Genomic DNA, 554,663 nt, shown 5'->3' on the forward strand with positions numbered 1-554,663 from the left:
TCATTATTATTGGTTTGAAAATTGACTTCCACCTTTATTTAAATGAATATTAAAAATATAATTTAAAAATGTTGTTTTAACCTTAAAAGATCTCAACACTTCATAATAAAATACCACCTGGTTATTCATTCTCTCTCTCCCTCGACACACAGTGTACCCTGTTAAAAGACTCAAATCTGAAAACATTCTTATAATCATCTTTTACAGCTTCAGTGGTATTCCCTACTCTTGCTGTCAGGGGACACCTGACGTCATGTTACCCAGTTAGTATTAATTCTCATGAATCCTGCAGACATTTCATCTGCCAAAACCTGCCTGGTTTAAACTGGGTATCTTAAGGAAATATAAAGCCCACCTAATTTTAAGTTCTAACTCCCTTGAAATTTTATTTAGTCTTCTGCAAAATAACTTGATGTCAAAATGCGAGGTGTGATTGGTATTTGAATTAGGCAAACCAAGCAACATTCCTCCACTATTTGTTGTTTACACAGTTTAGTGTTTGTCTTCACTGAAAGAGTAAATATTTGAGAGTATTATCTTGCTGGTTCCATGTAAAGTAGGATAGAAAATAAGTTGCCTCCTGTTGTGAATTGTGTACACAGAATCTTATGGGCCATTTTAAACCTAATGTCTATGGAGGAACTGCAGATGCTAGTTTAAACCGAAGACAGACAGAAAAAGCTGGTGTAACTCAGTGGGTCAGACAGCATCTCTGGAGTAAATGAATACAGTAGGTGACGTTTTGGGTCGAAACCCTTCTTCAGAATGAGAGTCAGGGGAAAGGGGATCGAGAGAGAAAGACGATACTTGGGACAAATGAAAGGAAGATATGCAGAAAGCAAGGATAATCAAGGAAATGTGGAGCCCACAATGGTTCATTGTTGGCTGTGGGATAGGTGATAACGAGCTAATACAGACAGTGGAACTCAACAGGGCGGAGTAAAACCAGTACGATTACTAGGCTTGGGAAGGAATGGAGAGGGAGAAGGGAAACAAGATAAACCTACTGTTTATCTGTTGACATCATTTCACCTTTATCCTCAAAACCAGGAGGACTTTGCACTGATAGAACATAGGACAGTAAACCACAAGAACAGGCCTTTTGGCCCACAATGTCTGTGCCAAACAGGATGCCATGACAATCTCTTATCTACCTGCATGTAATCTATATGCCTCCATTTCCTGCATGTCTATATGCCTATCCAAAAGTCTCTTAAATGTCACTATCACATCTACCTCAACCACCACCCCCAGGAGCATGATGCAGGTACTCATCACTCTCAGTGTAAAAATAAATTCTAGAGGAAATGTAAAGTTTTTACTATTTTATATGCGACTTAAAATTAAGTGATTTCCATCTGTGCCTGACCCTTTTATGAATGTAGATTTTCAGTCAATATACAATCATCTTAGTCCCCATTAAGTTGAAAAGTGACAGTGTACTACATCCAGTTCTGGAATGCATGAGGACTGAATTGTATGAAAATCTGGCTGAGTGGATATTTTGCAGTACCCAGAATTTTTATTGATATGCCCAGTATGTAAATCCATCTTTTACATTTTGGTTTTGGATTATTTTTAAATGTTGAAACAGAGAAGCATAGAAAATAGGTGTAAGAATAGGCCATTCGATCTTTCGACCCAGCACCACCATTCGATATGATCATGGCTAATCATTCAAAATCAGTAGCCCGTTCCTGCTTTTCTCCCATCCCTTGATTCCTTTAGCCCTAAGAGCCCTATTCTCTCACCTGCATCCCAATAACATTGGACGTTACTTATCTGCAAAAAAACAGAAAATGTTGGAAGTTTGAAAAAAATGTTAAAAATAGGTAGCAAACCAAATAAATGATTACGTTATAGAGTCTTCAAAGGAACCCGCAGGGCTAAATTACATAACTTCTTATATAAATGTATACAATATATTTTTATTAATTCACAGGATATGGATGTCACTCATTGCCAGTATTTATTGTCTATCTCTAATTGTTCCTTAAATGAGGAAGCAACTATGGGTCTGGTGTCACAAATAGGCCAGTCTGGGTAGAAATGTAGATTGCCTTCCCTAAAGGACATTAGTGAAGCAAATGGATTTTTAAAGACAGTCCATTGTTACTCTTACTGAGACTAGCTTTGTTGTTTAAATCCCAAAGTAATTTAATTATTTGAATTTGTATGTTTGAAATGCCGTGGTGGTATTTGAAATCATGCCATTGCATCATTGTTGCTGAACTGTTCCTGTAAAATAACCACTTTATGTAATATCTGCAATATATTACCATGGCCAAGCCTATTCACACCTTTGTTGCTTGTTTATTGTAGTGCTTAAGTGTCCAGCAGTCACTTAACTGTATATCAAATGGCTTATTATCTTAATGTGTAGGAAGGGAGTGCAGATGCTGATTTAAACCGAAGATAGACACAAAAAGCTGGAGTAACTCAGCGGATCAAACAGCATCTCTGGAGAAAAGGAATAGGTGATGTTTCGGGTTGAGACCTTTCTTCAGACTGAGAGTCTATGATTGGCTTATTATCTTAACCCTGACTAACCGTTCTATTTAATGCAACCCCTCAATGTTTGAAGCAATGGTGCAGAACCATTATGTAGGAAGTACCGGATTACCCATTTGTCTCATCCGCAGGCCACTAATGACAGTCAATGTGGACTCTGTTGGAGAATCGGCCAATTTATGTGCTTGTGGACACAAATTTTAGATGTTTTATTATTTTAAACCCTGCAAAACCAAATATTAATATCTTAGTCATATAAAAATACTAAATCTGGAGTTTATTAATAGGCTTAATTCTATTTGGATTGATATCAAGAAAAACTAAGACTATAATGGTTTAAAATACAGGGATGGATCATCGGTATTTATGTGTCTGTCAACAGAAATTGCTTGATCATTTTTAAAACTTGTAAGATCTTAAAAGTTCACGTTTTTGATCCAACAAGAACCAGTTCTTTACCCTACGATAAGCTGTGTTTATCCATATATATATTCTGCGCTAATTAATCATACAGCTCTTTATTTGAGATAGGTCTAACCTCTTTACATGGATATCTTTTCCATTTATTTCTGATTTAAAGTGGAAAAAAATGTCATTTTTCTGTCTATGATACTTTAAAACTTCCAACGAAAATATTATTTCTGTAATCTCTTATGAGCAGATTCTGTATATAAATTGTTCAGTGTTCAACAGTTTCCAGTTAAGAAAAAAACTTTAAACTTTGTGTCCATTCACTGTAAAAGCTTACATCTAACCACACTACATTTTTTTCGCATGACAGTGTAGAATGATCTTGTTTCTTCCAAGAGTATATTTTCTCCGTTTCCATTACGATATCATCCATCATCCCCTCACATCCATACTTTGAAATTGATTTATTCCAGATCATTTCACTCACAATTCAATGCAAAAATTTAAACTATTTATTGGATAGGGAAAGAGATATCACAACAGCTTCAGGACCCATATAATGCACTCGTTACAAAGTTATATTACCTACACTGGAATCAGGGACATTGTTCTTTGTCATTGAATTTTATTGCATGAACAATATCTCAGTTGAGTTCAGTGAACGATGAGAAAAGAGGAAAAAAATGTATTTCCTTAAATTATCGGTTAGCTTAACAATCATAATTTTAATACAGGTATAAAGAGCAGGAAATTTTACTTCTCTTCAGATGTTCCAAATGTACGGGTTCAAAGTGAGAGAACTGTCATCACCTGTAGAGATATCTAGAGCTAATGTGGCTTTATAGCTGGCACCCTGTCAATAATTGCAGGCAGGAGAAAAGAGAATCCATCTTGTTTTCCTTTTGCTGAAGCTTTTGGGTGCCTTATTTATCGTGCTGTCCCTGGGTTTTACCAGTGATATGACTTCAATTATATAACGTGAGGTTTAATAAAATTCATTTTTCTGGAAATCATATTAAAGATTATTTTATGGAATGAAGAACAACAATGACCATTCCCATCATTCCAGAAATTAAATGAAGTCACCCTTGTGCACCTGACACTGTTTCCACATCATGTGAAAACCTCAGGTGAAGGCAGATGAATTCCCCATCATTCTTTCAGGTTCCAATAAGCTTCAAAATGCCCGTGCTTTAGCCTGACTGATCTTTCAGAACACACCAACTCCATCAGCTAACCCCATCATCTCCAGCCTCATCACACTCACTGTTGTCTGTAATAGCTCAGATAATAAAATTAATGGTGGCCATTATTTTCACATCTGAAGCTGTATGAGGAGGTGAGATGACTGCAGCTACTCATGCACAAGTTATACTGCGAAACTTGGCTCATGTCTGGATATGAATCATATCAATCATAAAATGGGAGAAAAGGAAAGCTACCCGTGAAGATGGATCTCATGTTTTACTCCAACTCAACAAAAGTGGTGTATAAATAACATAACATTTCACATAACATTTATTTTGCTGCCTGTGTGTGGATGTTGAATGTTAATTCTAAACATTTTCAAGCAGTGGTGTAATTATGTTCAGTAGAAGCAACTTATTTTATGCAATGCCACGAATTAGATCATTCTTGGCTAATGAACTTTAAGCAAAATACAGCTGACACAGGAAATTTGAAAGGCAACAGAAAACACATGTAATATTCCATAGGTCAGGCTGCAACTATGGGCAGAGATTCAAAGGTCATTCAAGTCAATGAGCCTGAAAGTTCAAATCAGTTTTTCATCTGTTTTGTGGTTTTGTTAAGAGTCTAGTTTTCCTTCCGTAACATATCATTGTTTGGTACCTATAATTTTGTATTGGCACTGATTATGATATCAGGTAAAATAGCTGCTCAACTAATTTATTAATGCCATTTCAATCCTTTTTCAAAATGTATCCATTGATTAATTACATAGCAATTTAAATGACGTATCATCAAAGGTAAGTGTTTCTATCCCCAATGAAATTCTATTAAAAATGCAATTAGCTATTGGCACCATGAATTCCATGGGAAAAGGATGTGGAGTGTAGAGACTTAGAGAAGGGTTAATATTCTAATATTTTGAAACATGTTTGCATCAGGAAGGAGAATAGGTTAAAGATGTTGGCATGTTTTAAGGTAGACATATCCCCAGGGACTGATGGGATCTATTCCAGGATACCAAGGGAAGATGGAAAGGAGATTGCTGGGGCTCTGATGTAGACTTTTGTATCTTTGTTAGCTTTGGTTGATGAACCAGAAGATGGCAGATTAGCAAATGTCGTTCCCTGATTCAAAAGGGGCAAATTGGACAAACCAGGAAACGATCTCATTAGTAGACCTTACCTCATTATTAGGGAAATTATTGCAAAAATTCCAAGTCAGGTCAAGTCGATCCAAATTTATTGCACGTACAGTGAAAATCTTGCTTGCAGCAGCATCACCGGCACATAAACATCATACAATAAACTAAATTATGTATGTATTATATATAAATTACACATGAATTTAGTAAAAATGGATTGTGCAAAAAATCAAGACATTAGTGCAGAAATACATAATTAGAAAACATGACCATGCTAATGCAAGAGGTGGTCCATGGTGTTGTTGCCAAGGAATGATTACAATTATGCAGGTCAGTTCAAGAACCTGACAGCTTTTAGGAAACTAGCTGTTTTGTACCTGATAGTGTGTGACTTCAGACTTCTGTATCTCCCGCACACTGATAGCAGCGAGAGGAGGGCATGACCCATTTAGTGAGATCCTTGATGATAAATGCTATCTTCTTGAACCAGTGCCTCTTGCAAATGTTTATGATGGAGGGGGGGATCTGTGCCAGTGATGGACTGGGTGAGTCCACGATTCTCTGCAACCTTGTGCATTCCTGTGCATTGGAATTGTCAAACTAGGTCAGGATGCAATCAGCCAGGAAACTTTCTGCAATGCATCTGTGGATATTTGTTGTCGATGACATGCTGAATCTATTTAAACTTCTAAGGAAGTAGAGTTGTTAGCACCCCTTCCTGTGATTCCACCTAGTGCTTGGCTCAGGACAGGTCATCCAGGATGTCAATGTCTAGGAATTTGCAGCTACAAGCCCTCTCCACCACCAACCCACTAATGAAAACTCACATGTAACCTCCTGACTTATCATTTCTGATCAACAATTAGTTCCTTGGTTTTGTTGATGTTAAGCAAGGGATTGGTGTTATGGCACCACTCAGCCAGGTGATCTATCTCCCTCCTGTACACTGACTCATCTCCTGGGTTTCGTCCAACAGCAGGGTGAGTTTATAGATGCCGTTGGAGCTGTACTTGACACAGAGTCACAGGTAAAGTGAGCAGAGTAAGGGGGCTAAGCATCCTGGGTTCATGGTAGGTGAGGAGGAGTTGTTATTGATCCACACTGAGGTAGGACGATGAGGGAGTCAAGCTCCCAGTTGCAAAGGGAGGTCCAGAGGCCTAGGTCTTGGAGCTTGGTGATGTTTGGATGGGATGATTGTGTTGAATGATGAGCTATAGTCAATGAACAACAGCCTGACATATGTGAATAGGATATATCTGGGAGGGGAGGGACTGACTAGAAAGAGTCAGGAAGGTTTTGTGCACTAGAAAACTTGTATTATAGTTTGGATTATTTTGTGAGGAAATAAGTAAGGAAATTGTTGAAATGAAAAGTGATATTCATGGATTTTAGCAAGACTTCCCTTCGGCTATGATGAAGACTATCTACGACTACCTTTGACTACCTTCGACTACCCTCGATTACCTACGATTAACATGTCGACCTACTACGACCTACTACGACTAAACCTACGAATAAAAAAAGTATCGATTTTTTTCCATGGCAACCTATTTTTTACTCATGGGCATTTTTTAACATATTGAAAAAAACGTTGCGACCTAGCTGAGGCCTCGAGTACGCGGAGACCACTCTCGAGCATGAAGGAGAGATACGAAGACCTCCTACGACCTCGTGTCGACCATGCTGCGAGTATGAGTCGAGGGCAAAATTGCCAGAACTCGCGGATTAGGTCGCCCAAGTGTGACAGGCCCTTAAGGATTGTTGATGCACAGAGACACCATGTAATACAAGTTCACTGAAAATGGCAACGCAGGTGGATAGGGTTGTGAAGTGGCATTCGGCATGCTTGCCTTTATAGACCAAGGTATTACGTATACGAGTTGCGAGATCATGTTGCAGCTGTACAAAACATTAGATAAACTGTACTTGAAGTATTGTGTACAGTTCTGGTCACCACACTGCAGGAGGGATTTGGTAGCATTAGAAAAAGTACAGAGGAGAATCACCAGAATGTTGCTTGGACTGTGGGGCTTAGGTCAGAAGGAAAGATTGGATATGACGGATTTATTCTCACTGGAACGTAGCAGGCCGAGGGGCAACCTTATAGAGGTTTATAAGATTTTGAAGGGCATAGATGTGGTAAATAGTCAATCTTTTTTCCAGGGTGCGGGAATCTAAAAGGGCATAGGTTTAAGGTGAGAGGGAAACATTTTAAGGAGATCTAAGGGGCATTTTTTTCACACAGTGTAGTATATGAAACCAACTGACCGAGGATGTGGTAGAGGCAGATACAATTTCAAAGTTTTAAAAAACATTTGAGCAGGTACTTGGGTAGAAAGGAGTAGAGGGATATGGGTTTAGTGCAATGACCATTTGCTACATCAAGCTCTTTAAAATTGCTATCAAAAAGTCATTAAATACCACATTTGAAACTGTTGACAGGGGGCTGTGTTGATTCGGAATAAGCTGAAAATTTGCTCTTTTTGTGTCTTTCTCCAGATAAATAAGAACACCACATTCATCTCGCCAGCAGTTGTAACAGGTCATGAGCTTGATGAATATGATATTCTTGCTGTAACTACAGTGAAAAACTCTTCATCCAGGAACCATATAAACCAGATGCAGCAGTAACTGGAGCTGCAGTAATTGTTCTAACTACCTCAGTGGTAAATGGTTCTGGATATAGAATTGAAAATGAAATAAAATATATATTAATGTGTTCTTAGCCAATTTCTGTCCGATATTCGCTGACCTAAAAAGTAATCATCCCATTCGATTAAATACCTTGATTATCAGAACATGAATTCGTAAATCTAAAAATTCAGAATGGTCCTGGGGAGGGAAAAATGAAAGTTCAGGATGGTCAATAATGCAGGAGTAAAAATTAAATAAATCCATGAGAAACAGATGCTGCCTCTACCTCCTGTAGCTCAAAATGTGCTTGAACAGCATGAACATGCCCTTTGGTCTTCATGGATTAGCCACCCGCATCTTTCTGTTTTAAATTGCAGTTTTGATCCCAACCCAGGATGCTAAGGTTTGAACCTGGATTCACAGCAGTATACAGATCCTTCAAACCTTTATGCTTAGAAAATCCCCAGCAAATATTTGCACACTCCCTGCTCCTTCTAAGAATATTGACAAATTCCCAGGTGCCACTGAAAGTATTACTGAATTTCCAGATACTTTCACCACCCCCGCCTCAGCCCACTCCACAAACGTCTGCAAGACAGTCTCCATATGATCGCTGTAGCAAAGATGCTTACGCATACACAGGAACAAAAAGGATGGGATTGGATTTCCTTTTGGTTTCTGTGCAGGAATGCATGTAATCATGATGCAAAGCAAATATAACGCAGCAGCCCCAGGAAGCTCAGAATCTGGAGCATTATGTAAGTAATATTCTGTGCCTGAATTCCTACAATCTTTTTTGCCCACTATTAATCTGTAACATTAAATGCATGTTGCCTTCATATATTTACTTTTTCTAAAATATTATGTCCGAGGGAATTTGGCTTCACTTATGGTTGGTTTGGAAACTGCAGACTTGTGCTGATTATTTCCAGCTAGGTTTGCAGTAAAAAAGATTACAGTTTTCTACCTCTTCCTTATTGTTCAGTCATATTCTCATATTTCCTTACAATGCCATTTGGCCCATTGATATCATCTCTCAGTGCATACCCATCAGAACTATTGTCCACTAAATTCCCTGTAATGGATTCTCTTCACATATCTGGCCAAGTCAGGTACTTTGCAGGTGAAAGGTGGAACCAGATGAGTGGGGAAGGATGTTCCTCCTTTTTAGCCCTTGTGCATTGTTACACAACTCTTGGTGGCTTTGCCATCAGTTGCAATGAGCCGAACATTCTGGGATTGTCTTCTTCAATCTTTCCACCTTGCATATCTCTTTCCTTAAACATTCTCTGAGAAAATTACCCATTATATTAGTATGAGCATCCTTGTTTCCTGTGACCCCTGGCTTTTTGTGATGTCAAACATGCAAGATGATTACCTTTAGTTACTGATATCCTTAAACTATTCTCTGAGGCACAGCCCCACTGTAAAAGACAGTGGACCATGATGATGGTTGGGTGTTGTTGGATTGGTGGATACAAATGAAAATGATGTGAGACACAAGCATGCAGACAGCAAGTGTCTATTTAAGGCCTATCAGCCAAACCACATGTAACCTATTTGTCCTGAGCACAATTATCCATGTCCATATTCAAAACAACCTTACTGGTAAATGAGTGATAAAAACAGAGACCATATATGAATATCCAATGGGTAGTACCCATGTCATGCATGAGTCAAGCCACTGGATACTATTTCCATAAGATGGTTGGTGCAATATTGCCTTAGGCATTCTCATTCTGTTGGATTGGATGCTTTTGCACATATTTTATGCTTGTAAATTGGGCACAGTGTCACTGAAGGGACGGGCCACTGTGCTTAGAGTTATAGTCATGAAGCCATACGGAATGGAAACAGGCCCTTTGGTCCAACTTGCCCATGCCGACCAACATGCCCCATCTACACTAGTCCCACGTACCTGTATTTTGACCCGTATCCTGCTAAACCTATCCTTTACATGTACCTGTCCAATCTCTTTTAAATGTTGTAATAGTATCTGCCTCAACTACCTCCACTGGTAGCTCATTCCATAAACCCACCACCCTTTGTGTAAAAAAGTTGCCCCTCGGATTCCTATTAAATCATTTTCCCGCTCATCTTAATCCTATGGTTCCCCTGGTTCTTAATTTGAATTCCATCATCTTTTTCAGGATGTAGGTCCCTTGCCCTTCATTGTTCCTGAGCAAAGTGGTTTAGTTTAGTTTAGTTTAGAGATACAGTGCGGAAACAGGCCCTTCGGGTTCACGCCGACCAGCGATCCCCGCACATTAACACTATCCTACACCCACTGGGGACAATTTTTACATTTACCAAGCCAATTAACCTACAAACCTTTGGAGTGTGGGAGGAAACCGAGGATCTCGGAGAAAACCCACGCAGGTCACGGGGAGAACGTACAAACTCCGTACAGACGGTACCCATAGTCGGGATCGAACCCGGGTTCTCCAGCGCTGCATTTGCTGTAAGGCATCAACTCTACCGCTGCGCCACCGAGAGCATTTTAAATATGAATCATATTGCTGGTGGTCTGTAATCAGCCTCCTGGACAAACATGGGTAAGGATGGCAGGTGTCCTCCATTAATGGAACCAAAGAGGTTTTCATGACATTCCAGGTTTTGTGGTCATCATTACAAATTTGTATTTATATTCATTCCCGATTGGTCCCTGAATTTAAGTTCTACAACTGCCTTGGTAGGATTTGAACTTGGGGCTCTACATTGGAAGATAGACACAAAATGCTAGAGTAACTCAGCAGGAACGGAACAATTTCTGGAGAGAAGTAATGGGTGATATTTCAGGTCGAGATGCTTCAGACCAGAAACGTCATGCGTTTCTTTTCTCCAAAGATGCTGTCTATCCCGCTGAGTTACTCCAGCATTTTGTATCTATCCTTGGTGTAAACCAGCATCCGCAGTTCCTTCCTACTCATTTTCTCTACATTGATAGTCCATTCTGTATAAGTGATCGCTGCGTGCCTTGAAACATTATGTGATATTTATCAGAAACCCCTACATGGTTTGAGATTCACATTTTCTTTAGGTTTCAGTTATTTAATTTTGCAACTATAAACCACTTTACATGTTCCCATATAAGGAAATGAACTTTGCACGAGATTTGGGCCACAGGTTGCCATATGCAAACTGGGCTCACCAATGGGAGCAATTTCCTCACAGGAAATTCCTCCCTAATGTGCTACTAAATCAAAAGACAGAAAGAAAAGAAATTTGATTTCATGGGAACTCTGTGATGATTCCTATAAAATATTGGGCCACCAAATTCGAAATGCAATTAACATCTGGGACTACATATCATAATCAGTGCTCCAAATCTTGATTGTGAATATTAACTTCTTATGTAAAAGTAAAAATATTATTAAAGTTGGTTTAGTTATCTTGGAATAAAAATGTGCACACTTTTCAATGCCTATATGATATATTAATTTTATTAAAATGCTACCAATATTATGCTGGTGGCTGATTTATTCAATGGTCATGTTTTGACATCATACTTTCCTATACTTTATCTTCCTGAGATACTTAAAAGCACTAAAAAGCGTCCATTACTTTGTAATGAGTGTGTTTATCCCAGACAGACTGATGGCTAAATTATGAATCTCTTAATAACTGAGGCATTTATTTGTAAACGTAAACTTACATGTCACAGACATAAATTGTGTAACATTGTTTACCGAGCGATTAGGCACATGTTCTACCACGGCTCAGGACTAATCATGGCCAAAAGCACAAATTAAATGGTTATCAAACATGGAAATCTGTGAAGCACCAGATTATAGTTTGTGAAGGAAAACTGCATCCTTCAGAATGAGGAAGGTCAACGTTGCTCTCCCTATTTATCTGCAGATCATGGGAATTGGAAATTTATTTCCTGCGTTACTAAATCTATCTATAGATTTTGTGGTGGGTGGATGTCAGTAAAACCTACTTCCTACCAGCGAACACAAATAGGTGTCTAGAGATGGCCTCTACATACTTCCATCACTCAAATTTACCAAATAAGCTTGTGCTTTATTCTAATATTACTACATATTAATTTTACAGGATTTCAAATGCTTCCACCAATCATTTCATTGCAACACAATTAGGTTTTCTGAAAATCAAATTAACTGAATTAAAATGATTGGTTGGCATGCTTTTCTGAATTGCTGCCTAGACTCATTAAGAAGTAAAAGCGTCGTTCCAGATATTCGGCTGAGTAGCTTTTTTGTTTATGAGCAGGTGACTGAGTTAATCCCAATTTCCATTGTCACTTCCCAGTATTCACAATGGGACTTTGAATTGCATGCACCCATGAAAAAATGCTTGAAAATTGATCAATTATCTTTAACTGAAGAATGGTGAATCTTCAGAATTCTCTATGCGAGAGAGATGTGGCAACACAAACACTGAGTATATTTGAGAAAGAGATGGATAGATTTTGGGATATTAAAGGAATCAAGGATATGGGATTAGTGTAGGAAAGTGACACTATGTGAAAGATCAGCTGCAATTTTATTGCATGATAGAGCAGGTGTGAGGGCATAAATGGCTTCTATTACTTCTATTCTCAGGCGCTGGCTGTGGCTGGCAGCATTTGTCACACCAATCTATCAGAGCCTCACATGTAGTTTAATGGCAGAGCCCCATTTTTAGCTGGGATGCCACAGCACTACACAATGGGATCTATCTTTCTGGCCCAATGACAGGCAAATGTGGCATAGGATTAAGGAGGCCCTTCATTTCAATAGGGATTTTGGCCTAGAGCTTAGGAGGAAATAAGTAAATCAAGGTACTATGTTTTTTTCCTATTCTTAGTGTTGTAATGTGTTTTTAATTCATTTTATATTAAATAAAAAAGATTTTGAACATTCACTTTAAATTATGTAATTTAAAAAAAATGTTTGCATATAAAAGGCATTTAAAAAGTGTAATCCAAAAAGTCTTACAGACTTTGGCAGGAAACAAAACCCCTGCCCCTAATTCTTTACCGGTCACTGAATCCTTGGTATGGCATCCATGGCTTCAGACCAGGTAAATGCATGGGCAGGAACACCTGTAGCTAGTGGCAGGCAAGTGTATGTAGTGCAATCTGGACCAACAAAACCCTTTCCAATCCCGACCTCCTCGTTGTTTCTCTTTTGATACAAGTGTGATTTTCGTTGGATCAAAGTGAGGAACTTCAGCACTGATGAATATGAAATATTCACCACTTGGCGTAGGGCTTCCATTGGTAAATGTACTACTACTCCACCTTGTGAACACTTTCTCCTATGACCAGTGTTTCCGTTTCACACTTAGAACTTCAGCCTTATTTTCTACCCCTACTGGAATTTCAAAATTGCCAAAAATAATTTGCCCCTTCTTTTTCTGATGAGATAGAGGCAATTATAGCCTAATATGGACACAGTTGTAGGAAGAATTATATTGGTTGAGGTTCTCCAGATGAGATCTTAATTCAGTTCCTGTTGGTTGCCAGGGTATGCATCCTGACTGGTGATATTGGATGGCAATTAGCATGAATATATTATTAGTGAAAATTCATCAAAAATTGCTTCTGCAGGGAAGATTTTTGTGATATGTAGATATGTAGGGTGTAAAGGGTATGGAGATGGTACAGGAAAGTGATGTTGGTAAAAGGATTTTATTGAATGACAAGGCAGGCATAATGTGCCGAATGACTGTTGCTTCTACTTCTTATGTTCTTATGACCTGAAATTTGCAATCATTGAGTCCAATTAATGGTGTTTGATGATCTTATGAAAGCTCCTGACAAGGATTTAAAGATCTAACTGTAAGACTTTACTTTTAACAATACCTGCTGCTGCCGATGATCACTCATAGAAAATGTCTGGCATCCAGTAGCTGTGACATCTCATAGCATATTGGGAAGCAATTAACATATTTTCTTTAATTTACTGTTTAAGCAATATACAGCGGTGTTCATTAAAGATGAGATCATACAATTGAATAAGATAAAATAACAAAATAACAAAATCAATATATTTTGAAATTTTCATTCGAAACTCAAATCTACATATGTATAATCACTGTTTCTTGAGCTAAATTGCTTGCCAAATTGAAATTATATTTCAAATTCATGAAAAATTCCATTTATAGAAACATAGAAACATAGAAAATATGTGCAGGCCATTTTTCTAGCCATTCAGCCCTTCAAGCCTGCACCGTCATTCAATATGATCATGGCTGGTCATCCAACTCAGTATCCTTCTCTCCATACCCCCTGATCCCTTTAGCCACAAGGGCCACATCTAACTCCCTCTTAAATATAGCCAATGAATTGTCCTCAACTACCTTCTGTGGCAGAGAGTTCGGCATGCTTGTAATAGAAGTGTAAGACTTCCAAGGTATCTTGTAATGGAATGTTCATGAATTAACATCGGTTTGTATTTCTCCTATGATTCTCTTAGAGAAGACTGCAAATAGTGTAGTCTGCAAAAGAAGACAGAATCACTGACAATTACTTCAGGGTATTCATGATAAACATGTAAGTAGAGATTCTAAAATGGTGTATTAATTGTAAATATTAAGAATATTACAGAATTAAAGGCAAATATTAATGGTAAATTCTGATAGTTTATAGTTCTTTTTTTGTCTTGGGATTTTACATTTTTCATCTGAATGAAAAGAAGCCTCATGAGGAAGTTGCAACGTACGTTAGAAAACTTGCAGTTATGTCGAGTGACCTTGGTGTCTTTGGCTGTACTTAGCTGGTTGATGTTACAAATTCCACCACTATCAAGTACCAAACTTCAAAGTAGAATTTCCTGCACATGTTCACTTCCTCCCTGAACTTAGACTTTTGGAATGTGGAACATGATGCAGCACAACAGACAGTTTCATTTACTGCCCACTGAAAGATCCTAATAGAACAGAAAAATAAAATCACCTTTAAAGAACACTATATCAATTCTGCACACACTCTGGTTTCACAATTCCCAAATGTACAAATCATTTCTCTCACACCTTCTGTCTTTTTTATCTCTGGCCTTTGTCCAACTATCTGCCTTTCAACCCCCCCCCCCCCCCCCCCCCCCCCCCCCCCCCCCCCCCCCCCCCCCTCCCCCCCTCTCCCATATCCACCTAATCTTGGTCCTGCCCCTCAATATTTCCAGCTTTATCCCCCCCCCCCCCCTCCCCCCCCCAACCCTCTTCCACCATTCTATTTAGTCACCTTAGATACGCCTAGTAATCATTTTGAAGTTAAAAGCAATATCGGGAAAACTGAACTGGGCACTTCTTTGAATCATTTATATTATTATCTCTGACGTTTTCCCAAGGTTGGATTTGTATCTAATAATGATGCCAGTTGTGCATCACACATTTCCTCTCATACCAACATAACTTGCAGCTTTATGGTGAATGCTATGGCCACCATTAAACATTCCTAGTACAACAAAGGGTGTGCTGTGCTACCTCATTGCATTTGTGACTATTTAAAGCTGTGCTCTCAACACCTCCCAGAGTACGTGGTGTGCAGTCAATCTAACCAAGGGTGTTTTTTTGAAAATCATTTGGTTGCTAATGGGTGCCTCATTGATGACATCATTGGCAGCTTCCATTATTCGAGATGTCTTTATGCCGGTGAATATTCAATGAGTGTGGTCGGGGACAATGAGAAATCTTGGGAAGCCTAGGGAGGAACTATGTTCACACTCTCTTGAAGAGCGTGGATTACAAAACATGTCCCCCACTTCTCAAAGCATCGGAGGGCGTGTGTGCCCCCCGTCCCCCCAGGATTTCCGCCCATGGAAATTGGGTCTCTTCATGGAGGTCAAGGCCAATTTGATTTGCAACTTTTTTGCTGCAGGAGAATTTCTCGCAGCTGCAGCAGATCTCCATCATTTTTCCAAAGCTGCAGCTCACTGCAATATTGGAGGGTTCACCCTCTGACTCTAATATGGAGAAGTTTATTGTAAATGATTTGCAAAATCATACTGTTCAAAGCAAAGCAAGTAATCCTCTCGACTTTGCCTTCCTTAACACCAAGATAGTTCACTGTTTATGAGCTGAGAGAGGCAAGGTGGCAGGTTTAACATTCTCATCTTCCTTTACAGCCCCAACATCAATGAATGAATCTCAGATCATCCCCTTTCATCTGTATTTCTTCCTCTAGCTTCATATTTCGACCCTCATCTATCCTTATCTCACACATTTTGTCTTTTCACCTCTGGCTTTTGACCAACCATCTGCCAACCAAAAGCCCACCTCACCCGTATCGAGCTATCACTTACCAGGCTTTGTCCTGTCCCCACCCTTTCTTCAGCTTTCTCCCCCCCTACTACAATCTGACTGCAGAAGAGTCCCGACCCAATATGTCCCCTATCCATGTTCTCCAGAGATGCTGCCTGACCCGCTGAGTTACCTCAGCACTTTGTGTCTTTTTTTTGTAAATCTACATCTGCAGGTGAAATTTACGTGTATTGTTGGAAGAATAGTGATTCCCACCCTCGGAAATATTTCCAGGAACCATCTCTTGCTGTGTTGCTCTTATGGTGGCACTCAACAGATCCTTCCACCTGGCTTTTATCTCACTAACGAGAACGCAAACATTAAATTTATGGACTCTACCTTCCATCATAGCTTCTTTCCCTTTGATGGTAGCCATAATTGTTGCTGTTGCCTTATTGCCATGGGGAATGTGACCTTAAATGCCACATTCTAAAAATAATATATTAACTTTACACTTAATATAGATTCACTACAGTTATGCTGGCATGTAAAGGGTTGATTTTTTGGGTGTTGCATAAATGTGGCTTGCTTATTCCTGATTTAATCAGGTATTTAAAAGGGTTCAATAGGGAAAAGATGGAGAAACTATTTTCTCTGGTGAATGATCCAGAACAAAGAGCGGTTATAAAATTAGAGTCAAGGCATTCGGAAGTTAAATTAGAAATCTATTCTTCACACAGTGTTGAATGAGTCTGGAGATCTCTTTTCTAACCGCCCACCCTCCACCACCAAAGCTGGAGAATAAATTACATTTTCAAGTTGAAACTGATTTTTGAAAGGTAAGTACATCAGAGGATTTGGATCAAAGATGGGTCCGCATAGTTGAGCTACAATTTAGGCTTGAATGATGGAACAGGCCTAAGAGACCAAATGGTCTGGTTGTGCCCAGTTATCCTAGGAAAGACATTGAGGGAGAAGGAGAGAAAATTAGACAACTAGATGCAATAAAAGTCCTAACAACTGTAAATAGCACTTTAAGTGTAATAAAACATCCCAAGGGTTTCCCTCAAATATTATCAAACATAAACTGAGGCCAGACTGCATAAAGAAATGTCTTAAAGTTGGTGAAAGTGGTAGATTTTAAGAAAGAAAGACTGTTGGAGAGATTTAGGGAGATAATTCCTGAGCTTCGAACCTTAGAGGCTGACAACATAACCATTGATCATGGTAATATTTGAAATGTGACTTTTATATATTTTTTTCAAATAATAGGCTCATACAGCACAGAAGACAGGCCTTTAGATCACCAATTATGTGCCGATTTAAACTAATCCCATTTTATTCTTTCCCACCCCCTTCTCCCATTCCCACAGACTCTCCATGATTCTACCACTCATCAACACACCAGGGGAATTTGTAATGGTTAATTAACCTGCAATTCCCCCGGTCTTTAGAATATGGCACGAAACCAGGGTATCCTGGGGAAACTCACATGGTCACTCAGGGAACGTTCAAATGCTACACAAACCACACTGGAGATTCAGATTGAACATGCGTTGGAGCTGTGAGGAAGCCGCTCCATTGTCTCCTCCACTGTGCTGCCTATAAAAGAAAACAAAGCTACAAACACGCTGCTGGAGCAGCTCAGCAGTTCAGGCATCATCTGCTGAGTAATTCATTATGTTCACATATCTTTTTGTTAAAGGCTGGTTGGTCCCATTCAAGTGAACATAGCTGCTTTAATTAACCCAGCTAATCTTGTGTACAGATGAGGAGCCTGAACCAAATGTTGGGATGGCATGGTGGCGCAGCAGTAGAGTTGCTGTCTTACAGCGCCAGAGACCCAGGTTTGATCCTGACCACAGGTGCTGTCAGTACTGAGTTTATACTCAGAGACCAGAGGTGCTGTCAGTACTGAGTTCATGCTCGAAAGAGGTTCCCGCATACTCCAGGCCTCAGTTTGGTCGAGGGGTATTTTTTATGATGCTGAAAATTGGCCGTGAATAAAAATTGGTCGATATTTTTTTTACTCGTAGGTTTAGTCGAAGTAGGTCGTAGTAAGTTGGCATGTTATTCTTAGGTAATCAAAGGCAATCAAAGGCAATCAGAGGTAGTCGAAGGTAGGTGAAGGTAGTCGTAGATAGTGTTAGTATAGTCGAAGGCAGTTGGAGGTGGTGGTCTTCACTCTCCACCATTCGGTGTCCAGTTTTCCCGAAGCTAGTCGAAGCTAGTCTTCAACATAGTCGAAGAAGATCGAAGGAGGTCTTCTACATAGTCAAAGGAGGTCTACTACATATTCATAGGAAGTTCTCTATATAGTCGAAGGAGGTCATAGGAGGTGTTCTACTTCAGCGATACAACAAGACCATGACACTTTTTAAAACTCTCCTAAACTCTTCTAAACTCGCAAATTAGGCCCCCGCCGTGGGACAGGCCGTTAACTACCTGAAAGTGGTAACACAAGTAGACAGAGTGGTAAAGAAGACATATGGTATGTTTTCATAAGTCGGAGCATTGAGAATAAGAGTATAGGGTTTTGTTTATAGGACTGCATCTGGCGTATTGTGTGCAGTCTTGGTCACCCCAGTACAGAAAGGACGTGGTGCCTTTGGAAAGGGTGCAGGGGTGGATACCAGAATGATGCCTGGGTTATTAGCTACAGGGAGAGATTGGACAGAGTTGGATTGTTTTTTCTGGAACAGAGGTTGCGGGGAGACCTGATAGAAGTATATAAATTGATGAGAGGCACAGGTAGGGTAGACAGTCAGAACCTTTTCTTTAAAGGAGATACCCAGGGCAATTTTTATACACAGAGGGTGGTGAGTGTCTGGAACGTGCTGCCAGGGATGGTGGTAGAGGCAGATACGATCGTGGCATTTAAGAGGCTTTTGGATAGGCATATAGATATCCAGGGAATGGGGGGAAATGGATTATGTGGCAGTGTATAAGAGAAGGTCTTGGCATCATGTTTGGCACACACACATTGTGGACTGAATGGCCTGTTCTCATGTTGTACTGCTCTATGTTCTATGTTATCTTCTTCTTCTTGCATATGCCGTGCACAGCCTAAAATTGTCGGACAACTTGTTCGATTTGATCTTGTTTGACAGTGCACATTGGGTTGATTGCATTAGTTGAAACAGGGTGGTCCACGTGAAGGTTGCAATCTCCCACCCCATTCCATGTCATAAGACCAGCAAAAGATGCCATCAATATAAGATATATAGTAGTAAATGTAATAGAGTATTGAAGAGAATTGTATCCAGAATGTGGTTAGAAAATGGAATGTAACACCAGGTGGTGTGGTCTAAGTGACTCGGTTGTATGCATTGAAGGAGAAGAATAATTACACCTGGAGGCGAAATGAATAGAGGATTATGCTAATTGTGTTGGAAAGTGGGATGCAGTATCACATGGGGCAGTTGAAGTGACTAAATTGGATGCATTAAAGGAGAAGATTGATTTTAAGACACTTACACCTAAGGATGAAAAGAAAAGAGGAATATCCTAATTGGGGTAGATGGAGAAGGGTGGGAAGGGGCTCATGTGGAGTATCAACAAAAGCATGGGGCACCCCTGTGTTGTGCATATGAAGCAACATTATCCAATTGTTAGTCAGTACATTGCCAACTGATAATGGATTCCATCTAAAGTCTCTGTCCCAGCAGGCTAGCTTCAACGGAACAACTCATTAAAAGAAGGCAAGCTTCAACCATGCATCTTTAAATTACAATCATTGTTAGTTCACAGAGGCAGCAAGCAAGGCTGGCATACTGATAGATGGAAACAAATATAACCATAACAACTCTTCAGATGAGACATTAAGCAATGTGAATGTCAGAACTTGGTCTGACATTAATATATTTATTAGGCACAAGGCAATTTCTATTGTAACAAAGAGAGTTAAGAAGTTCATTAAGCTGATATTGGAATATTAAAACCTTGCAATGTGCAGTATCAGTGCTGGTTTCAAACTTGTGAAAGGATAGTAACCTTCCACTGTAAATCCTGGCTAAAACTGAGCAGTAATCGCACCAACATTTAGTAAGGACTTATGTACTGCTAGGCCATTTTGGTCAAGTGTGATGTACTCTGCAGGACAAGCTGCTGAATGGTGCCAGCAAGTCTGGGGCCCAGATCAGTGTTGCAGAGAATGAATGAGACATCTGCAGAGTTATTACAATACGGTGTAAAATGCTTAGAGTTGATTGGATTAATGCAAACTAAGTGTACATATTGTAAATAATGTTGAGAGACCTTTACCCTATTAATTGTTGATTGGTTGAAATGTTAAGCCCTGTCTGGTTTGTTTGAATCCCAGGGCACATGTTGCATTATTCATTTATGTTGGCTTCCTTCTGGAAGACTTTTCCAGATACAATGTATTTGATTATGTTATTGGGCTGGGGAATTGTCAAATATGCATTGATGTGTTTACTATTTTTGATTGGATTGTAAAGAGACCACCTCTATGTAGTTCGGCCCCTCAATGTTCAGGGACCTATAAAAGGCAGCCCCCACGAGGTCCTTTGTCAATCTTCTGGAAGAGAGCTTGGGACTGCGTGACCTTTTGGAATGTCTCTGCTTGCACGAGGCTGAAGGGCTTGGCCAGGCAGATACAAGGATTGAACCCGTGGTGGCTTAGGTATCCTATAGGGGAATCTGTTGTGCTTTCCAATAGGTGACGTTTTGGATCGACCCTTCTTCAGACTATGTTTTTCTTTTTACTGATGCTGCCTGACCTTCTGAGGTTTCTGTCCAGCATTTTTTGTTCGGTTTAGCAAAAATTCCTGTTCATATCTTGATCTATGGAGTCTGCGCTACATCACAGAGACCTGCAACCTTCTAGATCAGCAGCAATCACAAGCCCTCACCCATCACTGATCTGACATAACAAGATAGGAGCAGGAGGTTTTGCTTACCTGGTGATGCGAGTTTGGTGGTTATTCTTTCTTTCACCTTTCCCATTTCCTGTACATGCTTAAATGTTCCTTCAATTGCATTGAATACAATACCAAATCTTACCATCCATTCAAGCAGTAACATTGCCCAAACACCAAGTGCTGAATTAGCAGTGGAGATCAGTTGTTCTTAATAGGGTTTGAGAATAGTTTTCATATTGAGCTATTACCTCCAGAATGTTGCAGAGCATGATAAAAAATATCCAAATAAGCGCATAAGTTACCATTAAAATGCACAGTTTTATGAATAACTGGTTGAAATGTGAGTGACCAGGGGAGCTTCAATAAAACATGAGTGAATTTCATGCATTATTTTAAAATAAATAAGGATTGGCATCACTAAATATGTAATGGCATCCGTGCAAGCCAAAGTAAACATAGAAACATAGAAACATAGAAATTAGGTGCAGGAGTAGGCCATTCGGCCCTTCGAGCCTGCACCGCCATTTAATATGATCATGGCTGATCATCCAACTCAGTATCCCGTACCTGCCTTTTCTCCATACCCTCTGATCCCCTTGGCCACAAGGGCCACATCTAACTCCCTCTTAAATATAGCCAATGAACTGGCCTCAACTACCCTCTGTGGCAGAGAGTTCCAGAGATTCACCACTCTCTGTGTGTGAAAAAAGTTCTCCTCATCTCGGTTTTAAAGGATTTCCCCCTTATCCTTAAGCTGTGACCCCTTGTCCTGGACTTCCCCAACATCGGAAACAATCTTCCTGCATCTAGCCTGTCCAACCCCTTAAGAATTTTGTAAGTTTCTATAAGATCCCCTCTCAATCTCCTAAACTCTAGAGAGTATAAACCAAGTCTATCCAGTCTTTCTTCATAAGACAGTCCTGACATCCCAGGAATCAGTCTGGTGAACCTTCTCTGCACTCCCTCTATGGCAATAATGTCCTTCCTCAGATTTGGAGACCAAAACTGCACGCAATACTCCAGGTGTGGTCTCACCAGACCCTATACAACTGCAGTAGAACCTCCCTGCTCCTATACTCAAATCCTCTTGCTATGAAAGCCAACATGCCATTCGCTTTCTTTACTGCCTGCTGCACCTGCATGCCTACCTTCAATGACTGGTGTACCATGACACCCAGGTCTCGCTGCATCTCCCCCTTTCCCAATCGGCCACCGTTTAGATAATAATCTGCTTTCCCGTTTTTGCCACCAAAATGGATAACCTCACATTTATCCACATTAAACTGCATCTGCCAAACATTTGCCCACTCACCCAGCCTATCCAAGTCACTTTGCAGTCTCCTAGCATCCTCCTCACACCTAACACTGCCCCCCAGCTTAGTGTCATCCGCAAACTTGGAGATATTGCCTTCAATTCCCTCATCCAGATCATTAATATATATTGTAAATAGCTGGGGTCCCAGTACTGAGCCTTGCGGTACCCCACTAGTCACTGCCTGCCATTGTGAAAAGGACCCGTTTACTCCTACTCTTTGCTTCCTGTTTGCCAGCCAGTTCTCTATCCACATCAATACTGAACCCCCAATGCCATGTGCTTTAAGTTTGTATACTAATCTCTTATGTGGGACCTTGTCGAAAGCCTTCTGGAAGTCCAGATACACCACATCCACTGGTTCTCCCCTATCCACGCTACTAGTTACACCCTCGAAAAATTCTATAAGATTCGTCAGACATGATTTACCTTTCGTAAATCCATGCTGACTTTGTCCAATGATTTCACCACTTTCTAAATGTGCTGCTATCCCATCTTTAATAACTGACTCTAGCAGTTTCCCCACTACCGATGTTAGGCTAACTGGTCTGTAATTCCCCGTTTTCTCTCTCCCTCCCTTCTTAAAAAGTGGGGTTACGTTTGCTACCCGCCAATCCTCTGGAACTACTCCAGAATCTAAGGAGTTTTGAAAGATTATTACTAATGCATCCACTATTTCTGGAGCTACTTCCTTAAGTACTCTGGGATGCAGCCTATCTGGCCCTGGGGATTTATCGGCCTTTAATCCATTCAATTTACCCAACACCACTTCCCGACTAACCTGGATTTCACTCAATTCCTCCACCTCCTTTGACCCGCGGGCCCCTGCTATTTCCGGCAGATCATTTATGTCTTCCTTAGTGAAGACGGAACCAAAGTAGTTATTCAATTGGTCCGCCATATCCTGGTTCCCCATGATCAACTCACCTGTTTCTGACTGCAAGGGACCTACATTTGTTTTAACTAATCTCTTTCTTTTCACATATCTATAAAAACTTTTGCAGTCAGATTTTATGTTCACTGCCAGTTTTCTTTCATAATCCATTTTTCCTTTTCTAATTAAGCCCTTCGTCCTCCTCTGCTGGTCTCTGAATTTCTCCCAGTCCTCCGGTATGCTGCTTTTCTGGCTAGTTTGTACGCATCATCCTTTGCTTTGATACTATCCCTGATTTCCCTTGTTATCCAAAGTACTCTAGGAAGTTGAATAACATAAAGTAATCCAAGAGTAGTTATTATTGTAATTCATTTTAAGAGAGATTAATTGTTCATTGTATAAGTCTATATACACATAATTAACCATACTTAATATTATGCTACAGGATGAGAAATTGCTTTAAGCTAGTTCTATTTCAAATAAAAGTTAAAATCTGATCATTATTTTCTTCATAAATTAGGTTTCTTAATATTCTATTTCTGGTTTTAAAGGAAAATTAACAAATTATAAATATCTTCTAATAAATGCTTGAAACATGTCTTGTGATTTTGGTTCCTTTTTGTATTATTTTTTTCGAATCAGATTATATCAGATGATAATACTTTGATTATTTTTGTTCAATACAAAGTGAAATGTTGTATTGGCTTTTTGCCTTGAAACTGCCCAGCAGGGTAGATGAAAATGGACACAAAATGTCTTGGATCTGCAATATAATACCTATATTTTTGTTTTGTCATGTCTTTTAAGATTCATCTGCTTTCCTTTTTCAAGGAGATGAAGTGATTACAAACAGGATCTCACGGCATGCTTTGACTTTGATTAATTCTAAAGCGTGTTTGGTCAATAGAGATTTATGACCAGTGAAGCCGACTATTCCAAGTGAAACTTTCTACCTGAAGGTTGCAAAGATGAGGAGTGTAATAAATCTGCAAACTATTTTGTAACTCTGCTGAAGCACTGTATCGTACCAAAGATTTAGTCTGTGTTTCAAGAGATTTTTCAAATGTTGAACAGGGAATGGTGAAGTGACTGATGAATTGTGTGCTGCAAGCTATTGTTGTCCTGTGCTCCAGTATTGTTCCAATGCCTGAGGTTTTATAATTCACCTTGAACTTGGAAATATATTTGATTTGCTGTTTTAGCCTGGCAAATCTCTGCTTGCATGTTATATTTTCCTGCCTATTCGAAGTATGTGTGGGAATTTAGCATGAGGTTTTACTTAAACCAATTCCCAGCTCTGGGCTGCCAGTTGCTGTGCATGAAGTGGATTGATGTAAACTGGACTCTGCCATTTTCAAGGTGGTCTCCACTGCTCTCCCTGGCAGAGACCTCCAGGAATTTCAGAGTCATTGTTTCTTTTGGAAGTTATTATCAAAGTATTGGCTACAACACTTTTGCATTAAAAAAAACACAGGGCATGGGACAAACAATTAATTTGAGAACATGTTTTAGATAAAACTACACTCACTAAAATAGTTAAAATGTAAATATTATTACTGTCTGAATATGTATTTCCTAAACTGAGACAGTAATTAACATTTGATCCAAGATGGAAGCATTAGGTCACACATGATATATTATCTCTATGATTGTGTTAAATAGCTGTTAGGTTGTGCATTGGAGAAAAGGGACTGTCCTCAATTCATTTTCAAGACGAAAACAGATCCAGAATCCTAATTCTATGTTGAAAATGTCTTGCTATTTGAGATGTCACTAATGATAGAAGCTGGAACATTGAAAGAAACAGAACGAGAGGAAAATGGATGAAGATCAAAGAGTTGCCTTGAAAATTTTGAATTACCAGCCAAGTGCTTTAGTTAAGGTCATTTGCCATACTCACTAACTCTGGTCTTTCAGAACATAAGCCTAAAGAAAGCTAGGAGTAATATTAAAGTTGTGTTATATAGTGTTATCAAATCTATATCATCTATTCTAATTTTCACATTCAATGAATTATAAATCTATCACATAAAAGGACCCAAAAGTAGAATATTTCCAAGAAATAGTCTTTGATGAAATGTTAGTATTAAACCCATTAAATCATAAGAGAAAAAAAATAATGGTATGAATTGTTGTTTGTGTGCAATAAATCATAGTGTTAGTTTTTTTTTTCAAGTTTTGACAGAAATTTGGTCCAGTTCATCAGATGCATAATCTTGTGAAAGGGAATGTGAGAAGGAGTAGTGACAGATATCACTGTAAAAGGTTGAACTTTTTTAAACAAAAGCACCAGTAAGGGCAATGTTTCTGAATAAAACATGAAAGGACACAGCTGTGGTCTCCATCTAAACCCTCACAGGACGCATGATGATGACCCATGAGATGTAACTTATATTCCATAAGGCATCTGACTCAGTAGTTCAGCAATGACACTGTAAATGGACTATGATCAGCATCAGTAGAATTTAAATCATGGATCAAGTAATTAAAAGTTGAAAAGGAATTAGATGTCCTTGCTTGAAAAACTATATTTGACTTTCACTTGGTACTTAATTACATCCTTCAAATTTAAAAAATGTTTTTGTTAGCAATTGGAATTCAATACTTATCTCCGTGACATGAAGTTGTTTAGGAACCTGTCAGCTTTGGAAAGACAGTAATGGTATTTACATTTTAACTATTTAAACTGGAAATGATGGATTATTTCCGGCACTTGAAAACTACACAGTGATGAGCTGTGGGTTAATTAATGGGCCAGATTGTGCTTGACGTGGCTCATTATGACATTAATTACTTGATGTGTTCTTGTGGAATGAATTGCTTCTCTGCCATGGCTGTACAATGAGGGCACCATCTACAGAGCTACTGGCAAGGGGTAAATAGAAAGAGGTGTCATTTTGCAAATGGGATGATCTGACCATGAGTAAAACATGATAAGCAATATTAGTTGGAAAAAGTTGCCATTTGAAAACTACATAATTTATGATTTTTTTAACCTCATATTTTATCCAGTATGACACAGGACTGAACATTTTCCTGTTAAACATCTCCAAATGTTACCTCTTCCATTCCTTCCCCTTTGCTCATAGACTGGCAGCTATCCATTTTTGGACCAAGGTTGTGGTGATGTCTGAAGCAAACTGGTCGAGGTGAACTACTAATTGGGCACTACTGAGTAGATAATTGTTGAGTAACTGCGACTTGAAATCACTGGTGTGAACAAATTATACCATTTTGCAGGTGATTGAGAGGAGGCTGATTTGGTGGTAAGCAAACAGATTAGATTTGCCCTGCATTTTGTGATAATCCTGGACAATTTTCCACATTATCAATCAGACGACCCATTGTTATGTAAGAAGGAACTGCAGATGCTGGTTTAAACCGAAGAAAGACACAAAAAGCTGGAGTAATTCAACGGGACAGGCAGCATCTCTGGAGAGAAGGAATGGGTGATGTTTCGGGTCGAGACCCTTCTTCAGACTGGTTAGGAATAAGGGAAATGAGAGATATAGACGGTGATGTGGAGAGATAAAGAACAATGAATAAAATATAAGCAAAAAAGTAACGATGATAAATGAAACAGTAAGATGTTTGTTAGGTGAAAATAAGAAACTAGTGTGACTTGGGTGGGGGAGGGGCAGAGAGAGGGAATGCCAGGTCTACCTGAAGTGAGAGAAGTCAATATTCATATCACTGGGCTGTAAGCTGCTCAAGCGAAAAATGAAATGCTCTTCCTCCAATTTGCTTTTAGCCTCACTTTGACAATGGAGTAGATCTGGGACTGTGTAAGTCTGTGTCCAGCAACTGGGAGATCAGGTTGGTTCAGGCTGGTTGAGAAAAGGTGTTCCTCAAAACGATCCCCCAGTCTGCATTTGGTTTTACTGATGTGTACCACCACTATGTTCACCACTAGTTAGAACATAATATGGTAACTTAGATCTGATCTGTGAATTTTGTGATTACTTAGCTCTGTCTACTGCATGCTGTTTTTTGCTGTTCAGCCCACACCTAGCCCTATACTGCAGATTCATAAGACTGGGTTCTCATCATGTTTGGGTTTGCGAGACTGCTGAAATAAACAGCTGCTAGCCTATGACCAAAATGGAAGGAAAGGTAAAGCTAACAATAAAATATTTTGATCATAGGAGGATCTTCCAGCCTAGAATTTTGAACATGTCGTGATTTTTATTTGCATTGTTGCATGATCAAAAGCTCTTGCCGGTAAAAAGTAAAATCGCTTCCCAGTCATTTCACGTTACACTGGAACTTAGATCAGCCAGTTCTTGTGCATGTTTCATTTACTTTTATAACCGCTGTCTTCATCTGATGCTTATGAAATAATGTAATTTCCCTGCAGCATTTCTACTGAAACAGTCTGACGAAGGATCTCAACCCAAAACGTCACCCATTCCTTCTCTCCAGAGATGCTGCCTGTCCTGCTGAGTTACTCCAGTATTTTGTGTCTATCTTTGGTTTAAACCAGCATCTGCAGCTCTATCCGACACATAGGTTTAATTAATATTAGGTTACTATTGTCACATGTACCGAGATACAGTGAAAAACTTTGTTTAGCCTGACCAGGTGAATCATATGATGCATGAGTTTGTCAGGTAGAGCAAAAGAGAAATTAAATCGAAAACAGAATAATTTAACAACTATGGAGAAAGTCCTGAGAAAAAAAAAGTGTTAAGACTGCTACATGTTAAATTGGAATATCGGGAATTCAATAGTTGCACTGGTCCTTACTAAGGCAAGTTACATTACTTAAGGCAGACACGAAATGCTGGGGTAACTCAACGGGCCAGGCAGCATCTCTGGAGAACATGGATAGGTGATGTTTCTGGTCGGAATCCTTCTTCAGACTGATAGTTACAAAACCTACGCAACCATTATTCCCTACCCTTACAACCAAAGATCTTATAGCGAAGGAGTAGCCTATCTTGCTTCGCTATAAGATCTTTGCTTACAACCCTCTCCCCACAAGTTACCCCAGTCTTGGTTTCGACACCTTGTCGCTACCTGGCCCCAATAGCCGCCGTTGCCTTAAAATACCGGCAGCCTCAACAACCAAAAAAGGAGGTGGACATGCCACAGAATGGACACATCTGGCCCATTAATGCCACACTACCACCTGGTGGTCTTCCTTCCCCCACCCCCCATTCACACTAATGGAAGCTAAAGAATTAAACTGGTCCTTAACTGAAACCACCCGCATCTCTTTTTACCTTTCAATAACAGGTCTGGCATTAAAATTTAGGATATGTGTGAAAAATATCAGATTCAGTCAATCTGAAATAATATGTGACTGAGTCCAGAAATGGCTATGGGTGGAAATGATGGAGTTATAGTTAAGGTAATGGGGGTAGACATGTACAGAAACCCAGCAAATGATACAGCGGACAGACACGTTCTAAATATTGATTAGCATGTGTGGTGTATTGACCCATTTGTTCCGTTATTGGATAATGACTGTGTTCCCTTGATAATCACCTAGCTATTTGAGTTAGCTTTTTTTGCACTAGCTTGTCAAGGTACTTAGTATGGGTTAGTTTGGTATGAAACAGAGGTCAAGTTAAACAAATGGAACTGGATTCAATCATTCCAGAAATGGAATCAATCAATTAACCTTCCTAAATTTGTAGAGTCAGTGTTGATATTTATAACAACTGTGGTTTGAAGGAAGTAATGCCATTCATTAATATATTGTTGTTCTTTGATGCGTTGATTGGCTAAGTAGACAGGGTCAAGGGCTACCGTTCCTCAGCAAGTCATAACAAAATTTTAAAGGTTCTATGCGTGCAATGTTTTAAGTGGTGGTAAAGCATTGTTGCCCACATCAGAAGCTGCCATCAAAGCAGCAGAAAGGCTGTTTAATCATTGTGTCTTGTCAATACAAATGAATTTAAGCAACACCCCTCTCAGTTTCATGTGGAGAGTTTACCTTAGTCACTGTATCCTTTGCTGAGCAGTATAAACACTGTGTATTCTTCTCTTTGCTAGAATTGATTATTGTAACCTTGATATCCTCGAGGTTCGTGACTCTCAAACCTCAAATTATAATGGCTGAAAAAAAAAATGCTGAAAAACATCAATTTTTAAAACATATATATTTAAATGTAAAATGCATTTATTCCATTTTAGACTGTTTGACCCAACTATTTTTGGATTCGGGCATCAGAGAATCACACTGTGATTGACGTCGGTAAAGTGCAAGGTGAGCAGTTAAACAGGATTATTTTGTATTACATGCTAAATCTTTGATCTTTTGAAACAATGTCTTCAGAAGTCAGCTGTCTCATAGCAAAGAGCCCCTCTGTCATAATGATTCAGGTGCCTTGTCTGAGTATGCCAGGATGTTTTATTTTATTTTTTGTTGTTCAGTTTTAAGCTGGCTGGTGAGCAGACAGAAATTGGTCAGGAAATTTCAAGCTTGGAAGGTTCAAAGACTTTTCCAAAGGAAGCCCAATGTCCAGATGCACCCATTGTTTCTTAAATTTGCAAAGAATCTTCATTCTTCTCAAAAGTTATCTCCTGTAGTGCACACTGCTCAATGTATTGATGTTCTGTCTGACTTCCACGTCAGAGCAATCCCGTAGAGCGTGGGTTCAGGCCTTCCCTGTGTGAACAATATTGCAGAAGATTCTTGAGAATGATTTCTTTGTATATTTAAGACCAAAGTTAAAGAATATACGGAATAGAGCAAATTGTACAAGTTATAAAATCTAAATTCAACCTCTCTGTATCACGTTTATAACAGAGGTGGGGATGGGGCAAAGTCTGGCAATTGATGGGTGGTTGGCTGATGGGTGAAGTAAGTGACAAAGGCGAGAGTTGACAAAGGCAGTTCAAACTCTCTTCACCTGTATCCACCCATCAGTTGTGTAGGAGAGAACTGCAGATGCTGGTTTAAATCGAAGGTGGACACAAAATGCTGGAGTAACTCAGCGGGCTGGGCAGCATCTCTGGAGAGAAGGAATGGGTGACGTTTCAGGTTGAGACCCTTCTTCAGAGTGAGATGCTGCCTGTCCCGCTGAGTTACTCCAGCATTTTGTGTCTACCTTCCACCTATTAGTTGCCAGGTGTTGCCTATTTCCACCTCTCTTTTCTAGCTTTCTCCCCCTACATCAGTCTGAAGAAAGATCCCAACCTGATCTCTCCATTCCTTCCACAGATGGTGCCTAACCTGCTGAGTTCCTCCAGTGCACTGTGTTTTGCTGAAGATTCCAACAACTACAATTGCTTGTGTCTCTATATTTCTACACATAGAAAGAGGTGGGGATGGGTAGATGTGACTAGAGGTGGGACCACGTTGGAGGTGGCGGAAATGTTGGAGAATGATGTGTTGGATGCGGAGGCTGCTAGGGTGAAAGATAAGGACCAGGGAATTGTATCCTTGTTATGTCCAGGGGGAGGGGGAGTGAGTGCAGAACTATGGGATGCTGAGGTAACACGGGGAGGGGTCCATTTATGACAGTAGGGGGAAACCACATTTACTAAACAAAGCGGACATCTCAGAAATCCTAGAATGCAAACCCTCAACTTGGAGCAGATGCAGAGGAGATGGAGAAATGGTGCAAATAACTGTAGGGGTTCATGGGTTTATAGTAAAATAATGCAGAGGGCACATGTGCAGGCGTAAGTAATTGCGATTTAGCCAGGCGCCCAACATGAACATTTCCCATTCCGACACTGTACTTCCCTACATCAACATCGGCATGGGAAAGAAAATGAGGCCTTTGATGTCCTTAAAACAATTTTGTTAAAACTTTTTTGAACATTGGTGACATTGGCATTTCTGTTTATATAAAAGAATTACTTTAAGGTAATTGTTCCCACACATTCCATATTCAAGTGTACAATTTGCACAAGGGAACCATTAACAAGGATATACAAAAACTACAGTGGATTAAACCTATCTCTGTTACCAGCCCATTTGTATCTTGTTACAGTGACACTCTCATTAGCCCATACATACACAGTCACTTATGCTACTCTATATAGCAATGTCTGACCCTGTACTTTATGGCTGTCAGATAAGCAGACAAGTGTGAATGTATATTTCAGCTGGTGGTCTGATAGGAAATACACTGCAGAATGACTAGTGCTCTCTTTGATTCCGTTTCCCCGTCCCTCACCCTTCTTCTGACTTCCCCTCCCCTGGGTGCCACTGTCCGGGAGCCTGAACATCATTTCTTCCTGTCACTAAATGAGGAGAAGTAGTTTGAAATTAAAACTGACAAAGGTACAAGACACCAGGGAGGCAAAAGTGAAAAGTTGAGAGAGGAGGGAGAGACATAGGAAATGATGTGGATAAAGCTGGTCAGAAAAGCATCCTTTCAGAGCATTGAGTATAGAGTGTCACTAAAAAATTGTATAAGAGGTGAGGCCAATTCTGGAGTATGGTGTAAATTTTGGTCATCTAAACTGACAAGAGAGGTACAAGGCACCAGGGAAAGGCAAAAAGTTAGTGAAAAGTTGAGAGAGGATGGGAGAGACATAGGAAAAGGAGAGTGGGATTCAAAGCAGACATGCAGGATGACAGGGGTCAGAGGGGGACTATTTACTCAAGAGTGAGATAAAGCAAAATATGGTGATGCAGTTCTGAAAAAATAATTCCTACAAATTTGGAAAATGTTTCCAATTTGGCGGAAATCAAGCTAAAAATATATTTTTGATGCAGTTCTGAAACAATATTTTATTTTCCTTGCAGACGTGTATTATTAAGATCTACTGAGTGTGCTGATTAATGGGAAGGAGGAAGATTAAAGCCATCGGCCCAATCGATAGGAAGTCATTCATTGCATTTCCAAGTCATTATTACCATTCCGTCCTCCAAGAAAATAAGACAAGCTAAAAACTGCTCCTGAGACCCAGATGCAGAGCTGTTCAACTCCGAGATGAAAATCCACTTGAGGCTATGTGTTCAAATTCCACCACGACAGCTGCGGCATTTGAACTCAATAAATAAAATAAATCTGGAATTTAAAAAAAGCTATTATCAGCATTGGCTGCCAGTAAACTACAATAATTTCAATTAAAATGTGCCCTATTCCCTTCAGGTGATTCTGCCATCCTTCGCTGCCTTGGAAACATGTGACTCCATAAGGATGACTCTCACCATCCCTCTGAAATGCCCAGAAGATCAGTTTATGGGGCAACAAGGGGACAATATACAACCTATCAGTAATGTTGAGTTCCTGTGTGTTAAACATTATTTCACATTGTTATATGTTAGTATTACAGGGACACAAGCGAGTGCAGATTGGGATATTCAAACCAAAATATTCCATCCAGGATCTAAAATATGAATTCCTTCACCCATATTGTGATTGTAGCTACTTACCTTTGTTATTTTGCTTGCACTCCTATACCTATTCCTGACCTCTATCACCAGGAAGGCTAGGGTTCAAACTGCATGTTCCACATCCCCTCCAAACTGCTCATCATTCTGACTAAGAAATACATTTCTATCTCTTCTAGATCCTGGATCAGTCTGGACAACCACACTGTGAGAGAAGCATCACCAAAATGAATACAGTGGCTCAAAGAAGTGGCAGTATCATCAGCATTTTCTCAAATCCAGATAAAGATGGGCAGAGTTTGCAATATTGTTCTCATCCAGATACTAATACATTTATGTTCTTGCAGTAATAATTTAGTTGCCTATAATTTGCTTGAGAAAATTATATTCTTGTTAGCCCACAACACAACATAGAGAGGCAAGCTAATAGGTTTATAGATCCAGGATATTATTATCTTTTGCTGGCCTATGAGAAACTCTCAGGTGAATCACCTCATGAGATAATTGCACTAGTCGAGCAACCAGAACAAGCAGACCCCTGGGACCACCAAATGAAAGGCAATGGGATAACATGGAATTTCAGGAGGGGTGAGTCAATATTAAAGAGAGAAAAATAATTGAGCTTGATTTAGCTCTGTGTGTCCAAGAAACCAAATACTGGAGTAACTCAGTGGGACAGGCAGCATCTTTCTTTCTCTCATCCATTCTTTCTCTCCAGAGATGCTGCCTGTCCCGCTGAGTTACTCCAGCTTTTTGTGTCTATCTTCGGTTTAAATCAGCATCTGCAGTTCCTTCCTACACATAGATCTGTACTCATTTGTGAGATGCAGGTATATGCATTATTAGTTTAGTCTAGTTTATTATTGTCACGTGCACCGTGGTACAGTGAAAAGGTTTTTTACTGCCAATTGAAACAGATTTTCTGTGAAATTTTGACTACAAAGAAAAGAGAACTGATATCCCTCCATTTCAACCAAACGGAAAAAGGTACCTACTCTAAATTAGTAAATTAGTGATTTTATATATTTAGTTTGGTTTAGTTTAGAGACACAATTATTGTCCCATTTCCCACCCTCTGCCTATGGTAGATTGTAATGGCTGTTTCTCCAATGGCTGTGGTACACATCACCATTGGGATTCACCGTTTAAGTAATTTTTCTCTACATCAGGGATATTTAAAATTGTGGATGGTGGGGTTTAAATAATTGCACTGAAGACGAGCATATAACAACATTTTAAAATCATAATATGTCATTGTTGTCTCTACCTTATGGATTCTACAAAGAACATAGAAGTATTTCAATCCTTTAAATAACTGGTTCTGCAAAGCTATTCATGATGCCAGCTCCATATGCTAACTCCATGAGCTCTAAACTTTGCACATTTACTCTGCGCCATGGAGGCTGCATAGTTTACAATGGCCCTTGCATACATTGGCTTCATTGTTCTGAACTGTGTTACAAGGTTCATATTACATCAATAAACTGACATCCAACCAAGGCACGATTCTAGCAGATGCACCATTCCCATCATACCTTGGAGGAGTTGCTGGTGTAATCCAAGTTTGACAGTTCCACCTATTGACGGCTGTTGCAACTCTGGTTTACTAAAATAATTATGGGATCTGAAACTATGAGTCACACACAGTGCATGCGGCTGGTTGATGAAGCATACTCTGCGCATATCAATGTGGCTGCAAAAACTATTGTAACCTTACACCCACTAGCAAATTCAAACGGACTTACTTCAATTATGTCATAGTATGAGAAAGGAACAGTTGGAGCAGAATTTATTGAAGGACTCAAAGAATTAAAAATTCACCCATTTGTCAGTGGCGTTCCTGTTCAGATTGACAATAAACCACTTGGCAAATCTGGAATTTGCAACAAAAAAACCCACTTTGTGAAGCATGTAATATAGTGGTGTGTTGTTAAAGGCATGGACTGAGGTGGAAGATTGCAACCTTCACGTGGTCCGCCCTGTTTCGACGAATGCAATCAACCCGGCGTGCACAATCACATAAGATCAAATCCTACAACTTTAGGCTGTGCATGCCATACGCAAGAAGAAGAAAGGCATGGACGAGAGAGCTGGTGATGTGAATTCAAATCCCCTGTGGTATAATAGTTGAAAAACAGAAGCAGAAGTTTCTCCAGCTTTTTTGTGTACCTTCGATTTTCCAGCATCTGCAGTTCCTTCTTAAGCAGGAATATTCTATTTGGTTTCTTGCATCTGTCCTACCATTTAATAAGTTCACGACTGATGGTGCCATTGTCCTGCACTAACCTCATATCCCTTGATTTGCTTGTCATCTTAAAAACTATCAATCTCTTTTTTGAATATATGCACCATTTAAGTCTTAGAAGTCTTTTTGGATGGACAATTCCAGAGATTCACCATCCATTGGATGAAGAACATTTCTCATCTCATTGTTCCTCTTATTTTGCTACTGCGACTTCCGGTTCTATACAGCTCAACTTGGAGAACCACCATTTCAGTGGGATCATTTGTATAAATCCTGGAAAGTATAGACCCAGTGGGCTGAGTCTCGCCTCATAAGATAATTCCCCATCCCAGAAATCAGCCCAACGAACCTTCACTGCATTCCTTTTATTGTAAGTATATCCTTCATTAAAGAAAGACCAGACCATAACAATTTTTAAAAAGATGATATATGGTATATTTGTTTCTAAGTTATACTGTTCCTTATATTCCTTCATGCTCAAATGAATTCAACACATGTTAACAGTCATTGCAGTTGGGAAATTTAAATTCAAGTAATTAAATAAACCTGGAATAAATAGCTAGCATCAGTAATGGGAACCATGAAACTTCTGCTTTGTTCTAACATTCCATCTGGTTGCAAATATCCTTCAGGGGAGGAAACCTGCCATTCTTTTACCGTCTGGCTCTGTATGTGACTCCAGACCAATCAACGTGGTTAACTCTTAGCCACCCTCTGGTATGACCTAGCAAGCTACTCAACTCAGAGGGCAATCAGGGAAAGACAATAAATGAAAGGTAAGCTTTTGAACTGGAGTTACGTCAGTGATACAGGAAACTGTAGGAAAGGAAGGAAAGGCTTGAGTGTTAACCATAGCATAATCGAGCAAAGAAATCTCTTTTGTTTCCTGATTGGCCTGCTAGGATTCACAAATAAGTTCGTAAGTTCAAATGTGATAGGAGTAGAATGATGCCATTCGGCCCGTCAAGTCTACTCCACCATTCAATCATGGCTGATTTATCTCTTCCTCCTAACCCCAAATAGTTGCTTGCTGGATGAAGTGAGGTCACTGGACCTTTATTGCCCAAGGAGCAGAAGGGAACTACACAGTCATGGAAGTGAACTTTGGCAGGAGTTAATGTTTTCAGGAGAGTACAAACAATTGCAAAGGGAGAATTATTTTCTGTGGGCATGACGAAGCAAATATCAAGGTCATTTCTCATTGTGGTTCAATAAATTAACATTAACATTTTGGTGGAAATTTCTGGTAATATATATATATATGGTGAAAACATCATAAGTTAAACTGTGTACAGTAGCTCTCAGCAGTGCAACAAGGATCAGGCAATGGTTAAAAAAAATGAGGGCTTGTACAAATTTAGTAGCACAGCTAATATTTTTGTACCGTGGGATTATCAGGCAACTGTAGACTGTGCACCTGCAGTGTGCCATATATACAGGTAATTAAGAAGCCATATGCATGTGTTAGTTTCGTATTCAATCAACTGGGGTTACTCCGCTGTAATCTACTCCAAGAACCTGCAGTTGAAAATTTTCAACACTTGATGCACCTGTTCTCTATACTTAACTAAGAAAACTTGTGCCATTTATCAAACTAAGTGGTGTTCATTTTGACAGTGTCTGGATAGATATGAGAGACAGTCCTTTAAGATGCAGACCCAACGGCTGCTAGTAGGTCATGACAGATATTTGTAAAGCGCATATCATAAAGTGAAAATAGATCAGCCTACCTTTGACCCTGCTCATCAAGAAAAATAATAGTACACTGAAAAGTGAATAAGTTTAAGAGCTTCCAGAAAATGAATGGGGCCATTTATTTGACATTGGCAAAAACTGACATCCTCTGAGAGGACACATATGCCTAGAAATTTGATTGGCTAGCATCGCAAGTAATTTTAACATTAAATAGATCACATTTATGACATTTTCCGGGTCAAATCACAGCAATCGTGGAATTAGACCAAACTTAACGTCTAAGGAATCAAACCGTAGCTCTATCAATGCCAGTGGGAACTTGGAAGACATTGTAGGTTGGGGACAACATGATCATAATTGCACAGTGCTGAACTGGGGGGTCTGCAAGTACGTTAATGTACCTGAATACTGATTGTATTGATTGCCTAATGTTCCCAATCCTGTTCTTTGTCACCTCTTTCTAGTATGGAACTAATTTTGATCCAAGCCTCACACCCAACATCATACAGCACTGATTCAATTCTCTTCCCACTATGTGCTGTTCTTTCCCTCTTTCCCCCTTCCCCACTATGTACTGTTCTGCTCTACTCCACATGTACTAATCTCCTCCCTGATTGTCCCCACCGGAACCGCAAATGCCATGTTGCATGGAATGCCACAGGCATCTGTTGCTAATTCCAAGCCTCAGACTTGGCATCAAGCTGAATTTGGACAGGAGGAGTAGGCAGCAGGTTTTCAACTATCTTGCAACCCAGATCCTGGGGTCTCGGCTGCAATTAATTTTGACACAGTGGAAAGCAATCATAATAATTGTTGCACTGCCATGTTAATGTCATTCTATTTATTAGTATTTATTTGCATTTGAATTTCTAGGCAGCACACTTTACAAAGAGGATCGCACTTGAGGATTCTGTAATCAGATAGTACTGATGATTTTCAGCAGGGACAGGTGCATTGTTACAATTAGAGAGCAAAATAATTATGTCAGCGTGGACTCAAATTCCAAAATGGTTTTGGAAAACATATTGGCTGATGCTGGGTTTTTCATGATTCTTTGCTTTTGCTTGAAATAAAACAATTTATTGGGAAAACATTCAAGACTGGTTTTGTAAATAGCAAATGGGAGATTTTGAGCAGAGTACAATGTTAGCCTAAGGCATGAATGTGCTGACTTCCCCTTGCTGTGTCTCCAGAAATATCCTAGTTGTCCATTGGTATTTCACTCGGGTGGCTATTGTTTTGCAAGATTAAAGAACAATTAACAGCAGGTTTAATCATCCAACCCTTTACCCCCTCAAGCGCACTTACATTGGCACTCCACCATTACAATTGTTTGTGTTGCAGATACAGTCTGTTTCTTTCAAAATGGTGAATCATTAAATCTATTCTGGTGCAGTTTGCTGTTTAGATAAAAACAAGTCTGATTTAACATGGGAGTATTTCTTTAAATGTTCTGGAAGTGATATTCATTCAGTTTTGACTCCTATCATTTAATAAAGGAAACCAGAACTCAGCTGGGCAAATAATAGGGAAGCATGTAATACCTTTGTTACGCACAGCTAGATACTGCAAGGGTGCAAACCGTGAGGTAGTGGTATGTAATTTTTTTTTTTTGTTTAGCCAAGAGTTACACTTGAGGCCAAATAAAGGAAATGGCCTGAGAATAGAGTCACAGGCTCGGCAAAACAGTGGGGAGCTTTGGGCTGCAGCCTGTTTATACAGAGGGCTGAGACTATTAAGTCTAAAGAGAAGGGGCAGCCAGTTGTCACATTTATTATATAACTAGGCAGACTAGTTGGAATGGGTTCCTGACATTATAAAAAGCAAAAGCAAAATCAAAAGGTATTGAAAAGAGTGTCAACAGGAAACATTAATAAGATAACAGGCAAGGCGATGGCATTTAAAACTAATTAACTCAATTTAAGAACTAAACTCAATGGCAGCTAAACTTTGAAAACATAGCATTCATTAAACGTCATTCCCAATAGCTATTTTGTGACGTAACCGAACCAAATCCAATGGTAATTGTTGATATAATTTATAATCAAAAATATTGCTGACTAAGAAACGTGCAGGATTTAACATGGGAACGTTTTTTTCTGCACAACATTTTAAACAATGTATACATTTCCTGAGTCATAGCTTTGCTATCCATTCACAATGCATGCCAGTTTTTACCTTGCTTTTGAAAGATCACAATGGTCAAGTAATACATTTACAAAACCTTTAGTTCACCAATTTCAAAACAGGCGTTGCGTTTACCTAAGAAAGCTTATATCTCTTTTAAAATATCCATAGAAAGAAATTGTACTTCAGTGTAATGTAATTTTATTTAGACTAGTGGTCCTCTGGGGTTTCTCATTTTTAATTCATTCTTTGTTACTTTTTACTATTTGCAAAAACTTGCTTGCAAAACATTTTCCGCAAATGTCAAATTCTCCCTAATTGCCATGGAAAAATGAAAGGCAACATGACATTTGGACGCAGGGTCAGACTGAAAGCAAAGCTTTTGAAGATGATGTTGTTTTAAATGTTGTGAAGTCAAAAATAATTTGGATTATCATATACTCCTGTGAGGAAAATAGGAAAGGATTTAGTTACGCAAAAGCTACAACCACAATTACTGTTCAGCAGTGCAGAGGTCAAAAATGTTTTTGATAAAAGGGCTTGTAGTCAAAACCTAAACCACCTGCATCACAGTTGCCTTCTAGACTTATCTTCATTTCCAGTTATTAACTTTCCTTTATAAATCAAGTGGGCCCAGATTAACTCTCTTGCATTTCCCCACATCTCTTGTATTTCCCCAAACTCCAACACACTTAGTTCATAGTGTAAATAAAGCTATATTGCATTAATGTACAATTTCTTCCTGACTATTTTAAGAGAGACATTAACCATTCCAAGGTGAACTCAACACCTGTTGTAAAATGAGAGAATGAAAGTTCTTGCAAATGTATTATATGGCCAGTGTAATGATTCCAGAACAAGATCAAAATTGGACCAAGTGTGATTCTGAAGATTCCTGTATTTTATTATCAAATAGCCACTGCCGGTCATTCAGTGCAGTGACTGAGGAAGTATTTTTAGGCTTAACAAGCCAACATCACGGCAAATGGACAGCTGGCGATTAATGACATGATACATGTCCACAAATCATGAGGTTAAGATAATCACACATAGTCAGCCTGTGCTTTGCTCTCATGGTTTATGATATTATCTGATCCCATTCTTTAAATTGCAAGTTTGTAATTAGTCCATGTAAGTTTACTGTCATCAAACTAGACATTCGTGTTTAAGAAATTGAGCAATATGTACTTAATTTATGTCAATAAGTGCATATTGTCCAAACACAACAATTTTCTACTGCTTCTGCATTCAATCTCACTGTTGTTTGCTAATGTAATCTTTTCACAAGTAAAGCATTTTAGTGTTGGACTCTGCATTTGTGGAAAGCAACGTTTTGAATGAGAAGACAAAATCTACTTATCATGCACTTGACCTTTGGCTTTTCAGAGGCAAGTGTACAACAGTAGCTTACCAATGCCGCTAAAGTTGCCAGATGTACAGACTTTAAGTAGGTCTCCAGCTGAAAAATCATTGGGAAACTAAAGTCAGCTTCTCAAAGTTTGACCAAATATATGATCTAATATCCACATTTTATTTAAAAAAATGAACATAGTTTAGAAATATCAAACACCTCCCACCCAATACAGTTGCAGAGGATGCACTAACCTTTCCTGGCCTCATGGGATCCATTGTATTGGAGGTTCTCCTTCCAAGACCCAGTGGGCTGATAGTGGCAACTAGGTGTCAGGTGGAAGAACCTGACTACCTTAAGATGTTTTATGGTCTCAATAAGTTTTAAAAATTTCTGAAAAATATTACCATTTTTTAAAATGTCATTGGATTCCAGCAGCAGAATTATTTAACATTGCATTTGAATACTAGAAATGTCCTCATGTTTATGACAGCTCCTTGCCATTATAATGGTGAAATGCAATAAAGTTTCTAAAGGGCCTGTCCCACTTAGGGAACTTTTTAGGCGAGTGCAGGAGACTCTGCGCACGCCACATGGTCGCCAAATGTTCGCTGATGGTCTCTGGTGAGTCTCCTTCATGGTCGCGAGGAGTTCCCACATTCTGGGAACTAGTCGCGGCCTCAGGATGGTCCCCGCAAATTTTTCAACATGTTGAAAATTTTTCTGCGACCAAAAATTGGTTGCTATGGAGAAAATCGATAATCCTGTAGTCGTAGGTGCAGTTGTAGTGGGGTCGCCATGTAGTTGTTGGTAGTCGACGTAGTCGTAGGTAGTTTTAGTTAATCGCCTTTGCTGACTGGTCAATTTCATTGGCTCATTGGGGGAAAAAAACGTAAGCACGAGTTTTCAGAACCAAGGATAACCGACCAGTAATGTTAAATCCCCGCCGAACTTCACAGCTGTGTATCTCTGGCTTATTAAAAGTTGTCTGGCTTCTTAAAAGTGTCTCCACTCTTTTCCACTCCTTCTCCCCCTTCCTTCTCCCCTCCCCCCCCTTCTTTTAAAGAACTTACCGTACACTGTGCTAGCCGTCTTAACGTTCCTGTTCATCGCGGTGTGTGTCTGTATCACCTTGGCTTTGCACCGTGTGAATTTCAGACAGCGCTCCCCCTGCTTGCCCTCGCCTTTGCGATGTGTGTGTGTGTGTGTGTGTGTGTTCCACTCTGACAGTTGCCATTCCAGTTCCCGGTTTTTCAGGCGAGTGCCGGCAGCTTGACAGTCGCCGGCAGTCCTCTGAAAAATCGCCTAAGTGGAACAGGCCCATAACTTGCTTTGAGCTTCTCTGGAAGATTGACTGGGCATTTCCTGGCCTGAGTCTGTTTGTGCATCTAATGCAATTTCTCACACCAGACCTGCATTAAGTTGCATTACTCCCTTCTGAAGAATTATGGAGAAAATTAGCCTACATTACACCAGGTACTGTCATCACTGATCAGTCCATTGTGCAGAGGTGGGCTGTCGTCCCTGCTAAGGCCTCCTCCTTTAACTTCCTACTGTTTGCCCCCCACTATCCACAATCAACCCTGACCATGCCACAATACCTAGAATATCTTGCCCACCAATTCCAGATCTATAATTATCTGAGCCCCTATCTTCCTGTTGCCCCAACCCTTCTAATCATTTGACATTTTGATATCCCAATTGACTTTCATTCATGTGATTCTCCAGAATCGTAATTGCTTGATGTTCTCACGAACCAACTTTCCAATGTCCTATTGCCTGACGTTCAAATCTCCTGCTTATATAATCCTCTGTTCAAAAAAAACTCCAATATTCGAATATCCTTAGCATATGATCCTCTGATGTAATCATTGCCCAGTTCCAAATATCCAACCTTGAATATTCTGACTGCCTGACCCTCACCTTTGCATGGATACCCTGACCTTCCAATGTCCACGGTGAAGACCAAAACCTTCAAACCACATACTCCGTACCTGCACCCCTAATCAATTTTGAAACCTCTGATAGCCACCCCTCATTCCCCTGATCATGGTCCTCTGATGACTGATCATTGCACCCTTCATCGCCACCATCACACATCCAGACCCTTCTTCCATCCTTTACTGCCCGCTTTACTGCCCACATCTCATCCATAACTGGTCCCATATGGGGCATTTTCCTTAATGAACCCTGCAGCATATGAAGATACAAGTGTAAGGTTGCTGCTCCTGTAATGCATGAAGCATTGGGCCTCATTTGGGCCTCAGTTTGTAGCATCAGCCATTTGTCGGACTTCCATATTTTGAGCTTTTAATTATGAGCTATTATTATTGTCAGGCATTTCCATTTGTGCTTCACTTCCTCGATTCAGCACTGAAGATAAATAAGATCCGATACAGAAATTTGGATTTTAACCCACTAACTTCTCACTTGTCCACTTAAGAATACAGTTAAAATCTGACTCATCATGATCCTTGCTTTCCAAGGTGATGCTAGTTACCCAGTGCCAAAGGGACAGGGACTGACTACACGTAATACACAAAATACTCTGAAGAAAATGCCTGTCCCACTGAGTTACTCCAGCACTGTGTTTTACTCAAGATTCCAGCTTCTACAGTTCTTTGTGTCTCATGATGATGTGTAAGGTTTGGGTTGAATAAGATTTTAAAAGTATTACAAGTTTTGAAACTCATCTGGAATCAGGTCAAGCTGGCTCATTATAACTATACGCAATAATGCTAAAGATTTTATAAATAAACACACTAAACAAATAAGTTCATTAATACATGTAGTGGGGCACATGTAAGGCTCTGTAATGCTGGAAGTGGGTGTCTTGTGCTGGTTACCCCACCCAAGAAATTCTTGTGGATGGTGGTGCCAGTATTGGGTGCAGACTTATAAAAATAATTATGCCTTCGGCCATTCAGATCAGCTATAGTTGTGTTGGGTTTGAGTCTATTTTTAATTTTACACCCCAGCAGATATCTAGTTCCAGACTTGCATTTCACCTAAATGGCTATCCACAGTTTGGACTACAAGTACAGAGTTCTATTCAACCCAGGGACTATCACAGCCATAATCAGCCTTGGACCAGAGCCCGATTTCGACCCATCAATTATCCTGTCCCTCCCTTCCCTCTATAGCTTAGAAGGATGAAAATCAGACAATTCCCAGGTTGGCAAAAATGAAGCTTGAAAAATGAAACAAACCATTCTATTAGCTTTGATTAGCTAACTCAGCACTAATCAGAAGTGGTAGTCCCTGAGTGACCTGGCTAAGACACGTTTTACCTAACATGAGCTAACTGCAGAATTCAGCAATTTTTTTGGTATCTGCACACTGAAAGACACATTTTCGAAACTTTAATGATCCATTCAAGGAGTTTTTTTTTTTAAAGTAACTTTAATTTGAACGTTAAGATTCTTTACTTCATTGACAAGTGGTAGCGGTCCTGGTGGTTGCTGGTCTCTCAGCACAAAACCCTGACTTCAACAGATGCTTTCGAGGAGAGCAGATATGGAATGACAGATGAATGAGGTTCTTCTGCAGCAGTTGTGAGAACTGATATTACAAGTTTAATTTAGGCATACATTTTAAGGCTTGACTCTGATAAAACCCAGAGTCTGTGGTGAAATATTTTATTAACCATATCAGTGATTATTGCATGTGATTATTCAAATTCACACACTCATTATGCAATCACCTTCTGAATATAGTTCCTCCTAAATCCTGCAGCCATTGAAGAAGAACAATGATGCACAATTCAAGCACTTTGTTTATTTCCTGTTAATTTGAGTACTTTGGTGTGATTTTCTCACTTAATCTTTGTGTTCACTCCTTCTGTATAGGGTTAAGCCCCTGTCCCACTTTCCAGAGTTACTCACGAATTCCCCCGAGTTTTCCCCTTGATTCAAACTCGGAGAATGTGCGTAGCGAGTCTGTAGCGAGTCCGTGGGAGTCCGTAGGAGTCCGTAGATATTTCGTAACGGCTCGTAATGCCAGCCGTAGGTACTCGGGGCATCAGGTAAGTCGGGATTTACAGGGGCTTTATCCTTCTCAGCTACCTGGACATTCCCTGGACATTTGTGCAGAATTCCCTGAAAAGGAAGGCAGCACAACCGCATCTTCCTACAGCAGAATATTTCTTTAAAATTTGTCACTCATGACTGTCCCCAACCATATAGGGTTTTAAATCTGCCATTTTCTGATAACTTTTACCATTTAATAGGGGCACATTTTACACATAGGTGGGTATATGGATCGAGCTGCCAGAGGAAGTAATTGAGACGGGTTCTATAACAACACTTAAGAGACATTTCTACAGGTACATGGATTGGAAAGGTTTAGGGGGATATGGGCTATACGCGGGTAGGTAGGACTAGTGTAGATGCGGCATTTTGGTCGGCAAGGGCAATTTGGGATGAAGGTGCTATTTCTGTGCTGTATGACTATTTGAAGAAAATATACTCATTTTTGGGTCAGTGGGTGACACTGCCTGCTATGAGATGTGGGTTCAAACGAAACCTTTGAAACGTGTCAGAGGTGTTGAGTATTAAACATGATGTTAAAGTTAGGGCCCACATACCCTCTTAGGACTGATGTTGAATAATCTGTGGTGCAAAACAATTATAGGGCAATTTCTCCTGTCCATGGGCCAATTGTTAAAATCAATACATTATCTGCTCATTGCCACTTTGCTGTTTGTGGGACTTAGCTGTGCACAACTTGGCTGCTATATTTGTTACATTACAGCAGTGACCTGACTTCAAAGGAACATGTTTGTTGGCTGGAAAGCACACTGAGGTCATTAAAGGTGAAACAGAAATACGGGTTCTTTCCTTTCAATTTTCCTTTGCAAATTCCCATTAGGTGAAACCCCACTTTATTGTACCCCAGCTAATAGGCTATTGAAACATAAGGCCGCGTTGTCTGCCTCTGTACTCGCCTAACCTTTCCCTTTAGTGGGAAAAAAAAGCTGGCAAGCTCAGGAACAGGGAAACACAGACACATGATCCAGAGGTTATTTTTAATTAAATATATTTGATCTAATAGAAGATTTAAAGCAAGACATTTGGCAAGAATCGACAGAATGATGTAACTGATATCCCACTCTTGAACAGATCTTGACCTGTACTTAATGTGAAATGTTCATCTAACATTTTCTTGGCCTCATGAGGAGGACAACGAGATCAGCCTTTCAGACCTGTGAGCTCCTATGGCCATTATATCATTTGTGCTTGATAGAAGGTGCTCAGGAAAGACATAACTCTATTGGTTTTAAAGCATAGGAAAGAACTGCAGATGTTGGTTTAAATCGAAGGTAGACACAAAATGCTGGAATAACTCAGCGGGACAGGCAGCATCTCTGGAGAGAAGGAATGGGTGATGTTTTGCTTGCTCCAAATTAGGACTTTGACTAGTGGACCAGTCCTACTTAGATAGAGCTCTAGGGGCTAGTGGAGCCAAAGGATATGGGGAGAAGGCAGGCACGGGTTATTGATAGGGCCGAATGGCCTCCTGAACCTATTTTCTACAACTACTTTAAAACCAAAGGTAGACACTAAATGCTGGAGTAATTCAGCGGGGCAGGCAGCATCTCTGGAGAAGAAGGTTTGAAGAAGGGTCTCGACCCGAAACGTCACCCATTCGTTCTCTCCAGAGACGCTGCCTGTCCCGCTGAGTTACCCCAGCATTTAGTGTCTACCTTTGGTTTTAAAGTAGTTGTAGAAAAGAATAGAAACATAGAAAATAGGTGCAGGAGGAGGCCATTCGGCCCTTTGAGCTAGCACCACCATTCATTGTGATCATGGCTGATCGTCCCCTATCAATAACCCGTGCCTGCCTTCTCCCCATATCCTTTGACTCCACTAGCCCCTAGAACTCTATCTAAATAGGACTGGTCCACTAGTCAAAGTCCTAATTTGGAGCTAGCAAAACATCACCCATTCCTTCTCTCCAGAGACACTGCCTGTCCCGCTGAGTTACTCCAGCATTTTGTGTCTATCTTCGATTTAAACCAGCATCTGCAGTTCTTTCCTACTCAAGTTTTAGAGGGATATCAGTGTAATGCAGGCAAATAGAATTAGTTCAATTACTTGACATGACCAAGTTGGGGCAAAGGTCCTATATCTGTGCTTCATGACCCTTGAGACTTTCCTGGCAGAGCTTCAGGGCTTTCATTAGAGCAGATCATCTTAATAATTATATAAGCTGGATCCAAAAAGTAGACTTGATGTCTGTCATCATTACTAAATCATTCATAAACAAGACTGCTTTCATTTTTACCAATATAGCAAGCTAATGGCCAGAGGGACAGACTTTGCATCACTTTGCTATCTGTATTTACTAGGGTTGGACAACTGCAAGGCGAATGCAAAAGAAGCAGGTTGGAATTCTGGCGCAAAATCAGAAAAATGTTGAAATCGCGCAGCATCTGTGAAAAGATAAACAGAGTTGAAGATCCTTTGTCAAAATCTTGGTGGAAAGATGCAATGCCTGCCACATTCTCCATTACGTAATCACACTTTTATACAGCTGAAAGCTTTCAAAGACGTTTCCTTAACTACGGCTTGATAATGGCAAAAAAACGTATACTTAAATTTTGGAAAAATGCATCTACCCCATCGCTTCAAAAGTGGATCACAAGCATAGTCTGAGACGCTGCATCTTGAAGATATGAGACTCGTCTTAGCAGGAAAAGCAGAGCAATTTTTAAAGATATGGTCTCCTTTTAGTGATTCATTACAAGTATAGTATGGTGCAACACAACTCTGGGATTAAACCGATTCACGAACATGGTGATGGGTGTGGTGAGAAATGAAGCAGGTATATCAACACACAAGGGTCTCTTTTTTTCTTTCTCTTTATTATTTTTGTTTTTTGTCTACTCTTCTATAGGCTTTTACTCGTTCACTCCTGGACTGCACCATCTGCTAGTCTAGGGGTTTACACATCAGTTTCTCTCTTTCTCGCTCTTCTCTCTTGTTCTATTTTTCTCTTGTTAAATTTAAAATAGAGATGTACATTAAATGTATTTTGTCATATGCCGCGGTCTGTACTACTGTACATTGCTTCTAATAAAAACCTCAAATTTAAATAAACAAATAAATAAATAAATCCAGCTGAATGAAGTTACTTCACCGCCACAGGGTGGAATGATGCACAAAAAGGCTGAGAATCCTGGCCTGGCCAAGTGGCGGAGGGTTTGTTTGGTATTGTTTTGTATTGTGTATATTAGTGCAAACATTCAGTACCATGACAACTCGGACTTCTCTGGGATTATGAAGCTGCTTATAAATTCAGCAAACGTATTTGGATAATCTTTGTAGCTGCGAAGTGCCATTTTCACAGATGTCTTGCAGGTGTTGCTGGAACATCACCTGTTGATACCCACAGTGTGTTGCATATAAATAGGTCTTTCTGGTTGGTGAACATCTAAAGAGACAACAAGTCTTAAAATAAATTGCGAAACCAGCAGTGCTCTGGAGAGAGAAACACAGTTGATATTTCAAATTGATGACCTTTCATTCGAACAATGGAAAGTTAAGATCTAACATGTTTTAAGCAGATGTAGAGGCAGGGAAAGTTGTTGGGAAGAAAGAAAAAGGAAAGAAATAAGGGAGAATGGTTGCAATTATAAAAGAGTTATATGGTCAATGATAAAAATACACCAAATACTCAGTGGTCAGGCAACATTTAATAAGAGAGAAAATGGGGAAACAGTCAATGTTCCAACCTGTTGGGTTTCTATCACAACTGTGAAGTGGGAGGTAACTTCTAACTTCTGAAGCTTTACGATGAAAAGAATGTGGGTAGGTGTGAGCAAACACAAAGGAAAATCAGTGATCATATGGAGGGCAGGAGGGGTTAAACGTCAAAAGAATAAATGTGAAGGTGAAGCATAATGGTACTAAAAGAAAGGTCTGGATCAGGTGCTTATAAGGAAAGACAAACCTATCAGATTTCACCAGTTGTGAGAGAAGATAATGGTTTATTATTGTTGTTGGTTGGTGTGAGATAAAAAAGCTGGAATTACTTTTACCTCCCCCCTCGACTCAGTCGAAAGACACTGACAGCCTTTCCAGGTGAGGCAGAGCTTCACTTGCACCTCCTCCAACATCAACTGTATCCGCTGTTCTAGGTGTCAACTCCTGTACATTGACGAGATCAAGCGCAGGCTCGGCGATCGTTTCGCTGAACACCTCCGCTCAGTCCGCCTTGACCTACCCGGTTGCTCAGCACTTTAACTCCCCCTCCCATTCCCAATCTGACCTCTCTATCCTGGGATCCTCCATTGTCAGAGTGAGGCTCAGCGTAAATTGGAAAAACAGCACCTCATATTTCGCTTAGGTAGCTTATGCCCCTGTTCCACTTAGGAAACCTGAAAGGAAACCTCTGGAGACTTTGCACCCCACCCAAGGTTTCCATGCGGTTCCCGGAAGTTTTTTGTCAGTCTCCCTACCTGCTTCCACTACCTGCAACCCCCGGCAACCACCTGCAACCTCCGGGAACCAGGCGGAAACCTTGGGTGGGGCGCAAAGTCTCCAGAGGTTTCTGTACAGGTTTCCTAATTGGGACAGGGGCATAACACCCCAGGGGTATGAACTTTGACTTCTCTAACTTCAAATAGCCCTTGCTTTCCCTCTCTCTTGCTATACACTCGCCTTCCCGGTTCTCCCACCAGTCTTACTGTCTCCGACTACATTCTATCTCTGTCCCGCCCACTCCCCTGACATCAGTCTGAAGAAGGGTCTCGACCCGAAACGTCACCCGTTCCTTCTCTCCATAGATGCTGCCTGTCCCGCTGAGATACTCCAGAATTTTGTGTCTACCTTCGATTTAAATCAGCATCTGTAGTTCTTTCCAACACAATAAGTATCTTGTTATGAACTGCAAAGAATAACTTGCAAATTATAGTGCACGGCAAGTTTGCCAGTAATTTTTACCACAACCAGTAGCTTAAAGGAGATATAAACCAAGTTTAAAAGAGTATTATTGAATATCAGATTCAACATCCTGCTCTATAATAGTTCAACGTATGCCAGGGTTACTGGAAGGATAAAAGTGTTTTGAACATCTGCTATTCCCTGGATTCTCTGCATCATTCCAAAATTAATTACATTTGTATGCAAAAAATTTTGACAGTCTGTATTGATGTATGTGTTTGGGACTGTTAAGATGGGCTGAGCATGGGAAGGAGGAGCCGATTCATTTATGATCATCAAATAATTCTTTTCCGATGAAACGTATGCTATGTGGCATTGCTTTCATCAGGACAATGAAGCAAACCCCCTTGTGAATGATCCCAGACATTATCCAAACAAATTGTGAAGTGAGGTATAGACCATACTTCAGACAAGCTATTTGTAGTCTGGCTCAGTTCTCATGGTAAAAATGAAGTCAATATGTATGAAGAGGGGACCATCCCTTGCACAATTGTGAGTGTTGGAGGTCATTCAGCTAGTTACTAAAAATCACTCCCTGCCGTCCTAGACTCAACCTTCAGCAGCTTCATCATTGACAATTTACCATCAAAAGGTGAAAAGTGGGGAGTTTTGCTGATGATTGCGCAAGTTTAAATTCCATTTGCAACGCCTCTACAAAAATAAATCACTTCGCACCTGAATTCAAGAAAACATTCAACATCAACTGAGATACAAGAAAAGAATAAGGAGTAACGGAGTTACGAACGGAGATGAAGAAACACTTTTTCTCAAGGTTTACTACAAAAGACACAAAGTGCTGGAGTAATTCAGTGGGTCAGGCAATATCAATGGAGAACATAGGCGACGTTCTGACTAGGACGATCTTTTATTGTCACTAGATCTAGATCTTGAACCACTGAATGATCACCGTTTTCCTGCCCTATTCCCTGAATTCCTTTAACATCCATATGTTTGTTTTGAATACAATCCACCATTGAGCCTCCACAGCCTCCTCCTCTGTAAGTATGCAGAGTTTCCAATGACTTTCAGGAAACTAGTTTCAGCTGGGCATTGATCGTACAGTCTTCCATTCTCAAGCCAATCCAGGTGTGAATCCTATAAGTAGATACTAGCTACTAGAGCTGTCAATTCCCTAGGGGAGCTTGTAGGGAAGGCAGAATTAGAATTGACACCTGGACAGGAGAGAAATTACTTCCAGTGCCACTTATATATGCTGTGGCTTTATTTATTGCATTGTTCATTCCAGTTCAATGGAACAATTGAAAACTACTTCCCTTCAGAGAAGTATGCAGATGCCTTCCAACATTAAAGGGAACATGACACACAGTAGCAGAGTGCAATCGAGCTGCTTTGCACTGCATGTAAATTTAAGCACAACACTCGCAAGAATGTGAACAATTAGGTTGACCTGATCCATTGTAGAAGGTCTGGCGACAGTTCAGTCATTAGGCATCTCTGAACTTTGCTTGGATTTTGATATACACGTTTGCCCACTGTGCTTGGAATGTAGTATTTGGCCAGGCAGCAACTCTGACAGTGGATATAGTTTCCTTTGAAAAGAAATCAAATAGAACAATAAACCATCAAAATATTTGGAGTCACATATTGAAGACGACCGCACTTCCTTTACACTGGAAAAGTATGGAGGTGGGATTGCAGGAAATGCAGCAATGGAGAGATCCTTTTCTGGAAATGAGCACCTCTATACAGTCAAAGTCCACCCTTTGATTTCTGACCACATTCCAAACCACCCTTCATACCAGGGAGCAAGTGGAGAAGAGGTCTGATGTAATGAGGAGTAAGTTGAAGGAATCATTTCTCTCACCTTTTCACACATACTTTGTGATGCATGAAGCACATCATAGACATGATGAGAAAAGTATGTTCTTAGGGAGCTAACATTTCACAAATTTTGCACAAATATTACCTGCTACGGCACATGTCTCCGTGATGTATTTTTCTGTTAAAGGGGCAGGCTGCATCTCAGGAAGAGCCAGCTGATGCTACGATACTGCAGCCAGGCACTGCCCTCTGGTTAGGCTGCTTCAATATTAACAAGTGTGGGCTAATTTCAATACTCAAATAGCCAGGCACCTTGACTTTAGAAGGGAAGCCATTTCTGTGATTGTAACCTCGTCTAAAAGACATGAAATTCATACTATAACTGGTTAACAATGTATTTAAATATTAAACAGAATCTCTACGTATTGGTAACCTGAATTTAACTTTTCCCCTTGGAAAGTTAAGTGTCCTGTACCCATGATCAGATATGTATTGTTCCATCAGACATATACCCCTCACACATTGTGGCATCTGATAAAATTGGGGCTTTAATAGTTTTTCATTCACTTAGGTGGACGGATATTGTCATTTCAGTGGTTTTTTTCTGGGAGACCAGCTGTTGTTACTTATCATCTTAAAATGTTTTGCCTCGTACTAACTACCAGATGCTAGATATGAAAAAAAAAGGTTAGAAACTCAACTTCGATATTAATAATTTCTCCCCGGCCAGAAATCTCCAACATGCTTCAAATCTATTTAAATATGATCACAAAATATACCATTGCGTCAACTTCAAACAAAGAAACACATTTTCAGTTGGTTCACCAAGACGAAAAAGCTTACTTTCTGCACCAGCTTTCGCGACGTTAAGATGTCCCCAAACATTTTATATTGAACGAGTACCTTTGAAGTATAGGCACTGATGGAATGGAGAAATATCATAGTCAGTTTTTACAGACCAAGTCCAGTAAACAATAAGAAGCAAGACACAAAAAGCTGGAGTAACTCAGCGGGACAGGCAGCATTTCTGGAAAGATGGAATGAGTGACGTTTCGGGTTGAGACCCTTCTTCAGACAGTTACTCCAGCTTTTGGTGGCCTGTCCCGCTGAGTTACTCCAGATTTTGTTACCGGTCCCGCTGAGTTACTCCAGCTTTTTCTCTCTTTGGTTATAATGACCTGAAAATATGTTCTCCCTACCAACACTGGAATGACATAACAAAGTTTGTACACATGTCTCCAATGGAAATTGAATCCATGGCTTACGAACTTAATTTAAATTGTAATTAATTAAATGAATAAACTTATATGTGTTTAATAATTTTAAGTTTGCTTTATTTTTTTTAATTTGATTTATTAGAAGTAAGTACAATGCATTGGTACAAAAATTATGTTAACATATTACATTCTCTGTACAACTTCCTTTTTTTTGCTTTAAGTTTTGAATCTATTTAAAATTAGTTAGATTAATTAATTAATTGATAAAGTAACAGATCCTGTACGCTTCTCTTAATCACTCTCCCAACTTGTACTGCCACTTTCATCAATCTGCAGAAATCCATGTCCCCCCAGATCCCTCTCTTCATGCACCCCTTTTAGAATTATGCCCACTCATTTATGTTTTCTTTACTCTGTATTCAATTTCATCTTCCACCTATCTGCCCATTTTGTTAAGCAACATGTCTTATGGCATAATTCACAATGTCTCCAAGCTTTGTGTGAAAATTGGGAAATAGTGCCTTGGGGCCATGTCTTTCATATATATTAAGAAAAGCAGTAGTGGTAGTATCGACTCCAGTGGACACTTCTTTGTTATAAAAACTTTCCACTACTAGAAATCTCTGGTCACTGTATTCTATTCAAGCTGTTGTAGACCTTTATATTAAAAGTGGATTTGAATCCTGATGATATTTGTTTTGTGAAACTTTATCAAACACATTTACGAAGTCCATAATCTTATGTATGAGCCATCCAGCTAGCTCCGCTCCTCATGTGGAACCTCATCATCCACATTTACCTAGAAATTGCAGCCTTCGTTCTCAGTCAGTAAAGGGTAAATTGTATGCATAGGAAAGAACTGCAGATGCTGGTTTAAATGAAAGATAGACACCGAATGCTGGAGTAACTCAACGGGCCAGGCAGCATCTCTGGAGAGAAGGAATAGATGACGTTTCGGGTCGATACCCTTCCTCAGACTAGAGTTTGTATGTTGGCAATGACACAATGTCTGGTGAACATTCTATGGCAAGTTTGGCTGCCATTTGCCATTGTGCTCTGCTCCTATACATCTGCAATGACATAAGGTCTTTACCCTGCCATGCCTAGAGGTGTACCATGACCCCAGATCTCGCTGCAAATTTCCCAATCGGCCACCAGATAGACACCGAATGCTGGAGTAACTCAACGGGCCAGGCAGCATCTCTGGAGAGAAGGAATAGATGACGTTTCGGGTCGAGACCCTTCCTCAGACTAGAGTTTGTATGTTGGCAATGACACAATGTCATTTCAAGTGGCTGCCATTTGGCATTGTGCCATCATCTGGACATAAGGTCACCCTCCACAGAGCTGCCACTCCCAAATTATATCGCTCTTCATTGCTTTACGGGATGCAGTCACTTCCTATTTGCAGAAGATCATCTTCAACAATGCACCCCTTTATGAACTGCAGACTAGATTGAAGCAATACAGACACAAGGATATACAGATGCTGGTTTACACAAAAAAAGACACAAAGTGCTTGAGTAACTCAGCGAGTCAGGCAGCACCTCTGGAGAACATGGATAGGTGATGTTTTGGGCCAGGATCTTTTTTCTGACTGATTGTTGGTGGAGCAAGCTGAAAGAGAGATGGGATCTGGTCAAAGTCTGGCAAGGACCTTTTCTATTCTAATCTCGCACTTGTTGTACTTTTATCTCTGGCCTTTATCTAACCATCTGTTTATCAGAAACCCGTCTCATCCATCTGTATCCACCTGTCACTTACCAGGCTTTGTCCTGCCCACCACTACAATTAGTCTGAGGAAGGGTCCCGACCTGAAATATCATCTATCCATGTTCTCCAGAGATGCTGCCTGACCTGCTGAGTTGTTCCAGCAATTTGCACATTATTTTTGAAGTAGTGCAGGTTTGCTTTAACTAGTGCTACAGATATTTGTGTAAAGGTTTTGCACAAAGTGTAAGAATTTTGAACTCCCTGCTGATGCATCTATTCAATCAACAGTGCAGTTAATATCAGCTGCAAACCTGGATCATTCTAATGAGCAGCAGTACTAATTAGTGGTGTGCTACCTGCTGTGCAATCAATAGTCATGTGTTGGTTCCACATTTTTTTTAATCCCTTCACACATTTTGGGGCCAATTTAATTTTGCCCAGAAAGCTTGATCTATGTAAGGTGCCTGTCCCAGCCAGATCGCAGTAACCGCCAAGCTGTGTCTCATCAATGGATTGAAAAGAGACAATTCCTTACACAATACACTTATACATGCCAAAACAATTTCAGACTTCTGCAAGAGGCATGATATCATTCAATCGGTGTTCATTTCATTCAGGTAATACTTGCATTTTTGACGGAGAAAGTTATTATACGAAAGCAGAGCCAGAAATCAGAGAGAGTCGTGGCAATTTCACAAGGTCCTGGTATCATTGATTGCATATGGGTTACTCCACTGACATGTGTATAGCGGGAAATCATGCCCACAGCAGGAAAGGATTTCATTCTGTGAATGCAATTCTTTCAATGCCAAAAGTATTATCACAAATACGGCCATTGACTACCCATGATTAGGGCATGACTCATCCACTTTGTCTCCATTTTCTTGGCACCGGAAGTTCTGAGTCTGGTTTGCTGCGGGAAGGAGCATGATCGTGAATAAATGTTCAGTGTTTCTACGCGGTATTCCTATATCTTTTCCCTTCTGTTGGATGATGGCTTAATCCTTCTGTTTTCATTTGTTGAACTCTTTTCCTTTCTCCTTACAGGAAACAGACTCGTGACAGAAATCGTTGACAATTTCATCAGTGTGAATTGAAAGGTGAAATCTCAAACCCAGGAACTCTTGGCGAGCAATCAATTGAAAACATCAGAAACTTCAAGACTCAGGTACTTGGACCCATCAGCACATTTCTCAAAGTCTTTACCATAATCGTTACTAAATGATACCATATTTGATAATGGAAACCCTGGACTCTGAAAAGATGATTTAAATCCAACTGCCAAGTACTAATAGTGCAAAAGGTGTTTAAGCTCTGTCCCCTCCAGATCCCACCCTGTCATTTATACGTTTATGTCCTGAGTTCATCAAGCAAGGATGTTACTTTAATTTTATCTCCATGCAAATTCCAGTCCAACAGCAACCACTAGCAGCAAGAGTGCTCCATTGTATTTTGATTTCCAGAAGGAATTTAACAAGGTTTTGCCTGGAAGGAAAGTCACAAGATAAGAGTATTGGTGGTGGCATAGAAATATCTGGGATGATAACTTGTGAGGAAGAAACAAAGAGTTCACAGGGAGATATTGTCAGGGTAGGTGAATGGGCAAAGGTCGGCAAATGGAGTGCAATGTGGGAAAATGTGAAGCTGTTCAGTTGAGAAGCACGAACAAACAAAAAACAGAGGATTGTTTAAAATCTGAAAATTCGCAGAAACCTGTCGTACTAAGGGATTTAGGCTACCGTGTGCATAAACACAGAAAGTGAGCATACAATGCAGAAGATACAGTAAAATGTAATGGAATATTGGCCCTTATATCAAGGGATTTGGGGTAGAAAAGGAAGGAATTCTTATTGCAACTAGGGATTAGCGAGACCACAACTACAGTACTGTGAACCTTTCTTCCTCTCCTTTTTAAGGAAAGATATTATCTCATTGGAAGCAGGTCTGTCAAGGTTCACTGAAATGGTCCAGAGGTTGTCCTCTGAGAACCATAGCATGTTAGGACTCAATTCATTGAAATTTGGAAGAATGGAATCGAACTTATTAATACATATCTTATAAAATACTATCACCGTGTTATAGAAAAGATGTTGTCAAGCTGGAAAGGGTACAGAGAAGATTTACAAGGATGTTTCCAGGGCCAGAGAGTCTGAGCTACAGTACAAGGAGGGGTTGAGTAGGCTGGGACTCCATTCCTTGGAGCACCAGAGGATGAGGGGTGATCTTATTGAGGTGTATAAAACCATGAGAGGAATAGACCGGGTGGATGCACAGAGTCTCTTGCTGAGAGTAGGTGAATCGGGGACCAGAGGACATGGGTTTAAAGTCAAGGGGAAAAGATTTAATTGGAATCTGAGGGGTAACTTTTTCACACAAAGGGTGGTGGGTGTATAGAACAAGCTGGAGGGTAGTTGAGGCGACATTTAAGAAACAGTTAGTCAGATACATGGATAGGACAGGTTTGGTGGGATAGTGATCAAACACGAGCAGGTGGGACTAGTGTAGCTGGGACATGTTGGCTGGTGTGGGCAAGTTGGGCCAAATGGCCTGTTTCCACACTGTTTCACGCTATAACTCTATATAAAAGTCTTAGGCGGTTCGACGGGTTAAAAGCTGAGGGAATGATTCGTCTCATGGTCTCAGACAAAGGGGACACACGTTTAAGACTGAAGAGGTAGAATTATATTTCTCAACGTGTGGTGATCTCATTGCCATGAAAAGCCGAGATGGATAGGCTTCAAACCAGTAATCTTATGGGGGAAAGGGGATGAATGTGGATTTGAGGAAAGCCAGATCAGCATGACATTACTGAATAGATAGTTAGGCCTGAGGGGCTGAATGGCCTAATCCTGTTCTCACATAGTCTTCCTGTGCTCTGAGCAACGATAAATCATTTGGGTTTTTTTTCTTCAATGTAAATGTTCCTTGCATGCCACGAAGATCTTGTGTTCTCTGTCCCACTTACAGCTACCTTCCCAACCCTCCAAACAAGATATTTTTGCTTTCCTTTCCTTCATCCCCGCTTTCCTTGCTAATATCCCTGCTGGTAGTTCTATCTCGCATTACTTTGCTTCACCTTCTGTGCTTGGATACAGGGAGGAGTCATTACCATATGAATATAGACAATAGACAATAGGTGCAGGAGTAGGCCATTCGGCCCTTCGAGCCAGCACCTCCATTCAATGTGATCATGGCTGATCATCCCCAATCAGTACCCTGTTCCCGAGCCTTCTCCTCATATCCCCCGACTCTGCTATCTTTAAGAGCCCTATCTAGCTTTCTCTTGAAAGTATCTAGAGAACCGGCCTCCGCCGCCCTCTGAGGCAGAGAATTCCACAGACGCAGAGAATTCCACAGAATATGGGCACAGGATTTATAAACTCCTCGACTGGAACATGTACTTTGTCGCATGTTTAGGTAGCATTCCTGCCCTGAGTTGCAGTCAGACCCAAACTCATTCTGTAGCCAAACATGGTCGTTCCCAACCACCGTATCAGTTGGGGTGAAACTGCAACTATTATTAGAACATTGCTGCCAAACAATATTATTTTAAGTTTGGGAGATTTGACAAATTGTTTTCTTCTAAGCAAGCCTATTTCTAATAATTGATGAAAAATGGTAACCATGCCAAGGTCTCGTGTAATTTAACTGTGGCAGTTTACGAGATTGCTCATTTTGTTTGCAATTGGATCCCCGGGAAATGATTTTTTTTTAAGCAAAGTAATTTCGGATGGGAGGTTATGGCATCAGTTGCTTCAAAGGACAGTGGCAGCACTCCGATTAAACACTGTACTGTGGTATCCGTATTAGCTGTGAGACATAATCTTCTGGCTTCATGCATTACAAATTTAACCACTGACATCTATGCACAACAGGATAGATGAGATTTATTTTCTGCAAGGAAATATTCATTAATCTACTGCTGAAATACCTCCCCTGTAGTTCCTTTAGCCTGAACACAGTCACCTTTAGTTTCATTTAGACTGGGTTATTAAAACAACCTTTTATAGTATCTTGGGACATCACTTCCCCAGACAAAGGCTATGGGCTTTTTATGTGCTTTTAACAAAACTGCTCTTTTACACACTGAATTATTCTAGATAACAATCAGTATGGACTCGAAATTAGACCTACTTTATTGTGGAGCTGTTCATACTTAATTAACAAAACATTTAAGAGGAAGGAACTGCAGACATTTTAAAAGGGCCTGTAATTATCAGGCCAGCAGTAAACTCATTCCAATTTTGTGATTGTGGGCAGAGGTCCCATTGGAATGACAGAGTTCATGGTTATATAGATGAGTAATCTGTGTGATTTTAAGCATGATGGTGGCGAGGTGAAGCTTTAATGTGAGGTGACTGAACTGGACTGGAGGAGGGGGGAGGGGGGGGGAGGGGCAGCGACAATTGAAAGATGAACTGCTTTCACTGATTGAATACAAGAGAAAGCCGAAGAGTTGTCTCTGTGTCCACCTTCAGCACATTGGAGTGTTACTTGACGCCGGTAAGGGATTGTTGCTGACTTCAAAAGTGCATACGGAGGGATGCACTGAAGGTCGGTGAAGCAATGCAAAGAGTCTGTAGTGAGGACCGCAGTCTAGCTTCTGTTATTGAACATTGAGGGGTTGAAACTGGCGTAGACACTCCTCACTTAAAAGAAGAGGCTATCAACTCTGGAGACCACATGACTGGCAATGGTGCCACCGATAAAGAAAGGAATGATGTTCTAACACAACTGTGCTTAAACTAACAACGTTGTATGTAGAGATCAACACAAAGATTGTATAGAGCATTGCAAGCTTTTCATTGGTATATTTTTAAAATTATGAATGAAGTTTATTTTTGAAATTTAAAAAAATAAATAATTAATGGTGACAATTATTTATATATATATATATAATTATAAATACTTTTATCATTACTTTTTTTAAATTTCAAAAATAAACTTTATTCATGAATATATATATATATATATACTCTTGATTCTTACAGCTTTAAATTTTGTAAATACCCCTTGTCATTATACTAACTAGCGCTATTCCAGTCTGAAATTGTAATGTTGTGCACAAACCTGATGCACTGTTATGCTGTCATCTGAGCAGCTCAGATCGAGCCCTGCCAATGAAAAAGCTGAGAAAACTAGCGAAACAGTGGTGTCTGCTCAGGATATGCTAGCTCAGGACAACAAATGCTTCTGAAAGTACCTGATAAACAGAATCATTAAAAAAATACTAAAAATTAAATGAATCATAACAAATATATTAAAACAGTTAAATCAATTAAACTGCTTTAAACAATAAGAAAAACTAAAGCAAACCCGGATACTTATCACAAATATACATTACCACCTGCATACTCTTTTCCTTGCAGCTATTCCTCTCTGTTCTAATGAATGTAACAGGAGCTAGAGTCATATAGCATTGAAACAAGCCATTTGGCCCAAGTTGGCCATGCCGACTAAGTTGACATTCTGGGTTGTCCCGTTTGCCTGCAGTTGACCATATCCCTCCAAACCCTTCATATCTATAAATCTGTCCAAATGTCTTTTGAAAGTCATAATTGTACCCACGTTTATAGCTTCTCTGGCAGTTCATTCCAGATATGGACTACTCTAGAACATACAGTAAGTTGTCCATGAAATCTTTAACGCTCCAAATTATTCTCTATAACATAGTTCATGCAAGTTTTGTTGAAAGAAAGCATTTTTAACATACAATTCAGATATTTGGATATTTTCATGTTTCCAATCATGGAAATAACACAAAGGGATATTGTAATGAAATTTTGTCCCTGGCTCTTTTGATAAACAATGAGGTGTGTGACAGTATGCAATGTAGAAACAATTAGATACGTATCTTTAGAGGCCAGGAACTGCAGAAGATGGTTTACAGAAAAAGACACAAAATTCTGGAGTAACTGAGTGGGTTAAGTAACATCCCTGGAGATCATGGATAGGTGATGTTTTAGATTGGGAGCCTTCTGGACTGATTGTGAATGTGACTTGTAACTTGTTGGCAACAGTGCAGAAAATAACAACTTTATTATTTGTTAAAGAGGCATGAAGCAGCACCGTTGTCTCAGTGCTCTTTGCCCAACTTTTGTTCCATGAAAGATCAAAACATTGTCAATAACACAAGTTATTTTGGGCATTATTGTAAACCTGATGGAATAATTTGACTTGAAGGACATCTGCGGTGACATAATCACAGTTGTCACTAAGTGACCTACGGCTCGTTTCACACATAAAGAGTGACGTGTTGTGAACGGTTGTTGAACCCTGAGCATGCAATAAAGCATTTGTTAATCTTCCTGCCTACTTCCTGCTGGATACACCCTTTTAAGGGGAATAAAATGCAAGTATGTTGTTGGATAGTCTATATAAAACTGAGCTTAACATGATCAGTATGGTGGAGATCAACTGTTCCAAAATCAGGTGACCCACCCTGTGTCAGATGTCACGTTTCTCTCGTGCGTCTACAATTTAATGTCTCAAATTTCATTTAGTTTTACATTGGAATCATTTGTTTATTTCAGTGGCCTGTGGAAGCACGTCATATTTCCTTGTAATGCATGTAGACCTCTGAGTTCCCACATTAATAAAGTTATCTGTAATTTCTAATGGTCAATGCACTCTAAAGGTGAACTTCAAAGACTTCTGTTCCCATGTAATTTCTAAGTTGCATAATTTTCAATTTGCTCTCATTTGCGAAAAAGATAATCCACTACCCATCACGTTGATCTGTTTGTTTTAGGAAAACCCGAATGTATCTGACTAATCATTAATTGCTGCTCATTCTTTTTCTCACTCTTAAAGGACAGAATTCTTCAAATTTTGTATACATGTAAATAAACATGGATGCTCTCTTTCTTGAGTAGAAAGCCTTCAAATGCTTTCTGTTCATTCTCAACCTGGATCAAAGTGGTTCATTGTGTATTTCATGATATTGATTGAATAACATCCGACAATGTTCATTCTCCGTGCTTACCACAAGTTTGATTTTTTTTTTAAAACTCGGGAGAGCTCTTGAATTAACTCGTACAGTGGGACGGCGCCTAGCAAATTATATTTTACCCTTTATTGTAAAGACTAAACTTGGAGCTTAAGAATAGCAAGTTTGTGTTACAGTTAGAAAACATAGAAACATAGAAATTAGGTGCAGGAGTAGGCCATTCGGCCCTTCGAGCCTGGTGGCTGATCATCCAACTCAGTATCCCGTACCTGCCTTCTCTCCATACCCCCGATCCCCTAGCCACCAGGGCCACATCTAACTGTTCAACTACCCTCTGTGGCAGAGAGTTCCAGAGATTCACCACTCTCTGCGTGAAAAAAGTTCTTCTCATCTCGGTTTTAAAGGATTTCCCCTTTATCCTTAAGCTGTGACCCCTTGTCCTGGACTTCCCCAACATCGGGAACAATCTTCCTGCATCTAGCCTGTCCAACCCCTTTAATAAGTTTTCATAAGAAACTTATAGTTGTGTAAGATGGTGGTGAGACCACAACTGTTGTTTCTTTTATCCTAAAAATGAATACAATAGCATTTACAATATTTCTAACATGTTAAAATAAGATGCCATATCTGCCCTCTAAAATGGCCCTAAAATGTCCTGTGGCACTATGTGAAGCAGGAAATCCTCCCTCATTCTTATCCAATATTTATTGAGCATCATTAAAGCAAAATTGATGATCTTGTCATTATTTTATTGATTTTTGTCCAACCATGCTCTGTACAAATTAGCTGTAGGATTTCCAACTTTACAAACGAAAATGTGCTTAAAATGTGTTATTTGCTCCTGGTGCTTTGAAATGTCCTGAGGTTAAAACAAACATATGCTGAACTTTTTCTCAATTGTGAACGTTTTTATTTTAAGACATCATTTAATCTTCAGTACCCAAATGAATAAAGCCCTAATTTATTTATGGCTGTTATTGGAACACTGCACACAGTTCATCATCGTTATATGTTATATTCTACATTATAAAGAGTGTATTTTGAGCAACATTATTCCCATTGGAAGCAAACAGATTTCCATGCTAGTGCAGCAAAAAGCAACAACATTATGTAAATTGCTGACATTTCATGAACTGTGGATACAGAATGTTGGGGTTTTTATTCCAGCTTTTTAATGTGTCTTTGGATTCATGTTCTGACTAATCATGGAGACAGATTTTTGGTCTGACTTCTACATGGGAACAAGTTTTTGATACATTTTTATGGTGAAGAACTTTGGAACTTTATGTGGAAAGCTACAAAGAATAGTTAACATCCATGCGGCTTGTAAATCATATTAGTAGTTCAGAAAGCAGCAGGCAGAATGGTGCACTTCCCTTGCCACACATCTATAAATACTGTTTTTCAAAGAACATTATAGTTATAGGTCTGTTTTTGTTTAACCCTTCTCGGGGCCAAAATTCCAGTTATGACAAAAAGGAGTACGCATAACTACGCTACACTTATAATTCACACAAGAAAATGCTGATAGGAATTTTAGTCTATTTTTCTTTTATTCTCACCTGATTTTAGAATATGTATCTCATCCTGAATAGTACATCTTCTGAGCATGAGAGCCATTTCTTTTGTACATTTCCTCACAGGCCATATTCCAGACATACTAAATAAAGAGATATTGAATCTTTTGGGCAGAATTAGCTGTTCCGAAAATAAATATCATCTTCAAAATGTCCTTTAAGTAGTTTCGTGATCATGCCCTTAATTTGCCAATTTTCCTACCTTCACTTCAGATTTCATTTCGGAGCTTTTAGGTAGTTGGTTATAATTTCTGGAGTTCCACTTTAAGTCCCTCAATAGAATTAACTTCCCCTGTCTTCAAAATGTTCTCTATTAGACTATGTTTGTGCTCATAAGGCTAACTCCCGTGTTTTCTCTCTAACTGCTTGTTAAAATGTAAGTCCTGGGATAGAGATGAAGAGAAGGATTTATATAAATGACATGCCCAAGACAGTTAAAATGTAGATAAATCATTAAGTTAGAATCTTTGGGGTAGAAATGTTACACTCCAATAACTGCCTTTGAGAATTGTGCTATCAAGGTGAATTTACAGGAGAAATTGAATATATATGTTTAGAGTATCATATGAAATGAGACACATCAAGGGTAAAGGAATTATGCCCATCTCTAAGGGAATATTATTATGCAACCAGGAATTTCCATTTATATCATGATGTATTGTATACCTATAAAACTGGAAGATAAATCCAGGTGTCAAAGAAAAAATGTGATGACCTAGAAATTCATTACTGTCTGACTGAGTATTTAAGACCTCTTGGTATGCAGTTTCTATTTGTCAGAACACTGATCATTTAGTGCAGGAACATCCACATGCAAAGAGGCTGATGTGTGTCACACAGGTTACACTATCTAGATTCCCAGGATTAACATAGGACAGGTAAACATCAGAAAATAAAATGAGCATGCCTCCTGACATATTAAACACTCAGTATCTGGATTGTAAGAAAATATTTCAGTTTAATTTAAAGTGTTACTAGAATTTTATAAGCATATAAAGTGGTCCTTTATAACCTGATATGCCAAATCAGTAAACAAAGATGAGGTATTTCTCAAGTCGGAGGCCAATTTAGTCTGTGGAATTCTCTGCCTCAGAGGGTGGTGGAGGCCGGTTCTCTGGATGCTTTCAAGAGAGAGCTAGATAGGGCTCTTAAAAAAAGCGGAGTCAGGGGATATGCGGAGAAGGCAGGAATGGGGTACTGATTGGGGATGATCAGCCATGATCACATTAAATGGCGGTGCTGGCTCGAAGGGGCGGATGGCCTACTCCTGCACCTATTGTCTATTGTCTATTGTCTATTAGCAAGCAAGTTGTATATATAATTTTCAAGCATCTTCAAGAGTTTGAGATTTGCAATGGAAAGGCTTTGGAATATGTGGACTGGTGCTTCATGTGCACTGAAGATCACACAATATATTCTATATTATTCATTCTCAATGTTCAGGCAACTTTTACTGCCATGCTCAGCTCTTCTTGAAGCTCCTTTACAGCATTGTCCAGAGTATGCATTACATACTTACAAACACGTCTACAATAACACTTTCCAAGTCCACTATTCTCTCCAAAGTCAAATAAAATCACCATTGTCACCAAATCTCTTTTAAAGTAATAAAGTTTATGAATAGAAAATATACATCTTCCATTCATGTTTGATAAAAGGATCATGCCTATCTAACTGTGTTGCAGGAGCACCTTCATCATACAAACCCCAGTACTTTAAATGAGTAGCCAGCACTGCTTTCACAAGGTCACCATGAGATAAATGATAAGTGCTGGCCTTGCCTGTGACATTTATGAATGAAGGAGTGAATTAGAAAAAAATCTTGGTAAGGAGCACGTTGGAAGCAGACAGACATATTATGTTAGAATTTGGCTGATAACTTGAGAGTCTGTCATCATTCAATCATAATGGCATTTACAAAACCTTCCTTGTGATTTAAGTAACTATACCACATAGATTATGATTCTTCGGAAAAGGTAGCGAGTCATGGCAATTCTTGCTGAAAATATTTTAAACTTTTTTTTAAGCATTGTCATTTCAACAATTAGTGAAATATATCACCCTGTCCACAGATGTGCACTACACCATTGGGTTGTCTTCATTTCCTTCTATTGTTCTGGGAATTCTCAAATTTCCATCTGGTCCAAGAGTAATAATTTCAAGTTGGAACTGGTAACAAACTACTGTTATGGAATCAAAAGCGCTTCTGTGGAAAATATCATTTGAATGGAGTTGTGGCAACTCCTAACAGGTCTTAATTAGTCAGGCTGCTCTGTGGAGGAAATAGATGGTTCAGACTGAAGGGGCTTTGACCCAAAACATTGTCTGCCCATTACTTCCACAAATGTTGCCTGACTCACTGAGTTTCTATAGTGCTTTGTTTATTTTTTGTTCCAGATTCCATTATCTGCAGTCACTAGTGTCTCAAGGTTTAATCAATATTTGTTATCCTGTTCTTGACCTTTAAAGAACAATTATTTTATGCAGATAAATCCTAAACATTCACAGTCATGAGAAAGCTGAAGTCAACAAGTATAATGAGAATCCATCCAATTTAAATGTAATCAAACTTAAAATTATATAGAAGATAGATGCAAAAAGCTGAAGTAACTCAGCGGGTCAGACAGCATCTCTGGAGAAAAGGAATAGGTGAAGTTTCGAGTCAAGTTCAAGTAACTTAGCCAATTAAGGTCCAGCAGGTAAGACCCTTCTTCAGACTGAGTCAGGGGGAAGGGAAACACGATATATAGACGGTGCTATAGAGAGATATAGAACAAACTAGACTAAGTGGGACCCGTTGGGTCCCATGTTCACACGGGAGGGCTGGTCCCCCTACGCAATATTCCACCTCTCCACCAATTCCAATATTGGTGGCCAGTGGGAGGGCTTTCTGGAGTGCTGGTATGTGTTCTTGGGGTGGCAGCTCAGTCCCTCAAGCCTGATGTGCTGGCATCTCACTCACGGCTGGTGGGCTGGCAGTTGACTCATGGCTATTCCTTGAAATTCCATTTCAAGCAGGGTGCAAGGCCACCAAATTTAAGTGTAGTTTCTTACCACTTCGTACCGGGTGCAAGGCCACCAAATTCAAGTGCAGTTTCATTCCACTTCAAGCAGGGTGCAAGGCCACCAAATTCAAGTGCAGTTTCATACCATTTCATGCAGGGTGCAAGGCCACCACATTCAAATGCAGTTTCATACCATTTCAAGCAGGGTGAAACCACCATAAAACCACACAAAACACCAAACTCACAGTTCAGTAGACATTCAGTGTTCAGTTGATTCACAACTCAGACAGAGTCATGACCTCTCCCTCACCCATCATGCAGAGACTGAGCCGCACCCGCACTTCTGGGTTTTATAACACCTCCCCCTCCCACCGGAAATGGTGTGGCCTTCATGGCGTGATTGACAGGAGAGAGATTCTCAACATTTTTAAAACACTAATAACACTTTTATTTTTCATTGAAGGGAAGAATTCTCTTCACCTGCTGAGCGGAGGGGGACTGAGTAAGATGGCCAAAAATCACAGCTGTAAGTGGTAGCGTTTTATCTAAAATCAATATAGTGCAAACAGGAAGTTATCCAAAGCACCCAAACCACCATTTGCAGTAGTACCTTTTTACTTCAATCCAAAGCACCCAAACCACCATTTGCAGGAGTACCTTTTTACTTCAATCCAAAGCACCCAAACCACAATTTGCAGTAGTGTCTTTTTACTTCAACTCAACCATATTTTCATTTTCAAACCACATTAAGGGCACACACAGTTGAGTAGACATGTGTTCAATGTTATTCAGAGCTCAGAGAGACGTGACCCTCTGGCTTCCTCCATCTTGCAGAGACTGAGTTAGGCACACCACCTCCGGGTTTTATAGTCTCTCCCCCCCCTCATACCAGCAGGGGCAGCAGAGAGAGTGGCAAATATTTTAAAAACATTAATATATCTCTGATTTTTCATTGATGGGATAAATCCTCTGGTCCAGGAAAGTGGAGGGAGGCGCTGAGCGAGGTGGCCAAAAATGACGGCCGTAGGTGGCGGCGTTCTCTCGGACATCGCAGCACAGCGAGCCAAAAGCGGTCATGATCAGACTTTTAGTAATATAGATGAATGAAAGAATGCAAAAAAATATCCATGATAGGAAACAGGCCATTGTTAGCTGTGGGCGATGTAAAAACGAGTTACAGACAATGAAACTCAACAGGATGACAGTGAACTAGTACAACGACCAGGGTGGGGGAGGGATGGAGAGAGGAAATACAAGAATTACTTGGTTAGAGAAATCAATATTCATACCGCTGGGGTGGATGCTGCCCAAATTAAATATGAGGTGCTCCAATTGCGTTTGGCTTCATTCTGACAAAGGAGGAGGCCCAGGACAGAAAGGTCAGTGAGGGAATGGGAAGGGCAGTTATAATATTTGGCAACAGGTAAAAAATAAATTGTGTTCCTTACACTTCAAGTTTGGAATACATTTACACAGATTAATAATTGACAAAGACAAAGGGGTCTTCAAGGTTTGTTCTGAGAGAGATGTGTGTCTTTTCCTACAAAAGGGAACAATCAAAGCAAACCAGTCCAAACCAAAGTTTGGATATCTTGTGGAATCAGCAGTAGGTCCCGGCGTGGGAATGTGACCAATGCAGACATAAAAGAAGGGGAAGAAAATTAAAAACAAACAGAAAACATGACTGGTTTACTAAGTAGATCTCTGGTCACAGTGGGTTAGCAATGATTGTTGGGATGTGGTGAAGACTTGATGGAGAAAACAGCAAGCCCTGCGGAGGAAAAGATTTGCACCACCAAAACATTTCTAGAGCACTGTAATCTGCTCTGCCTCCACTTTTATTTCCTACCCAACATGTGGACACCAATTCCAACAGCTGTGAACAGCTGGCCTCCATCAGCCGCTTTTAGTGCTTCATGAATAGGCAAAGGTCTGCTGAGAATTAGATGAGGTGACTGATATGGACAGATGATCAAAAGGTAACCTCTGTGACAGGTCAGATTGCATGCTTTTCAAGAATGATATAGGGATTCAGTAAAACCACAAAGGCCAAGCAAGTACTTTACAGACAAAAAACTTGCCTACAGTGAACTTTATACCACCACAAACCTTTTATCTTCTCAGTATCTTGCCCTCATTTCCCGAATGCCATGATTTATACTTTAATGCAGATCATTCCCCAGTTCTTGGCTAAGTGACTATTTTTGTGTGAATCTGGACCATAAATGCTGGGATCAAGAGGGCATCGCAGTTTTGACTGGCACCTGAGATATTCACATAACTATCTCACTGAGGTTAATTAAATGCCAAACTAGAATCATGGCCAATTTAACACAAGATTTAGTATTTTCAGGATTCTTACATGATTCTGGATGTAGGATTTCTATAAGCATTAGGAAACACTTAGGAATGTGCTATCTTGATATCAATTCACCCAATTCTGATTGATTAATAGTCATTACACAGTTAAGGCTCCAACTACTGCAAGAGTGAAACGCAAACAATTCATAAGGATCTTGACCCGAAACGTCACCAATTGGTGGAGGGCGCCCCCTTGTCCAGATGATGGCACGATGGCAAATGGCAGCCACTTAGCCAACATTGCCAACATACGAACTCTAGTCTGAAGAAGGGTCTCGACCCGAAACGTCACCCATTCCTTCTCTCCAGAGATGCTGCCTGTCCCGCTGAGTTACTCCAGCATTCTGTGCCTATCTTTGGTTTAAACCAGCATCTGCAGTTCCTTCCTACTTATTATATTTGAATAACAAGTTCAAATTATAGGATTAGAAATAACGGTAAAATATATTTTTCATGGCACATCATTTATTTTTTAAATTTGTTTTGAACATGTTTGGGGATTAAATTAAATATATATATAGGCAGGAACATGCATCATATTTGTTGCAGATCATTCAACAAACCTGATGCTTGGTTCCATTCTAATAAACTGGACTGAATGCCAGGTGATTGATCAGAGATTTTGCAGCTTCCCCCATGTTCAATTCCACATATGCTTTTTAATCATTCCTATTGAAGAATTTGTAGTTGTCAAGTTTCTGGCCATTAAGTAACAAGATACCAGCTACATAAGATATTTCTATGAACATGCCCCCATCATGTGAGATTACATTTTATGTTTTTGAGCAACTCCTGGGTGTACTATGATTTAACTGCCCCTTTCCATGACATGAAATTAGATGGTGGCCATAAATATCATTCAGTGCAGAAATTGAAGAGCTACCAGTGGATTGAATAATAAATCTCACTAGGTGCACTGGCAAATGGACTGTCTCATCCAACAAACACGCCGTATTTCATGTGAAGAAGAAATATTCAAAAAAACAGGCAGTGCTTAAAGTTAGAAAAAAATCGTTCAAGAAATTTAAATTTTCCCAGTTTGACCCTTAGGGATGCACATTGGTCATAATAGGTCACGTATTATTAACACTTTCTTTTTAAATACATTTACGATGTCACTACAAATAGCAATTAAGATCCCCTTAGGTGTAACATTTGAAAGTGCGCACATGTGTGCCAATAGATCAAATCAAAGCAAAATATCACATAGATTGATCAATGATGAACTTTGTTAGGTATTGCTTGGTCATTTACAAAAGAACGTAACTTTTGATTGAACCTTGCATCACGAGAATGTGGATCATCAAATTAGTATCATCATTGCACGTTAGCAAGGTCATGCTGCTTTCCTGTGGGCAAGGAGACAGAAGGGCTGGCCAGCATGTTAGATAATACAATAACATTGGATTGGATTAATCTAGTCATAAACAAGTAGAACAGTGGTGACCTTGATTTCCATTTTTAGTAGAGTGCCTATGGGATAGATAGGTTGCAGGTGCCCTGACAGTAGAAATGAACATCTATAAATGACAATGTTCCGGATTAGTAACGTTAAATTAATCTAAAATCCTACTCACCAATTTATGACAATGTAAAATATTCAGGAATTATTATAGATTTCAGCAGCAAATTGGAATAGATAAAAGCAAAAGGCACATGAACAGGATGGATATCAGTATTGATTTGTGCAGATGCAGAGAGAATCTCAAATTTTTAACTACAATCTCAGTTGGTGCCTCTGCATCACAGGTGGAAAGAAAACATGCCGGAGAAAATTGGTATTGAGGGTGTACTGTGTGTAATTATGTGTTTGAGATTGGCTTTGCAGTACTTTCAAGCAGTAAGTTCCACTAACTCACACCTTTGTCAATTGAAGACTCAAAAATTAGGCAGATAGCAAGATTATCATGCCCACTTTATTTCCAGTTCTCTTGATAATTCCATCTGCTCAAAGAGCCCAAGGGCCATTGATGAAATATTAGGCCTCTATCAAAAAGATGGAAAGATCCTGCATGACCTGGCTCTGTCACTTTCTTTGCTGCTTTGTTCCTAGAGAACAATCACTGAGGGCTGTACAACAGTGGATAACCAGTTTGTGTTGTTGCTTCAAAGTTGGCTGTGTATGGATCACCAAATCTAATTAATCATGATTGCGGCATTGCTCTGCTTGCCAATAGTATATATATATATATATATATATATATATATATATATCAAACCTAGTATATTGAAATTCTGTGCAGGAAAGAACTGCAGATGCTGGTTTAAATTGAAGGTAGACACAAAATGCTGGAGTAACTCGGCAGGACGGGCAGCATCTCCGGAGAGAGGTGACGTTTCGGGATGAGACCCTTCTTCAGACTGATCTGATCTGAAGAAGGGTCTGGACCCGAAATGTCACCCAATCCTTCTCCCCATAGATGCTGCCTGTCCCGCTGAGTTACTCCAGCATTTTGTGTCTACATAGAAATTCTGGTTCATTAAGCCACTTGTGTTAAATGGAAATAGCGATGAGTTTCAAACCTTCAATTCAATTGTAGAATACAGGAATCTCTCCCTGCACTGGAGACCCGACCTTTTCTCGTCGGGTCTCAGGTGTCGTTGAGGCTGCAACGAGGAGCGGCCTCGAACGGGAAGAAGCCGGGGACTCTGGTGCCGACTCACCGTTGCCGTCGCGGAGCTGGCCGAGACCGGAGCGGGTGGAGCGGTGGAGGAGTGCTGCTGCTGCTGCTGCCGCTGCTGCTGCTGCCGCTGCTGCTGCTGCTGCTGCCGATGCCGCTGCTGCTGCTGATGCGAAGGCTGCTACTGCGGGTCTGCGGACGGCGGCACCGGGAGCCCGTGGATCCCTGGAGGGAGACCGCTTTTCGGGGCTCCTGCAACGGCGCGTTCTCCTGCCCGTGTTGCGGGGTTGAAGAGCTCCTGGAGCGGGGCCTGACATCACTGCCCCGCGCGGCTGGAATGGCCGCGGGACTTTGCGAGCGCACACTGGGGGCTCCAACACCAAGACCCGGTGTGCGACCTCGCACCACCCGGCGTGGCTTCAATGGCCGCGGGACAATCGCCATCGCCAGCCGGGGGCTTTGACTTTGACTCTGACATTGGGGGGGGGAGAGTGCAGTGGAGAGATAAGTTTTTTTGGCCTTCCATCACAGCTATGTGATGGATGTTTATGTTAAATGTAATTATGTTGTGTCTGGGGTCTATTTGTGTGTAATGTATGGCTGCAGAAACGGCATTTCGTTTGGACCTCCAGGGGTCCAAATGACAATTAAATTGACTCTGACTCTGACTCTGACTCTGAGCTGCAAACCAGTTTCACAGATCTGCAATGTTAAGCCTGTTAAGTTATTTCAAGTTGACAGTCTGACTGACATCCATCATGTTCACGTGCAAAGACACCAACTGAGATTGTAGTTAAAAACTTGAGATTCTCTCTGCATCTGCACAAATCAATACTGATATCCATCCTGTTCATGTGCCTTCTGCTTTTATCTATTCCAATTTGCTGCTGAAATCTATAATAATTCCTGAATACTTTACGTTTTCATGAATTGGTGAGTAGGATTTTAGGACAATTTAAAGTTACTAAGCCACAACATTGTCTCTATAGATGTTGTTTCCCACTGTCGGGGCACCTGCAAACTATCTATCCCATAGGCACTGCACTAAAAGGAGTTGGGAATACAGTGAGGTGATGATGGCCATTGAAATCTAGTGGTCTTCGGGCTGAGGGGACTGTGTTATAATGGTTGTGTGGAGAGTTTTGGGGAAACTATTGCTATGCTCTTCAGTGAGGAAGGCACTATGGTCATTTTTGCTGTGAAGGTTGGGAGGGTGGAAGGAGAGGACTTACAGCGAGATTCAGGTCAAGGAAGCGGTAAATGAGGGGAGAAATTGGGTCGTATATTTGGTATATCTCCAGCAAGGGTCTTCATATATTGAGGGATCGCAAATGTCTGCTACCTCAGATGTCCCCCTTGATAGAAGCTAGGGTAGCAGGAGTGTGGGTATTTTGGGCCTGGTCTCACAAGATTGCAGACACCAGGAGCAATCAGAAAACAGGAGATGGGGACCTAGACCTTTAGAGATCAGAAGGTTGGATAGACAATGGACAATAGACAATAGGTGCAGGAGTAGGCCATTCGGACCCTCGAGCCAACACCACCATTCAATGCGATCATGGCTGATCATCCACAATCAGTACCCCGATCCTGCTTTCTCCCCATATAGCCAGGAACAATGTCAGGGATGATGGGGTGGGTCGACAGTTCACTTAATTCCCCCCTCCCCCCAAAAAAAGATTGCAATGCAGGTGAGAGTTCACCTGATGTTGTTCCCAGTTCAGTGGTATGTGGGGATGCGGATGACGAACAGTATTTACACCTGGAACAACCTTGTAGAAGATTCACCTTATGTCTATAAGAAGAGCATGCAATGCAAAGATGGTTCTTACTCTGCTGTGAAAATAGAAGGCTCAAGACAAGATCTAATGGCAAGACGCTTGCAATTTTTGGACTGATGGAAAGAATTTAAAAATAGTTGCATTCACAGATCCTTCCAGAAAAATAGAAGATTTTTACATGTGTAACATCACACCATTGAATGTCTACACAATGCTCTCTAAACCTTATGTTACAGCAGGAGTTTCCTCTGCACATCTTGTCGGATCAAGGAAGTGAGTGTCTCGTTTGTTAATGAAAGGGACCCTAAAGCAAGTTGCCTATGAAGTGATTCACTGTCTCTGGTGACTACTAATGTTGAATGGTTCAGCTTTCACAAGGGTAAGCTGCCATTCAGCCTAACACAGCTGGAGAAGATAAAGTTGTCACTCCTGTTTATCTTACAAACCACACCGGTTTATATGTGCTCTCAGTTGGAGGAAACTTAACTAATCCAAAGTGAAACTCCAGGAACTATTGACCACCCAAAATAACCTGGATAACACTGGGAAGAATTTATAAAGTGCTTGTTATAATCTCAGAACTGCCTCGAGATGCTATTGAATTAAAATGTTATCTTTTAATGTTGCCGCGCTGGAAAATCTGAGAGTAATTTAATGTTTGCTAAGATCCAGTAAACTCCAGTATCTACAATGGTAGTTCCCAGATGTTATTTTTTGCAGAATAGTTTGTAGAGTATTATTCCTTTTAGTCCTTTGCCTGGCCCAGCCTACATGCTAAATATCATCTGATGCTGTTCTTTGCGGTCGAGGGAACCAGCTTCCAAGACACTTTGGTGTTTTCTATGGGGACTAATAAATTCTCTGCAGGATCATCAGACTGACACACAGGGCAGATGGAGCTTGAAGGGTCTGGTGAATGGATTGTTTGAAGTTTTGTCCATTGTTTTCCCCATCAGAGAGTTTCGTGCTCACTGCCCTCCCATATACTTCGCCACAAGACTCAGCAGTTTTGGACCAGACATTTCCAGAAGTGCATGTTATTTTCTTTCAAGGAGGCATTGAGAACATCCTTGAAATAGTTTCCCATCACTCCTGGAAGTAGCCTAACAGTGACAGAACAGCGAGTTTTGGGAATCTGATGGATGATGTGGCTTGTGTATCAGCTGGCTGAGTGTGAGCAACCCCTCCATGCTGGAGGCGCTAGTCTGGGTGCGGACCCTAACACTGGTTTACCTGTCCCGTCAGTTGCTTTGGAGAATGCTTCATGGGCCACATCGGTAGAGATCTTCCAGAGCTTTGAATTGCCAGTGATAAGTTATCCATGTTTCTGAAGTGTTCAGGTGGGCAGGAATCACCGCTGCTCCACTGACTGAGTGTGGTGCTTGGATTGAAGTCTTGGTCCTCTGCTACCCTCGAGACGATGCAGGCTGTATTGGAAGTGGTCATGGATTTGAGCAATATCTGCCCTCGATAGAAGGTGGCTACCGAGATCTGGGAAGTTATCCTCGTGGACTGGGATCTTGTCATAGATCTTGATTGTAGGGAGGCTGTGTGCTTGGCAAAGGTCCTTCATCCTCGATAAATTTAACGTAAGGCTCATTTCCTCGTACACTTTGCTGAAAGGGATCAAAAAATGGTTTGATTGTGCAGTTATGCAAACATCATCTGGGTTCTGTAACATGATGCTGAGGTTGCAGATGTCTTAATTCTGGATTTGAGGTAACAAAACCACTAATCCAGTAAGTTAGTTTAACCTCAATGGGAAGCTTGTTGGCAGTGAGGTAAAGTATTACAAGGTAGGTTGAGAATGATCCTTCATAATCAGTCACATTAAATGGTCGATGTTGATGGAGTTCATTGTGATGTTTCTTGGGAAGAATCCACAATATAACTTTGGGTGCTGCTATTTGACCATTGGGAAGAGACAACTGAGGAACATTCGGTGTGGCATTTTGATGAAGAATAATACACTGTTAATTCTAGGGTTAGGTCCTTATCACTTTGCTCCTTCAATAGCATGCACTCTCTTCATAGGGTTCTGAATATTTACCCAAAATCCTCCAACGTAACCCTAGTTGAGGGTGCAGATGAACATGTGGCGTTGGACAAAGAAGAGCAAAGGCCAAATCAAAGTTGGAGGTTCCAGTGAAACTAAGAGTCTCAGGGTTAACAAACACAAGAGGGTGACTGTGGTGCTTTGCAGTCTTACACTCTAACCGTTTGATTGGGTGCGGGGTGATGGATGGCAGTAGATCCTGATCATTGGAGAATTCCCAGCTGTTCCTCAGTGTTGTGGAATTTCCTATTAAAACCAATAGAACTTTGGGATTATGTTTATGATTGGCATCCTCAGTATTCCAGTTACACTTCAGAACCTAAAGTGAACACCTACTGCACATGTTTCTTCATGAATCTGATCCTGATCCATCTATAAAATTAAGATGCTCCTCAAGTACAGATTACATGAGGGGGTAAATGAAGGCTTCCTGGATTCCAGGAATGAATGCAATTTTCAGTGGAAATAAAACAATTTCTCTGAATGCTTGGAATCCACATTAGTTGGACTGATTAAAAGGAACTTCCTCATCAAAAACCAAGTCAAAAATCTGCATTTAAATGGGAAACATAGATAAGCTGGAAATGTTGGTCATGATCATTTAAATCTATAGCCACATCTTTATGAAATATGCTTCATATAAGAATGTATTCTACTCATGAACCTCAAAAGCAATTTGACGTATTAGATCTTTAGTCACAGGTAAGCTGGGATAATGAACCCTATGATCAATGCGGATTCCTTTAAAATAGGCATTTATTTTAATTTGATGCCAAGTTGAAATATCTATCCCACCCTGCTCACTGTGTAACCTCCATGCAGTCCCTGTCAATACTATTGGGTCGGGAACTGTAATTTCAGTAAAACTTAAATTTAAAGTAGGTGTATCATTTTTTATTCTCTCTCATAGGTACAACAATGGGTTTCCTGCTGCCTCCAGTTTATAAGGACCAGCACACTGTATGTAATTAAACGCTTTCAATTTCTGACTCTTCTGACATTCAGGAGGACAGAAATCACACAGGAAAATGAAGGCAGTTTCCTCGAAAAGTTGTACTTATTGGCAGCACATCATTTAAATTTTGAAAGGAAATAAAACGAAAGTAACAACAAACTGACAAATATTAAACGTGACTTGGATGTGAGTTACAGGCTATAATTCTACTCTCTGGAGTAGCGTAATCATAGAAAGGCATTTTCTCCGTGAAACATATGTATTATAGAGAGAATGTTATTGATTGAGTATCCATAGCTGGTAGGTACAATATTAATACAGTACATTGACATTATATTGAAGAAAATTGCCATGGATTTTCTAAATAAAAATCTCAAAATAGTGAAGGATGTTCAGATATATTTGTTCAAAGATGCTCCTTATTTACAAGATTTTGTTTTCTTCAAGATTTAAATACTGTAGACTGTTTCATTATAACATCAAACAATCACAGGTCACAGATGTCTTGGTCTAGGCCCCTTTATGGTGTTTCAAAAAGTGTGCCTACTGGACTTGCCTTACATTTCTATTGTATACTTAAGGCTCCTTTACAAAGTTTTTAAGTTATATTCTCAGTTTTGTGCCAAGTTATTTTGTAGCACTCTGCTGCAGATTTGTGGTAATAATTGGCTTGAGTCAGGCTAAAGTCAATTTACTCAGGAGCCTAACATCTGTCAGGAAGTATCGAACCCAGCACTCAAGGGTGGTTTCAAATATTTCCCCACTTAAACTCTCACCTTCCTTATAAACCAAATGAAATTCATAATTTGGAACACGTACATTTATCATTCTTTTTATATGTGCCTGGAAATTCAATTGGATATCACAGTTTTTTCAGCATTATGCATTTGAAATTGCATTGTGAAGAAACTTAATACCATTCAGGACAAAGTAGCCTGTTTCACTGGCACTCATCTATTGCATTCATTCTCTCTATCACTGTCAAAGTGTGAGTGCAGTGTGTACCACCTACAAAATGATTAAGGGCCTGTCCCACTTTTCCGAGTTGTTCACAAATTTTCCAGAGTTATTCACGAATTCTCCCGAGTTTTCCCCTTGATTAAAAACTCACAGGAGCAAAGTCCTTTGTATCAGAAGCATGAAGGGTGCCAAGCACAACATTGCAACAACAGGAACTGAAGTGATTGTTGGGAGCCATATACAAATAAATAAGGGAAGGATAGGAAGAAGTATTATGACCTCATGAGATAAATGTGGGTCAGAATACAATGTTTCCAACTATAGTTACTAAGTCACCAACACACTATGATAAAAGCTCCTCTTCTCTTCTCCCCTCTCCCATCAGGCAAGAGGTATAGAAGGTGTGAAAACAAATACTTCCAGATTCAGGGGCAGTTTTTTCCCAGCTGTTATCAGGCAACTGAACAATTCTACCGCAACTAGAGAGCAATCCTGAACTACTACAGTATATACCTTATTGGTGACCCTTGGACTTTCTTTGATTGGATTTCATGGACTTTATCTTGCACCAAACGTTATTCCCTTATCCTGAATCTGTACACTGTACTAGACATGCTTCATTGTAACCATGTATAGTCTTCTCGCTGACTGGATAGCACGCAACAACAAAAACATTTAACTGTACCTTGGTACACATATTCAAAGGAACATATTCAAAGTCTTTAATACTTGGTCAAAACACAATTACACTTAATGAGAAATGTGAATCGATGTATTGATGACACATTGTATAACTGCATGTTAACTACTGGCTGTTAACAAGTGCTAACAATGGTAGTTAACACATCGTTTTCATCTCATGGCCGGTGCAGCGGTGACTCGTAACGATTACCCATGGCCGTTTAAAAAAAAATCAGAATTTAACAACGCAAATGGGTTTTTTTTAATCCGTATTTAATAACGTGAATTCGTATTTCCGTGTTCATGTTGCATTTCCGTACGAAATACGGAAAATCCGTACTACTTGGCAGCTATGAGGCTAGCTAATAAACATCTCTGACTTCTAGTACAGAAATTGGACATAAACTGGAAACTGAAAAGTAGGGGAACGCCGTCCACCTGTGTACCCCCCCATTTCCATCACTGCACATGACAATAAACTAAACTGAACTAATATCAGATCACAATCCCCTCATTGTCATAGATTGAAAAATATGCAGAAGCACAATATCCAGAAACAAACGACAGGAGTTTGGCTTGGTAACTGCCAGCATTTTGTCTTAAGTTCCGCAACAAAAATTCTTCTGGATTCTCTTTATCAGGTGGCCCCCGTTTTTAGTCAACTTTCCAGATCCCAGAGTGCAAAGAGTTGCTAAGTTATGTTGTACCAGGTTGGCTCGGATTCTGGGTTATAACAGCATGATGCCTGAGGCAGCATAGAACGCAGAGACTGAAATCTGCCCAGATTTTTCCAGCCATTTATCTGTAATTCAGAAATACACGGACCACATTGCAATTTATAAACAACGTGAAAAATGATAAGCCATGACAATTTCTTGACATGGTACAGAGCTCCCAATGTCAATCTAAGTGGGTTAAATGTCAGTAGTTATCAGATTAACATTCAGGAGGCCTGTCTACATTCCTCAGCTTGAAATGCACAGACTTCGTTACGGAGCAGGCTGATATCAAAAAGGGCCATGGAATAGTAGAAGACAGAGTACAGACAGCAGAATAATATTATTATATGTACTACAGCAAGTCTGTGGAGAGACCATTGTTACTTTCCTCATCAAGCAAAGAAATAAATACTTAACTTTAATGCAACAGTTTCCCATTGAAATGTTATAGACCCTAAATGGATACTAAACTATTTCTCATTCATTCTTTCATATTACATATTACTCCCCTTAATAAATGTCATTACCTTATTTCCATAGCGTATCAGGTCTGTTTACATTGGCTGCATTTCTTAAATACATTTAAAGGAACTGTGCTAGTTTCTTTCTGTTGATGTAGTCATTTTGCAGAAAACTTTACAAGGGTATTTGAAAATGTTATGAATTAAAAAAAAAAAACATTTATAGTATAATAATCATAATGATTTATAAGGTATCCTTTTCTTTCTTGGCTATTTTCAGCAATGATGTATTGCAGTCATAACTTTAATTTAATCCCGCGGAGGTGGAGGGAATGATAGCAGCAAAATAATTTACTATTGAAAGATTGGGTGTCAAATAAATCTACATAAGCCTGTATGTTTTATGCGTGTGTATTTGCCTCTATCAATGTCAGAAGGCAGGATTTCATGCTGCAGAATTCTGAGGATGCTGGAAACAATCAGTGACCTGAGTTGCTAACTCTGATTCTCTATCAATAGACACTGACTGAACTGCTGAACATTTCAACACTCTGATTTCATATTGGCATTTATAATTTCCGAACATGTGGTTGTGAAATGTTTTCCTTCTTCCTGAACTGTCCCTTTCCCACCACAAACCGCTCGACTGCATCTCAACCATCCCGTTCACTTTTGCTCTCAATGCCTGTCCTCCAGGTCAGAACAAGGATAGAGTTCCCCAGGTCCTGATCTTCCAACCCACCATTACCTTATCAGAACGCTGCCTGGAATAGAACGTCTCAGCTCCAGTTGGAAAAGGTGGATTGTCGGACGTTGAGAGGAGGTTGATAGAAGTATATAGGTTTATGAGAGGCAAAGATAGGGTGGACAGGCAGAACCTTTTCCACAGGGTGTAAATATCCAACACTCGAGGCACAGCTATAAGATGGGAGGGGGGGGAAGTTTACTGAAGATATGTGAAGATGAAATTGTTTTTACACAGGAGGTAGTGGGGTCCTTGAAAACATCAGTAAGCCAGTTCTGAATCTATGCGACCAAGTCACTGGTAATCCCACGCATCTTAATCTTCTACGGTAGACAAAAATGCTGGGGAAATGTAGCGGGTGAGGTGGCATCTAGCGAAGGAATAGGCAACGTTTTGGGTCGAGAGAAGGGTCGCTGAGGCTCACTCGCTGAGTTTCACCAGCATTTTTGTATACCTTCGATTTTTCCAGCGCCTGCAGTTGTTTCTTAAACAACTCCTAATCTTCTAGATCAGCCTACCATGGGGACTTTAGCAAATGCCATGTAGTTAACATCCACCACCAACCCTCATCGGTCACCTTCATCACCTCCTCAAAAAACTCAATGAAGTCACTGAGGCACATCCTGCCATATACAAAACCATGCTGACTGTTCCTAATTAACCCATTCTCCCCCAAATGGGAGTAAAACCTATCTGAAGAATACTTTCCAAAGACTTCCCTACCACTGACCATCCTTTAATTCCCTGGATTCTACCTACTTCCCTTTTAAACAAAGGAACAACATTAGCTACTCTCCAGTTCCCTGGTACTTCAACTGTGGAGAAGACTCTTCATTCCTATGCTGTACTGTACTATGTTCCATTTTAATCTTGTTTATACATATTCCCATGCTTCTCCCCACCCTCCCCACAGCTTCTTAGTCTCCTTCCCAGTTCTGACAAAGGGTTGTCAAACTGAAACATTGCTTCTGTTTCTCTTCCCACAGATGTGGCACCTTCTGCTGAGTATTTGGAGCACTTTTTTGCTTTTGTTTAAAATTACTGAATTGATTTCAAGGCATTTTCCCGTTGCCTTTTTAGATAAAACAATGATGTAACTACACTTCGGCAAAACAGCACAAGCGTGATGGGGTAGATATTTATGCATTTGTTACTATGATAAATTTGGATATTGCTTATACAGACTAGTGAGGAACAGCATATGGAGGTGGCCACTTTGTCTGTCATTTTCTCCAACACAGTAGCCTTTGTCAAGCCTAAATATTCTTCCCACTCAGTTTTCTTGTAACCACTGTACCAGACTAACATGTTGTCTCATTTGAAAGAGAACAAAATAAACTCCTCCTTATCCTGTCTGGTTTAGTTTAGTTTAATTTAGTGTAGTTTATGATACAGTGCGGAAACAGGCCCTTCGGCCCACCGAGTCCGCGCTGCCCAGCGATCCCCCGCTCTAGCACGATCCCACACACACTAGGGACAATTTACAATCTTTACCAAAACCAATTCACGTACAAACCTGTATGTCTTTGGAGTGTGGGAGGAAACTGACGCATCTGGGGAAAACCCACGATGGTCACGGAGAGAACGTACAAACTCCGCACAGACAACACCCATATTCAGGATCGAACCCGTGGTCTCTGGCGCAGTGAGGCAGCAACTCTACCGTTGCACCACTATGCCACCCAGATGTCTTGTGTTTTTTTTTGCACAGTCTCTTTGCCTTTACCGTTTTGCAGAATGTACACATAATTTATGCTTTTTAGTGTGTTGTCTTGAGTCTGTGTTGCTGCTGCAAGCAAAATGTTCATTGTAGCTGGACTGATAATAACTTCAACTTGACGACTCCAAAAAAATAAGTGTAGCATTTGGCACCATTTTATTATCAGGTTGCTGACCATAACCGATTGTACATAACTTTGCTCTTTTCATGCAAAAAATGTTCAGGAGTATTTGCAACTGGGGAGAGATTTAAATGTGATGAAAAAGGTGATTTAATCAGTCAAAATCTACAGTACGGCAACATTTATAGGCTAGGTGTAGAGCTGCAGTGCTCTGCCAATTGATACCAGGTGCCAAACACTTCAGTGGCACAGCAGTACAGCTGCTGCCTCACGGTGCCATAGACCGCGGTTTGCAGTTAGACTGCAGTTTGATCCTGACTACAGGTGGTGTCTGTGTGCAGTGTGTACACTCTCCCTGTGTTTGCGTGGTTTTATCCGGGTGCTCCAGTTTCTTCCCACATTCCAAAGGTGTGCACTTTTGTTGGTTAATTGTCTTCTATAAATCGTTCTATGGTTGGCGTACACTTGGTGGGCTGAAGACCCTGTTTCCATGTTGCAGACAAAACTAAACTAAACTTCCTAATGTAAAATGTTGCAATTACACTACCTGATTAGTGTAAAGTGCTGTTCAGTTGGATGCACAAAACGGTATTGGCTTAACATTGTCACAGTCGTCAAGTAAAGAGAGTTTATTGTCATGTGTCCCAGATAGGACAATGAAATGCTTGTACTGCTGCAGCACAATTGTAGTCATAAATACATATCAGATCAGTGTGTCCATATATAATAGAATATTGCTATATTTAAGAGGGAGTTAGATGTGGCCCTTGTGGCCAGGGGGATCAGAGGGTATGGAGAGAAGGCAGGTACGGGGTACTGAGTTGGATGATCAGCCATGATCATATTGAATGGCGGTGCAGGCTCGAAGGGCCGAATGGCCTACTCCTGCACCTAATTTCTATGTTTCTATGTTTCTATATATATACACACATCAGTATACAGATAAAGTGCAATAGGTTGTTATCGTTCATAGTTTGTTTGAAGTTGTGTTTAATAGCCTGATGGCTGTGGGGAAGAAGCTGTTCCTGAACCTGGATGTTGCAGATTTCATGCTCCTGTACCTTCTACCCGATGGCAGTGGAGAGATGAGTGTGTGGCCCAGGATGGTGTGGGTCCTTGATGATGCTGGCAGCCTTTTTGAGGCAGCGACTGCGATAGATCACCTCGATGGTGGGGAGGTCAGAACCGATGACGGGCTGGGCAGTGGTTACGACTTTTTGCAGCCTTTTCTGCTCCTGGACGCTCAGGTTGCCTTACCAAGCCACGATGCAACCGGTCAGCATTCTCTCTACTGTGCACCTGTAGAAGTTCGAGGGAATCCTCCTTGACATACCGACTCTCCACAGGTATTGAGATGCAGAAAAAAACTTTGTTTACATGCTATGCAGTCAAATTCTACCATACATGAGTACAATCAAGCTGTACACAAGCACAACAGTTAATGCAAACAGAAAAAATAGCCAGAATGCAGAAAGCATTGCAGTATTCCAGCTACAGGCTCTCTGTCTGTTGGACCATATGCCATCGATTCTGTTTGCAGATCTTTAATGTTCTCATATGTCTTACAACACTCTGTGCATTGAGTCTTGCCAGCTCTGAGAACAATCTCATCAGTCCCATTCCCCCACTTATTTCCCTATAACCCTGCATTCAATCCATCTCCCTGACACTCCTAGCCACACACTTTCCAGTGTACATGGTGCAGGAGCCAGTTTGCCTAACATTCAGTGTGTCATTGGAAGGTGGGTTCAAATGTACCACTTGGGGAAACTCCTGCAGTAACAGAAATGCAGGGATTTTCATGAGGACTTCGATTAATGTGGCAGTCTAATGATCTAATGACACAGGTGGCCCTTTATCCCACCTTATCGCTTTGAAAAATCTATCTGGCCTGTTCCACTCCACTGTACTTCTCCCAGAGCCTTCAAATATTTACCCTATTCCCTCCTGTAACTTTATTTCAACCCACTTCCCTTATCCCTTCAGAGAGATCACCAACTAACAATGGTGCCTGCTGTCACACTTGGTTCTTTGCTGAAACCCTTAAACGGGTGGCCTCTGTTTAACGACCCTGTTGCCAGTAGAAACAGCTTCTCGTTATTTATTATTTATTCGATCAAACCTGTTGATGATTTTGAAACATTCTTTAACCTTCTGTGCAGCAAAGGAAATGAGCTCTGATTCTGACATTTTCCCACATAACTGAAACCTCTCCTCTCGGCCCCAATCTGGTCATTTTTTTTTCATTCTTTAGTTCATGCATTGACATCCTAAAGTACAACGCCTGGAATTGAACTGAATGCCTCAACTGTGGCTAAAATAGTGTTTTATAAAAGTTCTAGTGTAATTTCTTTTCTTTGCTGGTTTATGCCTCTGACAATTGAAGCTGAGAATCCCCTGGCGCTGTTAGAACAGCTTGCTCAACTTGTCATGCACATTCCTAAGTTATTTTCAACTATTCATCAGTTCCAATGGCCTCCGCAAAACTGTACAGTTTTTGTTCGCATTGCCGCATGCTATTCCCCATCCAATCTGCATTACTTTAGACTTCATTGTGTTCTCTCATCAATCATTGGGTGAGGGAGGGATGGAGAGAGAGGGAATGGCGGGGTTAGTGAATTCATTGGAATTTAGAAGAATTTAGAAAGATCACTTCTCCGTGTCGTGGTGGAGAAGCTTGTATGGTCCTGAGATCCTGAGAGTGATGCCGTCTGGAGCTATGCTCCTGGTAGGGCCACCCATGGTGGTAAGGTCTAGGGGGAGGTCTCTGACAAAGAACAAACCAACCAAGGCCTCAATGGTGGAACAGGCAGAGGACGATGGCTGACCTTAATGAAGTGTCACAATGGCTGGGAAGGCGGATGAAGGCTGCAGCAGAAAAGGGTCTCCGGTCGTCTTGGACTCAACGCCACTGGATCCTGACCCAGATTTGTCAAGGACCATGGGGCGGCTGTCTGTGCACCAGTCTCCCCACTCTAAACAAAGTCATGCACAGGCGTCCTCCATATAGGGAATAGCACCCTGGAGACACCCATGGTCAGCCATGTCCGAAGGGGGCCTAAGGAGAAGGATGAGAGGTGATCTTACAGAAATGTATAAAGTTATAAAAGGACTGGACAAGCTGGATGCAGGAAAAATGTTCCCAATGTTGGGGAGTCCAGAACCAGGGGCCACAGTCTAAGAATAAAGGGGAGGCCATTTAAAACTGAGATGAGAAAAAAAAAAATCACCCAGAGAGTTGTGAATTTGTGGAATTCTCTGCCACAGAAGGCAACAGTGGAGAAGGCAGGCACGGGCTACTGATTGTGGATGATCAGCCATGATCAAAATGAATGGCGGTGCAGGCTCAAAGGGCCAAATAGCCTCCTCCTGCACCTATTTTCAATGAGAATCTATAAAAATCTTGTGTTTCCCCATATCACAAATCCCTCTATATCCTCATGAATGTCCAAATTGTTACCTAGATGTTGTACTGTCTGTCTGCAGACTTTGTATTGCATGCCCAAGCCTAATGCACTCATATTTTTAAAGTATCAAAATTCTCGTTTCTCATTTCCTTTTTCACATTCTAAAGATGTATAGCACTGATATACCAGGCATGAAATAATAGTTCTTCCAATCTGCTGAAGCACAATGAAAATAAGTTTTGTTTTAGTTTATGAGATGTCCCAGAGCTTTTGCAAATCGCTCCAGAGAGGGTCACAAGTTGAAATTCTTTTTAAAGATATTTCTTTTGATAACGATAAACAACAGATACAAGGGCAGCAGGAGGTCCAGCAGCCTTTCATGTTCCTTGTCTTTTGCTTATTTTTCCATCATAATATGGTCATGCAGCAGGTCACTAGATTGTCTCGTTCTCTGAAAAAAAAATAGCAAAGTTGACCCACCTTATGTAGAGGAAACTGGGTCCTTCAGCCAACTGTAAAAACACATTCAATAGCACACAACTTTCTCCCTTAACCTACTCATATTTAATAAAAAAAACATCCTATGGGATTAATTTGCAGATATTGAAACATTAGAAATGTATTAAATCTACACATGTACGGACACAGGAAAAACAAGTACAACATGCACAGCAGGCCAGCATGTTTTACGTGATGAAGATGGAGGTGTGGGAATAGTCGTTTGCTCAGAGAAAAATAGCTCACAAGTTGAGGTTTTCAAAGAGATTTAGAGGTCCATGTTCAGCTCACTAAAAAATGCAGCGGTCAGGTATAAAACAAAAATAAACAGCACAGCTAATGGAATTTTGTTTTTTTATAACCAGAGGGTTTAATATTAGCGGGAGCTTTTCTGACAGCTAGTCAAAGCCCTGGTTAGACAACATCTGCTGCATTGCACCAAGCTTTGAATACTGCTTGTTGGAAAAAATTATTCTTGGGAATAATGACGGATTTAACGAAGGCAAAGTCGAACCATTCAGGAGGAAATGTATGACGTTTTACCTTTTGCAAAGTATGGCGGAAGTATTGAACTCTTTCACAAAGAAAGCTTGAAGTGCTAGATCAATTATTAACCTTGTGTCTGAGATTTATAGGTTTAAGGTGAAGGAGAATGGGAACCTGAAGGGCAACTTTTTTTACACAAAGTGTAGTAGGTATATGGAACGAGCGGCAGGAGAAGGTAATTGAGGCACATACAATCACATCGTTTCAAAAACATTTAGACCTGTACATGGATAGGATTGGTTTAGAGAGATATGGGGCCAAAGTAGGCAGGTGGGTTTAGTGTAGATGGGGCATGTTGGTCGGTGTGGGCAAGTCGGGCCAAAGGGCCTGTTTCCACTCTGTATGAGTCGGTCACTCTAATAGATTTTTATTTTGCTCTTGATGATAAATTAGCTTTATATCCAACAAAATCACCTTCCCCATGTACAAATTCCTCCATAATGGTGTTTTGCTATTTCCAGCTTGCGGTTCCCTCTTTACATTTTGGTTTCCCATCCATTCTGTCAGCCTCTGGTCTATTTGTGGGAAGGAACTGCAGATGTTGGTTTCAACTGAAGATAGACACAAGATAGAAGCTTGAGTAACTCACCGGGACAGGCAGCATCTCTGGAGAGAAGGAATGGGTGATTTCGGGTCGAGACCCTTCTTCAGACAAGTCGGGGTAAAGGGAAATGAGAGATAAAGAACAATAAATTAAAGTTTGCAAAAAAGTAATGATGATAAAAGAAACAGGCCATTGTTCGCTGTTTGTTGGGTGAAAACGAGAAGCTGGTGCAACTTGGGTGGGGGAGGGATGGAGAGAGAGGGAATGGCGGGGTAACTTGCAGTTAGTGAAGTCAATATTCATACCACTGGGCTGTAAGCTGCCCAAATGAAATATGAGGTGCTGTTCCTCCAATTTGTGTTTAGCCTCAGTCTGACAATGGAGGAGACCTGGGATAGAAAGGTCAGTGTGGGAATGGGAAGGAGAATTAAAGATCAGGTAGGTCCTACCTGGACCTACCTGATCTCCCATACAGACAGGACCTAACCCATGTCTCTGGCTGCAACACTACTGCTGCACAACCATGCCGCCCACCATTGATGTGGATCAAAAGCTCAACTCCATTTTCTCCAGTCTGCAGAACCTATTCTAACAAGGCGAGTTAGTCATTCCAGTGCCATCTTTACATACTTTCAACTTAATTTGTATTCCCATTTTCACTAGCATTTAGTCTTAGCATTTTAAGAATTTAAGTGGCCAGACTTATTTTGTTCAATCTCAAACTAAAGCAACGATTTGCACATTTCAGAATGCTGCAGCCTCACAGCTGTAGGAACCCAGGTTTAATCGTGAACCAGTGTGCTGAGTGTGTGAAGTTTGCACGTTCCCCCTGTGAGCATCTGTGTGTGCACTGATCTCCCCCCACGTCCCAAATGATGTGCTGGTATGTTATTGGCAACTGTAAATTACCCTTCTGTGTTGTAATAAGTAAAATGAAAATCCCTCCATCAATTTTGCGGTATCATAACTTCCTGCAAGATGCAAATATCTCCGCTTTTCACACACATAATTATACAATTCACACGTTATATTGTTTTAATGTGTCTTGCTTTCTCCCTTGTAGCCTTGGAAGGCAACTGAGCACATCTTGGTAACATCTGTACTGAGTTGGTCTGGGACTTAATTTTAAAAGCAGCTGTTTTTTTCAAACACTTTTGTGTGTAACTATTGTGTCTAATTAAAGGGACCATGTCCATGCTGAAACCAGTTTAAAATGATTTAGTTTTGTTGTAGCAGTCTCAGGTGTAATCTTGTTCTGCCATGAAGAGCACCACTCTTGTAATTACTCCCAAAGAACTGTTCAACATTGCTAAAGTATTCGAGGAAGGAATATATTTACACTTGGTCATGGTTATATGCAGAACTTGTCTCTCAAGTTGCATTTTTCCACATGATTAATATTGTATTTTTAAGTCAAACTCTGTTGCATTCTATAAGAACCCTGCAGGTCTCTTTGACACATAGTTGTGTTGGAGTTCAGCTAGTTATTACTCAGTTGCCACACAAATCCTTTGACTTTTGATTGAGACAAATAAATATTAAATGACTTGTCAAGTTGCGGTGCGTGGTCCTTGGGTATTTAAGCAGCCCTTCCACAGCCACACTGTACGAAGGTAACCAAAACAAAGTATTTGATAAAATATGCTACACATTAAGTGGACGAGTGGGGGGAAAAAAGTGTAGAAATTGCTCCTGGGAAAACACTTCCATTCAATCTGCAGTTCATCGTAACCTTGAATAGCCGGAATGACTCTTGTATATTTGATTTAATAAGTTAAGGGGTTGTGTGGCAGACTGTTTGGTTTGTAACCCAGTCACAGACTATTATGTACAACTGCAGGCGACTGAAGAGGAATTAACATCAGCGAAGGCCTGGCCCTTTCTTATTCTATGTACAAAGGTAGACAGTATACACTTTTCATTTAAGAACACTTCATCTGAACAACACCCCTCAACGTAAATTCACAGGATTTTGTGTTTAATGCTGGAGTTGGAATCGTGTTTTGATTTATGTTAGACTATACTTATGTTAGTCTATATAAACTTAACAAGGGTGGGTAGGGGAAGCTTTCCCAGGCTTGTCACAGCTGGATGGTTTTGAGGATGCTGGCTGAATGATCAATGATCTAGTAAAGGTGCATCTTTGTGAATCACCCTTCCAGATTTCAATGGATAGAAAAAGAGAGCGAAAATTATATTATCTTGCACTGAAGGTTATTTATGATATTCCCTTTATCGTGTATCTTTGCACTGTGGATGTCTCAATTGTAATCACGTATTGTCTTTCCACTGACTCGTTAGCCCGCAACACTAGCTTGTCATTGCACCTCAGTACACATTACAACAATCTAACCTCAATATTCAATATTATTGTGGTGACATCAAGCATGTTTTGAACAGGAATGAATGTGATAAAGAAATAAGCATCGTGCATAGGTAAGGGAACTTATTCAATTGTGGAGAATGGGAAGTGATTTACTACAAAGGTAGACACAAAATGCTGGAGTAACTCAGCAGGGCAGGCAGCATCAATAGAAAGAAGGAATGGGTGACGATTCAGGTCAAGACCCTTCTTCAGACTGATGTCAGGTTAATGGGCGGGACAGAGATAGAATGTAGTCGGAGACAGTAAGACTGGTGGGAGAATATGTGTGTTATGATTGTGTTTATAATTTGTTTGGTTGTTTTGTTGTTCCGCGAGCATTGCCACTTTCATTTCACTGCACATCTCGTATGTGTATGTGACAAATAAACTTGACTTGACTTGACTTGAGAACCGGAAAGGAGAGGGGATGGAGAGAGAGGGAAAGCAAGGGCTATTTGAAGTTAGAGAAGACAATGTTCATACTGCTGGGGCATAAGCTACCCAAGTGAAATATGAGGTGCTGTTCCTCCAATTTGCGCTGGGCCTCACTTTGACAATGGAGAAGACCCAGGACAGAAAGGTCAGATTGGGAAAGGGAGGGGGAGTTAAAGTGCTGAGCAACCGAGAGATCAGTTAGGTTAATGCGGACTGAGCGGAGGTGTTCAGCGAAACAATCGCCGAGCTTGTGCCTCGTCTCCCCGAAGTACAGGAGTTGACACCTGGAACAGCGGATACAGTAGATGTGGTTGGAGGAGGTGCAAGTGAACCTCTGCCTCACCTGAAAAGACTGTCGGGTTCCTTGGATGGAGTCGAGGGGGGAGGTGAATGGACAGATGTTGCATCTCCTGCGGTTGCTGTGGAAAATACCTGAGGAGAGGGCGGTTTGGGTGGGAAGGGACGAGTTGACCAGGGAGTTGCAGAGGGAATGGTCTCTGCGGAAAGCAGAAAGGGGTGGAGATGGGAATATGTGGCCAGTAGTGGGATCCCATTGGATAAGTGATTTAGTACATTGGAATACACGCTTGGAATGTGTCTGAATGTAGTTGTGGTCACCGCTTCACAGCAAGATTTGAAAATACATCAGCTTAAAATACTTTGTGTAACGTGTGTTTGCAAAATGTCAAGTTCAATGTTTTGTGTAAAGCTTTGGTGGGGGAGAGGATGGTTCACTGTGCAGTGAGTGAAACCATTCCTTTGTTCATTTCCAAGGGGATCGGGAAGAGCTCATTATTATTATTAAAAACATCTGTAGCTGTAGGTTTTGCACAAGTAACCAGGCAAAGTCAGGAATAAAATCTGGGCTTCTTGAACAGAAATGAGAAACACAGATGGATCAGCTGTGTCTGGTTCTGATGGGGAAGAAAGATAATGAATGATTAGAAATCCTTTCAAATGGTTCTTTTCTTTGGCTAGTGTTTCCCTTCTTTATGAAAGCATCATTATGACTTTGTCAAAAACCTTTCCAATCTTGCAATTGCAACTTATGTCCAAATGTTTTCCTTTGCCAACAACCTTGCATGTTATTGTCTCACAAACCAATGCCCTTCTTTGCTGTGATGTTTCTGAAAGGAGGTGCAGAGTTTTCGGGATAGAATTTTAAACCTAGGATGTAGGGCAGATGAAGGCACCTTCCTGTTGGTTGGTTTAGCTTTAGATTTTGTATTGTCATATGCATCGAGGTACTGTGAAACGTTTTGTTTACGCCTGCTATCCAATCATATCAAATATACTACAGTTAAATACAATAAACCCCCGTTTTAACTGACCTCTCTATAACGGATTTTGCTTATAGTGGATGGTCCTGCCAACACCATCCTGGCACCCATGGACCTCTCCATCTCCGGCTTCTGATGCTACCTCGAACCTGCAAGGTTCACCAGTCAGCCCTTAGAGTCATAGAGTGATACAGTGTGGAAAATGGCCCTTCGGCCCAACTTGCCCATACCGGCCAACAATGCTACTACACTAGTCCCTTTGCCTGTGCTTGGTCCATATCCCTCCAAACCTGCCCTATCCATGTACCTGTCTAAAGGGCCTGTCCCACTTGAGCGCCATTTGCGCGTAATTTACGCGACATAATTTACGCGTCACGATGCACGAGTCGTGCCGCGCACGGGATGCATGCATGGTGCACATTACGTGTGCATGGTGCGTGGTGACTTAGGCAGTGTCATGCGGGGCGCCCCAGGATTTGGGATGTACAAAATCTTCGCACGCAAAAGTGGGACAGGCCTTTAACTGTTTCTTAAATGATGGGATATTCCCAGCCTCAACTACCTCCTCTGGCAGCTTGTTCCATACATCCACCACCCTTTGTGTGGAAAAAGTTACCCCTCGGATTCCTATTAAATATTTTCCCCTTCAACTTGAACCTATGTCCTCTGGTCCTAGGTGGCTAGGTGGATATCATCATTGGTGATGGCCAGGGGCTGCAATGGCCAGACGGTAGGGTATCCGATGGGAAAGAGCTAGCTGGTGCAGACCAGAGGCATCGACCCCTACTGGAGTAACTCAGCAGACTGGATCAGTCTGAAGAAGGGTCCGAACATCACCTATCCATGTTCTTTGGAGATGCTGCCTGACCCGCTGAGTTACTCCAGCAATTTGTGTCCTTTTGTGTATGACATCCAATGATAATACCTCATTCGGTTACAGAAGACAATCGCCAATAACGGACTCCACTCCCCATGCTACTGTCTGCTTTAACAAGGGTTTACTGTACAATGAAATCAAACTCAACTACAATAGTTAGAGCAAAGGGGAAGATACAGAGTGCAGAATATAGTTCTCAGCATTCCAGTACATCAGTTCCACAGACAAAGTTCAATGTCCACAATAGGGTGGCAGTGAATCAGTCAGTTTGCTAGCTTATTGAAGGACCGTTCAGAAGCCTGATAACAGAGGGGTAGAAACGGTTCCTGAGTCTAGTGATGGGCACCCTCAAGCTTCTGTATCTTCTGCCAGATTGGAGCAGGGAGAAGAAGGAATGAGTATGATGGAACAAGAGTTTGATTATGTTGGCTGCTTGTCCGAGGCAGCATGTAATGTACATGGAATCAATGTTGGGGAGCCTGGTCTGTGTGATGGACTGAGTTACATCTACAACTCTCCACAATTTCTTACAGTCTTGGGTAGAACAGTTCCCAACTCGGGTAGTGATGCAGCCCGATATTATGCTTTCTACACTGCCTCTGGAAAGAGGTGGCCATTTAATCATTTGGCCTATCCCTCCACTCAATGAGACTGTGACTGATCTTGCCCTAACTCTATTGACTTGCCTTTTTTGCCCCAGCTCTCATGAGATCCGTTACCAATAATAGGATAACTATCATATCATATAGTGGTATATGGACACACTGATCTGTTTTGTAGTCAATGCCTACTATGTTCTGTTGTGCTGAAGCAAAGCAAGAATTTCATTGTCCAATCAGGTGCACATGACAATAAACTCACTTGAACTTGATCATAAGATATGATTGCAAAAGCTTTTTATCATGTTAATTGACCTTGTTGCATTCTTAGCCTTCGAACATAGATGAAATAACATTAAAAAAAAACTATTGACATTTCAGCTGTAAAATGCAGTCGAGAAAATGTTGCAGATCTAAGTATCAGTCGTATTCTGTAGGAATATCTACAAGGCTGTAAAATACTCTTGTTTTTCCAAGCCCACATAAAGTGCTGATGATTCATTTGACATCATCCAAATTGTCTTTACTGAATTTGTAAATTGAAATCCATTTCTGGTTATTGTTTATTCTCAAATGTAAATAATAAATATTAGAACTGGAGCAGCTGCGTTTAAAATAGCAGCAACATCACGCACACACGTGTTAGCCCAATAGTTCAATGATCTCTTTATTGCTACATATATGGAGCTCCAGTGAAACATAGAAACATCGAAATTAAGTGCAGGAACAGGCCATTAGGCTCTGAGCCAGCTCCGCCATTAAATATGATCATGGCTGATCATCCAGAATCAGTACCCTGTTCCATCTTTTTCCCCATATCCCTTGATTCTGTTAACCCGAATTGCTATATCTAACTCCCTCTTGAATACATCCAATGAATTGGCCTCCACTGCCTTCTGTGGCAGAGAATTCCACTGATTCGCAACTCTCTGGGTGAAAACGTTTTTCCTCACCTCAGTCCTAAATGGCCTACCCCTTATTCTTAAACTGTGACCCCTGGTTCTGGGCTCCCCCAACATCGGGAACATTATTTCTGCATCTAGCCTGTCCAATCCCTTAAGAATTTTAGATGTTTCTATAAGATCTCCTCTCATCCTAAATTCCAGTGAATATAAGCCCAGTTAATCCATTTTGTCATTATACGTCAGTTCCACCATCCTGGGAATTAATCTGGTGAACCTACGCTGCACTACCTCAATAGCAAGAATATCCTTCCTCAAATTAGGAGACCAAAATTGCACACAATACTCCAGGTGTGGTTTCACCATGGCCCTGTAAAACTGCAGTAGGACCTCCTTGCTCCTATACTCAAATTCTCTCGCTATGAAGGCTAACATACCATTTGCTTTTTTCACTGCCTGCTGTACCTGCATGCTTACTTTCAATGACTGATGTACAAGGACACCTAGGTCTCATTGCACCTCTCCTTTTCCTAATCTGCCGCCATTCAGTTAATAATCTGCCTTGTTCTGCATGGTATCCATCAAGTTACACATACATGAGATCCTCCTCTGGCACAGTAAGCAGAGAGTCGCCATGTTCCAGCGCCATCTTGCAACTTTCGAGTCTCTATAAAGTCTAATCTTGGCCTGGTTCAGATAAGATGTATCATAATTGCTGAAGGATTGAAGGGAGGAAACTACAGAGGGGCTGGCCTAAATCTTCCATACACCTGTAGATTGAGGGGAGGTAGCTGGGGATGAATGGATTACTGCAACGAAGGTCCATAATTATGTTGATAAACTGGTGCTGGTTTAGTTTCGTTTAGAGATACAGCACGGAGACAGGCCCTTCGATTCACCGAGTCCACGCCGACCAGTGACCCCCGCACACTAACACTATCGTACACACACCAGGGACAATTTACATTTATACCAAACCATTTATATACAAACCTAAACGTCTTTGGAGAGTGGGAGGAAATGAAGATCTCGGGGGGAAAAAACCCACGCAGGTTTCGGGGAGAACGTACAAACTCTGTACCGACAAGCACCTGTTTCTTTTATTCTTGCCAATTCCCATCAACTCTCTCCAGTCACTGACACATCAGGGGCAATGTACAACGGCTACTGAACCTACCAACCCACACATCTTTGGGATGTGTGTTCAAACCAGAGCATCGAGGGGGAACCTGTATGGTCGCAGAGAGAACATAGAAACTCCGCACAGACATAACCCGGAGTCAGGACTGAACACCTGTACCACCTTAACGGCCGTGGATAAACTTACTGCAGAACCGACCAGTTCTGCTGAAAAGGGAAAAAGAGTTATCTGAAGTCATTGAATTTGATTTGGAGTCACAAAGACCCCGCTGTTCCCAGACAGGAGATAATGTTCCTCAACATGATTCCTGCTTACAGACATAAACTCATCTTTCTGTGTTTCTCTTAGGAACACAGCTGGTGAATTCATAATCCAACCTTTTCTGTCATCCCTTTTATGTGTGTGAAATGCATTGTGTTCATTCATGATTCTACTGCTGGTCAAACCTGAGGTTTATTTCAATTTCCCACCTCACAAGGAGAAAGCTGATCCAGTTACTTTCTATTCAACAAGAGTATTTTAGTGGATGACACTATGTGAAGAATCCCTTCTTATACATTTCATTATTTCACCTCCTGTTATCATTAGCAAACCATCACACATAATTGCATGACCACATGTTCTGCATGGGTTACGATGTTCTTTGGTACTTTCTCATAGACCGGAACAAAAGAAAAGTCTGCAGGAAGTCTCGTCTGCAGTGGGTATCCTTTCAGTTCAAACACACATATTTCTTTCTCTTCACACAGTGCAGGACTAAGCCAACAGAGAAACATACAAATGACTGATGTGAAAAGAAGAGCCCCTGAATTTAAATCCATTTACTTGTACCTCCTGACCTCAGCCTCCTTCCACATTCAAGTAAAATTCATAGGAAATGTGTAGGAAGGAAATGCAGATGCTGGTTTAAACCGAAGATAGACACAAAATGCTGGAGTATCTCAGTGGGACAGACAGCATCTCTGGAGAGAAGGAATAGTGACGTTTCGGGCCGAGACCCTCGAAACGCCACCCATTCCTTCTCTCCAGAGATGCTGCCTGTCCCGATGAGTTACTCCAGCATTTTGTATCGCTCTTCAAGTCAAATCTATGTTGATTATAAAAACATGCACTTCTAAATTGCCATCAAATGCTCACAGTGGTAACTCTTCATGATCCATATATTTAGCAAGCAATAGAATTAGTTTTGTTACCCGCCAAGTGTACCTGTTGCAGGCCACTTTAATTCCCATTCCCGAACCCTATTCCGATCTGTCTGTCTGCAACCTTCTCCAATGCCATAGTGGGACCCAATGTAAACTTGTGGAACAGTATCTTCTGTAGACCATAAGATTCTGGAGGAACTCAGTTAGCAACTGGGGGGGGGGAATGGATAGGCGACGTTTCACACTGATGGATCCCAACGTGAATCATCGCTTGTCCATTCCCTCCCCAGATACTACCTGACCCACTGAGTTCCTCAAGCACTTTGTTTTCCCCACGATCCCAGCATCCCCAGTCTCCTTTGTCTCCGAACAATATCTTATGCCTGGACACTTTGCAAAGTTCTGGAGTGAACATTGAATTTTCCATCTTCAGAAAACCTGTCCTTGCATTATTTCCCCTGATTATTCCTGTTCCACCTCATTTCTTTGACATACTTTGCTAACAGTCAATACTCCTGCTCTTTATCCCCTGATCTACCTTAACCTCTGTCCATCTAGTCTTTATCTCTATCACCTCATTCCTCCACCAAGCTCTGCTCTGAGACTGCTCAGCACTTCCAGCGGGGCTCAGTCTGACCCAGTCCCCTGATTGTTGTGGTGAGGGTGCGGGGTGGGGGGGAGGAATGAGGAGGCACACAGGAATGTCCCAGCTCGCACACAGCAGAAGATGCCTGGAGCCATGCAGTGGTCCATTCCTTTCATCTCCCAAATGGTGCTTCATATGTCAGGGCTATGCATAAGTTGGCCATTGGTAACCTGGGGAGGATATTGCAGGAACGTACATTTGATTAAAATAAATGGGTTAAAGTTTGGTCAAATCAGAGAGGGAAATTTAATTTCCCAGAATGATATTTCAGATCCTTTATTAAAACCACCCCACCCCCCCCCTCCACTCCCACGCATTTCTGGAAAGTACAAACAATTAAAAATATTTACTTTCATATATAACTTCAAGAAATTAAATAATTGTATGTTGAAATAAGAAAACCTGTAAGTGTTTAGAGATTAAAGACCATATGCAAGGAATTTTAGGACTTTCTGTAAATAGAATGGAATATACCTGTGGGAGGCTCTATTTACAGACTGAAAAGGAAGCGTATAATCTGGGGTTAATTCACTACTCTCAAAGGATATTTGAGGGTTGGGTCACTTCTGTATATCTGGGTCTAATGGACAGACATATTTCTGATTGCTTTAACCCATCACTTGCTCTGCAGGAGTGTAGTTTGTCTGACCTGCTGATGTGTCGTCAGCAAAGGAAAAAAAGCAATGGATTAACCAGCTTAATTGTAAGGTCATTTAGCACTTAAATGGGTATTTTAATAAAAAGATCTTCATTTCTTAGAACATAGAACGACACAGCATTGGAACATGCACTTTGGCCCACCGTGTCAGCACAGACCAGGATGCAAATTCAACTAATCCCACTTGCCTGTACATGGTCCATATCCCTCTATTCCGTGCCTGTTCTCTTGTCTGTAATGCCCCTTAAACGTTGCTATCTGCTTTGCACCACCACCTCTGGCAGCATGTACCAGGCACCCACCACTCTCTGTGGGAAAATTCTCAGACATCTTCTGGATAAATTGGCAAAATATACTGGGTAAGAAATTTAAATTACTGTCTACAAACCACACTTCTTGGGGAAATCAGCAATTAGAAAATCTTCATATCTGATTGCATCCTTGGCATGTGTCCCTGACTTCGTCCCATAGCAAACTATCTGCTCGCCATTTGCCCTAGTCTAGAGCAACAAGAAGCTGAAAAGGCTGTGCCTGGCAAACAACAAGGCCTCAGGAACGGATGTTTGAATGCTCAACAAAGAGAAACCCTAGTCACTAATTCACAACCTCTTGTCTCACGTCTGGGCAGAGGAGGATATTCCAGAGGCCCTGGGGGACAGTGTAACACCATCTTTATAAAGGAGATAACGCTAATTGTGGTAACTGCACAGTAGTTCATGTGGTAAGTTGCTGACTGCCACAGGGAAGGTCATTACCAGAGTCTTTCTAAACCGTCTCCTCCCATTGACTGCAATGTCGATCCTTGCCGAAACCGAACCCAGCAACTGTTATTTTTTTGTGCTGAGAATTTGGAAACTGATGCATTTCCTTCATTGCATTTGCAGCCAGAAAGTTAAAAAAGAAAATGAAGGAAGGCACAGAAAGTAAAGGGCAGGAGCAGCATCAGAGTGAAGTGCAGTATTATGGAGGATAAAGAGTTTGAGCAATTTTTCATCAAATTGTAGAATTACCACAATCTTCTTGTAACAGCTGTTTTAACCATTCCCCCCTCGTCTATCTAAGGTCATGCCTTATTGTGAATGGCTGGATTTCTTTAAATGCTGGGAATCCCCCAGCCAGATCACCTGGAGAGATTTAGAATTCTCAGATAGTGCATTGAACATAATTGGGCTGAAGCTGGGCTTCAACGGAGGGAGCTAAATACATGTGGAGCAAGGGAGGAAGAAGGACCTCCAGTCCTGAGATGATTCTGTCGGATTCACAAGAGCAGAGATAAAATAAATGCAAATCTGAGAGATTCAAAATTCATCAGCGGCTCACCTACTGCAACACATACACTGGAACTAGCCACCTCCTGATGTACCCTAGTAGTCTGCAGATGGGGATAGAAACCTCTCCAATAGAGAAGTTTCTGGGACTGAGGTGCATGCTTAAGAAAGATATAAGGAGGACAAAAAGTGGGCAGGAGATTGCTCTGGCAGATAATATTGAAGAAAATCCAAAGAGAATTTGTAGGTACTTTAAGGGAAAGAGGGTAACTAGAGAGATAGTAAGCCATTGAGAAACCAAAGCAGGTCATTTCTGTGTGGAGATGGGCATGGTCCTCAATGAATATTTCTCTTCTGTTTTTACCATGGAGCAAGACATGGACTGAGAAAGTTGGGACAGTTAATAGAGCTATCTTGAGCATTGCCAATATTATGGTCAAGAAGGTGCTGGATGTCCTAAGGTGTATGAAGGTAAATACATCTTCCAGACCTGATCAGATATATCCAGGGAATCTGTGGGAAGTAATTGCAGATCCTGCTTGAGATATATGAATCATCATTCAACAGCAGTGAGGTACTGGAACTCTGGATGGTGCCTCATGTAATGCCTCTATTTAAGAAGGATTGCAAGGAAAAGCTTGGTAACAGTGGGCCTGATATATGTGGAAGACTAGTGGAAGACTAGTTACTGGAGATAGTCTAAGACATAAGATACATACGCATTTGGATAGATAGGGGTTGATTAGGGATAGTCAACATGGATATGGGATATGGGCTAAATGTGGGCAGGTGGGACTATTGTAGATGATGCATGTTGATCAGCATGGAGAAATTGGGCCATACAGCTCTATGACTATGTCTCAATGATCAAGTACGGGCATTGGTCAAGGTAGTAACACTATGAACAAACTTAACATTGACTGTGTTAACCTGAGTTAACACGGGCATATGGTGTGCAACAGCTGCCAAATTGTGGGGGGGCATTCATGTCAGAGATACAGCAGGAAGCTGTGGTGCTCATGATGGAGATCAAGGCAAACAAGGCAGGTGGATATCACTGCAATGTGCTGCACAATAAAATGAACCGATGACACATCATGCATTCATCAACACTGCAGGGTGAGATCACTACAGGCTACCTGCCCATATTCAAGTCATCATTTTGCTGCAGTTGCAGTTTCATTGAAAAAGTTAAAATGGTTTATTTTTAAAATCAGCTCATATGGGCCCAATATCCTCAAATATTCCTTTGAAGTACTATCTGGAAAGCAAAATAGAAAGTTTGACTTTTATTGCTTTCAGAGGCACAAAAACAACTCCTTTGATGTAACTCTGCTGGAATTATATGCACCAATTTGAACAAGAGCAATCAGTATGTCTGCAGCGAAGAGGGATAGAGATTAAACATGGAGAAGAAATGTACAATTCTATTGATGTTATTTGTGCTTATATGCACCTATCTTTGTTTCAACAGCATGCAGTCTCTTAATCCATGTCATCAGTACAGATTGCAAATTGTTGGGCCATTGCTGACTGCCAAACCCTTTCAGTGAAGGTTCACCTGCGACGTACTCTCATCCTCAAACCTTGAGTTATTCCATCTTGTTTACATTGCCAACAAAATTCTTCCTTGGGAATCAGCATTGATCCAGAAAGTAGGACCACCAGGCATTATTGCAAGCCATCTTGACTGGACAACACAAGTTTATCAAACTGGTAGTCAATGGAGTAGTGGTGTTGTAGAGTGCATGGATCACAGTTTTCTGTGAATGGACAAACTTTAATTTATTATTTTCTGTGATAAAGAAATTGACTTGGATTGGCTCCATTGATCCATGAGAATACATGAATAATTACTCCGGGAATAGTTCAAGTTCACGTGAGTTTATTGTCATGTGTCCCTGATAGGACAATGAAATTCTTGCTTTGCTTCAGCACATCAGAACATAGTAGGCATTGACTACAAAACAGATCAGTGTGTCCATATACCATAATATAAATATATACACACATGAATAAATAAACTGATAAAGTGCAAATAACAGATAATGGGTTATTAATAATCAGTGTTTTATCCGGGCCAGGTTTAATAGCCTGATGGCTGTGGGGAAGTAGCTATTTCTGAACCTGGTTGTTGCAGTCTTCAGGCTGCAGGTAGCAGGGAGATGAGTGTGTGGCCAGGATGGTGTGGGTCTTTGATGATACTTCCAGCCTTTTTGAGGCAGCGACTGCGATAAATCCCCTCGATGGAAGGAAGGTCAGAGCCGATGATGGACTGGGCAGTGTTTACTACTTTTTGTAGTCTTTTCCTCTCCAGGGCGCTCAAGTTGCCGAACCAAGCCACCAATACATGCAATCCTTTGCAATTAGCAGCAATGGTTTTAGGTAAAATGTTGATTGAAGCAAAACCATTGGGGTTGAAATTATATGGTGCTATGGCTTTTTAAAAGGAAATTATCTTGGTTAATAAACTCATTGCTGCAGTTGGAATTTTTGACACGACAGCGGATGTGGGGTATCTTATTTGTGAGACTGCTGATAAACAGAATGTCTCTATCCTGTCTGAAACAATGAACCATTACTATAGCCAAAAGACAATATTTCCAGTTTTAAGTGTAACTCTGTAGCAATGACTGGTTGGAGCTGAGTATTGGAAACTTTCCAGTATTGTCCTGGAATCCACTGGCATTAAAAGTTATTTTTCCACAGAAAAATCATTGTGGTATTAACTAAAATAGAACATTAAAAATGGTATGGCCGCAGGCATTATGTTTAAAAGTGCCCATCATTGGTTCCTGATGGAGTAAAAAATGTGGTGAGGGAGGTAGATGGCTAACAGGAAATTGCCCCAACATCTCAGCTATCAGTCCTCGGTCCAATCCTGAAGCAACTGAATACACCCTGAGGAGTTTAAGTGGGATTCGAAGCTCTCGGAGAAAATTGGCAATTAGGTTAAATGAAACTAAAATAAATTGATGTTAACCAAGGTTTGGAAACTAGCCACTGGGAAATCACCATTTAAAGAGGAACCTGATATTTTTGAATAATGATAAATTGAAAGTGGTCTTCATCCATATGTAACGGTTAGGGATATTTTTAGTTGTCAAGCTTTTAATAATAGTTTTGGAAGGATTTTATGAGGATTTGATTGTAGGTTTTAGGTAACTGGTAGAATTTTGTTGCTGTTGCTCAAGTAAAGCATGAACTATGAGGAAAATGTTCATCTGGCACAGTAGTGTACGGTTCTGCTACAATACATTAGTTGCATTCTTAAGGAGCCTTGCGTTACAGAATATTGTGTGATAAAAAAGCAGTTGTGTCAATGAAAGTGCAGAGGTTTAGGGGCCAAGAATTTCACTCATATAAAGAAAATCTTTTAATTCTGGCTGGATTTTCCAAAATATAGGTCTTTTTTTGAGAGCTGTAAGTTTATTTTTGTTACTGCAAACTAAAAATATGAGAGGCAGTCCGTTACATTGCTTAATAGAGTATTGATGTACAAGTATCAATAGAAATGATTAGTCAATTTCAATGACCATACATGGTTGAAGTAGCAGTGTTCTAAAGAGCATGGTTTCTGATTACTGTGGGGAGGATACATGGCAACGGTTTCCCCCCCCCAAGATGTTTTATTGCAAGTCAGCTTTTTTTCTCCATGTTTTTTAATTTCTAAAGTAACCTTAAAGAGGTTCTTTAATTCCTGATTGAAATCATGTTTTCACCAATTTAGCTTGCATTATACTAATAGTGTTCTCTTATTCATTCATTTCATTATATACAGTTTGTGGTATGGAAACACGAATAACAGTGTGGGAAGATATCCTGTCACACATCCAACTAATCTATCTTCATCAAATCCCCATGTAATGCAGCGAGCAGACCTTGTTAAAATACCAGTCCAGAAGGTGATAAAGGACATAGACCATTTGAGTCAAGAGTGTTTTATTGTCCTATGTCCCAGATTAGGACAATGAAATTCTTACTTGCTACAGCACAACAGAATATATAAACAGAGGACATAACAGGAGAAGAAAAAAAATGCAGTGTGTATATATACACATGCACACATACTCAATAAATACCAAATATAGTGCAATAATAATAATAGTCTGTTATCGTTCAGAGCTTATTTGCTGTTATGTTTAATAGCCTGATGGCTGTAGGGAAGAAGCTGTTCCTGAACCTGGACGTTACAGTTTTCAGGCTCTTGCACCTTCTTCACGATGGCATTGGTGAGATGAGTGTGTGGCCAGGATGGTGTGGGTCTTTGATAATATTGGCTGCCTTTTTGAGGCAGTGACTTTGACAGATCCCTTTGAAGGTGGGGAGGTCAAAGCCGGTGATGGACTGGACAGTGGCAGCAACAATGGCCTGGCTAAGGGTATTGCTAATAAATATCAAACTCTGATTCCCCAATCTCCATGATCATCAATAAGGCCATCAGTTGCAGGCATCCTTAACATTCGTGACTTAGTTGTATATTGTTGTTACTTCATTATTGTTGGCACCAAATTCTGGAACTACCTCCCATAAATACTTCCAAGCAAAGATAGCGGTCAAGGGATATGGGGAGAAGGCTATTTGGGACTAGGGGAGAATATGTGTTTGGCATGGACTAGAAGGGTCGAGATGGCCTGTTTCCATGCTGTAATTGTTATATAGTTATATTATATGGTTATAAGGCGGGAATGAGGTACAGATTGTGGATGATCAGCCATGATCACATTGAATGGTGGTGCTAGGTCGAAGAGCTCGAAAACCTATTGTCTATTGTCTATTGACAACATGCAAACTCTACAGGGAGAGCACCCAAGGTCAGGCTCAAACCAGGGTCTCTGGCACAGTAAGGCAATGGCTCTACCAGCTAAGCTACTGTGCCACCCCTATATTACTTCCAAAGACGCGCAGGTTGGTACGTTCACTGGCCACTCTATATTGCCCCTAGAGTGCAGGGAAAGATGGAATCTGAGGGAGTTGAAAGGAATGTGTGGGGAAATAGATCGGCAGGAAAATGAGTAGGATCTCTCAGCCCGCATAGTCTGGACGGACTAAAGTGTCCTCCTCGTACATTGTAATGAGACATGGAAATATGGAATTCCAATTACCTCTGGCCTATGACGGAGTGGGGAAGCATGATGTAAGGTGGAAACCTGGTTCCATTTGGTTTACAGGACTATGAGTCCCACAGAGGCAATACCTCCATACTCACAGTAACTCTTACCAAAAATGTTTCCGCAGAGTTTCCGATGTAACCCTATCTTCAGCGCACCATCCGTTTTATGTGTTATAGAGTTCTGTTTATATTCCTGCTTTGGTTGTTAGTTCAGCTGTAATTTATAAAGTATTAGCTGCAGGATGAAAATTAACTGGAACAGATGCAAATGTTTATTAGTCTTCCAAATAAATAATTTTCAACATAGATATTCTACTCAATTTACAGACTTTTGGAAAAATATAAGCAATAATTTTCTGCTTTAAAAAGAACTTTGCCATTTGACAACAGATGTTGTGGTCAGAAAGTTCTTGCATTTAAAAAAAAAAAGTTGTTATTCTTATTAGGGTAACTAATACATGCAACACTCATTTGCAAGACCACACCAGCACTTTATGCTAAATGTTATCATGATCACAGGTGCTCCTATCCTCCAGATAGATTGGTGACTCCATTGGTAGCTAATACAATGCGACTCAGATCTTTACGGAAATCTATCTGCCGATTTCTTTCATTTCAAGAGAAGAAGAGAGTCAAGAGAGCTTTAATGTCATGTGTCCCAGATAGGACAATGAAATTCTTACTTGCTGCAGCACAACAGAATATGTAAACATAATATAGAATGGAAGATAAAAGTTCAGTGTGTCTATAGACCATGGAGACAAGAAGTTTACTTCACTCGTAATTCCACACACTGAACAGCCTAGTTCTATTTGGGCTGTTTGCTGAAGAGAATATGATGAAAATACCCATCCATCATTCCCTTCTGAACAAGTTCCCCAACATTAATAAAATAAGCCGTAACAGTGTGGACAGAACACAAGTCTGACCATTAGTTGCACTGAGCTTATTGTTCTTCACCAAAACCACACTGTGGTATCTCATGGCTCAAGGCTAGCGTTCATTTTTATTTGATTAATTCCTGGTATACCTTGTGTTTATTGCCTGCTTTTGTTTCTTTTAGGACGATAGTATTGGGCTTTCTTCCAGAATCATTCTGCTACCTAGGAGGTTTGCCAATGAAGAGAAAGCACTATTTGTCCACAAATCAACAGATACAGTCAAATAATCATAAATGAGAGGCTGCGATTGTTCCTGTGATTTGTACACACTGCAGTAGCTTGCATCTTGCCATATTTATCACCTCCATTACTTGGAACATGGATCTATTAAGGTTTGTGTTTGGAGGGTTTTCAAGTCCGAGCAGAAGGCAATACATACAATGTGTTGCCAAGATTTCTTACGCACATGCATTGCCCATCCTTAACTGCCCTTGAGGAGAGATGCACATTGCTTGGAGGTATATGGGAGGTAGTTCCAGAATTTGGTACCAACAATAATGAAGGAACAACTATGTACAACTAAGTCAGGAACGTTAAGGATGCCTGCAACTGATGGCCTTACTGATGATCATGGGGTTTGGGGAACTCTTTTGAAAATAGCTTGGCAATTTGCTGGAGTGCACTTTATAGTTGGTATACATTGTGGCTACAATGTTAGAGTGAGGGAATGCTTGTGGTGATGGATTGCTGGCTGCTTAGAACTTACGATGATGAGTTTCTTAAAGGAAGTGAAGAATATTCCATCACACTTTGTGTATTATAGTTAGTCAAAAAGCTTTAGGAGTCAGAAGATCAGCCCGTTACATAAGAATACACTGTTGGAGGCAAAGTTATCGATGAAAATGTTTTGATAGTTCAGAGCCCGGGGCAGTGATGGATGTATGTGATCAATATTGTTTGCTTTCCAGAGATGAATATATTTTACACTTCAGGTATTAAAATACTCATTGGGAACCAGCAACCATGAACTTACAATCTCTGACCTATTCTTGTGGCCAAGGTCAGCATCTTGAAAGTGCAGATTTGATCATCGTAATGTCCTTGGATACCAAACAGAGATGGTTAATCTCATTCTTGAAGCTTGAAATTGTGTGATGGAAACATAATTTACCACTTTGTAGTCCCGAGCCTAAATGTCTCCAGATCTTGCTGCAGGCACGTACAGATTGTTTCATGATTTGAGGAATTGAATACAAAGCAAACATAAGCCTCTGTCAACACTTTTGGGATTTTTGATGGAAGGAATGTTATACTGAACGAACCAAAGATGGTTGTGATACAAATGTTATCTGCCACTTATCAGCCATTCCTGAAGTTTGCCCAAGTCTTGTTGCATGTAGACCAGTTCAGCACTTCAACTCCCCCTCCCATTCCGAATCCGACCTTTCTGTCCTGGGCCTCCTCCATGGCCAGAGTGAGGACCACCGTAAATTGGATGAGCAGCACCTCATATTCCGCTTGGGCAGTTTGCACCCCAGCGGTATGAACATTGACTTCTCTAATTTCAGGTAGTCCCTACTTTCTCCTCCCCTTCTCAGATCTCCCTCAGCCCACTGGCTCCACCTCTTCCTTTCTTCTTCCCGCCACCCCCACCCTCACATCAGTCAGAAGAAGGGTTTCGACCCGAAACGTTGCCTATTTCCTTCGCTCCATAGATGCTGCCTCACCCGCTGAGTTTCTCCAGCGTTTCTGTCTACCTTTGCTGCATGCAGGCATAGGTTGCTGAGGAAATCTGAGTAGAACCGAATATTGTGTAATAATTAATGAATATGTCCACTTGTGATAGAGTGAAAAGCGGGTCGTTGATGAAGCAGGGTTGCACTTGGACCATAAGTAGCAATGGGTCTGAGACAATTAGCCTCAACATTAATAACCTTGCTCTGTGGTATATCTGACTCCCTCTAGTGGAGAGACTTTACATTGCTTCCATTGATCAGTTATACTGGGACCCCTTAAACTCACACTTGCCCAAATGAGGCTGGGGTTTGATTCCCTTGTCCATGTTTTTAGAAAAGTTTTAATAAGATCTAAAGTTGAGGAGCCTGGTGGAACCCAATCTGAGCATGGCACTGGTAAATAGTAAGGGAGCAATGTTTTTTGTCAATTTACTATTGGAGTGGTATTAGGGCTAATTGGATTTTTCCTGATTTTATGGATTAATTATATCAAATCAATTATGATTTACATTTTTGGATGCAGGTCAGTGTTGTAACTACACTGGAATTGTTTTAATAGAAATGAGGTGATTCAAATGCACACACCATTAGCAGTTGTTCATAGGCCCATAACCTTTGTCTTTTAATGCATTCAGCTGATCCTTGACATTGTGTGAGCGGATGGAGAATGGACACATTCATAGAGATTCCCTTGTTGTTTAATGAGCCCTCAGTTACACGACTGGATTAAGCAGGAATGCAGAGCTTTGATCTGATTACTAGTTTAGGAACTGTTTAGCTCTGTATGGGACAAACCAACGCAAGGCATAAAGGACAAAACTAATTGTGTATTGCAATTACCCATGTTCTGAGCCCAAAATGAAGCAGGAGAATTACTTGAATTGCTGATTAAATTGTTTTCAATGAGCTATTTTTACTTCCAAGAAGGCACAGCAGGGAATGAATGAATGAAAAGCAAAATGACTTCGGATGGAAGGTCGATCCAAACATTAATCTGCTATTTCCTCTTTTAGATTGCTGTCCAACCTGCTGTGCATTTCAAATGCTTTCTGTTTTTAGAACATTCAAATACACAAGGCTAAAAATTAGTGTTGGAGTGAAACACAGTTAATTAGTTTGAAAAATGTCTGCTATTTTAATAGCTATATTAACCCCCTTAATCTTAACATAGTGGACTTGACAGTGTTAAGTTTTTAGTTATTATTGGCATCAATCATTTATTTTAACCTTTAACCAAATGTTTTGTGTCATTAATGAAACTTCTACACGCCATATTTAAAAAAAAACATTTAATACATGACATAGATGAGCAAACATGTTGCATTGAACTGTGTCCAGGTTTTCAACTCATTATTTCCAAACTGGATGCTTATGCAACTTGTCAAAATCCTCTTTGAATACCATCAGATGATGTGGATCAAAACACAGATTTAAAAAACGGAAAGACGTTTTGCCTATTACTGGAAAACGTCACCCACTTGCAGTCAGTTTAATTATAAATGCTAAAGATGGGAAATTTGGTGTGGTTCATTAAAATAATTACATTATCATTCCATTCTCCCTAGTCATTTTAGTTCCAAAGTGCCAATACCATCATGCGCATGTGAAAAATAAGTTTACAGACTCAGCAGGTCAGGCAGTATCTCTGAAGGAAGAAGCAGTTAAAGTTTCAGGTGAGGGCCTTGTTATCTAGTGTCAAACATTATTTTCCACCTGTGCAAGCCCACATGTGAGTGAACAGGAATGAGGGAATTGCTCCTAGAGTCAGCATAGATTAGATGGGGTGAATGGTCTTCATCTATGCTCATTTTGAAAACAACCTGAAAAATCGTTACGATCATAAGAAAAATAAAGAAGTCAGAAGTTCTAAATGTGACTAGGATGTTGTCACAAGGAAGATTAATGGGTGAATGTTGAAAGACTTTACACCTTAGTCTCCTGGGGTTGTATGAATGTAGACCCCGGATGTATGTCAATAGCAGAATCAGGAAATAGAATTGTTTTACTCAAGGAGAGCTTATTCTGCAAGAATCTATTTCTTTGGGAGAAATGCATTCAGCTTTTTGAAATCCTGTTGTAACCTAATAAGAGCTGCTGAGCTGCTGCCACATGCACCCTGGGCTCAATCCTGACCTCCAGTGCCATCTGGGTGGAGTTTGCATGATCTCCTTGAGGCCATGCGAATTTACGGAGGTGCTCTGGTTTTTCCCTTGTTCTTAAACATGCGATTCGGTAGGTTAATTGGCCATTGTCAATTGTCCATTGAGTGTAGGCACATGGTAGAATCTGAAGGGAGTTCATGGAAATAATAGAAGTATAAAACAAATTGAGGTAGAATATAAAGAGTGTTAATTGGCACAGATTCACAGTGGGCCAAAGGACCTGTTTCTGTACTTAATGTATCTGACTATCTGCACGGGCATATGGAGAAAAATGGGATTGCTTCATATATTTGCACTACCTATAGTTGTAATAGAAACTGTAGTACTTTGCAGAATCCAAGTCTAGTTTACTTAGAGTAACTGATGATTTATGGTATATTATTCTTGTTGTTGCGTCAAATGTGTCTGAAAAGCTGCAACTGACAAATAAACACTCTTGGTTCTCTTGACTCTTAATGCCCATAAATTTTCATCTGATTTATGGTTGATTAACGAATACGAAACAAGGTGCGGAGGTAATATTAGCTCAAGTGGTGGTATAAATGCGTGCTGAGATGGAGCCACCTTTAATCCTGCAAATTGACCTGGCTGTTGGTATTTATGTGTCATGCGCACATGCACATTCACATGAATATTTTCACACCAGACAACTTAAGTCAGTAAAAATCTAGGTATCTTTCATAGAACCATAGAAACATAGAAAATAGGTGCATGTAGGCCATTTGGCCCTTCGAGCCTGCACCGCCATTCTATATGATCATGGCTGATCATTCAACTCGGTATCCCATCCCTGCCTTCTCTCCATACCCCCTGATCCCTTTAGCTACAAGGGCCACATCTAACTCCCTCTTAAATATAGCCAATGAACTGGCCTCAACTACCTTCTGTGGCAGAGAATTCCACAGATTCACCACTCTCTGTGTAAAAAATCATTTTCTCATCTCGGTCCTAAAAGACTTCCCTCTTATCCTTAAACTGTGACCCCCTAGTTCTGGACTTCCCCAACATCAGGAATAATCTTCCTGCATCTAGCCTGTCCAACCCGTTAAGAATTTTGTAAGTTTCTATAAGATCCCCCCTCAATCTTCTAAATTCTAGCGTGTACAAGCCGAGTCTATCCAGTCTTTCTTCATATGAAAGTCCTGCCATCCCAAGAATCAGCCTGGTGAACCTTCTCTGTACTCCCTCTATGGCAAGAATGTCTTTCCTCAGACTAGGAGACCAAAACTGTATGCAATACTTTCTCTTTCTCTTGCTCATTCAGCTTCACAAAATGGAAGTTGCAGGCACCTATAATGTTTTGAACTGCAGACCTGTTCGCTAGTTGGCAGCATGCCATTTTTAGAGTCTCCACATTATTTACAATATTTTTTATGGGTGTCTTGGAGAATTTTAGTGGCCATGGGATTTATAACAGGATGCTTCATTTTGTAGCTGTCAGGGGTAACTTGCTGCTGGCGACAGGGATATAGTGGAAGAAAACATACAACATTATTTGGCCATTTTAGCTTTAATTCCAATTGTACAGAGACTAGAAATAAAACATAAAACATTGTAAAATGTCATAAAACATTTATAATTGTGTGATGGTCAGATTTTATTTATCATGCTGACTACATTTAGAGCTATTGACAGGCTGTGTCATATCCTTTAGTGTCTGTGATATATAATAGCAAAATTATTGCAAAGTTGTTTGGAGGAATAGAAATACATAAAGTACACAAAATAAACTTCATTGGGGGATTAGAAGTAACATTTATGAATATTTTGTTGGTTATCTTAGCAAATAAAAAAAACATTTTATGGGTTAGAAAATATCACCATTGCAAATCACCTCTGTATCTTGGTGAAAATAATCTGAATGTTGCACTTTTAGATCTGAACTGCTGTATTATTTCAACAAGAATAACTTGCTGATGGTGGTTTGAAGATTTTATTGGGAATGTCTGGCACTTATAGTTTGGGTGTTGGCCATAGTGACACAGAATAAGATAAGCAACTGGCAGAGAACAAAATGTGGAGCTGGCTTTGGATAAGAAACAGAGCCCCATGAAATGGGGAATATCAGAATTAAACAATTTTGTAGTATAAATGCGTGGATTCATCCTAGACTCTGAAATCTGAGCACAATGCAAGTGAGAATCAAAAATCTACTAATGATGGAAATCAGAAGTAAAAAAAACTTGCTGGAAACATACTATAGTTCAGGCAGCATCTGTGGAAAGAGAAATGGTTAAGGGCCTGTTCCACTTGGGCGTCATTTGTGCGTCACGCAGATGGCGTGCAAAGATTTTGTACATCCCAAAATCCTGGGGCGCCGCGTGCAACCGCGCGTCACTGCGTACATCACCACGCACCATGCGCGCGTAATGTGTATCATGCGCACATCGTGCGTCGTGACACGTAAATGATGTCGCGTAAATTAAGCGCAAATAATGACCAAGTGGGACAGGCCTTTTAATGTTTCAGATCACTTTTTGTGACTTCTCTTTTCCCTGCCTCACAGACGCAAGTGGGCTTAATTTTTGATTATTCATTTTTGTTTAAAAAGCTATGATAGCAACTTCAAGCTCTCAGTTCCATACGTTGTGTACATTATATGTAAATCACTAAACGTTTGATGCCTCAGTTATTCCATTGGTACCAGTATTAAGATTGATGTTATGGTTATCTATTGATGTGATCTGACGCAATATCTTAAATAGCAATGATCGACAAAATCAGCAAAGTACAAAGTTACAATTGTTTTGAATCAAAGGTACACAAAAAGGCTGGAGAAACTCAGCGGGTGAGGCAGCATCTATGGAGCGAAGGAAATAGGCAACGTTTCGGGGCGAGACCCTTCTTCAGACAATCGTTTTGAATCAAAATTTGTTGTTGTTTCTATGTCCTTGACAATTGATAAAAACTTGGTCAGAATGAATGATCTTGGTATGTTGATAATGAAGCTGTGAATTCTCATTCATCCATTTCCTAATATTGTATGTTTGGGCACTTCTACATATTCATTTTTTAGCATTTGTATGCCACAGGCTAGAACAATATTTACTGCCCTTTTCTAAATGCCTTGAATGAAATGAGTTGCTGGGGCATTTAAGTGTCAACGTTAGAGTCATAGCTAGATGCATCTAACACGGCCACATTGGAAAGCAGAATTTTATTTATGTATTTCATATGTTTCACGATACAGCAGGATGTCATTCACCCCATCAAGTCCATGTTGGCATTCAAAGCATTTATAACCATATAGCAATTACAGTACGGAAACAGGCCATCTCGGCCCTTCTAGTCCGTGCCGAACACTTACTCTCACCTAGTCCCATCTACCTGCACTCAGACCATAACCCTCCATTCCTTTCCCGTCCATATACCTATCCAATTTTTTTTTTAAATGATAAAATCGAACCTGCCTCCACCACTTCCATTGGAAGCTCATTCCACACAGCTACCACTCTCTGAGTAAAGAAGTTCCCCCTCATGTTACCCCTAAACTTCTGTCCCTTAATTCTCAAATCATGTCCTCTTGTTTGAATCTTCCCTACTCTCAATGGAAAAAGCTTATCCACATCAACTCTGTCTATCCCTCTCATCATTTTAAAGACCTCTATCAAGTCCCCCCCTTAACCTCTGCGCTCCAAAGAATAAAGATCTAACTTGTTCAACCTTTCTCTGTAACTTAGGTGCTGAAACCCAGGCAACATTCTAGTAAATCTCCTCTGTACTCTCTCTATTTTGTTGACATCTTTCCTAGAATTTGGCGACCAAAATTGTACCCCATACTCCAGAATTGGCCTCACCAATGCCTTGTACAATGTAATTTAATGTACATTAGTCCTATTACCCCAATTTATTTATCTGTAAACTATTCTCTCTCAACTTTGCCTGATTCACCTTCTAGTCACCTTCACTCGGAGTAATTTACAGCAGTCAATTAATCCTCCAACTAAAACGTCCTTGGAATGTGAGAGGAAACCAGAGCACACGGTAAAAACCTAGTTATAAAGGAAAAATGTAAATTCCATGAAGGGAGCACAGGATTTTCGTACTGGACTTCCTGTAACACTGAACTTAGTTGAAAAGTCATCAAGATGTCAGTGGTACTTTTGGCCAAGCAAAGAGGTGATTATCTCATCAAGTGTCCACTATTTTTAGAACTGAATGTGCTTTGATAAGGAGATATCTGTTTGAAGTCCCCGACTCGGACACTGGATGGAATGATCTTGTTCGCTGGATGTTCATTTTCTCACTTTGAATTTTCCTGCATTCTCATACAAGATATTTTTGTAATTTCAAATGCTTTTGACTTTGACAAATCAGCACAAAACCAAAGAAACCCCAGAGCCTGTGAGGAAAAATATTGGAGTAACACAATTCAGAACTCGTAGTTCTAGTGTGATTATTTTTTATAGTAACTTTGCACAAAATATACATCTGCCAAGTCTGATCATTTAGCACATTTGTCAAGTTAATATATTGTCTTATAATTGTAACATTGGTGATGCATCAAATAACAACTAATTTAGAACTGACAATACACAATAATCCTCAGATGAATTGCTGTAGGCTATTTAAACTTGGCGATCCCATTTCCAGGAAAAGCACACTAGAATAAGCTGTCCGATGGGACATGTGAGGATGATATTTTGTTTATAAACGTGTCATTGTAAAGACTGCCTTGTGAAAGGAATGTTTGACAGAAGCACAATCCAGCCATCACCCACTCACTTCTGCAGATTAGGAATGAATTTCTCCAAACCGTGGGTTTGTTTTATTAAGGATAATGCGCTCTGCTTCACAAAAGTGATTGGGGATTGAGTAAATGCTTCTCAAAGCCTGGACTTGAGGCAATATTACAATTAAGGTCAATTTAAATCTTATCTTCATTGCAGTTTATACTTGGAGCATTCTGAGTAAATTTATGTTCAATTCAACTCAGAAATTGGGTTTTACAAATTGGAGCTATTGTCTATTTCCTGAAAAACTATCACCACATCAGTAGAAAATTGCATATACCTTGGTGTGAGTCTAATATTACACTGTGGCACTGACATAGCCTTCCAGCGTAACAAGGATTACTTCAAAGTGGGTTTGGATACAAAAGGGAACTAGGTTTAAACAATGTTGAGCTTAGAAAAAGTTCAAGTGTAACCCTTGCTAATGGACTGTTATTTTCCAATCAATTGGTTGGCTTGGCAGGGTAAAGTTTAAAAGCTGGAGGGTTTCTGTAGATCTTCCATATAAATTGGAGTGCAAATCATTTATTTGTGTGGGTTCCTTTGCATTTGCCTGACTTGTATGTTCAAGATAACATGTTGTACACAGTCCATCAATTACATTCCCGTTATAAGTGAAGGCCAATCTGAGGCCAAATGTTTCATTTATGTGATTTGTGAAACTAAAAGCCTATGTTGCAACCCCCAATATATTATTTTGAAATAACAATTAGTTAGCCATGTTGGCTATCTAACTTTCAATTTCATGGTTTTGTATAGTAAAGTAATCAAGGCTGTAAGCATCTCCAGTAATGCTGAGATATTCCTGTTCGTTTTATTACGTTTGCCAATCGTTCCTTGATTTACAAACATTCAACTGACGAATTTAACTATCGAACATTGATTACAGAAAAGTACAACACTCTTTAGGATGCATGTGTTTGGCACACAAAGCAACTCTTAGCCACATTGAATAGTATGACCCTCTTCACTCATTGCAAATGGCTGCATGAAAATAGCCGTGATGCCTCCTGATTTCCAAAACAGTTATGAGAAATCAGGAATTTGTGGGAAGGAAGTGCAGATGCTGATTTAAACCGAAGATAGACATAAAAAGCTGGAGTAACTCAGCGGGACAGGCAGCATCTCTGGAGAGAAGGAATGGATGACGTTTCAGTCTGAAGAAGGGTGTCGACCCAAATCGTCACTCATTCCTCTCGAGAGATGCTGCCTACCTCGCTGAGTTACTCCAGCTTTTTGTGTCTATCTTATGAGAAATCATACACATTTTGATTTTGGGGGGGGGGGGGGGGGGGGGGGGGGGGGGGGGGGGGGGGGGGGGGGGGGGGGTGAGTAGGGGGAGAACACAGGGGGAGGGGGGGGTACTTTGAAACCTTTATGGGTTACTATCTATATACCTTGGGTATGCAAGCAAGGAATTTCACTGTGACTTGTCACATGTGACAATAAAGTATTCAATTCAATTCAATTCCAATCAGCTGTGGTCCTGATCATTGGCCTGTGCTTCTGATCCAGTTCCATAAATAATCCAAGCATCAAAAATGTCAACCAGAAATGTCAAAAATATAGAATCAGCTCTTCCTGCATTGTCTGGTATATCTTGAATGTCTTGGAGATTGTTGGTCTTGTTAGATAGACTTTGTCTCCCATATGTTGCTTGGTGTGAGAGCTGAAACTAGGCAAGGAGAATCTGGGGTCTTAGTGAATCACAGAACTATGTATGCAACTAAATGAGATTTAAGTATTGGAAATAAAGCAGACAGCAGGAGAGGCAATATGGTTACAAAGAAAAACAGTAACCCAGCAGGTCTGGCAGCATCCCTAGCAAATATGGATAGGTGATGTTTTGGGTTGGAACCCTTCTTAGGACTGATTCTAGGTGGGAGGACTAGGGCTTTATGAAAACTTGAAGACATTCTGCAGGCCAGGCCATTGATTGAGAGATAGCTGCAAGTTATTGAGGGTAACCTGCCCCTAACAAGATGGGGATGAAAATTTCTTGTATATATTGTGTGCAACTGAATTATAACCTGCTTATATAAGGGCAGTTTGTGTCACTATATATAGTGCCCAGAGGAAACTTCCACTAAGTTATGATGCTTTTAATCTACAGTAGCTTCTAAACAGCTCCGCTGACAGGAAGGGATGGTTGCAATAGGGAAACAATTGCTAAGTTTCCCTTTGGTGAGACTTTGCTGTTGATTGTGTTTCACATTGTGATTAGAGAGATGAGCGCCAGTGTTTATTGCTTTACTTATTATAAATCAATTCCTTCTTTGTTTTCCATTTAATTTTACATTTGGGGGTCATGTCCGATGTATAGTCGTACAGGTACTATGAAGTACAATTTCTTCCCTAACCCACTCAAAATACAGACACTCTTTAGTTTCCGTCATTGCTCTGTAATCTTAGTTAAAATGTAGAGTAATATTCTGATTTCATATCAACCCAGGATAAATGTTTTTCTCCATGTGTGCTTAGATCAGCCAAACTTCACGTCTAAATAGAGGGATGCTAAAAAAAATGCAGGGAAATCACATTTGTTTCAAATATCTTATATTCTAACATTCTGTTTATGTGCAATGGCACGTATGCAATACTCTAATACTCAAACCTGATGGTGTCTCCTTTGTGCTTCTACCACAATGTCATTGGGTTTCCTGGAAGGAAAAGCGGAGCTACCTCTTGATGTTGTAATCTTAACCAGTTGATTCCATTGTGCCCAATCTTAACCAGCCCAGATCCAGGCCGTAGAGTTTGCACGAAACATCAATCACCCATTTAAACTAATCCAACATTAATCCCATGTTATTAGTCATATAGTACGGAAACTGGTCCTTCAGCCCAACTAATCCATGCCGACCAAGGTGCCCCAACTACGTTCCTCCCACCTACCCACAATATTTCCCCCACATTTCCATCAACTCTTCCCCAGAGTCAGCCGCTCGCTCACACTCAACTGACGCAATTAACAGTGGTCCAACCTGCATTTCTCTGCGATGCAGGAGGAAACCGGAAAGGCTATGTGGTCACGAGAGAATGTGCGAACTCCACATAGACAGCACTGGTTGTAAGGATTGAAGCTGGGTCCCTGAAGCTGTGATGCAGCCTCTCGATAGATGTGCTACTGTCCCACCCTGGTACTCTGACAATGAACAACCCCCAGTGCCCCAATTAGATAAGGCACTCTTTAAAATAGCAAGTGATATAATTCAGTCCAGTTGTAAATTGACATCAGAATGTAATTTGGGAATATTTAATACACAAACAATATCAGTGTGTTAATTTTCTATATGCTGTCCATTTAGATACTTCCAAAAGCAAACCCTGGCAGCTCTTGGAAATCTGATATAAAACGGAAAATACTCAGTAGTTCGGGCTTGATTTGTTTCCCACATTGACAAGTCTATTCTGCTAAGAGACTTTATACAAACACTCTGTGTCAACCTCCATCACAATTGACACCATGTGGCCAATGTTCGGGACGTGTTTTTCGGGCTGTCATTTGGGCTCATGGGTACCAGAATATACTGCGGATTGTGCATCTTTCATCACATATCATGGCTCTTTCGTCACCCTGCGGGGGCTGCTTTCCTAAGTAAACATTGGGCCTGCCTCAAAACTCATCGTTGTGTTCTGAAACCCAAACTTTACAGAACTTAAAGGTAAAGACAGGATTGAAGCTTAAATGTCCAAACTTAAAGAGACTTCATGGAGACTCCTTCAGCAGGTTTGTGCCTTGGTGCACTTTTTGCCAAGCTGACTGCAGCTCCATTTACTTTTGCAATTTGTGCATTACAATGCAGGCAAAAATAACATTTGATTCTCAGTTAGAACACAGAACATAGAACAGTAGAGCAGGGGATGTCTCCACTAGTGGGAGAGTCTAAGACTACCCTCAGAATTAAAGGACGTTCTTTTAGGAAGGAGATGAAGAGAAATGTCTTTCGTCAGAGGGTGGTGAATTTGTGCAAGGCAGCAACTCGACCGCTGCCACCCTACGGCAGTTCAGGACATTGGCTCCTCCCCAACTCCTTAAGGACAATTGGGGTGGGCAACAGATGATGATGATGTTTTTCCAGGTGTGGGAAAAGGTACCCCAGGAAACCTGTAGTAAAAAACGAACTGCTGGAGGAACTCAGTGGGTCAGGCATCATCTGCGGAAGGAAACAACAGTCTACATTTCGGGTTCAAATCCTTCCTCTGTACTGCTATACTGGAGAGGAAACCAGTACGTGGATGGCCCAGCTCATAACACTTCCCTCGGTGTTCTGAGTTGCGTTCAGTATTTCTCCACATTGCCCTTCCTTTCTTTCTAAAGGTGCAAACTTAATCCATTTGTATTGAAGGAAACACAGGGCATTTATCATAATCTAACATTTCAAATGACCAATTTAAATCAAATAAATCACAAGATCTATGCTCTTGCTTTACTGAAACTTGTGATTGCAATATATGAGCTCATAGGGTCGCATGTTATTGATAGCCTGTTTTGCTGCGAAGGAGAGTGAACGGAAAATATATTTCCTGAGGCCCACTGTATTAAAGTGACCACCAGATGCTGACTGCTGGATGATCTCTTCATTAGAAACACTGCTGGTTCCACGCACAAGAACTGAGTTCATATGTTATTCTTATGCAAACCGCCGAGTTGCCTTTATCTATTTCCATTTGACTCTATCTGGCAAAAAGAGTGAATTAATTGCTAATACGGTTTGCTCACACTCACAGCAAAGAAAGCAAACAGGGCTGTTCCCCTGACATGGTGGCACAGTGTTACAGGATAACCTCACATACTGACCATGCTGGATGCTAGGGCATGTATAAGCACCACTGGCAGCCTGGCTACAATCATTAACTATTACAAATGTTAAGTTGTGACACTTCCTTGCATTCTTGCGTTAAAGGTCAGAGAAGATTAATCCCAGATGCACGTAGTATTTTTTTTTGTAAATTGGTGCTGTGACATTCTTCCCCACCTGCTCAACGAATTCTGACACAATTTGGATTGTGTCAACGAGAATCGTACAGTCCTTGTTCTGAAATGAAAGGTTTTGGAGCATTGCCCATGAGATTTTTTTTTTGCCAGTAACGTGCTGCGTATTATTTTTAGCAGAGGTTCTCGCGTTCTAAAGTAAACACGTCACCTACACAGTAGCACAGTTACGGGACTGAGAACTTCCCGTTGCCCTTGGCCTTTATTGTTCTCGCTCTACTATACATCATGGGTGCATTCGCACAGCAAGACAGATCCTGACAATTGAAAAGCAGCCAACTCACAAATGTGAAACAAAACGGTGTGTTTTACCCACGTCCGTTGCCGTGCGAAATGCTTCAATGCGATTCTATTCAGGTTCTCAGGCAGAACGTACGAGTCTTAAACTCATTCTGTCTTCTTACAGTGAGATCGCCTGAACCTTTTCTCTATTTAGCCAGCTTGTGAACCAGGTCACTGAGGAGGTTTAACAAGGACGTGCATGAAAACTTGAATATCAAGTCATGGAAGGCTTGATCAACATGGTCGTCTGAGAGGCCTCTATGAGTCTATACGACAGCATTAGCTGTCATCCTTATTTTAGGGAGCTCTACATGTTCCAGCAACCGCAAATGTGTATGATGCAGAATTCCAGATTTTCATTATTCTTTGCGCGGAAAAGTACTTCCTGACCTCCCTTACGAATGCCTTAACTCCATCCAACTCTTTTCTCCATAGTCTTTTACGCCCCTTCAATAGAAAGTCATTGATCTCAGATTTAGTTACTAATTGGCCAGCATCTATTGCTGCTTTGCAGAATCATAGAAATTCATAACACAAAAGAAAGTCATTCAGTCTATTAAGTCCGTGCTCACTAGAAAAGAATCTGTTTAGGTTAATCTCAGCCCACAGCCTTGTAGATTAAAGCTCTTTAAGTGCTCATCCACTTTTTAAAATGTGATACAGTTCTCAGTCCCCACCTCCCGTTCAGATAATGCTTCATGCAGTATGTTTGGTGGAGAGAAGTACAACTTCTACCACCCTTCTCATGGAAACCTGTTCCATAATTTTGCCTGTTATTGACTCAGCTCTTAATTAAACGTTATATTTCCTAGCCTACCATCAATAGAAAATATATCTCATTCACTTTATCAATTCTTTCCAAATGCTAATGAAGTCATCCCTTAATTCTCTGTGGACACAAGGAACTGCAGATCCATGATGCCAATCCATGGCTTCCATAGATGCTCCCATCCTCCTTAAGTAGCTCCTCCAGCACTTGGAGTTCCATGCAAGATTCAAGCATCCTGTGACTACTTGATCATGCTCCATTGTGAATTTTCTGCAAGGTCTGCCTGCTTTGAGTAACTCTGGTACTTTGGGTTCTATCTTAATTCTCTGTATTCCACTGAATATAAACCTAATTATTGTGCTTCTCCTTCCTACTTTAGCACTTGGAGTCCAGCTACAACTGTGGGGCTTTGTGGCACAGTGTAAATAATCAGCATGGGAATAATGGTGGGGCTAGTGGACCTGTTTCTGTTCTCCGTGACCCAATGACATGAACAGTCTTCTTGTGAATTGCCTGCTGACTGTTCCTACTCTGAGTTCTGCCTTGCATTACATAGTTAAAAACGGAGTACTAGGAGACTCACACCAGCACATTGCCAGCTTCTCTGCACAGTTTCCCAGTGCCAGGTTATTGCTGTTATTATTGCTTCAGTCACAATGCTAATGGGCATGCAACTTCATCGGTCCACAAAGTACTCTTTCCCTGAGGATTATCCTTGTTAAGCAAATTAAGTCTTTCGTGGAAATATATGCGCACTTGAACTAAAGGCCAAATAAGTGCAGTAGCAGCAGCTAATGAGCAGTGCATTCAGCAATTGTGCTTTATTCCGCTACCCTTGACCTGTGTCTTGACCTCAGATGTCTAAATATGTAGACCTACACCAGGCTAGAGACATCAGGGAATAACTCCCTGTCAGAGAGAAATAAGAGAGATGAGAAGAACCAGAAGTTACAGAAATGACCCAACCTTCAGGTTAGATTTCTTTTTTGGCTGCTCTGTTTAGGGAACATCACACTTCCAAATTGCCACTGTTCTGCTGCCAGTCATATTGTATGTGTGCGTAACAGTAGAATTGAAAAATAAAGCCGGAGATTTTGGATCCAGATAAAAGCTTCAAACGTCTTTTGGAAAAAAAGTAGCAGAGCTTTCGAACTACCTAATTCGTAAAGGCGTTACTTGTCTGGGAGGGTCTGTTGACACTGAAGGATCTCAGACATCTAAGACTAGCTCCAAGTGTAGGGTGGGAGAAGCAAAGGTTGAATTGCCCTGGGTACTTCCTGGCCTCTAATTGCATAAATTACACCAAAAAATAAATATTATAGAGTTACATTCCGGTGCGGCAGCACGTGAAAGTCATTTGAAATATTAAAGAAAAACAGACCTTTGAGAAACAATTCCATTGAGGAGACTTGGGCCATAATTGCACTTGTCTTATGTCATAAAATCATTTCTCATTACAAAAATCACATCATGCGACTTGAGAGTTCACACCACCTCATTACCTCCAGAGACTCTTAACGCAACTTCCAACGGAATTTTCCAAGCCTTCAAGAAAAGTTCACCAACCCAGAAAATTAACTCTCCTCTCCTCTCAGACCTGAATCTTTGTGTTCAGCCATGCAGCTAAAGCCAATCCACAGAGATTGTGTAAAATGATTTAGATTCAATTTACACAGATGATCTCTGCTGGATATTAGTGCAAATTAGTGCAAATGCTCAACTAGGTTACCCCTCAGGAAGTAGTACGTTTGGGCAAACTCTGGTGAATCACGCACTGAACCAGGGCCTGAGTTTTTCACGTCAGGAGGTGTTTAGAAAGCTCTCTTCCTGTGGTCCAGTGCGGTACTGATCTCTGGGAATGGTATCAGGCATTAATAATAGTTCCTCTATCACAAACCACATTGGGGAGATTGAGTGCAACCTACGATGTTCGTTGAACACTCAATGCAAAATCAGAAGCCTAGGGATTTGGCAATTAGTGTTGCTGCTGTCTAATATGCAGCATGCACCAGTAATAGTTATCATTGCTCAGGCTTATAGAAACATTGTCGTTAGTTGGCCTATTCACTCTTTACAGCCTTACTATGCAATTCACCTCCAAGCGGCCTGAAAAATCGATGTCAGTTTGATCACCCTCTATTTTGCAGTGGCATGGACTCGCTTTGGGCAGAACATCTCATGTGGGGGTGGGGGAGGGGGGCTGTCCTCCCTGCAAATACATAGGAGAGTGGTACGACCCGCTCCTTGCATTTTCCCTCATTCCCTCAGGTACCTTTGGCTGTCATGGGGAGAGATTCCTTAATAGCCTGAATGGAACCTTAAAGGGCCTGTCCCACTTACGAGACCTTTACAGGCGACTGCCGGCACCCGTGATAGGTTGCCAACATTTTCAACGTTGAAATATCAGCGGCGATCAGAAAGACACTACGACTCTTTGGAGACCTCTCACGACCATTGGAGACCTCTCAAGACCATTGGAGACCCCTCACGACCATTGGAGACCTCTCAAGACCATTGGAGACCCCTCATGACCATTGGAGACCCCTCATGACCATACAGGCTATATGGTTGTGAGAGGTCTCCAAAGAGTCGTAGCGATTTTCTGGTCGCCGCTGATAGGCGACCTATCACGGGTGTCGGCAGTGGCCTGTAAAGGTCGCGTAAGTGGGACAGGCCCTTAAATGTGTAATTCACATTTTCTCGTCTGATATTTTTCCAGCATTTTTCCTGTATCCAAGAATATCTCAATACACATCAACTATTTCCTCCATCACAGACTTACATTGAAGGGGCTGAATGCAACACAACCTTGAATTTAAAGAAGAGTTTTCAGAACTCCAGTTGCATGGCACAGTGGCGCAGCAGTAGAGTTGCTGCCTTGTAGTGCCAGAGACCCGGGTTCAATCCTGACTACTGGTGCTGTCTGTACGGAGTTTGTACATTCTTCCTGTGACCGCGTGGGTTTTCTCCGGGTTCTCCAGTTTCCTCCCACATTCCAAAGACGTGCAGGTTTGTAGGTTAATTGGCTTCGGTAAGTTGTAAAATTGTCGCTAGTGTCTATTGGTTAGTGTATGGGGTGATTGCTGGTCTGCGATGGGCCATGGGGCCTGTTTCTGAGCTGTATCTCTAAAGTCTAAACTTATTGGATATCACTGAATGTTGTGTAGACAGGTGAGGTTGCACAGGAATGTGCAAACGTGGGGGAGAAGGAGGCCTTGGAGTGGTTTGACAACAGAGGTGAGAAATTTAAAACCTAAGCATTGATTAATCGAGAGCTAATGTGATTTAGCGAGCACGGAAATATTGGTGATTTAAGACTGGTAGAAGAGCTTAAATGGCTCAAGTTAATACAGGGTATAAAGAGGGAGGCTTGCTTGGAATATGTTAGGATTACTGTGTCAAAATACCAAAGCTATGGCTAGGGTTTCAGCATAAAATGTGGAGTTCAGCAATAACACAGAGGAGAAAATAGACTGATGGTAAAGGTATGTGATCCAATCTCATTTTAGGATCAAAAATGCAATAAAGGTTGCTGATAATAAATAGACATTTAATGGGACAAATGGGATTAATGTGCCCATTACCATCGAAAAGATTGCCAGAGTGAGGCCATGTGCAAACGGAAGGAATAGCACCTCATATTCCACTTGCATCTTAACGTTATCTTAAAGTTAATCTTAATCTTAACAAGTTAATCTTAACTTTTTTTTATGTTTAATGTTAAGTTCTATAATGTTGTGTTTATTTTATTTGTGTGCTGCAATGGCAACTCAAATTTCACTACACCAATAGGTGTATATGACAATAAATGTCCTTTGTCCTTTGTCCCAGTTTTAGGTGATGAACCTGCAAACAACCATTTATTTTTACCCCTCCCTTAGCTTGTGCTCCACCTGGACTAACACCCATTTCTAGTTCAACCCCCCCCCCCCCCCCCCCCCCCCCCACTCACCTGCAACCACCTATCACTCGCCAGACTTTCTCTTGCCTTGCGCCTCTTCCAGCTTTGTCCCCCAGGCCCCTCTCCCCACCACAATGAATCTAAATAAGGGTCCCGACCAGAAACGTCACCTATCCATGTTCCTCAGAGGCGCTGCCTGACCCGCTGAGTTACTCCGGCACTTTGTATCACTTTAAATTCTACATTGAGCTGCATTTTGTGGCCAGAAGCAAACATATAGTATAGGAAGGAACTGCAGATGCTAGTTTACGCCAAAGATAGACACACAAAAAATGCAGTAACAGCAGGCCAGGCAATATCTGTGGAGAAAAGGAATAGGTGATGTTTCGGTTTGAGACCCTTCTTCAGACTGAGAATCATGAGAGAGGGAAACAAGAGATATGAAAAGTTACAGAGAAAAAAATTAATGAATGGCATGCTCCACAGCCAACAATGGACCATTGTGGGCTCCACCTTTCCTTGGTCATCAATGCTGGCTTTGATTTGTTCTTTTCACACCTTTCATTCATTTGTTCGCTGTACCTTTTCATATCTCTCGTTTCCCTCATCCCTGATTCTCAGACTGAAGAAGGGTCTCAACCCGAAACGTCACCTATTCTTTTTCTCCACAGATGCTGTCTGACCCGCAAAGAGATAGTGTTGGTCAAAGTAATGTCTGCTCTTTCTCATGGGAAGTTTCTTGCATGGGCTTTGCAAATGAATCTAATTCAAATGACCCTGGAGCATCCAGATTTGTGCTGGGTCTGTGGACTCCTGCCATAGGTTCACATCAGAAACTCTTTGCACTCCAATGTCACAAGAATCTAATAAAGTGATTTAACGATTTCAGTCCAACTTGTCATTTTTGACTTGAAAGAGTATTTGCCGCTTATTAGAATGAAGTAATATACTGGGATATCAGTCCCATTCAAAGCAAAGATTAAAGTTCTGTCCTCATATAAACAATGATCTTTATTATGGGGTGAGGGTCTCTTTATCTCTGTGTGAATCGTTTGGAAAGAGGATCTGAAGAAATAAGCAGTTCTTGCCATTCGAATGTGTATCCAATTTAGCCTACAAAATCCAATCAGTACAAGTGGAAACAATAAGCTTGGACATAGCTGAATAATAGCACTTGCTTGTCAAACAGCAGATGTGCAATGTGAGATTCTCCTCTGAAAGTCGCCAGATGTGGATTATGGGGAATGGAAGGAGCGTTTTAATACAGAAACTGTCAACACTAATTATCTATATCATTCCTTCCTTGGGTATTTGACATTTGAATTCATGTTTTATCATCTGTGAGGCCTTTCAGTCACCCTTGCTTACTTCCTAGAAGCTTTTTCAGACCAGGGTAAGGGTTGGTGAGAGCTGGCGAACTGAAGAAATTATGAAACCTAAACTACCACATAAAGAAGGGGAATTACACTGGTGAGAGATGCCGCCCTTCCACTTTTTGGTGCACTATAAAATTGTCACAATTTTGCCCCTGCACTGAATGAGGTCTGCTCAAAATGGTGCAAAATGAGCAAATGTGTTTTGATTTGATTCAAGATTCAAGATTCAAGAGAATTTATTGTCGTGTCCCTGATAGGACAATGACGTTCTTTGCTTCAGCACAACAGAACATAGTAGGCATTGACTACAGAACAGATCAGTGTGTCCATATACCATTATATAAATATATACACACATGAATACATAAACTGATAAAGTGCAAATAACAGATAATGGGCTATTAATGTTCAGAGTTTTGTCCAAGCCAAGTTTAATAGCCTGATGGCTGTGGGGAAGTAGCTATTCCTGAACCTGGTTGTTGCAGTCTTCAGGCTCCTGTACCTTCTACCTGAAGGTAGGGGGGGGATGAGTGTGTGGCCAGGATGGTGTGGGTCCTTGATGATACTGCCAGTGGGTCATAAAGGTTCCACTCTGAATTTCAAGCATCTTACTGCACAATTATTTGGGGAAAGCTTGACCCTGAAAGGAGATGAAACTCAACATTTGCAACAAACATTATGGTCACCACAGAACAGGAAACGATCACGGAAAATGATTGCTGGCATGGCTTCAAAGCACTGGTCAACGGCGATGCAGGTCCTACAGGTAGTCATTAGATGCTGACGCCAAAAGGCCAGAGAGATATTAAGGCCCAGGAATGAACCTTCCACCATATGAAGCAATATAGACAAAAGTACAATGACCATAGGTCAAATTGGGAGCCACAGCAATGAACACTTCTCAATGCATGTGTCTCTCTGCTGCAATCAAATAACCCCACCAATTGGCACATATGACCTTTTTCCATCCCACTAACCAACATTCATTGACAGACCCCAAAGATTTTCCCCCATCCTTACACGCCCACATTCACCCATCGATATGTGTCCACTATATCAAGTGTGTCATCGTATAATCCAATAAATTACCAGGGCAGTACAGACCCTCTTGTGCTTGCCATTTCACAAGCCTGGAGGAGAAATCCTCTTCCTTGTGCGTAGAGGGGCAACACAGTCCCAAATTGAGTCCAGAGTTAAAGAGCCACTAAATCACTGTTAGGCATGTCCCTTATGCAATATTTTCATAAAGCTTTCACATGTGCAGATTCTGTCAATTATACCCACATTCTCACTTCCTCCAGGAATACTGTGCATTTTGCATAAATGAGACCTACTTTGATTATTTCAAGATATAACGAGGCACTACTTACCCATCCACTAAATGTGATAACGAGGTGAATTGAGGAGTCCTTTTCCCACCTCTCATCGGATGATGTTTGGAGTATGGGAAGCATCATTTCCACTCTTTAAGTAATGTCTTCGTAAGAGTCTGACGCCACTCCCTTTGCGCAGTGTCCAACTGGTCAATGTGCGATAGAGGCTTAGGAAGAGGCCATTCAGTCTTCGATGCAAAGTTATGCTAACCCACCCAGAGTTCTGCCCTCAGTTTCCGGGGACCAGATTTTGGTTGTCCATCAGTAGTTTGTTGTTCTGTGGGAATAGAGTGACTCTACCCATGGACAACTTACAGTTCTGTCGGAACTGAGATGAGTTCCTAAGGAGGATATTTATTTTGTAATTATTATGTTTGTAGTTAAGTATTATCTTTCTGTTGACTGGTTAACACGCAACAAAAGCTTTTCATTGTACCTCGGTACACGTGACGTGTGATTCTGTTCCATTCTGTTTGTAGTTTGTTTGTTTGTTTGTTTGTCCTTTTGCACAAAGTCTGCGAGCATTGCCACTTTTCATTTCACTGCGCATCTCGTATGTGTATGTGACGAATAAACTTGACTTGACTTGACTTGACTTTTAAACAAAACTCTAAACTCAACTTAAACTCCTTTCTTTGGGATCAGCAATAACTCCCAATGGCAGTCAGTTCTTCATCAGCAGAGCAGAGAATGGCCTCCTCAGACTTTCTGAAGGATTTTGACGGTCCGCAGCTGGGATGCAGCACGTGTTAACCACATCTGGCCCACATCCAGAGGTTGAAGGTGGGGATTCTGTTTGGATCATGGCAGATTGGGACACTATTGGCCACTTGCTTCTTCTGGTAAGTCCAGTGGTGGTGTGGACCATGATATTGCCATCTGCACTCAGAAGGTCAATAGCTTTCTCCCACCACTGGATGACAGGCAACAACCTTTGCCCTAGAATCAGATTGTGGCTTCACACAGCAGACCGCAGCAGTCTGAAGCCAGCAGGGCCAGCACTTCATGTGGTCAGACATCTGCACACTCTCCAAGCAAAAGGGAGCAGTGTAACAACAACCACTATGGATGAGATGTGTAGGAAGGATGCTGGTTTAAAGTGGCGATAAACACAAAATGCTGGAGTAACTCAGCGGGACAGCCAGCGTCTCTGGATAAAAGGAATGGGTGACGTTTTGGGTCAAGATGGTCGGAGAACTGAGAAGGGGGAGGGATGGAGAGAGAGGAAAAGTAATGATGATCAAGGAAAAGTGGAGTCCACAATGGTACATTGTTGGCCATGGGCTCGATGTAAGACAGACAGTGAAACTAGTACGATGACTTGGGTGGGGGTGGGGATGGAGAGAGAGGATGGAAGGGTTACTTGAAGTTAGAGAAATCAATATTCACACCGCTAGGTTGTAAGCTGCCCAAGCGAAATATGAGGTGCTGTTCCTCCAATTTACGGGATTAGTAGAGTTGTTGTAGACATGTTGAACTGAATAGCCTGTTTCCATGCTTTTTGTCTTTATATAACTCCTCATAACTCCTCAGAAGGGAACTCTGCACAGACCTTAGGAAGGTTTCTTCCATGAAATGACAAGATGACACTTAGACATGTTTAGCTCTATCTTTCTTAATCGGAACTTAAATATATAAAATGATCAAAGGACAGAGGAAGTATTATGTAATAACTAATCCCGGTGTCTACCACTTTGGCAAGGCACTACAACTCATTCTTTCATGCTCTGTTGGACTCCATGAGCTAAGTGTTCTCTAGTTCCAATTATAATGCACCTCGGTTTTTGAAGAGGAATTATGTTTCTGTGAAATCCATAGAGTTTGCCAACAGATTTTTGGCTCATTTTTCCTTTAGAAATTTGATATTGAAAACTGAGATAGTGTTTGCCCTGCAGGAATACCAATAAGTCTGAAGATCACGAAGGTGTTGCTCAAAGCATTTTAGGTTCATTTCACAGGTTAATATTTCATACTATGTTTACTGTCAATATTAACATCCATAAACTTTGACGATCAGATTCCATTTCTTGGAGTTCAGAGTATGACGTTATATTGTTGGTGTGGTTTCAACTGTGCAAATTCAACAGAATGTCGTGAATGAAATTAGTTGAGCATGGTATATCACATTTTAATGAAAGTTTGAATTCAAACATTTAATTAGTCTTAACCTCTAGTTTCATTTATAACTTTGGTCAGTGGTAGATAAATTGCCTGGTAATGGCAGTTCCTTGGTTTTTGGGAGTTGGCAAAAATCACCCGTCAATTATGGTCAACTGAGATTTGGACCATAATACTAGAGTTTGCTCACTTATGCAAAGCACAATGTGTGCGCAGCTTCAATTGAATGAAGCTCTAATAGACGGTAAAAGTTGAAATTATGGACAATTTATGCTAAGTATGGATTTTCAGTAAAGTGAGGGAAAAAGCTGCCGCATTGATTATTTAAACAAAAATAAAATCAGGATTACATTACTAAGAAGTGCACAGAATATCGGTGTTGATTTCAAGTACAGATCTGAAAAGTGCATCTCCTAACTTTGGTCAGGATTGAAAGAAGAAACTGTTTTTTAACATGAGGCCTTAGTTTTTTTTTTTAAAAGGTAGGGATGGTTCAATCAAGGCAGCACTTTTCAAGACAATAGGCTTTGGAATAACCACGGTGAATAATGCTAAGAATAGAAATAGGAAGATCAGGCAGATTAATCTGTATCTCAGGACAAGTAGTAAGAGGGAGAGTGTGTAGGAAGGAACTGCAGATGCTGTTTTAAGCCAAAGATAGACTCAAAAAACTGGAGTAACTCAGCAGGAGAGAAGGAATGGGTGATGTTTCGGGCCGAGACCTGGAAGACCTTGATTGACATCAGTTCTAGAGTGGGGATCATTGTCCTAGTGTGGAGATTTCCAATTGTGTTCGTGAAGGGTTTAAATTGAATTGGCAGGTAGATGGGCAACAACACAAAGAAAAGAAGAAAATGGCATAATAGAGGAGGAAATATTGCATATTAGATGGGAGCAGGTTGTGAGAATTAGGAATACCAAAACAGATTTAGAACATATGCGTGTATGTGCATTAATGAAGTGTGGTGAATAAGATTTGTGGACAGCAAGCACATAGAGCCAAGTGTGTTAATGATACCATTGAGAAAACAAACACTTGGCCCACAATAGACAGTAGTGGGTCCTCACTATTTCAGAATACAAGGTGCTCACAAAATGGGAGGAGGGAAAAGGGTGTGGGTGGTGTATTGCAGAAATAATCAAGGGAGACATATTGCCAAAGAAAGATGATTTTGGGAGATCAAGCATAGAAATCATTTGGTTCGAGCTAAAAAGTGAAAATAAAGCTTTAATGTTGCTGGATGGATTATATACACTAATAAACAACAACTAAATAAATAAAGGAGCAGAACTGAGGGGAAATTATTAACATGCAAAAGCAATCAGATGATGTTACTGGGGTAGTTCTCAATATTGGAGGGAAAACTGTAAAAGTCAAGCAGAGCTAAATATTTCATACGCTGTTCTATGTACGGATGTTACAAAGTATAAAATGTTACAAGCCATGGAAGTGGTGATTGACCAGGTTGGTCTAGCAGCATATACCTCCACGGCATCCATATTCTTACACAACCAATTGATTAATACCAACAATTAGTTCCATAATTGTTGGCTGGTGGCACATACTCTGTGTCCACCTGCGATACTTGACAGAGCCTTCATGTTATTCCCTGAGATTTCCAGTGGAAGATTTGCATCTCGTAGCTAGGATTTAGGACTACACAAAGTTCGGCTCAAGGTTGACATTCCTTTTACTTCTGATGATTGAAAATACATTAGACAGGAACAATAGGCTTAGAAATGAACTAGTAATTTATGTTTGTAGTAAATCTCAGTTTTTTCTTGGTAGACAAGTGGAAGAATCTTCTTAACTGTAATGTTATGTACAAATGTTGAAAATTATTTCAATGGAACAAATATATCTGAAACATCATGAAATGTTTATGGACTCAAAAGTACATAGTTATTTAAAATCATTTTAAATGCTGCCTGTTTTGTCATCAAAACCATTTATATTTAAACCATAAATCATATTTTATTTCCACAAAGTGAAGTTTATATTATTAGTACAATTATAAATGCAACTGTGCATCGGAACACAGGATTAAAACTAACCTGTAATTTGTGTCTTATTACAATTTCAAGTTAATCTTTTGTCCAGTTTAAAAAAAAAATCCTGAATGACCTCTTACCCTTGGCCTCTGAGACAGAGTGCAAGCTGCCAAGTGGAAACTCTCAGCCGGGAGGCTCTCTCAGCGATGTGTATTACATCTGAACATGGAAGTGATCCTCCACTTCACACTCCAGCGTTTAGGGTAGCAGCCCAAGGTCTTTATGGGCCAGTGAATGAGGCCTTTGTCCCCTTGCAATTTCCTGATTCGAGATGGGAAGTCACGAATGAATTCTAATGCCGGTTATACTTTCAGTAAGCAAGGACAGAAAAAAACACAGACTTTTATGTCATCAGATGCAGTGTTTAAAAAATTGCCACATTATCCACAGACAGGATTACTTACTGTACCTTGCTTGCCTGATTCACATTTCATACATTTGCTAATTCAAATCACACCATCCTGTGAACTAAACGTAATCTGAAGTGATATTTCAGTTTTTTTTAATGAGCTGTGCAGCTACGAATGAGTACATTTTGATGATTACTCCTGGAAAAGAAGTTAAAAGCCTTTTGGGTGCAGTTCAGTTGCTGGAATTGCTTTGATGCGAAGTTGCTCTTGCGTGTGCTTTAATGGGAAGTAGTTATTAACTCTGGTGCTTATTTCACTTGCCCTTTCCTAAAACAACTGACATAAAACCATTATGGATAAATGTACGCTAGTTTTGGTAGATTCAAACATTCCTTCGGTCAGTCCTACTCACATTCTCTTTCCTCACCCCTTTTCTGATACACCGATGTTGGAATCAATGTTGCTTCCTACTCTCATTAAAAAAATCAAATCTTTTTAAACTTTTGCCGCCAATATCATCCCTGCTGTCACTTCCACTTACTTGCTCCCTCTGTAATTCTTCCCTTGCCTGATTTTTCCTTCCAGGTCTGTCCTTCCTGACTTTTCTATCTTCGTTTCAGGAGATGGGTTAGTGGCCATGATGTATTATCCATTATAAGCTGATGGATTCTTACAGTTATTTTGATTTACACATTCTTCAATCCTGCTTCCTGTAAAGTCTGCATTTTAACCTCCCGGTTATTTCCGTTGCACATAATCTGATAGTACCTTCTGTTCCTCGACCCTTAACCGTGGTTTATCCTTCACCATGGTTCAGAGCACTCTCAAAAGTGCCTCTATTATTTCCCACAGTTTGCCTCTTACCCCATCCTCTCCCAGTCAGCAGAAGGATAGTTTTCTCTCTCTGTTCACCTCCTACCCTGCCAGCTTCCATATTCAATGGTTCATCCTCCATCATTTCTGACATCTCCAACATGACGTCACCTCAAGCCATATGTTTCCCATTCCTCCTTTTCCAAAGAGACCACTTTTCTCATCATGTTGTGGTTCACTCTTCAACCATGACATTGGCCAACTGGCCATTCTCCTTTTCATGGCAGCACTTTCTTGTGGGACAACGGAAGATGAAATTAATTTGCTTCTTCCCTTCTTATTGTGCAGGGACTCAAAAATTCCTTCCGTATAATTATACTTCTTTCAATGTATGTATATTTATCCCATGCATCGTGATTTGGGCTTCACTGACAAAGGCAAGTGTTAAATGCCCATTTCTAATTGCTCTTGAGAAGATGGTGGTGAGTGGCCTTGAACCTTAAAACCCTCTGGTGAAGATGTTTACACAATGTTGTTAGTTAGGCAGTTCCAGGAGTTAGGCCCAGTGATAATAAATGAACAGCAATACATTTCCATATTAAGATTGTGTACGATTTGGAGGGGAGTCTGCTGGTGGTCATATACTATTCCAGTCTTGTATCTCACTGTCATAGCATTCAGTTATTGTTTGTTTCTGCCCTACTGCTTCATTTGTTATTCATCTTCCAAACTCGCACCTGCCCCAGGTATACTTTCACCACTCTCACTCAGGCAACACTATCACAATCTTCTGTAATCCAGTTCCTTCTGGTTTCTTGCTTATCGTGGACCTTTTGTTTTATTCTCCCTGACTTCTCCCCCATTCTGCTTGATCTAAAATATTTCATTTCTAACTTTTCTCACGTCTGATAAAGTTAACTAGCTGGACACATTAACTCTGTTTCTCCTACCACAGATGCTGCCTGGCCCTGGCTTGCTTTCAAGATTTCATTTCAGGTACCACAAGAGCAGTGTAACTCCAGTAATATACGCAGTGTGGTTGCATCACACACGTGCAAAATGTATGGAAGCTAGTCTCTGAAATTACATAGCATAATTGGAACAAGGTTAACACATTGAGCTGAAATTCCTCTCTCAGCTGTTTTAGTGACAGCAATAATCCATTTGGTTTAAGCCAGTTAGCATGTCTACTGAATTAGCCAAAAGGAATTTCAGATTTATTAAACATTTATTATCCACATGTTACCAAACATTATTTCTTAGTGAAAGGTACAGCACTTGGCATAAACTCTAACTGTAAAGATAATGATTTTTTAAGCAGCAAATTAATTTACCTGTTGTGTACTGCCTGGAAGGATGGTGAAACCAGATTCTGTAGCAACTTTCAAAAGGGAATTGGATAAATATTTGGAAGTTAACAATTTTTCAGGGCTATTGGGAAATGGACAGGGTAAGTGAAATTAAGTGAATGGCTCTTTCAAAGGTCTGGCACAAGCAGAAAGACCAAATGGCCCTTTAATGTGGTTAATGAATCAATGTTGGACAGAGAGTAGCAGGTTGATGTTGATATTGATATGGATGTTAAGAGTATCACATTGGATCTGACGGTTTGTACTCTTCCCAAAGCACAAACAAAAACTCTCTAAAGAACGGCTTTGGACTTGAGAGCCTAAGTGATTGAGAAACGGAGTTATCGTGTTTCCCCCCTGAAATACACTTTCATAGGCTCTTTTGAGACTTGACTGTGAATCATTTGTGACTTGCGACTGATGACTTACCCAGTCGGACTCTGAAGTGCAAAATAAAACATACCATTTTGTGAGGAGGATTGAAATATCATTAATGGACACTTGCATCTGTTCAACGGGATTTGTGGTCATCGGCAAATTTTAAATCGACTTGACCTGAACCAAGATTTTATCCCTGTTCTCTGCTGCTTAACGGTGTGCTGGTTTCAGGAATGTTTAGGAAGTTAAACGATAAAACTATTGGGTGGAGGACAGTGTCAGCCATAGTGTGTCTTTTGATTCTGAGGATGAGTTCCCATTTAACTTGCACCTACCCCAATGATCTACTCACCAGTCATTACACTACAGAGGTCAGTAGTCTACAAGGTTTAGTGGTATTGTCAATAAGGATTGTATTATAGTTAATTGAAAATCTAGTGTCTCAAATAATTTGGTGATTTTGTGCTATGGTGGGGGGTGTGTTACCACCGTTTTGTTTTGTAAGTATTATTTTAAATCGTAATTGACTAAAACATTTTTGATACCGAAACCCCCCCCCAAAAAAAACACACGGTTTAGTGGGCAGACTGAACAATGCTACTGGCTCTGTTTAAAACATGCCTCACCATTTTGAGAATAGTCCATGGTAAGCTGTACAATTCTTGAATGAATGGTCCAGTAGTTCACAGACACTCTAAATTAAACTAAACTAGACTAACTAAACTTTTTATACATAGTTTTGCATCTGACCTGTGTTGCAAAAGTGGATGGTGCATGGGCATGGCTGGTGGAGTTATTGTCTCACAGCTCCCATTACCTAGGTTCAATGCTGCTCTCAAATGCTGTCTGTGTGGAGTCCACACACTCTTGCCGTGACCATGTGGGTTTCCTCTGGGTGCTTCCGTTTCTTCCTACATTCCAAATATGTGTAGGTTGGTAGTGAATTGATCACTGTAATTTTCCCCAAGTGTTTAGGTGAGTGGTAGAATTTGTACGATGGAAATATGGGTTTCAGCAAAAATAATTAAGGTGTGCAATTATTCGGTGAGCCGGCATGGACATGATGGGCCAAAGTAACCTCGTCTTTTCTCATAAGGAAATATGGAATATGAAATGTACACCAATAGCAAGAACAATTTCCATTTACATCGAATCTTTAACGTAACAAAAATTAGAGGAGTACAGATGTCTTTGATGATCGTGGACCTGTAAGAGATTAGAGGTAGCAAGAGGATTGGAAAACAAGGAAAGAAATTTTAAAATTGAGTTGTTTAACTGGGGGGCCAGTATGGGTCAGTGAACACAAGGGTGAATAGGATTTGATATGAGTTCGAACATGAACGCCAGATGCATTCATGGATTACCTCACACCTTTGGAAATTAGGACCACAAAACCCAGGATTTCTTTTAAAAAGTTAGGTCTGGAGCAGAGGTGGGAATTTCAACAGCAGACAAAGTAAGATGGGGTGGATTTGAAGTGTTTTTGGTGATGGAAATAAATGTTTAGTTTAGTTTAGTTTTAGCTTATCTTAGCTTTGCTTAGTTTAGTTTAGTGTAGTTTAGTTTAGTTTAGAGATACAGCATAAAAACAGGCTCTTCACACCACCAAGTCCATGCTGACCAACGATCACCTGTACACTAGTTCTATGTTATCCTGGTTTTGCATCCTATACCATAGGGCCAATTTGGAGAAGCCAATTCACCTACAAACTGATACGTCTTTGGAATGAGGGAGGAAACCGGACAAAACTCATGCGGTCACTGGAAGAATGTGCAATCTCTGTACAAATAACATCCATAATCAGGATCGAACCTCGGTCTCTGGCACAAGTCGGGCAGTAACTCTACTGTTGTGCCACTCGCTGCCTCAGCTGGGGTGAGAATTCCAGCAGCGATGAAATAGAATGGGGTGGATTCGAGCTGTGTTGCACCGTTGGAAATTAATGTTCTTAGTGATGGATTAGATGCATTCCAAACCTCAACTTGTGGTCAGATGCAAACAGCCTGGTTCCGTTCCAGTTAAATGCCAGAAAGTAGGAACATGGTTTAACACCTCCCTGCTTCAGTGGATTTGGGGGTCAGATCACTGAGCAGATTTCAGACTCACATCCTGCATTCATGTTGGTGCTTATCCAAAACCACATGGCATTAACAAAACCTGCAGTAAGAAAGCAGCTCTTGCACATTTCCTTTTTAAACAGATCTGTTTCATTTTCAATCAAAACGTGCAGGAGATCTCTGCCAGCTCAAACAAAGTTAAGTACTTGTCGGAGAATATCTCCCCATAGTAAATACTGAACACTTATGCCAAAAACAAAGCACTGTATTCTGTCATCAGGAAACAGGGTTAGGGAGTTTCCATTGTTACAGGAATTCCACACCCATTATTTTAATAGTCTTGCACAAAACATACTGAGAATAAAGGAAATGCCCAAAGTCAAAACCTGTGCTATGAATTAGATGATAAATGTTGACTGGGTGATTGGGGATGATTAGCCGTGATCACATTGAATCGCAGTGCTGGCTCGAAGGGCCGAATGATCTACTCCTGCACCCATGTCTATTGTCTATTGTCTACAATGGGGAGATCCAATGGTATCAATTATTGTAAAATAATGTATTAGTTCAGGACGACATTAATCAATGCCTGAAACCATTCTACCACAATACTCGGAACAATTAACTGGGGTTGGCTGTGCTCATGTCAGAACCAGACAATTGTGCATTAGTACAAGTGTCTTAGCCTAACTCATCGTCATAGGTTCATAAGTGATAGGACCAGAATTCGGCCATTCGGCTCATCAAGTCTATGCCATTCAATCATGGCTGATCTATCTCCCCCTCAATCTCATTCTCCTGTCTCCTCCCCATACCCCTGTCAATTTATTTATGCAATATGTATGACAAAAGAACTGGAGGGATGTCATAGGAGTTCACGTGGGAAACTAGGAAAGAGGTGGTGGGGACGAAGCCTGGCAATTAATAGGTGGAATGTGTAGGAAGAAACTGCAGATAGCCACAAAAAGCTGGAGTAGCTCAGCGGGACAGGCAGCATCTCTGGAGAGAAGGAATGGGTGATGTTTTGGGTCGAGACCCTTCTTCAGACTGAAGTCACGGGAAGGAGAAATGAGAGATATAGAAGATGATGTAGAGAGATAAAGAACAATGAATGAAAGATATACAAAAGAGTAACAATGATAAAGGTGGATACAGGTGTGAAGGGTTTGACTGGAAGGTGGTGGACAAAGGCTACAGATGAAAAACAGACAGAAAACTGTGGTAAACTGAGAAGAGGAGTGAATCGCAAAGCTACGGGGCAATATTTTTACACAGAGGTTAGTGAGTACCTGAAATGCAGTGCGGGGCATGGTGGTTAAAGGACCTGTCCCACGAGCATGTGACTGCATGCGGCAAGCGCGACCTAACGTGGTCGTTTGAGCCATGCGGCCTCGCGGGCCCGGTCTCACTTTGATTGCCGGAGCCGTATGGAGTTGTGCGGAGCTGGTCCGAACATCGCGCGGGGCTCCAAAAAACTGACACTGTCCAAAAATCCCGCGTGGCAACGGCTTGTCGGCCCGCAGCCACATTGAGACCATACGCAGCGTCTCGATGGGCGTACGCAGCATCTCAATGCCGTACGCAGCGTCTTGACGCTGTATGGAGTGTGGCGTACGCCTAGCGTGTGGCTTTGCGCAATGACGTCACCGCCCGGTGTACCGTTGTGTGATGACGTAATCGCCCAACACCGTGCGACGTCTAAATTCAGTCGGCCTGCCTCCTGCCCAGCTGATTGGTGAATATAATGTCGGGACCAGCTCCATACGGCTCCGCGGTTGGAAGTGCGACCGGCACCGCAAGGCTGTACGCCTCAAGCCGCCACGTTTGGTCGCGCTCGCCGCTTGCAGTCGCATGCTGGTGGGCAGGCCCTTAAGGCAGATACAACTGTAGCATTTATGAAACTTTTGGATCGGCACATTGATACTCAGGGAATGGATGGATAGAGATTAATGTGCAGGCAGATAAGACTTGGTCTTGACATCATGTTGGGCATAGACATTGTCTCTTATTCCTGTGCTGTACAGTTCCATGTTCTATCACATTCCCCTGTAAATTCCAACTGCCTTTGAGAATAAGGGAATGTTTACACGTTGGGATCAACCGCACTGTGAGAATATACTCAGTGTACAATGTTTCACAGAAACATTGCTGAAATAAAGCCTGACCTGACCTTCTCTACTCTCATTTGTTAACGTATTTACATCCATGTTTAGCAGCGGCTTTGAACATTCCCAAGAAAATGGAAGTCTTACTCTCACAGGAGATTGGCTGTTGCATATCTGGAATTTGCAAGATTGACTTTCCAGTGGATTGTCAAAGCCCTGAGAGGGTACACGGTTGAATGGGATAATTGTACAACAGGAACATATGGAAAAGAGGGAATTAATACAAGGCAGAGCACGGATGGGGAAAGGAGCATGTCAGAAATGTTGCCAATTCGTAATCGTTGCTCTTAACCTGCCACTGTCAGAGTGGTCAATTGCATCAAATGCAGAACATTTCCAGTTTTTTTTAACAATGTAAAATGTGACTGAATAACAGGGCCTCAATAAGTTATTTTTGTTTTTGCAGCATTTTTAATGTTGCCAAACAGACTTTGACATAGAGCCATGTAAGAAGATATCAGGGAATTGGATTGAACAATTGCTTTAGAGCAGGTGGAAAAAGGCAAAGGGCATGAAGGAGTGAATCGCAGAACTGTACGGCAGCCAAACTAAACTGAAAATAGTCTGTAAATATTGGTGTTTAGGATACAATTACTCTATCCAAGTAGGAGGTACAAAAAACTGGATTGCGCTGCCCCGTCTTAATATTCTTGCTTCATTTACAAACAGTTATATCAAAGTTTCACATTATTGTTATTAAGATTTCCATGACCAAAACTATTCTCCGATTTAGCTACAAACTCTCTGAAAATGTTTGTCGGAAAGCTCAGCATTCTCACCGCAATGGCTGTTACAATGCAGTCTGAAAATCATGTCGTGGGATCTCTGAGTTTTACTCCTCATTGCCCTCTTATCTCTTCCTTTCTCAAATTTTCCCACTACCAGCTGCTGGATCCAGGCACGGAAAGGAGAATTCATCGCAGACTCTCTGTCGGAATTTGCTTAAATAAGTGGAGAGACTTTGAGGAGGAGGAAGCAGTTTTTGTTGCATACAATGATAAATAGAATAAATTATTTTTAGAATAGTATGCAGAAGGAAAATAGTTTTACGACCTTCTATTCAACTGCAGGACTTCACCCTTGTTACCATATAACACCGTATAACCATATAACAATAACAGCACGGAAACAGGCCCTACAAGTCCGTGCGGAACAACTTTTTTTCCCTTAGTCCCACCTGCCTGCACTCCTACCATAACCCTCCATTCCCTTCTCATCCATATGCCTATCCAATTTATTTTTAAATGATACCAACGAACCTGCCGCCACCACTTCCACTGGAAGCTCATTCCACACCGCTACCACTCTCTGAGTAAAGAAGTTCCCCCTCATGTTACCCCTAAACTTCTGTCCCTTAATTCTGAAGTCATGTCCTCTTGTTTGAATCTTCCCTATTCTCAAAGGGAAAAGCTTGTCCACATCAACTCTGTCTATCCCTCTCATCATTTTAAAGACCTCTATCAAGTCCCCCCTTAACCTTCTGCGCTCCAGAGAATAAAGGCCTAACTTATTCAACCTATCTCTGTAACTTAGTTGTTGAAACCCAGGCAACATTCTAGTAAATCTCCTCTGTACTCTATTTTGTTGACATCCTTCCTATAATTGGGCGACCAAAATTGTACACCATACTCCAGATTTGGTCTCATCAATGCCTTGTACAATTTTAACATTACATCCCAGCTGTTGTTGACAGCTCCCAATTCAAATTTTCTGAACTCCCTGGTTCGGCCAGGAATTATTAACACTGCCAAAGCACAGGAAGTTTGAATGAGCACTCCACAACATTAAAAGGGAGTTAGATATTGATAATGTAGAATGAGGTGATTTGGACCATTGTAATAATGCTGGTCAACTTCACACAGTCCATTCTCAAGAGTCAATTTAATTGTCATTTGGACCCCTGGAGGTCCAAACGAAATGCCGTTTCTGCAGCCATACATTACACACAAATAGACCCCAGACACAACATAATTACATTTTACATAAACATCCATCACATAGCTGTGATGGAAGGCCAAAAAAACTTATCAACTCAGTCAGCTCTTGTCCAATGAACTAGATTATGGCTCTTCAAGTTGTTGTTCAGGTATGGTAAATATTTCTGCCTCAACACCCTTTCAAGAAGTGAGTTTCAGAAACCCACTACTCACTGATCCGAAACAACAATTCTTCTATTGTTACAATGAATTAACATAAATCAATGATTCCTAATTATTGTTCTATTTACCGCGATTAGACTTCTCATGATTTGTGCCTGTCAGTTGAATTTTCTCAGACTCTCGTTTCAAGAAATATAAGCCCAGCCTTGACACCATATCGTGGATTTAGAGAGTCATACTGCATAGAAACAGGCCGTTCAGCCCAACTTTTCCATGTACACTTCCAAATGTCTTTTAAATGTTGTTATAGTACCTGTCTCACCTACCTCCTTTGGCAGCTTATTCCCTATACTGACCACACACTGAAAAAGTTGCCCCTCAGGTTCCTATTCAATCTTTTCTCTTTCAGCTTGAACCTATATCTCTCGTTTTGTTCTCTTACTTTGTGTAAAAGACTGCATTTATCCTATCTATTCCCTTCATGAATGGGGTAGGGAGGTTGCTGGGTTAAACCGAAGATAGACACAAAAAGCTGGAGTAACTCAGCGGGACAGGCAGCATCTCTGGAGAGAAGGAATGGGTGACATTTCGGGTTGAGACCCTTCTTCAGACTGAAAGTCTCGTTGTTGGGTGACAACGAGAAGCTGGTGTGACTTGGGTGGGGGAGGGATCACCCAACAAACAGCTAACAATGGCCTGTTTCTTTTATCGTTGTTACTTTCTTGCATATCTTTGATTCATTGATCTATATCTCTGTACATCATCATCTATATTTCTTGTTTCCCTTTCCCATGACTTGCCGTCTGAAGAAGGGTCTCGATCCAATACACCACCCATTCCTTCTCACTAGAGGTGCTGCCTGTCCCACTGAGTTACTCCAGCTTTTTATGTCTGTCACCTCATGAATGGTCCTCCATAAGAACACACGTGTAAAAATAATTCTAATCTACATTGCATATGGGACTGGGCGTCAGGCAGTTTAGCTAAGGCCAAGACTGCAGAGAGAGAGAGTGCCTGCAAACTAAACTGGACTGAAGGGAAATCAAGACTATGAGGTTCAAGGAATTGTCGTTGGTAGACAAGATCAGAATGGAATGGATGTGACTAATTCACTGGTTATCGAATGGGGTCCTGACAATAATTAAGATCGGAGAGTTGAGGCTTGGACATTGCCTGATACTAAGATCAAGATGTTGATATTGGGCTCTGTGCTATAGAGAGGGCGTGGAAACTTACATGGCAAAGGGTTTTTATGTGACTTGCTTTAGAGGAATCCCATTCAAGACTGCTTTGTTAGAATTAAGTTATAGTGAAATTGGCCAAAGATTGATGTTTCCAGATTATTATGATTTAATTTCCCCAGTAATGCTCGTAAAGGAACTTTGCACATGTAATGTTATCCTACACGTGACTGATGCAGTAACTAGCTCAAGGGTATGTCGTGCAAGTGACACAAAATGACCTGGAAATGGAGTGCGCTTCACTCCAGGAGAGATTGATTTTCAATCCCACATCACCAGAGGGGGAAAAAGGAGTATTTTGCAATTGAATTTCCAGCCTCATGGCTGTGCGGAGTTTGCCTTTGTCCACGTGAAAGTCTCCCACAGTTTGAGAATGCGAGTGGATGCTCTCTCGGGATTCAAGACGAGAAGCTGTGCTTTCCGCCCTCTGCTCTCCGCACTCCATGGAGAAGTGGGCGGCAAAAGGCCAGCCTCGTTTACGTCTGAATGTCTCATTTTTGAAACGGGAACAGTTGATGAGAATTAAATAAACATAATATAAATATTTAACAGCTGCTGATCACAAGGCACGCAATGCTGACAGGGAAAAGTAGATCTGGAAATGTTCTTAGTTTCCAGCTAAACTCTGCATGCGAATGTTATCCTTGATGTGTTCTGCCCTAATCCAACACTGGTCTTCTGCTATTAGAAAATCAGTACATTCTCAATATTTGCCTCTGTAATTGGCAATTAGCATGCACATACATGGGTCGGTTTTGTGTTCTTTGACTTTGTCTCTTGATCATAAGAGCATAAGATTATAATCAGGAGTAAGCCATATGTCCTCTTGAGCCTGCTCTGCCATTCAGTAAGATCACAGCTGAACCGATCATGACCTCACTTCCACTATCCTGCTTGTTCTCTGTAACCCCTGACTATCCAAAAGACAAGAAATCTGTCTCTGCCTTGAATGAAATCAGTGTCCCATCCTCCTCAGACCCCTGGGGTAGTAAAATCCACAGATTACACACTCCTTGACTGTAATAAGTATAAAACCCCACTTCCCTACCTGTCCCGTCCCTTAAAACCATGCCCACTGGTACATGGTATTTTTGAATGTTATGCATATTAATGCACTTGAAGCAGTAAATTTGTATTGACTGATCAGCAATAGAGATATGCCTCACTAACATCCTATAATTTAAACAAGGTTGCACCACAAAAAATTGAGATGAAGGTTAAGTACTGAATAGTAAACCAGATAGGATATTGGAAAAAAAACACTTGAAATATCTGTTCCATCCCCTAAGTATACTTACGTTCGTTCTGGTTGAATAAAGAAATACAGATGAATAGCTAATTATTTCAGGCTGTGAATGATTTTGCACTACTGCAGTATCTAACGAAAATAATCCCAGAATAAACAATCGCACAAAGTGTCGCGTTTTATCCACACGTTGAATTCCATAACCATGCGGACTGGTAGAGTTAGAAATAATTTACTGAAACAAAGTAAATCAGGGGAAAAAAAGAGCTAGAAAGGACTTTCTCAGTATTTCAACCCTATTGCTTCCAATATTTGTACTGGATATAAAGGCAATACTCACTCTCTAGTCCTTGGAGATTTCCAGGTAGACTGAGTCCTTGATTGTATGTCTCAATATTCCAATTTTGTTGGCCAAAATGTCAACATTTGACGTAAAGTTTAGATCCAAAAGTTTAAACCAAAGAAGCAAAAACAACAGTGGACACAAAAAGCTGGAGTAACTTAGTGGGTCAGACAGCATCTCTGGAGAAAAGGAATAGGAGACATTTCAGGTCAGACATCTGAAGAGGGTCTTGACCCGAAACGTCACCGATTCTTTTTCTCCAGAGATGCTGTCTGACCCGCTGAGTTACTCCAGCTTTTTGTGTCCATCTTCAGTTTAAACCAGCATCTGCAGGTCCTTCCCACAAAAACAACAGGCAGAAATTGTGTTTAATTGATTCCAATCCTAACAAAATAAACCTTAATATAACCCAATGAAATATGATCGTGAGTGTGCATTTTGAAAAATGGAAATTTCTGACTAATGGGCGGATTGTATGTGTAATTTCCAGAATCTTACTTGTAGAATATACAAACTCATATTAATCCACTCTTTCATCCTACAAAACATTTGGGGCAAACAGAAATGAAGCAGGGCCAAGGAAGTAAACTAAAAATTGTATGGGGTCTAAGAAAGTTTAATCTTAAATACATGACATTTCCTAATTTTGTGCTTCAAAACCATCATGAAATTGGGAAGATAAATGCAACAACAGGATTAACATGAAGGGTAAAAGTAGATGTAGGCAAAGTTATGTCTGAGGTTGACGTGACTGTGTAAAGCAAAGGGCTTAGCCCTCTAAACTTTGGTTCTGGGTTAACTATGTAATGTACTCATCCCCATTTCCAAGGAACTGGAAATTGCTTGAGAAGCTTTCATTAATAGGTAAAGTTGTATAGTGTTTATTCCAAACAGACTTCCGAGTCTAAATTGTTTGCAACATCTCTTGAGGGGCTACAGTAGACCTCCCAGCATTGAAGTCCCAAATAGCTAATTCCCATGTCTTTATTGACCTAAAAAACAATGATTAAATGATTCTAGATTATGGAGTGGAGGCGAGTATAATTAGAAAGAAATGTATGCCTATGTAATCTCCACGATAATGGATATAACCTTTGTTGTAAAGCAGAGAAAACGTAGATCAAACATGGTGAATAGAGATTAAAAATTATAGTGAAGGGTTAGGTTGAACAGTAAACAAAGTTGATGTTGAATGTACAGATACAATAATGGGATAATTTGTCTAATACATTCCCATTCATGGCTGGGCTGTGACGAAACTCCATCAATGGATATTTCATGCACAATTCCTTAATATCTGCTTAACAAACAAACTACTGTTACGAATATACAATTAGCAATGGACCAAGTATCAATTGATATTTCCAAATTTCTGTCACATTATCCACACATGTTTTCCCTCCTAATTGCTTGGTTCTAAATCGTTAGACTGTCTCCTTTTCCTAGACCCGCCTGTCATTGAAAATAGGTCCTCCTTATTTATTCAATCACTTTTTTATATTTTTAATATTTCATATCCATTAAATGAACAATTAAGGTTCTAAATTCAACATATTTGAATCTAGATTGTGCTTTCTCTCCCCATAAGTGAAGGGCCACATTCCAAGTATCACGGGGAGGTATTTCCTTAACCAGAGGGAGGTGAATATGTGGAACTCATTGCCACAGATGGCCATGAGGCCAAGTCATTGGGAAATTTTTGAAATGGGACTTGATAGTTTCTTGATTAGCAAAGGCATCAACGGTTATGGGAAGAAGGAATAGAGTATGGGGTTGAGTGGGAAAAATATATCAACCGTGATTGAATGGCAGATCAGACTCAATGGGCCAAATAACTGAATTTTGCTCCTATGTCTTATGATGCCTCACTATGCTCTTTAAGCTTTTCCACTGCGCTGAGATCACTCTTATCCGACCCCAGGACTATTTCTTACAGTGTTGTTCTGGACACTCTTCTGCAGGGTGGTTGGCTCCCAGCTCACTGGTACTCTCCAGTGCAGGAGGACACTGTGCAAGGTTTCTCCCGGAGGCTAGCTCCACTGAGGTAATGCCATTGACAGCTGGTGAAGTTCCGCCTTTAGGATCAGTAATCAAATGATCCCTGTTAGACTGAGTATACCTAAATACCCTTCACATTAACAAACATTTAAAATCACGCAAAACCCATTTTAAGAAAAGTATATCAAAATTAAATTAAAAGATAAAATATGCACACCAGCACAACAGTTTAAAAAATCCTAATAAAGAGATACAGCATGGGCCCTTTGACTCATGGCTCCACGCCAGCCTTCAGCCACCCATTTACACTAATCCTACAGAAATCCCAACTTGATTAAATCAAATAAAAAGCTTCACTTGTCTTTCTTCCAGGAATTGATTTCTGCCATGCAGTGAGCAGAGCCTCTTATACTTGGTCATTTTAACCTTTAGTAGGTTCAGCCAATGGACATTTCCTCTCTCTACCAGCCCAATTTGGCCAAGATGCCCCCGAAGCAGCTGCTCTATGGAACAGAAGGCTGTGTCGCTGCCTTTGTACTAGAATGGCCAATTAAACTGTATTTGCCTGCAAATCCTAACATATTTCCTTCGACAATTTGCCCCAAAAGTTATATTGTCTCAGGCGTTCAATTATGCTTGCCACTTGGAAAGTACTTTATTTTTACGTATGTTGATATCCACACTGCAATTTTGTCCCATTGTTTAGTGCATTGACATCCTGTCTGTTAATAGGGTGTCTTTTCCTTGATTCAGTTCGTCACTCACTGCACACAATGGCCAGTTTGCTGCCAGCTCACATTCATCTGCTCTGAATGAGGTGGACCGATTTTGCAGGGTCTCTGCACCCTAGCGTTAGACAGCAAAGTTTCACCAACACCAAGGCACTTAAGCCCTTGTACCCAATGTCCTGACAGGCATTGACAAAAGGTAAAGCTATCCTAGTCAGTAACTGTCTGCAGTCTGCGATTAACACTAAAATCGATGTAGATAAATAAGAATACGTTAAAATTAAATTAAAACAGTTATTAAAAAATACAAAAAATATTAATCTGACATTAAATAATTTAAAAAACGTACAGCATCCTTTGCTTCCTTAGCTGCTGTCATTGACTGAAATAGGCATCCATTCCTATTTCAGGACTGCAAAGGTAATTTCCCCATTCAAACTCAGTAATCCAGTTTTACTAATGGCTAAATGGAATGGCTAAATGCTACTGATTCTCCTATTCACAGCCAGGAAGACTTCCATACTATTTACCACACCACCTGTTTTGGTGCCAACAGTGAACACGAGGCTTCCTGTGAATATAGACACAAAATGCTGGAGTAACTCAATGGGTCAGGTAGCATTGCCTATGAGAGATGAGAGAGATGCTGCCTGATCCGCTAAGTTACTCCAGCATGTTGTGTCTATCTTCGGTGTAAACCAGCATCTGCAGTTCCTTCCTACACATGAGGCTTACTCTCTTTGATTGATTGCAAGCAACAGCATGGAAACAGATCCTTCATCCCACTGAGTCCATGCCAACCATCGATCACTGGTTCACACTCGTTGTATGTAATTTCACTTTTGCATCCACTCCTTACACACTGGAGGTCAATCAACCTACTAACCTGCACGTCTTTGGAATGTAGGAGGATACTGGAGCAACTAGGGGAATCCTTAACATGGTCACAGGGAGAACATGCAAGCTGCATAGATAGCATCCAAGGTTAGGATTGAACCCAGATCTCTGGCATTGTGAGGCATCAGTTCTACCAGGTGCAGAACTGTGCCGGCTATCATTCAAACATAGCACAGAATTCACACTCTAACTAAATTCTCAACTTGTAGTGGATCTGAGCTCACTTACTACAGCTTAGTGTTACATTGTCTGATCTTGCATTCATCTCTCTGACTCCGCTGTAAAATTTCAGATTCACTTCTTTCAGTATCATTCAGCTTTTGTGAATGAAAACCAAGAATGAGTTTTAAAGCTAAACGTGAAATCTGCCGACAAAATAGTTGTACTTTTAAAGATCTATTACAGATTCCCAGCTTGAAGAGAATAGAAGGATAGCTGGCATTCCTGAACTCTCAGTAAAGACTCCTAAATGGTAAGCTGGGATTTTGCACATGGAATCCTTGCAACCTGTTGCAATAAATCACAAGAAAAAAAACACATCAGCAGGAATGGCTTGGATGCCTGATTAGAGTAGGTAGTGTATTTCAAGTCGAGGAGATGTGTGAACAATGTAACAATTATTTCCTCCCTCAGTAGGCTACGAAAGTAGTTGCTATTCTATGTTCTCCCTTCACCTAGAAATATAGATGTGTCTCTATTGACAACACAGCCAGAAAGAGTGGATAATACTGTAAACTATTCCATACATCAAAGTCATTATCAACACATTTATTTTGGGTGTATACTGGAATAAAAACCTCAGAAACATCACCTATTCATGTCCTCCACAGATACCCGGTGAATTACGGCAACACTTTTTTATCAAACATAATTAGACTCAAAATGAGATAGTACCGATATTACGCAGAGCACCCAAATCTTGGTGAATGCAGTGGAATTTTAAGGGGGGAATTGAAGTGGCGAGGAAGAGGTGTAGTAAGAGTGGTTGCCACAGGTTTACAATGTCGGCAGCTGAAAAGTGGACATTTGAAACCCAGGAATGTACAAAGGGCTAGAATTCAAGGAGTCCAGGGATCTTTGTTGCATTAAAAATATAGATAATCTGTTGCTCATCACCCATTGTAGCCAAGCCAGTCAAAATACAGTATGTCTGAAATCATACCCCTCATGTTTATAAGGGATCCCATCCAGGTATTTCTCTATTGTATGTACCTCCTGTAGTTTTTCAGTTTAGCCTGTGACATCTAAAATTTAGACCATCTGAAGTTTGATCCAATCTGGAAAATTCTTTCGCAAATGTTTCAGGATATTTGGATTTTAAGATGTCCAAATTGATTAAATATTTTTGTTTAGTTAGCTCCCATGGTTAATTTAGTTCAAAGTTAGTTTAGTTTAGAAATACCGCGCGGAGACAGGCCCTTCGGCTCACCGAGTTTGCGCCGACCAGCGATCCCCGCACACTTACACTATCCTACACACAGTAGGGACAACTTACAATTGTACCAAGCTAATTAACCTTCAAACTTATACGTCTTTGGAGTATAGGAAGAAACCGGAGATCCCGGAGAAAACCCACGCAGGTCACGGGGAGAATGTGCATAGTCCGTTCAGACAAACACCCATAGTCAGGATCAAACCCTAGTCTCTGGCGCTGTAAGGCAGCATCTCTACCGCTGTGCCACCGTGCAGCCCTAATTGGTGTTGATGCTCACAATGTGAAATATTTTGATTAAAAGATGGAACCGAGCACTTTAGAATTGGCTAACCAGCATTATAAGAACAATAGGAAACATAGATGAAAGACCACGTTTCGTTGTTTTGAATCATGTTAAAGAGGATCAGCCAAATAGACTGCTAATGGCCTCTGGCCAGAAACAGGCCAGTTTCTAACCACTCTTATGGTGTGCATTGAAGATGATGGGGATCGGCTTTGGCACTCTGGAATGTCAGCATTCGAGTAAATGCACAACTGTCAACAGCCTCAATTGTTTTCTTTTAGATTCCATTCAGTGCAAGTTAGTTTCCAGTCCTCTGGTGTTTGAAGTCATACAGCTTCAAGCATGATGAAAGCCTTTGCACATGAATGGCGACTCTTGTGAACGTATTGAATCCACATGGACTCAATTCTAACTTAAAAAGAAAGAGGGGAATTACCATTTACATCTCCTACTTTACAAATGTTTTATGTCAGGTGGTTCTGGAACCAAATTCATGTGGACCATTCTCCTGATCAAAAAGGAACCTTCTTGGATGATGTAATCGTTCGACTACTCTCTTCATGATTATTAGTTGTGTGAGTGAAGAACAGCATTGTTCTTAATCTTGGATGGGTATCCTTGATCAAAAAACCCCAAGTGATGAACTCGGCAAGATGAGGGAAATGCAAAAAAAATTTAGTTAGAAATACAATACTGCTGTGCCTATTTGTTTATCCCTTCAGCAGACCAATTGTCCACTATGGCAAGACCCAAAAATATAAATGAGAGAAGCATGTCATAGAATCACAGAACATATACTGGCCCTTTGACCCAAAGTGGTCATGTTGACCATGAAGCGCCCTTTGATATAAATACCACTTTATTCTCACCACACGTCTATCAACTACCCACCAGTTCTACCACTCACCTGAGCACTCGCGACAATTTCAGTTCAGTTTTGTTTATTGTCACATGTACCGAGGTAAAGAGAAAAGCTGTTGTTGCGTGCTAACCAGTCAGCAGAAAGAGGTCCGCGTCGCCGGGCTGGAAACTGGAAGTATCCTGAGCTAATTCTGCTACCACCATCATCTGTTGCGACAAGTGATGGCTCCCACTGATTGTCGCCGGAAGCTTGCGTCTTTTTCAGGATGGACGATGACAGCGAGGCCAACGTTTGTAACAAGATGGACACGAAAAGAAGAAGAAGCAGAAAGAAAATACATAATTACAATCGATCCATATACAGTGTATAGATACATGATAAGGGAATAACGTTTAGTGCAAGGTAAAGCCAGCAAAGTCCGATGAAGGAACGTCCGAGGGTCACAAAAGAGGTAGTTCAGCACTGCTCTCTGGTTGTGGTAGGATGATTCAGTTTACAGTTCAATTTAGTGCGGCTAATCAAACTACGATCCCCACAAGGGGAGAGGAATCTCAAGCACCCAAAGGAAACTTTGGGGGAAACAAGCAAATTCCATACAGATATTAACCAAGATCAGGGTTGAACCTGGTTCACTAGAGCTCTACTGTGCCGTCTCGTTGTCTACATACTCGTGTAAGCAGACAACATGGCAAGACAAAATCAAAAAGGATGGCAAATATTTGAAGAACAGGGGAGAACAGTGGAGGTGGATCGATTTGATGGATTTTTCATAGAGCTAGCATGGGCGCAGTGGGCCGAATGATCTGTATCACTATCATACCATGATGTGAATATATTCATTGAAATTTAAGGTTACCACCTGCCACTATATAGGTTGCCTCTCAATTGCACCTCACCCCCTTCCTCCTCCTCACTGACCTTCTCTCAGTCTCTGTCCTTCTGATCATTTTCTCTTAAGTCAGGGGTTGGCAACCTTGTTCTGCATAGGGGCCAGGACCCATGTCTGTGAGCGGATGGTGGGCCACATCTATCGCCAGAGTGTGACACTTGGTGTTGTTTTACGCATTAGTTTTCACGTGTTTTTCAATGGCTTTTCCTGGCTACAGTTTCCAGGTCGCAAAAACAAATTGAAAAAAAAATTTGCCTGCGGGCCGGATGATTTCGGTTTACAGGCCTGTGGGCCGTAGATTGCCAACCCCTGCCTTAAGTGATAGGGGCGGCACAGTGGCGCAGCGGCAGAGTTACTGTCTTACAGCGCCAGAGGCCAGGGTTCGATCCTGACTACAGGTGCTGTCTGTATGAAGTGTGCACATTCTCCCTGTGACCATGAGGGTTTTCTTCAGGTGCTCCGGTTTCCTCCCACGATCCAAAGACGTGCAGGTTTGTAGGTGAATTGGCTTCTGTAAGTTGTCCATAGAGTGTAAGATACAACTGGTGCATGGGTGATTGCTTGTCAGTGTGGACTCAATGGTCCAAAGGGCCTGTTTCCACGCTGTATCTATAAACTAATCTAGCAAATCCAGATTCTGAGTATTTCTCTTCAGGGCAGGAGAGAACTGATGGTGGGGTTACGGGCTGCTACTGGGGTACGTGGGCAAACGGACACTAATCACCTCAGCGCAGATAATCATTTTCCGATGTATTTTATGCATGTGATGACATTATCAACGTGTGACATTCATCTCTGGACAGAACTTGGAGTGATAATATGCAACTTATAACCTTTGATTTTAACTCCCTATAAGACAAGGAGCTAACCCTGCAGCATGCTGGGTAGGAGATGTGGTTTAGTGCAACATGCAATGCAAGTCACTGACCAAATAAGGTTAAAATCCAATTTCCAGGCTGACATTCCAAAGTAGAACAGTGAAATCCTTTTGACTGAGAAGGATTAGCGGGCTTGAGTTAATAGGAGCGGTTGGATAAGCTGGGGGTTCTTCCACTGGAGTGGAGGAGGCTAAGCAGTGACCTTACAGAGGTATCTAATATCCTGAAGGGCATAGATAAGATTAATGGTAACGGTCTTTTTTCTCGTGATGGGGGACCCCACAACAAGAGGACTTAGATTTAAGGTGAGAGAGGAGAGATCTGAGTGACACAAAGTGCTGGAGTAATTCAGCCGGTCATGTTGTATCTCTGGAGAACATGGATAGGCGACGTTTTGGGTCGAGTCCCTTCTTCAAAGGTCTGAAGGTTATGTGTATTAATCAGCATCCGCAGTTCTTTGTTTCTACATTCAAAGATTTGTAGGGGATTTGAGGGGCAACTCTTTCAAACGAGGGTGGTGGGCATTTGAAATGAGCTGTCGGAGGAAGTGGTAGTGTACAATTAAGTTTAAAATACATTTGGACACAACAGTCCCTACAGTGCAGATGTGGATTACAAACATGTCCGAGACACTATTTTGGAAAATATTAGGGTTGTCTTGGCAGAAAAACCAGATCAATTTCTCAAGACATGAACACCCATCACCGAATACGTACAAGAATAGTATGGTGCAACACAATTCTAAATTTAAATCCGATCCTGGGTTGGGTGAGACGGGTGGGGGGGACGAGGAGAAGGTATATCTCCACTTTTCTTTTTCTTTTTTTTCTTTTATCTTTAGTTTTTTCCGGCCACACTACTTTGGTAGTTTAGGGATCTTTTCTTTGTGCTTTTTCGAGCTATCTTTTCACTTCTCACTTTTTCCCTTTTTTTCACCTTTTTTTTTTTCTTCTTTCATTTTCAGGTTATAAGGTTAAAAATGAAGCTGCACAATAATTGTATAATCTTAGACGCCGAATGTTTAATCTCTGTACAATTGCTTCTAATAAAAATAATTTAAAAAATAAATAAATAAAATACATTTGGACAAGTACGTGAACAGCAGAGGTTGAGAGGAAAATGGGTCAAAGACGGGGAAATGGAACCAACTCAGGGAGGTAAAGTAGTCGGCATGGACAAATTGAGCTGAAGGGCCTGTTTCCTTGCTGCATAATTAAGGATGTCTCTCCTTCCTGACTTCCGCAATGCAGGTAAAATGCCAGAGCATCTGACCTTCTGCTCTATGTCAATGCTCAACACCAAGTCCCAGCACCAAGCACCAATGTCTGAGCTGTGGGCCAGGGACACTGGCTGGTGCAACACCATCCCGTTCCTTCAAATGGGTCAGTGAACCTCATTGCAAACAAATACATTTTCCCTTAATCTTCATGTTTTCGGTCTCTGACACTCAAAGTTGATTTAAAAATAAATGCGTTATTCTTTAGTATTTTCATTTTTTTTAATTACACTAGTTAAATCATTTTGAACACGGCCCTGCTCATTTAATATCTGCAAGCTGTCAAAAGGTCACCAAGACCCTGTCTAAGGTCCCTGTCCAAACCTATTTTAAGCCGGAACAAAATGAACCCCCTTGTGCTGATGGCGTGCAGGACCACAACTGTAATGCAACCACAGGAACATCACAGTAAATGCCAGATCTACTTCATTGAAGCAATTGATGCCAACAAAACCAGAAGATTTGGAGTTGTAGAGCATTTGTCCATTTGGTCCACCGAGTGCGTTCTAACCATCAAACACATGACTTTCATTTTACTCTTCTCTCATTCCCATCAACTTCCCTCAGATCCTATCAAGCACCTACTAGGGACAATTTACACTGACCAGACCAGCCATCCAACAGATGAACAAGGATGAGTCTTATCCCAGTCACTCCCTCTTCTCCCCTCTCCCATCAGGCAAGAGGTACATAAGTGTGAAAATGCACACTTCCAGTTTTAGGGACAGCTTCTTCCCAGCTGTTATCAGGCAACTGAGCCATCGTATCATGAACTAGAGTCGTCCAGACCTACCATCTACCATTCGAAGAAGGGTCTCAACCCGAAATGGCATCTATTCGTTTCTCCAGAGATGCTGACTGACCTGCAGAGTTACTCCAGCTTTTTGTGTCCATCTTCGGATTAAACCAGCATTTGCAGTTCCTTCTTTCTATCTCATTGGAGACTATTGGACAATCTTTAACTGACTCTACTGGACTTTATCTTGCCTTAAACATTCTTCCCTTTATCCTATACAGTATCTATACTCTGTGGATCGTTGATCGCTGTGAACCTCACATGAGGTTCAAACGAAATTTGGTTTCTGCAGCCATACAAGAAAAGAACCAACACAATTCACACAAACATCCATCACAGTGAGTCTCCTCCTCACTGTGAAGGAAGACAAAGTCTTGTCTCTCCCCTGCTCTCCATTCCTCTCCCGAAGTCGAGGTCAAAGCCCCCGGTGGGCTTCTCATTGACTGCATAGCATAGTCTTCTCACTGACTGCATAGCAAGCAACAAAAAGCTTTTCACTGCACCTCGGTTCACGTGACAATTGTAAACTAAACTAGGGACAAGTTAACAGGAGCACCTGGAAGAAACTCCACATAGAAACAGAACTGAACCTCACAGACTGGAAGAGTGTGTCATCCTGTGATTTAATGCTTAAGAGGTGCACCAGTAACTGAAGCTAATGGAGGATACGAGAGTCCCTTGTGGTAAAGGGGGCTCTCATGTGTTCCCCATTTATCCTTAATCACTGGTCTAACCCATCTGGCACACTTAAATGTTGTGTGATGTCACTGTAGCTTTCATGCTTGAACAAAGACATCAGATATTCCATAGACTATAAGTACCATCTTAAAGTCATCATCTTATAACTAACGGATCACGGTGCGTAATATGAAATAGTTAGCATTGTATTCATCTTATCGATGTACACAACCAGTTCCACTGGGAGATGTTCAACAGTATAATGTGGTAGAAAAAAATCTGCACTAATGTGCCCCTTGGCAAACCTCCAAAAAGGACAAAGTCTGCAGAAAACCTTGCTGACTCAATCAGACAATAAACATAACCTGACTTGCTCTGAACTTTACAGCTTTTTCTGTTTTGATTTCCATCATCTTTTCAGTTTGGGCCACTTTCCATAACATGTGGATCATGACATTGGATCTGCCTGGCACCAAATCAGAGCGCATTCTGCCTTGTGATCTACATCAAAAGATCAAACAGACAGCCTGTCACAGTCACATGCAGCCTTCGAAGGCATCCAAGTAAATAATGAAACAGAACAAGGTCTAATGAGATTCTGAGAGAGAGAGAGGTTTTGGGGAATTTGCTCATTTCCATCTTCTGGAAAGGAAGACGTTCTATATTGCGGGAACACTATACATTTCACTAGAAAGTAAATGGAAAGATAATAAGCATCTTAATCAAACTGAGACCACATTATAAATCGACAAGAACTACATAGAATAGGAAAGCAAGAATACGCATATCAACACCAGATTTTTGATTAAAGGATACAAAGTGCTGGAGTAACTCAGTGGGTCGGGCAGCATCGTTGGAAAACATGGATAGGAGACGTTTTAGGTCAGTACCCTCCTTCAGTCTTCAGCAACTGCCGATGCTGGTTTAGACACAAAACGGTGAAGTAACTCAGCGGGACAGGCAGCATCTCTGGATAGATCAAATGGGTGTGGTTTTGGGTCGAAACTCTTCTTCAGATTTGCAGAACTCTTGGTGGAGAGAGGAGGAGAACTTCTTCAGAGTAAGAAGAAGGGTCTCGAAGGGTCTGAGGCCTGAAGATTCCTGAGGAAGGGTCCCGCTGAAGATGGGATGATTCTCGTCCCAATATATCACTCAAAATGCATTCCTTCTATCCAAAGAGACACAGGGCGTCGCCTGTCCCGCGCCTGCCGCCGTAACATTCCATTACAGGCAAAGGTGGGTGAAGTGTCTTGCCCAAGGACACACAACGACAGTATGCAAGGTATGCATTCGATCTCGTGATAAATTTTTTTTTTTTTTTTTGGAGACCCAGGGCGTGTGTGCCCGCGCCTGCCGCCGTAACATTTTAATTTTCCATTACCAAAGTGGGTGAAGTTTCTTGCCCAAGGACACAACGACAGTATGCACTCCAAGCGGGATTTGAACCGGCTACCTTCCGGTCGCCAGCCGAACTCTTAGCCCATTGTGCTATCTGTCGTCCTCCACCATTTGGTGTCTATCTTATATGAAAAAAAGTGTTTTTAACAGTGGCATAAAGATCTGGCATACTGAGACGTGTTCAAAATCGACATGCCCTGATTTATTGCTCAATAAATGAGTGACTTTCTCAGAGGCATTAATAAACAATTTAAGATAGGCAATGTAGTCACAAAACTGTACTTCCATAAACCTCAGTCCAAACACTGCAGTCACAACCACTTGTGTTATACTGCTGAACTAGTAGTTTAATTTTGAGTGGAGAATTAAGAAATTTATGTTAGCAAGAAGGAAGAGATTGTGGTTTCAATTGGAGACTATTAGCTGTAACTGAGAACGAGTATCAAAGAAATCCGGACAGAAGAAGCACACAGTTTGCGTAACCAAATTGTACAGTTTCTTCCCCAAATCTCTCCTGCACCATAACATTTTATAATATCTCCTGACATGATCATATTAAATTACATTTCTTAATGTTCCTGTGAAGCACATTAGAATATTTTGAGACATTGAGGTTTCTATTAAGTTATAGTGGATCTAGACAGAAACACAATTCTGTATTTTGGTTGAACAGTGAGTTACTCCAGAATTAGCATGTTGCGCTCTGATCATTACTTGCAAAGATGCATCGGCAGCAGGATGGAGGTTCACACTGACCCTGTGATTGAATACTTGATGAAAAATCTGCAAATGAAGAGGCTCTGGAATGAAAAGTGACACAGAAGAGAAGAATTTTAAAAGCAACTATTTTAAACCACAGGGAAACACCTCCACATATTCCATGTATCGAGTCAAAGAGGGATACAGCGTGGGAACAGGCCATTCGGCACCAACTTGCCCACATCAGCAGCTACACAAGCCCCACCTGCCTGCGTTTGGCCCATATCCCTCTAAACCTGTCCTACCTGTTTAACTGTTTCTTAAACATTGGGATAAGCCTCAACAACCTCCTCTGGCAGCTTGTTCCATACCCCCACCACCCTTTGTATGGAAAAAATCACCCCTCAGATTCCTATTGAAATGCATTACATGAAGTCATATAGATCCTTCAAACCAATCTGTTAAGCCAACCATCAAGTACCCATCTATACTGATTGTACTTACCAACACTTGGTCTGTAGTCCTCAATGCCTTTGTAATTCAAGTATTCATCATAAGGGTAAGGGTTTCTGACTCCACCACTCTCTCAGGCAATGCTTTCCAGATTCCAACCACTTTCTGGATGTAAAGGTTAGAATATAGAACATAAAATAATGCAACACAGGAACAGTCCCTTCAGCCCTTGTCCTTCTTTTAAGGAGGTTTTTCCTTAAATCTTCTTTAACCATCTTACTCCTTACTTTCAATCTCTGGGTATAAATATTTCTAGTACAGGGAAAGGTTTACTGCTGCCTATCCTAGCTATACCCTTCATTATCTTATACATCTCCATCACATTCTCTCCTCAGCATTCTCTATTCCAAGGAAAACAGACCCAGTCTATCCAACCTCATCTCATAACTCAGATATTAGACTTTGAATTAAGGGATGTTAGTTATGAAGTGAACTGCAAGCTGTTCAAGCTGTTCATGCTGGGACTGCTCAAGGTCAGGTTTTGGGAAATGTCTTCAATTCTTTCATGAGTCTGACTTCATCTGATTGCAGAGTACGGTGCAGCCCGAACTCACGTTGAACTAGGTGCTGAGTGGTTACACTGTTTTCTGTGAAACATTCACCCATTCACAATTAATCAAATGACGTTCTCCATCAAGAAAGTCGGAAAACAGTTGACTTTCTTCTGCTAAACTTTTCAGAGTTTAACCGAGTTTAGCTTAGTTTAGAGATACAGAATTGAGAAAGGCCCTACAGCCCACCGTGTATGAAGGAACTACAGATGATGGTTTATACTGAAGATAGACACAAAATGCTGGATTAACTCAGTGGATCAGGTAGCATCCCTGGAGAAAAGGCATGGGTGATGTATTGGGTCAGAACCCCTGTTCAGACTGCCCATGAGTCTGAGCCAACCTTCAGCACACTTAGTCCACACTGACGATTGATCATCCATTCACACTAGTTCTATGTTATTCAACTTTCTCATTCTGTCTACACAATAGGGGCAATTTTTACAGTGATAAATTGACCTACAAACACGCTCGTCCTGGGAATGTTGGGGGAAACAGAGCACCCGGTGAAAATCCATGCGATCACAGGAAAAACATGCAAACTCCACACAGATAGTGCCCGAAGTCAGGATTGAACCATCATTGGCGCAGTGAGGTAGCGGCTGTACCAGCTGAACCACAGTGCCACCCTGATAGTGGTGGGCTCCATTGTTCCATTGCATGCTCAGAGGCAGGAATCTGTGTTAAAACTGTTTGTTTAAGCAACTGACACATGGGGAGGTTTTGTGTATACAAATGATAACTGGTCTCGTGCTAATGTGAAGTAATTGTAATGGCCTTGGAATTTCATCAGGATACACAATAGAGTTTTTTGTTTGAGTGAAGAATATTTGTGAAATAAATGTTTCCGACATTCTGCTTCTTGCGCTGTGTTGACCCTGCCTGGCCTGATATTCAGGCAGACCAGATTTTAAAATCAGAACCAGGATGAGTCTACCGCACATAAGGACATGTTGATGTGATTTATGTGCGTGCTGCAGTGTTAATTGACAGAATTACATTCTCTGTATTTTATAAGTGTATCCTTAAAGTTTCCCCCTGTGTCAGTTAACCGGCACCTTGAGATGAAGAGCTCTGTGATCTGTACCCTCGGGAATACTGCTGATTGTGCCCCAATCAATGTTTTGCTCAATTTACTATAATGAAGAGTTCACTCGAACTTAAGCTGGTCGGGTAATAGCAGGCACCAGACTGAGTGCAAATCTGTACTCTGTTTCAGCCTCCAAATATGTATTGTAGGTGTCTCAGCCTTTCCTTCTCTGCTGTGTTCAGCAAAGTTCGATGCCTGCTCCTAATATGTTCACCAGAACAAAAATTGGAGCTCCTTCCTCCTGGAGCATGTTGGAGTTCAGACAGCAACATGGCTCTGATTTTCCCTGTCTCACTTTTTTTTCCCATGAGGGAACTCCTATGGTCCAAATTTAATAGAGCTTGAAAACAGACGCAGAGATCATGAAATGTGATTAGCCCACACGTCTTGAGTGAAATACAGGCAACATGTTACTTGTGCTGCCTGCTCTTTGGCATGATTCCTGAGCCCAGCCAGTGTCCAGTGGCTGCTCGGTAATGGGAGTGATTTGCTCTGATTACGTTCATGGGGCTAATAACGTGGAACTGCACCGTGCATGGAGCAAGTGCTGGCAAAGTTTACCTGTGACATTCAAGGGGGACCCCCTGCAGCTTTCAGACACCACACTCGAGACTTTAATTGAAGAGGCCAAACATATTCTAGGCAGCACAGTGGTACGGCTGGTAGATAGTCATACAGATCAATGGTCAAAAGATCTGGATGAAGTTCCCTATGTTATTTAGTAATCCTTCATGGTTGGCCAATGGATACATTTTCAAATGTCACATCAGACCAGCTATCCGCAGTGCACCACCGTTCTAACACTCATCTACCAACAATGTCTAACAGCCAGGTATCACCCTCATGTTAGATGCTCCTCAGTCCCCTCCACACACCTGAGAATGTTGCACTCTGAGTCAACCACATCTCACCGGCTAGGATCACTGCCAGATATACATGGGATTAATTATGGTCCTAATGTGGGCAAATGGATTATTGTAATGGGCAAAATGGTCAGCGTGGTGGTGGTGAGCCAAAGGGCTTGTGTCTGTGTTGTATGAGCCCATGCGTTGATGATGCTATAATGTCCACATCGCCCAAAAACACTGCACAACATTCGCTCACACTTGGTTTTCACTTGGTGCATAACCTGGGGCAAGGATAATTGGGGTGAGTGGGGGAAAGGGTGCGGGGTTCATGTAGGCTGGGCTTTGGTCAGGTTTCTCAGCGATAACCTAAACCTCATGGAGACCTAATGCCCTGATAAATAGCCAGAAACATTGAAAATGATAGTATCCTCAAAACCATACCTTTTAAGGTGAGGGGGAAAGATTTAATAGGAACCCGCGGGGCAACTTTTTTACACAATGGGTGGTAGGGTATATGGAACGAGCTGCAGAGGAGGTAGTTAGGGCAGGGATGATCACAACATTTAAGAAACATTTAGACAAGTACGTGGATAGGATAGGTTTAGTGGGATATGGGCCAAACACAGACAGGTGGGACCAGTGGAGATGGGGCATGTTGGTCGGTGTGGGCAAGTTGGGCCAAAGGGCATGTCCATGCTGTATGACTCTATGACTCTACGATTCTATGTCACGTCCCTCTCAACTTACACTCTTCTGACTTACAAACTGGAGGAAGTGTTAGTGTGCACCTTTGCTTCCTTACCCCCCTCCCCATACTAAAACATCAACGTTGCCTTTCCTATTTCAGACCCCCAAGGTCTACAATGTGCCAAGCAGGAGGTGAGGGGCAGCAATGTTACAGTGCCGGTGACGACACACCGTGATTCCATTTTGCACTGCAGCAGTCGTTTCACCTACTGATACTGTCTAATTTAAGGGGAAGGATAGGATGATGGGGTGGATCAGATGCCACTGGGCATGTTCCCTGAGAGTAAGAGTCATTTACCCAGGGTAGGGGAATCAAGAACCATAGGGCATAGGTTTACGATAAGATTAATAGGAAACTGAGGGGCAACTTTTTCGCTCAGAAGGTGGTGAGTATATGGAACGAGTTGCCAGAAGAGGTGGTTGAGGTGGATACTGTAGCAGGTTTAAAAGTCATTTGGGCAGGTTCATGGAGAGGAGGTTTAGAGAAATATGGGTCAAATGCAGGCAGGTGGGACCAGTGTAGATGGGGTGTCTTGGCTGGTATGGGCAAGCTAAGCCGAAGGGCCTGTTTTCGTGCGGTATGGCTCTATGTGGGCTGCCGCCCAACACAGGGGCCAGGGTGCCATGTAATGAGAGCACAGATGCCAGAGAGCAAATGTTATTAAAGGAACTGCAGATGCTGGTTTATACCTAAGTTAGATACAAAATACTGGAGTAACTCAGAGGGTCAGGCAGCATCTCTGGAGAAAATGGATAGGGGATGTCTAGGGTCTGAAGAAAGGGTCCCTTTGTGCCCATCTTTGCCAGAGAGTAAAGTTGCATTTCAGTTCAGACGAGGATGGTAAGTGTCTGTGAGGCATTGGATAGCCAGGAAACTCTATTCATTATCATGTACTAAGCAAGGGTCTAGCACTGGCTGGGCTCTGCATGGAACCTGGAGCCTGACCTTCCAGTCCAGTCATCCGTGTGCGCTATCCTTGGCCATTGTCACAGCTTCCACTGCAGCACCAACAACAGGCATGCTGTTTCTATGCTCTGCAGAGATGCACAAGCCCAGGCAAACAATCACGCAGGGGCAAGTTCCTCAATGCACCATCATAACTGCAGAATGTTGTCTGCATCCAGGTGGATGAAAAGGCTGAGTTTCTTATGGTTTTGTGACCTTCATAGACCAAACAAACCAAAAGAGGGAATTAACAGAAGAAACCTACTAATGACCGGGGCTATATTGATGAAGTTGCCCGGGCTCCATCGAACTCCCCAAATTCTACCTCTGCATCTCTGTAAGTAATTACAGAACATTGCGTTGCCAGATGCTTTAACTTCATGTAGCTGATGCTAATCTGGTGGTCGGTACTAATTCAAAAAATTGATCTTAATAAAGCAAGAAGGTAACCTCAAACATTTGACACGCCAGAGCCCAGAAACTGGGATGGATAGCATCTGTGTTTGTTTAAAGCATCGCACAACTTGATTTCAACATTACTCGGAATAGCATGACCTGGAGACCATATCTACATGAGGCTATTCCAGACTTGAAATTGAGCTGGTTACTTCTTCACAAGGTGCCTGGTGTTTTCCTGACATCAGTGGCATTCCTTGGGTCATCACTGGTCATATAATACGTTTCCACCTACTAGCTGAACTGGAGCTGGTAAGGTTTAGTTGAGTTTAGCTTTGTTTAGTTTATTATCAACATGTGTACCAAGGTGCAGTGAAAATATTTTGTTGCGTGCTATCCAGTCAAAGAAATGACTATACATGATTACAATCAAGCCCGCCAGAGTGGGCAGTTAAAGGATAAATGGTATAACATATAGTGCAAGATAAAGTCCAATTAAAGATAGTGCAAAGGTCTCCAATGAAGTAGATGGGAAGTCAGGACAGTAAGAGCCTGATAAGAGCTGGGATGAAACTAATGCCCCTGTCCCACTTAGGAAACCTGAACGGAAACCTCTGGAGACTTTGCGCCCCACCCAAGGTTTCCGTGCGGTTCCCGGAGGTTGCAGGTGGTTGCCTTAGGTTGCAGGTAGTGGAAGCAGGTAGGGAGACTGACAAAAACCTCCGGGAAGCACCGGGAACCGCATGGAAACCTTGGGTGGGGGTGCAAAGTCTCCACAGGTTTCTGTTCAGGTTTCCTAAGTGGGACAGGGGCATAACCCTGAATCTGGAGTTAAGTGGTTTCAAACTTCTGTACCTCTTGTCTGATGGGAGAGGCAGAAGAGGGGGTGACCTGGGTGAGACTAGGCGTTGATTATGCTGGCGGCCTTGCTGAGGCAGCGTGAAGTGTAGATGGAGTCAAGTATGGATAGAGTTTACACTTCAACTGTTTCCATTGAATCCCAGGCATATTGTACCAGTCCTTATCATCTTCATTAGCTAAAGAGCCAATATACTGAGATATGCAGAACTGATAGGATATCTTCAGAACTGATTTCAGGTTGGCTCCAACACCAATCAATGTCTACAGAATGTACATCAGGCAGTGACTTTTTTCAGGATTTAGCGACTGAGAGACTCATTTATTGGTGATATTGTTGGCAGCTTTGAATCACTAGAGGCATTATTATGCCATAGAACACTAAGTGCAGGCAGCGTCTGTCGAGAACGTGGATAGGTGGCGTTTCGGGTCAGGAGAAGAGGTCCCGACCCAAAATTATCACCAATCAATGTGCTCAAGATATGCTGCCTGGCCCACAGAGTTACCCCAGCACTTTGTATTCCATGCAAGATTCCCATATCTGCAGTTCCCTGTTGGTTTACCATAGTTGGCCGCTCAATGAAGATGGAGAATCCAGTTCATTAAGCAAGGAGATAATCATCAGCAAAGAGCCTCGGGAAGATTTTCATAGGCTCCTTTCTAGCTGGACCTCTCTAATGAACAGTTGTTACTGCCACGGGTTTTCCACATCTGAGCTTGCCAAGGTACGTGACCTTCTGTGGAAAGACTTCCAGCCACCATGGACTGTTCCCTACACTGAGATTGCGGTCACATTGACTCTCAATTTCCTTGTCACAGAATTGTTCCAAGTGACTGCAGCAGATGTTTGCTGTATCCTCCACTTTGTCTTTAGCGCTTCATCGGAGAGGTCACCCAGACACGGTTTTCCTGAAGAAATAATTTCAGCTGCAGGCTGGAGCGTTTTCCATTCCCTATTTGTGAAGATTGCAAGAAGCAATTCCTCGCAACGAGTGCCATGTATCCAGGTGTTACAGCCTGTACTACTAGACTTCGTCAGCAATTCACACAGGCCAGATGGATGAATCCTGGGGGATCATGTCTTTCCAATACTTCCCTGGCTCCTCACACCAAGTGCACTCCCACACCAAAATAACCGGACAAATCTCCGAGAGTTGGGCGATTACCAGGGTTGTATTGGAAAATATGTAGTCCTCCCGGAGGTGAGATTCTTGAACTTGTACCTTGCAAACGTGGACTCTCCTTCGTCACGCACTATATGCTGCTCTTTGAGTATAGGAGCAGGGAGGTTCTACTGCAGTTGTACAGGGTCTTGGTGAGACCACACCTGGAGTATTGCGTACAGTTTTGGTCTCCTAATCTGAGGAAAGACATTCTTGCCATAGAGGGAGTACAGAGAAAGTTCACCAGACTGATTCCTGGGATGTCAGGACTTTCATATGAGGAAAGACTGGATAGACTTGCCTTGTACTCGCTAGAATTTAGGAGATTGAGGGGGGATCTTATAGAAACTTACAAAATTCTTAAGGGGTTGGACAGGCTAGATGCAGGAAGATTGTTCCCGATGTTGGGGAAGTCCAGGACAAGGGGTCACAGCTTAAGGATAGACGGGAAATCCTTTAGGACCGAGATAAGAAAAACATTTTTCACACAAAGAGTGGTGAATCTGTGGAATTCTCTGCCACAGAAGGTAGTTGAGACCAGTTCATTGGCTATATTTAAGAAGGAGTAAGATGTGGCCCTTGTGGCTAAAGGGATATGGAGAGAAGGCAGGTACAGGATACTGAGTTGGATGATCAGCCATGATCATATTGAATGGCGGTGCAGGCTCGAAGGGCCAAATGGCCTACTCCTGCACCTATTTTCTATGTTTCTATGCACGTTAAAGAAAACGGCCAATACTGGAAGGAATAAAGTGAGGAGATTGGAGATGGAGGGACAAGAGGCAGGGCTTGGGAAATAGTCAGAGGAAGATGAACAGAATGGATTTCAGAGCAAGGTACTTGTTCAACATCCGTAACCTCATCCCCCAGTTGAGTAAAGGAAGCGTGTGTGGGAAGGAACTGCAGATGCTGGTTTATGCCGAAGATAGATACAAAATACTGGAGTAACTCAGCAGGTCAGGCAGCATCCCTGGAGAATAAGAATAGGTGACGCTTCGGGTTGGAACCCTTCCTCTACCAGAGTCTGAAGAAGGGTTCTGACCCGAAACGTCAACTATTCCTTTTCTCCTGAGATGCTGCCTGATCCGCTGACTTACTCCAGCATTTTGTGTCTATCAAAGGAACCATGCATTGACTACATCGGATGTTAGGTACTCTCCATTGGCAAGGTTATTTTCAAAATATACAGGCATCTGATATATCTAATCGACTTGGCTGGATACAGTATATAGATGTGTTGGTTAGTAAGTTTGAAACAACGTCGAAATTGGTGGATATGCAGACAATGAGAAAGCAAGATATAGATCAGTTATCTATATGGGTAGAGAAATGTCAATTGGAGTTTAATCTGGGCAAAAGTGAGCTGTTGTACTTTGGGAAGTCAGATGTAAGGGGAAAGTGAACAATTAAAAATAATTGATTAAGAAGGAACTGCAGATGCTGGAAAAAGGTACACAAAAAAAGCTGGAGAAACTCAGCGGGTGCAGCAGCATCTATGGAGCGAAGGAAATAGGCAATGTTTTGGGCCGAAACCCGTCTTTTAATTGATCCGCACATCTCCATTAAACTTTGCTCCTCTCACCTTATAGCTATGCCTCTAGTTTTTGACAATTCATCCATGGAAAAACGTTCCTGACTGTCCACTGAAATAGTATTTTCCCCTGATCAAATTAAAAGGCCTCATCATCTCCATATCAAACCTTACGATTCAGTTTTGACTGTCTCTTTCTCTTCGGATTTCACTCTGAGCCGCAGTTCCCTTGCTCCCTGCGGACTGCTCATTGAAGCTTGTCCATCTGCAGCTGTGACTCTCTGTAAACCCGGGAAAAGGTGACAGGTTTCATGCTGCAGTGTCAAGCACAGCGCCATTGTGCACTTCCCCAAATCAAAGGCTCTTGGGGAGTGAGAGCAAGTTAAAGACTTCAACTGAAGACATGAAAGCTGAAGCCGTTAAAATGCAAAGTAACCGTTACCAAATTGGCAACAAAAGAATGTTATGATTTACGAGTTATAAGACCAGGCCAAGAAAAACTATACTGTTGTGGTAAATGGGATTATCCTGCAATGTCCGTCAACTTCATTTCTTTTATAATTATTACGGGAAAATTGGTGTCCAATTTCACGGACATCTCTTAAAAAAAATGATGCTTCTTTTCCATGTTAGATAATGCAGAGTAGATACGAACATACAATTATTTCTACTGTATGTTAAATATATAATCAGGAGTCCACCGGTAATTTATCCTACTACGCTATATTGATTTCAAGAAAGTATGAGATTCCCTAGCAATTTGGGGAATTAATTTTTTTGGGTTGCGTAATGTAAGTGAGAAATTGAATGCAAAATAGTTTAATCGCATTGCGTTAACAAAGCAATGGACCTGTTTTCAAAAGATGCTTGGATTTCAATGTAAATCTAGACAAAATCCAAAATAAAATCTAATTTCAAACCAAATTCCATATTCTATCTGTCAAGAGGCAAGTGCATTTTATTGCATTTAACTTCGGGGTTATATTATTAGAGTTATCCTCATAATACCATAAAGATTTCTGCTATGGGGTGATATAGAATCCCCGGTGATTAATGCTGCAGATTTACAGGTCTTAGCTTCAATCCTGATCTTAAGTTCTGCCTGTGTGGAGTTTACACATTCTTACCATCTTTGCCTGAGTTTCTACACAACTCTGTTTACCTCCCACAGCCCAAGGCTAGTAGGTTGGTTAATTAGCTTCCTGCAAATTGACACTTAATGTTGGTAAGTGGGAAAAGAATTGAGAGCAAGTTGATAGATACGTGAAAGTGAATAATTTGGTAGGCTGATTCATCTCCTTTGGTGTCAATGTTTGCATTCAGTGCTGCATGTCTATATTCCGTATTATGTCAACATTTATATTCAATATTCAGTATTTTTCTTTATTAAAGAAAAATCCAATACGTTCAAGTCAAGTCACGAAAGTTTATTGTCATGTGTCCCAGATATCGGACAATGAAATACTTGCTTGCTGCAGCACAACAGAATATAGTAAGCATAAATACAGAACAGTTCAGTGTGTCTACGTAGCATAGATGAACAGATAAAGTACAATAGGCTGTTATAATTCAGAATTCGTTTAATGGTGAGTTTAATAGCCTGATGGCTGTGGGGAAGAAGCTGTTCATGAACCTGGATGGACCAGATTTCAGGCTCCTGTACATTCTACCTGATGGCAGCGGAGAGATGAGTGTGTGGCCAGGATGGTGTGGGCCCTTGATGATACTGGCAGCCTTTTTAAGGCAGCGACTGCGATAGATGCCTTCAATGGTGGGGAGGTCAGAGCCGATGATGGACTGGGCAGTGGTCACAACTTTCTGCATTCTTTGCGGGAACACTTTAGCGGCCCTCTTTGAATATTTGCAGTCCAAGTGCATAGTCCAGGTAAGTCTTTAGATTTTCATCTCATCCAAAGACAACTTCCAATGAAGCAAATTCTCTCAGTTCTGCACTGAAGGGAGATTGGGTACCCAGATAATGTTTAAGAATGTTGCAGTTTCATTTACAATGAGGCAGCATCCACAAAGATATTTATCCCTTGAATCCTGAAAACTACTCTCTTTCTTAAAGAACTCATTTCAACAGCATCCGAAAGCAATTCAGGCCTGAAAGTGTTAATCCTCAACTATACTTTACCTCACCTCTGACCTATTTCTGTGGAGAATTATATTGTCTGTCGTACTGACAGTTACATAGCATTGATCATTTTATCATTGTTCCTTGAGTACATTACAGATATTGGAATAGATGAAAGTGTTAACGTGATATTTATTTCCTGGTGTTTTAAGACCCCCTCTTGAAAGAGGTAGAATATCTAAGATTTTTTTTTCATCGTTCAATGTGGCTGCCACCAGTGTAGCAATATCTGTGCACAGCAAAACCTTTACCCTAATAAAATGTTTACAAAGCAGTCACTGACAACAGAATCCATGTCCACATCAGGAATGAATTATCCACACATTCCAAGCTGAGACCATCATTTTGATTACCTGAGACATGTCGTCCAGTCGCAGTCGTTTGCATGATTAGAAGTTCCCTTTCTTTGGACTCTTGCAGTTGATCATCTATGTATCAGTCCCCTAATACTTACCAGGTTTTACGTAACTTGCCTTATTGGGTTGCATCTCCAACCAGTGCATATGGAATGTGTCTTTGCACCTGTGCCTTTGTTCTTGACACTTTACAATACTCTTGAATGTACAATTATGGTCAATATTCAAGATGATAAAGGTGGGAGCAAGTTTCCATCTGCACTCGATTTATTAGCGTTTGTCATATGGACGAATGTGTGCCAGCAATTTATCAATATGTTTTATCAAATTGAGTTTTAAAATCTGGATGACAAGGTTCGACCAAAGATAGACACAAAATGCTGGAGTAACACTCAGCAGGACAGGCAGCATCTCTGGATAGAAGGAATTGGTCGAGATGCGTGAGCAGTCTGGAGAAGGGCCTCGACTCGAAACACCACCCATTCCTTCTATCCAGAGCTTCTGCCTCTCCACTGGGTTACTCCAGCATTTTGTGTTTATCCTTGGTATAAGCCAACATCTGCAGTTCTTTCCTGACAAGATTCAACATGTGGCCCTTCCCCTCAACCAACAAGGAAAGAATATCAGAATTTTTAAATTTAGTAACATGGTATAGTCAAATGACAATCTTGGATGGAAACAGGAATTGTAAAAAAGATATTGAAAGGCCCTTGTTATGAAAACGTGTTATGCATGCTTGGTGCACTCCTGTTTGTACGGCTCACTTTTTTAAGAAGACAGCATAGTTACTCATTATAAGTTCATAGGTTGTAGGACCAGAATTAGGACATTTGGCCCATCAAGTCTACCCACCATGGCTGATCAAACTTTCCCTCTCAACCCTATTCTCCTGCTTTCTCCCTTACTAATCAATAACCTATCAATCTCCACCTTAAAAATATCCATTGACTTGGCCTCCATTGTCTGTGGCAATGAATTTCAGAGTTACCAGATATATACTGTCCACACACACCAATGCAATGTCCAAACATCTAACTGGACACTGTACAAAATAAATTTGGAACCTGGAAGTAAGCATTATATGTGTATAGATTGCTCAACAGACTAAATCTAAGAGAGCATTGCACACCCTCACTGTGGCATAGTGGTGCAGCGGTAGATATGCTCTCCTACAGCGCAAAGAGACCTGGGTTCGATCCTGGCTACAGGTGCTGCCTGTACAGAGTTTGTACATTCTCCCTGTGACTGCATGGGTTTTCTCCGGGCACTCTGGCTTCCTACGACACACCAAAGACGTTCGGGTTTGTAGGTTAATTGGCTTCAGTAAAAATTGTAAATTGTCCATAAGGTGTAGGATAGTGTTAGTGTACGGGGTGATTGTTGGTCGGCACAGACTTGGTGGGCCAAAGGGCCTATTTCTGTGCTGGATCTCTTAAGTCATATTCTTAAAAGGTGCTGTCTGACCTACTGAGTATTTGCACTATGCTAAGCCTTAAATCTGCTATCCTTTTGATCCAGTACATTAAGACAATTATAAACTGTGTCCAAATGTCACAGAGAAAAGTTAAATAATCTCATGGGAAGATGATGATTTGAACAAAAACAAAAGATTGTTTGGAACAGCTGTGGTTAGTGGGGAATATCCAGCCTATGACATGAGGTGTAGGTTGAGTCATATTGACTTGTGAATGTAAATAAAAGCTTGGCTCTCTATCTTGGCTCAAAGCCAGTTCCCATATTGACAATGCTAATTTTTTCCAGTCTTGGAAAAGATTAAGAGACGTTGTCCTGATAAGGGAAAGAAGTTTAAAACTTTCATTGCGATCTATTAACATTAGTGAGTCGTACTGAGAGAAAACTTGTAAAAGTGTGCCTTTGATTGAAGAGTACAAAAACATGCTCCGGCAGTAGGAATCAGTAGGGGAGCAGTGAGAGAGGGTCTCAGAGGGATGGGGAGAACTTGTTCAAAGTGGGCACACCTTGAGGAGATTTTGCGGTGGAGCGGTAAAAGGCGATACAAAGAATGCCGGTTTACAAATAAATCTCCTCAAGGTATGATTCAATTCAATCAATGATACTTTATTGTCTCATGTACCTAGGTACAATGAAATGCTTTGTTTTACATGTAACCCAGAAAATCATACAGCGTACCTCACCCAGGTAGTGCACAAATGTCATAATGGATAGGAGCAGGTTAGGCCATTTGGCCCATCGTCAACTCCGCCATTCAATTATGGCCGATCTATCTCTCCCTCCTGACCCCATTCTCCGGCCTTCTCCCCACAGCCCCTGACAACTGTGTCTCCACAGGTGAGACCCTCTCACACTGCTCCCCCTCTGTGACTCCTGTTGCTCTCCTGCTCAGAAGAAAGGTCCTGACCCGAAATGTCACTTTTCCCTGTTCTCCAGAGATGCTGCCTGACCTGCCAGATTATTCCAGCACCTTGTATCTTTGTATTGTAAACCAGCATCTGTATTTCCTTGTACCTACTCACTTCATCTTCATAATTACTAATTCGCCTTCAACATATTATAAATTGGGAAAGAAGTTGATCTGGAAAATTGCAGGCAGGACACAACAATAAATACCTTTCTTCGTATTGTGTTAAATGGCTCAAGCAGGCCGATTGTATACATGTTTGCTGGAGACACAGGAACTGCAGATGCTGGCATTTTAAAATAATGGAGGAACTCAATGGGTCAGGAATGAGGAAAGCCCCAACCCGAAACATCATCCATCCATGTTCTCCATGGATGTTGCCTGACCCGCTGAGCAACTCCAGCATTTATGTCTTTAACAGTGGAGGGATTGGATAGGTGAATATTGGGTCAGGGGCTTCTTCCTTGTGCATTCCCTCCATAGATCTGACCTGACATTCCCTCCAACATTTTGTGTTTTTCTCGGTATGTGTGTCATCGGTTTCCCGTAGAATCAAGGAGTTGTTGGATGGTAGTTTTTTACAGCATGGTGTAGATGTTTTGCCAAGGATTTAGGGAAGAACTTATGCTACAGGCCCGACCCAAAACGTCACCCATTCCTTCCATCCAGAGATGCTGCCTATCCCGCTGAGTTACTCCATCCTTTTGTGTCTACCTTTAGATTAAACCAGCCTCTGCAGTTCCTTCCTACAACATCTTACAGGCCTGTTGGGTTGAAAGTGTGGGCGTGTTATCTGGGGAGAACAATGTTCCCATTTCCTTCCAATGTTCTACTGGGACTTTACATGAAGAATGATGTCATTCCAATGCAGTCGTGACATGGAAGCCATGTCCATGACCCCAGGCAGGAAGTCACTGGTCAAAATGAAAAATGACCCTATTAACGTTTTCACCCATGTTGAAAAAAATGGCATGCAATCAAATTTGCAGCCTTTAATGCATTATCCTTGAATGCTAAAGATTTCCTTCCCTTTTAAGGTCACAAAGTCAAAGGTTATTTTCTCTTGGTGAAAGTGGTTTGCAGAATCGCTGGTGATGATTATTTCTCAGCTCCAGGCCAGAAAAAAATCTGGCTGCGTTCTTCTTTTTTATTTTGTACCTTTGACATTTTGAAATAAGGTGTGCAGTGCGAAAGGCAGCACAAGACATATCACATTTCCAAACACAACTGTGTATCAAGCTATTCCTTCAATGAATTGCGGGAGTCTCATGCATTTCACATGTAACTGTTTTACAGGTAAGTTGCTTCAATGCACCTTGGGGACAAATCATAGATTGATGGAGGGATGAGGTTTAGTAGATTGGAGTTGAGAAACAAGGGCCAAAATAACATGAAGGCCTTTAAATGTAATAATCTCTGTATTGCTCACTGAAGCATGACCAGATTGTTAAGGATTTAAATGGGTCAGAGAGTTAAATGCTCAGGTCAAAGTCCGGTGTGAAAGAAAGGGGTTTTAAGTCATAGGACACTGGTGCTGGTATTGAGAGGGGGAAGGAAGACAAAAACTATTCCACTGGGATAGGTTCCACAAAACTTGGGCTGGGAACTGGTGATCTGCACTATTAGGGGTCAGAGCTATCAATTAATCACAGTTAATGTGTGCGATTAACACAATCGCTAACATGGTAAATGTTTTTGAACCGTTAATCAGCTGAGGTTGGGTTTAGCTTTAGGTATATTGTCACATCCACCGTGGCACAGTGATTTTTTTTTGTGTGTCAGCCCTAGTTTAAACCAATGAAGTTTAAGAGGGAAGAGAATGGGAAAAAGTTCCATTGAAATGCATTTAAAGGATCATTTGAAAGAAGCATGTGTACCTACTAAAACGGGCAAACTTTGATGCATGTGGAAACAAACAATTTTGACCTGGTAACTATTATGGAGACCCACTCTAAAGGGTCCGTCGCATGAGCATGCGACTCCATGTGGCAAGCGCGACCTAACGTGGTCGCTTGAGCTGTACGGCCTCGCGGGGCCAGTCCCACTTTGATCGCCGGAGCCGTATGGAGTTGTGCAGAGCTGGGCCCGACATCGCATGGGGCTCCGAAAAACTGACCGTGTTCAAATATTCCGTGTGGCAACGGCCTGCCGGCCTGCAGCCGCCTCGACGCCGTATGCACCGCCTCGATGGGCGTGCGCAGTGTCTCGACGCCGTACGCAGCGTCTTGACGCTGTACGTCACGCGCGAACTTCCCGCGGACTTCGCTCGAACTTCACGTCACTCACTCGACCTCCGCGCGGCCCCCGCTTCCGGTTTGGTCACGCTCGCCGCATGCAGGCGCATGCTGGTGGGACCGGCCCTGTACGGGGATCACTCGATCTCCGCGCGGCCCCCGCTTCCGGTTTGGTCGCATGCTCATGGGACAGGCCCTTAACAGAGACAGTACAATGGTTCTGTCATAGCTGTTGACCTCAAATCCCTTGCAAATACATGGTTGATCAAAGTTGGTCATTAGCAATTTAATCAATGATGGTCACTGGTTATACTTCACTCATTGTTAGTTTTGCTCCTAGTTTAGACAGACAAAATGCAAAAGGTCGTGATGGGGGTTGGAGCTGGGATAATGGGGTAATAGAAGGGATGCAGTGGTGCAGCTCTTACTGTAAATAAAGAAGATAAGTGACAATGGGACAGAAAAATAATGGAAATGATAAGAGATAATAGAAAAATCACCAGTTATTATAATTTATTATTATTTATAGCATTCCCTCCGTTACCAATAGCAACAAGTTGAGAGAAAATTAAATAAACAAAAAGCTAATCATGAATAGAATAAGCCGAATAACGGCAAAACAGTTCAATCACATTATTAAGTCAAGAATTGAAATCTCACCATTTTGCTGCAGTGGAATTTAAAACAAGGTAATTAAATAAGTCAGGAATTTAAAAAAAAATAGCAATCCTTATCAGTAATCTCATAATATTAGTGAAATGTTATCATGTTAACGTTTTGTGCATTTTGAGAGACACTGTTGAGTCAGAAAGTAAAGTCTTGAATTTAAATGAAGCTAATTTAGTGGCCATGAGTTGTACGTAAGCTAAGGTAATTTGGGAAATTGGACATTGTTTACCTGGAGACAAACAACAGCAAACATTTGAAGTGTATGCAACACATTTTTAGTGAATTTTCATTTAGCTAACAAATAAAGACACAAGCAGTGATGGATTCGTGGACAACTAAAGGGTTAATAGTTTTACATTATTGCCGATAAGAACAATAAGTTAAATGATTGGGAGAATTTTAAGAAGCAAGCAACAGCGAAAACCCAGCAGTAAATTAGCAAGGAATATTTTAAAACACATAAGCATCTACTGTGAAGTGAAAACCTAACAGAGTAGCAAACACAAATGTGGGTCCCATCAAGACATCAGAGAATAAAGCAATATGGTGAATAAAGGAATCGCTGAAACTGTCAACAAGTATTTTTATAAGTCTGCTGCAGAAAACACAATAAAAGTGGCAGAAGCAGAACTAGACCAAGTGTTTGACATCAGGAAAGTGCTAATGAAAGTAGAAAGAGATTGAAACCAACAGATTCTCAGACGTGATAGTCTGGTTCACAACATCCTGAAAGATGCTGTTGCAGAGATCGTGGCTGTGTCAGTGATCAAACACATATCCAGACTTTACACATATTGTGTCACGATTTGAGGATTATAGAAAGTTCTTCTGGATAGAACATAGAAAGGTACAGCACAGAAACAGACCCTTCTGCCCACAATGTCCGTGCCGAACATAATGCCGAGAGAAACTAATGTCATCAGCCTGCACGTGATCCATATCTCTCCATCCCTTGCAAAACCATGCACCGATCTAGAAGAAATAAAAGCATCACTATTGTATTTGCCTCCATCACCAATCCTGGTACCAGGGTGTACCAGGCACCCAAACATTATCTGAGTAAAAATCTTTCCCCACACATCTCCATTAACCTTTGCCCCTCTTACCTTTAAGCTATTATCTCTAGTCCTTGACATTTCCACCCTTATAAAAAAATGTTCTGACTGTCTACCCTATCTGTGTCTCTCACAGTTTGATGTGCATCAATCAGTTCTCCCCTCAATCTCCAGCATTCTAGAGAAAACAATCCTGCTTTGTCCCATTTCGCCTTGTAGTGAATACCCCCTAATCCAGGCAGTATTCTGGTAAACCTCTTCTCCACCCTCTCCACATCCTTCCGATAATGGGGCAACCAGAACTGCATGCAATACTCTGAATATGATGAAACCAAAGCCTTATAGACATGCATCTTGACTTCCTGACTGCCGAGATGTCAGGAGTTGGGGGAGCTTGTTGCGGCTCGTGTAACCATAGCATTGATGTGGCTGAATTTCTGGTGAATTATAAAATTTACAGAATATCGCAATAGCTGCAATTAGAGAAGCTTGGGCTTCTTGGTCAATGTTCCAGTCACTACCCATACAAACCTCCCTGACTAAAGATGTCCTTTGCTCATTTGGTCCTTGAGGGATTAATTCACTGGAGTTTTCGTAACAGGAAAGAGAAACTTTCTTGGATGCAGTGTGATGGGATTGAGTGAACTGGCGGGTTCCTTCCCCATCCTATTAGCCCTTTCACTGTTTCCCACTGCTCCCCACTTTTCCTCCCTGGTCCTTCAAAAACAAAAACTGAACTGAAGTACATGATTGCCATTACATGATTGATTCCTATCTACACATTTCCACAGGCAAGAAGACTGGTTAACGGACTGTGTCCCCTCCCCATACATCATACACCAACACATCTAACCTCGCCCATACTTTGACAGCTAGGCACCTGCCAAAGCAAAGCCACTGTTTGGTCTGAATGTCTGTTTTTTATTTCAATTTTTAGGCCTATTTTAGATATGTTAATTGTAATTTTTAAAGCTATATGTATTTATTCTGTTTTTATTAACTGCACTGACGGGAACTGTTTGAGAAACATTTTTTTGTTTCTTCTGTGTGTGTAAGTACTCAGTTAAAATGACATTAAAGTATATACTGAATACTGAATACTGACCAATCAAGGTTTCTTTTTTTAATATTATCATATCTGTAATTGCAAACAAGGACAGTTTGAAAGGACAATTGTTATCTTTATTAAGAATATTGGAAATATTTTAAAAGTGATTTGTACACATTGCTGGCCTAAGGTTTATATGGTGCAATAAATATTTAAAAAATACAACCATGCAATGAACGTTTTGTGGAGAAGAATAGCCTACTTTCCTGAATGTACATTATAAACCCATTTACAAAGAATGTGGTTACAATTTTAGTGTGCAGAGCAGAGAGGAAATCTTCCCCCTCCATTGCTTCCATGTGGTATCATTATAATGAATCTGCCAGATAGTCCTTCTATTGTCTATCCTCCCCTTGCCAAAAGGGAAATGATTTCCATTCATTTTACAGTGAGTTGCGGAATAGTTGTCGATGACAGATGTTATGCTTACCGAGAATGAGCGTTTGTCGGGTAATCCGAAAAATAAATCTGAAATTTATAAACAGTGATGCGCACACAAGCTGCTAATGAGGGGAGGGAAACTTGGCTGCACCCGATTAATATGAAGATTTGAGCTCATCTGAAACACATTAATAGAGTGGCAGTATGTTAATGTGAAACTGGGACACATATGGTGTCCGTTAACACAGACTGCAACCTGTTAATGGAACAATTTAATGTCACACCTGTGGTACGTTAACGGAAAACTTAAACACACAAAACCTATACGGTGCAATAAAGGTGGCATTCATTATTTAGTTTCCATTTCTGTTTATGTTTTTTAACTTTTATGCCAGCTTCAGCAAGGATTAAGTGCTTCCTGGATGATACTTAGACTTAAATGGCATTCCATTTTTTAACATTTTGGCAAACGTGGGCCAACTTGTGATTTGTTTTGTTTCTCAGAGCTGTTTTCCACTTGGAATGACAAATAGATCATACGCTATGAATTTTGTTGACAGTATTGGGGCAAAATATAAAATTGAGGGGAGATTTTAAATAGTAGGTAAAGGATCAATGTACCATCATGCATGCTTGACATGGGAAAGAGATGGGAAATAGAGATAGGGTGTGCAGTATATATCTGGCACAGTGCTGTCCCAAACGTTGAATTTCTCCCCTACTGTGTCCATAACAGGTGTGTTTCATTAATGGAAAGTGTGCGATAGCTATCATTTTCTTTTTAGTAAGTGAATGATCGACATCTATGATTGTTTATTTTCCTTGAAGTCTGATGGAAAGCATTAATTGTACGAGGGAAGTACTTAAAACTGTTAAGCATGAAAGTGATTTCGAGAAATTCCTGCACTGCAGAGTGCAAAGCTTAGCCGTCATATTTAATAATATCGTATCAAGTCTTCCTGAAATATTTCCATCAGAATGAAGTAGCCATCAATCACTTGATAAATTAGGTGGATGAATCCATATGTGGGACCCTTGCCATCCAAGTATGGATAGACATGATTTTGTGCATTGAAGCATAGCAATGGAAACTGTGCATGATTGCTTCCAGGAATCGGGTGCTTTCCCAGCACCAACGCATTATATAAATGTGTAGGTTTGAGGGGAACGGGTGAAGTTTGATAATGCAATGCACATTTGCAGATCCACATCTCCAGATCTTGCTAATCCAGGCTTTATTGCTTCTGTCTGAGATCCCCCATATCCCAGATTTCGGTCTTCAGCCATTTTGATCCTCATGATACCAAGTAAAGGTTGGATACGATATCCAGCTGGATCACGTGCAGGCAGAGGAGATTAGTTTTTCTTGGCATCATGTTCGACACAAACATTATGGGCTGAAGGGCATGTTCCTGGTACACCAGTCATTGAAAGTAGGCATGCAGGTGCAGCAGGCAGTGAAGAAAGCGAATGGTATGTTAGCTTTCATAGCAAAAGGATTTGAGTATAGGAGCAGGGAGGTTCTACTGCAGTTGTACAGGGTCTTGGTGAGACCACACCTGGAGTATTGCGTACAGTTTTGGTCTCCAAATCTGGAGGACATTATTGCCATAGAGGGAGTGCAGAGAAGGTTCACCAGACTGATTCCTGGGATGTCAGGACTGTCTTATGAAGAAAGACTGGATAGACTTGGTTTATACTCTCTAGAATTTAGGAGATTGAGGGGGGATCTTATAGAAACTTACAAAATTCTTAAGGGGTTGGACAGGCTAGATGCAGGAAGATTGGTCACGAATAATTCACTGATGCCCAGTTTGTGTTTTGATAAAATTACCTGGCTCCAATCCTCACAACAATCTTGCTTTAATGATCAGAAGTAAGAATCACTGCACTTAATATCAAGGCAAGATTAGAGCAAAAATAGCATCACTGTGCCTTAGTAATATTGAGGTCACTGCATATGAAAGAAAGAATATTCCAATGGCTGGAGCCATACTTCACACAATGCATAGACAGACACAAAAGGCTGGAGTAACTCAACTGGACAGGCAGCATCTCTGGAGAGAAGTGATGGGTGACATTTTGAGTTGAGACCCTTCTTGAAGACAGGTCTGAAGAAGGGTCTCGATCCGAAATGTGTAGAGTTGCTCCGGGTTTTTGTGTCTATCTTCGGTTTAAACCAGCATTTGCAGTTCTATCCTTCACACAAAGCAAGGTGGTTACATTTGTTGGTCACTCATCCCAGCCCCAGTTCATCATTGACCATCCTCAGGGCTTTGTTCTAGAGTAAAACATCTTCCGCTGCTTCAACAAGAAACGTCTGTTCATCAGAAGATCAGAAGTGTGAACAAGTCAATTCCATTTGCAACATGTCAGAAACCAGAGGAGTTCAACCATACATAGACAAGGACCCAGACAAGATTCAGGAATTGGCAAGAAATGTTTCCACCACACCCAACAGGAATATGTCTCATTATCTTGACTTATCATCAACAATAAATTCAACTGGATTAGCCACAGATATAAAGTGGCTACATGAACAGGCCACAGACTGGTATTCTGAGATGAGTAACTTGCTTCCTCATTTCTCAAAACCCTCTACACCATCTAGTAGATATGGCAGTGTTCTCTCTGCCTGCCTGGCTCCAACAACTCTCAAGAAAGTTGGCATCATCCAGGACAAACTAATTCATTAGATTATTAATTCACGTGCCACCTCAAGGATTTATTCCTGCTACCATGAGTGCTTTGAGCAAAGACTACAAATACCTCGTATGAGCTACTCCGGCAGTATCTTCAAAGCCCATCATCTCTACCACCAAGGAGGGTATGGGCAAGAGGTACATGGCTAAGCTACTAACTAGCACAGCCTGGTCTCTTCCAAGTCATGTTGACCACATTCCTACATCATCTCTGGGTTTAAATCCTGGAGCTTGGTGCCTTACAGCACTGTTGAAATACCTCTACCAGAGCACAGTAGTTGTTTAAGAAGGCAGCTTACCGAAATCTTCTCAAGGGCAAGTAGTGCTGGGCAATAAATACAGCACAGATCCTGAAAAATGAAAAAACTAATAAGTGCCCATACAGATATTTGGATGAAGGCAGTAATCAGCTGTGTCTTACTCAGCAGCTCCTTCCTTAGGCCTCTTTGGATTGTAAATACACTTCAGACCTTATCTATTCGACCAATGCTTCAGTCACCAGCCTAATTCCTCTCTGACTGCTACAACTCTCTGTCTCCAGCTGCATGAAAGATGTTATAAGCAGCTGGCAAAACATAAAAAATTGGGTTTATCTTGATTGAGTGATAAATGTCAACCGATGATTTCATTATTTGCAAAAGTATAAAGACTCACATTTGAACAGCCGAAGAGCACGAGATAACTCAGAACAGTGCCCTGTTTTTGGCTCTCCTAAGGAATAATGATGCTCCTCTTAGTGAATTCTAGAAAATGCATGACACAGAAGGAGGCCATTTGGCCCCTTCTGTCTGTATCAGGTCGCAAAAGAACCCCTAAACCTAATCTCACTTCCAGTACATCCTCAGCATTACAGGTGCAAGGTCTGCAAGTACATGTTTGCTCTAGCAGACTATATTGTGGTGTTATGCACATCATTCCTTGCTGTCGGTGTGTATGGCAGATCATTGTCCCATGAGCTGCTTAAGTTGTCTAAGGGTCTGAAGAAGGGTTTCAGCCTGAAACATTGCCTATCTCCCTCCCTCCATAGATGCTGCTGCACCCGCTGAGTTTCTCCAGCATTTTATTTTGTGTACCTAAGCTGTCTAAGGGCCTGACCAACTAATTTTATTAACACATTTTATGTTTTAAACTTTCATCTTTTGAAAAAATATTTTTAAAAATTCGAAACATTTGCGCATCTAGTCTTTAATTATTTAGAGACGACCATATACTGTATTTTCACAAAAAAAAGCAGAGTTGAAGAAGTGTTTAAATTTGATGATGTTTTCTACCTTGACAAGAAGGGTTCCGACATGAAACGTCACCAGTTCCTTTTCTCCAGAGATGTTGCCTGACCCGCTGATGTTGCTCCAACACTTTGTGTCTATCACCCTTCCAGGCAGTGAGTTCCAGACTTTTGTCACACTCTGCATGAAAAAAAATCTTGCTTTTAATTATTTGAAACCTATGCCACATATTTGTTAACCCCTCTATTAAAGGAAACAAATGAACTATCCCTTACCTTGCATAGGGGAACTAAAATTATAAACAGTCATGTAAATGTACTCACCAGAGCCCCTCAAAGTTGAAGCAACCATCTCTCTTGCAATGAAATTTAATTTTCTTCTTCCTGGAGTATTACTTTTGGTCTCCAAATCTGAGAAGGACATTATTGCCATAGAGGGAGTGCAGGCCGGTTCACCAGACTGAATGTCATTTTGTGCAAGGGACTGAATAGACTTGGTTTACATTCTAGAATTTAGAAGTCTGACAATAGAAAATACAAAATTAAGGGGTTGGAAGGCTATCATTTCACACGATTTCACGAGGGGTTTGGATGCCAAATCTGATGAAAGAACTTTTTCCACAGAGAGTGTGAATCTCTGGCGGAGGGTAGTTGCAGAATTGAATTTAAGAGGAGTTAAGTTGGGCTAAGGGGATCAGGGGGTATGGAGAGAAGGCAGGTACGGGATACTGAGTTGCATGATCAGCCATGATCATATTGAATGGCGGTGCAGGCTCAAGGGCCGATCCCTCCTAATTTGTATGTTTCTAAACTTGCAGAACATAATGTGCTGAAATTTTGTGCAAGGCACAATCTGATCTGAAAGGATCTTTTTTTCACGAGGTTTGTGTCACTGATGAAAAGATCCATGGTGTGCAGAACGAATGTGAAGTGGGCAGGTAGAAGGTTGCAAACCAGTAACATAACGTGATCACATCCCACTTTTGTGAAAACATCAGCTGAGGAAGCACAATGTGAGAAGGATCTTTTTTTCTACAAAATTAAACGTATTCAGTTATTTCCAATAGTTTTTACACATCAAACTATAACAAAACACGTGCCACCATAACACAAAACTGGCCAAATATTCCTTACAACTAAACATCAAAGTACTATATTACAATCCTGATCCAGGATTCAGACAATCCCCAATGGCGCTCAAAAGTCCCGGAACTCCTCCATGGTTCCGGTGGACACCTCATGTTCTTTTTCAAGGGACACCTGGGCACGGACATAACCCCGTTCAAGGGGCAGGCCGTCGGCTTGTGAAAAAGTCTACTGCACCTGGTAATATTATGGAGCAATATATATTCCCAGGCAAGTACCAACCAGACCTGAGCCTGCTTAACGTCAGAGAAGATCAGGCACTTTCAGACTAGTTTGTCCATAGGCAATCTCCAGGTTCAAGTCACACCCCAGTGCCTTGTGTTTGATGCTCTTGTCCACCACTCCAGCAGAGGTCTGACAGAGCACGGCACTTGTTAAGCTAATCTTGCTACTTGTGTTGATATGAGACTGTGGTCTACCTGCCTTTGGAGCTGGAAGATAATGATGACCCAGCTCTAATTTTCATTATGAGGTAGATGTCCTGGGTAATAACTTTGCCTCAATCTATGTTTCCAGAACAATTTAACTGATCATTATTGCCATGATGTTAATAACTTTATTGCCAAAGTTTCCTACATTTTAGCAGCACCTGCATTCAAAGGTCCTCCGTTTACTGCAAAATGCCTTTGGATGTTCTGAAATAAGCATAAAATGTAATATACTATGTTTTTCTTTTCATTATATATACAAAGTACCAACTTCCTCTCATCCATTTACCCAGTGACATCTAAGTGAGTAAGATGTTTAAGAAGGAACTGCAGATGCTGGAAAATCAAAGGTAGACAAAATTGCTGGGTTCGAAACTCAGCGGGTGCGGCAGCATCTATGGAGCGAAGGAAATAGGCAACGTTTCGGGCCGAAACGTTGCCTATTTCCTTCGCTCCATAGATGCTGCCGCACCCGCTGAGTTTCTCCAGCAATTTTGTCTACCTAAGTGAGTAAGACGATCTAGGATTCTTGAATTAATTCTTGCAGGTGAAATTAATTCTAATATTAAACGCGGTTCAAATTACTGAACAGACATCTTATGAGAAGGGATTTGCACTGCACATCGAACAGGTTAAAAACTCGGTTTTGTGGTTTGGTTTATATTCCACAGATGCTATCTCTATGTTAATGGAATTATGTTCTATTAGCTTCTTGGCTGAGTTTCAAACCACTCAGAAGGGCTCTCCAACTGACTATTGTTGAAGACAGCTTACTCTCCAATTATCTCTGGTTTGTGGCCTATCCAACTGATCTCTATTTGGTTTACCCATTGTTTTGGTAACCTCAACACAGCACAATCCCTGACTTTACTGGCATTTGATGTCTGGCAGTGTTATGGCCCTGTCCCACTTAGGAAACCTGAGCGGAAACCTCTGGAGACTTTGCGCCCCACCCAAGGTTTCCGTGCGGTTCCCGGAGGTTGCAGGTGGTGGAAGCAGGTAGGGAGACGGACAAAAACCTCCGGGAACAGCACGGAAACCTTGGGTGGGGCACAAAGTCTCTAGAGGTTTCCGTTCAGGTTTTCTAAGTGGGACAGGGGCATAACGATGCAAAGAAAAGTATTAAATGTGACCTCAAAAAACAATGTTGCACCAAAATTAATGTATCATAAGAAATATTATTGAGGAAATCTGAAAGAAATTAACAAAAAATAACCGGGAATAAATAAATTTTATATTAAAAAATACAAAGACCTCTACTATGTTCATCTGTCATATTCCTTGTGTATAAGAAGAATGCTTTAATTTAAAAAAAAAGAATTCTCTTTATCTTTATGCTGAACTTATTTTCAGCACTAGAAATATAAAAGGGAGTCACCAACTAATTCCATAATATTTTCCACTGTGTGTACTCTGATTGCTTTTAATGTGAACCTGGTTTTGATTACACATTACCTCTGCAGTCATCGTTAAGCTGTTTAAGCAATCGCCAAGCAGGTGATTGTACAATTTATGTAGAATTAGTACTAGATTAAGATACAAGTCTTCAGGCACAGATAGCAAAGATTCAGCAGTTCAGACAGATTTCTGCATTGTATTTTGTGGCTTTTAAAATAAAGATCTTAAACATATGTTCAACGACAATGTTCCCTTATAATTTATGAAATCATTCATTATTTTGATTATGAATGTGCTAGCATTTATGGGCTTAGTTAGATGTGCTCTTGAAGCAAAGAAAGATTTAGTAGTTGATCATTGAACTCCTTCACCTCAACTCCCTCTTTCATGGCCCTTCTTTTAATTCACTCTGTTGACCCTCTGCTCACCCTCCAAAATATTACTGCACCTCTCTGAATTCCGTCCTTACATTTTTCGACACTGATGAAAGTCATTCGTTTGTTGCCACTGGGTCAGGTAATACCAAAATATGATCTATTTTTACGGAACCTCAACCTTGAATCGTGCCCTTGCCCCTCTCTGGGAGTGTGGTGATTCTTAGGCCATTCTGCCAGGTGTGTTGGGAGTGAAAGGGGTGGAACTAGTAAAACATAGAAACATAGAAATTAGGTGCAGGAGTAGGCCATTCGAGCCTGCACCGCCATTCAATATGATCATGGCTGATCATCCAACTCAGTCCCGTACCTGCCTTCTCTCCATACCCCCTGATCCCCTTGGCACAAGGGCCACATCTAACTCCCTCTTAAATATAGCCAATGAACGCAGAGAGTTCCAGAGATTACCACTTTCTGCGTGAAAAAAGTTCTGATCTCGCTCTCGTCAAAGGCAAACGCCTCCGTTGCCCTGCAGTGTGAGAACGGGAGAGGTTGAGAAGGAGTTTGCTCTAGCCTGTCCAACCCCTTAGGAAATTTGGACTGTAAATCCCCTCTCAATCTTCTAAATTCTAGGAGTATAAACCAAGTCTACAGTCTTTCTTCATAAGACAGTCCTGACATCCCAGGAATCAGTCTGGTGAACCTTCTCTGCACTCCCTCTATGGCAATAATGTCCTTCCTCAGTTTTGGAGACCAAAACTGTACGCAATACTCCAGGTAAAATAGTAAGATGGTGGCGTGGAAGAATAGTATACATGGGCGATGATGAATTTTAGTTTACCTTACATCATGTTTGGCACAGACATTGTGGGCCGAAGGGCCTGTTCCTGCGTTATACTTTTCTCTGTTCTATGTTTTGTGTTGCGTGTTCCATGCTCCATGTAGGACCTTGCTTGTGATACGATTCCCTCTCATATGTATATGCAGGGAATGGAGTGATATGGATCTTCTACAGGCAGATGAGATTAGTTTATCTTGGCATTGATTCTACTGTATGTTTTATGACGTTCTAACCATCAAACGTTATTTATATTGAGTAGGTTGTTCTAGTTTCAGGATTCAGTGCCATGTATTATGTGCAGCTAATGATAGCTTTTCGGAAAAAAATTTGCTACTACTGCTAGGACTGTTTCACAAAATAACAACAACTTGTATTTATATAGTGTAGGAAGGAACTGCAGATGCTGGTTTGAACCGAAGCTAGACACAAAATGCTGGAGTAACTCAGCGGGACAGGTAGTAGTATCTCTGGAGAGAACGAATGGGTGATGTTTCGGGGTTGGAAGGATCTCGACTGGAAATGTCACCCATTCCTTCTCTCCAGTGTTGCTGCTTGTCCCACTGAGTTACTCCAGCAATTTGTGTCTATCTTGTGTTTGTATAGTACCTATAGCGTAATAAAATATCCCAAGGCTTTTTGCAGGAACACTGCTTTTAAAACGCGATGGTTTGGCTCATGTATCTATGATTAATTGCATGCATTCATTTCTAAGCATATGGACGTAAGGGCTGTTTTCTTTATTGCCACATGCAGACACAAGAGAGTGCAGGTGCTGGAACCGAGCAAAAATCAAAGTACTGAGGGAACTCAGGAGGTCAGACAGCATCTGTGGAGGGAATAGACCAACAGCATTCAGTCTGAAGGAGCGTTTCCACCCGCAATGCCATCTAGCCATTCCCACCACAGATGCTGCCTGAGCCGCTGAAGATCCTGACTTGAAACGTCACCTATTCATGTTCTCTCGAGATGCTGCCTGACCCACTGAATTACTCCAGCATTTTGTGCTTTTTTTTGTAAACCAACATCTGCAGTCCCTTGTGTCCTCCTACACTTTGGTTTTTGCTCTTTATTGCTCTTGCTTGTGTTGCTGGTCATGCCTAAACTATGCAACACCTTAAAGTGAGGATAAGCACAGTGGTTTTAAAAAGGAAATGAACAAACCTAGCATAACAGTAAAATAACTCTGCATCATCGAACAAAATTTACAGCACTCCATCTTTGGAGATATTAAACAGGCGATCAAAAACTTGATTGAAGAGTTAGGTTTCAAAGAGGAATTTAAAGAAGGAAAGTCGGATGGAGGCTCAGGGACTCAAGTAAGGATTTCCAGAGACATAACAGCTGAAGGGACAAAAAACAGTCTTGGAGCAATTGTAATCTATTCTTTTATATTTTTGATTACCGAATATATTTTTTTAATTTATTCAGGGGAAGCCAAAACTATTGTTGGTTTGTATTAATCTGTCATATGTTGTCGACTGTCTCCCTTTTTGAGAATATCTTTCCAGTTCTTAGGTGTTCCTCAGACAGTTCATAATGAATTAGTTATTTTGAAGACACCCTCAATATAAAACCAAGCACCATAAGAAAGTTGCAGACATTCAGAACATAACAGGAAAGCAACCAGGCATCTTCTAGAAAAGAGCATTTAGAAATGCCAGAGGAGAGATGGTGAAGTCATCTGTGCCCTTGTTAATCGGCATCTAAGGATAGATTTAGATGTTGGAAGCCTCGCAATCCATTTAATCTCCATCTAGAAGAGCACCAGTTCTACAGTTTGCTTATAACAAGATCTAATTATTTCTTAAAATAGACATTTATGCTGCTTTCAACTATCCTCGTGGCTAGGACTCGAAGGTTTCTTTAAAAATAAATCTTTGCATCCAAAGGGTTGTTTTCAAGAGATTTCAGTTTTAAAAATTGATTGCAGGGTCATCACATCTCATTCAAAACAAAGTTACGCCATTTCATCCTTTGCTGCTCAGGGTTATTTACTCCAATTTAAAAACATCTGGAGTTGGCATTCAGCCTTCCAGCCACATTGTCACAAATGATAAGATAGTATTGCATTATCCCAAGGCTTCACAGCAATATTTGATACAAACATTTGGTCTGCAATTCTCAGGTCAATTTTCAATTTCTAGATCCATCATTAGCAACAGAATCTCCAATTGCTTTATGTTCTAGATCGTAATTAAAAGGTTTAATTTTTGCTTTGACCCGCAGACCATCCAACTGAAGGAAACCACAAATGCTTTAACAAGTGCTGCTCAAAACTAACATTCCATATCTCCTTTGTTTGATATGTCAGAAACCAATCATTCTACTTTGTTTCCAATCAAACCTCGCTCCTAAACCAAAGTCTGAAGTAGGGTCTTGACCTGAAACGTCAACTATTCCTTTTCTCCAGAGATGTTGCCTGACCTGCTGAGTCTGACCAGCATTTTGTGTCTTTCGGTGTAAACCAGCATCTGCAGTTCTTTCCTACACATTTTGTTAGCTCCTAAGCCTCCAAGTTTAGGCAGCTTTAACAAAATAGATATTACACACCTCACTTGCCTTGTCATAGTGCATTTGTTTTAAATAAATTTGTTTAGATGTCTAGTAAACAAGCCTCACCATTTTGCTTTTTACTCTATGTAACATTTTATAGAATGCCATGTTCCACAGTGCATATGTTTAGCTCTGTAACTTGAGCATAAATAGTGCACCTTTGATGTCTTTTCAGGCACATGGACAGAGAATAGTGGGAAATACTTTGATGTCATTCCACAGGGCCAAGGACAAAGAGGTCACATTGGCTCGTTGGCTACATTTACATAGGAAAACATTAAGATGCAAAATGTACGGATTTTCTTTGCACTGAAAATGACTTATTTTCTTGTACTAAATTAACCACATGCAAACCATTATCAAATTTGTTCCAGCCCATCAGTAATATGAGCCCAGACAGAATTTCTGCCAAAGTCATTGAATGACCTGAGGCCTTGAAAAAAAGCTGGGGAAAAAAAATCACATTTCAAGATGGTTTCATTTATTTGTTTTTGTTGGGTTTACTCCTTTTTTTCCCTTTAATGGAAAAGATGGGAGTTTCGGTACCTTTCTGGTATATAGCACCTACATGCTTTCAACTCCTTTCCAGTGAAACTCTAAACACAAACACTATAAATTTTAATGCATTGAGATCTCATCAACATGACCCATTTCATGCCACAGCTTGATGCCCCAAGGACTTCTACAGGTCTTTTGAAAAAAATAAGTTCTTAATTTGTCTTGCATTTATTTCAACTAATTTCATTCCATGCATGTGTATGTTAGTTAATTAGTTTAGTTTATTGTCACGTGTACCGAGGTGCATTGAAAAGTGGAAAGGCTATACTTGATTACAATTGAACCATCCACAGTGTACAGATACATGATGAAGGAAATAACATTCAGGACAAGATAAAGTCAGATTAAATATTATTCCAGGGTATCCAGTGAGGTACTTAGTAGTTCAGGACTGCTCTCTAGTTGTTGATTGGATCGTTCAGTTGCCTGATAACAGCTGAGAAGAAACTGTCCCTGAAGCTGGCAGTGTGTGTTTTCACACTTCTGTACTTCTTGCTTAATGAGAGAGGGGAGAAAGGAAAGCGAGACTCCTCCGTGATTATGCTGGTGGCAGTATGAAGCGTAAATGGAGCCAAAGGAAGGGAGGTCGGTTTGTGTGATGGTCTGAGCTGCGTCCACAATTCTCTACAATTTCTTGTGGTTTTGGATGGAGTTGTTCACAATCCATGCAGTGATGCAACCGCATGAAATGCTTTTTCGCGGCACATCTGTAGAGTGGGTGTTAAAAGCAAAGTTGTAGTCTATGAGTAGAAGTCTGAAATAAGTGTCTCTTATCAAGGTGTTCCAGGGATGAGTACAGGGGCTGGGTTGATGGCATCAGCTATGACCTGTTGTGGCGGTAGATGAACTGCAGTGGGTCGAAGCTGGGTTGGTAGACTGGATTTAATGCGTTCCATAACCAGCCCCTCAAAGCACTTCATGGTGAATGTCAAGGCCACTGGACGGTATCATTTAGGCATGAAATCTTGCTTTTCTTCGGCACCGGGACGATGGTGGTCTTCTTGAAGCAGGTGGGTACCTTAAAACAGTGTAGCGAGCAACAGCAGCTCATATTTCACATGGGATGCTTACAACCCAGCACCATTGAATATTGCTTCAAGTAACCCTGGCACCCCCTCTCTCTCCATCCTTCCCCCACCCTAGTTGTCACACCAGTTTTACTCTCAACCTGCTGAGTTGCAGTTTGCATTACTTGTTAACAATGTCCCCACAGCCAACAATGTACCAATGCTCCACTTTCCTTGATCATCATTGCTGCCTTTGATCTGTCGTTTTACAAATCTTTCATTAATTTGTTCTATGTACTTTTTCATATCTCTCAGTTCCCTCTCTCCTGACTCCCAGTCTGAAGAAGGGTTTCGACCCAAAACGTTACCTATTCCTTTACTCCGGAGATGCTGCCTGACCCGCTGAGTTACCCCAGCATTTTGTATTTGTCTTCAAAAATACTTCCAGCTGGTTACTGGACTACTCATTCAGTTACTGGTACTGATGGTTATGACTCACAAGAAACTTAAAAAGGGCAGCTTGTAAAACTCTGGTTGTAATCTGTGAAATGACTTACACTGTTGTTGTTTAGTCCAGTGTCTGTGCGATCTGCCTTTGATGTTATTCAAGGGATGAAAAGATGTTGTCCATCAAGCCTCATAATGTTTAGTTTAGTTTAGTTCAGAGATCCAGTGGAGAAACAGGCCCTTCTGCCCACCAAGTCCATGCCGACCAGCGATTCCCGCATATTAACAGCGCACGGGCATCGTATGGCCGCGCGGGGCCGGTCCCACTGAGAAGCGCGGAGGGGTATGTAGTTGTGCGCGACATCGCGTGGGGCTCCGAAATTTTTGTAGCGAACTATATCTTCGCGTGCCAACGGCCTGTGGCGTAACTGACGGCCAAAGTGGGACACGCCCAAGACACTGGCCCGACGCAAAGTCTCACCTCCAACAGCAGCAGAAGCAGGCAAACGATCGTCGAACTTGGCCTGGGGCTCACGGCCGTTGCGGTCCGGATCCGCCCCCACTTCTACTCCCAGAGCAGGGGCCAAGAAAATTGAAGATTGACACAAAATGCAGGAGTAACACAGCGGGACCGGTAGCATCTCTGGAGAGAAGCAATGGGTGACGTTTCGGGTCAAGACCCTGAAGTGTCTTGACACGAAATATCATCTATTCCTTCTCTCCAAAGATGCTGCCGGTCCCGCTGAGTTACTCCAGCATTTTGTGTCCATCGTCAAATGACGTCACGCGCTCCAGACGGCTGTGCAGGCGCATGAAATCGTGCGCGACCTTCGCGTGGCCGTCGTGTAATTAGCGCGCCAAGGACACGTAAGTGGGACAGGGGCTTTATGCATCAACACTGCAAGTTAGCATTGACGAAGTACAAGCTGACAATGGCTGACATGCTGTGCTCCAGTTCGCTGGTACGTGCCAGGCAAGGCGATCAAGTTTACATTGTACTTTCATTCATGAGAATAATACTGCCTGTGTGAAATCAGGGAGGATAACTATTTAGAAACAACTTGTTGTGCAGATAATGAAGTCAATCAATGTGTTTGTATATGTATCTATGTACTTATACCCATTATGGTATGTGTAAGAGTTTTATTTATGCATTGTGTTTGTATGTGTGGTTTGTCTGTGTGTGTGGTTTGTGTTTGTGTGTGGTATCTTTACAGTTAGTTTTTGCATCAGCACAATAGAAGTGAAGTAAGAATCTGATAAGCATCTTCTTGTTAATCATTGAGACTGCTGTTTTTGCAGACATATCCCTTTCGGAACTTTATTACAAAGCTCACGGTTCCAAGCTGCATTGTTCTTGACAACTTGCCAACATTATTAGCAATGTTGTGGTCCCCAGTCTTCTATTGTCAATTAGTAATAATATTATTTAAATATTCCATAACAAAGGATAATGCTGTAAGAACTATAATTGTTAACATTTAGAATCTTACACTTTGCTTCCAATTCAAAACACTTCTATTCCCCATAGGAATAGATTTATTTTTCTTCCAAAATAAGAAAGAAAGCTAAATTAAGAACAGGAAATGCTGGAAGTTCACAGAGACAGGCAGCATCTGTGGGGAGAGAAGGAGAGTTAAAGGCCTGTCCCACTTGGGTGACCTAATCCGCGAGTTCTGGTGAGTTTGCCCTCAACTCATACTCGCAGCATGGTCGACACAAGATCGTAGGAGGTCTTCGTAACTCTCCTTCATGCTCGAGAGTGGTCCCCATGTACTCGAGGCCTCAGCTAGGTCGCGGCGTTTTTTTCAATGTGTTAAAAATGCCCATGAGTTTAAAAAAGTCGCCATGGAAATAACCAATACTTTTTTTACTCGTGGGTTTAGTCGTAGTAGGTCGTAGTAGCGCGGCATGTTAGTCGCAGGTAATCGAGGGTAGTCGAAGGTAGTCGAAGATAGTCTTCAACATAATCAAAGGGAGGTCGAAGGAGATCGAAGGAGGTCGGCTTCACTCTCCACTATTCGGTGTCCAATTTTCCCAAAGTTAGTCGTAGCTAGTCGTAGCTAGTTGAAGCTGGTCTTCAACATAGTCAAAGAAGGTCGAGGGAGGTCTTCTACATAGTCGATGGAGGTCTTCAACATGTCGTATTTTCAAACTCTTCTAAACTCGCCAATTAGGTCGCCCAAGTGGGACAGCCCCTTTAATGTTACAAATCAATAATCTTTCTTCTGAGCTTATTTAAATAATTTAATTAATTCTGATTTTTTTTTTTTTACATTGAACTGAATTGAAGACTAGAGGACATAGCTTTAAGGTGAAGGGGGAAAAGATTTCATAGGAATCTGAGGGGAACCTTTTTCACAAAAAGGGTGGTGGGTGTATGGAACAAGCTGCCAGAGGAGGTAGTTGAGGCTGGGACTATCCAACATTTAAGAAACTGTTAGCCAGGTACATGGATGGATAGGACAGGTTTGGAGGAAAATGGATATTAGTGCAGTTGGTACATGTTGGCTGGTGTGGGAAAATTGGGCCGAAGGGCCTAATTCCACACTGTATCACTCTATGACTGAAACTTTATCTGTTTCCAAGGAGCTTGTCTTATTTGTCATGATCTCCAGCATTACTGCTGAGATTTTCAATCATGCTTTGTTAAAAGAGGCTGCAGATATGTGTCTTAATTGTGAGTCCATACTGATGAACAATGTATGTTTCATTTCATGTAACTATAGTCTAATGGAGAGTCATGGCAATTAATAATGCCGAGTGTGGCATTGTTCACAATTTTGGAGAATGGCTATGCCGTTCTAAGTGATAAGACGACAGTGTTAAAAATGTGGACTTTTGGAAGTATGTGCTAAGTGTATATTTATACCTGGTTTTATTATTTTTATGAATATATTTATTATTTGGTGTTGTAGATTTTGCTATATCCCTGGTGGATTTCTGCTCCATGGCCAATTGTTAGTGGCGGCAGGTGGATTAGTGCTATATTTACTGCTAACCTCACTTGCTCCTTCAAAATCTCTGCAGAAGTACTTACTGTGGCAAATAAAGGAAATTATAGCGTCTCACAATTGTTTGAAAATCTAATTAGATTTGGATAAATGGCTTGTAAATTTTGGACTCTATGACCAGCAATTTCATAGTAAGAACCTACCAGATGCAATCGTTTTCCTCTACATATATTTGTGGATTTCTAACTCCTCTACTTAAGGGCCTGTCCACTTTGCAATTTTTTCGGCGACTGCCGGCATCATATCAGTGTCGGGGAAAGCTTTTGAACAGATTAAAGTGTCTCCAAAAGATTTCGAATCATACATGCAGTGTGATGGATTGTTTCCATAATAAACGGGAGCAGGTTGGTCATCTGGTCCTTTGAGCCTGTTCTACCAGCCATCGAGGTGATGGCTGATATTCCACCTCAGTGCCATTTTCCTGCAGCATTCCCATATTCCTTGATGCTGTTAATATTGAGAAATTTATCATTCCCTATTTCGAATGAATTCAGCAATGGAACCCTTGACTGTTCTCCAGACGAGAGATTTCAAAAGATTTGCCACCACTCCTCATCTCAGTCTTGAACAGCCAACCCTTTATTCTGAGGCTGTAACCCATCCCTAAGCGATCCACCCACTTGATGAAATGAAATGAAATGAAATGAAATGAAATGAAATGAAATGAAATGAAATGATCCAATTTATTGTCATTGTCAGTGTACAGTACAGAGACAACGAAATGCATTTTTAGCATCTCCCTTGAAAGGGAGACACAGGGCGTCGCGGTGTGCCCGCGCCTGCCGCCGTACATTCCATTACAGGCAAAGGTGGGTGAAGTGTCTTGCCCAAGGACACAACGACAGTATGCACTCCAAGCGGGATTTGAACCGGCTACCTTCCGGTCGCCAGCCGAACTCTTAGCCCATTGTGCTATCTGTCGCCCTTCCTCATACTTTACATTTTCCTCCTCCTCTTTCTTTATATCACACCCTTTTGTCTCCATTTCACCTCCAGCCTTTTTCACTTGCTCCACCCATCTGTCTGTCACCCCCACTCTTCCTTATCTGCACCCACCTATCTCTTGCCAGGATAGCCACCATCCACCTATCTCTTAGCCACCAACCGCGGGAGAGCCAAGGGAAGAGATTGAACCTTTTTTTTGCCTTCCATCACAGTGAGGAATGTGGAGGAGTCACTGTGGTGGATGTTGATGTTAAAATGTTTTGTGTATTCTGTTGCTTTTTATTTGTATGACTGACTTGGCAAATGAAATTCCTCGTATGTTCCAAAACATACTTGGCTAATAAAATATTATTGGGATTGAGATTGTGATTGTGATAGGCACAAAATGCTGGGGTAACTCAGTGGGTCAGGCAGCATCTCAGGAGAAAACCACGGGATAATGGTTAGCCCCTCATCCACTTAGAAACATAGAAACATAGAAAATAGACGCAGGAGGAGGCCATTCGGCCCTTCGAACCAGCACTGCCATTCATTGTGATCATGGCTGATCTTCCTAAATCAATAACCCGTGCCTGCCTACTCCCCATATCCCATGATTCCATATCCCTTGATTCCACTAGCCCCTAGAGCTCTATCTAACTCTCTTAAATCCATCCAGTGACAGCCTCCACTGCCCTCTGTGGTAAGGAATTCCACAAATTCACAACTCTCTGGGTGAAAAAGTTTTTTCTCACCTCCGTCTTAAATGGCTTCCCCTTTATTCTAAGACTGTGGCCCCTGGTTCTGAACTCGCCCAACATTGGGAACATTTTTCCTGCATTTAGCTTGTCCAGTCCTTTTATAATTTTATATGTTTTATATGTGTTGGTCCTGATGACACTGCCACCCAAGTGTCCAACCTTTAATGAGGAGGCAGTTGTGATGAAACTGCAAAGTAAAGCCTCTTTTGTGATTCACTCAACATTATTTCCTTTCCTGAAGAGTATCAGTGAATCACTTTGGTTTTCACAGATTTCAGGAACATCACAGTACTCAGTAGATGATATAATTTCTTAGACTTCTGGGTTAAAAATTTTAAATATGTGAACTTTAAGTGCAAGGGTAATTTGACAGAACTACACACAATTATGAGAGGAACAGATAAGACAGATAGTCAGAGTCTTTTCCCCGGGCCGACATACCAAGCACTAGAAGACATAGCTTTAAGGCGAGAGGGAGAAAGTTTAAACTTTTACAGGGCAGCTTTTTTACACAGAGAGTGGCAGATGCCTGGAATGCGTGGACAGGGGAAGTGGTGGAAGCAGATATGATAGCAATGTTCAAGAGGCATTTAGACAGGTGCATGAACAGGCAGAGAATGAAGGGATATAGACCATGTGCAGGCAGATGGGATTAGTTTAAATTGGCATCAGGATCAGCAAAGATATCATGGGGCAAAGTGCTGTACTGTTCTATGTTCTATTGTACAGGAGCACAAAACTCCCTGACAGATTCAGGATCTGACGGAACATGAAATATATACTCCCCTTATCTCCAGTCTCTGTGTTCTGAGCGGTTTGATAAATTAACTGCATTAGTAAGTCATTATGATCTTTCGAAAGTCTCTAGAGCATCCTCATATCATGTCAGATAAGTGGATATTTGCTCCACATTGCCATGTCAGTGAAGGTCGGGCATTTTAAGTTACTGCTCATAACTTCGATGAAAGGATATGCCAAATTCTAGCCAATATTCTTAACTGGGCCCCTTCATCAAACATGGGGTGGCAGATTCTTCTGCAGAAAAAGTAAAATTAGGCCATAACTGCATCGCAAAGAGCTACAAATACAGGTTAGTGCTGTAAATACATATAAGTGATGTAGAAATACTGAAATAAGAAAAGGACATGTAGCTGTGTGAACGCTCTTAAATCTGGGGAAACATCAACAATAGAGCAGGAATCCTTACAACTGCTGTCAGAGATTCTGTATCAGAGTCTTTGCTTTTCACGTTCCTAAGACATAAATGCAGAATTAGGCCATTTGGCCAATCAATTCTACTCTGTCATTCAATCATGGCTAATCTATCTTTCCCTCTTAATCCCATTCTCCGGCCCTCTCCCTATAACCTTGGACACCCTTACTAATCAAGACCTATCAATCTCTGTTTTAAAAATAACCCAAAGACTTGGCCTCCATGGCTGTCTGTGGCAATGAATCCCACTGATTCACCACCCTCTGGCTACAAAAAATCCCCCTCATCTTCTTTCTGAAGACACATTCTTTTATTATGAGGCTGCATCCTCTGATCCTAGACTCTCCCACTAGATCCTCTCCATCTTCACTCTATCCAGGCCTTTCATTATTCGGTAAGTTCCAGTGAAATCCCCCCTCATCCTACTGAACTCCAGCGAGTACAGATCCAGAGCCATCAAATGTTCATCATATGTTAACTCAATCAACACCCAGATCATTCTTGTAAACCTCGTCTGGGCCGTCTCCAATGCCAGCATTCCCCTCCTCAGTTATGGGGGCCCAAAATGACTCACAATACTCCAAATGCAATCTGACCAGTGCCCTATGAAGCCTCGGCATTACATCCCTACTTTTATATTCCAGTCCTCTTGAAATGAATGCTAACATTGTATAATTGTATAATTTAAGCACCATCCCTTCCACTTTAAATTTTATGGTCAAACGCATCAAATAACATTCCATGCCACATTTCCATGGAGCAAATATTATAAAGAGGAGGCGTCCATTTTTACAGGGAATTTCTCACAGATGGAGTTACTGAGATAGAAGTCTTCACGTGCAGAAACCGCTGATGTCTGCCTTGATTAAGGGATGGCATGTAGCCAAATACCTCTGTATACACTGCAGTTAAAAACAATGGACAATATTGTTTAAGAAAGGTTTGGATTTATTTACAAAAGAGTTGGATGCGCCAGGGATTTTCAAATTCAAGCCAAGCATTTATTTTCTGATTATATATTTTCTGATTCTATATTGCATGTGAAACTTCTTATAAGTTTATATATTTAAGCAGATATTTCAAGTCCTAGGGAAATAATATGCACAGTAATGATTGCTTTGAACACAGAAACTGCTACTTGTTATTCTCTTGTTTCTTGATACATGGAAGTAATAGATAAAATGATGTGTTTAAACTGAAATTATGTATGATCTAAATTAAATGTGTAAGTCTGAGAATAAGTGTTATTAAGTGACCAGAGCAAATTTTGAAAGAGTAGAAACTTAGTCCCAGGGTACAGGTGATTCCCATATATTAAAGGACTTTTAAAGGGACAATCCTGGTTGTGCTTGCTTCTAAATGAGTAATTTTAAAAAGCCCATTGATGCCCTTGAAATAAATAATTGTAGTCGTTGTTATAAGCCGTGTAAAGTGGTCGTACTGCTTCTGCTCAGGAAGCCATGATGCAGGACTCTGGTAAGGCCTCATTTGGAACATTGTGAGCAATTCTGGTCATTCCAATACAGGGAGGATGTGGAGGCTTTGGAAAGTGTGCAGAATAGGTTTACCAGAACGATGCATAGATAGGGTAGATTAGCTAAAATAAGAGGTTGGACAGTTTTAGATGGTTTTCTCTGGAGGTTGAGGGGAGACAAAATAAGTATATAAACATTATGGGAGGCATAGATAAGGTGGACAGTCAGAATCTTTTTTCCCAGGGTGGAAATTTCAAAGACTCAAGCTTTATGCGGGGCAATGTTTAAAGGAGATGCACAGGGGGAAATTTCAAACAGAGGTTAGGAGTGCCTGGAGCATGGGTGGCGGAGAAGGCAGGTACGATAGTGGTGTTCAAGAGGCTTTTAGACAGGCATGGGATCTGCAGGGAAGGTAACAAATTGGATGATGTGCAGGCAAATGAGATTAATTTACCCTGGCATCAGGTTTGGTACAGATATTGTGGGCTGAAGGGCCTGTTCCTCTGCTGTTCTATGCTTGAGATTCTTCAGCTAGAGTTGATTGAGTCAATAAAGGACAGAAATCACAGGGTATCCGGTGTTTCCATTCTGGTATACACCCTTGAGGACTTATTCAGTATTCAGTATTTACTTTAATGTCATTTTAACTGAGTACTTACATACACAGATGAAACGAAAAAATTGTTTCTCAATCAGTTCCCATCAGTGCGGTTAATAAAAACAGAATAAATACATATAGCTTTAAAAATTAAAATTACCATTTCTAAAAGAAGGCCTAAAATTGAAGTAAAAACATACATTCAGACCGAACAGTGGCTTTACTTTGACTTAAAGGAAGATATGTCCACAGCTATCACACCACCAGCCCTCCCAATTACACACAACCACTCCTCCACTCACCATCTACCCCCACTTCTTCTGCAACAGCTAAAATGGAATCTAAGGGGACAATTTGAGTCAGGGATACATATCTTCAGTGCAGCTGGCCTCTAGCCCAGAGGTTCAGGTTATTTGCCTTTCCCTGCTCGCTCCAAGAATATCTGTCAATAATGGATCTGGTATGGCTTTTCTCATGGAGATTTTGGAAACAGATACATTGATTAATATTGTACTTTTAAAGGCTTTGAGATTATTTGAGGAGTTTGAGAATGAAATGCAAAAAAAACTGTCATTGTTTTTATTCACTTTACAAGATCTATCATCTTTGGCAAAGTCAGCATTTATTCTCCTTTGCAAATTACCCTCGAGAAGATAGTGAGCCACGCTCATGAACTGTTGCAGCCATTCTGTAGTCATAAGGACATATGAGATAGGAGCAGAATTAGACCATTTGGTCCATTAAGTCTACCCTGCCATTCAATCATGGCTGATCTATCTCTCCCTCCTAACCCCATTCTCCTGCCTTCTCCCTACTAATCAAGAATCTATCTATCTCTGCCTTAAAAATATCATTGACTTGGCCCTCCTCAGCCTTCTGTGCTGTTGGTAGGTAGTTCTGGGGTATTTAGTCTAGATCTACAGGCTATTATATCTTTGGTTGTAAGGAATAGGTCTATTTCTCGTAACGTTTCTAATCTTATTTTATCTCAGTCTTCTTCTTGACTGTTCTTGAAATTGTTTATTTAGTTTAATTTAGAGATGTAGCACGAAAACAGGCCCTTCGGCCCACCGAGTCTGCACCGACCAGCGATCCCCATCCTGTATCCTTTTCACTTCCAAAGCCTATTAACCTACAAACCTGCAGGTCTTTGGAGTGTGGAGGGAAACCGGAGAGAACATAAACTCCGTACAGACAGCACCCGTAGTCGGGATCGAACCCAGGTCTCTGGCGCTATGTAGGGCAGCAACTCTACCACTGCGCCACCGTGCCACAATAAATATAAAAAAATTGGAATTAACTTCACAAAGTTTAGAAAAGCAGCAACAGGTTGACTGGATTAGACGCTGGCTATTTATAAATCACGGCTGCACTTTGATTTAAAACCGCTTCCTCTAGCCTCACGACACACTGAGCACCAGAAAGATTTGTTATGTCATCCACATTTGCCCATGCAAGTTCTCATGTAAATATAAAGTCTTGTCAATCCGAAGGTTTGGACATTCATCTGGCCACTGGAAGAATGAGTAGTCTGTTTTATCCTCAGGCACACTAATCAATTAAACAGTTGTGGTCAGTGACCAACCAGACAAAATAAGAATCTAAAAAACAGGCACCATATCTGCAAAAGATGTGCATTTGGTCATCGGGGACATCTTTTACAGAGGAATACCATTGGAAGGATAGTAAATCTGTCAATTAAGAGTTTCAGGAAAACACTCATCAATTAGAATATCATCTGTTGATAATTTCTTTAGCAACAAGATTAATTTATTTGTATCTAATCATTCCTTATTATAATATATGCACACCAAATGAGAATGTTAATATGTGTGGCAAAGAACTGCAGATACTGGTTTACATCGAAGATACGGTAGACACAAAATGTTGGAGTAACTCAGAGGTCAGGTAGCATTTGCTGCCTGACGCTGAGTCACTCAAGTATTCTATCTATCTTGAGAATATTAATATTCTAGGTTAGATTAAGTTTAGCATTGTACGATATAGTACAATATTGTACAACAGTATAGCAAGGTACAATACAGTACATTGTACAATATGTCAGTAACATCGTATGTCCCACACTCAATCCTGTCAAAATCCTGCCCGATATGTATTGTGATCTTAAACTTCATTCATTAGTTATGTGTAAATGTGGTTGTTAGGATGACTCATCAGGACCTGGAACATGGAATTGAAAACTGCAGTCAAAAGGTCGTCTTTGCATGAAGTCACAGAGCTTGCTGACTCAATGATGAGAGACATCGTGCTTGGAACGGCAGCATTCCGTTAAAGCTATTTCCCCTCCTACTATTGGGTTGAGCCAGCAGGAGACAGTGCGGATAAACGCACAAGTCATACCGGCTGGAATAATCCTCCTTAAATCCCATCGAAACAATATGATGTGTGAATGAAGAGCAGCCTAGTTGTGATAAAGTATAATGCTGGCCCGATAATTCAGCGGGCAAGAAATACGTTTTTAATGTACGCATTGCACAGGGTAAAAGGAATTGCATTCATCAGCCAATATTGAATCCCAAGACATCCACCTAACACTGGGCCAGGTGAATTTTTAGGTGCCCTTAATCTCTACTCCCACCCTGGTCTTGCCTCAGTAGAGAGCTCAGTCCTGTCCACAAGCATTAGCGACACGTTGTAGGTTGTGGAAGTAAGAAAGTGAGTGAAGCCCTAGAGGGATGTGGACACAAGTTTGAGAATGTTGCATCTGAGGTGCAAGAAACAGAGTGTTATGTTGGACGAATTGAACTTGGACTGGATCCATGACTTCCTCATTGGAAGACCACAACCAGTACAAATTTAAAAGACATTTGGAAAGGTTCATGGATAGGAATGGTTTAGAGGGAAATGAACCAAACACAGGCAAGTGGGACTGGTGTGGATGTAGTGTAGACTAGTGCATACCAGGGACAAGTTGGGCTGAAGGGCCCGTTTCCGTGCTGTATGACGCTATGAATTAGCAACAACACTTCCTCCTCGATAACCATCAACACAGGAGTACCTCGAGGCTGTGTGTTTAATCCCCTGCTCCACTCTTTCTGTACACATGACTGTACTGCCAGACACAGCTCTGACACCGTCTTTAAATTTGCCAATGATACCACCGTTGATGGACGAATATTGGGTGATGGTGAATCAGAGGACAGAAGGGAGATTGATAATCTGATTAAACGATGCCAGGAAAACAATCTTGCTCTCGTTAGCAAGACTAAAGAGCTGATTGTTGACTTCAGGAAGGGAAAGCCGGGGATCCACAAACCTGTCTTAATCAATGGAACAGCAGCGGGGAGAGTCAATAGATTTAAGTTCGTGGGCATGCATGTCTCTGCAGTCCTATCCTGCACATTGATCCTAACCTACCCAGCACTGGTGCAATCACAAAGAAAGCTCAACAATGTATCCACTTTCCTTGAAGATTGTGCAGGTTTGGCATGTTGATGAATACTCTGTCAAACTTCTGCAGGTGTATGGTAGAGACTATACTGATGGGTTATGTCATGGTATGGCTCAGCAACTCGCGACTGCAGAGAGTGTTACACGTTGCCCATCCATCATAGGTATTGATCTCCTAATTAAAAAAAGGATCTATCAGAGGTGCTCTCTCAAAAAAGCTGTCAATATCATCAAAGAACCACACCATTCTAGTCACAATCTCATTTTGTTATCATTATCGGGAAGAAGGTGCAGGAACCTGAAAACCATGACAACCAGTTTCAAGAACAGCCACTTCCAGCAACCATCAGGCTCTTAAAAACTGCACGACACTAACTACTACCTTAGCAACTGTGATCTGTGTATGGACTGTCGTTTCATTGCACCACAGACATTAATGTTTGCATTACTGTAGTTACCTGGTATTGCAATTATTAGTTATTGATTAATATATATTTATCTGTGTGTTATCGCAATATTAGGCATATTAAACTGCAGCCAACTGATACTCAATGGGAAACCTGTGTAAAATGCCACAAGATTGACCACATCGTGGCAGCATGTTCACAGTAGATGGAGATGTAGAGGTCGACATCAACTCCCGAATTGGTAAATCTGCATCAGTCTTCAGAAGAATGCAGCCAATATGGTCTAGTGGCGGGATATCCAAGATGCTAAAAGTCAAGCTCTTCCAGTCCATAGACCTCCCTACAGCCCTCTATGCCAGTGAGACATGGAAAATCAATGTGAAGATGAAAAATAAATTGGATGCATTCCAACAGCGCTGCTTGAGGAAGATCCTGAAGACTAGCTACAGAGACCACATCACAGACGAGGAGATCTACTGGGAAACTGCAACAAAGCCTCTCAGCCAGGACATAGAGAGATGCAGGATGAAATTTGCAGGACATGTACTCAGAATGCCACCAGAACATGCACCTAAGATAGCAATGACATGGCAACCTGATGGAAGGAGAAAAAGAGGCCGACCATACTCACATTGAGGCGAACATTCCTAAGTATTTGTAAGCCAGGGACGCAAACCTATCGAGGTTGGAAAACGTCACGCATAACCGAACAGAATGGAGAAAGCTTTCTGCCCAATGCACTCAACAGTGTGGGAGGAACTAAGTCTAAATAAGTAAACTGCAGCAAGTAACTGCTCCATTGTGGGTACATATGACAATTAATGCCCCTGTCCCACTTAGGAAACCTGAACGGAAACCTCTGGAGACTTTGCGCCCCACCCAAGATTTCCATGCGGTTCCCGGAGGTTGCAGGTGGTTGCCGGAGGTTGCAGGTAGTGGAAGCAGGTAGGGAGACTGCCAAGAACCTCCGGGAACCACACGGAAACCTTGGGTGGGGCCCAAAGTCTCCAGAGGTTTCAGTTCTGGTTTCCTAACTGTGACAGGGGCATTAGTCTGAAGAAGGTGTCTCGACCCGAAACGTCATCCATGTCCCGCTGAATTACTCCAGCTTTTTGTGTCTATCTTTGACAATTAAACACTCTTGACTCTGGGCAGGAATGCATGCAGCAACAGAATTTGCAATGAGCAAACATTTATGTAGGTGGTGAATGGGAGGAATGCCAAGATAGGATAAGAGGAAGTCAGTTAAAGATTATAAAAGCAAGACGCGGGTTTCTGCAGTTGTGTCGGGGATAGAATAGGACAATATTCCAGTGGTGTAATCTGATGTGTTTGTGGTGGAAAGTATATGGCTTGGAGGCTCAGCACAACTCAAGGGACAAGTTGTAGATGATGGTGTCTGATCATTCTGTGGTCACCCAAAATGGATGGATTAGGTGTGACGCTACATTTCATTAAGAATCAATCAGTTTCAACAATTGCTGAGGCATGTTTATCCTTTAAATGGAAAAGAAAGAAGAGCCCGTGGCTAGTCCCACAGGAGAAAAAAAAGCTTGTCCGTGTTATTTCAATCAGCAACATGGAATTCATGCACAAACCAGCAGCACCAGTTAGCACATTAAAATGCAAGCCAAATAGAATAATACAGGAAGAGCCTGCTAATTTCTGTAGCAGATACTGTCAAGAATAGCAGGCTAGAACTGAAGGCAAAACATAATGAGAAACACTCTCTATCTTGAGGCACTATTCACTTTCACCCACCCACCGCACTTCGCAGACATCCTGCTGTAAAATAACAAGAGCCTAGTCATTGCTGGATGGTTATTAGTACACTGTTGAAATCATTACAAACAACTAAACCTCTGTGACTTACCAACTTGTAAAAGGGTACAATGAAACCAAAAGGGTGCAATGAAACGAATAACTGAGAATGATATGGTATTCATTCAAAACTGTTTACACCAACGTGTTCTGGTCCCTTATCATAGGTCTTCATCTGATCTTTTGTGTAAAGACAGAGGTTGATTCAGCGAGCAATCAGAAATGTTTACACTAACTAAAGTCGATGACCTATCTACAACGTCAAGAAAAATGCTGTCACACCACACCTACCTTTACCCATCTTGTCAATCACAATCTTTCAATGCAAAGTGCCACATTTGCAAATTTTGCCCGTTGCTGTTGTAATTCATCGGTGGTATCTTGGAATGGATTTTATCTATAGCGTTACATTTTCTCTGTTCGCAGTTGCTTGTAATCCCTTCACGTCAGAATAGTCATACAACGCTAAACTGACCCTTTAGCCCCACTCGTCTGTGCTGACCAAGATGCCCATGTAAGTCAGTCCCACATTCCTGGGATGTCAGGACTTTCATATGAAGAAAGACTGGATAGACTCGGCTTGTACTCGCTAGAATTTAGGAGATTGAGGGGGAATCTTATAGAAACTTACAAAATTCTTTAGGGGTTGGACAGGCTAGATGCAGGAAGATTGTTCCCGATGTTGGGGAAGTACAGAACAAGGGGTCACAGCTTAAGGATAGAGGGGAAATCCTTTAAGACCGAGATGAGAAAAACATTTTTCACACAGAGAGTGGTGAATCTCTGGAATTCTCTGCCACAGAAGGTAGTTGAGGCCAGTTCATTGGCTATGTTTAAGAGGGAGTTAGATATGGCCTTTGTGGCTAAAGGGATCAGGGGGTATGGAGAGAAGGCAGGTACGGGATACTGAGTTGAATGATCAGCCATGATCATATTGAATGGCGGTGCAGGCTCGAAGGGCCGAATGGCCTACTCCTGCACCGATTTTCTATGTTTCTATGTATGCCTGTGTTTGGACTCGATCCCTCTCAACCCTTCCCATCCATGTACTTGTTCAAGAGTCCTTTAAATGCCCTTATAGAACCTGCCTCAACTACCTTAAAATAGTCATCAAATAGTCTTACAAACACAAAAGTATTCACATGAAAGCCACGTATATCGAAAGATGGAATGTGTGATGATTCATTGTAACAATAGAGCAATGTGCTTAAAATAATTCCATTTGTTAATATATATTACTGCTGGTTTACAGCAGCAAAGTTAAATGGAAGTTCAAGGATATGGTGATAACACTGGCCTCGCTTTTTCCTGCAACATTTATATATAGGCTCTATTTAAATGACAGAAACAATGGCATTAAATATAGAGCTATTAACTGCTGATTACCTGAGCATTGTTCCAGTTCCAGCAGTAAGGGGGCTCAAGTGTCCTTGTCAGTTCTTCTCTTATATTTCTATACCCTCCGTTTACAGCGCTTCTCTATGTTGCTCTGTTGTGAGTGCGAGTGAAACGAAAGATCAACTCACATTCGCAACAGAGCAACATAGAGAAGCACTCTATGTCAAAGTGACACAGCCCAACAACAATCTAGAGTCCAGAGCAGAAGGAATGCGATGTTTGGTCTCTCCACTGGACATGAAAGCTTGTGGGACTTTTTCATAACACAACAGAAGAGATAACGCAGCCAGTATTTATCCGTCATTCAAACCTAAAACCGATAATCCACTCTTTATCATGTTCTTGATTGTGGGAGTTTCCTGCGTGCAAGCAGCTCTTTTCTATTTATTCATCTTTTGAAATATGAGCGTTGTTGGCAAGGTCAGTATTTATATCCCTTCCCTAGATGTCCTTGACAAGGTGGTGGTGAGCTGCCTTCATAAACCACTGCAAACTTTGCTAGTGAGGGTACTCCCACACGGCTCTGGAGGAGGGAGTTCCACAATAAAGACTTTAGTAATGTTGAAGAAATGGTGGTGTATATCAAGGTCAGAGTTGTATGCAGTTTGGAACGCAATCCAAAGGTGTTGATGTTCACTTCCAGCTACAGCCATTTGGTGCTAAAGATCACGGCTTTGAAGGTGCCGACAAAGTAGCCCAAGCGAGTCATTGCAGTGCATTTTGAAGACGGTACACACTGATGGTATGAATGTTGAATGGGTTGAATGTTTATTGTGGTTGATGGAGTGCAGATCAAGCAGGTTATTTTATCCAGGATGGTGTCAAGTTTCTTACCTTTTCCAGGCAAATGGATCAGATTCCAACACAGTCCGGGCTTGTGCCTTATAGACGGTGGAAAGAATTTGCTATGTCAGAAGGTGAGCCACAACGGGCCCCGTTTTCAACATGTTCTGGTAGTCACAGTATTGTGTAGATGATCCGATTCAGTTTAAGGTCCGCGGTGATCCCCAGGAGGTTGACGGCGACAGACTCACTAAAGGTGATGCTGCTGGATATCAAGGGGCGGGGGTTGACACTTTCTTGTTGGAGGTGGTCATTGCCTCTAACCTCTGTGGCACAATCAGCTGATGTCTGAATATTGACCAAGTGCTGCTGGTTGCACACATGGTGCTGCATTCGCCCCATCATCGCCCCAATTAAACATTGTACGATCATTGGTGAACATTTCCGCGTTTAACCATACGTTGGGAGGAAGGTTATTGATGAAACAGCCTGCACTGTCCTCAGGATCTCCTGCAATAAAGTCCTGGGTTGGGATGTTTGACAACCAATATCATTTGTGCAAAGTACGATTCTTCCCCCATCAAACACTGCCTGATGACGATAAGGTGTACCCCCCACATGGGGGCAAGAACAAGCTCCTGGCATCTCTACAAGAGATCAAGGAATAACGTCCTCCTGCTCCATAACCTTTCTCATAGACTCTTTGATTTATTTGGAGAACGTTGGCTATTAGGAGATATTGGAAAGGCTGGGTTTATTCTCTCTGGAACATGGCAGGCCAAGGCATGGACCAAAGGGAAGGGGAGGGGTAAGAGCAAGAGCAATGGAGGAGGCCAAGGACAGATGGGCCTGGGGTTAGGAAGGGGAGTTAAAATGGTTAGTAACCGGGATCTCTACCAGACCTTGGCAGACAGAGCACAAGTGCTTGTCAAAATGGTTTTATAGTCTAACGTAGTCTCACCGATGAATAGGGGGCCACATCAGGAGCACTGAATACCAATAGACAAAGTTGGATGAGGTGCCTGTAACCCACTGTCTCATCTGGAAGGGCAGCTGGGGTGCCTGGATGGGGGTGAGGGAGGAGATGTGGGGAGAGGTGTTACATATCCTGCAGTTGGTGGGGACAATGCCTAGGAAGAGGGTGAGTTGGGTGGAAAGGGATGAACAGACCGAGAAGTTGCAGTGTGGTCTCTGGGGGAAATGGAACCGGGTGGAGGCAGGGCGATGTAAATGGTGGTGGGAACATTTTGGAGGTACGGGAATTGATGGAGAATTATGTGTTGGATGCAGAAGCTGGTGGAGTGAAAGGTGAGGACCAGGGAAAATCTATTCTTGTCCCATCTGGAGCTAAGGGAAGGAAGGGCAGTACTGTGGGACACAGAGAAGACACGCCACGGTGAAGCCCACATCTTCCCGTCCCCATTCCTTTCCACTTTGTACTGAGATTTCCTAGATTAACTCATCCCTTCCCACCAAACCCGATATATCATCTGCCCATTCCTTCCAGAGATACTGCCTGACCCATTGAATTCCTCCAGCTATTTGTTTTTTGCCCAAGGTTCCAGCATCTGCAGTTTCTTATGTTCCATGGTACAAAGCATGCTTGGAGAAACAACCAAATCAAATTAATTATGCAGTATATTCTGAAGCGAAACTGTTTTTACAAAACAGCAACATCTACATATTGTGTAGGAAAGAACTACAGATGCTGATTTAAATCGAAGGTAGACACAAAATGCTGGAGTAACTCATCAAAACTTCCAGAACTAGGGGTCACAGTCCAAAACTAGGGGTCATAATTTAAGGATAAGAAGGAAGTCTTTTAGGACCGAGATGAGAAAATCATTTTTTACACAGAGAGTGGTGAATCTGTGGAATTCTCTGCCACAGAAGGTAGTTGAGGCCAGTTCATTGGCTATATTTAAGAGGGAGTTAGATGTGGCCCTTGTGGCTAAAGGGATTAGGGGGTATGGAGAGAAGGCGGGGATGGGATACTGAGTTGGATGATCAGCCATGATCATATTGAATGGCGGTGCAGGTTCGAAGGGCCGAATGGCCTACTCCTGCACCTATTTTCTATGTTTCTCTGTTTCTATCAGTACAGGCAGCATCTCTGGAGAGAAGGAATGGTCGAGACCCGAAATGTCGTCCAATCCTTCTCTTCAGAGATGCGGCCTGTCCTGCTGAGTTAATCCAGCATTTTGTGTCTAACATCAACATCTTGTTCATTCCAGCTGCACATGAATAGGCTTGACTGTACATGATAACCTGTTGCTCCAACGAGTCCCTATGTCTGTGACACCAGAATAATTTGAACCTTAGTCATCCATTTTTGGGAGAAATAAATATATATTTTACACTTGTGACATGATGGATTCAGACTTACCAATAACAAAAATGACAAGATGATGTTACCCATGTCATATTGTTCATATAACAGCACGGGTAAGGCTTTATTCGCCAACACTTGTATGCAACTTCCTCTTTCATTTTCTTTATAAGGTCTTTCACAGCAAAGGCCTTATTTTTCAATCATCGCCTCTGTTATTAGGAAGTCATAAACATCTTTTTTTTTTAAATTATACCTTAAGTTAAGAATGTTCTGTGAAGCAACAGTGTATCAAAAGGTTTAGAGTTTAGTTTCAAAAATATTGTCTTATGTTAGATGTTCAACTATTCAAATAATCATAATTTATCATAACATCAAGATCTGTTTTGTTTCTTTGTTTAAAATTAATACGAGTCCATAACGATATTAATAACAAAACATCAATAATTTTTCCTGAAGTCTTGTTAATCCCCTTTTTCATAACAGCATGTTATTGTATAAACAGCAAATGTTTAATGTTTCTGGGAATTAACTAGAGGATAACAGATGAATATGAACTGCTTTAACATTATTGAATATTTTAGCTGCAAATTATCAGTGCTGTTTGGATAATTAGACATACATTGATTTTCCGTAATAATACTTAAAGAAGTTTCAGGTGTGGTAGAATGAGATTCCATTCTGTGCAATTTAGAAAAATAATTTCTTTGAAAATATAAATGTCTTTGAGGCTTAACAAAGTTAAGAAGGCGTCTATCATTATAAGGCAGTCTGAGGGTAAAGGATTATTCATCTGGGACTGGCTTAAGTGTGGGAAACTGACCGGAAGGATCTGACAGTTTCCATGATTCTCAATGATACGAAAATAGGTGGAGGGGCATGTTGTGATAAGGAGACAGTGTTTCTGCGATGGGATTAGAATGATTGAATGAGTGGGCAAAAGGTTGCCAAAGGGAGTTTAATATGGGGAGGTGTAAAGTCATGTACCAGCGTGGTGGATTATTCTCAATTGAGAAGGGCTGAAAGTGAGTTAAGTGCAGAAGGATCTCGGTGTTCCAGTGAATGAATCACGAAACTCGAGTGGTCATGTCCAACAATTCGTTAAGATTAAGACAAATGGCATTTTGCCCTTCATTCCAAAGTAGATGGATTTTTAAAATAGGGAGGTTTTGTTACAAATGTGCAAAGTGTTAGTGAGAATACCATATACTGTATAGTATTGATCCCATTACCAAATAAAATATAGTAATATTGCAGGTAGCCCAAATCAGATTTGACTTGCTCAATGGTCATATGGAACGGTATAAAATTATGATGGGAGTAAATAGGATGAATGCACACAGACTTTTTTCCAGGCTAGGGGAATCAAGAACTAGAGGGCATATGTTTAAGGGAAAGGGGAAGGATTTCATAGGGACGTGAAGGACAACATTTTCACACAGAGGTTAATGGTATATGAAACAAACGGAAGTAGTTGATACAGGTATAATAACAACATTTAGGATTTATTGACGGGTACATGGATAGGAAAGGTTTAGAGGGCTGTGGAACATAATTAGACTAGCTTCAATTGGGCATCTTGGTCAGCATAGTTGAGTTGAGTCAAAGGGCCTGTTTTCATGCTGTATGGCTCCAATTCCTGGAATGAAAGGATTTTCCTATCAAGAGACTGAATAGTTTGGGCCTGTGCTCCTTTGAGTTTAGAAGAAGGAGGCGTGACTTATTCAAACATGTGAGATCCCAATGGGGCTTGACGGGTAGATGCTGGCAAGTTTTCACTGGTGGGAGAATCTCAAACAAGGGAGGTATAAACACAAAATAAGTGAGAGTCATTTAAACCTGAGATTTGCAGAGATTTTTTCTCACAGAGGATGGTGAATCTCTGGAAGTAGTTGAGGCAGGTAGAACGACAGCATTTGGACAGGTTCATGGACGAAAAGGTGTAGAGGGATACGAGCCAAACGCAGACAAATGGGAATAACTTAGATGGGATATCTTGGTCGGCTTGGACAAGGTGGGCTGATAGGCCTGTTTCCATGATTCTTTGACTGTGTATACTATATTGATTGAAATGTCTGGCACTTAAATTGGCCTGCTTTTAAACATGAAATGTTTTAACTCCAACGCTAAATGGATTGCAACAGCTGCTGCAAGAATCTCTTTGCCTCACTGATGATATTACTTTTAGCATGCAAAATATGAAAAAAATTGAAGACATTTTTATCTTTATATTTCATTTGTCAAGTCAAGTGGATGTCATGAATCAATACATAACGTGAAAGGATTTTATAGGTGAATGGATAGCCTGAACATTTGACTACAAAGTGGAGAGTAACCTTAATAGATATTTTCAGATTCAAGTCAAGATGTTTCATTGTCATATGCACCAAAATGGAACAATGAAATTCTGACTTGCATTACCAGCAGAGCAGGTTTGTTAATATAGTACTCAATAGGTAATATAATAACTAAAAAAAAATGTCGATAAGTAAAAAATCCAACATAGTGCAAAAAAACAAAACAAACCCCAAAGTCCTGAATGAAACCAAGACAGTTTGTAGTTCTGTTGAGTTGGAATATGTAGTGTTTAATAGTCTGATAGTTGGTGGGAAGAAGCTGTCCCTGAACCTGAACATTACGGCACATTTTCTAATGCTAACGGAACCAAGGGATATGTGGAAAAAGCAGTAACGGGGTACTGATTCTGGATGATCAGCCATGCTCAAATTGAATGGTGGTGCTGGCTCGAAGTACTGAATGGCCCACTCCTGCACCTATTTTCTATGTTACAGTTTTCAGACTCCTATGCCTTTTTGTTAGGAGTGAAACAAGAGTGTAGCCAGGTTGGTTTGGGTTTTTGATGATGTTAGCTGCCTTTTTTAGGCCATACCTCCTATAGATCCGTCCAATGGTGCGGAGGTCATACCTGTGATGGATTGGGCAGTGTTCACCACTTTTGGTCATAAGATCATAAGAATTAGGCCATTCGGCCCATCAAGTCAACTCAACCATTGAATCATGGCTGATCTATCTCTCCCTACTAACCCCATTCTCCTGCCTTCTCCATATAACCTGACGCCCTTAATCTCCTTTATTCCTGGGCATTCAAGCCCTGAACCTGGCCTTGATGCAATCAGTCAATATCCTCTCTACTATACACCAGTAGATGTTCAAAAAGGTATTCATCGCCATTCTGATTCCCCTCAATCTGCTAGGGAAGTAGAGGCGTTGATGGGGTTTTTTTGTGATCGCATCAATGTGCTGGGTCCAGGCCAGATCTTCAGAGATATGCATGCCCAGGAACTTAAAACTGTTGACTTTCTCCACAACCGTCCCATTGACAAAGACAGGTTTGTGGGTCCTCAGCCTTCATCTTCCAAAATCACCAGTCAGTTCCTTAGTCGTCTGATTCATATTCAGATTCAGAGTAGTTTATTGTCATGTACACCATCTGCAGATTCAGGCGGTTGAGAGCAGAGCAGTTGCCATGTTGCATCCTGTCAGAATGCATCAGTAGAAGCTTGAGAGAAAGCTCATGGACGCGCCAATTATATTTTCTCATGAAAGGACATCAAATACTTAATAACTGTTTGGCCCGCTTTCACCATTCCCACATGTAGGAATATAAATATTCCGTGAATAGTTCTTGGCTGAAAATATATATCGTCTTTATTTTTATGAAAGTATCCAACAACAAAGAAGCAGAATAGACAAGTTTTTTCCATGCTTTACAATCTGCTCAGTTGTTTATAATTGTCAGTTGATTTTATCCGTACTGTGTTCAGATGCACTGAAAGACAAGTTGCAAACTACTTGCTAACTGATGGTCTTATGAGTTATGGAATATAGGGTCGAAAAATATTCTAGTTCGTCAGCCCCTTTCCAGTATTGAAATAACATCAGATCCCATTTGCTTTCATTGAGTCGTCTTTACAGTTTTATACGTTCCCCTTGCAAATTCCCAAGAAAGCACACAAATGCCTCTCCTATTCAAGGAAATTTGGCATGTTTCAAAATACTCTCACAAACATTTACAGATGTATCATAGAAAGCATCTGATCATCACAGCTTTGTTTGGCAACTGCTCTGCCCAAGGCAGCAAGAGATTGTCGAGAGTTATGGACCACCTGTTATACTCATGTATGGTATGATTTACCTGGAGAGAATGCAAAACAAAGATTTTCATTGTATCTTGGTAGACATGATAATAATAATAAACTAATATCTTCCAATATCTCCAATAAACCAACATCTTCAACTTGGTAATACCACATTGGTGCCTTTTTTTCATGTTACCTTATTTCTCTCTCTCTCCCTACATTTAACTATGTTGAGTACAATAACTTTGCCTTCTTACAGTGTGAATCTGTGAACGTGTTAAAGGTTTCAACAGTTACATTGCCGACCACCTTCAGAAACCAACGAGGTATTTCTTTGTTTAAGAGGGAACTGCAGATGCTGGAGAATCGAAGGTTACACAAAAAAGCTGGAGAAACTCAGCGGGTGCAGCAGCATCTATTGAGCGAAGGAAATAGGCAACGTTTCGGGCCAAAACCCTTCTTCAGGTATTTCTTTGAACATTTAAAAGTCAAACATCTACGGATATTTGAATAGCTTTTCAGGCAGCTTTCGAGGACATCCTTCATTTGTTTTGCCATGTTAGTCTTGGTTGTAATTCTTAGTTTGTTATCTTCTTCATCTTGTGTATGGCGTGCACAGCCAAATGTTGTAGGACAACGTGTTCTATTTGATCTTATTTCATTGTGCATGCCAGGTTGATTGCATTCGTTGAAACAGGGCGGCCCACGTGAAGGTTGCAATCTTCCACCCCTTAGTTTGTCATGATGAGATGCCTTGCAGGAGACAATCAAAGAGAAATGAAGTAATGTTTGTCGATCGATAAATTAAAGTGATGCATTCATGAGCCGAAAGAATATGAGATGTTTCTTTAATCTATATCACATTGTGTGGTACAATAACTTGCTCCCTGTGCTCTCAATCTTCCTAATCCTCAATGCCCACAGAAAATACGCCCACGGACGACAGATAGCACAATGGGCTAAGAGTTCGGCTGGCGACCGGAGGGTAGCCGGTTCAAATCCCGCTTGGAGTGCATACTGTCGTTGTGTCCTTGGGCAAGACACTTCACCCACCTTTGTGCCAACGTGTAATGGAATGTTTCACGGCGGTTGGCGCGGGCACACCGCGGACGCCCTGTGTCTCCCCTTTCAATGATGAGAGCCTTGCAGCTCAAAAATGCATTAATGTTGTCTCTGTACTTAAAGTGATGACAATGACAATAAAGATGAATCATTTCATTTCATTGTGGTACATTAACTTTCATTTCATTTCAAAATCCCAAGAAAATCCCAAGCAGTCGAAGAATCTGTTCACTACAAAGTCTTCTGGGCCTGCCATAGAGCTCCAGCAGATGCTTCATGTTAGTATATTCTGTAATCATAGCATGGAATGGATTGGAATGCGTCATTGTCACATGTGACAAGACACGGTGAAATGTATTGCTTGCATACCCAATGTATGCAAATAGTGGCTAGCTATGGTGCTGACAAAGTTATAAAGTACGCCGGCTCCTCCTCTGTCCCACAGCGGTTCCCCAACGACGGGTCCCCATTGTCCATTGTTCTTCCCCCTCCCTCATCGCGGCCCCCCCACTCCGGGTCCTCCATTGTTCTTCCTCTCCCTCCCCCACGGTGGTTCCCGCACGCTCTCATCGACCGCCGACCGCGGGTCAACCCGCGAACCTTCACCACCGCCATGGCCCCATCACAGCTGAGGGTTCACCGCTGATCTTGTGATAGTGTGTTGATCCAACATTATTGCAAATGAAAAACAAAAGTGTCATATGGACATAGTCTGAGTTTGGTTTGCATGGATGCAAACAGAACCAGATTTCGGAAGTGGATTGCAATGCTCAGCTGCACCTGGTGTAAGCAATGTATGATCTCCTAATCCAGGTTCTACAGCCAACTCCTGTGTTACTTCATTTTCCAAAAGAGCAGAGCACTGCAGATGTTTTCCTATATACAAGCAGTCCCACACTCAGTCACTTCTAATTACCAGCAAAAAGCCAACTGGAAACACAATCTGAGCCAAAGGATTGTAGGCTGATAAAAGCAACCTCTTTTATTCAGAAAAGGCATTGGGGATAAGCCAGGAAATTATAAACCCTTTGCTTCACTTGTTGATAAACATCTTGAGAGCCAAGACTTGAGGATCATATTGGACTTGAACAAACCTAAGTTAATTAGGGCCAGGTACCATGGATTTCTGTAAGGTGAGCTGAGCTCCAACAACTTTACAGAATTGTTTGGAAATCTCACAGGGATGACAAGTAAAGGAACTGCGCAGGAAAAGCACAATGTAGATTAATTTTGACAAAACATTCAACAATATGTCCCACAGAAACGTTTAACAAAGTTGATGGAACCACAAAGTAAAGATAATATGACCATATGCAGAGGGATGCAGTTGGAGACGGGAAAAGAAATCAACTGACGAACTATGGTCTGGATAGATGTGCCAAGAACTCTGATGAAATTACTCTCATTTATTATACTGTGCTATACCTATACGAAATTGCAGTATTCAAGAGAACAGAACTATATCAGTGCAGAGATTGTGGTTTTACATTAGATTTTTCTCCAGATTTTGACTTTTTCCTGACACTGCACATATAATTGGTATGGTCACAGAAAAAGCTGCAACTGCCGTGGATAGGGCATGTTTGGAGGGATATGGACCAAACGCAGGCAGATGGGACTAGTGTAGATGGGACATGTTGGCCGATGTGGGCATGTTGGGCTGAAGGGCCTGTTTCCACATTGTATCACTCTAATTGCTCACCCCAAACAAGCATTTGAAGCAATGAGGGGTTAAGTGCATTTGAACTTCACTGGCACAGTAACTGGTCTCCTGCCATGGCATCTGACCTCCAGTTTGTTTCTGACTTCCACATTAAAGCTGGGATAATCTGATTCCTTCACTGGTATGATTCGGGATTTTTTATACACCTTGTGGTGTATTGTAGCTTATTCTGCACGGGCCCAGGGCTGCGTATCACTGCACGCTTCCACTCATTTTCAGAGGGACCAACAAGTGAGGTACACTGTTGACTGTTGTAAGCTACCCTCGTTGAATTGCAAGCACAACAGTGCGATACTACCACGATCATATGATATAGTATTTAAAGTTGCAGTGACAACTCCATCCTTAAAGTACCCCCTCACTATTAGATGTACATCACACATGTACCCCTATTTCAAATTATCAAATTTCATTGTACCTTGGGGGACACGTGACAATAAAGGACTATTGAACAATCCGGTTACACCAAGATGTGAAAGACCTCGAAGGTTACACAAAAAAGCTGGAGAAACTCCGCGGGTGCAGCAGCATCTATGGAGCGAAGGAAATAGGCAACGTTTCGGGCCGAAACGTTGCCTATTTCCTTCGCTCCATAGATGATGCTGCACCCGCTGAGTTTCTCCAGCTTTTTTGTGTAACCTTCGATTCTCCAGCATCTGCAGTTCCCTCTTAAACACTGTGAAAGACCTCGACCAGGTTACCCCACCCCCTGGAGAGAGGTTCCAGTCTGTGCGTCTTCCCTCCCCCCAGATCTGTTCTAGAGCTCGTCTTTGAAAAAAAAACAGACTCCCACTTCTGTTTGCACCGGCTGCCAGCATAGGCTTGTGCTGCGATGCATCTGATGACTGCGCTTCAGTCCCTCGCCATAATAAACGTTGATTTCCACCGGTCTGATTATAGTTGGGGGTGAAAGCTGGAGAAGAGAGTAGGGTCGCGACAAAGCTTGGCAAGTGACAAAGCCCGCGGTGTTTGGGTAACAGGACTCGGGAGAGTGCAGAAGGAGCAGCGGGCAGCACCGGGGAGCGGCGGCCGAGATTTGGCACTTTACAAGCGGCCAAGGGCTGCTGGACTTTCGTGGACTTTCGCCCCCTGTGCGTCTGACCACTGCTCACAGCGCCAGAGCTCTTTGCTCTTGTACTCCTGGGCAGCGGAAGCGTCCCAGGCTGTTTTTGCTCGTGGCTGGTGCCTTAGAACAAAATCCTCGGCAGCAGTTAAAAATAATCGGATGTGTTTGGGGGAGGGAAACTACGCGTCACTCACGATCAAAGTGGAGGTTCCGACCCTAAACCCGCCCTGTCACGTTGAATAAATAAATAAATTATGTTAAGCAGGCGTATGGCTGGAAATAGCATTGATAAACCAAGGCAGCCAGCGGCTGTGTTATGTTCCCGTTAAGACTGGGGATGGTCCGAGCGCTCAGCAGACCCTAACATATCCGCGGATACTCTAACTACGGCCAGCGTGTCTGCTCCAGAGGGTTGGGAACCAAAGCAGAGGACTTAAACCTTCACGTTCTTACTTCTTTTTCCAGTGAGAGTCCAAGTGAACATTGCGACCGACGCGGAAATCCAGATAGATTTTCTATTTTAAAACAACAACTAAAAACTCGTTCTCTCTCTGGAAATAACTGGACGGCCAATTCTCTTGGCGCAGCTTCCATGTGCCCGGGATTGTTACAGCGGGTCTGGGCTCGATAAGGGTTGAGTGAAGTTGAACGAGTATGGAAGGGTTTCCGAAGAGGACAGGAGAGACAGTGCGACCGGCTTTCCGAAGGACCTGTAATGCATCTCAGATCTCCAAACGCTTGCGACACTGTCCAGACCTCCCTCGAGTCTTTTGCTGTCTCTTGTCAGTTGTATCTCTGGGGGTGTGCATTCTAGTACATTACAGGACCTCGGAGCTCCAGACCCGCGTCTCGCATTTGGAGGAAGAGAGGCAGGTTTACTCGGCTTGGTTCTCAATGGACCAAATGGAACCGGCTATTTTTAACAGAGTGGATCAACTACTGACAGAGGTTGGTGCGCGGCTGCCTTAGATGAAGCTGCCTACTGAAGCGTAGCGATTCCAACAAAATGATCGTGTGTTATATTATCTTGCGTTTTCAGTGTTGTTCCAATTGTATATTTAATTATAGCTGGCGAATAAAGGCAATCTCTCCCAGTCAGATCCTGCAGCGAAGGTTAGACAAACACACTGCTTTCCAGCAACTTTATTTTTTCCACAACACATGCCCAACTATTTGTTGCTAATATGTTTGCAAAAAAAAAAAAACCGACTACCGCTCTGCAGGCACTTCAAGGAAACAGCACCCAATCTTCCTGCCGGAAGATTCCCCACCCAAAAGTACCAGTGCTTGCAACATTAACTTGCAACATTAACTTATTCACGCCATAATAATTATAAATTAAGAACTTTAAAAAAAAAAGTGTTTTATGAAGAGCCGTATGGAATTGCTATTTTTGGTTAATTATGGTGGGGAGAAGGTATTTCTCATTTGGAATAAATGTGCATGGAAGCGCAAGTAGTATTTGCCTGTGATGCCATTCTCGTTTTAATTCCTCAGAAACTGAAGGCTCATTTGCCCAAGGTGAGAGCGGCCCGCGGGGTCCCTAGCGGCTGCACATGTCCTCCAGGTAAGCACTACTCTCTCAGTCCAGTCCACACCCACTTGCAGACAAGCAGCGGAGTAACTGTTCAATCACCCTCCAATCGGAGCTGGCAGCTTGCCCGAGGGCTTGAAGTATCGGTTCAGTGACTTGTGTACAATTGGATGCATGCACAGTCTCGAAGACTCCAGTGTGTAATGAAATTGTGTGGTGGGCGAGGGATTTTAGTTTGGGTAGGACGCCCTTCTTTAACTATCAACAAAATGTTCACAAACTTTCCCCCGCTCTGCATTCTACGCTTTCTGCTCTTCCCCTTTCCTTGTCCTCTCTGCTACTCTGGTTATAAGCTATGGCCAATGGAAATGGTTGAGTAGGTATGTTCAAACGCAAATATAGGATCCGAGGGGAAAATCCGCGGGTATTTCGCAAAGTTGCGCCAGTACCGAGAGGGTTAACATTTGATGTGGTATAGTGTGTCCAGACTTGGATTTAAGACTGGAGTTGCGGAATAGATTAAAGCGTTGCTGGCTGGCACCGTTGGAAATGCTATTCTAGTCCTTGCGGCAGCATGCTACAATTCTACCCGTGTTGCTGTCTCTCGCTTCACAATAATTATCGGTTTTACACCAACTCGACTGCAACGCACAGAAATTCCCGCTGATGTTACAGGATATCTTCTGAACGTAACTTCCCTATAATATGGAGCGACGTTTCTCGTCTGTTGTATTGGGGGACCTGATACAATGCAAATTGTAGGTAGCAGGGTCGCGTTGTCACAAACTCTCTTGTAAAAGAGTTGCAATAATTCCCTCTTAACGTGCACCCAGCGCTGCAGGTAAATGTCGTCAAGATTCAACACCCGTTGCCGTTCATACTCTGGAAGGAAAATGTTGACCACGGAAACTGCTGACATCTTAAAAGAGGATGGAAGCACATGTTTCCCCGCAGGTCCAAGAGTCTCGCTGTGTGGATTCGAGCGAGCGCATGTTCCAGAGACCTGGGCTAAGAGATTGAGTGGGAAGGTACATTTGCGGACCACCCATGCAGAGTTTGAAATACATCTTTCGTCCTTCTCAAAGAACATTTGGAGATGGACGCACAATGCTGGAGCAACGCAGCGGGTCAGGCAAATACCCTGGAGAAAAGGAATAGGTGACTTCAGACGGAAGAAAGGTCCCGACCCGAAATGTCATCTATTCCTTTTCTCCTGGGATGCTTGCTGCCTGACCAGCTGAGTTACTCCAGCATGTTGTGACTATCTTCAGTGTAAATCAACATCTGTAGTTCCTTCCTTCAAACATGTGGGTTTCTTTATGTGCAGCACGGGTGTCAAGTTAAAGATATGACCATCAGACATTGAAGCAGAATTAAACCAATTACTGTCAACCCTTGAAGATGTTGGGCTCACTAATAAAATCTGTAATGAATCCAAAACCAGAAAAAACAATACTCAGTTTGACTTTGGTTTCCATTAGTAGTAAAGCCAGTGGAGCTGTTGCTTCACTGTTGGAATAAAGTGGGTTCAATGCTGGCCACGGGGTGGGAGACTGCAACCTTCACGTGGTCCGCCCTGTATCGACGAATGCAATCAACCTGGCGTGCACAATCAAATAAGATCAAATAGAACAAGTTGTCCTACAACTTTAGGCTGTATGATGAATGCTGACCACCTGTGATGTCTGTGTGGAGTTTGCATGTTCACCCCGCACTGGTTTCCACAAGATGCTCTTGTTTCCTCTCGCAGCTAAAAGACATGCAGGTTTTTAGGTTAATTAGCCATTGTGAGGTGCCCCTAGTGTGTAGGTAGGTGTAGAATCTGGGGAGAGTTAATGAAAATGTGGGAAGGAACATAATGGTAGGCCAAGTGCAAATGGGTGTTTGCTGGTTGGCACGGATTTGTTTGCCAGGAAGGCCTGTTTCTGTGCTACCTGACTCTGTCCCTATGGAGTAGTTTAAGTGATCAGCATAGATGGAATGTTGGTTAGTACAAAAGAGCAAGGAATTAATTTAAGATGGACATCAGGAACTGGTGCTGGAATCGTAAGCAAAGCTGGAAGAACACAGCAGGTGAAGCAGCATCTGTGAAGGAAATGTCCCGGCAACTTTTCAGGTCAGGACACCTTTTTCCGTTTGAAGAAGGGTCCCTACCCAAAATGTCATCTGTCCATTAGTTCCACAGATGCAGCCTCACCCATTGATTTCCTCCAGCCCTTTGTGAATTAAAAGTTATGGAGGAAAGAGGAGATTTTAAAATGAAAAAAAAAAAACACTGACTTGTTACTGTACCGTAAAATTACTAATTAAATAGAATTTTTGATGATAAGGGGTCACAAATAAATAGAAACTGAAACATTTTCTGATGGTGCAATGTTTGGTTTGATGAAACATTTAAAGTTATTAATCTTTTTTTAAATAAGAATAGTTACCAATATGATCAGAATTCAAAATATTATTCGAAACTCTTGTACTGATATTAAAAAAAAAACACATTATTTTTTAAGTTTGGTGCAGCAGTCTGTGACGACAAGAAATGACAGGTTCTTGCATCCCAGGATGTCCCTTTTGGTGCAGAGAAGGTGGCTGAAAGGTTTTGTGTAATTAAATCAAACGAAGAATGGAACAAGGTCAAATGTGATGTCGAAGATCGACACAAAATGCTGGAGTAACTTAAAGCATCTCTGGAGAAAAGGAATACATGATGTTTCAGGTCAGAAACCCTTTTCAGTCTGGCAGTGAGAGAGGGTGTTGCAGAACTCCTGTCGGGGAGAGGAGGGGAACCTCTTCAAAGTAGGCATACCTTGAGGAGCTTTCACAGCAGAGCGGGCAAAATGTGTAGGAAGTAACTGCAGGTGTTGGTTTATACCAAAGTTAGACAAAAAATACTGGAGTAACTCAGCGGGTCAAGCAGCATCTCTGGAGAAAAGGAATAGGTGGCATTTCGGGTCAGGACACTTAATTAGACAAATGTGATGTCCATTATTCTTCTGGCCCCTGTTGTCTCCTTTCATTCACTTGATTGCTGTCCTTTCCCATTCAGTCTGCTTCAGTGCTGTCATGTTTGTTGACTATTTGCAGCTTTTTCAGTGCTTTTGTTACAGATTTTCCATATCTTCCATTTATTTCTCTCCATCTCTTCAGTGGTGCTTTACTTTAAAGAAATATAATTATGGAAGCTTAAAACAATGTTGACATCTTGGCCTTGTATCACTTGAGATTTGTGTTTTCCTGCATGGAAAATTCAATTTTACATCAACCAACCTTTTGCCTGAAAAATACATGTTAACTTAGCTGATAGGACCTCAGTTTTTTTTTTAATATACAGTTTCTACATTGCATTAGATGCACATCTAGGTCTTATTTTAATTACTCTCCCTCTACCACCACCTCCCCCAATGCATTTAGGTCTTGTCTGAGATGGTACCATTGATATTGTGGGGGGGGGGGGGGGGGGGGGGGGGGGACTATTTAAAATCTAGACCGCATGCCAACAACCACTGATTAAAAGAAGGCTCGTGTCTCAAGATGTGGTTGCTGTGTGTATCCACCATAACAGAAACAGTTCCAGTCTAAATCTATAGCCGCAGCAAAAGTAGGCTTCACAGACACGAGAACATGTAAAGGTATAAAACTGGCTAGTCCAAAGATTTACGGACTGCAGTAGGTATCTGGAGACTGTCGCATGTCTATTCCTGATGAGGTAGTTAGGGTTGATTTGGAGTTGGCTAAATATTTACACTTTTTTCAAATTTTGATTGACCTTAATAGGAAGAAATCTTTTCAATACCCTCATGCCCTGTACTGCCAACTTGTATGCTAAATTCATAGTCATAAATTTCACCTTTTAACAACAATATATAAAAACTTGTACCACTTTAAGTTCCTTCAAAATATAGACATTTAACTTTCGGCCCTTGGTAAAATATATAATCCTGGAACGGATCTGGCAGAGTAATGGCTTTAAATAATCATCCTGTCAACAGGAACACACTTATTTTATAGGTGTTTAGTTTATTACATGACTTGTCAGTGGCCTTTTTCTGTTAGGCTCATTGTATATGCAACAAATCAGACCTCATCTGTGCCTGATACTTAACGGTGGCATTTCACAACTGACGTTTGCTATTACCAGGGTAGACACAAATGCTGGAGAAACTCAGCGGGTGAGGCAGCATCTATGAGCAAAGGAAATAGGCAATGTTTCGGGTCGACACCCTTCTACCAGAACTAGTAACCATATAATTGTTGGAGTTATCGCCTACCCCACAGCCAACAATGGACCATTGTGGGCTCCACCTTTCCTTGATCATCGTTGTTTTTTGCATATCTCATTCATTTGGTCTATGTACCTACAAAATCTCTCATTTCCCTTTCCCTTGACCCTCCGTCTGAAGAGGATCTTGACCCAAAGAGTCACCTATTCCTTTTCTCCAGAGATGCTGCCTGACCCACTGAGTCACTCCAGCTTTTTGTGTTTATCATATTATTGTTCATGTCCAATAAAGCATTACCTGATACAGTCGCATAATTCCTGTAGAAAAATCAGCCATTCAGCACTTGAATCTACCCTCTATCCATCGAGCAGAAATACTGCTTTCATTGAAGGTTGCGAGTTTGCATGTTATGTTATGATATGACAATTCAATTAAACTGTTTTCAACTTCCTACTTATATCGTTCCCCTGTCATCTGTACTAGACCAAAGTTTGCATTTAAAACAACAAACATTGGAGAGATCATATTACTATAACACCAGTATCGCAAACCTCATCAACGGAATCGTCTTCTGTAGTGGCCAAGATAACAAACCAGTATCAGCATTTCTAATTTCAAGGAGTTCTTGTCTGCGTTCTTGCCTCAACAGTGGGTTACTTAATGGTGGGTATGTCATCTAATGCTGGTGATTGTTGTACACCTTCATTCAATACCTTTGGCATTGCTGCCAAACTAGAAGCTGAACGCTTCTGATTATTTCTCATTTCCTCGTTGTACAGTAGAATGAAGACTTTACTACATGAGATCCAACTGTTACTTCATCCCCAATAATAGCTCATTGCACATGTCTCTGGATGCTTCCTGTTTTTTCCACTAATGTTTATTACTAGACTGACCTGCAAGCCCCAAAACATAATATTTTAGTGTGAATAGGGAAAATGCTGTTGATTATTTGCACAGCAAAATAATCTTTGGCTATGGTTTAAAAAACCCCATAATCACTGCAAAAATTCAGCCATAAAGTCAATTGCTTTTCACCGATAGTAATAATAAATGTCTATATGTGGAATAAACATATTTAAATATTGTGCTGAATGATGATAATTTACTCAGTATGGCAGGTTACTTAACTTGAACATTCTTCAAAAATACTCGGTTCCAAATTTATCGTAGGATTAATCCTATCTCTATCAAATATTAAAAAATAAAAACATTAAGATTAGCTTGGGGATATTTTAGAATTCACGTATCACTGCAGATGGATCTAAAAAGTTGGCATCTGCTTGAGATTTAATTGAAACTGTTCTGAATCAAACACTATCACATCGGAAAGTTTTGTACAACAGTTTTCAACAATGTTGACTGTTAAAAATTTCTGGTAACACTCCTGAGAATTTGAGTCAAGAGTCCTTGCATGCTCTTACGACACCAGATGTGCTATCCAATTTTAGCAGATCATACACATTATGTGAAGCCCTCAATATTCATTTCAAATGCATGGAGAAAGTGACTGATTTGGATGGAGGTTTCCGTCAAACTAATGCAGAAATAAATCCTTTGTGACCTGGACTCGATGGCAATTAAGCAATTGGATGTAAGGTTTTTTTTTGAGAATGTGGAGCATGTTATCGTGGAATGATTGGGATTAGCAGCAAGGGAAAGATCTGACCACTGATGGATGGGCATACTTGTGAGCCCCCGTTTCACAGTCAACATGTACAAATCCCAGTGAGCACACATTCATAACTCTCACTGTGCATCAGTTCTTGAGTTGTTTTAACAAGGATACCACATCTTTGCTGGCTCTGCACCATTCCTGCATACACATGGCTGAAATGAAAATCTTGTGAAAATTGGAAGTACAATGTATAAAGGAGAATGAATAGAATTTTGAATTGATAGATTGGGATGGAATTAGACGCTCGTGGCGAGTCTGAGCATTGCCATTTTTCTCTAATTCCAGGTAACTGTGTAAAATGTCTCCTTATGTATGTGTCAATTAGGTTGGGAAATGATAACCTTATTTATTTGTATTATTTCAAAATGATTGGTTGCCCAAAGAAGGTTGAAGAACTATTTGCAGAGGATGTATCACAGAAACAAGTTAGTATGCTGAATTATCTGTCATGGACCTCAATGATGTCTTATCTCGGAGTTTTGTCCAAGTGTCGTTCCAGTGGCTTGAGCATGTCATTCAGTCTTACTCAGCTGTGCAATATTGAGGGAAATGCTGTCTTCTGTGTAAGTTGTTAAGCCAATATTCTGTCAGTCATTGTACATGAATGTAATCATCCAGTAGGACATTTTGTGGACAAATCAATACGATCCAAGATACTATTTTCATGAGAGCAGATGTGCTTGGGAAAGTATTTTTGTGAATTATTCTAACCCAGAACCAACTTTTGCTTGTTTAGAATTTTAAAACATACTATCTTCAAGTTAGACATTATTTGACTGATGAAGTGATTTTATTTAGTTAACAGCAAGGAAACATAACCTGGTTAATTTCTGAACAGATGATTTAATGTAGTTCTTTATTAATATTTACTCCCCCAGTGACATGACAAAACCATTTGATTGATCACATATCTTATTGCTAGTGTAAAAATCATTTGCAATTGCTTGGATAAATGTACTATAGACCACATTTCAAAATATTTGAATTGACAGTGAGGCATCTTGAGATTTTTTTTCAAAGCAAATGTATCAATGAAATCCTTTTTGTACAAAATGAGCAATCCATTGAAATGTTTAGAGATTAAGTTTTGATTCTTAAGAATCGGGACCTGATTAAATTTGCTCAGCAGAAACATTTATTATCATTGAAATGTAAAAAAATAACTTAAATGCAATCGGCATCTCAATGAACTGCTGTTTCTGAAGTTCTTCTGTTTTTTTTGGGTCTCTCCATACCATTCTTATCTTTCTCTCTGCATCCATCCCCCCCAAGTCTCTGTCTGCTGGTGATTTCTATATCAGCAGCAACATCTGAACCCACTATCTTGGCACCGAAGAGTTTTACTTGGATGCTTGCAACAAATGAGATGAAGGCAGTTGAATATAAAGTGAAGGGAAGAGTGTTAGCAGCTGAATAAACGATCAGATCAAGATGGGGGAAGATTAGGTCATTGGTGGCTGTCCACACTGAAACATTACAAGTGCCATTGATTGTATCTTCGGACATCTGTTAACAGTATATTTAACCCAAAAACGCGGACTCAAAATATATTAGGTCATCTCTCCCCTGCCCTTTTGTTCTTATTTTATTTTTATTTTGGAGTCGTAAGATGCCAAATTATCATTACAGTATAGGTCAGTCAGTATTGTACAATGTGTAGAGCTGGCTAAGTATTTCTTCATGTACAATAAAAATGAAAAATGGTTGATCTTCTTTCTTTTGCAAAAACAATGCTCATCATTTATTGTGCAAACCTTGAGTGTTTCCTGTATTTTGATGTGGTATCGTTTCTGTAGGCTTTGTTGTAATTTGTGGTATTCCACCTTATGAAGTCCCATCTGTTTTGGAGATTGATACCAAAGGCTGTTTTCAATAGATATCATTGGATAAAGTTTGGTGGGAAGTTGTGGTAACTCTTATGGGTCTATCAGAGCTTAATGCCAAGGGGAATCTATTCCACATAATGCATTCCCGGTTCGATTCCCGCTCCGGACTCTGTCAATTAATCCCAATTTACAGACCAGTTTAGGTAAAGCAGATTGTCTCTGTTGACTAGTGGACAGATATTGGTTAGCATTTCAATTCATTGATTAGGAAAGAGTGCATGCATTCCAGATAATCTAGTTTGGATGAGATGTTCCCATTAATCAAACTGCATGAAGTGTTTACCGTCTGGACTTTCTTGCAAATTAGTGGCCTTAGGAACTTTATTTGGGCATGCAATATCACAAGGAGAAAAAGAATAGTGTGAGAACTAAAAGGTTGCAGCTGACCTCCATTTTCCCAGGGTGATAAGTACACTTTCAAACTAGCGTGTGCCAAATCAGTGATGGAGACAGATGGCCGAAGTGATAGTGAAAGACAGGAGAGATATCATCGAATTGGATACGTTTCTATCAGCTACTTGTTCCTTGTGTGTACTTTATGTCCAGCACATTAAACACGTGATAACAAATCAAGTGGTGGAGGGCCATTATCTGTGGAGGTGCTGCTCCAGTATCAATGTTTCACAAGGACTGGGAGACTCTATATGGATGGAAGAATCGAACGGAAGTACATCTTTAGCCTTCTCAAACCCCAATCCAAATGTCATGCACCTCCTTAAAGGCACTATTTTAAGTGCAAGCCATGACCTTTTGCCGGTGGATACGACCCATTGCAGCATACTTTAGCGTGGCCTGTTTAGATGAGGACAGATAATGAGAACATTTTCATGCCACTGCACCTTTATTAGGATAGAGAGGTTGCTGTTCCAAGCATCCATCTCAATTACAATAACATGTGCTGGGGAATGCCAGGTTGTTTCAGTGATTAATAATGAAACATAATTAGAGAACTATCAATATTTGAGCTTAATGCCAAGGGGAATCTATTCCACATCATGCGTTTGTAAGAATATTTGTAAGAATTTCCTTTAATTAAGAATCTCAATATTGCTGAATATTGCCCCTTCTAACACTGTGCATTGGATTTCTGCCCCAGAATAACTTTTGTATCTTAGACTATCTTGTACCAGTCAGGCCCATATGTGACTCCAGTCCCAGGATCACATCTAACTGGAGTCTGCAGTCAATTCTACTGTTGTGTCCACTTTCCCCTCAAAGTGGTTCAAAAAGGTGCCTCAGCAGCACTTCCTCAAGAGTAATTTGAAATTGCCAAGTTTCAAAAGCTATTCCGGAGCAGAAATCCAACACGCAATGTTAAAAAGAGGACTTGTTAGTAATATATGAGTTTCTTAATGGAGGGGATTTTTTTGCTAATATCCATATTTTTGATTTGGAAGGGTTATTTAATAATTAGTTTTTATTAGTTTATTGGTGACACAGCGGTTATATAATGCAAATAAATTGGCAACTTTGAGCATTCACACCCCACTTGTTGCCGTTACACATTTCTGAGCGTTTGAAAGCTTGATTTAATCACATTTACAGAAAAGATTTTCAAAAACACACTGACCATTATACTAATCAAATTGATATTTATTTCCAGCTTAGCTTGATTGTTGGTGCAGAATGCACGTAACAAATGGTCTGCGGTATGTTCTTAACATTAGTGATTTAAAATCTCCCCCCCCGCCCCCCTCCCTAGAGTGTTGCCGTGACAAATACCCTTGGATTTAAACACCAAGAAAACACATGATCAGCTTCTGAACTTAGCCATTTTTAAACCCTATAGTGTGCCAATTACTACGCACTAATTTGTTTGACATGTAAAACAAATCATAGCACGTGGGTGCAGAAACTGAAATATGTATTCTTCTGAAAGGAGTGTTGTAGAGCTCGGGAACTATCTGACTTCCGAAGTTGATGCCAGTGTTCTTTCTGTGATTGACAGGGATTTAGGGTGAGGGGCAGAGGTTACTGGCATTTGTAAATAAACTTTCGGTTTCAGAGATAATGGAGCTGGGGAAGAATGAGTCTTTTCACAAGCACGGAAGCTTCCTTTGGTGCATTCCTGGCCAGAGAATGCATAATGCACTGACGGAGAATGCAGAGGAATAGGGCAGCTCATAGGACTGAGAGGACCGGGGCAGATTGTCTCCACTGGAATAGGTAAATACCCCCTTGAAGACAATTGAGCAACTACAGAAATTTAGAAGTGGCAAGTAGGACCCAATTAAATGACATATTTGGAACGAAGGGGCAAGAAAACAGGGCATATGATATAGAAGGAAGGGAAGCCCACAACTGCATTGCTAGGTATCTCCATTCTTCGCGGAATGATCTAATCATTGGTTTTCCCGCTACTTTATTACCTTATCCTCATTACGCTCGAATCCCTGCAGTCCAATGATCTATCTGTCTCGGCCATGACTATGCTTAATGAATCAGTATCCACAACTCTCCAGGGTACTGAATTCCGAAAAGGCCTGTCTCACTTACGCAAATTTTTTTCGCCGGCTTACCGGCACCTGTCATAGTCGCAGCAGGTCGCCAAAAATGTTCAAAATGGTGACAATCTAGCGGTGGCCAGAAAAAGGTACAAGTCTTTGGGCGACTACTCGTGACAATACAAACATGTCGCGTGGTGATGACTGTTTGGCCGTGATTATTTGCCCAAAGAGATGTACCTTTTTCTGGCCGCCGCTAGATTTTCACCATTTTGAACCACAAGATCGTTTTTCTGTTCTTACTATCAAAGTGTATGATATAACATTCTTCTTTTACCATCTGCATCCTTTTGTTCACCACTCTAGGTCCCTATTTTGGGCCTTCCTCATAGCTTACTTTCCCACCAATCTTTATGACAACGCACCATCATATTCTGTTCCCTCATGTGAATCATTATTATAAATTGGAAATATCTGAGTTTGCAGAACTAATCCCTGGGGCACTTCACTGAAAACTACGTATTTATTACCTCATACCCTTTGTTTTTTCCCCTGTTGGCCAATGTTCTATCCATTATAATCTTTTGCCCACAAATAGTATCAGAATGCCCTGCGAACCCTTACCATGGGTTGTAATCTTTCATGTGAATAATTGTAAAAGTTCTTTAAATTCCTAATAGACTATATCCATTGGTCCCTTGCTATCCACCATGCTAATTGCATCCTCAAGCAAATGTAATACATTTGTAACATTTGGTAAGTGATTTTTAATCCACCCTTAATAATATCTTCAAGCATTCTTGTGACAGCTGATACAAGCTAATTCAAGTACAGTTCTCTGTCGTATCTCTGTCCCTTCTAGAATAGCAGTGTTATGTTTGTTTCCAATTTACTGAATCCTTTACAGAATCTAGAATATCCCCGAATATGCCACTCAATGTATTCCCTGTTTTTTCAGCCACTTCTTTCAGAGCCCTAGGATGTAGCTACCGAGTCTAGAGCATTTGTAAGCCTTATGATTTTTGGTATAACTTTTCTCTTTGTGTCCTATTATTTTAAGAATTCTTTAATGTTTTCTGCTGTGAAAACAGTTAAAGTATTTATGTAATTCGGCTGTCTCCGCTACTTAGGAGCACACATTCACTGCCGGGACTCCTCCTCCACATGTGCTGGAAGAAACTGGTGTTTTTTGCTCATTTAAGCACACAATGTATTTTCTCTCTCGCGTTCTTAGTGCTGCAGTCATCCTTTGTTGGTTTCTAATCCTGCCAATCCGCAGACTTATTTCTATTCACTGCAACTTTATGATTTTCTTTCAATCTAATATAATCTGTAACTTGCCGCAAAACCTCCAGATGCTGGAAATAAAGGTATACCTTTGTTGCACCTCGTTTTTCCTTCTGGTCATGTTGCAGACCCTGGATCTTGGATAACTTCCCTTTATTTTTCACTTCTCTTTCCACAGATGTGGCTGCACCTTTATTTTAATTTTTTGTCTCTCCCGAGAGGCTAATTTTTCCATTAATTATTGTCTTGCCAGCTTTGGTCTCACCACATATGATATTCCCTCTGTTCTCTTCAACATTCTCTCTATCCCCATCTCTGCAAAGTCAAACATTAATTTCCCACCTTCCCATTTCTGATTAAGGACAGTTGATCTGAAATACAGTCGCTGCCGCCTGAGCTAATGAGCGCTTAGATCATAGAACATAAATTTAACAGCACTGTTATCAGGCCCTTTGTCCAATTATGTCTATTTCCGTACATGATGCAAAAATAATCGAATCTCGTGTGCCTGGACATGATCCATATCGCTTAATTCCCTACATATCCATGTGCCTATCTAAAAGCTTCTTCAAAGTCAATATTCTATCTGCCTCTTGGCAATGTGTTCCAGACACCCGCCATCCTCGGTTTTAAAAAGAACCTGTCACACACATTTTCTTTAACCTTCACCTGAAAGCTAGTTTTTGACCTTTTCACCCTAAGAGAAACGTTCTGACTGTCTACCCTATCTATGCTGCTCAGTTTTAAATGCTTCTATCAGGTCTCCCCTTAAATGCTTCTAGCAATTTATCTTTATTGACCTTGGCTCCATTTTTTGCTCATTTACCAATTGCTATTGATTGTGAATTATGAAATATTTCTCCTGATGTCTGCCATTGCTTTTAATCTAAGTTTCCGATCCATTTTCCTTAATTTGTCCTTCAGACGAATGCAATTATTTGGAAACATCACTTTCAAATGGTGTGTGTGAAACTGAATGTTAAATTCCCTCTTATTACGAAGCAATTCTCGAGAAGATTATTTATTATGAGATTAATCCTGTATCATTTGATAGCTTGGTAAAGTGGGATGGTGATGGGGAGAATGAATTACCAAGCCATAGAGAAAGAAATGCCATGAGCTGTGGGGGGGGAATGGAAAAAGGAGACTTTTTGTACATTCTCTAAGCAACCATGTGTGTTTTCTCTTGATGCTCCAGGTTCCCAGTGGCAGACTGGCCAGGGTGTCAGCTTGCCCGATGGCAAGTGGACCCCTATAGCAAGTGGGCCCCTGATGAACTGGGCCCCCTTTGTCTCCTGGCAACCAATATTTTTAGACAATATTTTTAGTCCGCCACTGCAGGTTCCTATCATATTCCAAAGACATGCAGATTTGTAGGTTAATTGGTTTGTGTAATTTGTCCCAAGTGTACGGGTGTACGTTGCTTGGCGTAGACTTCATGGGCCGATGGGCCTGTTTCCAAGCTCTATCTCCACACAAAACTAAACTAATCTCAAATTCTACTGGAAATGGGACCGGCATTTTCTTTTTTGGCAGAATAGGCTCCCAATTAAACACGGTGTATCCTTTCACTCGCTTGCAAAGAATTCCTCCATGCACTGCACATTACAGAATCATAAATTTATTGATAAAGATCAATTTTATAATTTTTACCTTATCCTCCTAATCTACTTCTTTGGCCCAGCATCTGTTTTCCTCTTGATGTTGCAGTGCCTCGGGAAATGTTTCTGTGTTGTTGTATTCCAATAAATAGAGTACACAAGCTAAATCCTCCCACCTGAATATTAACACTAGGGGTTGACTGGTTTGTAAGAATACCTCTTGGTCATTGCCAAAGCCAAGTCTTCCTCTGAAAGCATCAATAACAGTTGTGCTTCATCTGCTGAATCGATTCCCAATGGGTTAGAAATGTTGTCCGCAGCAGTTGAAATGATAAGACTTAACTTGAATGTTATGGAAGTGAGAAAATGTGTTGCCGATACTACTGGACTTGTAATATACATCTTGTAATGGTAGGAGAAATAGTTCCTCCCCTTAGTCTCTACAAATGTACAGATCCCGGGCTTGAATATAAACAATATCTAAGATCCTCTCAGTTAGAACTCCAAACATTTATGACCCACTGACCGAATAAATTTCCCCACATCTCAACCATTGTGCCTTTTTTGGCTGAAGAAGGCTGAGAATTGAAAATAGGCAGGAGTGTGTCAGAAGGAACTGCAGATGCTGGTTTACACCGAAGATAGACACAAAATGTTGGAGCAACTCAGCGGGACAGGCATCATCTCTGGAGCCCTTCTCTCCAGAGATACTGACTGTCCCGCTGAGTTACTGCAACATTTTCACTATCTTCAATTTTAAAAAAAATGGCTACTCTCTTGAGATCAGGGATGCTCAACAGACTAATTTCTGAAGATATTAAAATTTAGTTTTCAATTGCTAAGCATTTTAGGCTGAAGCATGTGCTACCCATAAACAAGCAATTTAATTGCATTTTTGGGAAATTTCTGAGAGATTGCTAAGTGGTTACCCACAACTTTGGTGAAACAGCATTGGACATGCTAATTCCTTCTTTGGGTGGCACAGTGGTGCCTCACGGCTCCAACAACCCGTTCAATCCTAATCTTCTTGCTGATTGTGTGGAGTTCGTAGGTTCTCGCTGTGTTGCCAGTTCCTCTCACATACTAAAGTTGTGTAAATTGGTAGCTTACTTGGTTATAAATTGGCTCCAGTGTAGGTGAGTTGTAGAATCTGAAAAGGGACTGTGTACTGTAAATGGGTACTTGATGGTTGCCCCGAGGGCCTTTTTCCATGCTGTATGACAATGATTTTTTCCCAAGCTGTCCTGCAGCTTTTATACGTCACCTTTTGGTCACATCAATGTATTCCAGTCTGAAGAAGGGTCGGGACCCAAAATGTCACCTGTCGATGCTCTCCAGAGAGGCTGCCTGATCCGTTGAGTCAGTCGAGCACTTTGTGTGTTTGTTTTGCAAACAGATAATAATGTGACAGACTGTTTGCCTCTGACACCTTCTCCTAGAAAGTTTGACCTTGATACTTCGCTGAAGAAAATTTCAAAATTTGCTTCATTATGTGCATGTTGGCAGTTATATAAAATGACAGGAAAAGTTCTGCTTGTCGTTCTTGGAATGAATACTAATGAATGGATAGTTACAAGATCAAGTTTCTGGACGTTGAACAATTTGATTTGGATCGTTCATTAAATGCATCACTAAAGACTGATTGGCCTATCCAATGTTGTGCCTTCTGTCCACACATGATACCCTTTGGCATTGGAGTGCCAAATCTGCACCTAAGGTCATCTAATTACTGTTCATCTTGAACCAATATCCTAAAAAAGTCAAGCCCTCGAGTGTTCTGATCTTTCCTGGTCGATGAACAGTATACCTGCATTGGTGATAAAGCAATTTAATCCTTTTGGAAGTTCATGGCAAGGGTATTCTGAAAGGGTATTGGAACATTTCTTAGTTCCTTGGGGTATTTTTGGAATGTATCCACATTTGCAATCTCACGAGTGTACTGTTGATCTGAGACTGTATCATATTTGGGACAGATCTGGGGAATAAGCCAATATTCAAGCAGAAGACAAAATGAAAATCATTGCTTTAACCAAAACTCTTTAACACCTGTTAAGGTGCGAGGTTTGCCAGGAAAGACTTATTGCTCTGCAATTTTTTTTTCAGATGTAGCTGGAGGAGGTTTAAAAGAAACAAGTATCAGCTATTTTGTTGTTTACAATCATATGTAATATGTTAAATCTGTTTGACAAATAGAGCATTAATGATGTATTTGAACATCCTGAGGACTGTTGTTACATTATTGTAGGAGGGAAGGGTGGAGTGCAATATAACAGATATATTTCAGCAGAGCAGAAGCTATAAATATGTAGCCATTCAAACATGTTGTGTAAATCAAAATCTTCAATTGTCCCAACCTGTTTTTTAAATAATTAATCATGTTTTAATTTATGCAACTATTATTTTGCAATGCAAATACTGTATTATTTTTGTAACTATTATTAGGCATAATACTATGAATGTTGGTATACATTGTCATTAAAGAGTATACTAGGGAACAACAAGTAGGTTAACATATGATGAGCGTTTGATGTCACTGGGCCTGTACTCGCAGGAGTTTAGAAGAATGAGGGAACCTCTTTGAAGCGTACAGACTAGTGAAAGGCTTGGATAGAATAGATGTGGAGAGGATGTTTCCACTAGTGGGAGAGTCTAGAATTAGAGGCCATAGCCTCAGAATGGGGTTAGGAGGGTGAGATAGATCAGCCATGATTGAATGGCGTAGACTTGATGGACCGAATGGCCTAATTCTGCTCCTATTACTTATGAGCTTATGAACTTTCATCAATGAACATGGCAGGTTAAAATGGGAACAGACAGGTAGAAGGAGAAGATGGATGACCAGTGAAGTACTTCTGATATATTGAGCATAAAACTAAGTGCTGGAAGAGCTCAGAGGGTCAGGCAGCATCTGTGTCTCCATTCTACCTCTGATACGCAGTAACTGTTGGAATGTAGGAATGCTAATTTACATGCAGTTAGCTCCCATAAAGAGCTGTGATAATGATTACATGTTTTTTTAATGTACGAGTTGGGTATAAAAATATTGGCCTTGTCACTATGGTTAACTGCTCTGCTCCTCTTCATAATGGTGTGATCGGACCTGTTAAACCTACCACTGGGGCAGTCACCCAGGCAGAATGAATGGACAGATTTTTGGAGTGAGACTTGTACCCACAGACTCGGCTGCACGAAAGTCATAAAGTTAGCCGCAGATGACACTTGGTGCCCAGGTTGACCTGCTCCTTCAGAAGTTGAGTTTCATCAACACCTTGTGACAAGACTCAGTCCGCACAGAAGGGATTAATCTACATCTACAAGGCTTACTACCTCGCCTTCCTCCTCCTCCCTCTTGATTTTTGTTTCCGTCCAGGATTTTACATTCCGTGTAAAATTACAACTCGCGTTTGCTGGTTTACTTGGTTGCGTCTCTCAGTAAAGTTTATTTGATTCGATTAATGACGGAGATGCATCATTGCTTGATCTGTTAACATGGTTCTCAGATCCACAAGGGAATGTCACCTAGTTTTGGCTCTCCAGTTCTGCGCTTCTGCAGAACTCCAGGCTGCAAGTTGTGGTATAAAATCCCACAGGAACATGCAGACATCTGCAAAGGTAATGAACGGGGAACACCATTTGTTTGCTAAGTACTAGAAAATCCAGGTCACTGTACATCGTGAATTTGAGGACAAAACCTGGCCAGAAACTAAACAGAGTGAAATGAAACTGCAGGAGGAAGAAGATTCACTTGTTTTTCTTTGGAGTTAATTTGGGATTGATATCCAGTTTCCATTATGCCAGATCCGTGCTGGTGCAGGATCTAAATTTGCTTTTTGTCCATGCTAACCTTGTGCTGTAAAACGTGAACTCTACCACCCGTTGTTTGTGTGTACGGGTGTGCATATGTTTTCACTCCTCCCTTAGGGCAGGTAAACAATAAGAGGAATGGCCTATTCTGGATCGGAATACGAGTCACAAGAAGGGTTCTGACCTGAAACGTAACACATCCTTTTTCTCCAGAGATGCTGCCTGACCTGCTGAGTTACTCCATCACTTTGTGTCTATCTTCAGCGTGAACCTGCATCTGCAGTTCTTTTCTACACACGGCCTATTCAGGGCATTTGTATCTCCATCAAATGAACTAGTTTAGTATCTCAATGGTTTGGCGTCTCAATCCTTTGTAACATTTTGGCCCGCTCTTAGAGAAATATAGTCGGGATAAATGGGTAATTTTCAGGCGGTGGGGAGGTGGAGGCTCCATGGAGCATATCATATATCACAATGAATGGTGGTCTCATCCTGCTCCCATTTTCTTGTGACAATGGGATTCTGCTGTTTATAATCTGTTGGAGCGACTTGGGTGAATGTATCAAGAATAATATATCTAAGAATGTTCATAATAGAAAGTAGGATGGAGATGCAGAGAGATTTTGGAAGCATGTGTGAAAATACAGAGTGACTATTGTAGAAAAATACAAGGATAACCACTTTAGTAACAAAACATTAAAAGGCAAGAACATCTTTTAAATGGTAAGAGACCGCACGATATTTATGCTCAAAAGGATCTGAATGTCATATTGTACAGTTCATCGACCAGCAGGCACAAGCAATTAAAAAGATGAATCCTATGTGGTGGAAGATAAGAGTACAAGAATAAGGACATCTTGCTCTAATTATACTAAGTTCCACAGTAGCGACATCCAGAATATTGTATAAAGGTCTGATCTCTCTATTTGCAATATACGTTGTGATGGAGGGAGTGACTTGGATTGACGCATGGTTGGCTAGCTTGCATGAGGATATATTTTGCAGTTGTGTGTTAAAGAGACACCATTTCATGCTGAATGTACAGTATCTATGGACACAGGCAAAACACAAAGTGCTGGAGTAACTCAGCAGTTCAGGCAATATCCCGGCCCAAAACACCATCTATCCATTCCCTCTACAGATGCTGCCCGACCTACTCCAGCACTTTGTCTTTTCTTCAAGATTTCAGCATCTGCAATTCTTTGACTCCATTTTACTGACACGGGCACCTGTTAGACAATGTAATCATCAGAGCAAGGGTCTATCTAGAGGTCTGCATCGTACACCCCACAGCAGGAGTTGCTGACAGATGCACCAACCACTGCCTAATCCCCTCTGTCATTTCCACCAACCTGGTCCCTAAACAGTAATAGCAACTAAGGAGCTGCAAAAGGATCAAATATCAAAGGAATGAAGCTCCGCACAACCTTACTATCAATTCTCATTCAGTAGGAGTTGCGGGGAGCTCAATGGAGCATAAGCAACCTGGAAGTCCATGATAACTAGCGCCCCTGTTAGAGACCATTCGTTCCTCTACTGGAAAAACACTGAGACTATTCAGCAGATAGACACAAAATGCTGGAGTAACTCAGCGGGACAGGCAGCATCCCCGGATAGAAGGATTGGGTAATGTTTCAGGTCAAGACCCTACTTCAGACTGATGCTGCCTGTCCCGCTGAGTTACTCCAGCATTTTGTGTCCATCTTGGGATCCTTGCTACAACATTGAAAATATTCTGCTTTAATTTCCACTCTGAGTGCATTGATTTTGAAATGAATAATAGAAAGGGCAGGACAACATTATTTGTGGGCACACTGTTCGCAATTCTTTTATAAATACGATTGCTTAAACAGAGCCATTTTTGCGTGTGCCTGTGCAAACAAGCAAGAATTAAGGTTTCAATGGAATGGACTTGGCAGGGAAACTCCACAACTTGGGAATTTTCTGATGAACATGGAAGTCCCAAAGTTGTAGTCCGTGATTCAATGCTGTTTTGTCAATTAAATTGACTTGTGTGGAATTTAGCATGGGAGAAACTTACATGGAATTTGCTCCTTACTACTTAATATTATGCATTCCCTTCTCTGATCAGCCTCATGCATTGAACTCCATCAGTGATAGTGTCACCCACATAATCAATGTGTTCATGCCCTTTGGGAACTTTCTGCTCCTATTGTAAACTCCAGTATTCTGAAATTTGTAATAAACAGTGAGCATAAAACAATCTAAATTCTCACATTTTTATCCTCATTGGAAATATGTTGTCAGTATTTAACACTACATTGTTTGTGCGTTTTTGAAACATTTGATTAATATAAGGATTGAAATGTATTACCGTGTTACACATTCCAGTGATAGACAGTGTGTGGTATTCTTAGACATTCTTGTACCACAAGCACAAAGAAAAGGCCTTTTTTTTAAAAACTCGATACTGGAGTGAAATGAAAATGGTCGTGCCAGATCTTTTGCTCTGAGATTTAGTGCAAACATTGGCTTGTGCAACAATAGCAAGCCATTCAACAGTGATCCCATATCAATTGAAATGCAAGAGATACGGGGAGTATCAGAACAGAAATGTCAGCTTATCTTTCCCAGCCGGGCATGCAGAATGCAGCGACTCAAGATTAATTGGATGTTCAAATGCCACTTTCAGTGTTCAACACTGGGACGTATTCTTTGGTGAATGTAAATTTGCCTCGATTGGATTTCCAAATATAGCAATGGATGGGAACAAGCTGGACTCCTTATTTGTGACTTGCACAAGTTCAGAAATAGATGAACCTGATCAGGCAACTTTTTAAATTTGTGTTTTAACCTATTTCCACCTGTGGCTTACAAGATGTTTAGAATGGTTGATATATTGCGCAGCCACAGGGTTTTTGATTGCCAGAAACAAATGTCTGCACCCACTGTTCTAAAGACATGCCATCCAAATATAACCTTTCCATCATTTCCTGACATAAAAACGCATTCACAAAAAACTGTTCTAAACGGAAAATAACCCAGCAGTTCTGTAGCACCTTATTTAGAATGTTACACTGCCAAGTAAACACTTTAGGAGTCATTGTTTTAACGTGGAGAAACACAATGGCAATGAGCAGATATATTTTGTCCTTGGGATGATGGTTGAGATGCAGGTAATATATTATATGTATTGGTCAGGCTATCAGACAGAACTCACCAGATCTTCCATTAATAGGAAATATTTCCCTCCTACTTGGAAAGCGAGTCGAGATTTGGTTTAAAAGCAACACCTCCAACAATGCTACACACACGTGCCATCTATGAATTCATCCTAAAATTGCAAAGATCTTTAATGTAAATAACATATGTGCTTCATTATGAATTAGTTCTTGAACACCATGATTCATGTAATGATTCATTTGTATATTTATGTCTGGCTGTTCATAATGCAACCCGTGCAAGTCTTGAGAAAAATCAACTTTACAATACTGATTACACATTGGACTTCAACAAATATTCATGGAGTCAAATAGCACAAAATTAGCCTTCTGGCTCACTGCGTCCATATCAACTATGAAACATCCAAGCGCATTAATCCCATATTATTCATCCAGCTTTCCCAATTTGCACCCCTCACCAGTGGTGATTTACAATGACCGATTAACCTACTTACCTGTACATTTGCCTCAATGAGATGAGATGCGGGCAGAAACTGAAGCACTCTTTGATCGGACTTTACTGGCTTTATCTTGCACTAAACGTTATTCCCTTATCATGCATCTGTACACTGCGAATGGCGCGATTGTAATCATGTATTGTCCTTCCGCTGACTGGTTAGCATGCAACAAAAGCTTTTCACTATACCTCAGGACTTGTGACAATAAACTAAACTGAATATGCCATGTGGTCACAGGGAAAGTATTCAAACTCCACACAAATAACACCTTGAATCTCCGTTGAACCTGGGTCTTTAGCACTACGGGGCGACGGCTCTACCAGCTGAGCCAATGCACAGTTTTAGGCTGCAACACTGTTCCTTTTGTTTCTGTGTCGGTAGTGAGTAGCAATCCCCTTTAAAAAGAAATGAGCAGCTGTGAGTAGTGGTAACCGATGATGTTTGAGGATAGGAAATACACCTTGTCAGTTTACCTGGAGCCGGGCCGATGGGAACTGGCACTCATTCCCTGTAACCGGAGCCTGCCAGCCTCTCCGCATTACATATTTGACATAGCAAATGGCCCGGCTGGCTTATGACATGTGCATGTGGGAGACTGGGTGGAAGGGAGGGGAAGAGAGCGTGGAATGCCTTTTAGCCAACCACTGTTAACCTTGACATCTCTGATGACAGGAAAAGAGTTGGCTTCTGTCCTTCCTTTGCGATTAGTTTTCGTGGCAGGTGCCAGTCGATAGCCTTACTGAGGATGTGCTTTGCATGTTGGGGATGCAGTCTGGAATGAAGCTGGGGATTTGTAGACCACAACATATGCTAAAGGCATCGCAGCTTCATAACTAAAGGCCTGGCTCATTCCACTTGATAAGGATCATTTTCTCTGACGCATATCCAAAACTGTGCTAGCAGCCCACACTTGTTAATGTTTAGTTTACAGCCTGTTAGTAGCCAAGATTATTCAGTGCCTTTGCCATTTAAATGTATTACAAATCGCTCTGTATCCGTAGATATATAGCTGGGAATTTAAAAGGCATTTTCTTGCAAATGCCTTTGTGCCACATTCACTTCATGTGGAAGACCTTGCTCACAATGTTTATTTCTTTCACAGGCACGCTTCTCGAGTTTGTTTTTGCTTTGGTTTGTAAGTTTACAGTGTTGGGAAGGAAAAAAATACAAGGATCATAAGGGCAGGGAGAGAGGGAAAGGGATGTTGGCCAGCTTCAGATGGTGTTTGCAAAACAAAACTGCGATCATGAAAGGAGTTGAGATAAATGGCGTGCATGCTCCAAAGCTCTGGTTCGTTTTAAAGTGTGGATGTCGGGAGAACCCTACCTTTAAACACTGCAGCTGAATTCTTCTTATGCTGATGGGAACCAGATAAAAAGCTTTAAAGAATTGCAGGTGTGAGCACAAGGTTAATCCAACTCTTTATCTTCTGAAATGTGACATCTATCATAACGTATTATCATCATTTTTTAACAACTGAAGGTGATTATAAATATTAAGAAGTATTAAGACTTGTTTGGAGAACTATCCCGCAGGGGGATTTGGTTGTCTCTATTAGGATTCCCCTTAAGTAGGGATCACAGTCCTCAAATAAAGATTCTATGATAATGTATTGTTGTCCTATGTTTGATTAAAAACACATTCCCAGCTCTCTTGTGGGGTTTTAAAAAAAATGGTTGTAATGCTGAGCTCTCCACTGAGGTTACACAGAAAAGCTGGAGAAACTCAGCGGGTGCAGCAGCATCTATGGAGCGAAGGAAATAGGCAACGTTTCGGGCCGAAACCCTTCTTCAGACTGATCAGGGGTGGGGGTGGGTGGGGACAAGAAAGGGAAAAGGAGGAGTAGCCGGAAGGCTGGAGGGTGGGAGGAGACAGCAGGGGAGCTGAGGAAGGGGAGGAGACAGCAAGGACTAACAGAATTGGGAGAAGTCGATGTTCATGCCCCCGGGATGCAGACTCCCCAAACGGAATATGAGGTGCTGTTCCTCCAATTTCCGGTGCTGCTCGCTGTGGCCATGGAGGAGACCCAGGACAGAGAGGTCGGAGATGGAGTGGGAGGGGGAGTTGAAGTGCTGAGCCACCGGGAGGTCAGCTTGGTTATTGCGGACCGAGCGGAGGTGTTCGGCGAAACGATCGCCCAACCTCCGCTTGGTCTCACCGATATAGATCTGCTGACATCTAGAGCAGCGGACGCAATAGATGAGGTTGGAAGAGATGCAGGTAAACCTCTGTCGCACCTGGAACGATTGCTTGGGTCCCTGAAAGGAGTTGAGGGGGGAGGTAAAGGGACAAGTGTTGCATCTGCTGCGGCCGCAAGGGAAAGTGCCCGGGGAGGGGGTGGACCGAGAGGGAAGGCTCCACGGATGAGGCGTTCCACACCAGGACATCTGAAATGTCCTCACTATTCAGGGAACGGGGGTTCCCCTCCTCCACCATAAATGAGGCTCGCACCAGGGTCTCTTCCATACCCCGCAACACTGCTCTCTCTCCCCATCCCCGCACTCGCAACAAGGGCCGAGTCCCCCCTAGTCCTCACCTTTCACCCCACCAGCCATCACATACAAAAAATAATCCTCCGTCAGTTTCGCCACCTCCAACGTGACCCCACTACTGGCCACATCTTCCCATCTCCCCCCATATCTGCCTTCCGCAAAGACCGCTCCCTCCATAACTCCCTTGTCAATTCTTCCCTTCCCTCTCGGTCCACCCCCTCCCCGGGCACTTTCCCTTGCGGCCGCAGCAGATGCAACACTTGTCCCTTTACCTCCCCCCTCAACTCCTTTCAGGGACCCAAGCAATCGTTCCAGGTGCGACAGAGGTTTACCTGCATCTCTTCCAACCTCATCTATTGCGTCCGCTGCTCTAGATGTCAGCAGATCTATATCGGTGAGACCAAGCGGAGGTTGGGCGATCGTTTCGCCGAACACCTCCGCTCGGTCCGCAATAACCAAGCTGACCTCCCGGTGGCTCAGCACTTCAACTCCCCCTCCCACTCCATCTCCGACCTCTCTGTCCTGGGTCTCCTCCATGGCCACAGCGAGCAGCACCGGAAATTGGAGGAACAGCACCTCATATTCCGTTTGGGGAGTCTGCATCCCGGGGGCATGAACATCGACTTCTCCCAATTCTGTTAGTCCTTGCTGTCTCCTCCCCTTCCTCAGCTCCCCTGCTGTCTCCTCCCACCCTCCAGCCTTCCGGCTACTCCTCCTTTTCCCTTTCTTGTCCCCACCCACCCCCACCCCTGATCAGTCTGAAGAAGGGTTTCGGCCCGAAACGTTGCCTATTTCCTTCGCTCCATAGATGCTGCTGCACCCGCTGAGTTTCTCCAGCTTTTCTGTGTAACCTTCGATTCTCCAGCATCTGCAGTTCCCTCTTTAACACTCTCCACTGAGGTTGGTGTCCAGCCGAAAATACCTGGGGTGTTCTGTCCAAGTGCTGTCCAAGCAGCATGATGGTGATCGTCGTATCTAGGCAGTTTGGCAGGAGGCACCATGCACCGAAGCTCTGGAGCAAAGTTATATATTTAAGGACATTGTTTCTTGTAGCCAACTTAAATGAAGCAAAGGTTTTAAGCCTGGAACAAAAATAAGTTAATATACCTGCGTCTCCATACACAGACTTTCCCAGGCCTGAGTCACAGAGTCTTAATGTAGCAGGTCCATAAAATAGGCCCTTCAGGCCACTTAGTTCGACCATGTATCTGTCTTTTAAACGTTGTCATTGTACCTACGTCTACCTCTTCCTCTGTCACTTGTTCCATATGCCCACTACCCACTCTGTGCAAAAACTGGCCCCTCACATCTCCATTATCTTTCCTCTCTCACTTTATAGCTGTGCCCTCTAGTTTAAGCTCCTCTACTCTGGAACAATGACTGGGATCATCTACCGTATCCATGCCCCTTGTGATTGTGTAAACCTCTGTAAGGTCACCCTTCAGTCTTCATCGCTCCAGAGAAAATAATCCCATTTGTTTCAATCTCTGTTTTTAATTCAAGGCCTCCAGTTCTGGCCATATTATTCTGACTTTTTGTTTCATCCTCTCTAGATTAATTAGATCCTTCTGGTAGCCTGACTACCAGAAATGTGCACAATACTCCACAAGTGTGATTTCACCAATGTCTTGTACAAACCCCTATGCTCAGTGCGTTGGCCAAGGATGGCAAGCATACCGCATGCCTGCTTCCTCCCCGTATCTCCCTGTGTCGTCAATTTCCAGGAACTCCACACTTGTATCCCTAAGACTCCCTTGTCAACAACACTCCCAAGGGCCCTGCCATTCACTGTCTCTACTCACGGCCTCCCTGGGCCACGTGCCTGAGTTACATCCCCTCTCCTAGGCCTGTCCAAGGCAAGGTGCCTGAGGATGAGCACCAGTTCTCCATCCGTAAAAAGGAAGAAAGCAGGAACATGGTTGACCAGAGCCTACATTGCTGTTGTGTGTAGGATAGGCTGCAAGAGGTGAGGTGGGAGGAGGGGGATGGGGAAGGGAAGAGAAAGGAGAAAGAAGAGTAGGAGGGTTTCAACCTTCTTTCTTTTTACCATTTCTCCTCACCTTCGTCACCCCAAACCCACCTCTGTAGCCAAACTCCTATTCTTTGTTCCAGACTATGGACTTTATCCCAGACCCCCAACATCGCCTACATGGCAAGGTGACTTGGAAAAGGTTAGAGATCTAAAGGTTCAGGTTATGTTGTAAGGATATTGTTGGATTCAATGAGACTTTATTGTCACATATACCTAGGTACAGTGAAATGCTTTGTTTTGCATTCAAGTTTGTAAAATCATACATCAGACCTCACCTAGGCATGGAATCAAGGGATATGGGGAGAAAGCAGGAACGGGGCACTGATTTTGGATGATCATATTGAATGGCGGTGCTGGCTCGAGGGCCGAATGGCCTACTCCTGCACCCATTTTCTATGTTTCCAGGCAGTGCACAAGAGTCTCGGAAACAGACCTTGCATACAAATGAGTGTGGAGAAGTTAGATCAAGCAGACTTCAGTGTGTGGAAGGGTTGGGGGGGGGGGGGGGGGCAAAGACAGCTGTGGTGGGACAGCTACTGAGCAGACTGGCCAAGTCGGTTCACCTTGAAAACCTGACAAAAGGATTCCGTATGAAGCCGATCAAGAAAATGAATGAGAGCCACCGTCAGTGGAGATATCCTTAGAACGAGGACAGGGTGCCAAAGCCCAAAGCAGCAGCCGATGCACCGAGCAGATAGTGCCCAATTGCCAGGGGATGGTGCGGATCACTTCCATTCAGGGAGGTCCTGCCGTGTGCAGGTGCATCGGTCAGCTGGAAGCTGGCTTCTCCTGGGATGCTGCCTGGAGCGAGCAGCGGAGGAAGCCATCTGCACTGACACTATGCAGTTAGCCAATTCAGTAGCTGTTCAATCATCTGGCCAGTTTTGTTTAGTGCTTGTGGGTCCCACCACAAGTAGTTCGATAACCAGGTTTTCGAATTGCTATAGAAAACTATTAGCCAGATTTTTTAACATGTAAATGAGGTTAGATTCTTTACAAGAGTGCTTTCAATAGTTTGATCCACAAATCTCGGCCTAATCTGAAAGTACTATCCAGAGATGCAGCCTGTTCCGTTGAGTTACTCCAGCATTTTGTGTCTATCTTTAGTACTATACAATTTTGACTTTCATTGCGTCTGGGAAGTCTAGTGTTTAGTGGAATCAGCAGTGTTTCCTTCTGTTGTGAAAGCAGGAATAAAAGACTTGCATTTCTATAGCACCCCACATATGCCTACCAGGACATGTGTGTTACAACCATTGGCATACATTTCGAAGGGTAACAGGATTACAAATTTGTGAAACACAGCAGGTAGTTTTGTACAGCAAGCTCCCATGCCGAGTAAAGTAATAACGACCAGATAGTCTCTTCCAAAGATCCTATAGTGAGCAAGACGGTCCACTCAACGAAAAAGACGTAGTACGGTCATGGGCAGATTGCTGGGTATTTATAGGCCCCCGTTTCCGTAACCGGCTTCCGTCTCCGCACCAAAGATCCAATAGGATAATAGTGCAGAAACGGGAGCCGGTTACGGAAACATCCTCGTAAAAATAAAAGTTATTTGGGAAAAATCTTCTCCTCATTTACAGAATTTTAATTTATTAACACAAACTGTTCACCCGCAACGTTGATTACACTGCCGGTCGGGTCCAGTTACGGAAATGGATGAAAAAAAGGCCCACGTTCCGTTCCGTTCCGTTGCGTACTACACGTCAGCCCATTGCATTTAGCAGGAGTGGTCTATCTTGCTCTGCTATAGGATCTTTGGTCTCTTCTAGGGTGTTGTTTGAAAGATAGATGGGCTAAATTTCCTTGCTCATTTAAAAAATATATTGCTGTGAGATGTTTTACATCCACCTGAGGGAGCAGACAGGGTCCAAATTTAATCCTCCTCTGAATGATTGATACATAGTTTTGCAGGTTGTTTGTTGAATATCGCACCATCAATCCAGTTGTGAGCGTGATACATTCTTGAAAGGGAATTGTTGATAACATAAGGACAACACTTTAACAAATAGCCAATGATAATCAAAGTGGGACTATTTAGAATCTCAGCTGTTCATATTGCTGATACCTGAGTGGATCTGAGATATTCACCCACAAGTAACGTGCCTCAATCCCCTTCTCATCATTGCCTTTCTTTGCTCGAATCAACTCAGCCGAAAATGTGTCGGAAGATGTTGGTTTAACATTTTTGGCTGATATTGGTTTAACCCAAAGATACTTTAACTCCCATTCCCAAACTGACCCTTCTGTCCTGGACTTCCTCAATTGTCAGAGTGAGGCCAAACGCAAATTGATGGAATTGCACCTCATGTTTTGTTTGGGCAGCTTACAACCCAGCGTTATGAATATTGATTTCTCTAACTTCAAGTAACCTTTGCACCCCTCTCTCTCTCCATCCCCTCCCCCACCCTATTCATTGTATTAGTTTCACTGTTGTCCTGTTGAGTTTTACTGTCTGTGTAACTCATTATCACTTAGCCCACAGCCAACAATGGGCCATTGTGGGCTCCACCTTTCCTTGATCTTCGTTACTTTTTGCATATCTTTCATTCATTTGAACTCTATATCTCTCTATATCACTGTCTATATCACTTGTCTCCCTTTCCAATGACTATCAGTGTGAAGAAGGGTCATGACCAGCAATGTCACCTATCCCTTTTCTCCAGAGATGCTGCCTGACCCATTGAATTACTCCAGCTTTTTGTGTCACTCATCAGCTGAAAATGTGATGCAGTTCAGTGTCTGTTGTTACATGGTGGTGTAAGCAATGCTGCTGCCTTGTGACGTGTGTGCAAGAGTCAAAGTACCGCCAGGCTCCATTTTATATTCTTCCTTTTCCAAAGAGCCGACCAAAACCATAATTGGCCGTATGTTGATGTGTGCAGATGTGGGTGTGTGTAACTGACTCTGGTTCACATGAAGCCTGCAATTCCAGGCACATGGTCAACGGTCACCGAGACAAGAGAAAACAAATGCTCGAGGGCGCTAAGGGTTATTGATGCTTTGTTAACAACGTTCCCATTAAAGGATTTGTCAGAAGTCATTGTGTGATCTGGCATTTCTTGACAAATGATGAATGTGCACAGCTATAAAATCCGATGCTTGGATTAGTGATGGAAATGATTTTAACACAACCAACCATTTTAATGATGCACACTTGTCAGCACGGTATCCCCAAATCCTGCTCAAGCTTTTATTCTTGCAAATCATCCCAATTTACCAGCATCCCTGCTCCCTTTTGTCCCCATTCCATGTACGCACATAAAGCCAACCACACATCGTGGCACAGAAAGAGTGAGGAGTGGTTGCACGCTATGGGGAGAGATTTCCTCAGTTTACTATTTATAGCAAAATGGCATCTGTGCAAAGAATGTGTTCATTTTGCTGCAAGTATCTATGAGAGAACCTTTCCCTCTGTGTGTTTATCTTTGCATAACAATGTCGGGCTAAATTCTAAACATTGGAGGGTTTTTTGGGTCGGGGGATTTTAATAAGTTCAGCGAGGTGTTTGACACAAAATGTTGGAGTAAGTCAGCGGGACAGGCAGCATCTGTGGATAGAAGGAATGAGTGAAGTTTCGGGTCGAGGCCCTTCTTTAGTCTGACAGTCTCAGACAGTCTGAAGAAGAGCCTTGACCCGAAAGGTCAGTGTGTGAATTGCATGTTGATTCTGGATGACTTTGAGTTTAGTTAATCAGCTGCCTGGGCGTTCAAAATGGTTGTTGGCATTGTTTAACAACTGCTAAAACTGGAGTAACTCAGCGGGACAGGCAGCATCTCTGGATAGAAGGAATGGGTGACATTTCGGGTCGAGACCCTTCTTCAAACCTAAAACTGGACATGTGTAAGCCGATGGTATATATGTGAGAGTTTTGGAAGATCTTCAGAAGATCCTTTAAAGTTGGTATGAGGAGCATGCAAGGAAAGATTCTGAAGGCACAAGGATTGATTGTTTGTGTTTGGTTAAATTCCCTATGTAGGTCGCTCATTATTTTTACTTAAGAACAGGCAGGGGAATTTTCATCCAGCAGCTGTTTCTCGTTACTGGTTATTTAACTTTGTCTGTACTTATTGTATCAACCCTGTAATTTTGCACAGCTTACTGCTTTGAGGTAGGTAAAGCAGAGTCATACCTGCAGATTTATTTTTTTTAACATAATATTGCTTGACAGGGTTGCCTTACCAGCAAGCTGGCAAAATGTGCTTTGTTCCAAGAAGAGAAAAAAATGATTTTGCTTGTTTTAGTGGTAGCATTCATTTCTCAATTTGGCCATGTTTACAGGCACACCCAGCCTGCTGATGCCTGCTGGCCACAGTGGTCGGATGGCGATTTATACAGTGACAAGATAACACCTCACTGAGAAACACCAGTCCTGCTTTGTTTAGTGTCGAGATGGCAAAGGCCCTGTTGTCGTCACTACATATTCTAACAGCAATGTGTCAGTTGCAATGGATTTCAAACAAATGCATTTCTCAGAAGAGAAAAGCTCCCAAAATGAGATTGGATAGTGACTGACCTCTGACAGAATTTGGCATTGCTTCATTCCTTAGTTGCCAGTCTAACTTAGACGTTGTGGAGTCTGAAGAAGGGCCTCGTCCCGAAACATCCCCCATTCCTTCTCTCCAGAGATGCTGCCTGTCCCGCTGATTTACTCCAGCATTTTGTGTCTATTTACCTTAAATTAGACATGGCTTCGAGTTTGTTTTGATTAGCACTGATAATCAGACGATTTTGAAGGGGAATGGTTAATGCATCATTTGTAAATATTTCTAAGTATTTACTTTCACCATTAGTTTGTCGCAACCGTCCTTTTGAAAATGTCCCCTCTTCTGCACACTCGGACCGGATGAGCTGCATTTTGGTTTCAGGTTTTGTCTGCTGCATTGAATTCAATGTTAACATGAGTATTAGGTACACAGAAATGCTGGAGAAACTCAGCGGGTGCAGCAGCATCTATGGAGCGAAGGAAATAGGCAACGTTTCGGGCCGAAGCCCAAAAAGGGTTTCGGCCCGAAACGTTGCCTATTTCCTTCGCTCCATAGATGCTGCTGCACCCGCTGCGTTTCTCCAGCATTTTTGTGTACCTTCGATTTTCCAGCATCTGCAGTTCCTTCTTTAACATGAGTATTAATTGTGCCACTGTATCTCAAAGCCTCTGCATCCTTCACTCAATTTGGAGAGCTGAGTATAAACATGAGGATGACAATCTAGTGCACTACTGTGGGTGAATGCACTGCCAAATTACCCGATTTAGATGAGGTATTCAACTGAGCTCCTTTATCTTGGCTCTGATAAGATGCTTTGGTGATATTTTAAGGTAGAGTTGATGATCAATGCCTGGCGCCCTTTAATCAACATCACTGAAATTAACATGTGTAGGAGAGAACTGTAGATGCTGGTTTACACCAAAAATAGACCCAAAATGTGAGTGGGACTGACATAGAAACATAGAAAATAGGTGCAGGAGTAGGTCATTCGGCCCTTCGAGCCTGCACCGCCATTCAATATGATCATGGCTGATCATCCAACTCAGTATCCCATACCTGCCTTCTCTCCATACCCCCTGATCCCTTTAGCCACAAGGGCCACATCTAACTCCCTCTTAAATATAGCCAATGAACTGGCCTCAACTACCTTCTGTGGCAGAGGATTCCACAGATTCACCGCTCTCTGTGTAAAAAATTATTTTCTCATCTCGGTCCTAAAAGACTTCCCTCTTATCCTTAAACTGTGACCCCTTGTTCTGGACTTTCCCAACATCGGGAATAATTTTCCTGCATCTAGCCTGTCCAACCGCTTAAGAATGTTGTATCAGAGAGAGTATCTCTGGAGAGAAGGATTGGGTGACGTTTCCGATCGAGACCCTTCTTCACACTCGAAACTTCACCCATTCCCTCTCTCCAGGGATTCTGCCGGTCCCACTGAGTTACTCCAGCATTTTGTGTCTATCTTCACTAAAACTGAATCTTGTTAGATGCTCATTACCACAATGTTGTTTGAAAATGCTTACTGTGTTAAAATGACACTTGCATTTCAACATTCCCACTGTGGACATGCATCAAGCATACTACATTGGCGGTGAACCTCTTTGGGATATTTTGGAAAGTATCTTTAAGGTGATATAAAAAGGAAGCTTTTATTTTCATTTATTACCATCCTATTTTTCATGGTCTCCTCTCTGCCAAATCATTCCAATTGTAACTAGGTGTGAAAACTAAAGAGTTTCAAAGTCAGAGATTTGAATAGCTGTTTAGATCAACGTTTTGCTACATTCCAGAGCTCGCCTGCCTTTTGTTCTTTACATTTATTTTCTGTACACTAAATTGCAATATGTAATTCTGTCGAATTAGTCTTTGCATGTGTTAGTGTGTGCTTGGGACTGTGTTTGTGCGTGTGCCTCTAGAGAGACTCAATGTTTCTGTGTTTTGAACTGTACAGGAATCTATAAAGAGTGTATGAAGGAAATGCAAATACTGGTTTAAACCGAAGATAGACACTAAAAGCTGGAGTAACTCAGTGGGTCAGACAACATCTCTGGAGAAAAGGAATAGGTGACATTTCGGAAGATGATACGTCACCTATTCCTTTCTCCGGAGATGCTGTCCGACTTGCTGAATGACTCCAGCTATTTGTGTCTATCTTCAGATATGTATAAGGATCTACACATCTTTTGGGAAGTTGTCACTATGAGGATGCGTGTCATTGTTTTTCTTGTTATGTGTGCATTTGTGCATTTGGTTGATAGTGGATGAGGAAATGCATGGGAAGATCAAGACCTTTGACATGATATAAAATTCATTTTCTTGTGATCCCTGCCCTTCTTCTAAGAACTGAATTACATACACCAGGCGTTTCAAGACCCTGAAAAAAATCTTTGTTTCTTCACATGTTCCTTCCAATACACTGAAAGGATATGCAAAGATTTGAGCTCCTGCTTAAGTGACCGAGAGAACGCACCAGTTCACAAAACACCCATCCACCCACTGCATCAACCAATTCCTGCCCCCTCTGTGGAAAAATCTCGCACATTGGCCTTATTGATGATCTCTGCAACCACAAAACTAGATGGTGATGAAACAAAATCATGAGAGACATCTTCCACCCCTGCAACGGACTGTTCCAGCCGCTACGGTCAGGCAAACGCCTCCGTTGCCATGCAGTGAGAATGGAGAGGTTGAGAAGGAGTTTCTTCCCAGAGGCAATTCGGACTGTAAACGCCTTTCTCACCAGGGACTAACTCTACAGAACGTTTTTCCTTCTATTATTTATTATGTAAAATAATATGTTCAAGATTCAAGATTCAAGATAGATTTAATTGTCACATATGCCTGATGGCACAGTGAAATGAATTACCATACAGCCATACAATAAAAATCAACAGGACACAACACACTATAGGGTTTAACATAAAACATCCCCACACAGCAGAATCAATGTTTCCCACTGTGTGGGAAGGCACCAAAGTCAGTCTTCTTCCTCCACTGTTCCCCGTGGTCAGGGCCTCCCCAAGCCCTCCGCATTTGCCGCTACTGGCGGCCCGATGTTCAGGACCGCTCGCCGGGGTGTTAAAAGTCCGACGTCGGGGCTGCGGGACGTCCTCAGCGGCGTGGACACAGAGTCGGCCCCCTCCTACCGGAGTCGGCGGCTTCCAAAGTCCGCAGGCCGCGTGTGTGTTATGATTGTGTTTATAATTTGTTTGGTTGTTTTGTTGTTCCGCGAGTATTGCCACTTTCATTTCACTGCACATCTCGTATGTGTATGTGACAAATAAACTTGACTTGACTTGACTTGACTTGACTTGATTATCCCCGCTGTGGTATTTCTTTAGTTTTTGTTTCATTTAGAGATACAGCGCAGAAACAGGCCTGTCGGCCCACTGAGTCCGCACCGACCATCGATCCCCACACTTTAACATAACCTGACACACACTATGGACAATTTACATTTATCCAAGCCAATTAACTTTGGAGTGTGGGAGGAAACCGAAGATCTCAGAGAAAACTCATGCAGGTCACGGGGAGAACGTACAAGCTCTGCACAGACAGCACCCATTGTCGGGATCGAACCCGGATCTCTGGCACTATAAGTGCTGTAAGGGAGCAACTCTACCGCTGCGCCACCGTGCCACCCTTTCTGAAGAAGAAAAAATAATATAGTGTGCGTTTATGTGCGTGTGAGTGAGATAGAGAGAGGTCTACCTATTGCCTGTTAGGGTATTGGCATAGGTAGATATTGCCATATCTACCTATTGCTGTTGAGTTGTAATTGCCGAATTGCGCAGATCACCAGCAAGGTATCTTTCCGACAGTATTTCACCTGAGTTAATTGAACTGAATTATTTCACTACCACTGACTGTCAATGCTTACTGTAAACACCCAGCTGTGCCGTGAGCCCTCTCACGTGTCTGTGTGAAGAAACTGATGGGGGCTGAGTTTGCTCTCCCCTCCCCCGGTGCTTGGGCACTTAAAAGGAGGTGGCTCCCACCTGTGGATTTGTGTCAGTGGGAATTTTGTTTGTAAAAGGAATATAACTTTTTTTTTAAGCTTTTCATAGCATGCTGATTTTGATCTGTGATTAAATAGACTTAAACCAATGTCTACATTAATCCCACATTTGCTTCCTCACCTTAAAACTGACCAAGCTAATTTCCAATTTGAGTATTTTTAAATCTCTTACCAAATACAAATTGTGTCAGTCACTTAGGAGAAATGGATATTTTAAAAATTGGTTTGTTTTCAGAAATGCTAAATGCCTGAATTAAAATAATTTGTACTCTATTTGCAAGGGAGTTTAAAACTTATATAATTGTTCATTATAAACAATCTCAGGTCATAATACATTGTATGATACGCTGGTCACTTTATTTCCGTGCCCTGTTCCAATAATGATTCATGTCATTAAATTCTATGGTTGGAGTTTCCTCCACTGTTTACTGTTTACATTGGTTATGTGTAATTGCCACTTTATGCCCTTAATTGTGTGAACTTATTCATGAGTTTCTCTTGCATGTGTTCCTTTTATTACTGTTTTAATCAACTTGTCCAAACACTGGCCCCAGGGTGAATATGGTTTGGGCCGGTGAGGCAGAATCGGGTTGTGTACACAAGGATCATCCAAGTGCTGCTATGTTCTCAAGTATTTGTAGTGAAAGGTGATCTTATCTACATCGACAGCATCGATGGCAAGAGCTCTAGCTGAGAGTTTATTTGGTCATCTGCACTCTGTATTGCTCTGATATGGGACAAGAAGGTCATAAAAGCATAATGTTCAGTGTTTTGGGGTGCAAAGGTGGCACTAATTCCCTGTAAGGGCCAGTTTCTGGACAGTCAAAAATATCTCATACATGATAATAGTGTATTATGGAGTTGGAAAGCTGGGGATGTTTGAAAGAGAATTACACATGAAGCAAAACCATGTAACTGCCCCACGTTACTAGTAGATCCTTTACGAACTAGATCCTTGTACTGGTTCATGCTCCATTCTCACAGCTCAGTCTATACTTATTAGCTTGATCTACTCTTCTTCCTAATATGCTTATCTTTCCCTTATGTAGTTCTGTTTGTAGTTTGTTTGTTTAGTTGTTTGTTTGTTTGTCTTTTTGCACAAAGTCCACGAGCATTGCCACTTTTCATTTCTCTGCACATCTTGTATGTGTATGTGACGAATAAACTTGACATGACTTGACTATGTACTAATTGCCACAATTTCTCCTTATGAAAATAAGTTTTTGAACTTTAGAGATACAGCATGGAAATGGGCCCTTTGGCCCATCGAGTCTGCTCTGCCATTTGATCATGGGCAAACCATTTTTCCCTCTCAACCCCATTCACCTGGCTTCTCCCTATAACACCTTACTAATCAAGAACCTATCAATCTTCACTTTAAAAATACCATATCACTTGGTCTCCATACCAGTCTGTGGCAATGAATTTGACAGATTCACCATTCTCTGCCTGAAGAAATTCCTCTTCACCTCCATTCTAAAGGTATGTCCTATTATTCTGAGGCTGTGCCCTCTGGTCCTAGACTCTCCCACAACTGGGAATTCAATATTCGGGCAGGATTTGACAGCGTGTGACACCAAGAGAGACTAATTCAATTCAATGGGAAAACTCACCACTGGTAGGGTTTATAACTGACAAAAATAAGTAGGTTAGTTCAGTCCCCGATCATTCCTGTACAAATCAGCATCCTGATCCCAACCATCTTCAGCTGTTTGCGAGGAAAGAACGCTCTATCACAAGATCAGAGCGAGTATGTCTACTGATAGTTTTCTGTTCCACTCGCCCCAGATAATAGAGATGTCTGTGCTGCTTGCAGCAGATGGTAAAAAATACTTGGACGTTGGCGGGTAAGTGAAAAGTAATGTTCTCGCCTCACAGTGTGGACAATGACTAATTACACCTAGAGAGAGCCTGATCACATTTCCTCAACCTCCTGCACGATTGCCAAGGCCTGTGGGCCACTGTCAACAATCCGATCTTCCTTTGACCAGAGATTTAAGGGAATGGTCTAACATGATTCCAAGAGCAAGGCAAAGCTTCGATGTTTTGCTGAAAATACTTTTCCTTTTTGATTCCCTGAAATCTTTCCGCCGTCCATATCCTTAACCGTGGAAAACTGAAAGGCATAACATTTTAAATCAGCCTAAAGGGCCTGTCCCACTTGTGTGACTTTTTCCGACATGTTGAAAATTCAGGGGCGACCAGAAAGACGTTACGACACTTGGGTGACTAGGAGACTGTTCACGACCATACAGGCGACACCATGGCGACATGTCGCGGGGTGAAGCTTGTATGGTCATGAGTAGTCGCCCAAAGAGTTGTACCTTGTTCTAGTCGCCGCTGGATTTTCAACATGTTGAAAATTTCTGGCGACCTGTAATGACCTATGACGGTTGCCGGCAGTCGCCGAAAAAGTCGTGTAAGTGGGACATGCCCTTACATAGGTCAAACCAATTTGAAAACATTTCATCCAAATCGAAATATAGTCTACCATTGAGTTTGACGATCTTAATAGCCAACCACCTTAGTGTTGTCAACAGAGGTTTTGATATCCATATCAAGTGTATCCATTTGTAAACTCAGTGTGTTAAAATTCAAACTTCTTGTGGTAATACTGTTATATTAATTTAACTTTAATCCCCAGCTTTACTTGCAAGCTAATTTTCCTCAAGATTTTAATGTCCCTCAGAGCCTTTTTCCAATTAAAATTCAATCTGTTTTAAATACCATTGCTCTTAAATCGTGAAGCATTTCACATCTGATGTCCAGATTTTTTTGTGGGATTGAATGTGCTGAGTTGTCTTTATTCTAATGCCAAACTATTCCTATTAATTCCTATTGAAAGCAAATTCTGTTCAGTCTCAGGCAGAGTGGAGCTCTGGTGCTGCCTTTATTATTCACCACACCTGGTGCTCTACTTCCCCATTGGCCTATCGATCTGGTAAGCAAGTCTGCACATTAGCTTTCTGGAGGTTTCACAGCACGACTTACAGTCGGACAATCAGTTTCCCCTCAGCTGCAGTATTCATAGAAAATGATTTTAATAAAAGACCCAATTATTATTGAAACTCTTAAAATATCTTGAATGTTGCCTGGTTTGGAGTTATTAGCTACAATGATAGTTTGGACACACTGCTTGTTTAATTTTACTGTTTGTATGCCTTGGTATCACCTTCCCCTCAGCCGACAATGAACCATTGGACATTTCCTTGATCATCGTCTGCTTTGATCTGTCCTTTTCACACCTTACATGGTCTTTGTACCCTTGCATATCTCAAATTTTCCTCTCCGCTATCTCTCAGTCTAAAGGAGGGTTTCGACCCCAATCGTCGCCCATTCCGTCTCTCCAGAGATGCTGCTTGTCCCGCTGAGTTACTCCAGCATTTTGTGCCTTATCTTTTGGTTAAACTGCATTGTTTTCTCTCGAATGCTAGGGGTTAAGGAGAGACCTGATAGGAGGATATACGATTATGTAAGGCATAGATAGGATAGACATCCAGAACCTTTTTCCCAGGGTGGAAATGTCAAAGACTAGAAGGCATAGTTTTAAGTCAAGAGTCATATGTGTCATAGAACAACGAAATTCTTACATGTTGCAGCACATCAGAATATGTAAACATAGTACTCTGTAAACAATATGATAAATGAGAGAAGAAAAGTTCACAAGTGTGTGCGTGAGCGTGCGTACACACACACACACGCACACGCACACACACACACACGCACGCTCAAAAAGTTAAGAGCGGCAAAGGTTAAAGGAGATGTGCAGTGCAAGGATTTATTTACATAGGTGCCTGGAATGCACCATCGGGTGTGGTGTGGAGGCAGTCATGATAGATCGGTTCAGTAAACCCTCATTATAATGAACCGAGTGGGGGAAATGGGTGTTTGTTATTGACGATTGGCTGCTATAGCAGAGTGTATATTATGACTGTTGGCAGATCAATTTCCCTCCTGGGATAAATAAAGTTCTATCATATCGTATCATATTGTAATATATGGCATGTATTAAATGTAGGCTGCGCAAGAACTGGACTGACGGAGGTGCCTTTTTTCAGCTGAAACATTAAAGCAAAGCCCTACCTGTCCTCAGCTGCAGAGCTCCACGGATCCAATACAGGTGGCGGCAGCAGGCGTAAGCGACTGAGGGTTCGGCATTCTGGCCTGGTGATGAAGTTTGATAGATCTGTCCGCTATAACCAAAATCCGTTAGGAAGTGGTCCGTAAATCAAGGGATCATTGTGCATGGATATGCAGGGAATGGAGTGATATGGAGCATGTGCAGGCAGATGTGATTAGTTTATGTTGGCATCATGTTTGGCACAGTTATTGGGACTAAGGGCGTGTTTCCTGTGCTGGACTCATCTATATTCTCCATTGAATAGCCAGAACACCCCAGTAAGAACAATTCATCGTTAATTCCTGAGGTTTTCAGGACAACCACAAACTTGTATAAACACTCATGCTGTGCCTGTAGCTTCAAAGGCAAATGGTTATTTCTTTGCCATGATAACTGCAATAAGGCAGATAATTGATTGGAATGATCGAGATAAAAAATATTTGTTTTAGATCAGCCAGCGCTCTGTGTTGCCTGATGCCTAACAGTCACACATTTGTACCCTGAAAAGACCTCAAATGGAAATGTCTTGTCAACATGTTGTTGTGAAGGCCAACTTGTTATGTTGGCATTCATAACAAGTGGAATAGAGCATAGGAGCAGTTGTACAGGGCCCTAGTGAGACCACATCTGGAGTATTGTGTGCAGTTTTGGTCTCCAAATTTAAGGAAGGACATTCTTGCTATTGAGGGAGTGCAGCGTAGGTTCACAGGGTTAATTCCCAGGATGGCTGGACTGTCATATGTTGATAGAATGGAGCGGCTGGGCTTGTACACTCTGGAATTTTGAAGGACGGGAGGGGATCTTATTGAAACATTTAAGATTATGGCGCTAGAGGCAGGAAATATGTTCCCGGTGTTGGGGGAATCCAGAACCAGGGGCCACAGTTTAAGAATTAGGGGTGGGGCCATTTAGAATGGCAAAGGGGAAAAACTTTTTCACCCAGAGAGTTGTGATTTTGGGGAATTCTCTGCCTCAGAAGGCAGTGGAGGCCAATTCTCTGGATGCTTTCAAGAGAAAGATAGTGGAGACGGGATATGGCGAGAAGGCAGGAACGGGGTACTGATTGTGGATGATCAGCAATGGCGGTGCTGGCTCGTAAGGCCGAATGGCTTACTCCTGCACCTATTGTCTATTGTCTATAGATTTTGAATCCCAGTACGATATCAATTCTCTCTCCCTCAGTTTTCATCCCCGACCCTATAATTTGTACTTCTCCAATGGGCCTCTTGCTCTTGCCAGCATCGGTAGCACCAAGCAAGCTTGGATGTTACCCCTACAAACCTCAGTCCTTCTTCGCTCTCCTCTTTTCGATCTACTTCTCTGATCAGATTTTCAATATTCTGCCCTATTTCCTTCCTGTGCCAACTTTTGCAGGGCAGTAGTCCTGTGTATCCCTTTTGCATATTTTTCCAAAAATAGTCAGTAAATTCAGAGTTTTGTTGCCATTCAGAGCTAATAAAATGATGCATCAATTTTGGGTGGAGCTGGTAAGGACAGAGTGATTGGAAAGTGAATGAAAGATGTACAATGTACATCATGAGCAAATAACAAACTGCTGGAGGAAGTCAGTGGGTCAGGTAGTATCTGTGGGTGGAGATAAAAAGGCAATGTTTCGGGTTGCAACCAATTTACAGTCTGAAGGAAGGTCCCAGCCCGAAACGTCATCTGTCCATTTCCATCCACAGATGCTACCTAACCCGCTGAGTTAGGCAGCACCTAACCCTTTTCCATACTGAGAGTTGTGAGTGTGGAATTCTCTGCCTCAGAGGGCGGTGGAGGCCAGTTCTCTGGACACTTTCAAGAGAGAGCTAGACAGGGCTCTTAAAGATAGCGGAGCAAAGGGATGTGGGGAGAAGGCAGAAATGGGGTACTGATTGGGGATGATCAGCCATGATCATATTGAATGGCGGTGCTGGCTCGAAGGGCCAAATGGCCTACTGCTGCACCTATTGTCTATTGTCTATTGAGTTCATCCTGCACTTTGTTTTTTACTCAAGATTCTGTAGTCTCTTGTGTCTACAGTGTTATTCATTTCACATTTTCACTCTCCAGAAACAAGAAACAAAGGCTTATGTTGTACCTTCTTATAATATTGAAGGATAATAAAATACTCTGCGGCCATGAGGTGGGTTAGAAGAAATTGCAACATAACAAATTGAGTACAGGTATCATTTTAAGTTTTAATTTGGGTTCCTAATGTTTCAACCGATGTCCACACTGGTCACCAGCAAACTGAGTGTTTGATGTGTGAGGCTTTCTTTGATTCTCATGTGAATTGGTGCAATTCAAATGGCTTTAAGCTGCTAACAATGGTTCATGTACTTTGCAACTGGGAAGGTGGTGTGTCAGCAGGTGTTTGCATCTCTGCCCAGCAGTTATAAACGTGTGAAGTCAGCTAAGATTTTCAGGCAAATGTTATTGACTTACTCATTAGCAAAGCCATTTCTCTTAATAACTAGATCAAGAATGCCAAGATTCTTGCCAAACTAAGAATGCATGTTTATTGGTGTTTTTTTTAATGTTGGAGAATTATAGGAGTAAATATAAGGTAACAGATAGTCTCTGGGAAATCTAGCAGAGTTTGGAAGAAACGTTATTCAGAGATTGGTGGCAATGGAGAGACTGGCCACTATGAGAGATTTTTGAGGTGATTAATGTAGATGCATTTAAGAAGCTAGTGAAGAAAGGAACAGAAGGAAATGTAAGTGAAAAGGACAAAGGGAAGTTTCTACAAAACATAAGTGTTAGGCTGAGCAAGTGGCCACTTTCTATGTCAGGCAGTGATTAGGAGTACCGTTGTCTTCCCACTCGTCTTGTATTCATCCACACTGAGGAATAGACAAGGTTTATTTCTACTAAGGAATTTATCCAACCATTCCACAATGCTAGATTAACATTCCCTGTCTGAAAAGCAGGAAGCAGAATAAGCCTACCCTTTGACAAACTAGCACTAAAAAAAGGAAGATAGACACAAAGAGCTGGAGTAACTCAGTGGGTCAGACGTAATCTCTGGAAAAAAGGAATAGCTGGAGTATTGGGTCGAGACCCGAAACATCACCTATTCCCAGATGTTTGTGTCTACCTTCGGTTTAAACAAGCATCCGCAGTTCCCTCCTACACACGAATAAAAATGGAGCTCTTTCTTCCCAGCAAAAACTACCAGGTTTTGAGCGAAAGTGTGGAAATATGTGAGTTTGTGTCATTGTAACTGAGCGAAAGAAGGAATGAGCATGAGCAAGGAAAAGAAGGGAGTGAAGGTAATGTGAAGGGATCCAGAATGATCCACAAACTTATGAGTAAGTGCACTTAAGGCAATCTGAAAGTAACGACAAGCCGAATAACTTCTGGGCCAGGCTCATGTTAAACATTTTTTTTTATTTACTAAATGATGCAGTACCAACTAGTTCCTTAAATGGGCAATTTAAATGTACGCATTTTAAAATATTGACTGCTTTGTTGCTTTTGGAAGATGTAAATCTGGCTGTGATATTCCCACAGTCAATCTGATGAGAAGCAGGGGACATCCAATGTAAATTAGAGAAAGGAATTTGACACCGGCATAAAACAGTTAGAATTCCTGGTCCACAGAAATCCACAGACGCTGGAGTTTAAAGCTGAAGGGAAACTGGGTTTGAAAACCATCTTAAAATTGCCGGCATTCGAAATGTTGATTGCATAAACATCTGGAAAATACATGATTGCATCGCTTGTAACAGAAGCGTAGTTACTATCACGCAGTAATGAGGTTTTATTCTTAACTTACTGTATAAGTTGATTTAACATCACCACGAAATGGAGAAATCTTGAGGAATACTGTGACAGGTTGAGAGCACACTTGGATATGACTCTGTGCCAAAGAAGACCAGGCAAGTTGTCCCAGTCCTGCCGTTGAATAGTTTACACATACTGGCAATCTCTGTGGCACACAGGAAGTGTTGTCCAGACACGGCAATATTTGAAACGGGACTCTTGAAAGGAGCACAGCCTCTGTTGTAAAGCTGCACATTCATATTAAACTGGGGAAATAACTTACTCGACTCAATACGGTTTTTACTCTCGCAATTGTAAATAGAGTTCACATGCACCATTCAGATTCATTCATTTATCTCTTTTTGCTTCATTAACACATCCAACCTAATCTCCAGTATTGATGTTTCTGTGTAACAATCCCCGAGCTCTGGCAGTGAATTCCACAGCCTCGGAGTACTTTTTAGGTGAAAGTTTATCTTCTAAATTCCTGCAGTAATTACAGCACCCTGGCAGTCGAGCTAGTGCAGCACTTCCACAGGGGAGAGGCTGTCATTACACGCTTGACACATTCAGTCAGTTTCGATTGTAAATACGGATGGGAATTTACGATGAAAATGAGCAGAACCAAACATTTTTTCCCAAAAAATCGAGAAGCTGGAGAGCAAGGATCGTTCTTTCCAAATTTGTGTGATTACCACAACGTTTTATTATTTCTTATAGTTAACTCTGCACGTGAAAAGATTTAATCAACCAACATTTCACATTGACTACACTCTTACATAAATGACATGAGTTAACAGGCACGTGTGAAAATTAACTTGACTTGTTTACCAGCCTGAGGCCGTCTCATTATATTCGAGTCTTGCAACTTAATTGAAATTAATATTCTGCATTTGTCTTTTTAATTTGTACTGAACTTGTGTATCTGCAACAGGATCGCCTTTCAAATGCCCCCTGTCCAACTTTATCCAGTAAAGGAAATCTCTTAAATAGATGCTCGCAGGTGGCTTCAAGCCAACTTGCATGAACTGGGAATGTGGTTGAATTGAAACAAAGCCCGAGAGATGGGTGAAGTACGATTCGACTTGTTCATGGAACATGTGGAGTGCAGCCTCATATTGTCTTCCAAGCTAAACAGAGATAGCAATGTGGTGAAGTAACCACACTGGTATCCCATATTATTTAAATACTTGGCCACTATTAAAAGTAGGATCCTGGAGAGGTTCCAAGTTCTGCTTCTATATACTACTAAGTTTGACAGTCAGTTTGTCTCTGTTACTGAGCCGGGGAGGAGATAAGGGCACCAATAAATTTAAGGTCTGGACTAGAGGGGTTGTAAACACCAATGCTGTGCTTCTGTGGAATTTCTTTGCAAATGTTCTCTAATAAATCAACTGGAAGCCAAGAAAAGCGAGTGCGACTTCTTCGGCACATAATTGTGTACGATGTCAGAATCTCTCAGTATGAATTTATTTGCAGAACAATCCGTATTGTGTTCAGTTCTGGCTGCCCCATTACAGGAAGGATGTGAAGGCTTTGGCGAGGGCGTAGAGAGGTTTACCAGGAGACTGCCTGGATTAAAGAGCATTAGCTACAAAGAGAGTTTGGCCCAACTTGGATTGTTTCCTCTGGAGCTTCGGTGGTTTGAGTGGGAACTGATGGACGTTTATCAAATTATGAGAAGCATAGTTAGGGTAAACTGTCGGAATGCTTTTCCCAGGGTGGAAATGTCAGATTTTAGAGGGCATCGGTTTAAGTTGGGAGGTGAAAATTTCACAGGAGATGTGTGTTTTATTTTAGACAGAATGGTGGGTACCTGGAATACGCTGTTAGGGGTGGTGGTGGAGGCAGTTACGATAGTAACATTTAAGAGGTTTTTGAATAGGCACGTGAATGTGCATGGAATAGGACCATCCACAGATAGAAGGGATTAGTTTAATTTGGTATCATGTTTGGCACGGACATTCTGGGCCAATGTGCCTGTTACTGTCAACATCCGATCCAAAAACTGATGTAGGATTAGTCTATGAAGATAATATTTCTCCGTGGCAGTCTAGAATATTACAAATGCTACAAACACCATGTCTAGAGTCTGGACAGCCGAAGATAACTGCTTTTATCAATCAGAAGAACTAGCTTTCTCTTCACTTGTTAATAATGGGGAAGGGAAGAGTTCCCATGCATGAGTTGTGTTGCATCCTTGCGAGGCTCTGATGCTTGGAAAATAGATGGCATAGCATGCTTTTCTTAGTGCTACATGTAGAATGGCACATTTTATTTCCAGACTGCAATTGGGAAGTATGAATGGAATTGCCCTATTCCTGAATTTCAATGGGAACCCTCCGATCATAAATTGCTTTTACAGGTTTGGATGGGCACTACCCTCTGCATTCTGATTTTGTGAAATTAGTCTACAGGCCTATGTTTGCCGTTCTCTGCACATTGTCCGATCAACCAAGTACAGCAGTAAGATTTTAAAAGGGTCATCCTGAGCAAGTCCCAGCCCATGCTGGACAACTGACTGGTAGTAATTCACCTGATGTCTGCAAGCTGACCCTTGCAACATCATAACCTCACCCCCCATCTCTTCCCAACTATTTGATCTCACAACTCTCACCTAACCCCTGAATATCTGAATACCCAGGTCCTGATCTTACAACTCCTTACCTGACCACTGACTGCAAACCTTCTTTGATTCACAACCCAACACTTCCTCAGCGAGTGTAGAAAGGGACAGCAGATGTTGGTTTAACACGATGATAGACACAAAAAGCTGGAGTAACTCAGTGGATCAGACTGCATCAATGGAGAAAAGGAATAGGTGATGTTTTGATTCGAGACTCAGACCTTACCTTCAGACCTAGCCTTACCTTGATTCGGATTCCTCAGCAAACAGCTCTCATTCCCTTATATTGGAATCATTGATTTCCCCATTCATTTGGGGACCTTGCACTCCCCCCACCCTAACTCCACCATACACAAACCCTCACTGTTCATCAAGCCCAATCTCCATTTCTCTCTCTTCGCCCCCTCCCCGTCCCCACCAATTCCAACTGGATTTTACACGTGAATAAGAAAAACCATTGAGTTTATGCAGCTCACTCAGTGATGAGATGTGCGCACTGCGCTAGATTTCTGCTTGGTTCACAGGCTGCCGACATAATTGTGAATGGTCTGAAGTGACAGGAGCAGGAAGTGATGGCAGACAAAATGACCAATGGCAGAGTTTATTTTGTTACCCCTTTCTGTAATGGATAAGCTATCTGGTTGGTTGTATACACACTGGAAGACCATAACGTTTCTTTTGTGTACTTGTCACTTCCAGTGGAAGTACATGGTTGTGTGTGGAACTGGGAGGTGACAGCGAAACAATAGGAAGGGTCACTTTTCTGAAATGGGAGATCACCAAGGTACAAGATTAAATCGTCACCAAAGGAAACACATCCTCTGTCAACTGGATTTTTTCTTTCACTGCACTTTGTATCTACTGCGTTTAGTAAATACATGCAGAGATTTGTGTCGACTATTACTTGCAGAAAAATACAGTGGAAACACGAACAAACGTTTCAGACAAGATTGCAGCCATTTGGTGGTGAATGCATGTGAGATTGCAGGATTGGACGGAAAACATTTTACGTTGCTGTTTTAACACAATAAGAACATTCACACTGAGTTGTGAATGAATGGCTTTTCACCAACAGAATTTTTTTTTTCATTGGTTCTTGCTTTTATTTTTAGATGACATGATGCATAGTAAAAGTTACCTCTGCACATTTTCGCTGTTTAATTTTTCCAGGTATTGTTGACAAACTAATCATTGATGTTTGTGAGAACCAAGACTGTTTCTACCCATCAATTATTTTAAGAAAAAGTTAAAAAAAATGTTTTACCTTTTTATGAATACAACCAATTTCTCGTGCCATTAAACTGATCCAAGTGCGTATACCCCAATCTTGAGAGCAGTATTCCATATCTCTACATCTTCGGAAATCCCTAAAAGTCAAGAAGGACTTGTTTTCATTTCAGTTTTGTCTGCTTTCAAGTGACCATTGTGAGGTTGATGTGGGAGATGTAGCCTCAGTCACAAGAGCGTTAGGACATGCCTGATGCACTGATATCCTTATTTATGCCAGGATTCTGTGTTGTCCTACTAAATAGACTCAGAGTTCTCAATCTAGCCTGAATGCTCCTTCTCCATTTTCAAACATCATGGACCAGAGATGCCCATGAATGGATGGAGATATTACACATGCATAAAGTGTTTCCCCTGTCCACTTGATAATTCTGCGGCTGAAGCAGAACTTGAGTGCAATGCGGGATTCAGGAGTCTGTAATTGTGTATGCGAATGATGGGGCTTGCTGAGTGTATTTTGGGCCTCAGTGTTGGGAATGCAGGCTGGGAAGAGGACTCTAATCATTGATTTGGTTATTTTGCTGGTGGGTTTGGAAGATTTTGAGAAGTCAGCATGTTGGTGTCTCTCTGGCACAGAGGTGATGCTGTAGGTTGCTTCAAAGGCGTTCAGGAGGGCAGGGATCACTGATGCAGATCAAAGCTTTTGTACCAGGTTTGAGGGCCTAATGTTCAAAAATTCTTCCTCATTTGACCTCTGGCAATGTTGAATTTCACCACTGATGTCTAGCTTAACTAAGCATTGGCTCCTAAGGTGAAGTTTGACCTTTAGTGGTCCCCAGCAAACAATGTGTTGAAGCTTTACATCCAAATATTGGCACAGGTAAATGTTGCCTGCAACTCGATGTCTGAAGCCATTGTGAACTTGGTTCTGGAGTGCGGTAGGCGTAGGTTGAAAAGACGGTAGATGTGTCTGGTGGTGGAATTACGCTGTAATTACAGAGGATGGTGTATTGAACATGACAATACAATACAATTTATTTGTTGTCATTTGAACCCAGAGGTTCAAACGAAATTTGGTTTCTGCAGTCATACAAACAAGAAGAAGAACCAAGACACAACACAATTTACACGAACATCCATCACAGTGAATCTCCTCCTCACTGTGATGGAAGGCAAAGTCTTATCTCTCCCCTGCACTCCTCGTTCTCATTCTGATGTCAGAGTCAAAGCCCCCGGCGGGCGATGGTAAATAAGTCCCGCGGCAATTATAAAGCCGCGCCGGGTGATGCAAGGCCACGCTCCAGGTCATCCTCAACCTCGCAACTCGGGCGGGAGAAGTCGCCGTTGCGGAAGCCCCGAAAAGCGGTCTCCCAGCAGGGACCCGCGGGCTCCCGGTGTCACCGTCCACCGGGCCGGCGGTTGGAGCCTCCGAATCTTCTGGGTCGGGCCGCCACCACCGCTCCTCCCGCTCCGAACTCGGCCAGCTCCACGATGGTGGGTAAGTCCGCAGGCTCCGTGACCGGTTGGAGGCCGCTCCACGGTGCTCGGCCCCAACGACAACGGAGACCCGACAGAGAAAAGGTCGGGTTCTCCGTGCAGGGTAAAGATTTTAAACGGTTTCCCCGCCCCACACACACATACCCAGTTTAAAAAAAAAAAAAAAACTACATACAAACGAGACAAAAAAAAAAAAAACGACAGATGGACTGCAGAGGCCGCTGCGACGTGAGTCTTGCCGCCCACCCGAACAGTTGAATGGAAGGAGAGGACAAAGGGAAACCTTATTCTTGTCAATGAAAGACCAGGAGCGAGCGGGGAAAGGCACAATCAGGAGCCTTGGCAGAGAAAAAATTAAGGTTTAGGACAAAAGGGGACATCTCAGAAGCACTGATGTGAAAGATGGATTCAAATGCCACAGAACCACAGAAATGGCGAAAATGAAATGGAGTACTGAAAGAATGAAGATGTGGATTGGGAGGAGGTTAGACAAGATTTTTGAGAAAGTCTTGGCTTTTAATGGATATTAGTTGAAAAGGAGTCGGACATTACCTGACAGTTTGACAATATTTGGGTAATTCAGTTGAAAGGTTAATAAAAGACTAATTATTAATTAAGTCATGCTGACTTCCATCTGCCTCAGCTGCAGAATTGTTGGTCACTGGGAAAAAATTGGCTGCCCCAACTCCATGAACTGAGCATCCCTTGAAATGATGAGGCATTTGCAGTAAGGGGAGGGGTTCATGTATTTCATCAAGTGTGAACAACTGTGGCTTTCGTTCAAGAGAGCCAGGATTCATTGCAGTACACGATATCTAATATTGTGCAATATTCACACCTCTCCATCGTATAACTAGCATTTATATTGTGTGTTCAAATATATTAAAATGTCCCAAAGGTTTACAGAAGCCAAGAATAATCCCAAGCCAAACAAAGAAAGAATGCACATGCGTGGACCACCCACTGTGACCTCTAAGGATTCCCAAGACACTTCAGAGGCTACAGCGATTTGGTGGTTAATCCTGAGGTAATGTCAGGAAGCATGAAATATTAGAACATGACAAGACCAAAGGGGTAGGTTTTAAAGAGGAGCTGCTTGGTGAGGAGGTTTGGGGCGATTATTGCATTGCTTGAGACTTGCTGTCAGTGGTTCAGTGGATAGCATCTTGTCATCTACCAGGTTCAAGACCCGCCTAAGAAATTTGGGGATAAAAAATTTGAGAAAATTTGACTTTGAGCGTCAGCAATAAATAGAATAGAATAGAATAGAATAGAATGTAATTTATTGTCATTCAAACAGACCTGGTTCGAACAAAATTTCATTCTGGTGCAATGCTGGTGCTAGTGAGGTTTTTTATAGTACCTGTATCCTCGCCATGCTTGTGAGTAGGGCAATGAACCCGACTGTTTATTCCTTAAACAATATTACAACAAGTTGATTATTGAGGTTATTCCCATGCAGTTTGGAGATTTTGTTGTTGTTGTTCTTCCTTGTTGGCTACAAGGGGCACATAACATGTGTTGACTGTTACCCACCTTTCATCCTTTGTGTATGTACATTCAGCTCGGTGACTGATTCACAGCGACAAGGTTTACTTCAAAACAAGAGTGTTTTTCTAAAACTACTTAAAGCACAAGGGGAATCTTCTTGGCTAAATGTTTTCCAGATCTAGTGTTAGTTCAGTGAAATTGCTTGGACTGAAATCAAGATCTGTAATATTTATTATCTGAGCTTGTTCTCCAATTCCACTTTTGCAGGAGTTGATGATTTCACTGCACCCTTCACGAATGACAAGTGTTTAACGGAGCTTTAAGTCTCTCAGAAGGGGACTCAGGAATCTCTTGTCTAAGTGAGAAGTCAGGATAACTGGATATCACCTACCTTGCAGATGGAATCTGAGGCTCTCAGTCAGTTGCTATTGGGAACAGATGATTTTTTTAATAGTTGTGTTGGTTAATGGATAATTGGCAGAGGAGAACTCCTGCTCTTCGTTAAAATAATTCCATGGAATCTTTGCTATTCGCCTTAGTGGAGAGATGGGACCCGAGTTTGACTTTGCATCCAAAAGACACCTCTTCCAACTGTGCAGCCTCCCAGAACTGCACCAGAAAGCCAGACTGATAGTTGGCAGAGTGTGGACCGCAGATGCTGGAATCTTTAGTAAAAAACAATCTGGAAAAAGTCAGCAGGTCAGGCGGAGCTGCGGAGGGAAATGGACAAACAACGTCTTGGTTTGTCTGAAGGAAGGTCCTGACCCAAAATGTTGTCTGGCGATTTTTCTCCACAGATGTTGTCTGACCCACTGGGCTCTTCCAGCACTTTATTTTTTAGCTGACAGAATAGATCCTGTTCTTCACTAAGCACTGGAGTTACAGAAACTTGTTATTGTTTTACTCACAGAAACACATGTTGTTGGATTAAACAAAAAATGCTCAAAATTAAAAGAAAATGTATTGCTAAAGACTAGAGAATGAACGTGAAACATGTTTCAAAATGCTGGTAATCATTGATCTAGAATACGTGTCTGCATTTAATGAAATTCATTCCATAGTTCCTATATTGCATTATTGCACAGAAGGCCATTTGGCCCATCCAGTTCATGTCAGCTCTTGGACCACTCGCATTAATCCTACTCATTTAACATTATTAATTCGGTCCACACACTTACCAAGGGAGAGGTTTTCTAGGAAAATGCATCACCCCATTTATGAAATACATACAAAATATGAAATTTATGAAATACATAACTAATTAAAAGGCCTCTTGCTAACTCGGACTATAGGTGATTTGTATTCTTGCCCTAAATACTGCCCAGATTCCAGGACAATTTTTTTTCCCCCAGGCAACTGAATCATCCTACCACAACCAGAGAGCAGTGCTGAATTACTATCTACCTCTTCGGTGATATTTTGGACTATCCTGGATCGGACTTTGCTGGCTTTACCTTGCACTAAACGTTATTCCCTTTTCATGTATCTATCTATACGCTGTAAATGGCTCGATTGTAATCATGTTTCATCTGCTGACCCGACAGCATACAACAAAAGCTTTTCACCGTACCTCGGTACACGTGACAATAAACTAAACTGAACTGAAATCCATTACCCCTCTAATGATGTTTAAGAAGAAACTGCAGATGCTGGAAAATTGAAGGTACACAAAAATGCTGGAGAAACTCAGCGGGTGCAGCAGCATCTATGGAGCGAAGGAAATTCCTTCGCTCCATAGATGCTGCTGCACCCGCTGAGTTTCTCCAGCATTTTTGTGTATCCCTCTAATGATGCTGTGTTGTAATTTGGGGAAAGATCCTGAAGAAGCATCATCAGTGTTAGCTGTAGGCTACGTCCTTCAAACTATTGCACCGATTAACTACTCTTGGCAGATCCCACCCCCTCTTGCTCCTGTCTGCCACGTTTAGATTTGTCTGTTGTTTGCTAACAGCTGTGTAGGAAAGAACTGCAGATGCTGATTTAAATCGAAGGTAGACACAAAATGCTGGAGTAGCTCAGCGAGACAGGCAGCATCTCTGGAGAGAAGGAATGGGTGACATTTCGGGTCGAGTCCCTTCAGTCTGAAGAAGGGTCTCGACCTGAAACGTCACCCATTCCTTCTCCCCAGAGATGCTGCCTGTCCTGCTGAGTTACTCCAGCATTTTGTGTCTACCTTCGTTTGCTAACAGCTGTTTGCTCAGCCAGTGATGACATGTGAAAATTAGAACTCTGGCCGTAATTGATAGAGCCACGCTAGCTCACCTCACTGCTGACATTTTCTGAGCATTTATTTCAGTGATCTCCAAACAGTCTGAAATTTCGGGTCTCTTTGGGGAGCGGAGAGATGCAACATTGAAATGAGGAAATCCTTTGCAGTGGCTCAGTGATGTGTGAGCATTGTTGACCCACTGTTACAGAGACCCAGGTGGAACCTGGTTATCTGGGTATGATTTGTGTATTCTCCTTGTGAATATGCCAATGTTTCTTTGGAAGCTCCATTCTATCCTAAATCATGAAGACATGATGGTTAGTAGAATTATTGACAACTGTAAATTGTCTCTCGTGTTAATGGGTGGTAAGAAAATTGAGGTGAGTGGTGTGGTGTTGATGAGTATTGTGTGAGAAAGCAGATTATGGGAAAATAAGTGGGCACGGAATTGACAAGATTGCTTTGAGAGCCAGCATAGAGTTGACCGGCCAAATTGCCTCCTTCACCCCTGTAAGGACACAGGAAATATTTGAGAGCATTCTCATACAGTGCAGCTATGGTGGACTAATATTATAGCCCAGTGTTATTAGTAGGTTGGACATTTTGGCTTGGAGATGGGTTTCAAAAGGGGCAGTGGGAAAGGATTTTAAGTCTTTGGATTTTGATAGTATTTTCGATCAATGTTGTACTTAGTTAGCCTTGTTGTTTTCATTCACTTTCGATAATGCTTACCTGCATCCAGGAGTAGTCTCGTCTCGTTCAATTCAAGAAATGAACTCATGGGATCGATTCCATGTGGTTAAAATCCATATCTTGGTTTCACGCGAGGGAAAAACCTCTTGCACAAACACCAGAGTGAATTGATTTATTCCTGCTGCCTCCCAACCCCTGCTGCCCACCCTGGCTTCCTTGCTTCACTCTCTTGTGACCAGTTGAAATGTGTTACCACACACTGGAAAAAGGGGGTCTGTGAACTCACAACTGTCATTCCTCCGCAAAGGTAAATTACCGCAACATGTCTTTTAGCAGTCGCATGATGACAGGGGAGTTGGTGCCCCTGCATTGAAGCCTCTCGTGGATCCATTCAAAAGGCCTGTTTAGTTTTAAGTGCACATGACCATGCTGCAAAGTCACCGTGTGCAGAAGTGATCAGTCACTGCTCGGATGATACAACCTTTGGTGTGGATTGCTTGTGCGTGCGTCTCTCCAACAGTGTTGGAATGACCGTGCAGATGGTGGTTACAGTTTGCTGGCGGTAACTCACAGTAACCTTTTGTACTTCAGGGCTCTCACTTAACTATTTTTCTCTGTTTCCAGCCGGGCAACCTAGGCAGCTGTTAGATGGTCTTAAATGACCACCTAACAGTTTAGGTGGTCAATTAAGACGGCTTGCATGACGCGTGCAATAATGTGCTCGGATGAAGTGCGTAGTTACCAGTCGGAATTATGCTCAATGAAGCATTCACATATTATTTCTGCTTCAAATAAAGTCACAAACTAAACATATTCACCAATCAAGACATGATACAAACCACAATGACATGCGGCAAAATTATAATACAGTATCTCAACTCTTTTTACACATTGCAATGAATGCAATTTTTATTATTTCTTTCCACTTCCAAACAAATATATGGTTGTCCAAGACCAGATTCAAGAGAGTTTTATTGTCATGTGTCCCAGATAGGACAATGAAATTCTTGCTTGCTGCAGCACAACAGAATACGAGATAACGGTTCAGTGTGTCTATATATCATAGACCATGTATATACACAATAAATAAACAGATAAAGTGCGATAGGCCGTTATTGTTCAGTATTTGGAGTTTGGTGGTGGACCCTCTAGCACTTCCAGTTTAAATTCCATTTGGAATATTTTTGGAGAACCAGGAAACCAAGAAGCAAGAGTTACACCAGCTCCAGGGAGTGATTTTGCATTGGATTTTAGCGGTCGCAGTGAGGCGGTGACTGGACAGCAATGGCCGCCAGATCTCCCACAATGCAAAGGGAGGGAGAAAGTGCCCGGCGCCGACCAGTTGCCGTGGCAGTGCACATGTGCAGGGCGGCCGATGATGTGCAGGCCGTGGCAGTGCGCATGTGCAATGCATGTGCTGGTGGATGAGGAGCGGCCGGAGAGCGGAGACCTGGCGGCCTGGACACGGATGGCGGATGGAGACGGAGAGTGACAGAGAGAGAGATAGAGAGGGGGGCTCATTCAGAGTTGAACTCAGATTTAAGTGTTGACAAGCACCCAGGTGTCCCAGGTGCTTGTCAAGCCGGGGAAAATGGCACGGCTTTTAGGTTGCCCGGCGGGACTTTAGATGGCCATTGGCACCCGGGCAACTGTTAATTTCGAGCCCTGCACTTTGAGGAAGGAGAAGACAATTCAGCAACATCTCAAGAGTCAAGAGTGTTTTTTTTTGTTGTCATATATCCCAGATAGAACAATAACATTCTTACTTGCAGCAATGCAACAGAATAAGTAAACATAGTACACTGTAAACAATATAATAAATGAGAAAAAATAGTTCAGTGTGTATATCCACTGATTTGTGCTGTTTCTTTTCTACAGGTAAGCTATGTTTGATTATTTTCTGCTGTGCTGCTTGCAAAATGTCGCCACAGACAGATGCCATCTGCAGATGGCGAGTAAACATGGGCAATAAATACTGACATTGCCTGTAATCCCTGCATTCTGAAAGGAATGAATATAAAATTGTAATTTGTTCAATAATTAGCATTAAATGGCAACCTTCACGACAAAGTTGAAATGAGTATTAGCAAATTCAAATCAATTGTTCTCACTGTAATTCGCACTCAACGCTTCTACATGTGACAATGATAAACTTAAATCTGGAATTATTAGGTCATTTGTATTAAACTATGCTGATATGAGGATAAGACTAAATAGGCAGCCTGTGCTCTCACATACTGCAGTATGCATTTATACTCTGAGAAAATAGTTAATAAATAGTGACCTTTTGATCTATGCGGTTCCCATTGCAGAATTACGAAGCTTTGTAAATTCAGACTACATTTATCCTTAATTTTTGCATCACACAAATAGTGCAAGGCTTGGATACAGTGGATGTGGAGAGGATGTTTCCACTAGTGGGAGAGTCTAGGGCCAGAGGTCTCAGCCTCAGAATTAAAGGACGTTCCTTTAGCAAGGAGATGAGGAGGAATTTATTTAGTTCGAGGGTGGTGAATCTGTGGCATTCTTTACCACAGATGGATGTGGTCCAAGTCAATTGCAGGCAGATATAGATAGATTCTTGAATAGTACGTGTGTCAGGGGTTATATACAGGAAGATTATTCCCAATGTTGTGGAAGTCCAGAACTAGGGGTCACAGTTTAAGGATAAGAGGGAAGTCTTTTAGGACCGAGATGAGAAAATCATTTTTTACACAGAGAGTGGTGAATCTCTGGAATTCTCTGCCACAGAAGGTAGTTGAGGCCAGTTCATTGGCTACATTTAAGAGGGAGTTAGATGTGGCCCTTGTGGCTAAAGGGATCAGGGGGTATGGAGAGAAGGCAGGGATGGGATACTAAGTTGGATGATCAGCCATGATCATATCGAATGGCGGTGCAGGCTCGAAGGGCCAAATGGCCTACTCCTGCACCTATTTTCTATGTTTCTATGTATAGGGAGAAGGCAAGAGAATGGGGTCAGGAGGGAGTGATAGATCAGCCATGATTGAATGGTGGAGTAGACTTGATGGGCTGAATGGCCTAATACTGTGCCTACTACATGAACTTATGACCTTGTGGCTAATGTGTTTTCTGCTTTGTAGTGTCAGGATGAACACAGAGCACAGTGAAGGGGAAGTAAAACCTGCTGAGGACGAGGGCAGGATTGGAGAGTGTCATTTTCTATTAACTTCCACATGGGTAATTCCATACTCCTCCAGCAACAGCAAGAAATTTGTTGAGCGTTATTTACCTTGACGGGGTAATGCTCTAATAATGACCTTGGAATCTACCGTTCAGTGATTTTCTTTGCAACTTAGCCATATGTTCATGTCCTGGAGTGCCAGAGTCTCAAACTAAAATACAGCCGTATAACTCCTGTCAACACGAGTGCAGGGCCCTTGATGATAAGCCGTTCCCTCTTGGTGTTACATCCAAATCTTTAGTTTACGCACATTGTAGTATCAGACAAAATTGCACATTCAAGAAGCAAAACTTAATTTCAAGTGTTCATAAAATAAATATTTTTGAGTTGAAAGACTTGCTCCTCTGAACTTGATGTCTAAGTGTCATGCTCTGTAGCTATGCATCTTTCCTCTGTTGCTGCAAGTAATGAGCCCATTGGCATGGGTCCAAATCATTACATCCAAAGCAAGACAAAGAGAGAGTGCATGAAACTACTGGAAGCCTAACATGGATTTGAATTGGCGTTGAAAACTTGCCATTAAGCTGGAATGTGTGTAGAAAAGATTTATGAGGATGTTGTCGGGACATGAGGGCCTGAGCTATAGGAAGAAGGTGGGCAGGCTAGGATCATTCCTTGGAGTGCAGGAAGCTGAGAGGTGATCTTATAGAGATGTATAAAATCATGAGAGGAATATAAGATGTGAATACGCAGACTTTTATTTCTCAGCGTAGGGAAATCAAGAACAAAAGGGCACAGGGGAGAGGGCAAATATTTAACAGGAGCCTGAGGGGCAACTTTTTCCCATAGAGGGTATATGGTATGGAACAAGCTGCCAGAGAAAGTAGTTGAGGCAGGCACAATAACAGCATTTAAAAGACATTTGGACAGGTACATGGAAAGGAAATGTTTAGAGGGATAAGAGCCAAATGCAGGAAACTAGGACCAGCTTAGTTGGGGTATCTTGGCTGGCACGGATGAGTCGGGCTGAAGGGCCTGTTTCCATGCTCTAGGACTCTATGAGTAGTGCAAATGAGCCAACAGCTGGTGATTTTCCATGTGTGTCTTTACATCTGCTCTTCAGGTCACATTGGACTGAGATAAATTCTGGACATTGGTGTGTGTCCGGTTTATCCCAACAATAACCTTATCCGTATGTCCTAAATTAGGGAAAGAAGCAGAAGCAAACCTTGAACTAAACAAGAAAGATCAATCTCACATTGGGCTACACATTAAACAAAATGTAATGTGATAACAACTGTAAAATGTTTGTTGTTATGGCAAATATGGAACAGGGTATGTCAGACGTGCTTTCCAGTAGCCTCCAAAGCGCATTGTATGTCAACACGGATCGCAGAAATTATTTCATCTTGTGGCTATTTCCTTTTGTTTGCCTTTGTTGACAGTTTGCAAAAATCTGGCCAATTTATTCCAACATACTGTTATTGACAGGACATTTATTTTTAGTACACGTTTAATATATTTCTTCTGTCAGAACTGAGTCAGTTACAATAAATTGAATGGACTATGTATTTCAAAAATAATGTTGACATTTTGATAATGCTTGTGGCCTCTTTGTACATTTTATTAAGATCAAGAAAGCTTTTGCAATAAAAATGTTAATCAGAATTAGATTCGTAGTTAAATACAAAGATTTCAAACTGCTAAAGTATGTATTTGGAATATTTCCTGATTGTAGTAATTGTATTTTTTTTAACATCAGCACAAAATTTATCAGTCATTATTAATAATAACAATTAATAATACATAATAATACATAATCAATACAAAATCTTAATGCAATACGTGTGAGATTTTCCATAATATTGGTTAAGGTATTAATTGAAACATTTTAATAAGAAGCTCATTGCATTCCACCCAAATAACAGATTATATGATGCATTGGAATGAAATTAAGTAATTGTATTGCACAATAGGAGCAAAGGTCCCTCCCCTCCTCCCCCCCCCCCCCCCCCCCCCCCCCCACCCCTCCCCCCCCCCCCCCCCCCCCCCCCCCCCCCCCCCCCCCCCCCCCCCCCCCCCCCCCCCCCCCCCCCCCCCCCCCCCCCCCACCCCCCCCCCCCCCCCTCCCTCCATCTCCCGCATCTGACATCGACAAGGTCTATTACCACAGCTCCACCTTCACACCTGGTAAATTTACCCCTTCCCTGATATGTGGAACTTTCAAATCTTGCTGCATTTCCACCGATGTCCAACCAAGCCAATTTTGGAATGAGAATTTACCACATGTGCCACAAAGGAAATTGTCATTGACTAAGAATCTGATCTGCAATTCTTTAGTCTTACTGGCACCTACTGTGGAACTGATGAAACTATTCATTGGTGGCACATGTCACTGTGCCCACAAAACCACCAATCTCATTCTTGAACATACTCAATTATTGAGAGCATCAATTCCTTCGAAGTGGAGAATTCCCGAGATTCTCAATTGTAAGAGGTCGACATTTCCTGAGTTTCTGACATCTGTCTTGCAGTATGCCAAGGCACTGCAGCACCATCCCAAGACTGTCAGCAGCAGCACTAAACACGATGTCAACTCATTGAATGAGAAATAATGACAGGATGGAGGCACTGAACAAGCTGACTCCAGAGTTTGATAAGCTATGCCGAGAACTCCTCAAGTCAAGGGAAACAGTTTCATCAGGTTAAGAGGTTATTGTGCACAAATAAATATGAACGTGTGGTGTGACTTTAATGTCACACCACGCTTGAATAATAATTCTGCCTTTACATTAGCAGAAATCCACTTTGGAAATCTTAGAATAACTGATATAATACGATACGATACGATGGCACTTTATTGTAATACATTATTATCACAGAAGGTGTTAAATTGAGATGCTAATAAAAGGGCGGACAGAGAACCAGGAGAAGACTTTCGTCACTTCGAGGCTGTTTCGCCATTCAAAGAGATCATGACTGGTGAATGATTTGAAAGTGAATTGAAACTGCATCTCCGTCAGAGGCTAAATTCCAGTTGATAGTAACTCACTGAGTAAAAATAGAAATTGTCCTCATCTTACCCTGCCTTTTTTTTGCCAGGTAAATGGTATTTGTTTTCTAGAGGCTGGAGAAGGTTGGATGTGAAGTGGCGCACTATTTTATGCGGATCTTGTACAGGGAAAACTTCAACTGTTGATCTGGATTTGATGGAAAGCCACTAATTGTTACTGAGCTCTTTCACCTCTCGTCTCTTCAGCTGTTTGACCTCCACTCTCCCTAAAATGACCGGAGTATATCGTGACTAACAGATATCAGAGAGGCAAAATAATGGCCTTGTGTAATTTGCCTCAAGACTCTTCAAGTGATAGTGGCAGAATTCCGTGGAAATGCCTTCCAAAGAATTCCAAAGATTCACCACCCTCTGACTAAAGAGATCCCACCTCATCTTCCTAAATGAACATCTTTTTATTCTGAGGCTATGACCTCTGGTCCTAGACTTTCCCACTAGTGAAAACATCCTCTCCACATCCACTCTATCCGGGCCTTCACCCTCTTATTGGGTGTTTACCTTCAGCGAAACCTGAATGGAACCTGTGTCCAAAAATGTACCTTTTTTTATTTTCTTAAGCAATCTTCCAAATTCCAACTATCTTCATATATGGCACGAAACCCAACATGAAAACTGCAGGCCCTCTTGAATTATTATCTCACCTTGGTAAAATATGAACAGTGAATATTTAGAACAGCAAGGAACCCACCAGCACAGCGTAACTGGCACCAAGCCAACTGAATGGACCTGCTTGAGTGAAGTATCAGACAAGAGAACTATGTATCAGCTCTGCTACTGCCTTCCACAATGCCATTTTAATTTATGGTCATTATTACCGGTTCAGCACTTGGATCAGAGACCAAAACAGCTCAATTGCGTGCATTTCTGGCTTCCTTACTTAATATCCTTGCATTGGAGGCTATTCAAAGAAGGTGAATTCCAAAAGGGGCTTTCAAGGCCAAGAACAACAGATTTTCAGACTAGGGAGTTGAGAGTTGCGGTCAATAGGGAAAAGAGTGGATCTGCGTCCAAATTTGGACCAGACTTTTTGAATGGTGAACCAGGCCTGAGGGGCCATTTTCTTGTCCATATTATCCACCTGGTATAAGCTGCCAGGGGAAGTACAACTTTTAAGAGGCATTTGGACAGATACGCTGCCAGGGGAAGCTGTCTTTGTCTTTCTTTTTTTTTTTTCTTATGTCTTGTTGGATGTATGTTTTAGTTTATTTTTAGTTGTGTATGTGTGGGGGGGGCGGGGTAAACTTGTTTTAGTCTCTTCCTTTGGGGGGATGCGACCGTTTCTTTGTCTCCTCCATCTCCGTCTGCGCTGAGGATTAATCGCGGAGTTGGCGGCCTCCAACTGGGGCTGACCTCGAGGCTCCAGAGACAGAGCCAGGACTCACCATCGCAAAATGGCCGACTTCGGGGCTGTGGCGACGCTGCTGTGGCGGCCCGACTTCGGGCCCTCGGAGGCTTCGGCCGCGGGCCCAGTGGCCGACAACATTGGGAGCTCGCAGTTCAATTGAATTGAATGGTGAAACATATTTAAGACTGACTGGCCTATTCCTATTTTTTCTGTTTCCCAAGGACCTCATGTTGAGGAAACTGTCAAAAGTTTAGAAAGGGAAAGCTTGAACAGTAAAGCAAAAAGGCATGCTTATAAATGGTGACTTTATTAACCATAAGCCAACCCCAGGTTCTTAACAGGCTGTGAAATCCTTTTGAAGTGGATTTAGTTGTAATGTGGGAAACATGGTAACAATGTGATAATGCTCATATAGTTTTAGTGGTGGTGACTGAGGTATAAATATTGGCCGGTGCACTCAGGGGAACTCACCAGAGTTCCTTTGAAATAATGTCACAGGACTTTTTGTGAATTCTCTGAAGTTTATTGTGTCATCTGAAATGTGGACCCTGAGTGCAGTATTCCACTGTAGTGGACTGGAATTTAGACTAGAATTCTGTGCCCTAATATCTAGAATGAGATTTGGGCTCTTAATCCTCTGACCTTCAGGCAAGAATGTTCTCGACTGACCCTTAGCTGACAGCTTTACTTTATGTCATTCAATCATCTTCCTTCCCTTTCATCCTGAAGTTAGATGGACACAATATGTTGGAGTAACTCAGCGGGACAGGCAGCATTGGAGAGAAGGAATGGGTGACGTTTCTGGTCGAGAGCCTTCTTCATCCTAAAGTTGTCTGCTTGTTAGGATACAATTTCAGAAGCAGCATTCCCATGTGACCATTTTTGTGTGACCCTCATCCATAATTTAGCAGTGGCCTGAGCCTCTACGTCAGTATAAGCAAATCTGAAGTCGTGCAAGTGTCACCACAGCTCAAATGCAAGAAATCATGTCAAATTTCATTCTCTAGTCCAATGCTGACATGACCAAGCTTGGCATCCCTCCATACTCAGATGGAGATTTGTCAATGTAGCACAGATCAGCATCAGATCTAGTCCTAACCAAGGTATTCACTGGAGAAATGCCTGAAGGCTCCTTGTGAATGAACTCAATTCAAAATACACAGTTCTGTACAGTTGAGAAATGGAGTAAAACATTTTCACGTACATTTCTGGATATATTAGCGTCGATTGAGAAACTTAACTGAATTTCTGATAGCATCTTTTATTGCTTTCGGACCCCTCTCTCTAGTATAAACAAGCCCCACCAATTATCAACTACATTATCAACTACGTTGGTCTGAAGGAAAAAAGGGTTATACTCACCCCATTCCTCTGAAACTGTGCAGTTTAGAGCGCCTTCATTTCAACTGCATTCTTGTCTTACTGAGACCTGTAGCTTCCACCGATTTCCAATACAACCTAAGCTGAGATCTCCACATTTCCAGAACTTCGCAGTGCAGGCATTCAGAGTCTATGTTCATGGTCGTGACATAGATCTCCCCGATACCTTCCTACCAGGAGTATCTTGCTGGAGGCTCCAATCCTCCTGCACAAAGGACAGGCCTCCAGTGGGCACTAATTGTTGCCAGTGGCACTAGATCCCGATGTGTAGGAAAGAACTGCAGATGCTGGTTTAAATCAAAGGTAGACACAAAATGCCGGAATAACTCAGCAGGACAGGCAGTATCTCTGGAGAGACAGTAAGACTGGTGGGAGAACTGGGAAGGTGAAGGGGATGGAGAGAGAGGGAAAGCAAGAGCTATTTGAAGTTAGAGAAGTCAATGTTCACTGTCTCCGACTACATTCTATATCTCTGACCCGCCCACTTCCCTGACATCAGTCTGAAGAAGAGTCGCAACCCGAAACGTCACCCATTCCTTCTCTCCAGAAATGCTGCCTGTCCCACTGAGTTACTCCAGCATTTTGTGTCTACCAGATCCCTATGCTCCCTGGAGCACTGTCTCGCCCCCTCTCATTACTTCAGCTTCTAATCATTCAACAGTCTCTGGAGGAGTGTTGCTTGCATTGTGTTCTGCCCTATGATGGGCTGGCTTCATAGGTTATACCTGCAAGCCCTGGTGTTGTCTTCTGTGGGAATTTACTGTGGGTAAGCTGAGAATACCTCACTGAGAGTGATGCAGCAAAGCACCGCACAGTGAAACCCCGGAATGTGGTCCTGTGAACCGCACTATAGGATTTCAATCTTACTGTGACTTCCATAAATCATCTGATCGTTCAGTATTAAAATAATTTCTTATCCAGTATGTTTTATTTGGAACTGAAATCCAATATTAAGAATCCTTTTATTGTTTGAAAAGGTTAAATTGTTGCACAATTTTCTGATCATATCCTTAGGAATATTTAGTTTTAGTTTAGAGAAACAGGCCCTTCAGCCCACCAAGTCTGTGTCAACCAAGTACTTGGTGAAAAATGCAAAATACCCTATAACACACGAGGGACAATTTTGCATTTTTCACCAAGCCAATTAACCTAAAAACCTGTACATCTGTGGAGTGTGGGAGGAAACCGAAGATCTTGGAGAAAACCCATGCAGGTCACGGGGAGAACGTACAAACTCTGTACAGACAAGCACCCCCGAGCAGGTATCGAACCCGGGTCTCTGACGCTGTAAGGCAGTAACTCTATCATTAATCCACCATGCCACCCAATATACCATCATTTTAGTGGTTGCCTTCTGAGTCACAATAAAAGATGAACAATGAACATATCATGAAGAATTCGTATTTGAATAAAAATAAGGAGATCTTTAATAATATTTTATATTTTATACTAGCAATAAAATGAATATTTTGCCACATCCAAAGTTTTTGAATAATTATATTTAACTAATGAGCGTTGGTTTTGGAAGCATCATCTAAGGAGAATTCTGGAGCTTATCTATTGATCACATTATTACTGGTCGTTAAATTGACAATGGCAGTGTTAACTATTTAACAAATTTGGTTTATCAACATTAAATTCCTTCCACGTTGACCAATGATTCCAAAGTGGCTACAAACGGGCTGGACTGAAAAACCTTGGTGCCCTTTCTTTACTCCCAATCTCCCATCTCGCCGCCCTTGAATGACCTACATTTGTTCTTCGTTCAGTAAACATCTAACACTAACGTTAACGCCTTCAAATTCCACCACTGATAAATCCCTTCCCCTCTGTAATCTCCTCCAGCCCCACAACCCTCCAGCACACTTGTGCTCCACCTGGTCTGGTGATCCTCCTTAATTTAATCATTCTATTAAAGTTGCTTTCAGCTGCCATTGCCTTAAGCTCTGGAATTCTCTGCCTAAACCTCTCCAATCCTTCCTCCACTTTTTGCTCCTTTAAGATGCTTCTCAAATCCTAACCTTGTGATCAAGGTCTCCAAGTGCATCTCTTTTATGTGTCTCACTTCCGTAAACCACTTTCAGACATTTTACAAGATTAAAGACACTGTATACAAAGAATGTCTGAAGAAGGGTCTCGACCCGAAAAGTCACCCATTCCTTCTCTCCAGAGATGCTGCCTGTCCCATTGAGTTACTCCAGCATTTTGTGTCTACCTTTGATTAAAACCAGCATCTGCAGTTCTTTCCTACACACTGTGTGCACGCTGTTGTTACATGAGAAGGAATACATGGCTAGCAGAATTCTATTAACATTAGCTGTAGATATGCTGCAACTGTAATGTAAACATGGTGTTTAAAGCTGCTTTCAATCGTTTATTAATTCCTTGCAGGGGAAATTTAATTTTGATCAATCTATGTGTTTCACCATGACAGTATGTAAATAGTTCATGCTGTCATGGTGAAACGCATATGCCTCTCATTTACTTCAGAGCACTCCTATCTCTTGCTGCTAGTCATAAATGACATTCCCTTTCCCTCATCTATGCTTCATTTTTACTCATTACTTTTTCTCCATGGCACAGTGTTTGGCACTTGCCCTGCCTCCAGTTAAAGTTGTGTGGGAGGGAACTGAAGGTAGGCACGACAGTTAAAGCCGGCCATCTTTCTCTCCAAATCACACTGGCTAACTTTACTCCCATCACTTCCCTCAGCCTCACCAATCACCAACCCTTCACCATACATTCTCTTCCTTTTTTAGCTTCAATCCACTCCCAATTTATGCTGGCACGTTTTTCCTCCCTCCAGTTTCCTCTTGGCCCTGATCACATGGAAGCCAGACACAAAATGCAGGAGTAACTCAGCGGCTCAGGCAGGATCTCTGGAGAGTGGGAATGGGTGACGTTTCAGGTCGAGACCCGTCTTCAGACGTCTCCCATTCCTACTCTCGAGAGATGCTGCCTGTCCAGCTGAGTTACTCTGGCAATTTGTGTCTATCTTTGACTTAAACCAGCATCTGCAGTTCTTTTCCACACATAGAAGCCAGTCTCGTCAATCTTCTTATACCCTGTGTGAGGAACACAGTTTTATTTCCAAAGGTAGGCATCAAAATGGCCTAATATGGAGTTGCAGAGTACTTTTTGTTCTCTGCGTTATGATGTATTTCAAGATATATGAAAGATAATATTTACTGTAACACCACTCCTTTGTTGAAATTACTCCTTTCTGAGTTTATTATCAGTATACCTAAAATCCACATAATTCCGATGTTATTCCTTTGCTCCCGTTTATTTTCCAAAGACCACCAGTCTCTGAAGATAGAGGAATCACATAATTTTACTACTCTCCATTGGAAGATTTAAAGATAGGTTTTCAGCATGTAGGATTGTTGAATTTTAACTTGGTAAGATTGTTATGACGTTAGCTTATAATCCCCTTTTGTCGTGACTCTTGAAAGTGCAAACCACATGAGGAGCAGAGAGGGGTGCCAGGTGAATTATATTGAATGTGAACATGCCAGTGCTTCAATAGGATCCAGCAGGGACCCTCCATGGCTAATAAGAATGGTAAAGGTATGTGCATGCATACAATATGTGTGTACAGCATGCCACTCCAAAAATGCCAGGGCTTCAATTCATGCACGCCCTCAGTGGTTGGGGAAAGGATGTCTGAGAAGGGATTAAAATATAGAGACAGTGGTGTAAACACAGCATATGTAAACTCTATTCTTTTCTACTGAGTCTCAGCAGCTACTGTATACGTTGATTAAAGAGAAATAGACAAACCAAAAGAAGATTAATGTTGATTATAACTATTTGTGGCATTTATAATTTTGGTGGCTCTTGATCTTATTTTAACTAAAAAGCCTTTCCAACCAGCTACTAAATCCATCTGTTTGCCTTATTGTTTAAGAGTGCAGCCTAAAAATTGTCAGAAGTAATATTAATACAGCTGAAGCTTATTGTTCCAGAAATTAGATAATTGAACATCGGGATTGATGTGCAAATGGGGCAGAAAAATTATTTCACATAGTATTTTTGGGAAGCACCCACAGTGAGGCGTTGGCCTCAGGCAGACAGAGGATCTGTGACCCTCCCCCACCAATGGGTTAGATACCAAGGGGCAAGAGCTGTTCACCTCTATCCTGGTGGCTGCAACTACAGCAGCTGAGGACAGATACGGCAAATCCGTGTTGCTGTTGCTGCTACTACGAAGAATGCCATTGGGCTTCTCAAGATGAGATTCCATTGCTTACACAAGTCTCGGGTTGTACTGCAGAGTCTACCAATCTGGCAAGGACTTCTTTGTTGCCAACCCAATCAAAGACAGCAGCCACTGCTGACAGAGGAGCAACCGGGAGACACCAGAGCCTGAGGAACAGAAGACCCAGGCTGAAGAACGGGAGGTCGAAAAAGAATAACAATGGGTGATCCCAGCAAAACCCCACATTGTTTTATTCTAGCAGAGCTAGAGATGGGAGGCAGTGTCTGCAGGGGCAAAAATGAACTCCCTGAAAGAGACTTTTTCCCTCAGGAGCCTGCTAAACCAAAGTCCCCATGGCAGATGAAATGATTCTCTTAACACCAACGTAGTTTCCAGTAATTGGCCGAGAGATCCCAGAAGACATATAATTACTCATATCCTCCATTGCAGGACCACCAACACTGATTACAATACTGCTGGTAAAGAATCCTTGATTCAATTAATTAAATGATCAGCTACATTTTTCCTCAGTGCTCAGCCGCTTACTCTGACAGACTTTGTGAGGACAAGAAAATTATTTGAGACTTTACTTTAAACTTTAGATATGCAGCATTTAAACAGTCCGCATAGACCAGCGATCGTCTCGTACACTAGCATCATCCTATGTATGGGGTGGAAGATTGCAACCTTCACGTGGTCCGCCCTGTTTCGACTAATGCAATCAACTCGACGTGCACAAACTGAAGATCAAATAGAACAAGTTGTCCCGCACACGAAAGAAGAAGATCCTACGTATTAGGCACAATTTACAACTTACAGAAGAAAATTAACCTACAAACCTGTATGACTTTGGAGTGTGGGAGGAAACCAGAGCACCCGGAGAAAACCCATGCGGTCCCAGGAAGAACGTACAAACTCCATGCAGACAGCACCTGTTGTCAGGGTCAAACCCGGGTCTTTGGCACTGTAAGGCAGCAACTCTATCACTACGCTACCATGCCAGTGATGTCAGTCGACTTATATATTCCTTAAATGAGTGCAAGTTCTCACAGATGGCAACAGCTGGAGGTATTTACTGCCAAGCTTCTGCCACGGTCTGGACCTCCCATCTATCTCATTGTAGACCTTTTGAATTCCCTTCAATCGGACTTTATCGCTCACTAAATCTTGTACCCTTTATCTGTCCGCTCCTGATGACTCGATTGCATTCATGTATAGCCTTGGACTGGACAGCACGTTAACAAAAGCATTTCACTGTACCTCAGTAGACGTGACAATAATAAACTAACTAAACAAACCTGTGTCCCTGCCATCACTTCCCTCACCTCTATCTCATTGACACACATGAGCTCTCATAGAACCTCCATGCCTCATCCACTAAATCCAGGGCTCTCCAGTTTGCAAGTTCCTTGTCCCTTGGGCCTTATTATCTTTCATGGGAGCAGTAAAATATATTTAAAGCATTGAGCTGCCATTGAGAGGATGCCTTCAACAATTGATATCCCTCAGCACATTATGGGTAACTCCATCCAATTGAGTATGATCCATTTTAAATTAGGGTAATGCTTTTTTCACACACCCTTGCATCCTATAAAATAACTTGGATTGCAAGCTGACAGCACCTGCAACATCTCTTCACCAGCAGCAATAGTTTTAGCTATATTACCTACATGTATCAATTTCTTATTTTACATATCAATGGTACTTTGAAAATCTTTCTGCTTTGAAAAACAGCACATTAGGTGTAAATATTAAGTTCAGAAAGCTATAATTGTGGTTTTGAGATTGTGTTAAAAATAAACCATTTAAATCTGGTTGTTTTGCAAGAATCCAACCCAAAGGAGCTTTATGGTAGACACAAAATGCTGGAGTAATACAGCGGGTCAGGCAGCATCTCCAGAGAAAAGGAATAGGTGACATTTCAGGTCGAAACCTAGTTTATATAAATGTTGTTTCATCAGACTGAGAGTTAGGGGTGAGGGACTACTAAAGGTGGAGGGTTCCGACATGAAACGTCACCTATTCCTTTTCTCCAGAGATACTGCCTGACATTGAGTTACTCCAGCTATTTGTGTCTATCTTCAGCGTGAACCAGTATCTGCAGTCCCTTCCGACACTAGATTGCCTTTAGCCTGGGCTCACGTGGCCTCTCTTGTGAAGTTATGGTGGACAATTGAATGAATCGAGGGAGATCCGTCATCACAATTAAGAATATACTTCTTCCCAGTACCGAAGTCCTATTTTGTCAGAAGTGTAATCTTTTGCAAAAAGCAGTAAGCTGACTGTTCAGGAAGTTATAAAAGGTCTCACATTGGATCTTGCTATGTATCATTAGGCCACAGTTTATCTTGTGCGATTATGATTGCCCTTCCACTCGCAAACATAATTTGCTGTAACCACTTCAATTGCATTTTGAACAGGACTTCAGACCTTCCCCAGTAATCTTCCATGAGTGACTGTTGTTGCATATCGCTCTGTCTGGCTAAACACATATGGTTTCTTCATATTTGCAGGGGCCAGAAGCAATCATGGCCTATTTCAAGTGGGGAAGAGGGGGAGAGCGCAAAATTCATTTTAACATTCTGAGTTGTTATTACTTGTACACATCGATTAAAGACAGACTGAAAAGGAAACTTTAAAAAAAGCTGTTGAAGCTTAGTCAATAAAAGGAAACTGAAATGACACTTGATACGAACCAACTCAGTTTAAGTTTTGAGCTGTTTTTAAACCTTAACTCTGTACTTTCAGCATAACTTTGCATTGATCTCGACGGGATCTTTGGCTCTTTTCACCATTCGTTGGTCGAGTGCCTGGATACTTTGACGCCTGTCAAACGTTTCCTTTTCATGTGACGTGAGAACACATTAGGGACACTTGGCCTCGTGTGGTGCAACAAAGCCACAGAATGAGGGTCACAGCAATGTTGAAAAGTTATTTTTGTTAAGCTGATCATAGCAAATGCATGTTTCACTGGAGGCAGTATGCATTTGAACTAGGCTGATCTACAAGCTTAAATATCTCTGGTGGCAGGGGGTACTTTTCACACAAGGAATGTGAACTTGCACATCTTGTGAAAGGAAAGTGTGTGCTTTGTCACCAGGTTAAAACAAACATACGTTATTCTGATTGTTTCGGGAATACTGTAGACTTCCAGCAAGGCCAAGAAGAATTGAGACAAATTAGGTGAGAGTTCACACACTGAAGAAGCTCCAGTGTATAAAGCATGTCTGGAACAAGCATGTTCAATATCAGTTCATGTTTGCCAGAGATTGCTTTACAAATGCTTGCCATCAGGATCTGGTAGAAACTTTATACTACTTCTTAGTTTTTGATATTTTTGTTTTTGAAGTGATCAGGGTTACAGGTCTGAAGGGTTGCTGGGGATGAATAGATGAGCATAGTTAATCAAGAGTTTTGTAGAAACCGAATGATATCTTGTTTGTTAATAGAGCCATTTGGTCTTACCACAGGGAAACAGGCCCTTCGGCCCTACTTGCCCATGCCGAGCAAGATGCCCCATCAACAGTTAGTTCCATCTGCCTGCTTTTGGCCCATATCACTCCAAACCTTTCCCATCCATGTACCTGTCCACATCTACTTTACTTTGGGGCTCAAGAATAGATTTAAACCATCGTCCCAAAATCTCATTGTCAAATGAAAACTAAAACTGAAAAAAAGACATTAGTGATTGGAGCAAAGTAGTTGAATCTGATACTGTGTAAATTTTTGCTATTGTTAGGATTAGATCTCCAGGTTTAAGAACAGCTTCTTCCCAACAATCATCAGGCTCTTGAACACTACGAATGCCAACTACACTATAAACTATGAAATGCCTTGAAATGCACTAAGAAACTTGGGCTTTTTTCCCTCTAATATTAATTTATTGAAACTTTTTTTGTTTATTATGGTATCAATGATTACTATTTACAGACCTGTTATGCTGCTACAAATAAGAAATTTAGTTGTTCCATTTTCAGCATATATGACAATGAAACATTCTTGATTCACTCTTGAGATGGTTATTTTTTTTCAGCTTCATAACTAAGACATAATTACAGCTATATTAATTTTTTCCAAGAAAATCAAAATTTGCTTCTGGATATTTTGCAAAATGTTTACTCCTCTAGTTGCACTGACATTGTGATGGGACGGCCATGACATGGAAGTTGCTCTGTCCTAAAGGACAGAGGGCTCCGTCCGCCATTAATTCGGGCTCTGGCACAGAAAATGTAGCCCACCATTTAAGCTGGCGGTTCAGGACAGTACAGAGGAAGTGCACAGCACATTATTGTTGGGCGTGTTGTTTCTTTGTTGAAGCACAAGATCGTATGAAATGGAACCAGGGTAGGTCAGGTGTCTCCTTAGTCTTGATCCACTATTCAATATCATGGATGATCCTCACACCTTCCTGCCCAATTGTTTTTTTGTTTTGATTCCTTGAGTACCCAAACCTCCAATCAACTCGGTCAAAATTTCAGGATGGTTGAAAAGTTAACTGGAGTTCTTGGTCTTCCCTCTCATCGCAGGAGATCATCTAACTCCTCTGAGTCTGTTCCACTGTTCAATAAGGTGATTAATCATGTGATCTAACTCAACGTGTACTCCTTTTCCCTATCTCCCATAACATCCTAGATTTAAATTCAGCAATTAGCCTGCATTAGTTGCTGTTTTTGGAAAACAGTTCTGCCAGGGTGTCAAGCTGTTGTGGTCCCTCACATAAATGTCGAAATAGGCCGCAGAGCCTAGCTTACACAAATAAACATTACAGAACAGCTGCCTTCTCCTTGGTGGTGGAGGGGTTCTTGAGAGCATTAAATGGTAACTAGCTATTACCAGAGAACAGATGGCTGGACCCATCTGGCACGAAGACTTTGAATGGTCTTGGACCGTGTCTCCATGGAAGCAGAAACCTGGTACATCAGTCGGCAGGTTGCCCAGATACTCTGTGTCACCACTAGAGTGGATGCTTCCCTGGCACCACATATCCTCCTGTGAGATGCAAGATAAAATGAAACACAGCCTGACTTCTCACCTCCAACTCCCAAAACCTATATTCTTCCTGACCCGATCACTTCTTCCAACTCTCCACTCAGTAACTCAGAGGGACAGGCCGCATCTCTGGAGAGAAGGAATAGGTGACATTTCGGGTCGAGACCCTTCTTCAGACCTTTTTTAATGTTTCCTGATTCTGCCTGCACAAACTCCCACATACCTTGTACTTTTGTTTTTATTAACAAACCCACTTCACAATTGTGTGAAACAGGATATACAATTTTTTTTATTGGGTCACTCTCTTGCACTCAGCATCCAGAGAGCTTATAAAATTATCCAATATTTTATTTAGCCATTTAGAACTTTATTCCCAGGGCAGAAATGTCAACTACTAGAGGGCATAGCTTAAAAGTGAGTGTGCCAAAGTTTAAAGAAAATATACAGCGCAAGATTTTAAACAGAGTGGTATGTGCCTAGAACATGCTGCCAGGGGTGGTGGTGGAAGCAGATATGATAGTGACATTTAAGAGGCTTTTAGATAGCTACTACATGCATATGCAAGAATCACTTGCAGATAGAGGAGATTAGTTTAACATGGCATTGTGTTCGGCACAGACATTGTGGGCTGAAGGGCTGTTCCTATACTGTACTGTTCTACATAACTGCAGAGAAGTTGACTTTCACAAATAATCGCATTGAAAGTAATTGGTTAAATCCAACTGCTGTTTAGTATTTTAATATTTGTGCCACAGCTTAAGGCATAAATGATTACAAACTATATTACAATTGTTTCTCAGAATATTGGCCATGGGACATCAACCAGGTCACATTTATTTTCCTTCCATATTTGGCAGGGTTGCTGCAGAAAAGGCTTCAAGAGTTTACAGTGGAGACATGGAGTCGTGTATAGAACAGATTAGATAGTGATGATGCCGCATTTCCCGCTTGTAATCAATTAATCAGTTGGAATTTTATAACAATCAGTAGTTTTAATCTGCTTGGCCCTAGTCTCTGACTAATTCTTAACAAATCTGTCTAATATCACAAATCACCGTGGATGCATTCAACTCTTTGTTGGTCCAATTGCCTAATTATTGATACTGTCACCCACCTGAAATTAAATATACACATTCCAATTAATTTGCAATGGTGAAGAGCTAAAGCCCAAATTGGCAATTAGCATTTATTTGGAGCACTGAGTTCCATGCAGAGGTGAGGTCCATGTGCTGAATTCAATTAAAATTTACTTTTAAAACTTTGCTTAAGAAGCAACTTTGGAACCTGAATTCTAATCGGACATTTGTGTATTTTGGACAGCATATTCAAACCTGAGACTTCCATATTAATGTTTGCAGTGCAACCTCTTTGAATGTGCACACCGCAAGCCAACGTTAGTACACATTTCAGCACCATGAATGCCCCTAACACCTGAATACATCTGCACTTACACTTGCTACTCAGACATTTAATATTACTTGTCTGTGATCAAGAGGATGCAGCAAAAATATACTGGAATATTGCCTGAACTAGAGGGCTTGAGCTATAAGGTGAAGTTGGATAGGCTGGACAGTTTTCTCTGGACCAAAGGACATAGAGAGGCGAACGTACATGGGTTTATCAAGAATCAAAAGAGCCAAGAGTGTTTAATTGTCATACGCACCAAAAACAGAACCTTGAAATTCTTACTTGCAGCAGCACAACAGATTCATAAACACAGTACTCTATAGATAACGTAACAAAAGAGCAAAGGAAGAGTTCAACAATTATAAAAACTATAACAAGTCCCAAGTCCTGACTGCAACCAAGACAGTTTAGTTGGTGATGTAGTGTTCAATAACTTGATGGTTGTTGGGAAGAAGCTGTTCCTGAACCTGGAGGTTACTGTTTTCAGACTCCTGTACCTTCATCCCGATGACAGGAGTGATTTGATTTTCAGGGTGTTGTGGGTCCTTGATGATGCTGTCAACCTTTTTGAGGCAGCGCCTCCTATAGTTCTCTTTGATGGGGTGGAAGCCACTTCCTGTGATCCACCATGGGAACAGTGTGCTGGTGTAACTCCGCGGGTTAGGCAGCATCTCTGGAGAACATGGATAGGTGTTTTGGGTCGGGACCCTTCAGAATGGGATTCCCATTAGGTGTGCATATAAACTGCCACACGACTGCAAAGAGGCACAAGTTATAACTGTGTGAAAAATGACATTGCACCCAAGTGGTCCCATAACTAGATTTACAAGTTATGTCTCAGTGACAAAGAACACGTCAATTTCCTAGCACTGCTGGTTTGACGTGGCGAATAATGCAGAGAAAAAAGTGTTCCCAGTTGGCTCAGAAAAAGTTCAAAGCAAGGTAATAAATATGAAGTGATATTGTGCTGTACTATTGCTGCACTGCTCCATTTATAATAGTCTCCTGTGGCACCATTCTGTCCTGTACACTCTTTATTGGAGCTGCGCATCATTCCCACTTGGTTTGGTGCTAACTGTGCATGCTTCTCATATTGCGTCATCTCACTTACCTCTTGTCTGCCCTATCCAGCACGGTTCATGACCTTGTTCTAAATTTAAAGTGTCTGCTTCAAGGTAACTAGGCTTACTTATGTATCCCTGGGCTGGGAACATCTGAAGGCTAGGATGCTGGGCTGACAGTCCATGTTTGGCGGTCTTTCTCGTGGGAGAACACTGCAAAATAATGGATTATTTCTGTATGGCCTTTGATGAAGGGTTGCCACCACATTTCGCAGTAAGTGCGGAGTTATTGAACCTCGCATGCACACTTGTAATTTTGCCTAATGACCATCATTATACAAATTTCACTCTCCATGCTTCTTCGAAGTATATTTGTCTTCACACGCAGATTCGTTTTCTAAATAAACAAGCAGGCAATCGCTAATGAACAACATGCGACCAAATATCCTGGTCGATGCAAAGATCAGAAGAAGCTGCAATTTTCAGAATAATGGAGTGCACTTAAGAACATTAATATATAATTCAATATTAAGCTATCATTTTGTTTCATTTATCATGGCCAAATACTAATGTCCTTTTCTCAAATTGAAATAACCTGTTGAATTACTTCCGTTTCAAAGTATTTAAATTTGCAAGGTTTAAAATTAGCTCTAAAAATGCATTTAAAGTGTTAATGCAGTTTTCCCATAGGCCTGTCTTTCCTGGATTATGGAATGATATGTGAAATATAAAGTTAGTCATAATGGGAATAATTGAGCAGAATGAAATCTGCTCCCTAGACTTGTCGCCTTGGTCCCGCCTGCCTGGACCTATCTAGGCCGGATGCAGAGCTCTGATCAAGCTGATTCTCCTCATGCAGGTCGTGTCTGGTGCTGCATGGCAGAGCTTCAGGTTTCAGTGGTAAATAGGCTGCCAGCAGCCACCTACCTACAGGCTACAAGGTGATGTTGATGTGTTGTTGAAATGGGCTGAGAAATGGCAGAGGCAGTTGAATCCAGATACATGTGAGCTGTTGCATTTTGTGAATGCAAAGGATGATAGGACACACATCATGAATGGCAGAATCTGAGGTGGTATTGAGGAGGATAGACACAAAATGCTGGAGTAACTCAGTGGGCCAGACAGCATCTCTGGAGGGAAGGAATGGGTGACATTTCGGGTCGAGACTTTTCTTCGAGTCATGGAAGGTGTGGTGGAGTTGTGGACGGTGTGGAAGGCAGTGTGAGGCTACAGAATGATATTGATGCATTGTTGAAATGGGCTGAGATGCAGTTTTATCCAGATACATGTGGAGTGTTGCATTCTGTGAGTGCTAAGAACAGGCTAGTAAATATCTGCTATTTATTGAGCAGGGTGGGACTGACAATCTGATGTGTTTTTATGTCAATTCAAGGAATATTACGGGTAATGTTGCTGAAGTTAGAGCCTGGATTAGTACATGGATCTACTATGTTGTGGCCTTTACAGGTACCTGGTGAGCAAAGGGCAAGGCTGACAGCTCAAATGTTCCACAGTTAAATCCATATCATTTAAGTGGTGATACAGAGCGGTATAAAAGAGGTGTGGGGGCTGCACTATTGATCATAAAGAATATTTAGAAGGGCTCATGTTGCGACCATCATGTGAGGCGATATGGATGGAACTCAGCAAAAGGAAAGATGCAATCACTATGATGGGATTATATTATAGGCCACCCAGCTGATATACAGATGTGTAAGTTTGGCAAGATGTAAAAACAACAAAGACCTTGTCATGGGAGGTCTTCATTTCCCCAAGATTGACTGTGGGACTCAACACAGCCGATGGCTAAGATGGGCCAAATGTGTTACACGCATCTAAGGGGGCTTCTTGAAACAGTATGTAGATAGGGGCCAAACTGGACCTTGGGTTGGAAAATGCGCTTGGCCAGATGGTCGGAGTTTCAGTGGGAGAAAACTTTGGAAACAGTGATCATAAGTGAGTTTTATTTATGGATGAGATAAGACTGGAGGGGGAGAAAGTGCTAAATGGGGAAGAGGTAATTACAACAGTATTAGAACAGTAACCGGGGAGATAGATTGGAAACATCTGTTATTGGGTAAATCCATATCGAACATGTGGGAGTCTTTTAAAGACCAGCTGGTTAGAATTCGGGACCAGCATGTTCCTGTGATGATGAAAGACAGGAATGGTAGGGTTCAAGAACCTTGGATGACAGGAGATGTTGAATGTTTAGTCAAAAAGAACAAGGAAGCATATGTAAAGTGTAGGAAGCTGAAATCAGACAACGCATTTGAGGAGTATAAATGAAGCTGGAAAGAACAAATGAGAAACCAGGAGAGCTCAAAAGGGCCATGAAATGTCCTTGGCAAGTAGAATTAAGACAAATCCCAATGCATTCTACATATAAAAACAAGAGGGTATAATGAGGAAAAGGGTATGTCCACTTACGGACAATGAAGGGGATTTAAGTCTGGAGCCATAGGAAGTGGACGTGATGCACAATGTGTTATTATTCACCAAGGAGAAGGACATGAATGATGGTGGGAACAGAGAGGGATGCACTGATATACTTTAGCATGTTGATATTATGAAGGAGGAGGTATTGGGTCTCTTGACGAGCATTAAGGTGGATAAATCCCGAGATTCTGATAGAATTTATTCAACATATTGAGAAAGGCAAGCGTGAGTTTGCTCGGGCATTGTACCCTCTTTAGCCACAGGTAAAGCCTCAGAAGATCGGAGAATAACCTGTCTGTTTTTTTTTAGTTTAAGAAAGGCAATTGGGATAATCCAGGGAAATATAGGCTGGTGAACCTTATATTAGTGGTGAGGAAATATTTTCTCCCTGAATTTCAATGTTAGTACAAGTTATACATGGTGTTTTCCTGGACAGAACTACAACCTTCAAAGCATCTGCAAAACCAAAGTCAGTTTATTTTTGCTTCAACCTCCAGAACCGTCTACTGCTGTGTTGAAGGCGTTTTGCAGATTTTCTTACAATAATGTAGTGTGGCAGTTAGGACATGCGGAATCGGAGGACAATTTATTTGCCGAAGTGGAATGTGCAAGGAATTAAGAATATTGGAGAAGGTTATTCGCCTCATTAAACCCATTCCCCAGAGGACATGTATAACTCTTCAGTTATGGACATGACTTCATCGAATACTGCCCCTTGCTGCACAACCTGTTGATCCTAATTTCAGGAATACTGGGTTCCTTCTGTTCCCTGTAAAAAGCCAGACATTGCTATTATTACCACTGTAATCTTCAGCCCTTCTCAGCACCAGAGCCTCTTGGAGGTGTTATTTCACCTCAAGTCAATTATATTCTCTGTAAGTCTATTCCATATGTTATCTAAGCAGCGGGGAGATCTCAAACTATGCCCAGGGTATTTTGTACCAGTTCCCTTTATTGCTGTTCTCATTGTCCAAATTAAAGTTGGATTGTTTTGGTCACAAATATGCATTTCATTTCAAACATTGCAAAATTCACCACATTTATCCCCATCAGTTTGTATGCAAGACATTAATGTAAATGCAACTAACTTATAAAGAAAGAAACTAAAATAAAAACAACTGATTCCTCATGTTTTTCAGAAGTGTCTTCAGACTTTAGCCACCCAGTCTTTTTTAATCATCCAACTAGGCTTTGAAGCTTTGTGTTGGTGTTTTTAGGTATTTCATATGCTTCACATCGAGAAGTATTAGCGGTTCCTATTTTAAATAGATCTTCATGTTCCCACTTACAAAACATATTGTCCCCTTAAGGATCCTTGCGTTTCATAATTTGGTATGGATCCAAAGTCATTTTGACTTCTGGAGATATTTTATTGAAGCTGTGAACCAAACAATGTCAAGTTCAGACAAACGATGAAAGAGTAGAGCATGGTATTAATTTCCACCAAAACACCAGCATGAAACAATTGTTAATGACATTAGTCTTGAGTGAACATCGAACACAAATATGTTTGGTGGTGTTGATGCTGTTATCTTCATGGTCAGAGTGATATAGACAGGTATAGGCAGCTGGGATCTAGTGCATTCCTGGAGGCGTTTCGGGAGCTAAGGAGTAAACTGAAAAATAAGATCACAAGGGCAAAAAGGGGCCGGGAGATAGGTCTGGTGCATAGCACTAAGGACAATCCCAAACATTTTTATAAATACATAACGGGGGACAGGGTAATTAGAGAGAAAGTGGGACCTCTCAGGAATCAAAGCGGTCACCTCTGTGTGGAGCCACAGGAGATGGGCAAGGTCCTCAATGAGTATTTCTCTTCTGTATTTACCAAGGACAAAGACAGTAGGATGGAGGAACTTAGGGCAGTCAATGCAAATGGCTTGAGAGCAGTCAGTGTTACTGTCGAAGAAGAACTGAATGTACTGTCGTGTATGAAGATAGGTCGATAATTCTCCAGGGCCTAATCAGATATATCCAAGGACATTGTGGGAAACTAGAGAGGAAATTGCAGGAGCCCTGGTTGAAATTTACGAGTCGTCCTTAAATACAGGAGAGATGCCGGAAGACTGGAGGATGGCAAATGTTGTGCCTCTTTTCAAGAAGGGCTGCAGGGAAAATGCTGGGCCCTATAGGCTGGCGAGTTTAACATCGGTGGTTGGAAAGTTATGGAGAGTATTCTGAGGGATGGGTTATACAGGCATTTGGATGGGCAAGGGCTGATTAGGGATAGTCACCATAGTTTTGTACATGGGAGGTTGTGTCTCACAAATTTGATTGATTTTGTTTGAAGACGTGACCAAAAAGGTTGATGAAGGCAGAGATGTAGATGTTGTGTACGTGGACTTCAGTAAGGTATTCAACAAGGTTCTGCATGATTGGCTGCTCTGGAAGGTTAGATCGCATGGGATCCAAGGAAAGATAGCTGAATGGATAGCAAATTGGCTCCATGGAAGGGTGATGGTGGAATGTCGATTCTCGGACTGGAGGCCTGTGACTAGTGGTATACCTCAGTGTTCGGTGCTGGGCCCGTAACTGTTTGTCATCAACATCACTGATTTGGATGAGAACATACAGGGCAATATTAGCAAGTTTGCTGATAATACAAAATTGAGTGGTTTTGCAGATAGTGGAGATGTTTGTGAAATATCGCAGTGAAGGATCTGGATCGATTGGCCAGGTAGGCGGAGGAATGGTTGATGGAATTTAATACAGAGAAATGTGAGGTGTTGCATCTTGGGTCCTCGAACAAGGGCAGGTCCTACACAGTAAATGGTAGGCCTCTGGGTAGTCTTGTAAGACAGAGGGATCTAGGAGTACAGATGCATGGTTCCTTGAAGGTCGAGTCGCAGGTGGATAAGGTGTTAAAAAGGCTTTTGGCACGTTGGCGTTCAAGAGCCAGAGTATTGAGTATAGAAGTTGGGAGATCATGTTGCAGTTGTATAAGACGTTGGTGAGACCACATTTAGAATATTGTGTTCAGTTCTGGGCAACATATTATGGGAATGATATTGCCAAGCTTGAATGGGTTCAGAAAAGATTTACGAGGATGTTGCCAGGACTAGAGGGTGTGAGCTACAGGGAGAGGTTGAGTAGGCTGGGTCTCTATTCCATGGAGCGCAGGAGGATGAAGGGTGAATTTATAGAGGTGTACAAAATCATGAGAGGAATAGATCGAGTAGATGCACAGAGTCTCTTGCCCAGAGTATGGGGAATCAAGGACCAGAGGGCATCGGTGAAGGGGGAAAGATTTAATAGGTATCCGAAGGGTAACTTTTTCACACAAAGGGTGGTGGATGTATGGAACAAGCTACCAGAGGTGGTGGATGTATGGAACAAGCTACCAGAGGTGGTAGATGAGGCTGGAACTATCCCACCATTTAACAAACAATTAGACAGATACATGGATAGGACAGGTTTGGAGGAATATGGACCAAGCGCAGGAAAGTGAGACGTGCACTGGAACTTTGTTGGCCGGTATGGGCAAGTTGGGCCGAAGGGCCTGTTTCCACACTGTATCACTCTATGACATAATTCAAGCAATTCTGAAGGTCAAAATTAAGAGTGTAAGTCACTTTGTATTGAGCATTATAATCAGCATGCTTCAATGGATTGTTCCACTTGAGTTGATAATGGTTCACTCAGTCAAACCCCAGGTGGATTTATCAATGTCCTAAGCTTCAGATTCTTACAAACACTCCATTTAAAACAGTTTTGCCACTCTTAACCTCAGCAGGTACTGGTGTTCTCAAGGTGGGTGTACTCCCCCACTCTGGAGCTGAATAAGGCCAGCCTCCTAGTGCAGTGTTTTCCTTTCGCCCTTTTGATGTCACTCAACCATCTTCTGGCATCCTGTCGGGTTTCCCTTATTCCAGGAGATCTTTCTATGACCTCACAGAAACCTCCATTGCTGCTCTCTGGGGCGTGGACATCACGGTGGTCCTGATCTTTCCAGACCTCCTGCGTGACAAAATCAACCTCTACTGCTCGAATTATTCACTTCCACAGTCTTTCTGTTGATTCACAGTGAATTGTGGATGCTTCTTGTTCAACGTCTGGTTTACGTTGATTAAAGAAACGTGAATTTTGTTTCAGTTATTTTAACTTATTATACATGGAATTCCAAGTAGGAATGCAGAAGAATATCAGCTAATTATGTGCACCCTGGACAATTCTCCCCTTTCCTCTGCGCCTGTGTCAAATTTCACATTTTGGGATAGTTTATTGAAGTTTTAAACTTATTTTAAGTATAGTTCTCTGCACTTGGTTCTTGTGGCGATCTTGACTTTGGCTTCTTCTGGAGTTAATAAAAAACAGGTAACTGTTCGGTAATCACATTTGTTTCAAAGTAAACTTCACACCCAACTTCAAACAGCAATCAGAAACATTACAAGGTATTTGAAAGAAAATTTATGTCATTGGATTAAAAAATGACACTTCTAGTAGTTCTGTGGTTCATTGCAGGTTAGAACAGAGGTCATAAAGTCATGGAGCATGAAAACACGAGTCCACAAACACGACACACAGTCTTGCATTAATCCCATCTTATTCCCAGGAAGACTGTGCAAACTCAATGCAGACCGCACTGGAGGTTGGGCAATAGCTCTACTGTGTTACCCGTTGTGGAGTCAAAAAGCCTGTAACATCATTTCACAAATCTTCTTGTTTAGCTTCTAATGACGCCGAATGTCTTTTGGTCCATCGTGCCACTTCTAGCTCTCAGTCAGATCAACCCTTCTCTTTCCCGCCGCTATGGTCCAGAAGTTTCATCTACTAGACAATAACATTGCTGCTAGAAGGATGTAGACATCAAGTCAACGGAGATAACAAAAGCTGCAAGTTAATTGAGTCACACAGATCTCTCTTCCCTTGTTCACCCTCTCCATTCCCACGTGCATGGTCCTAGCTATTCCCTCCCCCAACTACGGATTGGAACAGTTTAGAAGGATATGGTCCAAACGCAGGCAGGTGGGACTTTCAACCTGCCTTCACTCATGTAGATGGGGTACCTTGGTTGGCATGGGCATATTGGGCAGAAGGGCCTGTTTCCGTGCTAGGACTCTATCTGGTTCCATCATCCATCTTTATCTGGTACCGGATCCCCTTCCAGATGGTATAATCCACTTTTGTAACAAGAATATAAAAGCAGAAATTTGCTTAAATGGCAATAGATTAATGCATGCAAGAATTTAAAGAGTCCTCACATAGGAAAAGTGCAGGCAGATAGACAGAATATTATCCTTCATTGCAAGGGCGATAAAGTACAAAAGTCGAGACATTTTGCTGTAACAGTTTACGCACATGGAGCGCCACACTTGAAGTACTGTATTGTTTTGGTCTCCATATTTAAGGACGGAAATACTTCCCTTGAGCATTGGGTAATGAAAGTTCACAAGATTGCATCCTGAGATGAAAGTGTGGTTTTATACTTTCTGGGGTATAGAACGACGGATGATCTTGGCAAAACATAGAAGATTTTTAGGAGACTTGCCAGAGTAGATGCTATGAGAATGATTTCCCTCATGGGGGGAATCTAGAGTAGGGGTAGGAGGTATTGGATGGAGATCCCCATTAGGACCGAGATGAGAAGAAATGTCCCTTCTCAGCGTCGTGAATTATTGTCATCGTCCAACCCAGAGATCTATGGGAACTCGGTTAGTAAGTAAGTGCAAAGTTAAGATGGAGATCTGGGGATGCAGGGAGACCAAGAGTAATGGAGATCAGGCCCACAAATGGACAAGATCAATGATGAGACCTGCCATGATCTTATTGTATGGTGTAACAGACTCGAGAGGCTGAATGGCCTGTTTCAGCTCTTTTTCTTAAGCTCTTTGCACATTTACCATAAAGGAACCCTTCATAATATTACAGATCTGCTCTGGGCTTCTCGTCAGTTTCCTAACATGTGCTGCCTTCGCTGGGAAACAGTTCTTGTAAAACAAAATATACAGCTTTTCTAATGTGTTGAAATCCTATCAAATTGAAATCTTCTCCTCAGTCGAAGAGTTCTGTTGGTAGTTGAATGTGGTGATTTTTCTCATATCTTTCATATGCTCCCATAACATGTTTATATATTGCTGGCTTCAATCGCTTTGAAAAGACATTCAGCATTGGTGCCTTCAGGTCATTTCATGCATCAGGCATCTCAAGGAAATGACAGACCCCACGATCAAGTCGGACATCTCTACATCTTTATATTGCAGATTTAATTTTCACTGGTTAAATTGCAATGGTGAAGTTATTAAAGTTTAAGACTTCTATTTCCTGTTTGTTCAGGTGCTAACCAGTAATTATTGCAAAACCTGCAATCTGATGATTGAGTACCATCAATGCCACTAAATGCATTTGCTGATTTTGGAAAATATGTACGTTGCGAAAATGCGTAAAATGCCTTGACCTTTAGCCATCCGAAAATATAGGTTGCATGTCATTTCAACCTGCTTTCACATTCCCACTTCAACCTCCCATCCTCAGCTTTCTCCACTGCCAAGGTGGGATTTCTACAACCAAACAGTATGAACGTTGACTTTTCCAATTTCGGGCAACCATTACCCCCTGTCTTCCCATAACTCTCTCCCTCTGTCCTCCTATTTTTGTTCTCTTGTTCATACACCATACCCAGCCCCACGGTATCCATTTTCATCTCCCTCTACCTCCTGCTCCATCTTCTTGCCACCTACACGTCAGCCATCGATCCCCTCTCCCATCCGGTTCCATATCCCCATCTGCCCCAACTCTCCCTTAACTGGTTCCCTTTATCATCTTCCTTGAAGCCCTGTCCCACTGTACGAGTTCATTCAAGAGTTCTTCCTGAGTTTGCCCTGATTCGAACTCGGAGATATACGGTAATGGCCGCTTGTAGGTACTCAGGGCTCTCGTGGACATTTTTCACCATGTTGAAAAATCTTCACGAGTCTTCCCGAGCTTACCATGTTTCCTGAGTACCTGCTGTTAGCATTACGAGCTGCTAAGAGACGTCCCCGAGCTCCGACGTACCTGCTACGTACATTCTATGTGCTTACCACGAGTTAAAATAAAAATTGAACTTGGGAGAGCTCTTGAATGAACTTGTACAGTGGGACAGGGCTTTAACTCTTCAGATTCCAGCTGTCTTCCCTGCTCATTACCCTCGGATTCTATCTCTCCTTCACCCACCCTTCTTCCTGGCCCCATCTGCAGTTTTCCTCGTCTGCTTCCACCTCTTCTGTTTCCACTCCTACCCCTCTCATCTATCTCTCCTCGGAACACCTATGACCTTCTACCCCCTTCTCACCACCACCCCTCCTCCCCCCCCCACCCTTAGTTACCTTCCCTCACCTGATTCAGGGTCTCGACCCAAACTTGACAATTTCTTTCACCTTCCAGCTATTGCTTGACCTGCTGAGTCTCACCAGCAGTTTGTTTTTGGTCTGCTGTAACTATCCTCGTATTGTTAAACATATTATGTCCTTTATTTCCGAAATCCTGCTGCAAGCTTCACATTTATTGCGGACATTGCTATTTCACGGTAAACACGATTCAACATTAATAAAAAAACAAAGTGCTGGAGGAACTCAATTGATCAGGCAGCATCTTTGGAGGGAATGGGCAGAAGACATTTTGGGTCGGGACCCTGCTTCCGTCTGAACTACGTTCCCTCCGGAGATACTGCCTGAACCATTGCATTCCTTCAGCATTTTGATTTTTGCTGCACTCTATTGTGTTTCACCATTCAGCATTAACCAATCTATTAGTATTAATATTAATGGCATCAGATGTATGCTGTTTACATTGCAATATGTTAAAGGCCGTTGATCTCTTTATTAGGAATGTACTTGCTGTTTTGTTAAGGAAGTCTTTGTCTTATATTTTAAAAACAGAACAAATTTACACATCTGCTATTTGTTTTAGCTGTATTTTTCTTGCAATTTTACATCCTGGGTATTCTGGAATTTTCCATGACTTCTTCTGATTGCAACAACAGGTCTTGGTATTTATCCGAGCAATAATAATCCACCAAAGTGTTTGACCACCTTGCCTTTTTGAACGAGGCTACTAATTCTTCAGCAGTGATGTTAGAAAGCGGTGATTTATGTAGGTAAGGTGTTTAACACATGACCATGAACCAACTGATCTGCATTCTTGAGCAGAACACAAAGTGCTGGAGGAACTCAGTGGGCCAGGCAGCATCTGAGGAAGAAATAGACAAGTAATGTTTTGTAAAGTGGACCTTCGTCAGGCACTTCTCCAGTCTCTGGCCCACATACCTATTTCATCTGGACTGCGTTTAGTTACGAATTATTCCAGTGTTGTGTGGAATGGTTGGACACAAAACTGATTGAGACCAGTTCTTTAAACAGTGCTTGTAGGACTTGAATATGCTGTATCTCATTGGTAGATTTAAGCCAGAGATCAGGCTTGTTTTGTTCTCTCAATCAAAATGTAGTCTTACCTGAAGCAAAAAACAAACTTCAGATGCCAGAAACCTGAAACAATGGAAAATGTTGGAGACACTCGGCAAGTCAGGCAGAATTTGTGGAGGAAGAAACCGAGTTAATGCACTTCATCCAAACTTTCATCAAATTCAGATTTTCCTTAGTACTCCAGTCGCGAAACATTTAAAGAGTTATATCTGAAACTCACATGGTTTGGTGGTGGAGAATGAAAGACTAAAGTAATCAGTGCGCAGAGGAAGGACTGGAGAACATATGAGCCACTGATATTTTGGATATAGACATCTAATATTATCGACTGGCGGCCTTTGCTGTTTTATGTGTAGTGGGCTTGGTTGGGTTATGTATCATGGTTTGGACATGTGTTTGGGATCATATGTTTCTGGATGAGTTGATTGTTTCATGTGTAAGGTTTTGAATGCTTGTGGTCGGGGCCAGGCTGAGAAAGTTTAGCATGTTGTCAATGTTTGGGATTCTCTATGTGTGGGCGTCCATTTCTATCTGTTCTTTGTGTTTCTACTGTAAATTAAGTTTCTGACTGTGATTTTTGTTCCTGGTCAGATATGTTGGGTAATTTAAATCCTCCTCCCCTCTCCTCCTCCCCCAAACCCCCATTAATGGGGGACTAGGTGTAAACATGGAAGCCAATGAAAAGAAAAGAAGTTAGGCAGGATAGCCAATCTAATGGTATGTGTTTAGTTTCCTCCACCCCATCCCCCTACACTAATGTAGAATTTAGCTGTTGGTGAAAGTATACGGTAATCTTTTTTTTTTGCAAAGGAGAAAGAGTCCCGACCCGAAACATTGTTTGTCCATTTCCCTCTACAGATGCTGCCTGGCCCGCTGAGTTCCTCCAGCATTTAAATTTTTTTTTTTTGCACTAGACGAATTTTGCATTGTTTTCACCACACTGAGCTGCATTTTCGCAGTGGCCTTCTGTGCATTAAGCTTCAGATGAGTAGACGCAGAGTAGAATCTAATGGGGAGGATCACGTGCCCAGAGGGAACTGGCCAAAATAACCAGTCAGTGAATCCTTAAATATCCTGAAACCAAAATGCAACATTTCCCAATTGTCGAGTAGAATATTAATCTGCTCCAGTGTGAAAATATTCTGTGGGAAGCATCAGGATGTGAAACGTGTGAGATAATCCTACCTGTTATTAATTTGCTATTTAGTATTGCAGATATTTATACATAGTGGACAAACCATTCATGTACTATTCAGAACAGTCCCAATCTGCCACCTATCCATGATCAGCAGAGATGCTGCCTGATGTTCTGAGTTAAGTCCCACTTTCCCGAGTTACTCACAAATTCTCCCGAGTTTTCCCCTAGATTCAAACTCGGAGAATGTCCGTAGCGAGTCCGTAGATATTTCGTAGCGGCTCATAATGCCAGCCGTATGTACTCGGGGCATCAGGTAAGTCGGGACGTTTTTTCAGCATGTTGAAAAATGTCCACGAGTCCAAAAATAGCCCCGAGTACCCAAGGCTGGCATCTCCGAGTTTGAATCAAGGGGAAAACTTGGGAGAATTCGTGAGTAACTTAGGAAAGTGGGACAAGGGCTTTACTCCAGCACTTAGTGCCTTTCTTTGTAAACCAGCAACTACAATCCGTGTGTTGAGAGGCTCGTATCAGTTTTGGTCCTTAATGGTGAAGTTGGTTTAGTTTTTATTTCCCTCAATCACGATATTTTCAGTTTGACAGATTCATTTAATGATGATGGAATATCTAGGAGCGTTGTGAAAATATTTCCAGCTTCCCCTTTAGTCGTCTGAAATCACCTTCATTAGAAATAGGATAAATCAATATATCAATTGTTACATTCCAACCCTATGTCCGGACTGAGTGAACTGTTACACACCCTGCAAACTGTGACTGAACTGTTCATTATGTAGCCAAGATGCGGTCCATTGAACATGTAATATATACTTGGGACATCACAACAAATGACCTCATTAATATTGCTCACATTTAGCTTAAAGGAAGCTTTCATTAACAACTCCACTTCATCTTTGATCGGGTGATTTACTTTACAGGAATAATAGATATGTGTAGAGCAAATAAATATTCTATTTTGCAAGACAGGGATCTATTTAGCACCTTAAAATTAGTCATGCTGAAGTTTTATGCACCATTATGCAATCCATGATTAGAGATTCTGATCTGAAATAGTATGCGTTGTAATCAAGGGTTTTTGTAACAATTTCTAGTGTGGGTTCAGTTTATTTTGGAGGACAGTCTGTGTACTTAAGTTTATACTATATACATTCAAATGTTTAGAGTGCTCTGTTTCATGTTTTAAATGTAGCTTTTGTGTGAAATGCTGCGGATATTCCCCTTGTTACTGTTTTTCGTGCTTGGGGATATAACATTTTACACGCAACATAGATGGATGTGCGTTTTCATGATTGAAGAACGTTAAGGAATGTTGACTCCTTGGTCCTGCTTCAGTGATTTATTACAGCATAAATTGTGAAATATTATCCATCTGAGATTAGGTCAGCATCTTGATATTGGGCCAATTAATCAATAATCCACGGAGGCAGAAGGTTATCAAGAACAATAATTAATTGAATGTAGAAATGTGAAAGACAGCCAGATCTCTTGTTAATACAAGCTGTAGAACTTGTATAGTTACATTTAAGCTTCTCAGAAACATCACTATTAAAGTGTAACTCTCCATGCCAAATGATGAACAAGAATAGCTTAAAAGCTGCTAGATTCCTAATCAAAATTCAAGCGTTTACATTTTGACTCCGCTTTCCAATTTTACAGTCATCTTAAGTCGGTTGTGCCACTGGTCTACTCAGATACATGCTCCCCATTTGTTGACAACTATACTAATATTCCTGGTTTCTCTCTAGGGCCACCAGGAGAAAAAGGAAGACATGGTCGCAGAGGTACTCCAGGTACGTGCCACAGTAGTTTTAAGATGTTCCCCCACAATGAACAACATAATTCCCTGTGTTATAGAAACTTCAGGAATGGAATTGGCTCCTTGATTATTAACATTTAATTTTTTACCAGTCCTCACAAGTAAACCATACTCTTGTGTTGCTAGCCTGGTACTGGACAATGCACAGTCTTCTCCTAAACATTGCTTCCAATGAAATTAACAGAACAGTGTAATGGCGGATACAACATGTAGCAATGTTGTACTGCCCATTTAGTTTGAGGAAACAAGGAAGAATTCCTATTCCTGTGTATCTGCAGCTACATCCTAAAAGATGCTGGTTTGTGATATGTTATTCACACACATGACCCACGAAGGAACATGTATTATAGAGTAATAAAGGGATATTTAACATGTAATCATGCTTTAAATCAAGAAGGTAATGAGAGTGGATGAATATTGGAGCATTATTAATTGTGGTCTAAACTTTCTAATGTGCATACAGTACTTCAGAAAATATTTTCTTTGAATATAAAATAAACATTTGTAAAGAAAGATTTGTAAAAAAAAATGTTTTATTTGTAAATCAAGTATGTTCATTTGTGTATCATTTATTCCAGTCGTAATTTCCTTTAATTTGGAGGTTAATATGAGATTGCTTCCATAGATCTGTTACCTGTTGCATGCCTTAAAACTACCAAAGTCTAATTCATTTGCTGTAAAATTGTGCAAACTCTGCACAATCTGGTCAGCCTGATCTGCCATTCTAGAAATCTGAAACCATAGACTTCTGAGTTTTTTAAAAACTATCGTCTCCTTGAGCAAACTAGTTTATCTGAAGAAGGGGTCCGACCTGAAACGTCACCCATCGTTTTTTCTCCAGTTGCTGCCTGACCCACTGAGTTACTCCAGGACTTTGTGTCTATAGTCACAAGTCACTCCTCGTGGTGCTCAACTGTACTAACATGATCAAACATCAGATTCTAGCAAACATCCTCCACAAGTCTCTTTCTATGGTCCATCTATAATAAGATTGTGAATCCGTATTTCACAATTTGGCTTTTGGCTTGGTGATGCACCAATATTCTATTCCCGAAGTTAGCCCTTCTTCGGATATATATTAATAAGTAAACTCTGTGACCTTTTAGCGGTGAGTTCAGCAGTGGTCCAGCCTTTTCTGTGCTTTTTTAAAATATAATTAGTAAATGATGGCAAATGCATTAAAATGCTTCAATACATTGTAGTATAACTTTGTAAGATTATATTTCATGCAATAATGAATAACACAAGAATAATTTTTTTAAATCTCACAGAATAAATATCACTATTCATTCCTTCACAAAATATTGGCACTGTCATCCATTTTGTTCATGCTTGTCTTCCTCCCTTTATGTTCTTTACAAGCGTATTTCACTTGGGGAAAATAGGGCTTGAGAGCAAAGCTTGTGAAGCCATGTTTCCAACCTGTTCACAATCTGGCCCAGTTCAGTGAAATTCTGGGCATTATGATGTTGAAATCAACTCCCTTCCAAAAGCAGCCAAGTCCCGGGACTGCAAGGTTCACTTTGGATAATGGACAGCACACAAGAATACTCACTGTGGGAATGTTTCTCAACTTCATTTATTAAAATGATGACTTTCACTTTTAAAAAAATCCACTTGCACTGGAATGATCATTTCTCTGCTGTACATTCAGCGACAGACAGCTGCCTCTCTGTACATTTCTTCTAATTCTAATCGCGAACACTGCACTAAAATTGGGAAGCATAAATTTCAGGATAGGACATCTCAAGACATTTTTATCTTCCAAAGTAACTTAATAATGATTTAGTGATGGCAGAGACAGTTGTGAGTTATAAAATTATTTATTTTTTATCAAAACAGATGTAGCATGTCATTTATAGGAAGATCTATGACTATAAGAGATTTAAAGAGAAGATAGAAACAAAAAGCCAGAGTAACTCAGCGGGACAGGCAACATCTCTGGAGAGAGGAATGGGTAATGTTTCGATGGGTGAAATTGTTTTTAAGTGCATTGAGACCCTTCTTGAAATGTTTTCTAAAGTGCATTCCCGGTTCAAACGTGTGTCTATCTTTGGTTTAAACCAGCATTGTAGAAGTGTCTCGAGTTCCCAATACACAAATCACCCATTCCTGTCTCTCCAGAGATGCTGCCTGTCCGGCGCTGAGTTACTCCAACTGTGTTTTTTCAAGTGTCTAAAAATGCATTTCGTTGTCTCTGTTGTAAACAATGACAGCAATTGAATCATGCAGTTTTTTTCATTTCCTTCCTAGAGATTTAAAGATTTACAATTGGTGCTAGTAGTCCAAATTATATCGTTATCTATGATCCCCCTACAAGTATGTTTTCCACAAAACACACATATTATATAGCAGTTTCAGGTTCAGAGGTCATTGGGATTTTTTTTTTACTATGGTGCCGAGATTGTTTGCATAGTTGCTTTGCTTTTATTATATAAGATCCTGAACAAAATTGGTTTTGAGCCATATGCTTGGACCTCTACAACCGAAAACCATCCTCATATTGGGCATTTTTTGAGTTAATGACACAGCTTACCTGGTGAGAAGGGTGGATGGGTCAAGTTCCAACAGTGGAAATGGGTATCCAACGGAGCTTTCACAGAACCTTGTGAGAAGGATGCGAGTCACTCCCCTAGATTGGGACCAATTTCATCCAAAACATCCAATTCCTTGTCTCTGTCCCTCTTAATATCATCTCTCTCATATTTGATGTTGCAATTTGGGTCGTCATTGCTTTCAAGGCATTTTCATTGTGCTTTACATCCAAGAAGGAGCATGTTTTTACAGTCCTTGTGCCCCACATTATAACCCAAGTGTGTGTTTCACAGACACTGCCACCTGATGGACAGACAGCAACAGTGGCACTTTTGCCGTGTCCCTTGGAAATGAGCCTGTGGAGTTGTACACCACAGATACGGGCCCTTCGGTCCATCACATCCAAGCCGACTGTTCTGCCCTTCTACCCTTCTATCGCATTTGCCCAGATGTGGGTCGGTGCTGATGCAGGGAGGTAACACAGAGAGTGGAAGAACAGGGATGGATACCTGCAAGGAAAGGAATGAGATGCTGGAATTGCAAGGAGGGTAATGGCACATGGATATCTGGGGAAGATCCCAGCATCCCTGGGCAAGGAGCCCAGCTGTTTAATGGCAGCAGTTTCCAATTCCCAGGAACCACAATCGTTACTGAGGACTGTGGCAATAACAGTTTATATAAATAGAAATTGCAGGATACATTTTAATGCATAAAGATAATATTATTAGGGGCACTCTAAGTTGCATAGAGTTTACTACTTTAAGATTGATATACTGGTTGAACTGTCAGTTAATTAGCCAGGTCGTAATTCACAATTTTTGACTCACTTTACTGTGGTCAGCAATGAATGGGCAGTGTACACATTGATTTCAAGGAAATAACATTGTGTTCAGTTGAATTGTGACAGGTGTCGTTTGGCTCAGTTTTCCTAATTGGTGGGAGACGGAGGCAAAAACTTTAAAACAAACCAAAAATGTGATTTTAATTTCTGGCTGTGTATTAAGAAACTGACACAAACGATATCATCTAATTTTATTTCTACATAGAGAACTCTTTCCTTTGCACAAATATGCATCTGAAATGTAATGCAGTTTCTGTAGTTTGTCACTAGTCCAGAGAATTAAATCACTGATGAAACTTATATTAATTCTGTAGTGAACGCCACTGAAAAGTAATCTGCTTTTTCCCTTCTTTTCTTGTGTTCACAGGGTCTGCTGTAAGTACACAAAACGCTAGTAGTGCCCAAGAGAACAGGTTGGGTAAAAAGAAATAAGTGTCTGTCTCTTATCTTCTCTATGGTGAACTAGACCTTAGATATTAACCTATTTCTGCTAAATCTTTGCAGTGTTGTCATAACTGTTTCCTTAGTCCTTGCAGGATTTACATTGGTAGTTATTCTTTCAAACCATTGAATAGATCTCTAGCTTTTGAACCAATGCACTTTTAAATTTCATACCTTATAAAAGTTAAAATGAATCAAGTCAGCTTTGTCTCTCTGGCTTGTTGTGCTGTGTAAATAATATGTTCATTTCTCTCCCTTTTCTACTGATTTTTGTCCTTTTCAGGGATCTCCAGGAAGATCAGGTTTTCCGGTAAATAGCCTTAAACTGCACCCCTCTCCTGTCTAATCCTAACTCTGTGTTTGCACTTATCTGCTTTGTTTTAACAGTCTGTGTCTATCTCCTGCTACACACTGAAGCTTGCCTTTTGCTAACTTCTATCCACTCCCACTGAATCCTAATAATTAAATCATGTACTCTATTTTCTCCTTAATGCAACAGAAAAAAAAAATTCATTTGGGATAAATAATTTCATTTCAGAAATGGTTGATATCACAGAAATTAAAAATCCACATCATCTACATTAAGCTACTTAACTGTTTTGCAAACACTGCTCCCCAAAACATATTATCTTGGCTATCGCTAGATAGCTATGGATGTCTATGGATGGTGACTTTTTTAACTGATGGTGTGGTGATAGCACTTTAACTTGTGATTAAGGGCTCTTTTCCTAAGATTTAACTCCTGGCCTAGCAGTCTGGTAGTTTGGTGTGTGAAGCTCTCAATAGTGGCATCTAATGGGAAACCTTCATGCTTTTGTGATCAAGCATTACATTCTGAAACGCTTGCTCTGTGATTTCGGGGCACACGTCTTTGCTGGATGTTCTCGTGTGCGGCTGAGCAGCTTTTTGGGTGAAATTGCAAAAAAAAACTCTTTCTTTGCAGTTCTGACTGTACATTGATTATTAGGGAAACAAAGGATCCATGGGCCTACCAGGGAGAAGGGTAAGTTTACTTATTGCATCTCATTTTAGCCGTGTGGTGACATAGACCTGATGCTTATCTTGCACTGAAGGCACAATGAACCATCATTTCAACTGTTTGTAAATGAAGTGTCAAAGAAAAATAATTTAAAGCTGCAGTATCCTTCCCTTTACCTTCCTCTTCCACCCTCCACCTTTCCGACTGAAATCAAATTGATTTGAACTACTTTATCTTTTAACTAGTGCACATTTGTGCCTGTGTGAGACCTCTGCAGCAAGAACAAGGCACCATTTTTGGAAGTGTCTTTTTCTCTCAAGGGAGCCACTGCGTAAACATTTCAGAAAAAGGTCAGAACAACATCTGGTTTATGGAGATAAAAGCCTTTAGTTAAAGTGACATTGCACAGGTCATTTAATTCTGTTTCAGCTTCAGGATAATGCAGCCTTAAACCATTTATTTGACAGTACCATACTTAACTGCACATTTCTTGAGAGCATTTTGCACATTGCTTTGGCTCCATTTTGCATGGAGCATGGAGCATTTCAGCCAGTACTGTGAATTACAGTGCATATACTTTACATTTTAAGATGAATGTAACGGAGACCTTAGGTTAAGTTCTTTGTTGGATGAGGCTTTTGTTGCATTCATGAGGTTTATTGCTGTGCTGTTTGGAGTTCTGATGCAATTTATTTTAAAATGTGCTACCTCTGTTGCATTGAAACGCTTGGCTTTTGAAGCAATGGTTAGTTAAATGGGCTGTTTGGTGAACATCTTTCCCCATACAAAACCATATACAGTAAACCCATCAGTACCTAAACCAACATTGCAGACTCATTCATTGGGAGCATTTACTAGCTTGACGTTTACAGCATTGATGTTGATATCCCTGACTTTCCTTAATGCTGCCATGCAAACTTTTCTAAGTTTAGGATTAATTCTAAAATGAAAAGACACAGAAAATGATATAAAGGATTTATCTATAAACATATGTGTAAAATAATTTGATTTTAATTATAATTCTGAGCACATATCACAGAAAAGTCTATATAGTTCAAAGTAGTCACAAATGTGGGTAGTTCCTAACAACGAACAGCCTCTTTAAAGCTTTGACTCACTGATGTGGAAATGCTTTGGCTTACCTAATTGTCATGCTTCTGGTCTGTATTTTAATATTTTTAAAACATAATTAAAGGGGCTAGGAATACCTGAGTTGACAAAATACATTTATCACAGTGTTGCTATTTCGCAACAATAAGCAAACCCACTTTAACTCTCTTCTTACTTAAAACGGACATCAGTTCCAACTGTGTGTGGGCTGAAAGACTGTTAACTGTTATTAGCGATTGTTATTTCTCCAGCTCTTTAAATGGGGAAATTCCAAGGGGAATCAACTAAGCATCCAAGGTTAGGCTGCCACTATTAAACCCCAGTGTGTGGACAAACATTGTTCCAGCCATTCTTGCAATAGACTGAAAGACTTTGTGCTAATTGCACTTTTATTTAGAAAGATGACTTTGAAAGGTCCCTAAGTCTTTCTTGTTTTGGGTCACTTTCTCGGCACAAGGAAGTGCTCACAGCACGCTTCCTGTAATTAGGAGCATTTACTCTGCTTTGTTTTTCTTGTTTAAGTAAGTCCATAACTGCACTAATTTCTCAGTGACTAGACCCCCACCTCAAAAGGATAGAAACAAACAAGGCTTTGTTCATGCTGCCCCCGCTGTTAACGTATGCTATCATGCATTATTTTATAGAACATGACCAATAAAATGAACTACCTGATGAAGAAAAATATTCCCCATTAGTCAAAGGCAAAACTGTAATCTGAAATGTGTTCACTGGAAGGTTGATTTACATTGTAGGGTTTGACGATGGATAATGTTTGCAATGCCAGTAACATCGCTGTTCTGTGAACGTATTAAAAATCTTCCGGGACTTGGATGCTTCGAAGAGATAATCAGTCATCTGGGTGGGTAGATTTATGTTGCACTGGTTTCCCCATTGCTCAAATGGTGGGCACTCATTACAAGGGATGCTAAAAAAAAGCTAACAGGCCATTTTGCGTTGTCTTTCAAGGTAGATTTTTAACTATTTATGTTTTGGTTGGGTAGCAAATATTGGTTGAGTTTTATTATATGAACAAAGTTTAGCACCTTGCTTGGGACTTCCTGGCATCTATAACTAGGAAACCGGGAACACCAACACACATGGGGGATAGATAGGCTTTGTACCTAACCTTGTTTACATGAGCCAGAGAGCGGAGGTAGAGTCCGGGGGCAGGACCAGTGTATACCTGGAACAGGGATTGTTTGACGTACCCTACAAAGGGGCAGGCATAGCTGGGGCCCATGTGAGTGCCCATAGACCTTAGAAATATAGAAAATAGAAATTAGGTGCAGAAGTAGGCCATTCGGCCCTTCGAGCCAGCATTGCCTTTCAATATGATAATGTCTAAAATTAGTACCCCGTTCCTACTTTTTCCCCCTATCCCTTAATACCTTTAGCCGTAAGAGCTAAATCTAACTCTCTTGAAAACATCCAGTGAATTGTCCTCCACTGCCTTCTGTGGCAGAGAATTCCACAGATTCACAACTCTCTGGATGACGACATTTTTGCTCATCTTAGTCCTAAATGGCCTACCCCTTATTCTTAAACAGTGACCCCTGGTTCTGGACTACCCAACATTGGGAACATTTTTCCTGCATCTAGTCTGTCCAATCCTTTAAGAATGTTATATGTTTCTATAAGACCCCCTCTTTTAAATTCCAGTGAATACAAGCCCAGTTGACCCATTCTTTCATCATATGTCAGTCCAGTCATCCCGGGAATTAACCTGGTGAACCTATGCTGCACTCCCTCAATAGCAATAATGTCCTTCATCAAATTAGGAGACCAAAATTGCCCTCAATACTCCAGGTATGGTCTCACCAGGGCCCTGTACAACTGCAGTAGGACCTCCATGCTCCTAAACTCAAATCCTCGTGCAATGAAGGCCAACAAGCTATTAGCTTTCTTCACTGCCTGCTCAAACCTTTTCCCCATGTTGTCCCCTGGAAAACCACAGGAAAGTTTAGATTTTTAAAAACGATAAAACCTAACAATATGTTTAGTTCACTGTGTGAATCTGGCACAGTCCAAAATGATGAAACTGATTTTCAGGCCCTCCCCCATCTATAATGTTACAACATGTGCTTTTTGAGCATGGCTATAGCTAACTTTGTTTTACATTGGAGTTTGTTTTGGCTGTGTGCTTATTACTGTTGGCATGTAGTGCAAAGATGTGAGCAGTTTTAACTTTAACAGATTATGGAATGTTTCACAAACTCTACAGAGCTGCAAAGGGCAGGTTTGGGACTTACACATATCAACTGCAATGACCTGTAAAATCGCTAATGCAATAAAATATCTCAAGGCATTTCAAATTAATCAAAATTAAGATATTTTAGGCCTAGGTGATTCATTTGATTACTTCATTATGAGGTATAGAGCTTAATAATGGAGGCCAATGGTACAGTGGATCTTCCCCTGAGTTTGATATATTATCAAAATAATTGGAGGCATTGGGGTGAAGCTTTGTTCTACTGAGGATGAATATAGGCCATGATATCTGAGGTAATTAAGAATGGAGGAAGCCATTTGTTCCATCCTAGTTTACCCATTCAGAAAGAACTCACAAACTTCTCCAACCTCTCACACATTTATTTTAACAACTTTTAACATAATTTTAACATAATTTATCCCAACAGAGACAACGAAAAGCTCTTCATAGCACTGCTATCAAGTAGAACTTTGCATCAATTCACATTATGAGATTTTATGTCAGGTAACATTACAAGATAACATTAATGGATTTATTTTTCATACCTCCCATGCGACATGGATACAGTTATTCAACTCATTAGGTTGAGGCTGGCTCTTACAGCAACCTCATCAATCTTATTCCAAATCTCGTATGTGTACAACCTATTCTCTCTCGCAAGGCCATCTACTCCACCCTGATTGTCCTTCCACCCACTTGCACTGGGAGCATCTTAGAGTGACCAGCCAGTACATTACTGGGTTAAGGGAGGAAACCAGAACATACACAAATATGTGAGAAAGGAGTGGAGAAGTCCATTATATTGTGGATTTGAAGAGTATTTCACCTCCATCAATCATTCTGGAGATTTAAAGATTGCAGATGCTTAAATATTGAACACAAAAGTAACTCAATGGATAAGCAGCATCTATAGAGAGGTCAAAAAGACGAAACCAATGCCCCCAAGTCTATGTAGTTCAGAGCATATATGGAGGTTGTAGTATTTAATAGCCTGATGGTAAATATTCAAAGACTTCAATGGAATATTTGAGCGTAATCAGAATCCAGTCTCATTCTAGTCAAGTTTCCTCCAACAGCCAGCACAACTAAAATAACAATTAGCAGCTCATTCATCCTGTCAATTACTGTTGGTTGGTCCTTGTATACATAGCAGCACTGTTGGGTCTCAATAACATACACCTCAGAATAACTCTTTGTGTATGAAGAGTTTTGAGGCAATTCAATACAAATTGCTCAACGGGAGTTTGGTCCACAGGCATGCAGCAATTTAAAACATTTTTTTTTTTTTGCCCCTGTCCTGTCGCTTAATATTCAGGTGGATTAATGGTTTGCAATCTTTTCCATGGACAGTGGAGAATACGTCCCAGCTGGTTCTGATCAGAAGTTTAAGCTGTGCTAAAAAGAGATGTTGTTTCTATTTGCCGTTCTCCCATCCTCCCACAGATAGGTCCTTTGGTACTACAAGACCTTAATCCTTCTCGATCTCTCTGTGCTTTACTTTCCACCTTTGTAGTACAGCAGAACAGTGTACACACAGAGAAAACAAAAGAAGAATTACTCTGGAATCTGCCATGTGGGAAATGGTGATACAATCCCCACTTTATAAAGATAATACTTGCTACTTTAAAGGATAACATGTGGTATTTCTGATTATTTAGTAGTCCAAATAGCAAGGCATGTCCCAGCCATAGCCTGAACCAGTAGCAGCCAGTAGTAGGTTTGTTTTACTAGATGCTCATTGCATTCTGTGGACACAAATAGTGGGGACAGTAGTCTAAAGATTCTATGTGTAGGAAGGAACTGAAGATGCTGGTTTACGCCGAAGACAGTCACAAAATGTTGGAGTAACTCAGCGGGTCACACTAAAGATTCTGAATGGATTCAATTGTCGTGTGGTTGATAGACCCAAGCCTGCTTTCCCCTCTCCTCATTCACCCATTCAAAGGTCCAATCCTGGTTAGAAATGGAGTGCCCCTTGGTCCTTGATCATCACCAGTGACAATGTGGAGCCAAATCTCATAAGATTCAATGGGGATCTAGTATTGGAATACTAAATTTTCATCCCTGGAATGTTTGCTTTTAACTGCGGAATTTATCTTTATGATATTTTTCTCTTGCTAAAAGCAATGTATTTCACTCAGACTAGACCTGAAGATTATTAAAGGTGTAATCTCTTGCTCTGCTGCTTGCTTGTTGCTTGAGTGTGGCCTGATGCACAGTTGCAGACTCTGGCTCCTGACGACTTTAAGAAGGTCGCTTTATAAAGATGCTGATAAGTACTTTTGTTGGTCTAATACTAATCCTCTATTTGTGTCTCTCCTTTACTTCTGCATGCTGTGTTTGCTGTGACTGCCCAGGGTCTAAAGGGGGAACCTGGTGACGAGGTGAGTCATGCAAGGAAAGGGAACATTGTCCCTCATTTGTATTTCCAGTAGTAAGTTAATAGTACCTCTAAATACTTGTTCGAGTGACCATTGAGTAGAACGGACACTTCATTCTGTTTAATCTAAAAATTGCGGTGGTTTTAGTGTTGCACTGGTTTTGTGGTTTAAGTGCAGTGGAAATAAAAATAAGTGAATATAATTGAGAATATAGTTCTGGAGTCAGTAACACACCTAATTAGTTGTCACTGGAGCAACTACTTTGTGTAATCATACTTCATTAGGTAATGATTGGAACTTCGCTAGAACTTATTCTTTACAATCTTTCAGTTAGATAAACAAAACAAAATGAAATCAAGTTTTGTTTTTACCATTTTGTTCAGTGCCCTTTCCCCCATTCCCATGGCCTAGTAGGTAAATATAATTCAGCTATGGTCAATGAACAACATTTTCTACGGAAGACCTCCCACCAAAGTTGTGCTCAGGACTATCTCATTTCCCTTTGATTGCTCCTTCAGGCCAGACTTGGCAGCTCAGTACTTCTGCCATTTACTTTTCCATCAACAACATGTTCCTAAATGTTGCGTTCTGAATTCCATTGTGTTTCCTTTCCATTTCCAGTGAATTCCCCCTCAGTATGTGACCTTCTGGCAGTGATTTCAGTTCATCAATCTCTTTAAGAAGATCTGATCATTCACTGCATCCCTCATGCACATTGTGCCCTTGGAGGACAAAGTGAATCTTGCTCATTTAATTTTCAGGAAGTGGTTTCTTCATGACTGCAAATCACCTTTGGTTGCAGACATTGTTTCCAATTTGTAAAGAAATCTTGCCAAATCAGTTCCCTGATTACTTGGTTTTCCCTTTTGTTCCACACACTTCTTTTCCTTTCAATAGCTATTCAATTTTTTGTTCCAAAAAATGTTTTACAACTTTTCCAAAGTAAAGCTGTTTCTCCTAATGGAGAAGTTACTTTAACACTGACCCCTACATAGCACGATGTATTAAGACTATGATTTTTGCCACTAAATCACTGTCCTACTAACTTACTGTTCCCTTTGAATTCAACGTGCGTTGAAATTGGAACTTCTCAGATGGTCGACAAAATTTATAATTTACTAAGCAATTGCTTGATGAATGGATTAGCCTGAGAGACCAATTTGTGGAACACAAATTTATGGAAGAGAAAATTAGATGTTGAAAGACCTCTTAAAAAGCTTCATCCCTTTGTACAATGAAGAATGTGATTGGGGCGACAGAGACGCTGACTCAATTGTTCACGGAGAGACTGTGGCTACCACTACTGTTTTTGATACTGACACCATATGAAAGAGATGCAGCATAAGAAAGTGGCCTTACTTTGATCAAAAGGCAAACTACTATTAAAAGCACTGAGGGTCCTTTAGAGCTTTTCCCAAAGTATTTCAAATGAAGGCTGGAATGTATTGCAGTTGGTAGAGTTAGACCTGGGGTCAATCCAATGGTGTCTATGTGGAGTTTGCACGTTCACTGTGACCACATGGGTTTCTTTTGAACCCTTTGGTTTGGTTTCCTCCCACAAGTCAAAAATGTGCAGGTTGGATTAATTGGCCATCGTATAGTGCCCCTAGTATGTAGGTGAGTGGTGAATTCTGCTGGAATGTGGGGAGACTAACAATGGGATTGTGGAGGATTGTTAAATGGACAGTGGGACACTTTCTCTGTTCCATGACATTATTACGCTAATATGAGCATGAGGGGTAATACCTTGATGTGGACACCGTGACTGTTCCTTGAGGATTGCACATTCCATATAATCAAAATTTTATGTTTGATATATCCCCTGAACAGAAATTTTATTTCAACCCTATTCCCTTCATGCAATCCTGGGGTTGCAATGACATTTCCTCTCTCTCTTGCATCCACATATATTGGATCCAGATGAACTCTAAATGCCAAACTTCACTCCAATGGGAAAGGGGATGAAATGGCCCCTCACATTATTTAAGGCACCAGGGGGTTTGGGGGGTGGGAGGATGGTTAGCAAGTACAGTGTCAACTGGATGATTTGAGAGACAATGGTGATAATGAAATAAGGCAAGATCAAAGTTCTCCCTGCAGTAACCTTCCCTTCTTTGGTCAAAATTATCTGCTCCTGATTATTGTATGGTTGTTGATTCAACTCAATGGAGCCATTTTGAGGAGAGGTGAGAAAGACAGTTGTAAAATCAGTCTAAGGCCCAAAATAAATGGTGTTGTTTTAAATATCGTAATCAATCTCCCATCATCAGAACTTGTCATGACGTTTAAAGTTGGACCTTGTAAATAATTCTGAAGGAGAAAATTGTAAATGTGAAATGCAGCCATAACTTGATGGAGCCAGCATGAACCAAAAATTATATATTAGTATTTTTAAAAGGAAAAAGCGGTATGTTTGGTCTGGCGATTTCCTTTGAGAACATTTTGACAGCAAAATGGGTGCAGTGAGTGAAGCCATTCAGAAACCAGGCACCTTCAAAATGGCGGCCACCATCCATAAGGTCCCCTACACCATCAGCAATCCTTGAGTTGATCCATTTATTGTGGTCAGTGTGTAGAAAAAAAAGTGGAACAAATTCTTCATAACATGCCAGTCTAATTTTGGCTTTATTTTTTGGTATTTTCAAAGTGTGTGTGTGTAGAATTCTATTCCCGTATCCTACTCCAAAACGTGGCAGTCGTCATAACGTCACACTCTGTCTAATAAAGTCAAATCTGATCTACCAGCCACCATTAATTCCACCCTAGTGGAAGTATGTTCTCGATAAGGCAATGTTCTTGCCCCCAGAGTAACTAAGTGAGGATTACTCAAAAATAGCCCAGTGTGTCACAGTTAATGCAAAGAAAGGTTCATTGCCAAGAGTTTGAAGTAAGCTGCACTGACATCAAGACAAGCCTGAATTATCCTTACTTTCTGCTGTAGATGTCTTCCCTTCTGCAGCTTGTTGTTATCACAGAGTTCAATCAAATTTGAGCAAGTACATGGGTGGAAGCCATATTCTGCCAGGAAAATGGCTTGAAAGGACATTGTCACTGCAAGGAAATGCAGTGCACAGAAGGAAGCTCTCTCTTTTCAATGATTCTCTCTCAGATGTGGATGATCCCACAGTTTGGTGCACAACTCATTAACAGATTAATCTTTATTTTCACAAGTCAGTGGTTGTTAATGAACCTGCTGTGTTGAGCAAAACCTGCCACACCAACCTGCACCTACTCACAGTCAATTCAAGGGTTCTGGGCAATTGTACATGAGAGGCGTAGGTTTAGGTTAGGTTTAAGTTTATTATTGACACACAAACCGATTTATAGTGAAGATCTTTGTAAGGAATAAGGAAACCGTAGAAATATATATGTCAATGTTTTGTGTTTTGCATAATTCCAGAATTGTGAAACTGTTACTGTTGGCTAGGATTTTCTTCTGTTTATTTCAAGTTTAGTGAAAGCACTGAGACTTGGTTACATACCTAGTCCTACAGAACCCCTCGTACAAACTGCTGATGTTTGAAGAAGTTAACTCTTTCGCTCGCCTCAGTAGAATTAATTTAATACTACTTTAAAATAATTGCTGGTACAATCAAGAACACAGGATAACTGAGACTGCATGAAACATGATGAAATCTTAGCAGACGTTTCCCCAGGATTTATATCCAGTGGGTGTTTAGCATCTAATTCATGGAATCATAAACATGAGAGGCCACTCGGCCCGTTTGCTCTTCTGCTTAAAAGTGATGAGCATCCTTTCAGACACTTGGTTGAGACACCAACCATTCTCTTGATGAAAGGATTTTCTTCAACAACCTTCTTCAAAAATTTCACATCGATTGCCCCCTTTTATTGAACCTTGTGTTAAGGTAAGCAAGTCTTGCCTTTCTACTTTTTCTAGATTACTCATAATTTATTCTCGGTTAAGTCTTCCCCCAATTACTTTTCAAAAGGAATCAACCTTATTTCATTCAAACTTTTTCCACAGCAACTATTTTCCAGACCTGGCAACATCTTCGGAAATCTTCTCCATATCCTGCGATTGCCTTATTCCTGTAATGTGGTGAACAGATCTGTACAGATTAGTACCCAAGCTGTCACTGTGTATAGTTCTAGCATAACTATTCTGCCCTTGTACCCTTTGCTTCTGCTAGTAAAGTTTCCCACATGTCTTTTCAACCACCTTATTGGCCTGTCCTGCTCTTTTATTGATCTCTAAGGTGCCTTTGTTCCTTTGATATCCTTCCTTTCATGTACATTCTCTTGCCATGTTAACCACCCCATTGATTGGTGTGGATAATTTCTGGATAAATCAAATGCCAGTTATTTTAAGTATCCTGACAAACAAGGTTTATAGAATATTTGAAAGTGATAAAGTTAGTAATTGCTGATGTTGCCAACAGCTTGAAAACTAGATTAAAGAAATGTAAATGTTTAATATATGTATATATAAATATTTCAAGTGTATGGTCTGTAAGAGCAGTTGGTCCATTTCTCCTTTCTTATCAAGCTACCTAAACCTATTTTAAATACTGCTCATTCATTTTCTACCATTAGTTTATGAAGTTTGAGAAATGTACTATCTACTAACTCTGTGAACAGTGTGTGTAACCCTGAATCTGACATTGTACCTGTGGTTTCTAAATTTGAAGTTGGGAGTGTAGCTGGAGGAGTTAAGGCTGCACCTGGTTTACTCTCTAGTCAAGCAACATGCAACATGATGACCCACCATTCATTGAGTAAACTGCAAACCGATAGGGATTTATGCATTATTTAAGTCTGCTTTGGAAATGAGACAAGAATTCTAAGTGCTATTAAAATAAATCTAATAACTACTTTGTTTTTCCCCTTTCTCAAAGGAACTTTAGATGAGATTCTAAAACGCTCGTAGACTTTATTTGCTATTTACTTTGATCCATGGTTGAAAAATAGCAAGGACCTGGGGTTGCACCCACATTGAGTGTGATTGCAGACCCCAACAATCCATGTTAAATGATCAAAATATAGTGCTCTTCGATGTTTAGTTGCTCAAATATTCCTTGCACAGGCTGAGTCATTTATAATTACATCATCTCCATTGAGCCAGAGTAAGAAATACTAACGAGGAATCAATGAAAGATGATCGGAAGCACTTTCAGCCATCATGTCAAACACCAATGATGAAGTGGCCAAAGATATGGATCCACTCATTTACCAACCGTTTATGTCAACTACTGCCCACTGCCAAATTCAATGAAAAATGTAGATTAAACTAATGTTGTCATTAGTCAATGTAGTCAAGTCCAGATAGGCTAATGCATTTAAACATCATAGGATGCTCTTTCTTTCTATAACCACATTTAGCCCATTCCCCAATTTACACAAGAGAGCAACAATATAAAGCCAGGTTGTTCTTGCATTGACACACTGGTTAATTGTAAATGCAGATGTTTGTTTCCTCTTAAAAGCACCATGCCATTTCAGACTCCATCTTAGCAACATAAGGAACTGACCTGACCTGTTGCCTGCTTGGACCGTGTGCCCATGTGGACTTGATTTGCCCAGGTGTGTAGGGCGGAATGAGGTGACCCTCCTCGTCCATAGACCTCAAGCGAGCTCTAAGCATTGAACAAACCACAAACCTGAACCTGGGGTTCTGCCCACAATTGTACCTTTTCATCACTTTTGAACTATTTTTAACTTTCTCATAAAGATTCAAAAAACTGTTCAAATAAATTTAAATATCTAAATAACAAAAGGTAAACGTTTTACGAAATACACCTTGCAAAACGAATAAATAATTAAATGAATCAACTCATTCACATAACTCTACTTGCATTTATCCATACAATTGGTGACACCATCTCTTTGTGCACAAAGCTTCCTTGATATAATACTGAGGGCTGGTGGTCAAGTCAAATGCATGTGGTCCCTCCCCTGGGCAGGTCTGTGCTCCATTGCTGGGCTAATGGTGGGTCCAGTAGCAGAGTAGGAGGTCAGATTCATCAAGTGGAGAATTCCAAGAGGCTGTCGAGAAGGCTGATGGTCCCAATGAAACTGTTGACGGCAATCAGCTGTACTCAGCCTTAAACTTCTTCAATATGTTCCTGCTGCATTCTTTGCTGATAACTAGAAATCAAGATTACTTTGCTTAACGCATGAAATATTCTTTACCCTAAAATATGCATAAAGCTCTATTGGATGTTTGGTTTTACACAGCTTACTGCCAGACACAGACAAAATGCTTGGCCACGTAAATAGTAGCGAGGTACTAAAGCGCAAATAATATTTTTTCCATATTGAGTGCACAATTCAGTTACACAATTAAGTAAAATGCCAAATTGCTTTTAGGATTCTGCAAATCACTCCATAATTTGCTATTATTTGCGGTAATGTAAATCACTTAATGTGCATTACATGTATAGTCCTGCTATTGTAGTTTTTGTAAAATGAGTTGCAATTTCCCAATGATTTACAGGAGCTATAATACAAATCTTAGCTTCCAAGATCTCCCATTGACTAACATAAGAATGTATTTAATAGTATTACACTAATACGTTGTTAGTTCTAGCTGCTGGACTGTGTTAAGTGGGGTGGCTTCAGTTCCATAGGAAGATGGTAAAAGTGTTAACATCTGGGATCTGTAGGCTAGGAGGGCCTGAGAAACTGCCTGGCTTTTGGCTACAAATCAGTTGCTTGGATTATTAGTGTGCTGATCCAGGCAGAAAGACCAAATGACAGTGGTCTGGTCCCCAATCGCTCACTGAAGGAGTTATGTCACTGATCCCCTCTATTGCTGTATGATTCAAAGTGGTGTTACAGCAGGGCATTGAAAGTAACTTCCCCTAGGGCCATAAAAAAATGCAAAAGAAGATGATACTCAGTGTACCAAACTATTCTATGCATTCATGTGCCTAAGCATGCAATTCTATGCATACAATAATGCTTGCCCAACAATAATTTCTCTGCCATAATTTTCTTGGGAGAATAATAATGTGCAGCATTAACCAGGGGAAGTGGGTGAGAAGGAGAATGGAGAATATAGATGTGATTACAAAAGAAAGATATTCCCTGTTTGCATTTTAATTTAAAATTATTTCATATCTATCTATTTTCTGTAAAACCCACCAAAAGACAATCAGGGTAAAAGGCTGGTACTGTGAATGTGACATTGAATGGAATGCACACTTCCTGATTAGTACGGGTGTCGGGGGTTATGGGGAGAAGGCAGGAGAATGGGGTTAGGAAGGAGAGATAGATCAGCCATGATTAAATAGCAGAATAGGCCTGATGGGCCGTATGGCCTAATTTTGCTCACGTTACTTATGACCTTATGACCCTGGATGCTACATCTGTGATTATAGTTGACCATTCTGGAACTTTAAATTTGACACTCAGTGATCTAATCTTGGTTAGGTCTTGGTAGTCTCTATATTCCGGCTGTTGGTTGCAAGTTGGATTAGGGGATCGACGTCACAAGTGAGAGGTGATCTACAATAAAGCATAATCTGTCTCTGTATGGATTCTTATGGGTGCCTGGCCTGATTGTCTGATTGCCTTTTCCACTTCTACCATAGGGAGCTCCAGGAGATCCTGGCATCTCAAAAAAGAATAATTAAGAGAAGTCATTGGACCCCTTTCTGGCCCTCCTTGTGAGTCCTTCTGTATTTTTACTGTGCTGTGCACTGATTCCTTTTGTTTTTACCCTTCGCTGTATTCTGTCAAGGTTCAGGGCATTGAAATGTTGAGTGTGTTATTTTTGTGTAGAACAGGAAATATTGTGGTGCATCTACCAACAGTTTTGAATGTTCTGTTGCAGTAATATAAACGTGGTGGAGGCAGGTTCTCTTAGAACATTTAAGAAATATCTGACTGAGCATTCAAATGGCCAACTAAAAGGCTCAGGACCACATAGTGGATCCCCAACTTTTCCCACGCTCCACTCTTCATCCCTATCTTCCGATACCGATTTCCAATGTACACACAAAACCCCCAACGTCAATAGGATTAGTATAGATGAGATGAGATAGCCAGCATAGACATGGTGGGCCAAAGGGCCTGTGTCTATTTTTGGTTCTTGGTTTCTTGGTCCTCCAAAATATTCCAAATGGAATTTAAACTGGAGGTGGTGAAGGGAGGGCTTAAGCCAGAAAGGGTTATTGAGAAGAAAGGGTTATTGGGAAGAATATGTTATGTGTCTCACTGGTTCTAAAACAGAGAAACACTTAAAAACTTTCTCCTCAACTCAAATAATTAATGATAATCAAAAAAAATACAAACAATTTAGTTCCTTTTGCCCAATTTTGGACACGGATCTCATTGCACAAGCAGATTCTCAAGGTTTGGTTGGGTAATACTTGTAACTTGTGCTTCGTCACAAAGTCTCATGGGGACTGAGTCGCAGAATTCCTGCTGTACAGCTGTTAGCGAGTTTGAGAAATCGTGAACTTCTTGGCATGTACATGAGCAACCTCTTGCATTTTGCGGCAAAACCCAGTCCGCAATTGACTGGGTTTGAACTCACAACCCAATGGAGTCAGAGACATTTATATAATTGGAGGGCCATTCGGCCCATCATTTATATGCCAGCCACAATTGCTATCCAGCATAATTGCTATCCAGGTTTTTATTACATCTGTGGAGGTTACAATCTTTGCTCTTACTCAATCAAGTATGTTTTAAATGTGATGAAAGTTTCTGCCCCTAACACTATCCACCAGCACTACACACCCGTTATTTTTTTGGAGCGAAATGCATTTACTCAGTTCCCCTCCAGACGTTCTGCCTCAAACTTGTAGCTCCTTGAGGGTAACCTGTCTGTTCCGGGAAATAGGCCCTTTTGATATTCTCTACCGTTATTAGAATATTACACACCAAGTAAGTCTGCCCTCATCCACCAGCTTCAAAGAAAGTATCTGTTGTTCATCAAAGATAATATTTCCCAGTCCTGGCAAGCAGGACAAACAGTTGTGAGAATTGTTGATGAGTTGGGTGAAGGTTGTGAGAAAGCTTGTGTTGAACATTAACACTGGCTGGGAACCGTCTCCGTGCTGAAAGGAATCACTTATAAATTGGATGTTGCAGCTCTCCCAAAGAACGGTGCTCAGTGATGCAATTTTCATTTCACATGGAGTAAATCGATTTGTGATCATTTCCAGGTGAGATTGCAGCAAAAACCAAATTGCGGCAATCATGATGTTAGACTGGGTGTTCCTGGTTGAGATCAGCACCAGTGTTCCTGACCGCCAGTAGCTTCAGATGCGCGGTGAATTACGTCACTGTTCTTCCAAGGCTAACATCAGAGCATCAACATCAACCGAACCAGGAGCACCTGGTGCTAGTTTGTCACTTTTCTCCCACTTTAAGAGACAATCTGCTGTCATCGGCCACATCAGAATTAACTGCGGGCTACGCAGACACATTCCAAAGTTTGCACAGAGTGTTTTTAAACTGACTTTGACTCTTAAGTTTCACCATTTCACTGGCTTGTTTCTCATACTATGGGTACCTCAGCAGAACCCTACTGGCATGAGTCAAGTCATAAGTGTTTAATTGTCAGGTACCAAAATGGAACAGTGACATTTTATATACAGCAGGACAACAAGTTTGTAACCACAGTACTCAATAGAGCACAGTGCTCAATAAATACCATGATAAACATACAAAAAAGTCCAATTAAAGATGTAGTACAAAACAAAACAAAAGTCTGAAATCCCTAGTGCAACCAAAATAATTTGTAGTTTGAAGTTTAGTTGGTGATTGTGGTAATTGGAGGTTTAGGTTTTCCAAATGTATCATCATAGATATACATGGATTTCTGTAGTAAGATCAATCTAAACAATCCTGTGCTTGGACTATTCTCTCCTAGAGGTCAAGGTCACGATGACACAGAACTTCCTTGCCACTGGATCTTTCCCAGTAGCCGCAGCAAACCTCTGTTGCATTTCCCAAAATGCTGCTCAGTGCAGCTCAGGAGAGGTCACCAAGGCTTTGTACTTCATGGATAGATGAGAGCATACATTTTGATATCAGCAAGGACGAAGGGGCACCTTGCCATTGGGATCTATCAGCAATGCTGGCTTCCAAGAAGTTTAGACAGCCTTGGGCCTATTTGGGTTCCCCTTTATGTGCCAGAGCTACTTCCTGAGGTCAGGACAGGAATGGTTTCCACTCCTTCATTGTGCAGATGACTGTGCATTGCAAATACCTCCTCATTGTGAATGTCATCTTTTCTGGAATTTCGCATGATTCCTTCAACCTCTGGGAGTCTGGACACTTTCAGCAACTGATACTCCCCTGAGGGATGCTTCCTGGGGAGGGGGGATTACCCTATACCCCTGTCTCTTCATACTAGTGATTTCACCCACCACAGCAGGGGGCACAGATACAACTTGAGCCACCAAAGCACCATAACAACATCATTGGTTTTCTCAAGGTGAGACATTTTTGTCTGCATCATTCTGGGAGTGCCTGCGGTACATGCCAGCAGATGCAGAGACTTCATTATTACATGCTGCACGATCTGGCACATTATAGACGGCAGTTGTTACCAGAATCTGCGCACGTCTTCAATTCAGGCCTCATCGGCATTCCCTTTCTTATTGTTCCACTGTTGGCGGCTATGGCTTCAGCTTTTCTGGGCCTCAGCTCTGGAATTCCCTCCAACATTTTTGTTCAGTAAATTCAGATATTGATGGTGCTTTGAAGTTTTCATGACAACAAACATCTGCACATCGAGGTGCATTGAGGATAAATTACGTGTGCTACAAATTCCTAACGTTAGTGATGTTAGCCTCTTATGTAAATAGTTCAGTATTGAATACCGAAAAGATTAAACAGCATGGTTGTGCAGCTGTTAAAGCTGTTGCCTCTCAGCTCCAGGGACCAAGTATGATCCCGACCTTTAGTGCTGTCTGTGTGGAGATTGCAAGATCCTCCTGAAACTTGGAGCAATTCAGCTCATAAACATGCCCCTTTGCTCACCATATCTGTACCAGCATCAAGCACCCGTTTACACTAATTCTATACCAATCTAATTTTATTCTCTGGGAGCTGCAGTCGGCTCGATGGGCTGAATGGCCTCTTTCCATGTCCTGAAAAATATTCAGAAAATACATGAACAAATTTGAGACTCTTGTTCAGATGTCTATCAATTAACTGCTGAAGGCATGATTCTTATTTGCATATCCCAGCATTATAAATTGTGATTAAATTAATTTTATAGATGAGCTAGGGCCAAAAGCACGTTTTTTCTCCATATTTCAGTAAAGAGCCTGGTTAGATTTACTCTGCAGTTGCATTTCCTTAACTCAATAGACCTTGACAACTATGGCCATGCTTATATAGGAACTGCTAAGAGTGGACATGTCAATGTGCCAGGAAAGGCAATGTCCTTTTAAAGATGATAGGAAAGTATTTTGTTTCTTTGATGTGTTATTTCCTGTTCAAATATACCATAAAGAATTGATTTATTTACAGTATTTTTCACTCTCTCATCAGCTTAAGTCAGGTCCTCAGCAATGTGACAGCATAGTTTAGCCATCTGTTTTTTTAGTTAGCCATCCAAAGCGGCATGATAAACCATTACTAATGAGGAACAGCTTGTCAATGAGTTACCCCCTCCCATATTTTGCATTTAACAAATGACAAACAAATAACAGGACAACTGGTCTGCTTTTTCTCAATAGCTTTAAATGAAACAGATTTAAATTGACTTTAGATACTGTGGTGAGACTTGTTAGCCCATGAGCCAGTCATCTGCTGAAATCATTTGAGAAGTGTTTCTGTTATATAACATTTCAATTAACAAACTTAATTGGAAAAACACTCTGAATCTTTAATCTTAAGTTAATGTCTCTGTAAAGAACAGGTAGGACTACAACCATATATTATCTTATTAAAGTCAGGATTAAGCCCAATTGCTGTTCAATTAGTTGGAAATTTGAGAAGTTGTAGTAAACTTTATTTTTTAACAAAGATCGAATTTCACTCATTCATTACGATAAAGATACAATGCTGGAAAAAGCAATGATCAGGAAACTGCCTTGATTTAATCGTGATGTCACATCGCTGCCAGTCACCAATTTCACATCTAAAACCCTTTCACAATAAAGTCCTACATGCTTCTGTGATGGCTCAGCTGTTTCTGTCCAGCCAAGCTTGAGGTTTCATTTTGCTCCGTGGCGCTAAGTTAGCCTGAGCTCTGCTGGAGTGATGACAGGATGGGTCAATTGGCTTTCATGCTCTGGGCAAGGCAGGGGAAGCTAGCCAGCACTTCTATTTCTGATTAGAACTCTACTTGATGTAAGATCAGGTTACAGCCTGGAGAGGAAGATGACTTGCATTTCAATAGCACCTTTTATCCCAGGGCATTTTACATTGAAGAACGTTTTGTCACTGTTGGAGGAAACAATGATTGCCTACTTCATGTGTAGGAAGGAACTGCAGATGCTGGTCTAAACCAAAGATAGACACAAAATGTTGGAGTAACTCAGCAAGACAGGCAGCAACTTGATAGAAGGAAATGTCACCCATTCCTTCTCTCCAGAGATGCTGCCTGTCCCGCTGAGTTAGTCCAACATTTTGTATATATTGTCTACTACTTAATCACAGCTAGAAGCAGGAGTGTGATAGTTGCCAAGTAATCCCTTTGGTGAGATTTAATTGATGTTGGACAGGCTGCCAATCCGGACTTTCCCTGCTCTTCTTTGAAACAGCACACCTTTAACGTTCTTTCCTCTCCACCTGAACAAATGGTTGGAACCCTGTTCAACATTAACAGTTTAGAGTAATTGACATTTTGGTGCTCACTCCTCTGGTGAGAGAATTAAATATGTAACCTTCTGACTCAGGCAGATGTGCTCCTCACTGCCCATGATGGGCCTTGTCAGATTCTGCTGGGTTGTGTTAGTTTTCTTCCTTCATCACTATCACCTCTCCCAAATTTATTCAGTAACAGGATCCACACAGAATAGTTTGCCAACCAAACCGTCTAAGTGTGCACATATATGGCCATTTGTTAGAGGGACTGAGTATAGGCCTAAGAATTCATCTGCCACGCTTCTCTGAAATTAACAGTCTCCCCGATGTTGCTTTGAAATAAACTCTAAAAAGAAGTTTGTGAAATGAATAAGCACCAGTTCCAAGACAATGCCAACAGGCTCCCTGGTGTAACAGTACTCGTTTTCAGAAACAGCTGGAGGTAGGTGTCATGTTTCTCCCGTTAATAGTACCTTTCCTCACAGCTCTGACCTCAGGAAGTAGCTCTGGCACTTAAAGGGTCATACCACAATGCAATCCCTTTCATTCAGCGACTGGACTGGGTCGTGTTGGCAAGGAACGAGTGCATGCCACGATTGTGGCTGGGAGGAGGTGGCAGAGTCCGCTCAGAAAACAGAGGGACATGCACAGGCTACAGGAAACAGCTTCCTTGTGCAAAGGGTGCTTACTGTGCGAAAATGCCAAGGAAGATCTGAAAGGGAGACACAAGGAACTGTAGATGTTTGAAGGACTCCGGCCTAAAATGTCATTTATCCTTGTCCTGGATCTGCTTAGCTAAGGGCCTGTCCCATTTGGGCGTCATTTGCGCGTAATTTACGTTCATTGACGTGTCACGATGTACGACGCGCATGTCATGCCACGGACATGATACGTGCATGGTGTGCATTACGTGCGCATGGTGCGTGGTGACGTAGGCAGTGACGAGCGGTCGCGTGCAGCGCCCCCAGGATTTCGGGATGTACAAAATCTTCGCTCGCCATCTGCGTGACGCGCAAATAACGCCCACGTGGGACAGGCCTTTTACTCCATTAGTCCCGCACTGTGTGTTTTATGCTCCAGATCTGAAAGGGCACAAGTGTCCTCAATTAGCACCTGCATGTTTGGGGAGTCCGGCATTGCAGCCAAATGCCCCTTTCAAGGGTGAATGGGAAAGTTGCATCAGTCCAGGGTCTTGGGTTGCCCACTTTACTGGTAGAGATTTTCTGTAATACAGCAGCAAGCAGCAGATGGCCTGTAATTCCCAGCTTGCACGGATACTGAGGTATAGATTCAGAGGGGCCTTGACCCTTACTTTGATTTGAAGAGAAGTTGTGGCACTTGGGTTTGTTTGCCAGACAAGTGGCAAAGAAACATAAGAAGCACTAATTTCACATCATGATCACAGGCTCCAAGCGATTTGCAGCTTTTTCATTCTCCCTGTTCTCATACCTCCCTTAATAAAAATACTTCATCCAGGAGCTAAAACTGTGCAAGCTCAGCCTTCAAATCTGCTGCCAGTATGTTGGAGGTTCGAATGCTTCAATTGGCTCTATGGTCGGCCTTTTGTTCTTCCAAAGTTAAAAATGGACATTGGGGAAATAACATAAATTTACATTGAACAGGACACTCATAATGAATGCACTGATGGCGCTGACAGCATTTATCCACAATAGACTTCTGCTATGACTTACTGGGACAACTACTCACTATTTCGGCTCGTGTTGGCTTATGGTTTAATTCAAATGAGTTGCTAATGAGGATAATTGTTTAGAAAACCGTACTTGAGAAGAAAAATGATTACTATTGATTTAAAAGACCAAGTTTGTGCCTGGCTTGAGACCTGATGAATGCAAGTGATCAGAGAGAAAAAAAACATGATGGTTTGGATTAATTAATTCCCCCAATTGTGTTTTCTTTTAATTTAGGGTCAACCAGGAGCAAGAGGGTTCCCAGGATATCCGGTGTGTTGCGAGACTTTTGGAAATCCACTTATTCAGTAATATTTAACAGTTTGCTGTTGATAACCAAGTTTCTTTGATTTATTTGTACGATTGAATGGATGGACACTCTGAAAGGAATTGATAATGTATTTAGATCCACCTTGATTTATAAGTTATACATGCTGCCTGTCCTATAGTTGCACGGTTTGATTGATACTTTCACATTACCTTGAGCTTAGCTTGCTCGCCACATTAAAGCTGTTCTCATACATTTTGGATTCCATTCCAACATATCCAATTGAGCACCTCTGCTAAAAACTCAGCGGCAAATATCCTTACGTAGCAGTCCTGTGAAGCCCCTTGGAACTTGAGTGCAAACTTGTCAAAATGATCTGATTGAAATTAATTAAGGAAGGCTCCTAATAATATCAGGGATGAATCAGAGATGCAGGCAGGAAGCTGCAAGTGATGGCAGCCACATCTCTGCAGTGCGTAAGGTCTCTGGAACGTCTGCCAAGAATGGGGATATGCGAGACCTTTCTGCACAGTAGCATATTTCAAAACAAAACAAATTTATCAGGTTCTGATTAGGTCAAGTACTTTTAGACACAATCGTTTAAATTGTCAAATTGAACTTATTCTAGAAAATGAAGCAATGTTATTTTCCCATTGTGTTTAGTCAGAGGTAAAGTGTTGTGTTTTCCACTTTTCTCTGAACTGTCCCAATGCACTTCACATACGATGACTTAATTTGATGCACAACCACAATTGTCATATCATCAAAGTCTGTGGCCATGAATGCATGGAAAATTAAAATGAGTTGTACAACTATTTTTTTTTAGTTTTATTGATGACCTTATAGGAGGATAGCAAAATCTGTTTTGGCTTTCTTAAACTTAACTTTAATGCTTGAATTGTGTATCTGCATTTTGGACTGACATGTGAAAGCTTTCTATAAATATCACTAATAATACTTATGTGGATTGCTATGAAGTGCGCAATCTCTTTTTAAACGCAAACTTGCAAATGTGATCCTGGAAATTTGGGTTGACAGATATCGATTATTCTAACCTGTCACTGCTACTTAGCAAGGTGTGAGGCAAGGATTGCAATTAGTGGGGAGTGATAATATTTTCATAGATCAGTAATAGTAAGCAAAAGACTAAGACATAATGATATGGATTCTCAGTTAAAATTAAAAGTTGCATCTGAGTTCAATAAAAAAATGAAGGAACTTAAATTATTTTGGAGTTCTACTGACCCAGAGAATTTGTAGGCTGGGATGTCACTTATTCCTTCCCAAAGTTCAGGGAAATAACACTCATGCGCTTTTGAATTCTGTGTTAGCAAAGTGATGAAGAACACTGATCTGACATCAAACAGTTCTCTCATATCATTTCAGTTCTGTATCATAGAATCCATGATTCTAATCCAATGGAGCACTTTGGGAATGTGTTAGGAAGCAATGGGAATGTTGTTATTTTTGCCACGTGTTTGATTAGAAATGTTAAGTGTTGCATACAACACTGCTTTAATCATGAATGATTTGCTGCGCAGAAGGCAGAGTACAGTTTGTACATCTTCGGTGCTTGGGCTCAAGATAGTAGCGAAACATGAAGCCAGTTGTGGGAATGTACTTTGCTCATGATTCAGCTGCTCTCTGATCAGCCAGCGTGCATACATACCTTCAACAAACAGCTACAGAGTGTAAGCAAGGGAATTAGTCGGGAAGTAATGAGGTTTGGAATAGAATATCATTCATGGTTTAGGAAAGCTGAGACTGTGACTTCAGCTTTAGTACAAACATATTGCATACATCTTGCTTCATACTTGTATATAATCCATACATTGGTGAAAGGCCCAGACCTATTCCAAAGTGCTGTGATTATTAATGATGTAGAATTATCCTTGTGAAGTTGAACAGCATTTTAAAATATTTTGCTCCTGTGCTTTTAATTTACTCACGCCTACAGTAAACTATTAAGTTGCCAGATGTTGAGTGCTGGCGCTTGCACCAAACTGGAAAAATATATTTTAACAGTTAATATTGTCAGAAATGATTTACCATTTAACATATTCATTTCTTGCCAGCTGTGATGTGTTCAATTTGCCAAGCTGCTTCCGTTTGTCTTTTTTCTTATTTTTTGGTGAACATATTGAAACAATAAACTGACCAGGTTTGAGCGTGCTTTACACACTTCACTACCAGCTGATGGGAGCCAGCTAAAATCTGCATCTTAACAAAATGCTGGTGACTAAACAAGTCTGGAAAAGAGCATCTTCTCTGCTTCTATGTGTGTGTACTAACTCTTCCACTGCTCGATTCAACTAATGGATTCAGAGTCACATTGATGCTGAAATGTCTTTGTAAATAATCAAATGCCTTAAATTTTATATTGTGAAACATTTTGATTCTAAATTTGTATTCATCAATGTTTAATTTATTTTAAAGGGCCCTATAGGGTTGGATGGTAAATCTGTAAGTATTTCATTTTTCTATATATTGTTATAAGATTATGTAACATCATAAAAAAACATTCCGTACCAGCTTTTGTGCGTGTGCATGTGCCTCATGTTTATTCCTTTCCCTGCAACTCCACAACATATTGGATTACTTGGCCACATCAGAAGGTGTTAAGAGAGTGGTGTTGGTTTTAGACCAAATCAAATCAGGCAATAGCAAAAACAGTCTCCATCATTTTTAATCCTTCTCAGGCTATGTGCAAAGCTAGGATTTGTTGTCCATTGCTATTTGTCCCTGAGATCACGTGCAGCATCAGTCTGGTTCAATCCATGATCTGTATTGACAGATGCATTCATCTCCTGGGTTACTCTGTGAGATTTTATTTAATTCTGAGAAACTCTTAGACACCCTTAGCGCCAAACCTCATCTGGGCTACAAATAAATGGCTCCCGTCCCAAGGTTGAATTTCCATGTATAGGTATTGAACTAGCCAGGCTAACACATTCAAAGGGATGGTTAAATCTTCTGGCCAAATGGATCAGAAGATACTATGACCCCTCCTCAGGACTGAGGTATGGAGTGAGGACAGGGGGATATATTGCAATGGAAGTCCACAACTAAAGCCAATGATTAATTCAAAATGAAGACATGGTTGGGAATCCCTCCTGGTGAGCCCTGGACTGCTCAGTGCTTGGCAAGTGATCAGTCTTCAATGTGTTTTTATTATATAATACATTGAGACAAAACATTTCAGAATAATTTGAAACATTGAGAACCACAATATTAAATCTATTGCGCTTTTGCCTTCTTGTTCAATATCGCTTGCTTGTGGCATTTGATATCTGGCGATCTGGCTGGAGCCCATTTCCAAGCTTTAATGTGCTCACAATATGCTGTTGTTTTGATCTCAGTAGTACTGCAATATATTATCCACAACTACCCATTGTGTGAACATCTAACCTTTCAAGTTTGATACACAAATTGGCGGGATTGGAATTTCAAACATACATTGATATGAAGAAAAATCAGGCTAGCAGCTGATCTAACATCTTTGAACTTGGCTTTGGTTGTGAACTTTCATTTAAAGTTGAAATCCTCAGTCAATTCATTGCACTTAGAAACATTTGGCTACATTAGCTAAATGGGCAATTCTGCCTTTTCACGTTTTAATCAAAGGAATACTGTTCTTACAGACGTTTTTATTAAAGTGATTGTTGAATTGATGAATGAAACGTTTGATTATGTGCTCATGGTATATCATAGTAGAAGGCTCAAAGCAGTAAATGTCTGAGTAAAACAACGTAGCACATATGTGGACATGGGCTTGGGACATTCATTCCTATATTTTTCATCTGATTTCATAAGTTGGGGAGAGGGAGTTGGAAAATAAAAATAAATTTGCAATATTGTTTTTGTCCGTGTTGTGTTGTTTAATATTTTATTTTTGCTTTTTCAGGGAAAAGCTGGATCTAAAGGTGACATGGTAGGTATAACAAAAATCAAAGTAGCTTTCCTTTAAGAAGGTGCATGCAAAATGTTATCCATGTTCATTGAGCGTTGGACCAACAAAGGCAGCTTAAGTTATCTGTGTAGGAAGGAACTGCAGGTGCTGGTGTACACCGAAGATAGACAAAAAATGTTGGAGTAACTCAACGGAACAGGCAGCATTTCTGAAGAGAAGGAATGGGTGACCTTTCAGGGCAAGACCCTTCTTCAACTATTAGAGTCAAAGAGTCATTGAGTGATAGAGTGTGGAACCAGGCCCTTTGGACCAAAGTGTCCCTCATCTTCCTGTGCTCCAATGAATAGAGTCCCAGCCTCCTCAACCTCTCCCTATAGCCCAGACCCTCTGGCCCTGGCAGCATCCTTGTAAATCCTCTCTGTACCCTTTCCAGCTAATTGAATTGAATTTGAATTGAATCCTTTATTTGGTGGACTCTGTTAGGATTGTTTGATGTGCATTGTACACCCACTGCTGTTGAAGAAAACATATGCATACAAGTTGTTACATGAACATTTGAGTGCATGTGTAAACAATTAGATAATATGGGTTACATTTTGCTAACTGACATTTGTGATCTGGCTTCAAGTGTTGGAGACACAAATCAAAACTTAAGCCCCATAGGCAGTATGCAGTATGCAGCCACGGAATCTTTAGTTGCAGATCCAAAGTACAAACCAAAATCTCATATATTTATTTCCTAGCAAGTTGAATTTTATCAGCAGCATGAATGACTAATGCTTACCACTATCTGGCGAAATTGTGAAATAACTATTATCAGATATTTTTGGATATTATTTCCAACTTCTCTGAAGTTTCTGAAATGGGAGTCTGTGTCTTGCAATTTTTTACATGTAAATCTTTACATTCAGCATTTCCTACCATGTGATGTGATTATAAATACCTCTGCAAAATTTCATCACTTCTGCACTTTTGTTCAAGATTCGAAAAGCACCCTCTCATATTTTACAGGGAGTAAACTTTACGATTCACATTCAAGTTCTAACTTAATTTTATTTTTTTGCAGGGCTCACCTGGTCCAAAAGGTGAAAAGGTGAGCAAGTCTGCAATAATAAGAGATAATATCATCTATTTAAAATTTTAAGCCTTAGAGGTCCTGAGTAAACTGTCATATTTGTTTGAAGTAATAAAAGACAAAGGGTGCAGGAATAGGCCATTCGGCCCTTCGGGCCAGCACCGCCATTCACAGTGATCATGGCTGATCATCCACAATCAGTACCCCGTTCCTGCCTTCTCCCCATATCCCTTGACTCCGCTAATTTTAAGAGCTCTATCTAACTCTCTCTTGAAAGCATCCAGAGAATTGGCCTCCACAGTCTTCTGAGGCAGAGAATTCCACAGATTCACAACTCTCTGGGTGAAAAAACTAGAAAACGTGGTGTCCCCAAGCAACTTTGGCCAGAGATCGCTATTACATTAATAGGTACAAATAATCAAAAAGACTGATAGAATGCGAGGGAACACATCTACACGGAGAGGGCTAGGCGATGTGGAACTGTTCCATAGGCAACATTTGATGCTGCTAAATTACCAATTTAATATTTTTTGTCATTGATAACTGTGAGAATTATGATATCTTGGAAAAGGATAAATATAACAAATTACAATCACAGGTCAACCATGATCTCACTGAATGCAAATCAGTCCTGGGGGTGTAATGATCTCCATCTGTTCTTTGTTGCAATGTTTTTAAGCTCCCTAATATTATCACATTGTTTTGTTGCTTTCTAAAGGGATACATTGGTCTTAAAGGAGAAAAGGTAAGTTGCAATTCTGAATTTAACATATTGGAAGAATAAAGTTGTGAAGTTTAGAAATGCATTTATTAATTGGCTAAAATGATAGGTTCACATAGCAATGTTACAAAATTTTGAGATTTAAAAAATCAAGTCTGCAATTTATCCCATCAGATAAAGCATAACAGTAAGTTTAATTTGACACCTAATTCACTTTCATATCTCAAGTAATAAAAAAGTTATGGCCATTTTCATACTCGGAAATTAGCATCTTGTTCCCAATTGATTTTCTATGGACATAACAAAAAAGCTGTGATCGTGGACAGTCAAAAGCCCATAACCTTCTTAAAAATTAAGAGAACTGAATGAAATTTTCAGTTATCATAGATTGAAGCATTCTGAAACAAATATAAAATAATCTTACTTGGATGACCTGAAATTAAAGCATATAATTAGTTAGTTACCCAATTGTAGCTCATTTCAAACTTCAATCACTGGATCTAAACATCTATCCATTTCTTAATAAATGATTAACATTTTTAAATAGCCAAAGTGTCCAAATAATATTCACAAATAATTCACAATAAAACATGATTTTTAAATCTCATTTACATCAATTTATAGGCCAATGGAAGGAATTTAGTGTTCATTTGCTGTAAATTAAAGTCAATTTAAATCGGCTTTCTAGTGGGTTCCTGTGAACGCACTGGTTTAGAACGTTCACATTGCGCTGGATTTGTGCCCTCAAGTGCCCAGAAAAATACTGCGGGATATAAAGAGCCCAAAATGAGCTACTCGCTATAGAAAACTTTATACACAGGGTTATATACAAGCCCCATTTAATGTAAAAATAAGGTACATACCTTTAATTGTTTGCTTTATAAAACCCTGGGGCTGCGAGAGGTTGCGGAGTGAGAGAGTGATTTTTAAACTACTATAAATATTATACAAGGCCATAAAAACTAATAATACCTTTTGCGATGGGGTCTTTCAGCGATTTTCCATTAATGATTTACTAGGCTGAACATTTTCGATTGGAACAGCCTAGTAAAAATCGCGTTTTAAACCTGCCCCCTCTAAACAGCGCCAAAATCACGCACATGGGGCTGGGACAGATGCTCAGCCACGATTCAGGTAGGTTTTGTAACATACCTAGTTCACACGGACTGAGTCAAGAGTGTTTTATTGTCATATGTCCTGAAACGGAACAATGAAATTCTTACTTGCATCAGCACAAGAGATGTGTAAACATACAGTACTACTCTGTAAACACCTTAATGAACAGCAAAAAAATGGTTTATATATATTTTATCTAAACAAAGTAATTCAAATTATAAAGGAGTGTACAGGAACAAATAACATCACCAGCGCAACTAGTCCCATGTGTAGCAGTAATGAATGAGAGTGAGCTTGCAATGTAGAAAATGGCCACACATGTTTCCACATTAACCAGAGAGACAGTCACGCTGTTGTGCATATATTTTAAAGTTCCAGTCTATGCCTTTAAGTCACAGCTATTCATTCCAAACTAGATGCACTTTTATCTGCTGACATGTGTCATTTCTTCTGTGCTTGCAATAGCTGGTGTCTGCACTACAAATTGCACAGATTACAGCAACGTACCGTAAAATGAAAGCAAGTTAAAATTCACTCATTAAAAAAAGACCCAAAGTGCTGGAGTAATTCGGTGGGTAGAATGAATGGGTGGCATTTCGGGTCACCTATCCAGGTTCTCCAGAGATGCTGCCAGGCCGACTGAGTTACTCCAGTACTTTGTGTCATTTTTTGTAAACCAACATCGGCTGTTCGAGAAATCGCTGAATTTGTTCTTTAAAGTCACAAATTTTTGTTCCATTTTTGAGGTGCCCAAAAGTTTGATTTTCATTTCTGTACCCTTTGCAAGCCTTCTGCTTTGTAAAGCCAAACATTTACAACATTTAAGATGACTCTTTGAAAACTATTCCTTGAAGTGCTCAGGTTCAAGACTACCTTTAACAGTGCTGATATACTGAGCCATAAGCAGTGATCATTAATTGTGGCTTTGTATCATTGCATTATCCCCTCAAAGGACTGCTGGTCATTTTTGCTATTCTTCCAGTACATCCCGGGCGACACTGTGGCGCAGCGGTAGAGTTGCTCCCTTACAACGCTTACAGTACCAGAGACCCGGGTTTGATCCCAACAATGGGTGCTGTCTGTGCGGAGTTTGTACATTCTCCCCGTAACCCCGTGGGTGTTCTCCGAGATCTTCAGTTTCTTCCCACATCTTTGGTTTCCTCCCACACTCCAAAGACTTACAGGTTTGCAGGTTAATTGGCTAGGTACAAAATGTAAAATTGTCTCTAGTGTGTATAGGATAGTGCTAATGTGCAGGGATCGCTGGTTGGTGCAGACTCTGTGGGCCGAAGGGCCTGTTTCCACGCTGTTTCTCTAAACTAAACTAAAATAATTCCAATTTTAAAATAGTTTGTTCTTGAAATGTTCAGTTTATCAATGCATTGGAACAACAGGCAAAAAAGACCAGCATTTGGAATAACAAGGCTAGCACAATCAAATAAGTTGCTGAAGGGGAGAATTTGTATTTTGAAGCACATTTTTGATGAATTGCAGTTTTGTAGACAAATCCCAGTAACATCAGTGAGACAAATGGCCACTTCATCTGTTTTTGGTGATGTTTATTGTTGGATAACCAAAGGAAGGTAATCTGGTAACCAATGGAAAGAAGCAAGAAGTGCATTACAAGAGTTCCTTTAATAACCTTAGGACATCTCAAAACAGTCAATCAAGTATTTTTGAAGCATTTTGACGTTTATAGCAAGAGGAATTGTACACAAAATTAATCCCACCTCCTGAGGCCTAGCAATAGCTCATAGATGACTCCACTTTGTGGAACAGCTGCAATAAATAAACCTATAGTTTAATCAGATCTACAGGGTCTTAAATAGTTAGAGTGGTCATGGGAATGGTGTGGGCAGGATATTGGATGAAGTGTAACTTTGTGGATAAATTTACCAATCCCTACCCTGAAAATGTGGAGCAGGATTGATTGCATTTTATTCAAACATTACCTTCTCCTGGTTGATGAGATTATTCCTGGCCTTTGGCAACCATCATTACAAAATTATTGCCTGAACATATTTTAAGATCTGAAAGTCACAATTCTGATGCTGAAAGTCACATGATCTGAAAACAAATCACTTACACTGGCGGCAGCTTTTGAAGTGTGCAGTCTCTGACAACCAAGTTGAATATTTATTGGTGAATCTCAGGTAGCTAACTGGACGCTTTGAATGAATTAATCATCAAAGGTTTTACACTGGCATAATAGTATACAAGGACAAACTAACTGGTCTGGTTTCAGTGTGCATTGCAAGTTCATTGGATTACTTTTTCAAACTCCTTACTCCAGCTTTAATATTACCATTCAATCCTTTCAAATCTATTGTAATGAATGCATAATTATAGGGTTGGGACCGTTTAATCTTTCAGCCTAATTTGAACGTGTTGTATAGCTCCTGAGGGGACTGGTTTTGAGGGTTTTTTTTGTTTGTGTGTATTTAAAATGCTGACTCAGTGCTGCTGTTCGAACTAATACTATTTATTTTTGCTTCTTTTGTCGGAGGCCAGTTCAGCTGCCCAACAGATCAAATTTCTTTTAAACACGAGGAATAAAATAGTCAATTACTGCCCGCTAAGTTACTAGAAAGAAGACTGTGAGTGAAAGGTTTTATAAGAACAGGAACAGATGGGAAAAATGACACGAGGGGAGAATAAATGTTCTTCCAAGAACTACTGCTGGAGGATCAAAGGGAGTGGGAGAAAGTAGAGAAAGATGTGAGGTTAGTGTTAGGGGTTGCAGGAATCTTGGATTGATGGGAAGGGAGAAGGAAATGATCAACTGAATAGATTCCATGGCAAAGAATAACCCACTCATAATATTAAGAGAAGGTTTGCTTATGTATTTCTTCAGGTGGCACTGAATATAACACTTCCCTAAAGAAAAACAAAGGTGCCTTTTGCTGTGTTTCTGGATTTCAAGGACATTGACCTGCTTGGCATTTCTGTCCGCTACAAGCACAATTTACTCGATCGTCCACGGAAGATCCCTTTCCTCACAAACATGTTACCTTCCCTTTCAAAACTGTGCCGTAACATAATCAGGGCAGCCTCACACACGGCCTAAGCATTGTGCAGATTTACAGCACAACTCCAGTGCACACCCAGAACAGTAAGCAATGCTGTGTAGGGTTTTATTCACCAACGTCAGTCCACCAATCACCCAAAAGAAAGACCTGATAGAGTGAATGTGGAGAGGATGTTTCCACTAGTGGGATAGTCTAGGACCAGAGCCCATAGCCTCGGAATAAGAGGGTGTACCTTTAGAAAGGAGATGAGGAGGAATTTCTTTAGTCAGAGGCTGGTGAATCTGTGGAATTCATTGCATATACACCAGAGGCCAAGTCAATGGATATTTTTGAGACATTACATTTTTTTTGCTGGCATTAATATATATTTGCATGAGCTTCATTTTATTACTTGAAATATACTGAATATTACTTGAAGCTTTACTGAATATTACTTGAAGTTTTGCTGTTTGCCGTTGCTTATGATGAGATGTCTAACAGAGACACTCTAGGTCAATGTCAATATATACTCTTATTGTAAAGATAAAACAAGATATCATAAGATATGTATTTATGTTCTGAATTCTTATGTTCCATTCATTATAACCATCGTAATGCTGAGTTGAACTTTAAAGATGTCATTTTGATATAGTGAGGTGGTTTTGGATATGGCTCACTGTTTATGTTTGCATAGGGTCTACATGGTCCAAAAGGAGACAAGGTGAGAGCTCACAGTTTACAAATTTTACCAATGTTAAGTTAAAAGTTCCAATGTGTTAACTAATTGTTTGCAAAACTGGGAGAAGATATAAAACTAACTGAGAACATAAAGAAGAATGTAAAAACATTGGAGGGGGGTAGAGATAGGTGAACAGTAAATTATCAGCCAATGTTACATTAGTACATTAATAGATATTGAGAATGGGAGCTGCTTCCTTACAAAATTGTGATGTTCTTTGATAGTGTCCCATTGTTTAAGAATTGCCTTTGGTCAAACTCTCAGAGGAAGATTTTATGAATTTAAAGCATCACCAATGGCTCCATATGTAGAGCAGAATGTTATCCATTTGTCATTGCTATTCCGTTATGTAAGACCTCCAAACATGACGGTTATTAAAATATTGTCAAGTTCACTACAAAACTGAATGAGAAATCAAATCTACATGTTTTATACTTCAATGTCCATTTCAGTTGTCACTGTTGCTATTACAGTGGAATTTCCACAAAGGGGCAACATTGCAGAAGATGCCCTGGGCACATTGTAGGGCAATAGATATCAGGGAACAGAATGGTATCAATTTAGGGTTTCCAGTCATTCATGAGAAATTTCCGTGACTCTGGGATTAGAGCGAGCATCACATTGCAATGGATCAACCTCACTCTCACTCACCCCCACATTCTGAGAGCAGCCCCATTGTACACACAAATGCAGATGCATAAACACAGAAACCACCAGTTATTCTGCCTGTGACTTAAATGTTAATATTTCCTGGTGAGATAGTTGAAGAACTCACAAGCCGTGTATATCTAATTAGCAAACGTAACCATTTTTGTTTGCTAATTGAACATTTTTATACTTTGTGTTTCTTTTAGACTTCACGTTTCTTCAACTTTTGTCCCGATTTGCATCTGTGAAATTAAAAACTTATTTTCTTTAATGTAGCTATACCAACTATTTCCCTAGTTTCCTGTGGTATCGGTGTTACTGTACAAAGCCTATCTATGAGTCTTATCAATGGAATGGAATGGAAGACTTTATTGTCACATGTGACAAGACACAGTGAAATTCAAAGGTCTTTTATTGTCACGTGTACCAATTAAGATACAGTGATATGCAAATGTCTTTGCTTGTATACCCAATGTATGCAAATAGTGGCCACCTACGGCACTGACAAAGGCACAAAGCACGCCGGCTCCTCCTTTTGTTCTCTCCCCCCCCCCCCCCCCCCCATCACGGCGGTTCCCTCAAGCTTTCATCGACCGTCGACCACGGGTCAACCCGCATCATTTTGATGGAGGCTGCCATTGAAAATTAAAGCAGTGTTACAGGTCTCAAAGTGGAAATGGGTATCAGTGAGTGTTTGATGGCTGGCATACACTCGGTGGGCTGAAGGGCCTGCGACTGCACTGTATGTCTGTGATTTTCTAATTTTCACGTTCATTAAAATGTTCATATTTAACTCGATAAAGATGTGAAAGTGGATATAGTGGAGAGTGTTGAGAAAAAGTTAAAGTTTGCGTTTAGAAGATATTAATACCTGATTCTAGCATTATATATGAAGCAAAGGTAGCAAAGTGAATCAGTTGAGGTGAATGACCTATCCATAGGCCATAATGCTTTATAATATTTTATAACTTCTTTTCATTGCTATAGAGGTATAATGTAAATTATATTATGAAGTACTGACATTGCCATCCCATTGGGGCTTGTCCCATCAGGAATCGACATTCCCATCGGGCAAAAGGGATGGAAGTGTGAAAACGCACACCTCGAGATTCAGGGACACAGTTTCTTCCCAACTGTTATCAGACAACTGAACCATCCTGTCACAACTAGGGAGCAGTCCTGAACTACTATCCACCTCACTGAAGACTCTCAGACTATTTTTGATCGGACTTTACTGACTTTATCTTACACTAAACATTATTCAAGTTATTCCCTTTATCATGTATCTGTACACTGCGAATGGCTCGATTGTAATCATGTATTGTCTTTCCACTGACTGGTTAGCACACAACAAAAAATGTCACTGTTAATTGGTACACATAATAATAAACTAAATGCAAACTCAAATCTGATTATTCTGTCATTTCCTAGGGTCAACGTGGAGATTCAGCATTGACTGTAAGTAATATTTCTTGAAAAGTCTGTTTTCATAGCCATGTACGTAAAAGGTCATATAATGAGTTTATATATTCTCTAGCCAAGGGGAGGAATGCAAAGTTAGTCCTTAAATATGGCTATAATTTCAATTTTAACGGTTCAAGAATGTAATTAATGGTGTTTCATTCCATCCATTCCCTTTGATTTAAAGCTTTCTGAATTAACTTTCTCCATAATTCAGTTTGCCTCACTTTTATTATTGAAATACCAGTTTTACTGAAAACATTTACTGTGTTTTCTCACATTGCAATTATTTTCAATCTTAGTGAAAGCCGTTGGCGATCATTAAAATAATTAATTTGTTTCGTAAAATCAATCCAGAGCCCCCAAATACTGGTTACATTTTGATACGAGCATCCCTCTAGTGATCACATCTACAATATGGATCTCGAGAACACAGCCATCTCACACTGGTGTTGGCATGTCCATTTAATAAACCATTAAACAATCTGGTGCATGTTTCAACATGGTAACTACAACAGTCCCTGCTTTATACATCCGCTGATTTTCATTTTTTCTCAAATAATTAAATTGAATGTAATTATTCTCTGGGTAAAGACATTACAGTTGTGGTTTCTGCATGATCACTCTGATCCCTCATTCCCCACTGAATATAGAAACAAAATGCTGGAGTAACTCAGCGGGAACAGGCAGCATCCCTGGATAGAAGGAATGGATGACATTTCGCGTCGAGACCTTTCTTTAAGGTCTTCGACCCTAGTCTGAATAAGGGTCTCGTCCAGAAACGTCACCCACTCCTCCTATCCAGAGATGCTGCCTGTCCCGCTGAGTTACTCCAACATTTTGTGTCTATCTTCGGTGTATAACCAGCATCTGCAGTTCCATTCTACACATTCACTTCCTGAGACAGGTCTCTGGACAAATATTTACACGTGAAAACATGGTCACTCTTAGTTTAACATCAGATTGGGACATTTGAGGATAAAGCATTCTCATTTTCACAGTACACAGTGCACAATGGAAAATAATGACATTTTTGCAGGGTCAGGACTTATCAACATTCCATTTACAAATACAAGTAAAGAAATATTCAGATTTTCCTGTCTTGAATTAGATTTTCCTACAGCCCTGATATTGGCCATTGTTTTTCTTTTACTCCCTAACAACCTGTACTGTTATCCTGCCCTACCAATTTTTGCAAATTCCACATATACAGTTTGTTAAACCATGGTATAAAATAATGTGGGTCTGGGTATCTGATACAGAAACTGCCTGGTGGCTGTATACCACTTGGCTTCAATTTGTTTAATCCTCCTTATGGGAATTGATTAAAACTGAATCTCAAATCTAACTTAAAGTCCGGCAGCCATGTTCATCTGTGACAGAGGAGTCCCCATGTTCTCAGTCCCCTTTCCTAAACGGGCTTGACATAATAATTTCACTTTATTGGTGGCTGGTGAGGAATTAAACTATATGCTGCTTTGAGATTATAACTAAGACCTTAAAATGGAAGGGTGCGTAAACATTGGTCTCCAAACTACAATTACAAACTGAAAAGATTCCTTCGGGTTTTTAAATGAAATAGCACTACCAATCCTGTAACAATAATTAAAGGTTGAATTTTATCTTTTCCCATTGTTATTTGACTAATTGTTATTATTGGAAACCCCCTTATTTAGTATGACTGGTGATATTTGTATTCAATGTTCACCAAACATATTTATTTCTAGGTTTGTACTAAAGTGACAGATAAAAATATTATCAGAACTTATAAATGTTTATTATCTAAGCAATTTGGGATTTTATCTGTTGGAACCATGCCTCCAATATTCATAAATGAGCTGTTTATTGCTCATCTCAGCTTTTGTAGATGTAGCAAAATCAGCAGTCTTTTCGGAACGTTACATCATAGATTGTTTGATAGCCAAAATAATTGTATCACATCTCATGATCCTGTACAGACCTATTACCAGGACATCTAGAAAGTCGTCTAAATTAACCCCAGACTGCAAAATCCTGGCATGTCTGGCTGCTTTGATAACAAAGATTGTAGAACTTCTGTTCACAGGGGTAGATTGTTGTTTTTTTTTCAATCTCAAGGGAATTTAAATCAGTTAAAGTGGATTTGTTTAGCACACACTGTGGAATGGTTTAGTCATACTGTTGTTTTACAATGCCTTAGAATAGTGACCATTCAAGGCCATAATTCTGACTCATATTCCATAATTGATGCAGTGATGATGACTAGTACATTGAATATAGACATAAGGACCTAAAAATTCTGATTTACAAACAAAAATGGCACAAAGCGCTGGCGTAACTCAGCAGGTCAGCTCACATCTCTGGAGAGCATGGGTAGGTGATGTTTCAGGTCAAGACTTGAAATACTTATAGGGGAGCATGAGATAGGAAACAGAAGGAGTGAGCCACTCGCCATTTGTATCTGCTCAATAAGAATATTTAAACTTCTAGAGCACCACTTTCCCTCACTAGTCCCACATCATTTGATTCCTTTAATATCTAAAATCCCATAGATCTCTGACTTGAATATACAGTTCACACTGACTGATGCTCCATAGTCATCTCTGGTGGAGAATTTCAAAATGTCACGACCCACTGGGTGAAGACATTTCTTCTCTTCCCTCTCTTCAATGGCTAACCCCTTATTGTGAGAATGTGATCGCTGGCTCCAGTTACCAATGACTCTGCATCGACATTGCAAAGTTGCTGTACATTTCAATGAGGTCACCTCTCATCCTGCTAAACTCTTAGGAGTGAAGATCCAGTCTGTTTACTCTCACCTCAAAAACCCGCTCTCTCAAGAGTCGACCTGGTTTATAAAACCATATTTTAAACTTGCTGTTGCTCAATTGCATGGATCTTCAGAATTCATGTTCCAATATGTATAGTTATGTGGAATGGAACAGCAGTCAATTTCCTAGCAATCTCTTTTTGAGGGGGAGGGCCATATTTCTCATTGTGCTTTGACCATTAACATGGGTGGTTGGGTTTCTGAAGCATGCTTCCAAATAAATGATTTATGTAATGGTTGCATTTGGCAACATTTATGAATGTGTTGGCTCAATCACTCTCCAGGAACATCAAATTGCATCTCCCTTTCATGTCCTTTCCTGGTCCTCCCATGGAGGAGACCAATAATTCTTTAGCTATTGAGAGAAATCAAGGGATATAGATTTATATAGAAATAGAGAAGGAGAATGGTGTTGGAGAGAAAGATCTTACTGAATCCAAGCAGTCAGAATCTATCCTGTCACCCTCACAGTAACAATGCAATCTAAGAAATGCTGCATGAAGCTTTTTCTATTTTTTTGGAAATAACTTAAGCCCCTGTCCCACTGTACGAGGTAATTCACGAGTTCTCCTGAGTTTTCCCCTGATCAGAAAATGTCCGTAGCGTAGGAGTTTGTGAATGTCTTGTAGCGGCTCTTACGAGTAAAAAGTAAAAGATTCTTTTATCACGAGTATTTTTTTACTCGTGGACATTTTTTACAGTGATGAAAAAACGCCACGAGTTTACCGGATGTTCCGAGTACCTACCGTTAGCATTACCAGCTGCTACGAGACATCCACGAACTCCCTACGGACATTCTCCGAGTTCAAATCAGGAGAAAACTTGGGAGAACTCGTGAATCACCTCGTACAGTGGGACATGGGCTTTAGCAGTATTAAGTTTAGGAGTTTTTCTGTATTTTTTGTTTAAATGCCCAAACTTTGTCATTACAATAGGCGGTGGAGAGGCAATTGCTACTCTAGCACCATGGAGATAATAAACTCTCCCAAAGTTCCTTCCCGATCTGTGTCAAAATTCTAAACATTCCTTTGTGACGATCTTCCTTAAATTCCTCTCTGCTATCTATATTTTTCCTTCCTGTTTGAGTAAAGATATATTCTGTATTTTTGTTAAAACATTTTGATTGGCTTCATTTCGCATAATTAGGTTGAGCGATAGATTATGTGTTCTCTCAATATGATCTCTCAAGTTCATTATTTAGTGGCGATTATACTGTTTAAGTCAAAATGTCCCAGGAAATATTGTTCTGCAACAGTAATTGGTTTGCAAGAGTGGCTCTGCACTTCCCCTTGTGTTTGGTTCATTAATATGGATGGTATAGCAATGGAAGCATGCATCTGACTCCCTGATCTTTGTTTTGGGTAGGTTTGGCATATGGGTAGGACAACAAAATCTTTTTTTTTTTTTTTTAAGTCTTGGTCAATCACTTTCAAAGCTATTCATATTTGAAATCCTTCATTTTGCATTTCTACCCCTTTATAATGAAACCAGCCTTAGGTATTTGAAGAACTCTTTACCCCTATATCTGTCACAAGCACCCATACTTCGCGAAAAGGAGATTATTACAAGGAACATTAAAAATATCTCTATGGGCATTGAGGGTAATTGGGTAACTTTAAATAAAAACAAGTGGCTATATTAAAGTAAAATATTCCTATCACTTTTCATTCATATAATGTCTAAAAGTATTTTCATCTTATAGAAACATATAGAAATAGGTGCACCATTTTCGAGCCTGCACCACCATAATATGATCATGGCTGATCATCCAAAGTATCCCGTACCTGCCTTCTCATCCCCTATCCCCTTAGCCACAAGGGCACATCTAATTATAGCCAATGAACTGGCCTCAACTTCTGTGGCAGCAGAGTCCAGAGATTCCCACTCTCTGTGTGAAAAAAAGTTCTTCCTCCTTCTCATCTTATAGACCATTCCATCATAATTAGTTTATTTTGGTGCATCAAGCCCATACTGGTTCCCAAGAGACCATTCCATCAGTCAAATTCTCCATCTCCTTATTTTCCTGATTGCTCTCCAAACTTTTCCCTCTCACACATGCCCATCAATTCTCCTTTGACTTGTTTTGGCATTACACAACAATAACAGTTAATGTATAGTCACCAAATAAACTACCAACATGCCATTGGGATGTGGGAGGATATAGGAGCACTAAGTACTTTTAACATTATAATTGGGGCAGCATTTGCAATTACATATCACAAGCTTCCACAAACAACAAAGTGATCATTTTTCTCCGAGGTGAGCGATGAAAATTGTCCTGGACATTGCTCTTCCTCAATATAGTGTCACAAGCTCTTTCACACCAACCAAGAGGACAAACGAGTAATATATCGTCTGAAATAAATCACCACAGTTCTCACTTAGTACCTCAGTGCATTGTAAATGTTTGTGCTTCATCCTGTTGAGTGGGATAACCACCAATAACCTGACAGAGATAAGAGAGCTACTCTCTGAGCCATATGTATTGAACGGATTCTGTCTGCCCCTTGGATAGAATCACTTAGTTTCTATGTTACATTCTGTAGGAGTTCCCTGGGACTTCACTAGCAGCACTGCGGCTAAATCAGATCCTGACTGTGAAGGTTTGTGAGTGCTTTCACTGTCATTATGGTCCATCTTACAACAGAGTGACTTGTGTTCCTAGAAAACAGCCTGAAATTGGTTTTGCAACTGGCTAGATTTGCGAAGCAATATGCAACAAAAATCTATTTCCAGCACTGATTGGATATTAATCCATTATACGTGTATAATATTACATATTATACTTGCCTAGCATGTTGATGTAGTCTCATTGATTTGACCAACTAGTTTTTACATACTCTTAGAAGGTTCATTACATGGACACCTGATTATGTTATGCTGCTCCCATTCCCCCACTCTAAGCAGCCCATCATATACATCTGTTTAAGAAAGAAAATCATATCCATCTTATCAGTGATTGATTTTTCCAAGGCCACTTTGGAAAGGAAAATATACTTCCACTGCTCAATTGAATGATGTTTGACTAATCTTTAGTCACTAAATCCAGGTCCAATCCTGTATTTTTTTCAGAGCAACCAATTTTTTTAAAGGAATAGTTGTATTTTCACGCCCCGGTGATTTTATTCGTCCTGGGATTTTACTACCAGCAGCATCTAAGAAATTGATCTTAAATTGCTGGACAGTCCTATAGGTTTGGCAACCCTATTAATGAGTGGAGTTCACTTTTAATTGGGAGAATTCCATGATACCAATGGCAGGTGACATTTCTAGAACACAAAACCTTGTTCACTTTGTTATAAGACTGGATCCAAATATTCTTTACTAAAGCCAGCAACTAATACTGAGGGCAGTCCTTTGGTGAAACAAAAATTGTTTTAGTGTTTTAATTTGTAAGTTTGTTTTTGCTGTAATATTTGGCAAATGATGAAAGGTTTTAGATTTATTTTCCTTTCACCAACTGTACGCCCACTTATAAATATTTTTGTTGCTGGCTTTCGCTCTGTGACTGAGCTCTGCTGCTTTTTCTCAACATTCTTCTCTTTTTCCCTCCTCCCTCCCTCCTCTATTTACCCCTTTCCCTTCCAAACCAAACATACCATCTCTTGACCTTTGGTTTTGTACTGATCCGTGAACTCTGGCTTACGCCTGTTCAGTTTACAACACCTCGACTGAATATACTACCACCTGCTGACCAGATCATCAGACGTCTCTATCTCAAGGTAAATGCCTTTTCTGTGACTAGGCCCCACTTTATTCTGCTCTGTATTCATTCCTCCCACCTCTAATAACCCATTCTTTGGTCATGCAGTATGCTTATTGGCTGCTCTGCATCATATTAATGACTTACTCCTTGAATTGACAAAGCAAGCTAGTTGTTGGAAGTTGCAGTCACTGCCTTTGTGGATTCTAATGGTGGTTGTTTCAATCCCAGGGTGAACAAGGACAAGCAAACTGCTCCCCAGGACCACCTGGACCTCCGGGCCCAAAAGGACCTCCAGGGGATTCAGGAAAATCAGGGGCTGACGGTTTACCGGTAAGTTTTGGCTTTGATCGTTTTTCTACAAATGTCTGCAAAGCCCTCAATGGGCTTGCCCCCACCTACATTAAAAGTCTGCTCACCCACCACACCACCTCCAGGTCCCTCAGATCAGCCGACTTGGGGTTGCTGAATATCCCGCGGTCTAGGTATAAGCTCAGGGGCGACCGCGCCTTTGCGGTTGCAGCTCCTAGACTGTGGAACAACATCCCTCTTCCCATCAGATCTGCCCCCTCCATCGACTCCTTTAAGTCCAGACTAAAAACTCATCTGTACTCCCAAGCCTTTCTTGACGTCCTCTGAGCCAGGGCTATATGTATGTAATTTGTTTGTTATACTATTCTTATACCAATGTAAAGCACTTTGGCCAACGAGAGTCGTTTTTTAAATGTGCTATATAAATAAATGTGACTTGACTTGACTTTTCGCTCTCCTGCGGACTTCTGGAACTTTGTCATTTGCCAAGCAGCCATGTGACAATGGAATTAAGAATTAATCTTCCTTTACATTTCTTCCTGTTTGTATTGTCCCAATGCCTAAACCCGGGATGTTGTGAGGCTTTGTAAACACAATTATTTCAGCAGTGTCAAAGAGTACTCAGTGTGCTAATTACAGCACAGATGCAATGCTTCACAGGCACTGACAGACATGAACTACCTGAGTTACATTTTTGCTATGTTTGCTAGGGCATGTTTGCTCGGGCAACAAAGTACAGAATCGGGAGATGGACATTTGTGCTAAAATGGTTCAGGTCCAACAGAATAACATTTGCTGGCACTGGGAGTTTGTTATTGGGCTTTGCAGAGTCTGTGTTCATGGGGAGCCACTGACAGAGTGAGACTCAACAAGTTTCCTTCAAATTCCCGACTGCATTCTTTCTCTAGTTAAATAGATGATTCAACTGCTCCAAAAATCCAGGGCAGTGTGCCTTCAGAAGTGCAATAGCATTTCTTCAATTGGTGTACCATGGCCAAATTTAGGGCCAAGACATTTAAGAAATTGGCCGCTTTTTAATGAGTCATTGGATGTTATCCATCACCGACCACAGCTGCTTGAAGTTATATTGCAAAGCTGGATTGATTAGTGCTTTACATCAGAAGTAGTGGGTCAGACTGGTAGTTATGTTTGGACAAAATTGATCGATCGATTGAAACTGATTGTTTCCAGTCAGGAACTGAAGACGTGTCAGATTCCTGGTTACAATTGGAAAGATCATGAAATGGCAGATTCCTTGTTTCTCCTGCATGACTCGGGTTCAGATTGGGACAGGCCGTTGCTGGCTTGGATGCAGCTTTCATGATATCAATCCCAGCAGCTTCTCCTTAACCTTCTGCATTTTGCATTTGTAGACTTGGTTAGGAAAGGCAGCCCAACTCCAGTGTTTTTTTATACACAATAAAACGCTGGTATGCATGATTAATAAACATAAGTGTCATGTGCCTGGAAAAACAAACAATCTCGGTTAACCTTTTAAATGTACCGGCACGCACTTAGTTTATTTTGGAGATCTAGGATGGAAACAGGCACTTCAGCCCACTGAGTCTATGCCAGCCATCAATCACACATGCATTAGTTCTATGTTATCCCATTTTCACATCCTCCACACTAGAGCCAATTTACAGAAGCACATTAACCTAGAAACCTGCACGTCTTTGGAATGTGGGAGGAAACCGGAGCACCCAGAGAAAACCCACATGGTCACACGGAGAACATACAATGTCCACACAGACAGCACACATGGTCATGATCGAACCCGTGTCTCTGGCGCTGTGACATTACACCACTGTGTCTCCCTGTACTGTTGCAAAAATAGCGCCATCTGCTCCTGTCTGAAGAAGTGTCTCAACCCGAAACATCACCCATTCCTTCTCTCCAGAGATGCTGCCTGTCCCGTTGAGTTACTCCAGCTTTTTGTGTCTGTCTTTGGCTCCTGACCTACATTGGTTCTCCTCCATTAATACTTCCATCAATGCAAATTCTTATTCTTAACTAAACATCAATGCTCCCCAACCCTCTACTGTGATCGTCAACCCTACAGTCTCTACACTTTCTGTTTCAGCCACATGATTATCTGCAGTTGTAATCACTCCATCCTGTCTCTGTGAGCCTCTGCTTCTGAAACTTCACTCTCCACCATTGGGTGTACTGTCTTGGGTTAAGAAAACGCTTCCCATTCCAATCCTTTCCCTTTTCCATAATTCCATAGGATTCGAGGCGACCATTTCAGTGCTGCAAATCAATTCCGGCTCTCAAGGCAATCCCATTCCCCACAAACTTTCCCAACAACCCATTCCCTTCACATTCCCATCAACCTCCCCCTGATCCCCTTCACTTACCCACTAGGCAATTCCCCGTGGCTATTGAGCCCACTGACCCTCGTATGCTTTGGGAGATGGTAGGAAATCAGTGTACCCAGAGGAAAGCCATATAGTCACAGGGATAGTGTACAAACTTCCACACTGATAGTGCCCAACATCCTAAGTCACTGGAACTGTGAGGGACAAGCTCATCCAGCTATGTCTGTACTACTTTGGGGCATTTTACAGGATTAAAGCCTATATACAAATACAAAACACATTTTGTCATACTAGAGTGAGAAAGCAAGAGAGCACAGGTTGATTGTGGTCCATATCATGGATTACAACCATGGCCATCATGAAAGGATGAAAACTTTTGTCTCTGTGACAGTAACATTAGCCAGCCTTTGCCTCTCACCTCAATACATGGCAATCGCATGAAACAAACATTCTGGCCACAAATAACGACAGAATTTCTATTTTCAGGGAAAATCTGGAGACAGTGGACAACCTGGAAGAGACGGAATTAAGGTGGGTAGGATGTGTCTATTTCCTCAAATCACATCTCCTACCTTTGTGTAGGAAAGAAATGCAGATGCTAGTTTATACCGAAGATAGACATAAAATGCCGGAGTAACTCAGTAAAACAGACAGCATCTCTGGAGAGAAGGAATGGGTGACATTTTGGGTCAAGAAGAAGGCTCTCGACCTGAAACACCAGCCATTCCTTCTATCCAGAGATGCTGCCTGTCCCGCTGAGTTATACCAGCATTTTGTGTCTATCTCCTGCCTTTGTGATCCTCCCATCATTGTCTCATGCTAAATGGTGATGCAGGCTAGACCTTGCAGCCCTGGCCCTTTGGATGGTTCGGGTAGGAGCAATTTGGACTGCTGATTTTATTATTTCAGTCCAATTAGGTAATTAAGCAGAGTAATAGATACAAGTAGTATCATGATGCAGCTTAAAAGGCTGACTGTATCATGGTTGGATGTACTCTGTGTAGCTACAAACCAATCTGGATTATATGGTAGACTAATCCCAAGAAGAACTAACTCATAAATCTGGATAGACAAAAGTGAATCCATTCAGCAGCGGGAGTAAGTAACCTTCCCTTTATTAAGGTCTGTCTTGGAATACCTAGTGTATATTTTGAACCTATATCGGTCCCCATGACCACTCCATCATATTTAATTTCTGAAGTTGGGGTGGATTGGTACAATTAAGATCTATTTGTGTAGCATTTCTTCTGGCTTGTGGTTCTACCTTAATGACAGAATTAGACTTGGAGTTCTGTGTGTCAGAATGAGAGAGTTTTACTATTATTTCCTCAGTTAGTTTGGCCCTTAACTGAATCTACTTGGGTTACTAAAGTTTGGCGGTCTAATTGCAGAAGGCAGAAAGGGTTTTAAGTACTGTTGTTGAGGTGGAGAATATCATTATCATTGTCATCCTTTTATTGTCATCATGCAAAGCAACAATTGTACAGTGCAAAATGAGAAGACGTTTTTTAGGGAATACCGGAGCATCGCACATAAAAACTTAAACATTTCACGCATAAAATAAAAACAATTAAAAAAACCAATCCAGTTTCTGATAAAAACAGTACGAACAGTTAAAAAAAAATTTTTTTTTAAAGTGGCTACATTGACTGCAATGGATCAGTTGAACTGTGTAGTCAGTTTTTGCCATATACAGTCATTGAACGTTTACATAAATCTGGATAGATTTATATATAACATTTCCAGAGAGTGTACAGAAAGTAGATTCATAAGACAGGGGCAAAAATTGAAAGTAGTCGTATTTTCCCCTCCAATGCATAAGATGAACAAGGGTCTCGGGACAAGCCCAGAAGGTGTGAACTGTTATTGTGCATTTAGGAAATGTTTTTTCCTCTTTGGCAAAGTAAAACGGTGACTTCCTCAGAGAGAAGATGGGGTGATCAAACACAAAAGGAAGGGGAAGGTTAAAGAAAGATTCTTCCAAGAAGAGCGAGATCAAAAAGAACATCAGTGATATGTGCCAAGTTTTAAAGGCCCACTCATTCAATAATGGACCTGCCGGTCTCCAGCTTTGGCTGGTTTTACCACCATATCACACAAGTGTCGGGAACTGTGAAACTAATTACCAGCCTAACCCTTTTGATGGATTATAAAGGAAACATGAAGTCACAGTGCGGTAGCAAGAGCACTAAACATTGCACGGAAGACGCCCAGATGGACTTCCTCAATTTACAAGTCAAGTAGGAGCTTCTCCTCCTTGGCCGTGTACCTTGCATGACTCAAAATGCCCCAAAATACAATACAGACAGCCAAACATTGTTGATGTTTGATGTGCTAAATAATACCTGTCATTCGTCCTAGAGATCCCAAAACAGCATTGAAATTAATGACTGCATTGCATTCTGTGGATGGTTAAATCCCCCATTAATTATTAAAAAGAAAATGGCAAGCATCTTGAATTAGAAATATGGCAGCAATTAATAGTTGTGAATCAGAGACAGCTCATGAACTAACTAACTGACTGACCTTAAATGAATCATTACAGATGTAAACATTAAGGGCATTGTGGAAATAGGTCAACTGCTTCAGAGAAAGACAGAGAGGAGACAATCTGTGGTTAAACTTGTATCATAAAGTCATTGCTCTCAGACTGACTGTTAGCCATTTAGACTACTGTATTTATGTACACTGATTCTTAAGTTCAGGTTTTCTCTGGGCTTTGAACATAAACATGTTACAAATAACTGCAGAGATGTATTGGATGTCGAGGAGAATAAAATGTGTAGGGTTGGTATGATAGTTATTTTGACAGTTGGCATGTACTTGGTGTGCCAAGGGATCAATTTCTGTGCCATTATGACAATGTTGGATATTTAAATAGCTCCATGTTCAGTTTAGAGATACAACATGGAAACAGGCCCTTCGGCCCACCAAGTCCGCATTGATCAACAGTGACCCCATACACTAGTTCTATCCAACACACAAGAGACAATGCACAGAAGCCAATTAACCTGCAAACCTACATGTCTTTGGAATGTCCAGAGCACCTGGAGTAAAACGCACGTGCTCACAGGGAAAACGTGCACACTCTGCACAGACAGCGCCTGTAATCAACATCAAACCCAGGTCTCTGTTGCTGTAAGGGAGCAACTCTACCACTGCACCACTGTGCCATCCCTAAATTTCTAAATTCTAAATTTCTATTAATCAAAGAAAACATACCAAGGTACAGTGTGGTTTTGTTTAGCTAAATATGGTATACTGTTTGGCTGATGTTAACTATTTGCATATCCTATGCAAAGATGCATTTTTTTGAAGTATACACATTTTCAGAAATGTCCTTTTGATTAAAAGTTTTTTTCCCATACCCAGCTTGGGAAAAATTGGCGGTATGATCCAAATACATTTCTTGAAAGAATATTCTCCCTTTTAACATTTCAAATGATTTTCCCATCCTCTTTTGTGAATCCAGGTGCAAGGTTGTGCATAAGCACTCTTCTTGTAGTAAAACAACCCAGTTTACAAGAGCCACAGTAAAAGTTTGACTCCAAACCACAAAGCAGATCTTGGTCAAAGAGCTTGAGTTTACAGAGCAACCTAAAGATGGAGACAGATGCGGAATAGCTGAGCAGTTTAAAGTGTGGATTTTAGAATTTGACACTGAGACAATAGAAGGTAATGTCAGCAAGTGATGGGGCATTGCAATGAGGGCATGAGCAATTAACTATCATTTCAGGTGTTAAACCACTGAGAGGCAGACACGCACACACACAATGTCAAGCCTTTGCGATAGATTTCTTTATTGCTGCACCCTTAGAGTTTCCCTCAGGATTTCTGTGTTCTAATCTTAAACAGACAACTGCAGTAAACTGCCTGAGACTGGGATACACAGAGCAAAACAAATCAGGAAATGGGAGCTGCGGGAACTTTAAAGGATGTTGCCAGGAAGCTTAAAAAGGAGTTGCTTTTACAGGAAAACAGTGTTTATATAATGAAGGGAACTTTTACCAAACGGTTGTCGATCTGTGTCACACCCTAGTAAATGTCCCTTCAATAGTGGCACTTCATATGTAAATAGCTCTTTCAAATGAAAACAGCTGAGGTGGTAATAATTAATGCAAATAGTGTCTGATAAAGGAAAAAATAACAAATTCTCTCCTCTTTTTGTATCAGGGGCAACCAGGATTGCAAGGAAAACCAGGGATACCCGGGCTCCCAGGAAGAAAGGTTGGATAAACTTCTTTACAGTGCTTTGTGGTTGATCCTGCAGGAAGCTCAGTGGCTTTATCTGCACGTAGAGATGGACTGTAGTTGGGGCCACATGAGAGGTGATCACATGTGTGCACCCACACTGTTCACTAAACGTGATTGGCGTTATGAACACCAGGTAACGCAGGCAAATGTGGTCGTGACTAACATGTCTAGACCAACACTGCGTGCTCTTCCTGACCATCACTCTTGGCATTAACCCTACTTCAAAGGATTTGCATGAACCTGCTGTCAACATAGGCCTCAAAATGTGTGGCCATTTCCTTCGCTGGCTGCTGCAAAACTTGATTCCATTTGTGTTGGTGTCGACTATCACTATAAGAGTGGAAGCGTATTTGTAGCTGAGCAGTAAAACACTACAGTTCTTCACTTGAAGCTGTTTTTTTTGGAGACGGCTGTAAAGCTGTAAATCCTGCATCAGGAGCCAAACTAATTCCACACAGAGTCGGAGACTCTGCAGGCAACCGGCTCTCAAGACGTGTCTCCAGACAGTCTTCTCATCTTAGCACAGGAAAGCTCAGGATTTATTGCCCGACCCTGATGGGTGAGAAGGTGTGGAGTTACCGCCTTAAATCATTGGTGTGACGGGGAGTGTGTTTGGGAGTTAGATTGCCTATATTGCTGATTGCAAAGTGATTGGACACACCAGCGACCATGGGTCACCCTCGTGACCCAACATGCCCACTGCTTCAGGGCATAGATGATGCCATCATTCAATGTGCATCACTTCTTATAGAGCATTGCAGGGAGCATGGAGGACATGGCCCAGTAGGTGCATGTACAACACACATTCACACAAGGGGGACTTGCAGGTAAGTGAGGAGTGTCCAAACCCAACCGTTACCCTGTCCTCCCTGATGCCATTCGTTTGATGCCAGTTCCTACCACCACCTCAACATCTTGATGCCAATGTTCCCGAGCTCCCATTTGCAATGTTTCCAATCAGCCTCCTGGAACTGCTGGCATTGCTGACTGTCTTCATGGGAAGATGATGCTGGCCATCCGCCAGGGAGCTAACACTGTCAGCTGGCCTCCTGGGTCCCTGACGGATGAGGACTAGCTTCTGCGGACCCTAATATTGCTGTTGGGCCTGATAGCAGAACACCCATGCACACAAGAATCCCCAATGTCCTTCTTGTACCACCCACAGGTCAGACCAAGCAAGTAGTCAACTTCCCAACAGAATACTGTTGGCCAGTGTGGGCAAGTTGGGCCGAAGGGCCTGTTTCCACATTGTATGACTCTAATAAGAAGCAGCACAAAAAATATCCACTGCTCCTACTGCAGTAGAATGTGTCCAAAGAAAACAAATAAAGGTGCAGATCAAGACATGATTCATATTAACTCTGAACTTTGTAAAAAGCAACGATGCCAATATTTGCAGATAAATAAGTTGATTGGAACATTGACAATTCATGACATGCTGGCTTTTTCATGTGTTGAGGTGATGATCAGAAGCACATTTGGTCTAATTATTATTTAAATATAAAGATCTCAGGTTTTGTACGGAATCCATTTCGGCACAATTTTAGTCCAAAAACACTGTCTGGGAATTTGGCAGATTATATCAGCTCAAACTATTCCCAGACCATGAGTAAAACCACTTAAAATGTGTTGGTTCTTTCACATTAGTTATGATGGTTTATTGTAAACAGAACTGCAAAGGAAACCAACTGCGATGCTGTTATTAATAATGCTCTAACCTCAATACTCAGCACCACTTTCAGCAATCAAAGCTACAATTCAATTTACTTCTGTTATGCACTTTGAAGCCCCTGAGCCAAACTGGATTAATTCCTCCTTGGAATTAGCGTGGATTTTGATGTTGGGGATAAAGTAAGTTAATGATCTAGGATTTGAACATTTAAGCATTTGGAAAATAGGCATGTTATCAGTCTTGTGAGCTGCTCTGTAACTGAACCATAACACCATTCATTGGCTTGGCTTCTAAACAACTACCAGCTTAGGGTGAGTCGTTGAGTTGTTTGCAAAGGAGGGGGGTGGGGCATTTGACTGGATATCATGGCCATTCTTTCCTGCTTTATTGCCATTGGTAGGCCACAGCAAGGTGAAAATTAGAAGAGATTTTAAAGCATTTATTACAGATGATGAAGCAAAACTATATGCACTGCGGAAAGGAATGAGCATCATTAGTATGTGGTAAACGTTTGCAGCTTGCCCAATGAAGACGTCGGAATTAGGAAATGTAAAGATTAATAAATGCAGGAGAGTGGCAAGGAAAATAAGGAATGAGGAAGGGGAAAGAAAGAGAAGGGGGGAGAATGAGTAGAAGAGGAGAAATGCAGGAAGGAATGTGAAAGGGAGAGAAACATGGGAAGGGGAACTAAAAAAAAGTCAGGAAGTCATGAGGAAGGAAGAAAAAGGAAATTGTCCAGAAGGGAAGGTGAGGGTTAGTAATAAAGGTGTTAGGTTTCTATGCATCACATCAAATCCCCATTTTTTTGTTGTATTGCTGTATTTGTTACTTCTTTAGTATTAGACACATAATGAAGCATCACGTGTCTAATACTTGGCAGAGCTTTCCATGAATCACGTGTCTAATACTTGGCAGAGCTTTCCATGAATGTTTATTTTCTGGCCTGCAGAATGTGGATAATTATAAGCTTTGCTTTGTCTTTTCTTCATCGCCCAACGTCTGTGCCAGTTATTCCCGTCTTCTCCTTCCCAGGCCAGACCCTCCCACTCTTTTGGAGAGCTTTCATGGGATGAAACCCAGTGCCTATAGTTGCCCATTAATGAGCCGTTTCAGTGCGCTCAACCACCCCCCCCCCCCCCCCCCCCCCCCCCCCCCCCCCATAAAGTGGAAGGGGGTAGCCACTGAGGACCAACCAATACCCGGAAAGATAAAAAGCATTTGACTCAAATCCTACTGGAGCCAACTTTCACAAGGGAGATAAATGATCCTTCTGGACTTGCCAGTATCGCCAGTCTTAAGAGATGCAGAAAGCTTCAAAGTAACTCAACCAGCAGACATTTTGCCGCAGTATTTCAAGGAGACAAAGAAAACGGTTGTCGACAAAGACGAGGAATGTCCCCCTCCTCCTTGTAACTCCCTACCTCACATTAGAATTCAGAGGGATATTTAAAATGAACCAGAATCTTGATAGGATTGGGTTGCACCCAAGTTGCAGGTGGAAACAAATCTCCATCTCTCTCCAGTTCCCTTGAGTTTCTGCAACTATTTGTTTAACTGGAAACATTTGGCTTGTGCAGTTGGCCGTGTAATGTTACTCTCGCTAATGGACTTACACAGTGTCATTGTGCACTTGAGTTGCTTCATATAGCCGTTTAAATTCTCCTAAAAACAAATAATCTGTAAAGTAGGTCATATGTACATGGGGCAGTTGAACTGAGATGCTGTATATCTAACCTCACAATCGGAAAAATAAGTGTTTATACTGGTTCTGCCACATACGATAAATTTAGATGTTCATCTTCTTCTTTGTAAAGTGCCCAGCTGGAAGCTTTGTTTATCCAATACCTCAGGTCTTGTTTTACCATGCACTTCAAGTTAAATCTTTTAGCATTTACCTTTATTGACTTTTGCAATGTGAATAGCATAGATGGTAAAAGTTAAGTTATTCCTACTTGTGTCATCTAGACATCTACTACAGAAACGTTCCTAATATTTCTACATTAACTATGGTACACATTTAAACCCGGGGTTGAACCTGACTACAGCTGCTGTCTGTATGGAGTTTGTTCGTTCTCTCCATGAACGCATGGGTTTTCCCAAACTGCTCTGGTTTTCTTCCGCACACAAAACACCCCAAACACATACAGATTTTCAGATTCATTGACTACTACGGTAAAAATTGTAAATTGTCCCTAGTGTGTAGGATAGAACTAGTGTATGGAAATCACTGGTCGGCATGGACTCAATGGGCGGATGGGCCTGTTTCCACGCTGTATCTCAATCCTAAATAAAGCTAAAATGAATTATTGGATAAATCACTGTAGCTGAGAACCTACAGTGCAGCAGAGAATATCTTCTTGTTGTTCAGCTGGAAAGGGTGCATAGAAGATTTACGAGGATGTTTACACGACTCGGCAGCCAGAACTATAAGGAGAGGTTGACCAGGCTAGGACTTTATTCCTTGGAGCACAGGACGATGAGGAAGTTCTTATAGAGGTGTATATGATCATGAAAGGAATAGATAGGGTAAATGCACTGAGTCTTTTACCCAGAATAGGGGAACCAAGAACCAGAGGACATAGGTTTAATGTGAAGGGTAAAAGATTTAATAGGAACCTGGGGCCAACCTCTTTACACAAAGGATGGTAAGTATATGGAAAGAGTTGCCAAAACACAGGCAAGTAGGACTGATGTAGATGGGGCGTGTTGGTCGGATTGGGCAAATGGGCCTAAAGGCTTGTTTCCACTCTGTATTACTCTATGACTCTAATCTCTTTGCCAAATCAACAGGACTAACATGTAATGGAAGGATATCTGAACAAGAAACAGAAAACGCTGGAAACATTCAGCAGATCAGGCAGTCTCCGGAGAAAGAGATATAGTTTTTGTTTCAGGTCTTAAGACCCTTCAACAAAACTTTCCCAGCCTGAAGTGGTAACTCTGCCTAACCCGCTGAACGGTTCTGGCATTTTCTGTTTTTTCTTCAGATTTCCAAAATCTCTAGGTTTTTTTAAAGTAAAACACAAAGTGCTGGAATTGCTCAATGGAGGGGACATGGATAGGGGACATTTCAGATTGGGACCCTTCTTCGGACTTTGAAGTCCAGAGTCTGAAGAAAGGCCCCCAACATGAAAGGTATTCTGTCAAGTCTTTCAGCGATGCTGCCTGACTGCCCAGTTACTCCAGCATTTTGTCTTTTACACAAGATCCCAACATCTGTAGTTCCTTTTGCCTCTAGTTTTTTTTTTCTTGCCATTACATGTTAGTTCTGTTGATAAGAGAAAGAGATTCTCAGCTGCAGTGGTTGTGCCAATAATTTTATTTTATTGCCACTTGAAGATGTTCTGAGCAATATTAAATTTACATTGGAGAGTGAAAGGGAGAGGAATGTGAAGGGAGTGAGATAAAGAAGCCTCATATGAAGCACTGATTTGTTGGGCTGGTGACATGTTCCAATGCTGCAAATTCTACGTAACATGATATTGGAAATTACCATTTTAAATAAATAACTGGTATATACATTTGTCTTTTTTTTAAAGTTGTTATATCAGCAATCTTGTCAAAGCTCTGTGATAGGTGGTTAAATACAAATTAGTCAGTAACTTCAGTGTGCCAAGCCCGAAACTCAATCACTGTGGAACTAATTTGTTTAATTTGTGGTGGGATTATCACTGAATAACACAGACACACAAGTACCAAGTTACCTTTTCACTTCGCACTTTGTCTCCACGAGAGGGACTGATTCTTTGCAAAGTTATCTTCAGCCCTTTATTCCTTTGATCAAAGGAAATGGATATTTTTCTATAGGGCTTACCTTATAGATCCAAATTAAATCTGTAAACATCAGTCCAATCTATTCATTCAATCCCAGGTGCGTTGTGGCATTTTCGAATCAAGCTCTACAGATTTTCACCCCTCTTTTCAGAAAGCAAACTTCTTCATACTTCCCAAATGAGTGACAAAATCATTTCAAACACGATTTCAGTGGGGGGGAAAGACATTGTAGGACCACAAGTAGTGAAAGGTTATTGAGAGAGAAATAAGGAACTGTAGATGCTAGAATCCTGAGCAAAACACAGAGTGCTGGCGTAACTCAGTGGGCCAGGCAGTGCCTTTGGAGGATATGGATAGGTGATATTTCAAGTCTTGACCCAAAATGTCACCTATTCATGTCCTCCAGAAGTGCTGCTTGACAGACTGGGTTTGTGTTTAAAGAAACATTAAAGATTTTGTTTGAAATTGTAAAGAATATTGGTTCAGTCTGAAGAAGGATCTCAACCTGAGATGTCACCCTTTCTTCTCTTCTGACATGCTGCCTGTCCCACTGATTTACTCCATATTTTGTGCCTTATCTGTGGTCCATCATTAATTCATGGACAAAGCCATTCAATTTATTGAGCTTCCAGCACACAAGCAGACAATGCAGTACATCTGCCCCGCAAGCCAGTATTTCTATTCACCTGGGCTTCAATCGTAGAACAGTATGTCTCTCCCTCTGCCTCTGCCTCTCTGTCTGAATAACCTTCTGCTCCGTTCTCAACCAGATTCTCCTTCAATCCATCAATGATATTTATGGGAATTCTTCACCTTCACTGACCTTTGAATATTCTCCAAAATTTCCTGTTGGCTTTGTTAGTGGCCATTTAATCCTTATGAGTTTTTTGAAGTTTCTCCAGAGTAAAAAACATCTCCTCCACCGTGACAAACTCTGACAACTTCCACGAGGTTCTTTCTCTTCCCTACAGTTAATTCTGCCTTGTTTCACGCTTTGCTTTGCAAGTCTACTTCTCTTTGCTGGGTGCTCTCCAGTTTGGACTTTTGTGCTATTATTTTCTCTTCTTTCCCTCAGGGTGAGGTTGGTGAATTAGGGCTTCCTGGTCCAGCCGGATTACCGGGATCCGTAGGCCGAAAGGTAAACTCCGAGGATGGATCTGTGCCTTGCATCAATCCCCAACGTCAGTTTATTAACAGCGATTAATTGCACATTATTATGAGGAAGCACAGAGACATCTGTTTTTAATAGAAAATAACATCTCTTAATAAAGAATGGTTACAGTTGTCAAGTGCAATTAGTTACACTATCGTTGAAAGCCCCCTTCCATTTCCATTTAATAAACCGGTAACAAGCTTCAAGTTATCTTTCATTCTGGGGATGTTAAGTTTTTGTAATTATTTAACACTTTCAGGATGGTTAAGTTAAAGTTTGTGCATGTGAATGTTATCTGACCTGACCTCATTCTTTTACCTGCTTCTGTCTGCATTCTATAAAGGTGACTTATCTCTGCTTTCCTTTTGGCTTCCCTATTTATATTAACAGGGAGACCAGGGAGATGTCGGACAAAAGGTAATAGAGCCATGTTTCTCCTCTTTTAATCTCTAAGCCATGTCGATGTTGTCTCAATCTATTATTGTCTCACTTTGACTAATCTATCTTTCCTAAATCATTTAAATCTTTCTGCGGTTCTACCACCAGTGAATCAAATTTGTGAATTTCACACTAAACTAAGCTCAGCCGAAGAGACCTTTCAGTGCGGTGTTACAGTAGAATTGTCAATAATTAGGATTTATGTGGTCCCGTGGGGTATATAATGCAATGCTGTCTGTACTCAAATAGCTTTCCTTAAACACAACAATTGCAATAAAGTTGCTTCCAAAATGCATTTGCTTTGCTATTGTGCTTTAATTCAGCACGGTTTTGATGAAAAAGTACAACATGTACATTGTCTGGAGCTCAAGCGGACTCTGTTTTAGATGTGCCTTTGTGGAGTTGTTGCTTATATGGCACTGTCGAGCTTTTATTTAAGTTGGGGAAAAATAATGATTTATCCAGTAAGATGAATACAGCAATTTTAAAAATGCAGAGGCTGATCTTGCAGTGTTTCTTCAAATTAGCAGTTAGTTCAAACTGAGGAAAGTTAGATCTACAAGACAACTGCATGTTGCGTTCAAGCAGACTCTCTTGTGGTGTCCGGTACAGAAATTAACTAATCAGAAATCTGGAATATTTTCAACAGTTCAAAGCTCGGAGGAGAAAGGATCACAACACGTCAGTCAGTAATGTGTAGGGATAGAATAAGTTTAATACTTGGGACTAACTCTTAGTTGGATGTGAACCTGGTGCTTCATTTGAAAGCCAGCCATTATAGAAACTGACCATTTCCACTGAGAAATCTGAGGGAAGGCTGGTTACCTTCTAGGGAGTTGCAGCATAAGGAGTGGGGTCGGAGAGAGTCAGGGAGTTGGAAGATAGGGTGGAGAGAATCCAGCCAGAGAGACATCAGGTATTCCTGGTTCTACAACATAATGTTCTGCACTTATTGTGGAGATCCATTTTAGCTGGTGATAAGTTGCAGAACTGAGATGATAATTTTCTGCTCAGGCCCCAGTTGGAGCACAAACTTGACAAAAAAAAAAAGCCCTGCTCTCTGAAGTCACTCTGAACCAATGGTATGTAAGTCTATAAAGTTCCTATTTTGGTCCCATGAGCATTCTTCTCGGTGTTAACTGCTGGTCCTCCCCAAGTTCCAGGCGGCAGTTGGGGTTAAAAGTACCCTTGACAACTAAGTGGGCAATTCACAATCTAGAATTCAATATACATTGCGCATTTCACAACTTTTGACCCAAGCAAGAGGTGGAGATTCCGCACCCAATCCTCAACACCCCTGTGTATGTTGAGTGTCTTGTGAATGTTATTATTTAGACATTGACGGTTCTGCAGGGGGTGTTTCAGTGGTTAAGGGAGGGGGTGCGGTGGGGGAGCAAAGGGGAAGGTTTGGATCTGCATCCTTTCAGTGTCATAATCAATTCAGGAGCCACGTATACTGATTACAGTGATTGGTGGCACAATTATTTTGCATGGGTCCTTGCAAGTAAAAGTGTGACTACTTACTTTTTCTCTTTATTTAAACTTTTGTTTTCCCTCTACACACACAGGGAGATCCTGGCGAAATGGGCCGGGCAGGCGATAGAGGAGCAAAGGTAGTTTGAACCACCGTAATTGTTGTAATTGCAAAGCTTCATGAACAGCATTGCAGGGTCACTGGCAGTCCGTGACTTAATTAGATACTCACGCTCATTTTTAAAAAGGAAGTCTGAAAATCTGCCACTTCCGTCATATCTTCCAGTCAATAGGAAACAAATGTTTTGTAACAGGATAGTTTAATGGGACAATAGTTCAAAAGTTGATACATTCAGTTCTACAGTAGATTGGACACATTAGAACAGGACCATTGCTACTTTTCAAAACCGAGACCTTTGCATAAAAATGTTTTAATCGCTAATCTTTATTATTTAATATTAACAGAATTAATTAATCGCTTTAAATAAGACGCATACAATTCTGTGCACCTACTGTGCAGGTTTAAATATAAGCAATTTCTGTTGCGTGTAGCTTTATATAAACCCATACTTGATGTTGCTTTAAAATGGAAACCTTAGCCTTTGGCATGCTGGTCAAACCCATGCATGTTACCCTGATTGCATCCCACCTGCACTACCTGTGGGAGAGTCGGTGGTTCTTGTACCTGACTATTAGCCATCTCAGAATCCAGTATAGTCGAACCTTGGGTCTGTATTCCTTGGAGTCTAGAAGAATGAGTGGTGACCCTATTCAAAAGTGTAAGATCCTAAGCAGGCATGATAGGGCAGATGCTGAGATGTTTGGACTTGAGGGAAAGTCATAGGCAAGGGGATGTATATACAAGATAGGAGCCGATCATTTAAAACTTGGGTGTGTAGAAAATTCTTCTGTCCGAAGAATCTCTGCCCCCAAACCTGGTAGAGGTCAGTAAATAAATATATGCAAGATTGAGTAACAGATAGCTGTGAGTGGTAGCATCGTGGAGGAGTTGAGGTTAGCATAGATCAGCGATGATCGTATTGAATGGCAGGCAGGTTTGAGGGGATCTACGACTGCTCCCATTTCCTTGTGCTCTTGTGAAGTTAGTCATCCACACCCCTGACCATTTATCAAAGAAGAAGTGAAAGGATTAGGATTCCTTGGCTTTGACATGAGGGGTTCAATGGAGTTACTTTGATATTAGAAGAGAACAGCGTGCTTCTGTTGATGGTGCCAGATGCCGGTCATGTCAGAGTGAGTGGAACATTGTTACTGTCATGTTGCAGTTCAAGTCCATTTCCAGGGATTTGATGCATAATCCAGGCTAATCCGTCGCTGCAGAACAGAGGGAAAGCTGCATTTGGGGGGAGGGGGGAGTGCTGTCCCACAAATTAAATGTTAAACAATGCACATCTCCTCTCAGATGGGTATAGATGGAACTATAAGAAAAATAAATGGTTTGCCAATGTCCTGACTAACATTTCCCCTTCAATCTGTCAGTGAAGTGTAACTGTCACTTCAATTAGTTCTGGTGCTTGAGTGAGTTTGTTATGTAAATTGGCTGCCATTGTTTCTTTACCATACATGAGCCTGTGACTGTGTAACATTTGTAAGTTCAGAGAAAGCCCTCAACTTCATTGAAGATGCTATGCTTAGGTTTGGGTGTATTATTGTCAGGTATACCAAGGTACAGTGAAAAGGTTTGTTTTGCATAGAAACATAGAAAAATAGGTGCAGGAATAGGCCATTTGGCCCTTCAAACGATGCAATATGATCATGGCTGATCATCTAAAATCAGTGCCCCATTCCTGCTTTTCCCCCATATCCCTTGATCCTTTAGCCCTAAGAGCTATATCTCTTGGGCGTGTTCGACTTTGGCCGTCAGTTACGCGACAGGCCGGTGGCACGAGAAGATTTTGTGCTGGACGAAATCCACACTCCTCCACGCCACTCCACACGCTTCCACACCACTCCATGCGCCCGTCCTGCGCTACCCAGGCGATGGCAGGTCACGTAAATGGCGCGCGAATGATGACCCAGTGGGACAGGCCCTTCACTCTCTCTTGAAAACATCCAGCGAATTGACCTCCACTGCCTTCTGTGGCAGAGAATTCCACAGATTATCCAATCAAATCTGATAGGTATCTACATAGATAGATACAATCAAGCCAAACTCAAGTACAATCTCCCACCGGATCACCTACAAAATCCTGGTCCTCACCTACAAAGCCCTCCACCATCTGGCCATATCCCACTGACCTCCTCTCCCCCTACCAACCCTCAGATCCACATCAGCCGGTCTCCTCTCCAGCCACAAGTTCAACCTCCGCAGTTTTGGGGACAGAGCCTTCTCCAGGGCAGCTCCCAGGCTCTGGAACTCCCTCCCCCAACTGATCCACAATTCCGTGTACCTCACCATCTTCCAGTCCCGCCTCAAGACCCATCTCTTCACCTCTGCCTATCCTTAGCCCCACGTCCCCCTCCCTTTTCATCTGTGCATTAATTGCCTCATATTGTGTTTTGAATTGAATTCTGTCTTTACTTTGTGTACTAGTCATGTCTCTACTATTTATTTCATTCCCCTTACATGTTTTTCCTCTACCTGCTAAATTTTTGTAAGTTGGCCTTGAGACTCTTGAAAGGCGCCCATAAATAAAATTTATTATTATTATTATTATTATTATTATTACAATAGGTAGGGAGAAAAAAAGAAATAGAGTGAAAACTATAGTTCTTAGTATTGTACCTCACAATGAGGTAGAGGGAATCGGATGTAAATGTGTTATTATATTCTGGTGTCTAGCCAAATTGTGTTGAGACATGACTACTTATTTAGATTTAGGACATTTTATGAAACAGTAAGTTGATGGAAATGATTGATACTGATCACTCGTTGTTGATAACCTGAATGGAGTTTAGTGGTCATCTAGCACAGAACGTCCATTCAGCCCACATGAGCTGTGTCAAGTGTCAAGTGCCCATCTCTATGAATTCCATTTACCAGCATTTCCAGGTCCATGGCATTAGGAGCCTTTCTGAATCTTGTGTCCATCCAGATACTTCATAAATGATGTGAAAGTATCATCTCAGGCTGTGAATTTCAGATTCCAAACACCCTCAGGTGAAAATATTCTTCCTCGGATTCCTTTACCTCAGGGGTCGGCAACCTTGTTCTGCATAGGGGTCGGGACGCATGTCTGTGAGCGGATGGTGGGCCGCATCTATCACGTGTACATATGGATCCTGCCCCCTTCCCGCCCCGGATGGCAGGCATCAAATCACGTGTTCACAGAGGGTAGACAAAGATGCTGGAGAAACTCAGCGGGAGAGGCAGCCTCATGCAGTCCTTGCATGTCTCACCCGCTGAGTTTCTCCAGCATTTTTGTCTACATTTGATTTTTCCAGCATCTGCAGTTCTTTCTTAAACGTGTTCACAGAAGGCGCGCAGCCGTGCCGGCGGCCATTGCGCAGGATGCGGTACAGTCAGAGCCCGGCCGTGCTCGGGGGGGCGCTCAGCCACGTTCGGCGTGCCGGATGATTACGAGAAAAAAATCCGCCTGCGGGCCGGATGATTTTGGGTTACGGGCCGCATTCGGCCCTGGGGCCGTAGGTTGCCGACCCCTAATTTACCTCTTACCCTCAACTGTGCCCTCTGAGATTTAGAAACATTTGCTGTGAGGAAAAGTTTTCTACTATCTACCTGATCTACGCCCCTCATCATTTTTGTACACCACTATCAAGTCCAGCTTCAACCTCCTCTACAAAGGAGCCAGATCCATCCTATCCAGTCTCCCTTATAACTGGAAATGTTCCATCTCAGCACAGTCTCTACATCCTCTGCACCGTCTCCAATGAATCACATGTTGTGTTTGTCATTGAGCCTGGTTGTTGAAATGGTAAATGCAGATGGCCCACGGCCTCATCTTACTGTCTGCTGCTTACTTCGAAACAACCAGGTTATTAGCTGTAATTGCTATTCCATCGTCGTTGTGCATTTCAGTTCTGGCTGTGTTCCGTTAGGAATGCGAAAATACAGGCTGTCTGTTGAAATCAGGTCAACAATTCCAGACCCAGACACATTATATTTCCAACCTTACCACTGTGCCTTCAGAAATACTTCGGAGGCTATAAAGTACTGTGGAATGTCTGAGAGTTTGAAAGAAATGATAAAAGGAAGAGAAGATAAATCCTTACATTTAGTATACGTTGTGTAGTTTCTTAGTTACCATTTTGTACTTCCAGTGTAGAAGGATAAAAAATACACAATCCTGAGATTTGAGTGAATGTTTTCTGTTCACGAATGCATTTACAGAGAGCAGTTAAGCGATCCTGTCTGAATTGCTGGAACGATGTCAGGGAGCAGGAACTTCAAACATGGTGGTTCTGTTGTGATTTTTGCTTCAGATACTTTCAGGGCAACATCATTCCTGGTACAAGGCTCCATAGCAACAATGGCCAGGAAATGTGATCACATTGGTGGGCCACTCATATGCTCTCCTTCAGTTCCCACACTATACTGACCTAACTGGCCATTTCTTGCCTCCAGTATTCCCCTCCCCCCACCTCTATCTTTCAGCCTGAAGAAGGGTTCCGATCCAAAATGCCTTTTTTCCAGAGATACTGCCTGACCGTTGAGTACCTAACCCCCCACCAATTCATCTCACACCTAGTTTAGGCTTAGGTTTAGAGATACAGCATGGAAACAGGCCCTTCGGCCCACCGGATCCGTGCCAACCAGCGATCCCCGCACATGAACACTATCCTACACCCACTGGGGACAATGTTTACATTTACCAAGCCAATTAACCTACAAACTTGTATGTCTTTGGAGAATGGGAGGAAACCCATGCAGGTCACAGTGAGAACATACACTAGAGTGCTGTCAACTACTATATACCTCATTGGAGACCATCGGACTATCTTTGATCAGACTTTACTGGCTTTATTTTGCACTAAATATTCTTCACATTATATCCTTCATCATGCATCTGTACACTGTAAATGGCTCAATTGCAATCATGAATTGTCTTTCTGCTGACTGGTTAGCAGGTAACAAAAGCATTTCACTGTACCTCGGTACACGTGACAATAATAAACTCAACTAAACAAATACATGCTGCATACAAATCTTGGAAAGTACTTGGAGCAGATGAAATTATTGGTGAGTAGCATGGATTTTGACCTGATTTATTCAGTGGTTGCTTCAGTGAGAATTTCCATCTTTGTGGCAACTTTGAATTAGTAATCTCACCCCAAGCTGTATGATCTCAGTGTTTCATCTTCTGGGAGGTCACTAGTACATGGTAGCATCTTATATGGTGCGTCGTTTCCCAGTGGTATAAGGGTGAAAATTTGATCCCACACCATACAATCTCATTTACCTCTAGCCTGAGGTTAAGCTGTGATTCATACGATGCTTTTGCTTGCCTGCTGTAATTAACTTTACATTGACCAAGAGTGAACTATTGTGAAGTTCACACAGTGGCAAGTGCAACCAGGGATTTTGGTCCGAGATAGAATCTGCGCTTAGCTTTCTTTGGCACACCAGTAAACTTTGATTAAAAGGAACCTGTTCCTGCACCTGGACAGGGAGAGTTGTTTGCTTTGTCAGGTATTACGGAAACATAGCAATTACCCTCCTTGTTATTCGCACTTTAGAGGTCCAGGTGGTTGTATAACATAGCAACAGAAAGAACTACCCGAGCATTGAGCCTGGACATTAATCTGAAATATCTTGAACTGGATTCAAATCCAAAGAAACCCCATGCCTTCTTAGGCAGAAAGGTAAATCATTAGAATTTGTCAGCTGTTGCTCCTTCTGAAAAAAAAGCAGATCTTGAATCAATGGCATAGAACGTACCTGTGGACGTACATTATGAGTGATGGCTGTAGCAGTTTGAGGTCTTGGCATTTGTGCTTGTACACCAACAGCGCCATCTGCTGGTTACTTTTGCTCTCTTAAGTAGTCCAGTCTAGTCAAGTCAAGAGAGTTTATTGAACATTGAATTCTCCCAATTTTGTTAGCCCTTGCTGTTTCCTCCCATCCCTCAGCCCTCGGGTTCCTCCTCCTCCTTTTTCCTTTCTTCACCCCGCCACTCCCCATCAGTCTGAAGAAGGGTTTCAGCCCGAAACGTTGCCTATTTCCTTCGCTCCATAGATGCTGCTGCACCCGCTGAGTTTCTCCAGCATTTTTGTCTATCTTCTTGTGTACCAGCATCTGCAGTTCCTTCTGAAACACAAGAGAGTTTATTGTCGTGTGTCCCAGAGAGGACAATGAAATTCTTGCTTGTTGCAGCACAACAGAGTATTGTAAGCATAAATACAGAACAGTTCAGTGTGTGTATATAGCACAGACCATATATATATACACACACATAAATAAACAGATAAAGTGCAATAGGCTGTTATAGTTCAGAGTTTGTTTGATGGCAAGTTTAATAGCCTGATGGCTGTGGGGAAGCAGCTGTTCCTGAACCTGGATGTACCAGATTTCTGACTCCTGTACCTTCTACCTGATGGCAGCGGAGAGAAGAGCGTGTGGCCAGGATGGTGTGGGTCCTTGATGATGCTGGCAGCCTTTTTGAGGCAGCGACTGCGATAGATCCCTTCGATGGTGGGGAGGTCAGAGCCGATGATGGACTGGGCAGTGGTCACAACTTTCTGCATTCCTTTCCGCTCCTGGACACTCAAGTTGCCGAACCAAGCCATGATGCAACCAGCCAGTATGCTCTCTAATGTGCACTTGTAGAGGTTCGAGAGAGTCCTCTTTGACAAACCGACTCTCCGTAATCTCCTCAGGAAGTAGAGGCGCTGATGTGCTTTCTTTATAATTGCATTAGTGTGCTGCAACCAGGAAAGATCTTCAGAAATATGGAAGCCCAAGAATTTGAAGTTCTTGACCCATTCCATCATCGTCCCGTTGATATAAATGGGATTGTGGGTCCCTGTCCAACCCCTTCCAAAGTCCACAATCGGTTCCTTGGTTTTGCTGGTGTTGAGAGCCAGGTTATTGTGCTGGCACCATTTGGTCAATCGGTCGATCTCACTTCTATACCCTGACTCGTCACCATCAGTGATTCGTCCCACAACAGTGGTGTCATTGGTGAACTTGATGATGGAGTTCGCACTATGTCCAGCTACACAGTCATGAGTATAGAGCTGAACAAGCAGCCTTGAGGTGCTCCCGTGCTGATTGTTATCGAGGAATGATTAAGAATCAGGCTTCCTCGTGTTACTGGTATGAGTAGGGGAGGGAAAAAAGCAGGCAGTAGTTACTCAACCACTCCCTGCTACATTCATCATACTTACGGATGGGTCTGATCTTCTTCAGATAAAGAGCAAAACTGTCAATTTGAATTGTGTTGGAAGGACGCTTTGATTTTGTAATGTTGTGGCACAGAGGATGCTGTTCAATCCAGCGAGTCTCTGCCAGTTCCTCTTGCAGCAACCCTGCCAGTCTCAGTCCACCACCTTCTCCCCATAATCCTGGATATTATGTTTCCTTGGATTGACTCCATTTCCACCATGCTCATCCATGATGAGATCTTCGCTGCTCTCCACGTAATAAAGACTTTTCCTCCTGCCTTCCTTCTGTTTGTGTCCCAAAACTCTAAGCCTGCGGTTCCGATCCTTGAACCAGCTGAGAATAGGAACAGTTTTGCTCTCAATACTCCATCGACACCCTTCATGAACAGCCGCAGCTCTTTGAAATATCTATCGGCCATCTTCTGTAGTCTAAACTTGCAACGGAGATACTCACACCTGCAGCCATTCCAATAAATCTTTCCTACACCCTCACCAAAGCTTTTATATTCTTTTTTAAATGAGGTGACCAGAACTGAACACTATATCCCAGTCCGAAGAAGGGTCTCGACCCGAAACGTCACCTATTCCTTCGCTCCATAAATGCTGCCTCACTCGCTGAGTTTCTCCAGCATTTTTGTCCACCTTCGATTTTTCCAGCATCTGCAGTTCTTTCTTAAACACTATATCCCAATTGTGACTAAACCAGATTCAACAAAAGTCTGAGGAAGGGCCTCGACCCGAAACGTCATCTATTCCTTTTCTCCAAAGATGCTGTCCGACCCGCTGAGTTACTCCTGCTTTTTGTGTCTATCTTCAACATTATCTTTTTGCTTTGTTATCTATATCTCAACTTATGAATCCTAGGAGCCCATATATTTTACTAAGCACTCTTTCAATATGGCCGCATCCACTCTCTGTTGCCGCACATCTTTTGAACAGTCCCATTTACTCCATCTTGTCTCCTGCTTTTTCAGTCTGCACGTATCACTTCATGCTTTGCTGTTGCAGTTCAGCTGCCACGTGCCTGACTATTGATTCAGCCTTTTCGCAAATTTAGAACTTTTGCACTATCTATCTATCTATCTATCTATCTATCTATCTATCAAGTCAGTGAATGCTCTATAACCTTGTGGAAAGCGCATCGTATAAGTCTGAATAAAGAGCTGTATACTCCTGCTCTCCATTTCCTTAAAAACTCTGACTGAATAGTTAATTCCAAGGGCCTCAATTTTGTGACCAACATTTTGCATGGGATTTTTTTCAAGTGGTTTCTGACAAGTTAGAAAAAATCTACTCCATTCCTTCACCAACGTTCTCTGTTATCTGAACAAAATGTTAATCGAGTCAGTCAAACAGAGTTATGTTGGCTCCCCTGTATAAACCAAGACTACAATAATGAGCATGTCAATTTTATGAGTATTTTAAAAGGGAGGAAAGTGAATTATTATATTGGGATTAGCAGTAAATTAAAATTAATGTATGGAGGAGAGTTCTATTAAGTGATTGATTTTTAGATCACTGTTTTTTTACCTTGGTTGACTCCATCTCCCAGAATGGTTCTAAATCAGCACTGGCCCTGTCTGTTTAGAGCTTACTGACTTAAACTAGGTGACTGATTTACCCAAGGTCTTTCGCACAATCTGCAATAACAGGGCACAAATGAAAGCTCTCCCTTATGTAAATGTGATGCAGCAACAATGATAGTTTAGGCCATAGGCATCACTGGATTTCCAGTCAGTGGCACAAAGGCTAAAAATGTCGCCAGGCCGAATCATACGGTTTAATCTGCAGCATGGCCAGCTATCAGCTGCTTGTGGCTCAGCTCCTCTTGAACTTGAGCCTGGATGTGATGAAAGGCTGAAAGTCAAAGACAAACTTGAGCTCTGCTCCTGGACTCATCATTCAGTACAGCAGTGGAGCTGTGACGTGCTGGAGAAAAGATACTGGTGCATCTCAGATGCCCTCTGGACTTGGGCAGATAGGGCTAGCAAATGGACTGCCATCCTCCTTCATGTAAATTTGACCATCCATCTAGTGAAGATGCTCAATATACTGTAAATAAGCATAAGCTGTGCAGCAACCTATGGGGCACGGTGAAGCAGTGGTAGAGTTGCTGCCTTATAGCGCCAGAGACCCGGGTTTGATCTTGACTACAGGTGCTGTCTGTATGGAGTTCTCCCTGTGACCACATGGGTTTTCTCCGAGTGCCACACTCCAAAGATGTGCAGGTTTTGGCTTCTGTAAATTACAAATTGTCCCGAGTGTGTAGGAAAGTACTGTACATGGCGACCGGTGGTTGGCATAGACTTGGTGGGCTGAAGGGCCTGTTTAAACGCTGTATCTCTGAAGTTCGTCTAAAGTAACAACCTCTAATCCTCCCACACTGGCCCTTCACACCACCACAATCACGACTCTGATATCCATTTGGCAGCCGATCCCAATCATCTTAACTCCTTCCCAACAATGCTCAACTCAACTCTCAAGGATTTTATTATCCCCTTGTTTTGTGACCAACATCCAATTCCTGGCCACTCTCTTCCTTGCGATCCAGGCATGTTGTCCAAATTCATCGACTACCTATTTTCCTTCACTCACTCTATCTTGGTGGGACAAGCGGTGGACCTTTCAGCATGTTAACAGTGCTGCCCCCTGGTGGCCAGGAGCCAATGCCTCGAGAGAAAGGACACCACAATTTAAAAGCACTTGCTTCCAAAGAGCTTTTAGTTCAAGTTCCCCGTTTCAAAGGTGACACCAAATGGACAATTATTTGAAGCTAAACATCCAATTTGTTGTCCCTGGTGCCTACCCAATACAAACATCTGGCTCCATAATATTTTTTTGCATTAGTTAATTCAATATAATGATAGCACCGACTGAAATCTTGCAACATTATTTTTCTTTAATTTTGAATAATACAAAATAAAGTATTAATTCTGTTGATTATTGAAATGTTCTCAAGGATGACGTTGAATGTATTTTAAGTGAGGGAATGGTGGAAGCAGGTACTCAACATTTAAGAAGCAAAAAAAAGACACAAAGTGCTGGAGGAACTTGGCAGTACAAGTTCCCTTTTCTCCCCCTCCCCCACCCTCACCACAATCAGTATGAAAAGGGTCCTGAACCAAATGCCACCTATCAACATTCTCCAGAGATGCTGCCTGACTCACTGAGTTACTCCAATATTTTGTGTATTTTTTTGTAAACCCATGTCTGCAATTCCTTGTTTCAACATTTAAGAAGCATCTGGACAAATACCTGAAGGCATATTAGGCTGCAGACCAAGTGATGGCAAATGGCATTCAGATTCAGATAAGTTTATTGTTTTTTATATAGAGCAGGATGCAATGAAATTCTTTGTATGCAGAATGCATGATAGTGATATATACAACATTATGGGTCAAAGGGCCTGCTTCTGTGATTTACTGTTCTAAACAATGAATAAAACAAAGTCACAGAATGATGCAAACAATGTAGTTCTTTCTGAAGTACTGCAAAGAAATACACAAGTGCAATAACTGAATGAGGTAGAGTTAACAGTAAGAGAAACTCTGGCTAATAAGACGTGGGCATGTTCCAACTCAGTATTCTTTTAAATATTTATGCATGTAATCAGTAAGTAATCATTCTTCCATTTTAAGAGTGGAAAATTGTCATGTTTTGTTTCAGTCTTGATAGATGATGAGCAACAGTAGTCTGAAGATTAAAGTTCAAGCATTTTAGTGGCAGTATTTATAAACAAAATAATTTTCAGATTGCACCACCACATTGTAAAGTCATTGTGGATCTCAGTTGTTACTTAAGGATTTATAATATGTATGAGCACAGTGTCATTATGTAGTGAGTGCTGTTTCATCAATTTATTGGACTCAAATCACACTCTCAGTGATATCTCAGTTTTACAGTTTAGTTTATTGTCACATGTACCGAGGTACAGTGAAAAGCTTTTGTTGCATACTATCTAGTCAGCGGAAAGACAATATATGATTACAAATCTAGCCATTTATAGTGTGTAGATACATGATAAGGGAATAATGTTTAGTGCCTGGTATCAAAGGAAGGAATGAATGAAGGTATGAATAAAGCTAGCAAAGTCCAATCAAGGATAGTCAGAGGTCACTAATGAGGTAGATAGTAGTTGAGGACTGCTCTCTAGTTGTGGTAGGATGATTCAGTTGCCTGATAGAAGCTGTGAAGAAAGTTTGAAGGAAGGAGAAAGTGTTCCTGACACCCAGCCAGCAATGGGTTACCTCAATCCTATGGTAGAAGTAAGGGTAGCTTTCTTTTAGCTAGAGATGAGATCCATGTGTCATTAACTGGTGCTTGTGTGCTACAGGTGGGGGACCCCTCTTGTAGAGTTGGAGATGGATACCCAACTTGCAGAGCTGGAGATTAGATATCCGACTTGTTCAAATGACAATCTAGTAGCGACCTAGTCACCTGGAGGTGAGGTGCCTCATGTGCTGAAGGTGGCCTCTGCACTTAGTTCAGAAAGCAATGATGTGTCTAAATGTTCAGCGTGAGGTAGTACCCATGTTTACCTGGAGATGGGTATCCACTGCTCATCTCGAGGTGAGTTATCTCACCTGCAGAAATGGAGGTTAATTACCTATTTTTGCAGAGGCCTGTTCAACGAGATGTGATGCCCAGTGTTCTGCTGGAAGAAACATATCTAATATTCATCTTGAGTTGCAGTATCCCGTTCTACAGCTGGAAATGGGGTACCCAGACTTCCAACTGCATAAGACAACTGATATTAGCCACCCAACTCATGAATTTCCTGGGTGTGACTAACTGTGTCTGATCTCTGGAGGAGCAACATCAGTTTGGCAGCACCTCAAGCCTAGGGAATACAATACCAGACTAGTGTCCTGGTCCCAGTGATTGCTGCTGGAAAGCGCTGAGTGAGCTCTAGAGGACTGAGGGGATTTAGGTTGTGCGTGCTGCTGCTGTGTTGATTAGTCTTGCTGGTTACAGTGGGGTTAGTGGAAGCAATAAAAATACTCAAGATTTAATGTCTGAGATCAGGTCGGCAACATGAATAATTGTCAAATCAGACTAAAATAAAAATTCAACTCAAGAGGTAAAAGTACGAAGCCTTAAGTGTGAAGACAAGGAAAGATGTATTTTTTGCACATACTTGGGCATCCCAGCATGTAGCACAACCAACACTTTTATTTCTGAAGTTTATTGAGTTATTTTGCCTATAAAACAGTTATATAAGCATAGAGATACTGTAGGTAAGATTGTATTCATATTGCTATGACGGAAACTGATTGGACTGTCTGTCGTGCAAAATATTGATGTTACGTTTGGTTAAATAAACTCGAGTCGGTCTCTGTGAAGTCTCCAGTTATAAGCAGAGTCTCAGATAACTGATGCTGATTCATTTCACTGATTGATGATATTGGGCCCTTGGACCGGATTCTGAGAAGCTAATTTGAAACTTAATCTTAACACACTTGCACGCTTGAGACTAATTGCCATTTGGCATTGTTAGTAAATAGGTCAGAAGCTGACTACATCATTATCACCAGCAGTCACTGTTAGATTCAGTGGCAATACATTGAAATGAGGAGTTTATGTGAATTTTCAGCTTAATTACAAAACTAGAACAATGTATCCCCTTTTCATTATTCCTACCATCCTATCCTATCCTGTTTCCTATCTCTGTCTCTCCTCATTCCCATCCTCCCTTGGAATAGAAGTGACAATATTTCTTCTTAATTCTTTCTGTTTAAATTGTATATGTTTTTACTTTCCTGTCTTCATAGGGAGAATTTGGAAGACCTGGTATCCCAGGAAAACCTGGAACAAAGGTATTCCATCTCCGCACACTGCCTCGTCCTCCTTCAGCCTCCTTGTTTGCATTACCCACGACACGAATACATACACATCAAAGTGATGGAAAAGCATTTTGAAGCAAAAGCCTCTTCCTTTTATTATCCCAGTGCACCCTTTTAAAAATTATAGTAGCTACAAACAGGCTATTGTATTCATTGTACTATTTCCAAATGTTTGGGGAGGTAATGTTCAAAAATATGCAGATGATCCTTTGAGAGAGTGTTTCTTTCTGCCAGTATAGCTGATTTAAGTGTCAATTTAGGTCAAGGATCCTATGCCAGTGTGAGGTACATTCACCAATCAAGTGCAACTACTATCTTCCATTCAAGTTTAGATCTGTGCTGATTGTTAAAGAATCATTTTTTTCGGTATCTTACAAAAATGTGCATTCTTTTTCAAAGGCTTAAGAGCACAGTGGTGCCGCTGGTATATCTGCTGCCTCACGGCACCAGAGACCTTAGGCACTGACTGTGCGGAATTTGCATTCCTCCCAAGTGCTCTGATTTCCTCCCACATCACAAAGCCATGCGGGTTTGTATATTTATTGGCCTTAGCAAATTGTTCCAAGTGTGTAGGAATTTGATGAGAACATGGGATAACACAGAACTAGTATAAACAGGTGATTAATGGTTGGTGTGGACTCAGTGGGCCTGCTTCGATGCTAGAGAACTCTTAGAGTTATCAACTCTAAGCTAAGCCTAACTAAACCTGACAGACAGATGGACAGTGAAATGGGCTTTGAAATACTTTTGATCCGGAAAGCTGATGATAAATGTCAAACAAGACAAAGTATGGAAAAGGCAGCGTGCTCAGTACTCACGTTTTTCTATTTGTGCTCCGAGTCTTGCATTATGTTTGTCTTCATAAGGTCTGGATTAAAAAATTGCTGAGCTGTTAGTCAGAGTAAGGTACAATAGTCAGGACAATCTGCCAGTCTGACACCACCAAATTGTCAATGGTCCTGGATTATGTGAGTTTTCCTGCAGCCAATACTACGAAGTAAATCTGAACGATTTAAATATTCCTCTCAACAAAATAATGCATGAAGAAGGGTCTCGACCCAAAACATCACCTATCCATGTTCTCCAGAGATCACCTATCATGAAACATCACCTATCCATGTTCTGCCTGACCTGCTGAGTTACTCCAGCACTGTGTGTAAACCAAAATCAGCAATTCTTTGTTTCTGCATTTATAGAAATACATTTATAGTTAAGCTAAATATTTGACTAAAATTCCAGCAAAGATTGTGTGCCTAAATAATCTGCTACTATTTCTGTAATTCATTCACCTTTATCTCTAATTATACTTTCCACTGATATCTAACTCCAAACTATTATCTGCCTTCAATCAATAGGGTGCATTTATTTCAACTGCTCCTGTGTTAAAGGTTAGTCGCGGTGCAACACGACATTAAACCCAATTACTCTTGTTCGCTTGTCTCTGTGCATTTCTGACTTGCCTTCCTCTCGTGCATTTATCTTGGACACAGGGAGAGCCAGGGAAGACTGGATCACCTGGAGAGAAGGTGAACTTTAGCTTATTTCACACCCGGCGGGTTTAATTCCTTTTGTCCTTTTCAATCTGAGATGCTCTTTGTGACACGTCACTCCATTGAACAATATAATAATAGCACCATGCGTCATGGTTAATCAGTGTTTACTGGGTGCTTCTTTTCTGAGGTTTTCAACTTGCATAGACGAAGGTCTTAGGCTTGAGTCTAAGGAAGGGACCCAACCCAAAACGTCATCCATCCTTTATCTCCAGAGATGTTGTCTGAACCGCTGAGTTACTCCAACACTCCAACTGTCTATCTTTGGTATATACCAGCATCTGCAGTTCCTTTCTATACATAGGAGGCCATTCAGCTCATCATGTTTAGCATTCATGCTGGCTCTCAGTAGATCCCTTCCCACTTGTCTTATTTCCCAATATCCTTGCAATTTAGTCTCTCATATGCCTGGCAACTGCCCTTTCACACTGTCATTATCTCGCTACATACTAAGGAGTTCTTTATGCTCGCCATTCAACCTGACAGTTTGGAGTGTGATAGAAAAATGGATCATCCAGAAGCGATCTTAGATCTCACAGGGATAACTCCAAGTGTGCAGGAAGGAACTGAAGATGCTGGCTGAAACCGAAGATAGATACAAAAACTGGTGTAACTCAGCGGGTCAGACAGCATCTCTGGAGAAAAAGAATAGGTGGCGTTTCAGGTCAAGACCCTTCTTCAGACTCTCAAATCTCCAAAGTCAGGATCAAGCTGGGGTTAAAAAGCTGTAACACTCGCTGCCATTCTCCTCCCCTTATTATTCACTTCCTCACCTTCCATTTTAATCTTCAATTCCCCCTGTGCAAATCCCTCTACTTTGTACATTCTGTTTTCTATGTTGCCCTTTATTGAATGGGCACTATCCATTTAATTCTTTCCTTGACCAGCAGTGAACCACTCTCATTATAGCTGAGCAGAGGTCAGTGTGAGTCACACAATATTTGACCAGAGAGGTTAAACCATTGGCCCGAGCGACAAAACATAGCTTTAGCAACAGAGAAGTGAGACTGCAGGCTCTTGAAGAAAAGCAATCAAGCTGCACCACTCCACATCATTGGAGAAGTATTTGTATAGCTGATGATATTTTAATTCCAAAGCTTGTCTTGCTGTTTAGTATTCATAATTTAATACGTTTTATCGACAGTGCTGTTTTATGCATTAGGCTGTATGAGATTTTTTTTGCAATATCTCTGATAAGTCATGAAATATTTAAAACAGGCGACTATAATTAAATATTCAAACAACTGTCAGAAGTAATAACTTCATTGCACGAATATTGTATGATCATAGAATTGCATAACGAGATAGAAACAAAATGCTGGAGTAACTCAGTGGGACAGGCAGCATCTCTGGAGAGAAGGAATGGGTGACTTTCCAGGTCGAGACCCTTCTTCAGACTGAAACAACCCAAAATGTTTCTCCAGAGATGCTGCCTGTCCCGCTGAGTTACTCCAGCATTTTGTGTCTATCTTCGGTTTAAACCAGCATCTGCAGTTCCTTCCTATGCAAAATGAGATAGATACATGTTTCATCCCATGTATTACAATGTGGTCTCATCACATTGAACAAAGTGCCTTGTTGTTTCCTTGTCTGTGAAGTTTTCTCATATGTTCTTGAAGTCTCCTCGTCTGTCCTCGATGTTCGCCCCAGTTCCACCTTTCCTTTCAGGTCCTGTGTATTGATCTGATATCTTCATATTTTATGCTTAGGGGGAGCCAGGAGAAGCTGGTCCACGTGGCCTTCCCGGAAAGAGAGGGTTCAGGGTAGGATCTATAGTGTGGGTGTGCCTGATATATTGATGCATGAACTTGCCTTGCAAACTACTGCTAACAAAACCAGTAAATAGAATTAAACCAAGGTAGAAGATTTTCCCTCTTGAACTATGGTTGACATCTCTCTTCCCTTTCTTGATCTCTCTGTCTCCAAAACAGGGGACAAATTATCTACTTGCATCTACTACAAATTCCACCAATATCAGGACTATACCTTCTCTGACTCTCCCTCTTGCAAAGATGCTATCCTCTACTCTCAATGTCTTCATCTCTTCCACGTCCGCTCCCAACATGATGCTTTCCATTCTAGGACATCCTCTTTCTTTAGTAAACATGGCTCCCCTTAGCTGTCATAGATCCACTCATTGGTTCACCCATCCTTTCCCACCCAAATCACCCCCTCCCCAGGTACTTTCCCCAGCAACAGCAGGAGATGCAACATAGTCTCCACACCTTCACCCTTACATCCATCCAGGGACCCCAACAGTCCTTCCAGGTGAGACAGAGATTCATGTATACCTCCTTTAGTCCCATCTAATGCACCCAGAGTTTCTGATGTGGCTTCCTTTACATCGACAACCCCAAACATAGACTAGGCGATCGTTTTGCTGACCCCTTGAGCTCGGTCTGTCAAAGACTGCTGGATCTCTCGATTACTAACCATTTTAACTCCCTTCCCATTCCCATAAAATAAAAGGATACGTTCACTGGATTAAATGATCCAAGGTTTCTGCAGACTACGATCACTTGATTTGAGTTCCTAATGCCCCTGTCCCACTTAGGAAACATGAACGGAAACCTCTGGAGACTTTGCGCCCCACCCAAGGTTTCCGTGCGCTTCCCGGAGGTTTTTGTCAGTCCCCCTACCTGCTTCCACTACCTGCAACCTCCGGCAACCACCTGCAGCCTCTGGGAACCGCACGGAAACCTTGGGTGGGGCGCAAAGTCTCCAGAGGTTTCCGTTCAGGTTTCCCAAGTGGGACAGGGACATTAGGGAGTGGCCTGGGCCCGGCCATCCTGAAGTGCTTCATTAATAACCTCTTTCTGTTATATGATCAGAAGTAGGGATGGTTGCTGATGATTGCATAACTGCCAATGCCATTGTCCACTCTATAGGTCCTTACCCATCAGTAAAGGTGAACCACCGTCTTGAGCTGGAGCGGTCCTTTTGGACAGACAGACTGCACCAGTTCGAGAGCTGATTCACCATTCACTGTGCACAATAAATACCAGCCTTGTCAGCACTGTTTAGATCCTGAAAAATACATAAATATGTCAACCCAACTGTGTGGCTGAAAGTCCTGTTTCTATGCTGGAGGTTCGATGTAAGCACTTCCAGTATGGATACTTTAGATGCATTTTGCTGTGTAAAATTTAGAATAAATAATTAAATATTCATTTCCACTTTGAATGTAGATTGTGATTTAAGCGCAAACTCTGGACTTGGGGAGATGTGTGTGATGACTCTTTAAGTTTGATTCAGACAATGGACTTTTTGTTATTTTTGGAAGTTACAATGCATGGGTAGTGTGGGAAATCACAGCTAAAGTTGGCACTTTACATTGAAAGTCCCTGTGCACTGTTTGATGCACAGCTGCATGTGATGGTAACACCTGATAGTATCTCCTCTATGTGCATGTGCATGTCCCCCACCCATTCAGTATAAGATCCTCAGTGTAACCCTGTCTGAAGGAATTCAGGACCTCAGTGAGATTTTAATCACACTGAAGATGATTATGTTTGGTCTGATGTGGTTGGATTTGCGGTTGCTTGCCTTGCGTTGCTTCATTGCGAGATCTTAAGAAGAGTTTCCATTGCCTTCTGCCATATTTACAGACTTTTAACATTATTTAAGAAGATCAGATTGAGGTGCAGGCACTGGCTATTTGTAGTCTCATACCTGATCTCTCAAAATGCTCCAAGGTGATCCTCTCCTGCATTCATTCTCTTACCAATTCTCATCTCCTTTGGTACACACACTCCATGAATACACATTTGGTGAATTTCAACAAGAAATAACTTAATTTTTATGTCAAACTAATAAAAATCAACTGTTTAAACATTTGATTTATTTCCCCATGAGTGATTATAACCAAAGTTAGGACAAACAAAATCAATGGCAAACCAGCTAATTGGATTCAAGAGCTGAGCAAATCATTTTAAATCACTCCTCTCCCACACACAAATCACTAGAAGTTGTGACAATAATTGTTGCATCAATGGTAATGAAAATTCGCACCATCCCAAACCATAATCAGATACAAGTATGGAGCATTCAGAAAAAAAATCTAGTTTAATTGTTAGAGTATTTTAAAAAAAGAGCCGAGTGTTGTTAAGTTTTGCAGGTGATTAATATGTTTGTAAACAGTTGGATAGTGATTCAGGATGTTGTGAGGATGGAGAATAAGTTAACAAGTACTGTGTACAATCGTTCACTAACTCCTGAAAGTTACTGAAAAATGTTTAATCACGTAGTTCATGGGCATCCGACCACAACAAGAACAAAGCAGTGCTAACCTGTGGAGCTGTGGTGCTGTTGTGAAGCACATTAATATTTCAGAACAGAGGTGCTCTGAGACTCGAGTGAAACGAGTATAGATTGGGGAGTAAAGTAGGTTCAAGAGAAAGTTGACCCCAGTGATTGATAGTGGAGATGTCTAAGCCAGGTTCTACCATTTTTCTAGCATGTGTGTCTTTCATCATTTTGGTTCAGTGAATTTTCTTTAAAATATTGCTTTGTAGTTGTGCAAAGCCTCCGTGTCTCATAGCTGTCGAATAGCTTATCCTTGATGGATAGTAATATACAACGTGGTGATATATGGAAGCTAGATTCGGGTTACAGGCCAGCATTACAGCAGAGGAGAGTTATGGTTTTTAAGTAAGAAAAATCTCAGCAAAATGATAAGAAATATCACAGTTCATTCTTCTTTCACTTCCAATTGATTTTCTAGATTTTGACGGAAGATACTCTGCTGGTTTCTAATTTTAAAATGCATTTTTTTCACTCAGAATTTGAAACCCTCTTATCGAATTGGGATATTGCTAGCTTGCAATAAACACTAATGTTGCTTGATTTCTAACCTGGGTGTTTATATTGTACAGGGTGAAAGTGGCATACCTGGGATTGAAGGTGCCCCAGGGCAGAAAGTAAGTCTGCTCTTTCAGAAGCTACTTTATATAGAATACCTCACGCAGATAACTGGCATCAATTAAGGGCTTGTTTATTTGAAATGAGTGGCAATATGAACTGTTCATTAGCGCACCCCTGTCTGACTGGAACTAAATGGGAATATCTACAGTATTTCTTCATTTTATAAACAAATTATCTGTGCATCTGTGCACAGGGATCTATCTTTGACCTAACTGATCTGTTGTCCACATGCTGTCCTTCAGCAACACTGCAGGCAACATGGTGACAGATTTTACCTCCTTCACCCTACTCCACGCCATCACCAAATGATCCACCAGGTTACTCACCTAACCCTCGCGGGATACCTGCAACAACTTGGAACCCACTGACCTGCCAACCTGCAGCATGGTGGTACAGCGGTAGAGTCGCTTCCTTACGTCGACAAGAGACCCAAGTTCCTTCCTGACTACGGGTGCCGACTGTACGGAGTTTGTACCTTCTCCCCGTGACCCACGTGTGTTTTATCTTGAGATCTTCGTTTTCCCCCCCACACACCAAAGATATACAGGTTTGTAGGTTAATTGGCTTGGAGTATGTGTAAATTGTCCCTAGTGTGTGTGTGTGTGTGTAGGATAGTGCTAATGTGCAGGGATCGATGGTTGGTGCAGACTCGGTAGGCCAAAGAGCCTGTTTCTGCGCTGTATCTAACAAAGCCAAACCATTGTCATTACATTTGTTCTGTGGATGGGGGCACAGGGGAACAGTGTGACTAGACCTCAGCCAGCAGAATTTAAAGCCACATCAGCCCTATGCTTTCTCATTGCTTCCAGTCATCTCATCGGTTTAAAAGCATATAAATATTAAGAAACAAAAAGTATGCAGTATAATTTAATTTTGCAGTCATATTTTGAATTTAATTTAAAATGTTAATATCATGTTGACCCCAAAGTTGGGGCACAACCACAAAATTAGGAAGTTCTGGATGCCAACATCCAGACTTCCCTTGCTCTCTCTTTCGCCCCTCCCTCCCTTCCCCTCTCCACCTTTAAGGTATTTTTTGCCTTCAAACAATCAAGCTTTTGGTAACCTAATATTTCTACTATTTTGGCTGACAATGCTCATTAGGAACTTTCTTTCATTAAAGACGCAATATAAATGTGGGGTTTTTGTTACCTAACATGACTTTGATTGGTAGAATAATAAAATGGCAGCAATGACTTGTAACCAAAGAAGCCATTGTGCTAATTATATAAGACTAGCTGACTGCCACTATTCTAGAATTATGTACACGAACAACCAAAGTTTGGATGGTGTTGAAGTGACTTTTGTAGACTGTCAGACCCAGAGATGCTAGACCCAGAGCTTGTCACTTCTGCTGGAAACACTGTGGTTCCCATCATGTCCGGATTAGGAGGATCAATCTTGTCAGCCCGTCTGCAAACTGAGGTCAGAAGGCAAAGAATCAGCAGCAATGGTGTAGAACTGAAGCTACACTCCCCCAATGTTTCCAGCACGGCCTGAACAGGCATTAAAAGGAGGCAAATCTGTCCGTGGAGATTTGTCTTCTGGCAAAATCTTATGAGTCTTTACATTTTTAAATATTTCTGACACCAGAAATATAACATGCATTAAAAATGCATAAGAATGATAACGTCATTAAATACTCGAGTATGACATTCAATTAAAAGCAAATCGTGCATTCTACAAGCCTGAAAGAGTATCTGAAATCAATGGAGGTCTCTGATCCTTTGGAAGACTGAGGTCAAGGGTCTCGATCCAAATTGTCACCTATCCCTTTTCACCAGAGATGCTGCCCGACTCACTGTTACTCCTGCATTTTGTGTCTACCTTGGGCTCTTTCATTGGTCTCTCCATGAAATCCAGTGTTTGGAGCAACCAGTTATCACTCAGTGAGACGTGGACTTCAGCGTCATGGGCTTAAAAATCCGAGACTTGCTGATGTTTCTTGGGTCCATTCACGAAGGTGCGCGCCTTTCAGTTTTTATCTGTTGCACTGTTATTTGAGTCCAACAAGAAGATTGCCAATTGTGGATAAATAATAGATGATCACTAATCTACATCTATGTTTAATGGAACAATGTGGTCTCCTTAAACAGGGGGAAGGAGGAGAGCCAGGATCTGCTGCTGGTGGAATTAAGGGTGATTCAGGCCTGCCTGGACCTGTAGGCCCTCCAGGTCAGAAGGTGCGTATCCATTTATTTCTTCATTAATCCCCATAATGATAGCAAATTATTATAATCAAAATTTAAAACTGTGAATGAAGTCTGTTGTGACTCGAGTCAATTTTAGAGAGAAAGAAGTTGCACTCCTACAGCACCTTTCCTAACCTCAGGATGCCCAAAATGTCATTGAAGTTGATGAAGTTCTTTCATGGTCATCAATGTAATGAGGGGTTCAGGACATCTGAGCAAAGTGAGGTCCACAACAAGTGGGTAATCACACTTATGTATCTGCTTCAGGGTGCTGAGTGAGGGATAAACATGGGCCAGGGCATTGGAGACAATTCCACTGTATTTCTTTAAGCTAGTGCAGGGAAACAATTTACAGCCAACTAGTTTAATGTCTTATCCACAAGGTGGTATTGGCACTGGATGGATTGTTGGGGTTTGGGGCTCAGCTCACTGGTTGGTGTCGGCACATTAATCCAATACCTGGCAAAGTGACCTGAGAGCATTCCGCACTATCTGCAGTTTGGAATCACCTGTTCCTGGTGTAGGGAACAAGCGGAGAGAGGGGACACCCTCATGTATTTCTGTCCATTCATTAATTTGACTCTGCAGTGCATTACAATGTCGTTGTTTCATTCCCTTTATGAGTGAAGGTGGAAAGGCTCAGCTAGCAGATGAAGGCTAGGTCATGAACGGACCTGGGTTGTTGGGAAAGGAGGGATTCTGTAGATGGAGAGTGATGTCCAGAAGTGTAGACTGTTTTTATGATAGTCATTGGAGGGGACTCATTTGAAGACCCACTGAGTGAGAAACACACAGAGGGGGGCTTTGGGAAGATGTTCTGTGTACAGGTCTGTAGGGGGTTGTTCCAGGATAGAGGAGGGTGCCAGTTTTCAGGTGAAAGATCATCCTCATCTCCCAGGAGAGTCCTTCTGAACCTTCCCACACCTGGTGACCTGTTTCCATCTCCTCAGTTACACCTGGGTTCCATATTCTCTTGTTTCCTTCACTGGAGCTCCTTGATATTATCAAAGCCACCATTAGAAGGTGTTACCAGGAGAATAATTATTGTTGTACTCCTATCATGTTTTTGCAATATTCAAGTAAACATTTGTTATGGTGTTTCTTGCAGGGTGAATTGGGTGAACGAGGAGTTCAGGTGAGTGGCTTTGGTAGTTGGTGACATTCAATGTAAAGCAAGTTTGTTTTAGTAATTAATTCCTCTAAGGAGAGACAAAGCAGCTGTTTTGCTACATTTGGAAATGATATGCACACATACATGTATGAACAGGCACATGCCAACACATGTGATCACACACAAACACGCCTAAGTATATACACACATATGCATATACACAAATATGCATACCCTCATATGCCCATACCCACGCAAAGACCCCGAGAGACACATTCACTTACTCACTCACTCGCACACACACTCTAGCCTTTTTCACCTTCTCCTACCTCCTTCCGTTTCTACATCCACAGCTACAACCCCACCCCTCCGTCTTGTGTGGGAACAAATAGCAGATTATGAAAAGTGATTCCCACTTTTCTCTGAGATTACAGTACGACTTCAATTTTAAAGTGGGGGGGGGGGGGACCAAACAGTGTCAACAGTATGCAGTTTTTTCTGACTGATTTTACATTGGATGTGGTTTGTATATCATAAATAATACATTTAAAAACTGGGGAAGTCATATACTCTGTAGACACAATTTATGGTTGAAGATCATCCACTAATCCTCCAGTTTGGCTGTGGAATGAATAAAATGAGCTTCAATTAAGCAGGTTTCAGGCTGGCTCTAACAGTGTGTTGTTTAATTCCTCATGTCTGTTCTATAGGGCCTTCCAGGTATGAAAGGCGAAGCAGGAAAAACTGAGATAATTGACTATAATGGTAACATCAATGAAGCACTCCAGGTACACATTATTTAAGAGCTGAGTTACGCACTGTAGTTGTTTTCTGCAATGTAGCTGTATATATTTTGTAAATAGTCCAGGGGTGGTGTGAACAGATCAATTTACAAATGGTAGAGTCACACGCCATAAGTGAAGACCGTTGAGTCTATTGTGCTTGTGATTAAAACAGCTCTCAAATTAGTTCCTTTCCTCTGCTTGCAACTGATTCTCTTCCCATGCATTCACCCCGCTCCATTTGGAATGATACCTGCATGCCTGGTTTCACGACATTTCCTGCATTAAGCACCAGCTCACACCAACCTGCTGTGTTGAAGTACACAGTATTGATTCACTTCTGCATAAATGGATGAGAGCAGAAATTGCCCAATTCTTGCACCAAGGTCAAGGCTGCATCTTCTATCCTGCTCCATGATTCCATTATGAATAAAGAAAGAACCAAATCAAGAATCCAGTATCATTATCTATGGCATAGTTCCTAGCAATCGTAGGTTCAAGGCCCAACCCAGAGGCCTGAGCATTAAACTCTCACTGATTTCCCCCCCACTCTGAGGGATTGCTGTACTGCAGGAAGTGCTGTATTTCAGATGAGGCCTAGCAGGCTCTCACATGTGGATGCAGAAGATCCCGTGGGTCTGTTTTGAAGATCAAAGGATTTCTCTATGGCATTATGGCCAACCTTTATCCTCACTGAACATCACAACCTCTAGTTATTGGTTGCATTTCTGTTCATGGGAGCTTGCCGTGCACAAAATGGCTGCCACACCCATCACATTGCAACAGTGATGACATCATTATCTGTAAAGCGTTTCCCAACAAAATGATGCAGATCTTCCCTTCAATTTCATTTCTGTTTCATGGAATTGGACAATAATGGCATATCTTTTCTGTTTGAGTTATTAAAGGAATAATACATATTGGCCATGATTGTGGCATGTGCCAAAAACATTGCTCCAGATTGTACTTTTGGATGAAATTCTACATGATTTTGCAGTCTAAAATCAAGGCTATGACTTATTATGTCACGCTATCCCGATCAACTGATGAGGACATGTATCGTTTATGTTTAGGGACCTCCAGGAGTTCCAGGAATGCCAGGTCTACCAGGCCAGAAGGTATGTTTTCACCCAGTTAATTGACTCAAAGCAGGAAAACTTCCACGTTGACAGTAATGATTTCTACTTGTTTTACACCCGGGGCGCTTTTCATGAGTTCAGAGTGTTTTATTGTCAAATGTCCCAGATAGAACAATTAAATTCTTACTTGCAGCAGCACAATGGAATATGTAAACCTAGAACACTAAGTAATATAATAAACGAGAAACAGTTCAGTGCATGTGTATATGCCAATACACACACATACACACATACACACATACACACATATATACACACACACACACACATATATATATATATATATATATTTTACATGTGCTTTTATCAACAATACAAACTGGCTCCCAATTTACTGTCTCGCAATACTCATTTCAGCCCCATAAATATTAAAAAGACTTCCTTTGCTGTATTTGCTATTAGAAGCTTCCTGGTTTTTGAAACATTTTCATACAGCAGCAAATACAAACACTTCTTTCCCAATGTTGTATTGCGTTTGGTGCTTGTTAACGACTTGGGAATTTATACTGAAATGTCGTAAGTATCTTGAAATGCAAGCTGAAATACAATTAAAGTGCTGGAATAACTCAGTGGGTCAGGTAGAATCTTTAGAGAACATGGATATATGACATTTCGGGTCAGGACTCATCTTCAGACCATCTGAAGACGCTTTGTGCCTTTTTTTTGTAAACCTAGCATCTGCAGTTACTTTAGTTTTGTTATTTTTGGTTTAGAAATACAGCACGAAAATAGGCCCTTCGGCCCATTGAGTCCCCATTGACCATCAATTCCCGCACATTAACACTATCCTAATACATATCTATATAATAGTATTTTAAATATAGACCTACCATCGACAGAGGTACTTGAAGAAGAGCGGGAACGGGAACTAATGATAAAAATTACAAAGGTTACATGGGAAAAGTACTTGATATATATTCACAAATGTTCGATTAATGTAAGACATAATCTAATTCAATTTAAAATTTTACATAGATTATATTATTCAAAAACAAGATTGAACAAATTTTATCCAAATATATCCGCCATTTGTGATAAATGTCTATCCCAAAATGCAACTATAACACACTCCTTAGTTTCCTGCATAAATCTTTATAGATTTTGGAGTGATATTTTCGAAATATTTACAAAATTATTTAAGATAAGAATGGAACCTAATACTGAAATGATTATATTTGGCGTAATGGAAGATGGGAATAAATTGAACACATCTCAAAATTTATTTTTTAACTATGGTTTAATAATAGCAAAAAAATTAATACTTAAATTTTGGAAAAATACATCAATACCAACGCTTAAAATGTGGATTGCAAGTATGTTGGCCACCGTTCATCTTGAGGAAATACGATTCCTCCTAATGGATAAATCAGACCAATTCATAACGAGTTGGTCTCCATTTGTCGTCTTTTTGGAATCATATGGTGCAACACAATTGTAAAAAATAACTGTTTCAGGACCGGACGAGGGTTGGTCAAGACTATAAATAATGATCTTACTTTTTTTTAATTTTTTTTTTTAATTTATGTTTTATTCTCTTTTTTCTATTTTCTTTTTCTCAACTTTCTTCACTCATCCGTCTTCTTTCTTTTTCTTCACACACTATATCTCACGTCTTTCTATCCTTTACTATCTAATCTCTGTTTCTTATTCTAATCTTTCTTTAATATATTTTTTAAAAGAAGCTGTACAACACTATCCTACACACCAAGCCAATTAACCTACAAACCTGTACATCTTTGGAATGTGCGAGGAAACCGAAGATCTCGGAGAAAACCCATGCGGTCATGGGAAGAACGTACAAACTCTGTACAGACAGCACCCATGGTCAAGATTGAACCTAGCTCTTAGTCACTGCAAGGCAGCAACCCTACCTATGCACCACCGTACTTGTTTCTAAAACACAATCAGTTTGTTTGCTATGCATTGGCAGAATGTATTTACTAATATGTTACTCTATTTTTATAGGGTGAAATAGGCCTACCGGGGGTACCTGGACTTGATGGAGAAAAGGTAATATTGCATTTTTAAAAAGCCACTGTTGGTCATGGGCGTACAGAGTTCACATAATCTGTCTTTAGCCTTGTCCACCCTTCTTGTGGCAATAAGAGTTTGTCTGGATAACATGGTTTAATCCTCTCAGGGCCCCCGCGGGAAGCCAGGAGACTTTGGACCCTCAGGTCCGCAAGGGCCACTGGGACCCGAAGGAACCAAGGGCGAGGCAGGAATTATGGGATTCCCTGGTCCCAAAGGAGCCAAAGGAGATACCGGAATGGTCGGATCACCTGTGAGTTCAAGTCTTCAAAACCTTACTTCAGATATACGCCCTCGAGTCTATAAACATTAATATAAATCTGTCCAATCTTCATCATAGTTAAATATTTTGACAATTATATGCAAAAGGTTTTCATTTATAATCATGAACTGCAAAAGTTTTACATGTTGACCAGACTGGCTAAGTTATGAAGTACGATAAATTCTTCTTGCATTAACTGCAGTTATATTGACCCTATAGTGTTAGTTGAGTCAGAAGACTCAAATGTTACTTTACTTTTGAAATACTATCCCATTTCTGACCAATCCAACTTAGACTAGAGCATAAAGGTATACAAAAATGCTGGAGAAACTCAGCGGGTGCAGCAGCATCTATTGAGCGAAGGAAATAGGCAACGTTTCGGGCCAAAACCCTTCTTCGGTCTTCCAGCATCTGCAGTTCCTTCTTGAACACTTAGACTAGAGCATTTTGAATTAGCCTTCAATGCCCTGAAGTAGTTTCCTTTTGTATTATGTGTTTAGGGTTTAGATGGGCCCACAGGTGAAAAAGGAGAAAGGGGAGAGCCAGGATTACAAGGCCCTCCTGGATTGCCAGGCCCTGTTGGACTTCCAGGCTCAACTGTGAGTATCTGCAGCTGATGCTCGCTTCATTTTGGTGCTTAACACTATAGGGTCAAAGTGGTCTTGAAGAGTAGTACCATATTGGTGCCAAGGAAATGGCTGCTGGTCTTGATTCCCTCTCCATCCCGTTTAAGTTCCCATTACATTTAACCACTTCCATTTAACATCTAGCCCCATTTAATTCCCACTCTTCATCCCAGTGCCTTATTTAGATCCTTTTCTAGTTTTGGTTTTGTTTTTAGAGATGGAAACAAACCGTTCTCTCCACCAAGTCCAGGCTGACCATTGATCACCCGTTCACACAAGTTCAATGTTATCCCATTTTGCCATCCACTCCCTACACATTGGGGGCAATTTACAGAGACCAATTGACCTACAAACCCGTACGTCTTTGGGATGTGGGAGGAAACCTTTGCACCCGGAGGAAACCTACGCCGTCACAGGGAGAACGTGCAAACACCACACATGCAGCAGCCGAGGGCAGGATCAATGCCCTATGTTTGTACCAGAGCGCATCCAAAAGGGGGCTATTCACCCAATTTGCAATTCCACCTCTTAGAAAGAACTTTGCTATTAGTCCCTAGCCCTGAAAATGTATCTTCTTTACAAATTTACCCTTTTCTGAAAATGACCATTGAAGCTTGCAATGCAATCCAGATCGCAGGAAAGGACAATTTCAGATGAAACTTGAAGCAAATTGTAAAAAAAAACACAAAACATTTTTCATCCAGCAAAATCAGATTTTGGAAACAATTAAATCTAAGAATTGGACAAAAGATAGCTCTGGGTATTACTGACGTATGTGTGATTTGGTGTGTTTAATGTCATACAGCATGGAAACTAGCCCTTCGGTCCAACACATCCATGCTGACCAAGATACCCCATCTGAGCTGGTCCCATTTGCCCATATTTGGCCTAAATCCCCCGAAATCTTTTTGTCTGTCAAATGGCAACATGTAAAAGGATTTACACTCAATCAGCAAACTACTATCCATTTTACAAGTCACAATCAGAACCTGCACAGCACAGTCCACTGTTTCATGAACCTTTTGCAAAGTTTGCCTAGTGTATACACTGAAAGATGTTTCTTCCTTTTGCAGGTTATTGGGCCGCCAGGAATACCTGGGCCTGAGGGCCCCCCAGGTCCAAAGGTAAGCCTCCATTCTTCTCAACTTGGGATGAAAGACGAGGACGAAGCTAGCATGACCTCTCATACTCAATACGTTTGCTCACAGAGTTACGCTTAATTTTAATTTTAAGGGTATTGCATCAGCAGAGGTGAACCATTAACAAGGTGTAAATTTGAATGTAAACTACATCCTTTAATCGCACTGTAATTCCTTATGCCTGTTGAAAGACCCTTGATTTTTATAAAGTCTTTTCATACCTCATCATTCCAGGGCAATTCATTATATTTGAAACAGCTATCTTTGAATGGAAAACTTGTATATCATACACATCTGGACCATACGTTGATAGCATTTCTGGCTTGCTTTATGCTGAAGAATAGTTAGATTGCTTTAAGTGCATCAGGACTTGAAAAGAGCAATATGTTCATTTGTCAGAGAGTCCACTGTCATTACAACACAAAAGGAAGCCATTCAGCCCATTGTGTCAATGCTAACCCCCTGTTGATCAATCCAGTCAGTCGCATTGCCCTGCCCTGTCCCCATATCCTACAAGTTTACTTCCCTCAACTGTAAATCTAATTTCCTTTTGAAAATCTCGCATGCCTCAACTTCCACTACCCTAATGGGCAGTAGGTTCCAAGATTTTTGCTACCGACATGCCTAAAAAAGTCGTTCCTCAAATTGCCCGCGTATTACGTCCCCAAATCGTAAACTCTAGTCCCTTTGCCGCCCACAAATGGGAGCAATATTTCTTTGTCTACCTTACCCAAGCTTGTCTTCATCTCATATCAAACCTACCATCTAAGGAGAACAACCCCTGTTCCAACTCCTACAACCTAACCATGTAGCTAAAATCCATTATCCTTTCAGTCATTTTGATAAATTTGGAAATGTTGCCATTGGAAATGAGCTTGTTATATTGTAATCTGGATGAAATGTTCTTTATTTAAAACCGGCTTTCTAATCTGTTCTGCCCAGGGTCCTCATGGCTTTTCAGGGACAAAGGTAATTTTAATTATTCTTGAACTACTTTTGCAATAGTGTATAATATATATTTAGAATAATGTCTCATGAGCTGTGTACGATAATATAGACTTGCTGCTGCTTACTTTCAGTGTAACAGTTTCTCTCGCTATACAATAGTTTAAATTTGTTGATTGATAAAAATAGAACACATTTGATCTTTGACTTGCGTACATGTTTTGAAAAGGTCTGAGTGGGAAAGAATTCATGGAATGAGTTGTTCAGCCTGAGGCAATGCTAGTTGTCTCCTGGATGGTACATTATTTAATCTAAAATCCACAAACTCTCATTGTCCTCACCAAATTAACTGTTTTTTTTTTTAATTCACTTCCATTATGTATTTTAATATAGATTTTCAAGTTTTTGATTCTGAAAGATCAACATTAAATATCATTAACAAAATGAAAATTGAAACGACACATCATATTTTTGACTAAGTATGGTATAATGTTCTCAAACGTTAGGAGTTAATTTGCTTTATGAAAGCTACCACAAGCTAACAATCTGCAACACGCCTTATTTCCCACATGTTGGATCTGTAGTTTATTGCATCGTGGTAACTACATTAAAAATTGGAAATGTTAAAAATAATTTAGCAGGTCAGGCAGCATCTGTGGAGAGAGAATTCTGAGGAAAGATCCTGCAGCTGCAAGATGAATTGTCTCTCTCCAGAATTTCTGCTTGACCTAACAGGACATCTTCAGTATTTCATGGCCAACAGAGTTGGCTGGCCAAGGGTCCAGACTCTACATTTTAGCTGGTATTCCTTTTCAATATTAGTATTTGGACTTCACAGTTTAGCTCCAAGATATTTATGCCTTAGAATGTTTAGTAGTGGCTTTATGTGTGTAAATTGGATAGCATATGTATGATACAGATATGACATTGTGAACATATTACACCACAATTTTCTCATTGATGTAGGGCGAGCCTGGGTCAGAAGGCTTCAAAGGTGATAGAGGTGATCGAGGTCCCCTGGGACTGCCTGTAAGTTCTATTTTCTGTTTCTGCCATCAATCTGTACTTGTAGCGGATACTGTCAATGTGGGATTTCTGGGCATGAGAGTGAAATTAACATGGTCTACAAATCATATTCATTCTTAAGACAGCTAATTTTATAGAAACCATCTAACCATAACTTGTGTGTTACCGCACGTTAGACTACCGTTTTTAAAACTAAAAGACACATCAGATTAGGGAATTTTTATAATTTACCTGTACAGTCAGGTGAGCAGTTCCAGAGGTGAACATCTGCCCACTTAACAACTTCATGTTGAATTCGATCTCTGAAGGGGAGAAATCAACTTGGTCCCTTCTGCAGAAACCTACCACTCCTTGACAAGCCATGAATTGTTTTAGTGCATGCAACCCTCTCAGCCTCACTTCCCATAAAACTGAAAAAACGTAACATTAAATAGGTTGGCTATTGGCCGGGCTAACTTTCCAAGAAATAAATAGAGTTCCAGGGAATTTTGGGGAGGAGAAGGGCAGTGATGGTAGGGGGCAAAAATAAGGACAACAAAACCAAGTGAGAACCAATGCAACAGCCGCAGAACGAGGAAGGGGGGGCCACGGTGGCGCAGCGGTAGAGTTGCTGCCTTATAGTGCTTGCAGCGCCGGAGACCCAGGTTTGATCCCAACCACTTGTGCTATAGTATCTGTACGAAGGTTGTACGTTCTCCCTGTGACCTACATGGGTTTGCTCCGAGATCTTCGGTTTCCTCCCACACTCCAAAAATGTTCAGGTATGTAGGTAAATTGGCTTGGTAAATGTCAAAATTGTCCCTAGTGTGTGTAGGATAGTGTTAATTTGCGGTGGTTGCTGGTCTTCGCGGACCAGGTGGACCTAAGGGCCTGTTTCCGCACTGCATCTCTAAACTAAATTAAAATAAAAGGAAAGTAAGCACCAGCTATGTCTCACTTCCAGAGACTTATTTCTGGGCTTTTTGAGAAAAATGCTGGTCTGAAAATTAAGCCGAGCCTTTCTGAATCAGCATCTACAGCATAAATCAACACAAACATGGCACATGGGCCAAGCTTGATACTGAGCAGGGTCAAGATTATCAAGAACAAAGTCATAGCTTTTAGACCAGCATTATCCATGTTCTCTACTGCAGAGTCTGGGTCTTCAGCCATGCATGCAGCTGAAATTCCTTTCATCAAAACTCAATTCAGTATTTTTGCATTCCAAAATTATTCGCAAGGACAAATCGAGGCACGGGACATGTTTTTTTATATGAAAGATTTTTCAAAATGTAATGACAATCTTTAATCATTCATGGTGTCCTAATGAGGAATACTCATAAATGAACAGAATTGCCCATTCATCAAGGCTTCTCAGAATTGGTTTGAAGTTACAGTCTGTCTTCTACCATAACTGTACATTCCTGTCAAATGTCACCATATTTGTCAATCCCATTCTTATTCAAAAAGCTATTGAACTGGCTCTTGAAAGTATTGAGCACTCAAAACCCGAGTAAAGTCACATCTCCATATCCCAATTAAGAGGCGGAACCCTTGTCCTGGGAACATTGTTTTGAGATTCACCATCCAAGAGAAAAACACAATATCCAATTTGTCAAAGTGTTTAAGAAGGAACTGCAGATGCTGGAAAATCGAAGGTACACAAAAATACTGGAGAAACTCAGCTGTTTCGGCCCGAAACATTGCCTATTTCCTTCGTTCCATAGATGTTGCTGCATCCACTGAGTTTCTCCAGCATTTATGTGTACATCCAATTTGTCAAGCCCTCTGAGTGAGATCACAATCCTTCCAGAGGAAACGGAACCATTCTACATAATCTATGGATAACATCAATAACTATAGGGAAGTCCTTCCTTAGTTCTGGGTGATCAACAGAATTTAAAGATTAGGCAGATGGGAAAAAAAAACCGCAAGCTTAAATTCACTATTAAAGTCACAGAAACATGAGAATATACTAGGTATTGAAAGCTGCAGTTGCAGTGTGTGTGTGTGTGTGTGTGAAGTCTAATGTTGAAATAGCGTATTTCCTTCTGCATTAGATAATCCATTATCCATTGTGTAATGGATAGAAAACAGTGCTTTATCACCAACATTGCCATAATTCATTATTGATCCAGTGTACATGTATCATAATTCACTTTCAATCACACAAGGTGCTGGTCATATTCACTCTTTGCTAATTGTGAAGATTTGGCATTCGGTATTTTCAGCTAGTTCCTGTGCTGGTTACCTGTTCTGTAAAATTATTACACAGGTAACTCCTGGTAACCACAATGATGTTTCCATTGCCAATTCACTATCAAAATATTAAAGCAAATTCAAAAGCCTGAAATATTCAGCTAAATTGTTTGTGTTTCCAAAAGCTTCCATGTGTGCTGATAGATATGTCAAGTCTTCATCCCTTTCAACATTATGTCATCACCTTTCATTGAGTTATGCCAGCACATGTCCCTTTTCACTGCTACATTCATTTCTTCCCCACTGTTCTTTCCACTTTTAACACTTCATACACTGTCCAGGGTGCTTCTGGCTTAGATGGACAGCCTGGACCACTGGTGAGTTCTGTATGTCCATTCTCCTAGATAGTTCGTGCCTGCTACACTGCTGTTGGACTGCATTGTGAATTTAACATCGCTGGAATCCATGCCTGTACAGTGAATCATTACCATTGTCAATGAAGCATGAGATATATGCCAGTGCATGCGACTGCTTAATTAACATTTTGGTTTACCATTCGGATTAGGAAATGCTTAAGTAACGTGACTGTTCAATGGCTACAAATATTGCAGCCACAGTGTTGTAATTCTGGTAAATTAACAAATGTAGGAAATAAAGAATTAAAATGCTTTTAAACAAAATTAGTTTTGTTGAGCGGGATGCAATTTTGGTTCTAGCAATTGTCCTACATTTACATATACCAAAGCAATCTGTGGTTTACAGTAAATCTATCCTGTCTTAGTAGGTCTGAAGCATTTAATGTTGATGTGTAACTTGGGCCTATGATCTTACTGAGTTATACTGACCAAAGTGGACCCTTCAAATTAAAGTGTAACACATATCCATGCTGCAAGATTTGTTGCACGGATTCCGAAATCATTGCGATAAAATTCAATTTCGGTCGATTAGAAAGGGTAAAGTACTCATGCCAAATTTCACTCCCAATCTATATTCTCTGGTGTCATTTATGAAACCCCATTGCTAGGCTGAGCTTCTGCGATTCCATACAGTGGCCTGTACAGTCTTTGATAAGTTAATGTATTGTAAACATCCCATCCATTTAAGCAAGTTAGCATAGATGTTAATAAGTTTAGCCAAATTGTTCAGAACACCCTAAGAGAGAAAGTCTCCTCAAAGGTAAATTTTGCAAAAGTGAAGAAAATCCCTTGGTTGTGACTAACTACTTGATCCAACCACTAGGTACAGAGTTCCGAAGATCAGAGCAAGAGACATCCCACCTCCCATTGACTAGTATTTCCCTCAAGAACAGGACTGGCTTGTTGATAATCAACAATGCCCTGGAATACTGATATTCACCACAAAATACACTTTCCTATTCATACATTCATTACTCAGTGGAACTCGTCAAAATTATAGTCTCTGCCTAAGGAGCATTGTTGTGAGGTTAGTAGACGCCTAGTAGGACGATTTATGTCCCCACCAGCAGGAACCATGCCCATGAAGTGCTAGCTCTATTACTTGGAAGTGGCGAACCCTTCTGTAGGGTATAGGTACCTTCATAATCATGTCCAGTAACCAACAGCAATTGGCACTGCAGTGTATCAACATTTCAAAGTGTACATTAGTGAGACTGGATTTCAATTAGATTCATTTCTTTGGCAGCCCACTTGAAAATGCAGATGCACGTTTTCTGTTTAGCTGGTTCTTCCCTTGCTCAGGATTACTAGATTTTAACAAAATACATCACAGGTTTTCAATAAAATATGAAATGCACAGACCTAAACATAACTATTCCGTTTTTTATAATATTGGAAAATAAATCACAGTGTCGAATGAGGCTGAATTATGTCTTATGTTCCCCTGCCTTCTTGAAGGCTCTGAGATTTTTTAAAGGAACATCACCAGCCTATTACTGCAGGGACCGCTGCAAAATTTAGGAGAATATGCCTTTTTTTTTAGTTTGTTACTGCAGAATTGGACCCTTGAGCTAGATGCAGCAGATTTTTTTCAACCTTCCATAGTGGAGACGGAACTTGATCCCTTTTTGTCATGTTATCAGTTCAATATATATGTAGGCTGCTCCAGTACTGGATGTTCTCTAGTGATTTTGCATTGGAATCAAAAGCCTCCCTCATCCCTTGGACACCCTCAACCAAAGAATATCTGTCCATTATCCCACTGGAGTAGATATATTTATTTGTCATGTATGCTAATCTGCATATTAAAATAGCAGGAGTTTGTACTTTGCCTCAGAATGTCAGTAGAAAATGACTGAAGCAATTTACAATGCATTTTCCATATATAATTAATGACCAAGAGAAATGTCCAGCCTTCACTGTGCTGCATGGTGGCTTGTCCTCAACAGTAGTTTATGTGCATTTTCTCACATTAATCAATACAGTAAGAAAGATGTTAACCCCACAGTGAATAAAAACCAAAAAAAACTGCAGATAACAAAGATCTAAAATCTAAAGGAAAAAATCCTGGAAACACATAGTAGATCAGGCAGCATCTGTGGAAAGAGAAACTGAGATAATTTTCCGCATTGGACAAAGTGTTTCTCTTTCCTCAGATGCTGCCTGACCTGTTCGATATATCCAACATCTCGATTTTTATTTCAGATGGTAATTTTAAAAAGCTGAAAAGAATTTGAGTAAGCTCATTAATGTCCCTGTATGCCTGTACTGACAAAATTACTGAGCTTTTTTTTACTGCGTCAATGAGCCAAAGGCTCTTCAGATAGTTCTCAGCAATACACAGGGCAACAATCTTATTTTCCCATGGGTACCTGATAAACAAAAGAGGGCCATGCAGACTACATTTCCATCTACATAAATTCCACGTAAACTGCCAAGGATTTTGTCCTACTGTCTATATTTTCTTTTCATTCACTCGCCCGTCCTAAGAAACAATGTACTTGGTTGTATTGCAATCTTGATTTTAGAACAGAGCCACAAAATGGCGGTGTTAAGTCTCTTGGTTCACCATTTCTAAATTCACCTGTTTGGCCACATAGAAGACACAAGAGGAGACACATGAAATTGGTGGGCAGATGAATTCAAGGCACTGCCTCATTTTATATGTTCTACAGATCCTATTCATCACATTGACAAAACCCAGGCTTATTTCACCAACAGAAATGCCCCAGTCCTACTAAGAATGCGCTACTTAATTTTCTTTAGGCTGAGCAACTGGTTCATGTACTATTCTCTGAATGATCTAAGTGCCCTTCCGCTCTAATGCTAGGCCTTTTTTTGTTAATGGCATTGTTGCTAGAAAACAGGTGAGGGTAGTGTGTTGTTCTTAAATATATAAATATATTCATTTCTATGTAGGGTGTACCAGGGCCAGCAGGACCAAAAGGAGAAAGGGTAAGAGTGAGACGAAATGTGGGCCATTGGGCTAAGGCAATTTCAATTGCAAATCTCCATGGACACCGTACAGAATAGTAAATAGTTGAATGTAAATGCTTATGACCAATATTTTAATTCCAAGTGATTTTATGTGCAAATTTATTGGTATGTATCGTGACTTTTAGGTCCTCACTCCATGTGAGAGATTACAATAGATGGGCATAAAGATGGAATTTATAGTAAAATTAATATATTTTACATTCTGATATAGTGACTACTCATCTTGTGTATATATGGCACAACTGATAAGTGGCATCATATAGTAATGCCAATTATGCAGTAACCCTGCACATGTCCAATTTTGCAGCTAAGCAGTTAAGAAAACTACAAGCCAATATCTTTGCCTGAACCCTTTACTTGTTTTGATGTTGGTAATTGCTAATGGAAAAAGCATCAGATTCGGGGGAAGTCATAATTCATTGCCTATGGACATTCAATTATACTTTGTCACATGTACCTAGGTACAGTGAAATGGTTTGTTTTGCATACAACCAGGTAAAATCATGTAGCAGTCCTCATCCAGGCAGTATACAAGTGTTACTATGTTTTGGTGCCGATGAAGACAGTAAGAGTAACTCAACGCATCAGGCAGCATCTCTGGTGAACATGGATAGTTGACGTATCCTTGGCTAGTGCAAGATCTTCCCTCATTGGCAAGATGTACAGCCTTTTTTGAAGGTGCTGTTGATTTCATTACAGGAAACATAGAAAATAGGTGCAGGAGTAGGCCACTCGGCCCTTCGAGACAGCACCGCTGTTCATGGCTGATCATCCACAATTAGTACCCTGTTCCTGCTTTCTCCTCATATCCCTTGATTCTGTCTACCAGAGATCAATTTATAAATGAGTTAGAAGTATAAAATTATCAAAGCCATATTGTTCACTTCCAATCAGGAAACTTACTTGAAATTCAATCCAAGTATTCAAAATATATGTGGATTGCTCTATCCAAAGCTGTGAGGTTGAACTGAGTACTTAAGCAACATTGACAATGGGCTGGATGAAGGACAGCATAAATAATAAAAGTGGCTGGAGTTGGTTATCATTTGTTGTTTGAAGTCCAGCTTTGGAAGGAGCAGGACTAAATATTTTTGATTCCCAGCTTGAATTTCACATGCATTTCTTGTTAGATGTTTGCAATATGGATACAATACCTTCAACGCTGAGCATCATAAATCTTCTCATCGTTTATGATTTTATCTCGGGTAGGAACTCACAGACAGTTACGGTCATGACCCAGAGGTGAGGTAGGAGCAGTATAAAACTAAATGCCACATGCGGAATTCTATGTCTCCGAGACAAAATAATAAACGTGAAACTACAGCAGAACTCAAGAATTAACAAAGATATGTATACGTCAGTTTAAAAGCCCATGGCTGATCTTTGACACAACTGTATATTTTTCCTAGACCCTTTCACTAGATCCCATACTACCTATGGTTAATAAAAGATGGATCACACTTCTTGTCATTCTTCAATAATATTTCATCAATATGCCCAAGTTCTAGACTTCCCCCAAGCAGAAATGGCTTCTCTCTCATCTATCAGTTCCTTTTAATATCTTGTAAACTTCATACAGATCTGCCATAACCTTCTAGATGTACAGTGAATGGGGCCTTAGATTATATCATCTCCTAATTTATACATTGGAGTCCAGGAAACATTTGGATAGATCAACGTTACTCTTCCAGGGCCAGTATATCCTTCCAATAATGTAGTGCTTAGAACATGCACACAATACACTCAGTTGTGGTGTGACAAGCAATCATGTAGCTGTAACGTCAAACCACAGGTGTGCCAAACATTTGGAAGCAATGACTGGTATTTCATTGTGTAGGAAGGAACTGCAAATGCTGATTTGAACCGAAGATCGACACAAATAGCTAGAGAAACTCAGCAGGATAGGCAACGTCCCTTCTTCAGACTGAAAGCCACGGGAAGGGCCTTCGAGAGATATTGGTCTTTTTATTTATTTTAAGCAGAAAGAGGAGGTGATTCTGACTTCTGTGGGAGTGGAAGTGAATGGTGCGTAGATGGAGCAGTAAGGAGATGTGGGATGTTGTCAGTAATGCAACAAGTCGAGGAGAGAATTAATAGAGATTATGAAGTCACAGGTAACTTAATAAAGTGGCCACAAAAATCTCAATGTCATGACGTTCACACTAAAGAGATTACACCTTTGAAGAGTGAGGAAGGTATCCGAAGGGCAGGTCTAATGATTCAAGAACTTTAGAGATTATGACAGGTTGTGTTTAGACATGCACGTGCACTTCCTAGCAAGAGTCATTGAAAATGACCTGAAATGGAGCACTGCCAGATTTTTCTTCATTTCCTCAATCTTTGGCATCATTATGGCATCCGCATATAATTATGTCAAATAACTGGGCAATAAACACAGGGTGGTCCTGGTCAGTATGTCTCGGTTGTACGCAAGCTGATTTAGTTATTGGTCAGCAAAATATATATTTTTCAATGCAAACTTTGTACACCATGTGCATAAGAAAGATAAAGTGAAACCCATCTAAACATTCATCGCAAGAGCATAAACGTGAGCACATGCCCTCTGTAAGTATTCAACCATGTGCACAAGCTCATCTCAATGAAGAACTTTTGTTGTAGCTTTTAATTGAAGAAGTTAGTATCAATTGATAGAATTAACACATTTTACTTTGATTATATGGGCTGTTCGCTAATTGTGTTTAATTGGTTTTGTTTTAGGGCGATAAGGGAGACATGGGAATTTCAGGACCAACGGGACCACGGGGATTACCTGTAAGGACGCTGGTTAATATGTTGTGTTCTGAAATAGTCTAATTTGAAGTAATGCAGCTGGTGGGATTTGAGTTTCATTTGTGTTTGGTTTGTTATTGGCTTAATATTGTCATGTCCACCAGGACACAGTGAAATACTTTGTTTCGTGTGGTATCCAGGCAGATCACATCATTTATGAGAACAATTATACCATACATGGTGCAACAGGTATCCCAAAAAAAAGGAAAGGGAACAGAGTGCAGAATATAGTGTTATACCTAGAGAAAGTTCAGATTTTAAAAAGTGCAAATGCTGCAACCAGATAGTTTGGAAGATCAGTAAAATTGGGTGGGTTCAAAATATTGATTCCAATACAAGTACTCCTAATTCTTGCCAGATGTATCAAGTTAAAATTGGTTTGGTTCATGGCAAGTAAGGAATGCGTTTTATATCCCACCACATGGTAAAAACCAACAGGGAATTCACTGTGACATTAAAACAAATCTACAAAATACTCTTTATTGTTAATGTTATCTCAAGATTAAATGGTAGACAGAAATGCTGGAGAAACTCGGCGTGTGAAGCAGCATCTATGGAGCGAAGGAATAGATGACGTTTCGGGTCGAGACCCTTCTTCAAAATTATATGTATCATCAGGTGAAGCTTTTAGGAGTATCAGTTCCAGTTTGGGTTTCTGGGAAAACTAGTTCTATCAATCAGCACCCTCCTCAATCAATCCAACTCAGATTAAAGTATAATTCAAACCTTGGTTGCAAAACCACATATATACATCTTCATATGAACTTTTGATCAACAATGCTGACCAATTTGTCTACCAGGTCCATAAGAAAGTGCGTGTGTGCTTTGATTGTTAGCCCCAGCACCACCCCCTCCCCCTTACCTTGGCAAATGCAAAGTTTGAAAATTACCTTTTTAGATGCAACACCAGTAAGTGAGGCACAAAATCTTTTTTTTTCTTCTTTTTTTTAAAAAATATTTTATTTTATTAGAAGTAAGTACAGTCATATGGCACCAAAGTGCCTAATATATATTTTCATAATACATTTTATGTACAACTTCTTTTTGAGGCACAAAATAAAAGTAATCCAATGCCTGTACTGTTATCACTGATTGGTATCCCACATCCTGTGGTTTGAATAGTTATTATCTGCAAACCGTTGGCTGGTCAATAAAGATCTCCTCTGGAAGCGATCTGACGTTGATGAATTAAGATCACCGTGGTCTCTTGCTCTGTCTCTCTTGCTTGTAAACCAGTAATACTTTCATTACCGGCTGACCACAGTTGGTGTCTAATCAGTGAAGTCATTTCAAATTGAGTTTTATTGATGACTGTGTGTTGCATCATATTAACTCAAGTTGAGAAATATGACCTCTGCTAATGTCTTTTTCAGGGTTCACTAGGACCAACGGGTGAAAAGGGAGGCCGGGTAAGAATGAATGGTCTTCTGCATGGTCTCGTTTATGTGGACAATTATGCTAATATGCATGAGTTATTGAAGTAAAATATCAGCTTTATTTACAAGGACCATATTTTCCTCTGGATGTTACATTTGGGAGGTGTGCAAAAAAAAAAGACAAAAAATATAGCAAACAGTAACAAACGTTGTATCCGATTCAATCTGGGAAGCCCTCATGGGAAATGCTGGTGAGAAACAATGTTCTTCTTTGGATTCATCAAGGGCAGGTTTGGCGAACCATGGGAAGAACCATGGCAGAATAGCACCTGAATGTTGGGAAGGTGTTTGCTTGAAGAATAATGAATGAATGAATATGGAATCAGTTGTGCATCAGAAACATGTCCCCTTCCATCCCAAATGTTTTTCCTCTGTATTTATTCCATTTGACCCCATGAGTCCTGGCAACATCCTCATAACGTTTCTCTGAACACTTTCCAGCTTAATGTTTCCTATCACAAGGTGACCGAAACTGAACACCATATTCCAATTACATCCTCACTAGTGTCTTGTACAACTGTAACATAATGTCCCGACTTCTATACTCAATTGTGTAGGAAGAAACTGCAGATGCCGGTGTAAGCCAAACATAGACACAAAATGCTGGAATAACTCGGTGGGGCATGCAACATCATTCCTTCTCTCCAGAGATGCTACCTGTCCTGCTGAGTTACTCCAGCATTTAGTGTCTATATTCTATACTCAATTCCCCGACTGATGAAGGCCAGCCTGCCAAAAGCCTTCTTCACCACCCTGTCTACCTTCAATGCCTCTATCAGGAAACCATTTGTACTCCTAGACCCCTTTGCTCTGCAACATTCCCCAGGACCCTACATTCACTGTGAAATTGCTGTCCTGGTTTGACACCCCAAAATGCAACACCTCACGTGTATCTGAATCAAACTTCATTTTGCCATTCCTTAGTCAACTTTCCTAGCTGATCAAGCTCCATCTGTGAATCTTGACACCCATCTTCACTGTCTATGATAACACCTATTTTAGTGTCATCTGCAGACTAGCTCGTCATGCCTTGTACATTCTCCTCCAAATCATTGACTTCGATGACAAACAACAATCTGCCTCCAAATCAATAAAGCAACCTTCCAACATCACCCTCTGTTTTGTACCATTAAGCAAAGTTGGTATCCCGTTAGCGAGCTCTTCATGGGTCCATTACGATTTAACCTTCCAAAATTGGACAAATCAGAAATAAATATAATAACACATATGACTCGTATGTGTTATTATATTTATTTCTGATTTGTCCAATTTTCTGTCATTTCTGCTGAATTACATGTATATGCAATTCCAATAGCTTGTAATGAATATTTTTGGAATAAGAGATTTGTATGTTTTTGCGAATCAGAGGAAAATATTACCCTGGTCATCAGCAAAGTAGAGACCATTAAAATAATCAACAGCCAGTAATAAAAATATCCAGCCTTAACCATGTCTTACATGTAATCTAGGGTGCAACTGCACTTTAATTAAGAAGATGGATGTAATTTTTTAAGTATCTGTTTGATTTAGGCAAAATCATTTTATTTGAAATTGTCAATTTAAATTATTTAATTTTTCATATCCATTGTACAAAGTAATCCTAATTCAAACAGATATACAAGAGAAAGTGTTGCGAATTGGAATGTGTGTGATATGTGGTAGATGTTTGAACCATACTGCATTGTTTCTTCTTTTTTGCTATTTTTCTCCTGTGTTCTTATTCCTTCCGACAGGTCTGCCTTACCCCCCTTTATCCCTTCCTTCTGTTCTACATTAATCCTAAATTATCCTGCTTCCTCCTTCCTGAAACAGCATTCCCTTCTTCCCGACAGTGATCCTATTTTGCGAGCAAGTCCATAACAGCTCAATTTCTCCTAAACTAATGAACATTCTGACCCTCTAATTCATTATCTAATTTGCCTTTATATTTATAAGGAGACTCAAGTTTTAATAAAGTACCCACTGTAATCTCTTTCTAATTTCAAAATAATACAGAACAGGGTACAGATTCCATTTTTTAACAACATATTCTGATCCTTAATCATCTTTAAAATATCTTCTTGCTAAAAACTATACTCTGTGCAAAAAAATAAATAACTGAATCATAAACTCAAGAAAAAGTACCTGAGTGTTTCCAAACACTGAAGGACTATTTAATCAGTCAGTCTGTTATCAGAAACAATCTTCTGTACGTGTTAGTACATCATCAGTATCATACCTTTAAAAAACTTAATGATACTGAAGTTTACAATTAAGTATAACTGTCCTAACAATTTAATCAATGATGAAGCAAATGTTTTAATGAAACAAATTTGAGATAAAATCGGGAAGTGTTAATTCAACATTCTGTTCTCCCCTTTTTTCTATAGTGTCTTGTTCTTTGACTAATAAAAATATTGTTTGCAGGGGGAGAAGGGAAAGAGAGGTGCTAAAGGGCCTAAAGGGGATAAGGGAGACCAAGGAGTGCCTGGATTAGATGCACCTTGTCCATTGGTATGTTCTCATGATGTCGTTGAAAATGTCAGGTATTGTAATGGAAAAATAAGGGAGGAACTATCACCCCTGCCCAATGGTACCACTGATATGAATTCTTTCAGTGCAAACCTGAAGCCTGCTTTCATATATTGATATGGTAACTTGGTCACAAATCTACTTCATTTGGCTGGAGTATCTGCTACTACTGTAATGTGGTTTCAGAGCTCCACCTGAATGGTGGACTACATGAACCAAGATCCAATTGCTCTCCAGTGACAAAACGCAGTCAGAAATTCTTGGCCTGCCAATATTGGCCCATCTCAATTACTCAACAGTAATCAAAAATCTTTTCTGGCCTTAAGATTGGTGAGTGTGCAGGTCTGATGGTTTGCATCAAAGTTTCCTTTGTGGTACTTACTGGACATAGAAAGAACGATCTCTGATAACGTGTCACTTGTCACACGTCGACGTCTGCTCCAATGTCCTCCCTCCTTTCTCCATCTATGTGAAAGTTGATTCAAGATGCATTTGTATTAACCAAGTCAGTTCATTTTGTAAACAGGGATTTCGAGGCATTAAAGGAGAAAAAGGTGAACCGGGCTTACCTGGCCTGGATGGGCTTGACGCCCCTTGCCCATTGGTATGGTGTTACATCCCTCCCCTTCCTGCACGTGAATCATTGTAATCCACTTTCATGCATGCTGGTGAACTAATAACTTCAAATGCAACCTAAGAAAGTACTGCTTCAGCCCCACAAATCCATGAAATCCAGTGATGGATATGCTTATTTGCTCATTTTGAAATTCTTTACATATTTGTTCTATGCAGTTCTTTTTCTCTACAAATTTGACTACATACACCAAAATACCTCAAATCAAATGATGCTCGATTTACAATATATGAAGAGAGACCTTTTTCCAGACCATACACTAGAATAGCTCACAACATAAACTGCAGACAAAAAGTGAATTAAATTTCATTTTGCCATTCCTTAGTCAACTTTCCTAGCTGACTAGTGCAAGTAACATACAAATGCAGTTAGCTAAGATTTCATTCCACTTCAAAACTATTTCACTGACGATATGCTACACGACAACGATATGGAAAGTGTTATGTAGATGTAGGATTAATACATATTTATTTTGAGTTTCTTACATTTCACAGTTGATACTTTAATTTCTAATCAATGTCCATGAATAGTCTTGATAGTAATCTGAAAATTTCTGTTATTGCTTAAGAAAATACTAATGGAGAACTCTATAAGGAAATTTAGATATAAAAACAACATTTTTAGGAAATCAATTGTGAAAGGTGTAATGATAATGAAAATTAATCCTTTTACATATTAAAAATGGGACATGTGTAAGAAAGAACTGCAGGTGTTGGTTTAAACTGAAGGTAGACACAAAACACTGGAGTAATTCAGCGGGACAGGCAGCATCGCTGGAGAGAAGGAATGGGTCGAGACCCTGCTTCAGTTTCCATTTCCCTCTGTCCTTTGACAGTAGATTCAGGCAATTCTACGATAAAAACAAGCATTCATCACTGAAAATTCTGACAATTAGTTGAATTTGAGTTAGATATTAATATTGCACCACTAAAATCCCTCCTATTTATAACCCTTCTCCCATGCTGGTCATTTATCTCATTGCTGTTTGTGGATGCATGCTGTGCACAAATTGCTTGCTGCTTCTCTTATATTATAATAAAGTATGCACTTCAAAAATGCTCCACTGGCTGAAGAACGTGAGGACATCATGAGGTCATGTAAAGCAGTACAGAGTTGCAAATTGTTCTCACTTCTCGGCAATTAAACAACGCTAACCCATATCCTATGGAAAAGTTTACCTTCATTTTAGTGGCTTTGTCCTTCCTTGCAACTTCAAAAGCCAAGCATTCCCATTGAATTTCCCTTACTTATGTAATGCTGCTGCAGTTAAAATCTCTTGCAGAATCCTCTCTTATTTATCACATCAATGCTCCTGTTTCACTTTTCAAAACCAATTAAGAATTAACACCCCTCACTCCTTCCCCCACCTTTCCTTAATTGCCACTTTTCTGAAACCCTGTCCTGAATGCATTCCAACAGAGTACCAATGGGTTCATATTAATTACCTTAAATCATGTTTATGCCTAAATAAATCAATCTCATTGATGGTGCATCAGTGGGAAATCAAATTCTATTTATTTTTGTAAGAGCCAAGAGTAATCTTAAGAATCCTTTCTATAACATAGAACATATTTAGCTTTGTGAATCGTTTCTTTAAGTATACTGATCCTGTTTTAATTACAAAAAGAGTTGTACCGAACCATTTTTCCCAAAGGCAGTGCAATGCATGACCATTAGTTTTAAAGCTTGCTTAAATTTTTTGCATTTGGAATCGATATTTTATAAGAAAGCATGTTGCTTACAACTGAATAGTCATAAGTAAATCTACTATTTTTAATCTATGAGGTACAGCAAACGTGTAATTTAAGAATCAATGACATAATCAAGTGGTTTGCTAGTTTCTTAGAAAGCAAGCAAGGCAGGTGAAAATGTGAGAGGGAAATCTGAGCCATTATGCTATCCAAGTGTGGCAGGAAAGACTTCCTTTTCAAAAGTCTCACTTGTTATGCTGATGCCTCACAGTAACCTGAACACTGCCTGGAAAACCCGTTGCCAGAGTTTAATGAGATAAATCTTGAAGCAACACTGCAACTGTGCAATATAGATATAAAATGATGGTAGTATCAAGAATTCAATACTGAAGTGAATTTTGTATCTCCTTTCAAGTCATATGATCTGAATCCATTTAGAAATAAATGGGTTAGTGTCAGATTAAAATAGCAGATGCAATAGTATATGAGGAATCTATTTAGTGCATATCAGCAATCATTTCTTGATTATTTGATTAAACTCTATGCTGAATGACACCTTTCCAGTGGATAGAGACTTGGTTTCCTTGACTTTTGATGCATAGTATTTGATATAATGGTTTGTAAAGGAAAATTTGCCAACTGAAGAAAGGGCTCAAAATCACTCCTTCACTGTTGAGTTTACTAGTTGAAGCAGTCATGTCCATGTGTACCATCTAGCTATCTTGGAGGATTGTATAAATCACAGCACTATTATACTGTTCTATAACAATGTAGAACACTATTATAGTATTCACCAAGTTAAAGAATATGTGAAGCTGGGCAGACACGAAAGTCTTAAAAAAATGTTAACATTCAATAATATCGCAGAGGACATCTCCAAGATTTGCCACTGGCGATAGTCTTGTTATTTGAGAAGACCTGACACGGCAAATGTGACAGATGAACAAGATCAAGAATCAGATAAATAAGATCAGTAAGATGATAAAGATGAACGTGAGGAACAGAGTTAGCATTTCAGGTCAATGATCCTCCATCAGACGATCATCAACCCAAAACATTAACTCTGTCTCTCTGTCCACACGGGCTTCCTGATCTGCTGACCATATCAGCAATTTTTTTATGTTCCTAATACATTTTATTTTACATTTCTGGGATTAAGAACTGGAAGAGCTCCTATAATTAGTTGAATGGAATTGTGGGTTGGTGAGGGGGTTGGGAGAGGGGAAAGGGAGGGTGCGGTGGGAGGGGGGTTGGGAAGGGAAAGGGGTGGTGTCGGGAGAGAAGGACGAAGAATAGAAAATTTTAGGAATCAAAATGCATGGAGGTTGATGTAATAAAGGTTACGATGCAACATTTTCCAAGCCTGCACAATGTTGAGATGAATGTTGACATGTCTGATTGAAGAGATTATGTGTGTTTATTACCATGTTTCCACCAAGGCAAGAAATATGTTATATAGCCATAAACATCATCCAATAGCTGGCAAAACAGGAGCTGAGGTATTAGTTGAATCTAAAAGGATACAATGGTAACGTAATTAAATCCATATTGGTGTTAATGTAATTTAATCTCCATTAAACAATCAGACTAGGTTAGTTGTGATTCTAGTGCTGAATTGATTGGTGGTATTTTCTATTACATCTCAGTTTTACCTCGTTAAGGAAGATGAATTAAAGTTTCAAATCGAAATGCTAAGATTTCAACAAAGGTATTCAGCCAATGATATGTATCCAAGGACAGCTAGGGCTATCTCGAACAACAAGCTAGATATTGTTAGTATAAACAGTGTTTCCCGACTCAATCAAGCATGTCGTCATTTCCAAAGTATTACTTTAATGCAATCTCTGACAACCATTCGACAAATTTCAATTCAGTAAACACTTGATCAAGAAACTCCTCCGATATAATTTGATTCGATCCGAAATAAATTACAAAAATATGTAGTTGTCACAGTTCCCAAGTTTGGATCTCAATTTCAATTCTCCAGTGGATCTGATTCTAGTTTCCTTCCTTTCCTTAAAGGCGCTTTCCATCAAGTTAAGGTATTTGTGAACAAATAGTGGGAAGGGAAGCAGATACAGAAAGTAATTTAAATAGGTGACATAGAATTAAAATTGGATAAAAGCAAAAGAAGGAAAAGATATATAAATATTTTCTCTGTTTGTACTTATAGGGTGAAGATGGTTTACCTGTACAGGGCTGTTGGAATAAAGTAAGTAGCGTTAAACGTATTTGAGCATGTTTGTGTGCTGCACCTATAGTGTGTTTTCTAATCAGAATGAATAGTGATTCATCTTTGAATTGATTGGAAGCTACAAGTGTGGGCAGCATGGTCATTGCTAAGCCTGTTCCTACTGTATTCGCTGGGAACTATAAACAAATGGCACAGGTTAAATCCATTATCATCAGCAATTATTATATCATTGCTTTAGAAATTTGATTTTGGCAAGGATACTTTCACTGTTACCATTTTCTTGTTAATCGTGAACAGGCTTTAACAGTGGCAATAATATTATTACAGCTCATTTTCTTTCAATAGGGTCCTTTAGAAATGGCTCTCAATTAATCATGAATTTGTGATATAAAATTGCCTCTACTTAATACTGAGTTCATACACTGTAATTCATATTGGACCCGGAATTACACAGCAGCATCTCTGAAAGATACAATAACCACAAAATGTACAACAAAAACTAGTTAAAAATGCAAATGGTTGATTTAACATCAGCTAATTGCACCATAAAGTTGTAGAAATGTAGGAATTGTAGAATTGTAGGAATATACCAGACCAAAATAAATGTACAGGCAACTTGTGCTTTGAACGGGAATTATCAGGTCATCTATTAAAACATGTAAATTATTAATGGCAATTATAAAGTGTTAATGTACCTCGCTCTTTGAAATGAAGCCACCATTCATTAGCCTTATTTGCAAAAATAGAATTTTTCATATCCCACAAATTCATCATCTCAATCTAGAAATTCATCTATACAATATAAACATGCAACGATGAACACATTATCAAATCATCATGGCAATGAAGGGGCTGTTTAGCCCATCAATTCAATGCTAGATCCCTGAAACAAAGACTGTTTAACCCCTTTCAGTAAACTGCTCTGTTGTCATATTTGACATTTGACATTCATCCATTTATTGGTTATCATCTTGAAGCCCAACTAAAGTAATGAGCATTATATAGAGAATCGTAATGTGTGAACTCTCAAACTGAGCTCTTTGATAGGATAAATTCAAAACATTCTGTGTGACTTGTTTCAAGTAATTTTCGGAGAGGTGCTTATTTATTTGGTAAACAGGGAGTCAATCAATATGGAGAGAGAAATATCAGGACTAAAAAGAAAGATTCACCCAAAAAAAAAATCTAATTTGATCAACTTCAATAACAAATAATTGAGGTTATAAATATGTGGTTGTCTCTAGATGACTCAATGTCAAGGACTGTTTCACATCTCAAATACATTTCCCCTTTATTGACTTGTTCTGTGATGCCTTGGTTTGAAGTGCTGATGTTTAAACTAACCTACATTTGCTTTTCTTTGCAGTGATGATGGTCTAACCTCAGAATGGAGTGTGTACATAGAATATTTATTTTTATACAGTTTTTTGCAATTATAAATGTTACCTTTTTTAAAACTAATTCATATTTTAATAACACACTTTGTATAAATTGTATTAAATCCTGTGTTGTCTACCATTGTCTTTGTACCTGTGTATTCATCTGCTAATTTTGAGACATAATACTGCAGTTATTATTTGCATGATATTCGTGCATAATATAAGGAGCCACAGCTGCATTGTAATTTATTGTATTATATGAAGTGGGCTGCCCTTAACTGCAGACCTGGTTATTTGAAGCCATTGCCCCAAGCCACCAATTGCAAACTGTATGTATTCCTGCCAGGGATTTATTTGTGTCTAAAAACAAAGTACTGGAGGAACTCCGCAGGTCAGGCAGCATCTTTCGAGGGAATCTGCAGACCAGAATCTTTCTTCAGAGTCCTTCATGCTGAAGAAAGATCCTAACCTGAAACGTTGTCTGTCTAATTACTTCCACAGATTCTGTCTCACACTCCGAGTTCCTCCGGCATTTTGTTTATTGTTCGATTCCAGCATCTGCAGTTTCTTGTGCCTCCATTTATTTGTGTTTTTTCTGCTGATATATCACAATGTGTGTTAACCCCAATATAAGCTAAACAATTCAATTCAATTACTTCAGCAGAGGCAGCTGATAATAAAAATTGAGAAGGGAGGGATGCGTTCCTTTTTTTATTTTTGTAGGTGAATCTGTATCAAATAATTATATGTCCTAACCAGGGCAAACAATATTAAGGAATGCTAAACTGTTGTCTAAGCATTTCAAGCCAGCCATGGTTGATGTTTACATGCTGTGTTAAGCTTCAGCTCCTAGAAAAACACTTAAGTGTTATTACAGTTCTTGACTGATAGCAACTCTTATTAATGGTTGTATGGTGACGAATAAACTGATTGTGATAACAGCTGAAAGTACAGCCTTTTTTTGCTGAAGTTGACTTTATGATTGGGAATAGCAGAAGGCACAAATAAAGATGTCATTTGACATGGCCCACAAGAATAAGGCTTGCTGTTTGTTTTCAACTAATTGCATGATCCAGAGGAATTTCCTTAACCATGTGTACAAGCTTTTAGATACTCTAAAGTTTGGAAGACATATGTATATACTGTTACAAGATGATGCCGTACATCTGGTATCCGCTTTACTACCGGTAAAACAAATTCAGTCTTGAGCAATTTCTAGTCCACAGAGACACAGCTATCAAATGTGTTTTGCATCAATTTTCTGAGAATCACAAAGCAACAATTCACAAAAATAGAGAGCATTTGTTGTTTTTTTTCCTGTCCTGGATCTTTGATAGAAATGTTTCAATTAAATCTACCCTCATCCCGCTCTTTTCCCCATACCCCAACAGATCTTTTTCAATCAATAACCCAATTCCCTTATTGAATCAACTTCCACTGGCATTGGGAATTCCAGTGGAACAACTATCTGATGTAGAAATAATGTTGTCACTCCTTCACTGCCACTTCATCAATACCCAGAAACGCACTTCCTAAAAACGTTGACAACACATTCGCCATGCAAACTGCAGCAGTTCAAAATGGTGCTGCCATAACGTTCATAATCGTGGCAGTTTTTCAATAGGCATGCTTCACCTTTCATATGCTGGCTGTATCTGACCATCTAAAGATCTCCAAACAGAGACATGCAGTACATTGCTTGTTGAATTGAGGGAGCTGTGGAAAATCATTGTCAGGGAATCTTCAATGTTCTCACACTCTTCCTTTACTCCCCGGAGGGAAGCCATCTGATCCTAAGATGAAGGGCTAAGATGTGATTGTAGATTGTAGCAGTACTAATGCTACAGAGAGGTACAGCACAGAAACAAGTTCTTCAGCCCATCAAGTCCATGCCAACCATTCACCATCCATTTACCCTAAACCTACATCAATCCCATTTTCCGTACCATCCTCAACAGCTTTCCCCAGATTTTGTCACTCACCTACACACTAGGGACATTTTTTAGTGGCCAATTAACTTACCAATGTGCACATCTTTGAGATGTGGGAGGAAATTAGAGCCCAAATTGGCATAAGGAGAACATTTAAACTCCACACAGCCAACAACCAAGGTCAGAATTGAAGCCAGATCTCTGTCACTTCACTGTGAGGCAGCAGCACTATCAGCTGCACGTAAACACCAGGATCCATACATTTGTTTATTAACTAATGTCCCACAGACAAGCAAATCAGCCAACAGACTGGTGAAATGTTAAACCTTTTTTTTTAAACACGTGTGCAACCAGTTAGAAAACCCTAGTCTCTAATCTGAACACAGTGAGGTACATGTATGTTTCTACTCCTGAAACTACATGAGGAATCAGTGGACTTTGCTCGGGACTGGCGCTTGAAGTGACAAATTCTGAACGATGTATTTACCTACTACCAGGGTCAAACTCCGTGGCTAAATGTTAAAAAGTAATGAATTTGGCCAAAGCTGGAATGATTTGAAAAGGGCTACAGAGCGACGTTCCACAACTCCTTGTCGAAAACAAAAGAGCTTGACGCAAAAATAATGGAGGAACACATGCTGGAAGTTACAGAGTTACAGAATGGGACATCTGCTGCGTAGTGGTCATTTGTGTACCGTACTCGCTGAAATCTGTGGCTGAGCCACCTTCTTCCTTGTACATCAGGCGGGATGTGAAAAAGCACCAAAATATCCATGTGCATTTTGACTGTGAGACTCGAAGGTCTGTTTTACGGAACCAGATCTTTTGCACAGGAATGGTCTGCTGAGCAGTTTCTTTTGATAAACATATATATTTTTGGTAGACCTTTAACTAGAAGGTCACAGTCACTGTGGATTTATTTTTTCTCTTTCTACTGAAAAAAGGAAGAGATAACTACACTGCCAAGTATGAAAATGATTCCTTTTAACAGATGTGCTTTTGAGAACTGACCAGAACTGCTGGCAGTTTCATCTTTTATTATGGTGATATTTCAATGACTTAGTATAGTTCATTTAAATAAGTAATTGGTATCATCTCATTTCTTTGAATCAAAACTTGTTTTGTTACTTTTCCTGCATTTGTGAATGATTTTTTTTATTATGAAGGGAGGGTGTTACTTCCCATTCACCCAGAGGATCCATGATCCATTTCTCAGACAACTGCATTTAGATTTTTAAAACTTATTTTTTCTAACTTTACATGCAAAGAGCTTGTAAAGTTAGAGCTCTGTCAACCACACACAAACTAGACCAGTGCAACAAATGGCTAAATCCCTATGTTTAGGCTTTAAGATGCTTTAATTATGCTTCTCATGCCGATCTAGTGTTGGAAGCCATCAGTTTAAGTGAAGTGCAATTGGTCTGCAGAGCAATAATTTCAATTTTTACGACCTATTAAAATCATACTTTGAAACCAAATGCATGCTTGACAACATTGTTACTTTTAAACAATTGAGATCCATATGACACCGGCCTTTTTAATATGGCCACATGAATCATCCATTCATTCCTATCCAAGCAATCCTTTTAGTTTTTGTAAGCCATAGTGTTATTGAGGATAATGAGATTCCATTTTGCTGTAATTCTTGATGCAGAGCGGAAGGAGGCCATTCAACTGATAATGCACGTGCCAGCTCATTAGCAGAGCTAATCAGTCTAGCTTCTATCAAACCAATGCCTTCGCAACTGGTGCTATTGTCTGAACATACTTTTCCACTGCTTTGGTTCCAGCCAATTGCTTGGTTAAATTTAAACTTGGTTAAATAAACTTACTGCACATGCACAGGAGGGGATAAAAAAAAACTTTGGAAGAGTTGTAAAAATTACTTTTAAGTTTTTCTAATGAATGAATCTTAGCAAAAAATATGTTCTGACTTCTGAAAATGTAACTTTATTTTGATCCACAACATTTTCTAATCCTTGCATTCTGTAAAAAGTTTGCAATCTTGTCACTTTTTTTTGTCAGCTTCTGTTTTACTCCAAGTATCTTTGCTACAGGAGTTATTTGCTACAGTCATTACAAAGCTACAGAAGCGATATGTACTATTGTATTCATTTTTAATGGTCAGTTTTAATGCAACATTCAATTTTGCATTCATATTGCATAAGTTATTTTGATGCTTTTGAATCAACTTGTTGAAGTGTATGCATTAGCAATCACAAAAATCCATTTACAAACTTTTTATATCAGGATTTGTTTTTGTAGCATAAGATGTATGATACTATAAAAAAAATACTTGTAAATTAACTTGTATTATATTTTTTTGAGTTTATTACATTGAAGGAGATCAGTAAATATGACTCCAATTTCCAGTTTTTTTTTTGTTGAAGCGCTAGACATCTGTTTACTGACAGGGTCTATTTGCAGGCTGTTCACACGTACTAATTGCATGCAGAAACTTTGATTGTATAAACATCTACTTTTTAAGAAATATATTTTTCAAAAAAAAATCAAATGGATATTGTACTTTACCTGTGCATTTTTAGTGCAGTTAACTTTCCCACTGTATGTGGGATTCTGCTCTGAAAACATCATTTATTTTACCCGGTGAAATTGTAAAGGGTTTGAATAATATGTGGTTTCTGACAACATTTGGCTTATCATTTTTGTCTGTTATATCTGCTGTACAGAACATAAAACTTTTAAAATGAAATTCCACCCCATTGTTTCTTTATTAATCATGGTCAATAGAGAAAGAGCAGGTGAACTCTGTTGATGCCCAGGGTCTGAAGAAGGGACCCTACCCAAAACGTCATGTGTCTATTTCATCCATAGATGCTGCCTGGCCCGCTGAGTTCCTCCGGAAGTTTGTGTTTTGCAAATAGAGGAACATGGTAAGTGAAGTGTGGCAAAGGACCTAAAAACTTTCTCCAATCTTGGGGGGAAATCATATCTACTCCTCCACCTTCCATATAAAACACAAGGTTGAGTTACAATGCCACTGCAATGGACAACTAACTGAGAAGCAATGTATTCTAAGCCTAGTTTCTGACTACTGTTGACACCCATGAATCATGAGAATCATGAGAATAAAATCACGAGAGGAATAGATCGGGTAGATGCACAGTCTCTTGCCTAGCGAAGATGAACCAAGGACCAGAGGACATAGGTGTAAGGTGAAGGGAAAAAGGGTTAACGTTCAATTTGCTGCCCCCTCTTCTTATGCCTTTTTGAGCAAGGCTATGTTATCTAAAACCTAGGTTAGCTAAGCTAACATTTGCTCTCTGCCATTGGCATTTAAACCCTGCAGCAAACAACACCTGTTCTGAAGATAGATACAAAATGCTGGAGTGACTCAGCGGGACAGGCAGCATCTCTAGAGGGAAGGAATGGGTAACAAACGTATCAGGTTGAGATGCTTCTTCAGACTGATCCATCGCAGCAAGTGTGGAGCACAGGGCACGGAAGAAGAACTATTGCGAAAAGCGGCAGATCGACTGTCGGTACCAGTAATCGGGTTGGGTCCGAACTGCGAGGTCTGGAACCAGAGTTGGAATCCCAGAGCTAGAAGATGGAGACGCAGGCAAGCACTGAGAAAACAAACATGGTTGTGGTAGTGAGTCTGGGTTAATATGTGGTCGTAGAGTCGGCGATCAGGAGGAACCACAGAGGGAGAGCGGATGTTGCTGAACTCTCGTCGGAGAGAGGAGAAGAACTTCTTCAAAGAAGAAATACCTTGAAGAGATTTCACAGTGGAGCATTCATAATACGTAAGAAGGAACCGTATAAACCGAAGAGAGACACTAAATGCTGGAGTAACTTAGTGGGACAAACAGCATCTCTGGAGAGAAGGAATGGGTGACTTTTGGGTTGAGACCCTTCTTCAGACTGAATTCCACCTAATTCTGTAATTTATACTGTACTTTCGTCATTGAGGATTTATGATATAATTTTAGGTGGAATACAAAAAATCACCAGAAAAATCTAGTGTTACATGGACTGCAAGACATTGCAGTTGCTGCAATCTTGAGCAAAGGTGCTTCAGGAATTCAGCATTGCATAGTCATAGTTATACATCGTGGATGGAGGCTCTTCGACCAAGCCTACCCACGTCGACCAACATGTCCCATCTACATTATCCCACCTGCCTACGTTTGGTCTTCATCCTCTAAACCTGGCCTGTCCATGTACCTGTCCATCTGTGGAGGGGCTGGACAGGTGACAATTGGGGTCTTAATCCTTCTTCAGACTCATTGTCCTTTCAGTCTGCAGAAGGGTTTGGACCCGAAATGTTGCCTGACCATTTCCTCCCCAGATGCAGCCTGATCCAATGACTTCTTCCAGAAGTTTGCATTACGTTATTTGGACGAGAGGTTTCTACAGATATTGTGCCTGCTTCAGAACAGTTTTAATTATTTTGGTGAAATGACGTACCCTGCTAATAATTCCAATGTGGGAATGGGATGGGCCGCTGCTGATGTCCACTTCACGATCACCTCACAGATCGTCTCTTATCAGTAAATCTAAATAATTCACGCAAGCGAATGTTAGATGCAACCTCTATTCACAAATCATCTGTCTCATCATCCCTTAGTCTTTGCCTCGAAAGGAGGAAGGAAGCTGTAGACTTTTCAGAAAGAATTAAGATAAATGCAATTAGAGGGCTGATGGTCCCAGACTTCAAAGTGGATGGAACATGCAGAACTCATCATGGAAAGTTAGTGTGAGCTGAACTGTCATATCAGCTCCATGCTCAATATTTCACCTTTCCTTTAGTCAATAGAATGTGGACTGCAGTTTGTCTTTGGAAGGCAGATCCCCTGCTGTGATTCTCCCTATATCTTCAAAGAGTGAACATTGAAAAGCCCTAGATGTACTTTCCTGTAGTTGAAGCATTGAGCGGCCGTGTTTGATGTTAACAGATGCCAGTACAGACCAAAGATTAGGTTTAGGTTATTCATTGTCAAGTGTACCAAGGTACAGTGGATAACTTTGTTTTGCACGCTGCCCAAACAGATCAGATATACCATACATATATACATTCAAGTTAAATTCATGTAAAATAGGTGAGGCAAAGGGGAAGACACAAAGTGCAGAATACAGTTCTCAGCATTAGGGCACATCAGTTCCATAGACCAAGTCTTCAATAGGATTGGAGATGAATCGGACAGCAACCTGGCTTATGGAAAGACTACTTACCGGCAGGTCAATTGGTCATTGTAAATTATCCCTAGTACATAGCTGAGTGGTCAAAATCTGGAGTAACTACCAGGAAATTGGGGAATTAAAAATAGAATTAATGTGGATGCTGGAATGCTGAGGAAAAATAATGTGTTGGAGTAGCTTGGCGGGTCTGGCAGCATCTGTGGAGGGCGACATTTTGGATGGGGACCATTTTTCAGTCATTCACTGGAAATGCAATTGTGAAAGGTAAATGGGGCACATGTTTGTTGAACCTTGGAGCAGCCAAAGTATTAAAAGTATAATTTCCATCAAGGTCACAATTGCAGTTATCGTCAGAACCAAAGAACTTGGACCACAGCTGGAGTGTGTGGCCTTTGGAGGTGACTCCACCACCTTTGTACATTAACCTGGTTACCTTGACTATTTCCCCATCCATATCTGTTTCCTTGCTCCAAGATGCACTCACGTATGTATTCAAAATGAACTGCAGATGCTGGTTATACCATACCCTGCTGGATCGTCCCTTCGAGCAGATGCTCGGGTGTGAAAAAAAAGTTCTCCTCATCTCGTTATAAAGGATTCCCCCTTAAAGATGGACAACAAAACAATCTGGAGTAACCTCAGCCCTTATACCAAAGGGACAAATGTTGGAGTAACTCTGGGTCAGGCAACATCTCTGGAGAAAATGGATAGGTGATGTTTTGAATTGAGACCCTTCTTCAGACTCAGGCACTCATTCATGGTTTGATTATATTCCTGTACGGTATGATTTGGTTGGAGAGCATTGCTAAACAAAGTTTTTCACTGTATCTCAGTGCACATGACAATAATAAGTCAATATATTAACAGTTTCCAAAACCAATTGATCCCAGTGTTAAATAAAGTTACCAGCTGAGCACCAAAGGTGCCTGCTCTCACGAGCCTTTCCCTTGCTGACTGCGAAGTTGACCCTCGAATTCAGGTGATTGGCCAAGTTTAATGCCAGAGGTATTTTTGAGAATGATTGGGGTAACATATGATGAGCGTTTGATGGCCCCGGGCCTTAGAAAATTGAGGGGGGGACCTCATTGAAACTTACCGAATAGTGAAAGGCCTGGATAGAGTGGATGTGGAGAGGATGTTCCCACTAGTGGGAGAACCTAGCACCAGAGCCCAAAGCCTTCGAATAAAAGGACGTATCTTTAGAATGTAGATGAGGAGACATTTCTGTAGTCAGAGGGTGGTGAATCTGCGGAATTCATTGACATATTCGGCTGTGGAGCTTTTAAAAATAGCTGAGTCAGGGGATATGGGGAGAAGGCAGGAACGGGGTACTGTTTGCGGATGATCAGCCATGATCACATTGAATGGTGGTGCTGGCTCGAAGGGCCGAATGACCTACTCCTGCACCTATTGTCTATTGTCTAAAAATCACTGGATACTTTTAAGGTGGAGATCAACAGAATCTTGATTGGGGTGCCAGGGGCTATGGGGAGAAGGCGGGATAATGGGGTTAAGAGGGGAAGTTAGATCAGCCATGATTGAATGGTGGAGTAGACTTGATGGGCCGAATGGCCTAATTCTGCTCCTTTAACTTATGAACAGAAACTTGTGAACTTTCTGAAGGGCTCGCACTCCCTGTTTACATCCGCCAGAGGGAGGGACTGAGTCGAAGGGGATCAGCGCAGATGTGGTGGGAGGTGAGAGGCAAAGATACTGGGAGGTGGGAGGTGGGAGGTCGGCCGTCGGTTTGGGCACGTCCCGGTGCCACTAACCCAGCAGTCTGTCCCAAAGATCTTTGGTCTAACCAAGGGCCACTACGGTGCAAAGCCCAGGAGGGAGAGAAGAGGAGACGGCGCCGGGATCGTGCATCAGCCCAGTCTGCCTGTGTTTACCGATGCAGAGAACGGCGGCTGCATAGGGAGACAAAACAAAGCGCTGTGGAGGAACTAACTCATCAGGTCAAGCAGCATCTGCGGAGGGCGAGAGATGGCTCGGGTCTGGACCCTGCATGGGGGTCGGAGAGGGGAGATAACCTGTTGAAGAGGTAAGCCAGTATGTGTAGGAAAGAACTGCAGATGCTGGTTTAAACCGAAGATTGGCACAAAAAGCTGGAGTAACTCAGCGGGTCAGTCAGCATCTCTGGAGAAAAAGGAATAGGTGGCGTTTCGGGGTTTGCACCTCTTTGTTCTATATCTCTACATCACCGTCTATATCTCTCGTTTCCCTTTCCCCGGCTCTCAGAGTGAAGAACCCGAAACGTAACCTATTCCTTTTATCCAGAGATGCTGTCTGACCCGCTGAGTTACTCCAGTATTTTGTGTCTTAAAAAGAGCTGAGAGGGGCTGGCGAGCGCTAGGTGCAACCTGGTGAGGCGAGGAGGGAGTTAGTGGCAGATGGGGCCAGGTTGGAGTGGGGGATAAATAATGGTGGAAGGGAGGAGGGCGACTCAGACCCTGTCTTCCCCTCTACCCCCATGTTAGCTCCAATATCTCACCGCTCTCTGTACGCACCACTCCCATCTTCCTCCCTCCAATCGATCTCCCTCCCTCCCTTCCATCCACCTATTTAATCTGCTGGTGTAAATGCATCTACTAAAACTTATCTTTGAGATTTTAAACTGTGCAATAGTCAGATGCTGTTTTGAAAGGTTTTGTTGGTTAGCTTCCCTTTCAGATTCCGTTCTCTCTGTGGGACGGGTGTACATTGAACCTGACGTTTGTTACAGCGCTATAGATTTGCGGCGTAAAACATAGATGAATTAGCCTTTCTCTCCCTCCCACCCCGAGGGACTGGTTTGCTTCGCGGGGCGGGGGTTACAGGATTAGATCAAAAATAATCAGTGCAATCTACGTTTGAGTTCATTGTTCTTTCCCCCATCCGCCGACCCAGTTCTCCCGCATCCAAGCTGGTTTTCTGAATTCTGCATTACAAGGGCAACACTGGTCAGCGATTCCCGGGGTCTCTGTCCTGCCTCAACCCTTCCACCCTACCCCCTGCACCCTTTGTATTACAATGTGTTCTCCGCCTTCCTCTGCACTTTCCCTCTCCTTCAAACTCATCCCTCTTCTCCCTCCAATCTCCCCCTCTCCTCCTCGTCTCTCAATTCACAGTCTTTCCAATTCCCCTTCCTTCTCCCTCCAATCTCGTCTCCTCTCTCCATTTCTCAATTCACGTCTCTCAATTCGCTTTTCCTTCTTCTAATCCTCCTTCTCCATATCTCGATTCACTATTCGCTAATAAATAATAATAATAAATACTTTATTGATCCCCTCAGGGAAATTCAGAATGTTATGTCTCCGTACACATTCAACCTATCACATCTGTATTCCCCTGAGCATTCTCCGTTCCTTTCCCTGCAACCACATCATCTTCCCCTTAGTCTCCCCTTCTATACAAGAAACTGGAGGGGGATCAAGCCTACTCCTTACTGTCCAATAAGACCACATCTGCTCTAATCTCAAACACCTTCTCATATCTTCCTCATGAAGTTTGACCTTCCTGTTATCCCAAACGATGTATCAGCCTTGAGTAGATTCAATTGTTCAGTCTGCACAGCTTTCTGGAGTAGAGAATCCCAAAGATTAATGCTCTTCTATTCCTTCCCGTCCTGCAGCGATACTTTATTTTTGGATTTGTGGAGAAGTATCTTCACAGCCATTCCCCTGGGGGGAGAAGAGTTAAAGATCACTTTCATCATCGTTTGACAAGTTGAAGGGTTTTGATCTCGTTTCTCTATTGTCTTAAAGGTTTGAGTAGTTTACTCATGATGTCAGGTCCATACAACTCCCTTTTACTAATCTCACTCTCCTATTGTTTCTCCAGATTGGTTTGCACTTCTAATATTTATCCATCTTTCCCTTTGAACAGTGTATAATCTCAATTGCAAATGGGCCAATGGATTCTAATTCTAATAACACTTAGTCTGAAATACGTTCTTCAAACCTCTCCACTTTAATCTTCAATGCTAAGTTATTCCACCTTGTTTCAGATATCATAAATCCTTTCATTATATATTCTTTCACAGATTGTCATTTTACTGAGTAGCTGAACGTTTGTTTTATAAGTTCCAATTTCAGCAATCTGTAACTATATGGTATGTTTTTTCCACATTTTCTATCTATTCCATAGGGTTGACATAGAAGTATTCAGGACCTTTGATCTAACTAAAATGTTGGATATATTTATTTTCACATTCTCTTTTTTTATAAATGGCTTAATTCTTATAAACTCCACAAATCAGACACCTGTGGTTCTTAACAGTTTATTTCGTCACGAGATGTCAGTTTCATCACGAGAGGTAATTGAAAATGACATGCATTGCTTCATAGAACACGGAACGTAGAACAGTCCCGCACAGGAACTGGCCCTATGACCCACAATGTGCAAAACATGATGCCAAGTTAATCTATTCTCTGATGTACATGACCCATATTCCTCCATTCCCATTTCCATGTCCCTGTCCAAAGATGCCTCTTAAATGTCCCTATCATTTCCATCACCTCCCCTCGCAACACATTCTAAGTACCTACCACTCTCCGCATGAAAAAAAACTTACCCCGCACATCTCCTTTAAACTTGTCCACTCTCACCTTAAAAACTATACACATGATATTCTATTATAGAGCCGGAGAACAAGGGTTGAAGAGGGCCGTGCAAGGAGAGGGACAATGGGTCATGGGACGATCAGAATGGAGTTGGTGGCTGCAATGAACCTTTGTGGCCAGGAGCTGTAAAATGGTGCTAAAATGGCGACTCGTGCATATAGACTCAGTGGGTATTCTATACCTTCTGTACTAACTGGAGATTGTGCTTATGTGTGGTGATAGTCAAAGCTGAACTGTACCTTGGTACACATGATAATGGAGAAACTATTGACTAAGCTCCCCCATTTGCTAACCATTGGCTTTAATAATTTTTAGCTGACACTAAAAAAATAAACTTTTAACTATTAAAAAGACCTTTAATTTTGGAAAATCCATTGGGAAAAATAAGTTATTGCAAGTCTGAAACTCTTAGACCATTAAACCTCCTTTTCCTCAATGCCTTCCCAATATTCATCCGTCACCCAGGGACCAAAAGCAAATCATCATTGCCACACTGCTATTGTGAATGTGTCAACCACGTTTCCTACATTAGGAACAAATGGCAGCCTAGCACATGGAGATCCTGGAGAAGACTGCACGCCCCATTAATCAACTAAGTAATGCCCTTGGGATCTTGGGCTAAGGTTTGATGACAATTTATACACATATGGTTAAGTGTAATTGTTTACTGTATCATTTGCAAAGAGAAAGCGATTGTTAATGGAACCAGAAACAATCTGTTAAAGAGTTTTAAGAAGCACTATATCAGCTGCCTGTGTTTTAACAATATTCTACTGTATGAATGTTTTCTTTATTTTGGCAGCAGTCTGGCTTGGCATCTGTTGAGAGAACTTTGGGATGATTTATATTCATGCAATGGGAAACGGTTCTGTGAGAGCACCAAGGCCTGAACAGAATAACTCCCCCCGTACCCCGACAGACACCTCCTTGGAGAACTTGGACAACCTCAGAGGGAAGATTGTTACTCTAGAAGAAGAACTGAGGATGAAGGATGAGCAACTGAGGCAGAAGTTGGAGACAATAAAGTCGCTGGAAAAAGAACTTAAAGGGAAACTTTCCCAAATCGGCAAGCTTCAGGATGCCATTGGGTACAATACCTCTTCTGCCAACCAACATAAGAAGCTGGTCAGTGTCATAAACCAAGGGCCAAAACGCTTTGCCCAGGTGGCGACTGAGATCCACCGACGCCTCAAGGCCAAAGAGGGAGTGTCAGCAGAGCCGACCTCCCGGAATTATTACTGCCACAGTGTGCCGAAGTTCTCTATCGAGCAGCTTCGAGTACGGAAGGATTCCAGGTAAGAATGAAGAACCTCACCTGGCCCAGCAAATGAGCAGCTAGATTCCCACAACACTGTGGGAGATATACAACCCATTCAACTTAACATGCTCCTCAGACCAAGGACAACCTTAGAAGGCAATCACATCATTAGCTTGGACAATTCTGTACTTATTTATGCACCATACTTTCTCCTCAAGCAACATTGTAAATGGCCACAATTTTAACACAAATAATTTGTGCAACCAATTGCATCCATGCAATTTTAACACAAACTTGGCTGGGGATCGTGTAAGCTCATAGTATCAGATACTTCCAATTTGCATGGATGTGTATAGTTCTAAAGGCAACCTAGAAATTCCCAGTTAATTACCTGCAGGTTGGTCACAGCACAGTAAAAATCTCAGAATAACTAATTACCTGGTTTGATAATCATCAGCAGAAGGTTTAGCTTTCATTCTTACAGATTACAAAACCAAAACACTGAGCAAATACTGAACAATGAAGTCTCATTTTCAAATTGACAGCAATATATGTTTGAATCCAGAATAATTAAAGGCAATAATCTAAAGGCTGCAATTTAATTGTTGGATATGAACCAAACTCTGCATTCTGTTAGCTGAATTACTAAGAGGTTGTAACTCTAAGATTCTCCCCATTCTGCAGTAGGAATGATTAGAGATTTCTTGCAGACCAGATTCAGTGACATTTAAAAAAAACTATTAATTTTCTGGTATAAAAACACCATAAAGAACAAAGGAGCTGTCTTCTTCCACTCAATCAGCAATGTCTGTAAACAGCACATTGATTACCATGTTTCCTAGTATCCTGGTCAATATTAATCCATAATAGTATTAAACCTCGCTATATGTCATTTATCATATGACAGCTGTCTGTTGTCCTTAAATAATAGTTTGAGCTACATAACAACATAAGTACTACAAAACGTACCAGATTGTGTGTAAAATACATTGGAACATGAAGGTCCCTGCATTGAAGAGTAAGGCAACAACATGTATTTCTATTTTTCTTACACTACCTCGGGCTTCCCCATCAGGTTTGATAATTCATCCAATGGCATATTTAATTCTCAGGCCCATGCATAAATTGGGAGTTTGTTTACTTAACAAAAGCACATGGCTGTGGAGAGGTGGTTCATATGACTATATGAACTTGTTCTGGTGATATCTTGATTCTCATTATGAGTTTGAATTGGATACAGACCAAAAAAAAACCACCTCAAGGAGCAAATAGAAATAATGAACTACAGATGCCGATTTGCAAACAAAAAAGACACAAAGTGCTGGAATAAATCAGCAGGTCAGGCAGCATCACTGAAGAACATGGATAGTTGAAGTTTTGGGTTGGGTCTCTTCCTCAAACTGACCAGTCTATGAAAGGTCTGGACCCATCCCGTTTCTCCAGGGATGCTGCCTAACCTGCTGTGTTACTCCAGCACTTTGCGACTTTCTCAGAGAGCAAGTGTGCTCCTCATTTTTGGCTGTCCCAATCTCAATGGTGGCAATTCTTCAATTTGATTCCAGCACAGTAAAAATAAGTATCTGAAGAAAGGTTCCAATGTCTCTGTCCACTTCCATCCATAGATGCTGCCTGCTCCATAGATGCTGCCTGAGTTCCTCAGGCACTTTGATCTTTGCCATTCCTCGGGTGTTATGGGGAGAAGGCAGGAGAATGGGGTTGAGAGGGAAAGATAAATCAGCCATGAATGAATGGCAGAGTAAACTTGATGGATCGAATGGACTAATTCTGCTCCTATAAATTATGAAATTTTAAATTTATGAACTTTGTTCCAGATTCCAGAATTTGCAGTCTCTTGTGCATCCAACATGAAATATCAAAAATTTCCCTTCCACTCAGTGTTAATTGCTAAATACAGGAGGGTAATTAATGTACGTGGAATGTTTTTGTGATGATTACCACTAGGGATGTTTGTGATCACCTGAGGATTATATTGTGCAGCTTGAAGAAACTGATAACCGATGCGATAATGCACAACGAATTCCTGAAGAAGCTGGAATCGCAGCATGTGAGGGAGATAGTGGAGTGCATGTACGAGAGGAGCTACCAAGAAACAGATCTCGTCATCCAGGAGGGAGAGCAAGGAAACCACCTCTATGTTCTAGCAGGTGGGCCTCATCATATTGAACCATTAGAACCATTCTAAACTTCCTTGATCATCGTCTGCTTTGATCTGCGTTTTCACATCTTACCCTTCCATATCTTTAGTCTCCCTCTCCCCTGACTCTCAGTCTGAAGAAGGATCTCGACCCGAAAAAGGTCACCCATTCTGTCTTTCCAGAGATGCTGCCTGTCCCGCTGAGTTACTCCAGCAGTTTGTGTCTATCTCATTGTATTAATGCTTGATGTAAAGGGTGCCTGTCCTTTAGGCCGATCTGCATGTCACCTTCATGAACCTGAATTTGCTCCTTATAACATCTATTAAAATCCATCCTCCAGTCTTCTGAGAAGATTTCAGGTTTTCACCATTTGCGTGTAAGTGATAATAGACAATAGGTGCAGGAGTAGGCCATTCGGCCCTTCGAGCCAGCACCGCCACTCAATATGATCATGGCTGCTCATCCACAATCAGTACCCTGTTCCTGCATTCTTGCCATATCCCATGACTCCGCTATCTTTAAGTACTCCTAAACAACATTGGTGTTGATTTTAGGATAATGTCCTCTGGTTCCATACTCTTGTTATGTGTTTTAATAATCTTGTTGTTTGTTGATTGGATAAATGGCAATGTAATGATCTAGAACATAGAATATAGAGCATAGCAGTACTGCACAGGAACAGGCCTTTGGCCCACAATGTCTGCCCAATATGCCTAGATAAACTAATCTCATCTGACTATATATCCCTCTATTACCTGCATATCCATGTACCTGTCTAAAAGCCTCTTACAGTAACTGCCACTTTTGTATCGGGCCTCTACAAACAACCCCGGAAGTGAGTTCCATACATCCACGGCCCTCCGTGTAAAATCACTTGCTCCGTATATCTCTTTTAAACTTTGCCCCTCTCACGTTAAAGCTATGCCCTCAAGTATTTGTTTTTTTTCCCCATCCTGGCAAAAAGGTCTTGACCGTATATCCTATCTTTGCCTCGCATCATTTTATACGTTTCTCTTTGGCTCCTTCGTGGAATTCCTGAAAATTTAAGTTATAAAATAAAACTGGCATCTTCATTTTGCGGCTTTTCTTTTTAAAGAGGAATAATTGAGAAGGGATGTGATGGAGATCTATGAAACAAAGCAGTGACTTAATCGGACAGACATTGCAACGATGTATCCACTTATCTGAGGGTCCAGAAGTCAACGTCAAAAACATGAAACAATCACAGTTCATCCAGTAGGGTGTGCGGGCAAAATCTTTACCCAGAGAGTGATGAGAATTTGAAATCTATTCTAATGGTGAATAGTTGAGGTGATTGTGTTGATAAAAGAAAAAACTGCCTGACCACTCGAGACAGAGAAGCAATCTGTTGATTTGAAAAGATGGAAGTGGAAGGAGGTTGGCTGCAGCACCAACGATTTGGGCTGAACAGTTTTCGACATGGTGCTGATTCTGTGGTGTCCATTGAAAGGTGCTAATTGTATAATCAATCATTAAGCTGAAAATGAAGCCTAACAATGCTAAAATAAAATTGGATAGTGGACTGTGCAATAATGAAAGCTAATTTAAAGCAGTGCACCTGTTATGAGATTTAGAAACATCCATTTAGGTGCAGGAGTGGCCACGAGCCTCAGCCATCTGGCTGATTGAAGTATCCCTACCTGAATACCCTCTGATCCCCTTGTTGCCTCTTAAATATAGCCAATGGAGTAATTCACAGGGTCCAGGCAGCATCTCTGGAGAAAATGTCCAGAATAGACATCCATTACAGCCTGACGTCAGTCTCTGATTGAGGTAACTTTGAATATTGTTGCAAAATGCTGGAGTAATTCACGGGTCAGGCAGCATCTCTGGAGAAAAGGAATTAGTGATGTTTCGGGTCGGAACCCTCTTCAGACTGAGAGCCTGTGGTATTTGCGGTATAAACTAGCATCTGCAGTTCTTTCTTGCACATTTTGTCTGCTCCACTGCGATATCTCCTCAAGGTATGCCTACTTTTAGGAACTTCTCCTCTTCTCTCTGACGGGAATTCTGCAACACCCCATGTCTGCTTTCAATCTGAAGAAAGGTTTCGAACTGAAACGTCACCTATTCCTTTTCTTCTGACCCGCTGGGTTTCTCCAGTATTTTGTGTCTGTCTTCGGTATAACCCAGTATCTGCAGTTCGTTCCTGCACAATTTAATTTTGAACATTGAATGTTACTGCAAATAAATGTTAACTATACTTTTACAGAAGGGATTTTGGAAGTTATGCAGAATGGCAAACTGTTGGGACAGATGCAACCAGGGACAGCCTTTGGCGAGCTTGCAATTCTCTACAACTGCAAAAGGACTGCTACTGTTAAAGGTAACGAAAGCTAGATCTCTGTGAGTGTTGGTCTTTCTCTCACTCCTCTCCTCTCTCTGTAAGTGCAGAGCTGACATGCAAACTGGGAGTGGTGTGGAGAAGCTTCTCTGATCCAATCAATGTCAATGTCAAATTCTGCGCCAACGAACTGAATATGTGTGTCAAGCTGAAGATCTATAACTAATGCTGGACTCGGTGCCTATCCTGATGGTGTGAGCATGAATGGATGACTCAATGACAAAGGCAGACAATGGCACAGAATAGCACCGCATTTTATATTTCAAGTGCTGATTGGTGCACACAAAAGTGGGCTGCTTAAATACCCCAACGTAACTACAACTTAATTCTTCATTGACAACAACCGATAATTATATTATGTCAGCTCATGAATTTAATAATTTACCGAACAGTTTTCATAGAAGTCTCCCATCCAAGGTGACAGATTTTAACCTCAGCTTTGGGGAACTTCACAAGGACAGTTGTGCCTTCTTTTGGGGAAGAATCTTAGATGCTGCATTGAATGGTGGAGGAATATAGAATATAAGGAAACATAGAACAGTGAGCCTAACATCTGTGATAGGCCTGTTGCTAGAGAGGATTCTAAGGGATAAGATGTTTATGCATTTGGATAGATGGGCTGATTAGGGATAGTCAGCATGGTTTTGTACATGGGAACATGTGTCTTACAAATCTGATTGAATTTTTTGAAGAAGTAATCAAAAAGGTCAATGAGGGCAAAACTGTCGACGTCATCTATATGGACCAGAAAAGCTTTTGCTAAGGTTTTACCATGGGGGGCTACTGTGGAAGGTTAGATTGCATGGGATCCAGGGAGAGTTAGCCTACTGGATAGAGAATGGGCTTAACGGAAGGAAGAAGTGGATGATGATGAAAAGTTGTTCTGTAACTAATAGTGTGGCTCAGGAATCGGTGCTGGGCCCACTGCTGTTTGTGGTTTATATTAATGATTTGCGTGAGTATGTAAAAGGCATCAATAGTAATTTTACAGATGACACTAAAGGTAGTAAGGTAGTGTTTTAGATAGAGAACATGGTTATCAAAATTACATCAGGATCGTGATCAACCAGGCAAGTGGGCTGAGGAATGGTTGATGGAGGATGTTGTTAAGATAGAAAGAGTGCAGAAGAGATTTTAAAGGATTTGGCCAGGACTTGAGGGCCTTAGCTACAGGGAGAGGTTGGGCAAGCTTGGGCATTATTCCTTAGAGTGCAGGAGGATGGGGGGGGGGGGGGGGGGGGGGGGGGTAATCTTATAGAGATGTATAAGATCACGAGGGGAATAGTCAGGGTGAATGAACAGGTATTTTATCCAGAATAAGGGGCATTGTGTTAAGGTGAGAGGGGAAAGATTTATTAGGAACCTGAGGAGTAACTTTTCCACACAGTGAAGCGGGTATATGGAATGAGCTGGCAGAAGAGGTAGTTAAGGCTGGTAGTATAACAACATTTATAAGACATTTGGACAGGAACATGGATAGAAAAAATTTAGAGAGATATAGGCCAAACATGGGGAGGTGGTACTAGTGTTGATGGGGCATCTTGGTCGGCATAGGTAAGTTAGGCTGAAGGGTCCGTTTCCATGCTGCATGGCTCTATGAATCTAAAAGACGATCTCACTTCAGAGAGACAACCAGCTGGCCAGCTCAGGTGGAAGGTTTCAACTCTGACATGCTTCAGACAGGCGAAGAAGTTCCATGGTGTTGGTACGAGCTAATCAGGGAAAAATGTGAAATATTCCTTTTATAGTTAAATCACAGAGATATCAATCTTCTCTAAAGTTAATCTATAACTATGATTTGGTCTCTCCGATATTTATTAACTGATCTATCGCCTGTAACTTTTTCAGCTGTGACAGAGTCTTGGATTTGGGTTCTGGATCGTCAGGTTTTCCAAAGCATCATGATGGAAACAGCACAGGCAAGGAATAGGAAATACTTCAACTTCCTCAGCAGGTGAGAGCTGGAAGCCCCCGGCTGCTTCAGACAACCATCTCTGCATCCTTCCTTAGACCCTCCAAATGTAACTGAGCCAGTGTTTTATAAAGTTTCATCATGAAACCTTATTTATACCTTTCAAGAGTCAAGGGAGTTTTATTGTCATGTGTCCCAGATAGGACAACGTAGAATACCTTTTGTATTATATTTATAAATAAAGCCCAGAGGATCGGAGGGAAAGATAGATCAGCCATGATTGAATTTATTATGTTTTCTATCACTTTCCATTGTGTCTCTTTTCATTCCATAGATTTAAATCTTGATGAAAATGGTTTAATGGGGCTTTATGGTCACATGCACCCAAGAGTTTGTTTTTTTTGCATACACTTCAATAAAATCTTACTGCACATAAACACAATCATACCTAAGTACAGAGTGTTAGATTAGTAGATTATACTGAGGCAGTACGCAAGAGCTGCCATGTTTCTGCCGCCATCTTGTACCTTCAAAATTCTTAAAAATGCAGTTTTATCTTGGCCTTAAATGCCTGCTGTCTTGGTGGCAGCGCTGGGTCGAATTTTTGGGGTTGACTGACCTGGCAATGATATCAGTGTTCTCTACTGCTGCTCTGCCACCCTGTGCTGCTGCAAGCTGCATCTAATCCATGTGTTTGTTTGACAAACCCATCCATCTGCCCAAAACCCATCTCAAGGTACTTTCCCAGATAGCTAGGGTCTCGGAGTAGAGAAAATAATGTTTCTTGTGTTATGTTTACGTACAGATCTGAGGAAATACAGAGCTTATTGTTAGTGCTGGATGTGGAATAAGTTTCTATTGACATAATGCAATTTTAAAAACATTTGTATATTTATTATGTAGTGTTTCGATATTGAAAGGCTTGCCCGAAGAGAAGTTGTCCAAGATTGTTGATTGTCTTGAAGTTGTGAGTACATTTTCTTTAGTTTTGAAGGTTTTTCAAGAGCATATTTGATTATATTCAGGATGTACTAATATTGTGGCATGTCACAATCATGAATTCCAATTGACACATTCATGGGCTTTTAAAGAAGCATTCAAGATTCACGATTCAATTTCATTGTCACATGGACCAATTAAGGTACAGTGGAATTTGAGCCACCATGCAGCCATATTAAGTAAAAAGCAAAAATATACACAGTACATAAAATCACGTTTAACGTAAACATCCACCACAGTCCTCACTGTGATGGAAGGCAATACAGTTCAGTCATCTTCCTCCTTTGTTGTCACAAGAACGAAGTATAATGTCAGATATCAAATTCCTTATTGGCTAAACCATCTGAGATGTCAAGTGAATGGATTGTTATTTGGCCACTAGGAAGAACACTCACAAGACACTCAGTCTGTGCGAAGGGTCTCCTCACCGTAGAAAGCATCTTATTGGGATACATCACAACTTGATTGGACAACAGATGTGGCCAAGATCGCAAGAGAGTTTTGGATGTAGCCCAGTCCATCACACAAACCAGCCTTTCCCGCATCAATTCCATCTGCACCTCACTCTGCCTTGGGAAAGTAGCCAATTTAACCAAAGGTCATTTAAACCCCAGTCGTTCCCTGTTCTTCACTTTTCTATAGGGCAGAAGATACAAAAGTTTGAAAGCCCATACCACCAGATAAGCTAAACTATCCTCTCATAAGCAAAGGGTGTTGTCCTGATCTCCCCATCTACCTCATTGCAAGCCTTGCACTTTTTACAATCTTGTATTGTATGATTTGACTGGATTGCATGCAGGCAAAGTAGTGTTTAACTATTTCTCGTTACAGTAATAAACCAACAAAGCTGGAGCAGTTTTTCTCCAAGTCAGATATGTAGATGACCAAAATTATTGGGAATTCTTCAGGGTTAAGTTTGTCAAGATATCAAATTGTGGCCTTCAACGTTGAAACGTAAATCTTCAGCGCCAGCCAGTTACTAGAGGGAAGAAAGTGATACAATTTGCTGTAAATTATACAATTTCCTTTGCTGTAAGGGTTTTTGATTATGTTAAAGGCCGTTGGGATGTTCATCTTGCTATCGGGGCATCAAAGGAGCAAATGTCAAATTTCCCCAATTTTCTACAATTTTTTTCTGCATGAAGAAGGGTCCCAACCCGAGACATCACCTATCCCCATTCTCCAGAGATGCTGCCTGACCCAACATTACTCCAACACATTGTGTCTTTTTTGTAAAACCAGCATCTGCAGTTCCTTGCATCTACTATTTTCTTCATATGTTGCTGTTGTGGTACCAAAGGCCACCTATAAACATCTATATCAAACACTAGAAGTAGAAACACTTGTATAGTTTGTGCCCACCAATAACACAAGATTTCAATATGAAAGGGTTTTTTATGTCGGGTTCTTTCAGGTTGACTTGATAAAGTTATTTTAATACTACTTAGACCTCCTATTGAATACTTTAGCTAAATAGTCCAGCTTGACCTCCTCCAGTGATTCCCAGCATGATAGATGTCAATTTGCAGCCAATTCAATGCACTGCATGTGACATAAAAGGCTACGAGCCCTGGCAACATTCCGACTATTGTGCTTAAGGCTTGTACTCCGGAACCTGCCGCACCCGTGTCCATGCTGTTCAAGTATAGCTTCAACACAGCAACTTCTTAAAATTTAGTTTAGAGATACAGCACAGTAGCAGTCTCCTCGACCCACCGAGTCTGCACTGACATGCGATCACCGCACATTAACACAACCCTACACACACTAGGGGCAGTTCTATATTTATACCAAGCCAAGTAACCTACAAACCTGTACGTCGTTGTAGTGTGGGAGGAAACCAAAGATCTCGGAGGAAACCCATGCAGGTCACGGGGGGGGAGAACGTACAAACTCTGTACAGACAGCAGCCGAACCCAGGTTTCTAGCGCTGTAAGGTAGCAACTCTACCACTGCACCAGTGTGTCACCCTATATGACCTTGTGGAACATTGCCCAGCCTGACCTGTCCACAAGAAGCAGATCTGCCTGCCACCGCCCATTCATCTCCTCCCGATCATCAGCAAAGTGATGGATGGGATTTGACCATGATTATTATCATTGAACCTCCCACTATCAATTTCCTGGGGGCTACTGTTGACAAAAACTGAACTGTAGTGGACATATATGGATATTATATTATGTATATATACACAATGTGGTTACAAAAGTAGGTCGGAAGCTAGGATTCCTGCAGTGAGTTACTCACCTCCTAGCTCACCGAAAAGCCCTGTCCCACGGTACAAGTTCATTCCAAGAGCTCTCCTGAGTTTGCCCAGATTCGAACTCGGAGATTTACAGTAATGGCCACTCGTCGGTACTCGGGGCTCTCGTGGACATTTTTCAACATGTTGAAAAATTTTCACGAGTCTTCCCGTGCTTACCTGCCGTTAGTGAGTCTTGCTGAGTACCTGCCATTCGTGTTACGAGCCGGTAAGAGACGTACCCGAGCTCCGACGTACCCACTACGTTCATTCTCCGTGCCTACCACGAGTTTGAGTTTTTTTAAACTCGGGAGAGCTCTTGGAATGAACTCGTACCGTGGGACAGGGCTATAAGCCTGTCCACCATCCACAAGGTTCGAACCAGGAGTGTGATGGAATACTCTCCATTTGTCTTGATGTGTGCAGCATCAACAACACTCAAAAACCTCAACACCACCCAGGGCGAAGCAGCCTGCTCGATAGGCAGCCTATCCAGAACTATGCACTCATTTCATCATCGCTGCCCAGTAGCAGCAGTTTCTACCGTCTACGGGATGCATTACAGCCTCTCGCCAAGACTCCTTGGAGAGCACCTTCCAAGTCTACAATCTTTACCAGGTGGAAGAACAAGGGAAACAAAAACATGGGAACACTACAAACTGGAAGTCACCCTCCAGGTCACATGCCTTCCTGACTTGGAAATATATCACAATTCCTTCACTCACTGGGTCAAAATCCTGGAACATCCTCCCTTACAAAACCTCAAGGACTGCAGATATTCAATAACCACCACCTTCTCCAGTGTCAGAGTCATAGAATGATATAGTGTGGAAACAGGCCCTTCGGCCCAACTTGCCCAACATGTCCCAGCTACACTAGTCCCACCTGCCAGAAATCAGTGCAATCAGGAATGGGTAGTTCCATGAAGATGGGTCTGAAGAAGGGTTTCGGCCCGAAACGTCACCTATTTTCTTCGCTCCATAGATGCTGCTGCACCTGCTGAGTTTCTCCAGCAATTTTGTGTACCTTAGGTAGTTCCATGTTACCTCAACTTCCAAAGTCCACATCCCTTGAAAAAATAATAAAAAGGTATAATCAGACTCTTCTGGACTTTATCTTGCACTAAACGTTATTGCCTTTGTCATGTATCTGTACACTGTGGCCGGCTTGATTGTAATCATGTATTGTCTTTCGAACAAAAAAGCTTTTTACTCTATCTGGGTGCACACGATAATGACCTAAACTGGCTGGACTTTTCAGGACAAGCTCTTCATTCAAGTTACACAGATCAGAAAAGGCCATACCCCTCATTTGTCTATGAGTTGGAATTTGGAGCAATAAGGAGCCTTGTACCATGAATTATAAACAAAATATTTCGCTTCCTAGATCACTACGGGCTTGTAAATGATGCCAGTAGCATATCTATTCCTATGCCTAATCCATCATTTTTTACTATCTACCTTCAATGCCGTAGTAATGTTCAATCTCTTCATCTCTGCTAGGATTACTACGATAAGGGCGATTATATCATTCGTCAAGGAGAGCAAGGTAGCACCTTCTTCATTATTGCAAAAGGAAAGGTAGGAGATGATGTATATTCATGAATTTATCTGTGGGGTCCCATTGCTATGAGATGTGATCCCGCTAAGGGCAATAATTCTTGGATCTTTTTTTGAAGGAGGATTTACTGCTTTTTGTGATAGCAGTTGTCTGTGTATTAGTAAATGAATGAACCATCTTGCATTCTAATCTTGATTGTATGATCTAAACTGATTGATTGATGTAAGAGTGGTTGCAATGTTTTGCATTTCTGGTGGTGCAATCTACAGCGTGAGTTTAAAAGGTGTCTAAAAAACTATAAATAAGTGCAAGGACATGCCTTAGTGAAATTTCATCCTCAATCCAACCACCAAAATAAACAGAGTGACTTTGTTTGCTGAGTGTACCGCAGATGCCTATGTACTAATGCCACATATAAAATGTGCTGTTTGAAGCCATTTTCAAAGTCTTGCATCATTTTTAATCGCAATCTAAGAGAGGTCAGGTTTGGGGGAGTTCCCACCGCCACGGGTACCATGTAATCCCGTGCTACCTGTTCAATGATCGGATAGACGGCCACTAAACCGTCTCTGCGACCTGGTTTGCCAGGTGACGAGGGGGCTGTGGACCCCCAGCCGGTCCAAAAACAAGGCCTGTCAAAGGGCAGATGAGTTCCTAGCGAGCCAATGGCCATCCACACTTCAGTAGAAGTTGCGATCACTGTCGTACATGGCATTGTAAGGCACCATGCCCGTTGATGTTTTCAACAATGATGATGATGATAAGAGAGGAAACACACAAATGCAATAACTGCCATGTTGCCAGACTATCAATTAGCAATGTGACAAGTTGTTCTGAAATAGAAGTTGTTTCTGTTAATGTGCATTTGTATCTATCTGCTATTGAAAGATGTGAGGGCTCTTGTGGTTTTATTGATCCTGAACAGGTCCAGGTGACACAGACAAGAGAGGGAGATGAAGAACCACAAGAAATTAAGAAATTAAAGGCAGGAGAATACTTTGGAGAAAAAGCATTAATAAGGTACGGCAGTATGCAGTGCATGAAATCCCATCAATTGGGATTGAATGGAAAGGAAACAGCAAACAAGATTTAATTAGTGCAGGTCTTGATTTGCAGAACTAAGTTTTGGCATCACTCAATACATTCTTGGAGCTGACTAACCTGTGCTGTGAAAGAAACATAGACTTAGGCTCCTGGCAGATCATTATAAGCTTAGGAACCTTCCCCCATTTGCTCTATAGTCTAGTGAAGCGAACAATGATATAACATCAGCTGTGGCTCCTCTGTCACACTGCTAATCCGAGTACAAATACTTCTGCTGTTTTCTCCACGCACTCTTCTGCAAGGAAGAGTTGTGAATGTGCAAAATAGCAATCATACTTCGCAAACATTATGTTCTTCTTATTGCTAGTCATTGTTTAAGTCTTTGTGGTATCACAGAGTTTTAATTTCAGCTTATGACAGAGAAATACTATTCTACAAAATGCCTGAGTAGAACAAAGTGAAAATTACAAGAACAAGACAACACAATAATTAGTAAATGAGCTGCTTTATAAATGGCAGTTTGACACTTGGTGGAACAAGGCAGCTTTCTTATTCATCATACAGCCAGAGCACGTGAGATACTAAACAAATGCACCCGGATAGAGTTGTGGGCGGCTTTTATTTTGTGAGCTCTGATTCACGGCAGAAAGTGGAACATATTACTGACTCTTTTGTCCTTATTGTACATTCAGCCCATTTATAGACTTTTCTTTAGCACATTCAGCCCATCCATACAATGTTAACCTGAACAAGGAACTTCAGATGCTGGAGGATAGGTCCAGTCCTGAAAATCACCTGTCCATTCCCTCCACAGATGTTGCTTGACTCATTGAGTTCCTCCGCAACTTTGTATTTTGTTCAGGATGTAGCCATATAGTCTACAGCATAAGTGTCCACCTAAGCACGTCTCAATGTATAGAGAGCATTTATGCCTCCATCTATCCTTCATTCTGAGGGCTCAAGACTCCTACCGCTCATAGCTGACTTCTTCATTTGACCTGTCTATTGACTCCATCCCGAACTAATCCCTTTAATCAACCCCCAGCTCGTTTCTCTGCTTCTTTCTTTTGCGATGCCTTGCTTGATTGCTCAGTTCATAAAGACCAAGTGTTTGAATGTTAAGAATGCATTGACCACACCTTACATCAAAACTAATTGAATGGATGAGGTAACAAGTCCTCTGTGGAAGAATTGAGACCAAATCATAAATATTTGTATCGCAATGCTAAGATAATGTGCCTACTCCTGCTCTAAAATAATATGTTTATATCTTCATCCTGATAATGCTTTATACATCTTTGGGATAAGCAAAGAGTTGGGATGTAACTAGAACACATTTGTAGAACCGGATGACAACACTGTATTCCTTAACTGCTTTAATTGTATACATTTGAAACGATATTCAAAATATTCTATTAACATTACATTACAAGTACATTGAGGACATTTAAATAGAAACGTAAATTCTGAAAGCGATTTCACAAATGAAAAAGTCAGATCAGAAAATCAGCCTTAATCTGATCGCAACATCTTTCTTTTCTCTCCTTACACAGCGATGATCTTCGTTCTGCAAACATAATTGCAGATGATGATGATACCCAGTGCTTGGTTGTAGATCGCGAGTAAGTCTTCCTATGGAGCGAACTTTCATGCAGTGGGTAGTGGGGATATTGAGTGGTATTTCAACTTTGGCAGGAATAAAACGTGTTTTGCACATACTCAAATCACCATCAGCTCTGCAGTGGGATTTTCATAAATGACAAAAAGCAAGAATTCAATATTCAGTGGTGAAATATTATTATTTGAGATTGGGAGGTTACAGTAATTCACCTGATATCAGGATACAATTTCTTGCTTCTCTAACTCTGCTGCAAGCGAACCCTGCTTGTACTCACAACTAACCCAGGTATCAAACCACCAACGATCAAAATCAGGCACAACCTTCACTGGCTGCTTTAGGCACTCTGCCCTGACCACAATATCCTTGTAGCTAGAGAGTTTTAATTTTAGGGTTGTGAAACCTAACAAGCCATAATCAATTGTCGCCTTTATTCTAACATAACAGTTCACACTGCCCATCACCTACTAGTCTGTGCAGTCCTTCGGTTTCTTTCCCTTTCATGTCTGGTACCTATGTCACTGTTCGGAACAACTTTATATATTACAAAAGTCATAATACTGAATTGTACTTCAGCTAATCAAATACAATGTCACTTGTCATAATGGGGTACATTCTACTTGAATAATAATTCAAGTGAGAGGCAAATTCAATGGTATTATTCATTAACAATACGATGCATTTTATCTCAGGTACTTAGCATGGTTTGTGCTAGACCCCCCCCCCATGCCTTATAAACATTTTCCCTTCCAATATACATCCAGTTCTCTTTTCATAATTACTGTTCAACCTGCTTCCTCTGCCCTTTCAGGCAGCACAAACATTTTGCATTAAAAAAATCTCTCTGCATCTGCTCTCTAGTTCCTCGCCGATTATCCTAAGCCTATATCCATTGATTAGTCACCCTGATAGTGGAATCAATTCCTCGCTATCTTCTCAAAAGATTTCTCTCCCCAAACCACCTCTGCTCTACAGCAACGATACCAGCTTCATTTCAAAATGTCCTATCGCATAGGAACTATGATAATGATTAATTATCTAACATTCACATTTATGAAAACCCCCTGAATTGCCAAGAGCTATTGATGCCAACTACAAAATGGATCGATCCTTGCAGTTCGGAGATAAGTGGTCTCAGGGCACCTCTGGTTTACAGATACAGCAAGGAAACGGGCCCTTCAGCCTACTGAGTCTGCATCGATTAGCGATCCCTCTAACACTGTCCTGCACAAACTGGGGACAATTTAAAATTTATACAAGCCAATTAACCTACAAACCTGTATGCCTTTGGTGTGTGGGAGGAAACCGAAGATCCCGGAGAAAACCCACGTGGTCACGAGAAGAGTGTACAAACTCCATACTGACAGCACTCGTAGTCAGGATCAAACCAGGTTCTCTAGCGCTGTAGGCCGCAACTCTACTGCTACACTACCGTGCCGCAAGCCAACCTAGTTGGACCTCTGGACCTCTCCATGGTAACAGCAGATGCTTCTGATGATCTTATACCCTGTCTAAGAACTAACAGGCTTGTTCAACAACTGGAATTTAGCTTGGATACCAATTAAGTAGGTTTTCATCTCAGCTCCTTGAGTGGCAGTCCAATGAAAATAATACATATAAATAATAAGAAATTTGCCCTAATTGTTCAATGACATGAAAATAATGGCTTGCAAGTGAAGTTCTTCACTGATAAACTTAATTGCAGAGTATGATGATATCCACTGCTTAGTTGTAGATTATGAGTACGTCTTCCTGTGGAGTGAACTTTCATCCACTGGTTAATTGAGTGTTATTTCAATTTCAAAAAGGAATCAAATTTGGTTTGCAAAACCTCAAATTATTTAATTTAAATTTAATTAAACAAAATAAAATATATCTATGTTCAAATATGTTATATAAAGTGCCGAAGATGTGTGACATTTCCCCTGACATCATGATTATCCCATTCATCTGCTTCCTCTCCCTTGTCTCATCTCTACTCCTCTAGCTTCTAAGGGTCCTTCCCCTTCACAATCCAGTAGCCCCCCACCCCCCTCTCCACCCCTAACCCTCCTCTTTACCCAAATTGATGTGCCCACTAAAAAGTTTTTAAATTATGTGATCGGATTCATCTAAATGCATTTTAAAATGTGTTCCCAGCGTGTTTAACCAAATGGTTGGCACATATGAGGAGTTGCAGACCTACTTGAAGGAGTACGTGGATCAACTCTCCCGCAGTGATGAAAACAGAAATACAATGTCAGTATCCTCCATTTCTAATTGTATCATTAGTTCATTTGGAGTAAATCCTACTAGTTGATGTTATGTGTTCACACTGTATATGTAGTTGCAGAGCGGACCTCCTGTCTCTGAGTCAAAAGGCACGACTGGCTCCCTTTCTAGTAACCTGGTGGAAATTGTGCTCTGCCATAGGATGTGATACTTTGGCTGGGATGTTAACCAGAATTGTCATCAACATGTGCCCCATAGCCCAATCGCCCCATTGTACTGCATCCCTTAAAGCTCTATATCAGTCTCCATTCAAGTGCTCTCTTGCTTCCGAGTCATGCATAGTCTTTCATTCCCACTTTAGTGCAAGTGTTTTCAGTTGTCGCACAAGCACCATGCGATGTGTTTATGGAACCGCAAGTTCGATGGGTCAAGTCATGCTTGTCACTATGTTCTTCCAGCAGTTTGTTTTTTTGCTCCAGATTCCAGCATCTGCAGCATCTTGTGTCTCCCTCATCTCCCCCCTCTTCACCACGATTTTTGTTCCCGAGTAGATTTCACCTACCAAACAGGCGAGAGAAGGAATGGAGAAGAATGCAGATTTTCTTACTGTTAATAAACTTGGTGAAAAGAGTAGGGCATAAGAACACGAGAAAATTGGAGCAGGAGTAGACAGGACCAAGGAGTATTTATGTCAAAACTTGGCAAGCAAAATTTGACACAAAAGCTGTGCGTTAAATCAAAGCAAGGGAAAAAGAGGTGTTGTTTTTACAAAAAGTGAGTGATGAATGAAAACAAAAATTCACATGCCAATCTATGAAACGTTTCCAAAGCCTTTGATTGAGAATTTGTAGAAACAGGTTGTGCAGTGGCTGCCAGGTATTTTATTGAATGTGTTCCCTTATTCACTGCTACCAATTAAAATCTGATTCCTTTTATTTCCGAAGGCCATTCACAACTGCGCAACAACTTTCCTCTGAGTGCATCGAGGTGATGCGACTGAGGGAAAAGGTGGCCAAATTTACGAATGTATCCCCTTCCAAAAACTTTGACATCATTACCACTCTGGGCATGGGAGGCTTCGGCCGTGTAGACCTGGTGAGTGGGATTGGAATGAAAGTGATGGGGAATGTTTGTAGGGGCGAGATGGATCATTGTCAAAACTATGTCGACATGGGCAAAGTGGGCAAAGCCTGTTTCTATGCTGTGTAGCTCCAATATTGTTAATGGTACAAATTAAAATAATCTAGTTAAGGTGGTGTCATGGTAGCACAGCAGTCAAGTTGCTGTCTTACAGTGGCAGGAGCCGGGTTTGATCCCAGGTGCTGTCAGTATGGAGTTTGTATGTTCTCCCCATGACCTGCGTGGGGTTTCTCCTACACACATAAACCTACAATGTTCAGTGTTTGCACTGGTGCTGATCGGTCAACCTCTAAGCGCTGGAGGAACACAGTGGGTCAGACAGCATCTGTGGAGGGAAATGGACAACAATGTTTTGGATAGGGACCCTTCTTCAGTCTTAACTGCCGAGTTCCTCCGACAGTTTTTTTACTCAAGATTCTGCCATCTGCAGTCTTGTGTGTCGCCATTTTACTGCTAATTGGTCACTTTATGTGGCACTCCTTTTCAAACTCATTGCTGTGCACTGAGCTATTTATCAATTTAAATAGTAAACGATTTCGATCTGGAGTTTAAATGATTAGCTATCATGGATATGTTATAGTGCATCATGCTCCTTTAGCTAAAAGGACGAGTCCTTCAATCTTGCTTTTTCTGTCTGTTATGTTAACTGAAATGTCTTGTACAATTCGGTGCTTCTCCAGGTGAAGCTGAAGGATGAAGATATCACCTTTGCCCTGAAATGTATCAAAAAGAAGCATGTTGTGGATACTCGGCAACAAGAGCATGTCTACTCCGAGAAGAACATTCTGCTTCAGACCAAATGCCAGTTTATTGTGAGGTGAGGCAAGCTTCATTTTCCAGAGATGATTAAGATTTGAAGCGAGCTGTGCACTCGTTCCAGTCATTTCCTGAGTCAAGTGAATGGGCTTTGCATGTTTGTATGCCTATGCACATGTGTGTGTAACTATCTATCTACACGTGCACGCGTACACACATATAAATATATATATCAATCAATCAATCAATCAATCAGTTGATATGTGTGTGTGTGTGTGTGTGCGTGTATATATATTTTTGAGTGTAGAAAGGAACTACAGATGCTGGTATATACTGAAGATGCTGGAGTAACTCAGGTCGGGTAGCATCTCTGGAGGAAAAAGGATGGGTGATGTTTTGGGACGGGATCCTTCTTAAATATGTGTGTGTGTGCGCGTGCGTGCGTGCGTGCGTGTGTGTGTGCGTGCGTGCGTGCGTGTGTGTGCATGTGTGTGTGCGTGTATGAGTCTGAGTGTATATATGGCAATAAATTTACATTTAGTTATGAGGGCATGTAACTGTAGATGTGCATTAAATGCGTGTAAGTGTGAATATAATGTGTAGCCACTATATAAGTGTGTATTCTGCCAGTCTATGTGCATGTGGGCTTCCCTGTGTATGTAACTGTCAGTGGATCTGTGTAATTTTTGTATCTTTGCAAATGTTGGTAATTTGTATGTACGTGGGCACATTTTCAGTTAATACTTACAGAGTTATGTATAGTGCAGGTGTCTGTAAAAATGTGTGCAAATCTGTTTCTATGTCCTATAGTCTTCCAACTGTGGGGAACAACTATGATCCATTCAGATTTTAGCTCATAACACCTTTGCTAATCAGAAGTATGAGAATAAGTCACTTCAGTTGATGACTTGGTAGCCTAGGTACACCAGGAAATTTATTTCCTGCTCATTCATGCTCAAAGATGACACCCTGGATGTCAGGGATTACAGGGAAAAGGCAGGAGAATGGGGTTGAGAGGGAAAGATAGAATGGTGGAGTAGACTTGATGGGCCGGATGACGTAATTCTGCTCTTATCATTTATGAACATGAATTTATTAATGTGTTCCCCCTGTCTGTTTCACTCACTAGACCAGGAAACAACATTGGCATATTATGTAAGCACCGATGCATTTAGTTTCATTACATTCACTCAACTCTTGTCTGAATTTGATATATCTGACTGCTTCCTACTCCAAAACACCCTTGTAGTTTCAGCCCCCTCCTTGGGTGTTGTCAAACTTTCTCTGCACAAACCTTTAGTGATGAAAATGGTCAAAGTTGCCTTGTGAAAGTGCTGCTGGCACATTTACACCAAGCCACCTGTTGTTTTGTGCCTTCAGACCGTCATAGCTTCAACCAAATCTGAAGCACATGTCATTTTCAAATGTCAGCTCAATTTATGATTGAAATGAATTGTGTGTCAGGCATGTCTGGAGACTTACAATGGGGTGTGCAACAAAGATGATAAAGCCTTCTGCTCCAGCTGCCTGCTTAAGAGTGCACAGGAGTCTTTTATCAAAGAATATTTTAGAATAATTTAAAAATAATAGATAATGCTACAAAGCATGTCATACATACCAATTAATATGGAAAGGCAATTGCTTCGTGTTGATTTATTTTACTTTGCGTATTACCAATCTGCGGATTGTATGAAAAAGTGTTTATCAATGATTTCTAAATAAGATCAAAGGAAGTAAGATTGTGCATTTCCAAAGCACCCGCCGTAGCTTCAAGGTGTCGCAAAGCATCCTGCAGTCAATAAATTTATTATTTTGAATGCGTAAGAAAAGTGGCAGACAATTTAAGCCCGCATGGAGGACAGATAATGTTGAGATTATTGTGCTCACATCAGAGAAGTGAACCTGTGACCTCTAACTCAGTTGCATAGTAATGTCTGATCCCTAGATTCTCTGCGCTGAATGGCTTCCCCCCTCAGCACTCTCAGAGTGGCCATGCTTCAATTCACTCCATCCCAACCACAGCACAGGTGCCTCAACAAGAACAAACACCCCACGATGACACGAGGTTGCCCAACTACAGGGTGGATGATCAGTGCGACGTTTATCGGCAGAAAAATAATCACCGGCACTCAGTCAACACAAGAGGATGGAGGTGGATTAACCACGTTCTAGCGGCAATTTTGCATCACCATGTCTTTGATTGTTATGTGGAAATGTTCAGCAGATCAGGCAGCATCTGTGGAGAGAGAAGCATGGCTTAATGTTTTAGGTCAAAAGCTTCTACCATGCGACATTTACAATGGGACTGCTTTAAACTCAAAGAATCCATTGCCATCAAAATGCTGGCCAATCAGTGTAATTTTTGACGAGTTGGTTGTATGTTCCTTTCAATTGTTACGAGCTCCAGTATTGTGCCTTGCCTCGCAATGATTTTCAAGGATAAAAGCACCAGTCACTTTATGATGTTCTCAAAAGATTCTTCATGAGGATGTGACCATTGCTACAATGCTGGTGTGCTAGTATGTTTTCCTGCTTCCCTTGAGAAGTTTACTTTCTCTGGTGATGATTGAGTAAGGAATGCCACAAATGGGAGCTCCGGGATTTTGACCCACTAAGGATGAAAGAACCAGAATGGCTTTCCAAATCGGTGATGAGGTGCAGGGAGAGAGTGAACGAAAGGTTAGTGTTTGAGGAAACCAGATATTACTGGGGGGCTGTATGAATTTACAAAGATAGGGAGGAAAGTATCACATTATTAATCCAGGATAGTATTCACATTATGAAGTCGTGAAATCAAAGGCTTCAGAGCTCAGGAACAATGAGCCAGACTACCACGGCACCTCCCTTGTCGGCTGGTTTGATAACCGAATCTGGGTTTTTGCGGAGTGATTTAATGACAGTGCGTTCAGAGGGGGAAAGATTAGAGTGAGACAAGGGAGTGGAGAAGTTGAGGCTGCTTGGTCGGGCAGGGCGTGGGAATTGATGAAGTCGGTGATGGTGCTAGAAATGGCTGTCTCCTGGATATAAGCCCTCCTCCCACCCTCCCAGCCCACCGAGTCCGCACCCCCCCCCCACCCCCCATCAGTCTGAAGAAGGGTTTCAAACTGCCTAGTCCTTCGCTCCATAGATGCTGCTGCACCCGCTGAGTTTCTCCCAGCAATTTTGGTATCTTCAGAGTTCAGGAACAGTTTTAAGTTTACTTTAGTCACCATGGATTAAGCCTTTTCCCACCGATGCTGACCAGCGGTCACTGCGTCTTAAGAATGTTCGACCCGAAATGTCCCCTGTGAGATGCTGCCCGATTGTAGAACCCAACATTTCAACCAACCACATATTTTAACTCATTTTAACCGGAGCAAAGAATAGGTTCTGTTGCGAGACTCTTTCAAAATTAATAAGGGAAATATCTGATGGCTATCTAACTGTGACTTATAGGTTGTACCGGACTTTCCGAGATTCCAAGTATGTGTATATGCTCCTGGAGGTGTGTCTGGGCGGGGAGCTGTGGACCGTCCTCCGTGACATGTGAGTGTATGTCATTTTTATGTTCCAATGTTTGAATGTATTTCGTCAAAATGCAGGAAGATTGCTCCCGATGTTGGGGAAGTCCAGGACAAGGGGTCACAGCTTAAGGATAAGGGGGGATATCCTTTAAAACTGAGATGAGAAGAACCTTTTTCACACAGGAGAGTGGTGAATCTCTGGAACTCTCTGCCACAGAGGGTAGTCGAGGCCAGTTCATTGGCTATATTTAAGAGGGAGTTAGATGTGGCCCTTGTGGCTAAGGGGATCAGAGGGTATGGAGAGAAGGCAGGTACGGGATACTGAGTTGGATGATCAGCCATGATCATATTGAATGGCGGTGCAGGCTCGAAGGGCCGAATGGCCTACTCCTGCACCTAATTTCTATGTTTCTATGTCAAACCATGTCCATTCCAATGCAGGCTATTGTGCATGGCCACTGTTAGGATTGCAAGGGAGGTGGAATATAAGCCATCATCTATCTATAGATCTGACAACCTTACCTCAATTCCAATGGTCTTGGATAAAATATAGGTGGAAAGTGCTGGGAATACTCAGTAGGTCAGGCAGCATATGTGGAGAGAGAAAGAGTGTTATGCCTTAGGAAGCCTGAACGGAAACCTCTGGAGACTTTGCGCCCTGCTCAAGGTTTCCGTGCGGTTCCCGGAGGTTGCAGGTAGTGGAAGCAGGTAGGGAGACGGACAAAAACCTCCGGGAACCTCCGGGAACCGCACGGAAACCTTGGGTGGAGCGCAGTCTCCAGAGGTTTCCGTTCAGGTTTCCTAAGTGGGACAGGGGCATTATTGTGTTATTGCTTCAGGTTGATGATCTCCAATGCCTAGAAAAAAGTTGCAGCACAGATTCACCAAAGAGGGAAATGGCCTTAAAAATGTTTTCTTAGGGACAGATTTTCTCACAGTTCCTTTCTTCAAGGTTGAGGTCTGCTCTTAAAAAAATATCAAATGATCTACTCGGGTAGAGAAGAAGCCAGAACATGAACATTAGAGCCAGGTCACTCAAAGGTGAACTCACAGAAAGGAAAGTGGTAAACTTCCTTAAGTTATCTGTAGATGTGGAGGTCACTGTACTTACCATTCTTTGTACTGTGAAAGGTGAATCCCAAGGAGAACAATTAATTGAAACTGATACAAAGTATTAAATCCCAATCACACAGCCAGGTAAATTCCAATCAATGGGAATGCAGCTATGTGCTCCCTTGTGCACAAATAAAAACAAATGTCCACAGATAAATCAGAGTCCGAGCCATTGACCTTAAGTGGCCTTAAGTCACTGATCTTAAGTGGATCAAGTTTAGGTTGAGTTTTAAATGTGATTCTTTCTGTTGACCTATCTGACCAAACCATCCTGGGTAATACATTCTTCCAAGCCCACAATATGGACAGGTGGCAATAATAACTAGTTCCATAGCAATGCAGACTCTCGAGATGCCTCACAAGGACACTATCAGATAGTAGGAGAAAATAAAACTGATCCGTCCATTAAGGGAGCTGAATCTGTGTTTGTGTTCACAGGTGTTTCTTTGAGGAACCTACAGCCAGGTTTTGTGTTGGATGTGTTGTGGAGGCTTTTGATTATTTGCACAACAGAGGAATCATTTACAGGGATCTCAAGCCTGAGAATTTGCTGCTGGACTCTGACGGATATGTGAAAATGGTACGTATTGATCCAGTGGAACCAGTAACAACTCATACCGTGCACTGGCAGATACAACCTCCATCAGTCAGTCTCTCATTGACACAATACATCAGCAAGTAAATTCTCACCTTAAAGCCATCCCTCTAGCACTGGATATTTCCATCTTGGGAAAAACAACTGACCATCTATGCTATCTTTGCCTCTCATAATTTTATATACTTCTATCAGACCTCTTCTCAACCTCCAGTGTTCCAGAAGAAATAATCCAACCTCCCCCTGTGACTAATTCCCCTTAATTCAGGCATCTTTCTGATAAACCTTCTCTGCATTCTTTCCAAAGCTTCCACATCCTTCCTGTGTTGGGTCACTAGGACTACATGCAATACTCCACATGCAACCATACCAAAATCCTATAAAGATGCACCATGAATGACTTCCTGACTCTTATACTCAATGGCTACCATCAAACTGTTGGGTACGTGATCCTGCGGTGCAACCATGATTGCCTTGAATTACAATTACATCAGCTACCAGTCAATGGATTATAAAGGGATGAGAAAGGTGCTATTTAAATGAAACTTTCATTGCTTTGAATAAATTGACCCCTGGAGACACAAGGAACTGCAGAACCTTGTGTTCCAAAAAAGGACACATCGTGCTGGAGTAACTAAGCAGGTCAGGCAGCGTCTCTGGAGAACAAGGATAGGTGATGATTCGGGAAGGGTCCCATCCCAAAATGTCACCCATCCATATTCTCCGGAGATGTACAGGGTCTTGGTGAGACCGCACCTGGAGTATTGCGTACAGTTTTGGTCTCCTAATCTGAGGAAAGACATTCTTGCCATAGAGGGAGTACAGAGAAGGTTCACCAGACTGATTCCTGGGATGTCAGGACTTTCATATGAGGAAAGACTGGATAGACTCAGCTTGTACTCGCTAGAATTTGGAGGATTGAGGGGGGGATCTTATAGAAACGTACAAAATTCTTAAGGGGTTGGACAGGCTAGATGCAGGAAGATTGTTCCCGATGTTGGGGAAGTCCACAACAAGGGGTCACAGTTTAAGGATAAGGGCAAAATCCTTCAGGACCGAGATGAGAAAAACATTTTTCACACAGAGAGTGGTGAATCTCTGGAATTCTGTGCCGCAGAAGGTAGTTGGGGCCAGTTCATTGGCTATATTTAAGAGAGAGTTAGATGTGGCCCTTGTGGCTAAAGGTATCAGGGGGTATGGAGAGAAGGCAGGTACAGGATACTGAGTTGGATGATCAGCCATGATCATATTGGTGCAGGCTCGAAGGGCCAAATAGCCTACTCCTGCACCTATTTTCTATGTTTCTATGATGCTGCCTGAACTATTGAGTTGTTCCAGCACTTTGTGGAGTTCTGCTTTTAATGGTGTCAAATTAAGCTGATGGATCCCATCTAGGAAGTCTCAATCTGCTCTCCCCGGGGGCATGTCTGCATCCTAGCTGCCTAGTCTCACTGACGCTCTAACACCCAGCATCAGAATTAAACTTAAATGCTGGATGCTTTGGAGAGGCATTAATTCAGGAGTAGTCAATCAAAGCTTTCCACTGACAAAAACTGTGTGGGCTGTGAGCTGACTGGAGAATTTTTTAAATGAAAGTCCTTAACCTCGCTACAAGAGAAACACAGAACCTTTCTTCACCCAGAAAATGCAGCGAGTGCATTTTTAAACTGCGCAATGTGCAAAAGTTATTTTTAAATCTCCAATAAGTTTTTGTTTCAAAATCATGATAAAACAAATCTGTTTTCTGTGGGAAAACGGTCACCAATCAGGAGACATGCATTTTAAATAATTGGTGAAAAGAATAGAGATGAGGAGGAAGCATAGTTTTGAAATGCAGCAATTGATTACAAATTGGTATGCTCTGAATGAGGAGCCTACTGTTTCAACAGGACCTTTCAAGATGAATTGGCTAAACACTCATATAGGAAATGATTGCAGTACAATTATATTGATAGCTCTTTTGAAGAGATAGCATCAGCATAAATGGATGAATGGCCACCTGTGCTGTACCAGTCTACATAATTTTGGTATAATACGGTGGAGAGATGGAGATAGGCCAAAAAACTGCTGGAAAAACTCAGAGGGTCAGGCAGCATCTCTCGAAGCAAAGGAATGGTCAACGTTTTGGGTTAAGAACCTGCATTAGGACTGAGAGGGAAATGAGCTACAGATAGAGATGGGGGGAGGGGTAATGCCCTTGTCCCACTTAGGAAACCTGAACAGAAACCTCTGGAGACTTTGCGCCCCACCCAAGGTTTCCGTGCGGTTCCCGGAGGTTGCAGGTGGTTGCAGGTAGTGGAAGCAGGCAGGGAGACTGACAAAAACCTCCGGGAACCGCACGGAAACCTTGGGTGGGGAGCAAAGTCTCCAGAGGTTTCCGTTCATGTTTCCTAAGTGGGACAGGGGCCTAAGGCAGAGGCTGGGAGGTGATATGAGAAGCCAGCTGAGGGGAATGGATGATGAGCCGATGGGTGAGGGAACGGGGTGAGTGCTGAGACAAGAAGCGGGTAAGTGATAGGTAGAAACCTAAGAAAAATACATTACTTAATCAGATGACATCGGGAGGATGAGGTGAAAGTCAAGCTGGAGGCTGGAAGGTGATAGATGGAATCAGATAAGGAAGGAATGATGTGCACATAAAACCAGGAGGTGAAGGAGATGTGAAAGATGAACCAAGGGAAAGATACCATGAGGTAAGTGGTGTACAGGCAGACAGGATCAGGTGGGGGCTGGAATGTCTAGATAATGAACAGGGTTGTCGGGTTAAAGAATCAAGGAATGTAGATGGAGTTCAATTAAAGATTGGCCATAAATGACTGGTTCAGAAACATTAGATGCCCAAATAGTTAATCATACCAAAGCTTCCAAAACAACTCGTCAACCAACACCAAAGGATGCTTAACGTTCTACACAACCCAAGCCCTGTATATGCTTCCACAAATGCTCTGGTCTTTGTGCAGGAAAACACAAGCACCGTCAACCCTGATATTTCTCTCTCAGAACACTTTTGAGGAACCACAAGCTAAACCAAGGCAATGTAGATTGGAGAAACAAAGAACTGCAGATTTTGATTTACACAAAGGACACAAAGTGCTGGAGTAATTCAGCGGGTCAAGCAGCATCTCTGTAAAACATGGATACATGACAGTATTGGTTAGGATCCTTCTTCCTGGATCCAGACCTGAAACATCACATATCCGTGTTCTCCAGAGATGCCACATTACCCGTTGAGTTACTCCAGCGCTTTGTTTCCTCCATTGTATATTGCAAGTGGCTTCATACACGTCAATCAGTAACTCATTACATATGTGATTCCCCCAACCCCTGTCTTTCAGGCTGATTTTGGTTTTGCTAAGCGGATTGGCCTGGGCAAGAAGACCTGGACCTTCTGTGGAACCCCCGAGTACGTTGCTCCAGAGATTATCATGAACAAGGGCCATGACTTTGGTGCAGACTATTGGTCTCTGGGAATCCTGGTCTTTGAGCTTCTGACTGGAAAGTAAGCATTGAAGCAGTAAGTGTAAATCACACAGGGCACATTCACATTAGGTGCACTCACACTAAAGGCACTCACACAGAGCACACACTTATAAAGTGACCATTTACAGTGATTTAGCACAAGCTATACCCTGGCTGGGTTGTGACAGGAGACCATTCAGCCCATTGTGGATTGTTTCAAGGAGCTGACCACTTATTTCCCATTCCTTGATACTTACCAGTTAGCCCTCCACATTATTCTTGGATGTTTAGAAGATAGATCACATGTTTTTTTTGTATGCTGCGTGCTGCGATTTTCATGAACACTAAAAGGCTAAAAGAAAATTGGGAAATTATACTTCTGAGTCTCCAAGTCTGGGCATATCATCTGCATCAGCCACAAGTTGCAAGGAAAAAGGCCTTAATGTGACCTTCACCAACTTACAATCCATTTCCTGGATTTCAACTGCAAGAGTCACTGAGCCCAGTCCAACCATCAAACTCGCATTTGCTCTGGTCCTATACAGATCCTGCCAACTATCGTTCATCTACAGAAAAGGGGAAATTTACATTGGCCAATTTACCTATCAAACTACGTATCTTCAGAGCACCCACTGGACACCCTTGTGGTCGCAGGAAGGGTGTCCAAACTCTACACAGCATGATCTGAAGAAAGTCCCAAATCACTGTTTACAAAACGGGACCAAACAAACCTATAATTGTGTGATTTTCTGTCTCCCCAGTCCTCCATTTACTGGTCCTGATGCAATTGAAACTTACAATATGATTTTGAAGGGAATGGAGCAAGTGGATTTTCCAAAACGGATCCCTAATCGTCCAGCAGATCTGATCAGGAGACTGTGCAAGTAAGAAACATGATTTACAATTATAATATCTTGGCACAGGATGAAAGCACCAAAGTCATGCCAGCTCTGGTAGCTCGTTAAGTCAAACGATTGTTCTGTTAATCAGTCACCACAGAAGAGGGCATGGAAAACCTGCAATAATGGAGAACAACAGGTCTGGCATGAATGAGGAGCTCAAATAAATTAGCTTTAGTCGATAGAAAAGCATTGAGGAAATTAATGGGAATGAAAGGTGAGAAATCTCCAGGACCTGATGAACTGGTTCAGAAGAGTCTGAAGAAGGGTCTCGACCCAAAATATCACCAATTCCTTCTCTCCAGAGATGCTGCCTGTCCCGCTGAGTTACTCCAGCATTTTGTGGCTACATTCGATTCATCTGCAGTTCTTTCCTACACAAGGTTCAGAAGGAGTTGTGTGTAGATATCACGAATGCTATGGTGGTCATCTTCCAATGTTCCTTGGATTCTAGAATGGGTCCCGTAAATAGGAAGCTAACAACTATAACACCACTATTTTAGGAAGGAGGGAGAGAAATGAACAGATGAACTAGGCACATAACAGTAGATGGGGGAAACCATGGAATCTATTATCAATGCAGTGGTAGCAGGGTACATGGAAAATACTAATTGGATTGGACAAAGCCAACGTGAAAATGGGAAAGAGAAGTAATGTTTGACAAATCTGGTGGATTTTCTGGAGAATATCAATAGGTGATTTTTCGGGTCAGGACCCTTCTTTAGATTGATTGTGGTGAAGGGGGGAGGGGAGAAAGGACGGGCAGGACAAAGCATATTATCTTTGATCAGGGAGACTATAGCTATTTAAATATTGCCAAGTATGAATGTGTTTGGTGAAGGAATTGAAAAACACGAAACAGTTTTTACTAACTGTGGTCATATTTTAACCTGGCTATTTAATAATTGTGCAGAGTTAATCCAACAGAAAGGCTGGGAAATAAGAAGAATGGAATAAATGATATTCGGAAACAGAAGTAAGTGAGCAAACCAACTGACATACCAAGTGGGAAATTAGACTATACTGTGTAAGAATTGATATCTAAAAGCATAGCTTTACACACACTATATTGTACAACTCTGGACCGCTTTCCCTCAGTATGTTGTTTAAAGGGCCTGTCCCACGTTGCGTGTTCACCCAAGAGCTCTCCCGAGTTAAAAAAATAATAAAACTCTTGGTATTCTATGAACTCCTACGACCTTCCACGAGTATGTTCACGAGCTCCATGAGCTCCTATGAGTAAAAAGTAACGATTTTTTTCATCACGAGTATTTTTTTACTCGTGAAGTTTTTTCAACACTGTGAAAAATGTCCACGAGTAAGAAAATACTCGTGATGAAAAAAATTGTTACTTTTTACTCGTAGGAGCTCGTGAACATACTTGTGGAAGTTCGCAGGAGTTCGTAGAGTGAAGTCGCATCGTGGGACAGGCCTTTAAGGCTTTGATTGAATTATTTAAAATGCTTGTCGGGTAAATCATGAAACGTCAGTGAATTTGAAGATCAGCCAATATCTAATTCAATTTGTATTGTATTGGAATTAATTTATTAGCCAAGTATGTAAAAACATACAAGGAATTTGATTTGCCATACAGTCAATGTTGGAATAGGCTCAAAGGACCAAGTGACCTTCTCCTGTTCCAATGAATTGATTTGATGTCTGCATGCCACAACCCCAGTCAATTTATTCCTGGCTTCAGCAGGAGACATATCAGAAGGTTCCTCTCAGGATCCAATAAGAGCTTCACCAATCCCAGAGAATAAATAGGAGCAAAACCTTTCACTCCGCAACAGCTCAAGACAACCATGAAAATTCACTGCTATATTAAATTGACTCCTGTGATGTGGTCAATAATATAACCTAGGCCATTATATTCTGGTGGAATATTCCAGAAAATCTTTGACCAGAGAGGAAGCGATTCAGGTGAAATGAATAGATAAGGGGGAACCAGAGAAATAGATGAGGAAGAATAAAACGGGTGTGGAGAAAAGAGTTGCAGAGCATAAATACCAAAGTGGACAATAAGAGGAGGTTTACCTGAAACTTCTTCCTCAAATACAACAGTGGAAATGCATAACATTTATGACAGAATTCAGCAATTTTGCCCATTCTGTGTTCGCCAGTCACCAAGCTAACCACCATAAATAACCAAGCCTGTCAGTAAGGGACGTACAAAGACTACATATCATAACCTCTCATGGACACATTGAATGGTGACCAGGGTATTGCTTCTAATACACTTTAGTTTAGTTTTGTTTAGTTTCATGCACTGAGATACGGTGAAAAATATTTGTTTGGGTGCTATCTAGTCAAATAAAAGACTATTCATGATTACAATCAAGCCGTCCACAGTGCACAGATAAAGGATAAAGGGTATATAGTGCAAGATAATGTCCGATTAAAGACAGTTCAAAGGTCTCCAATGATGGAGACGGGATGTCAGAACCACACTCAAGCTGATGAGAGGATCATTCAGTTGCCTGATAACAACTGGGAAGAAACTGTCCCTATATCAGGATAGACACAAATGCTGGAGAAACACAGCGGGTGAGGCAGCATCTATGGAGCGACGTCACCTATTTCCTTCGCTCCATAGATGCTGCCTCACCCGCTGAGTTTCTCCAGCATTTTTGTCTACCTTTGATTTTTCAGCATCTGCAGTTCCTTCTTAAACAGGCAAGAGATAGAAAGGTGTGAGAATAAACAAGACTCTTCAGCAGTGGAGCGCTGGCAAATGACAGGCCACACACCACGTAATTTGTAGATGTCCAGCATGGAGGTTGGTGAGCGGGTGAATGGCTGCTCTTTAGTCCCCTTTCATTCTGCTGTGGCCCTTTTGAAAGTAATTAAGATCGACGGCGGCAGCCAGCAGTCGCTTGTCTTTTTCTTTTCGTTTTCACTTCTAATTTCAAGTTACTGTGTACCGTGTGTGTTGCGACTATCGGCAGACCAATTCCCCTCCGGGGATGAATAACGTTTTATCGTATCGTATCGTATCTCCCAGCAGTGAACACAAAACAATCACTAGCGCTGTCCAAAATAATTCACGGCACAAAACATCTGGAGGTCTTTCAAGAGCGGAGATGCCTCACTAACACATTATCATGCAGGAAACATCAATGTGAAAACTAGATACTTTCTCCTTTATAAAAACATTATAGCTTTCATATTCAATGGGAGAAATCATTGCAATGCTTGTTAATATGCACAAACCTCTCAGGGATCCTAGAGCTATCTATCACTCTTTAATTGATAGTTACTGCAAAGAGAATAAATGATCTCTTCTCTAATGATAAAAAAATCCCTTGTCCTATCACTTTGTTTTCAGGTGGTTTCAAGGCTTCGACTGGGAGGGGCTACGGGCTCGGAAAATGAAGTCCTTGCTTAAAAGAGAGGTAACAATGTTAATATTGTTTAACACGCTTCTAAAACAATTCACAGACACCCAGGCATCATAGGAAGCTATTCCATAGAGAATCATTGTAGAATCATGGACTTACTGCCCATCAAGCACACACCAGCCAAAGAAAAGTTGTTTAGGCTGATCCCTTGAAGGTTGCAATTCAACTGAGATACTTTCCTACTGGATTGCTTCTACTGTGATTTCAAGAGGTAAATATACAGATTCCAACCAAGCTTTGAATGAAAATGCATAATCTCTACATCATTCTGATTCTATCACCAACTATCTTAAAGCCATTGACCGTTCTACTAAAGGAAGCAAAAAAAGATACAAAGTGCTGGAGTAACTCAGTGGGTCAAGCAGCATCTCTGGAGAACATGGAGAGGGGACATTTCAGGTGAACTTTCTTCAGACTCTAAACAGATTTCTCCTTCATCTGAAGAAGCACCCTGACCCAAAACATAACCTAACCAAGTTCTCCATAGATACTGCCTGACCCACTGAGTTATTCTAACACTTTGTTTCTTTTTTTTTTGTAAACCAGCACCTGCAGTTCCTTGTATCTATTAAAGGAATGTAGTTTAGAAAATTAAAAAAGTATTGAACCTGCTCCATTATTCAACAAGATCATGGTTGATTCTTCAACTCAACTTCACTTTGATATGGAATCTGTAGTCTATGTATCCTCATATCCAAACATGTCTCTATCTCAGAGTTCAACATACTCAGAAGGTGAATGAGATTTCTCATTCCAGATTTAAATTGACAATCACTTATGTTAAGACTTAGCCATGTGAGAGTGGACTCTCCAACCTAAGGACTAAGCCTCACCATGTCCATCCCACCAAGCTGTCTAAGTGTATTGGGCTTTAATGAGATTGTTTGTCTGAACCCTAGTTTTTGAGAACATCAAACCTAAGAGATTCTATTCAGCGTGAACATCAGACCTAAGAGGGTACACAAAATTGCTGGAGAAACTCAGCGGGTGCAGCAGCATCTATGGAGCGAAGGAAATAGGCGGCGTTTCGGGCCGAAACCCTTCTTCAGACTGATTGACAGACCTAATAGACTCATTTCATCAGCATTCAGATGTTATTTTAATCTGCCAATCACCCCCCCCCCCCCCCCGGACACTTATTATTATTATTATTATTTTTTTTTTTTAATTCAAATCGTTTGCTATGTCGCTCTTCAAGGGAGATGCTAAATGCATTTCGTTGTCTCTGTACTGTACACTGACAATGACAATTAAAATTGAATCTGAATCTGAATCTGAATCTGAATCTGATTTTCAGAATATATCAAAAGGTGTAATTTGCAAGTCAACCAGCCTTATTTGGTTAAAAATTAGTTATAATTGCAACCTGTTAGGAGAAGACTGGTTATTGCAGAGGAGCAGAATATTTGTTGATTCAGGTTCATAAGAATGAGTTACTCCAGCACTCGGTGTAAACCAGCATCTGCCGTTCTTTCTTACACCATCTTATGTTTCCTTCTTGCTTTCAGTTGCAAGGACCAACAGACCACAGCCACTTTGACAGCTTCTGCCGTAACAATGAACTGCCTCCAGATGAGTTCTCAGGCTGGGATGAGGACTTTTGAGGATTGGCTTCCACATCTGAGGATGAAGACTGAGAACCTCAGGAATCTTGGAGAAGTGGGAACAAGATCAGTGAGCCGCAACAAGCTTTCTTAAACAATTAGAACCATATCATTTCCAATCCAATTGGTATATTCAGTCTGGATGTGCCTTGATGTTTGAAAGCCTGTGTAACTGCGCTGATCCTGCGACATAGTGCCTGCTGGTGAAGAGTTTTGGGACCATGGGAGGTTGGAATCGTATGTAATTACAGCGATACATTTAAGACACTCAGTCAGTGCACATTCTGCCAATAATTGAAGAAAGCCACTAGTGCCATTTAGCTGATCCTTTGGAGAGCATTAACTGTAAAAAGAAAATGCAAAGCTAGCAACGGCCATGGGGCAGGTGATTGTTGATTTGATTGTATTTGCAAGCCTAATCTCCAACAGCCTAGTAATTAAACTCCAGAGAAAATGCCTACAATGTATTGCCTTGTCAAAAGATCTGAGCTCACATTTACAGACGAGAACAGAATAAACAAAACACTGGCATAATCATGGAAATTACAACGGATTACGATGAGAAATATTAATATGAAAGAAATGATGAAGCAATGACCAGTGAAGCCAATGAAGGCAAAGGTTCTTCAGGAAAATGGACCTCTTTCCATATGAGAACCTCCCTTTTTCTGACTGATTGCTGTTGGGCATCAGTTCAAGGAAAGACCTGTTTCCCTGCAGTACAGCTCCCTCGAGCTGGTCGAACTACTAATCAAACTGAAGATATCTCTCAGAGTGAAAGCAAGGAATGAAAGACTCATTTTAATGTCATTTTTTAAGCTTTTACAGAGCAAGAAATAAAGTTTGGAGTGTGTACTTATTCTGGAATATTTTAAATAAATGTAACAAAAATAATTTCAGCTTCGATAAATATTCTGAAATTTCTCGAAGTGATTATTCTGAGGGGTGTTGACTTCACAGATCATATTTGTTTTCCAGTGCCTGAGTGTGTTCGACAGTATATGTTGTTTATTAAGCTATAATTAAATAACATTTAATATCAATGACAATCGATCTTTTCAAAATTGAATAGGTTTAGGAGGCAGAGTAGACAGATTGTCAGGGTCATTACCACAAAGTTTCAATATCCTGGGTTCAATTCCGATCTCAGGCTGAATTTGTTGAGTTTGCACTTTCTCCCTGTGACTGCGTCGGAAATAACTGCAGATGCTGGTTTACACCGAAGATAGACACAAAATGCTGAAGTAACTCAGCGGGACAGGCAGCATCTCTGGATTGAAGGAATGGGCGATGTTTTGGGTCAAGACCCTTCGTCAGTCTGAAGAAGGGTCTCGACCTGAAATATCACCCATTTCTTTTTTCCAGTGATGCTGCCTGTCCCGCTGAGTTACTCCAGCATTTTGTGTCTATCTGTACCTGTAGTCAGGATCAAACCGGGTCTCTGGCGCTGCTATTATGCCCCTGTCCCACTTAGGAATCCTGAACAGAAACCTCTGGAGACTTTGCGCCGCACCCAAGGTTTCCGTGCGGTTCCCGGAGGTTTTTGACAGTCTCCCTACCTGCTTCCACCACCTGCAACCTCCGGCAACCACCTGCAACCTCTGGGAACTGCACAGAAACCTTGGGTGGGGCGCAAAGTCTCCAGAGGTTTCCATTCAGGTTTCCTAAGTGGGACAGGGGCATAAGGCAGTAGCTCTACTACTATATCACCATGCTGTCCCTAGGGGGCATTCCTGCTGGCCTGGGCAATGGAAATCATTAGACCTTCAGTGCCCTCCATAATGTTTGGGACGTGTATAAACACTGCTGTAATTTCTACATGGTGAAACCAAAATGTATAAAAATGGCCTTTATGATGTGCACTTTAACTTCATGTGATTTTTTTCTATTACAAATATCAAATTGTGGAGTACAGAGGCAAATAAATAAATGATGGGTCTTTGTCCCAAACATTATGAGTTAATCTGCTTGCATCATTTCAGATGGCAATACTTTGTTTTTACTTGTTCTCGTGTTTCTGAAGCAGCTTTTCAACGTTGCTGTGGTTACGGAGGATTAAGCAATGACCTGGATGAAAGGAGAATAAGATTGATTCTCATACATTCAGCACAAAGATACAAAGCCTGTTGTTATCCAGTAACCAGGAGGAGTGTTGATCAACTAATTATACGTAGCTCATGTCATTTACGTATTCAGCAAAATCGGGATCAAGAGGACACTCAGCCTTCAGTACAGCACATGAAACAACATTTGCACCTTTCAGAACATCATGAGTTTCCAACACACCTTATAATCGATGAGTTGTTTTCTACATTGCCATAAAAGATGAGTGTTAATAAACCAATAATCTGTTCTAATCATGTGAAAATAGAAACATAGAAAATAGGTGCAGGAGGAGGCCATTCGGCCCTTCGAGCCAGCACCGCCATTCATTGTGATCATGGCTGATCGTCCCCTATCAATAACCCGTGCCTGCATTCTCCCTATATCCCTTGACTCCACTAGCCCCTAGAGCTCTATCTAGTGGATATTAAATCCATCCAGTGACTTGGCTTCCACTGCCCTCTATGGCAGGGAATTCCACAAATTCACAACTCTCTGGGTGAAAAAGTTTTTTCTCACCTCAGTCTTAAATGACCTCCCCTTTATTCTAAGAACCTCAGATGCTGGAGTAACTCAGTGGGACAGGCAACATCTTTGGAGAGAAGGAGAGACCATCTCCACCCAAAATGTCACCCATTCCTTCTCTCCAGAGATGCTGCCTGTCCCGCTGAGTTATCTCAGCATCAGTTCAGTTGCGTACTAAGAGTGCAACTGGAGAATATTCCCCAGCTCCTATGCAGGGCGGATGCCACGGGATCTTTCACTGCCATGTGCCAGCAGATGGTGCCCCTTGAAAACCAGCACCTCCAACGAGGCCGGACTCTCTCAGGGCTGCACCAGAGCATGGCCAACCCTTAACCTTTCATCATTGGTGTGAAACATTAACTCTGTTTCTCTCTCCACAGACGCTGCTTGTCCTGCTGAATATTTCCAACATTTTTGTTTGATTTCCACAGTGGTTGGGCATTAGGACCTCCATTGTTCCCTCCCTCCCCCACCCCCAACACCCTCATGGAGGAGCCAACCCCGTGCTTAGTCCTCCAATGTTCCCGGCGGCGCATCCACCGGCTCCCACGTGGCCCATCCTTAACCGCCAGCGCCCGACCAGCAAGGCTCCACCGACCAGCGAGGCTCCACCGCCTGGCTTCTCTTCTACGGCCTCCTGGGAGAAGTTTGCCACCATGGCTTGCCGGGACTTCTAGGCTTGCCTTTTTATTCATATTTTAGCGAGTCGAGAAGCAGACGGGAGGCTGACTCCTGCGTCACGGCTCCCACCACATGAAAATATTTTGTCTCGTCCGCGACAATGCGCCGCAGGTGTAACTGCGCTTCCACATGTGCTAACCAGACTTGTAGATGCTCAGGCCAAAACACCAGCAGCTTGAGGCTGACGGCGCTCTGATGGGCGTCTGGAACGGCAACAGGAGCTAACTCGTCCTGCATCTCGGCGTCCAATTTCAAATTGAGCGCGTCGGGGTCACCAATTTAGCGAGTCGAGACGATAGTTGTTTTCCCAAACGAGCTTTATTGACAAAGCAGTGAAAACAACGCAGATCAAACGACAGCTAACACAAAACGATCTTACGATCAACCGTGGTCGAAGTAATGAATAGGGCGAAGCCAGAAAACGCCCGAAAACAAAACCCCTCCCCACAGTCACATGACCGAGGTAGCCGTCCGCAGGGTTAGACTACCCACAGGCACCAGCAGGTGCCGATACAATATCATATTTGGCTTGCTCCATACTTCTTCTCTGATGATAACAAAGAAGGCAACATTGAAGATGATTCTGACGAGTTTGAATATTGTTTATGACAAGTATTACATAAGCCACAGAGAAAAAAAGGAGTCAGAGAGCAAGAGGGACAAAACAGAAAAAAATAATCTTTAATTATAGTTTGATGCAGTGCTGACTTTGATAATTATGGAAGTAGAAGCTATGAATTATGATACACTGCTGGATTATATTGTGTTTGGACCAAAAATTTAGTCCATTTAGAAATTGCAAAACTGTTGCTATCGTAACATTTTAGTGATAGGGTAAGTGGCAGGAGGCACTTTGTGCTGAAGCCATGGTAACAGAATTATCACTCAAGTCTTTCAATCAAGCTCATTACATGACATCATCTAAAAACGAGGGTGTGGAATTAATGTGCAACAGTTCATTATTCCCTGGAACTGCACAGGTCAGAAATCTGAGAACATGAAACACTAGCTCTAGTCGCCCGCACTTGAGATTTGTGCAGTTTCTGGCACTGAGGATTATTCCTGAACGACTGCAATCTTCACATAAATTATACGTCACCCTGATGCCACAAAGTGCAGGAGTAATCCAGTGGCTCAGACAGCGTCTCAGGAGAACATGGATAGGCGATGTTTTGAGTCGGGACTCTTCTTCAGACTCAAGCGCCCTGCCTGAAACACAAATTTAAAGAAGAGCCCTGACCCGAAACATCACCTTTCCACGTTCTCCAGAGATGCTGCCTGACCTGCTGAGTTACCTCAGCTCTATGTGTCTTCTTTTGTAAGCCAACAATCATATTGTTACTACATCACCATGAAGTCCTTATATTAAGACTGAGAGTTCTATTCAACAAGGGAATCAAGGATTAAGGGAACTTGATGAATGTTTCATCCATTATTACACTGAATGGTGGAAAGGCTTAAAGAGCTGAATGGTTTATTTCTGCTCCAATTTCTACAAAGGTGTAGGCGTAATATTAAAGGCACAATAATGCGCCTTCTCATATGTAACCTGTGGTATCTTATTCCTGTCAGTAATAAATCAATTTTTGGGAGACACAAAGATTTTTTTTAATTGAGAGCAATTAGTGCACTTTTCATCTGTACAACCTCGGTGACTGCCAATCACCACCCCCCCCCCCCCCCCCCCCCCCCCTATTATTTTTTCAAATCATTTGCTATGTCGCTCTTCCAGGGAGATGCTAAATGCATTCGTTGTCTCTGTACTGTACACTGACAATGACAATTAAAATTGAATCTGAATCTGAACTTGTCTTAGAACCTGGGGTTAGATTAGGTACTGCAAAGAAATAGGCCCTTTGATCCACTGAGTTGAGACTGACCATCAATCACCCATTTTGTGCTGATCCAACCCATATCTATACAACTCTTCCCATATTCTCATCATCTCCCACAAGATTTCATCACTCGCTATAGTAGGGACGGTTTACAGTAGGCAATTAACCGACTAACCTGCACATTTTTTAGTTCCCTGAAGTTACAAAATGAACATACTGCTGTATATCTGGAATAAAAATATTCTGCAAAGGGCTGTACATGTTCATTACCTGAAATAAATGAAAAGTACGTGGAAGCCCAGGACAGTCAGAGTGAGGGTGAGATAGAGAATAAAATCTCAGCTGACAAACGTTCTCTAGCACTTTTGTAGATGGAAGAGAGAAATTGCATAGGGTGATCGACTAATCCATGTTTGACCTCCAAAATGTTGTGAAAGACCATGTAGTGAGCTATGAATATGGCAAGAAATACAACTAAACTGCTGCTTAATTTATCCCCGTACAACTTCTGTCGATCTCCTTTCAAGACTCTTCCCAGATTTCAAGTATAAGTGATTACATCCCATATAATTAGACTCAGGAACTGTGATTACATCCTGCTTGAATACCCGTGTCAATTCTCACTTCAATCATGCCACTTCTCTGTTGAAGATTAAAAGGAGAAGGATATTCTCATTATCATAGACCGTCTCCTTGTGATCAGTGATTGTTTTCATGAGAGACACAAATTGTGACCAGACTCACAATCACTTAACTAAAAGCTAAATCCACTTGCTTGTCTGAGCTGTAAACTCCATCTGCTGGAGACCAGTGTCGAAACCAGCAGAATGGTTTTGTTCCCAATATATACATACATGATTTGTAAATATATACCTACTAGGGCATTTTAATTCACTGTACCAAGCATATCACAAAATTAATTTATAATATTTGCAAGATGTCACTAATATTTCATCCTTAAACATTCCATCAATTGACTATTTGAGAGGTTATCACACAGCTCTCAGCCTCCCAGTGCCACTTGATAGTGGACCCCACAGCCATTTGGTAGATTAACTTAAAGAATCCCATTATAGGTGGTAGTGTAAATGGGTGTTTGATGGCCAACCATGACTCGATTAAACTGGTGGAGGGATTGGGCCAGGAATCAATACTAAAAGAGGATGGCCAGGGTGGGGTTAGATTAGATTAGATTAGATTAGATTTGTTTATTGTCATTCAGACCTTTCGGTCTGAACGAAATTCTGTTTCCCTGCAGTCATACATATAATTTAAAAAATGACAAAAACACACAATCAACACAAATTTAACATCCACCACAGTGAGTTCACCAAACACCTCCTCACTGTGGTGGAAGGCAAAATCTTAAAGTCTCTGGCTCTTCCCTCTTTGTTCTCCCTCTGCGTTACTGGTAGAGCTGCTGTCTCACAGCACTAGAGACCCAGGTTCGATTCTGACCTTGGGTGCTGTCTGTGTGGAATTTGCATGTTCACCTTGTGACCACATGGGTTTCCTCTAAGTGCTCTGGTTTTCTGCCAGACACATGTGAGTTTGTTGGTTCATCGGTCTCCATCAATTGTCCCTAAGGTGTAGGGAATAGATGAAAAAGTATGATATCAGAGAACAAGTGTGATCTATGGTTGGTGTGTACTCAGTTGCCTGAAGGGCCTGTTTCCGTCTTGTATCTCTAAAGTAAATCAACATGTTAGTGCGAGGCGAGTGAGACTTGGCGCAAGATATTCACCCTTGAACTTGCAAGTTTAGTGTTAACTTCATCTTAGAGGGACATGAACTGTAACAATATCATCCAATTCAGGGATGTGGTTTGATGCTGAGGATCTGCCCAGGAATTGTCAACAATGGAAGATTAAAATAATTCATGGTCTTATCAATACTTTGATTACATGAAGTAATGGATACTTGGACTGGTCAAATAGGCTAGAACTAAGACTGTGTCGTTGGATCTGCTGGTGGAGTGGGGTGAGGCCGAGTCGGCTTACATAAACAGGGGACAGATGGGCCGAATGGCCTGAATCTGTGCTGCAGCTGATATTAAAATTGATTAAACTGCTACTAAAACTGATTCAACTGTAAACATCTCAGCTGCACAACAACCTTTTTCCAATGTGGACTGGTTCGGAATTCTGATTGCTCCAAAAATGCCAGCGTGGGAGGCTTCAGGAAAGTTGCCAGAGGCTTTCTGACCTTCAGAGTGCTCACTCAATAAAAGCATTTGTGTTGGAAAGAGAGATGGGCTGCAATACAACTTCAAACAACAGCTCTTCCAAAGCCAATTACCGATGGAAACATAGGCCTATCACTCATGGTGCTGTTGATATATGTGTGGGTATAAAACAGGTCCCAACACCAATTGTTGGGCAATACTGGAGGGAGAGAAGGAGGGCGTGTGAAAAAAGGAGCTGGTAGAATACATGGCTAAAAGAATAGGAACAGAATGGGGAGAGCAGGAGTACATCAAAGTCCAGGTCAAGAGCAGGACTGAGGGATTGGTGAGAGTATGGAGATGAGAAAGTCATAGTCATAGAGAGAGATGCAGCATGAAATTGGGCCGTTCAGCCCACCATCAGTCTTAGTCAACCGTCAACCACCCTAAGTGAAAGTTACAGGAGGAAAGTGACAGGGATATTGGGACATAGTACTGAATGACTGAGAAAGAGAGAAAGATGTGGAGAGGGGGCTGGGGAGGGGTGGGAGGTGGAAGGGGGGAAGGGAGGCGAGGCATGGTTGAGCGATGGGAACGTGAAGGTAGATCAGGAAGATAAGTGAAACAAGATGGGATAATGAAGTGAATGATCCCATTGATATGAGGGGCCAAAGGAATTTGGTGTCAGGGTTTGGCTCCACCCTCTCACAGTACAACAGGGAAAGGGAGAAGAGCTAAGCAATATTTTACTTCGAAATTCAACAAAAGAGAATCTGACTCTGAATCTGGAGCAAATAAATATAAGGTAAAGAACTAAACAATTGAGCATTAAACAGGAAGTTCCTCAGCTGATGAGCATATATCTACAGCTGCCCACCTTAAATATACCTAATAGTGCTAACCCTTAATAAACATGAGGAACAGCACCTCATATTCCGCTTGGGGAGTCTGCGTCCTGGTGGCATGAACATTGAATTCTCACAATGTTGTTAGCCCTTGCTGTCTCCTCCCCTTCCTACCTCTCCCACAGCCCTCGGGCTCCTCCTCCTCCTTTTTCCTTTCTTCACCCCGTCTCCCCCCACCCCCCATCAGTCTGAAGAAGGGTTTTGGCCCAAAACGTCGCCTATTTCCTTCGCTCCATAGATGCTGCTGCACCCGCTGAGTTTCTCCACCATTTTTGTGTACCTATGAGAAACCGACATCCCTGTTCGTAACTGTAATGCGATCTGAGAGGAATAATAGCCACCAAAATATCTTTATGCCTGTGATTCGTCTCTCCTGTGTGGAGTCGGCCTCCTTTTACTATATTATATTAAACATCTGCTCATTCACATTTAACTTTACCCCAGATCCTGGGAGTGATGTTCAACCTTCCCGGAGAGCAGATTGGCTCCCTGCCAAGAAATGGGTAAAGCTTTCATCTGTTGAAATCATCCATTATATCAAGTGTACAGTATGAAGACAGGCCATTCAGCCCTACAGATCCTTGCTTGTGTACGTAACTCTGCACAAGCCTCGTTCCACATCTTTTCAACACGCTCGGGATCAATAGATCTTTCTATTCCTGTCAGCTTCCCCTTCAATGCATCTCTGCTAATTGGTCCCAAATGCACCATTAAATGAGCAGAGATTAAGCTGATCTTTTACTCACCTTAATATTCCCTGTACTCTCTGAAGTTCAGAAAAATGAGAAGTCATCGCATTGAAATCTACAGAATTCTTCAGAGGTTTGACAGGTTGGATGTGGAATTGAACCTCACACTATGAGGATCAACCATTGAAGATGAAGATGAAAAAAGTTCTTTACTGAGAGGAATGTGGACCTCTAAGGACCTCTCTACTGGAGGGCAGCTCAAGCTCAGCTCGAGGATATTCAAGGCCAAAATCAGTTGATCATTAGATATAAAGGGAATTCATGGATATGCGCTGGTGCTGGAAAATGGTATTAAGTAAAAGGCCAGCCACAATCTTACTGAATGATAGAACAGGGATGGGCCAAATAGCATTCTCCTGCTGGTTCTTTTGCTCCATGGACAGTATTTTTGATTTCTATCATTCCTCAGATTTATTGGCAACTACCATTGGCATGTCTATGTCCATTGGTATGTTTATGTCCCGTAATCTCATCCCCCTACATTCTTCCTCCATATACACCATTATCCTTTCATAATCTTATATTCTTGAACAGTCACCTCTCGATTTCTCTTGCAGAGAAAGAACCTCCTTGTCAGCGCAAGATTCCTGTCAATTACAACCTCTTACATTGGAAGTTATCCTTCTGAACTCTTTTTGGCTGTCTCCAATGTTTCTGTGCCATTTATGTAACAAGTCAGCTGGACAAGGGCACATCACTCCGAGTGTGAACCAACATGGACACACACCTTTCCAACGGAAATGGGTTCGACTCAAGTCAAGTCAAGTCAAGTGAGTTTATTGTTATGTGTCCCTGATAGGACAATGAAATTCTTGCTTTGCTTCAGCACGCAGAACATAGCAGGCATTTACTACAAAACAGATCAATGTGTCCATATACTATAATATAAATATATACACACATGAATAACTAAAATGATAAAGTGCAAATAACAGATAATATTATTAATAATCAAAGTTTTGTCTGAGCCAAGTTTAATAGCTTGATGGCTATGGGGAAGTAGCTATTCCTGAACCTGATTGTTGCGGTCCTCAGGCTCCTGTACCTTCTACCTGAAGGTAGCAGGGAGATGAGTGTGTGGCCAGGATGTTGTGGCCTTGACTCCACATCAAAACCACAGAATGTCTTCCAAACATTCATCAGTAATAGACACAAAATGCTGGATTAACTCAGCGGGACAGGCGGCATCTCTGGAGAGAAGGAATGGTTGACGTTTCGGGTCGAGACCCTTCTTCAGACATTATCAGCAATAATCAGCAACACTACCCCATTCAGACACAAGAGGGAGACTTCAGCCTTTCCTTTGGTCAAAGCCTCCTCATTGACCATCAACACCAGTGCATCTCAAGGCTGTGTGCTTAACTCACAGCTGTTTTAAATGTCGAGAAGTGCAAGTGTATTATACTTCTATTTGTAATGCAATTGAGGATCATGTTTTCCAGAGTGAAACGTGACAACAAACATTTCCTCCATAATGTCACTTTCTCATTAAGCTGCATCGGTGAAGTGACATTAACTGACTGCAACACTGTATAAAAGATTGTTGCTCTCAACCTCAATGACTGAAGACCTCAGATATACAGCTGAAGGGCCGGTGCGTTGTTCAATGCGGGAAATCTCGTCACATTATTCAAACCCGTTTGTTGTATAAAAATATAAAGAAAATATTTCCTTTGCTTTCTCTGTGCCTTGATGGATGTCTGGGTGGCTTTTATATGCAAACTAATTTGGATACAAACCAGAGGGGGAACCCCATTAGAAAGAAGCTTTCAGGCTATAATTGAATTTCTTCACTTGTTAGATTGCAATGAAAATGTCATCTATATTGGTGCCTCTATTCAGTGCAAATTAGATCTCGTTAGAAAGAAATGGTTTCTTGGCAAGGCATGAAACTCCTTAGAGTGGGCCTGTAACTATGCAGAGCAGCTGGACTTGACTTGACTTGACTTGGAGACGGCTCCTCGACACACATGTGCTCAAGTTTGTCGAAGATGTATAGACTTGTGAATTACTATTCAGTGTGGCCTCCGCTCTCTGTCACAGGGGGTTAAGTCTGGGCCTTCTCCAGGGCAGCCATGCCGAAAATGTAGAGTGACTTGAACAGGCTGCAGATAAGGGTCGGAGTTGTACACAAGCTTTATTGTGCAACGTTCCATTTTGTGAGCACACAAATCCAGTGTGTCGCGATGTGGGCAAGATACATTTTCTGCAGCAGGAGCTTATTCTCCTGCCCAGGCTGCGGGAACAATCTACAAATGCGATTAGCTTCGTATTTCAGGGGGTGAATGGAAACCGCCTGCATTGATATCCACTCTCTGCCACTGCACATCTCGCACAACCACTGTCACTCAGTCAGAAGAGTCAAGAGAACTCATGGAGGACAGGACAGCTGGTGTACAACAGATTCAGGTAACACAGCAGGACAACACAGTGGCTCAACTGTAGAGTTGTTGCCTTATAATGCCAGAGACCCAGCTTCGAACCTGACTACCGGTGCTGTCTGCATGGAGTTTGCACGCTCTCCCTGTGACAGCGTGGTTTTCTCCGAGTGCTCCAGTTTCCTCTCACATCCCAAAGACGTGCAGGTTTGTAGATTCATTGGCTTTTAAATTGTCCCTAGTGTGTAGGATAGAACTGGTGCACAGGCAATTTCTGGTCAGCATGGACCCGTTGGGCTGAAGGGCCTGTTACGACGCTGTATCTCTAAACAAAACTAAATCAGTTGCACAAACCTCGAGGGAGTACCATCAGCAGTTTTCCTGCACTGGTGCTTTTAATGTGTGTGCTTGAAATCCACAATAAATACATCAGATAAAAGTAGATAAATACATCAGATAAAATGTTCAAAGAAAGAGTTGCCTTTCTGTAACACATTTCTATCTCTCTTTCATAACATCTCCAAATGCTAGTCAGCTAGTACACCTCACACAGGGGGACTGCTGCCTGAAATTGCGAATCCCATACTGACCTTTCCAAACTGTGGGCGGCACAGTGGTAGAGTTGCTGCCTTAAGGGGCTGTCCCACTTGGGCGACCTAATTGGCGAGTTTAGAAGAGTTTGAAATAATGACATGTTGATGACCAACTTCGTTTAGCTATGACTAGCGACAACTAACTTCGGGAAAATGGACACCGAATAGTGGTGAGTGAAGACGACCTCCTTCGATCTCCTTCGACTATGATGAAGACTATCTACGACTACCTTCGACTACTGTCGATTACCTACGACTAACATGCCGGCCTACTATGACCTACTAAACCTACGAGTAAAAAAAGTATTGATTATTTCCATGGCGACCTTTTTTTACTCGCAGGCATTTTTTAACATATTGAAAAAACCCGCCACGACCTAGCTGTGGCCTGGAGTACGCGGAGACCACTCTCGAGCATGAAGGAGAGTTACGAAGACCTCCGAAGACCTCGTGTTGATAACGCTGCAAGTATGAGTCGAGGGTAAACTCGCAGATCAGGTCGCCCAAGTGAGACAGACCCTTTACAACGCAAGACCCAGGTTCGATCCTGACCGAGTGCTGTCTGTACGGAGTTTGTACGTTCTCCCTGTGACCGCATGAGTTTTCTCTGAGTGCTCCATTAATTGCCTTCTGTAAATTGTCCCCAGTGTGTAATATAACACCAGTGCCCAGGTAATTGTTGGTGAGCACAGGCTCAGTGGGCCGAAGGGCCTGTTTCCATACTGTATCTCTGAACTAAAAACATTGCTTAAAGGATGGTGTACAGGGGTGGGCGAAACGCACCAGGAATGCAGTTGAAAATCAGTTTCCTGGCTCTCCATTTGAGGCGGGCGCATTCAGCGGCGTGATTGAATTTCTGGGGAAAACCACCATATATACTAGAGGAGCAAACACTCCCTCTTGCAGCCTCAAACCTCCCTTCCTGTCCCTGTGAACCGGGTGAGGTTTGGAACAGAATAAAATGAACCACCGTGTTTCATTTAGCAACCGTTGTGTATGTATTTTCAGTTAAAAGAGACCAGGTAGCGGGCGGGGGAGTCCGTGCAGTAAGGGGATGGCTCAGCTCTGTCTGCTAAGCGCTGACCCACACACTGGGTTTAGCGGAGAGTTTGCGGAAGGGAACACAGCAGCTCGCTCGGAGTTTATTCCCTGTAACACCCTGCGATGACTCGCATTTCCTCTCAGCCCTGCTCTGTGGCTGGGCAAAGATCCTAGAGGTTGTGTCTGGGCACCAAAGATTATAGTATCTTTGCTCTTTGCTGGGCACGGCCGAAGCCGCTCGCTCGCTCACTCGCTGCCAGCGGAGAGGACTCGGGCTCAGGAGCTTGTTTGTTTCACACGCGTCCGCTGCAGCGCTTGCGGGCCAGCTCCCTTAACAACTCTCCCCTTCTCTCCCTCTCCCCCTCCCCAGGCCTCGGTGCGGGAGGATGGTTCGTATCCTGGCCAACGGAGACATTGTGCAGGATGACGACCCCCGGGTCAGGAAGGTGCCTCCGCGCCGAGAGGAGCTCAACAGGGGCCGGCAGGTCGGTGCATAACGCTGGGGAGGGTGGAGCGATTTTTCTCGGTCACCCATCCTAGTGCGAACAGGCCCTCACAACTTGTTTACTAGCATCGAATGGCGCTCACAAAATGCAACGTTGCACTTCCAACCCTGCCCACTTCCTGCCTCGACCGAATGAACAAGTTAAGATCTTGTTTAAATTGTTACATTTGGTGTCCTAACGCTTTCAAACAAGAACCCCACATATCCATGGGATCCTGACATCACTTGAGGTTGACAACAATTAATCTCCCTGCCTTCCCTCGTCCCCAACTTCAGGGGCACAGGTCTCCGTGACTGCTGGCATTCTAGTTAGAAGAGACTAGGAAATCCCCATTCCAACACAAGGTATTCCTTCAAAAGCTTGCTCTTTGCATCTATAAGTGATGCACCCTTTCACTCTTGTGTGTGTGTGTGTGGTATGGCCCAGCAAGTCCATGTTCTCTTGGAGTAACCAACAAAGTTCCTGACAGAGGAGATCACACATTGATGAAGAACAACAAATGGTTCCTTGTCAAATATTTAAGCTGTTTTTTTTTACAAGTTTTATTTGAATTGTTTCAAGACAATGGGGATGGTGGGAGAACAAAGGTGAACCTGAGGGAGGGGGGAACTCTAGTTTAGAATCCTCTGACCAGGGTTGTGTATGTTTGTTCGGTGAAGGCTCTGTTCACACGGCAGCCAGCCAACAGTCAATAGACAATAGGTGCAGGAGTAGGCCATTCGGCCCTTCGAGCCAGCACCGCCATTCAATATGATCATGGATGATCATCCACAATCAGTACCCCGTTCCTGCCTTCTCCCCATATCCCCTGACTCCGCTATCTTTAAGAGCCCTATCTAGCTCTCTCTTGAAAGCATCCAGAGAACCGGCCTCCACCGCCCTCTGAGGCAGAGAATTCCACAGACTCACCACTCTCTAAGAAAAAGTGTCTCCTCATCTCCGTTCTAAATGGCTTACTCCTTATTCTTAAACTGTGGCCCCTGGTTCTGGTCTCCCCCAACATCTGGAACATGTTTCCGGCCTCTAGCGTGTCCAAGCCCTTAACAATCTTGTATGTTTCAATGAGAATCCCTCTCATCCTTCTAAACTCCAGAGTGTACAAGCCCAACTGCTCCATTCTCTCAGCATATGACAGTCCCGCTATCCGGGGAAATAACAGTAGCTTTTTTTTTCTTTTTGTTTTCACTTTTAATTTCAAGTTTTTGTGTACCTTGTGTGTTGTGACTGTATTGCACTATCATCCCTTCAGGCCATGAATTGAAATCGCAAATCCGTGTAAATAAAAATCAGTTCACGATTCTATCCTACAGCTTTAAACCATTAATTACCAAGCCATGCATGAGAATGTAAGAATAGAGAGCAGGAGCCACTCAATCCGTAGGAGCTTGCCCTATTTTAGAGTCATAGAGTCTTACATCGTGAAAACAGGCCTTTTGGTCTCGACCAAAAACGTCACCATTCCTTCTCTCCGGAGATGCTACACTAGCATTTTGGGACTATCTTCAGTTTAAACCAGCATCTGCAGTTCCTTTCTACACCTTTGGCCCAACTTGCCCACACCAGCCAACATGTCCCATCTACACCAGTCCCACCGACCTGCCTTTGGCCCATATCCTTCTTCAAGCTCTTCATCATGATCATGGCTGATCTTCTGTCTCCACTCCATTTTTCTGCACTATCCCCGTATCTGTTCATCCTCTCAATCCAGGTATCTCATAAATTTTGAATGAATGCAATGTCCAAGAATTCCCGAGGTTAAACATTCCAACAATTCCCCACCCTCGAGTGGTAATCTCTCCTCATCTCAGTATAGATGACCTATTCCTTATTCTAAGAAACTACCCTTGGAGCTGGACTCGTGTTCAAGTGCCATCCACCACAATCTAACGTTCCCCAAGAGAACATTGAGTGGGAGAAGCTGCATTAAGAAATTGTGGATTCTTTAAATCTCTCTCCTCTTTCCACTTCCTCCATTCACACTGCAAACTGCTGCTATGCATTTTTAATGAATTCTATAAAGTATGTGCCAGCTAGAGCACTTTAGATCATGGACTACAAATATCCTGAATTCCTTGTTGAATTATAAATTAATAACAAAGCTCACATGTTGCGATCTATTGATAATATTTCATTTAACCATATAACAATTACAGCACGGAAACAGGCCATCTCGGCCCTACAAGTCCATGCCGAACAAATTTTTTTCCCCTTAGTCCCACCTACCTGCACTCGTACCATAACCCTCCATTCCCTTCTCATCCATATGCCTATCCAATTTATTTTTAAATGATACCAATGAACCTGCCTCCACCACTTCCACTGGGAGCTCATTCCACACCGCCACCACTCTCTGCGTAAAGAAGTTCCCCCTCATATTACCCCTAAACTTCTGTCCCTTAATTCTGAAGTCATGTCCTCTTGTTTGAATCTTCCCTATTCTCAAAGGGAAAAGCTTGTCCACATCAACTCTGTAAATTGTACCTCTTCTTGACAAATGATTAATGTCTGATGTAACTAATCTGCAGAAATTACATCCACATTAAGATTATTCCTGATAGGAACACTACCGTTTCCCAGTGCACATACCTGACTTATATTGGGTGCAAGTTCATCACAACATTTGTATTGAATAGTGATGCAAATGGATCTAATAGCTAGGAACTGCTGTCTTGTTTTTGGTTCCATATATAACTGTAGGACTAATACAGGACGAATGCATTGGTTTTGGTTTGTTCATTGTGGGCTGAGGAAAGCAAATCCAATTGCTGGAGTCTAAGTCCAAGGGACATTGACTGCAATTTGGAGGCAAGCCATCGGGATTATTAGGTAACATACTAAGAGGATGATATAAAATTGCAGCCATCTTGGTGTGGTAAAATCATATAGCACTGAAACAGACCCTTTGCCCCATCTTCTGCAACAAATGCGATTGAGCACTGGTTTGAAGGGTTCCTGTTAAAGTTGAGTTACTGGGAACTTGCAGATGTACTGGGATCTGTGGCGGCATTGCCAACAGGAACTCGGGTATCACATGGAGACCCATGCACTGTTACTGCTTCTATTATCTTAAAGCAGGTGTTATTTCCCTGGCATAGATCCCCACAATGACACTGAGAGAGAGAGACAGATTCTGATTTAGCACAGGTATTGAGAGAAGGAAATTGAGTAAAAGGGTGCAGGTTCATCCATGAGCTCTATGAATGCTGGATTGAGAATGCGGAATAGATTGAGGCCTCTCTTGCTCCAGATTCAGCCGTGCTACTGTGATTGTTTCCTCACTGCCATTTGAACTGGTCCAGATAGCTCCCTTGGGCTCATTGGGGATGGGGAGTGAATTCCTGGAATCAGTTTGAAACGTGGCAGAATGCTGATTTTTCTCTTGTTCCATTCTGTTTTGTCAGGGTTTCACCCGTAATGCAGACAACACCAACCAGCCTCACATGGGGCCTGTCAACCAAGGGCAATCCCTGTTTGCAGATGCAAATCAACGTTTGATCAACATGGGATTTCCACGCTGGAATCTGGGAAATCAAGTCATCGAACCCGTCATGTCCGTCATTGCGGTGTTGATGCTAATGTTTTTTGGAATGCGCGGCCTTGTTCTTATCGGTGGGCTATACCTCTTCTCTCGGTTTAGCCAACGGTAACTGAAAGAATTGCGGTGCACTTATATCTGACTCTGTACAATGACTCTTTTCTCCTTCCCCTTATAAAACCATTTAAGAAAATACACCTACAATTTTAACTCCACAAAGGAAAATAGTTTGTTTAGCCATCAGCAGCTTGATCCCTGCAATATTTGGTTCATTGTCGGATGATGGGATCACTGCTCAGTTTGTGTGCATTCAGGGGCATCTTTCCTTTTAAATGTCATCAAGTGCTGATCTTCCAGTTCATTCAAATCAGCCAACCAAAACTTAAAATAAAAGAAGCTGTGACACAAAAGAATGAACAAAAAGTTAGCAGATTGTCTTAAAAATCCAACTGGCTCAACTGGAGGGAGATCCGCCAGGCGTGTGTGGTGTCTCATGTCATTGTGGTTAGCAGTTAGCAGTGCACCTCAGCTAAGACTGAGCAGAGGAATGCAACACCTCTCCACGTCATCAAACCATCTCTACTGAAGGAGTCATCGCCTCAAATGACAAATATTCATGCCAGCCTGGTGCTAAGATCTTGGCGAAAGCTTCCTTTTGTTCATGCCTGTGTTAACGGTACAATGGGACTTTAAGATAACTGTTACATCATGAGGGAGTGTTAACCAGTGCATCATGGTTACGTTACTGGATTAGTATCTGGTGGCCTGTTCTATTAAAGCAGGAGACATGAAATTTAACTAAATAAACCTGGACCAAAACAATGGCAAGTCTCAATGTGATCATTGAATGAGTGGATTTTGTGATTTAATGGATTTTGTGTTTTGAAGGTGGAAGAATTGGGACGCGATTGCCAATTTCTCTGTGCTCTAAAACAAGTGTGAAATAAAATTATTACCAATAAATCTATTATATGTATTCACTGGTTATTGTTTCATTCAAGCTGGAGGAACCATTGCTGGAACCTGCGCTGCCATTCAATTTAAATTATGGCAGACGTGCAGCTTAAACACTCTGCCATTGACATTGTGCCAATTATCTTCAAGAGCATCAGCCTTGCTCCAGTTAACTCCAGGCAAGTATAGTGTCATAGCGAGAGTTTTCCATATTTGCAATGGCCATACTGTAAAAAAATACTCCTGGACATGGGTAATGTTGTCAGGCATTAATTTCACGCTAACAGTCACTCAAGTTAGAGAGGTTCAACAATTCAGCCACATCATCTCTCTTCACTGTCCATCTTGCATGTGAATCTGACTGGGTTGTGTCTCTCTATGTGTACAGCACGGTAGTCTTTGGTTGCTGCAGAAACATCCTCAGTAAGATTGCGCACTCATGGTTACGGTGGCATGTTGGCGCAGTTGTAGAGTTGGTGCCTCACAGTGCCAGAGACCATGGTTCAATCTGACTGCGGATGCTATGTTCTCCCCATGACTGGATGTTCTACTGGTGCTCCAGTTTCTTTCCACACTCCAAAGACATACTGGTTTGTATGGTAATTGTTTTTGGTAAAATTGTAAATTATCCCGAATGTGTGAGATAGTGTTGGTGTACGGGGATCGCTGGTTCGCGCAGACTCAGTGGGGCAAATATCTGTGCCATATATCTCTCCAAAACCTGGTACAATTTCATTATTCCCCATTCATTCTCTAGAACCAGTATTCCAGACAGGACTCATAGCTGGAAGGTCAGGTTCCAACCAAAGAAAATTGTTAAAGAGTTAGAATGATGCTTGTATGGCGTAAATTATATTGGAGCATTGATATCTAATCCTGGGTTAGAATCAAATTCAGACTGATGGAACAAAATTCATTGCTGCTCAATCATTAGCTGGTTATTTGTGGGAGCTAGCAGCAGTGATTCACTAAATGGGCACTTTCATATTAAATTGGCTTCTTTAATCTCATTCCCCTATGCCATGTAAATGGCAGGAACCTTAGGAGTGTTGTTATACAGAAAGATCTCAGGGTGTAGGTTCATAGCTCCAGAAAGTATTGACACAAGTGGCTAGGGTCAAGGTAAAGGTATCTGGTATGCTTGCCTTCATACACCAAGGCATTTAGAAACATAGACATAGAAAATAGGTGCAGGAGGAGGCCATTCGGCCCTTTGAGCCAGCACCGCCATTCATTGTGATCATAGCTGATCGGCCCCAATCAATAACCCGTGCCTGCCTTCTCCCCATATCACTTGATTCCACTAGACCCTAGAGCTCTATCTAACTCTTAAATCCATCCAGTGACTTGGCCTCCACTGCCCTCTGTGGCAGGGAATACCACAAATTCACAACTCTCTGGGTAAAAAAGTTTTTTCTCACCTCAGCCTTAAATGAACCTCAGATGCTGGAGTAACTCAGTGGGACAGGCAGCATCTTTGAAGAGAAGGAGAGACCATCTCCACCCGAAATGTCACCCATTCCTTCTCTCCAAAGATGCTGCCTGTCCTGCTGAGTTATCTCAGCATCAGTTCAATTGTGTAATAGTGGTGCAACATTGGGGAATATTCCCCAGCTCCTATGCAGGACAGATGCCATGGGATATTTCACTGCCATGTGCCAGCAGATGATGCACCTTGAAAACCAGCATCTCCAACGAGGCCGGACTCTCTCTTGCTGCACCAGAGCGACTCGCCCAACATTGGGAACATTTTTCCTGCATCTAGCTTGTCCAGTCCTTTTATAATTTTATATGTTTCTGTAAGAACCCCCTCATCGTTCTAAACTCCAGTGAATACAAGCCTAGTCTTTTCAATCCTTCCTCATATGACAGTCCCGCCATCCCAGGGATCAATCCCGTGAACCTATGCTGCACTGCCTCAATCACAAGGATGTCCTTCCTCAAATTAGGAGACCAAAACTGTACACAATACTTCAGATGTGGTCACAATACTCCAGATGCAGCCCTAAACCACTGCAGAAGAACCTCTCCTATACTGAAATCCTCTTGTTATTAAGGCCACCATTCCGTTAGCTTTCTTCACTGCCTGCTGTACCTGCACGCCAACTTATTTGGTATAGCAGTTGGGCCATCATGGTAGCAGTACAAAACATTCATTAGACCACACTATTATGTTCTGGTCACACATTCAACGAATAATGTGGAATGCAGCAATAGAGAGAATGCAGGAGAGATTCACCAGGATGTTGCCTGGAATGTAAGGCTGCAAACACCACAAAGGGTGGTGCGTGAATGGAACAAGATGCCACTGGAGGTAGTTGAGGCAGGGTCTATCCCAACATTTAAGAAGCAGTTAGACAGGTACATGGATAGGACAGGTTTGGAGGGATATGGACCAAACGCGGGCAGGTGGGACTAGTGTAGCTGGGAGATGTTGGCCGGTGTGGGCAAGTTGGATCGAAGGACCTGTTTCCTCACTGTATCACTCTATGACTATGACTTTTAATTATAAGGCAAGATAATGTCAACTAAGTTTATTCTTACTTGAACGTAAGAGGCTGACCTTGCATAGATTTGTAGATAGAATAACAAAAAGCCAAATCAGGAGAACGTAGAACTAGAGGGAACAGGTTTACAGTTGAGGGCATGGGAAGAAGGGTGGGGGGTGAGGGATGGGGGGGGTGGCGGGGAGAGAATTTAAGGGAGATCTGAAACAAAGGTTTTTTCCTGGAGGATGGCTACTGGAGCAAACTGCCAGTATTTTTAATCATTTTCGGTTTTAGTTAGAATCTTTCTGCAGTTGGTGTCCCACGCTCCCAGAATCCTGGACTCCTGTGGCTCTTGTGTTAGCGACCAATACACATTGCCTCAGATGAAATGGGTATAAATTACACTGCGTCACACTTCCCATTCCATTCCCTATTCCAGTCCCTTCATGTCTATGTCCCATGAATCCCACTTACCAACAAGGGCTCAAGTGTACCATTTAAGCTTGTTCAGAGCTTGTTGTTTATTGAAGCCAGTTGTGGGTGAGGGGGAAACACACTGACCTCATGAAAAAGAACGCCACAGGTTAATGGTTTACCCAAGAGACAATGAACTGGACTGAGGGAGTACTGAAGGCGTGCTGTACTGAGAGAGTGCCACACTGTGGGAGGGGGCAGTACTGAGGGTGAACTGGACTGTGGGAGGGGGCAGTTCTGAGGTGTAACCTGTACTGAGGTGGTAACCAACCTGAGGGAGAACCATGCTATGGGAGGGAAGTACTAAGGGAGTATAGCACTGTTGGAGGGGCCATACCTTGGAAGTGCAGCACTGTGGAGGGGCCGCAATGGGCCTGAAGCACACTGTGGGTGGGGCTTTACTAAGGGCAAACACACAATGAGGGGGTAATACTGAGGGAGTGCTGCACTGACAGAGGTCACCTGTCCGATTTAGCTGCTAAAGCACTCCCAGCCTCGAACTACTTTGAAGCGCAGGACAATTTTACTTGTGTTATGACAATACCGACACCTTGCTCAACGTGACAAATATCTGGGCAATATCCCAATACTGTTCATGTGATCTCGCTACAAGCAAATCTGTGGCTGTGCTGACAACCTTTCAGAACTGCCTTGGTTGTAAAGCGTGCTAGAATGCTGACGTACAGTGAAGGGTGTAAAATAAGTGTGCCTTCTTCATCTGTATTTTACACAGTAGTCCTGCTTCTGATACTTGCCTGTCAATCATGAATGAAGTAAGCAGTATATCCTTCTGGGCATTTTTTTAGCACTGTGTATTTTGTATTACTTTTATATTTTTTCCCTAACCAGGTGGATGGAACCTATCGTAGAGAGGTAGAGTTGGCAGTAATACATTTCTGCAGAAGATGTGCTGCTGTAACTTGGACACATGAAGGATTAATAGTGGGGAAGACAAAACGTGCAGACCCCCACACCAGACAATGACTCTCCTTTCAATGAACAGAAGCCTGGGTTTGTTCAGTGCTACAAACTACATTGCAAATAAAAGGCTTGGGTTAATGCAGGTCTGGGACATGTTGATGTTTCAAATTTAGCTTCAGCTCATTGTTCGGTAATTTCCCCTCCCCCTGTTGCAGGTTCTGTTCGAGACTTTTATTTTAGGTTGGAAACCCAGTTAAGATTAGTTTAAGCTCCAAGGAGCTGCCCTTTGCAGATTGACCCCTAGTTACTGAGCTGCCATTCCAATGAGGAGTTAATTCAGTTATTTTCATTACACGCTGAGGAGAACAATATTCAAACTCTAGACGTGAGAGCCACTGTGCTAAAATCAATCCATTCTTAGAATCTATTAAAGTATTAGCAACTCGCAATAGTTCTTTTTCTTAAAGAAAAAGGAAGATTTACATTTTGTTAACTCCTTCCTCAACTTCAGGACGTGCCAAAACACTTTTCAACCAGTGAAGTACTTTTGAAGTGTAGATGATCGTAACATAGGAAATGCAGCAGCCAATTTTCACAAAGCAGATACCAATGAGATAATGACTAGATAATCTGTTTTACTAATTTGATTGAGAAATAAATATTGGACACTGGGTGGTCCTCTTTAAAATAGGAGTCATGGGATCTTTCAATTCCACTTCAAAGGTCAGGCCTCCATGCTACCTGACAATGTGGAAAATTGTTTAACCATGCTCAGCTAAGCTGTATCCTAGTCACGAAAAGCAGGACAAATCCAATCCAGCTAATTATTGCACAATCAGCCCGCTCTCAATCATCATCAAAGTCGTGGATGGTATCATCGACAATAAACTGTTCTCTTGTTCGTTGCTACAAACCACATCACAAACTACATTAGTATTTGCCAGGCCAACTCCATTCCAGACCTCACCACAGCCTTCCAGGAATTGGCTTTTTTTTAAAACTTTCCAAATTCATTTATTACTTGAATTTAAATTCCTTTCAGATTTGTACTCCCACCTCTTGGTCGGAGATTAATTGTCTAGTAACTCTTGTGTGATGCCCATGGCATGTAGGATCAGGCAGGGCTCAGACTGCCATAAGGTTGGGTGATGAGATGATGGCCCAGGAGGAAGGGTGGCAACGGTTAAAATCAAAGCCATTGTTCTGATGGTAGAAAAGATTGAAATTGGAATTCGTAAAACACCGACTCATCCTACAGTGAATCCAACTTCATAAAAATAGAGATGAGTAAGAGTCAAGGATCTGAGATTCTAATGTGGACCACATTGGTGCATCAGGAGGTTAGGTTGGAAAGGTTCTTTGATGAATTCTACACAAGTTGTGATGTACATATCTCTAGAGAAAAGGGAGGGAATGATGCCCTCAGCACTGCTCCATTCCTGATGCAACCTTATGTGTGGCCACATCAAGGCGTTTGAGCCTCATTGCACAAACACCAAAGGCCACTTTGTGCTGAGATTCTACCTAATCCCAATGTTGCAAAAGATGGGCTTGACCTCTCCTGGGTATCGCTGCATTACATGTCTTTCATAGAAAAGTTATTGCAAAAAAAAACCTTTGAGCACGAGGCAGTGGTCAGCACAGAATGTCCTGCAAAAACAACAGGAGAAGCAGAGAATAATAGAAAGTAGGTGCAAGAGGAGGCCATTCAGCCCTTTGAACCAGCACCGCCATTCAATATGATCATGGCCGCTCATCCAGAATCAGTAGGTACACAAAAATGCTGGAGAAACTCAGTGGGTGCAGCAACATCTATGGAGCGAAGGAAATAGGCAATGTTTCGGGCCGAAACGTTGCCTATTTCCTTCACTCCATAGATGCTGCTGCACCCGCTGAGTTTCTCCAGCATTTTTGTGTACCTTTGATTTTCCAGCATCTGCAGTTCCTTCTTAAACAATCCAGAATCAGTACCCTGTTCCTGCCTTTTCCCCATATCCCTTGATTCCGTTAGCCCTAAGAGCTATCTAACTCTCTCTTGAATGCATCCAGTGAATTGGCCTCCACTGCCTTCTGTGGCAGAGAATTCCACAGATTCACAATTCTCTGGGTGATAGATCATGTGAATAGATCATATGGGATGGATTCCAGAACAGACAAAGACATTTAGAAGATTGCCTCATCACCCGAATTTACAAAAGAAGCAAGAAGACCTTGTATGGATGACAGTGGGAAGGACTTCCCACATACCCTTCATGCACACCGTGGTGTGGATAAGATAATCGTCCACCAGCCTTTGGTCTGTGCATTTGCCAAGAAGTTCTGGAAAAGGGTTCAATGATTCTTGTCAAGATTTGACCAACATGAGAGAGCTCTATGTCTATGGGTTGACCACAGGGGCACATAATGAGACAATCATCGGAAGCTTCTGGAAGATCATCAACTCGTTGAAGCACACACTTTGTCTGTCAAAATATGATGGTCCTCCAGTGTAAGGAGATGTGCGCAAGTGAAGACTGCTGACAGGCACATTCCTAGGCGTAGGAATGTCTGTTGAGGGTCACACTGATGCTTGATGCAGCCATTGTGATGCCTCTCCGGGGAAGGACCAGAGTCTCGGATACTGTTGGCACTGGTGATGTGTTTTAGACATTACTTTAGACTTTAGAGATACAGCGTGAAAACAGGTCTGGTGGCCCACCGAGTCTGTGCCGACCAGCGATCACCCCATACACTAGCACTATCCTACACCCTAGGGACAATTTACAGAAGCCAATTAACCCACAAACCTGTACGTCTTTGGAGTGTAGGAGGAAACCAACGCGGTCACAGGGAGAACGTAAAAACTCTGTACCGACAGCACCCATAGTCAGGAACAAACTGTAAGGCTGCAACTCTACTGCTGTGCCACTGTGTTGCTGTAACAAACTCCCAAACACCACACAGATGCATTGTTTATGTAGAAAGCAATGTGGATTAGGAACATGATGGACATAGCACGCCTTGAAGAAATGAGACTCCGACTAATAGATAAATATGACCAATTCTTAAGGAGTTGGTCTCCTTTCATCGACTTTTTGTAATCATGTGATGCAGCGGTACCGTAAAGATTGCTGATTTCAGTTCATGCCGTGGATAGATCTACATCTCCGAATACAGATTTGAAAAATTCTCTTTTAAGGGGCCTTCTCTCCTATTTCTACTTTCCACTTTATATATTTTTTTATTTTTTATATACACACTTCACGTTTTTCTATCTCTACCATCTATTTTTCCACTTTTTCTTCTTTCTATTGTTTTCTTTTTCTTGTTTTGCTTACTTCCTTCTCATAACATAAAACTAGAGGTTGTACATAGAATGGATTACGGTATGACATAGTTGGCACCTAAAATTAGGTTCCACTGTACTGTTTTGTACTGTATTAACTTCTAATAAAAAATAAAACATTTAAAAAAAGAAAGCATGTGCGGTCTCGACACATTGTAAGAGAATGCATTAAATTAACGGTAAATTCATATAGAGAAACACATGTAACAATTGTATATCACTATATATACTATGAATAAAGTATGTTTTTGAAGTAAAAAAATAAAGAGATTAATGGGCAGGATTGTGGTCTTGTTCCATTCCTATACAATCAATATTTCCTGCGATAATAGTTGTAAACTTAGCAAGTGATAGGTAGAAACAGATTAGGATTGGATTGGATTGGCAGATGAGTGGAGTAAATTACAAAGTCTAGAGAAGAAAAGGAGACAAGTGAGTGTCAGGAAGGAGAGGGGGAGTGAAATGGAAAGCCGGAGGGAAGGATATGCATGGAAGGGGACAGGAAAGAGAGGGAATAAAAGGAAAATAGGTGACTCCGATACAACCTCACTGAATCCTTGCAGGACTATTTTGGTGGCACAAGAGACTGCAGATGATGGAATGTTAAGCAAGAAAACTGACAGCTCCATAGAGGCTGCCTGAATCACTGGGCTCCTCCAACAATTTGTGTTCTAACAGTTTACCTGACTGACTGTCTTTGCTTTTGGCAGCCAATTGGGGGCAACCTCGAGCAATAACCTAGACATCTCACACATCCGGAAACCACTTCTCAGTTATTTTACTGCAGGGACCATTCTGCACAATGTAATCTAATCCTTGAATTGCTGGTACCATTCTGGTAAATCTGTGCCTAATTGTTCTCTACCTGTAACCCTAATTTAGATCATTTGACGATCATAATTCAATGTTAAATTACGCTAAGTGCAGCTTCTAACATTATCGCCCAACCACACGACTAATGAGAAGTGTGTAAGTAATTGAAATACACCAAGTAATTCAAAGTGAAAATATTACAATGTTGTTATATCGTAAATACCCCTCTACCATCGCATTCTGTCTTCTCTTGCTGAGGCAATTTAGAGATACAGCGTGGTTACAGGCACTTTCGCCTACCAAGTCCACAGTGGCCACCCCATAAAGTAACACAAGGGACAATTTACAATTTTACCAAAGACAATTAACCTCCAAACATGTAGGTCATTGGAGTGTGTGAGGAAACCGGAGCACCCAGAGAAAACCCATTCATTCCTGGGATCATTCTCGCAAACCTCCTTTGGACTCTCACCAACGCCAGCACATCTTTCCTCAGATATGAGGCCCAAAACTGCGCACATTACTCCAAATGCAGTCTGGCCAGTGCCTTATAAAGCCTCAACATTACATACCTGTTTTTATATTGTAGTACTCTCGAAATAAATGCTGGAATTGCATTTGCCTTCCTTACTACCGATCCAATTTGCAAATTAGCTTTTTGGGAAACCTGCACCAGCACTCCTAAGTCCCTCTGCACCTCTGATTTCTGAATTCTCAGCCCATTTGGAAAATAGTCCTTGGCTTTATTTCTACTACCATGTTGCATGGCCCCACACTTTGCTGCGTTCTATTCCATTTCCATCCCCCACATCTCTGCACACACTCCCAACTTGTCCAAGTCCTTCTACAGAGTTCCTACTTTCTCTACACCATGTGTCCCTCCACCTATCTTCGTATCATCTGCAAACTTCCATAAACCCTTCAATTCCCTTATTCAAATCATTAATGTACAACACAAAGATGTCCCCCTACATGAAGTATTTCAAAGGGCATTTGAACTTGTATTTGCAATATATTAACCCATGATTAAATTACAATTTAGTTACATTTGAATTGATTTCTAATTCCTTATTCAAATTATTTTGCATTGACTACTATGCTCAGTGTAACATAAAGCTGCAGAATTCAAGTGTTATCCAAATCTAAACAGCTACTATAACTCCACTGCTCCACCAGGGGGAAGCATTCTCTGCCTATCCCCATTAGCAAACTGAAAAATCAGAACTCCGTTGAGTTTTTAAATGGATATATAATTTTATTCATTTCACAGATAACTTAATCCAAAATTAAGATAAGTATCTGAAGATGGGTCTCGACCCGAAACATCACCTGTTCCTTTTCTCCGGCATATTCATATACTCCAGCACAATATAACACTCTCGACTCTTGATATTCAATCTATCTTCTATTAGCTCCCAAAGTTTGTTGCATGCCTGTTTAATTCTTGATCACACCTCAAAATTGTATTTTTTTTAAGCTACAGCTATTTTACTGTACAGCACACGAACAGGCCATTCAACCCACAATGTCTCTGCCATACATGATTCCCAGTTAAACTAGTATCCTTTGCCTGCACGTGATCCATACCCCTCCATGTGCATATCCACTTGTCCATGTAAAAGCCCCTTAGATGATCCTGTCATATCTAAATTTGTGCTAACCTCACATTTGCAAATGTATAATTGGCATGAATAGAACATTGCACAGTGCAGCACAGGAACAGATTATTTGGCCCACAATGTTTGTGTCAAACATGTTAGTGCCAAGTTAAACTGACCATTTCTGCATGCACATGATCCATATCCCTCTATTCCCGGCACTTCCATGTGCCTATCTAAAAGCCTCTTAAACCCTTCATCATATGTGGCCCCCATCACCAGCACTGACAATGCATATGTGGCCCCCGTTTTTCATTGTGTAAAACATTCGCCCGCACATCTTCACTCAACTTTCCCCCTCTCACCTCATAATGATGCCCTCTAGTGTTAGATATGTTTACCCAGTGAAAGAGGTTCTGACTGTCTACCCTGTCTATGCCACTCATAATTACATATATTTCCATCAAGTCTCCTCTCAATCTCTGATGTTCCAAAGAAAATAATCCAGGTCTATCCGACCTCTCCCTGTGGTGGAAAACCTCTAATCAAGGCAGCATTCTGATAAATCTATTTTTAAAATTCATATGTTTTGTCTAATGAGTCAAATGATTTTAATTGATTATTGGCAGGATATTAGCTATTCAAATACTTTTGTCATGATAGCATTTATTAAAGGGTAAATTAAAATCAGGAAAATAATTAAAAACTGCAAAATGCTGAAAACTGAAATAAAAACATAAAATGCTAGAGAAACTACATGGGTCAGCCAGCATCTGTGGAAAGAGAACCAGTTAAGGTTTCAGGTTGAAGACCTTGCTTCAGTTCTCATTCCACAGATGCAGCCTGACCTGCTGAGGTTTCCAGCATTTTTTGTTTCTATTACAACAAAGGGTGCCCAGAAATGTCTGTGCACTCATTAGACAGAAGCTGTGCTTATGTGAAGAATTTGATCCTAGTACACCTGGGAATATGGTCCACAATGCCAATGATCATTCTTCTGGCTATAAATGGGCGTTGAGTTCTTAAATGAGCTTAACTTCCTATCCCTAGTCAAAACAGCAACTTAAATGTTCTAAGTGACAAGAAGTGACCCAAAAGTGGTTGATACACCAGACAAAAAATTATTTTCAATTACATGGGATTAGTTGAATTTCTAAGAGATGTCCTTCCAGTAACTGCCCATAATATGATCAATTGCTAAGAATATAGTAGAACCAAACCAGGTGGTGTCGTGTAACCTGCACCCTTTAAATCATAGTTCCTGACGCCTTGTCCATATCCTATACAGTCCATGTTCTCCCATTTTCTCTCGTCTAAAACTGCTCAGATCAGCTTGTGGTCTATGCAACTCTCCAAATCCCTTTGAATGAATAATTGCTGGGTTCACCTTTATCTGCTTCATATAACGGAGAAATATGCCACAGAAGCAGGTCTTTAGACCCATTGAGTCTGCGCCAACCCATAACACTAATCCCGCACTAATCCCATTTTATTCTTTCCACATTCCGACTCACTCACCTGCCTCATCCCACCCCAGTGTCTCACACTCACCAACAAACCTGCGTCCATTAATCTATCAACACATATATTTTTTGGATGTGGAAGGAAGACAGAGCACCTGGAATAAATCCATGTGGTCACAGAGAGAACTTACATCGAAACAACATCGGAAGTCAGAATGGAACCTGGTTAACTGGAGCTGTAAGGAATGATGATACTGGCCATGGGTGGAGGTTCCAATTTTGTTGTAGGTACTTTGTTGAAAAGTTGATGCTGGTGTGAATCCTTTAAATGGAGATATAGTGATTATAGACTGTGTGGATAGGGAGGTTGTCACTCGGCCTTCTGTGTGCTACTAGAGAAACAAAAAACAGACAATGCCGCAAATTGAAGCAAATACTTCAATCTGACACATTCACTTTGTTTCATTTTTCACTGATGCTGCCTGATTTGCTGAGCATTTTAATTTTATTTTGCAGGTTACCAGCATCTGCAGTTTTTTTTTCAAATTTTTAACTTTCAAGAGAGAATAGTGTAAATGACCGAACTGCACAGAAAGAGGGTGAAAGAGTTGAGTAAACCTTCTGAACCTACTGAACTTTGTAGTCGGCAGGGCAATACTCTGCATATCGCCAACTTGGACAATTTTACATTTTTGATCAAGCCAATTAAACAAGCCAATTAACCTACAAACCTGTCCATCTTTGGAGTGTGGGAGGAAACCGAAGATCTCGGAGAAAACCCACGCAGATTCCGGGAAGAATGTACAAACTCCATACCGACAGCACCCGTAGTCGGGATCGAACCCGGGTCTCTGGCGCTGCATTTTGCTGTAAGGCAGCAACTCTACCGCTGTGCCACCGTGACTAAACTGAGGCATTCTTTGAAAAGTAAAGCGCAGACATACTCAGCTGAATCAAAAAGCAGATTGATGGAGGATCGCAGTGGGCTGAGCATATCTGGGTGGTGGGAGGGGGAAAGGAATTATTGTGGATCGAGACACAGATGCTGCTCGACCCACTGAGTTCCTCCAGCAGTATGTTTTAGCTCCTGATTCTAGCACCTGCAATGTCTTGTGTCTCCAAAATGGGCTGAATGGCCTCCTTCTGCGATATATGATCTATTAATGCAGTCTCACTATCAGTCATAGATTGGCCACTGGGAGGGATTATGCAATGTGTTTCCTAAATCAGCAGGAAAATTCCATTATCAGTGAAATAAAACAAAATTTCACACCTCTGTGGGAAATTTTACTTTTGTACATGGCAATTATACTTTTGTAACGCAGTGGGTAAACAGTTCATTATGTATTATCCATTCTGTATTATAATATGCACATGGGAAAGATTGAATTCAGTCCGAGGGCAAAATGAGTTACTGACCATGTCTATTAGAAAGTCATTTCCCCGTAAAGCTTATTAAAGTTTGTCTGAGCCTGTTTTTTTATTCTGTGTATTCAAATTAAAACCTATTTGATTAAATTTATACCAGCGCAGAATCCCTCATGAGGCCCCAGTGTTTTGTGGTGTTTAGAGTACAGACGGCCACAATACCACACAAAGTATGTTTGATAGCAAACTAATGCTTGCAAGCCTTTTCACTGAGTGGCTGTGTGGAACTATGCTTAATAGCCATGTGGGTTGCCCATTTCCCCACACCTTCCAAAGCGTCCGAGTTTATCCAGCTTTCTGAATAGCTGAGAATTACCATAATTATCAACGCCTTCCAGTGCTGGCCCTATTGTCACATGACTCTACACAGGATTATTCCAATTAGCTGAAGTGCTGCTTTACCCTCCTGTCCTTTTAATGATGGATTGGATGCTGGGGGTGATGATTTGAATGCAATCGACAGATCCGATCTTACAGCACCCCTCTCACACACACAAAACCTAGAGAGCCCTCGTACAAAGGAAAGGTTTGAGCTCATCCACGCTGACTCACCAACAAGAGAACATCTACCTTGACCCTTGATTTTCCTGTTTTGTCTTCAGCTTATTTTTTCGTCAACGAGTGAGAGGATTTATGAGCCATTTTGAACCCTGCCTAATAAGTGTTCTCTTTTGCAAAGAGCCGACACAAATCCCCCCTCAATCCCCTTGCAGTGGTCTGGACCACCAGTGCCTCTCGTGTGCAGATGTCTCCTCAGTTTACCGATGAACACATGATAAAGCCCATCTGTTGCAGCCTGGGATTTAGCTCTCAGCCTCTATTGGGTCCAGATTAAACCCTCATCAAAAAGCAATGACCCTCCCCGTGATATCACTTTCAATCGGAGACCCCTGTAAAGATTCAGACGCGAGACTCAAAATCCAACAACTCTGTCTCTGCCCACATTAGATTTTAAAAACATACCAGCTTTTCCAGAACTTCTCTCAGAAGCACAAATAAATACAATTGAGATCTTTTGTTTTTCTGCATTAAAAAAATATGTGGTCTGTGAATTTTTTTTAGAATTAGCCATGCAATTTAAAAATTCCATAAAAAATTCCATAAAAACATTAGCTGCAAAGCTGAGCCAAAAGCAGAAATGCTGGAAGAACCCAGCTAGCCTGGCAGCATCTGAGGTAAAGCGAAACAGATAAAGTTTCACCTCAAAGAACTTTCATCAGAACTGAGAAAAAGTGAAAGCAAGGGAAAGACACAAAATGCTGTTTTACACAAAGTGTTCCCTTGGGAATATGAAAAGGTGATGTTTTGGGTCGGGCTCCATCATCTGTTGTTGGTAAGCTAGCATCTATAGTCTGAAGAAGGGTCTCGACCTGAAACGTCACCCATTTCTTCCCTCCAGAGATGCTGCCTGTCCCACTGATTTACTCCAGCTTTTTGCAAGCATCTATAGTTACTTGTTTCTTCAAAGGGAAAGCAAGTTCGACTTGCTATCATTCCCAGCAAGACACTAGGGGAATGTTGTGCTGTCCCAAATGCTTCTGTTCACATTAGACTTTAAACCAAGCTGCCGATGATTCCTTGGGTGAAGGTAAAAAGATCCCATTGCAATACTTCAAAAACTTACTTCTAGCTTCTTAATCAATGCTGATATTTTGGAAAATGTGTCCAATAGAGATTATTGAATTACCTTTTGTGGGGGTTTACTATACATAACGTTCCTGCTACATTTTCTTCTATTACTGAAATTACATCATTGGCTGTAAATTACCTGAGAATTTTCTGAATTCATGAAAGATACTGCTTATGTATCAGCCTTTAAAAACGTGATTGACATAATCTTTTGTCATATGATGTCCGGTAACATAATGCTGATGGTACTATGTTATTTCTTACAGATACATTGGAATAATTAAGTCAAGTCAAGTCAAGATGACTTTATTGTCATATGCACAAGTGCGGTGAAGTACAGGTACAAAAAAAATCTCATAACAAACTCAGACAAACATTTTTTTTAAATTATACATAAATTCCACATAAATGACACCTACTATTTCACAAAACAAAGAGACATATCTTATAGATTCTTGATTAGTACAGGTGTCAGAGGTTATGGGGAGAAGGCAGGAGAATGGAGTTACGAGGGAGAGATAGATCAGTCATGATTGAGTGGCAGAGTAGACTTGATGGGCCGAATGGCCTAAATCTACTCCTATTCCTTATAACCGTATGACCTTATAAACTCAACTCCTTCCTTGATGGTGCCTGCATTTTGTTTTAGATTTCCTGCATTTTGATGCTAGAAAACTGAAGTAAAAAGAGAAAATGCTAGAATCATTTAGCAGAACAGACAGCATCTGTGGAAAACGAGTCATGTATCAGGTCTGAGACCATTTGAGAAGAAATTGGTTGCAAGGTCCAAAATGGCCATGAATGATCTTGGCCAAACTAACGGAGATCAGAACATCCTGGTCAAATGGGTTCAGTTATAAGTCATGAACACTGTTGGCATCAAGGGAGTCCTGAAATCGATTATTGTTATCACCTCCCTGGGCAATTAAGGGTTAGTTTTGGCTTCAAAGACAATCCCAGTCTGCAGATCAACTCTCAAAATCCCTTCTGAGCTGTTTATCAGCTGAAACAGTTTCAAGGAGTTGGGTTTTATGGCAAATACAATGACAATCTTTGGTTCTGTTCACTGAACAAATAAATTGGCGAATGCAATCATTATCCGGATGACAAACACTTTGGGTGAGGTGCATAGACTTAACTTTGTGAATTTGATGTTCGTCAGTGGCCCCCTATACCTCACTATTAAAAATTCAGTTGACCAACAGTGGTGACATACAATATAATCATGGTGTAACGAGAATAGAGAAGATGCTTCTAACGTTTCATTTCTGTCTCATTTAGTTTAAGCATGGTGTTGTTTCTTTATCACAGTGATTCATTAGGTAAGTAGGATCACTTCTGACTGAATGACAGTGGTTGTGCGAGATGTGCAGTGGCAGAGAGTGGATATCAATGCAGGCGGTTTCCATTCACCCCCAGAAATACGAAGCTAATCGCATTTGTAGATTGTTCCCGCAGCCTGGGCAGGAGAATAAGCTCCTGCTGCAGAAAAAGGTATCTTGCCCACATCGCGACACACTGGATTTGTGCGCTCACAAAATGGAACGTTGCACAATAAAGCTCATGTACAACTCCGACCCTTATCTGCAGCCTGTTCAAGTGTCACTCTAAATTTTCGGCATGGCTGCCCTGGAGAAAGCCCAGACTTAACCCCCTGTGACAGAGAGGGGAGGCCACACTGAATAGCAATTCACAAGTCTATACATCTTCGACAAACTGGAGCACATGTGTGTCGAGGAGCCGTCTCCAGCTGCTCTGCATAGTTACAGGCCCACTCCAAGGAGTTTCATGCCTTGCCAAGAAACCATTTCTTTCTAACGAGATCTAATTTGCACTGAATAGAGGCACGGAAAAATATGACATTTTCATTGCAAACTAACAAGTGAAGAAATTCAATTATAGCCTGAAAGCTTCTTTCTAATGGGGTTCCCCCTCTGGTTTGTATCCAAATTAGTTTGCATATAAAAGCCACCCAGACCATCCATCAGGGCACACAGAATGCAAAGGAAATATTTTTAATTCTCCACATGAAAAAACACAGAATTAAAGGGCAAATAAAAGCCCCAACCCCTTTGTAATTTTTTTTAACTTTTGCAAGTTGTCTACAGACTGTTCAACTCTCTTAGTTTCAACAGGGAATGATGTATGCTCTTCAGATTCTTAAAGGAACTCCTCAGAAGAAGATTAAACCTGCCTCGCATTTTAAAGGGACTGCTCCTTTCAGGAAAGAGGAGAAGAACCAGGTAGTCTGATGGCCCTGCCTACTTAGAAAAGATAAAATTACTTAGCATGGTACTGTATTTATAGTAACCTTTTCCTTTAATCAAATAATGTTCAGATTTATGTTTGCGAGGTAATGCAAGTTTTTCTCTTGTTAAAACATCATTGAGGTCGGGGACTTTAAGCTTTTGGCCATTTGGTTGGTTGGTTGGTGCAAACTGATTGTCATGCCATCGAACTTCATTATTTAAGTTGATGGATATTCAATGTATATATTTAAGGCAGAGATAGATAGATTATTGATTAGTGCGGTGTCAGGGGTTACGGGGAGAAGGCAGGAGAATGGGGTTAGAAGGGAGAGATAGATCAGCCATGATTGAATGGTGGAGTGGACTTGATGGGTCGAATGGCCTAATTCTGCTCCTATCACTTATGACCTTATGACTTTAATTTGGATGAAGGCAAGAGCACAGATGGAGTAACATTGTTCACTCATCTGAGTAAAGCTGGGCGAACCTCCCATCTATTTGGACACAGGGGATTGACAATCGAGGTCTTTGCCCACCTTTCCAATACATTGCACTGCTCAATACACAATAAATCTTGTGTAAAATAATAATAATAATAATAATAATAATAATAATAATAATAATAATAATAATATTATCTTTTATTGTCATTGCACATGAGTGCAACGAGATTTAGTATGCAGCTTCCAACCGATGTAAAAGAAAAGTAAAATAAATAAATAAGCTGTGTGATGTGACCATCCGAGGGAGACAGTCCAGGGGGGGTGGGGGGCACTGAGCAGGGCCGGTTCAGAGCCGCTATAGCTCTGGGAATGAAGCTGTTTCTGAGTCTGGAGGTTCGGGCATAGAAGGCCTTGTAACGTCTGCCGGAGGGAAGTAGTTCGAACAGTCCGTTACAAGGGTGTGAGGAGTCTTTATGGATGCTGACGGCCTTCCTGAGGCACCGTGTGTGGTAGATGCCCTCCAAGGCTGGTAGCTGTGTCCCAATAATCCTCTGCGCTCTGTGGACGACGCGCTGAAGAGCTCTCCTCTCTGCCTCCGTGCAGCTGAGATACTACACAGAGATGCCATACATTAATATGCTCTCTGTGGTGCAGCGGTAGAACGTTGTCATCAGCAGCTGTTGGGGCAGACCAGTCTTTTTAAATGTCCTCTGGAAGAACAGTTGTTGCTGTGCCTTCTTGACCAGCAGCGGTGTTGGTGGACCATGTGAGGTCCTCTGAAATGTGAGTGCCCAGAAACTTAAAGCTGGACACTCTCTCCACACTTTCCCCGTAAATGGAGATTGGGGCGTATTCTCCATTATGGGACCTCCTGAAGTCAATAATCAGCTCCTTGGTCTTGGAGGTGTTTAGTGACAAGTTGTTACGTGTGCACCAGTCCGCCAGGTTCTGCACCTCCGCCCTGTATTTTGTTTCATCACCGTTGGTGATCAGCCCAATCACTGTTGTGTCATCTGCAAACTTCACCATGGTGTTGGTGTCGAATGCAGGAACACAGTCGTGAGTGAAGAGGGAGTAGAGCATGGGGCTCAGTACACAGCCCTGTGGTGTGCCGGTGCTCAGGGTGATAGTGGAGGACAGGTGCGGGCCCAGTCTCACTGCCTGCGGTCGCTCCGTCAGTGAGGTGATTGGTGATTTTAAACAAAACCAAATGTTTGTTCCATGGTCCAACTGGTCCAACTTGCCAACTCTAATCGAGAATTTTCATGGAGCTTCATTAAACAACATTTGGCCTCCAAGTACACTTGCTCTTCCCATGTACTCTTATCCTGACCACCAAATGTTCATCAACATGAGAGCCCACCATGAGAGACCTCAGCCCAACATGAGAGCAATGAAAGCTCTGTTTTTCTCTCCACAAAAACTTGCTGGTGTGAAAAGCACTAGCAACAATTTTTATTGCAATCTCTCACAAATTCTCTAAATATCTCAATTTGTGTTCAAGTTCAAGTGTTCAAGTGAGTTTATTGTCATGTGTCCCAGATAAGACAATGAAATTCTTGCTTTGCTTCAGCACACAGAACATAGTAGACATTTACTACAAAACAGATCAGTGTGTCCATATACCATAATATATATATATATATATACACACATGAATAAATATATACACACATTGAGTGGGGTTAACATTTTCCTCTAAATCTCTTTCTTTAAATAAATGAGGCATGATGATTACCGAGAAAGATATATTAAGTTAAAACACTCCTGCTAAAATTAAGAGACTGAAGAAATCTCCTGACCCAAAATGCCACCGATCCATTTTCACCAGAGATGCTGCCGGACCCGTTGAGATACTCCAGCATTTTGTGTCTATCTTTACTATTAACCAGCATCTTGTTCTTACATTGTGAAGGCTAAAATTAACCCTGAAATTATCACCTTGCTATCATGGGATGCATCCCTACAGGTCATTGTCAGGTAGGAATTCTGGTGATATATTCAATAAGATGTGGTTTGTACAGTAGTTCTAACATGGTAAAACTATTCCACAGCAGCGTTATCAAACAGAATTTAATTCCAATGCGTTTTAAGAGATAGAAAAATAGATAAGTACATGTTTTAGCAAAAGAGGAAGCATCTTACAGAGGCTGGTGGGTGTAGGGAAGGAAATTCTAGAGTTTAAGATCTTGGCAACTGAAGATTTAACTAGTGATTCAGAGATTTTCAAGAACTGGAGAAACATGATCTCAGAAGGCTGCAGGAATGTAGGGACTGAGACTACATCACAGTTGCATAGAGAATTCCATAGATTTGTTACCTACCGAGCGGGGGAAACTTACAGTATCATCTCCTCAATGGACACCCCGTTATTTTGAGACCACAGACTCCAAGCAATGCCGCTTATCAAAGAATAGACACAAAATAACTGGTTTATTAAGAAAACTAATGATAGACACAAAAACCTGGAGTAACTCAGCAGGTCACACAGGTGTGACTTGCCATCCCTCCCCCATCCAAGTCATACCAACTTTACCTTCTCACCTAGCAAACAGCTAACAATGCCATAGTTCCTTTATCGTTATTACTTTTTTTGCATATCTTTCATTCATTTGTTCTATATCTCTCGACATCATCGTCTATATCCCTTGTTTTCCTTTTCTGTGACATTCAGTGTGAAGAAGGGTCTCGACTCGAAACGTCACCCATTCCTTCTCTCCAGAGATGCTGCGTCAGGGCTGAGTTGCTCCAGCACTTGTGTCTATCTTCTGTCTCAATCATGTCTGTCCAATTCTGTACTTTTCAATGAGATGACCATTCACTCACCCAATCTGCTTACCGTCTCACATGGAAAACTCTCTATCAGGCTAGACACAAAAAGCTGGAGGAAATCAGCAGGTCAGGCAGCTTTTCTGGAGAGAAGGAATGGGTGACGTTTTGGGTCGAGACCTCTGAAGAAGGGTCTTGACCCAAAACATCACCCATTCCTTCTCTCCAGAGATGCTGCTTGTCACGCTGAGTTACTCCCACTTTTTGTGCTTATCTTTGGTTTAAACCAGCATCTGCAGTTCCTTCTTACACCCTCTATCAGGCAACTGAACCATCCTACCACAACCAAAGAGCAGCCCTGAACTCCTATCGGACTATTTTTGATTGGATCTTACTGGCTTTACCTTGCACTAAACGTTATTCCCTTATCATCTTGCTGTATACTGTGAATGGCTCGATTGTTATCATGTATATGATTGAATCATGTACATGATTGTTATCATGTATCATTTCTTGTGGAATTACGCCAGCACTTTGTGTCCTTTAGATGCAGTAATGGACAATTTCTGGATGACCTACTCCTCCCAAATGCCTTCAGCCACATTATTTCCAATGCCACATCCCAACCCAACACACTCTTCGCCCCCTAGTGCCGGATCCAGACCTTTTCATTTGAAGATGACAGAAAATCCCCATGTGATCATCAATTTAAATCTGAATTCATATCACCGATTGGCAACTAATCCTTAACGTTTGAAGAAGGGTCTCGATGTCACCTATTCCTTTTCTCCAGAGATGCTGCCTGACCCACTGAGTTACTCCAGCTTTTTGTGCCTCAATTTGGTTTAAACCAGCATCTGCAGTTCCTTCCTCCACAATCCTTAATGATAGTTGGAAACAACTTCCCTTGTTCGAATCTCTATCCATTAATGGAAGTGTGTTCATCCTTGGAACTACCGTACAAAAAAACACTTCAGCCTCGAACCTTCTCTGAGCACTGAACTGAAAGCCTCCGCTCGAAGGTATCTGTTCTGCACCTCAGTCTTAACCCTATGAATCCCATTAGCGTTGGGTACAATGCTGAATTGGACTCAACAAAGGGCGACCCGCATCCCTCCCCTCATCTGAATTGGAGAGTGTGCCATTGTCCAGCTGCAATTTGTCAACAATTAGTTAGGTATAAAGATGGTAATCAAGGAAGCGTTCTTTCTGAGTCACCCCGCCAAGTGTGGGAGGCCCAACTAGAATGAATTGCAGAATTTATTTTGTGCCCTATTAAGACTGTGGAGAAGCCGTCGTTCCATGAAAGGAACCAGATTCAGATTGCTGAGGACTGACCCTCTTTTCTTTATTTTATAAACAGTCAGTGGTCTGGCCAAAGACAAAACATCCTTGTGCTTGGCATCACAGTATAGGCAACAGGCTCATTTAACTGCACCCGCTCCTCCGGCGTTGAGTGGCAGAACAGCACTCCGATCCACTGACCCTGTGCTGCCCTCTGAAGCACAGATCATCCATCATTCTATTGCTTGAAAGCAAAGCCGATACATTCAGGACAGAGGCAGCTCAATTAGTTCAGTCGTCTGTCAGCTGAAAGGACAAAACAATAATTCATAATGTTTGTGATCACTCTGTCCTTGACTCCTTTGAAGTGTTGATTTGCTCACCAGAGGGATGGCAAACAAATGCAAATTTACCCGTAAAAGTTTTTTAAGGGGGATAGAATTTGGCAGTGGACGGCTCGATGAACAAGCTGAATGGTCAGGAGAAAAGTCTAATTAGTGTGAGAGAGGATAATGGATTCAGCTGCAGTCTCAGTCCCAGCCCCTCCCCTTCTCCCCATGGTGCCCCGCTATTCTTAAAATACTCCCCAGCTTTGTCTCAGAGTCTGACTCTTGTTCAAGCTTTTCTTTGCACAATTGGATAGAAAAGGAGAATGGGATGTCTATGGAAATAATAGTTTGCCCTTCCAGTACAGAACAGCACAAACCCTCTCAACTAGCCCCACACTCTTGAGAGCAAACAAAGACCAAATTCTTCCTTCATAATGCACACAAGGCAACTGAAATCTCGAACAAAAATTCCTTGATTATATTTGTAAACATTTACAAACAATCTAACACTTCTCCAACTTTCCAGTTAAGGGACTTAGAGTTGTTACTGACTCTGAGCTGGTTTTTATTAATGTGATTTTTAAATAATATCTTACATTGAAACAAATGGTATTTAAGATTAAGGTGTTACCATTAGGGATTCGAGTGCTAGGATGTTCAGGTTAGGGTTAGAATGATATGGTCGATGTTTTAGTAGTTCACTTGTTAGTGTTAAGGGTTGCCATTAATGTTACTGGTTAGGATTTTTATTTCAGACAAGCACGGACCCATTGGGTCCCGTTCCCCCAACATAATATTCCACCAAACTGCGCATGCGCGGCTGACGGGCTTGCACTGCCAAGGCACGACTGCAGCATTCAAAGTTGTGCCATTGACGGCAGAAATTAATTTAAAGTTAATAAAGTGTATAAAGGTCCCATGGAGCCATTTGTAAAATAGAACAAAACTTAACACTGGAGCCGTTGGGTCCCCATTGTGAGGCCAGACCAAGTACACGTGGAAAAACAAAATGGCGATCTTAAAATCAGCAAAGGCCCAACTGTGCAGGCGAGGATACCAGGCCCACTGCCCACCAGCAGACTGACGGGCCTCCCCCAACTGCGCAGACGTGGCCGGCAAGTGGAGGCATTGCTTTAAGTAAATTTAAGTTTTAAATGGCAATACCTTGTAAATAACTGGTATTTTGTTGGTTCACATGCTTGATCAATGGTGTTTTATCATTAATTGTTTTATTATTATTAATGTTTAGTGTTTTCTGAGATATTCGTAACTGTCACTGTATGTCATGTTGTTACTTGTGGGCGGAGCACCAAGGCAAATTCCTTGTATGGGAATACTTGGCCAATAAACTTACTTACTTACTTACTTAAAATATAACATGAATGTGAATGAAACTTGCCTAATACACACCCCAGGACAATGGTGAGTAAGGAGGGCCAAAAATTGTAGCGCTATCATATTAGCGGAGTTTCGGGAACACACATATATACAAAAAACAAACAAACAAACAAGATGAGAGTTTTAGTAATATATAGATAGATATAGATATATATATATATATATATATATATATAGATATAGATATAGATATAGATATAGATATAGATATAGATATAGATATAGATATAGATAGATGGTGGTAAATTAAATGCTCACAGTTAAGGTGTTTGGGCCAGTAGTTTAAATATTACTTTACAGTTTGATTTATAGTTTTAGTATTGGTGCTTGGCTTACTGCTTGTTATTATCGTTAGTGATTGGAGTATTAAGAGTAATATTTGAGATATTTATATTAATAACAATGATATTAGTGCATTAATATTAATGACTGGGATCTTAGTGATAACGTGTTTATAGTCGCTATGTCCTGGATATGGTTAGGGTTTAGGATTTGAGTTTAACATATTAATTAAGGTAAGAGTGAGGTTGTACTTAGTTTGGGTTGGGTTTAGAATATTGGACATTATTTGAGAGTTCAGGTGTAAGAATTAGAGTTGAGATGGTCATTCGTGTTGGGGTTAAGTGAAGGTTAGGGCAACAACACTTTGATACAAACTTTAGTTTAGTGCAAATTTGTGGCAGAATTAACTTTGAGGCTGAAGAATTAGTTCACTAATTTAGCTGCACACTCAAAAGCCAAGTTCCAGGTAATGTCCAAACACACAACGCTTGCCTGATTGACATGTTGGAGTGGAGGCCAAAAGTGCCCATTCTCATCAGAGTAGCAAACCCACTCACAGAGAGAATTCCGCAACATGTGAAATGTGTTGGAACATTTTGTGCCCACAAGTTTGCTCTTAAACAATCAAAGCATTAGGGTTAATGCAGCTTTAATGGTGTAACAGCACAAACAGCGAGTTGAAAGGTCCAGTTCTATTTGCATGTTTAAGGAGCTGTGACAATACACAGAGCTCTGGGTAAAGGAAATTGCCTGCACTGTGCCAGTAATCAAGACAGGAACACTGAAAACAGCAGCACAATCATTTGTGTTTTCAACGAGTGAAATCATTGATCAAAGCATAAACTATCCTGAGTCGGCTAAAGAGCCCGTGCTACATATTCTCTTGCCGTCTAACAGGTGTGAATACACTGCTCATTCTCTGCCATTTTCCCATGATTGAGGGGTGACGAGACGAGACGGGTCTTTAACTTTATAAGGGAGGTTAATATAGAGAAGGCAATTCTATTCATGGAGCATCTGAACAGGTACCATCAACGCAATGTAGCCATAGATTCAAAAGCAACCACGTTACTCAAAGGGTGGTGCAAACGTGGAACTTGTTTTAGTTCCGTTTAGTTTATTATTGTCACATGTACTGAGGTACAGTGAAAAACTTTTTGTTGCATGTTATCCAGTCAGCAAAGTGATTATACATGATTACAATCAAGCTGTCCACATTGTACAGGTACACGACAAAGGGAATAACATTTAGTCCAAGATAACGTTCAATAAGGTCCAATTAAGGGTAGTTTGAAGGTCTCCATGAGGTAGATGGGAGGTCGACTAGTTGGTGAGAATACAGTTCAGTTTCTTTTTATCTCTGCTGGGAAGAAACGGGAGAGGGAAAAAGTGGAAGTGACGAGTCAGACTAGTCCTTGATTATGATAATATATATATATATAATCTTATTTATATAGCACATTTTTAGTCAACTTGCATTGACCCCAAAGTGCTTCACATAATTACATTACATTTTACACACAGGCAAAGGTGGGTGAAGTGTCTTGTCCCAAGGACACAACGACAGTATGCACTCCAAGCGGGATTCGAACCAGCTACCTTCCGGTCGCCAGCCGAACACTTAGCCCATTGCGCCACCTGTCGTCCCTTAATGATGATGGCCTTGCCGAGGCAACGTGAAGTGTAGATGGAATCAGTGGATGGGAGTTTGGTTTGCGTGATGGTCTGGGATGTTTCCACAACTCTCTGCAATTTCCAGCGGTCTTGGATGGAGCTGTTACCAAAGCTTCTTTCTACGGCACACCTATAGAAGATTGTCACACAGAAAATACTTGAGGCAAATAATAGAAATGTATTCAAATAAAGCTAGCTATGTAAATGAAGGAGGAAGGAACAGGCAGTCTATATTCAGATCTAAATGAAGCTTGTGTTTGTGTTGAAGGTCAGCATTGACTTGTTTGGTGTAATGTTCCACATTCCTGCTCCAAGTGCCATGTAATTCAATGTAAAATTAACAGTGATCAATCATTTGGTAGATATATGAGAGTCACCGTTATTCTTTTGTATCATTTACATGATGTGATCAATGGCAGTAATTTCCCATCCCGAAAAGCTCTTGAGAAAGTCAAGAGCCACTGATTCTTGAATCTCTGCAGTGCTGGTGGGTAGGGTATTTCAGGATTTAGAGTTATTACAAAAGACGTGGGGGGAAAAATCAAACTGCTGGAGGAAGACCAGTACATTTCCAAATAAGGTTGTGTGTGACTTGGAGAGGAACCTGGTGGTGGTGGTGTTCTCATGCACCTGCTGCCCTTGTCCTTCTTGATCGGAGAGGTTGTAGGTAGGTTGTGAGAGGTTGTGAGAGGTTGTAGGAAGGCTTCAAAGTAGGAGAGGCAAGAGGCTTTCTGTGCAGTGCATCTTGTAGATGCTGCTCACTGCATAATGCAGAACTGATGTCTATGTGTGGTAGATGGAATGTCAATGCTTGTCCTACATATTGCTGAGTTCCTTGAGTGTTGTTGTAACTGCTCTCATCCAGGCAAATGGACAAAATTCCTTCAGACTCCCTGATTTGTAACTTGCAAGAGGAACAGTGTTCGGAAGGGAGGTGCTTAGAAAATGTAAGTGACTTTGACTTACTTTTATGATTATTATATTTTTATGTGGTTGATCCAGATGAGTGACCGCCCACAGAGTAGGAACATTGTTGATATAGTACTATTGAAAGTCAGATATACGTGCCGAAGCCTTCTTGTTGGTAATGATTATGGCTTGGTAGCTGTGTAACACAAACATAACGTGCCACCTATCAGCCTAGCTCATGCTGCAACAGCTATGGGTCAGTTCCTGTGGAGTTGCAGAGGAAATTGATCCATGTGATTGCATTCCCCAATGAATTGGCAAATCTTGGAGAGAACCCGCCACCCCATAGCCAGCCCACACAAATATCTATTGTAATGACACTTATATATCCCATTATTACAAGATACATTCACATTTCATTATGAAAAATAAGTTCTAAGACACATTTTGTGCACTTCTTCTTCTTGCGTATGGCGTGCACAGCCTAAAGTTGTAGGACAACTTGTTCTATTTGATCTTATTTGATTGTGCACGCCGGGTTGATTGCATTCGATCGAAACAGGGCGGACCACTTGAAGGTTGCAATCTCCCACCCCATTTTCTGCACTGAGTTGACAGAATTCTACCAAGATCATTGCTGCACAGCCATGGGATTCACATCTCGATGGATGGAATTGAAAAGCCACAATGGATTGTCAGCAAAGCAAAAGAGATAGTGATCGACTTCAGGAAGCAAAGTTGTACACGTACCCCAGTTTGCATTGACGGTGCCAAAGTAGAGATGGTCCAAAACTTCAAATTCTTAGGAGTCTTGTTTGGACTTTGCTGGCTTGTACTCAGTGTTATTAACTTATCATGTATCTATACACTGTAAATGGATCGATTGTAATCATGTATTGTCTTTCTGCTGACTGGTTAGAATGCAACAAAAGCTTTTCACTGTACCTCGGTACACAAGACAGTAAACTAAACTGAAACTGAATTGAAACTGATTACATCACATGGGTCCAGAAATTGAGTGAATTGTCTTTGTCTATGTCACTATGTCAATTATAGAAGAAGGTCCATCTGTCTCCTCAGATCCTGGTGAACTTCTACCGCTGCACCATCGAGAGCATCCTTACCAACTGCATCACAGTATGGTATGGCAACTGCTCTGTCTCCGACCAGAAGGCACTGCAGAGGGTGGTGAAAATTGCCCAACGCATCACCGGTTCCACGCTCCCCTCCATTTAGTCTGTCCAAAGCAAGCGCTGTCTGCGGAGGGCGCTCAGCATCGCCAAGGACTGCTCTCACCCCAACCATGGACTGTTTACCCTCCTACCATCCGGGAGGCGCTACAGGTCTCTCCGTTGCCGAACCAGCAGGTCGAGGAACAGCTTCTTTCCGGCGGCTGTCACTCTACAAAACAATGTACCTCGGTGACTGCCAATCACCCCCCCCCGGACACTTATTATTTATTTTTTATTCAAATCGTTTGCTATGTCGCTCTTCAAGGGAGATGCTAAATGCATTTCGTTGTCTCTGTACTGTACACTGACAATGACAATTAAAATTGAATCTGAATCTGAATCGGTATGTCGCTAATGACAACATCATCCACTCCCTGCTCACTGGGGCCAATTTTACAGAGGCCAATTAGCCTACAAACCCACATGTCTTTGGGACGTGGGTGGAAATCAGAGCACCTGGAGGAAACCCACACACCCACACGGAGAATGATGTGCAAACTCCACACAGACAGTACATGATCGAATCAAACCTGCATCTCTGTCGCTGTGAAGCAGCAGCACTACCAGCTGCACCACTGCGCTGCTCATTAAACAGTGTTGACTCTGGCAAGGGTACAATATATTCCTGCATGATTTATAGAGCAAAAGAAAAGGAATCATTTGTGTAAAAGTGACCTGTTGCAATTAGTGCTCAGGCTTTCTAACCCGGGTACAACCCTGAACCTGGTTGACAAGTTCCCATCACATCTGACTCTCATAAATTGTGCGATTAACAGCTGTTTTTGCTCCCTTCTCCTTTTGTTGTCCCCAACAACAGCTGTAACCTGTCCGCAGGAAAAGATGACTGCAGATTTACACAGTGGACGGCAGGTGAGAAATGGGTCAGTCACCCATGATTTATCACCCACTAATGGGGCTGGCCGTAATTGATTCGTGAGATTTTGAGATCATTTCCTCGGGAGATTTTATATACTAACAAATTGGCCTTTCTAAGTATACTATTCAATTTTTTTTTTTAAATGAACCTGCCAGACAATTTTATCTGGAGTAGATAAAATGTTCAAGAAGGAACTGCAGATGCTGGAAAATCGAAGGTAGACAAAATTGCTGGAGAAACTCAGCGGGAGAGGCAGCATCTATGGAGCGAAGGAAATAGGCAACGTTTCGTGCCGAAACGTTGCCTATTTCCTTCGCTCCATAGATGCTGCCACTCCCGCTGAGTTTCTCCAGCATTTTTGTCTACCTTTATCTGGAGTAACTCAGCGGGTCAAGCAGCATCTCTGGTAAAAAGGAACAGGTGACGTTTCGGGTCGAAACCCTTGAGGGATGCCAACCTTCTAAACCCCAGAGCCAGCACATCCTTCCTCAGATATGGGGCACAAATTTGCTCACCAAATGCAACCCGACCAGCGACGTATAGAGTCTCAACATTACATCTCTGATTTTGTATTCCAGTCCACTTGATATAAATGCTAGCATTGAATTTGCCTTCCTTTCTACTGATTCGAGTTGCAAATTAACATTTAAAATAAAAAATAAAATAATAATAATAATAATAATAATAATAATAATAATAATAATAATAATAATAATATTGATAATAATAATATTAATAATATATTTTATTGTCATTGCACATAAGTGCAATGAGATTTGGGTATGCAGCTTCCATCCGACATCATAACTTAAGTAAAATTTAGGTTTAGATACCCCGAACATGGTTTGTACAAAGAACAAGATACAAGATACAAGATACAAGATACAAGATACATTTAATTGTCATTTGGACCCCTTGAGGTCCAAACGAAATGCCGTTTCTGCAGCCATACATTACAAACACATAGACCCAAGACACAACATAATTTACATAAACATCCATCACATCGCTGTGATGGAAGGCCAAATGAACTTATCTCCCCACTGCACTCTCCCCCACCCCCCCCCCCCCGATGTCAGAGTCAATGTCAAAGCCCCCGGCTGGCGATGGCGATTGTCCCACGGCCATTAAAGCCACGCCGGGTGGTGCGAGGTCGCACACCGGGTCTTGATGTTAGAGCCCACGGCGTGCGCTCGCAGAGTCCCGCGGCCATTCCAAGCCGCGCGGGGCAGTGATGTAGGCCTTTACATTGCATTACAACAGTAAAATAGTCAAAACAGACTAAAGTGCAGATGTGTCTGCGACGTGACCATCCGAGGTAGACATTCCCTGGGGGTGGGGGGCACTCAGCAGGGCCGGTTCAGAGCAGCTATAGCTCTGGGAAAGAAGCTGTTCCTGAGTCTGGAGGTGCGGGCGTAGAAGGCCTTGTAACGTCTGCCGAAGGGAAGTAGTTCGAGCAGTCCATTACAAGGGTGTGAGGAGTCTTTGTGAATGCTGACGGCCTTCCTGAGGCACCGTGTGCGGCAGATGCCCTCCAAGGCTGGGAGCTGTGTCCCAATGATCTTCTGCGCTCTGTGGACGACGCGCTGAAGAGCTCTCCTCTCCGCCTCCGTGCAGCTGAGATACCACACAGAGATGCCGTACGATAGTATGCTCTCTGTCGCGCAGCGGTAGAAGGTTGTCAACAGCTGTAGGAGTCCTGTACCACCACTCCCAAGTCCCTTTGCACCTCCGATTTCTGGATTCTATCTCCATTTAGAAAATCATCTACACCTTTATTCTTATTTCCTAAATGCATAACTCTGCATTTGGGAAATGTTTTCCTCCAAACTGAGGCAACAACAGGGAGCCAAATATTGAAGATAAAACTATTGACAATAATTTTCAAAGCAAATTGATGGTTCCAAAAGGCAAATCATTGTCGTTTTACATTGTTTTGTCGTTTCAGGGTGAGATTTTAATAGGCTTTACATTAACATAACAGTTTTCTGGTAGTGCGGAACAGAATAGCCTTCTTGCTCCATCTGACACAAGACCTGAAAGTGGCCCCTGAAATTCGATAGAAAGAAAACTGCAGAAGCTGGAACCCGAAACAAAAACAGAAATGCTGGAAGAACTCAGCCAGTCAAACAGCAACTGCGGAAAGAGTCAACATTTCAGGTCGGTGACCTTTCCTCAAAACTCTTCTTCAGTTGATCCAAGACATTATCTGTTTCTCATGCCACAGATGCTGCTTGACATGCAGAGTTCATCCTAAATTTCTGTTTTTGTTTCAAAGCCACAACCTAACCCTTCTATGGTTTTATATAAAATGAGTTGCAGCTAGGTTGGAGGAAGATCCTGTCAGGAATCTGTTTTAGGACAGATATGGCAGCAATGCTGAACATGAATGGCATTATCTATCCTCTGCCTCATATAGAAACATAGAAAATAGGTGCAGGAGTAGGCCATTCGGCCCTTTGAATCTGCACCGCCATTCAATATGATCATGGCTGATCATCCAACTCAGTATCCTGTACCTGCTTTCTCTCCATACCCCCTGATCCCTTTAGCCACAAGGGCCACATCTTACTCTCTCTTAAATATAGCCAAAGAACTGACCTCAACTACATTCTGTGGCAGAGAATTCCAGAGATTCACCACTCTCTGTGTAAAAAATGTTTTTCTCATCTCGCTCCTAAAAGATTTCCCCTTTATCCTTAAACTGTGACCCCATGTTCTGGACTTCCCAAACATCGGGAACAATCTTCCTGCATCTAGCCTGTCCAACCCCTTAAGAATTTTGTAATTCATGTTCATGTTCATGTTCATTTCTGTGTTGCTAGCCATTACTTTAGCAGCAGTGTTTAATAATGTGCCCAGGTAACTAACATCAAATTCTCTTAACCATAATGGCTGAATAATTGACCTCAGGATATCTTCTGACCACCCACATAAGAACAACTCTTCTACCACACAAGCTCCAGCTATCTGGCTCTGCACAGATTATTTCATGTTCCTGCACCGATGCCATGCCCTGAGGCAGTGCTTTGTAAGCCCTTGGCCAGGCTTTAAAAGCAAGTGTCAAGCCTATTATCAACATAAGTGCAGGAAAAGAATCTCCATTGAGTCCAGTGCTGGAGAGGTCCCCTATATAACAAATGGGTCCATTCCTCATTAAGTACATGTTTTTCAACATCCAGTTTAATTGCAGCTTGAAGAGACAACTTGGGAACCAGATCTTTGTGAATTAAACACCTAATGTTTGTAAATAATTTCTTAATCCCTTTGCAGTTTACTCACACAATTAATTGAGTTGAACCCAAGAGCAAAAAAAAATCTGTTGAATATTCAGCAGAAGGAATTGAAAAGGCTGCTTTAAAATCCGTAGCATTGCTCTGATAAACCTGATTTACTTTTCTCCTTTGGCTGCCTTTAATTCCTGCACAGAGTTGGCACAGAGCAACCTTGTGGTGATATTAAAATCCGCTTGGTTCCAAGATTTCCAGGAGAGCTTTAGTCTGAGGGATAATTGTCGGCAAACATTATTGTCGAGCGTATTGAGAGCAGAGTGTTCTGTACGTGTGGGAGTCTAGGGCAGATAGTGCGCAGTATTGCTACTCATGATTGAAATACAGTTATGCAGATGTGAAGGCAGAGAATAATTCAAGATATTGTCATCCATTCTCTTGGTGGTATTTTGATCAATACCTCCTTCAGTTCTCCGTTAGAAACATAGAAACATAGAAAATAGGTGCAGGAGTAGGCCGTTCGGCCCTTCGAGCCTGCACCGCCATTCAATATGATCATGGCTGATCATCCAACTCAGTATCCTGTACCTGCCCTCTCTCCATACCCCCTGATAGCTTTAGCCACAAGGGCCACATCTAACTCTCTCTTAAATATAGCCAATGAACAGGCCTCAACTATCTTCTGCGGCAGAGAATTCCAGAGATTCACCACTCTCTGTGTGAAAAGTGTTTTTCTCATCTCGGTCCTAAAAGATTTCCCCCCTTATCCTTAAACTGTGACCCCTTGTTCTGGACTTCCTCAACATCGGAAACAATCTTCCTGCATCTAGCCTGTCCAACCCCTTAAGAATTTTGTAAGTTTCTATAAGATCCCCCCTCAATCTTCTAAATTCTAGCGAGTACAAGCTGAGTCTATCCAGTCTTTCTTCATATGAAAGTCCTGACATCCCACGAATCAGTCTGGTGACCTTTTCTGTACTCCCTCTACGGCAAGAATGTCTTTCCTCAGATTAGGAGACCAAAACTGTACGCAATACTCCAGGTGTGGTCTCACCAAGACCCTGTACAACTGCACAGTTGAAGTTACTGGTTAAACTGTTGAGAGTATTATTAGGGATACTTGTTTAACAATGGAGTTTGAACGTGGAAATTTGTTGCAGTATCTAAGCAGATTCAATCCAACATTTCAAGACGAAATATAGTGAAATTATGAAGAGTTGGCATTTGGCATACTAATTACATTATTTCTGTGCATTGATCCAGGATGTATTTTTTAAGGGAGAGTAGTTGGATCTCTGTCACCTTTCTCTTTCTTTCCTACCCTCTTCATCTTCCTGTCTGTTTCTGCAGTGCCGTCACTCCTTCTTCCTGCTTTTTCCCTTTCTTCCTTTCCCCTTTTCCTCTCTTCTATCTCCTTCTTCAGCCGCAGTTCCTTTCCTTCACCATTCCTTCCTGCCTTCCTGCTCTCTCTTTCCTCTTTCCCTTCCTCCTGTTCCTCCCTTTCCCTTTCCACTACATTCCCTTTGATCTATGCTCTTCACTTCCCTGAAATGAGCGGACTCCTCGTTCATAATGATCGGATGTGCATGGGGCAGTTTCGCTCATTGACTAGAGATCGGCTTTGCTAGTATTCATCGTTCATTTGTTGTATTTTATTTTCGAATGACAGTGAGAGTAGAGAGCATGCTGACCGTTTGCATCGTGGCTTGGTTCGGCAACTTGAGTGCCCAGGATCGAAAAATACTACAAAAAGTAGTAAACACGGCCCAGTCCATCATCGACTCTGACTTCCCTACCATCGAGGGGATCTATCGCAGTCGCTGCCTCAAAAGGCTGGCGGCATCATCAAGGACCCACATCATCCTGGCCACACACTCATCTCCCCGCTACCTTCAGGTAGAAGGGTCAGGAGCCTGAAGACTGCAACGTCCAGGTTCAGGAGTAGCTTCTTCCCCACAGCCATCAGGCTATTAAACTCAACTCAAACAAAACTCTGAACATTAATAGACCATTATCTGTTTATTTGCACTTTATCTGTTTATTTATTCATGTGTGTATATATTTATATAATGGCATATGGACACACTGATCTGTTCTGTATTCATGCCTACTATATTCTGTTGTGCTGAAGCAAAGCAAGAATGTCATTGTCCTATCTTGGACACATGACAATAAACTCTCTTGAATTGCAAGAGGTAGACAGCGCCAGGGGATGTCAGGGCTCTCCTGCATATCACACTGGGGTGGGAATCCAATGGGGGAAGAAGTGAAATGGGGAACAAGGCTACGGATGCTGGAATTGCGAGCAAAAAACAAAATGCTGTAGAAACCCAGCGGATGGTTTATGGTCAATGGTCAATGATTTCTTTATTGTTGCGTGTACCAGTTACAATGAACTACATCATGCAGCATCTATAAGAGGAATGAACAGATGATATTTTGAGTCGGGATCCTTCTTCAGACTTCAAATGTCTTCTGTCATTTTCCTCCACAGATACGGCTGATCTTCTGAGTTCTGAGTTCCTTCAGGAGTTTATTGTTTGGAGAAAAAATAATATGTCCTTCTGTATATGTCTTGTTGGATTCCTGACTGTCCGGTACATTTTGCAACTGAAAATGAAAACATGCTTTTCAAAAGCAATTTGTTTTGCAAAGCTGAAAGTCTAACAAGTTGAGAGCATTGCTTTAATTAATGCATTGGCAATGGCCCGCTGAGATTATTATCAGCACCTACTTCAAGGTGAACTAGCAAGAGATGGAATATTGACTGGCTCCTGATCAATACAGGTTTTTAGCAACAGATGGTTGGACAGCAACCAGGTGGCAGTTCTATTTAGGTCAGTATTTGGTTTAAGAACATTTTAACACACAGTGATTAGCGACGGTGGAGTGCCATCTGCTGCTAGTCCACTGAGATATTTACCAACCTGTATGTTACTTGGTTAAATCATTAACAGTGCACAAGGTCAGTTATCAAGCCTGCACCAAAGATGTTTCCAGTGTTTTGAACCAACATTTGGGTACCCACACTGATTAATAATTCTTAATTGAAAGAACCTAAGCAACATAAGGGAGGTCTAAGGCCGCTGTGATCCAACACAATTTGTAAACAGCAAGTTCTGATTGACTACAGAAGCCAGGTGCAAAGAGGCAACGTATTTACATCCTTTAATTAGTGTCATGAAGGACCGGTTGATCACCTTTTAATTAATATTTATTGCCTTGATCCCAGGTAGTAGTGGGATGGTGCAGTCAGGCTAAAGACAGTTGTCATGGATAGTTAATGGCCAGCTAGAAATATGAAACATAACCAGCACTGTGTATAGATCGAGTAACACATTCTTCAGTCACCATTCAGCAAGGCTGGATTAGCAAAGGTTTGCCTGAATCTAAAGTGAAAACTGCACCAGTTGTTGAAATGTTTGTATTTTGGAAACTTCCACACTTATGTAATTAGTCCAGCTGAATTGCAAGAGATTTTGCAGAATACGCAAATGATGAGGCTTCTGTTCGATTCTTGTTGCTTGCTAAACCTGGGCAAATGATGAAAAATGCACTGTAATGCTGGAGTGGGGCTGCATCTACAAATCAACAGCATTACCAAACCCATTGAGTCCATAGGAGAACAAATCTGAAAGCGAGTTAGGGCAGAGATGGATTAGGCTCAAATTATACTGCCAAAATTAACAGTTGTAGCAGAGTAGTGTGCAAAACACAGAGTACTGGAGTAACTCAGTGGGCCAGTAAACATCTATAAAGGGAATGGACTGGCAACTTGAACCAAAACGTTACCTGTCCATTTCTTCCACAGCTGCTTCCTGACCCATTGTGTTTGGCTAGCACTTTGTGTTTGGCTCAAGATTCCAGTATCTGCAGTTCCTTTTATCTCTCTGGCAGAGTAATGCGTTTGAGTTGAGGAATCACTGTGTGATACACTGCAAAGTTCAGCCCATCATTCTCATATTAGCCCATTGAAAAAAATGATCCCACTTGTGCAATGCCCACTCTGCTCCTTCCCTATTAAACTGCAATTAACACCCGTACCAATACATGTAATACTTCTTTGAAAATCGCCATTGAACCAACTGGTATTGCATATTCATGAAACTCATTCCTGATCACTATTCACTAGGTAAAAATTACTGCCTGTTTTTTGTTCCAGTTACATTAAGTCTATGAATACAAACCATCTCCCAGTGCAAATCCTTCTCTGAGATTATTCAGTCAAGATTATTCACAATCTCGAAGACTGGTATTAAACCTCCCGTGAGCATGTTCTCCTGTTATGATTTAACAATTGCCTGTATTTTCACTAGTTTCTGGTTTACATTGAATTTGCTTCAATCAGTAAATGTATTTATTTTGAAGCCCCACTCCCGCCACCACCTCTCCACACCGCCCCTACCTCCGCAACACTTAGCTAAGTGACCTGGGCACAGAGGCAAGCGGGTGCAGAATTAATCATAACATTATTTTGTCTATACAGTGGATATTTCCCTGGTACATTTGCCCATTTTCTGACATATGAACAGATCTCGTCTATCAATCATGTTAAAACTATTTGGTGTCAGCGATGAGATGAGCTCAACTTTCATTGATCACAAACAGATGGAAGGTCTATGGTCACATCAAATCCACAGCAAAGAAACAGGCCATTGAACCATCAGGACGTTGCAAACATTGATAACCTCCCCCTCTTCTACCTTACGTCATGTCACCCTTTCACTGGGTATTTCTATTCCATCTCCCCTATATACATGTCCAGATTTTCTTTAAACCTTTCAACTACTCAACCTGCTCTATAAAACTTAACATTATTGACTGTTTTGTACTCATGGTCTCATATGAAAGTTGGTTCCCTATATACTGTACACTTTTGAAGGTCACTGCACCACTTAAATAAAGAATCTGAGCTGTTTAGTCCTTTGTGGTGATTTTAATATTTAGCTTCTGGTAACATGGCAAGGGGAGGGATGAGGTGCCATGATTTGGGTATTGTGCTAAACATCAGTGGAATGCTTTACAATACCAGAGAAGTTCCAAATGGCACAGAGAGTTACGTCTATTGTTGCTTTTTAAAAATTAAAACTGAAATAGTCAGTGCCGAGACTTTGGTTGTCACTCGGTAAATTGTGTCTGGTTAATGAACTCAGGGATTCTACTTAAAGCAAAAGCATTTCCAGGTGAAATGGGAATGTTCTGAAGAGGCTGCACCTGTCCATGTTTCAGAACCTGCCCTGTGTTTCTGTGAAGATCGACCTCAGATGGAACTTGTTCTTTGCTGCTTTTAATTTTTATCTCTAATGCAGAAATTAATCACGACTCATTATCAGAAGACTATTAAAAATAATATCTGTGTACTAAATACACATCAGCTGCTATGGTTCCCTCAGTTCATTAAACGGGCAAATGTAACACAACTGAAGTACATTTTTTTAGGAGTGTGAAATCAATATCCAAGTTCCTTATTGACCCTAAACATCTGCATCAAAATATATTGATGTAGTCAGCAAATAATTTTGCTTGTGTTAAGGTTTTAATCCATTCATTAGTTCATAACTTTGTGTATTTGTGAGACTGTATATTTGTGTTTACTTGAATACATTGGCAGTGCCCAGTTTACATAAGGCTCCATTCGCAGGTGCTGTTCCTTAAGATGATTCCCCCCCAAGTCTAACATATCAATTTTCTATAGTAATCCACATCATATTGCTTCACATACACTTATTATAACTTTAGAAAGACACAAAAAGTTGGAGTAACTCAGCAGGACAGGCAGCATCTTCAGTCTGAAGAAGGGTCCCGACCCGAAACGTCACCTATTCCTTCTTTCCAGAGATGCTGCCTGTCCCGGTGAGTTACTCCAGCATTTTGTGTCAATTTCTTCGGTTTAAACCAGCATCTGCACTTCCATCCTACACTTATTATAACTGTTTCATTTCATTCAGTAATCACCCTAACAGTACCCATAGTTAAACTAATGGAACAAATACTAAATACCATCATTTTATACTTATTATTAAACCAAAACTTATTATTAATATATTTAGCTTAAAAAATGCTTTGAAAATGTACAGGATAATTTGTATGTCAAATGTCCATAAGTCAGGTTATTCTTAACCCAGAGAGTATTTATTTATATATCAGTATGTGTACTTAGATGTTTGTGGGTGTGTGTATACCAGAGTACATCTGTATGTGTGTGTGTGTGTGTGAGTGTGTGTATATTTCTAAGTTTGTGTATCCATATGAATGTATGTGTATCTGCCCTTGTATGTGCTAGTGCACCTGTAAAGGGGCTGTCCCACTTGGGCGACGTAATTGGCGAGTTTAGAAGAGTTTGAAAAAAATGACATGTTGAAGACCTCCTTCGACTATCTAGAAGACCTCCTTCAACCTCCTTCAACTATGTTGAAGAGCAGCTTCGACGAGCTACGACTAGCTACGACTAATTTCTGAATGGCAGAGAGTGAAGACGATCTCCTTCGTCCTCCCTTCGACTGTGATGAAGACTATCTACGACTACCTTCCACTAGTCGATTACCTACGACTAACATGCCGACCTACTACGACTAAACCTACGAGTAAAAAAAAGTATCGATTTTTTCCATGGCGACCTTTTTTTTCCTCGCGGGCATTTTTTAAAATTTTGAAAAAAACGCCGCAACCTAGCTGAGGTCTCGAGTACGCGGAGACCACTCTCGAGCATGAAGGAGAGTTATGAAGACCTCCTACGACCTCGTGTCGAACATGCTGCGAGTATGAGTCGAGGACAAACTCGCCAGAACTTGCGGATTAGGTCACCCAAGTGGGGGACAGCCCCTTAAGTATCTGTCCACTTGTATGTTCTTTTCTATGGAGCCCTTTTTGTGAATTTGTGATTTGTGTATTCAGTATTTGTGCATTTACCTTTATGTGAGTCTGTCTGTGTGTGCACCAAGTCAATGATGCTCATAACATTGCTGTCAGAACTTAAATCGAAGCAGGTTAATAAATATTAATATTTTACTTATCCTAAAAACATTTCAAAAATAGGGATCTATCCAGGAAACTGACACGTCCACAAATAATGTCATATATTTCATTCAGACAAATTGAGATTTCGAGCTAATGCCAGAAAATCATATTTTAAAGTTAATCAGTCAATGCTTCCAAAATCTCAGAGCCATTCATGTGTAAGACATACTGTAGCTCAGAGCTTTATTTTCCAGCTTTGGTGCATTTTTCTGCTGATTGTTGGAGGGGGAGAGAGACAGCGGGGACTGCCTGCTTGAAGTGCCTTTGTAACAGAGGTTGTAAGGATCTGTTCTCTCACAGCTCGGACAGACTTTGATGCTGCTCTTGTACACCTCTCCGTGGCCAGTTACAGAGTGGCACTGCTTTGGTCTTCCCTGCACTCCCAACCCGGAAAACTTCCATAAAATCTGGCACTTTACCAAGCAGAGATTTTTAAAATACACATACAACAATGACAATGATAATAAATGCTAGCATGGATTTTTTAAATGGATTTCTCCTCCAGTACATGACTGAAATTAGATCGGAGATGAAAAGTATGCATCATGCCCCCCTAATATCCAGAAATATCTTTGCTTCAGGTAAATGTAGAATGAATCACAAATTCATACAGAGTTTATTCTCAGAAATATTGAGTGTATGTCTGTCTCTGTCAGGATATATTGGCAAAATATAGTCAGTTGCGCCTTATTTAACCATTGAGCCTGCAAACAGATCAAGATCACGATATAAAAAGATGTGGATTGAAAGAATTGGAAAAATAACAAAAAAAACATGTTTCTCCAAAGTAATTTATTGGACTTGGGCAAAAATGTATATAATGTCTGAACAGTGAATTTGAGGATTTTCAAATAGTAAACCACAATAGCCACTGGGAGAATTCAAAGTCCCAAGGAATTTCTTCACAAAGATACTTTCAGAGGACACATTATCATAACTTGCCTGGGTTAATTGTATTTTGGGATTTTTGGTGGGAATTGCTCTGCCCAGGACAAGAAGGCTCTGCAGAGAGTAGTGCGTTCGGCCGAACGCACTATGGGAACTTCACTCGCCCTCCCCTGCAGGATCTATGCATCAGGAGGTGCAACTCCAGAGCCAACAAGATCATGGGAGACCCCTTCCACCCCTGCAATGGACTGTTCCAGCTGCTACAGTCAGGCAAACGCCTCCGTTGCCATGCTGTGAGATGGAGGAGTTGAGAAGGAGTTTCTTCCCAGAGGCCATTAGGACTGTAAAGTCCTATATCACCAGGGACTAACCTTACTGTACCACTCTACTGCTTTTTTTTTTAATTGTTGTTTTTTTCCCTTTTTCCTTCAGCCCACAATATTTAATATGAATTGTAGTTTGTTTGGTTGTTTGTTTGTTTGTCTTTTTGCACAAAGTCCACGAGCATTGCCACTTTTCATTTCACTGCACATCTCGTATGTGTATGTGAGAAATAAACTTGACTTGACTTGACTTGACTTGCATTTCTCTCTCCATCTTGGAAAGATATACAGTGTGTTTAATGCTAGAAGCCTAAATAAGTGGACCTGAGAGAGTTTGAGGTGTTACTGCCCGTAACTCCTGGTTCATGCCAGAAGCTACCAATGTAAGAAGAATAAGCAGAAGTAGGCCATTCGTCCCAGCTATGCCATTCTGCCCCCCAAGCTGTGTTTCTACACTAACCTTATATTATGTGATTCACTGAATAACTAAAGACCTCTCTTAATACGATCAGGGACTAAGCCTGTACAGCTCTTTCAAGCAGAGAATTCCAAGGATTTACTAACCTCTGGGTGAAGATATGTTTTATCTCGATCCAGATATTTGTGAGTGAACCTAGCAGTTCAGTATCCCAGGTTCTTGAGCGAGATAGGGAATTGACTCTGGAAGATCATACCAGGTTTGCAAGTCTTCTAGTAGAAACAAACAACTGTAGATGCTGGTTTATACCAAAGAGAGACACAAAGTGTTGGTGTAACTCAACGGGTCAGGCTGTATCTCTGAAACAAAAGGATGGGTGATGTTGTGGGTTGGACCCTTCAACCAGAAGCGTCACCCATTCCTTCTCTCCAGAGATGCTGCCTGTCCTGCTGAGTTACTCCAGCTTTTTGTGTCTATCTGCTTTCTGGGGAAGGGCTTAACGTTTCATTGCTGTGAATATAATTAAAAATCAGGTGCACAGCATTGCCTGCATTCTACACAGCTTCCATGCAGCACGTGGATATGCAATAAATTGCCAAGAAGATGTATGTTTTATCAGTGTAGTTTAGTTTAGAGATACAGCGCGGAAACAGGCTCTTCAGCCCACCGAGTCCGCACCGACTAGCAATGTTACAACATTTTGAGATTTAAAAAATCAAGTCTGCAATTTATCCCATCAGATAAAGCATAACAATAAGTTTAATTTGACACCAAATTCACTTTCATATCTCAAGTATTAAAATAGTTATGACCATTTTCATACTCGGAAATTAGCATCTTGTTCCCTATTGATTTTCAATGGACATTACAAAAAAGCTGTGATCTTGGATAGTCAAACGCCCATTTTTTAAGGAAAGATTAACATTTTTAAATAGCCTAAGTGTCCAAAGATTATTCACAAATAATTCACAATATAACATGATTTTTATATCTAATTTACATTAATTTATAGGCCAAATGGAAGGAATTTAGTGTTCAATTGCTGTAAATAAATGCCCATTTAAATCGGCTTTCTAGTGGGTTCATGTGGAACGCGCTGGTTTAGAACGTTGACATAGCGCTGGATTAGTGCCCTCAAATGCCGAGAAAAATACTGCGGGATATAAAAAGCCCAAAATGAACTATTCGTTATAGATAACTTGATATTCAGGGTTATATATATGCCCCATTTAAAAATAAGGTACATACCTTTAATTGTTTGCTTTATAAAACCCTGGGGCTGCGAGAGGTTGCGAAATCAGAGAGTAATTTTAAAACTATTATAACTATATTATCGAGGCCTATAAAACTAATAATACCTTTTGCGACCGAGTCTTGCAGCGATTTTTCGTTAATGATTTACTAGGCTGAACATGTGCGATTAGTACAGCCTAGTAAAAATCGCGTTTTAAACCCGCCCCCTCCAAACAGCGCCAGAATCGCCGACATGGCTGAGGGCAGATTCCCAATGGCGATTCAGGTAGGTTTTGTAACATACCTACACCGACCAGCGATCCCCGCACATTAACACTATCCTACGTACAATTTACATTTATACCTAGCCTACAAACCCGTACGTCTTTGGAGTGTGGTAGGAAACCGAAGATCTCGGAGAAAACCCATGCAGTCATGGGGAGAACGTACAAACTCCGTACAGACAGCACCCGTGTTTGGGATCGAATCTGGGTCTCTGACGCTGTGAGCACTGTAAGGCAGCAACCCTCCCGCTGCGCCACTGTGCCACCACTTTGTTTCATAGTAAAGTACAACTAGATTGATTACAGGTGCATGATCACTTTAAGGCTTTAGATGAGAGAATATGTTCTTGCTGACTGCCCAAGGCACAAGTGCAGTTTATGGCCTCCGAGTCTCTGTCCCTGTAACCATCAGAGCCAAGATTAAAGCATTTTCCTCAGACCACCCTTTAAAACTCTGAGTATCTAAAGAATTACTGATGTGACAAAGAATGACCTAATTCCCGATGTAAACAGTTCCATTTTAAATGAGGACGTGTGTTGGGCAATGCAGACAATTGACATTTAAAATGTTTCTAATTGACCAAGAATTTATTAAACTCACAATCTGAAATGTTTTCATAATTTTCCACTGGTTTCAATAGTTTTCCTTATTTGATTTAACCACTATCTTTATTTAATTCCAGGAGCTTGCATTTCTACATAATGGTTTTTCTGAGTAATAATATTCACCCACTGACATAATGATTTAATCATTTGATGCATGCAGTGCGCCCATAATCAATTTATTTTCAACTTAAATATGGTCTAAATCTAATTATGTACATTTTTTAAGGCCAATTCTCCCCCTTCGCATCAATGACATTCTAATCCATTTTAATCCCTGTCCCTCTCTACCAATTCTGTATATACACAAGTGGCTTCTGATAGTCACAGCTGGAGCCCAAGGTTTAATAGGACAGGACTGGAGCTCTCTATTCAAGCACCATTTGTGGTTAGTGGAGTGATGAGGGGTAGCTGGGGGAGCCAAGAAAGAAATTAACTTATTGTGGGCTGCTTTCTCTTTGTTACTTAACTGGACAGTCAGACCACACAGCCAATGGTAGATGTTAAACCCAATCACACCACCCTTGTTTGAACATTCTGCTCTTACTGCCGATGTCTGAACACATCAGACAGTGTTCACGTTAAGCTATCATGTAGGGCTGCACGGTGGCGGTATTGCCTTACAGCGCCAGAGACCCAGGTTCAATCCTGACCGCGGGTGCTGTCTGTACGGAGTTTGCACGTTCTCCCTGTGACCACGTGGGTTTTCTCCAGTTTCCTCCCACATTCCAAAGACATGCAGCTTTGTTGGTTAATTGGCTTTGGTAAGGATTTTTAATTGTTCTGTGTGTGGGATAGTACGGGGATCGCTGATCCGCACAAACCCAGTGGGCCGAAGGGCCTGTTTCCGCGCTGTATTTCTAAACTAGCAGTAAATGCAACGATCCAGGAAATCATCATGCATCCTGTGTGTGGACCTCAGACATATCTTCATTGGAAAAAAGAATTAATAAGTTCATCCAGTGTGAGTCGCATTCTTACAACTATCCTAGTCCCAAAACTAGAGCAGAGAATCAGATGCTCCAGTGTACTAATGAAGGCACACGGCACTGTTACAGAGATAATATCAACCGAGGTCCCATCTGGCCTGTCAAATAGATCCCATGGCACTACTTCAAAGGGGAGTAGGGGCGATATCCCTGGTGCCCTGATCAATAATAATCCATTGAGCAATCAATCTCATTAAACAGATTATCTGATTGTTATCACTGTGGGAGCAGGCTATGTGCAATTTAACTGCTCTGTTTCCCTGGTACATTTCAAAATGTACGTTATGGATTGTAAAGTGCTTGAGGTTATGGAACAAGTTAAATGAATCCCAGGCATCGTTCCTAATTTTATATACATTGATACAGAAGAAGGATATTCAGCCCATCGGGCTCACGACATCTCCCAGTGAGTAATCCTAGATGGCCTATTCCCATCGTTTTACTTCCTTTATTCCTGCAATGTGCTCTTTCACGTCCATCAGCATTCCCTTTGATGAGTTTTTCTATTAAGGTACACTCTGGGATAACTTGCAGTCCTGAATCCTGAGCTACTATCTACGTCAATGGGGACGCGCAGACCACCTTTCATCGCACTTTACTGGACTTTATCTTGCAATAAATGTTATTCATGGTATTCCCTTTATCATGCATCTGTACACGGTGGATGGCTCGAGTGTAATCATGTATTGTCTTTTCGCTGAATGATTAGCAAGCATCAAAAGCTTTTCACTGTACCTCGGTACATGTGACCAAATCAAACTCAGACGCAAATCGAATCGAATCAAACTCAGCAGCCGATAAACCGACCAGCGCAGTATGGAATATGATGGAAAGTCGGCAGTGGAAAGCCACGGACTAAACAGCAGCAAGAGCAGCCCGCACTTAGACAGAAGCTGAGGTCTGGACTGGACCCAGCTCCTTGCAGCATGTATCAACTAGTGTGCAAATCAAATCTCAGACTTTAAGCCCTCTGAGAGACGGTGGTGGGGGCAGGTACTCTCTCAAGAGTTAAGACTCATCAAGATAAGTAGAAGGCATGGATGTCTGTGACCTAATGTGGGTAAATGGGATCAGTCAAGATGGATGCAACAGTTGACGTAGACATGGTGGACTGAAGAAGGTACACAAAAATGCTGGAGAAACTCAGCGGGTGCAGCAGCATCTATGGAGCGAAGGAAATAGGCAACGTTTCGTGCTGAAACGTTGCCTATTTCCTTCGCTCCATAGATGCTGCTGCACCCGCTGAGTTTCTCCAGCATTTTTGTGTACCTTCGATTTTCCAGCATCTGCAGTTCCTTCTTAAATACATAGTGGACTGAAGAACCTGTTTCCGCACTGCACAACTCAACATCTCTGTTTCCTAAACTATTAAGACACATTTATTTATATAATTTTGTAACATTATTATTTGTTTGTCTGTTTATATTGTGTTTAAGTTTTGTCTGAGTTTCTTAAATGCTAGATTACTCTTTGTTACTCTAGAAAATTTGAAGTGTTTTGTCCTGTAAAATCGACTACAGTATTCTGTGTCATTCGCCTGACCCCTTCCCATAAATGAGATGATGAAGTCTGTAACCAGCCAATTAAAGGACAAATGTGTTGGATTAGTTAAGATTGTCTATTCAATATTTAAAAACTAATGGATATTAAATTGGATAGGTCGAATCTCCTATCATTGAAAGGGTCTCCTGAGCAGTTATTATGTTAGCCTTGATATTCAAGTGGGTTAAACAGAGTTTAAAATCAAATCAAAACTAAGCTTGATAATAAATCAATGTCACAAAAATATTTAGCAGTTATAGATTCAGAGATATTTGCAATCAATAAATTTGCCCAGGTATTGTCAAGCTGAAATGTTTTTAACAAAATGGCCTCCACTCAGGATGTCAGTGGTGGGCGGTAAAGGGGAAAGTTAGTAGCTGTAAACATTCAGTAAGATCACCTCCTGTGCCCACAGAAGGAGCTCTAGGTTTCATGTTTAAGAAAGAACTGCAGATGCGGGAAAAATCGAAGGTAGACAAAAAATGCTGGAGAATCTCAGCGGGTGAGGGACAATGGAGAGAAGGTATTGGCAATGTTTTGGGTGGAGACACTTCTTCAGACTGATGTCGAGGGGGGGGGGGGATAAAGGAAGTAGGTGGAGGCAGTAGGAATTGTGGGAGAACTGGGAAGGGGTAGGGGAAGGTGGGAGAAAGCAAGGGCTATCTAAAATTAGAGAAGTCAATGTTCATACTGCTGGGATGTAAACTACTCAAGTGAAATTATGAGGTGCTGTTCCTCCAATTTGCGCTGGGCCTCACTCTGGCAATGGAGGAGGGCCTGGGCAAAAAGGTCAAAGTGGGAATGGGAGGGCGGGTTGAAGTGCTGAGCAACCGGACGGTCAGGTTGGTTAAGACGGACTGAGCGGAGGTGTTCAATAGGTTTCATGATCAGTTCGGGAAGTGGGACATGGTGATCTCGGTGCCCGGACAAAGAAGGGTGGAGAAGGAAGTGACGACCCAGTTGCAATGATGGCAGAATGTGACATTGATTGATTGATTAATTAATACTTTATTGTCACATGTACTTGGTACAGTGAAATTCTTTGTTTTGCATACAGTACACAAGTATGCAAGGTAAAGGGGAGGAGTCTGCTGGAGAACCTACAGCAGCCAGGTGAGCAAGCAGATCGAGCAGTAGTTGTGCAAGGAATCCACAATATCACACTGGGCTAAGTGGACTCCTCCATCATCGATCCAGTGCAACCAGGACAATGGGCCTTAAAATAGCAACATAAGAAGTTGCAGATTAGGCTAAGATCAGACTTTTCATAGACTTGAACCTGAAAGTTGCAAGATGGTGATTCTTTGCATGCTGTCCCAGAAGGAAATATATTTGCAATTGGTTCCCTAATTTGCTTACATATAATTGTACTCATTTATATGATTTGACTGGATATCACACAAAGCAAGCTTCTGCTGTACCTCAGTACATGTGACAATTATAAGCTAAACTAAACTAAACTACACATTTGGGAAACTAGTGCAAGGGGGATGGAAGTTTCATTCTAACGTATTCTCAGCATCCTGAATCTATCCACAGCCACCTACACCCTCTTACAAGATCCATTCAGATGTTGGAACCATAAATCTCAAGGTAAGCTCAACAGAAAACACTCGAATAAACTGCAAAACCAGAGGAATTAGAGGTGATGGGGGAAATCATAACTGGATTGGCAATAAAACTGTAATTGGGGATCAGAAGACCAGCAGTAATGCAATAATTCATTTTGGCCCAACAGAGCTGACAGCAATAAAGAAATAAAAGTCTTGATAAAAGGGAATGTTGACATAAGGAAAGGCAATTAGTCTCATACCAGGACCTTCACAATAAGACACCCCTGATTCTATTTCTAAGTGTAGGAAGGAACTGCAGATGCTGGTTTACACCGAAGATAGACACAAAATGCTGGAGAAACTCAGAGGCACAGGCAGCATCTCTGAATGGGTGATGTTTCAGGTCAAACCCATTTTCATACTAAGAGTTAGCCAAGAGGGAGACATAGAGATATGGAAGGTGAAGATATGAAATGAGAGATCAAAGAGGATGAAGATCAAGGATAATGTAGCTGATCATTGTTAGCTGATGGAAAGGTGACAACCAGGCACACAATCAGTAACATTTCTAAGTTACAGCTCTGTGGGTGAAGACTCTGAGTCCCACCAAGCATGGAACTCTAACTGCAGCCCCACACCCTGATGTTTACTCCGACCATTGCATCCCTAATTCAAGCACATAGATAGAAGATATTAGATTGAGTAGGATTTCTCACAGCAAGTGAAAAGTCAGAGCATACATTAAAATTGAATCGCAGAAGTATTAAAGGGTAGGAGAGGAAGATGGTTTCCATCCAGTAGGTGACAATTCTGCCTCCTGCATTCCTTTCTATCTTTCCCCTCTCACCTTAAACCAATGTACACCAGTTTTAGACTCCCCTACCCCGCGAAAAAGGCCATGACTATTAACTCTGTTAATGGCCCTCATGACTTCTATGAGGTCATCTACACACAAAATTGCACTGCTATGTTTCTGACATCACAACTGTGGACACCCACTGGTAATAGTTCTTGTTATTGAGGTCAATATTTAACATCACATGCTCTATGCGTCTATAACGGTTAAGTGCCCAGCTTGTGACAGAACTCATAGATGCTGGGCAGTCACAAATAAAACAAATTGTTGTCAGTGGGGAAGAGTTAGCAAAGGGGAATTATTGTATTAAAATATTGATTGATATGTCTGAACATGCTTCATAGAACACAGAACAGCATGGGATTGGGCCCTCTGAACCACGATATTTGTGTTGAACATGATGCCTATTTGAACTGATCTCATCTACCTGTACATGATCCAATTCATTCCCCGTACTTCTATGTGCCTATCCAAAAGCCTCTTAAATGCCACTATCATATCTGCTTCCACCAGTACAGTGGGCGACAGGTGGCGCAATGGGCTAAGAGTTCGGCTGGCAACCGGAAGGTAGCCGGTTCGAATCCCGCTTGGAGTGCATTCTGTCGTTGTGTCCTTGGGCAAGACACTTCACCCACCTTTGCCTGCGTGTGAATGTGTGTGAATGTGTGTGAGTGATTGGTGGTGGTCGGTCGGAGGGGCCGTAGGCGCAGATTAGCAGCCACGCTTCCGTCAGTCTGCCCCAGGGCAGCTGTGGCTACAGAAGTAGCTCACCACCACTGAGTGTGACTGAGGAGTGAATGAATAATGCAATGTAACGCGCCTTGAGTATCTAGAAAGGCGCTATATAAATCCCATCCATTATTATTATTATTATTACCCCTGGCAATGTGCTGTATGAGCCCACCACCTTCTGTGTATAAAACTTAATGGCCAGCACATCTCCATTAAACTTTCCCCCACTCACCTTATAGCTGTGCCCTCCAATGTTTCCACCTTGGGTAAAAGGTTCTGACTGTCTACCCTATCTATGCCTCCCATAATTTTATATACTTATATCAAATTTCCTCTCAACCTCCGATGTTCCAGAAAAAACAATCCAAATCTATTCAATCTCTCTGTGTAGTTGAAACATTTAGACTTTACTTTAGAGATACAGCGTGAAAACAGGCCCTTCAGACTACCGAGTCCACACTCATCACCCCGTACACTGCGCTATCCTACACACTAGGGACAATTTACAATTTTACCGAAGCCAATTAACCTACAAACCTTTACATCTTTGGAGTGTGGGAGTAAACTGGAACACCCAAAGAAAACCCACAGGGAGAACGTACAAACTCCGTACAGACAGCATCCATAGTCAGGATAGAAACTGTGTCTCTTGTGCTGTAGGCAGCAGCTCTACCGTTATGTCAACGAGCTGCCCACATCTCTAATCTCTCTAAACCAAGCAGCATTTTGGTAAACCATCTCAGCTCCCTCTCCAAAACTTCCACAACTTTCCTGTAATTGGACAACCAAAACTACACGCAATATTCTAAATGTAGCCCAACCAAAATCCTATAGAGCTGCATTACGACTTCCTGACTCTTGTATTCAATGCCCCTAGCAATGAAGGCAAGCATACAATATACCTTCTTTACCACCCTATCCACTTGTGTTGCCACCTTTAGTTAGCTATGAACTTGGACTGCAAGATCCATCTGCACATCACTGCTGTTAAGAGTCTTGCAATTAACTGTATAGGTCTTTCCATTAACTTCCTAGAAATCAGATATATAGCAACTTGGGAAAGAGGAATCTGAGGGGGATAGCTCATTTGAAGATGTGCCACAGATACGATGAGCCAAATGTCTTCCTTCTGTCCAATAAGATTCAATGATATCAATAGGTACTGAACAAGTTTGCATGGCTCTGGGACTCTAGAACAAACTTGATTTACTGCACACAGAAAGCCCATGTGTACACACAGTCTCCCTTTGAGGACTCTTCCATAGCGTTAAATAGCAACTTAAAAAAAACTCTATTCCCTGTTATATGTTGCAGTCAATAAATGATCCAGGTCAGTCCTGAGTGCAATGGATATCTTGTTTTAGGCTTTTTAATTTATGAAGTTGATTACTTTCTTGCACACTGATCAGTTGCTGAGGCTCTCTGGTTTGAGCAGGTGTCTGCCCAAGATCATTTGTTTCAATTTACAGTTCTGACGGTTATATTGTTGCTCATAATTTGAGTTTCCTTTATTTATTTGACGGTCCTTTTCATTGTTATGCTAATTTAATTAATATGATTGCTGTGCTTAAATGAATCAGTTCATGGAGTGACGAGCTGCTGCCGCTCCTCCATGATGCTCTTTTAATGTTGTTTGCATCCATTAGACCATCGACTTAAGGTCATTTCTCTCTGACATGGACCATATCAGAATTATAAAATATGATTTGTGTCACTATTCTTAAATCCTCTCTGCATTAATCACCCTGAGAAATAATATTTTTATTGCCTTCCTTTGGACAGTTTAATTGAGGATAGATCCCACATGATGACATGGGTCAATTATTTTTAAAGCAGAGATAGGTACAGGTATCAGAGATTGTGGGGAGAAGGCAGGAGAATGGGGTACGGAGGGAGAGATAGAATGGCGGAGTAGGCTTGATGGGCCGAATGGCCCAATTCTACTCCTGTCACTTAAAATGTGGCTGACAGTTCTGAAAAGTCAGTCAGTCTGCGTACAAGCAACTCCTGAATCTAAGCAGAGCCAGTATCAGACATCCACCACAGCAAATTCCCCACATTCCTCACTGTGATGGAAGGCAAAAAAGTCCAAAGTTCTTCCTCTTTATTCATCCCCCACTTAACATTACTGGTCATTAGCACATTGCTAGTTGTAGGGCTTTCTGTTTGCAAATTGGATGCTGTATTTCTGCTGATGGTGGCTGCCTTGGAATAATGTGAAATCTGTAGACAGGTGCAAGTCTTTCTGTCCATTAGTTATTTTTCACAAATGTGGAAACACATCACGGAAATAGATCACCCTAAAAATAATCCACACATTTGGGAATCATTGTGTTATACACATAAGTGTATGACTGAATGCTTCCTGAATTCCTGTAGTATTTTAGGGCGATGGATTTCCATTGGAACATTGACCTGAACATAGTGCGGTATGAACATTGACTTCTCTAACTTCAAGTAACCCTTGCTTTTCCTCTCTCTCCATCCCTCCCTCTTCCCAGTTCTCTGACCAGTCTTACTGTCTCCGACTACATTTTATCACTGTTTGCTTTGTTGTTGTTATCTTCTACCAGCTAACAATGACTTATTCTACATGTTTCTTGATCGCCGTTCCCGTTGCCTTATTTTCGCACCTTGCACTTCCTTATCTATGTATCTCCCTTTCCCCTGACATCAGTCTGAAGGGTCCCGACCCGAAACGTCACCCATTCCTTCTCTCCAGAGATGCTGCCCATCCCGCTGAGTTACTCCAGCATTTTGTGTCTATCTTCGGAAGGCTCCTGGACCTCTGGGGTTGCTTGACCATGGGTCACTAGGAGTGCAGAGCTGGTTTCTGCTCTGACGATAACTCTGAGGCCCCACTCTGTTGTTTTAAGCCTTGATGCACCCCCAGTACAGCTCATATCTCCTTTCTTGTTTTAAATACAGCTGAACTGGCACACAGGGACGGTAGGGATTTGTCTGGTGAATAGATTCCTTCTGTTGAACATAAACTGCAGCCTCATTAATGCAAATATCCAGTGTGAACAGCCTGTGCCTAGCGTCTTTAATTCCTATTTCAGATTTAATTACAGCCCCTCTCCAGCAATAACCACACATTGAGGAGCCGTGCGATGAGACTGAATCCCCCCACCCACCCCCACCATCCCCTCCCCTCCCCTCCCCTCCCCAAATGGGGTCAAATGACCCAGCAGGTGCGACATGTTTTCATCCAGGCTGCAACTCAGGGTTTTCTCCGAACTCCTATCGATGCTTTTGTCGGGCAAGGATACGAACTACAGCGCCGTAATCCCAGTAATAAAATCAAAATCACTAATTCCCGGACTAATATCAATAGTGCCTTTATTCCAGCCAAATCCATATGCAAAAACCATGCTATGGAGACTGAAATCCACTGCTGTTCTTTCTCAAAGAAGAAATGATTGACCCCATTTCTTTGACAGCTGCTGATGTTAGAACTTATTAGATCCGTTGCCTAGGGGGCGTGTAAGGAATAGAATACATAATGCTAAAGTTAAATAAACAGCACTGGGAGATTTCATTCTGTTCCTCCCATAAGACTCCATGGCTGTAGAGCAGACTCACGTGGATTTGAGTGTAACTGCACGTTCCCAGTTTGGAACTAAAGTATCCCATTGTCCCAGACCCCTGTCCTGTTTCAAAAACCCTTCGGAATATCAACATTCAATTGTCACTTTTCTAAGCTGCTCTCGAACAATTTATTTAATCCTTTCCTCGTGTTGGCCTTCCGTAAAGCATGAAATAGTGCAGGAAGGGACAGCAGATGCTGGTTTAAACCGAAGATAGACACAAAATGCTGGAGTGTAACTCAGCGGGACAGGCAGCATTTCTGGAGAGAAGGAATGGGTCACATTTCGGGTTGAGACCCTTCTTCAGACCTCGTTTTCAAATCTCCTCACAATCTCACCCTTTGCTGTCATTGTAATCTCCTTCACTCCTGCCACCTGTCTTGGGAACTGTGTTCAAGGGTCTCATTTCTTGCATGTGTCGCACCTTTCTTTGCTGCTCTTGACCTCAGGGAGTAGCCCTTAACACACCTTACCGCAGTGCAGTCAGTTTCAGCATGTGTACAACTGGGCTGTAGCAGGGGAATAAGTACATGCTCTGATGCTGTGAAGATGGGTAGTTATCCTTGAGGGGAATAGGCGAACCCACAGAGGATTCTGAAGAACAGTGCACTGAGGAAGCAGCAATGGTAGGTGTCTGCAAAACCATGAAGGGAATAGGCAGGGTGAGCAGAAGCAGTAAGGATGTGAGTGCCTTATGTGAACACCTGCACTTTTGGGAGCCCTGCACTGCAGCCAAATGGCCCATTCAGGAGTGAATGTTGAAGCCACATGCACCAACAGTCAAACATTTCCCACTTCATCTGTGCAGTTTTTGTTCGGTGAGGAGCAAAGCATCACGTATTTTTCACACAGAGAGTGGTGAATCTCTGGAATTCTCTGCCACAGAGGGTAGTTGAGGCCAGTTCATTGGCTATATTTAAGAGGGAGTTAGATGTGGCCCTTGTGGCTAAGGGGATCAGGGGGTATGGAGAGAAGGCAGGTACGGGATACTGAGTTGGATGATCAGCCATGATCATATTGAATGGCGGTGCAGGCTCGAAGGGCCGAATGGCCTACTCCTGCACCTAATTTCTATGTTTCTATGTTTCTATGTATGGTCTCTCTCAGCAGAAACAGCCTGTAAGGATCCCAAGGCAAAGTTTCCGAGAGGCACTGCCTCCTGCACCAAAGTCCATCTTTGTTTAAATCGCTGATACATATTAAGTAAACTAATGATAGATACAAAAAGCTGGGGTAACTCAGCGGGACAGGCAGCACCTCTGGAGAGAAGGAATGGGTGATGTTTCGGGTCGAGACCTTTCTTCAGATTGGTTAGGGATAAGGGAAATGAGAGATATAGATGATGATGTAGAGAGATAAAGAACAATGAATGAAAGATATTTGCAAAAAAGTAAGAATGATAAAGGAACAGGCCATTGTTAGCTGTTTGTTGGGTGAAAATGAGAAGCTGGTGGGACTTTGGTGGGAGAGGGATAGAGAGAGAGGGGGAATATCAGAAGTTAGAGAAATCAATAATTATACCACTAGACTGTAAGCTGCCCAAGCAAAATATGAAATGCTGTTGGAGAAAACTAATGGTCCTATTACCAATCCATGGGAAACATCATTATATATTTCACTTCAATCTGAGAAGCATTCCACTCCTGCTATCTGTTTCCTGTTACTCAGACAATTTTCAACAGACAACTATCAATGACTAAAAGGGATGCCTATAGTTTAGTTTAGTTTAGTTTAGTTTGGTTTAGTTTAGTTGAGTTTAGTTTAGTTTAAATAACATATTGAATAAGTATTCAAGTAATATGGTGAGTTGTCCAGCCATGCAAACTTGAAGGGTGCTGAGAATATTGGAAGTGTGTCCTGGACCTGTGAAAGTACTCTGACAGCGGTCTTTTTAGCTGCTGATATTTCCAATCTGCAGAAGGATACTCTCCTCATTTAGCAGATGGAATTTAATCCTGACAAGTGTGAGTTGAGGTCAAATAAGGGCAGGATATATACAGTAAATTATAGTGCCCTAAGGGAGTTTGATGAATAGAGAGATTGCAGGGTTCAAGTCCACAAATAAATAGGATGGTGAAGAAGGTGTTGACATGTTTGCCTTCAAAAGTTGGAACACAGAATGTAAACGTGGGCGTTGCATGTTGCAATTTTACAATGCCATGAATCAAATGTGCAATTCTTTTTGATGATCTAATCCTCCCAAGATTGACATCAACGCTGTGCTCATCCTTAAAATGAAAGTGTTGTACATCAACTGTGCATCAGCTTTGGACACCCTGGCTGCAATTGTAAGAATGAATAGATGCAATAATCAGTGGACAGGGAATGTCACTTTGATCATTAGTGAGAGTCCAGGCTTAATGGAACAGAGAATTAAATTCCTTTTAACCATAGCGATACTGGATTATTTACCAGTGATTGCACTGACCAGTCTGATATGGCATGTTGGTTAGAATGGCGCATGTTGGTAGACTTGGCAAGTTGGGCCGAAGGGCCTGTTTCCATGCTGTATGACTTTATGACTCATTCCTTCTGGACTTCCTACTGCATAACTCATCTGATTTTCTACCGAAAATGCAAATCTTGAAATATCCCAGTTTTGCTCTGATGCATCCTGTAGGATCATGAGAGGTGAGAATGTGAGATTCAGCAAAATACTTGTCGGCATTCCTGCCATGTAAAAAAATCCCTGAAATTTTGTCTCGTTTCAATTCTGCCCTTGGGAAACATGCACTGCAACTAATTCACATTTCAGTTCTTTAACTTCTACAAATTTTTTCAAGTAATTAGTTTTAATGGAGGGATGGCAAGTGGAGAGGCAGAGTTAAGGGAAGGAATCCCAGAGTATGGGAGCTCGGCAGCTGAAGTCATGGCCTGCAATGGTGAAGTGCTTGGATTCAGGGGTGTTCAGGGACCTGAATTCAAGGGGCAGCACATCCTTAAGCACTTTAAGACAGGGCGAAATTATTGAAATTGGAGGCACCACTCAAAAAGTAAGTGTGGGAGCTTTAAAATTGGAACGCCTCTTAACCTGTGAGCCAGCAAGCCCAAGTGCAAATTGGACTTGGTGCATGTCAAGGAAGGAGACAACTGTTTTGGATGAATGCAGAAAGTAAATTGAAAGAGGCCAGCCAGGAATATATTGGAATAGACAAGTCTAGGAGTAACAAAAGCATGGATGAGGTTCCAGTCACAGATCAGCTGAGGCAAAGGCTATAGTCTGGTTACGTCATGATGTGATTGTGCCATCCTTTAGTGAAGCTATTCAATTAATACCATTCCCCAGCCCAGAAACTGCGCCCACTCCCTGTCCAGCAGTACATTTCTCAGCACAGAAATTCACGAAATAAAGACTTCTTTGCATTGATTCTGCTTACATGTCAACTACCGTAAAGCTGATTCCTCTAGCTTTCAGAGGGGGGCCATGAAGGTTCAATGTACAGACATAAGCTGGGAAACGCGACATAGGTTTGTACCCCACCTCATTGTCATATGTGTGTAAGGAGCAGTGGGAGGTGACACCAAAACTGTAGCGACTGATGCACCACTGCAATAGTAGGGTCGATACCATAGAAAATATAAAAGAAAGTGATCTTTATGCTTGATGGGAACTGAATAATTGCTGCATCTTTAAAAGCCGATGAGGAACTCTTTGCATTTCCTCCACCCACTAAAAACACTTTTCAATCTCATCCATGCGAGAGAGACTGTATCTCTTTCCCGGGATTCATTGAGAATCATTGAGATCATGTTCCTTGGGCAACCAATCCACTTCTCCCTTCCTATCATTATATGAGAGCATCACTTCTTAAATATCATGTCAATATTTATTATCTGTAATACACAGTTCATATCCTTATCAAAGGACAACTGTTGCATTTATAGGGGATGTTTTAATGAACTTCCCACCATAATCTGTGGTTTTAATGTACTCACCCCTCTGCCTGCAGTTGTCAGTTTTCATCGAGTAGATATAAAGAGAATTAGAGTATTAATGGGTCAAAGGGGATTGAACAGGGAGTGTGGGGGACCCTGTTTTCCAATGGTCATATATTAAAGATAACCATGGCAACCTTTCAGTCTTTAACTTATCAAGCATATGCAGATACCTAACTGAAGACCATACAAGGCTCACCTCTGTAAAAAAGTGAAAAGACGTTGTCAGATTAAAGAAAAATATATATTTATTAATAATATCGGGTATAAATTACAGTATAATTGAGTCTAGATCCGCATACGTACAATACTTGTACATCTCTGAATTCCTTCACTTCACCGCTGTCATCTCTCCCTTCGGCTGTCGGCAGACACAAAAATCTGGAGTAACTCAGCAGGTCAGACAAGGAATAGGTGACAGTCTGAAGAAGGGTCTCGACCCGAAACGTCATCTATTCCTTTTCTCCAGGGATGCCGTCTGACCCGCTGAGTTACTCCGACATTTTTGTGTCTATCTTTTATCTAAACAAGCATTCGCTGTTCCTTCATACACTTTAAAACGCCTGATTCCCTACACAAAACCTCTCTTCTACTTTATAAGCATATCCTATAGCTTTTCCCTCTTGTTCATCCACTCCAATATCACCTTTACCTCGGTGACATATCTTCCTTGATGAAACTGCTGTAAAGGCTGTTGTAAGGCATGCTGCAATACTTGGCAATCTTGGCAGGACGATATTGCAGAACTTGTTTCCTCTTGCGGAAGAATCCACAGCAAGGGGTCACTGGCTAAAACATAAGAGGTTACCCTTTTATTTGCCCGAAGCGCTGTAGTTGGAGAACACCTCGCACGCCAGCAGCTGGGCATTGCCCGCAATAGATCACGCGTTCGAGTCTGACCTTGGGTGCTGTCTATATGGAGTTTGCACGTTCTCATTCTACCCTGTGCGTTAATGTTCCATTTTTAAAAAAAAAGCAGATTCAAGTAACATAATCATATTAAATATGTTTGGAAAGACATGTGCACAGCTATTTCCAAATTAGCGGCATCATAGCTCTGTGACTTCCTCCTGTCCTACAACCTTCTCGTTGACGAGACCCCAAGTTCTGGAGAAGTGTCTCGACCCGAAATGTCACCCATTCCTTCTCTTCAGAGATGCTGCCTGTCCCGCTGAGTTACTCCAGCATTTTGTGTCTACCCTAAGTTCTAGAATTCCCTCCCCAATTCAGTCTCGGGCTGAAAAAGGGTCCCGACCTCAAATGCCGTGTCAATTCCCTCCATAGATGCTGCCTGGCCCTTTGAATTCTTCTAGCAATGTGTTCTAGCAACTGTAGTCTCCTGTATCGCCTTTCCGTCTCCCTCCCGATAGAGTCTACCTCTGTGACCAAAGTAGTTTGGTCAATGTAGTGATTGTATCCATCTTATGGACACAGGGGGAACTGTAGATACTGGAATCTTGAGCCAAACACGAAATGCTGGGGGAACTCAGCGGGCCAGGCAGCATCGGTGGAGGGAATGAACAGGTGACGATTTGGATCGTGTCTGAGAAGCATCTCGACCCTTCTGACCATTCCCTCCCTGGCCTGCTGAGTTCCTCCAGCACTTTGTGTTTAGTATACATCTTTTCCTTTGGGAATTGTGGTTTCTTCCAAAATCCCCCAAAGTTGCTGGTAACTTCTTCGACCCGTGTGATTTTGCCCTTAGTGTAGTAGACACATAACTAGTCGAGATTGTTGGGCATGTATGAGCGAAAGTACTTTGCAAGGCTATTTCGTGAGATTGGTGGATGTGCGCTCTTGTGAGACGGCATTGTCCCAATTTATCGAATAACCTCTTCCTGCATCCTACGAAAGCTAAATTAAACTCTACGCGGTCGAATGGCAAGGTTAAGCGATGTCCTCCCAGTCTTGATATCTCGGCAACATCTGGCAACATCTGCCTCGATCTGCCACAGTTTGACTTGGTGTAAATCGCCAAGGGAACAGCCTCAAATGTAATGTCCCTCCGCCCCACAGGGAGTTCTCTAACCGAATAATTCCTTCAGATTGTGGACACGCCTGGCTGGCGGCGAGACGGCCATTTACTCTCGTCCCTTGCTGCGAATAATCATCGTTCCCCAGAGCACGCAGTTGGAATATCTGCGCATTCCCCTCAACCTCATTTGGCAAACTCCTCGTCACCGTGCTGAACACCGGAGCAGTTTAAAGTCGACTGACATGTCCACCCCTTCAAATCAACACGCAGAACTGGTTCCCTCCACATCTGCATAGAATATACAAAGACGTCGTCCTAATCTAACCCCAGCCTTTATGTTTTATGAACCAATCTCTTGTTTTCTACAAGCCATGTTCTAGGGGTATCTAAATCTAAATTGTATTAGTTATTTAAGTTATGACATAGGATGGAAGCTGCATACCAAATCTCGCTGCATTTATGTGCAATGACAATAAAATATATTATTATTATTATTATTATTATTATTATTATTAGTAGTAGTAGTAGTAGTAGTAGTAGTAGTAGTAGTAGTAGTAGTAGTAGTAGTAGTAGTAGTAGTAGTAGTAGTAGTATTCTTAGTATTATTAGTATTATTATTGGTTAATACTGGTTAATTCACAAACACACACAAAGTGCTGGAGTAACTCAGTGGGTCAGGCAGCATCTATGGTGTACATGGATTGGTGACGTCTCGGGTCGAGACCCTTCCTCAGACTGAAGCAAGGTCTCGACCCGAAATGTCACCCTATCCGTGTTCTCTGGAGACGCTGCCTGACCCCCTGAGTTATACCAGCACTTTGAGTATTTTTGTGGATCATTTTATATTAACACTTACAAACACTTCCTTGTGGCTGGTTTGTGATATTTGGAGGGATGCCATTTATTGCGGGTCTTATAAGTGGGAATATTTTAAACTGCGTTTTTGTTTAACACGAAAGGTGTGAAATGTATGAGCCCGGATTCCTCTGAAAGTCGTGTTAGATTGTGTTAGCGTACCAGCGAAACACACTCGTGTGTTTGCGGCAAACGGGGACACCCTGCGCAAAGCGCTGATGTTATTGAAGAGAGCGCATGCAACCCAGAGCCGTTCTCTGCGTCTTCCCAAAACAAGTTTCGTTTGAAGTCTGCGAGTGGTGAGAGATACTGCCTCTAGCGACAATCACTGGAACTACTGGAGGAGCCTGATATGATCCACTTTCTTCAAATGTGCAAGCGTGCACATTCCAGCAAATAAAGCACCCTGTCTATCCTTGAACTGTACACCAAATCTAGGACTGAAATGTTCTCGAAGTTATGAAAACGTGAGAAGTGAGACATTTAACATCCCATCTCTTAGTGGTCTTTTCCTTTCGAGCCATTGAGTGATACAATGGGGAAACAAGTTCTTTGGCCCAACTTGCCCACACAGACCAACAGGTCCCAGCTACACTAGTTCCACCTGCCATATCCCACGAAACCTGGCCTAACATGTACCCGTCTAACTGTTTCTTAAATGTTGGGATAGTCCCTGCCTCAACTAACTCCTCTGGCAACTTGTTCCATACACCACCACCATTTGTGTGAAAAAGTTACTCCTCGGATTCCTATTAAATGTTTTCCCCTTCAACTTAAACCTTTATCCTCTGGTCCTTGATTCGCCTACACTGGGCGAGAGGCTCTGTGCATCTAACCGATCTATTCCTCTCATGATTTTATACACCTCAATAAAATCACCTCTCACCCTCCTACATTCCAAGGAATAGAGTCCCAGGCAACTCAATCTCTCCATATAGCTCAGACCCTCTAGTCCTGGCAACATCCTCACTCACAGTACTTTTAAACAGTCATGGGCCTAATGGAAAATGTTTCAGAGGCATTAGAAAGAAATGAACCCCAACCTCTAAAATGGACATTGCTGTACCCCTGCAATTCGTCCCACCCACCACTAATTTAACCCCCTAACACTTTGCCTCAACCACACACTAAATGCATCAATAGAAACCCCTTATCCTCATTAAATGTGATTAAGCTTTCAAATATATTGAAATATATCCCCATTTTATGAACAGGACATAAGAAGAACAGTTAATGGGCAATGATGAGAAAACATTGAAGAACGTGAACCAAATTAAAATGACAGCTGGACAGCAGTCATTTCTGCACCCCACATCCCCACCCACACAGACACAAACCCACACACACCACATCCCCACCCACACAGACACAAACGAACACACACACACTCACACTCACACACACACACACCAAGATTGCTGGGGTCATGGAATGTAATGAATGCTGCCAAGATATACAGCGGGATATGGATATATATCAGCTACAGAAATGGGCGGTGAAATAGCAAGTGGAGTTTAATCTGAGCAAGTGTGGGTTGATGCCCTTTGGGAGGTCAAATATAAGGGGGAAATATACTATTAATGATATTACTCTTAACAGTATTGATGTACAGAGGGATCTAGGAGTTGAAGTTCATAACTTCTTCAAAGTGGCAACACAACTGAGCAGAGTAGCAAAGAAGGCATGCGGTATGTTCACTTTCATGGGTTGGGGCATTGAGTATAGGAGTCAGGGAGTCACGATGCAGCGTTATAGGACACTCATTAGGCCACATTTGAGTATTGCATTCAGTTCTGGTTGACCCTCTACAGGGATGATGTGGCGGCTTTGGAAAGAGTGCAGAGGAGGTTTAACAGAGTTATGCCCAGATTAGAGGGCATTAGCTACAGAGAGAGGTTGGTCAGACTTGGATTGTTTTCTCTGGAACACCAAAGGTTGCAGGGAGACCTGATAAAAAAGATATATATTTATGAGAGGCATGGATGGGATAGACATCCAGAACCTTTTTCCCAGGATGAAAAACATTAAATACAAGCAGGCATAGCTTTAAGATGAGAGAGCAAAGTTTAAAATAGATGTTGGGGCAGGGTTTGGTGGTTGAGGCAGATATGATAGTGGCATTTAATCGGCTTTTGGATAGGCACGTGGATATGGAGGTAGACAAGAGATTGTTTTGGCATCGTGTTTGGCACATACATTGTGGATGAAAGGCCTTTTCTTGTGTTGTACTGTTCCATGTCAAGAACTGCTGCTGGCCATGAGGTGTGTGGGTATACCCAAAATGTTTAGTTTAGATACAGCGCGGAAACAGGCCTTTCAGCCCACCCCAGTCTCCACCGACCAGCGATCCCCGCATATTAAAGCCCCCTGTCCCACTTAGGGGACCTAAACAGCAACCTGGTGACTTTGCCCGCCACCCAAAAAAAAAATCAAGGTCGAGGTGACTTGCAACCTCCTACCACCTCCCACGCATATGTTGAAAACTTTCCTCGACTATGAAGAAAACCGGCATCGACTAAACCTGCGACAAAAAAATTATCGATTTTTAAAACGGCAACCTATTTTTAGTCGAGGCCGGTTTTAATCATGATGAAAAAATAACCTCGACCACGCGGAAACAAGGAGATTACGGAGGAAATTGCTGAAATTGGGGTCTCGCCAACTTCAAGTACAAGAGCAGGAGAAATGATGTCGTCACCCCAGAATTATTTCCAAACGCATTATATTGCTTGAAATACAGTCAGTTATACAGCGTGGAAGTAGTACAGGCCCTTTGGCCCAACTTGCCCATGCCGACCAACATGCCCCATCTACTCTAGTTCACCTGTCTGCGCTCGGCCCATTCCTTCTAAACCTAACCTATCTATGTACCTGTCCAAATGTCTGTGAAAGGTTGTAATAGTTCCAGTCTTGGTGCAGGTGGACGAACAGTTTCTGGTTGATGTTCGGGCAGTGGCGGGAGTTTGCCCGCACACTGCATGTACAGAGGTCAGGGGGAACCGTCTGAAAACTAGTTCGGGTTCTTGGTTTAAAATTCCCAACAAGAGAGTAAAAGTTAGTGGGGAGTTCGCCCGCCTTCGAACATGGACAATCAGAGCGCGCAGACTCAGGAGCTTTTGGCCGGGCTAGACTTAGATCTGCTTTTGGAAAGGCGCAAAATACTGGAGTAACTCAGGGGGTCAGGCAGCATCTCTGGAGAACATGGACAGGTGACCTTCGGGCCGGGACTCTTCTTCAGGCAGACGAGGATCAGCTGTCTGATAAACCCAAACGCTTGGCCCCGCCAACCCAGTCCCTACTCGGGCTCTTTAGGGATTGGTATCACTAAAAATGCAACTCGCAAGAATAGAAATGCGGAGTTCCCCGTGTGAAATATTCCCTGATTGTGTGGGGGGTTGTGAGGAACTATACGGGCACTATCATCTCTCTCTCTCTCTCTCTCTCTCTCTCTCTCTCTCTCTCTCTCTCTCTCTCTCTCTCTCTCTCTCTCTCTCTCTCCCCCTCTCTCTCTCTCTCTCTCTCTCTCTCTCTCTCTCTCTCCCCCTCTCTCTTCTCTCTCCTCTCTCTCTCCCTCTCTCCCCATCTATCTATCTATCTATCTATCTATCTATCTATCTATCTATCTATCTATCTATCTATCTATCTATCTATCTATCTATCTATCATATCTATCTATCTATCTATCTATCTATCTATCTATCTATCTATCTATCTATCTCACTTTCTAACAAAATCCAGCATAAATCACTGAGGTGCTTCATCCTTTAAACGGGCTTCCTTCCGAGCACCATCGCGTGCGAAGGGCCGCGCATTAGTAAGTTAACTGTTTTTTGGTAGCCCGACCCTATCCGTCCACACACGCAGAGGTTTGAATGGAGTGAACATCATTAATGGTTTCGAGCCGTCTTTGTTATGGAGAGAGAGAGAGAGAGAGAGAGAGAGAGAGAGAGAGAGAGAGAGAGAGAGAGAGAGAGAGAGAGAGAGAGAGAGAGAGAGAGATTTGAGGGGATACATCCCCCTGTTAGTGCGTGTCATTCTTATGGGGGGTTTCACGAAGGGACCCGCATCACCGAATGCCAACAGGGTGATTGTAACAAAAACAGGGCGACTGCACAGGCAGCGAGTTTGGAGAACAATGGCCCTTTCTCTGGGTTCAAATGTTCACCGATAAAAAATCTAATATTTGGAGATGCACGGAAATCGAGTCATTGGTGGGTTTAAATGGACATTGGGAAGTATCATGACTGAGGCGGGATGTGGATTCGAGGCAAGTCAGCTACCCTGTCGAATTGTCTTAAATGCCATCGCATTCTCTGTAAAGGAGTAGCGAAACAAAGTGAGAACGGATGAAGGATTTCAACGGGCCGGGCGGGCAGCATCAGCTGGTGAAATGTTCCCCTCCATCAATGCTGGCCGGCCTGTAGAGTTCCTCCAGTTGCACTCATCTTTGTTTTACTGCAGCCTCCTGCCCCTCTGCACAAGAGCGGCGGGTGAATTAGGCAAACGCCCGTGGTTGTGGTGGTATGTGGGGGTGGGTGTGCGGGGGGCCTCCAACAACCCATGTTGTTGACTTGTACGACTCAGGTCAGCTCACAATACCACCCGCAACTGACACTAAATCAATTCCCAGCCAGGACAGGGCGCATTCTCCGAGAGCAACGTTTGGACAGGCGCTAGAAGTCCGTGGGCTGGGAGACACATCTGGCTGGTTGCATATATTTAGCGACGCACTCGTGTTTCACGGGGAAGGCTGATATAATTTTTACTGATGGGAACCCATTGAGCCGTGAGACTTGGTTTCCACCCGTAGACGTTCCTTACCTAAATACACCCACAATGTTCTGCTGTTTCTTTTCGTTTCGTTCAACTGGCCCCGTAAACCAACACCCTCTCTCGCTGTTCCCCCTCTTTGAGTTCTTCTGCTTCTCTACCACGTTTGAACCCGGACTCGCAAACCATTGCACATTTCTTAGAGCAGCGTCTGCTTTGATCTGATCTGATCTTTTTCACGCCTTACATGCTCTTGGTACCCTCTCGTTAGCCTGACTCTCAATCTGAAGAAGGGTCTCGACCCATTCCTTCTCTCCAGAGATGCCGCCTGTCCCGCTGAGTTACTCCAGCATTTTGTGTCTATCTTCGGTGTATAAGCAGCATCTGCAGTTCCACCCTGCACATCCTCCCCGAATCTAACAAGATTTGCACTTTCCGGCCAACCGCACAGCACAACCTGTACGCTTTCCACATTAACACGGCAATCGGAGGCAGTTGTGTGTGTGTGTGTGACTCTTAGCTAACGGATCAACGCCGCTCGCTAGCAAGCGAACGATGCGCTTCAGTGTGCAATAGGCAGGAGCGTTTGTGGAATGCGTTCTGCTTCGGGAACAAATTCTCCAGCAGCGACGGGGACCTCAAACCGTGCGGAATAAAGTCAACATTTTATTACAATGTAGAAAAAAAAACATATTGCCAACATCAGAACACGTTCGTACAATGATTCAATGCGACAGAAAAATCTCTTTTTATATACAATATATATTTTCAATTAATTCTGCATCAATAAATATATTAAAAAATGCACGCGTCAGCGATATAATTTATCATTTGGAATTATAAAAATTGCAGGGATATCGGGGAAGTAAGCGCCATTCCTTGTTGCCTGTGGGCGGGCGACCCACCTTACAGTCGGGAGAGTTTTCTTGATCTTTCTCTGATTTAGTTGCGATGGGACATCTCTGTAGCATCCTCCACGTCGCTCAGTCTGCAGCCGAGTTCGGGGGGGGGGGGGGGGGGGGGGGGGGGTGCAGTGTCCAAGATGTCCAAGCAGTGTCTAACTACTCCAGGGGGCGAATAAGGCAAGTGTGGTTACCGCGCCGCCACCAGCGCCGCGCATGGAAGGTGGGAGAGGGCAGCGGTGTTGTCTACACAACGCAAGAGTCAAACGAAGCCGGCGTAAGTCGGGCTGTGCAGGCCGTGGGTTCGCTCCTGTTGCGCCGACAGGAACATCTCGTCGGCGGAGCTCTGGGGGCTGAGGGACTCGGCGGAATGCGAGCAGTCCCAGTCGGAGGAGGATGGCGATGGCGGGGAGCTGGCGAGCTCGAAGGAGTGTCCCCGGCCGCTGGCCACGTAGGTCGGGCGCCCTTGCTCCGCCATCCGCAGCGCCTCGGTCAGCGCCCAGATGTAATTGTGAGCGAAACGGAGCGTTTCGATTTTGGTCAACTTGGCATCGTCCGGGAAGGTGGGCAGGACTCCCCGCAACGCGTCCAGCGCGTCGTTTAGATTGTGCATGCGGTTGCGCTCCCGGTCATTCGCTTTCGTGCGCCGGTTCTTCCGCTGCTTGGTCGCCGTGGCTTCGTTTTTCACCCTGGAGCGGCTCCTCGCTTTCTTCTTTCTGCTCTCCGGGGCGCCCTGCCCGGACTTCCGAGCGCGCAGGCTGCCAGCGTCGTCTCCCGAGCCCAGGCGAAGGGTCGGGGCGCCGTCCGGAGACAGGACGGTGCTGATGGAATCGAACGAGCTGCTGTCGTCCCCGGAGAGGGGAGAATATTGTCCCTGGTCGCTGGTGAAGGCCACAGGCGAGCAGGCGGTTTTCGTGGGCATCCTGTGAGAGGGAGAGAGAGAGAGAGAGAAAGAGAGAGAGGATGGCATTACTATCACGGACACACCAGAAACTGCAGATGCTGGAATCTTGACCAAAGCACAAAGTGCTGGATGAAGTCTGAGTTGCTCCAGCACTTTGTGTTGTGAATTGGTTTAGCCGCGTAAGAGCGCACGGACAGTAGAAATGTCCCATTCCCTAAAGGCAATTTGTGAAATTCACCTCCATGGCAGGGAGCATCGCTTGCAACGTTAGATCTCAGTGCAGATCTGCGATGACCCCCAGCTAGAAGTGACGGGGCGAAGGATGCAACGTTTGTAAAGGCGAACCCACCTGGGTAGTGGCTGGAGAGGGAGAGTGTGAGCGAGAGAGGGAGGGGGGGAGGTGATGCTCTCTGCAGCAGAGGGTATCCCGGGCGGTGGCACGCGTCTTGTCCTCGCCCCGGGGGCCTCCGACTCAGCCGGGCTGTGAAGTGCGCTCTCGTGAGGTCTGGCACACGACTCCAGTCCTTGCATTTATATAGCGTGTGGGACAATGCTGGCGCCCGGGGAACGGGTGGATGGAGGGGGAGGGGGGGGGGGGGGGGAGGGCGGGGAAGGTGAGGGTAGGGGATGGGAATGCAAAGAGTCTCCTGGGAATGGGGGGGGGGGGAGAGGGAAGGGGGGTGGAGAGGAGGGCTTGCTTAGAGATGCTGCGCGCATTGAGTGAAAGGCACCTTCTATAGATTGTAATTGAGCGTGTGCGCTGCTCGCTGGGTCCCCTGGGGGGAGGAGGCGGGCAACGTGCGCCGGGAACGTGTCCCGAATTAACGAGGCGCCAGGCACAGGGCAAGAGACCACGCGAGTCGGCACGGCCTCCTGTGACATTCTCTGTACTCCCCGGGGCCGGGGTCAGACTAATTCAGCACCACAACACTCTGATGCGCCAAATCCTTCAGCAACAGCAGCCAGCAACAACTCGCTTGCAACGAGTCTGCATAATACAGAGATAAACTCCACCCAATTACAGGAATTAAAATCTCAATGCTTAAAAAAACCCCAAAGTATTCTTAAACATCCTAAATGCAACAAGTGTCAGTGTTTGTTTGCAAACTTTCTATAAATTCACAATGTCTTTTCAATTACAGATTCCGATGCGGGGGAATCTAGGTGTTCGGACAGGTTGTGTTAAGCCGGGCGGAGATCCATTCTTCTGCTGAAGAAAGTTTGCCTCGTGTAACGCAGTCAGAATCGAAGTCAGAGAACTGTTTATTTTCTATCTTGTCTTAAACGCGCGCAGTGCAATAAGTTGTCAGAGCGGACACCAGCAAATGCGCAATCTACAGTCATTACGCACCCACAATGGGTCATTAATGACCATGTTTTAGGTTTGCTCGAGATATGTTTTGTTTCCTTGAACGGGGCATTTTTTAAACACTCGCTTTCCCCGCTGGGAAGCGTTGAGCTGGAGATGAGGCAGAGAGAGGCGTTACCCAGGGAGAAGGGATTCTCCCGCTCATACAACCGGGAGTGTGTGCAGTGTTTGAAACCACCTTGCAAACCAGTGGCCTCTCGTAAAGCCGGGAATGGTTGGTCGGTATTTGAAACAGAAACGGCCCTTTTACGGGTGTATAGAGCCTATTCAGAACAGTCTGCTAGTCCCAGCGACCTAGTGAGGGCCCTAGTCCCCGAGCCAACCCCATCAGCGCCGTGCGTCACCGAGGGCGCAGTGTTAAAACGAATAGACCTCCGCGGGAGCGCAGCACACACGTTCTGATGGGTCAGCAATTAAAAGCTGGTTCCTCACAAATGTTAAATAGCTCAGATTTCCCTTTAATTGTTCATCTAAAGGTGACCCCCCCCCCCCCTCCCCCTCTCGCTCCCTGCTTCATTTACTGAATAGCAGTGCCCCACAGTTTTATTTTTCACACACTGCACTAACAGCAAAAAAAATCTGCAAAGCGAGCTTCCAAACTCAGATTGCCCACTTCAAACGCCCTTCAAACAAAAGCTGAAGAAGAAAAGAAAGCCCCACCTGGTACCAGTGTTTGCTAAAATAATAATAAATAGATTTCCTTCAATAAATAGTTGCTAGAGATTGTAAAGTGCCGCATTGTAGGATGCATTAGTCACAGTGCAGGGAGCAGGTATCACCTGCTCTCAGTACAAGGCAAGTTTATTGTTAAATCACCTCCAGACCAACGTGTTTCTGATAATCTACCCATTCTCACAGCAACTGCTGCCCGCTGTTTACTCTCTCGGCATAACAAGCACGATATTACAGACGGTCCTGATAAAACCAGGGGGGGAGCAATGACTTTCAACGTACACCTGTTTTGGAAAACCCGCAAACAGGCCTGGTATTTAATAGCCTATTCAGAGCCGGCAATATTCAGTTTACTTTGGATTATTTAATGCTTTTTATAACAGGCAAACTGCAACTCCTATCTCTACATTATTTGTCTTTTTTTATTGAAACCATATGGCTTGCAGATAATTTCTCCATTCTCTATTTATTTTGCCAATTTGATGGCAATTGGATCAACTTTGCGAATCGGCCCAGCGAGAACAAACATCACAGTTTATAGCTCCGAGTGTTTTATTTTAAATAACATTAACATCCCCTTCCCCAACAACCTCAGTGAGCAATGAAAAGGCTTTTGTGAGATGCCTGTGTGTTAAAATCGGATGCGCTATTGTGACTTATGGATAGGTAGAACGGCCCAACAGCTGCCCTGTGATGGTCAAGGGGATAGCGCCGAGGAGCTAAATATAACAAAAGTAACTTTTTTGTTTAACGTGGGAAAAAGGGTCGCTCCTTGCACCTTTTAAGGCAAGGGAAAAAAATCCTGCCTTTGTACAGATTGTGGGGCTGAAAGACGAATAAAGGTGAATGGTCGACGCGGCACCTGTCCCACGGATGTCCCGTCTCACGCACACCCTTGGCTCCAAGGAGAAGAGTCCACTGTTAGGAAGATACAGTGATTTGCAGCGACATATGTGAAGCGAGTATATGAATAGTCTGCACACGGAGCAGCTGGTCATCTCACCTTTAGATAATATAATACCTGAGTCTGGAATCGCGCCCTTAGACCCGGCGTCTGCTTTATCCGGCGGACGGCGCCGTATTTCATGCCCTTTATTGTCGCGCCTCAAACAGATGCACGTTGTTGCAAAACACACAAAATGACACAAAAATATCACTCTTTAGACACAATTGGGCCCATATGGCAGCACAGGATCCGCATATGCGTCTTTTCTGTGGCCTTTTTTGTCTCCAACAGAGAAGCAACGAGACACGCGGCCAAAGCAAACAAACATTTTTGAATGAGATGTGTAAATTGGACGACAGTGACAATGCCACGTCGATATATCTTGACCGGGTTCTCCTGTCGCGCTGGTCAAATCTCCACAATAAGACCCCCGTCTTAAGCAGTGTTTGGGATGCTGGGGCTCATGTAGTCTAAACCCCTCCTCGCCTGCTCCACAGACTCGCCATGAAACTTTTATTTCAGTTTTGCCAACTTTAAAAGTTATACACAATATATAATCCGTGACTCCCACCATTATAGACTCAACCAACACACCAGTTGTCATGTTCATGTTGCCCATTAAAGTGTTCTTGCTATTTGAACTATGTTACATTAATAATTAGAGCAATGGCGAAATGGAAAAGGTCCCACAATTTGTATACACACAGTTGCGCTTTTATTTGGCAAGGCGAATTACAATTGAGAGCTCAACATTTAAACAGAGAATGGAGTGGATGGCCCGGGGTCTTGCTGGATTTGTGTAGGAAGGAAATACAAATGCTGGTTTAAACCCAATGGCACAAAAATGTGGAGCAACTCTGTGGGACAGGTAACATCTCTGGATAGAAGGAATGGGTGACGTTTCGGGTCGAGACCCTTCTTCATTCCTTCTATGCAGAGATTGTACCTGACCTGATTACTCCAACCTTCAGCATCTATCTGGCAGGAATGAATGCAAACGTTGGCAAACAGGAGAATTCTCTGTTTAAGTTGAGAGACAGCGGGAAGCCTAACAAAGATGAGTTGTCATCGGAACAAACTTTAACGCACAAACTGTTCCCGGTCCCCTCTCAAAGTGCCGCAGAGTAGATGTTCAAAAATAGCCCATAATGTTTGTTTCGGTATTTCACAGTCGCCACCTAAACCGGGTGTAACCTGTAAATCGTAAGGGATTCTCAAACTTCCAATTCTGGTGCAAAGAACCACTGGCCCAACGTCCACCAATGTCCCTTCCACCGCGCAGAGTTAACAACCCTCTCTGACTGCTAGTTGAGGCAGCTGCAATCTGCCATCCATCATTTAATGGACCTTCTCCCACCCCATCCAATCCCACCCTACCCCCTCCCTCCACCCGTTCCCACTCCCTCGAACTGGGGGCATAGGCACACACGAACCCTCACAACGCACACACTCACACGACTCACGACACACACCCCCACACACTCACACACACACACACACACACACTCACAACCCCACGGCACACACACACACACTCACACACAGCACACACACACACACACTTACACGGCGCACACACACACTCGCACGACACCCCACACACACACACACACACACACACACACACACACACACACACACACACACACACACACACACACGGCACACACACACACAGCACACACACACACACACCCACGGCACACACACGCAGGCACACGTCACACACACAGTCACACACATGCGCACGCACACACAGTCACACACACTCACGCACACTCACACACAGTCACACAGAAAAACACACATGCACACATATTATTGCACGCACACACGCATATTATTGCACCCACACGTGCCCACACACACACGCGAACACACACACACTCTCTCTCACACACACGAACGCGCACGCACACTCACACTCACACACACACACACGGCGCACACACACTCGAACGCGCACACACACACACGCGAACACACACACACACACACACGAACGCGCACACACACATACACATGTGCCTGCAAGTTTTTGATAACTCCGGCCTATGTTTTAAGTGCATTGGCCTTCAATTCAAAAACTAGCTGGATGGGTTATAAATTCAATCTTAATACACAAGTGTTGGTTAGTTGCAACGTGTTGAAGCGTTACATTTAAATTGAGATGTGGTCAAAAATATTGGATCAGGTGAGACTGCTGCCCACAATAGTTGCATCTGCACTTGTCGCGGGTTTTGGTGTTAGAAGGTAATAACGCGCTGTGAAACAGCACGGGGACGGATACAGCATTGCTTTGTGTAGGAAGGAACTGCAGATGCTGGTTTACACCGAAGATAGACACAAAATGCTGGAGTAACTCAGCGGGAGAAAGAGTCTCGACCTGAATTGTTACCCACTCCTTCCATCCAGAGATGCAGCCTGTCCCGCTGAGTTACTCCAGCATGTTGTGTCTGTCGATAGAATTACTTTGGTGTGCTGCGTTGAAGGATTTACTATCTGGTGAAAAATATAGCTGTATTGGTATTATCCGCAGTTCGCCCCCAGTCCCTCGTCCTATATGTAAACTGTCACGCACCGACTAAGATATCTTGGAGGTTTATCCTGCGACTTTTGCGGTGCAAGGTGTGATATTCGCCTACAGCATCTGTGGGTGATTTGTGGATTGAATGGTTAACAAATACCGCCTGCCCCGAGACACTGGATTTAAAATAATGAGCAAAATAAATAAGGAGAAGTTTCATCTAAAGAACATGAATGTGGATAGGAATAAGGAGAGCGCAGTCCACTTGTGCAGTGAAAGGAGAAATAAAGAGCAGATGTGGTTAGTGGATTAATTCGCAAGGAGAAAAATATAGACTGGAAACTTTATCAAAATGATTATTAAAAAAACGAGAGCCGAATTTCCTGCCCGAGGCGAGGAAAATGGTGTTTAACTAGTTAATCTCAACGGTTCCTGGGAGATGGGGTGATTTCCAGAGTCTGTGAGTTTCTCCGCCCCGAGTTCCTCCTCTGCAGAAGCACAGAGGGTCGGTTGGAGATTTCAGAAGATGTACAGGTGTTGCTCAATAAAACTCTTCACTTTGAAACCTGCTCAGGAAGCGAATAAAGTCATAAATCCCACACTGCTGGTGCTCCCTTCTCCACGTACAAAGCAGCGGAGCCTACATTTGCCCTTGTAAGGGTGAGATCGCGGGTCAGTGCAGTAGGATCCAACCACAGGGTCAACAGCACCAAACCACTAACCCAAACTTTAAACCAAAGATAGACAGAAAATGCTGGCGTGACTCAGCTGGTCAGGCAGCATCTCTGGAGAAACGGAGCAGCCGACATTTTGCGTCGAGACCCTTCTTCAGACGTTCTCCAGCCTGTTGAGTTAGTCCAGCATTTTGTGTCTATCTTTGGTGTAAACCAGCATCTGCAGCCCTTCCTACACATTTTGCCTAACCCTAACCCAATCTTAGGATAGCTACAGCACTGCACCGAATGACTGCCGAATCCAACCCCTAACCTAACCTCACCTCAGCACAAATAATGCACACAACCACTACCTAACTCAAACTCGACCCTTTCCTTTGGACAGCCATTGCAATTTCCTCCACTCTTTATTGAAGGGGTGTGAAAGGTAAACAAAATAACAAGCTCCAAATCTCTCCAAGGTAAATGTTGGTCAGAAACAGGCCATTCAGCCAAAATGATCAATATTTTTATGCCCACTTGCGCCTTCCCGCTTAAGCCTCTGTCCCACTTTCACGACCGAATTGGCGACCTCTGCCAAGTAAACATATTCATAGAAACATAGAAAATAGGTGCAGGAGGAGGCCATTTGGCCCTTCGAGTCAGCACCGCCATTCATTGCGATCATGGCTGATCATCCCCAATCAATAACCCGTGCCTGCCTTCTCCCCATATCCCTTGATTCCACTAGCCCCTAGAGCTCTATCTAACTCTCTCTTAAATCCTTAGTTAACAAGTTGTAGAAGCCGAATTTGGCCATTCGGCCCATCAAATCTGACTCCGCCATTCAATCGTGGCTGATCTATGTCTCCCTCCGAACTTTCTCCTTTCTCTTTCTCTTTCCCCTTTTTGTATTCCTTTCTCCTTTTTGTATTATTCCACATTAAATATGTCAACGTATCCCAAGGATTCTCAATGGGAGTCAATTTCACATTTTCACCACACTTTGAGTAAAGTTTCTTCCGAATTCCGAATATATTGGTAAAATTTCACATATTAAGGCTTGACGTCTTCCAGATTTTAAGACTGATTCATATTAATTTCACCTCTCCTTTACCAATGGAAATATTTCACTTTTTTAGTGAGCGCAGGTTAGGAGTGTAATAGAATACTCTTCACTTGCCTGGTTACATGCAGCTCCAACAACTCTCAAAAAGTCTGACACCATTCAGCCCACTTGATTTGCAGCCCACCGATCATTCATCATCCAAATATTCATTACCTCCTCCACTGGCACACGTTGGCAAATGTGAACAATCAACAACGTGTACCACAGTTACTCAGCCAGGTTGCCAATGGTTTTCACATGGCAGCTGTAATTTACATGCCTCCATAACCGAGACTCAAGGTGATCCGTGTCTCTGCAATGGTTCCTTTTTCCAAATTTGGGAAGTCATGGATTCCCGTGCGTGAGTGAGTGAGTGAGGACATTGCACATTTTCAAGTAAATTTTAAGAACATTGTTGACGTGGTTTCTCTGATCTGCTGGAAACGTTTTGTTGTGACAGAGCTTGGATGTCAGTTTTTTAATTTTTATAGACTTATTTCTTGTTCAGGGTGAACCTTGTTCAGGGTGATCACTGCCTTGATGGTTCTCGGTCAGGGAGGGGAGTCTGATGTTGGTTCATCAGCCAAGTCAGAGCATTTAGAAAGGCACTTAGAAAAATGGTTTGAGGTCACTAAATATGTTCATTTTGTGGTTGTCCATTCCAAAGTATATACATAGAGGGCACAGATTACTGCTGCTGAGTTCTGGGATTGAGGGCTGGGTTTGAATACTCCTTACCTTCATTGAGGAGTGAGGATTAATGCAAAAAATATAACCTTCCTTGATCCCAGTCTGCTTTAGACTCGGCTGTGGTGAAGTTGCTGGTTATGATTATGGCTTCAGAATCAGAATAAAGCAGTAGCAGAATAATAATGGATATGAAAAAGATTCTTCACAAGTCAATGGCTACACGGACGTCAATAAAGATCTTGTACAGTTGATGACAAATTCAGAAAAATGTAGGGTCCATAACTAGCTACTCTTTAAATACATCTCCATAGGTTTCACAGTACATCGATACATGCAACAATGATCAACGTAAACCTAAACTTAAATCTAAATGACCATTTACTTGAATTTCCCCATTCTCCAGGCAAAAGGGTTCATCTTGAACCCCTGGTAGACAGGCAGCATTTCTGGAGAGAAGGAATGGGTCTGAAGAAGGGTCTCAACCCGAAGATCAGTCTGAAGAAGGGTCTCGACCCGAAACGCCACCCATCCCGTCTCTCCAGAGATGCTGCCTGTCCTGCTGAGTTACTCCAGCATTTTGTGTCTACCTTCATTTTAAACCAGCATCTGCAGTTTGTTCCGACACATCTTGAACCCCTGGTTGAGTTTATTAAGGGGCTGTCCCACTGCGGCAATCTAATCTGCGAGTTTAGAAGAGTTTGCCCTCGACGCAAACTCGCAGCATGGTCGACACGTGGTCCTATGAGGTCACTGGAACTGTCCTTCACGCTCGGGGGAAGTTCTCGCTACCTGCGGGCTCAGCTAGGTCGTGGAAAATTTTTCAGCATGTTGAAACATTTTCCGCAAGAAAAAATTGGTCGGCATGGTTCTTTTGAACTCGTAGTTCAGTGGAGTGGGGTCGCTATGTAGTTCCAGGCAGTCGAGGGCAGCCGTAGGCACTCTCCTTCGCTGACTGGGCATTTTTATTGGCTCATTGGAGTTTTCAGGACCAAGGAAAACCGACCGGTAGGTAAAATGCCCGCTAATCTTTGTTATAAGTTGTCTGGCTTCTTAAAAGTGTCTCCACTCCTTCTCCCCCCCCACACACACACTCTCTAAAGGACTTACCGAAAACTGTGCAGGTGTGAATCGCGTGTGTGTGAATTTCAGACAGCGCTCTCCGCGCTTTCCCTGCGCCCCGTATTTGCGTGTGTGTGTGTGTGTGTGTGTGAGTGTGTGTGTGTGTGTGTGTGTGTGTGTGTGTGTGTGTGTGTGTGTGTGTGTGTGTGTGTGTGTGTGTGTGTGTGTGTGTGTGTGTGTGTGTGTGTGTGCGTGCGTGTGTGTGTGTGTGTGTGTGCGTGTGTGTGTGTGTGTGTGTGTGTGTGTGTGTGTGTGTGTGTGTGTGTGCGTGTGTGTGTGTGTGTGTGTGTGTGTGTGTGTGTGTGTGTGTGTGTGTGTGTGTGTGTGTGTGTGCGAGTGCGGTCGGTCGATCCAGCTCGCGGTTCCATCGCTGACGGTCGATCCAGCTCGAGGTTTTACAGGCGATGGCCCTTGAGCTTGAAGGTCGAAGACAGTAGTCGCTGAAAGGTCGCGTCAGTGGGACAGGCCCTTTACTGATGGAGAAAATCACACAAACTCCAGATGCTGGAAATCTGAAATGAAAAAACAACGTTCTGGAAAGACTCAGCAAGTCAGGCAGCATCTATGGAATATGAAACAAGAGTTAACATCAGATTAATGGTTTCTGATTTGAAACATTAACTATTATTTTCTTTCCACAGATGCTGCCTGATGAGTGCTTCCAGCATTTTGTTTTTATTATTTGTGATGATACTAATTATGTGGGTTTCAGTTCAGGTTTCACCCACATGGAATTGCCATCTCTATCTCTGCCCAGCAAATCATTTTATCATCTTAAACATCGCCATTGGGCTTCTCATTTCTAGAGAAAAGAACCCTGCCCTGATTCATCCACCCAGTTAGATAAGAATCTCATAGTTCGAGTACAAATGTAGTGACCCTTTTCTTTAGATCGTTCCATGTGGAATTATCAGCTGCAAGTTGCACCCAGCTCCCTCACTTTGGATTGGTATCCACCCCTCAATTTTACACAAGGACAGGCCAGTATAAGAATCTTGCTCACTATAGTGTTAACTTCGAAATATAAGAAACCGTTTAAATTCATAATATACACTATCTTTTAATTCTTTATTGGTGTTCAACAATGTTTAAAACTTAATTTGTTTAGGTTTATATTATTCCTCTTGAGGATTGTTCTTTAAACAACTTGTCCTTATTTAATTATAATCTATTTGAATCATTTTTAAATGTCCTCTCTCCTGCCCTGGGAGAAAGATTCTGATTATCCACCCTAACCATGTCCCTCATTTGTAAACTTATGTTCCAATGAGATCAAACTCAGCCTGTCTCATCTCTCCTGATAACTACAGATCCATTTCAGAAGCTCAGCTTGGTGAACCTCTTCTGCACACTCTCGAATGCTACAACATCCTTAATATTGTGTGGTGAGCATAAGTACACAATACTCCAAGTGAAGTCTAGGTTATGGTTTTTGCAACATGACATCTCAACTCTAATGTCAATGCCTTGGCGTATGAAGGCAAGCATACCAAACTTTTATTGGTCTTTTTCACCACCCTATCCACCTGTGTTGCTATTTCCGGGGAGGTATGGACTTCACTCCAAAGTCTCTCTGTACACCAATGCTCCCAAGGTCCCTGCCATTTACACTATATATCTCAACAGAAATAAAATCCTAAAATGCATTGCCTCACAGATGTCTCAATTAAATGTCTTCTTCTTCTGCTGATCTACATCCAATTGTATCCTTAGAGAAACTTTGTTGCTAGCTAATACTCCACCAATGCTTCTGTCATTCACAAACATACAAAACAAATTACTGAAGAAGTCTGAAGAAGGGTCTCTACACAAAACATCGCACATTCCATCTCTCCAAGAGATGCTGCCTGTCCCGCTGTCCCGAGTTACTCCAGCATTTTATGTGTATATTCGGTGTAAACCAGCACCTGCAGTTCCTTCCTGCACACAAAAAAAATACTTACATTCTCTTGCAAGCCATTTCTACCCATTACAAAGATCCCTCCACTAATCCCTATGGTACATGTTACAGATTATAGTAAAACACACACATCATCCATTACCCTCAGATTCCTATCACCTAGACCTAGATTTCAGATCCATTCACCAACACCCCTCAGCAGTGGCGGACTGGGTCTAAAAATATTGGTTGCCAGGAGACAAAGGGAGTCCACTTCATCAGGGGCCCACTTGCCATCGGGCAAGCTGACACCCTGGCCAGTCTGCCACTGCCCCTCAGATCCATAGTGCCCCATTCTTCATGAACTAGCCTACCACCTCAGACCTTGTCAAAAGCATTATTAAGTTCATATAGACAACATCTATTGCCATGCCTTTACCAATCACTTTGGTTACCTCCGTAAAAGACTCCATCAGATTTGCAAAGCAGTGCTGACCCCTGCTAATGAGTCTCTGCCATTCCCAAGAAACATGAATCCTGTCTCTCAGAATCCTTTCCCCAAATATAAAGCTCTGCCGTTTCCAGAGTTATTCCCGCTGTTCTTTTTGAGTAAGGGGACAACATCAGCTTCCTCCAAACTATCATTGCCCCATCCACGCCTACAAATAGGCAAAAACCTCCATCAGAGCTGCAGCAATCTCCTCCTTTGCTTCCCTTTGCATCCTTGAATAGATCACATTCAACCGTGGGGATTAAATCACCCTAATGTACTTCAATATTTCAAACACTTCCTCCTTCCGGATACAGACATGCTCCAGAATCGTGGTGTACCTCCACCCCCACTACACCAGCCTTTGCATCATTTCCCCTGCTGAATATTAGAGAACTATTCATTTAAGACATCACTCATATACTCTGGCTCCATGCATAGATTAACAACTTGATCCTTAAGAGGACCATTTACTTCCCTAACTATCTTCTTGCTTCTAATATACTTCGGAAAGATTTTACAAGTCTCCGTACTCTTAGTTGGTCCTGAGGTCCTCAAATCTGTAAATCGGCAGCTTCCAGGGCAACACACAAACTAATTGCCTGTCCCACAGGACATTTACTGTCCCATCTGCGTAAGAGTTCGAGGTTCCCTCACCCCTGATGGCCATAAAAACCCGAGGTGAGAATCAAAGCATCCTGGATCCCAAAGCACTGCCTTAGAAAATAAATTCTTGCACTAGATTTGTCCCATCTCAAAATTCCTTTTTTATTTCCAAACTGGAACAGAATCGTCCTATAAGACAAGAATGAAAGGAAAAATAATAAGGACAAAAACATTTTGACACATAATGCTTTTTGGAAGTAGCCTTTCAGTTGAGAGAGTAAGAATGGAAGGATCTGTTAATAAAATCCGGTTGAAGGAGCTGTGTCTCAGCTCCTGGGTCTCTGTGCCACTCCACTTCAGCTGGAACTATTCAACAGATCAAGCAGCATCTGGTAGTTCTGATAAAGGGTCCCAGATCTGAAATGTTGATCTGTTTCTCTTTCCACAAACGTTGCCTGACCTGCTGAGTGCCTGCAATATTTTCAGTTTTTATTTCAGATTTCCAACATCTGCTTCTTTGATTTTCATCGACTCGAATTCCGACCTCTAGATCGCACTTGGTCTTAATTAATGTCAAAGCCTCAGCTTTAGAATTCCTTCTCCAAACCTATCACTTTAAACTAGCTTTTGGCCATCTGTCTTAACATCTCCTTACGTGAAATGAAAGATGGCACATCTCTGAAGAGAGAAAAACATAATTACTGGCTCAGAATCTGCAGTCGATGGTGATGAAAAAGTAACTGCACAGACATTGTACAGTTGCCCCAATGGCAGCTTCATGAGATAGGCACCTCCACCCATCCTAGGAAGACCCAGCTCTGTGGCAGCGCCTTCTGCAATGCAAATGCCAGCATGTTTTCATGAGGAACCAGCATTTCCAGTCCCATACACTAAACTACTGTAAAAGCTTGAAAAACCTGACTTCAACCTCCCCCCCTCCTCCACCTTTGTCACAACCACCGTTTAGCTGGCTGTCAAATCCTTCAAAGTTTTGAATATTTCTAAATTTTACATTCAAAAGTCATTAACATTTATTTAAAAACAATATTAAAATGGTCCGAAAATTTAAAATTAAAGTATTACTAATAAATGAGAGTATCAATGACCAGTGCTGGTGATTAGTGATCAGCATTGACCTAAATTTAGCACTAATCAATAGTGATTGACATTGGTTAGTGATGACAAGCACTGTCCAGTGGTGACCAGTAACCAGTGACTAGTGATTCGCACTGATCGGTAGTGACCTGATCTGATCAATAGTGACCAACATCGACCCAAAAGGATTGGCACTAACACAAAGGACTGTCCCGGTGTTTAAGAGACTATCCAGTTATAATAGAAAGCTTTGACCAACAGCTCATGTTTCTCAAGATCAAAGCAACATGGATACAGAAGGCCCTACTACAATCCTTGAGCCTGATCAATGACATCACGGACAATATTTTCCCTGAATCTACCTTCCTCATTCCTTAAACAAAAATGCAAAGTGCTTGAATAACACATGGGGTCAGGCAACATCTCTGGAGGACATGGATAGGCAACATTTTGAATCAGGCCACTTCTTCAGAAAACATCACCTGTCCACGTCCTCCAGAAATTCTACCTGTCCCGCTGAGTTATTCTAGCATTTCATGTTTTTTTCTTTTGAACCTGCATCCATTTTCCTTATTGCTTAACAGTTCTGTGTAACAAAAGTCTACCAATCTTAGATTTAAGGCATAAGGTTCATGGACGGTGACATCGGGAGCTCGCGGGTCCCTGGTGGGAGACCGCTTTTTGGAGCTCCTGCAACGGCAACTTCTCCCGCCCGAGTTGCGGGGTTGGAAATGACCGTTACATTGCCCAGCGCGGCTTTAACGGCCGCGGGACTTGCAATCACCCGCCAGGGGCTTTAACATCAGGAGAAGAATGCAACACAGGGGAGAGACAAGACTTTGCCTTCCATCACAGTGAGGAGGAGATTCACTGTGATGGTAAATTGTGTTGGTTGTGTGTCTTGCCGCTTTTCTTGTTGTATGACTGCAGAAACCAAATTTTGTTTGAACTTCATTTGAGGTTCAAATGACAATAAATAAATTGTGTTGTGTATTGTTCAGTTGAGAATTGTGAAATGCAAGGACATGGACACAAGGAACCACAGATGCTGAAATCCTGTGTGGTGCTGGAGTAATTCAAAGGACCAGGCAGCATCTCTGGAGGATCGATAGGCAATGTTTCGGTTTGGGACTCATCTTCAGACCAGACCTGAAACGTGGCCTATCCATGTCCTCCAAAGATGCTGCTTGACCTGCTGAGTTACTTCTGTTCGGTGGTATACAAGGACAGCTGGCAGAAACAGTGGGCAGATGCAATGGGGACAAACTTGAAGAACAAAATGCAAGCCTACAGCAGGAGCTTTTACTAAAATGAAGTGGTAGCTAATTTTTTTTATTTGTCTCGTCTCATTCAGAATAATTTTCTCCTTTGAAAGACTTTGTCCAGCGTCTGCAGAATGTCTAATTAAAAAGCCCAGGCAAGGCTGATTTCTATCAATAAACTCCTCACAGACGATGAACATCTTTCACTGGGCTAAATGTAACATTGCCACTCACCGTGACACCTCGGGCTCCTCCAGTATTCCTCACCGTTTCACACTAGGTCAGGGTCAGGTTGCTAAGCAATTGGTTCCACAGCCTCTAACATGGTGGCTTGAGTCTGTGGAAACCCAAGTGATTTATAAAGTGAGCAAAGAAAGAAGTGCTGAATTCCAAAATAAAGAGATAAAGCATGAAAAATGGGAAGAGAGAGAAAAACCCTGACAGACCTTGTGAGATGAGATAGAGCAGATCTGTCGGGTAAGTGTAAAACATCCCAAACCTACGATTCTGTTATTAACATGTCTGAATACTGAAGCACACAGTCGCTCAAATTGCTCACAATGTCCCTGGAGTTCTATTTATGAGACTCTGCAAAGTGAATGCAGCCGACCACTGCCACTAAATTTATTGCTGTCCCATAGAATACTCAACACATTGCCTGTGAATACCAATGCAGAGATTTACCATCAGTCTTTAACACAATTGGTGAGGGGAAGGGAAAAGGAAGGAATGTGTCCCCCTGTCCTCCTCACTCAAAATCCCAGCATTGTTCAAGTATTTTTGTGCAGCTTCTTAAAATATGAAGTTCGCAGTCAGCCTCCATCTCAATTAATTTTGAACAATGACATCCAACTTTCAGATTACTAAACTGTCCCTTCATAGAAGCAAAAGATTTGACAGCAACTTATGTATAGAGTTATTCGAACAAGTGAGCCAAGTCTGTCTCCAAGGGAAAGGATTAAAAATTCAGCACATCCTGAATGAGGGATGGGAGACACTTGGGGGAGTCCAGAGCTTAATCCTTTGGTAGATCATAAGATCAAATTTGAAAGGAGTAGAATTAGGCCATCCGGCACATCAAGTCTACTCCGCCATTCAATCATGGCTGATCTATCTCACCCTCCGAACCCCATTCTCCTGCCTTCTCCCCACAATCTCTGACACCCATACTAATCAAGAATCTATCTATCACTGCCTTAAATATATCCACTGACTTGGCCTCCACAGCCTTCTGTGGCAAAGAATTCCACAGATTCACCACCCTCTGACTAAAGAAATTCCTCCTCATCTACTTCCTAAAAGAACATCCTTTAATTCTGAAGCTATGATCTCTAGTTCTAGACTCTCCCACTAATGGTAATGTCCTCTCCACATCCACTCTACCCAAACCTTTCACTATTCTGTACATTTCTATGAGGTCCCCCCACATTCTTCTAAACTCCAGTGACATTAGGCCCAGTGTCGTCAAACGACCTTCATGTGTTAACTGATGGGATCAGAGATGTGCAAGCGTATCTTTTGTTTCTCTCCACAATACTGATAAGACATGGAACTGTTGTCAAGTATATGGCAGTTAATTGCAGCTTTACTGCATTTTAGAAGTTTTCACACCCTTGTCCTTGATTTGATGGATTTGCACTAATCCAGACAAGTTGAAAGCATTTCATAATAATCATGGGCCTGTGCTTTGAAGATGATGAAAAGGCGTTGGGCAGTCAACAGTCAAACATTTTCCACAGGATACCCAAACAGCTATTGTGGAAGGTATACAGTTGGCCCAGAACGTCAAATCAAAAGGATGGTGATGTTAAAAGATTTATCAATGGAAATGCTATTGAACATCAACAGAAGGTGGTTAGATTCTCCTTTTGGAGTCAATAATTGGCTTGGATCTGTGTGGCTTCAATATTTCTTGCAACACCAGTCCTCTTTTGAATGTTGCCCAGGTCTTACTGTATATAGGCATTGACTGCTTCATGTTTGCAAGTGAAGCTGAACATTGCACAATCATCAGTGAACATTCCCACATCTGACCTTACGATGGGAGGAAGATTATGGAAGATGCCCTTGAGTGCAGTGGAGAGATAAGTTTTTTTTGGCCTTCCATCACAGCAATGTGATGGATGTTTATGTAAAATGTAAATTATGTTGTGTCTGGGGTCTATTTGTCTGTAATGTATGGCTGCAGAAACGGCATTTCGTTTGGACCTCAAGGGGTCCAATTGACAATTAAATTGACTATTGACTATTGAGATGCAGCTGAAGGTGGCTGGATGGAGGACACTGCCCTGAGGGTGGTTCCCCTTTCATAACCATGACCTTTCTCTGAGGTAGGATGTCAACTTTTACCATTAACCTCAGTGTTACAGGAGCTCTTGATACACTTGGTCAAGTGTAGTCTACATGTCAAAGTGCAGTAACTCTCACCCACCATTATTTGTACTATCAGTATGCCGACAACCTGAAGCTGAATACACCCAACACAATCTAACTAAGCATCAGGTGGATGTGAATGGAAAGTACATTCCCTTCGTTGTCAACACTCTCCATCACTATTCTGAAGATTGAGAGCTGTTTGAACATAACAATTGTTGTGCCATCCATCATTTAATGACCCAACTCTCCATTACAATGCTGCCTACATCTGCAAGCTAGTCATTTGGTGTGAATGGTGTTGGGACACCCTTAGATGTAGAAATGGCAATGTTTTCATCTCGTCTCTCGACTAATCAATGATCATGGATCCACCGTTCTGTGGGCTTTGGGTAATTTGTAGGTCGCCCATCGCCTCTTATTGACAAGTGACAAAGTACACTCTCCCACTCTCTGGAGCAGAAATGTCTGAATATTTGCAACTTTGAAAGAGGTCACATTAAATACCTAGTGATGTAGTCACATCCTCTGGGTTCCTGTTTGTCAATGTCTTGCTTCCCAGGAATAGTTTGTGCGCAGAATTTACTTTGTTATCTTGAAGCAAAGTTTCTATTTTGAATCTTGACAAATATGTTCAGGTAGGCTTTCCAACTACCAAGTGTCCATCAGCCAGGAGACAGTTCAACACATCCACCTCCAATACATCGTTCACCAACATTTGGACATTTCCAGTCAGACTGGATGAAAAGTACCTCATGTTTGGCTTGGGTAGCTTACAAGGTCAGGTCAGGGGGAGTTCCCCCCCGCCACGGGTACCATGTAATCCCGTGCTACCTCCTCCATGGTTGGATAGTCGGCGACTAAACAGTCTCCCCCACCTGGTTTGCCAGGTGAGGAGTGGGCTCTGGACCCCCAGCAGGACCAAAAACAAGACCTGTCAAGGGGCGGATGAGCTTCTAGCGAGCCAACGGCCATCCACACTTCAGTAGAAGTTGTGATCACTGTCGTACATTGCATTGTAAGGAATGAAGAAAAACATGAAATGTAATTCTACCCTCTCCTTGCTTCTCAAAAGAGAAGTTGTTACCTGTAGCTTATATCACGATAGTGATATCAATATTGAATTCTCCAATTTTAGACAAAACTAACCATCAAATAAACCCTCTGCACCTCCCCTCCCCCATTTTACCTTGCCCTTGCCTCATGGATGTGCACCAATTTCTCCCTATATGCTTCCTGCATTCCACCCACCTAAATTCATTGCTTTGTCTTTACATTTCATGCCTCCTCTATCTTTATATTCATATCTCACACTTTTTGTCTTTTCAATGCTGGCCTTAATCCATCATCTGCTTATCAAAACCCAGTCCTTCCTGTATCATGGTAACTCTGGCCAGGCTTTTTCTTGCCCCTCCTCTCGTTCAGTTTTCTGTCCACCCCCCCCCCCAGCACAATCAGTCTCAGGAATATTACCAGAAATATCACATGTCCATGTTCTCCAATTGCCTGCCCATGTTCTCCAGAGATGCTGCCTGGCCCTCTGAGTCACTCCAGCACTTTGTGTCTTTTTTTCCACTGCTCATTTTATGAAAAAGTGTTTCCGAACGACCCCTGATAAGGCTACCTCTAACTTTTGGATATTGGTGCCTAATCTAGAGTAGCCAGAACAGTTTATCTCTATCTTTCCTCTTAGTTCCCCTAAATATCTCAAAAACATCAGTCAAAGGGACCATTAGCATAGATTACCTACACAGACCATAGCCCGTGTGCGGGCAATGTCTCGCGTGTAATTTAACCCTGGTTAAACCGGGTCTCTAGTGTGGTGAGGCAGCTCCACCAGCTGTGCCAACGTGCCACCCAATTGTTCCTTCAAACATATTGGGAAATGGCAGTGTCATGGATGACAGAACTGGAGATATTCCTCTTAATTTTTATTCTTTGTATATTTTTCAGCTCATGGGTTTTTCATGAGCTGTTTTTCACCCACAGATTCAGTTTGACTGGCTGTTCCAATATAATCCATCATTTCTCTTTTTGTTATCATCTATGTTCTTTACATCCCAGTTCACTTTGAGATATCTTAACTGAGTGGTTGCTCAACACATTTGGTACAGCATTGCATTTGAATGCAGAGTTACTCCAGCACTTTGTATCTATCTTCAGTAGAAACCAGCATCTGCAGTTCCTTCCGACACATTGCGTTTAGATGCGGCAGGTGAAAAAGTCGTAAATGACAGGAGCGGAATTAGGCCATTCGGCCCATCAGATCTACACCATTCAATCATGGCTGATCTATCTCTTCCTCCTAACCCCATTCACCTGCCTTCTCCCCATAACCCCTGACATCAGTATGAATTAGGTCCCGGTGAATGGTATCAAATCTGGCCCATTAAATCTGTGCCGATCAGAGAGTTGTGAATCTCTGGATTTCTCTGCCACAGAAGGTAGTTGAGGCCAGTTCATTGGCTATATTTAAGAGGGAGTTAGATGTGGCCCTTGTGGCTAAAGGGATCAGAGGGTATGGAGAGAAGGCAGGTACGGGATACTGAGTTGGATGATCAGCCATGATCATTTTGAATGGCGGTGCAGGCTCGAAGGGCCGAATGGCCTACTCCTGCACCTATTTTCTATGTTTCTTTGTTTCTATCACCCCATTAGTTCTACGCTATCCAACTTTCTCATCCACACGCTACACGCTAGGGGCAAATTTACAGAGGACATTTTTTTCTACAAACCTGCACGTCACTGGGAGGAAATTGTTTTTCATAGGAGATCTTGTCAAGCCCGATGTTAAACAATGCAACCAATGAGCAGCGTCATGGCACTCAAATCCCTGTTGAGAATAACTGTGTTCTTACAGGTATAGATGCAAGACTGGAAAGCCCACTTACTCATCATGTCTGTTTTATATCGATAGGAACAAAATATCTCTCGATAGATTTCACATCATGCTTTCATCATGTAAAAATAACTTCAAAAACAAATTCTCGTGTAATACAAAGCTATGTGTGTATCAACATGATCCCTTGACACCAAACAATGGGCGTTGATTGCTAAACAAGGAGAAGGAATAGGGGGGGGGGGGGGGGTGTAGGAAGGAACTGCAAATGCTGGTTTGAACCAAAGATAGACACAAAATGCTGGAGTAACTCAGCAGGACAGGCAGCTTCTCTGGAGAGAAGTAATAGGAGACCTGAAACGTCACCCATTCAGTCTGAAGAAGGGTCTCGACCCTAAATGTTACCCATTCCTTCTCTCCAGAGATGCTGCTTGTCTCGCTGAGTAACTCCAGCATTTCGTGTCTGTCTGGTTCAGTGAGGATCTGATGCTGGGGTGGGTTTGCCAACATCTGGAAGAGTGATCCACAGGCGCCACCCTGTGGACCCTGTTAGTATTGCAAAACATTTTATTTTTGTGGTTCAGTCACATGTTGTTCTTCATGCATCAGGTGAGCTTTATACACATCTTGCAAGAAATTTAAATATCCAGCTGCTGATATTGAATAAAAGATGTGTAGAAGACAAATATACTTCAATTCTAAGAA

General features: G+C 41.5%; 4 protein-coding genes and 1 long non-coding RNA gene across 10 annotated transcripts; 3 read left to right on the plus strand and 2 right to left on the minus strand.

Moving 5' to 3' along the window:
• Nucleotides 1-168,606: 168,606 nt before the first annotated feature.
• Nucleotides 168,607-176,165, minus strand: LOC129713077 (uncharacterized). Its single transcript, XR_008726181.1, has 4 exons — nt 176,109-176,165; nt 175,831-175,965; nt 174,859-174,909; nt 168,607-170,285 (listed from the first exon to the last, which is right to left on the minus strand). It is a non-coding gene; the product is annotated as an uncharacterized LOC129713077 (long non-coding RNA).
• Nucleotides 176,166-210,666: 34,501 nt separating this feature from the next.
• On the plus strand, nt 210,667-411,278 carry LOC129712973 (collagen alpha-1(XIII) chain-like). 4 transcript variants are annotated; one of them, XM_055661794.1, is made up of 41 exons: nt 210,667-211,569; nt 212,119-212,188; nt 297,692-297,736; nt 301,506-301,889; nt 325,389-325,415; nt 326,857-326,883; nt 327,929-327,955; nt 328,656-328,682; nt 333,477-333,503; nt 335,601-335,627; nt 340,986-341,042; nt 342,096-342,161; nt 342,374-342,475; nt 345,262-345,306; nt 348,949-349,002; nt 355,551-355,613; nt 356,019-356,045; nt 357,635-357,679; nt 370,616-370,660; nt 372,043-372,075; nt 372,178-372,213; nt 373,947-374,000; nt 377,112-377,156; nt 379,257-379,343; nt 380,461-380,487; nt 381,174-381,251; nt 382,319-382,363; nt 384,350-384,394; nt 384,525-384,668; nt 385,178-385,276; nt 386,377-386,427; nt 387,385-387,411; nt 388,354-388,416; nt 390,933-390,968; nt 393,927-393,962; nt 396,723-396,776; nt 398,168-398,203; nt 400,637-400,723; nt 405,240-405,278; nt 406,627-406,652; nt 409,068-411,278. In XM_055661794.1, exons 6-40 carry the CDS (start codon nt 326,881-326,883, stop codon nt 406,627-406,629), a joined length of 1,740 nt encoding a protein of 579 aa, XP_055517769.1. In that variant the 5' UTR covers nt 210,667-211,569; nt 212,119-212,188; nt 297,692-297,736; nt 301,506-301,889; nt 325,389-325,415; nt 326,857-326,880; the 3' UTR covers nt 406,630-406,652; nt 409,068-411,278. The 4 variants fall into 4 exon arrangements, with proteins under 4 accessions (XP_055517769.1, XP_055517771.1, XP_055517772.1 ...); XM_055661795.1 differs by lacking the exons at nt 210,667-211,569; nt 212,119-212,188; nt 297,692-297,736; nt 301,506-301,889 and adding an exon at nt 322,484-322,957 and having other exon boundaries at nt 406,627-411,278; XM_055661796.1 differs by lacking the exons at nt 370,616-370,660; nt 372,043-372,075; nt 372,178-372,213; nt 373,947-374,000 and having other exon boundaries at nt 210,694-211,569; nt 406,627-411,278.
• A 4,051-nt stretch (nt 411,279-415,329) lies between these two features.
• On the plus strand, nt 415,330-453,442 carry LOC129712974 (cGMP-dependent protein kinase 2). Of its 2 annotated transcripts, XM_055661798.1 has the most exons (19): nt 415,330-415,780; nt 419,143-419,635; nt 421,597-421,763; nt 423,988-424,101; nt 425,968-426,073; nt 426,935-426,998; nt 430,775-430,852; nt 431,758-431,852; nt 433,430-433,498; nt 435,634-435,732; nt 436,650-436,800; nt 437,526-437,662; nt 441,037-441,126; nt 442,656-442,797; nt 446,148-446,311; nt 447,033-447,155; nt 448,084-448,146; nt 450,499-450,565; nt 452,080-453,442. In XM_055661798.1, exons 2-19 carry the CDS (start codon nt 419,178-419,180, stop codon nt 452,173-452,175), a joined length of 2,283 nt encoding a protein of 760 aa, XP_055517773.1. In that variant the 5' UTR covers nt 415,330-415,780; nt 419,143-419,177; the 3' UTR covers nt 452,176-453,442. The 2 variants fall into 2 exon arrangements, with proteins under 2 accessions (XP_055517773.1, XP_055517774.1); XM_055661799.1 differs by lacking the exon at nt 433,430-433,498.
• Nucleotides 453,443-465,083: 11,641 nt separating this feature from the next.
• On the plus strand, nt 465,084-470,166 carry LOC129712975 (protein FAM241B-like). Of its 2 annotated transcripts, none has more exons than XM_055661800.1 (3): nt 465,084-465,102; nt 465,520-465,634; nt 469,057-470,166. In XM_055661800.1, the coding sequence occupies exons 2-3, from the start codon at nt 465,536-465,538 to the stop codon at nt 469,300-469,302; spliced, it is 345 nt and encodes a 114-aa protein (XP_055517775.1). In that variant the 5' UTR covers nt 465,084-465,102; nt 465,520-465,535; the 3' UTR covers nt 469,303-470,166. The 2 variants fall into 2 exon arrangements, with proteins under 2 accessions (XP_055517775.1, XP_055517776.1); XM_055661801.1 differs by lacking the exon at nt 465,084-465,102 and adding an exon at nt 465,307-465,325.
• Nucleotides 470,167-533,561: 63,395 nt separating this feature from the next.
• On the minus strand, nt 533,562-534,348 carry LOC129713080 (neurogenin-3-like). The gene has a single exon (XM_055661959.1). The coding sequence runs from the start codon at nt 534,346-534,348 to the stop codon at nt 533,689-533,691; it is 660 nt and encodes a 219-aa protein (XP_055517934.1). The 3' UTR covers nt 533,562-533,688.
• Nucleotides 534,349-554,663: the final 20,315 nt, after the last annotated feature.

Source organism: Leucoraja erinacea, chromosome 34, assembly GCF_028641065.1.
Source record: "Leucoraja erinacea ecotype New England chromosome 34, Leri_hhj_1, whole genome shotgun sequence".
NCBI lineage: Eukaryota > Metazoa > Chordata > Chondrichthyes > Rajiformes > Rajidae > Leucoraja > Leucoraja erinaceus.

Coding starts and splice junctions, on each gene's coding strand:
- LOC129712973 (XM_055661794.1), top strand. Junction 355,614..356,018: donor CGGGATCCGTAGGCCGAAAG/GTAAACTCCGAG, acceptor TTATATTAACAG/GGAGACCAGGGAGATGTCGG. Junction 356,046..357,634: donor AGGGAGATGTCGGACAAAAG/GTAATAGAGCCA, acceptor CTACACACACAG/GGAGATCCTGGCGAAATGGG.
- LOC129712974 (XM_055661798.1), top strand. CDS start 419,178: ATGATTTATATTCATGCAATGGGAAACGGTTCTGTGAGAGCACCAAGG. Junction 419,636..421,596: donor CGAGTACGGAAGGATTCCAG/GTAAGAATGAAG, acceptor TATATTGTGCAG/CTTGAAGAAACTGATAACCG. Junction 421,764..423,987: donor CCACCTCTATGTTCTAGCAG/GTGGGCCTCATC, acceptor ATACTTTTACAG/AAGGGATTTTGGAAGTTATG.
- LOC129712975 (XM_055661800.1), top strand. CDS start 465,536: ATGGTTCGTATCCTGGCCAACGGAGACATTGTGCAGGATGACGACCCC. Junction 465,635..469,056: donor AGCTCAACAGGGGCCGGCAG/GTCGGTGCATAA, acceptor CTGTTTTGTCAG/GGTTTCACCCGTAATGCAGA.
- LOC129713080 (XM_055661959.1), bottom strand. CDS start 534,348: ATGCCCACGAAAACCGCCTGCTCGCCTGTGGCCTTCACCAGCGACCAG.